The sequence below is a fragment of the Prinia subflava genome, chromosome Z (assembly GCF_021018805.1).
Source record: "Prinia subflava isolate CZ2003 ecotype Zambia chromosome Z, Cam_Psub_1.2, whole genome shotgun sequence".
Taxonomy (NCBI): domain Eukaryota; kingdom Metazoa; phylum Chordata; class Aves; order Passeriformes; family Cisticolidae; genus Prinia; species Prinia subflava.
The window spans coordinates 74,848,395-75,425,110 of NC_086283.1; the positions used below are offsets into that span (position 1 = coordinate 74,848,395).

Genomic DNA, 576,716 nt, shown 5'->3' on the forward strand with positions numbered 1-576,716 from the left:
AAACAGTTTGATTGAAGTGGGAAAAGATAGTACTTAGTATTATTATTACAGCTAAATACAATGATTTGAAAGGAAACTACCAAACCTCCTGATTTCTAATAGACAGAAACACCCATTCTTCTGCAGTACTGTAAATGGTCTGAATTCTTCACCAGCAATTACAGAAAGGCAGAAAGGTCAACAATTATGCAAAATAAATGATGGGTTTAGAACAATCACTATATCCAGCTGTTAGAAAGTAAGCAGCCTCTGTAAGCCTGCCAGGTGCAGGCCTCTTTTCCCAGTGGGGATGATTGTGATTTCAGAAAATGATGCAGTAAACAATATACTAGATACCCAGGGAAAATACCTACCAGTATGTTTGGAAATCTAAGGGCCCTCTATATAGATGTGAGAAAAACATTTTGTTGGATTAGTTGTATTAAAAAATTGATTGTTTTTATGAAATATATTTGTAGGAATACTAAAAAATTATAATCTAAAAATAATTACCTAAAAAATTTCAGGGTTCCTCTTTGTTGGATGAATCACATTCTGCCACATTTACCTTCACTATTCAATGACCTGTATTCTTGTCACTTGTAAAAGGTTTGTAAAAGATCTTCTAGTTATAAGTACAAGTATTGAGAGAATTAAATGTGAAGTAGCATCCCATTAGAGATACTATTACTTGTTTTGATGGGAAAAAGTGGGTATTTTGCGACTTACATGTTCAAAATTTCTTTGTGTTTTGAAGGATCGGTTTCACAGAGAGCTCTTCATACTAATCTGCTCTTTTAAAATTTGCCTAAAAGATTCATCAAACACTTTTGAATAAAAGTATATCCAAAGGAAAGTGGTTCAATTAGGAATTCATGTAAATAGAAGGCTTTACTTTATTGGTTCTCCATGCAACACAGTGAATCCTAAAATTTGGACCCACTCTCCCTACTAAGTTACTTCCTGAATAATCATTTCCTCCTTTATATTTTCTTTTACCTTTTTGTACTCAGTGACAAAACATGGTCAGAGCCTAACATATGGTATATGGACCTCTGCCAGAGCTTCTCTTTTCTAATTTGAAATATCCTTCCTGCTGTTTAAATCTTTGGTCAGCCTTAAGAATACTCAGCAGTCCCCAGGAATCAGCTGTAGTGCTTTAGGAATTAATTCCTAAAGTACTGTTAAAATCAGTGCAGAAATTCACCAGCTACACTTTCTTCTATTTACTTATTGATGTCAAGGATCTATAACAGGGAGCTACAAAAGATATAACAAGGAACTACAAAAGAATAAAGTATCCCAAGGCCCTTCTTGACCAGGAATATGACTTGGAAAGTCTAGAGAGTGCAATATGCACAGAAATATAACAGCAGGTTTGGAAGCGGTGCTTGTCTCTTACTGCATCTGCCAAGCATTATTCAAAATAGGAGGTGAATCTAAAGCAGAGGAGAAAATTATTAGAAAATATTTTTCTGATGTTTCATGGCCTGTCCTACCAATGGCTGCAGGGTGAACAGTGAATAAAAGACCTGTAGAAAACCAGACCCATGTATCTAATGTGCCTGGAAATTCCACATTCTTTGGAATTATGAGACCAAACTTGTAGCACAAAAGAAAGAAGCCTTATCAAGGATGAAATACTGTGGTATCATTTTATTATCATCCTAAAATAAAATCTAAAAAAATAAAGAGCGAGAGAGAGAGAGAGCTGCAGGCAGCATAGCCTTAAGCAAAGACTTAATGTTGGATCAACATCTAGATACATGGATAAGTAAAGTACCTCTAAACAGAAAGTTAACCAAAATTGTGAACAGAACATTTAATCAGTAAGAAGTCAGTGTTCTTACTGGGTTTGACTGCAAGCCAAAGCAAGCTTCTGATGTTGCTTGAGCCTATAGTGCAACAGACAACCCTGATTATATACTGTCAGTCCGTCTGTCCTAGCAGCTCAGGATGGTGAGATCCAGCATTGCAGAGAATCACAGGGGTAGTTTTAGAGGCTCTGAGGGAGTGTAACAAGGAAGTTGCATTGTTTCTTTGCCTGTTAACTATCTCTTTACAGATCTGCATCCAATATTTCTGGACAAAATCACTCTTACATTCACTGAAAATACTGTTCCATGGTATTCCCATGAAACAGGAGGAACAGCAGGCACAGCATTTTTCTGAGGGGAAGACTAATCAAGGGTAACCCTGACTTCTTCCCCTTTTAAGCCCAAAAACAATATCATAATCCCTAGAAGTATAATGGGGGACCAAAAAAAGTTCTCAGATGATATTTTGGCAGTGTGACTTTCCCCTCGCTTTGGAATGATGAGAACAAGCTTCAATGCAGCCAGGTCTATTTTTCCCCTGGCAAGAAAACGAAGGTCTCAGAGCTAAAATGTCACATTCCTTCTTATTTTCAATTTTCAGATTGTAGTCAAAAGCTGAGGCTGACATTTTGTCTTGAACTCTGATAGTTGCAAGAAAACAAAGGAAAAGCACAAAGGTACGAGGAACAAAGGACAAAGTATCCCTCAGATTTGCTTCCAGTTTCTGGATTTTGGTCGCTCATGACTGTTACTGGGCCTTGTGCCACACAAGCCTTTTGGAGTATGCACTGTCCATGCTGGCTGTAACCAGCCTTTTCCACAGTGCCACCAGGGTAAGGAGCACTGTGGGTTCTTGGCCTTTGACCATATGCACAGATGCTTCTAGTTGCTGTGTCAGCTTCTTCTGCCATCAAAGATAATTTTTTTTTTCTTAACAAAAAACACTAATATTCCCCTCTAACTGTCCCCAGGCTATATGCTGAGGGTTTTTTTAAGTTAAATTAAATGCACCTTAGACACTGTGATTATAATAATTTTCCCCATCAGTACTGCACATGAAGATCTGGATTAGACAATAATTTTTCTCCCTGAAATAAACAAATGCATGCATTTTATAAAGATTTGCCCTTTTGTCATAGAGACCTGTACTGGGACCAATTCTTCATAAGCCATTGCAATTTTGATTAACATAGGTATTACTTGCCTTCTTCATTCCTCAATTGTTTGAATCTTGCTCCTGTCTTCTTGAGTTTTGTCATTTCTGTTAGTGAGAATGAAGGAGAGAGTTAACACATGAATTCAAACCTCTGGTGAAAGGACAGTGGCAAGTCACGCACTCACACTGATAATTCTGTAAGTACAAACAATTTACAAAGGGTCAAAGGCATTATTCCTTGCTTTTAACAGCCTTCACTCTGAAACCAAGATGAGACATTGTGCCAACTATTCCTATTGCTGACTTACATCTTTATAGGGTAAAGAATTGGAACAGGCAAAAAAATTACAATAGAAGAGATTGCTCAAAAAAATTACAGTAGAAGAGATTGCTCAAAAATACATATATGATTACCTCATATATGATTATCTCATATATGATTACCCTGAAGGAAATAATTTTTCAAAGCTCTTGTGAAAGGCTCCCCTGCTCAAGGTAGGGGGTCGGAATTAGGTGATCTTTAAGTTCCCTTCCAAACCAAACTATTCGATAATTCTTTTGTAAAACATGCTCTTCTGTCCATTAGACAAAGATTGCTGTTAGAAGTTAGACTATTTAGACCAGTTGCTGTTAGAAGTTGAATGGAAAACCAGGGGGTTATGTTAACATTAAAATTTTTCAATATCACTTTTCATTGTTTGAAACGTGTCTCACTGAAAATATGATTTTAACTTAGATAGCATGAGATAGAAGGAAGAAGACAGAAGCTGCTTAAGTTCTGATGAATCAAGTTACCAGAGAACATAAGATGATAAACAAACAGATACAGTGCTGGCATATTTGCTCATTACTAAGCATAAGCACTTCACAAAAGTTAGTTACTGTTACTTATATTGCCTGCCCCCATGATTTTTCCCTTTCCTCGCTGGAACATATCACAGATGATTTTCCATTACCCTCTCTTTTCTTTGTTTTCTCTTTTCCTTGTTTTCTCTTTTCCTTGTTTTCTCTTTTTCTGAAATAGCTTTTAAATTTGACTATGCAACCTTATAGGAGCACAGAGCACAGAAATGAATGCAATAAATGTGATGCACAGCACAAGGCAGTCTTCTATCATTTATTTGCCATCATGATTTATTAGGGAAAAACAGGAGCAGAAAAAAAAAAGGAAATGGAAAAGTGCTGTCAAGGTCACCGACATTTCTCTGATGCAGAATTTCCCCAGGTGAAATTATTTTAATTTCCAAATTTGCAAAGATAAAAAAGACCCTGCTGTGAAAACCACAATATTCACTGTAGCATGTGGTGTTGATGAGCTTCACCAGATGATAACGCAAATTGAAATCTCACATTTCTAAGACCTTTCATTAGTAGGGGAGAAAATCATGTGAAGAGTTATAATATAGTTAATGGTATTGCAGGGTCGATCTCACTAATTTTACAATTCTGTTACGTGCATAGGTTATCATACTAATTAGCTTCATATGGAATATTAGTCATCTTAATACAGGGCTTTCATGTTTCCTTTTACTTCAGTTCTAAAGCTTGCAGTTGGATGGTTTCAGACTGCAATAAAATTCACAAATCTCACAAAGAGATCAAAACTGGATAATAGGAATTTAAACAAACCACTCTGCTGTAGGCATACCACCAAAGGGAAAAGAGCACAAGAGAACTTTATCAGGTTCAAGTATACGAGAGGTACATCCCAAAAATCGGAGGAAAATCTGGAAGGTGCCATATACTGCTTTCCATATTTTTGTGGAGTTTTTTGGGGATTTTTTTGTAATCTCAGATTCCTCCTGCAGACTGCTGTGACAACCAGTATCAAGATTTAAACTAAAAAGTTAATTTTTAAACAATTCATGTCACCAGCAGTGAGTGGCTCTGACAGAAGTTAAGCACTAGGTCTAGTTGTTCTCTTTAGTATTAAGGCTTGCATTTAACATTTACTCAACAATGAAAACACCTCCACTGTGAAAAACAGAATCTTGAAAAAATACTGAAATAAATTCTACCAAAGGAAGGAAAAAACAAAAGGGAAAATGGGGGCGGGGGCGGGGGGGAGCAGCAAGGAAGATGCCTTTCAGGGTTTTTTAAAATTGCTTAATTACTTTGCTCCTTTTTTGTGTTGTTTCCAAGAGTATTACAGAAAATATGTATAGGAAACAAGCTCTTCAAAGATATCTCACCACTAAGAAAAAAAATTTGAACACAGAGTGTTTGAAAATTAAATCAAAATTATGAGTGGAAATCTTATCATGTGCTTGAGTTCATTTAAGAGAAAGCAGTCTTGAGTATTTACATGGACCCATTTGCAAATTTTCTTGTTCCAAATTACAGCAAATGATACTTCTGGAGAGGACCTGTACTTCTTCTCTAAGCATCCTGTTACAACTAAGAGAACCCCTTTTTCATTACACTTTTTATTTGCTCTTAGCCCAAAGCTTAAAACCTCCAAACCACAAAGGCAACATTAAATGAAAAAGTGATCATAAGTGATGTTGAAATTGCACAGACTTTACGCACAGAACAAATAGTCTAAAAAGACAGTAACATTCTCTACACAAATAGGCAAGATATGTGGTAATTTTTGACAAAATCTTTAATTTGATAGAGGATTATTTTTCCTTTTGATGGCTGCATGTTTCATGGGCTCCTAAGACTTTAGAATTGCCTCATCTTCAAGGCAACTTACTTGCTGATCTTTACTGAAAAAAAATTTGAAAGAATTTTTTTTATTGGGCAATCACAAGCACAACAGAAGCAGAGTTCTGAGTAAATTGTTACTACTCAGGCAGAAGTTTGGAGAGATTTGGAAATTTTTTCCATTATCCCTGCTGCTTTGCTAAGGCCACCATGAAATATCATGTTTGCCATGTTAATATGATAAAACATCATTGTGTTGAGGGCAAAGAATCTATTAAATCTCTGAATTATTTTTGTTAACAGAGATACCCTCTCATAATTATTTTCCCAGGACCCAGAAAATGGTGATTTTCCAAATCTGTGTGGTTTGGTTTCGTATTTTCTTCAAAAAAGGTGGAGACTTTAGGATCAGTTTAACTATTCCAAAAGTGGAGTAATTTATATGGGCAAAAAGAAAATGCCTTTATGTATTTAGTTTCCATATTATGAGTGTTATTTGCTGCTTTTAAATGGCTTAGAGAAACTCAGACAGTAACTTTCTGCAGGTTCATGGCAGGTTTTGTTTCCAATGTCCCTTTTAGTGTCCCTGTCCCAACAGAAAGATAAATATTTTCCAGCTAGAGAAAACACGGAAAGAAACAAAGCCTCTCTGGCATGTCCCAGTGATCACTTTCCCAGAGCTGAAAGTGAGAAATCTTTTAACCCAAATATGGGTTAAAAACTATTTTCATCTCTGACTCTGTAAAAAAAAAGGATGAGACAAGGGAAAAACATAAATATTTGTTTTGATCTTGAAGAGTATTAAAACCTCTTGAAAGGCCAGAAAAAGCCAGTCATTTGAAAACAATTTTTTCCAGTTGAATCTCTGGTATTCTTCATTTGTATAATTTCATACACAAGTAAAAGAATCAAAAAAAGGACTTGGTTGGCTTTGCCATCAAAGGTTTATAACTGCTACTTTTATTTTACTGCACATGCTACTTTTGGAGTTCTGATGCAGTCAGTAAGAAACTATCTCAATTAAGTCATAGGAATCATTTCATTAAAGGAAAGACCTGCTGGTGTGTTCCTGTCGCCTTGTGGGGATGAACCGGAAGTGGAAAGCAGCCGTATGGAGCCCCACACGACAGGTTGCACAAGCTATCGAAGGAGAAGGTGGATCGAGTCAACTCGCGGAGCTCAAAGCCGTTCAGTTGGCCCTGGACATTGCTGAAGCAGAGAAGTGGCCAAAACTTTACCTTTATACTGATTCCTGGATGGTAGCCAATGCTCTGTGGGGATGGCTGAGGAGATGGAAGGAGGCAAACTGGCAGCGCAGAGGAAAACCAGTTTGGGCTGCTGAAGAATGGAAAGACATCGCTACCCGGTTAGAGAAACTACCTGTGAAGGTTCGCCATGTAGATGCCCATGTCCCTAGAAGCAGAGCCAATAAGGAGCAGCAGAACAATCAGCAGGTAGATCAGGCTGCAAAGATAGGGGAGTTGAAGATAGATCTTGACTGGGAGCGCGAAGGAGAGCTGTTCCTAGCACGATGGGCCCATGATGCCTCAGGCCACCAGGGTAGAGATGCCACCTATAAGTGGGCACGAGACCGAGGGGTGGATCTAACCATGGATAGCATTTCTCAGGTTATTCATGACTGCGAGACGTGTGCTGCCATTAAACAGGCTAAGCGGGTGAAGCCCCTCTGGTATGGGGGGCGGTGGTCCAAGTACAAGTATGGGGAGGCCTGGCAGATTGATTACATCACGCTGCCTCAAACCCGCCAAGGCAAGCGCCATGTGCTAACCATGGTAGAAGCCACTACGGGATGGTTGGAAACCTACCCCATGTCTCATGCTACAGCCCGCAACACCATCCTGGGCCTTGAAAAGCAGGTCCTTTGGAGGCATGGTACTCCTGAGAGGATTGAGTCAGACAATGGGACTCATTTTAAAAATAATCTTATTAACAACTGGGCTAGGGGACATGGCATTGAGTGGGTGTACCACATCCCCTACCATGCACCAGCTGCAGGTAAAGTGGAGAGGTACAATGGATTGTTAAAAACCACTTTGAAAGCACTGGGTGGGGGGTCCTTCAAGAACTGGGAGCAGCATTTAGCAAGAGCCACCTGGTTAGTTAACACTCGAGGTTCCACCAACCGAGCAGGTCCTGCCCAGTCTGAGCCCCTTAATATAGTAGATGGAGATAAAGTCCCAGTGGCCCATGTCAGAGGTTTGTTGGGGAAGACAGTATGGATTAATCCTGCCTTGAGTACAGGCAAACCCATTCGTGGGATTGTCTTTGCTCAAGGACCAGGTTACACCTGGTGGATAATGCAGAAAGATGGGACAACCCGTTGTGTACCTCAGGGAGATCTGATTGTGGGATGATATCATTGTTCGCTGAGCATTACCACCATTGTCTGTACGTTAGATCATACAGATATGAGACAGAAGGAAACGTGAAAGTGTCAAAGGTCTGAGCAAGTAAGATGGAAGGAAATGTGTAAGTGTGGAAGGTTTGAGCAAGTGAGAAGAAATTTTTTTTTCATTGTGTTCAGTAACATGTTCACGATATGGGATAAGGGGTGGAATGTCCTGGGGTGACAGGACATTTTCATGCTTTGTATCCCAAATCATGTTTTTTCTGTTCCCGTGTGCCCAGTTTGTTTTGTCTGTGGCTGAGCCCCTCCCCTGGCTGCTTGCTTCTGGCTTGCTGCTAGCTTTAGGCGGCTTTGCTGGCTTTGCTCTCTTGCTTTCTGCTTTTTGCTTGCTTCTTGCCATTTTTCTGCTTTTGTGTTTCCCCTTCTTTCCTCCCTCCCTTCCCTGAAGACATCGGACCTGCTTCGGGCCCTGATTTCGGGAACGTCAAGGGAACACCCCCTGGAGTCTGCACCTGAAATAAGCTTTGGCACCCTCCCCAACAGAGACTGCTCACCCTCTCTTGGACTGGTGAAAACATTTCTTGTCATCTCGGACTGTTTTTCTTGTGTTGGGGAGTGTTTTCTCGTTGTTTCTCAATAAACAAGTTTTTTCCACTTTTCCTCTGAGGAAATTCCTCCCGAACCCAGTGGTGGGGGAGGGAGTTGTGGAGATTTTCCCCTAAATTTGTCCTAAACCAGGACACATGGAAGCAGCTGTTATCATTATTGGAAAGTGTCCATAAAAATTGTGTCTGAAGAACACAAAGTTATGCTTCTACAAGAAGGTGTTTTAAGTTTCTTCCAGACCTGGAAGACCATAAACTTAATACTTCATATTATGTTATTTACTCATGTTCATACTCCATGTGAGGAATTATTCCTAAAAAAAAAAAAAATCCAAGTGATTTAAAATGTTGTCTGTCAGAAGTTAATAGTTTTATTCTGAACACACTGTTAGGGGACTCCTATTTGTAGGCTGGACTGTACCAATAAAACTGTGAACTTTATTCTCTTGAAATGGTATGGAAGAAAGTCAGTGAAAACAGGAATAAGGGAGTAAGAAATAAAAACAAGTCAGTGGCAGTTCTCTGCTTAAATGACCTCTGTGTTTTCAGCTATCTATCAGTCCCTACTTCAGGGGATATTGCACAGTTTCTTTTGAATGAAACAGAGTGAAGGAAAATGAATCCCTGACTTTTGGAGTCCTAGGTATTTCTCAGCTCCATTTGAAGCTGAGAATGCAAAGTTCAGACTTAAAATATTTTGGTGAGTTAAAATCTCTCCATCTGAAGGTTTGTGAAAGGGTGAACACAGGAGGCTGAGGTTCCAGATATTTTTACACAGAGTGGTGAAATGGAAAATATTTATAAAAGCTGGACAGTTCACCTTCTTCCTCAGCCCTGTGGAATGACACTGGGGGGCCAGGGGGGCTCCAGGTAGCTCTCACCCTGGCCACGCTGGTCAGGAGGGGCCATCCCAGACTGCAAGCAGCCCAAGTAATGGTAGAGCAGAGCTGTTCTCTGCCCTCTGGGTCCTGGATATCCTTCACGTCTAGGGAAGAAGCAGGAGTCAGAGAAGGCTCCCTCAAAGATGCTCCAAGAGAGAGAGCGCAGGGTCCCATGCTTGACATTTTAGCCGGGGAGCAGAGGGGTGGGGCAGGAAGGTGATTTGCACCAGGTTAGCACAGGGCAAGGTCATGAAAGGGGGACAAAGGGACAGGAGACGGGAAAATCTGGGGTAAAAACCAAAGTAAGCCAAACACTGTGGGGTAACAAGAACAAACCGTAACTTGTCAAACTTATCAAAACCCACCGCCACAGTGGAAGAAGATTTTGTTTGGATGATGGATAAGATATGCTCTGTATACACGAGTTCAATGTGATCAAGTATAGGAAGGTATCTGTCTTTGCAACTGAAGAGAAAGGAAGAGAAAAGTTAGTTTGTATTTTGTTCAAAAGGCCTAACCTCAAAACATACTCAGTGTCCTTCACCCTCAGGAGACTGGCTTAGCACACTGCTGAACCAGCCACTAACTGCTTTGTTAGATTATTTAATTAACCCCAAAGAAACTCTCTTAGGGGATGCAACAAGGGACATTTAGCCAATCTCACTCTACATGAAAACCTTGACTCGTAAAAGATGAGAAGGTAGAAAAAGTGGCCCCACTGGAAATTGCACTGCTGACATTTTGCAGAGTGAGACCTACTCAGCATAGTATTTAATTAGCACAAATATCATTTCACGGGCCTATTTTTAGATTAATTTTTAACACTTGAGAGTAAGACTTGTTTTTCCTGGGATTCACTCTGGAAGGAGACATTGCTTTCCTGTCTCTTATCATCCCATCTATTTATTGGGTAAGTCACTGACAGTAGGGAGTGTAACAGCTGAAGAAGGAATGAGACTACAAATGGTTACCAGGATACCAGTCCGTTTGTTTCAAGTGGCTTCTTAGGACAGCAACAGCTGGCATCGTAACTGTCCACTCAAAAATCTCTAAAAAATGTGATGCAGAATGAGATGAATGACAAGTACTAGCTCTGAGAGAGAACAAAGGAAAATAAAGACCAATTGCAGTCTATCACATATAAGGTATATTTAGATTGTACTAAACAACTGCTTTAACTGTAAACATCAGCAAATACAGTATACACTTCAGCAAAAGTCAGTACTGAGTCTTCATAGAAACCCCACCAAAAAGAGCAAGTTTAGATTCAAGACTGGAAGGAAAAACAATTTGGGTTAAGAAATGATGCCTCATCTGGGCAGCCTCATATTTTATTGAGGAGAAAGAAAAACTTCTAATGTTTCCAGTCTAACTTTTGGAGGCTTTGGCAAAGACTTTGGAAACAATTTAAGAACCATTAAAACAAATATTATATCATACTATCCAGGAAAGCTACTGTAGGATATTTTATTGAATGTGTCTGGTCCAGCTGGGTTGAGCAATTATCAAACCCTGATGTCCATTCATGTAGGAATGAAGAGCTACATAACTGAAAGTTTGCCTAGATTTTGCATTTTTAGGAGTTCATAACATATCTGCTAAATTTTAATATTCAACACATGGCTCTTTTTTGAATATATTTATTAAGATAATAAGTATACCAGAATACAAAAACTGGCCAAAGCAACCATGCAGTGTGCACTCTGAAATCTGAAGTACAACAAAATTTAACTGCTTTCTTCTCAGGGATCTCTATATTTCCACTGAAGACAAAAATGGCATCATCCCATGGACATAGCATGTACACACTTTCATGTGATTTTGAAATGCATGTTTTCATAACTGTATTTTCTAAAGAATATTATAGCACAGTGAATAACATCATCAGTGTCTGTAGACTGAAAATACTAGGCAACTTAGGATTGAAGATTACACCAACTTTAAAAACGCTCCCTTTAATTGCTTGCAGAGCCATGAAAAAGTCAAAATAATAAGTATTCCATGGGTGAGTCAACCCAACCAATGGCATAGCATAAAATCAAATACTTGGGGCAGTACTGAAATATGAAATCAAGGGCCTCTGGCTCTACCATCATTTTCTCTTTCAGTATAAAGAATGATAATTCTTTATTCCAAGTACCTCAATTAACCACAATTTTTATGACAACTCTCAGACCAATCTGCTACTAGTAAAACATAACTACTTCTTTAGAGTTTCCATGGTAAAAATAACTACCTTAATTGTTTTCCAAAAATCAGTTGGAAATTAATTTCAACAACTGGATGGAAACCAACAGAGTGATCATACCATCGATACATTGCAAAATATGTTTATCCTTGCATTAAAATCCTCTCCCTATGGGACTCAGATGTTGCTACTGCCAAAAAGCATGCAAGCAGTTGAGTTGTAGCTATGCCAACCAGTAGACAGCCAGACACTGTGACAAATGGCATTCCCTCATGCATGAAAGAAAGGCAAAAAACCAAACATGCTATTGGAATTTTTCTGATGTTCAGCCATGGCTACAGGCTCATGTAGGCCACCACCAGAAGTGTTTGTGAGGATACCAGATATGCCAATTCAGCATGAAAATTTATCTGTATTTTGCCAAGGAGCACAAATTCAAGGCCTAAAGATTGTCTTGAATTCTGCTGGCAGAAAAGCTCTGGACACAAAAGCCTTTAGGGCTCTTTTATGATCCCCTTTCCCAGCATTCAATTGTGCTTTCCAGCCAAACTCTCCCAGGTAACTTATTAAATGGGGAAATGGTAGTGGGTAATGGAAATCTTTTCTGGTAGTTTGGAATGAGATTTGACAACTTATTCCCTCATTGGAATTCTTTTGGCATGCTGTAGTTTACAAGAAAAGTTTGTATTATAAAGTGAAATGTTGCTGTGGTAATTGATGGTAGTGTAAATATAATTTCCTAATTTATTCTGGTTTTCTGCCAGCTTTATTTTTCTAGCTAGTCTTATACTTTATTGGCTATTAGAATAGAATATGGAGAGTGTCCTTTATTATTCCATGAAGAAAGATATTTCAAATTTTGCAGTATAAATCCTCTTCTTTTCAAATGCTGTTTCTCTGCTGCAGCTCAGTCATCAGAATAAGAAATAAGCTTATGCCAGTGTTAGGGTTTAACTAGCAATGAATTTAACTTTATTGCAATATTTATGAAAGCTTTTAAAATTGTGGTTAAGCGGAAATCTTCCATGTCATTTCAGTCAATATTTTCTGAGAAGGAGGACTTAAAAAAGCTGTGGAGTAATAAGTTTTTTCCTCATGCCTTGGATTCCTCTGCCCTTCTCCTCTCCAGCTCTTTCCCTGAGTCCTTCCTTAGTGTCCCAGTGGTCTTGGAATTTTTTTTTATTTTTTTTTTGTTTGTTTTGTTGTGGGTTTTTTTTTGTTTGTTTTTTGTTTTTTTTTTTTTGTGTTCAACTTGTTTGTATTTTTAGCAAAGACATATCCATGTTACCTATAAGATAAGCAAGGAGTTTGAAAACTGGGACCAAGAAGCCCCGGGCAGTTTCCAAGCCATTGCAAGTATAGCAATTATTACTAGTGGTACAGCAGCTGTAAGAGTTGTTATTTGACTTTATCCAGTCTCACTTAGAGCTCTTAAGAACCAGTTTGTAAACTATTCCTTTGCTGAGGTATGTTTCTTAGGACTGGCAGAAAACTGGATCTTGAGCAGTTTTCCAAACCACTCCCCCTCCTTTTCAGAGGAGAAAATTGAGTGTGCAAAGAAGCTAGAGAATATAACCATAGCAGCAAAATAAATTGAGTCTGATTAATGACCTATCAATGCAACAGAGACTGCTCGTCTGGAGGATATTCTGAGGTGTCTTCCACTGGATGAGAATTCCTGTTAGCCAGTGAAACTCAAAGGTGCTTTTCAGAGCAAGATCTTCCAAAATTTAAATTATTTTTCTGCGGAGGTGAAGTTTTGATAGTCTAATGTCTAAGGGAAAATGAAATTTTACTCACAGTCTGGAATAACTAATGGTTTTCTCTTCCCCCAATAGCTCTCTTAGTTGTAGCCCACTTGAACAGTCCTGGAAAACAGGATCTTCTTTCCTAACCTCTGTCTTCCAAGGATTTTATTTTCATAACTGGACTTTCTATCCTGCTCACTCTTACCTGCTTTCCCTGTGCCCTACACATGATGTATATCTGTCTGCATCTGAGGAGGCTGGGAAAGTACCAGCCTACACTTCCCTGGAGCTGCATGATTAGAAAACTCTCCAACAAACAGTGAGCTGTGAAAGAGAACCCCTTGTTTCTGGGGACTATATACAGAATGTCGATATTTATCCTGGAAAGGAAAGATTTAGCCATTTGATTCTATGATGTAAAATCACAGAATGTTTTTTTTTTTTTCTTTTGAAGGAACCATCAAGGTAATTTCATTCCAACGCAGGAACATCTTCCACTATACCAGATTTTTCAACTCCCAGCCCTTGGGCACTTCCTAGGATGGGGCACCCACAACTTCTCTGGAAGCGTGCTCCAGTATCTTACCATCCTCACAGTAAAAAATTCTTCCTAGTATCTAACCTAAATCTGCCTTCATTCAGTTTATATCCATTACAACCTGTCCTACCACTACACACAATCATAGAATGACCTGAGTTTGAAGGGACCCTAAACATCATCTAGTTCCACCCCACTGCCACAGGCAGAGAACTTCCCACCAAACAAGCATGTGGAAAGTGCCAGGGATGGCTCCTTTACAGTTTCTGTGAACAGTCTGTTCTAGTGCCTCACCACACTAATGTGGCAGCCTGGACAATGGGGAAAAAAAACACAGGATTTAAAAGTCACTTTGGTTTAGCCTTGTTATATTTGCAATGCTAGTGAAGCTTAAAAGCACAGAGTAAGAAGTCAGATATAGGTGTAGAGATAACTTTGAATTCATGCTGCACACTCAAACTCTTTGGCGTGTTTTTCAGAATCTAAAAATTTCCAAGAGGAAACTATGTATAAAGTGATGTAACCATAAACAGATAACTGGAGAAAAGATGCAGAAAAGAAAATTAGACAGAAAGGAAAGGCAAGAAAGGATCCACAAAAACTACTAACTCTCTTCTTAGAGAAGACAGAAGGTCAAAATAAAAGTGACCAAAACAGCTCTAAAACATGGAAACATCGAGAGCAACTAAATATTTCAATCATGACAGAAAGATGAGGTATTGCAGCTAATAAGCTTGGAGGAACAACTTGTCTTTGAGTCATTTCTTCTAAGTTTGGTCTTCTCCACAAAAAAATAGTTTCAAGATAACTGATAAATCTACATCAAAGCACTTCACTGCTAGGGGATCAGTAAGGTCAAAGAAATCTTCTGCAACCTTATGGAAAAGATACCTGAGCATATACAGTAAGTAATTTTCTGGACTATAAAACAACATGAAACAAATAACAAGAGAGCAGGTACCACCATTTAGTTATTGGGGACAGGCACTGAAATTGAAATTTCTCATATATGCCTTTCTTCTCTGAATTCTCTGGGATGCATTGCAGAAAGATGGAAAGATTTGCTTATTGTAATAATATGTTCCCAAAAGTGTGATGAACTTATGTATTTTAAAAGCTGTTTTATTACAAAACAGTAAAGCATATTTCAGTTTTTCCTTGATTTAAGAACACAAATAAAATATCAGTGACATCTACAAATAAAAGCATTCAAGGGTTCAGCTTGCTTCTCTCATGCACATCTGGGTTTCAGTTGTTATCAATGGATTTTTGATTCAGCTTCTTCTGTTTCTGAATGTTCCTGAAAGAGAGAAATAAGCTGACTGCAGACAAAAGTTAGGATACTAGCTGTAGCGTGTATTTAATTGTATAGGCTTTCAAAAATATTTGGTAAACAAACAGAAAAATAAATCTTAACTGGAAGGGCAATAAAATGGAAACAGAAAAGATACAGCTACATCTTTATGAGCAGTTAAACCATCCAGAATGCCAGTGATGGTGTGAATATAACAGATAACAGTAAGGAATGAGATAATTACATAGCTGAAAAGATAGTTGCTATCTCATATCATGAGGATATTACGAAGGGAGCTTCTCAGTCTCTTTCTTTCCCAAAGGAATATGCAGAGAAATTGGAACTCATCAGGCTAAGAACCAAATAAAAGCAAGACCTTGCCTCTCATTTGTAATATCTCCTCCTTGTGGTAATCACAGTGACTTCACTTTCTAATCTGGTGAGCAATTATCATTACATAACAACAGTGCATTCTTTAAAATAAATCATTGTTCAAGTGATTTTAGTTTAATTCAACTAATCATTCCTAATCATATTCTGGGATCTAGCCTTTACTAATGCAACTCTTTCCAAACATGGCTGCACTTAACTGCAATTGCTATTCTTCAGTTTTCCTGGCAAGTTTTTCTTAAAATAAACTATACAATTAGCTCATTTCAAAAAAGCAGTAGGCAAAGCTAAGTAGATAGACTCAAGTAATTTGTTATTTAAACACTGCTTTCCAAATATCTGTCCCAGGTACTTTCTGTAACATTACAGCACCCTGGAGACTAATTGAAGACCACTGGTTGAAGCCACAGACCTCTTAAAACAATTTATTTCTGTATTGCTGACAAAAACATAGTCATAAAGACAAAAGCATTCTGCTGCTCTTTTAAATTCTCCATAAAGATGCATGTATCTGGAAGACAAAAGCACCAATGGATCTTAAGCTATAACAGCACAAAACTGTCTGAATCAATATACCTTTGTGCACAGACCAAAAGAGATACCATGAATATGTGACAGGTATAGACTGAAATAAAACACAAAAATGGTGTAAATCCTGTTATTTTGAAATGCCATTTTAAAAAATATCTTTCTTTTAAGGGCTGTGAAATTAAGTACTCAACAGGCGTGCTTTGAGCAAATAATAAAAAAGTAGAGCCTCATCCTGCAGAAGTAGGGTCTACAATACGATAGGCTTACGAAAGTCTGCCAAAAATAATTCTGAAACACAGAGCGATTTTGTGTATTTTGAGAAAAAATATATTTAAATTCTGAAACCACAAAGATGATTTCTTACTCAAAGAATATCATGATGAGAATAAAACAAATAGATTTTATCTCCTATGTAACTGTGGAGGGAGTTAAGCAATTGTGAAAAGTGTTGGAAGCTGCATTTAAAGTAGGTCTCAAAGGTGCATCCTTTCCCTAGGTATATGTGCTTGCAACAAACACAAAAACAGTAGAGTGAATATTTTGAGAAACATGTATGATAAGAGGACTAGAATGTGAGCAGGGATCAGAGTTCCTATTTGGTGAACACAGAACTGCTTAGGCTTTGAAGCACCCTGTGTATTTACTCTGTTCCAGCAAAGAGGCTCTTGAGCACATCCATAGGATATTCTTCACAACATTGTTCATTTGAAAAATAGTTACCTAACAAATTCAACAAAGAAACAAGAGTAAAAATTTCCCTTTTAGGGCTGCATTAGCTCTTCCTACAGCTCAAGGGTTGTCTTTTATATTTCTGTTTTCCTTTTTGGGGATCCAAATGAGAATTTCATTAAAAAAAATTTAAAAATACATACAAAAGGGAACACAATAAATAGTATGAAAGCATTCTTTGAAAACTATCCATCTTTTTTTCTTGTTTTGTACTGGGAGTCAAGGAGATTGAGAAACCTCCTTCCAGCTAGCTAAGTGTCTGATTTTTCACTACACACAAGTATGTTTGAGTTCTGAGGATGTACAGAAACTGTCAGAAAAAGTCTTTGTGGTTTTCCAGATCAAACTTACACTGTCGAAGGTGAGTCAAGAAGGGACAACTTTACTTTAGAGATAGAGAGGATCTCAAGGGTTTTGCTAAATTCCTCTCCCACTGATTCACCCACCCACTCCTGCCCCAGACATGTCATTTCTGATAAAGATATTGAGGAACAATGAAAAGGCTCAGATCTGCAGCCTCAGAGCATATGCCCAGACAGGAGTACTCTGCATTACCTAAGGAAGGTTGTACCCTTTGCAAGCTTAGAAAAGCAGTCTTAAGCAAACCAAGGAACACCTCCTTTAAACACTTGTAGCAGAACAAAGCCACTCATCTCACGGGTGTGGATTAGTTACTGGTATTATTACGGAGGAGGTACAACTAACACCAAAGAAAGTTCCAAGCACCAGCACTTTATGGTCTTTTAGTACAGCCTTTTATACCCTTCATCTTACACCCATTACACCTGTGTGCCCTCTCTAGCCTTTTGTGACTGGACAGTACACCCAAGCATTCCATGTTTCTTTGCCTTCACTACTGTTCACCTGTCCTACACAACTGTAGCCCATTAGGGATGAGGTTCTGCCACAGCCTCATTCCCAATCACCACAAAGTGTGTGCCTACAGTATTAATAAAACTTATTTCACTTTTTTATATTGAATTCAGAAATACCCTGCATTTCCTGTAATTTTTCACACGTGGATGAACTGCTTTGATGTCTGATCAGAAAATACTTCTAAAAAGCAAAATTTCACAGCACACTCACAGTATCCCTTGAGAAGCCCATATTGAACTTTCAGCTTTCAATTTTAATTACTTTATCAGAGAGAGGAACTGATGGGATCCCAGTTCTATCTTTGCTTCCATCTAATCCCCCTTTCCAGCTCCAACATTTTTTTGGGGATTGCTTTCAGTAGTCATTTTCAGTCATGTTCTGGGTTTAGCAGGAGGGATTTGCTGCACAGCAACAGAAGATGAGGACAGGAACACTTGCACTGGAGAAGCAAAGAACATTAGAGCTCTAATGCAGAAAAGAAAGGTATCACTTCTGCTTGTTTCTGCCTCAGTATTTAGTAGCTGATATCACTCATTAGGATACTCAAAATATCTATTGGAACTTAAATGTTTTCCAGAGATGCAAAACCAGGGCTTTACATTAGCAGTAAAATTTCTTATTTGCACAGCTTCTTATGTCATACAAGCCAATGTAGTTTTTTTTAATTTTATGTTGTTTAAATGATTAGGGTTGGCCAGAAAACTATTCTGTTAATTTTTAGTCAATTGTATATTTTCTGTTTACTGCTAGTTCTGTTTTCTGCTAAGATGGAAAAAAAAATCAACCCAACATTATACAATCATTTAGTCTGCACTATAAAGAATGCCTGAAAAACTGAATGATCTAATTGGCTAGAGTGTAAAACAGCAGAATTCACCACTCAGAGTTTATTAGTCTGTTCATTTAATTAAGATTATGCAAATTCTTTGACAAAAACAACATTTTATTTAAAAATTGCATTCTCTTATTCAGCCATTTCACTGAATTGTACTAAAGGATGTTCATTTAGGACAAGCAGCTTTGATCATAAATATGCACTTATTCACGCCCTGCCATGTCTTATTGATTAAACAGGATATTTTCCCTCTTGTTAGAATGAAGTTGCAGTTCAAAGGTTTTAGAAAAACATCCACTGCAAGAAATTGGCAAAGGAAGTGTGTAGTGCACTACAACCTCCAGAGAATTGCATGATGTTCCCTCCTCCCAAGCTTCTGTGTTTATTGCTGAAAAAAGAGTGTGTGCAGTTTGTGCTGCAGTTGAAATTCATTAATATTTGGGAAAAAAGGATATGCTTGAAGATAAACATGAACTATGTTAAATGCCATGAAATCAGCAGACATGTTTTGAACCGTTCATTTATTTAAACATATCCTGATGTATTTCATCCAAAATATGCAAGTTACAAATGCAAGCTTTGGCTTGTATCTCCTAAAAGGACTACTAACTTGGAATTGCTTTTCTATAGATAGGATTACACTATCCATAGAAAAGCAATCCCAAAACGTAGCAAAATCATTGAATTCCAGAGACTTGTCATATGAAGTAGGAGCTCTCTGATGGTTTTTTGTGTATAAATTTCAGTCAAAACACTGTGGGCTTTTTGCAGCAGAATGCAAAGGTTTTCCCTATTTAGATAGAAGGATTAGGTTTGGGGAGTGGCACTTTTAATTTTTTTCCTTATTTTTCCCTCTTCCTAAAATCTCAGTGTGATTTAGTAGTTCTCTGAAACTCTCACTAATAAGTTCTCCTATGGCAAGTTTCAAAATGGAAACCAAATACCTCCTGAGCCTCAGAGTACACTGAATAATAAAATAAAACAAGGCTTTGTACTCACACAACATTCTCTCAGGGTTTCTAAGTATTTAAAAAATACATGAATTCTCACAGCAAGGTGACCAAGAATAGGAGATGGCAATGAGATTATTACCCTCATTTTGATAATAGGAGAGATACCAGGACAGGAAAGTTGAACAATCTGCCAAGCTTACGGTTTGTAATTAGGAGAAATCAGATCTCCTAACCCTTACTTCACAATATTAACCCTGACCATTGCCAACGGCTACCCAAAGTTTGCTAACCTCAGGATCTTGCAAAATGTCCCTGAAATAGCATATAGCAACCAGAAAAGGTACAGTCCAAAATATATTAATCTGAACGGGAATTTTTGTCCCAGAATAAATGCACAGAACTCTGAAGACTTTCCTGAGCCTACTCATCACTAGTGCTATAAAAATGGAATAGGTTCTGGCACTTCCTGCCACACTGCCAGGAGGAAATCTAGTAATTGTCTTTTTTGAAGGATTTTGGAATTACTGTTTTTAAAGCATTGTTTAACACAAAATAACAAAGTTCTTGAGAGGGTTTGTGTTCTTGTGCCTGGAAGGACCAGCTCCACCTCAGGTGCTGTGGGTAGGCTGTTCTTAATCTGGGAGGCTGCAGGCTATGAGAGAGGGTTTTTTTTCAGCATTGTCTTTGAATACAAAGAAGAGTACTATTCGTACTGTTATGCACAGATGTATTAATTTTTTGCTGGTTTCTCACTCAGTGTAGTCACCAAATATTGCCTTTCCACAGAGCTATGCGAGTGCTGCAAATTAGGAGAAAACAGCAGCTAATTTCAGGATGAGATTAGCCCTGCTTTGCACTGTTCACTTTTTAATTCCTAACTCTTTTTTGTTTTGGCTTTCTTCTACCTCTCTCCGCATAACAGCATTGCATGAGTCCAGCTTGTGGGTAAGAGTGCCACCTATTGAGTGCCTGGCAATATTTGTCACCATCTACTAAGGAAACAAAATCTTACATGCCATATTTTATGATGCATCTGTATGTGACAAAAAGACAAAGAATGTCTTCCCAACAGAACCCAAGACTGCTATGTATTTAGCAGGGAAGAAAAATTATAAAAATAAAAATTGGAGAATTTAAGAAGGAGTGTCACCCTAACAAACACATTTTCAAACTTTTTTTTTCCCCCTTAGAAAATCAGGAAGGGGACAAAATCAATATATAGAAAAAGGTCAAATACTTATGGTAAAAAACCAATGTCTCTAATAAAAGAGCAGTTTGTTTAAAACAGTTCAGATATAGTTCAGGTTAAGTGTGTCTCCTGACTCGACCCAGAGAGGATTTTTTTCCCCTCATCATATTGGCTAGTCATTATGCTAATTAAATACTTTACTAAGCCAGGGTGTGCTAGATGTCACCTTGGAAACACTTCAAACAGTATTGAATAATATAAAAGCTGAATATAAGGCAGTCACATTACAGGGTTATATTACAGAATGAACCAGCTTTTCTTTCTTGGCAGCAAAATTGCAAAGAGAGTGCATATTTTTAAAAATTGCTGGAATCTCTAGAAAGTGAGGAAAACCAAAAAGACTTACAAGAACACTGATGATTTTTCCACTTTATTACACTTGCATATGAATTGCATTTTCCTGGCATCCTGAGCTATGATGACATAGGAGAAACATATATATTTTTAGAAGACTTGTATTATTGTTGACTTGGGTATATATACTGATTTTAATCAGGTGAAATCATACTTATACTACATGCTGCACTTAATGGGCACTAGCTAGACAAACTAACCATTTCCTGAAATGTGCAGAAAAATAATCAGATGAGAAAATTATCAGAATTTCATCAGTACATGAACGCTTACCTCCACAGACAAGTGCATAAATGTATGTGCCTCATTTTAAGTTTCACTGAAACAGCCTTTTTCTTGCTTTCCTGTTCTGAGTCGTGATGCAGCAGCATCTCACTCCAAAAGCAGTTTGTGGACACCCTCTATTTTGATAACCCAAGAGAGAGCCTACCACATTGGAAATGAGGAATAAATAAATTCCTTTAATTTAGCTACATACAGCCCCCTGAATTAATCAGATCCTGATCAGTCTTCAGGGTTAGTCTATCCAAGAGAAGTGATGTGCAAGAAATGACAGAGGGTGAATTCTGGTACTGGTATTCTCGTGTCCGTTTGAGCATTGCTTCAATGAAACAAATCCAGGAGGATAAGAAACATCTTGAGGAAGCCCTGATTGAGAGATATGAGTGAATAAGCATATAATTATTGCCACAATCACAACCATGGTGATGATCAGATAACCCCACAGTACGCAGGCAAACATAAACAGCTGTCACAAACTCCAGAATCTGAAATACCACAACAGAGGTGTGGATCCTCCTTCAGTATGCAAATCTATGTAAACACAGATACAGATACACAGATATATTTCCCGAACTCAGGGATATATTTTTCTTAATTTTACTTAAACTAGTCTGCAATGTTCCTAGGAGATTTGAAAATTTGGCCTTCGAACTGTGCAGTCAAAACCCCAAATCCTAATCAATATACTTTGTCTTTGTATGCTTGCTTTATTCCCTACTTTTAAGAGGCCAGACTCTCCCAAACTGTCTAGTAGTTCTGGGACATAACCCTTTCTCATGTTGTAATTCATTCTTTGGATTGATAAACAAATAATAAAATTTAATTCCCTCAGCCTTATTTACTTCTCCAAAAGGTCTGGGATTCCTATGAAAAGGCAAGACTTCATACAATTGATGAAATAATTCTGAGGAATCTTCATCTACCAACGTCACACTAGCAATTCTCACTGGAATGATGTATCTAGAGGTTTGAACCCGCAGTACATCCAGGATGGCAAGATCGTGCCTTTCTATACATTTCTAGTTTCTGTATCAATGACATTCCTCAGGATACAAGATGTATTTGTCACTCTGCACACAACAGAGATTATTCCTAGCCATCCTCACTTCCTAGATGTCATGCAATTTATAAACTGGACACTGATGTTAAGAGGATGGATTGAAGAACAGTAGGGAGTATTTGTGGCACCACAGCATTTATCGCCTCTAATACTGCAGAATACATCCCTTTCCCCTGACTGAATTTTGAGCTCAGGTTTTGGCAGAAATCACAGGTAAAAATCACACCAAGTAAGAATGTAAGGGGGGGGAAAAGGAAAGAAAAGTGGCAGAAGCATGTCAAACAAAACGTTGTTTTAATTTAACACAAAAGTCATTTTAAGGGTTCAGGGTAGACAATCAAGTAAGAATGTAAGAAAAAATAGAAAAGAAAAAAGAAATATGTCAAAAAACAGGCTGCTTTGTTCTAGAAGAAAGTCTTTTGAGGGCTCAGGGCCAGAGCCTCTGTTAGGACTGCTACACAGGCTGGATGACTGCCAATATATCAGGTTGCAATAGGCCATTAGAAGAGGCTGAATATGGATAATCTTCCCTAAGGGCTGAGCGGAGTCATACTGCCTTGATTACTTTTTTTAATTTAGATTAAAAATCCCTGTAACAGTTGCCGACTAATTGGAAAAAGACTTTAAAGTAGCTTTAGGAAATTAGGTAAGAATAGTTTTTATTATTGTAGTGAGTAGCAATTGCTGCAAACCTCTTCCTCCTAAAGGATGGGAAGTCAATCATGAGAAACTCTTATCGGAACAGAAAACCAAACCTTGTCCCTTATGGGATTTCATCCTTTGAAAGCTTGTTTTATTCTAACCATTTTATTTCAAGTCAATGTCAGAGAGCAAAACAAATGTTGGAATGTCTCTCAGCAATCCATGCACACTTGCAACAATGCTTTTAAAAAAACAAGTCAGCTTCACACATAGGTGACTAGCCACTGCAACTATAGGCCCAAATTATGATTTCCTGAGCTTCAAAAAAAATGTTAAGACCAGTATTTTAATTAAAGTAGAGGATGTTTCTGATTTAGTATGAGCATTCTCCCACAGTCTTGTGATACAGATTCATTTCTCTTTATCACTCCCGATTAGCAATTCAAGGACCATATTAATTGCAAAACTGATTTGAGCTCTGGAATTCAAAGATCAGCATTAAAGACCACAACAGTGATCTGATTTCCAGGAAGAAACATAAATGTAAGTCACATGCAACAGCAGCAGTATGTTAATGCACAAAATCCAGGCGTGGAACTGCGAAGAAATTAGAGAAAATATCATTGCCAGAAGTGGTTAAATACACATATATAATCAAAATTCACAGGTTTGAGAAATAAATTAAACACTGACATGGAAAGCAAGTTAGCAGAGGCCTCTGACTACTTTTTTCCAAGTAAATTTCCATCTGAGTGTCATGAAAGCAGTGCCTCTGCAGGCACTGTCAGTTTCAAGGATTTACAGGATTTAGGCTCCGAACAATACTGCTTTCAGTCACAGCCTTAATGAGAGATTTGCAGAAGTAGCCACAGCATCCATGTGATTAATTCAGATATGCAATCAGATCAATGCTTTCAGGAAAATACTTTCTGGGGAAACAGATTGACACATTGGAATTGTTTACTCTTGACTATGAGGGGTAAGTTTTCAAGTGCCCAGCTGTCATAGCTGGGGTGACATTTTAAAAATGTTGGTGATAGTCCATTAGCTCTATTGTCATTTCTTTGGTCAGATTTTTCCTATAAATATATATTTACATATATATATGTATGTATCTATGTGTGTATGTATGCATGTATGTATGTATGTATGTATTCTAAAACCATGTGCTTAAAGATTTGGACACAGCTCATTCGTTCAATGTGTGGACATAGAGCATCACTCATATCTGCTGCCTAAAGGTTCTCTAGAACTTTCTCTCAACCCATTATGCTCATAGTACCTTTATTTTGTGTGTGTGTGCAGAAAAACAAAAGCTAACTACTCCCCTGTATATCCAAAGAAAATTTAAAGCACCTGGAGCCACATTCTAAGAAGAGAGGCTGAGAAAAAATAGAGAGCTCTATGTATGTATCAAGATTGATTCTGAAATAATATAAAGTCTGTAAAGGGATTTACTGAACGAATCAAAAGAGGAAGGCAAATTCTTTAGACATACTAGATTTTCAGAGCAAGTTGGTCCCTGACCCAAGATAGCTATTTACAATTCTTGGCCCTTGCTGATGGTGAATGTGTCTCAGCAAATGCTGCTCAGAGTGTCCCCTATAGCTAAGCATCTGGCTCCACTGTAGACTCATCTAATAACAAATGAGCAAATATTCATAAATCTGGAACACATATTCCAACAGACTACAGCCAGCTTTAAAATTAAGCAACCCTCTCTTAATCTATACTGCACGTATTCTGGAGAATGTGTTTTGTGACAAATATTAGACATGTCATTTGACTAAATTCAGCAATGTAGTCCCTTTGTATGTTTTAGGTTACTTTTATGTTCTCTAAGACCTTATATCAACAAAAACAAATTCACCTACTTTCATACTACTACAAAATTCATACAATTACAAAAAATAAATTGCAACCAATTTAGAGAACTTTTTTGCATCTCTGAAGTTATGTAACTCCCGCTTCATTAAAAAATTTGTAAATGAACAGTTATTAAATATAAAGAATGATAGAACCAACCTGTTTAAATTCTGAGTCTTAATACTGACTAGAGAAATATTTAAAATATTTTTCCTCTTCTGTTTCTTTCTTACATTTCAGTCTTAAAATTCAGCCATTAAGCATCATAAGACTGGGGAAAAGCATCAGCACATTTTTAGTCTGTAATGCCATTATAATAATATGAAGGGAAGTTTACGGAGAGAATTTGTTTTTAAACCTATGCATTCAAAACAGTCTTGGTCAAGCAAGATGAAATTGCTGCATTTTGGGACTCATGGCAACCCGGGAACATAATTCTCATTTTCATTCTGCTTTGTAAGCATGAAGGACTTTCAGAAAAAAAATACATGAATTAGTATGAATTGACACTGGACCCTAGACATTTCTCACCTTACTGTAGCAGATTTCAATTCTGATGCCTAATCCACAGTCAACTAGTTTTAGATAGGAAGAGAAAGGTTGATACAAGCTTTAAATAAGTTTAAGTGAGACATAGAATATTCTAGAAGTATAAATAATACAGAAATATAAATGATATTCTGACACTTTGAATCATGACACTCTCAGTGCCCAGCATCCTTGAGAAGGAAAGATTTCTAAATAAAAAATATTCCTCAAAATCCAATATACAGAAAAACATTCTTATATGTTGCTCTTCTACAAATAATTTCTCTAAGAAGTCAACAGCCACAAAACCTTCAAAAGACAAGGATGGGATGCTTATACCACTAGCTGATTTTAAGCCCCTTTATATCTGTGTACAGCTATGAGTCATTGCAAGCAGCATAATCCAGAAATCAGCAGATTAAGCCCCTCAGTTGCTTTGGCTGTGGTGCTCTCTAGGAGGAATGGTCTCCCAGGACAGTCCCACTCCTGAGAAAGTGCCTATAAGGTGGCCTCCAAAGTTGGTTAACTTTACTGCCCCATGATCGGATGTGTTTTGGACATACTTCTTTCTGTAGTCCATTAAGACACAACTCCACTCCCATTTTCTTCAGTTGTAAAAAAAAGCTTTCACTAGTTTGCTTCTTTCCAGTTCCTGCATAGAGGTGGAGACTGATTACCTGGGTAACAGAAGCACAAAATCAGACATCAGGTCAGAATTTGTTTGGCATCCAGATAAGCCTATTGAAGAGCAAGGGAGGTCCTTCACATAAACAGGTTTTTGCACTAAGTCACTAACTTGTGTAATAATGGATATCCTGTTAGATATACATGTAAAAACTGAAAGAAGAGAATATAAAAGTATCCGTGTAGGATCAAATCACAGAATATGGTCAGAAGTTCCTAGAATAATTCAAGCTGTCAGACTTCCACAGGTCTTCCAGCTCTGGTTCAGCTTGCTGCCTGCCCTCTGTTTCAACAATTTTCGAATGGCAGACCAGTCCTTGAGTAAACCAAGTGGTTCCCCTCATTGTCATCTTCAATGAGGTGTTGCCTTTTGCCCAGCCTGGGAATGAAAGTTGAGATAATTTTAGTAAGGAGGTAATGTAAAAGAGGATCTTTAATGAAGGCCTTCAGGAGCAGTTATGGAAAGAGGTCCAATAAAACCCACCCCTACAGGGATGAGTACACATTTATAGGTTTTAGGAAAATGGCATAATTGATAAAAAGCATCAATTACGAACACAAGTGATGATGCAATCCCCCCCCCCAGGTCAAGTCCCTTCTCTGGAGCGCCTCCTTCAGCACTAGTTGTACTTTGTCCATGAGAATTTATCTCAAAAGGTTGTTCCTAGCCTTGGATCCCAGGAAGATACAAGATAGGAGGGAACCTTGTACCTCCTGGGGCTTGGAGCTCTGGAATTTGTTTTGTCTTTCTGCTTAGGGAAAGACCACGGGAAAATAGTGGCAAAACTACCTACTAACACAATAGGTGACAGTTACAAACATACGTGTGAAGAATACAGAGAATATATGAAAGAAAAAAGGCAAAACCCAAATGGCATCAGAGGCACATGTCCTCTATCTCCTACCCTGGATGGCTGATAGAGGTGTCAATCAGAACAGCTCCCAGGGCAGAGCCTGTGGGACCCCAGGTGTTACCCATCTCCACAAAGGACAGATCCCATTAGCCATGACCCTCCAAGCCCTGGGTGTACAGGCCCATACAGCACAGTCACGTCTCTCTAAATTATGCCAGTGGTGCTTAAAGCAAATTATAATGTGGAAAAGTAACACTTCCACTACTGTGATTTCTTAGTTTTTAACATCTAGAAACTAAGTAGTTTCAATACATGAAGTAGTGTTTTGTGGACTTTTATCTTCTAAATATTTTCAGTTTCTGAACGTGTCTCTTCTAACAATAAATCTTATAGTGTCATTATGTATTGTGTTTGGGGAAAAAAATCTTCTCTTGCTGTAAACATTCTGCCAAATAATGTCATTTTCTCCTCTTCACTGTATTGCAGGAAAGTGTGACTAATCAGTCCCTGTTCACTTCCTTCTCATCATTCTTGGATTTATCTAGTACCCCCAGTCATTTTTCCTCCAAGTCTAAGGAAGCCTAGTCTGTTTAATCTATCCTCATGTGGAAATGAATGGAACATAGTTGTCATCTTTCTCCCTTTTTAGTTTTATTGTCCTTTTTGAGATGCTATAAGGAGAGCTCTGCTTAGTATTAATGATACGAGCACATCTGGGACTTGGGGCATAATAATACTTTCTGGTTTGCTCTAATTTTCTTTCATAGTAAGTCCTAAGAGTTGATTTTTGTTTTTTACTGTCTCTGGGTATTTGGCTGATGTTTTCATAAAAATAGACACAATGCCTCCACAGTCTTTCTTCTGAACAGTTCATTTAAAGTCCATCCCTGGGAATGTATACACCTTGTGTACGTATAGGTAATGGGGTTTTTCTCAGATACCAAATTCATCTTTCACTTTTTCGCCAATTTGCTCAGTATTGTGATGTTCTTCAGCTCTTCTACAATCAGCTTGCATTTAACCTGAATATTATACTACCAGCAAATATTTTTACCTCTCTCTCTCAATATGTATATACTTCTCCAAAAATTTTAGTGAATATGTGGATGAACACATAACTCCACTCTTAATATTGCAACACCTGACAGTTATTTCTTCTATTTTGCTGGTAGGAGGAGGAGCAGTAGTAGGAGTAATATTAATATTGTTGTTGCTACATTTATATAAAACCACAGGATCTTGTTCAGCCATTTAATCTCCATCTGTAAGGAATTCTAATACATTTTCAGGGCATGACCTAGTTCTTCAAAACTGAATGTTTCCCACTATGTCATACTTCTGCATACATATTCCTGTCTCTGTATTATGACTTCCTCCAGAGTGTCCAGTACAGAAGTCAAATGTAGTAATTTATCTCTTGTACTCAGATCTGCTGTGAATCTCTTCCTAAGAACAAGTTTTAAATTTTTCAGATTTGATTCTTCTGGTCTCAGGGTCATTTTAAACAGTAAGCTGTACACCACAGTTCACAGGTCACCAATTTTGTACTGATTGCCTTTGTAACCCTTCGTGAAATATAATTTGATCATGATAATTTATGGCCTTTCAATTGTCTTTATTGAAACTCTTTTACTGCAGAGTGTTGTGATGGATTCTGAACCTTTACTTCACCATGCTTGAAACCTCTCCCAGCTTAGTACAACTGTGCACTTCAGTTGAATACTGTCTAGCCCATCGTCTGCTCTTCAGATAAATAGTTGATGAACTAACAACCACAAGAAGTTCCTGATGTAACTCACTTGAAAAGGTTTACTACATAGATAAGTCAGCCTTCAATAACCACTGCCACCATCACAATTGTAATTGCGCATCTACCTCCTCCAGGTGCACAAATACTTATCGTCTCTTGTCTTCAAGAATTTGACAATAGCAGTAAAAGCTATCCAGAAGGGTATAGTATATTTTAGTTTGGATTATCTTTTATGACTTTTAGACTCTTGTTATGGAAGGGGAAAGAGCTGGAGGATCAGAGCTCTGCATGTTTGACTGCAGTCACGGATATTTCCTGCATATATACATTTAAAGAGACATCTAGACACAGATTCAGTGCTCTAAATATCTGTCTGTCCTTGTTAGCTCTTATTTCAGCCTCTGTGGTACTCCTGATGCTTAGTAAATGACTGCCTTCAAGTGCCTGCCTTGACAGCTGAGCTCTATATAACAACCGCCAGCAGAACTCAAGTTGAATCAAGGGGCTACTTGAATAATTTATATGAGTGTTACTTTTACAACTTCAACACATTTACAACTAAATCCAATACAGATAACTGCTGTATAACAGTCTACCCAAAGCAAATCGGGCCAGAGAGAGCCTACAAGTTCATGAAATGAAAAAAATACCCGAAGAATTCTACTGGTGCTGATTATATGTTTTCTACTAATATATAGCTTCCAACAAAATCTGAAAATACCCAAAATGGTTTATTAGAAAAACAACAACAGAGGTTTGTGCAGGTGCAGGTCTTTAGCCCATTTCCATTCAGATCTTTTTTCCTGGATTATGCAGGCTACACTCAAAATTACTGGATTCAAGAATGTGTTGGCAAAATGCTCATTAGATTTGGTCTTTTTTATGTGGCAATTAAAAATACTATGCTTAAACTGGCACCATCCAATTCCAGTCAAACCATTGCCCACTAAGAGGACTTGGGAAAACTGTTGGTTTGTCTGTGTAATTTTCTGGGTTGCACATACCTTTTTGTTCTTCAAATATAACACCAATTATGAAACAAAGTAATGAAACTTAATTAAATTGCTAATGTTTAATTGACCTCATTGATATATACAAGGAGAGATATGATTTTTAAATTCATCCACACAGATCCAGACAGATCATTGATATATACAAGGAGAGATATGATTTTTAAATTCATCTACACAGATCCAGAAAGATAGTAATTAAAGGATTTATGTATTTTGTTTATTCTCCTGCGTTTGTTCTCCTATTTTTTGTGACAGGATTTCAAAAAGGAGATGAGAAAGGAGAAGGGAGAAGGGAAAAGGGAAGAGAAAACAGAAGGAGGGAGGGAGGGAGGGAGGGAGGAATGAAGGCAGGCAGGCAGGCAGGAAGGAAGGGAGGGAGGGAGGGAGGGAGGGAGGAATGAAGGCAGGCAGGCAGGCAGGCAGGCAGGCAGGCAGGCAGGCAGGCAGGAAGGCAGGCAGGCAGGCAGGCAGGAAGGCAGGAAGGAAGGAAGGCAGGAAGGCAGGAAGGAAGGAAGGCAGGAAGGCAGGAAGGAAGGCAGGAAGGAAGGCAGGAAGGAAGGCAGGAAGGAAGGCAGGAAGGAAGGAAGGAAGGCAGGAAGGAAGGCAGGAAGGAAGGCAGGAAGGAAGGCAGGCAGGAAGGAAGGCAGGAAGGCAGGAAGGCAGGAAGGCAGGAAGGAAGGCAGGAAGGAAGGAAGGCAGGAAGGCAGGAAGGCAGGAAGGCAGGAAGGCAGGCAGGAAGGCAGGCAGGAAGGCAGGCAGGAAGGAAGGCAGGCAGGCAGGAAGGAAGGCAGGAAGGAAGGAAGGAAGGAAGGAAGGAAGGAAGGAAGGAAGGAAGGAAGGAAGGAAGGAAGGAAGGAAGGAAGGAAGGAAGGAAGGAAGGAAGGAAGGAAGGAAGGAAGGAAGGAAGGAAGGAAGGAAGGAAGGAAGGAAGGAAGGAAGGAAGGAAGGAAGGAAGGAAGGAAGGAAGGAAGGAAGGAAGGAAGGAAGGAAGGAAGGAAGGAAGGAAGGAAGGAAGGAAGGAAGGAAGGAAGGAAGGAAGGAAGGAAGGAAGGAAGGAAGGAAGGAAGGAAGGAAGGAAGGAAGGAAGGAAGGAAGGAAGGAAGGAAGGAAGGAAGGAAGGAAGGAAGGAAGGAAGGAAGGAAGGAAGGAAGGAAGGAAGGAAGGAAGGAAGGAAGGAAGGAAGGAAGGAAGGAAGGAAGGAAGGAAGGAAGGAAGGAAGGAAGGAAGGAAGGAAGGAAGGAAGGAAGGAAGGAAGGAAGGAAGGAAGGAAGGAAGGAAGGAAGGAAGACTGGACTAGAAGAAAGGAGAGCTCTGATTTGAAAAACAAAGCCTTAGACAAGAAACTAATAACAAATATGCATGAATTTATCTTTTTCTGTTAGTCTATGTCACCTCAAATCTTTTTTTTTTCAAAATTTTCTTGCAGAGGAAGCTCTATCCTGGATATTGATATGCTACCCAGCAAAACATAATTTTGAAGATCAAAGAAACTGAAGCCATCCACTAAAAATCCTGGGAAACTGGAAAACTGGTAACAATGGTTGAAGAGAAGGCTGAGGTACTCAATAACACTTTTGCCTCAGTCTCCAATGGCAAGCTCTCTTCCCACAGCTCTTGAGTAGATGGACAGGAGGATGGGGACTGAGGGAACAAAGTCCCTCCCACTGTAAGTAAAGATAGTGTTCATGACTACCCCAGGAACCTCAAAGTACATAAATCTTTGGGACCTGATGAAATGTATCCCAGAGTCCTGAGGGAACAGCTAATGTAATTTCCAAGCCACGCTCCAAGATATTTGAAAAGTCTTGGCAAGTCAGATGAAGTCCCAGCTGGCTGAAAAAGGGGAAACATGTATCCATCTTTTAAAAAGACAGAAATGAGGATCCTGGGAACTACTGACCTGTCAGCCTTATCTCTGTCTGGGATGATCATGGAACAGACCTTCCCAATAGATATGTATGGCACATGTGGGACAGGGAGGAGGTTCAGGACAGCTGGCATGGCTGCACCAAGGGCAGATCCTGCCTGATCAACCCAGTGGCTTTATATGATGGGGTGACTGCAGCAGTGGACAGGGGAAGGGCTACAGATACACTTACCTGGATTTCTGTTAAGGGTTTGACATAGGCCTCACAACATCCTTCTCTCTTAAAATCGAGAGAGAGGGACTTCATGAGTAGACTGTTAGATGGATAAGAAAGTGGTTACATGGTCACATCCACAGTGGTCAACAGCTCAGAATCCTGATGGACAAGAGGGACAAGGAGTGTCCTTAGTGTCCATATGAGGACCACAGTTATTTAATACTGTCATTAATGACACAGACAAAGAGGTTGAGTGCACTCCCAGCAAATCTGCAGATGACACTAAGCTGTGTGGAAGGACAGGATGCCATTCAGAGGGACCTGGACAAGGTGGAAAAGGGGCTCCATGCCCTTTTATCATGAGGTCAGTCAGGGCCAGTGCAGACCCCGGTATCAGCCCAGGCTGGGGATGAACAGATCACAGCAGCCCTGCTGAGAAGGGCTTGGGGATGCTGGTAGATGAGAGGTTGGACATGACCCAGCCATGGGCACTCACAGCCCAGAGAGCCAAACGTGTCCTGGGCTGCACTAAAAGCAGCGTGGGCAGCAGGGCCAGGGAGGGGATTCTGCCCCTCTGCTCTGCTGAGACCCCACCTGGAGCCCTGCATCCAGCTCTGGGGTCCCCAGCACAAGAAGGATATGGAACTGTTGGAGCGAGTCCAGAGGAGGCCAAAAAGCTGCTGAAAAGGCTGGAGCACCTCTTTTATGAGGAAAGCCTGAGAGACTTGGAATTGCTCAGCCTGGCAAAGGCATCAGAGTGACTTAATTAATTGCAGCTATCCAGTGCCTGAAGGAAGCCTATCCGAAAGCGGGAGAGGGACTATTTACAAGAGACTGTAGTAATAGGACAAGGGGGAATAGTTTGAAACTGAGAAGTAGGTCTATATTAGATATTATGAAGATAGTCTTTACTGTGAGGCTAGTGAGACACTAGAACACTGCCCAGCATTGCCCAACAAGGTGTGGGTCCCCCATCCTGGAAGGCCAGGCTGGAAGTGGCTCTGAGTAACCTGGTCTAGTGGAAGACATCCCTGCCCAACAGCAGGTGGGTCATAGCTAGATGATCATTAGGGGCTCTTCCAACCCAAACTGTTCTATGGTAATATACCATTTATTTTAAGAACTGCTTTTTCCTTAATGTAGCAACAGCATAAATGTGAGTGGGGGTTGTCATCTCAACCATCATTTAAAGTGGTGGAGCCGTGTAAATTGCTAGCTATTTGTGTAAGTGTAATTAAAGATGAATCATAAGGTGAAATATATAATCAAAAGAAAAATGACTACTAGTTTTACCATGTTAAAAAACAAAAAGGACACTGAATACTTGTCTCACTTTCCTTTTGTTCTCTGGATGGAATATTGCCATTAGTAACAGTCATTCTACCCCCTACTGAAAATTTTAATTGCACTGGTAATATTGTAGTTAAAAGTATAGTTTGGATTCTTTACTCTGAAAGTTTGACTAACAAAGTCTTACAAGTTTAAGATGGAAGACCTGCAATACCTACCTACTGAGTATGCATTATTAAATTACCATAATTCCAACAAGAGGAGGAATTAAGAAACACAGAGCTAAACTGTTCCGCTTCATTTCACTTCATGACCTGGGTTACATATAGTTTAAGAGCATATCTCAAGTTAGGTCTGATGACATATTTACAAAGCTTCAATGTTCCCAGATGTATCTAAACAGTCACGGAGACAACCATGGCCAACTGTACAGTATTTTAACTGCATGTCCTCACTTTACTCAGTCAATGTGGTTTCCAAAGGAGCTGCAACGCAGGCTGTCTAAATCAGAAGATTTTTTTTTTACTGTGCTAGTTTGGGCAACATTTTTTTCATTTTTGCAACTTTTAAGCAGAAGCATCCAACAGAATCTCAAGTTAAAGAGATTAAGGCAACAAAGCAGAAATTTGAGAAAGACCTTATTAGTGATTTGTTCAGAATTTAGAAAGCAGCATTAGGCGGTTCAGAAATATTTTTACAAAATTTAACTGTTACTTTGAAGATAAACACAATATGTAATAGTGCCACCTGGTGACAGAATTATGTCAAACATAATTAAATAAGCCTATTAACTTGATCAATTATTCATAAATAGGGTCCCAGCATCCCTGAACTGAGTGACATAAGACCAAACAATTAATAATCTATTGCCAAGGTGCTATGGTTCAAAGCTTTATTTCAAATTTAACAAATTTCAAGACCCAAGCTCTTTTTGAAAGCTGGAAATGCATGTAATACTCAGTAACTCAGTGAAGCTGAAGGGTACTTAGTATGTTCAAAATTTGTCACCCAAGTGAGTCAACAAGATTTTAACTTGGCAGAACTAGTTAATAGCTGAGATGTAATTGTGAAGTGTAACTGCTAATATTTGCTCCAGAGTAAATACAAAGTAATTCATTTAGCATTGATTCCGACATGTCCATGCTTTAAGTGACAATCCATCTTTTCCACAACAGAAACAACCAGTATTGGCTGAGAAGTCTTCAATTAAAAAAAATAATTAGATTTTCTAAAATTGTGTTCTATTTTAAGTATTGTATTTTCAGTTAAGGAACTTGGAAGCAATCATCCACAAAAGTCTTACTAATAATTGTTCCTGATTAACACGAGAACATCAATAAAAAAGATAATTGAACACTTTTTTTTTTTTAATTAAAATAATCAAGTCAAGGAAAACAGCATACGTGACAGATTGCTTGTGTAAAAATAATTGACTCATTAATCTTAACCATATGAACATGTTCACATTAGCAGGGTCAGCTGCTAGAAAGGATGGAACCATAGTTACATATTCACAAAGGTGTGAAGTTGAAGTTACCTTAACTGCACAAAATATTTCCTTAGGAACTGAATGGAAGCTTTAGAGGTAGCTCTAGATTGCTATTCCTTGTCAAAAGCAGAGACATTTTCAGTGACTCTAAAATCATGGAACACGGATTAAAAACATTTACAGCAAAGACATGCCCTTCTATAATACTTAATGATCAGAACAAAGATGTTTGAATCACCGACTGTGGTCTGTATCTACAGAAATATATCCTTAACCTCAGTGCAAAGGTATGTGTTAAAGCCTTTTCCTGGTGATAAGGTAACTAGACCTTCTAAGCTAAATAACTCCAGAGTTGAATTGGGTTAATGCAAAAGGCTTCACACTTGCAGCAAACATTGATAACAGCATATGAGACTACATATGGCTACTCAGGAAAAGTTTTCCGCAATATGTGTATAGCCCCTGAATTAAATTGGTCCCTCTGTTGATTACACTTTATGCACATATATATATGTGCATATATATATATACACAAATACTTGTAGCTGTCCCCCATCGTAACGATGGTGCTGACAGTGCCAATAACATGCCACAAGCTTTGCCTTAAGCTGACAATTCAGGGCTTAATTCCTTGAAAAGGTTTGTCTAAATTTCGTTTGGCCTCCCTGGAGATTTATTTTAGTTCAACAGAAAGAGCAATCATCTAATGACCAGGTAAATATTGTCACATGTTTTGTTCAGTTTTGTAAGTAAACTGTGTTAAAATAGCTATCACTATGCAGAGATATGTATTTAGTAGATAAAAGCAGTAATAATGTTGTTAATCTATGTGGAAAAAGATAACTATGACTTAGAAAGAAATGAAGAACAGATAAGCAGTGGAATCAGATGGCATCAGATGCCTTCAAAGCCCAAACATAGAGCAGTGCCAAATGCCCTGGGCTACAGGCAGCTAACCACTCATTCCTGGTCACGTTGGGAGCCAGGCAAAACTTCTCATGGTAATAAAGAGAAAAAAAGGACACGTATCCAAACAAGAGCGAAGCATACCTTCCATGGCATAACATGGACTTGCAGATCAGTGAAGGAAAAACAAGCTGCACAGTGTATTGCTAAGCACAAAATTAGCCACTAGTATATCCTAGGTGGAAAAGAAATACTGCCCAGATCAACTCCACTTTTCCCCCTGCAAACAGCTTAGGATACTGGTGATGGGCCACACCCCACAGTCTTCAGACTGAAACTACAATTAATCTTAGGGCTCAGCAGGTTAGTGAAAGGCTGAGGATATCACCACCTGAAGGCTAGACTTCAGAAGGTTTGTCTCTGTGCCATTTTAACTCCATGTGTTTTGCTCTGTAAGCACTGCTTACATGATAGTGTCACTGCAACTGGGCTACTAACGTTCTTCAATTAAACTGGTAAGGTTTTTCATTAGACTAAAAATGAATTATTGGCTTCACATATAAGGTGGGTGGCTTTCTGCTGCAAAAGCATTTTGAGTGTAAAAAGCTCACAGGAATTATAAAGGTTGTTTTGTAACCCAGGTAAGATAGATATGTACTACTTTACATTAGTTTGGTTATTTGATGCAGAAGCTGGCGAAATAGGACAGCGTGTCTATGACACGATGCTGCTGCACAGAGCATCTAAAGCACCATTCTGAAGCACCTCAGTTCTTTTACTCCTGGAATTTCACCCTTAAGAGAGTAAAGAAGTTACAGCTCTACATTTCCAAGTTGCTGCTTGATTGGACCCACACAGGGCATTTCAGTTGTCCTCTATGCTACTGGACCATAAGACTTGTACACATGAAAGTCAGCTATTGTGATTGCATTGCCAATAATAATACACTTTAATAAAATGGGATGCAAATAAGTGCTTGGAGCCCAGCCAGCTGCTGTAAATCTCAGCTAAGCTGAGAGGACAGCTCCTTGAAACTATCCAAGCCAAAACAATTGATGGCAGCTGAAGATCTGGGTCAGCATGTAACAGAACAAGGAACTAGCTCCACTTTGATTATTTTGAGAACTATTGTTGAGATAAGCTTATTACTCTGATCTTCTCAAACATCTGCCTTTTCAGTGTCCATGATTGCCATCTCTTAATTCTCTTTCAATTTTTTAGTTCAGAGAGCACGCTAGCTCATTAAAGCCTACACTATTTTCTTAATATACTGCAGGGTTTCCCCCAGAATCAATACGGTCTATCAAGTACTACGTTTTTCACTAGGGACTGTAAGTCAAAAGGCAAACCTCAGCTATCCGAGTAAATCTTTTCTAGAACAGTATAAATAGTTTCTCTTTAAAGAAGTACAAATAAAAATTGTATTGTGGCTTATGTATTAACCAATGAAAGCTATCAAGTATTTTCAAGCCTCCCACTAAAAAATTAATATACACATAACAACTGTGGCTAGTGTCTGTATATGATTTAACCATTTCAACATCGCTTAAAGTATACTCCTTATTTCTTTTCTAGATGATATCTTCATAAAAATTTATATGTGGCTTTTCTGATAGGGTCTTTTTAATGCTTATGGAAGTAGTTTCCATGACCAGACCCAGTGAAAAGCCTGGAAATATCCAGGCTTTGGATACCACAGAATTTAAACACATGAATTGACAGTTCTGGATTCCAAAATAATTAACTGATCATCTTTCTAAAAATTCCTGCCTGTTCTCATACCCTCTTCCAAACCAAGGAAAGCAATTTTCTTCTCAGTTTTAAACTATCTGCAGTCATTAGATGATTAATCAATCATCTACAACTTCTTATATGGAAATAAATTAATTTTTGAGAAATACATTCAAGGAAAAGAAAAAAGAAAAAAAAAAGAAAAACTAATTTGTGGGGACTCAGGGACAGTCACAGTGCAAATACAAACATCAAATGCTACAAAAACAAGTAGGTTCACTTTTAAGTCATATTCAGAAGGGAAAAAAAAAGTATTTTAATGGAGCTTAGACCGAAAAGGAGCACCTTTTCCTGCAGCTGAGAGATGTAAGGAAGGAACATATCTTGTCTCATTCAGAAAGAGATTTGTAAGGCTATTTTACTGTTGGCAGTAACTTAACAGTGCAGACTTTAACCACAATAATTTTATAGGAAAGAAATACTGGAAATAAGGGAGAGATACTTTTGCTATTTGTCCTGAAGGAACTAAGCAAAACACATCACACACACACACACACACACACACACACACACACACACACACACACACACACACACACACATTCTAAAGAAAGTATCCCAGTGTGAGTTACTAATACTCTGCTCATGCGAAATGATGTATTTTCATATCAGTTAAATGACATACATGTTTTCCTCACTTTCTTTTCCACACATGCTTTAATAAAATTCGTAATTTTTGGTGTACTGCAGTCAGTTTGTTCTTTTTGAAATTCCCTGGCATGTAAACACAACCAGTCCTTTTAAGAAGAAAACAGTTAGCTAACTGACAGAGAAGGGATTGTGAGATTGACAGGTGTATTAAACAAACCTGTGAGAAGCTTACAGAAGATTGAAGCATTACCTTGAAATCTAAATACAAAGCTAAAAAAAAGTTATTCAATATATTGTCTTCTCTGAACATGCAGTTATATCACTTAGTGGTGTAATGTTAACCAGGGTCTACTGAGGAAGGTCTGAAAAGTAAAAGATAGGGTAGGAGAGGGGTTGTGGAGTTTGTCATAGAAACTATGTCTAGACATGTATTTAAATCTGTCTTTGAGATGTTCCCATTCACCAACATTCCCAAATGTAGAGCTCTTTTCTACAGGTCTGGTGATTTTTCCCAGACACTTTATAAAAATAAGCATTCATGAGACTGTTTTTCCCAAAAGCTGTTTTTCATTGTTAAGAGATCAGATTTCCACTCAACAAAGACAGCTCTACAACTACATGGACTTGCCAAGACACAGGCCTAGTGACCTCCACCTGCCCTCTCCTGTCTAGACCTCACAACAGAGTGATTTGCTTCACAAAATGTCTTGAACTGGTATGATGTAATTTCCTTTTAATCTTGTTTTCTCTGAGTTCTAGAAACACCAGGTTATGGCTGCATAGACATAGAGGAAAACAAAACAACCCAGAGCCTCAGTTAGTATTCCTAATTTTTCCATGCTAAAATAAGAGTAAATTTTCTTTGAATTTTCTAATTTGCTATGATGTTTGATTTATGACATGATTTACAGCAATTATGTATTTTTACAACAAAACCAAAAAACAATAATGAACAACATTCATATTACTCTACAGATAAATTCACTCAATTTTTATTTCACTAGGTCACCCTTATACATTTACTTTGAAATTCTCTCTAAAATTGATTCTTACTTAATTCAGAAGAGACTGTAATGAAAGACAGATATATTTATGCTGAAGTCCTTTTAAATACTTCTTCTCTTACAGTTTTCATGTTGTATCTTTCTCTTTATCTCCTTCCAAGTCCTAGAAAATATTTTATCCTCCAAAATAGATATATCTGGAGTCTGAAGAAAAGCAGTAAAAACAAAATAGGGAATATTAGTTTTTCATAACAGGCCTCTTTTCCCTTCTCAGTGACTTTTCATGCCATTGTAATATGATGTAATTACAAAAAAAGGGCCAAAGAATTCAGTTCTGTGATTTTTTTAATAACCTTTTCAGGCTATCATCAGAATGATAACCAAAATTCTTGACAGGATTTCACAACCATATATGCCTGGTGCTCACTACAGGTTTTCACACGTATGCATGTATATTAAACTGGTGGAAGAAGATTAAGAACCTGCAGGGCCAGGGAAAAACTAGAATGCAAGTTCCCTAGATATTTGTAAAAATTTTGTTTTCATGTAGTTATGTCTCAGAAACATTTTCTTTCCGTTTTCTAGCTGTTAAATAGCAGTACTAGTTTTTTCCCTGTAAAATCTTTCATGTACTGTTCAGATATAACAAGAGAAACTAACTGAAATAGCATAAGGGGCACTTGACAAAACTGGTAGAATAGTGGAGTAGAGCTGATGACAGAAAACTTTTCAAAACAAAGAACTTCCAGAACTTGTGGCCAAAGAAGGCAGAGATGAGTATAACAGCATCTTTAGAAGGATGTCACATTCACTCATGAAAAAGAGGTTTGACATCAGAATAAAGGGAGTTAGTAAAGAGGGGTCTCAAGGCACTCCACAGAATGACAGAATAGGTCAAGTTGGAAGGGACCACACTGGGTTATCTGGTCCAACCTCCCTGCTCAAGCAGGATCATCCCAGAGCACATGGCACAGGATTGTAGCCAGGCAGTTCTTGAATATCTCCAGTGAGTTAGACTCCACAACCTCTCTGGGCAACCCGTCTCACGGCTCAGTCACTGCACAGAAATGTAGTTCTTACTCATGTCCAGGTGGAATTTCCTGGGTACCAGTTTCTGCCCACTGCTTTTTGTTCCACTGGACACAGAAAAAAGCTTAGCATCACAGAGCAGAGCCTGGCTCCGTTCTCTTGACATCCTCACCTCAGATATCTATAGGTGTTGAGGAGACCTCTCAGTTGTCTCTTCTCAAGGCAGAACAGAACCAGCTTCTACAGCTTCTGCTCATAAGAGAGCTGCTCTAGTCCTTTACTCATCTTTGTCACACACTGCTGGACCCTCAGTGCCCCCCCTTCATCTTTTCAGGTACTTGTTTCATCTTAGGAGGTAAATAGGTTGTTCAAACATGCATTACCTCCAGTGAATCCACACTTACTACTGATCATCCTCCTGTCCTCCATGCGGATAGAAATGGCCTGCAGAATGAAGCACTCTGTCACCCTTCCAAGGATTGAGCTGAGGCTGTCTGATAGTCTTCTGAGACCTTCTTTTCCTTTTTATGATCAGTGTGATATTTGCTTTCATTCAGTCCTCAGGAGCTTCTGATCACCACAGCATTTCAAAGATGGTTGTAAACTGCCCACCTTGATGTCTATCAGCTCTCTCAGCACTTGTGGGTGCATCCCATCAGGGCCCATGGACCTGTGGATGCCAGATTTGCCAGACTCCAGACTGGTCCTTCTTCAGCAAGGGAAAGTCTTCCTTCGACCCTTCCTTCTCCCTAGTCTCCTGGGTCAGACATCCCTGAGGGCTGGTCTTGTCAGTGATGAGGACACAAAGGCCTAACTCACTACCTCTGCCTCCTCTGTGTCCTCTGTTAATGGGGACCCACTTCCATTTAGAAAGGGATCTACACTTTCCTTAGTGTTTCTTCTGTTACTGAAGCACCTCTTCTTGTCTTTGAGCTCTTTGGCTTTATGTCCTTGTTCTGATTAGATTCTAGGTTGGCCTTAGCCTTCCTGGTCTCATTTCCACTTACCCTGCCAACCTCCCTATATTCATTCCAAGTAGTCTGAGCCTGCTTCTGTCTCCTGGGTATTTTGTGCTTACTGACAGAGCAACTGACAGGAGTTCTTTATTCCTCCATACAGATCTCTTTCAGTCTTTGCCTAATGTCTTGTCCATCAGGACGCATAATTTCTGAGCTTATAAGTGGTGTTTGAATATCAACCAATGCTCTTGGATCTCTCTTCCCTACAGGGCCTGTTCTCATGAGATTCTTCCAAGATCCCCAAGGAAGCAAAAGTTAGTTAACTTCTGCTGTAGCCATTAAACATTCTGGGGTAGCATGAGAAACTGTATCAGGATAGAATGATTGTTGTGGTGTGGGTTTTCTGCTTTGAGTTTTCAGGCCAGCTTTCTATTTCATTTGTGTGTTATGATTTAAATTATGCATACCGTTATGTGTCAATTCTCTGTATCCCTGCCTCTGTTGCTAGAATTTTCTTTGCCAATCTTCCCTCACTCGATATATCATTTGCTGTTTTGTATCATTACACTGCTTCTGCCATTCCCATTGGATCTAGTTCTGTATTCCCGCCTTAGACTCCTCCCTGAGTCTCATTGGTTGTTTGCTTTGCATTGCCTTGTCTATAAAACCCACGGCAGGAAGTGTGTTCTCTTGGGGTTCAGCTTTTAGTTTTTATTCTTCAGTTGTACCTTTAATAAATCTCCTCAGTTTACCCCAAGACCCGTCTCGCCTCTGCTTCATCTCTGCACCCCAAAACTATTTGCTGAGACCATCGAAGGTCCTGAGCAGGGAGAAAGAGTCTCCCCGGGGGGAATGTGTCGCACCCCAATGCTGCCTTGTGCGTCCTGGGAAACGCATACCGTGGCAAATGATTTTATTTAAAACCTCTGTCAAAACTTTCCATCTTATTCCACCTATTCCAGTAAAGAAGGTTTGGAAGGAAACAAAAAAGAGAAAGGCAGCAAAATTTAGAATTGAAGGATAATTCAGGCAACAGCAGACCTGTTAGTCTGACATCACAGAGGTATAATATTAGATAGTTTTTTGAGAAGGATATCCAATTAAACAACTCTCCAAACTGGAGGAAAAAGGCTAGTTTTCTAATTTTATAATAATTTCTCACCCTTTAATGAAGAGGACTATGTCAAAATTTTGCTTAGAGCTCCAAAAGGCTGGACCTAAAAACCCAAAATGACTTTCAAAAATGAAAGCATGACTGCTGACAAATATTTACTTTGAAAAAATTATATATTGAAATTAAATATGACAAAATCAAACTAGCTTATTACCCTATCCTCTTTCTCTTTGTTTTGAGGAGAGGATTTTTGTTAGCTTTTGTTGAGGACCCTTCTGCTGTACTAGAAAATAAGGCAGACGTCTTTATTTGGCAACATTTATGCAACACTAACTCAGTGTTAGAAAGTGCTTAGTCCTGCTGAAGACAAAATAACATGAACTCTCAGGCAGGCATGCATATTTTCAAGACTAAGGCCATGGTGATTTTTTTTCCCCCTGCATGCAATTATGCAATTTTTTCATTCTACCTGTGTTGTGAGTCTTAAATTACTATCTAAGTAACTGCACTAGCAAAAGCAGACTAACAGTGTAGTCTGAAAGTCAATACTCCTACACTGTTCTGAGATTAAACCTCTGACTTGCAACAGATTGCAACCAGGCGCAATGAGAGAACAACTGGTCTTGTCAATGCCTATGGCTAAGAAAGACTCCTTCTATAAATGCTCACCATAACCGAATCATACTTTTAAAATTAGGGTAGATTACTTTTGGAGCAGAGATATAGAGGTGTGGGCTATTTTAGGCAGAAAGTGGGGTTATGTGAAAGAACTGTTAGCACATGGGGAAAAGCAAAGCTAAAAGAGAGAATTCACTCATTGCAGTTTGTTTGCAAGCAGAGCCTTTGTAACCTTATTAACCATGTAATCAAAACACTGATTTTTTTTTTTCCAACCTTTGGCAAAGTAAAAACACAGGCATATAACAACACAGTCCATATTGTGACTCCTTGCTGTATCTATGGAATTACATGTGGTGAATCCCTAAATGAAAAGTAAACATTCTCATTAATCAGCACATATAGCTGTCAAATAAACTGTGATTTTCTCAGGTAAAAAGTTGTTTCAATAGTGCTGGGTCAGCACTGTAGTCAAGCTCTGATAGCAATGGGAAAATTCACCTGTAAGCTGCCAAACACTAAAGAATAATTTGACTTTGAACATAGTGATAGCCAATCATTCAAAATCAGGGAACTAGTATCTATAACATATTTTTAGACTCCTTGGACACTGAAGCTGCAGCAAGCAAACTCACACTAATTCTCAAGATGAGAGTATAGGTACTGCCTGAATGAAGTACAGCTGTAGCAACATCAACCAACATGGATGCTGCAGAACCCACCTAAAAACCTGTTGAAATGGGGTTTTATAAGACAAACAAATTAAACTGCTCAGTAGATTTTTCTAAGTCTGGTAAGCTTCAAGGAGCAGTAATAACTAAGATCATTGTCCTTAAAACTGCAGGCAGGAAAATAGCAGCCTTTACTGCTGCCTTCCTTCTCAGTGCTGCAGGGATGCCAACCCCAAGCCAACAAGTATCACCCTGCCTGACAAGTAGATCTGCATACCTCCTGGTCCCCTTTTTTAGGGCTAGCCCAAAGTATCCACCAAAACACAGCATCTAAACTTTGTCATTAGAAGTAAACAGCTCTTGGCCAGCAATACTGGTTATATTGTATAATACCTTAAATGAAAACTCCTAATTCAATATTTCAGACCCAGTACTGGCTTTTGGAGATGGATGGATCCTTAAAAATCACATTTATCATCCCCTAAAGCATCAAATTCAAGGAATAGTTTTTCCTTCCAGCTTTTTATAGTGTAAAGAATAAATTGTATCTAGGAGGTTTGTAACTGTTTTTAATTTCAGCAAGTGCTGAGCTATGGGCATATTAAGAAATGTTAGCAGAGAAAATGCTTGACATTTTCTGAGAGTGGCTCCTTAAGTTCCTTGAAAAGATGGAAGTTAAATAACCTTGCTGATATTAGCTCACATACACTTAATTTTATGGGTTAGGATATGCATGATTAAGCCAAAGAAATTGTTATCTTCTCTTACATTTGTCATTATAACCTCAAAGGTAGAAAGCAGTCTTTTTTTACATTACATTGGAAAGTTTAATCTCAATCTAATGTTAGGGTTAAAGGGAAATCGGGATGGGGAGTGTGGGGAGGAATTACCATTACCTAGCAGTCATTTAAGCAGATTCCTTATCAGGTCTCTGAGGACTACTCCCAAGGTGGGAATTACTTGTTTCTAGTATTAGCTGGCAAGGAATGAACTTGACATTGATGGCAACAATGAATAACAACTAATAATTCATCTCCATTAACATCTTAGTTCAAGTCAGGGATGTTTTTGGGAAGTGACTTCAGGTTGTTCCCACTTACAGCACTTTACTTGAAATCTCAGTCCAAATACATGAACTAGATGTCTTCTGGATGAAACCAAACTAGAAGAGGGGCTCCATGGTCTCATCTAAAATTAATTTGATGATCTATTATCAAGGAAACTTTATTCTCATGTAAGTTTTATCCATACGTTTATTTTATACACTTTCCTTTAAAAAATACTGTGTTTATCAACACATTAAGCATTTGAAGTATATGTTCTGGAAGATTTTTCCTCAAATATCAGAGTTTCAAACTCTAAAAAGCCTGACGACATAGAGAATATTTCTCAAACTCACTGAATACACCAGGAAGCTCTCACACTGTTTATACTCAGGCCAGGTCACTATCAGTTTTTGCAGGAAAGCTAATGGATATATTTATCATAGTTTTCAAAATCTAATATGAATTTCCTGTAGCATTTGAAGATCTCATTTGGATAGTATATATCAATCAAAACTGACTAGTACTCCATAAGGTGCCCACACTCCCTCCTGTCTGATCACCGATACCTGGGCATTAATTCTGTCAAGTTACTCTCCTTGCAGCACCTATGTGTTCTGACTTTATTCTAGCTCAGGTAAAAGCTATGCATCTCACACTCTTGGCCTGATATCGTGGGGCTGAGGTTTGCTGGCAGCTGCTTCCTCTACCCTTCATTCATTCCTCTGCGAGAAAGGGTTGATGCCAGTTGAGCCAAAATCATCTTTTCCTTAAACAGTTAAATCGGGCTTTGATTTTAGTAGTACAAGACTTCATAGCTAAAGGACTGCAGGCTGCAGAACACACTTCTGGGCCCAAAACCTACCAGTCCACTGTCCTCAGAAGCCCCTGTTTCACATAGGTCTCTGGCGACCTTGCGTGCAACCATTTCAGAAGGGGCCACAGCCATAAGCTCGCTTCTGACGTGCCAAGGAGCTATGCAACCACCTGAGCCGCCAGCAAGGCTCAAGGTGCAGCTTCAGCATCAGAGCATGTGAAGGGAGCAGCTGCTTTTTCAGCAGCAGCTGCAGAAGCAATAGATACGGAAAGAGCCAGTCAAGCTGCAAAAGAAGCTTCTGTTGTTTTAGCAGAAATCTGCAAACTGATCTTTTCCTGTTTAGCGATACATGAGTAGTGGTATGGAAAAAGAGTATCTAGGGCATAGGAAAGAAATCACTTTAAAATCTCAAGATGTATTCCATGTTCTTTATGTCAATTTAATCTAAAAAACACATGATCTTTTAAAAACTTATTCCTAAATGAAGAGTACGGAATGTGTTCCCTCTTCTGAGCTGAGTAAACACACTGCTCTACAGTAAGAATTCCACACGTTATTGAGACAGACAAGATAATTTAAAGCATGGCATCTTCAGATATATTCTTCTTCTTCCCAAACCCAAGACACAGAGCTTTCACATCCACACCTCAAAGTAATTCCAGGATGGAAGGTTTACGGATTTTCTTCGTATAACAATTGGAACACTGTGAACTTTCTGTTCCTTAAGATTACACAAATTCACCAAAAAAATCAAACCAAAGGAAAAACACAACACACAAAACCTCCACACACAACCAACAGGAAAAAAAGACAGGTCTGTGTTACAAGAAAATTCATCATTACAAAATACATTATAGCTTTCTTTCCAGCTTCAGTCCTCTCCTTTTAGGAAATAAAAGCAAAGAGCTATGACTAGTTAACCTACAGTTTAATTGTGGGTGTTTTTTGGTTTGGTTGGGTTGGATTGGGTTTTGGGAGATTTGTTTGGTTGGCTGGTTTTTAACTGAAAAGGTAGAATATTTTCCTTATGGTAATCTTTATAAATTAACATTTTTTTATTGAAACAGATTGATGTCTAATCTTGGTTTGGGAATATTTGTAGATTATACAATTTTACATTTAACTACAAATGAATAATTCAAACCACTGAGTTACTCATGAAGTCAAAGTAAAAAATATTTCCTCATCTCCTTGATTTAGCCAGTTTATTTTATTCTTTTGTTCTTATTGAGACAATTTTTCCTCAGAGCCAAAAGATATTTATTTAGCAGTCATATTACAATATGTTCAAGTTAATCGAACAACAAAACCTTACATGTCAGTAACTCAGGAGAAAATTAAATCTGTTGGATTCCCCGGTGGCAATTCAGAGTATAAGAATCCCATCCAAATTTATGACCAAGACTGGGAAAAAAGCAGATGACCAAGCACAGTTAGGCTACACTAAGGGCAATACTTCCATATGTGGGAGAGCAATTTCATTAGTATTTCCTTTTCATGACTTGCAAGCAAAGATGTATTTGTACAAAAATAAGCGGACATGTTAAAGCAATTAATTAAGCATGCAATTTATAAAAAAAAAAAAAAAAAAAAAAAAAGTTGGACATTATCTAGGCATCCAAAATGTACATGTCATTTCTGCGTCTTCTAATTTTGTCGACATCATTTATTTTGCTTGTGCAATTAGGAAAGTAGATTAATTAATTTCTGTCCTACTACAAGAAGCAAGGCAAATTCAGCAGCCAAGATGTCAAAGCTATGAAGGAAAAAAGAAAGAAAAATCAGTACACAACACTGAAAAGAAAAGCTCCAGGCAAACAGAGCTTCTACATACCAATATAGGAAAAATTAAAACCCTGAATTTAAGGAGCAAGAGCTAGGCTAAAATGTGTCATTTAAAATCTCACTGCGAGAGAAAACACAGTTAATGTCAAATCTTATAAACATGAATGTAAAAATAAAGGGGGGAAGGTCATCTAGCTCAGAGCAACCTTGTGGTATTAATGGTTCAGAAATGTTTTATGTGGTTCTCATTAGAGCTCATTGAAAGATTTACAGGTAAATATATTTTCATTAAATAAGTGTTTCACAGAAGATAGAACATTTTACAGAGGCATACTGATTTCAATACAGCAGTTTTCAGGTACAGAAAGAGACCAACAAATGCTCACAAGATTTGCAATCAAAAGACAAATTCTTCAGCACTTGATAGTGGAAAAAAAAATTAAATATTTTGGTTTATTTCAGGTGCATAAGCTAAAATTAACTCAAAGACCAGGAAAACAAAATAGTCATTCTTAAACTCACACTGACTTCCCTCTTGGTCCCCTTTCCTATCGTGAAAGCTCTTGGCATATTCAGCTCAGCTAATGAGGTATGCAACTACACCTAAGAGCATTCCTGACAGTCAGGCTGTTACCTTGAACTCTTTTTTTATGGATCTGCTGCAAGGATTGCGCCACAGGAAAACACATTTGCATGAAGTGCATTGGTCAGTTTTGGAAAACTTTATCACATTGTCTGAAATATATCCTTGAGTCCTAAAATATGTGGCCTCTTCAAACAGGAAAGACTTAGGCAGATGTACAGACAAGGCTAGAAATTTAGGAAATTTATGAACATATTTCAGTCAACAGTAGCCAATCTGTGATCTGTGACAGGTCAGTTACTTACAGTAGTCTCAGTTTCTATTGTAAAGATTCAGAGAGGATAGGATGGTGTTTTGAAACTCTAAAGATAAAAATCTTTAAGAAAATATTGTCTGTAATGACTCAGTGTGAGTAGACGATCCCTATACAGACATGTCCTGAAAAGTTGCTTAGAAAACTTTCCTCCTCCCTTCCCAACACCTAATGCCCTTTTGCTGAAGCAGTTTTCTTCCACGTTTCCCTGCTAGATCTTCCATCAATACCTCCTGTCTGGTAATCCCTTATAGACTTTTAGACTGAATAACATCCTTCTAAAACACCAGCATCACTACTTGTGTAAGTTTATGTCTGCAGCAAGTTTAGCCCAAAGTGATACCTCTGAGTCTCACGTCCTGTTGTGTATGTTATTACACTATACCATTATAAAATGCTAAATTTCTATCTTGAAATTGTGTTGACATATAGAAAGCACATATAAACCAGATTTACATCATTTTAAAAAAGGATATTCTTTTCAGATGCTTGCTTACTCATTACAAGGACTAAATGCATTGCAGGATCTTCTCACTAAAACCCTTATGTTAAGTCATCTGTAGAAAAGATCCCAGCATATAATAGTGTGACAAAGGTTCTCAAGAGTAGAACTGTAAATAATTGATTTCTCTTTTTAAAAAATATACACGGAACTTATAGCTTTGGGCTAGACATCCTCTAGTCCAGACTCCATTTCAAGAAAAAACATGTCACACGGGGGAAGAGAAGGCTCAGGTACTTCAGGTGTCACTTGTTAGCAGCTGTCAGAAACAAGGATCATACTTTCTGACAGACCACTGCAGATGGGATCATAAACTATCTCATTAGATTCCTAAATTGACTTTTTCTTGTGAACATCATTTCTCTGTGTTCAGACAGAGAATTAAACAAGCTCTGGAAGTCATTGTGATTTATGGATTTATATGTTTAGTAGTCATTGTGTCTCGTTGCTTATTTTGGGCATGTGCAACCCAAAAGTTTGTGAAAAAAAAGTAGGTATCCTTAAAATGTTTTGGATGAGTTTGAGAGAGGTATTTTGTGTATTTTCAGATTGGTAACTACAGAGAGAGATATATATTTTCAAAGTGCTTACCATTAAATTCTATGCATTAAGTTTAGATGAAGTTCCTAGAGTTGAATATGGCATCTAGTACAAGTACTGGCACAAACAATATAAAAACTAATATGAAGCTATGTCATGCCGTAACAGAAAGTGCTCGTTAGATCTTTCATATTAAAAAGTATGTCTTAAGTGGCTGGTTTTGAAATTAAATGACTTAACATGAAAATCACCCCAACCAAAGAGAATTTTGATAACTTGCACATAAGTGTGTTTAAACTGAAATGTGTGTTAATATATAAAAACCTAAACAACTTGTGTATTTCTGACTGATCAAACAAGTTGCCTTCCTGAGTACTAAGCATAGGACAAACAGGTATAAGGCTCTGAGACAGATTTTGACATCCACTGCCTTGGATGTCACTGACTACTTTGATGCCACTGTCTATACAGTTAAAGAATACATTTAGGAATACAGCAGGAAACAAAGATGACTCGGCGACCCTCTGCCTGCCCTGTCAGGGCTGATCAAGCACAGGGCAGGCTGAGTTCACAAGACGAATCTTTGCATTAACTTTCTACTGTAACTGGACGAATTCATCCTGCTCTGAGCAGATCTTGTTAGCTGCCAAGCAAGTAACTTCTCTAATACAATTATACAACTTCTTCATCAGAGGTGTCTGAGGTACAACTAGCACAAGGAAAATGATAATGCCTACACCCTCCCACAAAAGCAGAGCCTTCTAAACACTGATGCAGTTAATGATACACATTTTGTAAAGTGTAAGAAGTATAAGATAGATCTACCAATGCTTTAGTACCATTGTGGTTGTATTTTTTTTTTTGAGAACTAGTACTATCCTGTGAGTAACCCTGTCAAATGGCCAGTGTTTCAGAAAGCTTTAAGAACACCTGAAATTGCATAGTCCTTGGCACTGACACCATCTCTCTTCTGTTTGTTCAGAACAGCTTATTTTATAAAGCTCACCCTGTATGCCAACTACTAACAATAAATAACATTGGTTGGAAAATCTGATTTTTACTGAAAGACTCAAAACCTGCAACAGGACATTTACTCTGAAAACCTGGATATTTGACAATGGATCAACTTTAATGGTTGCTTTACTGTCAGCTATTGGCTGGATCTTGACAAGTGTTTAACAGCACACAGCAAACCCATATTCATATAAAATTAAAGAGATAACTGACAAGCAGAACAGAGTAATTCAAATTGGCATGTGTCCAAGGTGGTGACTTTGCCATCCCTACATAGAATACTCCCAAGGCATCTTTAATGATTTATGGTAGGAAAGGATGACTTCGTTGGGCCAGTGTGCCACAGTAGAATACTCCTGCATTCCACAATCTGTGCCAAGGTTTGAGTTCAGTGCTGACTAAAAGAAAAAATTATCAGTTCCCAAATCAGTCACTGAAGTTCTTTGGCAATAAGTGAGCCAATTTCAGCCTTTCAGAACCCTGACGTAATTTTTCCAGTTTGAGCATCTAAGGCAGAAGTGACTTATAGAATCACCCCTTTCCTCTAGAAGCATCTGGTCCTACAACCTATATATAAGCCTATCCCAGTGGAAACTATCAGCGCGGTTGTTCAGGTCCCTTTTGTTCTCTTTCTCTCTATGAAGAGAAATGGAATGTGGGTGTTCAAAATAAACAAGGACAAGTACTGAATGCAAAGAAGAGATCAAAGATTTCCATATGTTTCTTTTGAAACTTGTGCAGTTTTCCAAGTTTTCACAGTACAAATCTTATTTCTTGAGGCAAATACATGGGACTATATTTTCAAGTTAATTCCAGCTCCACTAATTCAACCTTAGCACTGCTCATGAACCACAGCTTAAGAGCTGGCTAACTACCAATGCCGTACTTGTGCACCCAGCAGGTGCTACACCACAGTTTTGCTTTTAGGATTAGGTTTTACAACCAATCCTTATTTATGCCAAACAACAAGAAGCACAGCACTCCTCCTTACCATGTGAAACATAACTGCCCCTTCCAAACCTATAATACTTTGTCAGGGTTTGACTCCAGTCAGCAGCCATGCACCATGCAGCCTCTCACCAGTGAGACCAGGGAGAGAATTAAGAGAAGTAAAAGGAAAAAAAACTTTGATCTGAGATGAAGACAGTTTAGCAGGGAAAGAAAAAGCCATACAAGCAAAGTAAAACAAGGAATTCATTCACTGCTTCCCATGGGCAAGCAGGTGTTCTCCCAACTCCAGAAAAGCAGAGCCTTATCATGCATGATGATGACTTGGGAAGACAAATGCCATCATTCTAAACTTATCACCATTCATCCTTCTTCCCCCCAGTTTATATGATGAGCATGATGTCACATGGTCTGGAACATCCCTTTGGTCAGCTGGGGTCACCTGTCCTGGCTGTGTCTCCTCCCAGCTGCCCAAGCACCCCCAGTCCCCTCCCCGGAGTGGCAACACCAAAAGCAGAAGAGGCTTGGCTCTGTGCAAGCCCTGCTCAGCAATAACAAAAACATCTCTGTATTACCAACCCTGTGTTCAGCACAAATGCAAAACACAGCCCCACACCAGCCACTGTGAAGAAAATTAACTCTACCCCAGCTGAAATCAGTACATTTCTTAAACAAGCACTGGCCCAGTAAGTTCTGAGTTTCCACACTGACATGCTGACAAGGCAAAACAAAACTGGTAAAATCCAAACTGAAGTGGAGGGAGGACAGAAATACTTGAGAAAGAAATGTTGCCACTTATACTGCAGAATTAAAATCCAATATGTGGCCTAAATTAAAATATCACATTTGGTATTACAGCCCATATGCACAAGTGAGGTAAAAAGATACCATGAAAGTGTTCAACAAAAAGAAAAGACATGTTCACATTTAACCAGAGACAAGTCTGTCAACAAGGAAAGCAAATTTCCAAGCAGAGAAAAAGTGGCCATGTCTTTCTGCTGAAGAAAAAAAGGAGGAGGAGTAGAGGTAAATAAATAAAAGAAGCAGAAAATTTAGCATGGCACAACCATGAAAATTAATGCTTGAAGCAAAAAAGAGGGACATAAAGGATCTGACAAAATACTGATAAGCTCAAGAGGAAGAGTTATAATAATGTACATGGAGGAGGAGAAAATAAGGGCAAGAACTATAATGTAAAGGATGGCAAGCTGGTAAATCCTACTACTTTTTTATGACACAAGATACATGAATGGATCATTTAGGATTCCTCTCAACCCCAGGAAAACAATGTCAAACGACAGTCATTTCATTTCACCTAAGAGAACATTGATATTAAAAGACACACAGAGATAGAAAAGCAATATGAAAGAAATTACATGGCTGTTCAACATTAAAGGAATTATTTATGCAAGCTTTCGTACATAACATGGGGTTATATCATAAAGGGAAAAATTAAGTACAAAATTGTATCATAAGTTGTTCATTTGCTACAAATCTAAAATTGTTGAGGAAGAAGAATGGATCGTAGGCTGTTTTCTCCACACTATCTTCTCTAAAACCTGAATAATGTGACAATTTTTCAGGGTTAACACAAAGGAAATCTTTTTTCCAAGGCTTCAAAGCAACACAGGAATGAGACAAAGTGGATTCTGCAGCTCCAGGAAACAGGAGTTGAGGTCTGTTTTTCCTATTAATGTGGAACAAGTTTGACTGACCAGCATAATGTAATGTCAGCCATCCAATGTGAACAAGAAAGATTTCTCACCAAGTTTAGTCCCCATATTTTGCAAAACACAAAAATTTCCCTGGTGTGCCTAACCCTCTCTATATACCATGTGTACCTACATTGAGAACCTGAGAATTTCTACAACAAACTAAATCAAAAATCAAAATAAACGTGGCATCAAGTTGTTGTGGATGGGAGCAGGGAGAGGTTTTTCTCGTAAAGAGTCTAAAAATAAATTAGAGATAATAGTTTCCTGATTTTGAATGAATCGATATCACTGTGTTTGTGGAGATGGATGGCAGTAAGTGATAGACAACTGACTAAAGACACTGCTTTTCTATGGCAAGAGAAAGGAAGTGAGCATTATTTGGAGTCCTCACACTTCAGAGGTAGAAAATCACAGAGTCTATTTCTCCTGTAATGCACCAGGGCTATCATCTCATCTGTGAAGGCACAGTTAAACACTCAGAACACTCTCTTGTTCAATTGTAAGGTCCCCCTTTTACAAGGAAGAAAACATGAGTGCAATAGGGTCAGAGATAGAAGATGTGAAGGTGGATGCCAGCCTTAGAAAAAAAAAAGTTTGTTTACCTTATGTATTGGTGCAATTTTCTTTCATACTGTTTACTAGGCAGACAGAAAATCCACTTTCCTCAGATACCCTCAGATGGGCTCAAATATAAGTTCATTCAATTAGTTAAATCTTGGTGTATTGTAGAAAACACTCAACACGTTACTTTATAGTATTTTTTTTTTCTAACATGGACTAATGGAAATATTAATTGCATACTCAAAAAGACTAAATTGCTTTTCTAAAAAAAAAAGTGGAGAATACTTTGTCTTACCCAATTTTAATTTATTTTTAATATATTATTAGAATTTAGGCATTGAAATTATGGGTCATAATCAATAACTAGTTAATAGTGTATCTCTGTGTTTAAAATGGATAGTGCTAGGCACATATATTCAGCTTATAATTGATGCTGCCCACATACAGCTTTCTATACAGCCTTTCTTGACTATTTTTCAACACTGCTATTCAGTTTCTTGCACAAATTATTATGTCTATGCATGGAAACAGGCTCAGCTGCTTAGAGAGCTCTTAAACATGAAAACTACCTCAAAATGGTAGCATTTTAAAACATTAACAAGATGTCTAAAGAATAGGCTTTTATGTTTTTCTTTATTACATATGTTTTCTTTGAATGTTTTAATAGAGTATCTGAGCATAGTAATAAAGGGAGTCATGATGGGATACACTAATTTAGGATATAAGGGTCTTGCCAAAATTCTGCAGTCCATAAAAGCAGTTTTTTTTCCTTTACTACTGCATTTTACAGATGGGAAGCTGAAGTAGAGACAGAGAAATTCACTGATCCAAAGCCACATCCAAAGCGTATGGCAGAACCAAGGACTAAACCCAAAGACTCTTCCTTCTTCTGCCCCATTCTGTTATTGTCTTCCTCTACAATGATGCCTCTGCTATAAGTAACAAGCGTGGAAATCAGGTGGAAAGGTCTCTGCTACAGAGACTAGATTTTGTCTCCCTTCCCAGTCTATAGTTTCAACATGTCTATTGGATCAGGTCTTTGCTGAAAATGTCAGGTATCAAGCCTTCTATAAGATCTATTTAAGGAACTTCTTTGAGATTCAGCAATACCTGAATTTTCCTTCACTTTCTCTGTTTGTAAGTTATGATGTTTGTGACTGAAATTAATAAAAACCTATAAAGGCCTTCAATATGAACAAGATCAAAGGAATTCTACTGGTGTTTGTGCTTCAATTTTGTTTTGGTCATATCTGTCATTCATACAGTTTCTGGAATTTTTTCAGTGTCAGGGAAGTGTCAGTGTCAGTATCAGCAAGATTTTAAGCAAGAGAGTCCAAAAAACTGCCCTTTTCTCGGTTATTTCCTTTACAAATCATGACTAAACACTTCCCAAACAATGTTCATCAGAAGAGGGCAAGAGGGCAGAACTAAATTATCTTGGTATACATCTTAACTTTGAAGTAGATGAGGTGGGTCATAACAGAACTAAGCAGGATGGTTAGAAGAAACAGTCACACAAAATTCCTTCTTCCTTTTAAGCTCAATCACATTAAGCAGCCGTGATGCAAACTGCATCCCTCACCCGCAGACACGACACTCTCAAATAATTGGTTATTAAAATTACCTTCTTTCTACAATTGTCTAAAAAATTAAAATTATCTTCTCTCTACAGGAGACCATCACACTACCAGGATATTTGTTCCTCCACATTTATCAGGGGAAAAAATAAACTACACTCACCTATTCTTTTTTACTCCACTTCGGTATAGACACCTATGGAATGTTTTTCACTTATCCACACCATAATCCACAATAGAAACAATTTTAAGAAATCAACTAAAAAAAAAAATAGTAAAAGTTCATCATCTCCCTTTGCTTCACCTGAAGGACACCCCTTTCTTGAGTTAGAAGATGAATTTTTGACCTGAGTACACCATTTACTTTTTGAGAACACACTGTCATAGAATCAGGTGGCATAAACACGTTACAGGAAGTCTACGGTTTCAAGATCCTGAAAGGAAAGCTTGCCATATGTTTTCTGGTGATATATGAATATTCAGTTTTGACTCCCAAGGTGCTTCGCATTAGGAAGGAAAACAGTATTGGGGAAGAGCACAGAAAGTCTCTTCTGCATTTCATTTTTCCTTTGGTTTTGGTGGAGGGTTTTTGTGTTTGTTCTTGGTTTTGTTTTTGTTTTTCAAAATTCACAAGGAATACAGAAATTCATAATACCTTAGGATGAAACTTATATTTATAGATCTTTTCTTAATTAGCCAACTGCTCACACAAGCAAACTCATTTGCTTTGTTTAGCCAGACTGTTAAATTTTTGTCAAACATCAAGGGGAATTTTGGCATGGTCTTTTCCTACATGTTAATGTTGCAACAGGGGTAGGTATTGGCACTACCATAATATTGTACCTATAAGGGTAAAACTTTTTATTCCATGAGGGAAGAACAGTATTTCATGCTTCTGTTCATGATACTTTGCTGTGCTGCAAATTCTTTTCAGGGAAGAACTTTTGCACTGGAAGAGCCCATTTACTGCCCTCTTTTGTTGAGCCATTTTGAGCACAGCAAAATCCTTGAAGGCAGACACAAATGCTGAGATTAATATCTAGGAAAGTGCATAATGCCTGCTTACTATTTTCAAGCACTGCTATTTGTGAACAGGTAAGCATACTGATGAATGAAGATGGTACTCAAAGAAAATTATCTGCTCTGACACTATTTTTCCTTTTCCATTCAACATTTTTTCAAGTTTATTTATGCATTTTAAAGACAAGATAATTTGTCAACTTAGTTTGTTAGGAAAATACTCAATTTCATCCTTTAAATAACATCCTTTTCACCAAGAAATCAATTTGTTGATCCAAAAAAATATTTTAACTCCCTACCAAGGTAGCAGAAAAGAGAGAATGGTGAGGAAGCAAATGTTTTTCAGTGTACAGCTTGCCCTCAGCAGTAACTAACTAGCTTAAACCTCTGTCTGGCAGCAGTTGTTATCTTCTAGGTCCTCCATAAAATATGTCTAGAAGATGGCATCCAATTTCTTTTTATTTGAGTCTGTATATCAAATGCCACACCTGAGTGATTTTTATAATTAAGATCTCTGAAACTCTGATTCACGTTGATCTTTCAGCTTGAGCCCTTTCATGCTTCATAATCTCTTTCCTAAAATATGGCTCCTGGAATTGAATATGTAGGTTCCAGCTATGCTCCCCCTAATACTCAGCATTAACCAGTTTATAATTCCAGCTCCTTTGAGTCTCTTTTTCACTCTAGCCAAAGACTGTTCAAATAGCTTTGGTGTATTATTTATGATTAACCCTGTTTCCCAAGGTGATTTTTTTTCTTCTTCCTACAATTCTTGCATTTGTTAGGGTCCTTTCTAAGCCTACTAACTTTCTATCATCAGTCAAGTGGATGACCTAGATCAGTTCAGATCTATCTTTTTTGCTGTTTACCTTATCTTTTTGCAAATCTGTCTTTCTGGTTAGTAAAAAGTGTGTTTTCCTTCTTCATTTAGTTATAAGTAAGATTAATTTATATACTATATATTTTGCATACTCGTACATCAGCAGTGACACTTATCCAGTGTGGAGATTCACTCCACAGAATTAGCAAAAACAAATTTTTGTCATATACAAGTTTGGTGAATATAAAATAAGTCCGATGTACGCTGCTCTAAAGGAATAAAGCGTTTACACAAGGTGACACTGACCTTGGTTAGCAAGGGTTCAGTGACCAAATATTGTGCAAAAATTGATACTCAGAAGCTATATTTTTTTAAAAATATTGAAACAGATAAATTGCAGCTAAGTTAGAGAACAGTGACTCCAAAGAACTCCCAAAGAAAGCAAAAGAAAGATGTATGGCTTCAGCAAGATCATGAACTGAAGAAATAGTTGGTATGTCTTTTAATATATGGGAAATTAGAAGCTTAAAGTAAAATCAGGTTTAAAAAATATGAAACTCTCGTAGCTCTTGATTTAGAAAGGGCAAATTAGTTTCAAAAGGGATCAAATTAAGTCAGACAAAGATTGAGGGAAGTGGACTTCTGGGCATCATCTAATTCAAACAGGCTACCTAATAAAGCGTGCCCAGCACTTTGTGCAGAGGTGTTTGGAGCAATATTGCAATGTTTCTGGGCAACCTAAGCCACAGCTTAATCAACCTTACAGCGAAAAAAGGGGTTTTCAATGTTCAGAAAGAACCACAACTTTTTCAGTTTGTGCCCCTTGCCTGTTGTCCTGCCACTGGGCATCACTGAAAGGAACTCGACTCTGCCTTCTTTGCATCCCCCCTTTGAGTATCTACAGACATTGATAAGATCCTGACAGAGCTTTTTCTTCTCCAGGCTTGTCAGTCCCTTGACAATCAGCCTTTCATCACTTCAGAAGTTCTGCAGCACCTTAATATTCTCCGTGGCCCCTTGCTGCTCTCCCTCCAGTATGTCCATGCATCTCTTGTGTCTTGTCTAGTGAGCACAGAACTGTACATAGCACTCCAGGTGAGGCCTGAAGTAGTCAGAATGATTCAGAAATAGATTTTCCTGACTACTTCAGCCATGTGTGCTCCACTTTGGACCCTCTTCCAATCCATTTTTCAATCTTTAGGTTTCTAATAGCTCTCAAAGCTTTGCTGGCACTTATTTTAATTATCTTGACATCAAACTATGGAGCTCACTGTTTCTCTGAATAGATCAAAAGAGCATATGCTATGCAATCTTTATCTCTAAATGATTCAGAGAGAAAATATCAACCTCAATTAAAATCATTAACATGGTCTCTTTTGCTTTATCACAGCTGTGAGATAAAGACCAGATGAGACACAGATTTTGGATACAAAGTTTGGGGAAAAAAGTTCAAGCATGTTCAGTTAAGAAGTAAATATGAAATCAGTCTTCAAAGAGTGGGGAGCCTGGGAAGAAATTAGTGTCTGTGTTTCAACATATGTTTAAGATCTTTTTCTTTTGTTTTAATTCTCTATTTAACTAAAATAAATTTCAAAATGTAGTTTCATTATATTAAAGTTTAAAGAAAAAGGAAAACGTAATTTCATACCAAAAGTACCCAGAACACATAGTCTGAAATAGTTTAAATACAGGTAATATAAGTGCAGTGAAGTTGAGATTCATTGCGTTAACAGCTTAGATTGTGTCAGGGCATTTAAGACTGCTTCAGGTTTTTCTGTGTGCCTCAGGACAGGTTAGAAGTCAAGATGCCACTTACAGCTGAAGTGATTGGTAGGACACAGAGAGGACAAATATGCCCAAGGCTCCCAGCTGGCACAGCTTACTCTTATATTTGTTGCTTGGGGCATAGTATCACATCAGCATCTAGCAATCCATATGATCTTCAGAGCATGTCATGATTATCCCTGGCACAACAACATAAGAACAGAATGAGGACAGACTGTGGGAGACCATCCAGGAGACATAAGTCTGAGAGAAGTCTTGTGTCTTCATTGATAGACACTTCATCATTAAAAATCCTCTGACTCTACACAAAGTAGATTAAAACTGCTCCTGTATAGTACCAGGCAGCAATAGGCTGAGGCACAATGGCTTGTTTGCCTCTGCATAGGGCATCAGTGAGGCTGCTGTTTCAACACTACCTTTTCAAGCCCAGTTCTCAACTGCAAGAACAATGCGAAAAACTTTGCAAGAGACTGTAAGAGAATCTGAATAACCACAAATAAGCTTTTGGAGGAAGCTTGTTCTTTGTGCTGTAAGCTGTCATTTTATTACTGAGCATTAACATGAAAGAAGTAAATAGGTATATAACAACTGCAATATCATGAAAATAGGACAGGCATAAAAGTGTACAAAACTAGCTTCTCTTAACAGTGAGTATAATCAGAATGAGTCAGTCTGAATCAGATTGAAGTTCCTTCCAGTTTGGAATCACATCTCTGACCAACGGTGTTAGGAAATACTTCAAGAAGGACTAGGACAACAGAGGAAGAATATGGTGTACTTCCCTAGAGTACTTTTTCAGGCGCCTATGGATCTACTCAACTTCAAACGCATGACCAGCATTTTTCATGTAAAGAAGGTGGATAGGTATTATTTTGCAATTCCATAATGATATATCCATGACATGTTCACTGGGGCATGGAGAATGCTGACATAAAATCTTAAGAGAGAAGCCTTTGATGGGAGGAAGTGCGAGATTCCTGCATGGTTTATTAAAAAAAAAAAAAGTCTCCATATTCTGTTGCCAATACACTTAAGGGAGTAACTAATACAGAATCCTATATTCATTAAATCAGTTTTAAAGTTTGACTAGAGGTTGTAGCCTTTTTTCCCCAAAGAATACAGCTAGGAATATCACTGTGCACCATTATGAAAACATTTTAACACTCAAGGTAACACTTTTTCTGCAGATCATTTAGAAAATTATACCCACTTGTTATATCACACAGGTAATTTGTTTGAATTTGTAGATAGGTCCTGTAGACAGGTCTAACCTCAGCCAGCAACAAAGCCTACACAGATACCCCTCACTTGATATGGTGTCAAGGAGGAGAGATTCAGAAGGGTAAAAGCCAGAAAACTTGTGGGTTGATGGAAGTGACTGGCACAGCAAACAGTGAATTGATTCCTTGTTTTACTCTGCTTGTGTGGGGGGGGCTTTTGCTTTCCCTATTAGACTGTCCTTATTACAACCTCTGAGTTTTCCAACTTTTACCCTTCTGATTCTCTCACTATCCTAATGGTCTTGAGTAAGCAAGGGATTAATTGATGGCTGGGGTTAAAACAAGGCACTTAACAAATGTGGCAAACACCATTTATCAGAATGTCCTTCTTTCCTTCTTCTTTCCCCCCTTTTTATATGCTGAGCATGATGCCATATCCTATGCAATATGTCCTTGGTCAGTTGGGGTCAGCTGTGTCACCTCCCAACTTCTTGTACACCCCTAGCCTCCTCACTGATGGGATGGTGCGAGTAGCAGAAAAGATCCTGACTCACTGCAAACCCTGCTCAGTCATCAGAGCATCCCTGAGCTATCAACATTATTTTCACCACAAATCCAAAACATAGGCACTTACTACTTCCTATGAAAAAACCCACAAATCTATACTAGTCAAAACCAGTACAATCCCATTGTGTCAAACCTCATCATAGATAATCATGTCTTACCATGCATACCCAATACTCTGCAATAACCTAAAGCAAGCATAGTACTAAGAGGCAGCATGCATTTGGGGAAATAAAGGGAGAGATGATGGGTTTGATGTGAACAGTGTGCCACATGTTTCGTTAAGAAAGCACAGCCTTGCAAGTCACCTAGAAATACAGTTACTAGGTCATCTGAAGAATCTCTCCAGCACTGTGATTCCTTCAGAACTCTCAATTACTCAATATCCAATTTATAAGGTCAGGAAAGGATATTACAAAATTTGGAAACTTTTCAAGTAAACATTGAATCCAAGCCCATAATTTTCATGGTACTAACAAATGAAAATTACATGGTGGTGTATCCAAAGAACTGTTACACATTCACATTTCATTGTAAATACAGAAATATGTTTTTCTGGAAAATTTTTTGAAAAGGTGTATGTAAGATATAGGAAGGGTCCACACAGAACATGCATAAACAAAAATCACTTTGTTCTTCCTCAGTTTTTATCTGTTATGTTTCCAGTCATTAGAATCTACCTCAGTTACTAACAGGGGAATAACATTCATCAAGCTTGCACCCTCCATGCTACCAAAAGGAAGCAAACTCCTGAAGGAGCAAAACATTTTTTGCTTGATTCCATCATCTCCTCTTGGTACCAACATCACTGACTTCACAGAGCTTTCATTTAGACTGATGTGCTCCAGAGATAAATCTGGCCTTTCAGCTTTATTTATACATAAATATGTATATGTACACATATATGTATACATCTTGTATTTTCAAATACAAGATACTGAAAATGAAATCTTAGACAGTTTACGTGTATATTCCTAAATACAGCAAACAAGCTTTCAGAGAATGCACATACTTCCTGCTGAGCTCAATCAACTTGATTTCATCTCTAACTTGCACAGATTTTGTGACACTATAACACTACTGGCAGTAATCCTGAGTATCCTCAATGAATAGAAAGAAAAGGCATGCCCTTTTATTTCCAACACTAATTCACTTTCAAAAATCTTTGATTTAGGAACTTCAGCATCAAGTTCAGTTCTTAATCCCATGATATGAAGTAAATACATGACTCTAATTTACAGAAAATTTTGACAAGTTATTTCTACAGAACAGGGTAGGTAATATTATCTGTACAGGTCAACCTTGTAAGATTGTGGACAACGTTTATATATCGATTTTTCAAGGACTGTGAGGGGGTTTTTTGCATTTTATTGACACAAAAGGAGACAATGAGCTCATCAAACTTTATACATTGGTCATGCATTCAGTGAGAGAAGGAAGGTAGGACAGTGGTAGCAAAGAAAATGTGATCTCAGCGTTGAAGTAGCCTCAGGCACTTAATTTGTACCTCTGGCTGAGAGAAAATGTCAGTCTGCCTATTGTGTTCTGCAGCTCACACTGAAACTTAAATCCAGCTGTAAGGCTTTTTCACAGAAAGGAATCTCTTGGCTGCAGTTATTTTAAGTTTTGTTCACACAATAAATGAATGACCCCAATGGAAATACTTCTTTGACGTGGTCACTGATACGTAATACTCAAAATGAAGCAAAGCAACATTGCAAAATGAAGCACAGGTAGGTCAGGCTTCCATTTGAAGAACAGTCTATCATGTACCCATATAGAACTGTAAAATTAATCACAGGTTATTTTGTCCGCTGCTGAAAAAACAATAAAGCAAGCAAACAAAAAACAAACCACACAAGCATTGATGATTGTGATGATGCATATAGACAGTCCTTCAATAAAGCCTTTCAGAAAACTAACTTACCCCTGTATTAAAATACTGGGGGTACAGGTTCAAAAGTACCCCTAAAATACCCCATGGGTGATGCTTCAAAAGTATTACCCTAAATTCCTTTAAACACTAGAGATGGTTGTATAAATTTCTGCTTCTTTGAACAGGCACTGGTAATAGTCTCTCAACATTTTTAATAAGATGCACATCTTCAAAATAGGAGGTTTTAATTTGAATAAGTTACTTTGGAAGTAAGAGGTAAAAATCATCACAAATTAATTACAACGTCATCCTTTGTTTATGGTGATTAATAATACATAAAGAATCCAGGTTTTACATAATTCATCAATCTGACGTAAACTGGCACTTTCCAGTTCCACAGAGTGGAAACCCAGCTACCCCATGACACTTGAAAAACAGCTCTAAATTGATGCACTGCATCCTTCTGTCACAGGACTTAAAGTCATAGTGATTCAGTTTGTGACATACAAAATTAATTTTCTAGGACTGAGGCAGTACGAATGTAATAAAAAAATGTGCTGAGTTCCCAACATGATTTTTTTTTTCTCTTTCAAGCACTAAAATCACAAAACTTAAAAGCAACACACTAGCAATTAAAGGTGGAGAAAGATTCAGGTAAGACAATGCAGCCTATGCTGTTATGACAAAACATAACAATTTCCTGAGGAACTTGACATTTCAAAGTATATTGTTCATTAGCGATCTAGCACCAAGCATACACACCACAAAGCTCAGTCTGTAGCAGCAACGTGCCAACACTGGAACTGAATCACAGTGGCAGTAGATCTGCTTCTTTCCAGATATGCAAGTTCGTATTGGGAAGCAGTAAGAAATAGGCAGGGAAATACTTCCTTATCATTTTTTTTTCCATCATGGACAGACTTTCAGAGCCCCAAAGAAAGAAAAATTGTACTGAGCTCCCTCAGTTCTTAGTCTTGATCAATTTGTGTACTTTTACTCTCTTTGATCTTCTTTCATTATCCTCTTAACCTTCTGCTTAATTGCATAACCTCTGCAAATATTTTTTTTTCTCAAAATCTTATAAGCACTCTGGCTTCTTCAGTTGCTGCCTATATGTGATTTAAATTTCTTTGTGATTTATCTCTAGGGATCATGGGTTTTTTCTTCACACTGTGACAGAGCATGAAAAAAAGAAGCGGCTCATAAAAATTCACCTCCTCTTATTGATGGGTAATGACAACCCTTCATTTGTACCTGTGCACAGTATGGCAACAACAGTCAAAAACATTGGCAAAGAGTTCTGGTACCTGAGGGTGGCACCAGACCTGCCAGCATGCGCTGGCCTGCTCAGTGGTATAAGGGGTATACATTCCTGCCTAGCTTCAAAATTCTGTGTCAGGTGTTTCTACCATACGTAGAAACACCTCTTTTACTGTTCCGTAAACCCTGAGGTATGCTGACCAAACCCAAACCTCTGGCAAGATTTCAGCCGATTTTCAGTGGGCTTGAATCCAGTATTTAAAAGTGCTCAAATCACGATCAAATTCTTTACTTACAGTATGGAAAATATGGAAACTGCATGGAAACTGTATTATGTTGATCTCATTTAACTAGCTATCTTTTCAGTGATTCTTTCTGCATATAATTCAGCTATTCTCTTCTTATAAAATACTTGTTACTGAGTGCAACTCACCTCATCTTGGAACATAAGTGATTTGATTGATATTTTAGGGATAAAGGGCATAACATTTACACTTCTTCCAGTTTTCAAACCAGTCATATTTTAAATAAAGATTTGCCAAAGAAGAAATTCTGGAAATTAAATCTTTTAACATCTTGAATATTTAAAGTTCTTGTGTTGTTATTGTTTTTAAAGGCAGAGATGTACTTAACATTAATATTATTTATATTTAAATATTACATAAAAGAACAAAAGCAGATTGCATTTGTATGATTTGCAGCTCCATGTCTTTAAAAAGACATTGTTTACATGGGCACCACTTCTTTTTTATTAATGATAGGTGCTCCACATAGCTGCAGCTGGATCATTTATTTATGTTCATGTACATGAATTTTCCTTATGACTTTTTTACAGTTATTGTTTGACCAGCTCGTCTTCTTCTTATAAAAGGAAAATGTTCAACACATCAATTATATAAGTCCTCATTTTAAGCCCTCTGCATGTTAAAAGATTGCAGATTTATTGGTACAAATTTTCTGAATGTTTTCATTTGTAAGATTCTTCTTTTGTGCCCCTTCCCCTAGTCAATAGCTTTTTTCCTGGGATCCTATTCATAACCAAAGTACTGCTCAGCTATGAATAAACAGTAAAATTAGAGTAACATTAAAAACAATTCTAAACATTATGCACTATTTTGCTTCTTGTGCAACCACAGACCAATGCAAAGACCCAATTGCATGTAACCAAAGCTTTTGAGTTGCTACAACAAACACAACATTATGACAAGACAACCAAGCAATAATTTTTTATTGTGGTAAATATGAGTGCAAATCCCATGGAAAGATCCATTTGCCTGTGAGACACAGATCTATTGATGTATACTCAGGATTGGGATTTTTTTCCCTTTGGTATATTTAAAATAGAGAAATACTCTTCTAATCCCTGTAGTTAATTTCATCTTACAGTGTAATTCCCTGTTTTACTCCCACAGAAGAAACAGAATGATTCCGTGAAATCTGAAGCATATTGAATAAATTCCTTGTTTTCTAATGGCCTAATGTTTTGTGGAAATATTCAAAGCACAGGGACTACTGCTATTAATAAAAAAATAAATTTTTCAATATACATCTGTATCTTCAGTCCTTAGATCTAGCACAGTCTTATGCATCTACCTGAAAACATACTGAAAACAAAATAATTTCTAAGTATAGAAGAAAATATAATTAGATTTTTTCTTTTAAGATAGCTGTGCCTGCAGTTAGCCTGTTTTACATTCTAATACTTTGGTTTTCCACATAGTGTCTTCAGCTTCACTATATTTACTTCTGAAGGCATGTTTTCAGTTTTGTTTAGATTTTTTGCAATAAATAATCAATATTTGCCTTAAGGACACCATACAGCAGTTTTGGTTAAAATAAGTCTTGAACAGCTGGAGGATGAAACAAGCATAAATAGGCAACCATTGCTAGTTTTCTAAGTGAAAAAACAAAATGTTTTATTGACCTCCATTCATAGTAGAGGGTCGGTTCATGCATGGATTTGAAGCATTTATTTATTTATTTTCAAAATATTAGAAGCTTCAATTTACTGCTCCTATCTCTTCTCTTCCAGAAACTACTGAACTCATGTATTATGCCCATGAGGCTAAAAGTCCTTGGAGCAGCAAAAGACTTTTAGGGGAAAAAGGGTCATATACCAAATTAAAATCTGCTAAAAATTTGCCTCTTTCATTTTCATTGATTTAAACACATACTGATTATTCTTCTTTTCAGTGAGATGGTGAACTTGAAAGACCTCCCAGGGTAAAGGTATAACTTAATATATAGAAAGCTTAAACAACTTTTCCTGACATTTACCAAAGTTGAACACTTTTTCCCCTTTTCTTTGATTTTAGTTCCAACAGACAATGTCAGAATACAGAATATGAAGCTTATTGAGCTTCTCAGATTAGTGTGGCAGAAACTGCTTCTAATCCTCCATCATCATCAAATTGACTAGTCTGACATTGTCAGTGCTCAGCACTGCATGTACCAGCAAACACTGGAGGCTGAAAAAATATTTCATTCTAATCCAAAAGAAATTTATCTGGTACTGTATAGACCTTGCCTGTACCTTCTCAGAGAAGATACAGAGAAGAGGAAATTAGCTGAAAATCTATAATTGATTGAAAAATAGATGTTTGGAAAATGTTTTGATGCACTATCCATTTCTGAGCCAATATTTTATATGCCAAGGCTAGCACATATATTTTATACCATTGTTCAGCAAAGACACGTATTTTTTAAACAGGAAGTATTTGAATATTCAAAGAACATGGGTCCAAGCCAGGACTCTGAGTCCAAACAGATGGCAGGTAACAAAGGCTAGTTGAGACAAGGCTGTTGATGGCAAAATCCAAATGCTTTACTGGCAGAGTGATACATTAAAAAAAATTCCAAGCTTATGCTGAGTTTGTATTACAAACTAAGAGATTCCTCCTATCAACCTCCACTTAAGCTGCCAAATCCTCCTCTGAGGAGCTACACATTGCAGTGCATTATTTTATCAACCCTAACACTAATTTGCAAAAGAAAAAATACCAAAACCTAAATTAAATACCACATACCAGAAAAGCCTTTTAAAGTATAGCTTTCCCCATCTGTTCTACCAGACAGCACCCACCTACATTACCCCTGTTGACTGAATACAGTTATCTTTTAAGAAGTTCCTAGAAAACCTAAGCATTGTTGATTTCCGACTTCCTGGTTTTAAACTAAGCCCTGACTAACAAAACATTGGAAATAGTTGGTGCTCCTCTTTTCTGAAAAAAGTCAAAATATCCATCACGAGGAACCTTCATATCCTTTCTCTAGATCCTCTACTGTCATGAGAGAATTTAGGAGTGAGGAAGCTGGAAGAACAGAATAACACCAGCCAGAGAGAGATTTTATTTTTGACATAATCCAGCCAAAAACAGGTAATCAGTGGTGATATCTTCACATTAGCAATGACAAGAGGGGGTTAATGTAACAGTTGTGTTGTGAAATTACTCACTGAATGAAAAGAGAAAGCTGTCATTATTGGCACTATTTACATATGTTTTGTGCTAATTTTTGAGGTATTACATGTTTCAGACATGGCAACAAATTAGGCTGAAGACTTGTGCAGTAATACTGTAATTTGCATTCTTCAATAAAACAACTTGAAAAGTAGAAACATTAATAATAGTAAATACAGAGGAGATTAATTGATCAGTGCCCCTTCTGAGAAGTCATTAACCAGATGGACATAATCTGTCCATCTACTGACAGATTACATCAGTCCTCTAGATACACAGCCAATATATAGTCATGGTTGACTATAGTGTTGATTTCTAAATTAGAAAAAAGACACAGAGTAAGACTAGTTACAGATTAATTTTCAGAGCCATCTCCCACATTTCAAAGTCTTGAGGACATATTTAGCACTAGATTAGGGGCAGGTTAAAATCTAAACCTTCATCATTCTGTTAATCTCTCATCGCTTGGATTTTTTTCTGGAGATTTTGGAAAAGGTGGAAAGGAGCTTCATGGCAGGATTTAGAAAAATATGTAGACTGCAAGATTCATGAGATAATGACTCTGTTACATCTGAGGTCTCCTACAAATTAACACAGTGGCTAGTGATGGCTAGTGATGATTCATGAAGTAATCTGAAATGAGCTACTGGGCTGCTTCTCCAAAATTGCTTGAAGAAATGTCATCACAAATGCCACCCAAGCTCCTACTGTCCAGAAAACTGAAGTTGAAAAGAAGAGGGGGTTATACTAGTTCTGAATGAAGAACTGTGTTTCATGCATCTTGGCAATTCTACAGTCCTTTTAGGACAAGAAATTAGGGGTTTTTTTTTTTCTTAATTGGTGTTTTGGAGACAAAAAAAATCTTAGATGAACATGATGAGAACCATGCAGCACATGACCATGCTCTGAGTAAGGCAAATGTGCCTCCTAAAAGGAAGAGTCTAGGAATATAGGTGTTGTTATGATTTTCGGACGCACAGAAATAACAACACGACTTTCTATATGATGGTAAAATGAGAGGAAACTTTATTCTTCTAAATTCTACTTTTATAGAGTAGTTTGGTACCTAGAACATGATCGGTTATTCAGAGTCTATACCTTTTTGTAAGCATTTCTCACTTCCCAAGGATTGTTTTTGGTTTCCTCCTTAATATTTCCCAGGCCACTTTCTCAGGCCTGAGTGAAAGTTGTATGTGATGATTTCACACAGACACAGTGGCTGCCTGATGCCTAATTTCAGACCATTGTCAGTACCACATATAGGAGATGTGGACTAAAAAATCTCTGCAGTCACTAGGTAACTTTCAGTAGGCAGAAACCACTGCTGAAATATTCACTCACAAACAGCAAAACAAAAAGACAAGCAAAAAAACCAAACAAAATTCAGGACTTTTCAGCAAACATCAGATTTTGCAAAACTCATGTGAATACTGTTCTCCAATAGGAGTCACCCTCACTGAAAGACTTAATAGCAGAAAAAAATTACAAATAAAGCAAAGAGCCATTATGTTCTAAATCCATTCCTAGTGTCATCTCAAAGAGGTAAAAAAATTCACTGATTCTTTTACCAAATCTGTTTCATGCTGTAACGCACTGATATTTCATAGTTTGCAGAACATCCACATAGTTTGCTTTGGCAGTTGCATCATCTCTTATGGAGATGTATGGAGGTTTTCCAGCAACAAAATCTGCATTGTACAAAAGCAGCATAAGCAACTAAAATCAGTAAAGAGAAAAATTGGATCACATGAATGGAAAAATTCACATATATACACAGAATCACATTCCAAAGGAGAGTAGGAAATCTACAGACAATGCATATAAACAAAACATTAAACAGTCATATTACCAGACCCGAGAATATTCAGATATGAAAATAAATATTTTCACTTTTTCTCTGCTAACATGGCATTATAAACTGTGCAAAAAAATCTCAAGGACTCTAAACCAGAGTCACACATGCAAAGGTACTAGACAAACAAAAAACATTAGTTGCAATATCATCTGTGGCAGAAGCAGGTCTTGACTTTGTATCATAGCAAAAAGTATTCTAGACAGATAAAACTGTCAGGGGTAAAAAATAAATATATGTTTAATTAGAATTAGTATCTTGATGTGAGATTCCACTTCTCATCATACTAAAAAGATATTTAAAATTTACATTTTCAAGATAAAACATCATTCACTAGTACCAGCAGTTAGTTGTTAAGATGGAAGTGTAGAGTTCAGGGATCAGCAAGTTTAGAGAGCCTGAGCCTCCATGGCTGGATGTTCTGGACATGGTCAGTGCATTTTTCAAACAGTTTCCATTTCATATATCTCATGTGTTTAAATAGCAGGGCACTCTGAAGTAAAGTGAGACATATCCCAAGAGTCTTCTGGTGGCAACAGAGAAGAAATGAAAACTATTTTCTTTTGAAGTGCAAGCCCAAAAGGAGTTTGCTGAGCCTTTCTGTTTTTCTTTAGATATTTATGTCCTTCTCTGGAAGGAGACTGCATGCACACAAAAACACATCTCTTCACACTGTGGCAAACAAGCTAATTTGACACTGGTTATTCTTACTAGCATACCAAGGAATACCACCAAGCAGCACTAGAATATAGTTTTTAATCACATGGGGAAAGTAGCATTTTCCCTAAGAAGGGAGACATTCATAGACTTCAAATAATATTTACCTCTGACCTCCTGCATAGTAGAATCCATAAATGTCATCCAGAAGCTCCAGCATCAACACAGTAATTTCTGTTCCAGTTGCAACTTTTGCTTTTTAAATGCTTTTCCATTTTGATTTAGAGATCTCTTAACAGTATCAGAATGCATGATAATAGTGACTTAATCAGGACTGAATAGTCAGCAATTACTCAGAAGAGCTAAAATAATATGTCCACGATCTCAAGCAGTACATCTTAATACAGTCGAAAGAAGAAAGTCCCAGTACAGTGACATCTGTTCTCTGACTGATTTTAAAGAGCACTACTCTCAGAAAAGTCATGAAATCAAATACACAGGGTCTTTTTGTGGCAAGGAATAAAAAACTAGCTTTTCTAATTATGGTGTTTCAAATTTCTGCCTCTCCTTTGAACAGAGGCAGTGGAAAGCCCACCACAGTTAACACAAACTTCTTGGTCTTAAATTGTGCCTTGGATATGATAAAACTATTTATAAGAAAATTAATCCCCATTTCAGCATAGATATTTAAAAACAATATGAGGACTATGATATACTTCTCCCTGACTCACAGCAACGGGAGAACTAACGCAAGATATAATATAAAGTGCACATATTTTAAGCAGACTTCAAGATACATTCCACTGAAGGTCAGTATACTGTTAGTGAAAAGACAATATTAATATGGGAGAGAAAATATCTTTATCAACTAGTTCCCTCCAAAACTTTTAACCATGGAAATTCCTCCTAGATATTACATAGTTTAGGGGCTAATTAATATTTCCAAAATGCCGGGAGCCATATAGACCTAAAAATGCCATGGAGATGGCTGCTCCTGCATATATGTCTATGCTTTGGGTGTGAGCTGTTGAAATAGAGGGTGGTAGAACAACTGCTTAAATGAGTCCTTCATCTTCTATTAGGCTGACTGGAAACAGGCAAGAAGAATTGCTTTGTAAAAATACACAATACTACTGATGTGTCACATGACTTACAGGCCAATATAGCTGAAGTGGCATTTCCATTACAAGATGCTGCTTTCAAGTACTAGTAGTTTTCATAGAAGGATGTAGAAAATATAGCTGAAAAGTTAAAACATGCTGACAATCTGTATGCATGTTTTTAAGATTTCTCTATATTTCCTGGTCTAAGAACATCTAGTACAATTTAGTCTTCAGTTTAAAATTCCACAAATGTGGCTCAAATGGCTGTAAACACACTAAGTAATTACATTCCAGGAATGTGAGACTGCTGTTCCAATGATAACAAGTGAAAATAAGATCTACTTCCTTTTATCCAATATATATTATAATCTCCCTAAGTGTCCTTTCTGTGAAAACAGAAGATTTTTTCCTTCTGAAAACAGACAAAATCCATGTTGTCATATTTTCCCTGAGTATTCCTGAAACTTTCAAACTGGGACAATAAGCAAGGCTTTTACTACAAAGTGAGGAAAAATTTGCCTAGATCTGACTTTAACTTCATGAATCCCCAGCTGTCTAAATCCTGCTGATCTGAAGATCAGATCTTGTCCTTACAACAGAGGCACAAGCAGAATTGTTTCCTTCATGCTTTTAGAAATATGCAGTGGATGTAAAGGTTTACATGGCAAAATAAGTAGCAAGGGTGCTACAGCTCTGCCTTCTGTGACAAGACATCAATATCCTCACCCACATGAGGTAGAGACAGTTCACTGCTGAAGCAGAGGAAGAATATGAGAAGGAAGGAGTGAAAGAGATAACATGGAATGAGCTGACCAAAGTTCCCATTCTCTATTCCCTTGGACCACTTTGGGAGGACATAGAGAAATGGCAGGGAAGTCAAGTTCATGAAAAGGAGAAGGATGTGGGAAAGCCTTTGAAGACTCATTTTTATTTCTCTTTATCCTACTCTAACTTTTGATTGGCAATTAATTAAATTAACTTCCCCAAGCTGAGTCTGTTTTGCCTATGACAGTCAATGTTAAGTGGTCCTGTCTCACTCTTGTCTTGACATATGAGCCTTTTGGTTTATTTTCTCTTCCCCATCCAGCTGCAAAGCAGAAGTGATAGAGAGTCTTTGGTGGCCTTAGGCATCCAGGAGGGCTAGCCCTCAGCACTCTGCAGCATTTATGAGTGATAAGAACAGGCAGGCTATAACAAGCGTTTTCCAGTGTATTAAGTCAGGGCTAGAAACAAAACTGCCTACATGAGACAGCAAATGGAAAGCAACTGTACCTTGTGCTGCACCTCCATGTCACTGTGAAGTTCTACACCTACCATCACTGTTAAAGGTAATGTTAATCTGGGAACCTGTGAGTTTAGCATGCAAGAGCTGTGAAGTCAAAAAGCTGCTTTTCACATCCAAATTGAAAATTAGTTTGTACAAACTAAAAGCGCACAACAGAGAACTGGCTATGAGTAATTATCATGCTATAAATATCTGTTTCTCAGAATTTATATTACTCAAAGTCCTATAAAGGGGATTTAAATACATACATGAATAATTTGGTCTATATTTCTCAGCCAAACAACAGCAAGGCTCAATACATCTTTAGCAACATCCTACAGTGCTGGATGATAGAATAGCAGTATAAACATTTCACATATCCAAATTATGTACATGTAATAAAAGTGAAGCTGATTCATTTAGGCTCTTTAAGAGCAGTTAAGCACAATTCTGCATGTTCACATCTGTGCCAGAAGTGCACATATACATACCTATTTTCTATATATACAGCGTAAAACAACTTGAATTTTCACTTCTTTTACAACTTATCCAGTCTATTTTAATGAATGCTCTAAGTGGCCTGAGCCCTGAAGAAAAAGTTTGAAACAGAAATTCACAGAGGGAAAGAGAAGGCAAGAGACGTGCTGTATTTGTAACAGTACATTCATGAATATCACCAAGTAGGTCACCCACCTTTTGCATGGCAATCTAAAAATACACATGTGCTCACAAGCCTGAGCAACTAAGGACACAGCTAATGTTACTGTTTCTTCCTTTACTCCAGCATTTGTCAGCACAGCAGTCCACAAACTCTGGGCATGACAAAAGCAGAACGAGATTTCTTAGATATCTCTCTCTAGCAACAAAACAGATATTTATGTGGTTAAACACACAGAAGAAAAAGAAATAAAATCATCCCAGATGACTAAATCACAGTTTCTAGTGGGTAGCTTAGTAACTGAACTCTTTATCCCCTGAAGGACTACTCAAGCCATTTGTTTTCATTTTCTTGACATCCTGTCAATGTAGCATAGCTGGATGTGCTGCTCTGCCTGTTATTTTCTGGGATGAAAATTACTGTCTTTGCTGAGGAATCTTAAGAGGTAATGAATAATAAGTTACAGGACTATACCCAACCATGTGATCTCCCAGGAAAGAACATTTGCTCTTAAGCCCACTTGCAAACCACAGAAGGCAGTGAAGATCTCAAGAGCTAGGTCACTGAGATGTTGGTGGAACTATGGAATATTGTCTTTATCATCCCTGAAAAAAGATTAATTTTTTGAAATTTTAACACGTTTTGAGGCTGATCCTGTAAGAATTAGTATTTTTCTTTGTGCACAAAGTAGCATGCTACTTCTATGCTTTCATCGTCCTTTTATTGCCAAGGGGGTGGCAGTCATTATGACGACATTAAAGACTTCAGGAAAAATTAAGGGTATCTGCGATATTGGCAGGGCAGTGCATTAAAACACTAAGACATCTAGACCTTCAATTCAGACCCAGTAAGGTAGAATTTCTGGCTTAGGAAACAAGTGAACGTAGGTTAAATGATCTCACTCTAGCTTGTAGTGGACATTAATCCACATCACAAAACCATCATGCAACTTGTCAGAGTAGTTATATTTCTCCAAAACATTATCTAAGACTAGTGAGTTCTGAGCATGGACAGAAATTGCTATTTCTTTTCATAAAGAGTTTGCGTGTTTGATATTAACATCTTTTGTTTCAAGCACTATTACTAGATACTAATTTTCACTACATACTTGCTTGTAAAAATGGTGAGAGAATTCTAAAGGGAATTAACGTGAAACTTATGTACATGAACACCAAACCAGAATGATTGTAAAGAGGGCAGAGGTGCAGTCTATTGCACCTTAATATTAGAGCTACAGTCTCCCAGAGATGTTATTTAGATCTCAGAATCCCGCTAGAAGAAGATTTCAACTCTGGTTCCTCCTAACTCCCATGGGATGGTAAGTTACTGCTAACCTAACTGCACAGCTCCCCGCTTTTACCTTCAGTGGTAGCTGCACTGCAAAGATCAACAGAAAAGCGGCTGCATAGAGTGCACTTACTCATCCATTTCCTAGCCCCAATTCTGGTAAGGGAACAACCGAGTGAAAAAAGATCCCAGCTTCCTCCAACTGACAAGACCAAATAACTTCTCAAATGATGAAAGGTGGCTGTCACACCACATTACATCCTTGAAATGACTGATCACCCCAAACAAGACTCTAGAATATAACCATTTCCTTTTATGTAATTCTTACTTATGAGAGAAGGACTGGGAAAAATTAGCACCTTATTCTATAAATTTCTAAAAGTGTTCCATTTATAAAAAAGTACTAATGGGAGAAAATATAGTAAAACAAAGCCAATCACAATCTTGATGGGTACTTTTTGCAGTACTGCTCAGCAATTTTATTCCTAAATCTAAACCACTTTCCTTCAGGAATGAAATAAAAATCCTTCAACCCAGAATGGATACCTATATAATCAGACACCTGAGTAGAATTCTATTCCTTTATTAGTTTATAATTTGTTGTACCATAAATTTGAGTTTAGAAAGGCATTTCACCAGAAAAAATGTGTATATTTATATTTAGCTACAGCTGTTTTTAAAAGGAACTATACTATTTCTTTAAACACTAAGTACCTATTCTGTATAATTCTTTTAAGCAATATTTTTAACTTTTTTTAAAGATTTTTGTGCAAAAATGCAAAGTTTTTCATCAAATTACTCTATTTCTTTAGCATGGTACAATATAATTCCAACCAAACGGATTCTCAGGAATGCCTACTAGAACATCACAAGAAGTGTGAAAATAACTGAGATGGCAGTTAAGTTAATGCACACCCATCAAGATCAACAGAGCAGATTCATCATCGCATGACTACTCCTGCTACCTGTGCATTACTTTGGATCTGACTGGATTCCTGGCTTTTCTTCCAGGAATTCGCATCTGTGATGTATTAAACCATGTTTTATGGTACACAATATCGAAGACAGTTTTTCTGTCTTCATCCTAGCCAAAGGTCTTCTGTATGTCCTATTTCACATGTTGGCTATTGTGAATCATCTTAAGAAATGCTATGTTGACAGTCTCACAGCAAGTTAATCATCTTTTTAATGTCTTGTAACTTTGTTCTTGCCTGCTGCCATCTTTTTTTTTTTCTCAAAATATCAGTCAGCAAACTCCTGCCTTCAAGTACTATTAACTATTCTTACCCCACTAGTTTTGTGAGATACATGGACAAACTCTTGGCTCCAATATCTAATCAGAGGCTGCTATCATCCTGACAAGCTATTTACAGATCTTCCACAACCTCCTTCTCATAATTAGGATGCTCTTCTGCATAGAAAATATACTAAATCTCTCCAACTTTAAAATCCATTGCTTCCATATTAACCAGAATATATTCTACCACAATTAAAATGTGTATCCCCTAACAAATGCTTTTATATACTCTCCCCATGTATACTTCAATAATGAGCCCACCTAACATCAGTCCCCCTATCTGAGGGACAACCTTCCTTCCATGTATGTGCTTCAAATATTCTGACCTATCCAGGACCCTCTCCTGGCCCTCTTTGGTCACAGATATTAAATAGGTGTTCAGTCTGGGATTTATGCTGAGAACTCATTATACAACGGCTCTAAGAATACTCCACCTACTTGTCCTCTAGTACCTCAACACAGTTCAGGAGTTGCACAGTATTGTTGTTAAATCTCAAAAGAAGGAATCTGCCAAGTTTTTCAACAACCAAGTTATAATTGGATTTCTTTTAATAAGAAGAATTTACAAAATATTACATGTGCCACATGTCAAGGCAATTGTGCAAGGCAGATGTCAAGGCCCCATTGTGTGTGACGTCCCAGCAACATGAAACAAAGCCAGTCTGCAGTAAATGACACATCAGAGACACAGCAGTGGCCCCTGAGGCTGAAGAGGTCTGGAAACCTCAGGAATGGATGGTACTTGGAGCCTGAGGACCTGTCACATGTGCAATGACATACACCTGTGTAACATCCTAAAGAAGTTGCAATTCAGAGATGGCACGGACAGAGCTGCGTTAAAATAGTATTGATTACATCACCAATAGTAATGCAGTTGCCACACCTCAGAAGAAAAATAAGCAGAGCTATTTACCCTAGCACCCTGTATTGCATGGCTGCTTTTGTAACTATTGCCTTTTAGATGTTGAAGTGAAATTATATTTTAGTGGGTGGTTTAACATGTAGCTAACTCTGCCTAGTAAGTCTGCCTTCCTACCTTTTTGGACTATCTGTTAAATTTTAACACCACAGGGTGCATCCATATGGCCACCTGGCCTGAAGGAAGCACTGTGTCTGCAGTGCATGCTACACGTGTAGCACTGCAAACACTTGCAGCTTTCAGAACCAGTGGAACTTAAGCAATATACACACTCATTGTTGTCTATGGGGGACAACAACGTCGGGAGAATGTCTGCAATTTTTGTACTAGATACCATGAGGTCTTGTGGAAAAGCCCCTAACACCTCCCCATTCCAGAGAACGATGGGGAACATACAGTCAGCGCTAAGAAAGGCACTTAGATGCCAGGCTTGAAACCATGGTGACAACTGTTGCAGACAAAAGAAAGTAGAGACAGTCCTGCAAAACAGAGAAAGCATAACTACATTGTGAGGAGCCAATTTAATCATGATTTCTGTCTCAATACTGGTTGTGAGAGGCCTGTGGGGGAGGGCGTGCATGTGTGCCACTTGCAGGAGGAAGCTGGGAGAAGATGGGCGAATGCCGTCTCTGGGGAGGCTTTGCCTGACAACCATTTCATGTCTCACATGGGACAGGCTGCCAGCAGGAGACCACCAAGGACCCTGTACTCCCCAGAGAGACTCTCAAATCAGTTGGCAAACAATGGACCGCAATGTTGGACAGGGCCAATGGTCTCCTGACTGCAGGCAGACTTTGGGAGGAGCCAGGGGGCATAGAAGTAACTGCAACACAAGCTCTGGGGGCTCTTTGGCTTGGGCTTTTTGAAACTTGTCTTTTTGGGGCTTTTTGGCTTTGGTTTTTTGACTTTTGTCCTTTGGGGGCTTTTTTGAGTAGGAGCTTTTTGAGTCTGGGGGCTTTATGCATCTTAGGTTTTTGCTTTGGCTCCAGCCTGCTAATGTCTGCCTCTTGCCCTGGCCCCAGTCTGTTTCTTGTCCTCTCTGCCCTGGCTCTAGCCTGGTTTTTGGCTCTTCTACCCTTGCCAGCCCTTGCTGGCTCTTGCTCACTCCTCACTCGCCCTCTCACTGGGCGCTAGGCAGGACACCAGCTGAGCTCCAGGTGTAGCCTGTGTCCTGCCCGATCCCCTTGCCCGTCCCAGTCGCCACCTGTCCTGCCTCCCTGTGTCCCTGACCACCGCCCTGCCATTTCATCCCTGTGTTCCTGCCTAGGCCGCCTATGTCCAACCCTGCCTTGCCTCTGATCCAGCGCACCCATCCAGGGTCCCACACCTCCTGCTGGGTCCCCTCTCACCTCGTGTCCAGCCGTCCCTTGCCGCGGGAGCTGTGCCTCTGGAGCTGCACCTCTCTGAGGGTTGTGCAGGCTCCCCGGCAGGCCGCGTGCTCACACTGCCGCTGCATCGACCTGGATGTCGGCAGCACTCCCTGACCTTACCGTGTAATGCCCACTTCTCTCCGTCCTTCCTTCTCTCTCTCTCTCTCTCCCCCACCCCCCTATCCTTGTCCATTTCCCTTCCTCCTTTTCTGTCCTTTCTAGCCCTATCTAGGAGGGCAACTCCTTTTTTCTTTCTCATTACCAATAAATGGTTCTCAGAAACAATGTTGTGTCAGTTGACTTAATTTCCTTCTACACCATCTATTTTTAAAAGAACTCTTCACAGTTCCCCACAATGGCACGCAACATACATAAACATCAGTTCAAAACAAATATTTAAATCAAAACTTATATATCGAGGGTAGGATAAGGACAGCTAGAAGCACCCATGCAATTGGTTACTGGGTGGCATCTTTCATGGTTGTCATTTGTAAAGTTCCTAGGATCATAAATTTTAAACATTTAGGACTTCACCCAAAAACTTCCATATTAGTGAATTTGTGAGATGACAGACAATAAGCTGTGCAAAACAAGGTAGTATAATCAACAACCTAACAGGTAAAAATGCTGAAAATAATTAGAAGCAGCACACTGACTCCCAATTTAATTAGGTTCATTCAGGAATTTACAAGTAGTATTGTTAAAAATAAGAATGTGACTGTGGAAAAGAGTGGAAGATCAAGGATAGTTGCCATTAAACCTCACTAAGAACCTCCTGAGAAATTAAATCAGATGTTTCAGTTCAAATGTGCTTTTACTTCCTTTATTTAGCCATGGCTGGAAAAAACAATGAACATAGAGTAAAGCATAGCAAATCAGACCTTTTAGAGCATTATATAAGGTAAGTCTTATGCCTTAGCCAGTGCTTGAACGGAGCTGTTAAGTGTTAATGCATATAATCTATCTAGCCAGCTAACTAGTTTAATCCATCACATAGTGTGTGAAAACATAAAAGCAACCCAGCTGTGACAAGTTAATAGCAGGGTGAGGCAGTAAAACAGTAACAAAAACACACTTTGATTAATGATTCTGAATTGTCTAGCTCTGGTATAGATGGCTTTTGTCTAGGTCTATTTAGTGGCCAATCAATGCAAAATAGATCTGGTGATTTAAAGCGTTACACCAGATCAGAAATATTGTCCCAAAATGATAAAAACTGGTAAGTAAAAATTCCTATAACTAGACCTGAATTAGAGGAAGAGAAAGAATTAAAACACATCAAAGTCAGGGTTTATTCCAGTAATACCTTCGGTGGAAAGCATACTGAGAGTTTAAAAAAAGTAAGAACCATTCCATACTACTAGTCAAAGAGCAAGGAAAACTTTCTTTGACCTTTAAATTGTGTGAGGTGCTTCCCTTTCCTCATATCTCAGTTTCCATTTCCACAACCCTACACAAACAGTTTACAAATAGGATCAGAAAAAAATTTATAAAATATCAGATGAAAACTTGCTTTCTTGGCATCTCTTAAATCTGTGGAGTTTTGGATATTCCAGTTAAGTATAAAATAAGCACATAAACTCTGGGGTATATCAGAGCACTGAACAGTCATCCTCCTCTTTCAGTCCACAGAGTCTTTCCTGTTAAAAACACTGTAACAGTAAACACACAAAACAGTCACTTTAATCTCAGGATATGGGAAACTTGAGGATGTGCCTCTCAATCTGAGGAATTCAGGCATCTGTTACATCCTAAGGGAATGCTGCAAGCACCAAGCTGTGTCTCTTCTTGGCATTTTTCTTACCAAATAGGTGTCCTACTACTCTACAAAATACCTGTAATAGGGTAAATATTATTCCTAAGTATGCTTCCTGTGGGAACTGTTTGGCAATTGAACTTGTAACAATGAAAAGAGCAAGAAAGGAAGATAAAAAACTATCCATAAAACCCTTCACATTTGTTGAGCAGTAAGAATGACCAAGAGAAAATCTTCTACAAACCTGTAGAGTGGAAATAAAAGCTAGAGCCAAGCAAGTAGAAAGTGAAAAGACATCTCTGTTTTCTGCACAGCACATAGTTGGATGGATTTTGCTGCTGTATGACAATATAGTGCATGGCTTGGGCAAAACACTTTTCTAGCCTGAAAGATCAGACCAAGAGAGTCCATCTCTCTTGCTTGTGCACAATGCCCAGTATAGCAGGCTTTCAGTTTGAGGTATTTGATAATGCTAACCCCTCCGACCTGCACAGCCAGGCATTATGAGGACTTCCATGAGCAAGGTGCAGGGTAAAATGAAAGCGATGAACACATCTTGCCAACGAGGAGCAATCAGAGTTATCTAAAAAGAGCACAACATCCCATTTCCCTGCACACTGAAGGAATCGCGAAACTGGACATTGCTACTTCAATCACAGTTTCAAATGTTCTGACCATCCACTGCACAGCACACTGAGCTTTCCCTTTGCAACAACCCCGGTGTGTGGTTTCTGTGGTTGCTTTGGCTTACTGTTCTTTCTCTCACCCTTCATTGACACCTTCTCCATTTCCTGTCATACAGACCTCTATCCAAACATGATCAAATAAGTTGCATTTTACTCTCCACTCCTTAAGTTTTGAATATCTCTTATTCTTGTCTTTGCTGTGAGTAAGTGTACAGTGACTTTGTAAAAGGAAATGGATACTTCATAAATGATGTGATCAATAACAGTGCTACACAAAACAATCCAAGTCTGTAAAAACAAAAAATGCATCAGAGTTTACTGAATACATCACAATGTCCAATACAAATACATTTAAATGATCCTGTTGCAGTGGCCTGTAATAGGAGTTGCAAGTGAATAAACTCAAAACAAGAATTTGTTTCTTAGTCATTGCTAGATATATGGGTGTTTGGGGGGTTGTGATGGTTTTTAGGCAAAATAATAACAAAATTCTGTGCACAAAAATTAAAAAAACCTCAAACTTGGAACATCCAAGGGTAGTAGTACCACAGCTTAATTGTCAGCACAGCAACTAGCAACATAAAAGGCTGTCAAGTAAAGTGACAACATGACATGCCAGTAAGTAGCGTAGCTGTTCTAAAGAGAACTAAATTGGCCTGGCTGTTTATAGCTACCCATGAGAAACTTCTGCTGTACTAAGTAAAGGCTGGTAGCAGGATATTTCCATCTATCACTTTTGAATGGGAAATATATCTGTCATCTCATCTAACACAAGCAGACATCTAACTATGTCTGGAAATGAGCAAGGGACTTACAGTGTTAGGAACTGCTAGTAAACTGGAGTCAAACATTTTCAAAAAGGCTGTGTTAGAGAAGGCTACTACCTGTATAGATTTGTCTCTACAGAGAAGAGAAAGAATACTTAGTCAGTGACTATTTCTGATAGTTGATAGTTCAAGACCTTTGTTACCTGACACATATTCTGAGCAACCACATTCAGAGTTACGAACTGAGACACCCATGTCCGATGATGTCTAAAGGATAACGCTAGCCTACAGCTGCCACTAATCCTTCAAGCACCTTTTACAGATAAAAAAGTTCAGTGGGTCAACCTAACCTAGCCAGCTATCTCCAAAAAAACACTTAGAAAGTCCTTTGAGATGTGTCAGATTACAAGCAGTGATTTGGAGCATCATCTGTACGAAGTAACTGTAAGTGCTACTGGCAACGTCCAATTACATGCTGACAGAAACACAAAACACTACAACCCTGATGTGATAAACCAGCTTGAAAACCCACATCTCCCAACAGAACATAACTGAACATTCTAACAAATGAAAACAGCTAAATGGATGTGGCCCAGCTTGGCTGTATCTTTATCTCTTTTTTAAAGGTTGGGTTTCTATTTCAGCTGCTATATGAAGTGGCCGGTCCATTACTTTTAAAATATGGCAATTAAAAAGATATAGAGGATAAGATTGCTTTCTTTCAGACAAAGCATGAGGTGAAGGAATGTGTTGCTTCTAATTTTCTTTTGAGTGAATGGGAATTAGAGGAAATATTCTAGGATGTGCTGCAGTTGCAAATATCAAGTCTAAAATGTTAAGGAGAAGCCTTTCCTAACCAAAAGAAAGGGAAATGTCCTCAAAGTCGGGTAAAAGTCTTAAATGAGAAAATATTAAACTTTTAAGAAAAAAATATTTTTTTAAAATAAAGCCTTATGATTGAGCTTTTCTGAGGTAACATTTTTCTGAAAATACTTTGTCCTTTCCTTGCACTTAAGGGGTCTAAAGTAGTTTGGCAGACTAAAAAGCTTTGTTTTCAGAGAAAGGGAGCTTTTGCTGCAGAGTAAGAATGTAACCAATTAGTGGGAAACAACTTCTGATGTCATTTTCCTGTATTTTTCCTAAGAAACATAAATAAGCTTTATTAAATGTATCAGGTTTATTATCAGAATATTCTTAACTACAAGTTCTTATGAAATTCACAAACTACTAAAAAAACCAGACATTACGCAAATTAAGAGAACACTTCTGTGGGTTATTTTTTTCCACAAAGAAAAAGAATGATAATCTAAGCACTGAGGTGAAGAAAACTGGCAAGAAAAGTACAGAAATAAGCAAAAAAAGAACATGCTCACATTTCATCAAGCAATGTGGAGGGGAAGGGGAAAGGCAAGGGGAAGGGAAAAATAAAGGAAATATACCTAGCTGGGAGAAAGTTCTGCCAGTATGCTGAGATGCATATTTTTGCATACATAATTTGCCAAGCTGCCATAAATGAAAAGCTTGCAATAGAGGAGGGGGAGGGCATTGGGGGCAATGGAATTGACAGCAATGAGCTTACTGAAATAGAACATTTGTATTTTGCCTGAGGAGTAAGATTCCATATTACAATATATTTCAGCAGTTGGAATTGCCTGAAGCTTTCCATCAGTGTATTTATGGTTTATGAGTTAATGGGCAAAGGACGTCTACCAGATACTGACAAGATTGCAAAGGCCTGAAAGGAGAATAGCATTTCCAGCTACAAAAGCAGCTGGTATCCTACCTGTGTCAATGATTCCTTACTTCTTATATCATAACATTTCATTCATGTTTTTTTGAATGATCCATAGTTACGATCTGTGGAATGGTCCTTGGTCAGGGATACAGAAGTGAGAAGATAAATTCAAGTTCAGCTTGAGATCAAAATGGTGGTCTAACATGTTGTCCTTCTTACTTACAACAAGATGGATTACGAGTATAAAATTCAGAATTTGAATGCTTGCCAGAAAGGAAGTAGATACATTGCTCAGAAGTAAGGGGTAAACAGGTTGATTCAAACTGGTGCCCTGTTTTGGCTTATCTAACAATATAAGAAATGTATGCAAACAGTTCAGTCTACCTGACAATTTATCAAGGAACAGCTCAAAAAATAAAGAGAAAATTCTGCATTCAAGATCAATGAATGTGGTTAATCTTAGGGCTGTTCAGTACCCCTAAATTACTATAGGCTGCTGTTACACACTATAATAGCTTGCTGAGCATTTGTTAACTCCAGCAGAGTATATGTGCAATTATTTCTAATGAACTCCCAGCCCCTTAGGAAAAACTAAAAGTCCTTTTGAATTGGTTCTACCTGTTGACTGCATTAAATTTGGAAACAAAACCCATACATTTTCAAATCTCCCCATACGACAGGGCTCAGAGCTAGATTGGCATGTTTATTTTCAGAAAACCTCCCAAAGCATTTTAGGCATGGCCAAACTAATACATCTCTCCTTGACAGCTGAAGAACTTTTATTTCCTTAGCTAGAGTGTAACAGATTGCTTGCAGTTTAAGTCTCAGTGTTTAGGTTGCACTGCAAAATCTGGCTGCCTGCTGGGGTTGTAAAGAGGTCCCATGCAGAGAGGGGAATTCTGGGAACATCTGCCCACATAAACTTTATGCAGCCAAGGAGTCAAGGGAAGGAACAGCAATTTGTGGAAGGTGAGAGAAAATTATTTTCCCTCGCATATCAGCAGACTTTCTACAAATACAATAAACTTTAAAAGTGTGTCTGCTCTTAAAAATTCTTGATGATTTAGCTGGCAGAACAATTTAATAAGAAAGGACTCCATCCTAATGGGGACACTATTTTTTTCATTTTCAGAACAACTTTTATTTATGTGTGCTTTCAGGTATGCCTTTTTTTACTTTCCTCTATATCATAATATAATTGGAAAAATACAGCGTCACATCAGAGGATCTCCATTTTCATGGCAGATTTAGATGAGATTGCCTTTATCAGGAAGATTCTTGATCACCAGTCAAAGTAACAGCTGGTGCAACTCTGCTTCAGCTGTATTTGGACATTGGGGAATGTCATGTTATCAAAATGTTTTAAGTGCACCTATCAAAGCTGACATAAACTGGAACTTGCGACATCTCCAAGCAGACTGCAGGTTTATTGCATGGTTTCACACCACTCTGCAGAAAGTAAATTGTGCACAGGAAGTGAAACACAGAAGTTATTCTTATGCTGAATGGACTTAACTTTCAACTTTCCTAGGCAATATAACTCGTTTTAGGTCCCAGCAGTTCCTGAGATTTCTGGAATTTTAAATGTTTATTGTTCAACAGCCCTGAATATCTTTCCAAGATCAGCCTTCAGAAGATTATGGGGCCCTAAACCACTTGTTTGACCAATATTTTATTCAGACTCATGAACTTAAGTAAATAAAACACACTTTGGAAGTACAAGTATTCTGCATGTGTTCAAAGGCTCTTTTTACTCAATGTATCAAAGAATACTGAAATCCTTGTGAAAACCTTTATACGGTGTTAGCTCAAGAACCATTATTGGCAGAGTTGCAGAATTCAGAGAAGGGTTTTTTCATATTTATATCAAGATTTTTTCCTCATAAGCACTTAATTACACACAGAGATTATGCTAGATGCATACAGTATATCAGCAGCTTCAGTAATTTCCAGTTACTTTATCCAATGATGATTTCAAATGGTTTTTTTTTTTAATACCCATACTTACACTATTATTTCATGACACATTATTATGTTCTAAAAGAATAAACAAAGCACATTACCAAATAGCCTACAATGTATAAGATGTGCCACATCAAGTGTTCTTTTCACACTGGATTTTCAAAAGGCTCTACAATTCCCATTTTGGCATAAAATTAGGCCATAAATTGACTGGAGACAGCTCCCAGACTGAGCTAGAATTCTGCAGCCTGAATTTCTAGCTGCCAGTCAGGAAGGCAAAAATAATTTTAAATGCAAACAGCTCATGTGTGCAGGAATAGATTATAAGCACCAGGTAGAAAGCGATGAATTCATAGGAATTGAATGTTGCAATGAGGATGTTGCCATGCAGCTGCCAAGTTATAACCAAAGAGAAGACATAGGTGACCACTCCAGTAACTCTGTTCTCAAGTCTATGTCTTTTCATGTATGTCCATGGTTTGCTCCTAGTACATCCTTCTTTAATCTCGATTCTTAGATATAAGAATGCATATTTGCAAAGGAACTTGAAAGATTTAGGACTAAAAAGCAACCTTAAGCTTAATGTTCTCATATGTAGCTCATGCATAGCTTGGTGAAAGCATTGCGGTCTCAAGAATAAACAGAGAAGGCTGAATTTACTGCTGAGTGTCTTGTGACCTTTTCAAGTCCCTAGAATAGTACTCACTTAGAACTTGTAAACAGACAACCCAGATGATGTTTGCTGTGAGTAACTCTACTTCATCCTCCACTACATTACTCAGCAGGTGTCAAGAGCAAATTTTAGTCAAACTCACAGGAGGAGTTTGGAATCTCATCCTAGCTGACACCCTTGGTAAGCCAAATAAAACAACTTACTGTAAACCTTAGGGTCTATGGGAAAGCTCTGTTCCAACATAGGTTTTGTGAAATGTATCCTTTTAAAGTTACTATTGCTTTTCAAGAGAGAACTAATCTTGCTCTTTTTTTTTTTTTTTTCTTAAATGATTTTTGAAATCTATGCTCTCTATTCAGATATCTTTAATAAGTACATGCTGGTATTATTAAAAAGTTATGGATTTTCATGTTTGTACATGAAGAACCAAAGGTATTTGGCAATGTTTCTCTCATTTTTTAGTTTACTCCAGGTTTATGTGCACTGCTTCAGGCCAACAACTCAAAGTCTCTGAGCTGATGGCAGGCTGGGCATCAGTCTGGACACATGAGATGGTGAGCAATTGCCTTTGTACCACTTGTTTTGTTCTGTTTTCTCTCTTCTTCCACATTTCCCTTAGCTTATCAGACAAATTTTACATTAACTCATAAGTTTTCTTGCTTTCACTCCTCCTCTTCTCTTCCACCATCCTACTGGGCATGGGAAAGGTAGGAGGAGTGATGAAAAATCTGTGTGATACTTAGCTGCCTACCAGGTTTAACCTACAACATCAAGATAAAGCACTAAGAATCTTTAAAACAGAAAATCTATGATGGTAAATAAATAGAAATTTTCAGAGGTGTGAGAGGGGGTTTTTTGTTTTCCTCAGACCACTATATATGAACATGAATTATTCAGGTCTAGTGTTAAAAATCAACTGCCTTTTCTTCTGAAAACAAGTCAAGAGGGAAAGACTAAGCACACTGTTAAATATCTTCAACGGCAAGGTGACCCGTCATAGACTCTGCAGGAAAGTGGTCAGGGCACCAAGCCTGTCAGGGTCCAAGTTTCAACTGGACAACATTCTTAATCTTAGGTTTAATTTTAGTTAGATCTGGAAGGAGAAGAGATTTGGACTTGATGATCCTTATGGGTACCTTTCACCTTGTGATATTCTGTGATTCCATGAATAAGCAAATGTTTATATATAAGCATCAAAGATTCTGTTGAGGGGACTACCAACAGCACATCTCATGGCTCTTCACACCATGAGCTACACCATTTGTTGGTCCTCTTCAAGCACACCTAAAGAATCATGAGAAGAAGCCTGTAAACTATTTGATAGGCAGCATTTAATGTTAATCTGCACTCACACTGGAGTGCAGCAAGCTTTCCTGTTTCAGCCAACACTTTCTTTCATTTAGATCACTCAATTTACTCTGTGCCACACACCAAATAGCTGAGCAGCTCTGCAATATATCTCTGCCAGGACTCTGACAGGACTCACCATTCCCTGGCTGGTACAGAACTGAACTACGTGGGTTTTAGGTGGTATTCAGGACAAAACTGGCTCCAGTTTGTCTCTTTGTGTCACCCAATCACCAATAACCCCATCTGATTTACATAATTACCTGGAGTGCTACATAGACTAAATTCAAAGATAAAAAGACAGTTAGTCCATCACTTCACTGTTATTTTTTACATTGGGTTACTGACCTATAGAAGAAAAACATGCTTTGCAGGTAGCCTTTTAGCTCAAAGGAAGGTCCTCCTGAAGCCACTGATTACCTCACCCAATACTACCTCTGGTTTTGACAGGCACTCATCTTCTTCACCAAAGCTAAGCTGACAGATGGGCTGAAAGCCAAGCCCAGAGGCTGATCCAGGCAAGACCAAACATCTGGAATCTTTTGTCAGGTGGCTTCTACTCTCACACTTTAGGGTAAATTTGTTCAATATCCTTTAGCATCTGATTAAAGAGAAAAAAACAAGATAAAAATCCTGAAGAGACTTTACAAAAGCCTGACTTCTTAAATTGAGCTTTGAAATGTGATTAAATCTTCACCTCTGAAATCATCATAGAAGTGAAAAAGGCAGAATTCATGAGGGGACTTCAGGGCACAGAAAATCAGATGCAACGTGAAATGTCAAGGGTGAAACAAAAGCAGTTACTACTCTTGCTTCTCACAGTTATAACTGTGAGTGTATGCATTCTAAACCCCAAGCTCCATTACATTGTAATCCTACTCATATACCCCGAACACCATGGAGCTATACTGTTAATAATGTTGCTCTTTCTCAAATCAGACCTAAACTTTTCTGTTTTGGAAAAATAAAGTATGATTAAAATCTATGCTCTCCATGTGTTTGTGCTAAATATGGGCAGTGGTACCTAGAAGGCAAAAAAAGAGATTCCTTCTTCTGCTTAATAGCACAACTAGGATTAACCTCCTCTAACATATTATGCCAGTTTGAGAACTCACTTTTTTTATTTCCACTAGTCAAGCCAACATGAAATTAGTTCTGAAGATATAAAATTCACTGGAACAAGAAAACAGAGTTGCAGTTAGAACCTCATAGCAGCAAAACAGTGAGCAGCCAACAACTAGCTGATACTATCCTGTCCATTTGAAGTACTTACGTTACCTGAAAGGGGAAAGGGACATACTGTAAATAAAAACTGGTTATCCGAGGACACAAAAGCAAAAGTTCCGAATAAATGTTTGGAGAATTCCTGTTGAGACCTCTGCTTCATTTACTGCCCCATTCTGCCATCACTATATATCCCTTAAATTGCAAAGAAACTTATTTCCTTACCTTAAACCCCAATATATTAGGTAAAGACGAATGCTATGATTGCAAAAAAAATTTAAAGGAATCAAATTCAAGTGGGTGATTTGACTGCATGCATTGCTACACTAACTTGTTTCCAGTAGCATTTTTTTACCATTGTTGAGAGGTCAAAGAAGCTTGGTGCATTGGCAAGTGGCTGTGTGGCAGATCCCAGAGGGTCATGATCAGCAGCACAGGATCTATTTGGAGGCTTCTTAGTAGTGGTGTCCCCCAGGGTTCAATACTAGTCCAGTACTGTTTAACTTATTCATCAATAATTTGGTCAAGATGCCTCCCCAGCAGTTCCCTGATGACACAGAGCTGGGTCAGTGGCTGATAGCCCAGGGGGCCATGCAGCCCTTCAGAAGGGTGGAGAGGTGGGCAGAGAGGAACTGTCTGAGATTCAACAAAGGCAAATGCAGGGTTCTACACCTGGGGAAGAACAACCCTGGTACCACAACAGGCTGGGCTGATCACCTGGGAAGCAGTTCAGTGGGGAAAGATCTAAGGGCCCTGGTGGACGTCAATCTGTCCACGAGCCAGCAGTGTGTCCGGGTGGCCAACAAAGCCAGCAGTATCCTGGGGTGCATTAGGAAGAGCACAGACAGCTGGTCCAGGGAGGTGATCCTGCCCCTCTGCTCAGCCCTCGTGAAGCCACATCTGAAATGCTGTGTCCAGTTCTGAGCTCCTCAGAACAATGGAGCTCCTGGAGCAGGGTCAAAGGAGGAGAAAAAGGAAAATAAAGGACTGGGGCATTTCCCTTACTGAGAGATGAATGTGTCACTGTTGCCATGCTGAAATGACCACATGGACGCTTGGAACTTGTGAGAGAGAGAGCCGGGCAGAGAAAATCTGCCCTTTGTTTATTACATCCTATTATATACTTTCAGAAAGGTGACCGTGGATTGGAGAGTGAATCTCCACCTCTCAACCACATTGGTCAAAAGGACTGCCATTCAACCTTCCCTTCTCTTGGAATTCAAAACGATGACAATATTTACAAAACATGATCTCTTGTTTACATGAAAGAGCATGAGAAAGTGAGAACTTCTACTTAATATGAACGCTCAGAAAACTAGGAACTCTCATGGTGACATCAATGCCTGAGGGAGTTGAAGTATTAAAAGAAGTATTTAAGAAGTTTTAAGAAGTTTAAGAAGTATTAAAAATACCTTAAAAGTTATGTAAAGCAGAACATGTCAAGAGCCAAGCTCTTTTGGTGGTTCTGAGCAATAGGACAAGAGGCAATGGGCAGAAAATGATGCACAGCAAGTTCCACCTGAACATGAGAAAGAACTCCTTTACTGTGCAGACGACAGTGCACTGGAACAGATTGACAGAGAGGTTATGGAATATTCCTCATTGGAAATAACTCAAGAACCATCTGGATGCAATCCTGTGCAATGTGCTGTAGGATGACCCTGCTTGAACAGGAAGATGACTCACTGTGTTCCCTTCCAGCCTGACCCATTCTGTGATTCTGTGAGCCCCAGACCAAAAGATTTTGCAATTCATACAGCTATAAAAGCAGATTCAAGTTCCATTTTGTTCTGTTGCATACAGCCTGTTCTGTTCCCTAGGTACTGTATTTACAAGGCAGATAATGTTTATACAATCCAGACTTTTTAGAAGGAAAACACAGTAAGAGTATGGTTGTGATATGAGACTCATAATCTTATATCCATTATGAGTGTCTAGTGTGCTTAAACAACCATCAGAATTGTACTGTATGGCTGTTCAGAGGTGAATTGGAGAAGCAGTTTGGATTGTTAGAAAATTCAGACAAAACAGAATGAATCTGTAATCCACATTGGAACTGTAAAGCCACAGTGACTTAAAAGGAAATATATATATATATATATATATATATATGGCTCAAGTTTTTCTTCCTACTTCTTTTCTGAATAATTGTATAGCAGGGTGTCTTTACCATAATCTATTTGCAGAAATATTGAGTATGCATTACACATCAAAATAAATAATTTTCCCCATGTCCTTGTACTCCAAAATATGCAGTTAATTAAACTAATTTGTCAGTTTTTGTAATTTGGAAACCCTTCCTGCCATCCTCTCCAATCACTACTTATTTAAATTTCATCCTTGGCCAGTTTCATGATAATGTTTATCTGCTCCAGAGGATTGGAAATGAGAGTAATACACTGCCATACCATTTAATTTCTTTCTTAAAGCTGGAAAAAGCAAAGCATCAACTGGTCAGTTAGATAGCACAATGTCCCATGTAGGTTATTTGCTTATGATAGCTGGGGGGTAATTTAATTCCTGAGCTGCTTGCTTAATGGTTCTGAGTGGGCTTCCCTACAGTTAAGAATGAACTGTATATAAAGTTTCTATAAAAATTGTTCGAAAATTTTCTCATATCAGAGAAGGCTATGTATTACTGCAACACAGATTTAATATGGAATAATAATTCTCCATTATTTGTATACATTTTTATATATAATTTATCTCATAGAATAAAGAGAGAAAAAATGGAATATCGAAACCATATCTTAGAAACATACCTTTTTTTCCCCAGATATCTCACTTGAGCTTTATTTCTGATTTCTATTTTAACTGCTTCTGAAGAGTCTAGCGAAGAATTAATACAGGTTATCTAGGTCAAATAACTTTTTTTTACATTTACTTTCCTGCTCAGTGTGCATTATAAACATTACATTAACTCCAAAACCACTTTTGTCACATGCATTGTGTGTGCTTCTGGTTTTGCAACCAAATTGAATCAAAAAAAAATTTTTTAATGCTCTTTCTGCTAATAAGAAAGCTCCAAACTCCCAGATCTGTGAAAATCCAAACGAGCATTTCTCTGTAGACAAGTAAAGATGTTTGCACATGTCCTGTCTCTGCCTTGGGGAGCACACTACTCAGTTAGAACGCTATATAAGGTAAAATAACAACTTCATGCCCCATCATTTTATCATACTTCTTCTTTTGGTATGTTCCCTACTGCGTACCAACTAGATCTTGAATCAGATGGAAACCACTATGATGTCATTCCTGTCTCTTGATTGAATCTAACTTTAAACCAACTTTGCTACCAACAGCAAAAGCATGTGGCAAGCATTTCCAGTTGCCTTAGCTAGTGTTTTTACTGATATTGACTACCTAGCAAAGCAAAGAAAGAAGACCAAGCTCAAGAGAAAGGGATAGCAAAAAAGGTACCATAGCATATGTTGGGGGTTAGGTTTTCTTTTTTTCTTTAGGGAATTTTCTTCCCATTTGTTGTCATAGAGATGGTGATGAAGCCAGGGCTTTTGGCATACCACTGAAGCGGTCCTGGGAGGAGAGGAGAAGCACTGTGGTTTGGCAGTTTCTTAGCTGGGGGTGGGTCAGTCTTTGCCTGCTGCTACAGCTGAGGCTTCTTGCCATTTCTCCTTGCTGTCAGTTGACCAGTGCTTGCAGGACACGCCACCGGACTGACATCTGACCTTGCTGTGAGAGACCCTCACCATTTGCCTCGGTGCCTCAGGGGAAATTTGGGCACCCACCTCCTTCCTCCCTCTGGAGGAAGCACCTTCCAGCTGCATTCTGGAGGCTTGGCTGCTGCTACCCGCACCAGGACACCATGGAACAAAGAGAGCCATGAGAAACCTGAAACACTCCTCCCTCCCCTCCAGCCTCTCTGCCCCTGGGGCCGCCATCGCACCATGGGGCGCCTCAGCGCTCACATCAGTTACCCTCTGGAGCCAACAGCGCCCCCGCAGCCTCGGGGGTGTCACTGCAGGCCTCACGTGGGGCCAACAGCGCCCCCTGCGAGCCACGGTCGTAACTACACCAAAGGGGAAAGTGCCCAGCGGGTGGGAAAACGCTGCTGTCCGGCTTTTCCTTTCTGTTTGAGTTGTTCTGGTTGCTGCTGTTTGTCTGTCTTGTTTTAGATTTATGGAGGTATTTATTTTTGTGTGTATATATATGTATGTGTATATACATAAGTGTGTGTGTGCGCATAAATCTAAAATAAGTGTTATTCCTCTTCCCATGCCTTTGCCTGAAAGCCCCATAATTTCAATGTTATATTAATTTGGAGAGAGGGGGTTATCTTTTCTATTCCAGGAAGGTTCTCACCTTCCTTGGCAGACACCTCTCATTTAAACCAGCATAGCATATAACACATGCAGCAAAAAACTCTGCTGTTTATATTAGGGCAGAAACCTGGAAAGACAGTGAAATATGAAGAATTTCACAGACCTAGTAGCAGCAGCTACTGATCAATATGGATTCTGCCACAGAATTAGAAAATCTGAATTTCCTGGTCTCTGATAGCAGAAGTATGTTTGTTGGGAGATTTTTTTTCTCTTTTCTTTTCTTTTTTCTTCTATACAGTGGATTTAGTCATTCCTATCCTTTTGCCTGTAGGAACCTTTATTTGACTTTTTATCCCTCTCAGTCTCCTCTTTTTCTCTTGAACAGTAAGACTGGGATGTTGAAGGGCCAAAAACTACAGAACTGGTGTTCAACTATTTGACCTAATTCCTCTCCTGGCATTCACCTGAGGATTTCAGTCTTAACCTTGTTTTCACCCAGCAGTTACATGGCAATACGCAATACCAAGCACCATTTTAATAAGAGACATTTTGTCTTATTGTCGAAGAGACACTTTTCCTCAGGCTTAAATTAAATCTCTATTACAATGATGTTTTTCTTTTTAAAATTCATGTAGACACCCTTGTAACCAGTCTTCTGGAATTCATTTGCTACTACCCTAGTATATACTAGCATATTTGTATTTGTATTTTGTGTGTGTCTTCCACTCTTTGAAGTCATCTGACAGGGTCTCATCTCTCTATTTGAATGCAGATAGGCATCCAGGACTCATTATTGACATCATGTAGTAGGGAACTCACAAATGGTCCTTACAGTATTGTGATTCTGATGAAGTAACTCGGTCATTAACAGCTGGCTGAGGATGGAGCTGATGGAGCTGATCTCCTTCAGTTGGTATGCTGCTGTGCCTTGGATTTGCTACTAAACCACTATTGGTAACACACCAGTACGTTCTCTGCTGCTAACTGGTGTTTGCACAGCACTGAGATTTTCTTTTTTCGTCCTCTCTCTTCCAGTGAAAAGTCAAGAAGATGGGAGTGGTAACAGCCAGCAGACTCGACCTTGGCTGAAATTAAGCTAAAGGACATTCAGTATGATATGACATCATGGTCAGCAATAAAAGCTGGGTGAAAGGAAGAAGAACCTTGTACACCCATGGTTGTGGCATTTGCTTTCCTAAGCCACCACTACAGCACTCTGAGGACCTGCTTTTCAGTAACAGGCTAAGCATCTCCCTGCCAATGGGAAAAAAAATATTTCCATTTTGCTTCACTAGCATGCTCAGATTTCCTTAATACATTAAACCGACTTTCTCTCACAGACTACAATACTTCTTGCTTTTGCTTTTTCTATTCTCTCTTCTATTCCACCAGGATAGGGGAAGTGTCTGTGTTGTTCTTAACTACTGGACAGGAGCAACTCATTGCAAGAGTAGGAACCTTCAAGATGGCTGTAGGAAGTGTCATATTACCTGGCAAATTGTATTACTATTTTGCCAGTGAAACTTGCAATATTTTATAATGTTAACTTTTAACAAACTGTTTTTCATGGTATTTCTTTGACACTGACCTGTCTCACGGCCACAGTTGACAGAGTTCAGAGACAGCAGTCAAGAGAAAGACAATATTGCTTACTTTATTTCCAACATTACACAGCAGCTTTCAGTGTAAACACATGACCTTACCACTCAGGAACACTAACTATCAAATGATAATGGTTAAGTCAGTGGTTTCCTCATGAAAATCCTAAGCTTCTAAGCTTCATGCTTTGATTCTCAAAATTCCTGAAGTTATTGTTAGAAAGTGGCAGGTTATTGACCAAGTAAAACCTTCACATTTGGCCTCTCCTAGGGTAAGAATTCGACTGCTGTCATGACAAAAAAGTGGAAAAATATTCAGTTTATCATCAATTATGAAATGGATGTGTCAGCTAATGAAGTCAGCTTTATGGCTGTAAGATATTTCTAGATCCTCCTGAAGATTTTGATACCATGGAACAGAGAAAGGTACGAGATTTTTCTTTTTTTTATGCTGATCTGCATACATTATGTTTCTCTGGAATACTAAGTTTTTCCAGTGAGTTCATCCTAACCTAAAAAATACGAATTGTACATAGTTTTATAACTCTGTATTTTAAATATCAATTCCATTTTACTAAGAAGTCATCTAAATAATAGCACAGGATTTGTTTCTACTCAGAATAAATAGAATAGAGACTTAAAAAGAGCAAATTTGAATTAACAGTTAACAACAATACAATATTATTTTTTCTTCTTAGCTTATCACAAGCCCAAAAGCTCTCTATTTTCTTCACTTTATAGAGAAAACTTATGCATCTGTAATTTGAGTAAACGATCTTCTAATTAAATAATTTAGATTGAATATGCTAATGTAAAGGATCATAAAAAAAGCATAATTACAAAGGGACTTCAAGAGGATAATTACAAATGAAGAATGTTGGATCCAAATAAAATTCTTATGTTCTTTAATTACTGAAAACCTATCTAAACAAAGAATTGAGAATATCTTATTTAAGCACTGTGCACAATGAATGTCTCTTCAGGCCCTTGAAAAATATTAATATGATTATGTATTTATTAGATATCACCTAACAACTTTCAAAGCCTGTGCGCTCTAGGAAAAAAAAAAAAAAGAAAAAGGAAACAAACAAACAAACAAACAAACAAACAAACAGACCAAAAAAAAAAAAAAAAAAAAAAAAAAAAAAGGAAATTTTTATCAAGGCCCCTTTTCCACAGGTCTGTGGGTAGTCTCAACACCATGCCTCATCCCAACAGTAAGGCAGCTCATGCCTTCATCAGTATCATATTCCTGAAGGTGTCAGAGAAGGAGTTCCACTTACTCAAAGTGGCTTCATGCTAGCAATAACATTCAAACTGCTTTGCAAGAAGAAACAAAACCATTTACTTCAGCAAACAGATGCACCCACACATGCACAGAGGTCTGCACGGCAAACAAGCATAGCAGCAGGATCTGTGCAATTACAGCCCCTTTTCTACAATTAGTGGGTTTGATTAACCCTCATATTTTGTCTCAAATATCTACTTTCTCCTGCAATGAACTGTTTGCAGTGCTGGTACCTGGAAAGATTACTGTTTGTTTTTTCTTTTGTACTAAAAAGTCAAGATTTTGGGAATCTTCCACAGGTTAATTGCACATTTAAAAATATTTTCACAGTCCATCCTACCTGTAATTTCATCAGTATCAATCAGGAGTCATCAGAAAAAATATCATTCAGCCTTTGGTCAAGAGACAAAGATTTGCAAGGTTATGTTGTTTAATCTCACTGGTAAGATGTGACTCTTACCAGTAGATATTTCAGTATCTATATTTTCTGTCTTGCATCCCTGTGGTAGACTCAGAATCCATTTATACAAACAACCCCTGCAAATTTTCCTTAAAATGCCAAAACAAGCAGCAGATATGGGGAGAAGATGCAGTTCATAACCAAACCATCTCCTTGATTTGTACATGGCTTTTATAACATGGTACAAGTATTTAAGAAGTATTGAACTATTAGAAGCTCTCAAGTATTAGTTTCATTTTAAGAAGCTGAGAAAGCAGATACTTCATTTCTACAAGAAATGTGGGAAAATATTTGATGCACTATTTGTCCAAAAGAAAAAATACAAAAGAAATATTTAATTTTCAGTTATATCTATTTATTGGATAGAAAACAGTCATTAGATGAAAAGTAAAAAACACATAAAATCTTACCTTTTTTATTTTTTAAAACCCATTTGGATAATTCAGAAGAACAGCCAAACCACAGGTATATTTCTGAGCAATTTCAGCATAAAAGAAATACAGTGTTCTGAAAAAAAAACCTTGTAAAACATCTCTCCATCATACCATCAGAATATATCAGCCAAATATACAGAGGTTACAAAGCACCCAGACTGAGGACAACAAGAGGTAAAAAAGTCTCCAATAACCTTAGACTGTAAAAGAAACTGAAAGACACCTCAAAAAGCTAAAAATGTGAATACAGCAGTCTGATTTCTACCCTGGTATGATTTGAGGATATAAAGAATGAAGCCTTCCTTGATAGAAGAAACTAAAATAAGAAGAATGTAAATAGGAGAATTTTGAATAATTGTGCAAGATCTAAAACATTCCCAGGGAAAAGAGCTTGATTGAAGCCAGTTTTGGTTTATCATTTCCTTTGGTATTTCCTTACATATGTACTATTTCCAATTAATAAGTTTCAAGTTTAAGGTGTAGTTTCTGAAAGAACATTGCTGAAAACTAGTGAGATTTGTGTGGCCATAAGTGAAACCATCAAAGAAATAATGGCACTGGGTTGACTACTAAGTAGAGAATTCAGTCTGCTGAACCTGGAGTATATGGGACAAACCCTTTGTATTGCTGTTGAAATAATTTAGTAGAGACAGACTGAGTCAATTTCTAGGCTTCTCTAGAAGTATTTAAGTGAGAAAATACAATGTACAGATGCAATAAATAGCTGAATTTCCTGGGCTTGGACCAGACAAAGAAGTATACATTGTGCTGAAAATTGTACTTGTGGAAAAACCAAGAGATGAGAATTTATGTAAATTTCAGTATGTGTGTACAGAGCAACAAACACACTGCAGCTGGTCTGTATTCCTGAAAAAAGGCATAAAGTTAGGGAAAACATTAGAAATCTGCAAATCTACCTATAACCCAGCTGCAGAAAAAGTAGGTGGAAAAAATGGAAAACTAGTTTTATAGTTATTTCTCACCTATCATACTTATAGGAACTGAGATAAAAGAGAAATAGAACCTACCACCTATGAGTAAGCAGAAGGCCTGTAACTTAAATAAACAACTTCACTCAGCTATCTTAAAACTCTCTGGTTCTATTTTAACTTATTTGCCTCATTTTGATAGTAATTAGATACAATATTTTCCCCTACAGATATTGGTTTTGCTCTTCAAAAATGCAGGATTATTGAAAATTGAGCCAGTCTCTAAGGCAATTGTGGTGTGATATGAGCCTGTGTGAGCTGGTGAACAAAGGCTCAAGATGACTCAGATGCACCTTCATTGATGGCACCATACTGTTTTCCCCTGCCCAATTATCTAGCACTCAGGGGGAAAGAACTGCAACTCTCTAATTGGTAAAATTTATGACAACTTTTTTTTCCCTTTGAGGAAAGTTGCCCTCTGGGACTTTGAAACAACTCTTCAGAAACAGTAACAGCACAGCCCAATACAGCCATGTCTCATTCTAATTTTGCAAACCATATGTACAGTATGTATTCTTAATAGATTAGATTAATCTTTCTATGAGTTTCAATAGCTTACTAGAAAAGTATTTTCAGACTTTGGTAGACTGTTAGTAATATTGTTACCAACCTATTCTCTATTCCTGCAAACAGCTGCTTCAAGAATCTAGCTTGCCCCAGCTGCCACAGCTATTCCTACAAAGTTATGTTAACATCTTTTGAACTAGGTTTTCTGCTGTGTTTTCAGAGGAAATTTCACAGAATCTTTCTCTGAAATATCAGCAGAAATATGTTTGTCCTTTCTAGCAAACCCAGGAAATATTCAATGCTGTAATTACTAGGATGAGAAGCACAAAGTCTAGTTAAATTGCAATCTCTTCAAACACAATGTCTTCTGCCAAAGTTCACCCTGATCATTGACACATAAACAAACTATAACATTAAAGTGATTATCAGAGAAATGAGCCCATAGACCACAGCAGCATTAAGAACAAGTGGTGATACATGCAGTGCTCCAGTTGACTGAAATAGAAAGTTCGTTTGGAGCATCATACAAGCAGATTGTTAAACAGGTTTTTTCAGCCTGTTTCAGGAGCAAAGAAACTGGAATTTGAGAAAATATGACTCTCTACAGCATAGCCAAGCCCATAGATTATCAACAGAGGTGACCATGCTGCAAAGTAGGTCCTGACTTTTAGTAGCACAAACATGATTCTCATAGTGTGCAATGGTTATGATTCTCAAGAAAATGTAGGTATCTAATTCCTAAAAAAATTAAGAAACTTGATAGCTATTATACTACTTGTATGGCTAACAATTACTTAATTCACCACAATTAGATAAGTATTTTCAACCAACCAAGCCACACCTGAAACCATATAGGTGTTAACCTGAATTTCGAAAGAAAATAGTAGAATACCATGGATGAGAAGATGATGATGAAAACAGACACAAAATCCTACCCTTCAAGAAATCTAGATGAGATAGAATTAATTGACTCTAAATAGATATGTGTATAAATAGATATGTAATTAAATTGTATTTACTCTGCCATAAACAGTATTCTGCCTACCCACAGCACTCTGTCTATCAGTTTCTGGGCAGAGACTCTGCTTCCACGTTCCACATGCACATTCCTTTCCCCATTCATAATCTTATCAAAACCAGATAAAACATACACTAAGTGATTAAGAATACTTTCTACTGTCCTGAAAAATAATATTTAATATAACAAAAGATCAAATTTTTGTCTTAAACAGTTTTGTAGAAAAGGGATATGGCATATTTAGGTAATTTTCTTTTCAAGCAGTGTGGCAAATTAAAATAATTGACTGCTTTTCTGAATAATAAAACTTTAAATATTTTAAATGCCTGTGGAAATATTGAAAATTTTTATATACCTTGACAATGTTTGCTGCACATTTGTTGTTACTGCTTTACTTTAATATTTATACACTTACAGTGGACAATGTGTTATTTTTTGATCTTTAGATTTGCTCAAATTTCGGTGCAAGGACACCAAAGATTTCTAAGATAGCGTATGAAAACTGTAAGTTTATTGCATGCCTAAATCACAGGCATTTTGTATTTGAAGTTGTTATATTAGTAACACCTGAATACAAATTACCACTAAACATAATTACATTGGATCTAACTATAAGTTGTTGTTATTCTTTTATAAGAATAAAGATTTTTACAGTTCAGCTTTTGAATAGTTATAGACTGTATTAAACTGAGGAGCTCAGAAGCCAGGGTACACCTGCAGTTGTTTGACAAAATGTGGTGACCGTGTGCAAAAATGCACTTAAATTATCTTCTAAAACAACAGCAAAAGGTCTTCAGGATGGGTTTTGCAAACCAATCGCAAGTCATTGGTATTACCAAGCAGCTTTGTCAGATGCATTTGTTAAGATACAGCTATAGATGATTTAAATTCATTCTGTGGACATATCCAGAAACTAGGATTTTTTTGATTCTCAGACAAGACTAACTGCTTAAACTTGCTGGCATTCAAATGCTCCCATCTTTTCACCTCTGATGCATAGGCAAATTGCATAAAGATTGGCAAACTTGGGCTAGGTACAGGGTAATACATATGTTGGATATAATATGAGTGTGTGAAGAATGCCATTTGTCCTCTGCTAAGGGATATAAAAACATGTCTTGGACTATTTTTACAGACTGTGGTTTTCCAAAGCACATTACTGAAATATAAACTTCTTTGTCCCTTTTTCAAGGTCCAGCTCCCCCCAAACTGTATACAAATTTTCCTCCTTGGTACTATCCCTTAGTCCTGTCCTGTCTTGTATGGCATCTCCCTAGTCCTCAAACTAACTTCAGCTTCTGATAATACTGAGTAGTTTCATTTCATCATGATAATTTCTGTTTTGCTGAGCCTACTGTGATTTTTATGAAACAAATTGCCAACTCTAGCTAAACTGATCTTCCAAAACAAAACAAAAACAAAAGAAAGAAGAAAACAAACAAACAAAACCCCCAAAACAAACAAAAAACAACAACAAAACACACACAGACAACCCCAACCTCATCTGGTTCTGCTCTTACTGACAACCTGCAAAATAAGGCCCTTCCCTGGATAGGACATTGTCTGTTCTTTCATTCAATAGTTTTTCACTCAGGGTGTGTCCAGCTGCAACGGAAGCATGGTTCTTACAGCTTTTCTGAAAACAGTCCTGACACCCTTCATTATCACACACTCCCACATGAGTCTCAGCGCTGAAGAGCTTCCCCCAAATTTGTCTTTTGGGCAAGAAAGGCCATTACACTGATAGCAAGGTGAAAATCATGTAACCTATGAAACCAGACCTCAACCCCTTGTCATTCCTTAACCAAAGAGTGTTTAAAGGAAGGAGTTAAATGAAATTCCATAATGTTCACTGAGTTAGATCTGAGAAGACTCCTGCTATAGAAGGGTGGATCTGAGTGCTGATGGGAGAGGCTCCTGACTGAGCAGGCAATAGAATAGAGTTTGTACCTCCTGTTCTGTTGCAGGGATCCACAGCCTGCTCCGACTCGGATCAGCTGTTGTTTTGTAATTTCTTTGGGCCACCTGCTGTCAGTACTAATTCAGTAGATAGCAAAGCACCCAGAGGATAGGTGGGGCACAAATACTTTAGTTGAAGTAGGAAAGTACCAGAGACTAACAAAATTCTTGAAGTTGTACTTTGCATGTGCTATTCTTTCCTAGGCATTAAGTACAATAAATGCAGAGTTTACAAACCATCAAGTTTAATGTACTAAAAAACAATTAGTAAATATGATCCTCCAGAGAAGCTTCCCTCCATGTCCTCTCCATTCAAATATTCCTTAAGCTTAGTAGCAAAACTGAGCATCTCTCACCTCATGCTATTACTTTCTTAGTAATTTGTGGATGGTTGGTAATAATGCTGGAGGAAATCTTCCTCCCAGACTAGCACTGCAGGAGTGCCTATCTGCAATGCAGATGCCTGCTGTTTTCAGTACGTGACATCCACAAACGTCAGTAATCTTAGAAGAGCAAAGGGGGAAAAAAAGATGGAAAAAAAATCTCCTTCACCAATTAAGTGCTACTTATTTATCCATGGATCTTACCTGTTTTCAAAAGCTTAACCATCTGGTGGGATTATGTTAATATAAATATACAATAACCAAACAATTTTTTCTTCATGTATCACATATAGTGAGAGTGAAGAGTATATAGCACAGAAACATTGTAATTCACCAGTCTTCTAGGTATTTATTGATGCCCAGAGCAACTAGTTCTTAATTCTGCTCCTAGTACTACTAAGAATTTTGCCATATAACTTCGAGCAGGTTACCACATCCTCTTGTAACCTGCTTGAGGTTATTACAGTCCCACAGACTTTACCTTTATTACAGAATAGAATCATAGACTGATTTAAGTTGGAAAAGACATTTAGGATCCTCAAGTCCGACTGCTAACATGGCACAGCCAAGGTCACCACCAAACCATGTTCCTGAGTAGCACACCTACACATTTTTAAATATTTCCGGGGACGGTGACTCAAGCACTTCCCTTGGCAGCCTGTTCCAACACTTGACAACCCTTCCAATGAAGAAATTTTTCCAGTTTTAACATCTTGTCCTAACAGTTATTACCTGGGGAAAGAGACCAGTCCCCAGCTGACTGTAGCCTCCTTTCTGGGGGGTGTAGAGAGTAAGGTCTCCCCTGAACCTCCTCTTTTCCAGCCGAAACAACCCCAAATTCCCTCACCTGCTCCTCACAGAACTTATGTTCCAGAGCCTTCACCAGCTCTGTTGCCTCTCTCTGGACACCCTCCAGCAGCTCGGTGTCTTTCTTGCAGTGAGGGGCCCAGAACAGAACACAGGATTGGAGGTGTGGCCTCACCAGTGCTGAGTACAGGGGGACAATCCCTGCCCTGGCCCTGCTGGCCACACCATTGCTGGTACAGGCCAGGATGCCCTTGCCCTTCTTGGCCACCTGGGCACAGCCTGGCTCATGTTCAGTCACTGTCACAGCACCCCCAGGTCCTTTCCCCTGGGCAGCTTTCCAGGCACTCTGCCCCAGCCTGTGGCACTGCCTGGGGTTGTTGTGAGCCAAGGGCAGGGCCCAGCACTGGGCCTTGGTGCCCCTCACACCACTGGCCTTGGCCCATCGATCCAGCCTGTCCAGATCCCTCTAGGTCAGCCCTCCTGCTTAACTTGGTGTCATCTGCAAACTGATTGAGGATACACTTGATCTCTTTGTACAGATCATCAGTAAAGGTATTAAACAAAACTGGCCCCAGTACTGAGCCCTGGGAGACACCACAGGTGACTGACTGTGTGCTAGATGGGTGTAACTCCATCCACCACTACCATCTGGGCCTGGCCATATGGCCAGTTTTTTACCCAGTGAACAGCACACTCTTTACATTTGTGGGCTGCCAGTTTCTTCAGAATGATGTCGAAAATGATGTCAAAGTCAATACGGAATTCCAGGTAGACAGCATCCACATCGTTATTCACTAATCAGCTCAACTTGTCATAGACGGTGAACAGGTTGGTCAAACAACAGGATCAGCCTTTCACAAACCCCTGCTAGCTGGGTCTGATCCCCTAGTTTTCATATGATGGCACTCAGGGTGATCTGCTCAAGACTGAGAGGCCTGTAGCTCCCCATGTCCTGCTTCTGACTCATCCTGTAGATGGACATTAAATTTGCCAACCATGAGTCACCTGGGACCTCCCAAATTACACAGGACTTCTGGTACAAGATGCAAAGTGGCTCAGTGAGAATTTCCACCAGCTTCTACAGTGCCCCTGCAGGAACCTCATCTGAACCTCCATAGACCTGTGTGTGTTGCAGTGGTATAGAAGGTTGCTGTCCATTTCCTCTTGGATTGCGGGAGCTTCATTCTTCTCCCCATCCCCTGTCTTCCAGCTCAGGGGCCTGGGTCCTCACAGAAAAACACTGCTCTTATTAAAGACTGAGGCAAGGAAGGCATTAAGTACCTCAACCCCTTCCTCATCTTTTGTCACTACACTTCCCACACAGTATCTAATAAAGGATAGAAAGTGTCCTTTTTTCTGCTGATGTGTTTATAGAAACATTTTTAATGATGTTTTATGGCAGTAGCCAGAAAAAATTCTAATTGGACTTTGGCCCTACTAATTTTTTCCCTGCACAACATCCTTGGAGTTCCACTGAGTTGCATGCCCCTTCTTCCCAAGGTCATAAACTCTAATTTTTAACTTAAGTTTCAACCAAAGCTCTCTTTTCAGCCAGGCTGGTCTTCTTTCCCACTGCCTTGTCTTTCAGCACATGGGGATGGCCTAGTCCTGCACCTCTAGGATTTTCTTCTTGAAAAACCTCCAGCATTCCTGGACACTTTTGCTCTTCAGAACTGCCTCCCCATGGACTCTGGCCACCAGTCTCCTAGACTGCTATCTGGGAGTCCAAGGCAACAGTTCTGCTGGTCTGCCTCCTTACTACTCCAAGAATCAAAAACTCTAACATTTCATTATTCCCATGCATAAGACAGCTTCCAAGCCCCACATCACCCACACACCCTTCTCTGTTCACAGTGGGATGCCTTTCCTAGTTGGCTCACCCAACTGCTGTGTCAGAAAGTTGTCTTCCATACATGTCAGCAATCCCCTTAGGATGCAAATATATCAGGACAGGTGGGATTAAGACTGTAGGGTGCTTCTAAAAGACAGAAAATGATTCTAGATCTATTTGTACCTATTCTTCCATTAACTCTATTTTTTTCTTCTTTAGCTACAAGAAAGGACAGAAAAATTAAAAGAAAATTAATCCAAGGTAATCTTTGCAGTAAGATCAACTCCTGACTTCCACTTTTATGTGCTGTCCTTTCATTTATGTGTCCTGAAGCCTAAGCTTCAATATGTTGTTGTTGTTTTCCATTTCTGTAGGGACTTTAATATGCATGACAGTAGGCTTGTTCACAGCTAAAGAAAAATTGTCTAGAGCATTATATATGATTATTGTTTTTTAAAACACTCTTGTGGAGAATTTAACACCAAGTTTCATGCTAAAGCATAGATATAAAAGTAATAAATCCAATTGCCCAACACTATTTTCTTGAATTCAGGAAGCCAAGCCAGGACGGTCTCTGAGGTATTTATGCTTCTTACCAGCCAGGAAGATCCTCCAAAGTATTACAGCAATATAGCAATTCTGGAATAAAAGCTCTCTCTTGATGTCTCCTTCCATGAAGCAAAAAAACCATTGTATATTCACAGGAGTCAAGCTTTCACTGAAGTTTCATAGGCTGCAGACAAAAGAACAGTGTTGATTTATTTTAAATAACACAGGGCAAAAAAATAATTATTGTACAAGCTGAAGCATGGCTGTTACAAACAACTAATTCTGATGAAAAAATTGCTGGTTAGGATAATTCTGTACTAATGTTGGTAAGCTGTTTCAATAGCCAATTGTATTTACTTAATACTTATGCCCCTAAATGATAACATGGTAAATTTAAAAAGAAATACAGACTTCTACTTACATGATCAGCATGTTAAAGCACGCCCAGTCTATGACCTAAAGTGCCAGAAGCTTGTTGTTTTTTTAATTTGCTGTAAGTTCTGTCTTAAAGAAAACTGAAAGCAAACAAAAATGCAGAAAATATCTGTCCTGTTTTGGGAGAGCACAGTATGATAACATAAGAAACTTCCATGATAGTTCTAACATCTACAACAGCTATAACTTGGGTAGAAATTATGAACAAGTTAAATTTACATTACATTTCTGAGGTCGTATTCAAAGACTGCTTTCCCAGTGTGTAGATGTGAGGTGTGTCCCCTTCACATCTGTGTAAGGTGCATATGCCCAGGGGGTGCAGGGTTGTGTGGGGAGAGGCTGGAGCTGCCTCACGCTGGAAACACATGATTTCATGTGGCTTCAACAAATCCACCACAGACCAAGATGCTGGCTCCTCGGGAAAGAAAATTAAGAGAGGGCAAAAGCACCAGGCATTCAGAAGAGGAGGGGAAAAAATCAGTGAGAAACAAAAGAGGAAACATTCAGGACAGGGAAGGATAAATGGAGGAGGTGTTGCATGGTGGAGTAGGTATTTCCCCATTGTCCATGGACAGCTGACACAGGACTGGATTTAAACTATGACCACAGCCTGAAGGGAGACCCATATGGAAGCAGGGGAGGTGTCAGGAGGAAGGAGTGGTAGAGAGGAAGTGTTCTGGACCAACCACCACTCCCATCCCCCATACCCCCATCACTGCTCATCACTGGAAGGAAGGAGCTGGCAATGGATTGGAGCTGAGCCTGGGAAGGTGGCTTTGGTTTTCACTATCTACACCTATGTTATCTGGCTATAAATCAAATCGATCTTCCCTACACCAAGCCTGTTTTGTCTATGACAGGAGTTGGTAATTTCCTTGACTTAATCTCAACCCGGGAGTTTTTTCATGTTAAGGCAGGGGAGTTGATCAGCAGCTGGACAGACATTTGGCCACCTACCACAGCAATAGAAGACAGCAGAGCTTTAGGGAAACTTGTAACATTGAAATATGAGAACTGTAGTGGTGTTGTTTTGTTAAGTTATTGTTACGTTATTGTTAAGTTATTCTCCCTATGGTCTGTTCCTGTTACCCCCCGAAGTGTTTGGTTTTACCCCAGGTTTTCCCCTCCCTTGTCCAGTTGTCACTGACTCCCCAGACACACCTATTACATTATCCTCCTAAAGTCAACCCTCCCTTATTTCTACCCCTTGTTCCAGAGAAATCCCTGTCAATCCTATACCCCTCCTGGGAATTCCCCATTTCCTGGAGGTCCCATTGGTTCGTGTGATCTTTTCCTCTCCCCTTGCCTTCCCTGTAGGCTGTCAGACCGTGGGTCCCTCCTCCTTCCCCGCCCCGCCGTGTCCCTGCTTGGCTGGACTTCTGTAACCTCCCCCTGTTACTCCCCCGTTTAAAAGACACTGTAAGCGCCGGCTTTTTCGTTTCTTGTCACGGTGCTCCTTGGGGGAATAGGGCCCTGAGAAGCACGTGAGAAACGCTCTCTCTGTCCTTTGCTCCAATCCAAGGTGCAGCACACGAGAGCTGTGGAGATCATCCGTGTGCCGGGATATCGGCGCTGCGAGGAACGGTGGGGAGCGGCACTCGAGGAGCAGGTGCTGAGAGCTGCCCGGGCGGCTGCGGCCCCTGCGTCGGAGAACATCACAAAAGTAGGAAATAGTGAGGCAGTCATTGCTTGAGAACACATTATGAGTGGCAGATTGAATCTGGTCAGTAGCTAAGCACGCCACAAATGTGTGCTCAGTCCCCTTACACCTCTGAGGGTACAGCAGAGGGACTGGGAAGAGCAAAAACAAGGAAATTCATGGGTTGTGATAAAGGGAGTTTAGTAAAATGAAAGAAAAATCAAGAAAAAAACCCCCAGGGAGATCTGGGGGCCATCACTCACCATCTCCCACAAGCTGGCCAATGTCCAGCCAGTGTCTGGGCAATCTCTCTCTCCCCAGAGAAACCCTCTTCTCTGGTTTTATTTTAAACATGATATTATATAGCTTGGAGTAACCCTCTTGTCAGTTTCATTCAGATATCTTGGCTGTGTTCCCATCCAACTTCTTGACCACCATCAGCCTATTCTCTGAGGGCAGAATGGGAAGAAGAGAAACTAATGCCATACAAACACTGCTGAGCATTTGCCAAGATACTAGTGTGTTATCAGCATTGGTTTACTCACAATTCCAGAACACAGCACCATTCGGGCTGCTGTGAGGAAAATTAATGCCATCCCAGCCAGACCCAGCACATTACAGCCGTCTTCATATCAAACAATTCCTTGGAGGTGATAAGACTGTTTAAGGAAGTAAAAATTAATCTTTTAGATTTGTATTATCATTGAGATTTGTATTCACATTGTCACCTCGGAGGTGATGATGAACTGAGAAGAACATAGTTGGAACAGGACAAGAGACAAAACAGAAAGATTTTGATGCTGTCAAGCTAGGTACCTCCTGCAGAGAAATAGATTTCTTCCTTCAAATTATTCGTGGAGCTGATATCAAGAAAGTATTGTGGAACTGATCTTAAACCTTTTCTATGGAGACTCAGGCAGAAGGGAGACATGGCTAAACTGCAGTAGAGCTTTTGCGTCTCTTCATTAAATCTCTGCTCTGCAAAGAATATAAATTCACCAGCTAGCCCATACTGACTTATTTCTATATCTAAGCATTTCCTAAGCATCCATCTCCACACTCTTTCTTTCAAATACCTGGAGAGGTTTCCACTAGATAGCCACCTATGAAACGTATCACCTGGAAAGGTATAACATAACATAAAGCTGAGTTGACATCTTGATGGTAATAATTTTTTTTTTTTTAATGACTTAGTTTTATTCTGATTTTCAGCACTGTGGAAGTGATATGGCACTCACTTTAGATCATGTGATATCAATTAGAAATATATAATTTTACATAAGAATTTAGAACTTTAATATTCTTGACCTAGAATAATATGTATACAAATAAGTCAGCAAAATTTTGAGAAAATGCAGGTAATAATTTTATTTTATTAAATCCCATGAATTCAGGTAGATTGTTAAGCTGTGGAAATAGATATATGTGATATACAGTGGTAAAGCATCTGTAACCCAAGCAGGCCTTAAAGCAGTGAAAGCATCAACTGGTTGTGGTGGTAGATCTGTTTCAAAGCATGCCACAAGTATATTCACACTGCAAGATTTGTTATTGCCAAAGGAAGGGGATGAGAGGTAAAAAAACCTAGTTTGTCTTCTGGAACATATGGAATAAAGCAGGTACACTGGCAAAGAAGAGGCTAGCAATATTATTAATAACAGGGAAGTGATAGAAATGAGAAGTGAAAGAGAGACAGATGTAACTTCTAGTTAGTGGAATATGTCTAGTGGAATATGTCTCTCTCCCCAGCAGCTGGATGAGAAGTAGATGAAATCTAAGGTCCCTCCATTCTATGATTCATGACACAGAGATGACCATAGACCATGTAATCCCTTCAGAAACATCTCCTTCCTTTACTGCAACTGCTTTTTTGAATGAACAGGTTAGGGGAAGAGAGCCAATTGGAAAAACTCCTAGCTGGATTGTGTACTTTTTTGCCAAATCCATCTGAAGTGAAAAGTTTAATCTGTTACTTGCTTAGAATAAAGAATAAAGATTTAGGGAAGAAATCTGGGTCATTGTGGGTGTTTCCACCTCCTTCCTCCTTTGTCCAAAGACAAAGTCAGACTTCTGCTTTTTTATGATGTTGAGTTAGGTCCTCAGACAAAAGCTCTGCCTTTTCAGGATCATGGCAGCTGGTGAATGGCATCCAAGAAAAAAACCTGATCATTTACTGGAAAGACAAATGTAGATAACACAGTTTCTGCCAAAGGCAACATAGTTCTCCAACTACTTCTACACTGATTGCAGCTTCTTGGTTTTGACTATAATTGCAGCTGGGGTTTGAGCATATTCCCCTGACTTCTACAGTGATAGTTTCACAGGTGTCTCTTTTCTGCTAAATCCTTTTGGAGCATTACCTTATTCATAGAATCATAGAATCATTAAGGTTGGAGAATACCAGGATTATCAAGACCAACCTTTGATCTGATACCATTATAGCACTAAACCATATTATGAATTGCCACATATACTAGCTTTTTGAACACTCCAGGAATGGTCTCCACCATTTCCCTGGGGCAGCCTGTTCCAAAACTTAACCGGTCTTTCAGTGAAGAAATTTTCCCTAATTTCAAGTCTAAACCTCCCCTGAAGCAATTTGAGGCCAAATTTTCTTGTACTATCACTAGTTTTCTGTGAGAAGAGACTGACCCCCTACATGGCTACAACCTCCTTTCAAGCAGTTGTAGAGTGTGATAAGGCACCCCCTATATCCACTTTTCTCCAGGCTAAACAATCCCAAGCTCTCTTTGCCACACCTCATAGGATTTATGTTCCAGACCCTTCATCAGTTTCATTGTCCTTCTCTGGACACACTCCAGCATCTCAATGTCATTCTTGCAGTTAAGGGTCAGAAACTGGACACAGTACTCAGCTGGACACTGGACACTGGTGACTACAGGGGGACAATCCCTGCCCTGGCCCTGCTGGCCACACCATTGCTGGTACAGGCCAGGATGCCCTTGCCCTTCTTGGCCACCTGGGCACAGCCTGGCTCATGTTCAGTCACTGTCACAGCACCCCCAGGTCCTTTCCCCTGGGCAGCTTTCCAGGCACTCTGCCCCAGCCTGTGGCACTGCCTGGGGTTGTTGTGAGCCAAGGGCAGGACCCAGCACTGCGCCTTGCTAAACTGCACTGAACCTTAGCAAAGGATGTCAGCACTTCTCCAGATAGGTACCCCAGATGTGGGGTGAGCGTGACCTCTCCTACATCGTGATGATTCTGACTGCAGGAGAACGACTCAAATTTTGCCACAGCCAAACATTTGAGGCGGGAGCTGACATACAGCAGCCTGACACAAAAGCAACTGAGGCACATTGACAAATTGATCAGTTAGTCCTGGCAGGATGCAAAGCATTCTGGGATACCAATTGAAAGTGGGTCAATTTAATGTGAGGTAGGGAATGTTGGGCCCCATTACCTTAATATGCTGTTAAGTTCACACCCTTTGCACTAAAATATAGGAAACACATTATCTGGCCGGTTAACTCACCTAAAGAGCTGCAGCAAGTAGGAGCAGGTATTTTCCATGCAAATAAATTAAATTTGGGGTGAATTAACCCCTGAAGCCCACTGAGATATTTGTTTACATGTACCTGTTGTCCAAAACTGGTGAGCTCATTTTGAAATATATAGGAAAACATATTAGTCCTTTTTCCCTCTGATTTCTGTATTTCCATATCGTATTAAATATAATTATTAGATTGCAAATTGGCATCAGCAGAAAAATGTAGTGAGACTGAATTTTGATGATGTTTTTCCCAGACATTTTTTTCCTTTCTTCTACTTTACAATCAGTTTCCAAGATAATTGTGCCTCCCTTCACTGAAAATGATGACTGTACTTACGTAGTGCCCTGTAGAAAGTGAAACTGCATGCCTCAGTGAATTCTATCATCATTTCACCCCCTAATGAGTGAGATTGTTTGCAGGCAGATGAAATTAAATTGTAAGCTCTATTGACTTCAACAACAGGTGCCATTTGTGCAAACCCAAAGGGAACCATTGAATTGTCAAAAAGATTTAACTCTTCCTCACACGCTGGCAGATAACATCTTCTCGGTACCTGTACCTCAGTTCCTGGAACCAAAATTTATGATCTCATCCATAACATCACTGGCAAAATGTCGAGAAAGAGCTAAATTAACTGCAAACAAAACAGCTACAGTTTCTGACTGCTGAGTTGTATCAGGCCTGCATGAAGTAAAATTAGGTAGAAAGAGAACAATTAAGCTGAAATAAATTCATCTGGAAAGCAGTAAAGATTTCATGGACTTCCCTGTTGGTTTAAGATTTTTTGTTTTTTCTTAATCCTCCATAGTTAAAACAAACTTAAACCTGTTCTTGGAAAATTTTAGTAGGAAGAATTTAATTTATTAATGTTTCCATAGCCTCAGGCTGTGCCGGTATTTCATCTGCATTTGCAAGTAAATCAAGATGTCACTGATAAGGTATGCAAAAGAAATCCATGCAGAAGCAGGCTTTCACTCTTTTTTGGGCAAGAAACTCACTATTGTGATCTTACATAATAAATTAGTATTTAAATCCATTAACAGTTTTTTGTGCAAGCATAAAATATTGGCATTCTCAGTTCCAAACAGAAGAAATGCTCAAATCCCAGTGTTGAACAAAATAAGAGCTGGTGATCTTTGAGTTACCTTCTTAATGCTGTTTCTTTCCCTGACACAAGAATTCCGTTCTTGTCAGATAGAGAGTCAATCACACCTATCTAGCAAGAGAATCCTCTCTGTTTCTGGATATAATTTGATATTTCAATGATGTGAAGAACAATTAAATACTTAAGAATTACATAACTTCAAAAGTCTCTTTTGAGATGAAAAATATGCAAATTATAGTGTCTAATATGGTTATGGTGAAATTCTTTAATTTTGACTTAAAAGCAAAGAGATTTCGAGACAGCATGATATATTTGATCCAATGAAATAATCAAACCAACTTTGTATCACTTTGGTGGTAATTTATCTTCTCTGCCTGAAGCAGAAAGATATTCCTGCTGCAATAATGGATTTTATGTAGTTTCTCCCATATCTGTTTCTTTCAGTTTTAAGTATTCAAAAATGTGAAGTCCTTTAGTGGGTAGTAGCTCCAGGCATGTAACAGATAGGAGACTTCAGGAGATGAAGTTTAGAACATTCCCTTGTAGAATATGGTTACAAGGCTACAAGTCAGCACTCCTGCTCTGCTAACAGGCCCTTGCGTTCGCTCCCTCATTATGCCAATTGAGGAAGGGAAAGAAAGGCTCAGGGAACTAATGGCGTGCCATCGCAGAAGCGGGACGGAATCCGTGTTTAAATCGCCATCCAGCAGGATGCCGGCCCTAACAGCCTCGGGAGCAGGTCTGCACAGCCGCCGCCTTCCCGCCGGGAATAGCGGGCGAGGGAGCCTCGCCGGCGCCCGGGGAGATAATGCCTGTTTTATTGGGGTAAGAGGTAAAATGTGCTGATGACATCTTTGACATTTAACGATGTCGCTTTCATTTTGAACACATCATTGAGCAGATATTGAATCCATTCATTCTGATAATAGACTCAGTGCTGCAGAGCTTTCATTTTAATAAAATAAATAAATAAATATATGAAATGTAAACCGCACGTGTTTTTCTGTGTGGGGTGAAGGGAGGAAAGACACCACATGTGTTACATGTTAAGATTTTTTGAGTTTGCCTGTGTGCACACATCTCTTTGAAAAACTGATTTCAATTTCTTATTCTTGTCTTCAAGAATAAGAAATTCTTCTTTCCAGTCTTGAGATTAAGCTGCATATTATTCTTTGTCAGTCTGGCTATGTTAAAAAATGTTAAAACTTACATATATTACTAATGTTTTCCAATTTGGCTGGAGAATGTTTGGTTTAAGTACTATTTTAGAGGCAAAATTGTAATATTTTTTCTTATCTCACCAATTACCCTTTGTATTTATATTTTTCCAGCTAGAAACAAAAATGGGAGTTTGACTTTAAATCAAATTACTTGGAAAAACCACGGGGAAATTTTCAGGTTTTCCTATGTCATTTTTATAGTTGTTGGAGCATCGCCACATTTATTTCCCCAAATTGACTTCTTCGTGCTTTTATGTCAAACAATTCAATTACTAGTGTTTTGGCAAAACTAGGTGTCATGGTTTAACCCCAGCCAGAAGGCAAGCCCCCCACAGCCTCTCACTCACTGCCCCAGAAGAGGGATAAGGAAGGGAATGAGAAAGGTAAAACACAGAAAATTCATGGATCGAGATAAAGACAGTTTAACAGAGAAAGAAAAAGCCACGCACACAAGCAAAGAAAAGAAGGAATTAATTCAGTGCTTCCCATGAACAGGCAGGTCTTCAGCGACCTCCAGTAAAGCAGGGCTTTATGATGCATGATGATGAGTTGGGAAGACAAATGTCATCACTCCAAATGTCCCCCCTTCCGCCTTCTCCCCCCACTTTATATGATGAGCATGATGTCACTGGAACATCCCTTTGGTCAGCTGGGTCACCTGTCCTGGCTGCGTCTCCTCCCAGCTGCCCAAGCACCCCCAGTCCCCTCCCCAGAGTGGCAACACCAAAAGCAGAAGAGGCCTTGGCTCTGTGCAAGCCCTGCTCAGCAATAACAAAAACATTTCTGTATTACCGACCCTGTGTTCAGCACAAATCCAAAACACAGCCCCATACCAGCCACTGTGAAGAAAATTAACTCTACTCCAGCTGAAACCAGCACAATAGATATGATGCATTCAAATCTGAGGATCAGTATGAGCCAAAATATATACCAAAATCAAAGTCCAAATTTTCCTCTTATGTTATAGTGGATATTTTTGGCAAGTGCATCTTTACACATTTTTGTGAAGTCAAAACACATTTATAACACAACAATTGACATGAAAATATGCTCTTGTGCTAATATTTAGTTATGTTTGCAAAAAAAAAAAAAAAGAGATCCATATAAGAGTTTTTCCCTTGGTCATAGAATCGTAGAATACTGTGAGTTGGAAGGAATGTACGGGATCATCAAGTCCAGTTCCTGGTCCTGGATAGGCCATCCCCAAGAATCACAGCATGTGCCTGTGAGTGTCATCCATAGCCTCCTTGAACTGTGGCAGGCTTGGTGCTCGGGCTAAACAGTTTCATCAGGAAAGTAATAACCTGTTAACAAAGATGTTTGAAGTAAAGCATGTTCGTAAGATTAATAAAAGTAGTCTCTTAAGTGATACAGATGAAAGGGCAGGACAGATATCCAACTATGTACTGACACCAGTATGGCTGACACCAGCTCCATTTACTTTCACCATTTACTTTCACATAGTAGAGGAAGGGCCACACTCCTGTGAATTGTTGTTGTTGCAAATCCACATAAAGAAGGCTCTCTGTGGTCAGCACTCTGTCTCCATTCTCAGGTTTGAACAATCTGAGCTACAGGGTAGTAAGGACACCCTTTTAAGACAGACAAGTTTGAGAATATTCCTGTTTTGTTGTACATGCAGGCATCTAACTTGCTCCTTGCTGCTAATTCTAGCAGTGAGTCTCACAAGCAAATATTTCTACAGCCTTCTTTTCTACTCAGGAAACTTTAGCATACAACAATGAACAAAACAACCTAAGTTAAAGTCATTAGCTACGCACCAATGGGGATGTTTATAAATGCAAATCTCTCTCATTATGTCCTAGCAGAACTTTCCTGGTGATTTAAGAATTACCTACCCACATACTTTCAGCAGCTCCAAGGCTAAGCAGCAGCTACTGGTTGCATTTCCAGATTTAGACAAAGTGGCAGGTAGCTGCTTAAATTCTTTTTGATCTTTCTTGCTTGTTGCCTTTACATTTTTCAGTTTCATAATCGACACAAAGAGAAAAATGGACAGCCTCCTACATCAGTTTTCTGAAAGTCTAGATAGGTTAGAGATTAAAATCTGCTCAGGTAATCCATCAGCACATGAATACGACTATTCAGATGTCAGAAACAATGGTAAATTTCTTTTGATCAAGTCATTTAGAACTCCCAGCACAAAGGACCAAGCGTTCACAGGGCTAATGAACCACCTGGTAATGAACAATAAAAATTAAGTTCTTATTTAATTTCTCTATAGTTGAAGGCAGTTTTCTATCTCCTGTCACTTGGTATCTATGAGCAGGTTTCCAGCACAGCTGAAAAAACATTAGATTTGAAATATGTATAAACATTGGTATCATCAAGAATATTAGCAGCTATGAAAGCCAAACCAAGCTTTTGCCAACAGCTGCAGCTAGTTTCCCCATTTCAGCACAAAGGCTGCAAGTAAACAACCGCTCAGATTAAATCCTGGATGTGGCAGGAGGCAAATGAGGAGATAAGAGCTCCTTGTAATGCAAACTAACATTGTCACGGTAGTTTCTTTGTGAAATCTAACTACAGCTTGAATTCTACACATTTTTTTCAGTGCTTGATTAACCCTGCTGGAGTATGTGAGTAAAATAGATATAGTAGCAGGAAGCATATCCAATGGATGAAACTATGTTTCTAGTCATGCAAGATTTGGGCAGCAGACAATATAAGTCACTTGAAACCACATTTCTTGAAATGGAATACAAATTGAATTTCTTGATTTCTACTATACGTGTCTGTATCAAACAGTTCTCAGTAGCCATTTCTGGCATGACATTAGTCCTGGAAGCCAGGAGGGCAACCATGCTCTGGGGTGTATCAGGCACGACAGGGCAAGAGAGGGAATTGTCCCAACTGGTTCTTCACTGGGACAGCCTCGCCTCCAGTGTTGGGGGCAGCTCTGGGTGCCACAATGTAAGAGAGATATAAAACTGTTGGAGAGTGTCCAAAGGAGGGCCATGAGGATGGTGAAGAGTTTGGAAGGGAAGCTGTTTGAGGAGTGACTGATCACTTGTTCTGTTCAGCCTAGAGAAGAGGAGACTGAGGAGAGACCTCCTCAGGTAAAACTTCCTTATGAGGGGAACAGCAGGGGCAGACACTGATCCCTTATTCTGTGGTGACAGTGACAGAATCCAAAGGAATGGCCTGAAGTTGTGTCAGGGGAGGTTTAGGTTGGATATCAGGAAAAGGTTCTTCACCCAGAAGGTGGCTGGAACACTGGAACAGGTTCCTCAGGGCAGTGGTTGCAGCGCCTGCCAGAGGGATTTCAGGAAGCATTTGGACAATGCCCTCAAGCACATGGTGTGACTCTTGGGGTGGCCTGAGCAGAGCCAGGAGCTGGACTCAAGGATCCTTGTGGGTCCCTTCCAAATCAGGATATTCTGTGATCCCAGATTCTTCGACTGTCTTTTGGAAAGCATGTAATATGGATCAAGAAGTAAAACACCCTTAAGTGCTTTGTATGAGGCTAAGTAGTAATGAAACATCCTCCACTCTGAAAGTAAAAAATTCTTTCATGAGATGAGAGATTTGATCTTTACACAAATTAGATATTATTTTTAAAATAATATTTATTATTTTAAATTTTATATATTATTTTAAAATTTAAATAACATTAAAAGGTATAACAAAATAATTTCAAATGTCAAAATTCTTTTATTGCCTTTGTTTTTCCAGAGGCACAATTGGACTTTCTGCTACATTTTTTAATCTCTAGGTCCTGTATTTTACATTAAAAAGAACAAAAAAATGCACCACCTAAATAAAATAAGTGCTACATTGCGGTAATGGGATTAAAACTGCAAACCTGACATGAACCTGATTCTTACATGGAGAATCAATCTTTATTAATTAATTTCACAAATTCTTACCCTGAAATTGTGATGTTACACAAATCTCTATTCAAAGAGAAGAGATTACCCTTAAAACAACAGATCTGAGTAGTTAATTGTTGACCACTCTTTTGAGCTAATACACTTAGCCAAAAATAACTGAAATTTTCTACAATTCAAAATAAATTTATTTATTTACAAAATAAACTAATTTTGTTCTTTTAACCTGTAAGTCAAAGACGGTATGCTGCAGTTCCATATTAACAATAAACAAAAATTAACAGAAAAATGCAAGCACAAAACATCCTTTTTTTGTGGGGCCACACTAATTTTGCTTCTGAAATCAAATATGCACATAGTTCTACAAAATATCTTTTGGGGTAAAGCTAAGATGTTGCTAAGGTTGAATGTTTAGGGGTCTCTGAGAGGCTCAGCTGTGAATAATGTATTACACGGGAGAGAGGCAACAACCTGCTCCAAATACTTATTCACTTGCCCTGATACATGATGGATAATTTAAAAATATTATCTATATGTAACAGATAACAGTTATGAACTATGGTTTAATATGTGCATGTAAGATACACACACACACATACACCAAAAAAAAAAAAAAAAAAAAAAAAAAAAAAAAAAAAAAAAAAAAAAAAAAGCGCCTTTGCTGAAACATTTGCTTTCCCAAGGGAAATTGATTCTTCAGTGGGAGAAGTAATCTACAGGATTGCAACCTTGCGTTTTGGTCTCTGTCCCACAGATGCAAAGCAGTCATTTAATACTGAGCAAAAACTGTCTCTGTAGAAACAAGAACATACATAATTGTCTCTTTGTTAGTTTAAGACACATAATGGGGAACACATTTTAAACTGATTACATCCTTTAGGTAAAGCCACATAAATATGCAGATTGATTTTAACATTTGAAATTGTTAACTCTCAGTGCAAAGTCAACATTTAGATGTGTGTCCTCCAGTTCTGGAAATTATTTCTTAGCCAGCATATCAAAGCAGGTAGGGAGCTAATTCAGTTCCCGTGACAGTAGCATGTCGCTGCCTCTCTGCTATCAAAATTGTTGGTTTTCACATGTAGGAGAAATCCAAAGCAGTGTGTAAATAATGCATATGAAGGAGGTCCTCAGTCCATCTACAGGGTGCCTGCCATGCATCTCTCTTCTGATACGCGTCTCTAAATGGTTTTTCAGCTTTAAGCAACTTTCTGAATCTTGGCAAGCAGATTGTCAATGTGAAAATGCCCCTGCCCAAAGCAATTTCCAAATCCTCAAGCTCAACGAGCAATATGGTGCTAAAGGAATTGTGAAAATGTTCCATTTAGTAAATTAAAACATACTTCCTGTTTAGCCTGCCATGAAAAGGACTGATAAAGCACTATCAGTAGTTACAGACCAATTACTTAGACAAATTTTCTTGGGAAGATATGCTTGCATATTCAGAAAGATGCCCTAACATAGATATTTATTTAGCAGATGTACATCCAGAAACTGTGAAGGATCACAGCAGGAACTGCTCTGCTGTAAACCAGTGTTGTTTTTCATATTATTAATTTCCTTCTACATACCACCAATATCTTCCCTTTTTTCCTGGTGAAAATATATTTTTCAATCTAGTGCCAACTCCAGACTTAAAAGCAGGGACAAGATCCACCTACAAAGAAAAATTTAGCACAAAGGACTCCAATAATTCAAAAGTATTTGTCACCATACACATATCTGCCTAGCAAATCAACCAACACTGTAAGACTTAGGTAACCTGAAATCCTAGCTCTGAAAGAGCTGATTACTCTGGGTTCTTAATATTCATGGGATTTCTCTATTCTTTCAAAAGTCCTTTGGTAAACAGACCTGTCTAACAAATTCTAATCCCAGGCAGACTGGGCCAGATTGCCCGTAGTGCCAGTTGCACAACACATTTCAAATTTTGAAATTTATTATTCACAGGGGTAAGAGTATTAGCAGCTGGTTGGTGTTAGCAGAACTGTATTTCAAAGCATGCAAGCAGGGTTTCTCAAGTGAGTTACTATCAACCCGGGGAAGCAGCCTCCCTTTCTGGTGGAAGGGACAATGAAGAATTTAGTAGGCCCAGACTGAGCAAACATTTTGGGGTTTTGCATTTTGCTCTCAAAATGGATGTCCTGGTGTCCCTTTTCTGAGGAGGAATGTTGCTGCCAGTAGTGAGTGCTTATCAGAAGAGACCACTCGAGTTGAACCCATCTACATCAATTGATGTAGTTTCCTGCATCTGTGTGTCTTTAAAGAGAAATTTAACTGCATATGGTTTCTTGAGATGGTTCAAAAGTTCTTGGCTCTGGTACCTCTGGACCTCTGCTGGCAGGATGAGGGTGGGGGAGGCCTTCCTTCGGTCCAAAGGAGATTTCCCAGATGCCTCACCCTCCTGCCTGGCTCGCCAAAAACTGATGCCTTGAGAGGCTGAAACAGAGGCTAGACAGAGTCAAAGGAACAAAGTGAGTATTTATTCAAAACCATGCCCTGGCGTCTCCAGAGCCACAGAAGTCGCCTTGCCCGGGTGTTTCCAAGATGGTGACAAGGGGCTTGTCCCGAGATCTTACCCCTTTTACACGTTTCCATTCATTTACATATAACAACCCACTGTGCAGTCAACAACCCCAAATCACAGAGCACCATCCTCCCTGCTTGCCCTTCTCTTCCACATTGTTTATGCTCGGGCCTGGAGCTTGGAGACAGTGTCCTTGAATTCCCCACCAGGACAAGACTGCCCTACCCCCATCCCCCTGTGAAGAGATCCCAGCACCACTCAATGCTATCAAACAAAACAGAACAGAAGAACCCAACCCTAAGGCATCACTTTTTACAAAACCTCTGTGCTTCCTGGAAGGCAAGTTTTCTCCTAATTTCTCTTTTTCTCTATTTTTATTCTATTTTCATCAATATGTAAATATTATTTGGGACACAGTGCAAGTCACCATTTTTTTAACTATATAGAACATTTGGATGGCCTGCTAATAATAATCCCATGAATGCACAGTGTCTGTTAATTTATTTTTAATAAAAAGATATGCACTTGGTTAAAAAACTACAGGAAATTCTCTTCAGCACTAAATTCTTATGGTGTAAGAGATACTATTTTTTCCTTTGGAGTACTTAGGGAACTTTGAAACAACTGCATTTTTGAGTCAGTCTTCTTTTTAAAATACATTATAAAATGAAGTTATTTGCAACTATTACTTAAACTATTACTCATCTGAGATGTTGGGAAGACTCAAAAGCCCAAGAGCAATGCCTTATAACCACTTCACATATATGCATTTTCTGCCTCCAGTCTTAAAAATTCATTTTATCTTGTTCCTATTTTTCCTGTCTCTACTATCTTTTTTAAAAAATCTGATTTAATAGTATTTCATAGTCCCTGATAAAATACTCTTAAATAATTTTAAATTGTTTCACAAATATTTTCAAAAACATGGTTAACAATTGAATTTGTTTTCATTGTCCAAAGCTTTGGGGACATTAAAGTTGTATAAGTCTAAGAATAACTTGATTTTAAATGTTATATCATTTGCTCAGCAGCATCCTTGACAGCACTTTTTAAGCATTAAACTACGACTGGGAATTGACTTCTTCAGTGAATTGTATTTACTTTCCCGTACCTGCAGTCATAGGGCCAAAATATTGAAGGACATATAAATCACCAGTTTTCTCTATTCTTTTGGTTTCAAGGCAGAGTTATGGAAAACAAAAAATCTGATGTCCTGAAGGTTCAAAACCCAGGAGATTTTATCCAGCAAAGTACAGCTCAACACATACGTCAGAGAACATCTAATAATTTGCACAGTTAAATGCAACATACAAGAAGAATTGTTAGCCACATCAGTTATAATTTTGTGCTCTTACAAGCACATATCCCTCTTTGACAATTAGCATTATGGACATGCATATAAAGAAAGACGGTTACAGAACAAGCATATACAGATCCTTTTACGGTAATTGCTCAAAATGGAAAAAAAAAGTTTAGATATGCCAAGCTGGCACAGACAAGTCCAAGTAAAATGCTGTCATAAATTGTTCTGATATTACAAAATATTAAAAATACAAATGCAATCATATAGGATAACAAACACTGAAGACAATGCCTCAAAACAGGACAAGCCACAAAAGCTCCAACAGAGAACAATATGCCCAATGACAATTTGGGCACTTCAGTCCTTGTGCCAATCACCATAAATATTCCCTGATCATTCTTCATAAATCTAAACTATAAGTTACTTTACAGCTTTTCTAGAACCTGAATCCAGCAGCTTGAGAGAGTTTGTGACTTGTAGGTTGTCGTTGTGAGTCTCGCTTGAAAAGACACATGGAGTCAGGAATTTGGGAGAGCAGAAAGCAGCAGGGCAGAATCCCTGCTTTGTTTATTACTTCCTATTATATACTTTTAGCAAGGTGACCATGGATTGGAGACTGGTATTCCCACCTCTCAGTCACATTGGTCAAAGGGACTGTCACACAGTCATTCCTCTCCAAGGATAAGAATGTGAAACAATGGCAATGTTTATTGTTTACATGAACGAGCATGAGAAGGTGCTAACCTTCTACCTTAATATGAACACTCAGCAAACTAGGAAAATCTCATGGCGACAGTAGGTATAAAATTTTGCTGCAAGTCTCATATGAATTTTGACTGGAAAAGGTGAAGAATATTTCTAATTGAGCTGTTCTTTCCATGTTAACCCCTTTTCAACTTACTACCATGACTCAAAAGCAAGAATATAGTAAAATTAGTAGGGGTAACATGAGCATCATGTTTATTCGTCCTTCCACATTTCCACCCATGGTGGTTCTGAATCACAGATGAAGCCCAAAAGTAAAACAATGTCTGACTCCTAAAAAAAGCACAGGTCATGTTCTAATGCAATGTTAACAGCACTTTTTGTGATACCTACCTTACCAAAGGGAAAAGACCTTTCCAATGGACTGGTAGAAATGAAATTTATTGTTTTAGTACACCATCTGTAGTCCAAGCAGTACAATCCCTTTGGGTATATAGAAAAGAGTGAGATATCTTGCAAATGTGATTAATTTCTGGCAATTCAGGTAGCTTTCTCTGTCAAATTGAGTCTGACACATAAAGATAAAACTTGGTGGTTTTGTGTCAGGTTTTTTTTCTCATTTATTACATGAAAGGGCTAGCACAATAACAATGAAATTCATGTCTAAACTGAACCATTTTCTCAGCATGTTACCCTTCAATATTCCTAGGTGGCTTCTTTAGAGAAGTGACATACAATTCATGGATTTTCTCTGACACAGGTGAATAAGCTAGACTTTCTTTAAATAAGCCATGGGATCCTGTAGTTCCTTTCTTAGAGGATTTAACCTAGTTAACTCATTATACACAGACAGATATATTCCTTTCCATTACATTGAACTGAATCATACACTGTAGCACTGCATGAACTTTAATGAAGTGGTTTTATCAAAGCCACAAAACACTCAACTTTCAGACTTTTTGGAATATCTCCTGGCTGTCCATTTATTGAAAAACAGATAACACCAGACCTTTTTGCCCATGTTTTGGTGACAGGCTGCCAGCATAATGAAAAAAAATTCTTCTGATTTCATGAAATCCCATTTCTGGTAGATCCTCTTTGGCAAATTAGTCAATCTTTTTCTTGTCATGAAAGGCAGGGAGAGGTGGAGAGGTTAACAAATACATAGACATATTGCTTGAGTCAAATTTTTAAAAGCAGGAGGTTTACATACAATGGATGCTATAGCAAGTATGCTGTTTCTCCAAACAAAGAGTTGCAATTGATCTGTCTTGGGGAAAAGAGTAAAACACTATTTAATGCTAAAAAAAATACCAAAAAACTTTGTAGCCATGTTTAATTATTGTGGGAGAGATTCAGAGCCCATAGAAATCAATGGAACAATTCCAATGTACTTTTGATTTGGCCCATAAATAGAACTGCTTTGTGAATCACTGTGATGCAGCAATTCAATACAAACTGCTTCAGAGGATTTGCTGAACTTCCAGAGAGGAAGTGTTGGAATTTCACAGAAAATAAAGAAAAACCCCCATATGTGATTTGGATTCTTGCAGAGTGTAGCATTCAGAATGCAAGAGAAAGAAAGAGTATGGTTGGCATTGTTTCAGGGATTAATTAATTTGGCACTCCTTGAATGTAGCACTGCTCCCTACTAACAGGATCTATTGGTGAGAAACCTTTTTCTACACTTTTTTCAGGAGCCACACTGGCTGCTAGACTGATAGTTTAGAAGAAAACACATCAGTCCTGTGTAGGGATGCAGGTGGAGCCTCTGCTTACAGGTATCTTTCACCTAAGACGGGCAGTGAGTGAGGGGCTATTATTTACTCAGGGGTTCGGGTCTGCCTTCAGGCTTCTGGACCAAATGAGAATCTACCCTGTCAGCTATGGCAGCTTGCAGGTGTGAAAGCTCTCTTCTGCTTTTTATGTCTCACTGTCTTTTCATGTTTCCATTACAAATCAAAGTCTCCTGGCATTAAATTTATCTTGATGATAGAATGAACTTAGAACTGGGCAGAACTATAGCCAGAACAGGGCATCTTCTCCTCAGCAACACTTTATAATCTCCCTGAAGACTGCATATAGACAACGTAGAGAGGGGAGTATGTCAGGATACTATGAGTTCTTTGCTCTACCAACTTGAACAAAGCATATAGCTTCTGTATCTATTCCAACACAAGCCTTACTCTCAGCTCTCTGCCTGCAGAAGAGACATGCCTGAGGGGAATTCAGGTCTATAACATTTCTCTTTCATTTGCATGGATATGCTATTTAAGCATACCTCTTCAGATGCTCAAAACTCAACAAAATCAGTTATTTTTCCAATGTTCTTGAGTTTTATCCCCTCTGGTCTGGGTTTTTTGTTGTGTATTTCCTCGAAACCCCTTTTTTCTGTGCAACACCTCTGAGCACAAAAGAAGCAGCAACAATGGGAACATTCTTTTTTGCTTGTATTTGTTGCTTAGGTTTGATTTAATTTGGATTGTTACTATCCTATTAGGTGGTTGTGCTACAAATACTGGTCTCCGTGCTGCAGTATATCAGTTAGTAGTAACACGGGACAAAGAAATGTGTTATTTTTTTACATTGCTACCCAGGCAGCTTCAAGAATTCCAACTGATACGGTTTGTCTTTCCCATTCCTATTTCATGGACAGGAAAAGTGAGTGGTCTCCCTGTCTGTAGCCAACTTATGGCATTCCTGTATTGGGATAGAGAAGAAACAGCACAGAAGGCAAAGGGTGGCCATGTAACCAGATACAGAAAAAGGAAAAAATTCTCTGTGCATTGGTCAAGATACTAGAAAGATGTCGGAACTACTCATGAGGGCAGCTGAAAGAAGGACAACCTTCCATGAAGGCACTTTCATAGCTGGTTCCAAAGTACAACCAGCAATACATTGAATTATACTAGTGTTACATCTTCTGAGAGAATGAAATGCTGCAGTCAAAGGAGTGTATGAAAACATGCATCAGGGTTAAAAGGAAATCCATGGCACTATAACAAAGGCAACATTTTTCCTTGCTTGTTTTTATTGTATAGCTGTCTGCTGTGCATGTTTTTCATACTTTCTTATTGATGATTTTAGGAAATATTAAAGAGAGAATTAAGCTCTTTTATCTGCTTTGTTTCTCTGCTGTACTAAATATAATGAGGTAAAATTTGGATAATATACAAATCACATGTGTATCTTTTGAGATTTTAGACACCAACCTAAAGCAATGAACCAAAAACACAGCCAACAATACTTCCAAAATATTTCCAAAAAATGGAAAGACTGTGCTTGTGTTGTGAGTCATACCTTCTAATATTCTGCAATATTCTGTTTTGAGATGGGAGGGACAACACACCATCTTGCTGTGAAATTCCATATGCAAAGAGCAGTCAGCTTTTTCTGCTTCAGACAAATTATGGAGAACAACAGTAGCTACAGCAATGCTGCAGAAATAGCAACAAGAGCAAGCTGTTCTCTGTGAAAATAGTGTTGTGACCCCCAAAACTATCAAATTACATAACTGCAAAAAGTGTTAGTTACTTCCATTTAAGATACACATGCTAACCCGCTAGAGGCTATATGTACAACATGGAATACACTTTGAAAGGCAAGAAACATTCAGGCTTATGGCCTACCTTTCAGAAAAGAACAGAAGGCATAGCCATTACCTAACTGCAAAATTTCTTTATTATTTCTTCCAAGCATATTTATTAATTCAGCTTATGCCAAAACCCAAATAATAACAACAACAACAATCAACGAAACAAAAACCCCACAAACAAAGAAGAGTATTACTTCATTCTCCTCATCCTGTTCCGACAGAGTAGGAATTCCCTGTTGGGTCTCTCCACTGACTGACACATCCAGCTTCCAGATATCCAACTTCCCCAAGATTTAAATTGGAAAAACTTTCTGACTGATAACATACAGCCCGAGGTCTAGTGCACCCTTCCAATGAATCAGTAAGGAAGGTTAATCAAATGATCTCCCTGCATGTGCAAGACCAGAGAAAAGCTCTCTGCTTGCCAGCAAATCAAAGATCAGACAAGTCTGAGGCAGGACACATGGTTGCATAGCACTGCTCTTGTTGGTTATGTCACACTAGGAAAAGGATCTGATAAATAAAGGAAAACCTGCAAACAGAGGGTCTATGATGTGTCCAAACAGAAAAAGTGAAAGAACAGGAGATCTACAGCAGAGTTCAAAACTATTTTTCCTGTTATTAATCCTTTTACATAGCTCTCTCAGGCACTGTTAATAGTTGCAGGCTAGAGAGTTACATGGCAGAGGAGGGCTATATCTTCCTGAGTTTGTAATTATTAAATGATTTCTTAAATTATTAAATGATGAGAAGGTAACATTTGAAAACTTAGGAAATCATATGATACATCAAATACATACTCATAATTCTAGAAGCCGTCTTCATTAAGTGCAGGCAAGCTCATGTCCCTAAGTAGAGAAGAACGGAGGAATTGTTACATTGCTATGCTTAGGGTGGCAAAATTACATCGTTATCATAATAAAGGTAATGAAAGTGTGGAACAGCATGTCCAGAGGGGTTGTAAATGCCCCATCCCTGGAAATATTCCAGGTCAAGCCGGATGGGACTTTGAGCAACCTCTTCTATTGAAAGGTGCCCCTGCCCATGGCAGGGGCTTGGACTACATGATCTTTAAAGGCCCCTTCAACCCAAATCATTCTCTGATTCTCTGTGAAAATTAAATCCCAAAGATAATTTTCACAAAGATGAAAACTGCTCTCTGAGCTCATATATTTATTTCATAACCAATGCTGTGAAGGTTCAGTTCTAGAAGTATCAAATGATTCATACTGCCACTGCTTTTATTTAGAATATGAAAAAGCATTCAGCACTGTGCAATTATTAACATTGACTTTTCTCCACCCTGCCTCCAGTAAAAGGCTAGTTTCTTCAGTCTTTGATTTCACTAGCTTTGCAGTCTGTCCTGCAGTGAGACTGCTACAGTAAGCAGCACTGAAGAGCAGCTCCAGCTCCCACTCCTTGGGGTTCCTCACTGTCTTTTACACAGGGAAAGGGAAAGGGACAGGTGCAGCTGAGAATCTCAGGTTGCAGAAAGATCAAGCCGGCCACAATTACCATTATATTCATTTGCTAAACCATTCAGTTGAGATTTTAATTACACTAGGACAACTAATTTTATTCATTAGAAGTCAATTAAATTAATTTGAAATTCAAGATAGTAGCATTGTGGTAGTACAGCCATATTAAAGTTGAAATATAACATCTCCTAATTGTTTTCCTCTGACAGAAGTTTTATTTACACAGAATTAATAAACAGACATCTTCTTTAGCAAGACAGTGAATTTTTACAAACAAAACTTCAGACATTTTTAACTAGTGTCATCATAAATAGACTTCCTTTGAAGATAAAATGGAAACCTATCTGTTTTCCAGAAAGGGAATTTTGTGGTAAATATCTCCTTAATGTTATTATTGAGAATATTTTCCTTTTCTAAACACAGGAAACTTGCTCCATAGTTCTTATCCTGTAATCAAAGCTTACATAAAACCAGCCTTATTTGGTCTGAGGTTCTTGAAGCACCCATTCTTTTTAAGCACAGAACTGCAGCAGAAAGAAACACATCTCCTGCCTCAAAATGGGTCTTGCTATTCCTGAGCTATTTTAGCCAGATGTTAGTCTAAAATTTTCTTAAAGACCTTCAGCAACAGAGATTTCACAGTGCATGTCACAGCACTTTGTTCATCGTAACAGAGCTGCCCCTCAACTGGCAGGAAAAGCAAGGGACTGAAATTGGGTCTCAGCAGGGTCATTTATTACCAGCTCGTCTTGGTAACCTCTGTGATTTCAACTAAAATCATCTCCATCCCCATTGGCATCTGTGTTTAGGACTTTATTGTGCATTTTATAAATCTTCATGTTGTTACTTTAATTAGCACAGGAACTGCCAGCAAAGCCAAGCCACAGCTATTAACATCCAGCCAGGCTTCCTTAGGCAGGATTCTCCCTTGGAAAGTAGTATTCCAGTCACACTCTTCATGATTAACTGCTCAGGATTTCTGTTCACCCAGGGAACAAGTACTTCTTCACGCCAACTAAGTTTGGAAGAAAAATTCTCCTTTGGTGAAGGCAGCTCCCTCTGTTCGCGGTATCCTTGTAGAAACTTTGTATCCAAATGTAGAGCGCCACATCTTGTGTAATGAGAACAGTTTGATTTGATACCAAAATGCTTGCAAACCAAAGATGCTATTAAAAAATAACCATAACTGGGGACTTAACTATCGAGCAGAGCCTGGTAGTTTCCTCCCAAATGCAAAACTGAAGCTCTCCCTGCAAGTCTGGTGGGGAAAAGGCATTTACTGCCTCAATGACTGTTTAGGCTAAAAGTCTGCTTAAAAATTAGGTTTTCAGAGACTTCTTTTTTAAAACTGAAGAAAAGCTTTCACATAGACTATGTTCCCTGTACTTCACTGAAGAATACATCCAATCTTACTAAGTCCCAGTGAGATTGGGGAGATATCTTGTTCATGCCACCAGTCAACCAGCCATCAAATCACAAAAGGAACAGAGAGCAGAGTGATGACTGCCCACTGCAAGACAGCTTTCAAGTCATCACCAGTACCAGCTACCGCAATCTAAGCTTTAAACCCTTCACCAAGGGAGGAGATTTAACTTTCTTTCAAGCTTTGGTGGGATATTTTCATTTCATTTTAACTGAAGGTATTTTCAGCATTTCAGCCGAAGCCACAAATTATCTAAATCATGTATTTCCATACTGCCTGGAAAAAAGAAAACAAGAATGGGCTTTCATTCAAAATTAGACGTGCATTGATCTATCTGTCAAGGCAACTTTTTGAAGGTGCAGTTTGTTTTGTTTAATAGGTAGTTTAAGTACATTCCTTGGGTCTGTAGGGCTTAACTGAGATTACTCTCATTTTCTCAAATTTTTTTTTACTAAACTTACATGACTAAAGAATTGATGATTGCATCTGCCAGCTAATCTAAAAGGAGAGAATCATTAAGAATTACTTTGCCTTATACTTTTTTTCTAGAGTGTGCATTTTCAGTAATTCAAGAAAAAATTACTTTCCATTTATGCATTTGAAATGCCCAATTCTACACTACAAAAACATGATTAGAAGAGATAGGACTAAGAAGCATACATATTCCCTTGTTTTACTTTGCTACAAAAGCAGATAATCAGGATTAATTTTGCTGCAGAGCAGAGAGTCTTGTATGAATCCATAAATTCTAGTTAAAATCCGGTGAACATTTATTCCAAATACTTTGGTTCCCTTCTATGATCTATGCATTATTTTATTTCTTCAGTGACATATGCTTGAGTAGAGCTCGGCTGTGCTACAAGATCTCCTCCTGCTTTCTTATTTCAATGCTTTAAAAGCTTGAGAGCAAAAGGAGATACCCTATTTTCCAGGAATCCATTGTATTTTATTTGCAAATAATTTTCATAATTTCTGCAGCAGCCAGCTCTTTTCCTATAAACAAACAAACAAAAACCCCAACAAAATAAAACCTCCAAACACAAACAATCCACCTGAAACAAAGTACTTCGACAGCTGCCTTGCATGGTTAGAGTAAAGGTATGCAGGTTACCACTGAAGGATGTGCGTTAAATTACAGTACACATCCCATTAAAAATTCAACCACCTCAGGTGTTATATGATGGATCTCACATCTGACAGTAATTTACTGCACTTTACATGTAAAGACAAATCAAAAATTAGAAACTGGAGCTAAATTAATGCACTATTTCTGCAAAAGTGACCATTTGTCACTAAGCATAATCCCTTATCTAAAAGGACTGCTAATGACAAAATCATTATCAAATGGAATGCCATCACAGCTTCCATTAACTCTCTGGGGAAGCTGCTAAGAGACTTTCAGTTCGAAAGATTATACTACTGGTGAGTTTCTGAAGTTCTGATTTTTATCTGAAAATATACACATAGAAGTATATTTTACCTTCAGAGGCAAATGTGGAAATATAGAACTTGGGTTTTCTTCTGCTACTCTTTTCTTACGAAAATTTTGATTTAGAATTAGGTCCTTATATGTGGGAATAAATTTGGAAAAATTCAGTTCATGAAGTTCTGTGATAGAAAGTTACAAGGAAAAACTTGCTTTTTCTGGATATATTTTCATATCAAGTTGTAAAATCAATATTGAAAAAATCCACCTTTTAATCATAAATGGTGTTTACAAAATTTTTACAAAACAGATTTTTTTACATAAAAATTGCCAAGTAATTAGTTCTAATGCAGTTATGCATTGATATTCTTGCAATATACACACAGAAACACTAAAAGGGTAAAAACAAGAAGAGTATTCATGTGCTGTACTGATTTAGCAAGGATTCTTGAGATTTTTCCACTCTGGTCTGAACCTTAACCCAAGAATGACACCCTAACAAATTCCAAAAGATGCAGAATACCACATGTAATGCACACTTAAAATCTTAATATGCAGCAAGGCAGGAGAAAATCAAGCTCATGATGGAAACTAAGGATGAGTCTGCCACAGACACTACAGGAGTATGTACAGAGCTGTAAAAAAGATAAGAATATTTTCAGTCATCCTTTCTACCTTGACATTTTCGTGTTAAAAACTGCTGGGAAAGGGAGCACCAGACAGGAAGAGAGAGATCCTACAAGGAAATTATATTGGCCAAGGGCTATATGCAAAGCATAAAACACAAAATCCAGATAAAAAGGAATGGAGCAAAATGCAAAGCAGTATTCTTGCCATAGGGAATACCACATAATTCGCTAGAGAAAATGGATTACATGGCCTAACAAGAGTAAGGGGATGCCAGAGACTGTTCTCATAGCAGAACTAAGCTATAATTGCTGTATTGTTATAATTTTTATTAGGCAAAAACTTGCAGCTTTCACTCAGTCAGCTCTCACATTAGTGCTACACAGCATTTAGCAACTAATTTTGGTCCTCATTCTCCATTTGAAAAATCTAGTATTACTCTCTATGAAAACTTTTGACCTTCCTCATTTAAAGCACTGTCAGACATGTCAAACAAATTGCTGCAATGGTATTTGCTATGGAGTCAGGCCTGCTCTTTCACTACAACACCATGAAAAGAGTAGGGACATGCTTGTCTCAGACTTGAACTATCATTTCATCCTTTATTCCTAAGGTATGAGACTGGCAAGGAGAGGGAGAAGACAAGCCAGAGAAGTTGTGAAACTGGTGAAAATGCCTGTGATACATCCCAGTGCATCTGGTAAAAAATGGCAAAACAAGTTGGTAAGGTGCACCAACTCTTTTGGTCACTCCTTGCCCAGCAATCATAGCCATGATGGACCCTCCACTGACCCAGAAGTAATATCTCCTTTTCAACTGAAAACTTTTTAACTTGTCACTAAGATAATTTGCTTTAAATCACTCAGAAATCACTTGTGTTAACATACCAGTATTGTGTTCCTCCTTTAGTGGCTACCATGTCCTTTTTCTTAAAACACTTCATGAAATTAATAATTCAGATGCCAAATGATTACCCTCCTGGGGTTTCTCAATAGGTTTCTCCTGTCCTGTTAAAACATTACTAATTGACATGAATTTTCTCATTACTATCTCAGCAGTTTATTTGATGGGCATTTAACAAGGAAATATCTACAATAGATTTTTTTGTTTAGTTTTTATGAAGTGCCTATAGTTAAATAGCTTTGGGGAAGTGCCACAGTGCAAAGTGCTGAAACTTGAGAGTGATGTACTCGACACGTTTATGCAGGGTGGGGGTTGTGGTCTATATGTGCCCCTACAGCTCTTGTCAGTGTTCCTAGCTGTGGAAGCCCAGTCAAATAGCAGGTGAATTTTCCTGAGACATGATCTTCCTTGATTATTCCAAAACCTGAGAATGTTGTAGCACAACACTATTATTGCATACCACACATCCACCTTCTTTGGCAACAAAGATCTTGGAAGGCTCAATGGTTGTTTTAAATCCTCCTTTAGTGTTCCAAAATATTGGGAAGAAGTTCTGCGTGCATGGTTGCGTCTTGGTGCTTGCTTTCTAAGCACACAGTGATACTTACATCACTGTTGAAGAGGTATCCTGCATGTGGGAACTGAACTAGCTGGGATGAATAGTGGATTAACCTCAGTGCCTTATGCAGGAGACTTCAACCTGAGACTGTGGGAAGCAGGATACTGAAAAGGAGGTATCTGGTTAGGTTATGGTGAGAAGAGTGTAACCATGGGAGTTGGTATGCTAATAGAATCATTCTATAATAGGCCATGGTTCTAGTTCTCAGTTGGTTTGGGGTTCGTTACATATAAGGTTAGGGTTAGGGTCATGCACCTGTTCTGTGTTCAGGATTATTATTATTATTATTATTATTATTATTATTATTATTATTATATCCCTGCCCTCCAATACCCCTATGTATTGTTAAGCTCGCCATGCCCCCTGGTCTTTGGATGTTGCCCCTCAGATCGTGTGGTTTCTGGGTTTGTTATTTTCACTATTAAAGCTCTGTATTTTTTGGGTAACTCCATCATACCCAACCCTCTATTTTTGCCACACGGCCCCCACTGGAGTCACATTGAGCCAGACCGTGATACCTGCAGATCGAAGTTCTTGCAAAGATTTACCTTTGCTTTTTGCAAAGCTTACAAATAGGTCCCTCTAGCTTCTCTAAGGAAAGACATGATCTCTGGAGACCTGCCCAAAATCAAACAGGAAGATGGCATCAAAGTTGTGAGCTCTTGCTACTGATATGCTGTTCTGTGTTGCTTTGTTTCAGTGGATGACAAGGGTGAGAGCATTGAAAACCTAATGATTTCTGGTTTTAGCCTACAGCACCAGTGTTTCCTGTAGCTATATCTTTATTCAGTAGTCTCCAAAATGCAGTAGTCAGTACCCATTTCGTTGTCTGAGACAGCACTGCTCTCCACCTACAGACCATACTGGCATTATACATGAACAAGTGAAGCAGAACATATTCCGCCTGTCTCAAGCCGAGTCTTAAGACAGATAGAGGTCCACAGAGGGAGCATGGAGACACACTGGAGACACTGAATCCTTCCCATTCCAGAGATCTCTTGCCTCCTGCATCTGGCTCCACACAGTTGTCACAGAAAAATAGGAAGTTGTCCTTTTACTATTTGTGTGTTTGGAGCTTTTGACTGCTTTTTTGACCACTTTCATGGGGGGCTTTTAAGTGGGAGATACAAAACTACATCAGCGAAGAACAGAATGGCTCCATCCCTTCTTTTGAGAGGACTGAGCACTTAAAATAAAAAAAAAAAAGATATTCAACACAGAAATCTATCTTACTGCTATTTCAAAATGCCAATAGGAAAAGGAAACTGTTATCTGCTCCTTTCTCTTTACTGCTAAAAGATAATAAATAATGAATTCATCTGTTCCTGCTTTTACTCTCTTAATAGGACTCAAAAATAACAGGGTCATGCAAGTCACACTTTTCTGCCACACCTGGACTGGACTGAGGTTAGCAGCTTTTTTATCATTTATGTATGCTACGTATGCTCACACAGAAAGGAAGAGGTGGATTGCAATGGACTACTTTAGACATGGAAGCTTCTCAAAGATAATTTTGTTCTGTCACATTGGTCCTTGAGCCTTTTCTCCTCAGTAATGTAGCATGACATTGCCATCAAATGTTTGTACTGTGCCAAAAAATGCCTTTGGGAATGCAGTGCCTCATCTCTATTCTTCCTTGCTTTTAACTCCTGTGCATTCCAGAGAGTCATTATGGCGATTCTTTCCTACAGTTCCTCTAGTGGCTGGATCTGTAAGGAACATATGAGAAAGTTTAAAGTATTCTGTATCTTCTGGGAAAATTTTGGCATTGGCTGTATAATTCATATTTTGCATACTTAACTCTAGCATAGTAATTTAAAAGCACTCAAATACAAACCCCATTTTTTTCTAGTAACCAATATGGGAAAAAAAAATTTAAATCTCATCCCATATAACTGGCTTCCCATCTGTACCAGAAGGACCAGATCCTTAGGAGAATAGATATAACTGCTCCTTGAGTTCATGCAGTAATTGGCATCAGGAATAGCTGTTCCTAAAGGCAATCATTCAGTAATTTGCTGGTACATTTCCCAGCCATTTCCTTACACCACAAGAAATTTGACCCTCAGGCATCCTGGATTCTGCAGAGACTGTGATCAAATCTCTTTTTAGGAATCTGATCTCCCTATTTCTTCTCCTTCCAGCTCCATGAATTCTCCGTTTTTGCTGCCAACATTTTAACACTTTTGTATTGAAGAAGTTTGGGGTTATTTTTCTTGTTTGGGTTTTTTGTTTGTTTTGGTTTGGTTTTGTTTCTTTGTTTCGATCCTGTTTTTTGATACAGTAGTATCTATAGCAGGCCATTGAGAACAAACAAGAGCTTGCCTCTGTGTTCCACTGAAGTAACTAGGGTGAACAAGAAAAGCACAAAAGGCTCTCTCAGACTGCAAGGCCAGTGCTGAGCTGTGGTGAAAATGCATTCATACACAACTTAGTCCCTCACTGCAGAACACTGTGGTGCAACAAACCCTGAAGTGGTACAGGTTCTTACAAGACTACCTCAGAGCCCCAGCCACAGACCAATTTATGAGCTCAAGTCAAATGATAGCACATCTACGGAAACACTTTTCACAAACCTGCCTCTAAAGTCTAATGGGAATCAGTCTTTCAGTCATTCACCAGCAGGTCCCTGTATAAAGGGACTCACCTTAACTTTCACTGTGTAAAACAACCAGAGAAGTTGTCAAATAAAGGCCTGGGAAACTTTGGGACAGATAGAAGGATGATTTTTTAATACTTAATCCTCCTCTTCAAAATCATTCCAAAAGACCAAACTGCTGGAGATAAAGTTTCCTGACTTTTTCAGATATGAACCTGCACAGAAAAATTTCAGCTGTAGGATATCTAAATTGCCAAAGTTTTTAGTTACTCAAAACAGGTTCTTACAAAAGTTTTAACAGCTACCAGCTCTGCCTACAAATCTAAGTTTAGAGGAACAACATTTAAGTGTTGAGAATAACAGCATGATGGCTGTAGGACAATTCAGTCTGGTAGTAACAGTGAAGTTATAAGTGAGCAGACTGTATATACAACAGCTGAGATGAACTCCAGTAAAACTTTTATGCCCTACCATAACATCATCATTTTCTTTTTGCTAGATGTGTCAGAGAAAAACGCTATCTAAGGCATTTGGAATTCAAGACTAGAAGCCCCAGAGATGGCTTTTGAAATGTGAAGGTGTGTGATAAATCTATCAGATAGTTCTGCAATTTTTAAAAGAGATGGATACGCCTTTTGTGCATATGTGCAGGAAAGATTCCTTTTGCCCACCCTACATAAACTTTCTCTCCTACTACTATGCTGTTGAACATTGGCATTAAATACTTCAGCTGGCTAACAAGAAACAGAAAAAACACTAAAACATTTAAATACTGGAGAAAAAGCAGCATTTCATACCAGTAAGTGAAATGACAATTTTTCCTTCATCTACTATCAAAGTTAATAGTTGTGATTGTGCCACTAAACAGAGGTGGCTATATTAAGAAACACAGATAGCAAATATAAATATTTGTTATTTAGCACAAATAACAAATGTCGATGTGCTCACAGAGAGCCAACGGGCCCTGTCTCAGCTGGCCCAGATACAGCGACAGAGTGTTAGGGGGTCAGTCTGCGAGCTCGCAAGCAGTACTGACTCTGTGGGTTCTTTGCCTGGCAGAGGCTTATGCGAGCGATGGAGATCCGACGGGCAGTGGAAAGAAAGGAGGAAACAATTTCAGACGAACAGAGGGTTTATTGCAAACACCTCCTCAGCCCGAAACTGCTCGGGGGGAGAGGGGTGCGGGGGGTTTTTGTCCGAAGGATTTGGAGGGGGGACAAAGGGGGTGGCCAGCCACTGCCAGCCAACCGGGGCAGGTTGCCAGGGGATACAGGTGTAATAGAACATCGCTTGGACTAATCAGGGGAAAAATAGGAGGGATTTACAAAGGCGGGAGACATGACAGGCAGCTAACCGTGTGTCACATGGCAGGTGCCGGAGTCATGTGAGTTAAACAAAGGAACAATCGAGGGGTGGGGTACAGGGAACCCAACAAATACAAAAGTATACAAAGCATAACCGATTAAATTAACACACTGCCACAAACAAATACTTTGTTATTATTGATTATCAGTTATTTTTCCCTATAATATCTTCTACATTGGGAAACATTTCACAAAATCAGAGGGAGTAGAACTGCATATGAAGGGACAGCTTTTACCTGGCTCTATTTTGCTTATAAATATCAGGATATAATATTAAGTTCTCTGGTACAAAACCTTGCTGTTCACTTGCATCACAATTGGAAAGTATAAACAAGCTTCAAAGTAAAAATATTTTGTAGGAATTTTTCTATTACTCTCTTTAATTGAAAATTTTTAACCATCACAGTACAACACAATATATTGCAGAACTCCTATTAAGCACCAACAAAATTGCTTTGCAATAGTAATACAATAGCAAATACAATTCAAAAGAAGTAATCTAATTTTTATCTAATTCTAGTAATTTGATTTTATCAGACCTTACTTATAGCTGTGGAAATCAGCGCCATAGCATTAAAGCATTCTACTTCACAAGCCAGTTTGTGAAGTAAATTGAAGTACTTCAGCTTCTTCCTTGATATTTTTCAGATGAGAGTGAATAAAAATAATTTTGATATATCCTGACCAAGCGACTACTTTGTGCTCACACCCTTGATGTTCAGGACTGATGACCATACAGAACAGCTACTTCATTCTTGTACGTATAAGGCAATTGAAAGAACATGGCCCATCCTATCCTGGGGTATGCTGTACTCTCTTGCTATTAACATTCAATTTTGGGCATTTTTGGGGGGTTTTGGGGTATTCTTTACTCCTAGGAATGCCATGCCAATTCAGTTAGCCAGTATTTAACAGGGCTTCACTCTTCCTACCTTCCTGCACACTTCCTCACACAGACACTGTAATTGAAATGGTCATGAATGCTGGCATGCTTTTTCACTAGAAAATATGTATCTGTCTCTTACAGCAGGAGAAAAATAACACACAGATATTTTACTGGAGAAATTGGCTATTGAGAATTGGTTACATGGATAATAAGCAACTCTGTTTTGGTGTCCACCTACCTGATTCAATTTGTGGCAAGCTCCTGGTTTGCCAGAGCATTCCACACCAATGCTCTCTCTCATATACCTGAAAGGTCCATAACAGTATCTGTTGTGGAACAGAAAAATGCAGTTTTTCAGGAATTGTAAGGTAACAGCAACTGTCTTTCTAGGCCAGTTGTTTAGCAAATCCAGTTTGCAAAGACCACGAGTCCTGAAACAGGAGGCACAAAACTGTAATGATGTCAATTACACTTTCCATTTACTCAGAAGTATTTTCTAGTACCTTAAAAATGTCAGAAATAACTTCAGTTCCTTTGAGAACTTCCAAATGAAAGATCTTCTTGATGAAAGGTAGAAGGGGAAACAAGCAAACTTTTCGCATGAATGCTTTAAAAAATTTGCAACCCTTTAGTCAACAAATTTCAAGGATCTTGAAGAGAAGATCCTTCTCTTCAAGAAAGGACTCTATAGAAATGAGAGTTTATTCATGGTGTTGTAACAGGTCCTATCAGATCCAGGCAAAAAACATGCATTTGGTTTCTAGCCTCTCTTGTACCACATAGCATCACTTATCCAATTACAAAATATTTTAATATGTATTTAACCATTTAATAATATCATTGTTGTTCTGAACCTTCATGGAAGATTATAAAAGCTTTCTTACCACAGAACACAGTATTTTGAAACTAAGCATCAGTAATTAGGTGTAGTGGGTTGACCCTGGCTGAGTGCCAGACACCTACCAAAGCCACTCTGTCACTCAGCTCCATAGCTGGACAGGGAGAAGTTAATGAACAAAAAGTTAATGAGTTAAGGATAGAGAGAGTTCACAAATCAAATACCATCTCAGGTAAAACAAGACAAACTGGGGCTATTAACTGAATTTATTACTAACAAAATCAGAGCAGGCTAATGGAAAGTAAAATCAAATCCCCAAAACACCTTTCTCCCATGTCTCCCTCTTTCTTGGGCTCTTCTTCCTTTCCCCCAGAGGTATAGGATGATAGTGAATCAGGCCTATTGTCTATTCATCACACATTGTTCCTACCACTGCTCAGGGAGAGGAGTCTGTTCCAACATGGGGTCCCTCCCAAAGGAGACAGCTATCTCTGAACTACTCCAGTGTGAGCTCATCCCACGGGCAGCAACAGTTCCCCACAAACTCCTGTAATGTGTGCCACTCTTCCACAGGGTACAGTCCTTCAGGCAGAGCCTGCTCCAGTGTGGGTCTGTCTTGGAGCCAGCTGGCATTGGCTCTGCTGGAAGCTTCTCACAGAAACCACTGCTGTACACCCCACTACAAAAACCCAGTCACACAAACCCCATACAGCATGATTATCATCTGCACATAATTGTAGAAGGCAGCAGAAATCTTGCTTTTTGCAAACACGTCATTAGTTTTTATCTTTTTTTACAGTACCATAAAGAGCCCTGATACTGTGAAATATGCCAGACAGCATCCAAGAAAACCCAGTGCCTTTAGAGAAAGTGTTATCAATTAGATATACATTCCAATTGTCACAGCTAAGCAATTTCTTAGACTAAAGGGATTCTGAGTGATTTCATGGTACAAGAAAAGATAGTTAATGTAACACAGAAAACTTACACTGTCACTTGAGGTGCCACATAGTGATTGAAAATATTTTACTGTCCACTTGAAAAAAATATGAAATCATGGAATGACTTCAGTGAAACAAAGATCTGTATGCCTCAGCATATAAAGGACTGGGGTTTTGTACAGAAAAAATCTTTGGGTCCACATATTCAGGTTTTTTGCAAGCAGAATCCTAGAAACAGCACTGCTCAGATTTAAATTGGATTTTGGAGGGCTCTTTCTCCTGTGGCAGACAGTCAGAAATCCCGCTGACTGTCCAATTTACAAGAAACAGATGATGTCATTTTGATAACGGTCCCTTCCAGGTTCACATACCCAAGTTTTAAGACAAATTCAGACTTTCTGCTTTCTGTGAAACATCCAAAAAGGTCAAGATCCCAAAGACTGAAGAGAAATAGAAAGACAAGAAATGAAATAACAGTACTTATCAACTCTGCATTTTAACACTAAGCTATGTGAGTGTCTGTGTGTATATTCTGTTGTGCTCAGGAAAATACAGCATATATTCTTGACTCCTATAGGTATGAAACAACAGGGTTCAAAATCACATCAACAGGAAAAAAGTTGCAATTGTAGTAAAGTATTTATTTATTTTAAAACATTATTACATTGCTAGAACATTATTTCAAAATAAAAGCCATAATATATTCATTCAAAACTAGGCTGTTAAGCATATATATTTAAACTCTAATTTTCATACACACAGTAAAAGAAATTTGTATTTTACAAGTAGCTGATTTTAGTAGACTTTATGAAAAACATGTTTAAAAATAACTGCCAAAATCTGTCTCTTTAAATATACAAAATATCCTTGCTGTGCTGAAGATACCTGTCTTAAAAGCCAGAAATATCTAAGTCAATAGCTGAGTCCACATCAAATCCTACTGAAAACAGTAGTGACAAAAAAATGTAAAAGCACTGTACAAAGTACAGCCTTTTTTGTCTCAGTACTGTACAAATCTGGGTTTGTTTTAAAAATGTTTTATAAAAACTGCACTATTTGAACTTAACGTCCTTTCTTGTGTGCAGAAAAAAGTGAGCCACTGACACTATCTCTGTTTACTAAAATTTTCCTTCTCAGAATTGTGAATCAAAGAATTCAAAGGGAATTTTACAACTTATTTCAATGAGAGGAGGACTGAAACTTTTCTTCAGCTTATCATTTAGTAATCTCTGTTGGTTTTTCCCCTGGTTTTATAATGCAAAATACTAAAAAATTCTTAAATACATTAACTGATGAAATCAGAACTCAAGTACTTCAGATTACAAGGCTGGTGTATGGATTAGTTCACTGTAACATGGAGTGTTGAATTAAACAAAACCCAATTGCAAATAAAGCTGTATGCTTTTTAATCAAGAACCCTCTCTCTTCTCTTGCATCCTTTACAGTCCCTTCTGGCATTTCTTCTGGAATGAGCTTTTTAAGAAGGTGCGGTATCCTGGATCATCCACATATTCATTCTTAAAGCGAGAACTCAATACTCTCTGCCTTTTCTTCTCTCCCAAGATAATATCTGCTCCACAAAATGTGTCTTCAAATCTCATGTCAGAGGCTGTAGACTAAAACCAGACATTAATTACACATACATACAATTTTTATCTTTCCATATTTTGAGTATCTTATTCAGTATTAAATTCTCTACATCTGTAGCGTTCTTTGGAAACATGTAACTAACACCTCTTGTTATTCCGGATTCTATCCAGGGATCACACGGTCATGTTAATTCTAGGTGACAGAACAGTGGCATGGAAGTGATGCAGCTATTGGGCAGGTTTCATCCTAGCAGTATCATGTCATATTCACTGTTACGGGTGAATTAAGTTGAATAAGACAGTTGTGGGTTGTTGTTTGGTGGGGTTGTTAGGGCTGGGTTTGTGCTCGGAGTTTGGGTTTTTCACTTTGTGATGAGTGACCACTGGGGTGGAGCTGAGAGGGGATAGCACAAGGGAGCTTCAGCTGTGACATCATGGAGGACTGGACTGGCGCACCACAACAGCCAATCACTCAATGGAGCTGCAGAATGATTGGACAGAAATGCGCCGTCGGGTTGGACCCATCAGCACCCCTTAGACAGAGCCAATTAGAAGAGAAACGATTTGTATCCACCTGGAGACCACAAAAGGACTCCCTGGGGAGGGGTGGGGTCCTCTGGAGGCACTCGTGACCGAAGGAGCACCCAGCACGCGTGCTGACTCTGGCTCATGTCTGCTTTGTCGCTGGGGACCCTGGGCTTATCTCAGGTCCCTGTTTCCAGCTGTTGTTTTCTTTAATAAAACCACTTAACCTAATCATGGTGACTGGCTCCCTTGTTACATTCACCACCTTGTGTTACTCAAGGAAGTTTTAAATGCAAGGTACTATGTCATCAATGCCTGAAAAGAAACGTGGGCACAGCTTAATTTGCAAAGGATCAGGGTCACAGTTTGGTCATCAAATTTAAACCAGTTGGGAATCCCCACTAACAAAGCAGTGGAACAAAAAACAGCAAGCCATTTGGGCAGAAACTGAAGCAAAATATTTTGGACCAACCTACACTGCTGGAGTCATGGAAGAATTCCCAAATAAAGAAAAATATCACTTAGAAGGAACAGCTGTCTTTTACTTCAATAGACAGAAGCTGGATCACAGGCGGTCTTTAACTTGCACCGTGTTCAGTACGAGGAGGGGAAGCAGGTATTGGGCATGCCTTGAGGACTAACCTATATATTTCTAGAATTTAAGGTATTAGTAGAAAATCATGCAGAGCTCTCAGCAATGGCTGTGAGATATTTCATTCAGCTGAACAAATTTAGTGGTTTTAATCTATAGTTAACTCCCTAATGAAGTTAAATAAATAAATAAAAAGAAATACTGATTTCTAAAAAAACAATTTTAAAAACAATAGCACAATCCCATTATTATTATCATCCTGAGAATGCAATAATTTGCATTCTAAACAAAAAAATGGCAATGGTATGCTTTCCAAGTATGATAAAAATCCCCATTAAATATAATCAGTTCTTTTAACATTTTTCAAGACATATATCTTAACCCTAGTCAGGACACTGAAAGATTTGTGCATTTATCCCAAATTCACTGACATGAAGGTTTCTTAACCCAGAGTATTTGACCAGTGCACTCTGCATTACAAAGAACTGTCTTAAGATAGGTGAAAACAGTAATCTCCTCCAAAAAATGTATGGAAGAACTTTCCCTTTTCAACCTCTGAGAGTTATGCTCTCTGTGAGGTTCAACACTTTTCCATTTGACCTAAATACATAAAAATGTAGCTGGTGGATGTTGTTTGAAACAGTAGGAAACTTTAAAAAAGTAGAAAAGATTTGGTTTTAAACCAAAGACTAGCAAAATGCTGATAAGTCCTGCCAGCAACATTAATGAGTTTTGATCAGTTACATTGTTTCTTACAAGAAGTTAATTGCCTTCTAATACATCAAGGCTTTTAAAGTTACAAAGCTCTGAAAAGCTAGAGAGTTTTTTAAAAACTATACCTGTTATAAACATACTGAAAGAATAGAATGTCTGTCAATCTAATTATTTAATAACTTGACCATTCCTCATCTGACAGATAAGACAAACACAATGTCCTGTTTAGGAGAAAATAATTATGACTGACAACAGCATTTACCTGTACTGGAAGAACAACTAACTATCTCATTAACAAATGGATACATCTCCTAATTGGGCTGATTTAGCCACTCTTAATAGCACAAGCTTCACAAAACACAAGTCTGTTTAAACTGAAAATCCAAAATAAATCCAAGTACAGTGTTATTGGCTTTTTGAACATATAGGTATATATATGTATGTAAGTATATAAAAATAAAGTTAGCATCAGCAAATACTCACTAAACGTGCTTTTACTCTTTTAGGAAGCTCTTCATCCAGGGTATATATTTCTTCTCTCTTCATTACTATTTGAGAACCATCTTCAAACTCCACCTAATTTAAAAAAACGGGTATTTGAAAATAAAATAATAATCTACTCTTGCAGGAAGTTCCTGGAAATGCTTTATCTGAAAATATTTCCAGATAAAAATACATATGTAAGCAAAGAAGACTTATATACAGACATTTTGCTATCTGTTTTAGCACAAAACAGGCTGAATCATAAAGAATGCTATTTCTTAGAAATTGCAACACATATCTACATTGAAAATAATATCTAAGCAAAGAGACTTCAAAATCAGCACTGACACATACATAATGAAGTAAATTTTTTTGGTTAGGAATGCTGAACAGTAGCAAGTCATTCAACATTATTTTGCAGGAATGATGCATCATTTTTATTTGTCTTTATTTTTTTTACTTGCTTCTAATAAATAAAAAATTAATTTTAACATCCTGTGATTCAAGGTTGAGGAAGACCATGTCAAAAGAAAGTGTGAGTGACAACTGAGGAAATACCAGTTAACAGAATTTTATTGAATCTGATGGAATTTCTTTTAAATGCTCTGTTCAGAAGATGAAAAGCTTTATCATGCTTAGGTTTAGATTTAATCCAATATGAACCCTGTTAGCAGAAAATGAGAAAGGAAATGTAACTAGGTGTGAGGAATGTTAAAATGCTGAGGCTTTGAAGCATTTAAGCTTTTTCAGTAGCTGCTGATTTTTTCCTCTATTTTAATACTTCATCTAACAGTTGTGCATTTCAGCTATTATCTGTGACTGCAGTTTAGCTCTCACAGAGACTGTAATTTAAAGTTTGGTATAAAATTAGAAGTCCCATTCTACATCCTTAGGTGATTTAATGAGACTGTGTGAATGACAACAGTACACTTGACTAGAAGAATAAGCACAAATACAAACATAGGAGAACACTGACTTATCAAAAGTGTTATTACAGATAAAACTGAAAAATCATGCATTTGAACTTGTAAATGGACTGGAGTTTTAGTTTCAAATTAAAAGCTTGCTATATCTGAGTATGTCAGATTAATACGTGAACAGCTGAAAAATCCATATATCCATTCTCAGAAGGCGGGACACAAACCATGATCTATCAACTTCTTTAAGAGCAATTTTTCCACTGCAACTAATAGGGCTGCACAAATCTGGAATGCATTTAAAATGTATAAAGCACACAAATGGATAACAGTGTCATAAGAGTCATCCTTACTACTCTCTGCTCCTATTACTAACCCTATAAGCCTATTCTGTTAGCAGTATGTTAGAGGAACTTAAAGGTCAATTTGTCTTAAGCTTGTTTGATTAAATGATGGCAATTCAAGATGCAGGAACAGTCTTTCTGCTAGTCCTGCTCTGTCCTGCATAATACATTTGGTAATGTTTTTGCATAATATAGTTGGTAATATTGTTTTTTGCATCCCTGGTGAAAAAAACTGGGTAGGATTTTAACTCTGACACTCCATGTGATAAGAAAATCTCTTCTTAAATGGTCAGTATATTTGTTTTTACTCACAGTGTGCAGTAGGATGCAAATGATTCATACCAGAGAATTTGTCATGCTTGCAGTATGAAATATATTGGACATTTACAATGAAGAGTAAGTGGAATTTCTTCAGGTATAATCCAGCATATCACACTGGAAATAATTTGCCTACACTTGATAGCAAACACAACAAGAGCTTCTCTAAGACTTTCAACAGTATCATGATTCATGCAAAATATAAATCCACCATCTCTAATAGCTTCAATTCAATTCAGATTGCAGATCCTACATTTCAAATCATCAATTTTATCAAGGAAGTTATTTCACTTGGATTCTGCTGTTGTACTGTGTTTGCATGATATGTTACTATCTTCATGAGATTTTTTTCCATAAGAACATATTCAATAAAGGGAAAGCTGTTAAAAGCAATTAATGGAGTGAATAGATAATTTAATAAACTCTAACTCAATTGTGAGCCTCAATATCAGAAACCATCAAGAAATCAGATGTAGATCACATTAATAATTTCACATGAGTACCTGCTTCATTTGGCAGGTTTGGCTCTGCTTAGGGATTGTGTAGGATACTGGCTGACAAATGTCACACTGTATGACACAAATTCTGGTGCATTGTGTCATAGCTCCTGCATGCTCAAGTACTGCCACATTTGGTACAAATGTCTGATGAACACGAGGAAAATTCACAGAGTTTTCCAACTAGACCAGATTTGCCTTATGAGATCTAAGAAATCACACAAAAGACTGGGTAAGAGAATCTCAAAGGTGCAACACAGATCACACCAGATAAAAATAAACCTTTGTGTATATGTGAGTCCTGGGAGCTTTGAGATACTGTTTAGAAAGACCTTTAGAGGAAGAACTACTAATACATCTTGCACGCTCTCTGACATAAACATTTTGTAATCTGTGGCCACAGGCAGCCTCCTCTCTGATCCTGCAGATGAAATGCTTGTCTTTATAGTTCTATGTATAGTCCTATTGCAATATGGACTCCCTCTTTAAACTTTGTCATTTCCCCCCATGATAGGGGTTGTTAAAGGCAATTTATAGGATTTTATGTTTGTTATACTGCAGAACTCTAAATCTTACTGAGCCTCCACATGCTTATCCATTTTCCTTAAACAAAACTCCTTGTTCAAGAGGTCTAAAATAAGACAAAGTTGTTTGTTTTGACTATGTAAAATTCCTTCAAAAATGAAAGACAACAACATTCATCTAATTAATCTCACAGTATTCCTCAGAAGACTAGCTTCCCAAAAGATTAAACGATTTGAAGATTAATGTAACTACAGAAAAATAATCTTCATACTTTAAAAAAATCTTTCCACCTTCACGACATAAGCTGCTAAATATAATGGAAGAGGTAAGATTTAGAGACTAGCTCAAGGCTTTAGGCATTTGAGGACTTGAATTCGATTGCAAGTCATTGGCAAAGCGAGAAGGTCAATGCAGCAAGTAATTTAGCTTCTCTGTGCCTTAATTTATCTAGAGATATAATAGTAAATTTGCCTTTTTGGTACAGTAATATGAGGCCCCCTGATGAAAAGAGTTACATAAGTGAAAATGATTACATATAGATAAAAGAAATGTATCTAGATTCTCATTCTTTCAGAAGTGCTATTATTATTGTGATTGTTTTATTGCAGTTTCTACCATTCACTTGGGTACTCAAACCTGCTGACTGATTTTTCTCACAGGCAAGCCCATAAAAAACCAGTAATTGTTACTCTGAAATCAGAAGTCAGCTTTTTAGCTTTGCCTTCAGTGTTCAGTTCTCTTTTGCCTTTGCTGAGGATAAAATGCTCCTTAGATTAAGTAATTCAAAAATGCCTCAGACAAATGAATGTTATGCTCTTCTTACTGTCCTCCCTTCCAACCTCTTATGAAATGCCTCAGGTTCGTTGTAGCTCCTACCAATACTTAATTTTATGTAATTAATTGTATAATTAGCTGATATCAAATGGAAGTAAATAACCTGCAGAAAATAACAAATGTTATCTTTCAATCTTAATGTTCCACCTGTTTACCTGAGCTCTTAGAAAGCAAGTAATTTTCTTGATTTTGTAAGTGAAAGTGTAAGTGAAACCTCTCTCCCAAACAGTGCACAGCACTTGCTACTGGGTTAGAAACTTTTATATGTTGGTTAAAGTGTGGTAACAGTTACACTAGGAGTCGCCTTCATCTTTGAAAGTGTGTCTGGCCACTTCAGTGCTAGAGCCAGATGAGTGATTTACAATAAACACATCTGAAAAGCAAGCACAAGATAATAAACATAGATACTCACCTGATACATGTGAGCTGTATTTGTTCCCAGATACTTTGCACCATACAGTTTTCCATCAGGCCATTTCACTTGGACAACCTCTCCCTCTGCAGGTGGACCCAGCCTTAGGCAATCTCTGCTCTATTTACAAAGAAGGACGGATTCTCAAATCAGTGAGTGAGCCACTGCACTGAAATTACCAGTAAGATGATTTTAAAACTTGGTAATTGGAGATTTATTACCATGCATGTTTCAAGTTTTATAATCCTGCTAATGGGCTAACGCTAATGTTAGCCCTTATGAAAATGAAATACTGACCAAAGAAACACTCTCTTTACAGCTTTATGCTGTGGCAAGACAACATATGCACAAATCAGATAGCTATCAGCAACTGTGATATACTTCCACCAAAATAATTTCTACCACACACTGAAAAAATAAGGATCACTAAAGTGCAATTGCATATGTGCAACGGTTTCTCTTTTACATATCCAACTAATTAATGTTTTGTTAACCACAGCACATTTTTGCTGGATGCTATCACTGCTGACTGAAACATATGTGGATCAAACCATAAATGGTGAGAATGCCAATGCGTTTTTTGCTTAGCTGATGGAAAAAAACTAAGAGAATCCAAATGCTTACAAAATAAAATTAGGGAGAAATACTTTGTTCCATAGGATATAAAGCGTTTTTGTTCCAATGGTTTGGCCAACATTTGTGCCTGACTAGTTGAGCATGTCAGAGCATCAGTAGCTGCAACATCTTCTTGTAATGGTTTCTTCTGTCCCAAGTCTCAGTGTGACCTAAATGAATCATTTTCAGAGCATGCCAACCACACACCCATAAAAGCAGCTGCTCACATGAAGAAATAAGACAAAGGACCAGAAAATGATGTGACACATCACCAATTCTCTGTTCAAATCCTCACCCCAACAAAGACATCTCTGCTTCATAGTGACTACATCACAAGACCTGTCATGTAAATTAGTGCTAACTCAGTAGTATTCGCCTGGGTATGAGAGGACTTACTCAGTGACCACATTACCTGAGCTCACTTATAAGGGGTCTACAGTGGAAAGAGAAAAGATAAAGACAAGGACACAGGTATAAGAACTCAGTGACAAGGTCCTGCAGGACCTGGTGCTATCTCAAGTTGCCACAATACTATTATTGTTTTCTTAGATTTACATAGAATAACTTAGAAAAATATTTGTATTTTGAGTTGAACAATTTACTTCCAACAAAGGCCAACAATCATCATGATGAAGAACTTAAAACATGGGAGCAAAAATGCATTCCAGTGATCCTCACTTGGATATTATCTTGATATAATATCATTCTAGCCAAATCCAACCTTTATAAACTGATTTAATCACATGTATCTTAATCCATGAGTTTGATTCAACATGGGATAAAAGAAATTAAAACCTGGATTTTCACAGAAACACTTTTCTGCATGACAATACTGTCTCTGTCACCCCCTCAGATGCTGTGCAAAGGCTTTAAAATATGCCCTCTGTGTTTGCCTGGCAAAAGGTTGCTGTGACAAACACAGAAAGATGTATCCTTTCAACATCACCATACATTTGGAGTAGGTGGAATTACCCTTCCCAATATTTTCAGGAGAGGTAGGAGGAAAGGGGAAAGGATGGCTGCTGCAGTGGAATAATTATGACTTCACAGGGGACAGGGATTACTAAATGCTATCACAGCTCTGACTATAAATTAAATTAGACTGTATTTCTTGTTGTTCTGTCCTCAGTGATGACTGTCAAAATGGTTACTGTCATTATGATACTTGTTCTGCTATCTATTTATTGCAAAAGTACAAGAAGGAGTCTTGGCTAAGTGTCTTGAAACAAACTTTTAAAATGCATCATAGAATGGAGTAAATTTCCTGAAAACAAACAATCCAACAACAATGTCAAGCCTAACATTAATTTTCCAAGAACAAAAGCCCAGCATGAATTACTCCCTTTGCAACTTGCACAAGAAAAAACATCTTACATAGTCTAGGATAGCTAATGGAATTGCTCATTTGGAAAATTAGAGTCCTCATGCAAATAACTAGACAAATAACAACCTCATTCTTCACGTATCATCACAATGTCTTAGTCTATGGAACAATATTGGAAAATTGGTACTAGTTTATATTAATTCCTACCAGAGCTCCTACCTTTTATTTTCACAGGATTGTAACCATTTGAGATTCTCTTTTTATGGCACAAATAATTCTTACAATATTTTTCTTAGCAATGATAAGACCTTTTCCGAGACTGACAAAATGGCAAAAATGCAACCTCACTTTTTTCAGTCATATAATGAAAAGTCAGACAGCATATGGTTGGTATAGCAATCCTTCAACATCCCCATACCAGCTGCAAATAACATAGTGTGGGCTCAATCTATATTCAGTTTATAAACACATTTCCTCTACAATTACATAATGTATTTCCTTCTTTACAGAAATGGACAAATCATGTCCATCTATACTGAAAATACAATTCACTTGCATGTCCAGTTTCACATTCCCGCTGTTGCACAGCTCAGAATGCCAACTCCAGCCACAACTAGCCATCTCTAAAGATGAATACTTCAAGGTCTCCCTGGACCACTAATCCAGCACTCAACCAACCTCACAGTGAAAAAATGAAGAAAAATCCTGTGTTGAGGAATTTCCTGTATTTCTGTTATCTTTTATCCTGCCACTCTGCGTCACCAAGAAATGTGTGGCTTAATTCTCTTTACTTCCCATATCACGTGTTTATACATTTGGATACTATCTTTCTGACTCTAGTGCTCTCCTGAACACTCCCAGCTCTATCAATCCCCTCATATGACAGATGCTTCAGTTCTTCCATCACTTTCATATCCTTTTACCCTATTTGCTCCTCTATGTCCACATCCTTCTTGCACAGTAAGACCATAACTAGACACATTACTGCAGATATGGCCTCGCCAGTGTTAGGCTTACAGCCATTCAAAAAGACATTTTAAGAGCAAAATCTGTAATTAACAACAACAACAACAACAACAACAATAATAATAATAATTCTGAAAGTTTTCTTGTTTATTAAAGGTAGTACTTTCTGGGTTTAAAAACATTTATTTTGGAATTCATTATATGCATGTGCTTTCTTTATAGACTTTAAAGTCTGAGCCTGCTTTGCTTTTCTCCTAATCCTATCTCACAGCAGAAAAAAGAATGAATCATTCTAGTGGGCACTCAACCCACCACATTGATCTAAACAAAAATAGTAAGCAATCTATTTGCAATAGATGTTGGAAATACAAGTTGAAATACTGAGGTTGCCCCCTATGGTGTCATTAAGGAATTCACATGAATAGCACTGCAGATAAAGAAGACATTTTTCTATTTTTCTTCTGATAGCCTGTTGTTTTTACCAGAGAGGTTGATGTGGCCCAATTGCAGTGGCAGGTCAGGGTTGACACAGACTAGGAACTGTCACTAAGGAGCCAAACTAAGAAAACAGAAGGAAGACTGCACCTGAAGCATGCAGTTCTGGAATCCAGGAACTTGAACTGTTGCAATATTCCCATAATTTTAATACAGCCTCTGACACTTCAATAAAATATCTTGAAATACATCCCAATGTTTTCCTAAATTAAGGCAAAGAGGTATAGATATTCTGGTCTAAGGTGAACTTATGAACTACTGCAACTCTTCTCCCAAGCTGTCAAAAACTGATGTACCTTGGTTGTCTACAATTTCATTTTGACAATGTTTCCCTGATTATTTGGTTGTTAAATCAGCTATCTCAAACTCAATAATAATTTTAAAAGCTGTAAGACTATAAGAGCCTTTCACTTCTTTTAGATCTGATCCAAAGGAGCCAACTGAAAACACTTATCTACCCCTGAACATATATAGGCTACAGGAGCAGCATTCCTTTCATTGTAAGCCAAGCACAGGTTTGTGTCCATCTGATGAAACTGAAGAGTTACCAGGCTATGGTGATATACAACACAGAGTTCAGAGGGAACTGCCTGGTGCTTTTCCCAAGACACTTTCTATTTGAAAATTCAGAGCAGTCAGACAAAGTTCCTGGTGACTGTAAAGGGAAATATCACTCCTATTTTTAAAATGAGGAGAAAGTAGAGTCAAGAAAATACAGACCTTTGAGCCTCACCTCTGTCCATCAGAAGATCATGGAGCAGATTGTCATGGAAGACATAATAAGGCACATGCAAGACAAAGAGTGATCCAAAGCAACCTTGCCCTTGCTAAGGGCAAAGCATGCCTGACTGATCTAGAGGCCTTCTATGATGGTGTCATGGTTCTGGTCAGGACAGGGTTAATTTTCACAGCAGCTAGGATTGGCATGGCTAGGGCCTGGAGGTTATTCTATACCACCCCATGTCATTGCTGGGCACAGGGAAAGAGACTCTCTTCTGTGGAGAAATCTCGTACTGTCTGTTGTTGGGGAGGGCACTGGTCATTGTATCTCAAAAACTTGTTTAAAAATAGGAAAATGTGGCCCCTGTGGCATGTTTTAGGGGAGATATAAACCCAACAGTACACAAATGTTTAAAACTGCTGCAGAAAACAGTAATATTCTAACTGAAAACCACCAACACTTGTCCGTTCAAATCAGGGTCCATCACATCACCCGGTTCTTGTTAATGGTTTGGATGATGTGATTTCACCCTGACTCAAGAGAGGACAGATGAGTTGTGATGATGAAGATCCCAAACTTGATCCTGCAATTGGTAACTTAGGCTAGTGTGCTTGCTTTCAAAGCTGCTTTTGCTTCTCTCTCATGCTTTTGCATAAGCACTCTGTAGAACTTCTCCTATCAGAATGAACAAAATCAATATTCATTTTCATCAGATCAGAGTGGAAGATTAGTAAACCCAGTTCTCACATCTGTGCTCTTACAGTGGGCTTACTAGGAGAGAAAAGAAAAAAACATTGCAAGGTAAAAAACATTTACAATCAATAAGTAGCAAATCTGAACACCTTTCTTTAAAGCTAATAAATATTCCTGAGACATGTCCCTGAACACAGCCCTAAAAATTCTTATATATAAAAAATCCCCAATACAATAAAGATTGCCATTTCTTTACTTACGTATGAAAAGATAAGACCAACAACTTAGAAAGGTCTTGAAGAAAAATAAATTTATGGTACACAGTGTTAAATGTGAATATTCTCTGCATGTTGTTCCCTCTTGAAGATTACTCATATTCACCACTAACTCATCTGAATAAGCACATTTTTTTTCTTATTGTGTTAGGATAACACAACTTGGCTTTTAGTGGGGATGGAGGAAGACAGAGGCTACTTCTGAGACAGCTGCTCCTCCAAAGTACCATTATGTCCAGCAGAGCCAATCCCTAAAGGCTCTGTAGGTTGACATATTGACTGGCCCAATTAGAAAAGTTAGCAACGCCTCTGTGATGACATATTTCATAAGGAAAAAAGGCACGCCATTCCTCTCTCCCTCTCCTTGGAGGGGCAGTGGGGGGGCTACTGGTCCCCTTCCCAGCGGGGCCCAGCCGGGCCATGCTGCCGGGGGCCATCAGTGCTGCAAGCAGCCCCGAGGCTGGGAGCAGCTGAGCCCACGAGTGGCCACCACCATCCCAGTCCAGGAGTGGCCACACGGCCAGGTCGCACAGCCGGGGCAGCGCCACGCGGCTGCTGCCATCTCAGCATGGCTCACAATGAACTTTACCTGCTTAGATGCTTTTAGTCAGCCATGCTAAAGAAGGCCAGAAGCGGTGGCAGCAGTTTTCCTTTTTGGCAGCCTGCATGAGGAGACGCGCCGAAGGGAGCCGGCACTGCGGCAGCTGGTGCAGCTCCCATGGCACTGGCAGGCACCATTCTATAAAAACTTTCCAGCTGATAGACCTTGATAATAAACAAGTTAAATAAGGACACCAATTCTCTCTCAAGTCAGAGAAAAGGAAAAGGTGAAAACATCTGGGGAGAAGAAAATGGTGACACTAAGGTCGGTGAAAAGGAGGGAGGGGGAGGAGGGGGTGCTCTGGGTGTCAGAGCTGAGAGTCTTCTCAGCAAGCCGTGAAGAGGACTAGAATACAACAAACTGTTTCTCTGTAATTCATGAAGTGCATGGGGGGATGCAGCATTCAACTACAGCCCATTGAGAAGAAAGTGCTCGCACTGGAGTGTGGATGATGAAAAGCTGTAATCTGGTGAGTGGCTTGAACAGAGAGAGAGAACTCTTGCTTCCAGAGATAGAGGAAGAGGACCCTTGCTTTTATACTAGAACAGCTCATCCTTAAAAAGTGCACCCCATGAACTAATGGCCCATGAAAAAAACAGTTGCGGGAAGACAGTTTTGCCCGTGGGAGGGACTCACACTGCAGCAGGTTTGGACGGGACTGCTATTCCTAAAAATCAGAACCATGATGGAGAGGTTCATAGAGAACTGTCTCCCATGGGAAGGATCCTGCAGCACAGCAAAAGAGACTTGTCTCCCTAAGTAAACTGAAGGAAGATTTTCAGAAGTGACAAACTGATTAAAAATCTCCTGTCTCCCTGTGCTGTCAGTGGGAAAGAAAGAAGGGCTGAGGGGGTGGGGGGAAAGATGTTCTAAAGGTTTATTTTCATTCTCATTATTGTCTTATAATTCTGTTAATAATTTTTTTCTTTACACCTTTTAAGTTTTTGAGCCTGTTTTGCCCTTAAAGTGTTTTCTTCACAATTCTTACCTCAACCCATGAACCCCTTCTTTTTTTCGGTTGTTCTTTCCCCCTCCTCTGCTCAACTATAGCAGAGGACAATGAGTGAACGATTTTTCCTGGATGCACTGGTGTTTAGCCAATGTCAAACCCATGACACATCACTGTTTACAAATCCGAGGTTTGCATTCATCAACTGGCATAAATTTAAAATAAATTTTTAGACACGTAGACTAGCCTTCTCTTTTTCTAAACCATTTTATTCTTTTGAAACTAGTGAAATAATTTTCAAATCTACCATATTATTAACATTCTTCCACCCATTTCCCAGGGGGATGACTCTACAAAATCTGTAACACAGAGCAGTCAACTGTCATCAAGCATTAACTAAGACAGAAAACAAATCTGGCTGGCATCTCTTTCTTCAGGAGTGTCTTAACTGAGCAATCCCAATCCCAATCCCGTGAACAACCTCAGGAGCTAATGTTTTATTTTCCTCAGTACTAAGAGAACTGTTTATCTGTTTAACTGGGAGACACAGCACGGAGCTTTGTTATTTTTCAAAACATTCTGGTTTAGAATGTATTAAAAAAAATTTTTTTTTGTTTGTTTAAATTGTATTCAAATTACAGTATTTTCCTCAATGTCACTTAGCAAACATTTCTTTGTCTCCCTGACAATCCTGGCTTTCACTTCCTGATTTGACTTTGTTTTCAGAACAAGGTAAAAAATGCCCCATTGTTTATTGAAACTGTTGTCAAATGCCAATATAATTGACACAAACAACACAGGTTAAAAGTGGTTAAGTATGACTCTTGCAACAGGTTTTGTGAACTAGTACATTCTTGTAATCTATTTTTTTTCTGTATGGCACAGTAAACATAGCAAGAGAATAAAATATACAGAAATTTAATAAATAATTTCACTTCATGGTAATGGATTTGAATACACAGAACCTGACAGGGATTATTTTTCCTGAGATGCTATGAGTTTAAAGACTCAAAAGTAGTATTTGTAACAATTATTTTAGCTGAATGTATTTCTCCTCTTTCACAGTGACTCATTATTTCTGCATCATATGACATCAAAACCCTCTAGGACAACATATTTCAATTACTCAATAGCAGTCTTCCAGAAAGACTGTGTAAGAATCATTGTGCTGCTGCAGCTTTCAGTATTAGAAAGTTCTCCCAAATTCCAGTATGCTCTTATCCATGCTATCAGGTAAGATGGCATGGCAAAAGGCAGAGGTAGGCAGAAGCTTGGCTTGAGCCCCACAGCGTGCCTGGTGAAACAGATCCTTTCTGTATTGTTCCATCCCTGCTGCAGAGGGGCCATGGCACAATATTTTAATCCTCCTCCTGGCAGACTGAAAGCTCATAATCTAGCCCTGAGGTTACAAAGATCAAAGAGAAGCAGATACTGAAAAACTGACTAGAGAAAACTCAGATTCTGTAATTGCACTAAACTTTGCTTTCCTATGTACCTACATATCATTTTTACTCTAAATCATGCTGTGTTTGTTCATAAATTTGTACATATTGTTAAAATCAATCAGAGAAATAGATACTGCTCATTTTCTGTCATCCTCTGCATTTCTTAAATATCTAAGAATAGTTCAGACCTTACTGTTAGTCTATCTACCCACAATTTGCACAGAGAAAGCCATTGTATTGACTTTTATCCAAGAAGTGTCATGGTTTCTGAAAAATAACTTAAAATTAATGCATGGTCTCCAAAACTCAAAGCTCCAAAACAGCTCTGTCCTCTTATATTTGAGAAAGTGAAATTCACTTTACAGCAAACTGAACTCATTTCATTTTAACTGAAACATTTAAATGAAACATTCTTTTCGATGTAAAGCAAGTGAGTATTCTTGTGTTAATCACAAAATTAAGAGTAGAGTAACTTCTCACAACACAGACAAAACACACTAACTACATCTGATTCTCACGGGTAAGATTTGAAGTAGGTTTCTAGTCCCTAGACTTAAAACATGAAAAAGTAAGAAAAATCCAAAATGCTTTTGCACAGAAATGGTCCTCATGGTTACTCCAGCTGAATTGCAGGAGTAGCTTTTAAATTTTCCCCTTAAATTAGGACCTGAGTTACATTTGCTACCCTACCTCATTGCTATTAGGGTACACATACTGAGACAGTGCTCCTTGTAACAACAGAAGCCAGATGAAGATGGTTTGACAAGGAAGAGTGCAGAAGCAAGCACAGAGTGGCCTCACCATCAGGAAGTGGCCTTTCCAAGGCCATTCTGCAAAAGAACTTGATCCAAATTTTCTTCTCTGCCTACACTCCTTCAGCTAATATTAACATTCAACACGAATGCTAGTGATTAAGCTTCTACAGTCCTGCTCACTAGTGATTGTTTCATAAAAGGAGCATGACTAATGCGATTACAGCCGACATCTCCAATTTAGAAAAGCCGGCCATAAAGACAAACACCACACTGCAACTGCAAACACTGAATATATCTACCACCACCATTAAAGTGCAAGTGGAGAAGCAATTTGTGGAAATTTTCTAAAACAACCACTAATCTCAATAGATTGTCAAACTGTTTTTCTTTCCGAACCTGATAGTATATACTAGTTGATGCAAATTTTTAGAAACACAAAATTAGGTTTCATATGTTCCAAGACAATTTGAATGAAAAGGAGAGTGGTAGCTAATTCGTCACAGTCAGATTTTTATCTAAACAGGAACAGCAATTTACACAGTGCATTAGCATTTGAAAGAGAAGTCCTGATTCCCAGGAGTGCAGTTCCTGGTTTGAATTGGTATAAATTCAGTGAAATCACCAGATTAACAGAATAGCTACTGTAATTCAACAAATTTAGCCTTGAATCATGAAATGGGAGTATAAAAATACTTTAAATTGATGTAATATGTTGTCTTTAAAATATTACTGAATTTTCTCCTACAAAGTGGATATATGCTTTTACAAAAGAAAATTGGAATATAAATAGGACCATGCATTCTCACATAAATCTAAAAATCCAGCTTAGAAAGTTAGATTTTAACCATTGCATTGCCTTTCAGCAAAGTATTAATAACACAAATTCATGCATAATGCTAACTGATAGACACAGAGTTGCCTAGAAGACAACAACTCAAACCCACATTGCAGAATGCAGCTTTGGATGTCCAGGGTGGTACTTGGCATCACAATAAGGTACAGTAGAGAGGACACTAAAGGGTACAATATACTCTTATGGGACAAAACTGAGGGTCAATAGTAGGAAGCTGAAGTTGCCAAGGACACCTGGATGTCTAAATTGCTATGAGGAACAAGGCTTCTGTAGTGCAGCACAAAATCCTATCTTATGCTTACAATAAAGTAAGATGAGACTGAATGCTACACTAGTGTATCCTGCCCACCTGTATATTGGCTCCCTGTAAATCAACAACAATCAGATGAGTACACAGATCAGCTCAGGTGCTGCTCCTGCCCCTTCCCCAGGATGCAACATGCACATGAAGGAAAATGCAAATCTTCCAACACTTCCTCCACTGACCTCCAGTAAGTCTGGAAATAATCTTCTTCTGTGCAACAGTATGGTAAAATAACAGATGAAAAAATCCTACAATTCCTGGATTTCCTCTCAGAAGGAAGTGGGAGGTGAAGGATGCTTCTGTCCCAATCCCAGCAGTCCCACCTCATCTCAAAGATTCCTGTGCAAATTCTGGGGATTTCACCATGCTCCACAGGCTCATCACAGCTGTACTCATTCTGGTCCCAGACAAGGACACGCATTGTCTTTGCAAAGACGCAATATATTTCTGTCTCTCACCTGTCTCACTGCAAAGTCAGCCATCTTACCATTAACTGCAAAGTAATGATTTATCTTCCATCTTGTTTCTCCTGCTGAGCTGTGAGGCATTACCTTCAACTCATCTAACATCATTATTGTTAAGGATCCATAAAGCATTTCATCATAAAGTGGAAAGGCTATTCTACAAGGAAATGGTATAAAGATAATGCTGATATTTGAGGCTTTAATTTGCCTACAATCTGTTCAAAATTCATTTTTATGCTTATCTACTAAGTTGCCTGTCTTTCTGCTGTAATAGGAAACAAAAAAGCAAGAGTAACAGAAAAATTATTCGTGTTCTCCAGAATGAAGTAAAATAAAAATGACTCACTTAAATCGAAAGTTATAGTACTGTAAAACAAGTTTTGGATTAAAATAAGACTGTTACATCTGCTGATGTTATGTAGCTTCAGGAGCTAAACAGTGGAATAAACCCCTTCAATCTGCAGCCTTGGAGCTCAGTCTTTGGTTTTGAAACAGCTTGATTTTAACTTCTTAGGAGCACAGTTTTAAAAAGAGGAAATAATTTGTATTAGTATTCAGCAAATGTAAACAATTATTCACATATAAAAAGCATAGCATTCTCTGTATAAGCACTTGTAAATCTAGTGAAAAAGCTCACAACTACAAAAATCTGTTAAAATAATTTTCCCTGTTCACAAACTCAAAGTAAATTCTTCATAACATACATGAATATTTAAATTATTGGAGTATTTCACAGAACAAGAATGCAAAATCCTACACAATCTCTATAAATCCACCAAGCCAGAAAAAGAAACCTGAATATTTTCTGAGACATGTCACAATTCTCAAATTTGCTTTCCAAAATTTTTCAGAATGACTTGTCAATGATCACATCATACAGCTTGCTGAGTAGTAAGTTCAATTACAGAGCAATTTTGTAATGCTGCAAAAACAATTGTACCAGCCCAACGTGAATTGTGTGTTATTCAGTATATAGACTCAATGTGACAGTTAAGAAACCTTTTAGAACACTGCTAAGCAATTATAATTCATTATGTCTCTTTTCCCACATCATAAAAATTATTCTCAGAACTTTTGACTAAGTTTCAATACACCAAATACAATCTAGCCTCTTGCTACCTTCAGAAATACATTACATTCCTATTTCACATTCTCAGAAACTGCTGGTGGTGGTGATACAGGAGTGGAATCAAAATCTATAGATTGCCCAGAAAATGTGCTAATTCAACCATTCTAATTTCCTTACTAATTTTTGCAGAATTACATGCCATTATAATAAAACTTGATAGATAGACAAGCAGAAAAGGAGTTGCAAGAAGACATAAAGAGAGAAAGGTATACAGAAGAGAAATCACTAGGAAAAATTGGTGGAAACTAGTCAGGAGTTTAGTAATTTATAATGCCAGGCAAAGTTGATAGAAGAAAAGTAACATATGTCTTCTTTGTAAGACAGATTGTCAAAAGAACACAGCCCCCAGTAATTCTCTTGGGAATTACCAGGGCTAGAATCAAAACTATTTTTTTAGATACATGTGAACATTAAATGGGCTCTCAAGACTTACGTGCTAGCCCAGTATCTCCAAATGTTTACTGTTCAAGAAGTTTGATTTTTCAAAAGCAGAGGCAAATGTATTAACATAACAGATATTGTGAAGCTGACTGAATACCCCCATCTGCAGATGCACACTTCCTGCACCAGTGCAAGTCAGTAGTCATGGTCAAAGTCATCAGGGAGAAGTTCCTGAAAACAAGTAATATTTTCTTCTTGAACTCACACCCTGAGCACTGACACTCACAGCTCTCAAAGTGAGCTACCTTTTCTAATCTGCTCATGCAAAAAGTTCCATCAAAATAATGGCACATTATGGTTTTCTACTAATATTCTCTTCAGCTGGCCTGAAAGAAATAATTTTTCAAAAACTGTTCAGCTAAATCCCATTTGTTTTGCATCTCAAAGGAGGATGAAGTATATCTGTTCTGTCTCTCATTTGTCTAATAATACCTGATTTTCTTGGGACAATCTATGTTTACCCTGACTCCTTCACCTGTAAATTTACCACTATTAATTCCACTTGTCTCAGGTAATTACTAAAGTTATAAACTTTGAAACTGCCTTTGCAGTTTCAAACCCCTGCCAGATATCTAGGCCAGGAAGGATCATGCAAAACCTCAGCAAGTCCATGATCATCAAAGCAGACAGAATTGGCAGCTCTACACACACGTATGTGTATACAGCAGACTGCATTTACAATGGAGCATGAGTAATGGGATGTCAAAAGTTTTATTTCATAAATTTGTAGAATATGAAGTGAACATTTGTTGCCTGGGATAGTGAAGGATTGCAAAAAAGTCCCTCACTGAAAAAAGTTGTGGGTTATTGTTAGGGGCTTTTTTCATTAACAGATTCTTAAACTACATTGCTATCGCACTGGCAGTTTCTTTCTTCAAATACTAGTAACTGAAACGCTTTTTTCTTTTTTTTTTTTTTTTTTTTTTTAACAAAGAAAGCAGGGAATAGCAATTTTAGATGTGTGAAATCTAAGTGCACGCAGTAACAAATTGTAGCCTTTGTAATAATTTCAGTGAAGTATTTTGGTCGTCAGAGTTCTCAAGAGCCCTGTTCCTCCCTCTCCTGACAATGGCAAATTTAAAGTATTGGTAGACGCAGAAAGACAGACTTTAATCTCCTCATTTTCTCTTCACACTCAGGGCTTTCTTGGCTCTGCTCCAGGAGGAAGGTAGCTGCAGTAAGTATCAACAAGATTCTGTTAAGGATTCAGGTATCACTGTTGGTATGTTAAAAAATTCACTGTTTGGTGATTCTTTTATCATGCTTGAATGTTTCTCAAGAAAAGCTGGCATCCATTTAAAAAATTGGTAGACAAAAAAAACTTCAAGGAAAATGCTGGATGGAGCAACATGACACATGCAAAAATGAACCAAAATTATCTCAGAACAGAGAGATCTAGCTGGAGCTCAGGAAAGAAAGGAGAGTTTATCACCTTAACAAGGAGAGGCAACCAGCTCAGGAGAACTACAAGGATGTTGTGAGGTTATGCAAGGGAGAAAATTAGAAGGGCCAAAGCACAGACAGAATGTAATCTGTCCACTGCCATGAAAGACAATGAAAAATGTTTCGGTAAACATTCACACCAAAAGGAAAGCTAAAAAGAATCTCCATCCTTTGAAACATAGTGACAAAGAATGAGGAAAAGGCTGAGGTACTTAACTGCTTTCTTTGCCTCAGTCTTTAATACCAGCTGTTTTGTGAGAACCAGTCTCTTGAGCCAGAAGACAGGGGTAGGGAGCAGAATGAAGCCCCCGCAATCCAAGAGGAAATAGTCAGCAACCCGCTACATCACTTAGACATAAACAAGCCTGTGGGACTGGGTGGGATCCACCTTGCATCATTTACCAGCAGTTCAGGCTAACTTGGGAGGTCCCAGTTGAATGGAAGTTGACAAATGTTACACCCATCCTCAAGGTGGGTCAAAATGTGAACTCAGGGAACCGCAGGCTGCCAGACTGAACTTTACCATACTTTGATGGTATTTTACACAACATTCCCCTGGGGAAACTGGGTTTCCATGGTTTGGACAGACACACTGTTCGATGGGTAAAAAACCTTCTGAAAGTCTGGGCTCAGAGTGCTAGTGGATGTAATTACATCCAGCTGGGAGCTGGTCATCACTGGTGTTCCTGGCTCAGTACTGGGGCCAGTTCTGTTCAATAATTTCACTGATGTCCTGAACAACAGGATCAATTGAATGGTCAATCATTTTGCAGAGGACACCTAGCTGGGTGGGAGTGTTGATCTGCTGGAGAGTACAAAGGCTCTGCAGAGGGATCTGGACAGGCTGGATCAATGGGCCAAGGCCAGTGATGTGAGGCTAAACCATGGCAAGTGCTAGGTCCTGCCCTTGGCTCACAACAACCCCAGGCAGCATTCCAGGTTTGTAGAAGGGCAAGGGCATCCTGGCCTGTACCAGCAATGGTGTGGCCAGCAGGGCCAGGGCAGGGATTGTCCCCCTGTATTCAGCACTGGTGAGGCCACACCTCCAATCCTGTGTTCTGTTCTGGGCTACTCATTCCAAGAAGAACATTGAGGGGCTGGAGGGAGATCAGAGAAGGGTAATGGAGCTTTGGAGGGGTCTGGAGCACAAGTCCTGTGAGGAGCAGCTGAGAGAGCTAGGTGTGTTTAGCCTGGAGAAAAGGAGGCACGGGGGACCTTATTGCCCTCTACAGCTGCCTGAAAGAAGGGTATAGGCCAGGAGCAAGTTGGTCTCTTGTCCCAGGCAACAAGTGCTGCCTTGTGAGATGTGATCTGAGATGTGAGAAAATGGCCTCAGTTTCCCCTAGTAAAGGTTGAGATTGGAAATGAGATAAAAATTTCATCAAAAGGGTTATCAAGCACTGGAAGAGGCTGCCCAGGGAAGAGGCTGAGTCAACAGCCCAGGCTGCAATCAAAAGACATGCAGAGATGGCACTTATGGATATGGGTTAGTGGTGGCCTCGGCAGTATTAGATTAAAGGTTGAACTCGATTTTAAAAGTCTTTTCTTACCTATATGATTCTGTGAAAATTAATTTCCCATTCCTGCTTTTGACAGCTGTAATCTGAATGTCTTAACCAGAACTATCAGAACTATGCTATCAGAACCTCAGAAAATTTTCCAAACTGCAGTTCTGCAAAATATCCTCATGAACTCCTGAATATAGAATCAATTGTTCTTCCAAACACATCTCATTTCATCAACACTTGAGATGCTCTTGCTTTTAGGGAATCATTACAGCAGCATTCCATAAGCTACCATGTTAAAACAAGGTTATTTGATTTACAGATTTTAATAAGTAAAGTTCATTTTGTGTTGTGGACATGACTTCCCACAGACCAACTTTACCTTCTCAATGGATAACACCAACATTTATACACTTATAAGTAAACTAAAACATAGTGTGGTTGTGTCATGGCAGCAATTACACTCATTTTTTTCACCTAGTTGTCTTGATAATCACAAGGTCAATCCATGACATCAAAGAATTCTCTATAAACTTATCACTGAAGTACCAGGGCACTCAAAGGGGCATGAGCCTGGAAGGATGTTTAATATTTCAGGCAGTGTGTGCTCAGCTCTCTCATAATGAGACCTCTCAACAGACTCAAAGCAAGCTTCACTCTGCAATTATCTGTTTTCTTTCTTAGAATCAATATAATATGGTGGTATCTATCTCCCCCCAAGCACATATACTGTAAAGTGTCCCTGTTCTTCTGTGATTTTAGAAAGGTAACATGGGAACAACTTCATCCAAATCTTATACATGTATGTATATCAGGCATATGGGCAGCCACAGTATATACAGAAACAAATAAATCTTCTAGCTCTATACCAAGAGTAACAATTTCTAGCAAAATGCTAAGATATGCCAGTGCCATAGCCTTTAGGTATCACAACAAAAACAAACAAAAAACCTCCCCCAGAATTGTGGGATACCCTCCCAAAATGGTCAGACCAATGAACTGAAAAGCTTCCTGTGCATAATCTATGAACTGACATCTGATCTACTGGTCAGAACAGTATTGTTCTTGGTGCTGTGCTAGGGGCTGTTTGACACATTATAGAGCATTAATACTTCAAGAAGTGGCAAGTGGCACACATACATGCTGTCTGCTGCTATCAGTTACTCAGGACTGCAGTATACGTACTCCCTAGTCATGTGTACATGCAACATTAACCTAACTGTTGTCATCTCACAAGTTGTCCTTTAAGATACCCCATCCTTTAAGATATCATGTCCCCCTTACTGTAGTCTTCCCACAAATTACATGAGGAATTTGTCCTGCTGTTGCTTCCAGGAAAAGATTCTATCCACATACTTCTTTACCCCTCTTACACCTTCTGGGTTAAAGGAAAATGGAGGGTTAGCATATGGACAGCTAACTCTCAGGTTTGAACCCTGTAATTGAGGAGTGATTAGTCTAAGAAATCAGGTATAACACCCAAGCAATAAATAATGCTGAAATTTAAAAATCTGAATATGTGTCTATAGTTAACACACTTAGTAACTCCCCACCTCATATATTTAGTAAATGCTAACACAAACCAAGAGAAATACATATGAGAAGAGAACAATGTGTACCCTGATTTGGTTGTTGTTGAATACAAACAGTTTCATGAGGCTTCAAGACTGAACTCTCCCTGCTCAGTATTTTCCCCCTTAAAAAAAAATCACTGCCTGAACATTGGAATTCTGGTCTATTGTGAGCTGAGCTGAAATTATGTAGTGGATTCTGCACATATTGGAAGAGCAGAAAGCTCCTGCTATTTTTGTGAGCTGGTTGAAAAGTGAAAACAGACTAGAAAAGGAAGTTCTTCAATAGGCAGCAACATTGTTTTCACACCAGATTTGATGAACAAGTCCTCCCAACGGCACTAACACCTGAAATGCATATTGCATGGATTAGTAAGTTTTAGTCTGAGAAGAAGAAAAACCACTTTTTTTTTCAGTTCCAGTAACTGCTGCAGGTGTATTATCTAATGAAAACACAACAAGATTTCTCCAAGGAATGCGAAATTCATTTGGTGTTTCCATCAAACAATTATATATTGTTCACCCACTATCTGAGAAGCACTGAGGCATGCCCAGACCTGATTACATTTATTCTTAGCTCCAGATCAGACTCCACCACTAGGACAACAAGCAGTTCTTCATCTTTGCCTTACCAGATCCTTACTGCAGGCATTTACAAAAGGGGTTTCTAGTAACAATACAGCCACATTTACTTAGTATCTTGATCATCCTAGATCAGAATGTCTTTAAATCATTAATGGATACTTTTGCAGTGTTTCACATTAAAGGATAAATTTTCAAAGATGTGTAAGAGAGATTTGCTGACTGACTTCTATTTAGATCATTAGGTGGTAAACAGCTTAATCCCCAAACACTGATCTGCAATGCATCCTTTCAAATACCACATTTTCAAAAGATGCTAGACTTTCCAATAACTGAGAAGCTTTCAAGAACAACAGTATCATTTCCACTGATATATCTGTCAGTTAATGCTACTTTCAGGAAAATATTAGGTCTGCAGAAAGCAGAAGAGCTCAAAGATTTTCACAGGAGAAAAATGTGGAATGCTCCTAGGAGTTGTATCCCTTGAGCTACAAAGCCAGTATTCTCTGGCACCATTGTGTAAGCCAGGCTCTTCCCCTCTACATACTGAGCAGGACTAAGTGAAAAGTGGTGTTGCAACAAACAGCGCTTTTGTGTATCAGTGGTCCCTGGAGGCTTTAACTTCTAGAATTTAGTAGGAGGTACACCAAAGTACTGGCTTAGCACATAAAAGACTAAGGATCATGAAGGTAAATGAGGATTAGAGCCACATCATGAGAAAGATGTCAAAGGGCACTCAATGAACACCGCAAAGCTTAACATCCAATGTATTCATTGCAAACACTGAGGGAAACAATCTTTCTCCAACTGGAAATTTTGCTCATATGTGCCAAGTGCATAATGTAGTGTCCAACAGTTATGAGAGCCATGGTGGTTTATGTGAGTAAATAAGGGAAATCAAAATCTCAGTTACCTTTTGAAAATGTAATAAACTATACTACATATAGATAAACTACTAACTTCTCCCTAATGATTTTTATCATTAATAATGTAATCTCACAAGCAAAATATCAGGAAGAATAAATTAGTTGTTAGAACAGATTCTTGAGAGATATTCTTCACATTACAGCAGAAGGCTTCTATTCTGTGAGGAATTTTTACAAGTTATCTCTAAGTGACAGAGAAGGATGTATGAAATTCCCTCTTTCATATTCTTGATTAAATCCATATTTCTTATTTAATTAAAAGATTTTCTAAGATTACTCTTGATTCATTTGGTCAAATGGCAAAGACTAATTAGAACAACTAAAGTTTGGAAGGCCACTAGAAAATAATAATTCTCAGCAGTTAAAGCAACAAACATGAATAGAATACTAATATGTTATTTCCTCAAGGTCATAAGAAGTAGTTCAAGAGGTTCCAACTCTCTTCTAAAAACGAAAACCAATCAAATTCCACAAAAATCTACCCCAAAACCTAAACTCAAGAAAACAAACCAGAATGAATCTGAGGGAGTACTTACTACAATGTCTTCAGGAAAAGTATCCAGACTGAAGGAGCCGTCATCAAACATGACTTCATAGAAAAGCTGAGATGTCACTCCTATGACTCTGCAACTATAGTATCGTGTATTTCTATGTTTCGTGATGACTGTCTGCCCAATTGTAATGGCTTTCCCACATACTTTAGCTCTCTTGAAAAAAAAAGAAGAATTTAAAAGAGAAAATAAATTTAAAATACCAGCTTACTCATTAAAAAATTATCAGTGTAAAAACAGGGTTAATAACAGCTCACCACTCAAGATAAAAACTTCAAATTAAATTAATTTAATTAAATCATGTTAACATAATTTCTTTTAAATATAGAATTTCTCCACTTTGTGGGAAAACAAATGACACCTGAAGTATACCAGATCAAAGCATATTTCTGCAGTTGATGCCTTAAAACTATTCTGCATAACATCAATAATACAGAACTAGAAAAAAATTTAACTTTTATTTGTAGGATATTTTTTAGAATTTTCCTGAAGACATAATATATGATGAACCAAGAGTATGGTTGTGATTTTTTTTTAAATGATGAGATTTTGAAGTACTGGATTTCTGTATAATTCTACATAACAGAATGGAATTTTGCCCAGCAAGATGCAATAACTAAACGCATATCCAGCTCTTGCCAGAGCTGTCTACAGCAGTGTATCTGAGGAACTTTCTAAGTTACATTGTGCAGAACTTTTGCTTTAAAGCTTCAAACAGCACTGATCACTCTTCATCAGTTATTTGCATAGTATATCAGCAACAATATTTTTTTTTTACTTTTCACTTCTAATTCTCCAGTGTTAATTATATCAATCAGAAAACTAGCAGAGTTGTTAAACTATGCAAAAATTCTACATCAATAACTTCTTGATGGATTCTAAATATAAAAACAATGGAACTTGGTAGGAAGGTAATCACTAAGAAGCTGTGACCATGTGACCATGCAGTCAACTGCAACATCTCAGCTCCCAACTGTTGTGTCCCCATGAACCTTCCACTTTAAAAGCAAATTTCTTCACCAGGAAATATAAAATCAGTATTTTCTCATCCAAGTAACACACAGAAGGCTTCTTTCTTATGAGCTTGACTGTTCAATATCTCGCAAAGGGCCACTGTTTTTATGCAAAGGAGAGCTATTGTGAGTTTGGCTACACCTGAAGAGTTGAACATTTCTAGTTTTGTAAGATGATGTGGACTGGAATATCTAAGAATGAAATATTTTTAATTAGAATTGTTTATATAAACTGTACAAGAATACTTTTATACACAATCCACAATTAAGTAATCATCAAATTTCCTAGAACTGCTTTTGAAACCTTCAAAGGCAGTAAATTCTTCAGTCAATATAATAGTCTTAAAATTGTCTTATGAAAATCTGGAAAATCCTAGAGCTGTAGGATTTTCATCACTAGAATTGAAGAGAATAAAGAACGCATCAGTTATGTTAGTTAGATTTTGAGTATTAGCAATAAAGTGAATGCTTTGGCATAAGAGGAAAAACACACCCTAAACTTGAATTCTTCCGGTTTTGTGCTGACTTCTTGTCACTATTAGGCTTCTTTCTTGGACCTATTTACTGGATTTATAATTTTTAAACCTCTCTACTCCTGAAGACTAAGGACTTGTCAACTACAAATATTCTGTGCCATTTTTATAGGCAGTGCACTAAATCTCTGTGTGTCAGAGCTCTCTGCCTGTCACAGATATTTGTTGGATTTAGTTGGGGTCACCTCAGACAGTAAAACACAATGATGTTCCTAAAGCATTTCCCTGTGTATCTAGAAATAATGTTCTGAGCATAGTCACAAATTATTTAACCATTACATGTATAATAAAATTATTTCTTTCTCATTTTAACTGTCTCTAGATAGAAGAAGTATAAAAATTAACTATATAATTAGTAACTGACTGATATTATCATAAGAGCAATAACATGTCCATAAGCGTGTTTTGTCCAATCTTGAAACATATGTAAACATACATGGTAATTTATCTTTCAACTTTTTTATTTTATCCTATTCAGCTTTTGGTGGGGGCAGAGGTAGATCAGACATAAACTAGAGACTATTAATTGATTTGTTTCTATGAGATAACAAAAAAACAATTATACTACTGAAACCCAAGGAGATATTGCTCTATTAAAAGGTTTAAATCTTCTCTGAAAGAAGATGTAACTCTTCAGAAGAGATGGAGGACAAATTATAATATTTTAAGAGACAATACAGATTCATTTAATGATAAAATTTTCAGAGAAAGAATGCCATTTCTCATTAGAAAAAGTAATAAAACCCAGAAATGCATTCTACCTCAAGAAGATTATTTTTTAGTATGTTGTCTTCATAGGATTCCTTATTTATCTCTCAGAAAAACATATTCACAAGTACACTTTGTAATTGATTGCATGTCCTAGAAAACATTTTCTGACAGAAAATCTTAAGACTTTATTGATGTTAAGAATGTCATTTTTGATCAGAAAGGACAGCTGTTATGTAAGGGAGTCTATCAGATTAAAGAAACAGCTGTGCTGGTTACCAGATTATTGAGAAAGCTGCAGTTTAAAGAGCATGATTTTCTTTAATGGTACCATAGCCAAGAATGAACTAAGATAGTGGCAGAAATACATAAATCAACCACATACACAGAAAGATAATCTCCCCTTCTGTGTGCAAACTTCAAAAATATAAAAGGGAAAATTACTTTCATTTTCTGTATGGCAGAAAACAAAAACCTTAAATACATAAGCTACATGAATATGAATTCATAATAACTATCATGAAGTGGGTATCTGATGTACATCTAAGTACCTAGAAACTTTCTCAGGCTACAGTTTTTAACAGGGGATCCTAAAAGTTCTAAGACTTATTCCATACAGGAATTTAAATCTCATCGGTTACTCCTTGGAATTCCAATTTCAGCAAAGAAATTATGCACAACATTTCAAAAATAATCCAGCTCATGCTTTTCAAGTAACATGTCCTTCTGAAGGCATTGCTTGGTCTTTCTGAGATGTTCAGGGGCTGGCAGTAGTTAGCAGACAGTGGCAAACAGTGACACTTCATCACTAAGGTATTCAACAGAAAAGGATCTACAGCTTCCACCAGACAGCATCCCTTCACAGTCTCTGTGTGCTACAGAGGTTAAGAACTGGCCAATAATAGTAGAAGGTAATTTTAAGCAACAGTAGGTATTTGTATCTCCTTTGCCTCTTATAAATTTTGTTATTCTTTCAAATGCTACTGGGTCTGTCTAGATAATCCCTTCTGTTGTCACTTTCCAATGGAAATAGCTGTGAGTATAGGTTTGCCTCCAGCTGGCTTTCTCTGATCTGCAGGGCTTATATGGATCTTTTGGAGTTGGCTTTGGGTTTTTTCTCTGTCAGAATAGTTTCATACAACCCCTCTTTCTTATTTTTTTGTGTACGAACAAGTTCTTTTAATCCAAACAAATTCATCTGCAGCACCTATTCTCAACTGTCCTTCCACATGTTCTTGCAGTTTTGATGACAAAAATGTGTGAGGGATATGTTTTATGCCCAGAGACAAGCACAGTCAAGGAGAAAAAACGAAAAAAATCCAAACCACAACTTGTAAGTAGCAAATCACAGAGCCTTCCTTGAGTATTGACAGTCTAATTTACATAAAAAATAACATAGGCAATAACAGCAATAACCCAAAACACTTCGTATAGAATAACTGTTCTGCTAGCAACTTTATGCGTTATTTCTAAAGCTATACCTTCAGCAAATATAAGAGGTAGGCTTAGTTTTCAGTCCATGAGCGTGGAAACATATTTTTGAAAAGTCATATCAACACTTAAAAACTCCAGTTCTTAATACTTCTGTATTTACTTCATCTGGCAGCACCAGATAAATCCAAGGATTATTGCTTTCCTTTTGATTTTCGCTTTGATGATTTTTCTTCAGAAGACCCACCCCACTGTTTTCAATGACTGACAATTCTAACATACTGAAGACAATACAGAATCTGATTCCCAGTGAAAAGACTTATGAAAGTATGCTGAAAAATTTTGTTTGAGTTCACAGGCATAAATAAGTTGGATGCATATTCTGCTTCATCACTACAATAAGCCCTTGCCTGGGGTGAAGAGATATGCTACTAATAGTAATAATCCACATTTATCTGTTTAGGTAGGCCTTTTTTGTTGAGCACCCTCATTGATTTACATATTAAAATACCACTACAGGTATGTGTCACAATTTTTCCTAGTGCTCAGAACTCATTCTTTGATTGTTGTGTTTTGGGGGTTTAATTTTTTTTTTTAACTTGAAGAAAGCAGCAAACACTACAAAGGTATTAATTGAGCATTTAGATACAATATTTAGAGTCTATATTTTTAAAAATCAGACCTTTTAAATTTTTTCCTTGAAATAACTAGGGGAAATAATAGTATCCTTGCTTTACGAACAATGTTTCTGCTAAATACCCAAAGAGATTTTTTTCATACTGACAAGATAATCTATTTGACTCCTGTAAAAATTTGCTAAGTGAGTATAATATTTCAGTCTATATGATTCCCTGTTCTGCTTCTAAGCAAGGAAACTAAAACAACAGGCAAAAAAAAAAAAAAACCAAACTTGATTAGAAGTAAGATACATTGGTATGCCTAATGGTGAAGAGCAATGTTATTTCTGCATGAAGGAATAGCTAATAGCTAAGAAAAGCATAACAAGGAAACCAATGGTGAGAAAACTTCCGAAGGCTTGAAGATGTGATTAGATTAATTATCCAAAAGACGGAGTAAAAAACCAAGCATTTAAAAACATATGGCAATCTCCTTTGTCTCAGGAGTAAGCTAAGAATTTTACAGAACAACATTCTTTAACAAAATATCTGCTTTTTCCAAATTTTGGCCTGATTGAAAACACGAAAGCATAACTTTTATTTCTCTTTTGCAAATCTAACTTTTAGCTAAGCCCTGGGGGAAAAAAAGGTAATAATAGTGAGTCTTTTCAAAAGTTAGTGCTGAGTTTCAGGAAAGCACGTAACAGTCTCATTCCAAGACACTTGCAATGTCCTTCACACAACCTCTTAAATAACAGCCACACAAAATCCTGGTTTTTTCCACAGTTGATGGGGTTTCATCTACACTACCTAATATAGGTCAAGAAAATCACTAAGAAAGCATGGAATTTATGGGACTGATACAAAACCCACTACTTAGATTACAAAGACTTGTCCCAAGAAGATACTAGAAAACATTTGGGAAATGTTTGCCCTATTTTTACTGGCTATGAATTAAATCCAGTAATTTTCCCTAAGGAGAGTATCTTAAGTTGCCTGTTCAGATAGAAGTAAGTTTGTTTTTCAAACCAAACTCATTTTCTTGCAAAGAAATTAAAGAAATTAAAACCACACAAAGAGTGCTGGTTTAATGTGTTCATTCATTCTGGAAAAAAAATATGATAAAACTTAAAAATTCTATGGAAATTTTAAACATGGATAAATAATATGTCTCCCTTTTTAAAAATCACCTGCAGATTGACCACTCAGGTCTGATTACTCTAGTTGGGAGGCATTATGATTTAATACACTGGGAAGAAAATCCTACTCTTAAGTAGTCTTGGTAAGTCTTGTCATTAAAGACCAAGGATTCACAAACAAGCTCTTGAAAGAACCACATCTATTATACAGACATTACCTAGGTTTATGTCTTTCATTTTAATTGCATAAAGGAGGGAAAAAAATCCAACTTGACTAACTTAGCAAACTCTTTTTTAAATAAGACTACGTTAGGTTCTTCTGGTTTGCTAGGAAGCAAAATTGAGCTTTAAGAGCCCAACATGAATAGCAAAAGTTCTCTCTTCACTGAGATACCAACCATTTATTCAAGTAAAAGACATTAAGCTAATTCTTCATTGTGCCTCATCTAAAATTAAATGCTCCTCCTCAGCACAAAATAGAAATAAAAAGGCAGTCATAACATGAATTTTCACGGCATGCCAGTGTTACTTTGCCAGATGACAGAATAATTATAATTGGATATTTTCAAGAGACTCTTTGGCTGCAGAACAAAGATTTTACGTACACACCACATCCATTATCTCGCAGATCTATGAGTATTTGCAAGATATTGTGATCTGGGTATTTATAATACACCTCGGGTTAACAAAACAGAGAACTCAGAGATTTGTTCTGGCTGTCAAAACAATATACTCAACAAGGACTTTAAATTAAAAAACGTGTTAGGCATATCAGGTATCACTTCTCCCAGGTAACAGCATAAGGAAAAAACCTTCAAGCTATAAAAGATTGCTATGCATGAAAATATGATAGACAGAACTATGATAATGTGGATCCATTTTCTCTGGAAACATACTTTAATTCTGCAATTCCATTTTTTAACAAATACAAAAACATATTCCTTACCACATTTTGGTTGATTTTGTGCCTGAAACAGGTGATGTAGACAACATATGGCCAGTCATCAGGTTCCATCAGCACTCCTGCAGCATGGGCACAGGTAACATGAAAGGATGCTGGGCAGCGTCCATATGAACACTGAATGCAGGCACCAGAGATTTTCTTAACTCTCTGCCTGCAGAAGATACATTTCTGTAGGAGCAAAACAAACAGAATATTTTCTGTGTTACTCCAACTTCAATGATTCTTGCAAGTAACTCAAAGTTTAAAAAGTTATTTGTTATCCAATGATTACATTTTTCACCTTACAATATGCACAGCAGAAGGAACAGCATTTATGAATTACAAGGCAACTTATTAAGATGATTAATACAAAGCATTTTTGCCTTTTTACATAAAGGTGAAGACAATCTGTTCTAACGCTATAGCAAGAAAACACATAGATAGATAATAGCTATTTAAAAGTTTAATTTTAAATTCCATACTCTGAAAATAATCTACTCCTCCTAAAATTGGTAAATCAAAAACCCTCCACTATATTTGACAAAAAGCAACAGCAAGACTCAAAAATAAAGAGAAGAGGCCAGACTGAAATGTCAGGCTAAAACAGGAGTCCATAGATCATTTAACTTAGTTCCCTACTATGAAGCTGAACTAAATATATACGTAGATAGTCTTTGTAAAATGGCTAATCCAACACATTCAGGAAACAGTTTCTACAATATCCTAGGATAGCCTGTTACAGTAGATAAATCTCCTCTAAGTTAGAGACATTTTCTTTATCTCAAGCCTTTGCATAATTCTACAGCTGCAGGCTGTTCCTAAGACCATTTTTGGTTTTTAGCTTGTTTTCATTGGTTGAATATTTAATATAATGTCAATACAGTCATGAGGCTGGTATCAAGAAACACTTTTTTCCTTTTGCCAAAATGAAGACCACATCAAAATAATGTCACTGTTTTGTAAGTAGCACAAATAATGAGCCAATAGGAAAAGAAGACAAAGGGATATAAGCTACATTAACTAAGTCTGTGGAATAAGTTCTAATATACTAAAAAAAGACCATACAAGATGAACTGTACCTTGCCACCATAAGACACCACGAGCAGACTAGGTAGAATAATTATTTCAGTAACTTCTATGGACAATTGTTTTATATCACATATGAGAATTATCCTCCGATAGCTCTCATCATGGCTAACAAAAATGCAAATGTTATTGATGATCACAAAATTATCTCAACTATTATAAAGAGATTTTTTGCAATGACACAAAACAATTAATTCTATAAAACATACTCTTGGAATATTGCATACTTGACTTCTTCTCAATTTGCTGCCCACCAATTTCTTAAACACACTCATTTGCCTATGTTGAGAACACAAATAAAAATAATTTTGATGTGTTTTTGCTGCATGATTAATAATTCTAGGTCTTTACTGTTAACTCACATCTAAATCTTATTCAGAGGTGACCAAAAAACTTTGTTCTCCACTGTTTCTTGATTTTCATATTCTTCATAAAACCAGAAGAAATTTTATTGTATAATTCAGCACTTAAATAGTTTCAATGGCTTCTGGCCCACAGTTTTGTGACAAGTAATACCTTTGGTAATGGCTAGCCCTGTCAAGCTCACTGGTCCTAGTTCCTGTGTCACCCTGAATGTGAAATACTCTTCAAGTTCTGCCTTCATGTTCACCCTTTGAAAGCAAGCTGCCTGCATGGTTTGCACAAGCAGAAATTAGGAGTAGTGCCTACCATCTGAACTTAGGGAAAAATTTTAGCTATCATTCACTAGAAGGACCTGAATTCAGCTCACTCTACTGTAGCACCACTGGGTTTAAAAGACTAGTAAGAGGTAAAGATGATTTTGCCACCAAAAGAAATGTTTCAGAGACTTGCTCATGTGCTAACATCTTGTTGCACGTTTGTATTCATATGCACAAGAACATTTTCAGGTAAGTGGAGTTTCAGGTAATTTTTCCAAGGGACCATAGATATTTTTTCATACATAGATATTCAGAACGTACTAAATGGAAATTCTAGATAAAAAATACAGTGGAAATCTAATATGTGTAATATCTGGATACCAAGTTCATACAAATAACAGAGCTCCTCTTGAATGCTTTTTCATATAGATATACACAAACTCACCAATCGGCTTAATGAAAGAAGAAAGACCAAAGCACTTACAAGTACTAAAAAAACCCAAAACAAAGAAAAAACAACCAACCAAAAACCCAAACAACCAACCAAAAAAATCCCAAACCAAGACCACATACAAAAAAATCCCACATGTTCTGAAATGAACACCCCAAAAACACAGTTCAAACAAAATGTAGAGAATGAGGAAAAGGTATAAAGTAGAGCTCAACTAGCATTGAATGAATAAATTGTAACATTACAGCAGGAAATGTTGGTCCCCCTTAAATTATTGGCTGCACATGCACAAGGGAGAAAATATGTAAACATTACAATGTGGTTTTATGTTTCTCCTGTGTCTTACTAAAGTATTATAAAACCTTTTTATAATAATAATGGGAGTCACAAAAATCTAGAATTACCCTAAAAGAATAAAGCTTCAGAAAAAAAAATGAACTTACAAGTCTATATATGTACAATTATTATTTTAAATTAATATTTTAAGGCTTATTACCTTCCAGAAGTAGAAAACCTGAGAAAAATAAAAGCAATATGAGGACAGCAAGAAATGCTGGAAATGTAGTCAGTAAAACCGAAAATGTGACAAATTTAATGGCATGGCCAAATCCTCAGAAATTAGGGTAAAACTTCATCCCTCCCTGTAAGAGAGGCTGACTTCTCTGTTCTCTTTCAGCACAAGTCAACTTAATGAGATCATGTCTAACAAACTGACATAGTATGAGAAAACATTTCTCACAATGCTTCTCAGAGCGTCAGCTTGAAAGTACTGAAAATAATTATTGAAAACAAGTTGTCCATTTACTATTGACTACATTCTTATTCCAGTTATGTTGGTTTAAAGTTAGTGTAATTTTGATAAAGAGTAAGGTTGCTTCAAATTTACTCTTATATAAAAGGAACACTGCTTGGTCATAGGTATTTCTGTGAATGCAGACCTAAGTTTGCATGATGAAAGTGAAAGAATTCCCATTTTTACCATGCAATAAATCCATCTCACTGCCATCTTAACCCAAGATAATTGCTACATTAGTTTACTTCAAATCCACATTAATCTTTTGTGCTACATTCATACATTCTTCAGGTATCAAAATGATTAAATCATGGATATGAACAGGCAGAAAAAATGTTACTCTACATGCAGGAAAAGAAAAAACTTCCTATTTCTCCCTGTGCTTAAGGAATACCATAAAACTACGAAAACCACTCTTCTTTCAATAATGTAGGTAAATAATCAATATTAGCTAATAAAGAAATTTCTTATTTTATTTAAAGAAGTTTCTTATTTTATGTAAGATGCTTTGTACAAGCATGATACAAAGAAGGATGATGCTGATGTAACTCAGCTTTATAATGGCTCTCAAACGGAGGCATGAATTCTGAAAAGTACACATAAAAGTCCAGTGTTCAAGCAAACTACAGCTTGCATAACTGTATCAGGCAACATGGCCCCAATTCAGAACCAAGAGAAAAAGCCCCTTCATATTTGAAACTATACATCAAATAGTCAATCCACTTTAATCGATAAATAAATTCAGAGCACATAAAATAAAAGCAGACCAAGCTATACAAAATCTGTTTTGCATAGACTTTTGGAACATTAGCTGAACTACATACCATATTGTGGATTATCTATAAGTAGTAAATTGCACTGCGCTGCGTCTTGCCCATACTGGCAATTCCTCCTCTCCTTGACTCTTACTTGGGGTTTGACAACATATGAATTCTTTTTCAATTTTTCTGTATGTTAATATTATTTATTATAGCATGGCGATACATGAAAAAAAGAGATGATGCAAATGTAAAAAAAAAAAAATTAAAAAATAAATTAAAAAAAAAAAAAAAAAAAAATTTAAAACAACCCTATTGAAAGTGACCAAAGGAAAAAGGCATCAGAATCTCAAGAGAAGAAAGGGAACTACTGGCTCTGAAGACTAAGGTTTCACTCTCCCCACAACTCTTTCCCGAAGTCTGACTTTCCTAAATTTGTAAAATAAAGGAATCCCACAGAATGGAACCAATCCTAAACTACTCCTGCAAAAGAAAAGGTCGAAATATCTCCATGTCAGGGCAAACCTTGTATTTAGGAATGTATGTTACCTGTGAAACAAACAAACTTAACACACCATGAACATATTTTCTAAAATACAATAATGCTAATTCAATGCTCAAATGACAGTTTTTCAGTAGCTTGAAACTACAGCTTTTCCTACCAGCTAAAACAATTCTAGACATCTAGGAAGAATGTACTTTTGATTTAATGATTGCTAGATACTAGTGTAAAGCAGAGACTGAGGGGAAAGCAGCTGAGGATCAATCTTTATCAGAGATCCAGATGCAAAATGAATTGGAGAATAAATAAAATTGTTTATATAACTGGAGATTAAGAATATAGGACAGAACAATTTTCTAGATTGTGAAACGACCTCTTTTTGCCCCCAAAAGAAAAATATTCTACTGCAAATGAATTTCATCATCATAGAATAGCTCTTTAATGTTAATAGTCTGCAAATCTATAAACGGAATGAATTTTAAAAAACGAGTTTGAGGAAACTGGATGTCAGCATTTTGCAAAAGACAGCCCACTGGTAACTTTTATAATAATTTTTATACAGTTTTATTTAAAGATTTATAAATTGCTTCCCTCAAAAGGAGTGGTATTTGCAAATAAAATTCCAGTCTCTAAAAGGATCATGAATTAATCACAGTAGCAGTGTTTTCTGATAGAAGGATTTATGAAAATAAGCACAAGCTGAGGTCACAGCAAAAAGCCAGGGATGGATTTTAGGAAACAATTTTGAGTATTGATTTCTCCCCAAAATTATCTTTATGTCTTGGCAATCAGAATGACTTAAGTGAAGGAGTTCACTGCAGTAAAGCATTAAATGCCACAAAAAGAAACTATTTCAACAGAGCCTCTAAAAATTATTAGATTTCCAAATACCACTAAAAATCATTCAATTTCTGCTTGGTTGAGTTCTGCTGCTGCTGCTGCAGATGGTTGGTAACTACTAGTAAGTTACTAATCTGTATATTCTCACCCTCGTTTACGTAGTTTTGCCTTCTATGTATCATTTGAAATACTGACAGAGACACCACTGTAAAGTTAAGAAAACTAATGAAAAATCACCTCTATTTTTTTTTCTGTGATGTCTGCTTTATCATATCTTCACTGTAATGAACCTACTTTGCTTCAGAATTTACATTACCAGACAAGCAATGTTCCTATTATGTATGATCACACCCTAGATGTGAAAAGCCAGCCTTACTGTAAGCAATAGCACCCATAGATACACGTAGATTTTTACCAGAGCAAAGATTTTACAGAGAATATTGGCAGAAGGAGGTTCACAGGCTTATCAGCTGTTATAACCTGAGACTTACAGTATAAAATTCAGAGTGAAACTAATCTTTTCTTTCTCCATTCCAAAGCCAGAACATGGAATAAAAGTGACAAAGATTACAGCAAGGGTTGGCAGCAAAAGTACTGGCACAAAGATTTATTAATGATGCGTAACACAGTCAGAAGATGCATACTATAAAGACATTTGACACATTATCTGCAGATCAGTGAGCACATGTTGTCTGCATAGCCATCTTTTAGAATATAAAGTCAGCACTTAATTCTGGCAGAGAACATGGTATGTTTCTATGGAAACAAACTCATTATTGTTTTTACATTTTATGTTGCCTTTTATTCCTGATTAATTTAAACCAAGATGAGTATTTGAGCTATGAAACTGACAGCATCAAAACATGTGAAGAAAGGGTTTGTTAGATGATATATTCTACTTCATTGTTCAGCATGTTCAGGCAATTATATAAAATTAATTAGGAATGTTGTTAGAGAAAATACCAAGGGACTATTTTGCACCCCTCTGGTTTTTCAAACTTAAGAACCAGTACCTCAGGTGGAAAAGCCCTAGTGCTTGTAGAAAACAATTTGTGATTTCTGACTATTCAGTAAGTCTGCCAATAGTGTGGAGCTCTGGCAAATTAAAGATGGCAGACATTATCTAGATGTAGGTGAATTTTAGTTGTAAATTTCAGCAGACAAGTAAACATAACACTAACATAACATCAGCAGCAATTAGAGACAGGAATCCTATTCTTGAATAACTCTGTGATAATGTAATTTTGGATCTACTTTCAATGAATGAACTTGTAAGTTGTTTAATTTTGAATTAAACACGAAAATATATGAAATCGTGCCATATATACATACGGAATTAAAATACAATTTTAATAGCTGATAAAAAATTACCAGGACTTGCCAAAATCACATATAAATACAGTATCCATCAATTATTTCAATCAAAGTGATTACCAATAGCTTTTAATTAATTTAAAATATAGTACAGAGTTTACAGAGTTAAGAAAAATCTCGTTTCTCCTGAAGCATGGATTGTGCGATTGTCATGAAAGTGTCATTAAATGGTAGGTTAGAAGAAAAAGAAAAAGAATCAAAGAGAACAAAACACTTGGTGAAGAAGTACTTATTTTGAAAGTACATGAAACTGCTTGTGCTTCTGTGACACACTACACTGTATCAGTAGCTGGTAAAACAAGTGTTGTGAGGTAAAAGGTAAGAAATAAAAGGCCCTGTTAGAGCTTCAGCTGTGGTCTCACAATCACAATACCTACGACTATGCCATATCTTGAGAAATAAACTGCTGTTTATTTATCTTCAGTGTGCTTGAAGTTCTCAACTTCATAACAACATTCCAACACCAAGCACTACCTCCTTACTTTTTTTCAGGCTAGAGTAGTACCATTAGCACTCTATATGGTCAGAGATACTCTGAAAGTACTTGAGATGTCTCTAATCCTACCACAGAGATCTACTGATAAAAATGCCATATAAACATATCTCTACTATCTCCTCAGTTTTATTTACAAGTACTAAGAGGAAAACATTCAGTCACCATCTTCTTTAAAAAAAATCCTTATGTACATAGGAAATACTCTGCTAGCAGACATTCACTGAACACAAGAATAAACCTCTCCTTCTTCCACATTTTCATACATCAGGTGACACGGAGAACTTAGTCATCCTAAGTCTTATTTTACCCCCTTCATATCCACCTCCTTTCAGAAAAAATATGTGACTGTGAGCCCAAACATTATAAGGAGACTCTCAAGATTTTATCTTAATTGTAGTTTTTACACAGTCATGTATTTTTCTTACACACATTTTTATTAGAGACAAAACAAATCTTTTTTCCAAACAATGCTTCTTCCCCTGTAGGTTTGAAATGTTGCAGGTCTTGTGGTTTTTTCCTCCACAAGGTTCACCTTCTATCCTCCAGATTGTACTATAACAAACACACAGGCTTGAAAAGACTTTTCTTTTTTTTTAGAAGCACTGTGCCTGTACTCAGTGCATCTTTGAGGCATCCTGAAATGAACAAGAAATGATTGATGCTAGTATTGGAAGGGCAAAATTTCAAGATTAATACAGGAAGTTGGAAAGAGTCTTCTCTTCTTTATTCTTCAGGAAGAAAGCCTTTTTATTAAAACTTTCTTTCCTATTAGCATAGACCAGTTTGAATAATTTGCCATTTACACAAAGGCTAAAATATCTGACAAGCTGTGAAATGCCATTTAGGCTGAAAAGGTGATGAGGCATCATTTCACTGCCTCACTGCTTACAGCCTCCGGGCATCCCACTATTATATTGTAACTGCATTTTTTCCAGCTGATTCCTATAGGTGTTACTGGAATTTAAGGCAATGGTCAAGTCCAGGTTTTTCTGCACTCCAGTCATTCAGTCACACAGTTTAAACCCCAGTGTGTGGCAGAGAGACAAAACAACAAAACAAGGGCAAAACTATTCTAAAGAGTATTGAAGGTTGGTGGAGACCTCCAGAGCTCATGTAGAGCAACGCTTACAAGGCAGACCTAAATCAAGTTGCATAAGGCCCATCCAGCTGACTTCCGAACATCTACAAAGACAAAGATCCCTCAGCCTTCCTGGGCACCTGTTCTAGGTGTTCCATTTAGCTATCATAGTATCAGCTTTCATAGTAAAAAACTCTTTTCATGGCCCTGGAATTAACCACGTTCTGATTTCTGTTCTTTGCCTCTCAAGCTACCACCATGCACCTCCAGCAAGTATCTCTTTTGCCTGTATCCCCTGATTACATCAGCACAAATAGCAGTGAAATCTTTGCAAAAAGGTGTCTCTTTTCCAGGCTGAACAGACTCAGTTTCTTCAGTCCCTCTGTAGATGTTCTGTACTGCAGACCTGACCATCTCAGTGACCTTTCATTGGGATTGCTCCCATACGTCAATAAAAGGCAGACCAGATGCTGTCTTAACAAAAGTCAAATAGAAGGGAAGGATGGATCAATACCCTGGGTCTGATGGGTACACTATTACAAATCATGCCCCAGATGCAGTTTGTCCCCTGCTGTAAGAGCACACAGCTGATTCATGTTTAACTTCTCCATCATGATCCTCGCTGGTTTTCCTGCAAAGTCAATCAAGCTAAATTCCAGTGGCAGACTTTGTATTATTAAATTTTAAAAGAAACAGATTCTCCATAAAATAGAACACAACTACACAAAGACATCTAGAACTTGCCCACTCAGAAAAGACTTTAACACACAATGAATTGAGAACTTTAAGAGCCTGTATAGCCATTTCAGGCTCCAACTGTTCCTTCATGAGTTGCCATTATATGCAAAGTGTTGCTCTGAGTAATATCATTATTTATACAAGTACAAAAATTAGCACTTTTTCTACATAGTTTATTTTTCAATAACTGCATTATGGTGCTTCAAATGAACACATACAAAACCACAGAAGTTTGCCATTCAAGTAAGACAGCAATTAAAATCAGACCACCAAGACGCAGCATTGAAAGGATTATATTCTTAGCAATATTGCAAAAACAATTTATGAAGAAATGCAAAGATATTTTTTATCAAAATAAAGGTACCACCATCTAACAAACTATCCTTTTGAGAATGGCAAGTCAGTATGGTAATATCCATAAATTAAAAATGTATTTCCATAAAGACTCCAAAAAAAACCCAGTATTACTAAAGAGACAATCATACAGAATTTAAAATACACAAGTTTCAATGCTCAGAAACAAGAATTTTGTCAGACTCAAACAGAAACTTCTGATGACAATAAAAGCACACATATCAAAGTTCCATCTACCCACTAGCATGACAATAACGTGCTGCTTTGCATCCTAAAAGATTAGAAGACAGGAACGGACTTCAGTATATGTCCTCTGGGTGAGAAGGGGTCATGGTCAATTATGTAGGTGAATGCACTTTGCCTCTGGGAAGGAAAATATTGTGCTTGTGAAGCACACTGAATGAGGCCACAGCTGCTTGTCAAGTTTTCTCTGTTGAAGGGAAGCTGCTGTGGACAGAATACACTACTGGAAAATTAGGATAAGTAAAAACCTTTAGTGTACATATGTTACTGGCCATGAAATATCCGTCATCTCTACAGTAAATCGAGCAAATGTGAGCTGTGCCATTTCCAGAAACTAACAATAGCATATAAACAACCAAATAAGCCAAATCTTGGAATAGAGGGCTATTTCGGAGTTAGAGTGGTATGGGGTGTTTTTTGCTTTGTGTGGGCTTCTTTTTTTCATTCTTGTTGTTTGGGGTTTTTTGCCTGAGGATGGGGTCAAGGCACACATAAGTTTGACATGCACTGCTTCACAGAAAGTTTACTTCTCAGTCCTAAAAAGTTTGAGGGAGTCCACAGCTCACAAAGAAATGATTATTTCTGAAGCTTTCAGCCAAAAGTCAAAACCTACTTCTCAGAAGAGTTGATGTTAACCTTATACCTAACCAGAAAGTGTGAACAGACAGAAGTGATAAGGCAGTACAGAAAATGTATGATATTCTTTAAGACATATTAAAAGGCATTAAGTATAAGAAGTTTAAAAAAATTCTACAATCTAAAATGAATCAGTTGTATGTCAGAAACAGAAAGCTATTTCTAAATGTTTCCTTCATTTCTAAGTTCTGTTCTAACTTCACTAAGTAAATATTCAGAAGAATCAGATGCAGAAGAAGGTGAGTCTTGACTTAGAGTATTTAGCCATTATAAAAATTCAACAAATCAATGTTCTGTCAAGACTGAAACATATTGGTTGTTAATACACTTACTGGTTAAATGAATTATTGGCAAAAACGTGGAAGCATTGTATTTTAAATGGTTTTCCCCCCTCCATCTTTAATTTCTTTCCCTGTTACTTTCCTCCAGAGATTAAGAAAAAAATAAAAGAACAGTATGATGTTTTATTGTAGACATGTAAGCAAAATGACCTTTTGGTTAAGAAAGCATCACATACTTTGGTTAAGAAAGTATCATCCTTCTTGCATAAACCCAAAAGTATGTGGATGTCAGCATAGTTGCAAGGCATTCCAAGTTTGCCATGGAAACAACGTTCTTATTTCAAAATATTACAACTGCTCACTGTAGACTATTGGCATGAAAGCTCCCAATCCAAGTTCATTGACAGCTTCTGTAGTGGACAGATGAGGCATGGAAAATATTTTAAATTAGTTCATTTATCTTGCTCAGACATGGGAAGAGACGGAGAATTTTTCATGTTTATAGAAAAAAGCAGAGAGAGAGAGAGAGAGAAAGGGGGGAAGAGGGGAAGGGTAGAAGCACAGGGGTAAAAAAGGAGGGGGAAAGGAAGGAAAAAAGGTAGAAGCAGGATTAAAGTAGGGTAAAGGTAGAAGGGGGATAAAGTGATGGGAAAGAGGGGAAACGTAGAAAGGGAGGAAATGGGGAAAGAAAGCATCTTTTTATATAAATTATTGCCAGTTAAGTTAAATTTCACACATAATGCATTTTTTGTTAACTTGAAAATATACACTCCAACACTAGCCAAACTAGCAGATGTTTTTAGCTGATTTTATCTCCACAGTTTTCTGAGAATCAACAGTGGGTTTTATTACTGCCTGAAACATATCCGGATTTAAACTGTTTTGTCCTAAGTACTCAGATTACAGATATTTTTCAAACATGCTTCTGAAACTCTGCCATACACATCCAAGATAAAGAATACAATAGATTAAATATATCTTTATTTAATATAGCATCTCATTGCCATGGATGCTATTGAAGCCCAAGACATTATAAGGGAAATGGCTTAAAGGACAGACTAATGTTCCAATGCCTCCTAAGCATATGATTCTGACAAATTTGGACAAAGATGCGTTTCCTCCTCCGCTTCAAACATGGATCACTCTATGGTTACACTTAGAAATGTAGTCTACTACTGTTATGAAACCCCTAGCAGAATCAAAACTACCTGATATGTACATGTCAGACTTCAGTAAGAAGCTCACAGGGAATCTTGCCACAAATAATGAAACACAAGGAAATTTATCTAAGAACATAGACTTCTTTTATATCAGAAAAATGAACGAACATTACAAAGGTCTGCAATTACTGACTGTTTACACAGTATCAGTTCTAATTTCTTATATAAAGAGGCTTTGAATGCTGTTTATTTGAATGTATCAAATAATTCAAATGTACTTCTCTTTCTAAAAATAAATAGAAAAGTGAAACAATGGAATTCAAAGAGAACATGAACAAAAAGGACTGTGTGTCTTGGTTATTTCCAACAGACATACCACCTAGGGATAACATTTGATTATATTTTGTACTGCTATTTCCTGTACACAACTCAAATTTTGATTCATGAAAAATTAATCAAATAGAAAGATGTATGTCTAATGTTTACACTTGTAATTTATTCACTACTATGGCTTGTCCTTTAACTAGCATTTTAGATGTAGTGATTAGGTTTGAAGGAAGTTAGACTTTTCCTCGTATCTTTATCTTCAATGTTTTTCATTTTATAATTTCCCGCTCTGGGAAATACTTCATAATCCTTGATGGACATGTAATTGATTTGTTTAGTGTGAGTATTTAGCAATGACTGTTATTTAAAGGCAAGCTGGTCTCTCTTCAACTGTGATGCTACATCCAATAAAACTGCATCACAGAAAGAAAACTTTTATGAGCTACTTACCTGTTCACTGTGTTTACTGACTCATCTATTTAGTCTAAGTGGACCCATTTAATATGCAAACTATTTTGTTCATTTTTAAAATACCCTTTTTTGCATCTTTGCCATCTGGCTGCACACTTTCCTTTCCCAAAAAGCATAATTCATTTACCACTGCAAACAGAACTTCATTAAATTAGTAAGTACTAGTCTGGCCCACTGGCCCTATTGTCCAATCTGGAGAGCCTCTTTCCTTCTGCATTTACTTCACAAACCTTTTCATTAATGCAGGATTCATTCACAGGGAAACAAACTCCTAAATACAGGTCTAATTCTAAAGGCAATTTGTAAAAATTCTCTATCAAAGGCTATCAGCAACAATATGTAGAAAAGTATGAAAGCACAGTATTTCAAAAATCACAGAACAGGAATAACATGTAGCATATAGCCTGACTTTTGACACCAATTTTCTAAGCTTCTTTTTGACTAGTTAGACTTCTGGAAAATATTCTTTCTCTCCACACAGTGCAACCAACGCCTTTGTTAATGGACCACTAAAAGATGCCTCATTGTGTCTTAATGGCATAATACATTACAGAAGTCAGGTGAAGGAAAGAAATACACCTCTCAATCTGAAGACATGTCATATAAAAAGCAATAGCTGATATTTCCAGAACAAAATACAACAACAATTTGCAAACATAGCACTGCCAACTAATTGGTGAACTTTCAAAAACTTATCACGGCAAATATTCTTTATCACTTGTCCAGAATTCAGCTAAACCCTTTAATAAACTAGAGTTTGACTGGAACAACTAATACGGATTTGAACATGCCATTCCTTTGTCTAAGCAACTTGATAAACTTTTAGAGCAGAAATTATGAAATACACATTTCTGCTCAACAAGTAAGCACAACTTACTTGTTACAGCTCCTAAATAACCCCAAATTGAGCCATTATACTACACTGGATTCCTGAAAACATTTTAAGTGTTTGTTCAGGAACTGATATAGCACAGAGAAGTTTTCATCCAATACACTTTCAATTTTATAAACACAACCTGGTGACTCAGGACCAGAGGAAAATGACATGGACATTTGGATCCCAAAAGTACCACAGTACAGAGCAGCTAATATAGTGATATGGAGACACTTGTGATGTCCAAACTTTATGTGTAACTGTGAATCATTAATATACTTATTTCCGCAGGTCTGTGCAACATTATGTCACCGTTTGACACTGGCTGGAAGCCAGGCATCCAGGAAAAATCATTCACTCATTCTCCTCTGCTATGGTTGAGCAGAGGAGGGGAAAGAAAAATTAAAAGGCTCATGGGGTGAGATAAAGATTAGGAGAAAAACACATTAAGGGCAAAACAGGCTCAAAACTTAAAAGGTATAAAGGAAAAAAAAAATTAATAGAATTAAAAGAGGATAATAAGAACTAAAAAAACCCCATTTAGAACACCTTTTCCCCCTGTACCTCCCTAGCCCTTTTTCCCTTCCCACAGACAGAACAAGGAGACAAAAGATGGGGTTTTTAGTCAGTTTGTCAATTTTAAAAATCGTCCTTCGGTTCACTTAGGGAAGGAGTCTCTTTTGTTATGTCATGGGATCCTTCCTATGGGAGACAGTTCTCTGTGAAATCCTCCAACATGGCTCTAATTTTCACGAGTAGCAGTCCCACCCAACATGCTGTAATGTGAGCTTTTCCCATGGGCAAAGCAGTTTTCCCACAGCTGCCGGTGTGGGTCATTACTTCACTGGGTATAATCTTTAAGGATAAGCTGTTCTAGTTTGGAAGCAAGGGTCCTCTATATCTCTGGAAGCAAGGACCTTCTCTCTCTGTTCGAGTTTCCCACTAAATTACAGCTTTTCAGCATTTAAGCACTCCAGTGTGAGCACCCTTTCTCACAGAATATGTTGATGTCTACCCCCTCCCACGCACATCATGAATTACAGGGCAACAGTTTGTTGCACTATAGTCCACCACAGCTTGCAGAAGAATCTCAGCTCTGATGCCCAGAGCACCTCCTCCTCCCCCTCCTCCTTTTCACCGACATGAGTGTCGCCATCTTGTTCTCCCTGCATGTCTTCACCTTTTCCCTTTTTCTGACTTGGGAGAGAATTGGTGCCCCTATGTTCATTTGTTCCCAAGTTCTATCAATTTAAGTTTTTATAGAGTTCTGCAGTGCTGAAAGGTTGATCCTGTCCAAGCTCCGCATTGAGAAATTGTCACGCCCCACGCTCTTGGCCATGTGGCTTTGCTGGCACCATGTGGTACCAGCCACCACAGCACCAGCTCCATTCAGAGCCTCTCCTCATGCAGGCCATCCAAAATGAAAAGCTGCTGCCACTGTTTCTGCCCATCTCTTCATAGCACAGCTGCCTAAAAGCAGCTAACAGGCAAAGGTCACTCTGAGCTGTGCTGAGATGGTGTGGCCACTCCTGGCAGCTGCGCTGGGACAGCCCTCCAGCAGCTGCCTCCCCACCCTTTGAAAGAAGAAAGAGAATTGCACATGTTTTTCCCTTTCTTAAATATGTAATCACAGAGACATTACTAACTTATCTAGCTGGCTTACTAACATGTCTGTTTTCAGAGCCAGGCACAGAGGCCTGGTTTTGCCAGGCACGGACGAAGCTTCTAGCAGCTTACCACAGAAAAATCACTTCCATGGCTGGCTTCTTCCTTCCTCATCAAAAAATCAAGCCATGCAAAACCAACACAGACTAATACACCTCTGTGATTCTGGTGGTGGGGGCACCTAGAGTACAAACCTTCGTATAGCTTGTACTTGGCTCAGCACCTTCTGAACAGTGTCTGAGAGAACCCTTAGGACTCACTTCTGAGAGAGTTCACTGTAGCCCGAGATCACAAAGGAGGCAACACTGAGCATCTATATACCACAAAAAAGACAACTGATCTCTGGAAAAATCAAAGGAAGCAAAACTGATTTCTTTAAAATCCTGTAGATCAGTCAAGTCTGTAGATGATAAAACTGGTATTTGCCCACTCCATGCTAATGGGGTTGACATAAATCTCTGTAACAATAATTCATCTTTCATTTTTAACTGCATCTAAAAATAGCAGCTTCAACAGTGAGAAGGTCAAATTTGTTAATCATGCATTTAAAAAGCTGGGTTTAAACTTTTTACAGAACTATTCCTAGAAGAACAAAGGGAAGCTGAAAAAGGATATAGAATCTTTGTTATATTTAGAATTCAAAGTCCATGTTTTATTGCTTTCACTGCTTCACTCTGAAATACTGTAAGGTTTTTATTTCTCTCATTTTATCTCGTTACTTTACTCATATTTTTAATTTATGATTTACAGCCAGTTTTTAAGCTTTGAGGAAGTTTGTCCAGAGAAACACAGTCAAAGTTAGCAGATCACACTAAGTTCTCCAAGATATTTATCACTAAGTCAGAAAAAGGCAAAGAACATAACCAATTAAAAAGCAAAAGTAAACCTGCTTTCTCCTAATGTGAAATTAAAAAAAATATTTTATTTATCATCATTCATTCTTTAAAGCAGCAATCCTATATTTATTTATGTTAGTGTTTAATAGAAGTGGAAACTTTTCTTAATTTCCTCTACACCCCTTTGTCCTGGAGATACTGAATATAAAGAATTGTGTGATCTAGAGCTGAAAAATAATGACTATTAAGTGGAGATGACTTTAGTTATCAGCAATCAGGCAAACATCTGTTTTGGAAGAAATCATTGACATTTTGGGGTTTGTTCTAGAAAGTGCATTCTGTGATCCTGGTGATAAGTCACACAAAATCATCTGAAGGTTCTTGGAAATCTCCATTATTATGGCTAGCATGGCATTTCCAGTGCTAGAAATCAAGACTCTATATAAACTATCATGAACTACTCTATGCAATTTTGAGACTAGTCAGTATCAGACTGATTAGTTTTGTTTTATTGCACGGAGATAGAGAATAGAAACTGTGCATTTTCATGTCTACTTATATTTATATCTACTACAGTACACTTTGCATACTGAACTGACAATTTACAAACTGGTTTGCAAATGAGTTCCAGACACTTCTTAGTTTCTTTCATTTTGTTTAATATAATTCTGAAAGAGTTCATTCAAAGTCTTGAATCCCTGTACCATTTTCAGAATTGTTTCTTAGCTAATTTTTATCTGTCACTCACTGTTTTCACTACTAGAGGTCATCTCAGCCTGAACCTGTTTCACCCTGTAAACACAGAGCCAAGACCTTTTAAATCTGAGATCTTTGCTTTCATTAATGTTCCTCTTTTGACATTACATTTCTATGAATTATCAATGGCAACGTGAGAAAAAATAATAATAATAATCTCCTTTTGACTTAATGACCTCAGTAATTTATCAGAGACAAAAAAACCTCACAGTATCAGTTGAAGAAAAAGTGAAGACCTAAGTAAATCTTCTAGGAACTTCTAAAATCAAAATGTGATATTTTTCAATGGTATATGACCATATTTTAAATAAGCAATGTGGTCTCTTTAATTATCAATAAAAAGTAAAAGAAATATGACTGCATACATGCAACAATTTAGTATTTACTCTTTATGTGTAAATTAACAGTTTGAATAGCATCTTTATCTGCAGATGGGTTTTTCACAATTGACCTTCTTTCCTTCGAATACCCATGAGCCCCCCAAAAGATGGTAAAATACATAATAGGATTTATGAATAGAATGCATTGAAGCTCTATATTCAGTGACTACCAAGATTACTAAAGAAGTGGTAAACATCTAATAAAGTTTTCTCACTTAAATTGATAAACGATAGAGTAACCAAAAGCAAGTAATAAAATCCTGCCTAGTACAATAAAGTCAATAAGAAAATATTGGAGGTGGGGAGAGGTATGTGTTCTATATTTATGCAAAGTTCAGTAAAATTTAATAAAGTCTGTTTTCAGTATTTAAGTTATTTCCATGTATGGTCAAGATTGTTCATAATTTTAATAGTCTTTCCATGCCCTGCAGGTTTCAGAGGACCAACTACCAAAACCAAGGACAGAGGCTCAAAAAGGGTAATAATATGCTTATTGTGGTTCCCATTAGTGAAAACATAACAGTATGTATTTTAGTGCTCTCGCTAACTAATTTAAATTTCAATACGTAGAAGTGTTAAATTTAGAATAAATATGGTTCATCTTGCATTATTTCCGGTCCTTCTGCTTGCTGCAGACAAATGATACAGCTTGTCCATGATTAGGTACAATTTCTCCACATTGATTTTTGTAGATTTTTCAATTCAGCAAACATGAGAAAAAACTAACATGAAGCAAGTACATCCAGTACAACTGCATATAACTTTTACAGCATAAATTAAGACGTAATAATTTCTCACTGGAAAAACAAATAAATACCAGAAGTAATGAGCACTGTAGAATTTGAATACTTCTGGGGTGTTATATTCTCTTGTTTTTCCAAGCTGCATAAGGAAGAAAATGCATGGAATTACACACAACTAAAAGTTATCACTCATTATGAAATTACAATTAAAACTCTTTGTACTTAGTTAAGCACTCACAGACATTTATTGCAATGGAATCAGACTGCTCACTTGCTAAGTGAAGAGGATTCGTTAATGAAAATATATGTTTTACTAAATACATTTGGAAGATATAGCAGGCAGAAGAGAGGTCCCTAAATGCAACTTGGAAAGTTCTTGGGTGCTAACTGATTCAACCCCAGGCAAAGAAAGCAGTACATGTATCCCACCCGGATATTACAACAAGCAACAGAGCAATCTTTTAGCAGTGCAGCAAGTGTTAGAGCAGGCATGTGAACTGTGACTCTTGAAACACAACATCGTGAATCTGCATTGCCTCACGATTTTTTCAATGTTAGTTTTTCAATAAATTAACCCAACACGTCTGAAATCTGACCCAGGACATTTGAGTTTGGCATGATAGAAAGATCTTCATCAGGGCAGACTGCTGACCACAACATAGATTATTTCAATGACAAGATTTCATGACATCTCTTCTGCTAATACTGATACTGCCCTAGCACTTATTATTAATGTGTAAGGCAAAATAAACAGGCCTTTATGTAATAAGCACGTACCACCAGAGAGACTTGATTTTGCCACAGTGCATGCTTTAAACCTCATAGTAGAATAAATGATTTAGAAAAAAAAATCCACACAGAAAGCTTGTTTGAAGTGTGGAGCTTCAAACAAGCGCAATCATAATTACTATTTTCAAGCAATTGTCAATATGCAGAAACATCATAACTGATAATTAATAAGATGAGTATGGTAAAGAATAACTGACCTGTGCTTAAAGCTAGGAAAAAGTGAAAGAGACTGAAAGACAAGATCAAAACTACCAGATAAAAATGTGTAACTACGACACATTCCTTACAGACCCTAGTTACCAGCAGTACAGACCCCAGGCCCTCAGGAAGACCTCTAAGGAAAAATTCAGTTTTCATGTCCCTCTAGAGCTGTGCATTGAAACAGAAAGAATATCTACGTTTTAAAGAGAAGCTCTAGAAAATGAAAAGAGTCACCTACTCATAATGCCAAAAGTTTGGTAATTAGAGAATCTGAAAATGCACACTCACCTACTTTCTACCTATCTGTTTTAATCTGCAATATTTCCACATTCTCTGCAAGTCTAATGCAAGACCCCAGGTGTCCATCTTTAACGCAGTGAGCCAGTGCATCTGCTCAAACGCGTAATGCTGTTTTCTACCACTGTGAATTTCCAGCAAAACAGTTTTTCATGAAAACAGAATGCTTTGAAAAGATATTGAAATAAAAGGAACATGCTACTTTTGCTTTGGCAGAGCTGAGAATATTTTAGGTGTCTATTGTGTTTTGATGTGTCTTTTAATATGCTGCCTTCATTAATGAATAAAAATGTTATCATTTTTCCCTATATTTTCATTTTTTCTCAGAAAATGATGTTCAAACTTTGACTCATGAAATGTCCCTGTAAATCTCCCCTGAAAATCAAAACAGAGAATTAAAAATTCCTACATTTGATTAATCGGTTTTTTAGATGTGCATTTCATATATTTTCTATTCCACAGAGAGGAACTGATGGATTTCACTGATTGACAGACATAGCTTACTCAAACAGAATGCATTAAGATATAAATGTATTAATATAAACTTATTTTACAAGGATGATACAGCTGTTTCCAGGGAGAAAATGCACATAACTCACCCTAAATCAAATTTTCAGTTATTTAGTACACAGGCTGAAACAGAGGATGTTACAAGTCCTGTTGTAGTCCATGCTCACACAGGTCCTTATAAAACAAAGGAGTAAGAGGCATCACATGTCCAATTTTGTTGTAAATTTTAAGTGGCTGCAAAACACTTGGAGACTGAGTTTGGAAGTACACAACTTTTCTCAGGTTTAGACACAACCTGTGACAACTCAAGGCTCCTTTTAGCTAGCACAGTTTAAACAAAATTTTTCACAATAATCAGAATTATTTCTAGAATATAAAATAAATTCCAAAAATTGGCTTTTGAACTTCTCAACAATTTTAAAAAGCAGGTCACAGATATCCCTGTAAAAATAATTTTTATCTGTAAAAAAACTTTAAATATTAAGAGGTGAGAAAATAGGTGAGGCCTGTCACTGTCACCACACTGAAATGACCACTTGGACACTGTGAACTTTGCAGAGATCGGAGCAGAGGTCAAAAAGCCCTGATTTGTTTATTTCATCTATTATGTACTTGTAGATAGGTGACCGTGGATTGGAGGGTGGAATTCCCACCCACACTGGGCAAAAGGACTGTCAACCAACACTCACCTCCCATCAAGTGACAAAACAATGACAGTGTTTACAAAAAACAATCTCTGGTTTGTGTGAACAGAGCGTGAGGAGGGAAAACTTCTACTTTAATAAGAAAGCTCAGAAAAATAGCAAAACTCATGGCAACAGAGGCCTCCACTATTTTATCTTTTGACAACCTTCTTCTTGACAATATTTTCTGTAGCACGTGGTATAGTGCTTTAGAAACTAAAATGGCTGCTTCAGATTGAACTATTCTCTTTTTTGCACCTCCAAGAACAGGAAAAAACTTCACAACATCCAAGAAAATGAATATAATTGTCACAAACTGTGTTTATTAATTTGTGAAATCTTTCCATCTATTGAAAGAAATGAAGCTTGTGTTGTGTTTTACTACAACTACTCAAACATGTTTGTACTCAAATATGTACAACTACTCAAAGAAGTGCTATTACTGTTAGTTGGGCAACAGCTATCTGGGACATACCTTACAGGGACATGGATATTTCTAGTCTTTTTCTAGAATAATTGCTTTCTCTTTAGTGTGTTCGGAAGTACATCCTGACTACTAATTATGGAGTAATTATGGAGTAAGATACTGTTCCTCAGCCTGGACATCCTCCTAGCCCTGACAATTCCTCCATACTCCTTTCAGGAATATATTGTCAGGGTTTAATCATAGCTGGTAGCTAAGCACAAAGCAGCCACTTGCTTATTTCTCTCCACTCTCCATGGGACTGGGGAGAAGAACCAGAAAAAAGGCAAAACACAGGGGTTCAGATAAGAACATTTAATAACTGAAACACAGTAAAGTATAATTATACTAATAATACTAATGATAACAATAATAACAATGGTTATGAAAAGGAGAGAGAGAAAAATAAAACCCAAGAAAAACAAGTGATGCACAAGACAGTTTCTCACCAACCACTAACTGATGCTAAATCTGTCCCCAAACAGCAACCAGCCCCTGTTCCAGGTAACTCTCACAGTTTATATATAGTGAGTATGATATGGTATTAATAGCCCTTTGGCCAGCTCAGGTCACTGGTCCTGGCCATGCTCCATCACAGGTTCTTGTGTGCTTCCTCAATTGCTATGGGACACTTAAAACTCCTATTGCCATTATGTTCCTACAAAATTCAAAACACAGCACTGCATCAGCTACTAGAAAGAAAATTAACTCTGCTCCAGCTGAAATCAGGACAGATATTAAACTATGAAAACACACGGACTTATTTGCAAAGAACACTACATGCAATTATTTTCAGCTAAAGCAATTAACACCTAAAGACATTACGAGCAGTAATCCAGAAAACCCCCTGTTGTGCATTGCAAAGATAAATGTCTTAGAAATCAGAGGCAACCAACAAGTCTACCCACATACCTAATAGCTACATAATCATACAGGTACAAAGAAATGTGTCAATTCAAGGAGCAGTGGTTGAAAGAAGATGGCTTTTATCTCTTCGCAACTTCTTAGTGTGGAGAAAGTATTAAATTACTCCTACCCATTGATTTGTTGCAGCATGTAGCTTGGTCAGGCAACACCAGCTAGATACCTGGCTAAGGTAGGGAACTGTCATCCATCACTTCTCCTGTAACTGAGAAAGTCAGTTCTAAATTGCATTTGAGGGCTGTACACACTTCAGCACTGCTACAGATAGTACATCTCCTTCCTCCAGCAAGTAGGTACACAGCAGACCAAGGTAACATTAACCTTAGGTTTACCACCTGAGGAGGAAAGGACCAAAAAACTACACCTCTGCATGGCTGGGGCAGAGTTACAGAGGAAATAATTGTAAAAGTTTTCAGTTTAGTTACTGCTGAGGTCTTATTTCCCACCCTATGACAAGCTATTCCATCATAATTCCCTTCCTGCTTCCACCCTGACGCCCCTCCTTTTCCTTTTCTTCCCTCCAAAATACGAAAGATATACCTACTGTAAGTTACATCCTGTGAGAAGCATTAAATATTAGACACAACAACAGAGATGTCTGGTATAATGCCAATTACTCTTCTATTTGAATGTACTGCAGTTTGAGAAGCAAGGTTATTCAAAATTGGCTCCTCAGTGCTTTCAAGTGCTACTGATTTGTACCATGAATTTCAGGAGAGAAGACTTTTGTACCACTGTGCCCCCCATAACTTAAGTTTATCTTTCATGTTTGGATGGTGAGATAGCAGCAAAGCTGTTTCTAAGAATTGGTGCAATAGGCTAAAACTATTTTTTCTGCTTTATCATTATAAAATGTATAAAATATGTTTATATTATATAAAAAGATAATTCTTAGGGAAATCAAATATTCTCCCAGTATTACCTTTAAAAACACTACCTTAATTCTATTCTAAAATCATGCTATTGCAGCATCTCATAGGACATGAAATCCATGTGCCTTAAGATATCACAGGTTTATTAAGTAGATCATTTTTATTAACAATGATTACTAGTGATTTTGACTTCATGTTGAAGTTCCTAATTAGCACACTGTAACAGAACTATTTTCAAAAACACTGTGATAAAGAACCAAGTGCAAAATGCATCCATTAATATTTATAATATCTTTTTAAAGGCTTGGATATATTTGATGGCTTGAAGAAACAATCCACCTTTTCATTTTCTTATCACAAATATCAAATTCGAAAGCTTCTTAAAATAAAGGAAGAATTTCTTTATGGGTAGTTTTGGGAAAAAGCTCAGCAGCTACTGTAAGGAATAACAGCACAATAAAAATTGAGTAAGCACGTGAATGGAATATAAACTATATGTAAAGGGTTCATGACCTCTGAAGTGCTAAATGCTACTGTTTCAAAGATCAGGGCTCCTACAGGTTTTAGGTAGTACATTTTTACTATCTGGATAAAGAATCAGGGAATAAGCAACTCTGAAAAAAAACCCCACAAAATAAAAAACCTAAAGACAAAAAAGGTGCCATACAGATTATATCCATGTGTTGTTACTGAAAATCATGAAAAAGACATTGAAATGGGATAATCCAAACTCAGTATTGAAAGCATTCATTTTTAAAAAGCTATAAAAACACGGACAGGCAACATTCAGATGTTACAAATATGCTATATACTCAGGAATTGACTAAGAACTTGTACACTCTATGATAAAGCTATGAGTGTCAGCATTATGGGACATGAGCCATAGTAACTTTGTTCTGCAAGACGTCTGACTCTGTGGCATGAGGTTTTCTGCTCCCCTTTTGTCATTTTGGCTGAAGTATTTATTTGTGCTATAATACCAACAGTATAAGAAATTTAAAGATATTTAAATGAGTAACTTTTCCATTATGCCTTCCCTCCCAGGACATAGCAATGAAGCCTTTCTTAGAGAACATCTAAACTTTATTCTTCAATATGTGGAATTTTTAATGATAGTGCTCATCCAAGCTTTTCCACTTTATAGAGGAAATATGATTGTGGCAAAGGTCTTTTAGCATCTTTTTCACATCAACATAGCTTTTTAGTATTTGAGCTTCCAGGGTGGCATGTCTGGTATGCTCATCATAAAGATGCCTGAAAACTAAAAAATGGATCTCTCTTGAGGTCAAAATTTGAAAAGGTTACTCCTAGCTGATGTGAGTCAAACTGTAGTAAAAAATACTCCTTCAAAATAACTTTTAAAGAAAAACTGTGGTAATGCTCACAGAATAATGTTACAATATATATATAAATGCTCTGTGATAATTGGCTATGTTTTCAGTAACACCAATATTGATATATGCTCTGTGTTTTATGTGGGGTATGTTTTCTCTTTCTTGTTCGAAACTATTTTTTCCTGCTACTTTTCCTTCTAATTTTGAGGTTACTTTACAAATATAAACTATTAACAATTACGTAGAAGTGCTAAGACTGTACAAATAATGTAATCCATGGACTACACTATAGTAATTGAGTGTGAAACACAGTTCTGTGACCATTACTAAAATGCTGGCGCATTGCAGGAAATGCAGTTTGCTTCAAGCTGAATGTTTTATTTAAAAAATGGAATGATCAGCAAATCTTGTTTTTCTTATTAAGTCAAAAATATATCATAGAACCAGAGAATATTCTGAGTTGGAAGGGACCCTTCAGGATCATTCAGTCCAGCCCGTGGCCCTATGCAGGATACCCCAAGAATAACTCCATATGCCAGAGCACATTGTCCAAACACTTCTCGAGCTCTGTCAGGCTGGTGCTGTGACCTCTTCCCTTGGGGAGCTGTTATGGTGCCAAACAACCTGCTGGGTGAAGAACCTTTTTCTAATATCCAACCTAAACCTTCTCAGTTTGATGCCATTCCCTTGGGTCCTGTCACTGATCACTAGGTATATTTTAAAAAAAAAATTAAATAATGCTCTGCAAATCCATAATCTGAGTTTCAAATAAGTCGTAAATCAGCAGCCTCAGATCTACAGAAGGCAATTAAGCTTTTTGTCTTCATCTGCTAATTGAAGCTGCATGACATGGTAATTATCTTGGGGAATTATGGAGTCTGAAGTACAAAAATGATAACAAAAATTATAATAGGTTTCCCTCATAATTCAGTAAGATACGTTCTTGAATCTTAAAAATTCTTCTGCATATTCACTGCAGATTGCACATTCAATTCCATGGCAAAACCAAGAACTTATAGGGATGTTTAAAGTCAGTATTTTACACAACAGAAGAAAAAAAAATCAAATATTTTAGCATTAGATGCATATTAATAAAAAAATAGAAAACTGGTTTAGAACCATTCTGTAACAACTCTTGTAAAGTTTTATTACACATCTTTCTATTTCACGGCTGGCTGTGAAGGACTGCCAGGTTTTCATTTGCATTACAGCTTTATCCGGTATTGATTTACATCATTACGGATAGTTTTGTCTTCTAGACAAAAGGCATGCAATTCTTACAAATTATTCTCTTAATTCCCAGCAAATGCAACACAGCTATTACTCAACCAAATCATACTTACTGTCATGGAGGTTTTGAAGATATCTTAGAACTGCACCGACAGCTCAAAAACATAGAACAGCACACCTCTCCAGTGACAGTCTCTACCATAATTGTCCTTTTATCTAAAGACATATTATGTCAGAGTAATAATGTTAACGTGACTGCTGCTTGGCATCACAGTTTACTTCACTGCATATATTAGTTTCAAAGTCTGACCTATTTTGGATTGCTTAAGCACTAAGACAGAAGTTTTGAATAGACCCTGTCTTCAGTGGGTCAAGTGACTACAATGAACCAGCAACAGACAACAGAAGTGGAGCTGTGGAGCAGTCTAGTCAGGGCTGAACAGATACCTACCTTTTGTGGGTTTCTCTGCAGACTAGCAGATCTCTCTTTTCTTCACTGATTTTTTTACTAAATGTTTTACATTTAAATGTTATACATAGAAGGTTCGCCGTTTCTTACCACTGAATTTTAGGGATTATAAGAATTTTATGCATCTGGGAAAATTTTACTGTGCAAAACTGAAGTGGCTGAAAACAGCAATTTCCATTTATTAGAATAATAATGACAATTTATACATAGATGGATATATATGAATCACTGATTGAATTATATTAGGAGATTATCTTTAGGTTTCTATTCAGTCTCAAGACACAAATAGCATAATTATACCAGCTTTCAAGAGAGTAAGAAAAATGTAAAAAGAAAGAAAAAAAGAGTTTTCATTTACTGGTAAGTTTTAGTCATTTTATGATCATTGTTAAATCAAAAACCCAGTACTATACTAAACAAATTGCAGAGCATATGTGTCACCTATGGTACAATATTCAGTCCTTTTTTTTTTCCTTTTTAAGTCACTGGTTTGAGATATTTCGTTTAAACATAACTAACTTCTCTCTTAGAGTACTATTAAATGCTCCTTTTTAACTTCATTCTGCATGTACAAATGCTACTCTTGCTCTAAAGAAGCAATACCCCCTATATACTTCAGTCCCAAATAAGCATGAATACAGGTTCTTAGAGTTGAAAAATTTCCACCAATTCTTTTGCAAAGTTAGAGAACTGAATATTTTAAAAAAATTTATATTTACTTTTAGCAAGGATGAGGTTCTCCAGAAAATCCTTCACATAAAGCAGATTTCCAAAAAGACTTCACTCTTTTAACCCACCATATCTAATAAACTACCACTGCAGCTTTTGAGATGAGTTACAACTGCCAATGTGTTATGTGTTGATTTAAGAAAAATTTTAAAAAAGTCAGACTCCTTATATTTTGAACACTTGGAGGTTTTAGCATCAAATATGGGTCAAAAATCTCTAAACGTATCAACAAGTGACAATCACTGAAACAAATCACACAAAATGGCACTTATATGGTAACATGATGTGACAGTACTACTGCTTTCATAAATAAAGAACTAAAATTAAACTTTCACAGTAAAATAGTTCACTAGACTAGAGTGCAAAGTTTGGCATGGTTAATTCATCACTGTAGGAATAAGATAAAGCTCAGTCTGCTGTAGTCAGGAAGCTCATTATTTCATTAAAATTGCAGTGTAGCTACAACTTCAACATTCCTTTTATTAAAAATGATCATCAAGAAGTTAAATGGTAATTGTTAACCTCCTACACTAGAATTTGGTCTCACATATAATTGAAGACTGAAAAGAAAAAAGTAGTCATGATCCATAAAACTGCATTGGTCTCACGGGTACAGAAAGTAGAAGGATAGATTCAAGTAGTTAACAATTTGTTCAGTAATCCAGAGCAGCAAAAGTGCCCTAAAAACACTGATCAACCTTTTGCAATCACAACTAAAACTACAGGAAGGGTCAATTTTAATATTCTGAATTAAGTCTCTTTTGCTCGCCTTTGGACTATGCTTTATGGCTTCATTACCACGCAGAAGAGAACTAACAGCTGATAGTCCAAGAGCCGTATCAGGCAACAAAGTTTCCTAGTTATGTCCTTAACCCACATCCAAGAAAGGCAGCTAATTTTGCTAAGAGGAGGGCTGATCAAACACAGCGGACCTTCTGTTCCCCTCAGAAGAGAGCCACCTACAACTATAACCTTTCTTTTCTTCCTCTTGAAAGTGGTCTTGATATGAAGTGTAGATCTTTCTGACTTTGGAAACACCACTGGTATAGATGGGCCATCATCCACATACATCATCAGTTGATGAGTTTCCACAACCAGAGCCTTGTACCTAGGGACTAAGGCATCTGAAAAGGCAAGGTGGGCAAGGAGGAGGTTTGCTTGTCACCCCGACCATATGCTTGCCTCCATTAATTCTTTTACTGCCTTCTGCCTGGTAATCAGAGGATATAAGATACCCTTGAACTTGTAGTTCTTTCTGGTGGCTTTCCCTGCTTCTATCTCAGATTCCCTAACGCTCCTTGACCTTTTTACTTCCTCCCAAAACTCGCGACATCAGACTGCACAGGTAAGTACTTGGTCACACCTCACACCATGGTTCTCACTACTGCCAGCTGCTTACTGAGCAAAGGCCCAGCAATGTTCTGGGAAAATACTGGAAAACAGAGTTCAGCAAGAAGGAGTGCATATGTTTGCTATAGTTCACAAGGGACAACCTTAGGAGCCACAACACCAAAGTAGCTTGGTGTACCACTCCAAGAGAGACATAGAACAAAGGATGACATGGAAAAGCAGAAATACTCTGTTGAAAACAATGCAGCTTTTGAAAACTAAAACAAAGAAATGACCCAAAATGGTGACTGAAAGCTGAACTTTGCTTCATTAACTCTACATAAACTTTTTGATACAGGCTGTCTTGAGAAGGGGCAGGAAGTGAATGAGGCCATCTACAGGCAGCCTGAAGCAGCCTCCCAGTCACCAAAGCCTGGTTCTTTTGGGGGCTTTAACTACCCTGACATCTGCTGCAGAACCAGCACAGTGACACGCGAACAGCCCAGGAGTTCCTGGAAAGCACGGATGCTGATTTCCTGACACAGGTAGTGGAGAATCCCACAGGGAATGGTGTGCTGCTCAGCTGACACTAACAAACAGGGAAGGGCTTCCTGGAGGTTTGACCGTGAGAGTGTGGAATTCAGAACCAGATGAGGGGAAAGCAGGGCAGCCAGTACGTTTGCAACCATAGACTTAGAGAGAGCTAACTTTAGCTTCTTCAGGAATCTTCTTGGAAGGATTCCATAGTAACAGATCCTGCAGGGTAAAGGGGCTGAAGAGAGTCTGTTGGTATTCAAGGATCATTTCCTCTAGGAATACATTTAGGTTTAAGAAAAATCCTTCCAAATGTGCAAGAATTCAGGCAAAGGGGAAAAAAGACCTGATGGATAAATAAAGAACTCCTCTCATTACTCAATGGTAAGCAGCAAATACATAAGAGCTGGAAGCAGGGTCAGGTCACTTGGAATGAATTTAGAGAGGATGTCAGAGTAAGTAGAAATTAGACAAGAAAAACAAAGGCCTGTGTGGAATGAAATCTGAACAAGAATGTCAAGGACAACAAATTGGGTTCTTCAAATACATCAGTTACAAAAGGAAAACAAAGGATAAAGTGGGCTGATTGCTAAATGCTAGGCCTGTTGTTAAATGAACTGCCTGGAACAATCTTCTACAATATGCTCTAGGGTGACCATGCTTAAGCAGGGAGGTTATGCCACATGACCCACAGGGTCCCTTCCAATCTGATCCATTCTGTGCTTCTGTGTTCCTCTAACTCCAAAACACTTATTACTTTACACACCCTCACATATGATAATGCTTAAAATCAATCAAACACCTAAGCCTAAACATGAAATAACAAATGTAACTTTACCTTTTCCTCTCCTTCAGAAAAACCCATTGTAGGTGCAGCATAAGTGGAGATAGATGACAGGAGATTCCACCTTTGTATTCTGGGATGATCAACAGGCTATACCTATCTCCTCCCCCATAGGAATGCCTATTGGGTAAGACCTGAATAATCAGCTCTACCAAGTGCTTCTTCTGGAAATTCAGAAAGCCAGTTTGTGTTAGTCATCATACTTTTAACAATATACAGTCATCTCAAAATCCAATGTATTTGTTGTTGGCTCTATTATTCATATTCTAGGTATTATTCACTGTCCTTCTGGGGACAGTGTATCTGTCACCATCAATCCAGTAAGAACCTGCATTTCTGCTCCTCAGTAAACAATACTATTTTGCACCTGGCCACAAGTTACTGAACGTGACTACACTTCTAAGTCCTGCCATGAGACTTCATTGGTCGCAACCAGGCGTACAGTGTATCACACTGTTTGTAAATCCTACCAGACTTACAGTGCCACTTGGCTCTCCATTTTTGTTGCTTAGTGTTTAACTGGCTATCACTTAATATCTAAGACTAGCAGCTCCCTATCCCTCTGGTATCAGAGGAACAGCTATAATGCAAGGGAGTTTATTTTCTGCCAATTTTAACACAACAGAAGTATTTGCCTTACTCTTAATGCAACACATGCTCTGCACCCTGAGATCTGAACAGCTGCATGTTTTCTTGTTACTCTGGGTAGCCACATCAGTTCTGGTCAGTGCAGAAGACACAGCTTCTTCCAGGTGGACGACACCTCCTAGGAGGATGATGATCACCAGCTCACCGTTTGAACTGATAAGGTGTCAGCACCATTTCTGTGCATTCCTCTGTAGTAACTGCTGCATCATTCCCTGGTAACTCACACTCCTCAAGCTGTTTTGCAGACATATGGAGGTAGCTGTAACTCCTCAGACCTTGTGAGCATCTCTCTTGAGAGCCACCAGATCCATGTGGGTGTCTCTATGCTCTGGCACTCCCCTGCCTCAGAAATCCCTGCTGTGTTCCACGATCTGCTGCTCCACTGAGGATCTGGTCAGCTCTGGAGAAGCTTGTCTTGGCAATTTGTTTATCTAACACTATACTAAAACTTTTTAACAAAACCCAGAAACTATCACTTTGGTTATCTAGAGTCTTTCCCTTTCAAGTTTAAGATCTGGCTTTAAGATGACTTAAGATTTGCCATTTAGCAGATATTTTAAAAGCTTGAAACTTTCTGTTTAGATAAGAAGCAATTTCACTGCAAATTAAGTACAGAAGTCAGATAATTCACCAAAAGCTCTAAGTGGTGCATTTCCAACCTTCCCTAAGTTACAAGCTGTAACTTGCTGTGGAGAACTATGTATTCACCTTCCTAATTATTTTAGAATAAAGATCTACCAAGAAATTGCAGTATAGAAAATTCTGTGCTTTATAACCTTGCCACAAAATAAATAAATCCTACTGTTTACACCTATAATACTGCACCAGCACCTATAATAAAAGTGGTAAAGACTGTATACTGCTACTCTGATTTTAAAAATATTAACTTATTATTTACACTGGTGATTAGTATAATAAAGACTTTGATTTATATAATTTATTCTTCAAACCCTCATTCTTAAAATTTCACTGTATTAAACTGTTCTGATCACCATTGTGAATTCCTTCTTCATAGTTAAATATGGATCCATAAAACTGTTTGCTCTATTTAGCAACATCACCTCCTTTTGCTTTTGAAGGATCTCAGGAATATGCAGTGAACTAATCTGACCTTCCAATCAAATCCTAAGGAAAACAGGAAAACTTGAAATCTATACGAGAAGCTATACCTAAGAAATCTAAATAGTATCAAGAAGTTCCTATATAACAGAAATCAGTGACACAGAAACTCAAAAAAAAAAAATCTTGGATGAGACACCTACTGACAACTGTCATTTTGATAATTTCTAAATGAAAGACATGAACCTTCTAAGCACAAAGAAAAAAGGAAACCAAAATTAAGCTAAATGTTCCAGTTTTTATAAAAGCTTGAAAAAGACATGGAGTTTTTATTTAAACTAAATATTTCTCTTTCCTTTAAAAATAATCCCATATTTCCATGAAGCACTATGTTTTTTTATAACATAAACCCCTCTATACAGCTCTAAAGAAAATCCCAGGCTATTAAGAAATGTTTCCACTTTCGGCAAAAATATTGATCAAAAAAAAATCAGGTGAGATGTTGGTAAGCTCTCAAACATGTCTAAAAGTACATTACAGTCATTCCTTACTCCTTAAAGTCATTTCTACAGAATAACTTGCACAAGTTCAAGCTTTCTCAACCCCAAGTACTTCTTTGACCAAGGGTCAGCACTGTCACTTAAGCTCAGATCCATAAGCTTGTGCATAACAGAATTTTTCACAATAAACTGGTTAGCACAGAAGAAAGTCTTTTATAGGACCAGCTTCCTCACTCAAGAATTTGTGTCACCTACTACTTAACTGCTTTCCACCCTCAAGGAACAGCATGTGCTATCAAAACTTGTTGCTCAGATTGAGTTGATAAAAACAAGGTGGGAAGGTGAAGGACTACTACAACAACATACTCAGAATTTTCACCCCTTGGAGGAAAGATAAAGTAGTATGTGGATATCCTTTACATCATTTCAGAACTAGCTGAGGGACTCTGTGATTGATGGAGATCTACATCCATGATCCATGAAGGTAATACAAGAACTTAGCCTGGTATTAATGTAAAATCTTCTTACTGATATGAAAGGAAAGGATCTTTGAAATACCTTTGAGCCACCTGGAACATAAAGGTTACCATATTTACACAAAATTGATCACCAGCCCGTGAGACTTTCAAAGCAATGGCTATGTAATATACCATAGAGAGTTATCATTATGCAACAGCACAGTGACAAAATGCAGAGCAAAAGAAGGGAGGTGGTTTCTTCAATGTTTTTTCAGTTGACAGTCATCAGCATATAGGCAACTATATGATACTTCAGAAAATCTTTAGGATCCAAAAACTGTGTTTTATACAGCAAGATTAAGTTAAATGGGTGATCAGATACACTAAAGAAAAGAAAAATGTTATTGAAAGATAAAAAACAAAGAAGGATTTTATGGTGTGATCAGTACACAGTGCTCCATAAGTCTGAATTTTAAACAGCTAGACAAATACAGGAAGCCAAGAAGATCACCTATGAGATCTTCATTTTACCAATTCTACTACTATTCTCATAGTGACAGTGGAAAATCCAATTTACTGCACATACAAAGATGTACTTACATCTTTGTACATACTTACTATGTATTTAGTTTTATTAACAAAACTAATACTTGAAAACATTATGATAATAATTTAAGAACAAAAACATTTGCCATACAGCTATTTTATGCACAAATTTTGCTGCATTGAAGAGAACAAAAATTTAGAAATGAAACCATTCAAAAATCATGGATCTGGTCTCCCCAAATCAACTACATGGACTGTATTCATTCCTCTCAATATATTTATGTTATGCATCTTCTTCCTTTAGCTTAGATGCAATGTTCATTTGCACTTTGAAGTTTTTTCTCTCAAACAATAATCACTAAGGTAAAAAATATTTAGCCATTGTCTGCTTTCCTTAAAAAGTACTCTACAGTTCAAAGTTCTATATTGAGTGATAGGCCAATCCGTCCCTTCTGATCTAAAACAAGAAGAAAATCAGTCTGCAACATCAACTCTTCTTTCATACAGATCAGATATACTGAAAGTCTACCAAACCTCATCCATAATCCCATCCCACTGACTAACCATTTCATCACACTCAGGCTGACAAGGATTTTGATCTTAATTTTCCTCTTTTATAGTAATCTGATAGCAAGAGATAAACATCTAGTATATCTCCCTTGTGTCTATGTTGCTTACCTGCTCTTGTAATCTCTATGCTTTCATTTTGTTCCACTTATTTTGAAAATCACGACCAAAAAGGACTGAGTCACATATATCTGGATAAGCTGGAACAAATGTTTGTAATTTACAAAAAGTTGTCTAGGAAAGCACAAAGCTCTGAATTACACAAGTATTTGGTCAGCAAGTACTCTCTGATACCTGCATGTATGCTAGTTGCAATTACTCAGCTATATAAACAAGGAAATCCCCCAAATAGACTGAAAGACAGAATCCAAAAACCTAAAGTGTAGCTTCCTGTATTAAAAAAGATATCACTTCAATAAAAACATTGAGAAGCTGGAACAAGTCGAGAACAAAGCTGGTGAAGTATCTAGACAGTAAGTCCTATGAGAAGTGTCTGAGGGAGCTGAGATTGTTTAGCCTGGAAAAAAGGAGGCTCGTAGGAGATTTTACGACTCTCTGCAACTCCCTGAAAGAAGGCTGTAGTCAAGTGAGGGTCAGCCTTTTCTCTCAAGTATCTAGTAACAGCACAAGATGACACAGCCTCAAGTTGCTCCAGGGGAGGTTCAGGTTGAACAGGATAAATTCTTTCCTGTACTTGGAACATACAGCCCAGGGAAGTGGTGGAGTTACAATCCTTGGAGGTGTTGAGGAAAGACAGGATGTGGCACACAGTGTCATGGTCTGGTTGACAAGGTGGTGTTTGGTAAAGGGTTGGGCTCAATTATCTCAGAAGTCTTTTTTAACCTAAACAATTCTGTGATTCTGGAAGAAATGGTAGACACATTCAGCAAACCTTCATCTCCTACATTTTCCACTAATCTAAAAAATCACATCCAGGACAGAGCTGCAAATTCTCAATTTCTATTTAAAAGCTATCCAACTGCTATATCCTTGCTATAAGGAGATAATTTTTACCATGACTAGTTAAAGAACTAGACGGTATTATTGCAAACAGAAAATTCCTTAGGGAAAAAAAGACATAACAGTTATCTCAAAGGCAGCTTTCATAGTGACCACTATTTTTCAGACAGATGGGATGTCTTGAAACTATGATGAACTGGAAAGTGCTCAGGCATTATAGGCAGTTCTGAATATGCTAAGTCTACACTGCAAACTGTGTTACAGCAGCCATATTACCTGCAGGTAATTAGAGCCAGCAGGTATCAGTTATAAAAAGCAAACACCTCTCACAAGGATAGAAATACATTTCTATGATAGTCAAAAAGCAAAAGGCTCACAACCAAAAGGACATTGCGATATAAGTCAAGCCGTCTTAGTCAGAGATCTGGAATTTCTCCAAAATCATGTAAGTGCTGCCCTACTGCAAGACTGTAATTCCTCTATCATCAAGGAATTTGTTTTTAATACTGCAGAAGAAAACCAACATGCTACGGACCAGATGGTTAGCTGAAAATCATACAGTATCAGGTAACATGAATTTTTCTGCTGTATGTTCCACTCTTTCTCCACCCATCATTTCTGCAGAGAATATGTTGCCTCAACATTGAAAGATAATGTGCATGGCTACCTTCTTATTAAGGAATGACAAACGTGAGACACCATGCTAAAGACTAAGGTTTCTATAGATTATCTCTTTCTCTGAATAAGGTCTTTAAAAAAAGTTTGTATTTGCAATGGCTTCTTTATTTACAGTCAAGCTGATGTAAACTTGCTCAAGAACATCTCTTACTATTGCTCTGACATGCAAAAAGCAGAGGAATATATAATTTTTCAAATCCAGGATATTTTCTACAGCTTCCACTTATGTTCATATGCCCTTGTATCTGCCCAGTTTCATAAAGTTACATTTTCTGAATGATGAAGTTAACATACTCATTACTCATTTTATGAGCTCCATGACTATGTATGATTTTGTTATTAAACCTTCTGACACAGGCCCTTCCTTCTCTGCTGTAAAAAGCAGACAATAACACCGATTCTCCACCAAGAGAATTTTCTGTCATAGTGTCACTCTGTAAAATATAGGCTACTGGACAAACTGGAAGATGATGTAGGCTGCAGTGCTATCCTTATGATGTTGACATTGCTTTAAGATTTATATTTGTCAGACTTGGACAGTGTAGTCTCTCAGCTTGCCAAGTGCCCTGCTGTGATAAGGTGCAAGGAATAAGTAAGCTGCTTAAGCTCAGAGCTGACAAGACAGATGTAATGCTTGCTGGTAATGAAAACAACACACAGCCATTCCTGAAGACCACACAGCTAAACATGCTGGATGTGCCTAGCAAATGATCTCACATCACTACATGTACAAGGAAAATATGCCACTTCTCCAGAAACAAAATAGTGTTGTCTGTCATTTGGGGCATTTAAGGGACTCATCTCTAGTGCAAGCTGTGGAGGCTAAGAGACCATACTTTCTCCTGCTAAGAGTGGGATTTCAAACAAAACAGCAACATGAAATAAATTAAATGTTTAAAAAGCTGCACAGTAAAAAAAGGCAGAACAATTCACTAGTCTCTAAAAGACTCTGCCAGTTTTCCACCAATAAAAATTGATCTAAACCTGATATCTTATCCTTTTTCTTGGAAACTGCATATATATACAGCTCACAGAGAGCTAACGGAAAAAAAAAAAAGTAATCCCAGGCAGCAGATCAGCCATCATTTTTTCTGTTTAAAATGAACATTAACTTGAGTTACTTTAAATCCCCAGAATTTGCTGTGCAAATCAACTTACTACTTTCTTCAGCAGCTCCTTACAAATATTATTTCCAATAGCAGTCAGCTTCATAAAGGAAAACTAGTATCTGTTCAAGAAGACAAGTTCTTGAGCTTATAACCTGAACTGGACCTTTTTCCCTTCAGGGAACTGGTCTCACAGTAATGTTCCAAGGATCACCACACAAATGCCTTGTGGCAGAGAACTTTAAGTGAGGGAAACAACAGCAAAAAATTACTTAAAAGTACTAAAATATCTGAATTTAACTGCTGAAAGTTAAAAAATCTCACTTAGCTGAGTTTTGAACTGTTTCCAATTATGTCTGAGTAATTAATTTATCCATTATTCATCATTCTATCCTTAAAATGCATCAAATCTATGGAAAAGCATGCAGCATAAGTAACAAGCAGAAGTGACTGTGCAAATGGGAAGCTATGATCTAATCACAAACACTGAAGCGCTCCAATTGACAGCTACAAAGTGTTCAGGAGGGACAGGCAAGGAAGGAGAGGCAGGCAATTTGCACTCTCTATGGTATGGACTTGATTGCATAAACCTGTCTTTGAAAAACAGCAATGAACAGGTCAAGAGCTTGTGGTTGAAAATCAGAGGCCAAGCCAATAAAAGAAATCTCATGGTTTGTGTTTATTACCCACCACTCAGTTGAGGGGATCCTGTTGACAAAACCTTCTTACTTCATCTGCAGAAAGCATCACTCTGTCAGGTTCTGGTCCAGCTGCAGGGACTTGTCAGAACAGTCCCTGACATCTGCTGGAAAGGCAGTGTTTTTGTTTAGCATGGATGGTATAAACTAATCAGTGACTGACTGAACTGAGAACCAGATTAGCCGATTAAATATAGGGATACACTTCTGGGTCACACAGGCTTAAAAATCAGGAGAAGCGCAGGAAAATTCCTTTTTTCCTTCCTGCTTTGGAAGAGCTAACAGGGTGGGTCCCGCTCGGCCGTGTGGCCCCTCGGGCCGGGGCCGCCGAGCCCCTGACGGCAGCTCTGGGCACGGCAGCGCCGGTCCTGCTCCGCCACAGGCCCCTCCCAGGGCCCGCGCGGTCTGGCCGGGCTCCGCTCCTGCCGCCGGCCGGTCGGGCCCACCCCACGAGACCGGGGCGGGCAGGAGGGCCCCCTCCACCGCCGGTGACTCCCGGGCAGAGGGGAAAAGGAGGGGGAGAAGCCCGGAGCTCTGAGATCCCTCGGCAGGAGAGGCCGCCAGACAGACATCATGTGATCACCACAGGCCCTGGGCCAGATTTAACTCGTTCCTGGATCAGGTGAAGCTTCCAAAGCCCTAACCCTTCCCTGAGTGAGAACAGACGAAGTGATTGAACTGTAAGGAGACACAGCATGAAACTGGAAATGAAGAAAGAGAGTTCAGTCCTAAGTGGGACACAGGAGTGAGGAGTTGCCTCATTTGGCTGGACTTCTCTTGTGAAACCATGGAGAATTGCCTAACTTTCACTGTAACATATGAATGCTGTTTAGGGGGATGCAGAGATCTAGTTACAGCTGAGGACTGATATAACTGAGATTTAATTAAGAACTTTCAACTGAGGAAGATAGAGAGAAAGTGATGTGCAGCCCTTTGTTTGCAGGGAAAAGCGAGGCCTCTGACCCATGAGATGAGGATGATTTTTTGGAGATAGAAGAAGAGAATCTTTGTTTTATACTAGAAGGGGCATCTTTAAACGGTACCCTAAATAAACAGATGAGACCCATATGCGGAGTTGGGAAAGCTGCTAACGGGAGGGACTTCACAAAGGCAGGTTCCTGGGCAGCTGTTTTTGTTAGAGTTGAGGCCCTACGAGAGAACTGTTTTATGTTGTCAGTGGGAAATTCCATGGAAGTTTTAAGAGAGACTCCTCTCCCAAAAAACTGATGAAATATTATTTTTAAATGGTGAAACTGACTGAAAATCACAGGTTTTGTCTCTTTATGTTGTTTGTACAGTGAACACTTGTGGGGGGAGGAGGAGAGTTTTGAAAGTTTAATTTTGATTATCTTTTTTTCCTTTTAGTGTGTATTAATAAAGCTATCTTTGTACCCTTTAAGATTAGAGCCTGCTTTGCTTCTCTCCTGATCCTATCTCACAGCAGAGTTCTGGTAGACACTCAAACCACTAAATTTGGCAAACAAGAAACCACTTCATGAATTAGTGTTTCCACCCAGTTTACAAACTTAAAACCATCACAGGAAGATATGTGCAGTCCAGGACACTCCTGGAGCATCAAGGATAGTTTCTTACCCCAGGTGACAGAGAAGCGCTACTGCACCTGTTGCTTACTGACACAGATTAACTAACTGGAGAAGTCAGGATCAGTGGTAGCCTGGGCTGAAGTGGTCATGCCCTGGTGGAATTGGTGATCTCAATGGTTATGGGCCAAAGAAAGGTTAACTCAGTACTCTGAATTTTAGGAGCGTGAACTTTTAGTGATCTGAGGAATTACGATGGGACCCTCCAGAAAACTACACACAGGTAAAAAGGAGCAGAATAGATGAGACCTTTGAGGACATTTTTCTTAGATATTCAAAGTCAGATTCAGATCTTTGAGAATATTCTTCTTAGAGCCCAAGATCTCTCAATTTCCATAGTGAGAATTCAGGTAAGGAAGGCAGGGGGCCAGCATGGCTAAGTAAAGACCTCCTGGACAAAGTGAAATACAAGAAGGAAAAGTGCTGGACATGGAATCAGGGACAGGTATGCAGGGAAGAAAAGAGAAGTGCTGTCTGGTTATGGAAGGACAGGATTAGGAAATTAGGAAATGTAAGGTGCAGTTGGAGCTGAATTTGCCAAGGGATACAAAGAATAGCTAAAATGGCTTCTATAGACATGTTGGTCAGAAAGAGAAGATTAAAGAAAAAGTGCGCTAGTCAATAATTTTGTTTGCCTCAGTGTTCATTACAAATCACTCTTCCAATTTCTCTGAAGTCTGAACCTCAAGACAGGAACTGAGGAATTGAAGTCATTGCCAGTGTAAGACCAGATCAGGTTCAAGACAACCAGGCAGACTTGAACATACACAAATCCATAGGACCCAGTGACATGCATACTAGTGAAATGTCATAATGGAATTGGCTGATACACTTGTCAAGCCAACTCTCCATCATATCTGAAAAGTCATGGCAATCAGGGAAAGTGCCCACTGACTGGAAGAAGGGGCATATAGCAACCTTTTTTAAATGTAAATTTATAGCAGAATTTTTTTCCATAATCTTGCATCATCTTTGTATTTGGGGTAAGGTGATTTTAACTGGAGCATCGCTACAATTATTACCAGTTGCATTTATGACACCATAAAGTTGTATTATTCAATCTTCTATAAATTTACTTTTTTATTATATGTAAGTCTGAAGCAGTTTTGAATGAATTTTGCTGTGCTACTGACGATATACACACTTTAAAAAATCCCGACAGCTCCTCACACATCAGTAGGTGATCACCTCATCACTGTTTTATTCCTTGGAAGTCCCCAGTATTTCATGCCCTCCAGAATCTTTGAACAGTTTGGATTGGAAGGGATCTTTAAAGATATCTAGTTTCAGCCCCATTTCCACTCAGTCAGGTTGCTCAAAGCTCCATACAACCTGACCTTGAACAATAATGAGGAAGTCCAATGACTTCCAATGACCCACAAGTTCTGTGGGCAGCCTGCTCCAGCATTATACCACTTTCAGTGTAAGGAAAAAGGTCTTCCTTGTATCCCCATCTAAATCTACCTTCTTTCAGTATAAAACGCTTGCTGGTAGTCCTGTCACTGCAGGTCCTAGTAAAAAAAAAATCTTTCTGTCTTTCTTAGAAGTTCCTTTTAAGTAATAACAGGCTTCAGTAAGTTTTCACCACAGCTTTCTCTTCTCCAGGCTGAAAACCTTCAGCCTTCTCAGCCTGTCTTCATAGCAGATGTGTTCCAGCCCTGTGGTCATTTTTGTCTTGGACCCATTTTAACAGGTCCATATTTTTTCTTGTGCTGGGAAGCCCCAGAGCTGGATGAACTACTCCAGCTGGGAGTACTCTCGCAAAAGTGGAGTAGAGGGACAAAGTCCCCTCTCTTGATCTGCTGGCCATGCTGTGTTTCATGCAGCCTAGGATGCACTTGGCTCATTGGCTTTTTGGGTTGTAAGTGCACATTGACAGCTTGTGATCAAGCTTTACCATCTTTTCTCCTAAGTCATTCTCTGCAGGGCTGCTGTCAATCTATTCATTCATCAGCCTGTCGTGATATTTGGGATTGTCCCTGGCCTGAACAGAGATGTGATACAAAATTATGGAAGAATTTTTCAGGAATTTTATGGAAGAACTTTTAAAATTTACATTTAAAAATATGATATGTATTCAATCGCTATACAAACAAAAACCATGCACATAACTTGTGCATGAAATAATCAGAGATAAATTTTCCTGGATTATGGTATCTGCAAATTCTTTTCTTACAGATACAAACCTGGTGCCAGTTTTCTTTCTCCAGATTTCTAAATTCTGCATACACTGGACACATTTAATCCTTGAAAGTTACTACACTTATAACAGCAGACATGTTTATGCCTCTTTCTGTTCATGTCTTCAGATATTATTTATACTAATGCATTTCTAACATTTGCCATATCTTTCATAAGACTTGATAGTACTGTACCACTTCAAGATACAAATTTGACAGTTTGCAATACGATCTGCACATTATTTTGACAGTAAGTACTACATGGCCAGCAAACTATATTCTTTCAATATCCTTATGAACACTGTGACTACATCATACATAGTAAATTCTATTTTGTATATGATAGCAATGAGTCACTACATTTTCAATAAATTAAATATTGCAGTAAGCAACAATTGCATTATTTTTAGTTTAACACTTTTTAAAATCAAGTATATTACTAAAAGCTATTTAATTAACAGTTATAAAAAATTTGGAACTATCTTAACATCTGGCTCAAGATTTCTGTCTATTTTGGTCCCATTGCATGTGAATGTGTGCAATGATCCAGTTAATAAGTGATTGTATCTATGGCATAACAATTTTACTCAATGGCCCAGTAATATTTTTGGAAACACTGAAAAGTAATCAATATTTCTTTGTATTACAAGAAACGCATAGTAACTCTAGCATACATCACTGCAAATGGTTCTCTACTTTTTCACAAACACGGCTGCAAAAGTTCTAGTAGCCCACCGTAGTTTAACAAATTAATTTCATGACAAATTAAAACAGAGAAGATGAGCACTGTCCTCAAATGTCTTTAATCCTTTTTAATCATTAAAACAGAATGACATGCAGGAGAATATATGCCCATTCTTTTAAAAGCTCATACAAATTTTTGCTTTGATTCCATTCTTCAGTGCCATACCACTGAGAAACCTCTGTATTTTCAGAATTGATGTACCTTTCAATACTATAATCTTCAGCTTTCAAGCTCACTATTATTTGCCTTCAGGTGCAAATTTTAAAGTGTACAGCTTTCTAAAAAACTTTTATGGCTTCAGCCAGATTCTGAAAGGCTTGTAGATCAGTCATCATCACACTGTAGATTTCTTTTCAAAATAATGTTCTTCAGTCAGAGTACACTTGTGGTTATACTCGGTTCACTTGTCAAATACAAATCTGAGGTCATCAAAAGCTTCAGGGCAACTTCAGCTATTCCAAAACTCATTTTCTACCTCTATTTTGTTGGAGAAATAGTATTTCAAGTATAAAAATAATAGGAAACTCTAGAGATAGAGAAACAAAGGCATCGCATGTGCATGTTTCAGTAAAGCATTGCAGTGACTGCCTATAAGGACAAAGTCAATCCAATAACCAAGCATTTTAAAACATAAAAAAAATCAAAACGAGATATAGTATTTCACTATGAAGTTGATATATACTCTATTGAAAACATGATTTTAGAGCTGACATCTCAAAATACATAGGTCTAGGAACAGATGCTAATGATTCTAAGTATTTCTCTTGTAAATGATGAAACATTTAAACACTCTCATTTACAAGGTCTACATTCATTATAAGTCACATGCCTGGCAAGGCTGAATGACACTAGACTCAATATTCCTGTTGGCTTGTATTCCTTGGCCATATACTAGCATGGGCTTTTATTTAGTTCTAGTTTTAAGTCCCATGTTTTATTCAAATAGAAAAACAGACAAGAGAGCACTCTCTTTCAAAGGCTGATTTGATATTCAAGAGGTCAGTTTGAATTTTTCATCTCCAGAGACTTTTTATGCAGTTATAATTCATATTTATAATTAGAGCTGAGTAATTAACACTCTTTTGAAAACAGAGACTATCTAGGTACTTGGGGAAAAGCTTTTCCCTTCCCAAAGTAAAACTGAGTTTTATCATTGACTTCAACACACAAAGAAATCCAGTTTGTTTCCTATGACCCCATACATACAGTCAAGGAAAATGGAATTTTAGAAGCATAAGCATACACTAAGCTTCTCTTAGAGACTTAAAGACAAATGGAACAAAGCAAAAATAAATTTAATAAAACTAAACTTAGCTGAAAGCCTAAGCTTTGTCTGCTTTGGGTGAACTGTTTGATGCTGTTTAACAGCATTGGGATGGGAGCTGACACCACACTCCTTCACAGCATGAATTCTACAGATTACATACTTCCTCCAACTTGTCATTAGTTAAAACTCTGCATTTACATTTACACAAATTTAAAGTGGTGCCCCTGTATCCTATCACGTCTCAGCAACTTTGCCTCTCTTTTATCTGCTCCTAACATTTTCATTGTGCTTAAAAGTAGTTAAGTTAGCATTTGTGTATTTCCTGTTTTCACACTAGCTCATTTCTGCTCTTAAACTTAGAGACCACTGGAACAGAAACCAGTGGAACTATGTGTCCCCAAAACAGCTAGCATAATGTAGTTTATGCAAAATATTGGTTTATAATGTGTGATATGGTAAGGTATATCCCTTCAGCCATTTCATTTTAAAATCTGTACTTAAAAGCCCATATTCAAGTTATTTCTTTCCTAGCTTGGAAATTACAAATTGTCATTCCATATGGCTATTTGAACTTAGTGTCTGATGGATGTGAACATCAAAAAATGAAGCCTGACTCTGACAAAAGGAGACCAGGATAATCTTATTTCTCCATTCATATATATTTAGAAAAATTAAAAAAAATTAAAAAGACAAAATATATAATCACAGATACAATGTGGAGAAACTACATGTTGCAGCATCTTTGTGGCATGCTCTCAACACTGAGGTTGCCTAGGAGGTCCTTTGCTTTCACATGAAAAGTCATCTAAAATCCAACAATATCATGGGTTTATACCCCTAAAATAGATGCAATTTCACCAGGGTATATCACATGCTTTTCTTCACCTATGAAAAACAAAACAGTCAAATCTATTTATTTTGTCTACTTGCATTCAGGAAAAAAAAAATTCAAGATTTAATTTTTAACAAAAATTTCACTGTCATTTAAGTTTTCAGCAGTGATGGTACATGACACATAACCTACAGAAAAAGCTAGAGAAATAGGAAAACATGTTGGCATCCAGTAATTTGCAAACATGAAGCAGTAGAATAAAAGTATTTTAAAGCTATAAACCACTATTAGTATGATATAAATACTGAGTTTTACTCTGGAAGAAATTAGTATATATTGAATCGTGACAAGACTGACAGGAAACACACTGATTTCACCCAAAATTTCTAATGAACTGAAATTATTTAACAGCAATCACAACATCTGCTAGCTAAGCAACGAAAAAAGCCTACCAATATGCTCATGTTTGCACAGATGTTTCTTAATTTGTAAAAAAATTAACCACTGGCTTTTTACTTTTCTATTTCTCTGTAGATGCTACGTTAAAGAAATTGCAGGTCCTCCTCCACAGGTCTGTGAAAATAGTAGATATTCTGCTTATTTGGGCTTCTTACTATTTCAGGGGGGAGGAAGAGGGAGAACAGGGATAGAAAATGTTTCAAACAACTAGAACCATTTGCTCCACAGTGTAATATATCATTTTAGTATGGCTGCATGCTAGAATTTCATCTATTCCTTTATAATTTTTTCCACTGTATTTTGCTCATTTAAAAAAAATCAACAAAACACATCCTAAACTTTGTAAAGGAACAGTGTCACAGTAGGAAAGTCCACATTCATTTATTACATACCACATGCTTTATCACTATATGGATTATAAAAATATGCTCAAAATTAATTTGTTTTTAAAATTACTGCTTATGAAGGCTCAATATCAAGAAATTATGTACAAAGTTCGCCTTTCCTCTGATAACCCTCTGGCTTGATGATGAACAAAAGTGTCCTTAATCTATGAAACAGGATAGCTGTGGAGCTGGAATTGGCTGCTGAAGAGCAGTCCCTAAAATTTCAAAGGGCAAAACTGACCTGTATCCATTGCTCACATATTCCTAGGTGTGAAAAACTCACTACGCTTTTACAGAAATTAACAGCAAGGCAGATAGTATAACTGTCTACTCTCAGGTATAGAGAATGGAATGGGAAGGGAAGGATGAAGTGGGGTTGAGTAGAGAAAGGAGAGGCAGGAATTCCTAGAGAAAGAATACATCTGCATGTAAACCCTGGGATTCCCCTGAGTAAAAATATTCAGTGCCAGTGAGTATGAGAGCTTGTTATTCTGTAGCATTAACAGTCAGGAAGTGAAGATTAACCTTAAGATCATGTTTGAATTGAGAATAATGTGGCAAATATACACAAGGCTAGAACATACACAGAAGGCTATTGGCAGCAAACTCTTTAGAGAAGTAGGAAACCTATGTTTCAGGAAACAAACGAAATATGTTACAACAGATATTTGATATAGTGTTTCAGAGAAAATAGAAGTATCAATGCAATTCTGATATATATATGTGTATATATATATATCTGTATGTGTATGTGTATGTATACACACACATATTCATTTTTATTTTTAAAATACATTATAACATCATATTATTCAGGAAACTTAGTTTAGCTAGGGTATTCACTCTGAAACTGAACAGAGTAAAATCATCAGAGGTAGTGATTTACTTGCAACAGAAGTCAAAACTTAAAAGCAGCCTGCCTGCTGGTGTTTTTAGGGCAAACATTTTCTGCTCCTTTACCCAAGAAGCAACGTTTTATTGGTCTATTGGCATTATATCATTACAGAGCCTTTTGAAATGGTCAAACTGCTTACTTCCCTTAATTTAATACAAATCTAGCTATTTCATTATAAATTTAACATCAGAAATTAAATCTTGGAATAATAAGGTTTAATGAGCCAACCAGGATTCTGGTGCTTCCTTCCCTCACAGAAAGGCTGTCTTCTACCCTGCAGCACTACTACGTATATGAGTGTTATAAAGTACCCTGCCTCTCATTTCTACTGTATTCAGCTGAGTTTCTTCTTCACAACACTCATTCCACACAAATATAAAAACTCCTCTACTTTAAAAAACAGTGTTAAGGATGCCAAGTACTCCATTTCTAAACACTGATATATTTGCAGGACACCATAGGCTTATATACAGCTTTATACAAGTGGTTCAATGTCATTTTATATTGAAGGAAGAACTAAGAACTGAAAAAGCACTAAGGACTAAAAGCAATACTCTACCCAATGTAAAAAAAATAGAAGAAAATTTAAGGATTCATCAACTGTTCATAACTGATTAACATATTTGCTTTATATTCAGCAGAAATAACCTAGGTTAGTAAATCATTAATTTCAGAAATATTGGCTCCACACCTTCATAATCAATAATGTAGAATTAATTCAAGTCTTTTCCAAAAGGCTCCAGTTAGTCTTACAGTGTTTAAGTTATAGACAGTCCACAGAACACATCTCAGCATCTGATGAATGAATGAATCAATCAATAAATCAATCAATTAATTAATTAATATCAAATTGGTGGCTGGTCGCAAGTGGCGTTCCCCAAGAATCACGGCCAATTCTCTTTAATATCTTTATGACCTGGTCAAGGGGTTCAAGTGCACCCTCAGCCAGTTTGCAGACGACATCAAACTGGGTGGGAGGGTAGGAAGGTTCTGCAGAGGGATCTGGACAGGCTGGATCAAAGGGTCAGAGCCAGTGGTGTGAGGTGCAACCATGGCAAGTGCTGAGTCCAGCCCATGCCCTGACCAAACACCCAAGGGCATCCTGGCCTGTACCAGCTATAGTGTGGCCAGCAGGACCAGGGCAGGGAGTTTCTCCCTGTCCTTGGCACTGATGAGGCCACACCTCGAAACTTGTGGCCCAAGAAGCATATTGTGGTGCTAAAACATATCAAGGGAAGTGCAGCAAATCTAGGGAAGATCCTGGAGTACAAGTCCTGTGCGGAGTGGCTGAGGGAGCTGGGGTTGTTTAGCCTGAAGAAAAGAAGGCTCAGGAAGAACTCTATCACTCTCTACAATTGCCTGAAATGAGGGTTTGGTAGCCTCTTCTGCCAGGTAAGAAGCAGTAGGACAAGACATAATGGCCTCAAACTGTCCCAGAGGAGGTTAGGTTCAATAGTAGGAGAAATTTCTTGACTGAAAGGGTGGTTAAGCTTTGGAACAGGCTCCCCAGGGAAGCTGGATAATGTCCCCATCCCTGGAAATGTTCAAAAAATGAGCAGATATGGCAGATTGAGATAAGGTGTGCCCAGTGGGTTTTGCGTTATTCAGTCAAAGGTTGGACTTGATGATCTTGGAGGTCATTTGCAACAATGTTTCCACGATTTCTGTGTTTTCAACTTATCAACTTTCAATTATTAACTTGAATTATCAATTTTCAAGTCACCTTATGTTTTCATGTTATACATATGTATTTTAATTTATTTTTAGGACATGTGTCTTGGGTTGAAAAATGTAACCAAAAATGTGTATTCAATTTTTATCTGTTGAAACCGGTTGGGAGATATTTTTATCCCTTGTAACTCTAGGGGGGGAAGAGGGCAGATTCCTTCCCTTAATAGGACACCTGATAACACCAGATAAGGCAGTGCCTTCTTATCTCTTCCTCCACCCATCCTCCTCCCAGGGACATCACCTGTGGATGGACCATTTAAGGCCTCTCACATGACTGAGAACATTGTCTCATTCCATGTGGGATGCTCCACCCAGTGGGAGGAGCCAAAGCCTTTCCACCGGCATAAAACCTGCAATCCCAAACACTAATGCAGTCGGTTTTCCACTGAATTCTCGGAGGAAGATTGGACCCATCTCGCCAGCACTGGACCCTTTTTCCTACAGGAACATCTCTACCTCACAGAACAACATCTGTTACTCCAGGAAGACTCATCTGGACTGCTTCCAACACCCTGACAGCAGGGTGTCAGGTCACATCTCTGACTCTGTCAGGGTTTTCTAGGACTTTTGTTTGTTTGCTTGTTTGGGTTTTTTTGTACTACTGCATTTGTATTTTTTAATACTCCTAAAAAACAACTTATTCCTATTCCCACATTTTGGCTGAAAGCTCCTAATTGCAAAATTGTAATAATTTGGAGGGAGGGGGTTTTTACATTCTCCATTCCAAGGGAAGCTCCAGTTTTCCCTGACAGATACCTGTCTTTCCAAACCAAGACAACATGTGAAAACCAAAGGTTTTTTAAAATGCTGAACAAAAAATTCAAATCAGATTACCATTTGAAGGACAGGCTATCAATTTTAAATCATTCCAAGCTGCATTTCCACATTTAGATATATAGCTACAAAGGACAAAAAATAATGAATGGAATAAAATGGAATTAAAGTACAAATAGAATGAAAATATTAACAGTTCAAAGTAAGAGAGTATAAGGTAAGGTAGACCAAGAACCACATTGGAAACAGCGTGGGATGATCGGGAAAATTTACACTTCCTCTAATACTTTGAACGGACCACTAATCACTTTCTTTGTATCTGACAACCTCACAGTCATGCACACACTGACAGATTAAATAATTATCGTATAACACAGCAAAAAACCACATTTTGCACTTGTGCATATCCTCTTTTTGAGTACATCAGTGTTCCTGAATGACACTGTTTAATGTGTGATTTATTGTATGCATATTTTTCCATATTCTAATGGCAGAGATATCATGTAACAAGCAGATCATGCATCGTTTGACCTTCACAAATAGATGAAGTAAAAATCAATAATAAAAAGACCTCACAAATATGTACTGTGTAGTATTCCCTGTCTTTTTGGGTTTCATCATCAATACAGCTCCAAAAATGAAACTTTCACAGTTGATACTGGTCAAGTTTGTTGTACTCTTGAGGAAGAACAGGTTTGAATTACATTTAATAGAATACCAAAAACTGTTACCACTGTTAATGAACTGCCATTATGTTTCAAAAGGCCCATCTTGGTAAAACCTGGTTACTTATTTCTTATCTTAGACATAACTTACTGCTTCTTATCTGGCAATAATCATCATCTTTCAGATTTTTAATACATTTCAAATATTGGAATGTTAATAGTAATGCATATATGGAGCACATATTAATATACTACTCACCAATTTTAATCTTTGCAAAGGTATTCTGCTAGTGTCTATCGGAGTACGCTCTGTGACATTACCAAATCTGACTTCTGGGATGGCAATTGCACATATTACATGTGCCCACCTGTGAAAAGTGGCAAGTCAAAAATACCACCAAAAAACCTCATAGAAATACAAGCTTTTAAGTTGTTGCTTGCTGTGTATTTGGATTTTGCTTTTGTTTTGGTTTTCTTAAAGCTACCCATCTGTAGTTATCTCCTTATTAGGTTTTCTTAAGCTTCAGTACAATATTTTAACAAACGTTGCAGCACTACCACTTTGTGTCAATTAAACTTCAGACTGAGGTTTTATTGCAACAATTTTTATGCATGTTTTACTTTTTCACTTAAGTATGAAGTTTTCATAGGTGTGCTATTCAGGTACATACATAAACACCACACTATTTGGTTCAAGTGTAATTTATCATCTACAGCATTTATTACTCATTATTAACATTACTCAGACCTGAGAAACCATTCTTACACAAACGTGATTACAATCAATCATGTATCTATCAAAATGCAAAATGAAATACAAATGCTATCAAGGCCTTCTGTCTATAGTGACAACGGCATCCAAGCAGCATAGTGATCAAGCCACCAGTGCAATGCCCAAGATGAACTCCATCTCCTTTAGTGGCAAAAGCACTTGCAAATGCCTAGGACCAGCGTTACATTTAAGACTTCAGTGCAGCACCAGATTTGTCAGATAATACTACATGCTTCCTATATGCATCAGAAAGCACTCCAAATCCTCATGATACATGAAACTGAAAATAAGAAAATCTTAAAGAAACATTAAAAAGTCTAAAAATAATGTTGAAACTGTGTATTTCATGAAGCAAAAGTTAAACTAATGACACTCTTATTAACAAAGTAATAACAAAGCCTTCTGAAGCTACTTCTAAAATCTTTTTGGGGTAGACAAGAAATAATTTCTATTTTCTGATTCATATTTGTCTTATTCCCTGTCATTTACTGTATGTCTGATTTCATTACCCCATTTGCTCTATTTCTGTAAGCTCTGAATGCTTGCCTCACTCCATCTGTACATTTTGAAGAAACACACATTACATGAGCATTTTAGCAGATTAACAGAAACATGGGCTGAAGCTGAAGGAGATGGAGGGTGATGAGAAAACAGAAATAATTTCTCTTTCCTGCACTAGAGCAGCAATATTTCAGTAACTCATCTTTGACAAAAACATCTGCGAAAGTGTAATATGACACACAGGGACCAAACAAACTCCTGTCATGTTGCTTTAAAGTTGTATTGGTCAACATTAGGAGCTGTACATAAAGATGACATATCAGTAAGCAAGTTATACAGTTCAGCCCAAATAAAAACAGATAAAATTTGCAGATCTGTCCTTTTATTATCATGACAGTTTGTTCATATTTTAATTTACAGAAAAGAGTCTTCTTTTGAGACTTTTTAAAAACATTTTTATAACAGTCGTTTTCTTCTCATTGTGACTTGCCCACCTGCTAAACCACGTTGTCTTACCATCTAAGCTTTATGAGACAGAAGTGCTATAAATAAAATGCCTCTTCAATCAGTCTTCAACTAAACATTTATCCTGCAACATATCTCAACCTAACAGACTCAAAACAATTACTGTGTTCTGCTGAAAAGAAGGAATCTTGGCATTCATATATGGCAAACTGCTTACTGCATGCACACATACCAGTCTGATCCATTTTAAAAGTATAATATGCTCTTCCTGTATCTCTAATTAGTATATACAGAGTAAAGAAGGAGCAAAGGGAATGCATGTTAGATTTTACAGCAGTTGGAGAACAAAGATATAATTGTAACATACTTTTCTGAAAACTCAAAATTTTGAAATTATAGCTATTGCTGAAAGATAGATTAAAAACTCCACGATGTGTAACAACTGTAAGGTGTTATGAAAACATGAGAAACAGAGTTCAACTGCTTTTACAGTAATCCCATTTTATAAATCTGTAAAACTAACCTACAGAGTGATAGAATGTAAACTCAAAAATCTTATATATAATTATACAAGAAAAGTGATTTTATGCAAACTTCTGTGAATATTCCTCTCAATATATCTTATCAAACATTTTTTAAAAATTAAATTGATATACAAAAAATATATACATATTTTTAAAGATGCAACATGGAAGCTACCAACAGCAAATATCAAAAGGGCATGATAAATTCTACTGAGATAATATTTTTGTCATTCTTTTTTTATTTAGCAAGTAAACCAAGCAGCACATTTAAGAGAATTTAAAAACTAAACTAAACTAAACTAAACTAAACTAAACTAAACTAAACTAAACAGAACTTTAGTTAACAGCACTAAAAATCAGCTGGGAATTTTCATGTACTGGCAAAAATCTTCATTAAAATGGCTACAATAATAATGTTTTTTGAAGGTAAGATATGGCCTGAGTTAGAGAAAAAACCTTCTCCTAACTTTTACAAGAGTCATTAAATCAATTGCAAACCACTGATAAATAAATTCTTTCCTGGTAAGTGAAAAAGAATGTTGTACCTAGATCATGTCTTACCACTGCATTCCAAAGCATGAAAGAAAGAATTCTACACAATATTGCAAATTAATTATGAAATTATTCATATATTCATAATACAAATGAATCAATTATTAAATTATTCAAAATGCATCAAGAATATTCTACTATTGGGCTTGGAAAAACATTAAGCTGCAACTTTTTCCACTTTAGCTGTTAGGGTTACTTGCTGTAGTGTTCTGTCTGTCACTCAGATACCATAATAGCATGATGTCAGCAACAAAACTATTTTTGACTGTGTGTGATAGAAGTGCATTTGAAAAAAAAAACAACTTCAGAACTGAAAATAATTTCAATATGATTAAAATTACTTCATTGAAAATACTGGGTTTAGAAGTTCAAAAGTATTGTATTGTAATTTTCCAGAAGCAAAGAAGAAAATACACTGCTGTTTGATAAGACTCGCCCATGCAAACAATGATAAATGAGCTCTCATTTACTTTCTTTGCACAAAGGCCAGCAGATTAAAATTTCAAATAAGCAAGTGTATGCAAATACTAAAACAAACGTACATTTTGCTATCTAACTGTTTAACAAAATGCCAGTGCCACATTTCAATAGAAGTAATTTTAATTCTGCAATGATTAAGCTTAAAGGGACACTGTCAAGTAATTAGGGTTGCAAATGCTTTTGCACATGGGAATGGACTGGAAATAAAGTTTAAAATAAGCACATAAAGTCCTGAAGAATATATTACTTACTTTTTGTCAGTAGTTTCCTTTAATGCACCACCTCTCAAATTGCAGAGACAACATTCCTAAAAATAAAAATAAAAAAAGTGATCTTTAATGATTGTTTACAAATCAGTTCTATTCATCTGATCTTGAGGATAAGAAAACTGCTAATGCAATTAATTACTGGGTTACAAACTGTCACTTACAAACATAGCACTTCCTTACAGGGAAAGTAAAGGATACAGTAACAAAAGGAGAAACTCATACAACCTAAAGAAAAAAGGCATTTGAGTATTACTTACAGACGAAGTGATAGAATCAATTTGAAATGTAATTAAAAAAGCCCAAACAAAATCAGCACCAAAAAACCAAACAAAAAAAGGCACAACACTTTTAATCAGTACTGCCATAGAAAGGCTGGAAACTGCCATACATTTTACAAAGGTAAAATGGAGTACTGTGGCACATAATTAGTTTAATAGAAGTTACTGAGAAACTGACCCATAAGCTATTGATCTAGCTCAAATTATTTTTTTTCCTTTTGTTTTTCCTGCAGTACACCTTCACTGCTTTGATCTTCAGAACAACTCCAACTCTTTCAGGGCACCTGGCAAGGTGTTCAGCAGTCCTCAGATAACATGCCAAAAAACATGGCTTTTCCTATCTCTACTCAAAACTGAGCTTTTGAACAGATACACTCTTTTCTTCTTTCCAACCCTTCAGTCCTTCTCTTCTGTCTCCTCCATTTCTGAATCTATTCTTTCCCTTTATTTCTTTTTTTTTCCCTCTTCCCCCCTGAGAGCTGCTGGTGAAGAAGTGTTTTGAACATTAGCTACATTTCTTCCTGCCTGTTTTTCTGGTCTCTACAAGGAACAAATGTTCCTAATTAGATAGAGTCAGGATATTATTTGACAGTATGCCTGTCTTGTGACAATTGGATCTTCTTTGCTATTTAAGCACAAAAATTTTGCCTTATCAACCAAAACCATGGAGAACAGAACATCCTTTTATGGGGCATACTTTAAACTGCTTAATATTACTGCAGAGTTTTAAAGAACAGAATTGAAGTTCATTATTCTATCCACAACAACCTTAGGATAGGACCTAATATGTTCCAGATCACATTTCCCTTTCTGAAAGTAAATGTTGACAATTAAATCAGGGAACCCAAAGGCTCAAAACCATACTGCTTTCAGTAAAGTACCACTACAGTCATGGAAAATTTGTTTCTATTTCACACTCAGTTCTGAGAGGCAAGCAGTTATATATAAAAAACACACCACAAAACTGTATGGAGATCCATAACATTACCTGGGATTTTGAAGATTATCTTAGCACAACCACAGGGTTATGTTATGGTACTGCATTATCTTCAGTCTGATTCACCTTAGAATCTTGCTTACAAATAGCACAGGGAAAACATGTTTCTTCAGCTCTTTCTTTGACTGATTTTGTCACCCTCAATGTCATCTATTGTTACCAGTGTTATCTATCTTTATAAACACAGCTTGGTCACTGTCATAATAAGATACTAAAAAAACCTGGGTCCAGTATATTGATTTTATATATGCGAATTGGAGATGCAAGATAAAAATGGTAAAAATGGATTTAGTCTCCATGTTACTCTCCATGACTACATGAGAGTAACAAAATAAATAACCCAAGCAGCATAGAAAATTATACCTAAAATGGAACAGCCATTGTGGAAGAAGCAAATACCACAATCACCTAAAAAAGGAGCCATGTGGGACTTCCTGCAAATCTCATCCCCAAATCATTTGCAGTTGTCAGAGTAACAAAAAATGTTACTGTATTCCACGTGTCACTGTGCCCTAAATTTGTTCCTGTCTCTTTAAGACCCTACAGCCGGAAACTGGAAATGCAGGGAGGGCATTGCCAAGGTTCCTTAAAAGCTGGAGGCAGGAAGCAGGGATCTCTCTGTTGGTAGCCTTTGCTGAAGGCAGAGGCTCCTCCTCTGAGGAGGTTGCTTTCCACAGTTTATGGTTTGTTGGATTTTTTTTTCTGTGCTTGCAACAGTAGATACTTGGAAAAATAGCCTTTTGCAATAAAAACTGTTTCATAGTGATCTCTCTACACCTATCCCAGGGACCAGGTTACTCCACATCCAACAGACCAGCTCTTCTACCGCCCCTAACACTTGTGCAGTGTGGTGAACATCAGCACCAACACCAGTAGAGCCCAGCAGGCAAGCAGGAGGCAGTGGGTGCTGGTACTGATGCCACACTCACAGGCACTTATCCACCATTAGAGTGGCTCCAAATGCTCCTGCTTTCCCAGGAAGATTCTTTCCATCCACCACCTTTCCTTCCTTTTGTCTCTCAGATGCTGGAGGTCAACTGAATGCACCATCGTGGGGTAGAGAGCCATTCTCCCTGTGTCTTTCAAGCCACATGGGCACCTTGGCAGGCACCATCTTGTAAATGCTATTTCCAATACTTTGGGTCTGTCTTTGTTTCCCAGGGCTTCATGAGATTTAGTGATTTTGTATAAAACTTAAAAAAAACCTAAATAACTTACTGGGGTTTTTTTTGCTTGTAGCTGTTTTGCTTGTTAATAAACTGTTATTTTTTCATTCATATCTACTGCTATTCGTGCCTTATGGGTGGAATGGGAGTGGCTGAAACTAAGAGGAGATAACTCATTTTAGAGTGTCCACCTCTTTACACTGTCTTAAACCAAGACAGAAGTTCTGCAGAGCATGAACTTTCACAATTTAGACATAGAATAACATCTGCAGTCTGGGGAAAAGAGCAGGAGTCTAACTCATCAGAAATGTTTGGAGGGAAAAACCTTCATTCTCCACATCATAAATTCTTTTTAATCCGAATACCTTCTTAACACTGGCCACAGAAGTCCTTTAAGTCTGCTTTGCAAAATAAAAAGTGCATTTGCTCCCATTTTAAGAGCTTTGACATTCTTAGGTCACTTTACGTCAAAATTTGTTACTTGAAAAATGATGACATTGTTCTGCTTCTAATGGGTATTTTTCACTTTTACAGAAAACTTTCATTAGATCATCTGCTGTGTAACTTACTAATGCAACTAGAGTGAGAATCCAATGCCCTAAAGAAATTTTAAAAATACATTTTACAAATAAATTCAGCTAAAATAGCACAGGAAGAGACAGAAGTCATATCTTTACCTACTAACTACAGAGTTTTGACATTAGGTTAAAAATAGCGAGAAAAAAAAAGAAAAAAATATAAAAAGAGTAAAAATTAAAGGGAGGAGAGCAGCCCAAACAAAATAGAAAGTGGCTCTAAATATCATCATTGCAAGCTGTAGAAAGATTACCCTTATGAAGGATCTATAGGAAACAAACATTATGTCCTTTAAAAAAGCATCTATACGTATCTATGGTGAGCAGCGGTGGTAGGTACTTGTTCACTGTCTGCTGGACACAGGCTATGAGCAATTAGATCCCTAAGAACTAGTAAATTTCATCAGTGTTCATAACAAACCTGTGTGGGTAGGAACACAGATTTAAAGCCCATTAAAACTCTTTTGTTAATTATGCTTGCATTGCAATATATTATAGGATCACAGAATCACTAGATTGGAAGAGACGTCCAAGATGATTGAGTCCAACCCATGCCCTAACACCTCAACTAAACCATGGCCCCGAGTGCCACATCCAGGTTTTTTTGAAACACGTCCAGGGATGGTGACTCCCCAGGCAGACCATTCCAGTATTTTATCACCCTTTATGTAAAAAACTTTTTCCAAATATCCAACATATATTTCCCTTGGTGCAGCTTAAGACTGTGTCCTTTCATTCTGTCAGCTGTCCTATATCCAGGCAACATGCCTATTAGTTTAACTTCTGTTACAATATACTACAATTAATGAAAACTCAGAGGACCTGACACTTACAAAGACTAATATTCCTAATAAATGTGTATGTGCCATGGGTGACAATGAAATAACATGCGAACTAGTAATTATTACCCATGTTATTATCCATGAAGCACATGGACCTGCTGAGGTAGTCCAGCGCTCCAAAAGCACCTCTCCCATAAAGACAGGCTGAGAGAGGTGTTCAATGTGGAGAACAGTAGAGAAGGCTTTGGGGAGACCTTATTGTGGCCTTTCAATACTTAAAGGGGACTTACAAAGAAGATGGGGAAAAACATTTTAGGAGAAGTGGTTTTAAATATAGATGAGACATAAGGAAAAAGTTTTTGACAATAAGGGTAATGAAATGCTGGCCCAGATCGCCCAGAGAGGCAGAGAATTCCCCATCCCTGGAAATATTCAAGATCAGGTCATATGGGGCTCTGAGCAAACTGGTCTAATTGAGAATGTCCCTGCTCATGGCAGGGAATTTGGACTGGAAAACCTTTAAAGGTCCCCTCCAACACAAACTCTTCTCTGATTCTGTGGTTCTGCGTTCTCATAGAGAAAGAGCACGTCTGTGCATCCCTGCATGCCTCCTGGCAGCCTGTATATAAAAATCAGAAGAATAAATTTCATTATAAAGCACCACCTTAGAAGGTATCCAGTCTTGCATTCATTATTACTTCGTAAATCCTTTAAACAAGTAATTTTGTCATTTGTATTTGCATTAAATAATAATTTCATGAGCACATTATTTTATAGTTATCTAAATTAAATCTTAGACCATTTTAAATTGCTCATCTCCTTAAAAAATCTCCGTAACATTCTAGAATTACAAGAAGGCTTTCTCTCTTCCAGTATCTGCATAAAGTAAGATATCTCCATATAATTCACAAGGTTTATACAGTAACATTCATTTAATCTTTCAGCTTCTTTATGGAAATGATGTGTTTTTTTCATAACAATACATATCATATTCACTGTTTCTGGACTAAATGTTTCCCCTTGCTTTCAAGGAAATATCTTTGCAACCAGCAACCCTAATCTCACTTCTCTGCTTCAATCACTTCAAGAAATTGCTGGAAAAACCTCAAGTCAGCGTGAATTAACCATGCTTCCTTTGGTACATACATCCAAAAGATGGATCACCTTTTTTGGAAGGGTATGTTGCTACTCAGGCATAGCTGTATAATAATTATTGTTGCATGGATAAATATTACACAAAACCTAAGCCTGTTCATACTCATTTATATTTTAAAATGAATATGTTTGCTTATCTCTGAGTATTTTTTTAGTGTCTGACAAAACTCAGTCATATTCACAGTAACACAACAAGCAGTTTTCACACTTCCATATTCCCATACTTCATCAGCAATAGCTATCTCTATAGAAGACAGGAAGCTGTCTGACACAGCAAGGCAGTAGAAATCAGCCAAGCCATAGCAGAGGGCTATATATTAAGTCCTCTAACAGTTATATTTATTGAAAACTATGACCATGCACCACACAATCTTCTTTCTTGTGTAAACTGTTACTTCTCCTTTACTAAGGTCCTGTAAATTACAATAGCATCTCCAAAGAATTACATTTATCCAGTTAAAATGAAATTCATGCTTATGTCAGTGAAAGACAGGGTAAAATACAATATATATTACTCTTAATGAATTGTGCCTTACACATTTTCAAAAATTTCCTCTTAAAATGTAGTTTCCATAAGCAACCTAATAATCTTTTCCAGTTCTTTGGCATCCATGCCATTAGAGATCTTTTCATTAAAAATAACAAGTAGATTCCCTGCTTAAGCCTTTTCCTTTTTATTTTATGCATGATAAACATAAAAAACCCCAGACCACCCCTTTATTTTTTTCACATTTCCATCTATAGACTCTTAGTTAAACAACCACAATTTTTCCACCTAACTGACTTCATCTGTGGCCATGTTCTCCCTTCTGAAAAGCAATGGCAATTGATCTTCAGTAATGTCAGGCAAAATATGTTTCATTTTTATCCCACATTGGGGGAGATGTGCTTACACAGCCATGACTTATGTAGCACATGGACAATAATCTTCAGGATCTTTTCTACAGCAGCAGCTGACATCACTGCTCCACAATCCTTTGTCTGTATTCTAGCTTCAGTATCTGGCACTTTTCTCTAATTATCTCTTTTTTTCCAGGTTATCTCAGTAATTTATTAAGATCTTGTTCATTTCTGACTGCGCTTACTTCACAGGCCTCACTAAAAATAAGCCAAAAGCTTGTCTTCAGCTAGCATCTCCTGCAACAGCTTCTGCAAAAAGGATAACTATGCAGGCTGTGGCTGGTCAAGCCAGTAAAAAGATTATGTAATGCTTGACAGATGCAACTGAAATAATGAGACTTGGAAAAGGGCTTATCTAGATACTTCAAGAAGGTAGAAGGTAGTAAGAAGGTAGTTGCTATCGAAGAATACTAGCAGCAGATTCAAAACAAAGAAACAAACAAAAAATCAGAAATATTCTTCACACAGTATGTGTCTAATCCACATTGCCAGATGTGGGTCCTAAAATTTTACACTAGGTGAGAAAGAAGCTGCCCAAGTTCATGAAAAAGAAATCCAATAATGGTTACTTTTTGCTACTTTTTGAAATAAAAAGATACTGCCTTTGGCTAAGACAATTTTTTATTTCCACATTGTAAGAGATTGGGAAAGCATTAGGAATGCTTGCTTAAAACACATATTCTTCATCAGGCATTAATTTCTTGCTGTGAAAGAGAGAATAACAGGCTAGAACAGACTTCAGTTTAATTCTTATGGCACATCTTACTGTTCTACATAACCTGCAGTTTTAAACCTTCATATGCAGAAACAATACCTAGGTATTAATGAAAATCCAAATGCTTGGCACTAAGCACACATTGAAATATATATTACATATACAGTTGACTTTCTCACTCTGTGATCCTAAAAACAAAAAAACCCCGCAAGTTTACTAATATATTATAATCATTCATTTAATAAGTTATTGTGGTAATTTTATTGTCACAGCTTTATTTAGCAGTGATTTTACCTGAAGTGATATTTTCAGGTAATTTCAATACATTTTGGCTAGTGATTTGAAGCATTGCATTAGAAAGAAGATTAAAGATCATCTAGTCCAGCTCCCCTGGCATGAGCAGGGACACCTTCCTAGACCAGGTTGCTCAGAGGCCCATCCAACCTGGCTTTGAATACTTCCAGGGATGAGGCATCCACCACTTTCCTGATCAGCCTCAAGGTAAAAAATATCTTCCTTACATCTAATCTAAAACCTCCAACAATTTAAAGTCACTATTCCTTGATAACGTTTTAAGCACCAAGTAGAACACTACCTATTCTGTAAATAATGTAATTCCACTCTTTTTTCATCAGCTATTTTTCTGTCAATTGACTTTGACTTGTATCTAAAAACCTAAGAAAAGTGGTTAGGAAAGGTTTTGGGTTTGATTTTTTTTTTCCCCTAAAATATTTCTAATAAGAGGTCAAAACAGTTCCAAGAGTCAACTGCTCCTAAGATGTCACAATAAAGTCAATTTACTAGTCTCCTTTAAAAGCAACTAATTAAAATAGGCATCTAATGTTCAACCCTGCCACAGCTAAGTCAAATAGATACAAATTGTAGGGATATGGCTGTTAAACATATTTTGTTTTCTTCAACCCTTCTGGTTGCTTTTTAGACAGAAACCTTTGAACTGAAAATACATATCCTTAGTCTTCAATCTTTTCTCTCAATTGCATTGTAATGCCCAAGGTCACACTCCTAGTAGTATTAATACAGATGTGCATTTGGATATGGCATTCCTACCTTTTAGCTACCTCATTTTCCCAGCTTATATATATTTGTGTCTACAAATATAAATAAGCTGGAAAAGAGAAATTGGTTGATGTTTCTTTGAAAATGTTGTCTTCAGCGATGGTTCACTAATGAATATGTTAATCTTTCTACACCAAGGTAATATTTTTCACTTGGAAAATAGCTTTTGAAATTATTGAATTTCAATTCAAATTTTGAATTCAAAATTCAAATTTTGAATGAAAATATTGAATTTCAATTCAAAGTCTACTACTATATCCACTTTGAGCTATTACCTTCAGAGACAAACTTCCTTTTTCTAATGACCAAACATTTGCAAAAAATAATAAACTGCAGAGAAATTGATGTTTATCTAGTAAAAGATTCAGGTTTAGTTTCCTGAGAAGGAGCACCATTCTTAACAGAGTTGCTAGATGCTACTGCTATAACTCACAATCTTCATTTGTACTGTAAGTGATTAAAGTTCACACTGATTATGGAGGCTGAGTAATTCCATGAAAGAGATACCCACTACAGGCCAATATTTATTTAACATGTAGAAAGATCTTTGGCTGCAAGCTTAAAGTTCTTGAAAATAGAAGGTGTCCACGCCTATTTTATGGATGAACATTGTACTCCTTCAGGTGCATCCAAGTCTGTTCAAGACATCCACCTTTGGGAATTTAAAATTTACAAATCTCAGCTACTTAATTTCCACATTTCAGTAACCTAATCCTGCAATCATTCAATCTGCCCTGCCCTTGATCTAGTGATAGCCAAATATTTCCTTGCAGTTGCAGCTCCCATATCATGCCAATGGCAAAGCAACAACATAAAGAGCAAGTAGAGTTTCACTACACTGTCGACAGCATTATTAGCAGTGATCTCCAAGACTGCAAAAAGCAGGACAGAGCTGGCAGGGATAAGAAGACTTCAAAACGACAGGAAAGAGAGGTAAGATGGAAAATGGAAATATGGAGAGAATTCCACAGCTGAAGAAGGAATGAGAACTGAGGCTACATGGAAATGAAAATCAAAATACTCAATTCAGGTTAACTGGAGTCAAAATAACTCTCACACTTGACATGGGTGGGCACTATGTATCCTTTCTCCCCTAAAATGTATATATGAAGTAAAACACATCCAAAAAGTATAAAATGGAGACTATTAGATCCCTGAATTTGAAGTATTTTCTGCCATAGTGGTTATTGGTCACTCAGATCTAGAAAATCGTTATAGTAAAAAGAGCAATTGTTCCCAAGCACTTGAACAAGAAAGATCACACTTTTCCCTTCAAAGAAGGCTCAAAAGGAATGACATTAGCTTTCCAAAAACATTAAATAAGCCATCGAAAATACAAAACTGATCATTCTTCCTGCAAAACATAGAGAGACTGCAAAAATCACTTTTACACAGAGGAAAACACCTGGGGCAATTCCAAGCACAAATACAGGCTGGGTGGAGAATTGATTAAGACCAGCCCTGGTGGGAAAGAGTTGGGGTTGTTTGGCAGGAAGCTCAGTGTGAGTTGTCTCTCTACCTAGAAAGCCAACCACAGCCTGGCTTGCATCACAGAAAGTGTGGCCAGCAGGTAAATGTGGGTGATTCTGGCCCTCTAAGAGTCCCCACCTAGAGTTCTGCATCCAGCTCTGGGACCCCACTAAAGACTTGCTGAAGTGGGTCCACAGAAGACCAAGGAAAAAATCAGGAGGATGGAGCACTTCTCCTGTGGAGACAGGCTGAGACAGCTGGGGAACAGAAAGCTTCAGAGAGACCTTATAGCACCTCCCAGTACCTAAAGGGGCTACAAGAAAGATGATAAGACAAGGCTTCAAACTGAGAAAGAGTAGGTCTAGGTTATATAAGAAAGAAATCCTTCATTATGAGGGTGGTGGGACACTGGAACAGGTTGCTCAGAGAAGTTGTAGACATTCCTAGAAATTCCAGACATTCCTGGAAATGTTCAAGGCTAGACTGAATGTGGCCCTGAGCAACCTGGCCTAGTGAAAGACCACGTCCACGTTGGATAAATTACCTTTAGGGTCTCTTCCAACCTTTCTATGATTCTACAAACACTGAGACTAAATGCTTTGCAAACAAAACAGGAATGCTGGTGTATCTAATATATATTTATAAATTATATTAAAAAAATGTAGGCTTATTCCCATTATTATAGACAGCAAGTATTAGTTTTAAACCTGAGTATCTTCAGAAGAAAATTTGCACATTTAAGAAAGCAGTATAACATCAGCTGGGCAGGTCAGAATATCCTGCTACTGGTTATTTTTAGCATGTTTTCCCTCTCAATGACTTTGCAGCAGTACCTCTAGAGATCAGACATGGTCTTCAAGGATAAATTAAGATTTGCTGAGATTGAGGGAGCTCCTCTGGTCCAATTCCATCTCCAAGCAGGGCCAGATTCAAAACTACATCTGATTGAAAACATAATTCACCCTGCAAGGAATCCCTTCCTTGTAATTTGAGAATATCCACACAGCTGGAGGTTAGCAAAGCTGTCAAGCCTTTTGACGTGGGTATCAGTGGCAAAGGTTGATTTGACAAACTCCAATGAAGGGAATGAAAGGTCAAAATGAGCTTTGAGATTGAGCCTTATGGCACTTATTTTAAAAACATTTTTTCTGAGTTTAGTGGTCTTCAGTTTGGTTTCTGTGACAGCATCAGAGAAATTCCATATTAACAAACGTATTAAAATATGTTGTTTCAAAGACTGAGTTTTGCAAGCAATAAATATCCTGATACTGGTATAATATCAAAATCAGAAAGAAATATAATGCTGCCTACATCTTGAGTCCATACATGGTTACCATCAGCATTTAAAATTCTCCCAGTAAGTCAACTTTTTTGCAGAGAAAGTTTGCAAATATCCAGATTTAAAAAAAAAATTTAAAAAATATTTTTAAAATAACCATCAGGTCTTATTTTTCTGAAAACAAAAAACACCGACAGAAATATTCTGGGTTTTAATTTTACTATTATAGCCAGATTTCTCTGTCCAATAGTTTCTTTAATGAACAATATTCAAATGCATTTAAAGCTTGGTAGTATAATCAGTCTGAAAATTAAGACACTTTATAACAAACTCACACGTATTGAGTTAATTTTGGCAGGTAACAGGCTCTGTAAACAGCAGTTTATAATGGAAATAATGACACTGTATCAGGGACAAGGGCTCCGCTACAAAAAAAACCAATCAAAATCATTATTTTCAGTAGAGTGAAATCGGGCAGCTTCTGAGCAGGAATGTGGAAAAGTTCTTATATGCCACTTTTCTGATGCCTTTGGGAAAAAGAAATTTCAAATCCTTCAAATTACATAAAGGGCTACTCTAACCATAAAATGCAAATAACTATCCCAAGATTGATTTTTGATAAGTAATATACAAAGCATGAAAAAGCTCATCTATAGAAAAAGAATTTCTGCTAAGCTATTTAAACATAGGATCTGTTCTCAAAATCAGTACCAGCTGATCAGATTAGGTACTTAACAGTTTCCGTAGTGCTGTGGAGAACAATGCAAGCATCACTTGTAAAAAGTCATCTCCCTTTGTAGCCTTATGATCATGATCTACCTGATCACAAAGTGAGCCACTGAAGTGTATTTATCTGTTTCCTGACTTCTTGTTCTTTCTATCTCTTTCCTCTCCCAAACCCTTTGTCCTATAAATAACAAAGGCACTCCATGTTTATGTATTACAGCTATTAGGTGACCACATCTTTACTCACTGTACAGTACGTTGCATTCACTATAATGCCAGTCATTATTCTTCCTGACTTCACTAACTTTTTCTAGCTGAAGCATTTAAGATTAATGAGGCGTTTGTTCTCAATCAAGGCACTTCATATGAATACAGTTACACTTTCAGGATCCATGCAGATGACTTATTTAATATTATTTTATTTTTAAATTTTTTTCGGGGATTGATTTATGGCTATTTTTGTCCATTAGCATAGACCATTCTGTATCACTCTTCTCTTTTGTCAATAACTGTTATCAAAAAGGACCTACTGGCTAGTAGAATATAAAGATATATTATGTATCATGAATGCAGGTATATCCTAGAGGATGAAAATTTATCATAAAGTATTGTAAAGTGTAAAGCATACTAGTTCAGCTACTTAAAGATGCTGAAACTGCAAGAAAACAGTATGCTTCTGAATCCCAAAATCAGTTTCCTCTGATAATATAAAATGGAATAGCCATCAAGAAAAAGTCTGGTTCTGTCAATCTAAATCCACACAGACATTTTTATATTTCCATATTTTAATGATGTTCATAGTTGGGATCCACACATAATAAAGTTTGATTTAGCTATTAAGACAACTCTCATTCCTACAGTGCTCTCATGCTTCATTGCTTTGCAAAGTCATATTGACATATAGAAGCTTAATAGAGACCAAATTTTCCATGAAGTTAACATAACTGCTGTGATTTTAAGAAAGCATAGTTTAACAGAATTTAAAACAATTTTGTGTAAGCAGAGGAATGAGAAGGAGTTTTGCCTCCTAAGAAATGAACTCTGAAACAGGGTGGTACCAACGTTTCAGAACTTTCATTATAATCTTCATTACATGAAACTTTCTCCTTGTTTTCCAAGCAACCTTCTCTTCAGGAGTTAATGCCATAGCCAGAAGGGAATTTCTCAGACAGATCATCTTCAGCTAAATCTCCTTCTTCGAAGAATCAATATTAAGTTTAGGGAAAACAATTTCAAACATCAAGAAAGCTGGATTTTCAGGGAATCAGTATTTCCTAATAACTAACTCTTCCCATCTTGTGCACTTTTCTGATATAAAAAAAAGTAAATTTTGGAAGACAGTTAATATATAAATCCCACTGATCTGTTTCAGATCTTCTGCAACAGTTGCATTTTTTTCAGGAATGATTATCCAGAACAAAAATTTGCATGAATGTGATTTTTTTATTTAATTCATGTAGAAACTTGAAGCCTCAACTGTGTCAGTTGGAATGTAGAATACACTCACACCATATTCCTTATGGTAAAAAACCAAAAGAGGTCGTGCAAATACGGAATTTTCTTTAATTTCATCTCCCTCTCCAGAGAGACTTACGGTACTACAAAGCAGGTTAAGATATAATTAAAATATTATATGTAAAACAACAGGTATTGGAAACATATTCTGTGTTCAGTTTTGGTCAAAAAAAGATGTGGGTGGGCCAGAGAGGTCCAGAGAAGGGCCATATGGATAACCAAGGAACTGGGAAGCCTGCTATATGTGGAAAAGCTGAGAAAATTGAGTTTGTTCAGCAATGAGTAAAGAAGGCTTAGGGTAGACTTTATCATCTCGTTACAGTATTTATAGGGTGGGTACGAAGAAGATAGAGATTCCCTTTCTTACAAGGAGTCACACAGAAAATATGAGGGGTAATGGATACAAGCTATTCCTGGAGACAATCTGACTAGACACAAGATGAAAAAAATTCACACCGAGACCTACTGCAGTAATCTCCTGAGAGAACTGGTGAGTTTCCCTGTGTTGGACACTTTACATTTATCAGAACAGGGTATTAGGCCATCTTGTCTAGACTGTGCTTTTGCCAAGAAAGGTGGGACCAGATGATTCTTGAGGTCCCCTTCCAACCTGGTATTCTCTGATGATATGAAAAAAATTATGAAAATTTTGAAATTTATTCAGAAAAGAAACATATGCATTTAATTGAAAGGAAGCAAAAATCTTTAGGCTGCAGGTTGCTATGACTAAGTTGAATTACTGATTTTTAAAAGGGAAAGTAGCACTTTGGGATAGCAGTATATTTATTAGATTTGTCATTTTTAATGTACAGAAGATTGGTTATAATGGAATCATATTATCTTAAATATAATTCTAGGATCAGATAGAAGTATTGTACTGTTTTGAAGTGAAAGCTGTTAGGATTATCTAAAGTTATCATCCAAACTCGGGGATGTCCAAAGGGACAGAAGCATTATTCTAAGATGACAAATAGGATGAAATAATTGCATCAGCAATTATTATTGTGCTGATGTCAGGACTGAGGTTCCACACAAGCAAAAATATACTAGCATATTTAAGTTGGATACCAAACTAATAAAGTTTTCCAAAGAGAACTACAGCCATATTGCTTGCAATGAATAATACTGTCCAAACATGCAAAAGGGAACTATAGGAAGAACGAAATTCAGTGTCTATTTTATCATTCTGCCTCAAGGCACAATCAAGTCTTCTTCAACTATTCCTGAAAAATGTTTCCATAACATGTTTTTAAAAATCTTAAAGGAGCAGCTTCTATAAAATCTCCATATAGCCTAGCCCTGTCGTTCACTACTTTTAGAAATAAAAATTAATAGAATTTTCTGGTACAAATATTAACTTCTCCTGATGCAGCTTAAAGACTCTACAAGTCATCTTGTCCCTAAAAGACAAGACAGAGATTCCTTTTTGCACAAGGAGTCACATGGGAAATACAAGGGGTAGTAGGTACAAGTTATTGCTGGAGACAATCTGATTAGACACAAGAGGAAAAAATTCCAGGCAATTCCTTGTGTTATTCTTAATTATACACATATAATTTTACATTACAGATTGTGACTTTTTTTTTCTACCTTCCTCTCACTATACTAAGAAACTTAAATCTTTTCAATCCTCCCTTATAGAATGATTGACATCTATTAGGAATGATTAAAAGAATTTTAGTTCACTGCAATTTCAGTTACAACTCTTGTATCTTCCATCATGGTTTTTTGAACATTGTATGTCTATTGCTACATGCAGCTCTTCAGCTGGACTCTTACCAAAGCTGAATAGAGCAGGAAGATTGTTCCATGGGTTATTTTCAGGCTTTGCTTCTAGTACAAAGCTTAAGTATCCTCATGTGATGTTTCAGATTCTATAGAACTGATGACATGTTCAGTTTGTGATCTGAACATAAGGTATTCTGGTAACCAATGAAAGAGGAAAACTGGAGTATACCTCTTTAGGATAAATCCCACTTTTTCTCTGTTTTACATGCATTTTAATTTTTCAGTTGTTTACTTGAACAATGTTTTTCACAAAACTATATCCTGCTAGCCAATCCTTCTCATGAGTCTGTGACACTACTTCAGGTTTGTCTATCAAAATGCCATTACATTTTGCATTGAAATCTACTCATATTTTACAAATAGTTTTTCCTCAGAAAGTATGATCAGAAAAAATATGCAGGCTGCATACCACATGAAATAGTGCACATGCTACCTTTTTTTTCTCCCTTAATCTCTAGTGGGTTAGATGGCTAAACAACTTACAGCTGTCCAGGCTTTTTTCCTACATCGAGAACACAACCACTCATTATGGACTTCATGAGAAGGAACACCATAGCAACCTAGAATAAGAGAGCTGGATTGATTATTATATTCGGTCTTTTTATCAATGATGTCATATGATTCAATTATTCATAAACGTTAGTAAAACACATGTATGTCCTGTGACAAAGGAGACTTTTAATCTAAGCTTACTACTAATTTCATAGTCTATGAAATATATCTTCCCAAAACTTAAATAAAAAGAAGAACCCACAAAAATCCCCATAAGACAAACAAAACCCCAGCAAATCAAACTAAACAACAAAAACCCCAAGCACCCAAAAACCAAAATCACAATGAATTTCTTATTTTTGTGATTGCAATATCATATCACTAAATCTCCCTAAAGTAAAAGTTTTACTTAATGTACTGACATTTATTGTGTGCAAACATACCATCTTTCCACATATCTCATGGACTTCTTAGACTTAACTACTATAGTTCTACAGTCTTTAGGAGATACTGCAGAAAAATCCATGTATTTATCAGTTACTCTTGCAATAAAAAGAATGTTAAGTGAAGGAAAATACTGCATCCCCAAATTTAATAACAATATTCACAAGTCCTCCAGGAGAATTTCATTCTAACTTCTTAATAAGGACACACTAGCATTGCACAGTGATTTAAAATAGAGAAGCAAAAGAGTAATTAAATCACTAGAACAGAAAAAAGAATCATAAGTTTACAAGACTGTTCAATATTTTCACAGCAACCATAAAAAAGTTACAGAAAATGTAATGTAGTTTCCAAAAAAAATTAGCCAGTGATTGTAGCATTACAAATGGAAATGTTCTTCAAGTGCTTTTAAAGACATGCTAGAGGTCTAGCTAACTATTATTTATCAATAAAGCAAAATTTAAAATTACATTTCTGCCAACAGAACAATTATTATTTACTTGCATGAACCCGTATGCAACACTTTGCACATGAAATCAGAAGACTTGTTCCATCTTCTTCAACAAAGGCATTTGATGGATAGTTTTCAGTGTTTTCTTCACTATAAATAAAACACATCTCCGGAATAAGAGGTTTAGTCTTCTTATTTTCTGCCATCAGTGTTTCTGAATTTGCTGAATTGGCTTCACTGAAAGTAGGACTTTCTTCATCCTGATTGTCTGGCTGGAAAAGAAACAAAATCTATATTTAAGTAAAAGAAAGGAGGGTCTTACACTTCCTTTTGACAGTGATGAAACTATTCCACCCCTCCCAACCTTTGTAGTAACAGTTTCATAAGAAAATTAACTCCTTCTAGGTATTTATCACAGTTATTCTACCTTGATTGTTTCAAATAACTGTGACATCTACAATAGTACTCAGTCTGCAAACCAGTGTTATTTCAGTGGTGTTCAGTGGTCCTGTACCTCTTGAGCCATTTAAATGGGTCCAGTACAATAAAGACTTTTTTCCTGGTTCCCATGCTGAGGAAATCACAGTTTAGCACCTTCAGAATCAGCAACACAGTACCACAACACCATTTTTACTTGCCATTTGACACAGTAATTCCACAAGACAGTATCGAACAGTGCTCTGTTCGATTAGAAACATTAGATTGTTTCCAAGGGAATATTTTTCTTGAGAAGGCCTAAGTACTATGAAAACACTTATTTCCTCAACACTGAAGGAAGACAGCATAAAAGAGGCTGTGATAAAAAGTATTTGGAGAGGGGCATATAAGGAAATAGCTAGAGGATACAAACTTACTTGGGTTCACCACACCAAAACGTGTAATTTCAAGGGAAAATAGACACACACTAACACAAACACAGCGTAAAGGGTAGTAGAAGGCATACAGTGTCTGCAGCCAAGGACAGATGCATGTGAACACAGTATCAGTTCTAATTTTAACGGCAATGAGTGTATTTACCTCTCTTACAAACAAAATGCCTAAGTTCATATTTTTTATAATTTCTTGGAAATAAAGTAGCCAGGCAGCTATTTCACATTTCATCCAGAGATGAAGCTGGAGAATCTTGCTTACCTTATAGTATGGCATGAGAAGAGTGCAAATGGCACAGTGAGGTTCCTTTTTCGCACAAGTGGCATTGTATTCCTTTTCAGCACTGAAATTGCGTGGTCTTGTCTGCCACAGGTAGACCAGAGGCCTAGCCCATGCCTCTGACTCTTGAACTTTCTCTTCAATTAAGGTGGTCTCAGGCAGTTCTAAAAGAAAGCAAATGACTATTTTGTAGTCATGGAATGGAGATAAAAAACAATGAATCCATCACGTGTGCTAACAAAGAAGATCAAACAATGTTACAAGAAGTCTGTGTGCAAATATGGATGCGGAAGAGTAAAAGAATGTTGTGTCAGGAAGATCCCACAATTAGGTGCTTTGACATCTATGTCATGAGCTGATCAGCTCAGGTATAACAACAGAAAGTAGCTCTACTGTTTACAATTTGTATTGATAGCAACAACATTATGTCTCACTCTCCCACTGTCTCCTTAATTCCTCCAAACTCTATCACTTCTCCCTCTATGCACACTGCCCTAAATTCCTCATGGATGAAACATATTGCATCCTGGCAACAGCACCAGACAAATCACTCTACTCACACAGGATGGCACCTCACAAAGTCCTCATGGAAAGTGGCACTCATTTTCCAGAGGGGAAAAAATGGCAAACATTATAGGCAGGGAGTAATGGGGAACAATCAGATCTAAGATGTAGAGAGACATGCATGCTGGATCATATGGACAGGACCTATTAAATCTCTCATAATCCATGAGAAGGCATGTAGGTGTCAATCAGAATAATTATGTGAACGTGGAACGGAAAATGTGAAAAGTTTTGAATTAAAAATTCAGGTAACAAAAACAGTTGTGTTGGTTTAACATGGATAGTAAAAACTAACAGTTTAGTAAAAACTAACAATCAGAAACTGACAATCAGATTAGCCAATTAAATACAGGTGTACACCTCTGGGTAACACGGCTTAAATTCAGGAGGATTTTGGGAAGCTGGTCTCTCCTCTTCTGGTGAGCCACCAGGTAACATGGTGGGCAGCAGCAGGGCCAGCTTAGGCCTCATAGTCCGCCCTGGGTTGCCAGGCTGGGCCCGCCGGGTCTCCAGGAGCCGCTGCCCACGGGGGCAGTGGCCCGGCTGGCTGAGCCCCTTTTCTCCCTGGCTGCCAGCAGGGGAGAGGGGAGATTTCAGCCTGGCAGTGCCGGCCGTATGCTGGGGGCTGCTGCAGAGGGGCCAGGCCACGGCTGGGCCCGGGAGCAGCTGGCAGCGAAGAAGGAGAGCTTGCAGACTCTGGCAGCATCTCCGAGCTGAGCTATCTTGGATGAGACCGAGGGGTGGAAAGAAAAGACATTCACTAGCCAGGCCGCTCGGAATTTCTTCAGCCTGAGCTCTCCTCCCCAATCCCTGCGGGGCTTTTGAAAATCCTAGTGGCTGCCGCCGGCAGAGATTACATGACCACTGCAGGCCTGGTGCTGAAATTTTAACTTTCTTGCCAGCAGATAGAACTTCAGAGCACTGGCCTTTCCCGGAGTAAGAACAGACAAAGCGGTTAAACTATAAAGAGACACAGCATGAAACTGAAGTCAGTGAAGAAAGAGTGAAAACACTATTGAGAAAAAGGAGGAGGAGTGGCCTAAACTGGCTAGATGTCTCTAGTAAAATGTGGAGAATGGACAATTTTTCCTGTAACATATGAATGCTGTTAGGGAGGATGTAAAGCTGTAGTTGAAAGTGATATGAAGCCTTTTGCTCCTAAGGAAAAGGAGATCTCTAGTTTTTGAGATGAAAATTATTTTAGAAATAGAAGAAGAGAATCTTTGCTTTATACTAGATGAAGCATCCTTAAACAGTACCCCTAAGAAGAAGATATGGCCCATATGTAGTGTAAAGAAAACTGCTATTAAGAAAGACTTCACCAAGGAGGGCTCATGGGCCTTGTGTGAGTTGAGACCCACAAGAGAACTGTTGTCTGTTGTCAGTGGAGAACCTCCACAGAAGTTCTAAGAGAGACTCCTTTCCTAAAAGAACTGATAAAAAATTATTTCTAAATGGTGAAACTGACTGAAAATTACCATTTTTTTCTCTTTATGTTGTATGTAAGAAAGTGAACTATTAGCAGGAGCCAGGGGAGTGCTTTAAAAGCTTTCATTTTCATTCTCGTTTTTTTTCCTTCTTTTAGGGTGTGTTAATAAATCTATTTGTTTTATCTTTAAGTTGGGCCTGTTTTGCCTTCTTCCTCATAATCCTATCTCACAGCAAGAAAATATTTAGACCACTATACTAAATTTAGCAAACAGAATTTGGCAAACGTGAAACCACTACAGCTGTCTATAGCATACAGTCCTTTTCTAATGATGTATTTGAGAAAACTGTTCACTTCAGAAGATGCAAATTCCAACAAAGAGAAACATTTAAGTACATTAAGCTGATTCATCACATTCCTTCAGCCCATGACTGCTTTCTCCACTTCATGAAAAAGCAGAGGCTTTATGGGTCTCCTAAGATAAATGTCTCCTAAGACACATTGCTACAAAACCACTATAAAATTGGCAACATTTTTATTAGTGTTGAATAACATATCGACTAAAATATTTCTCTACTAGCAAGCCAAATATAATAAAAATAAATTAATAAATATATCCTGCATGTGATTTTTAATCCATTTTTTATAGTTTCTCAGAAGAAATTCAAGAAATTGAATTTATCAATTCAATAAACATTTGCCAGTAATCTGGACAGAAGGGTACAAAAGGAAACAACTGCAAAATAGCTGTCAATATTTAGCAGCAGAGATTTCTAGTGAAAAACTTAGCTTTTTCAGTGAACAGCAGTGAAGAAACAACTTGAACACAAGGAGAAGCTAAACATATAAAATGCCTGCATTACTTTCATAATTTTTTGAACTACTTACTTTTTAAGTTGAAAGCAACAAAGTTTTTGCTTAAAAATTTCTGCCCAATCATATTTTTTCTACTGCTTGCAATTTTAAAGAACTTTAAAACACATAGCACTGAAAGTTATTTCTCTAGTTCTCTTCCAATCTATTTAAATTTTCCTTTAAAGAGCCATCTTAAAGGTAGCTTCATCCTTATAGATTTTTTTTTTCATTTTTCCTTCTACATTATTTTCCTTCAGGAGCTAGTACTCATTATTTTAAGTATTTTCATTATAGTTATGACCTCACAGAAAATTCAGAGCTTGATTCTCCTTTATGAAGAAAACAGAGGCACACAGAATTTATAGTGAAGGTTTGTATTATCTTCCATACCTACTATCCACTTTGAAACTCACATCCTTTGATTGGACCACTCCTTATCACCACTGAATAATTCTCCCATGATAGCTGAAGCCTTTGCCTGTAATGCACATCTTTATTCAAAAATCTGTATTTACACTCCTGGAACCAATTCTCAGTTGATAACTGTAGTTCTCTCATACAGTGTTCTGGCTTTTCACTGCCTACAGCAGACTGCTGAGCTCATAACTATATTTGTTCTGGTTTTAATGGAAACAATATTTACATCTTAATTTCATATAAACTCCATAATTTCAGTTCCCTCTTGTGTGATCTTTACAAAGGCTTTTTCAGCGAAGAAATTGAAAAGAACACAAGAGACAAGAATAAAGCTGGCTTTTAACAGACTTTTGTTGCATCAAGAGTTTTGTCTTTATTTTTGAACCTCATTCCAAACGAAGCCAGGGACAATATGTTATATGCATATGTACCAGACTCTATCTTTCACAAACTCATAAAAATTTAACACTATTTTAATAAATATATTTTCTCCTTTACATTATGTTTACAGCACTTCCAGTTAGATATTGACTAGAAGCAAATACTCCTCTTTATTTGCCTCTGATCTCTAACGTCGGTAATTCTGAATTCAGTGTCCTTCTATGTCCTTTGACGTGTGACTGCCTTCTCCATGATCCTTACTGCAGTCTTCTGTCTCTGCATGAACTACACAAGCTCTCTAATACGATCCTCTGGTATACTCCACCAACCCCTCACTCTTCTCCACCACAACAAGGAAAAATATCCATCCCCTTTCCAGAGGGAGACTGCCTAATCCAGTATTTAAAGGAATGGTTCACTAACAGGATACAAAACTAAGAGAAGAGAGAATAGACATTCCTAAGGATTACGAGCTTTGTCTGATACTCTATTATCACTACTGTAAGGCTAATAAATTCTTCTCAGGAACTTCCTAGGCAACCTTGAGCCTAAATTACCATCTTTCAAGGGCTTCAGAAATATTAGTTCATCTCCTTGTAATCAACATTCACCCACCCACACTGAAATAATCAAATACCAAAATAAATTGGTGTTAAAAAAGTTACAGAGTACATGTCCCCATTACAAAACATGACAATGCTGCCTTAAACAATTTCCTCACCAGGAACAACATGCATTCTTTTGTGTAACTGTTCTACATCAGTAGAACATGTGCGGTTTCACTTTGTGTGCTTTATTTTTGTGTGTGTGTGCAACAGCATCAGTGAGAGGAAGGATTTCCACATAAGCTTCTCTGGTAGTACAAGCAGAGGTACCTTCCTTGTTTCCATGAAGTCAGAGAAGTTAAGCATCATAAATAAAAACTAAGAATCTGGTTAACCAAAACCTGCAAGGAAATTAACAGAAAAGCCAGCTTGCCAACTGTTTAAGAGAAGGCATTGGAACAGTTCACAGCCTTTCTTCACTTGTTCATTTGATAATACCGATGTCCTATTTATGTCCAAAAACACTATGGAAAACTTAAGGGATTTTTAGATTTCTTTTTTTCTGTTTATCCAGTACTTCTCACTCCTTTTATTTTCTTAAATCACTCCTTTCATTACTTACTATTTAGCTGAAGAGCAATCAGTGGTTCAGCCTAAAATAAATTTACTTTACTAACTCACATTGTTGCATGCAATTTCAGAGTAGACGTTCAGGGCCCTCATGTGAGCTCTGTGTTTCTCTGATCAGAAGTATCTGTTAGAAGGACACAAAACAACTGCAGCCTCCAGCTGGCTCCATTCAAAATCCACCTAAACTGAGGATTCTCAAAATAAGAACAGAGAACAATTTGTAGGGCTCATACTGACTGAAAGATCTCAGAAACTCCACTGTCATAAGCAAGCACACTTTCTACTTCAGCTGTGAATCAGTGTTAATTCCAAGTACTGAAAACCTGCAAAAACTGTGGTGGAAACATGTCTTCCTACAGTGAAAGATACATTGCCCCCCATACCCCACCAAAAAACAAGCATCTACTTTATAAGACCAGTATATAATGTTTCAAGAAACGCTATGAACATTATGTTTCACTCATAATCTTACATATTGGCATTTTTCTGAAAGAGCATGAGAATGCTCTCAGTTCTTGTAAAGCAAGTTTTGATGAATAGTCACTTATGCAATGCTGCCAACCAACAACACTCTACGATATGCACCATTATGCAGTCAAGCCTTCATTGTGATAACTTGGCCTTGCTCTAAGAGCAGCTACCAACAGCCCAAGACTGGCAATTTGAAAGATAAAGGTCAGCCAATGCAGTGATATGAAACATAATATATGTCTATAAGGAGCATTTTCTTTACACAGCACAAGAAATGGAGCTGGGAATCTACCTTGACTTCTGTGTCTGCTGTAACTCAGATCAAGTCACTGACACTTCCTCACAGTTCAGTGACAGTAAGTGCATGAACACGACTCTGCACAGGTGCATAAAAGAACTCCTTGGTGTGAACTCTGGTGTAATCTAATTTTTTTTCAGCTTTTTGGCATGCAAGATACATTTCAACTTAAGAGGTAATCAAGACAAAAGTGAATAAAGCATCCTTAGTATTCTTCCACATGGAAACTTTCAACTCAACTACAGTTCAAAATACATCTCACTGTGAGAGACACTAAAAGAAAAGGATTTGAACCTGCTAGCCATGACAGGGAAATCGCACTTCTATTGACAGCATTGTTCAAGAGATGGCACACTCATGCATAACACATAGACAGACTGACAAATACCAAGGAAAGGTATTTACTTTGCAAGTCTGTTAGTATGCACATGTTTTTTAAACACTCTTATATGAATAAAGTCCATTTCTTGTAACTTCTGTTACATGTCTGGCTGCAAATACATCACATATTCATGCTGAAGTCTAAAATGGATTAATAGTCAAAAAATGTTTTAACTGGATGATGTAATGCAGCCTATTCCTCAAAAACATCTTATTGTCACCACTAATAGTGGTCAGAGATCTTGAATTCCCCTAAAGCACCTGGGCATTTTTACTTCACTGCAAATATAATGCTTTTTTTTCTAGTATTACTTTACCATATACAATTCATAATTAGGTTAAATATTTTGTTTCCTAAGGGGTAAGACCAAGTGCTCTTTTTTCCAACAGAAAAGCAGAAACACTTGATGATACAATGATGACTTTAAATGAATGATTATCAGTTGATATAAATCTTATTGTGTCATACTGTGCAGATTTTGGCTGGGGGAGAGCTGATTTTCTTCACAGTAGTGAGTATGGAGCTGTGTTTTGTATTTGTACTGAATATTACATTGATAGTATAGAGATATTTTTGTTATTGCTGAACAGTGCTTGCATAGCATCAAGGCCTTTCCCACATCTTGTGCCACCCTGACAGTGAGTGGTACAAGAATATTCCAATTGTCTCCCCAGTCTGGTGTGTGGGGGAGTGAGCGAGCAGCGATGTGGTGCTTAGATGGCAGCTGGGCTTAAACCACAACACATATAATTCAGCCATAGTATTACTGGTGATTAGCAAGGTGATTAGCAATACTAAACTATGATAGTTGGTGATAGTTCCTGCTATCATCTTTGTACTTGAAAAGAGTATTTCTATAGGATCAATTAACCTCTGTAAGTAATTTCAGAAATACCAGTTCTCATGAATGTGATTATTCATATGCATCTGTACCCCTTCACATATTTAAGAAAAGTGAAATAATTCATGAAAATAAATAGTGCAGACAAAAAGAAAATTATAGCCCAGGATCTGTTTTGATACAAAGGAAACTCCTTCCATAGCAAAGCATTTCTGAACAGTCACTATGTTGCTTTCCAAGTGGGTAAGTGAATGAATGAATTGTTTTCACTTATGTTACTGGTTTAACATTTTGTGGGAAACTTGCTCCAACATACAATGCTAATGCTTTGAATGGTTTTTGCTTACTAAGTTAAACTCAAATTATCAGGCAGAAAACATTTGGGCCATTTGCAAAATGGGCTGTTGCCAGCATTTGCTGATTTAACCCAGCAGATGTGAAAAGCCATAGACAGTAATACAGTACAATTTGCTTTTGCCAATCTCAACAATGACTTTGCTGCTTGGGGTTATGTTCTACTGATGTTTCCTGGCTTTGTACAGCAGCATTCTCCGCTATGAAGAGCACAGAAGCATCTGTTATTTTTCAGGTAGTTGAGCATAATCTCAGACCTGGGAGGCATTATCTGTAGTTTTAAATGTCCTGGAGGAAATAATAATAATACAAATGTAAAAAAAAAATTCAAAAAGAGACAGTTGAGAAAAAGTCTTCTACTTGAACACTTTACTATTCCAGCAGTGTATCAGCAAACTTAGTTTCAGAAACTGTCTTTTTTAATTTTCAGTAATGAAAGACATAGGTCTCATAGCAAAATATGAACAGAAAAACTTTAAAAATTTATTGTACTGTTCAAGAACTTTAATTTCTTGTATGGGACCACTGAGAACAAGTACTACGAAGTATGTATACACTTTTGGTTAGAGAGCCTAATTGCCAAATTAGCTATTAATACTTCAGTTCTCATAAAAATTGCATGTAAAGATAACTATTGAATCAGAGCTCTAGAAGTTAAACCGAAGAGTTCCTGGATGAAATCAGGTTTAGCTCCCAAAATGAAGTCATGGGGTGCTTTAATTAAAAAAAAGTTAAATGTAAAAATAGTATAAGACATCAGCTGTAGCAGATGTCAGAATGTTTTGAAAAGTTTGAAAAATTCAGCATTTAAAAAAAATTTAAAAAACAATTTCACAGATTTGGAAGATTTCATACTGGGATAGTCTGACTTTCCTTCATCATAGTATTAGAGCCCCATGATGAAATTCACATTTCTTTTGTGATTGAACTGTGTATTGTGATTGCTACACTTGGCTCAATGTAATTTGTACATCTTGTGAATGAACTGCATATTACAATTCAACATCCTGCTAAATATAATTTGTATCTTAACTGTAACTTAAATGCATTGCTGTATCACTCTGCTAAATCAAAATCCCAAGTAATTTCAAGACGAAAATTCTGTATTGTTCACTAGACCATTCACACAAAATATCCAGAAGAATTAACTAATGTAATGTAATGTAACTGGTTACATTAACTAGCACAGTCAGCAGGCTTTTCCTGAGGGTGAGTGGTACCCACTAAAATAGTAATGATTACTTTGGCAAAAACATTCTTTCTGATTTGGTGTTAGTCACAAGTAAGAACCTAGTAAGAAAAATCTCACTGTGATTAAGACTGGCTGCAGACAGGGCCACTACCATTTAAAACTGTAAGTAAAGTTAGTATAAATACTAACAAAGGCTGGAAAAATCTCACCAACAACTTTGAAAAGGAGGGATGGGAAAACCCTGACCATGATTTTTCATGGAAAGCAGGAAGCACTGATCCCACCAATACTTTAGATGAATATGAAAAACTGAAAGATTCTAAGAAGCTGAAGACAGGAGAGAATAGCAGGGCTTCACAAGCTGCTAGGTATTTATTTATGAGCACTAGTGCCTAAGTTAGAAGAGCAGAAATTAATGCAGCATATTAGAACAAGCAAAAGAAACAGTTAAATAGCATAATTTAAACAAAGTAGAATTCCTATTATACTGCATTTTCAATATGTAGAATTTGTAAAACAGCCATGGTCAGGCTGTGCTGGACCCCAATCTTTCTCTCTAACAAATTGCAAAGTAACTAAAATATACTTGATTTACATAGCTATGGTTCTGATAAACTAATTTAGAGAAAGCTCTGAGGACTCATAGCATAGAGATTCAGTTTACATTTAAATGATCTGTAAAACTAGTTTTTTGGAGCTATAGCATTGTTATTTTTGAAAATTACCATTTCTGTTTGCTTACTAATTCCTGCAACAAAGTAACTCTCTATTTGAAATAGTAGACCATAAAGATACCAAATAATTACACGGGGTAAAAACCAATCTTTTATTCACAGCATTCCCTAAATAGCTGCATTCCGCATGCACGTTTTTGTGCATATGGAAGAAGAATTTAACCTAGCAGTTAAGGTTCAATTGTCAAAGATGTCTACACATTCTAACTGATGCTAAAGTCCATGACAGTGTCTCCAGAAATACAGCTACTCACTATGTCCAGAAACCAAGCTCGAAGGTGACCCACTAGTCAGGCAGCTTTTTTAAAATGTGGACAGGAGGCCACAGAAAGGGATATACTCTTAAATCTGTATGAACTGCCAATATGAATTATGTACAGCATAATGGCATCATAGTTTCCATTATTGTATATATGTGTGTATATATATATTGTACATACTAAAGTAATTCCAGTAATTTCAGCTCTCTTTGCACTGTGTAAATTTAAATAATATCCCTTGTATTTATAAATCTGTTCAAAGAGGCATCTCAGCAAAACCAAAGCAGAAAGAAAAGAAGATCTGCTAGAATTACTGCACAGCTATATAGTTGTCAGTATAAAACCACTACAAAGCCCAGACTACAAGCTAATGTTTAGCACATATCTGCTCTATTGAAAAGCTTTAATTCATAGCACTTATTAACTGCTTCCTAAATTCCATTCCCTCATGTAATTTTTCACAGTTCTTATGAAAAAAATTGTATTTTGCATTCTAATGTAATCTGCTTGTGGTCAATGTACCTTATTACAATAAAAAAACTTGATCAATAACTAAAATTACATTGAAATTTTTAGGAACTCATATTGCCATCCATATATATGCTTACTGATTTACTAATTAAACACTATAGTCTTCCAGAGTACACATCTGTACAAAAGTGGAAAAAAGCAAGCTTTCTCCCCAGTCATCAAGCACGTTGTCGTGGTTGAGGGGGAGGTGAATTTTCCAGGAAGTTGTGGGCAAACCAATCAGCAGTCAGGTTTTATGCTGGCACCTGGAGTAGCCACTGGGAGGTTTGGAGACACCTCTGAGAACACCAGGGGTTAAAAGCAAGGACTCCCAGAGGGTCTGCCTCTTTTGGGTTCCGGTTTCAGCAGAGAAACATCTTCACCTCCTCCCCTGCCCAGCTTACAAGGCTGGGTGGAGAAGGGGAACCACGCGGCCAGGCTGAGGTAAGCCGGTGCCCCGGGGGGGAAGAGAGTGAATGGAACTGGAGCTGAGCTGGCCCCATCCAGGATGGAGGGGTGGAAAACTGTGGAGGTGCCTTCCGTCCCCGTCCCCACCCCCTCAGGGAGAAGGTGCCCAGCCGCCTGTGGGAGTTGCCCAGCCTGGGAGTGCCTGAGCCTGCAGCCCTGCCGGGAGCCAAGAACTGTTAATTCTTTCTTGGCAGAAGGAAACTTTTCCCAGACATTGATTCTCATGGCTAGTGGTTTCAGAAGACAGAGAGAAACAGCCTGGGACCAAGATGATAAAGTTAGAAGATGAAAAGAACCTTAGATGGGCAAAGATTGAAGAGGAGTAGCTTCTGAGGTGGACTTTTCTTGCATAATGTTAGCCATAGACTGAACTCAAGTCTCTTTTGAACATAAACTACATATTGGGTGGATGCAGCTGCCTCTGCTTTTGCTACAGTGACTGGCACTTGAAGAGTGGAGCGAACAGAGAAGAGAGGGGGAGGGTGAGGTGGCACCCTCTGCCCTCAGGGGAGACCTGCTCTTGGAACCCTCGGCCCCAGGGGAAAGATGGGGAGAGCTCGGCATGCAAGTATCCTTAAAAGAGCCCTGTATGCAGCTTTGGCCCATGGACAGTGGTGAGAGCACTGGACATGGAAAAGAGAGTGTCACCCTGGCAGACTTCTCTAGGCGGTGCCAGGGGTGGCATGGAAACACATAAGGGATGGACCCGTGTTTTCTGAGGAACAGTCTGTGGTGCGAGAGAGACTCCTCTCTCCCTTGCTGAACTGGAGATTGGTTTTTTTGAGTGGTGATTGTTTGATTTAAAACCCAAGGGTTTGGTCTATGGAGGGTAACATGTAGGGGGTGGAAACTGGGGGAGGAGAAGAAATGTTCTGGGAGGGTTTCATTTCTGTTTTGTGTGTGTGTTTAGGGTTTTCCTTTCTATTTTGTTCTTATTTAATGTAATAAAGTTTTGTTCTCTGTTTTCAAGTTTTAGGCCTGGTCTGCTCTGTTCTTGACCACATCTCACAGTAGCTCATTAGGAAAAACATACACTCATGGGTGCATTAACATCTGGCCAGTGCTAACCCATGACACATGTCTTGTCTATTAATAAAACGATCCCTCAGATACAACAGAATTCCTCAGTGATACTATATATCTTCTACTAAATACTTCCTTATTTTGGAAATTAAAATATAACATCATTGACCATACTGCCAAATGCTATATGATCAAATAAATATTCAATTATGCTGTTTGAGTGCTTCAGAAATAGTACAAAGCAGAATCACCAACATACTTCTGTTTGATGCTACTCTAAAGAGAAAAAACAGTACCAAGTTGGGAAAACATACTTTATGGTGATTTTGTATCTCTCAGGCAGCACAAATCTAACCTACATCAATACATTATTCCAGCACAAGTTCCTCCGGGCAAAACACAAGCAAAAGCTGAGGAAAAAGGTTACTTGAATGCATTCATTTTAGTTGAGATTGTCCAGAAGTTCTTCATTGAACCAAGGTCTTTTCATAAGTATGTAACTTCAGTATAGAAGATGCAAAACAGATTCAATCACAGATCCAAATTCATGAGAAATCAATGCTCAAATTATAAATTTCTGTCTCCAAGCTACAATTCCTGCAGATCACTGAAACAAATATCCCATAAACATTTCATACACTAGAAAACAATTGCATTTAAACTCTTTCAAGAACCAATTTATTAAATGTAATTATTTTGTACATTAAAATATATATATTACATACACTTCTCAGCCAAGAAAAGACAGTTAGCAAAACCCCTTTGGTATTAAAATTAATTCACTTTCTATACTAATGGTTTACAATGCAGCTGCAGATTTTGACAAATGTGATAATAATTCTATGGGCTAGGGTTTTTTTTTTAATTTGAAAAACTAAAGTTATTACTAGAATAACTTACTAGGCAATACTCTGCACCAACACACCAATTAATTAATCCTTTATTAATGCAAGTCATATGTTTTTTGTGTTTCTCTTTGGACCATAACTACAGAAACAGAAGCTCAGCTCCAGAAGATCACCCTACTGAAGGCATATCTGTCTCCTTGAAAAGTGTCACATCCAGTTTGCCTACCAACTCCACTGCCACCCTTGAGAAGGCAGCTGAGAGGATGCACTAATGCAGCAGGAAATATATTTTCATTTTGGCACACCTGATAATGAGAGATTATACTTGCCTTTCTATACAAAACTGCAATTCTATCCAGTCCCCTATAAGATAAAACACCGTATTTTAAAGCTAAGAAAGCAGCTCGATCAGAGCTGCAAGTTTCATCTAGAGAACAATGACTCTTCAATGATCATAACATACACCACTCTCCAGTAAATGAGGACAAATGTTAGACAAACTGGTTCGTATTCCACTCTTGATCAAAATATTGGCTAACCTTAGACCCTGTAGGTGTCCACTAAAAGGCAGCTAACGGCTACTCATGAAATATGTCAAGGGACAAGAGCTGGCAGTGGTAATAATCAAAGCTGTCAGTTCTTGCCATTTCTGGAGATCAGCTGCTGGCCCACACGGTTCAAAGAGTATTGGAAATTCAGGAAAAGCTTTTATTTGACCTTTTAACATATCCCTTTCCTAAATACCTACTACATATTATACCATATTTTTATAAAAGGTTTCTTGGGGTCTTCAGAACACAACATGCTTCATAAGTGTCAGAACTTTTTTGTAATTATGTCAATCATACCTTCAAAATTGAATTTAAACAAAACAGAAGTAATGTAGGTCCCAGAGAAAAGGACAGAAAACACGTTTTTCTAGCATACTTATACTATTGAAGGGGTAGGTAGTGCTGGACTCTTCAGTGCTAAAGGATGATGATATATGAAAAACATACATAAATTATGTATGTTTGATTAATATAATTAATTAATGCTTGATTGACCCATACTCACACAAAAACGAAGTATTTTAAATAAGTAAAAACTTCATTCAACAAAATAATTAGAAAAGGAAAAGCAGCACTGGAAACTGTAATACTAATGTGGTAAGTACAAACATGCCTCTACCAATTGGTTAACAAATTCTTATCTACCTATGCAGCACCTGGAAAAAAATTACTTTCTGAAGTGAGAACCTTCAAGCAAAATCTCACATTTTAAGCTCTGAAACAAAAGAATAGTAACTCCATCTAGAGGTGTAATTTTCCCCTTTTTAAGCAGGCTTAGCCTATTTATGATGTAACTGAACTAGCCTTAAATGGTTTGATTTCTAATAAGAAATTGAGAGCATCTCACAGCCACTATTTTCATTTGTAAAAGTTCTCTCTTTCTGTTTCCTTATCTTACAAACTAATGAAAGCAACATGAATTTGAAATTCTAAGTCATACTCAAAATGCTAAAAAAAATATACCAAGAGCACCATACTGAATTCAGTCTATATGCTATAATTATATCATTTAGAGCAATGAGAAATTTTAGTCAACTTGAATCTAAAAGCAGTTTCTAATGTTGCGTGACCAAATAGTGCTGCAAAGAAATCTCTGGGACCAATCAATGTGCATGCAAAGTTAGTATACTTGCTCCTTCTGCTGAATTTGCTTTTTTATTGCTTAAGTGAGCAGAAATACAACTGTATTAAATACAACAGAATATTTTTACCACAAGTTAATATACTGCACTGAGTATAAGACCAAGGTTCATTACATAAAAACTGTTAGTATGCTGAGTGTGACATACAGCCCACACTGTACTGCTGCACTTATTTTCTTGAACTGGCAGCTTGAGCTACAATCCCTAGGATTGATTCTCCAGTCCCTAGTGTTTCTCAGTGCTCAGTCTTTTCGGCATTTATTCCACAAGAAGTCAGATATACACAGGGAAAGGCTTCAGCGAGAGTGAAAAAATAACACCAATACACCACAAATAAATAATTAATCTAATTATTTTTCATAAAGAAATACACACATATGCAAAAAAATACAGTGATAAAAAGAAAGTACAAAACTAAAATGTCCAAGTGATCCTGTGGAAAAAATTAATTTCTGCCAAAGAACTCTGTATTAAAAATGAATTCAGAAAGTCTCTGCTAAGATTTAAGCATGCTGTTTAATACGATAGTATTCTATTTGCAAAATTACAATTCTGAAACAGCTGACAGTGTCAAAGAATTCTGCCTATATGTTATTAACATCCTCTGATCACCTCTATTCACAGAAACTTCTTAACAGAACCCTAATATCTGAAAGACTTCAAATGTATTCATTTGAATAAATATTATTTGTATTAGAAATAGCTACAGAGTATCCAACTTGTGGAAAGTGATACAAGTTGCAGATGAAATATAAAGCCTCTATTTCATAACTTTTCCAACAGCACTAGCCTGCATCTTCTTCCTTTATTTCGTTTGCAGTTATTATCTTACTGGACCCAGATAAATTAAAATACAAACTAATGTATGATACATAAACCCCCCTTGAATAACAATCAGAAATTACTGTACTAAGAGACTATACTAACATTGTCTCAGCCAGCATCATTTTTGCCCAAAAACACAGAGAACTGAGTAAGTAGGAATGCTGAATTACATTTCTACTAACTCCAGAATATGGATGAAACACCTTCATAAAGACAAATTCAGTCATTAGCACATTGATACTGATTACTTCCCTAGTATCTGACACAAACAATCTTGAAAATATCAGCAAATCATCTAGCCACACATCTTTAACCCACATGCCATCATGTGTCAGGCAACTTAGTAAGGCTACAGTTTGCCAGTCTCCTTCACCAGTTCTTCAGTCTTTGTCTTGGATGTAAACATTCTGCTCACCCAAATGCTGCTGTTTCTCTTTTGGTGCACTTAAAAAAGTCAGCGATTAAATTAGTTTACAATGAGAGACAGATGCAGGAAAATAATAATAATTCCAGTTCCAGCTAGGAAATACCAATAACTGCCATGTCCAATAAAACTGTTAATAACCTCCTTCAATCAGTAAGCAGACGTGCTTAATGGCTACTGATTCTAAGACAGCCCATACTTTCTTAATAACATACACTCTTATCTATCAGAAGGAAAATCATCGTGCAAAGAGAAAAGACTTTAAGGTATATGATTCTTGTCAGGATGTTGCTACTTTCACATAAAATTAATACACCAAAAAGTTGGCAAACTACTGGACAAGATGGAACATCTTAGTATTAGAAAAATCCTTGACTCAAAACTGTCATCACGTCTTCATCTAGCCAGATTATATCACACACAATGCATGCTTAAGTTGGAAATTCACAATATGTTTCAACCATAATGTTGAAAAAGCATCAGCAGGCAAAAGGAATATAATCTCTAATTTAAAAAAGAGCAACCTACCAAATATTAAATCTTTAATTACTTTACTAGATGAAACTTAGTATTAATATCATCCTGTAAATTACCATAACATTTTCTGAAATATGCTCTGTCTAGCCCTCAAGGTATTCAAACATACTCATATATGATACAGATCATGGGTCTAAACTGTCTCTAATTTTCAAAAAGATGCTTAACAGCTAATTGAAGTATCATGCCTGACAAAGTTGCAGCTCAGATAAAAACTCAAGAGTATAGCTTTCCAAAACTAGCAAGACAGAAGACACAAATCAGTTACTTCAGGGCTGAAACAACGAAGGAAGATGTATTGATGAGAGGTCAATTGAACTTACCGCAGTCAGCTCAACAATGCCTAACTTGTCAATTCAAAGTATAATATAGCTAAGTTACAAGAAGAAGAATCAATTAACAGGCATGCTGTCTCTCAAGTCAAGAAAATTTATCTGTAGCTGTAAGAAACAGCTACTGTTAATGAAACGTAATTGAGAGGGGAAAAAATCAGGTGAAAATTGCAGGTAAACACTGAAGTACGTAGTGATGTTTGAATCGGACCTGTAGTCACAGACATGACATCAGCTCCAGATTATAAAACTGTCTAAGGCAGTGTGAGAAATAAACTCCAATTCTGCTAACTGAGGAGATTCTGGAAAACAACACCTGAAAATTTTGTGCTTTACAGAACTAAAATGGTACAGTGATATGAAAATGGAATGTGTTTGTTTTCCATTTTCATCTATACTTTTGATGCATATTTCCATAACCTTCACAAGTCACATTTGATAGAATAAAGTATCTTTATTCATCAACTTTGGGTGGCTGTATATGTAATTGCTGGGGAAAGCAGATTTACTTTTTATATTTACTTCAGAGAAGGAAATTCCCATGTTGGGTGTATTTCTTAGATTTTATAGCCTGTCTGGACAAGGCAGTGACTCTCTAAATGCCTATATATATCTAGTCTCATAAAACCATAAAATTATCATCAGAAAAACTTATTAAATAGTCCACTTACCTTCATCACTAGTTGCTTGCTGTTTAACCAAAGTCATTGGAGATCGAGCTGGGGGTTTATATAGTGGATGACGCCAGCTCTTAGATATTTTCTTTCTTTCAACTTCCTCTGTCTGAAAGGAAAAAATGTAAATAATTTAGTATGTTATTCTGTACAATTAATTATGATAAACATAAACATTCTTCTGTAATCATGCACAGATATCAAGTCTGTAAATATGACCACAGTATATTTGAAAGATCTTCGATGTACCAATAAAACACTTGCCTCTAATTAACAATAAACATTTTAATTTTAAAAGTGCAATCCTTGTCTTACATAAATCATTTAAGATATAATTTACTGCAGTCCTTCCCAACTTACAGAGCAAAAATCCTGTTTTGCTCATGTGATGTTTGAGAGGAAGATCAGCATTCTGCTGATTTTCTGCAAATAATTCTGGATACCTGTAGTACAATACAGCCTCTAACTGTGGCCAGGAAAATGAAGCAGAAACCCACTGGCTTATTTGGTGAAAGATTCTAAAATTCCTCAAGACTTAAACAAAAAAAGATCTGGAGGTGAGATAAGAAATCAAGAGTTCTGATATATGATTAACATGTTAATTTAGTATATGGAAAAAAAATTCTTTCCTCCCTCAAACATCCCTATGTACATTTAATTTAAAGTTATTCATGCTTCAAGAACCAAAAAAATGTTCTTGAAATGCCATTGGGGGAATCCCAAAGCAAATGAGCTACTGATGGTGTCTGCAGGTTCAGAACCCAAGGACACTGGCAGAGGTGTGGGAAGAACTGAGTTTCACACCATTCTTACGGACCACAGCATTCTGTGCCTCAAGACCCTGAATTCAACCTAGCAGATTATACACATGCCCCTTGAATTAAATTATAAAACAACATTATATTTACCACAGTAAACAGAGGGTAGAAGATGTGGTCAAAGCACAGAACAGGTTTATGGTCTAAAGCAGCTAGTAATTAAGTAAAAAGGGAACTGTCAGGCTCTTTTAATTGCATTTGTACAGTACACTTCTTCACTTAAAAAACAAAGAAGGAATATGCAACAATACTACAGAAAATCAGAAACCTATTATATAAATATAACATGGCTGAAAGGCACAAGAAAAGATACAATTTCTAATACATGTTAATTAAACACTGAGATGTTCACATTGTTCCTTATTACAGTGGAAACGCTGGAGCCAAGATTAGTAAAACTTACAACATTGAAAATAATTGTTAAAGCACAGTTCACATATGTGGAAGGGTCAGCATGATTTTTAGTTTGGCTTCTAAAATATATTCCCCATGAAGTCTCAAAACTTGGCAGTGGATTTCCTGCCTTCTCTCTGCCAATTTGAGATTCAGCTCACCATTCAGAAAGCTATTGACAACCACCACAGCTTAATTCTTCATTTTGCATCCCAAAGTCAAAGCTGACCATGCATCATAGCAGAATAGCAGGAGTAAAAAAGGCCATGTTTGTAGGTGGCCCAAAGACAAAACATGATTAAAACCTACTATTTAAAAATTGAAAATATATTCCTTTTAATAGGGGTATCTTTTCCTTCAAGTGTTTCCTTTACATATTTTAGTTCGTTTCCAAAATCCAAAATAGTAAGTAGGTGAAGCTCACAGCCCTGCTCATATTGGCAAGCAGTTAATATGGGAATAGCTTTGAGAATAGTTGCTGACACTTTTGATTCACAAATATAAAGTGAAATTACTAGACATCTAAAATAACAGGGGAAAATATGTCAATAAGCAAACTCCAAAAACAGCCTGCTTTTGGATCAAAATTGCCACTCTTGCCTGAACACTTCAAAACACGTTCAAATTATCATCTGATTAAAATCATGCATATTCTTAAATGCTTTCATATGGATATCAGGTCTCATTAGAAAAATGCTCATTCATATTTCATTAAATCAAGAATATATTATTATTATGATGTAATTTGCTTCACATACACAAGATATTTCCATGCTGTCTTCTTCATCCTCTTTTACAATGGGCATTTCTCCACATTTCAAACTACTTCCAGAACTTTCAAGGTTGCTGATACCATCCTCTGTCGAGACACTTTCCTTTCCATCTGGATTTTCTGCTTCAGAAGTTTGTCCCTCTGCTTTATGGTATGGTACAGATGAAACATATTGATTCTGAGATCTCAAACTCTCTTCTTTTCTACAGCTATCAGAAGCAGGCTTGCTGGCCACAGAATCTTCAAGTGTAAAGCAAGAACGACTGGAATCTCTCCTGTCTTCATCTTCCATTTTTGTTTTCTCTAGTACAGGAACAGGGCTCAAAATTGAGTCTGAAGGGATGCTTCCTATAAATCAAGAATATGATTTGTTAATAAATCCCACTTTGCATTACCATATTGAATTTCACAGCAATCTAAATTATTCAAATTCAAAGCATGATTCCTCATTTAGAAATTGTACAGAAAACTATTTGGTGGAAAGGCATACACAAATGTGGAGCATAGGTTTTATCCAAAAAAAATTAAATGTAAATGGTTTGAGTTTAGAGTATGAAATACAGTTTTCATAATTTAATCAGTATTTTGCATTTGAATTACAGCAGGTCTTAATTTAATTCAAAATAATCAATATTCATGTAGCTTCCTTTGTCTTTACTCATATTGCCCATATGTACTTTGTGTCAATGAAAAAAAATATAAAAGGCTGGTATATTGAACCTTATACCCTGCATTTTATACCTATTATGCATGTTTAAAATTGAAAATAACCAAAGATTAATGGTCTGTAATTACAAACACATATTTCAAATAGATACCAAGAATATTTTTCAAACAGCATCAGTCTAAAAATGAAAAGCAATTAGCATCATTTTATTTTTTTTAAACTAGCATCATTGTATATTCTAGTGATATTGAAGAGTGAAATTCTGTGGATTTTACTTTACAAAAAATCTTCCTCTGCTGATGTTTGCATTGGAAAGACAGAACAATGGGCTAGAGAAGTCACTCAAAAAACGTATTCCTTAGGAACTCTGGCATACACTGCAGTGAATTCTGATTCAGCAGCACATCCATGATATTAAAGAAAACAGTTTCTGTTAAGTCCCTTGCTATTCTCTCTTTACAGAGGTTATTTGAACTTGTTTTTTCGGAAAAACTTCAAGTCAAATGAATATAAAATTTAGTAACACAAGGACAGTAGTAAAATGTAATCTCTGGGCACAAACAGTACTGCTTCAACTGAGAACAATGGACATCCTAGCTAGAGACAATGCAGAGCAAACTACCTTCTTCAACATGAGTACTGGAGCTTCTATCATATGTAAAAATATCCATTTTCCTACAAAAGTCCAGGCACAACCCTTTCAGAGGACAAAGGAGAGACGGCAGCTCTCCCCTCTGCTCTGCTTTTCCTTCCCTTGCCAATAAACACAGAGTAGGTGCTAACTAAATACCATTCTCTGTGGCTATGAACATTCCAAACCTCTATTAAAAGTTGTGGGAAGAGGTAAAGCAATAGCACTTAAAAAAAAATTAGAACAGACCTGGAAATGCTTTACTAGAGCACCAGATAATTTGTGTAGAGGAATTTCTAAACTTCCATACTGCAATATCTTGGTATCTTTATGTGAATCAATCATGGTGATTATTACCTCCAAATAAGTACTAACATAACCATTAATATTCATAATAACTAAAATACTGTCTATATGCAAGTTGAAAGTGAATTTTCAGTAGCAATATAAAACAAAACAGGACCACTTCTAAACTTGAAGTTAAAACTGCAGTTTGCCTTATGAACAGGAATGAGGAACTATATCAGAACTACAATGGAATGTGAAATAGAATAATTTAAGTCCGGAATAGACCAAGTATATTAGAATAAAAACAGTTGTGGAGGGCAAAAACATCTTTGCCTTGACAGGACCTTTATAGCTGTCAAACAGCTCCAGAGGAAATTAAAAGAAATCTGGAGGCTCAAAATACAGCATTTTTGTGCACAGGTATAGAACACTTCTAATTTGCAGGTTCATCATGTAAATACATGTCTCATACTCACAAGCATATATGATCTGCACTGTTTGAATAGTGTTAAGACATTCTGTATCATTTCCGTATCAAAACATTTTGCTGTAACACATATGAGTCCTGAAGAAATATAATTTACAGAACCTCACTCTTTTTGCTCCTTTAAAAACACTTAATTGAAAGAGTTCAGGTGGTATCACTCTGAATTCAGAATATTAACTTTGGTATTTTTCTTACCAAATATCAATCTGCTTTACATAAGTAACTCTGTATAAGTATTTTAGTATGCTACTCTAGGATAATACTGCAGTTTAACTGATTTGTGGCATTAGAGTATAAACAGCCTACAAATGACATGTGAAACATAATCAGTGCTTATCTCACCTGCAACCTTGACATGATCCAATACATGCTGATCCAGTTGTATTCTACTACTGTTTTCTTCTTCCCCAGAAGGCAGCCCCGTGTTTACCATTCTCATTTTTTTTTCTGGTTCTTCACTGACCTTGAAGCCATCAATAGCTGCTTCAGCCACTATGATTTCTGCATCAGCTACCATAGCAGATACTCTCTTGTCCTCTGGAGTTTTAAGCTTTTTAGATCGAGATCTGGTGTGCTGGAAGCTGTTATAGGAGATATTGCTGTCAGAGTAGAAAGTCTGTCTTGGATAAGATAAAATATCTACCAATATATGTCCCTTTCACCTGCTTAAAGTGGTAAAAAACTGACAATTTTTCATCTTTTTGTGTTAAGATAGTGCTACAATTTATTAAGTGATAGATTAACAATTGATTGGATTTAACCTTCTAATCTTCTATCACCATTCCACGGCAAAGTTGTTAAACTCTAAAAGTAGAACAGTCTTTAAGTAACTACTACTTAACTATCACACAAACTAGCTTTTTAATAAATCATTCTTTTGAACCCAAAAAAGAACTACTCTTACAAGCCTAATGATGACAAAACTCTCTCAGTAGCAATAAAATCAGGTAATATTTCCAAAGCCTAGTGCTAATAAAACCTTAGCCTGAATATCCTCGTAAAAGCTGATCTGTTTTGAAGTTTTTAAATGAGTTGTAGCAAAACCAACAAGCATCTGAAAAAGGTAAAAATTATGATCACCAAATATTTTGAAAGGCTACAATATCAAGCAATATATACAATTATTCTGTGTTTATAAAATAAAGTTAAATTTAAAGGTTGAGCTTAAGTTATTGCACTGTTAGAAGTATAAGGGAAAGCTTAAGGCAGCAGAAATGGCAAACCCATTAGAAATAGCTTCATCATATATGCTCAGAATAAATGTAAAAAGTAATTAGTCCAGTTTCAAATTCAACTATGTCACACAAGAGGAGTATTTAATGTCATCATATAGAATGTTTCAAATTAAGAGATAAAAGCACCACTATTGCAGGTGACCTTTACAAAGTTTCAAGTGAGTTTTACAAAGGTCTTGCATCTTAGATTCTACACATCTCCAGAAAAAACATTTTGCTACCCCTTACATTTTATTGTGTCTACAAATGTGTATCTTTCAACACACTCTTTATAAAATAGTAATTTCCAGAAAATTTGCCGAAGTATGAGGCAACCATCAGTTCACATTGTAAATAACAGAAAGTATTATTATTATTTTCACATAGTCATTAGATGTTATATAGCAGTAACGGATTTCAGCCATAAATGTCAGAGATAAGCTCTCCCTGTCACTATATTCATGAAGATTCCCATAGATGGTATTTTTATTTTCACTTTGCTGGAACTTGTAATATTCCCATAATCAAAATGATCATTTCAACCAACACATTACACAAGAAACGAAGCTGAATAAACATTTTATCCTCCTCTGCAATGCACACTCTTACCATGCCAGAACAAAAGCCAGCTCAAGATTTAAACAGCACTGGAATTGTGTTTATTAGCTTAGCAAAGTGAATAAATCAGCCCATGTGTTCCTGTGATAAAATTTTCAATGCAATTATTAGAAAGTGTTTTTACTCAGAACCAGCAACCCATAAGGGTACTACCAAATGAACCACTGCTGGTCCAAGTGGGAATTTGCATTTACAACTGTACAATAGATGCTGGGAAACCTACTACAGGGAAAAATGGCACTCACCTAGTTAAACAACAGAATTAGTCTGTGAGTCCAGGTTTGTATTACACATGTACTAACAAACTGGCTGTACTGCTTCACTGGTTGTCTTCAAGAAGCAGTTCTACGTCACAAACTACAGTTACCCAGAACAAACTCGATATTATATTTTCAGTAACAATGTTCCACTACAGTGCCAGTTGGCCCTTTACAGGTTGACATTCCTAACTTTTTCTCAAGAAATACATTAACTTACAAAGAAAAAAATGAGGAAGTTTCGTTTAAGACCAAGGTTAAAAAGCCACTAGACTTTAAAATTATTTGAAGAAGGAAAAAGATCTTTAAAAAATCAGTATTATCTCCAACTCAAAAAAACTCCACTAAAATACCAAAGTACCAATAAAACTGCCCACCTTTGGCTAGAAATTAAATAGATCTTTGTTAGATAATGAAGAATAAAATCCGTAAAGTTAAGTACTTGTTAAGTAAGACAGGAATGCACAATTGTACAAAAAATGTTTGTGCAATGCAAACAAAAACCATAATGCATCTCAATAATAGATATAAACTGCTTTAATAGGTCAAAGCTTTTATAGCTTCAGTGACAAGCTGAGAAACTTTATTCTCCTCAATTTCTTAGTGGTGTCAGCACCACCAACTGAGCTTTGGTCCTTATTATGATCTGCCACTGACCTGTGGTAGACAAAGACAAGTAAGTTTTGGCTGCAGCACTGAGAGTGTGTGACAAATAGGCAGTAGTACCTCCTTAAAGTTAAATGGCAGCGAGGGCTAAGACCATTACTAGAGTCTTGAAACAGCTAGTAGGATTCTATCGCAGCTTTATGATAAGTTTTTCCTGTTTAACCTCCTTTTCAGCTCTTTGCAGTCTTCTCCCTTGTTTTTTGATTGCTCTGATCTCTAGAAACAATGGCAACCATCCACACCTTGAAAATTATACTGGAATAACCCTTACTAAAAAGAGATTTTAAGTGCAACAGTTGAATGCATTTTGATGTTCTCCATAATCACTAACTTTTCCAGTTACACAAAAAACTTTTAAGTTAAATTTTCACAGTCACTCCGAAAAAGACTGGTTTTTGTACTGAGTGCCAATGTTCATCTAAATAGAGAAAATGGAAAACACATTTTTGTCTAAAGGAAATTAATTAAAAGACAACATGTGACATAGTTTAAGCTCAGCTGAAATTTAAAATCCATGCAGCCATTTCCTTCTGTCCATCCCCTCCAGTGAGAGAGACAGAGAGAGAGAGAGAAAAGACAGAGATTATGGGTTGAAATAACAATTCACTGGAAACAACAATGAGATAAGAAAATTAACAGTAACAGCAACAGTTTATGTAAGCAGGTGACTACACACAAAATGCTCATTGAGTCCAATCAGCCCTGAGTCATGCAGCTTTCCGTGACAAAAGGACATTATGGCCCCCAGGCCCTGGACACACACCACACCCCCTTCCTTCTCAGAAGTAAGAATCCCTTACTTCTGTCACCCAGCAGCGAGGTGTGTGATAGAGAACAACATAGGCACCACCACACAGCTCCAAGCCCCACCCCCTCACTGCTACTATGAGGAAACAAAATCTGTTGTGGCCAAAACTAAGACATCAGAGCAAGTGGCCAAAACAAAACAGAAAGGACACTGGCATCATATTAAAGGCACTTAAATAGATGGTAAAGAAATGTAAATACCTCTTGGGAAAGTTCTGTATTTTTCTTCTTCTCTGTAGCCAGATCTTTACTTCAGGTGTTGATTCAGGAGTTGGTTTTGTATGATCAATGGTATATAAATCCTTGCCCTGTTTCCACAGCTGGTATCTGTCTGGTTGAAACTTCCTCACAAAGACATCCATGGATATTGACACCATGTCTCTCCTACAAGTGCACTGCAAGACAAGAAAGGAATTTTTAAGTGACAAGTACTGTTGGCAGTTTAAAAAGCCCAGAACAAAAATCCCACATGTAAAAACCAATTCTGCTTTAATCAGTATTCTCCTTTTTCACTTTTCCTCAATTTTAAAGAGGAAAGGATTACTCAAGAAAAAACACTATCTCAACAAATGTGTAACACTAGGATTCCCAAAAGTACTTAAGGACACTCCATTGTATCATTAACTCCAAGGGGTTAAGAACAAGAAGAAACTATAACATTCTTTCTTCTCTGTTAGCTCGTTTGGATAATTTTAAGCAAACCTTGCCACCTTGAATCCAGAAATTGCACATATCTTGAATGCCATCAGAATTTTACTTTTAAAAATAACTCAAGTAGTATCCTGTTGACCCAAAGGTCTTTACAGGCATTTACAGTCCCAGCACTTACCCCTTCGAAACATAAATGCATACAAGTACCACATCAAGTTACAGTTTTGCCCATTTTTTTTCTACAAAGAGTAAAAAGGAAGCAAGAGAGACGAGCGTTATGTCTGAGGTCTGGAAGGGTATGCTACATCCATGTAATCCAATCCACTGTACAGTGCAGACTCTAAAATCTTATGTAATACCTTCCTCATCAACTTTAATCTAATCCCTGACTTTGCTCCCCCAAAGAATTATTGCATTGTTTTTCTTATGCATCTGAGTAGAATATTTTAGTCCTATTTGAATAGAATCTTAATGGTCATGAAAATGCAAAGGAGCCTCCACCTGACATACTGTAGATGCTGAGTCCATCTTCAGACTAAAGTCATTGTACCGAGTACTCACAAATACTTGACAGTAGGCAACTACATTAAGTAAATCAATACGTCTAAAGCACACAAACTACTACAGTGGGTTAATCCTGGCTGACTGCCAGGTGTCCATCAGCTTGCTCTTCCATTTCCCCGCCTCAGCAGGACAGGGGGAGAAAATAAGATGGAAAATGTCACGGGTCCAGATAAGGACAGACACATCACTGACCAACTACCGTCTTTGGCTTCTGCTGAGGAAATTATATTAATTTAATGTCAATTAAGAAGAGATTATGACAGTGATAAACAAGAACAAAACTAAAACCAGCTATCACCGCGGGGCCCGACCAGAAATGAGACTTGGGACACAGATCTGAGTTCATCGGGCATGCAGGGCAGGAAGACCACTTTATTTACAAAAACCCAGTTTTATACATTTCCTATCAGGCCTGTGGATTGGAGGATGGAATTCCCACCTCCCCACCAGACTGGCCAAGGAGGCAGTCATTCAACCTCCCCTTCTCCCTGAGAAGGAATTCATAACAAGGGCAGTGTTTACAAAACATGGTCCTGTGTTTACATTCACGAGTGTGAGAAACTGCACATTTCTCCTTTAATATGAACACTTGGCGAACCAGGAAAAAACCTCATGGCAACAACCAGCTTCCCTCACTCATTTTTCAGGCTTTACTCTACTCCTGACTGGTGTCTGCAGGGATGTTTCTTCAGATTTTCCTCACTCCTTTCTCTAAGAGCTGCTGCAGAGTGCTTTTTATTCTTTCTAAATTTGCTATCACATGTATGCCACCAGAGTTGCTGCCCAGCTCAGCTTTGGGCGGCAGCAGGTTCATTTTGGAGTCAGTTGGATTTCGCTCTGTCCAGTGTGTGGACTGCTCCTGATCTGTTCTGGTATAAGCCACTGCTAAAGCAACTCTACACTACCAAAACCTTGCCATAGAAGCATTAGCAAATTTTTTTTTTCAAATTGAAAGCAAATTGATTGGCTAAAACATAGTTTTACATGAAAAAAGTTTGAAAGAACTTTGCTATAGCTAAATAAACTCTGCTAAAGCACAAAACTGAGACAGCATTTTCTTTCAGGTAAGAAGAGATGCATAGAAAAATCTGATAAATGAATGGCCTGGCTTTATGGTTTACTACAACTAGTTTTATTCCTTTTTTTTTCAAACAAGCTGAAACACGCAAAGAACTGAATGGAACTTTCCTACTAGGCTAGGTTTCTGCACACTAAATGCAAATTTCTTTATCTACTATTTCCATCTATCATTTCTAGTTCACTGTTCTTCCTCTTGAAATTCATAAGATATACAATGAAAAAGCATCTGAGATGTGTTAAAAATGCTTGCATTCCTTTCAATATGTTAACATTGATATGCTGCATATTCACAACACTGCCATCTAATGGAGAATGAAACAGAAAGAAGGAAAAAAATTCAAGACAGAAATTCTAATTTTATGCAGCTGCCTTTAATTATAGTTTTTATCCAAAATACCATCTGAATGCTCCCTTTTCAAACAAATGCATATACACACTTACACACACACACAGTAAAAAACTCAAACATATTTGAAATAGTATGTTTCATTCAGAGAGTCCTTGACAGAACACAATGAGCAGTAAAAAAAAGCAATGAAGACACTTCTGTATACTGGAAAAAGAGCATAGACATCCACAGCAACATTTTTAACTATTGAAATTAAAATTTGTAAAATAAAGACAAGCAACAGTGGATTTTCTCTCCCTTTAATGCACAAAATCTTTTCACATTTGAGCACTGTTGCGACAGGCCAATAAGAAATTATGGTTAAAGCTAAAATTTTGCTGTTAAACACCAAGACTTCCAGTTCCTTGACAGAAAATAATTACATAAGTAAGCACTGAAGCATTAAGGAAGAAAATATATCAAGAAATAAAATGTATTCTATGCTGGAATGATGATAAGGTATTAAAAGACTCAAAATAAATCATTTCTAAATGGGACACAATTTCTGTCCTTCAGTAATCTTTGATCAGTTCCCATTTCATTTTAATAGAACTACTACAAAAGAATTAACAAACCCAGACAGGTATTAGAAATACAGTAGATTTATTTTAAAGTTTTCAAACTTTTAAAGTATACTTTTGAGCAAAAAGTAACAGAGTAACATCATGCTTAAGAGTATCACTGCCCAAAAAAACGTAAGTCAGGCTTCTAGGCACTGAAGGGTGGAAATACTTGGAATTATTGTATCAGAGGACAGATACGTTCTGCAAATAATTTCTACTCATCTTTCCTCTAATGATTCAATTAAAAAAAAACCCACCACCAACACAAAAACTGTTGCTTTGATAAATAATCTCACGGATCTTTCATTCTTTTTGGTGGTCGTGGTGATGGTTTTTACTGTTTTTAATTAATTTCTCATTTGACTGGGTTATAGCTGGAAGTTATGTCACTTCCTGCTCCTAACTTGAAAAAGTGACTGAAAGATTCCCTCTAAAACAAAACTAATGTAATTCCATTGAAGAAGGCTCCCGGGAAAAATGCAAACGGACATTTCCCTGTCTACTAAAGTACAATGATTTTTTAAAAAAACTACTTTTTTAACTTGTAATATTTTTTAAAGCAAATGCCAAATCAAAGTAATTGGACTACCATATAAAAGGCAGCTGATGTTGCCATAGATAAATGTCGCAACCTTTGTCCTGGAAACAATTATTTTCTATATTTAATAGAATTAGTTTGATACTTATGCTTCAATTTAAGACCAGCATGACAATCAGAATACTTAAGAGTATTAAACTCCTTCACAAATCTTACTATTAAATTCTTACTATTAACATCATCAATGATACCACTACTACAATTATTATTTATCCTGCCATATATATACAGCTTGAAGGTAAGCAATTCAACTAACATTTATTAATAAGGGCAAACTTTTACAGAATGAATTGGAAGAAAGGTTTTAGCAACTTTAACTAATTGGCAGAAATATAGGTGAGATACATTTGTGATTCTGAGGAAATCACCTAGGAGAGACATACGCAGCCAAAATAATTTTTCCAAACACAGCACACTGTTTGTGAATAAAGAATAATTTTGTGAAAAGAGAATAATTATCTTTTAGTTTAAAAAAAATATTTTTTTTCCATTTTGTACTCCAATTCAGGAAAATGTGAAAGAATATACAACAAGCTTCTAGACTAATACATACTAAAATAAACACACAATTATGCCCATTCTAAAAATACATGATATACCTAAGAACAGTTTTTATGAAACATTTTTTATATCATTAGGAATGGCAAGAAGGGCATGATTTAAGGGTCTTTCTGGCTTTTCATCATTAATATTTAATATTAATTTTAATGATTAAAAGCTCTTTCATCAAATGAATTATGGGATTTTTAAAACTAACGTAAAAATATCTGTAGAGAATATAATATTTTGCTACAACAGAAACCAAATAGATGGTTTATTATTTGACTAGTAGTAGAGGAGTAGTATTTCTTAGAACTACAGTTTTAAGCATGGAAATCTATGTCCAGAGTCAGGTCTTTTGTGATTTGCATTTGTATCTTTTAGTTCAATGAAGTTTACCTCTGATGCAACTTGTAACATATGAACTGATGTGTTTGTTCAAAAAAACACCTTCTCCACCAAAACATTAGCTGTTATACTACTTACGGTGTTAAAATATTTAACATACTAAGCTTGAAATATCTGAAAGATTTTGAACATTTTGTACTTAGTACTGGATTTTGTTAATTAAAATGTGACTTCCCCTGTATCTGAAATCTTGTTGAGTTAAGAGTCATACAAAGTTTTAATTTGAAGAAGAATAGTAATACTTTATTAGGCTATTTTTTCCTTCATTCACATGAAGGAAATCATTTCAGAAAGAATGCATTACCTACTTCACATTGCAACTGCATAGTGTAGGTAAACTACACACCTGTGGGACATCATGTGGAGGCTAACAGTCACAAGAAACCATGGAAAATTCTCTTATTTGTAAAGAGAGAATGGATTTTTACAAACAAGTTACAAAGGCTACAAATGAGCAGGATGAGGCAAGCATTAGGCTGGTAACATTCTTTACATTATGTAAGTCTCAATCTACAAAGCATGCCCTAAAATTATTTAATCAAGCTGTTTTTCAGTGATATTCCTTCCTAACTGATTATAATGACTAAGGCTTTCTTCAGGGAACAGTGGCAATGATGTATTTATTGGAGACAAACATTTTAAATAATTTAGATTCTTCTTACCAGCTTCAACTATACACAATAAATTATTTCATGCACTATATCCCATTCTTGCAAAATGTTCAATGAAGCATGTCTAAACTATGTAAAAAATGCATTTTGATAAAAAACATTTTAAAGGTGCTGTGACTGCAACTGCTTCCTGTGGACTGCCAGTGCTTGAAGTGCTTGATAGGTACTGTTTGCAAAGAGGACAGGATTTAATAAATCCTGGTAATAGTAACTGTCCTTTGCCATGGAATCAGGCTGTGATGTATTTTCACATGAACCTTCTGGCAACTTGTAAGCAGTGTTGCAGAAAGCTTTGGTAGCAGTTAGCCATCTGTACAAGCATTGAGAAAGCAAGCTTTTCTTTGGTAAATCACAGACAGTACACTCTTTTCTCTGACACATCCAGTCACACACAACAAAAATACAAATGCAAAACACCATTCTTTAAGGTCTTTTTTATATATTAGAAAAAAAGCATTCCAATTAAATGCATTATTTGTATTCATATATGCATAAGCAAACAGCCTGCAATATTTTTTGAAAAGTTCAACATTAAATAGTGCCTTACAAAAGATGTGGGTTTTTTCTTCATTCCTATTTCTAATTTATTTTACACTTACACATAATGCCACCCACACGTTCTTACAAAAAAAGACTCAGTTTGTATTATGTAGAATTGATTCCATCAGCATCAGTTACCATTACAAAAATGTAGTCATTTTTCTCTCATTCCTTTGAAAGCTGGACAACAAAAACAGTGTGACAAGACACAACTAAAGGAACTCCATATTTAAATATTCCACCTCATAGCCCTTCTTCCCCTTTATCCTTTAGTGGTATCTTTAATGGCACTACTCTCACCTCTACTCTCTCTACTTCAAAGATTAATCACTATTAAAGTCACTATTAACCTCTTTTTCTTTATTCTGATTTCAGTCTGTATTTCTAGCTTGAATACTTCTCATCTTTCACTCACATTCACTTCTCTGCCCATCCCTGATACCTGTCCAACAGAAACTCCCACCCTGGAGCCTTTACTCCTCTGCTGTGTGCCAACTGCTCCTGCTCCACCCCACTCTTAGCTCTCTGTTCTTTCCTTGGTACCTCTGGACTTCACTCCCTCAGATCCATAGAATGGCAGCTTCTATCTCATATCTTTAACTACCTACCAATTCTGTTATTTTAAAATGGAATGATTCTGAACACGTGAAATTAGAATTTATTTTTAAGAAGCTAATCTCCATCTGCAACAGCCCAGAATTAATCAATTCTGTAACAGCTCTTAGAGTATGAAAAGTCTGTGCAATAACATGTGTGTATATATATTTAAATGTATATATATAATATAAACAATAACTGGTTGTTGTGCAATACCTAATACTGACACATTATTACATCAGTCATCCTTTTCATACCAACATTACAGTCATTATCATGAATTTACTAACAGAATGTTTACTATTACCAAATATAAAAAAGGAATTCACACAGGACCCCAGTACTGCCATTCCAAGAAATTGCATTATTCTTAAGCTCACTGATTAGACCATAAGGGTAGGGTAGGTACCCTACCCACTGAAGGTTAAGAAAACAAAACGGATACCTAGTATTCGGTTCCTTCTCTGTTCTCAAGAATCAAAGAAAATCAATAGGATATCAACTTTAAAATTCCATTCTAAACATACCACCTGCGGAAAACCTCAAATTAGAACTCGACATATTACAGATTAAAGGGAAAGACATACACCTGGTACAAGTAAATGGGCTGAGAAATAGGATATTTTCTTTTATTTTGGATAGCTCTTTATCAGCTAAAATAAACTGTTACTCCATTGCATTATTTAAGGCCATTTTCTGACACAATTGGTATGTGTCTCACAACTAATACCATCAGTTAGTACGATACAGCAAGTCAAATTATTGTCAGGACTTTCAGAAGCCTTTTTTAAATTCAGGTGTGGGTTTAACAATAATTGAAGATTCATGGCAATATAACCAGATGAGTACATGGAATCGTTTTTCCACACAGCTCAAATTTTTAGAGAGCTCCAAGTCTAGTTGCCATGACTAAAAACTATAGTTGTATTTACAGATGGTAATGCTGACAGACTGATCATGTTGAAAATTAAATACTATTGTTGAAATACTATTAAATACTACTGTTGAAAATTAATACTATTACTGTATCAACCTTAGAACTGCCTCACTGCTATGTCCTAAACACAGCATAGAAAATGGAGTAGTAATTTGTCCCTATGTTAATAAAATTACAAATTACTTTTTGAAGTTCCAAAAATATTTTTCAAAGTATTTTGAGAAGTTCTAAAGCTTCATTTTACATTTTTCCCCAGGTTTCACCTTATAGCAGCTGCTTCATTGTATTAATGGATGCTAAAGCCAGCAAATTATTAATGGTAAATCACAAAACATAATGACTTGTGTCTGGGGGAAGGAATAATGCAGTGAAATTCCAATCAGAAGGAAACTTCTGCCCAAGTCTCATGTGAAGCATGTAAAACTCCACCCTACATTGAATTTCTCTACCGGATATGACAAATTATTGCAAAAGCGAAGCTAATTTTCTTCAAGACTGAGGTGCCCAAAATTCTCCTGGGTGAAAATTCTCATGATGTCCGTATCACTCATGTATATCTTGTAGCTTTTCTAAATGCTGAGAGAAACAGCAGGATGAATTAACCAGTGGTCTTTATACATCAATAATCTTATTGCTTCAACTGGTAAGCATTATTCATAACTGAAAATTGACAAATGGGTGCAAAAACTAAGACCAAACAAATTTATTCTAAATTCTCAATCTACTGATTTTTTTTTTGCCAAAATGACTCTTCCATCAAGTTTAAGTCATCTTATTTGTACTTTTGCTCAGCAAAGTAGAGCAATATTTAGAAAACCTATATACCTTCCAAGAAATAATGAAAAAATGTGTAGTGTTACGCAACTTCCTTCCAGAAATTTCAGAATGCTTTGCAAATGCTTGTGTTTCTTCCTCATATCACAGAAGAAGACACTAGATCAAAGAAAGGCTTATTTATTATGGTCACAAGGCAAACCACAGTCAGAACTGACATGGGAATATATTCAATTTTCAGTTTCCTGCTCCAGACCTAAGTCCTGATTTCTAAACTGAAAAGAGAAAAAGATAATAATTTTTCCTATTCTTAAAATACTTTTTTCAAAACTCTCCTACTATTCAAATTCTATTATAGTGCAAGAAAAATAACAGCAGAAACACATTAGTGAAAAAGAAATTATGGGGTCCTACCATATATTTTAGAGAGTAATAAAACATTACAAATTTTTTATAATTTGCAGCAATTTATGTAGCTTACCCTTTAACAAAAGACAGAAAGGAATGAAACTAGCTATGTAATGTTCTACCAAGCATTAAGTTCTATTTAAATCTAAAGTAAGCAAAGAAGCAGTGTGATACTAAATAAAAAACCCTGAACAACAAAATTTAAATAAAACCACAACAACAACAACAAAACACCTCCTCCCAAAAATCCTGTATCTCCAGCCCTCAAAAAAAGAGAAGAAGAGGCAAACCTGCCAGAAGTAATGCAAAGAAAAAGCAACCACTTTGGAGGAACTTCAAAAGCTAAAGTTTCTGTCAGTGTGAAGTGACAGAAACCATGCAGCTGTGAACAGTGCTATGTTGAAGCTGTTTTGAGACATTGGGAAGAGTGGATTTCTTACAAGGATTGTTGAAGTTTGAGATGGTAGTAGAGGAAGAGAAAGTAGCACACAATGTCAGTAAGACAGAAACAGCAGAATTCTCTACGATTTTTTCCTCTAATAAATAAAACCTGCTTGTAAACCCCATTTTTCCAGTGAAGACACTGACACACTCTTGCTATAAGGCATCTTGCAGGCCTATGAACTAAATTCCACAAATGTTCCAATCAGGGTAGTGAAGTGGCAAGCTGAGCACAGAAACAGTAACATTTCAGAATGAAATCTACTTACAACAGAACTATAATGGCTACTATCTTTGAACACCAGGTTCAACTATTAAAGCTGCTCAAATACATAACTTGCAAAAACAGGGATCAAAGAAGTGAAACCACAGCAATATGTATTTCACCTACTACAAAGAGAAAAGAGTGACTGAACCAAACAAAAATTCATTGACTGAAGTATGCATTCAAAATGAGTGAAAATACCCTTAGACATTTTTGGGAGAAATGGAGTATGTTTCTGTTGACTAAAGCTCTCGAATAAAAGAACAGACTCACTGATGGGAAGCAAAGTCCCTTTTAGCAAGCCCTGGGTTATCAACAAACACATCACTGTCACTAAAGATCCTAGAGAAACATCTGCCAAGAGTCATGGAAAATTGAACTCATTCCTAGAAAATATGAGCTTCCAGCCAACAAATACAACAGACAAAAAGAAAAGCTCGATGTAAATAGAGATTGTATTCAATTTAAACTCTAATGAAAAAAAAAGACAGACCATTCACAGTAACAGAATTTTGTTTCACTCAAGCAAAGAATGAAACAAAAGAAAAATTATATTAACAATGCATACTTTCCCCTTCCCTCCTTTTTGTCAAATACCTTTCTTTTTTTGTCAAATCACGTTTTTTAATCATTCACTCTGCCTTCCTATTATGAAGTTTTCACAAAAATGTTTTTAAATCATGCTGATTATTATTAACTGTCACCAAGCTACTATTGTGATGCATGCTACCTAGAGTCCTATCATTTTTAACATTAAATCTTTATTGAAAAAGATGTGTTTTCATTTAAATGAGCTAAGACAAATTTGCTGCTTTAATGTAAATTTCTGCAGGACTCATGACATAACCTCTATAAAGGGTTAGTTAGTAGGTTAAAAATGCCTTGTCTCAAAAAGGATTTACATTTAGACAGACATATTGTCATAATTCTTAACACAAAATGTACAATTTTCTCAGTGAAGAGTTTTACCCATCAAAAGATTGCATTTTCAATATGTATATATTTATATATCTATACTTATCTATATAAAATATACTAGAGAGCAATGACATACTGGTGCAATTGTTTTGTTTCATCCTGCAGAGAATATGACTGAACCTAAACTCCTTCACCATTCTGCCTTTCAGAAAAATTAAAATTAGGTTCTACATTCTTTTTTCTTCTTTCTTCTGTACTCCCTTGAAGGAAAATATAGATCTTCCCCCTTTATTGTACCTTTTATTCAAGACATTTTTGTGACTGTCTTTTCACTTACATTTTTCAAAAGAACTGTTTTCTTTAAACAGTTTTATTTAAATGGTTGGAGAACGGGGCCTCATGCAGTTTAACAAAACAAGATTCCAAATGCTGCACCTGAGGAGGGATAACCCCACGAACTAACAGAGGCTGGACCAGTGAGGCCCAGGAGGGAAGCAGGCCAGCGTGAGTGCCCTGGCAGGGTCACTGGGAGGGCTGCCAGCGGGACACGGAGGGACCCCGCCCTCTCCCCTGTCCCATGAGGCCACACCTGGAGTGCTGTGCCCGGCTCTGGGCTCTCCTACTGGGAACAGCCACAGACACCGTGAAGGAACTGGAGTGTCTCTCCTATGAGGGAAAGCTGAGAGAGCTGGCACGGTCCACCCTGCAGAAAAGGCAGCGGCGCCAGAATCGCCAGGATGTGACAAACTGGGGGGTTTAAGGTCACCAAAAGACATCCGACAGGCCGTGGAGCGGGGTCTTTTCCCTCTGGGCTGTTTGCTGTGCTCACCGGGTGCCACAGGCTCCTGTACTCACACACCTGGCCCAGCGTGCAGCCTTCAGCAGGACCCAGGCCCCACACGGGCAGTGTCCCACAGCGTCTGAGGGCTCCCCGCCACTTCCTCCTTCCCCGACCGCCTCATGCAGGTACCCTGTGCCAGCTGAGTCCCACTGGCTGGGGAGCGGTGTGGAAGGAAGGGGGATTTATCCTGAAAGAGGGACAGCGTCCCTAGGGTGAACGGAGGGGGAAGCAGGTGTGGAAGGCTGCTGAGGGGGTGCTCGGTCACTTTCCAAAAAGGTCTCCTTTTCCTGTACGGAGACCTTTCGGGAGGCCCCCCTCTTCCCTCTCTGCCACGCCCTGGGGCCTCCTCTGCTGCCCGGCTCCTGGCGCCAGAGCAGCTCCAGCGCTCGGCCCGTCTCTCGGCAGCACATGGCGCGCGGTGCCGAGGAGGCTCTGCAGGAGAGCGGCTCTGCCATGCCGGCCGGCACGAGCGGGAGGCAGTGGGAGGCAGAGGCAGCCGGGCTCTGCCCCATCTGCCTGGGCGATGTGGACAACGCGGCCCACGTGGAGACCTGCCTGCACACCTTCTGCTTCAGCTGCATCCGCCAGTGGGCTGCCGTGCGCGCCAACTGCCCGCTCTGCAGGCGGCGCTTCGGCTGCATCCTGCACACGGTCAGGGCGGACGACGACTACCAGGAGTACGTGGTCGGCCCGTCCGGCTGCCAGCAGAGCGCCGCGAGCGGGCAGAGGGTGCGCGGCACACCTCCGCACTGGCGCTACCAGCTGCGCCCGCGGCCCCGCCGCGAACCCGCTGCCAGGAGAAGGGGGCGGCCAGCAGGGGACCGAGGGAGACCTCCGAGGACCTCCGACACCGCCGCCCCTTAGGCTGCAGCACAGCGCTCGGCGGCCCTGCCGATGGACCTGCCATCCTCCTGCACGTGCTAGGGGCGCGGCTTGTGGCCCTCAGGCACCTCAAGTGAAATCCAGAGCCTCTCTGGAGCACTCGTCTCTCACAACCACTTGAATATTGCATGTGAATACACTAATTAGGTGGAGGTGCTATTTTATCTCTGCCTCTCTTTTTCATTACTATTACTATTCATTATTATTATTATTATTGCTATTATTATTACAATACTATTGATATTGTTATTTTTTTTACATTATTAAAGTGTTCTTATCTCAACTCAAAAGGTTCATTCTTTTCTTTCCCGTACTCCTCCTCCCCAGTGAGGAGGGGGTGGCAAGTGGCTGCATGGATCTTAGTTGCTGGCTGTGGTTCTCCAGCTGGAAGAACCTCAGCTTTCATTGTGCTGGTGCTGCAAAATCATTGGCTTTGTGGACACTGAACAAAGATCCAGAAGCTTTTTCCAGAGCATGATTCTCTCAAAACTCAAGAAAGTCACTTCAAGCAATGCTATCTAGTGCCTTGTTAGTGTATGAAGGCAAAAAGGGAGAATGTGTGGAACATGCTTGAACTTCTTTATATAAAACTACAACAGAGCCCCTTTCACTTGAACTCCCCAAGCCTTCCCACTCCAAGCACCAGAGCATCATTGCTGTCGTGGTTGGGGGGGGAGGTGAATTCTTCCAGGGGGATGTGGGCAGTCCAATCAGTAATCAGCTTTTCTGCTGGCACCTGGGTTGGTCACTTGGAGGTTTGGACACGCCTCTGAGGACACAAAGAGTTAAAAGCAGGAGTCTGAGGGGGTCGGCCTCTTTTCGGATCCGGGTTTTCAGCAGAGAGACGTCTCCAGTCTCCTTCCCCTGCCCGGCCACGAGGCTGGGTGGGGGAGGGGAAACACGTGGTCGGCTCAGGTAAGCCGGAGCCCCCCCGGGGGGGGGAGAAGAGAGGGGACAGGACTGGAACTGAGCTGCCCCGTCCAGGATGGAGGGGTGGAAAACTGTGGAAGTGCCTGCTGTGTGTGCTCACCCCCCTCCTTCCCCCCAAACTCCGGGAGAAGTTGCCCGAGCCACGTGGGGGTTTGCCGAGCCTGAGAGTGCCTCAGCCTGCACCCTGCCGAGAAGAAACTGTTAACCCTTGCTTGGCAGAAAGAAACTTTTCTTAGACATTGATTCTCATGACTGGTGGTTTTCGGAGAGAGGGAAGCGGCCTGGGACCGAGATGATAAAGCATGATTGGAAGGAACTCGATGGAAGAATGAGAGGAGTAGCCTTGGAGCTGGACTTTTCTTGCATAATGTCAGCCATGGACTGAACTTGAGTCTCTTTTGAACATAAACTGCATTTTTGGGTGGATGCAGCTGCCCCTTGCTTTTGCTACAGTGACTGGCACTTGAAGAGTTGGAGCGAGCAGAGAAAAGAGGGGGAGGGTGAGGTGGTGCCCTCTGCCCTCAGGGCAGACCTGCTCCTGGAACCCCGGCCCCTGGGTGAAAAGGGGAGAGCTCGGCATGCAGCATCCTTAAAAAGCCCTGTATGTAGTTTTGGCCTATGAGACAGCGGTGAGAGCGCTGGACATAGGAAAAAGAGAGTGTCACCTTAGCAGACTTCTCCGGGCGGTGCTATGGGTGACATGGAAACACATAAGGGTGGACCCGTGTTTTCTGAGGAACAGTCTGTGGTGCGAGAGAGACTCCTCTCTCCCTTGCTGAATTGAAGATTAGTTTGTTTTTGAGTGGTGATTGTTTAATCTAAAACCCAAGAGTTGGTCTTTGAAGAGTGATGGGTGGGGAGGTAGAAACTGGGAGAAGAAATGTTCTAAGAAGTTTTTATTTCTGTCTCTGTGTGTGTTTAAGAGTATTTCTGTCCCTGTTCTTATGTAATTAATAAAGTTTTTGGTGGGTTTTTTTTGTTTTCAAGATTTAAGCCTGCTCTGCTCTGTTCCTGATCACATCCCACAGGAGTTGTTAGAGGAAAAAACATATATTCATGGGTGCACTAACATCTGGCCAGTGCTAACCCATGACAATTGCCCAAGCTCTGGCCATCAGTCAGGATGTCTGACCTGAAGCAAAGCCATGTCCATGCTGACACAGGGCATGCTGACAACCCTCTCCCTCCTGGTGCCTCCATACCCAAATGAATTCGGTCATTGGCCTGGCACAGCCCTCTGAGCTTCTTCTGATACTTCTGTACAGAAGGAGCCAAGTCCTGCAACCCCAAACCCCACTGCCATGGCTTTCTGGAATGCAGGACAGGACTGGGTTCAGGCTTCACAAAAGATACTGCTGGTGACCATTTGCTGACCTGCACACCTTGGCTTGGCATTTCTTGGAGAGCAAAGCTCTAAACTTCAAGCATCCTGGGATTTTGGGAGCCACTCAAGGAGCAGACTGGATTCAAGGAAAGCATATCTGTGCCAGGGGTCAGATCATAGGCTTCCTACCCCTCTCCACCTCTGAGTCTTACTAGGCCTATCCCAGTCACCCACTTTCAATCCTTTCCCCAGATACACTAGCACCAGACTTGAACATTTCCACAAGCTCTGAAACAATCCCCTCTTGCAGTGCTGGGGCAGCCCCCCAGACTCTTTTCTCACCTCCCACATGGGTCCCCAGCACTGCTGGCAGAGAGTTCCCACAGGCAGGGAGGCTCCTGTGCAGCATTCCTGTGGGATCCATCCCCACTTGGCAGGGAAGGGCCTGGAGGGCCTGGGGACATCAACATGCCAACGGCACTGGAGGGGTGCCCTGTGGCCAAAAGGCAGAGAGGCTCCTGGGGGACACTGGGAGTGCTGTCAGCAGGACAGGGAGGGATCCCAACCCCTCCCCTGGCAGGTGAGGCCACACTTGGAGTGCTGTGCCCAGCTCTGGACTCTCCTGCCCAGGAGAGATGAGAAGCTACCAAAGAGAGCCCAGGGAAAGGCCACAAACATGCTAAAGGAACTGAACTCTGTCCCCTTTGAGGAAAAGCTGAGAAAGCTTCAATGGTTCAGCCTGGAGAAGAGAAGCTCTCATCATTGTTTGTAAACACCAGATGCAGCGAGTAAAGAAGAGGAAGCTTGACAGAGCTCTTGATATAGCCCAGAACGAGAGGTGTCTTGGGTTGAAAAATGTAACCAAAAATGTGTGTTCTATTTTCATCTGTTGAAACCCATTGGGAGATATTGTTCTTTATCTCTTGTAACTCTAGGGGGGGAAGAGGAGAGATGCCTTCTGTTAATGGAACACCTGATAACACCAGATAAGGCAGTGCCTTCTTATCTCTTCCTCCACCCATCCTCCTCCAAGGGATATCGCCTGTGAATGGGCCATTTAAGGCCTCTCACATGACTGAGAACATTGCCTCATTCCATGTGGGATGCTCCACCCAGTGGGAGGAGCCAAAGCCTTTCCACGAGGATAAAACCAGCAATCCCAAACACTAATGCAGTCGGTTTTCCACTGAATTCTCAGAGGAAAGACTGGACCCATCTCGCCAGCACTGGACCCTTTTTCCTACAGGAACATCTCTACCTCACAGAACAACATCTGTTACTCCAGGAAGACTCATCTGGACTGCTTCCAACACCCTGACAGCAGGGTGTCAGGTCACATCTCTGACTCTGTCAGGGTTTTCTAGGACTTTTGTTTGTTTGCTTGTTTGCTTTTTTTGTACTACTGCATTTGTATTTTTTAATATTCCTAGTCAAGAACTGTTACTCCTATTCCCATATTTTTGCCTGAAAGCTCCTAATTGCAAAATTGTAATAATTTGGAGGGAGGGGGTTTTTACATTCTCCATTCCAAGGGAAGCTCCAGTTTTCCCTGACAGATACCTGTCTTTCCAAACCAAGACAGGAGGCAATAGATACACAGTGAAATGTACTGGATTCCATTAAATTCCATTTAAGCGTGAGATGAAAACCTTTTCACTGTGACAGAGGACTTGGACTGGGCAACTGTCTATACATTCAATTGCTATGTTTGGCCTTCAGTACCCTGAAGAAAACGGAAGCAGAAGGTAACCTTCTTCCCTCTACCATCTCCCTAGGTACTTGGTTGTGCAGTATTAACCTTCCAAAGCAAGGCAAGACCATCTACTGGACCCTTCACACTTCTAACAAGACCTGTGATGAAGTTATAACTGATTACCTTCTACAAAATATGGATGAAAAATACACTAAAACAAAGAATAAAGCCAAATTACAGTTCCTGGATGGCAAGCTGAATGTACAAATGAAGGCCTTGACATAAGACAATGAACAGCACTCCTCTTAACTCAGATAATTTACCATGCCCTAAGACTGGGAAAATAAACATTACTTCACTGTGCTTTACTGCACTTGAGTTTTTCAGAGAACAGTAAAAATGAAACACAATAATTCTGCAGTCATATCACATAAATCCATTTAACTCATTTATATATTCATCAGCCTACAAAAGAGAATGAGAGGCAGCACAAACTAACTATCAGCAAGTGTTACAATAGGTAAAATGCCTATGAAATGGATATAAAGGAGCTAATGTGGGGCATGCAGGCTCATCATTACATAAGAAACTGAAAACCATTTACTAGGGTATCAGAGTTCCTTGCCATGTTTTCGGTGTAATTTATTTTATTAAAGCAGTCTGTAACAGGAATTGTCTCAAACCATTACTCTTTGTCTAACTAGTGCAGCTAATATCTTCAAATACCAGTAAAATCTGGAATAAAAGCAATGACTTGCCATTAGCGAATTCAGAGGTAGGCTAAATGGTGAAATTACTGATCCAAGAAGTATCTTGCAGCATCAGACACTGCACTGACAATAAAAACTATGCACATTTGGGAGAAAAAAAACCAAAAAACAAACCAAACTTTTTCTGATTTTATTCTGAAATTCATGTTGATCCACATTAAATAGGAGTAATACAGAACAGGAAAGAAGTACAGAATGGGAAATACAGGAAATACAGAATGAAAGATGTTCAGTATTGCAGAGCATTACTGCCCTATAGCACGAGACACAAAGATAATTTTAGAACCAAACCTGTGTTAATCTATGTAAAAGAAGAGATGACCACATACATCCATGGTTTTTCTCCCACTGTATCCTCCAGCCATTCTCCAAAGCTGGAAAGGCAGTATGACCGTGTGCGTTGCAAACCATAGAAGTATCCTCCTTCCTATCACTTCCTTAGCTAGGTGACTGCATCATTAACATGTGTATACCAGCTTATATACACTGAGACCACCACAGCTCCTTGGCATTAGGAGGTTAGGAACACAGGTGTTCAGAGAGTTTTGTCCTCATCAGTAAACAGTTAGGAATCACTCTCAACAGGCCAAGTGTTCTTAAACTAAAACCTTTTTCACTATGCTTTAGTATTTTTAGATCAGCATACAATTAAACTGGCAGGCAAAATTTTTTAGAACACTTTTGTCTTGTGGGTAGGGCAAAAGGCTGTATAAACAGAGATAGAAGGGTTACAGACTTCTCTAAGAAGAGTTAAAATGCAGTGAGGATTTGCAAAAATGCTGATTTTATGTAGCATATAGATTTAAAAGGCATTACACTAATGACAAAGTTATGATAACTTTGCTCTTGGTGAACAATATGCTGAGTTTTAGCTCTTTTCCTTTTTCATTAACCAGAACATAACAAAGAATATGTGCCATTTCATAATTATTCGTTTTGCTTGGCTGTAAAGGATAAAAGGATCATTTGAGATCTATATGCTTTCTTTCAATAATTACTTTCTAAAGTAATCAGAATTGCCATCAGCCAATTGTTCCTTATGTTTTGACAAAAGATCTGGATTCTGCTTGTGGGAGTGACAATATGATGTGCTGCTTACTCAATTTTCTTGCCAAATTAATAGGAGATATTTTCCCACAACACTGCAAGAAGATAAATAATTTCTCTAGTCATAAGGTCAAGTAAAAGAAATGACGCTTCTACAGCAAAAAACAAAAATTTTGCTAGTTTCTTGTGGGTTAGGTTCTTCCCACTCCCTCCACCAAAACTGGGATAAATATTTAATTAAGAATAACTGTTTGATTTTGTTAAGACAGTCAGGTGGTCGGATTTACATCTTCATAACTAGCTTATCTAGAATATTAAATATCAATATTTTAAACTAAGGATTTTGAAACACTGTAAACCCCTAAATACTGCATTTCCAAAGCTGCCAGATCCTTAAGAATATTTTCATCACATAGACACAAGACATTATTCATGCATTTCACATTACTGTGATTCTTACTTAATAACTACAACATATATTCTTTTACTGATTTTTAGTCCATTTAAAAAATACTTTTATCCCACCTTAATTAAATAAAAGTCCTATTGAAATTTAAAGTCTCAAACTTCCCAGAAATATCATTTGCATTTCATGCAAAATAATATTTTATTACATACCCTCCCCTCTGAGAAGTCTCTACAGGAGGTTTGATTTCGTAGGGATAGAATTGATAAGATTGAACTGACAGTCCTGTACGATATCCCTTGCTTTTTGATCTGTGAAAAGTCTATTAACCACAAAGAACATGCCAAAAGAGTGGAAGAGATTTCTGCACCAACTCTGTATTAGCTTCTACCTATTCCATATATTTCTATTTCAGGCCCACTAGCCTGAAATCGATCATTAAATAAGCTATTATCAATTCTATAGGCTGCCAGACAGTGAAGACCAATCACAGATAATTTAACTTCATTCTAGCCAACTATATGATGTATTTCTGGTTTAAACAAACACCACACCAAAAAATAAAAAGGAAAGAAAAACAAACAAAAAATGTCAACAGCAGTACCTTTTCATTAAGAAATGCAAAAGCCATTTTTCCTAGATGTTTGTCACAGCAAACTAGAAAGGAAAAATGAGATCCAAAAGAAGAGTAAAAAGGATCAATAAAAATAGTATTGAATCACAGAATCACAGAATTAGTAGGTTGGAAGAGACCTTCAAGATGATTGAGTCCAACCCATGCCCTAACACCTCAACTAAACCATGGCACTAAGTGCCAAATCCAGTCTTTTTTTTAACACATCCAGGGATGCTGACTCCACCACCTCCCCAGGGAGGCCATACTCTCTCTGCGAAAAACTTTTCCCTAATATCCAGCCTATATTTCCCTTGGTGCAGCTCAGGACTGTGTCCTCTCGTTCTGTCAGTTGCTGCCTGGAGAAAAAGACCAACCCCACCTGAGCACAGCCACCTTTCAGGGAGCTGTAGAGAGTGATAAGGTCACCTCTGAGTCTCCTCTTCTCCAGGATAAACACCCCCAGCTCCCTCAGCCGTTCCTCACAGGCCTTGTGCTCCAAGCCCCTCTCCAGCCTCGTTGCCTCCCCTGGATGTGCTCAAGTGTCTCAATGTCCTTCCTGAACTGAGGGGACAGAGCTGGACCCAGCACTGGAGCTGTGGCCTCAGCAGGGCCGAGTGCAGGGGAAGAACAACATCCCTGCCCCTGCTGGCCACACTGTTCCTGATCCAGGCCAGGATGCCCTTGGCCTTCTTGGCCACCAGGGCACACTGCTGGCTCATGTCCAGCTGCTGTCACCAGCACCCCCAGGTCTCTTTCTGCCTGGGCACTGTCCAGCCACACCGTCCCCAGCCTGTAGTGTTGCAGGGGGGTTTGTGGCCAAAATGCAGGACTCAGCACTTGGACTTACTAAACTTCATCCCACAGGACTCTGCCCATCCATCCAATCATTCCAGGTCTCTCTGCAGAGCCCTGCCACCTCCCAACAGATCAACACTCTCCCAGCTTAGTGTCATCTGCAAATTTACTAATGAAAGGCTCAATCCCCTCATGCATGTCATCAGTAAAGATATTGAACAGAGCTGGCCCCAGCACAGACCCCTGAGGGACACCACTGCTCACTGGCTGCCAGCTGGATGCAGCACTGTTCACCTCCGCTCTCTGGTCCTGCCATGCAGCCAGTTCCTGACCCAGCACAGAGTGCTCCTGTCCCAGCCGTGGGCTGCCAGCTTTTCCAGGAGTGTGCTGAGGGAGAGACAGTGTCAAAGGCCTTGCTGAAGTCCAAATAGGGAACACCCACAGCCTTCCCTGCATCCACCAGGCGGGTCAGCTGGTCATAAAAGGAGATCAGGTTGGTCAAACACGACCTACCCCTCCTAAAGCCGTGCGGGCTGGGTCTGATACCCTGGCCATCCTGGCAGTGCTGCATGGTGACACTCAATATAAACTGCTCCATAACCTTACCAGGGACTGAGGTCATGCTGACTGGCCTATAATTACCAGGATCCTCCTTCCCACCTCTTTTGTGAATGGGTGTCACATTGGCCAGCCTCCAGTCATGTGGAATGTCACCAGTGAGCCAGGACTGTTGGTAAATGATGGAGAGCGGCTTTGCAAGCTCATCTGCCAGCTCCCTCATCACCCTGGGATGGATCCCATCTGGGCCCACAGATTTATGAACATCCAAACAGCTCAGCAGTTCTCTGACTGCCTCCTCCTGAATAATGGGGGGACCATTCTGCTCCCTGACACCATCTACCAACTCGAGAGGACAACTATCCTGAAGGCTAGTCTTCCCACTAAAAACTGAGGAAAAGAGGGCATTAAGCACTTCTGCCTTCTCCTCACCTGTTGGTAGTAAGTTCCCTCCGATAGAGAACAAAGAGTAAGCATCCAATAGAGAACAAGGGTTGGTCTTACCCCTCCTTTTATCATTAATATATTTGTAAAAACATTTTTTACTGTCCTTTACCAAAGTTGTCAATTTAAGTTCAAACTGAGTTTTGGCCTCCCTAATTTTTTTCCTACATACCCTAGCATTTCCCTTAAATTTTTCCTGAGAAATGTGATCTTCCAAAGATGATACATGCTCTTTTTATTTCTAAGTTCCTTCAAAACCTCCATGCCCAGTCAGGCTGGATATTTGCCTCATCAGCTCATCTTTCGGCACACAGGGACAGTCTGTTCTTGTGCCCTCAAGATCTCTGTTTTGAAGCACGCCCACTTTTCCTGGAATTCTTTGCTTTTAAGGACTGCTTCCCAAGGGACTCTCTGAATAAGTCACTTAAATAGGCCAAAGTCTGCCCTCTGGAAGTCTAATGGTAAAGTCTTATTGATGTTCCTCCTGATATCATCAAATATTGAGAACTCTACAATTTCATGATCACTATGCCACAAGCGGCTTCCAACCACCACATCTCCCACCAGCCCATCTCTATTTGCAAACAACAGGTCTGACATATTTGGGCTTACCCACCTGCTGTAACAAAAAACACACATTCAATTTCATTGTCATTAATTTCAATACCCATAGCATCAAGACCCTCCCTAATATAAAGGGCCACCCCCCACCTCTTTTCCCTTTCCTATCTCTTCTGAAGAGTTTGTAGCCATCCAGTGCAGTGCTCCAGCTATGTGAGCCATCCCCCCACGTTTTCATGATGGCGACTACATCATAGCACTGCTGCTGCACCATGGCCTCATGCTCTCCTTGTTTGTTACCCATGCTGCGTGCATTAGTATACATGCACCTCAGCTTGGCTACTAATTTCACTCCTAACTCAGATTTGGCACCCTTGGGCCTGCTTCTAGATAACCCAGCTGCATCCCCTTCCCTCTTCAAACCTAATTTAAAGCCTTCTCTATGAGTTCTGCCAGTTCATGAGCTGAAATTCTTTTGCCTTTAACAGAAAGATGGAACCCCTCTAGTTTAAGCAGGCCAGGTGCCATAAAAGTTGTCCCATGATCAAAGAATGTGAAATTCTGCCTATAACACCAACCTTTGAGCCACTTGTTGATGATGTGAGTTCTCCTATTCCTTTCATCGTTCTTCTCAGCCACCAAAGGGACTGAGGAAAAGACTACCTGTGCCCCTGTTCTATCAATCAACAGAGCTAGTGCCCAAATGTCCCTTTTAATTGTCCTGATACTCCTCTTTTCAATCTCATCACTGCCAGCCTGGAGTATCAGCAGTGGGTCATAATCAGAGGGCTGAATCAGCCCACGAAGTCTCTCAGTAATGTCCCGTACCCAGGCCCCAGGGAGGCAGCAGACTTCCCTGTGGGATGGGTCTGGTCAGCATATGGGGCCCTCTGTTCCCCTCAGAAGGGAGTCACCCACTAAGATTACCCTTCTTTTCTTTCTCATGTTAGAAGTGGTGATATGTCTAACAGATGAATCATAATTAGGAGGCAGATAATTTTCTTCTAAATCATCTGGCTGACTCTCTAGATCCAGGAGCTCATACCTATTCTGAAGTGGCACCTGGCTAGGGGATGGGGATCTGGAGGAATTTTTATTATTACCTCCCCAAGCCGGGACCCACTCCCACTCCCCTTCATCCACCAGGTGTCCTTCTATTGCTTGACACTGGGAGGCAGAGGAGCCCTCTGGATCTTAGTCAGCCTCCCTCTTGTATGGGAGGGCTGAGCTCCACCAATCCGTTTCCCTTTCACTTTCCCTGATACTCCTTAGTCTTTCAACTTCCTCTCTAAGTTCAGCCACCAATGAAAGGAGATCATTCACCTGTTCACACCACAGGCAGGTTTCCTCCTCAACACCCCCTGAGAACACTGATAAGCTGAAACACTCTGCACAGGAATGGGTCTGTACAGACTCATCCTTTTTGGAGGGTCCTGTTTGGTTACATTCTCTTGTACTAACTACAGTTTTTGACCGTGTAGAAACCATTGCATACAGAAACGCCAAAACCAACCATCCAACCAAAACACCAGAACCAACCCACAGCAAACCTTACAATCAGGGGAACCTGCAACGCTGCCTGCTTGCCCTCACAGCCGTGCCAAGACCCTGTTTGCCTGCTCCAGGTCACCACACTCCCTAGAGGTCTCTTATAATCAGCCTCTCAATCGCTTCATGATCTCCAGAGGAAGCTGCACCCTCCTCCTGCCTCACTCACAGGCTGTTGACTAATTCTACATTAAATACAATTTATATGGATTCAATACTGCAGAATCCAAATACTGCCAACAAATCTGCTCTAAAAGACTTACACAAAAAAGTTTTCTATGCAACTAGATAATTAAACCATTTCTATCAGAGAACTGACTTAATGTAGTACTTAAAGCAGAATAATCAGAATTTGTTACACATTTCCACCACACTAGACCTTTTCCTTGCTTGCTGCATGTCTAAAAAGTCAACAACAGTTCAATTAAGGAAAACAATAGTTTACATTCTATAATAGTTTTAATTCAGAATTGCAGCTTGAGAAACAGAATTGAGTTCAATTTCCATGCAGTGTCCAAATTTCCAGGTATTTCCATTCCACTTTGAAAAACTGATGAAGGACGGGAAATCCTCAACTGCAAAGCCTAAAACAGAAGCTCTGCCGTCTTGATGTTCAATCGTGCACAAAATAATGCAATGTTTCCTCACAGACTTTCATAAATTTGGGTAATACACGTCTATGTTCTGATTTGCAGAAGCTTTCTCTCAAAGTTCAGATCTGGCATTCTAATGTGAACACACTTCATACTGCCCTCATTGAATCACCATTGTCATTTCCTTCACACCAAAGCTGTAATTACAACCTTGTGGTTTTTTGACAAAAGTGAAGACTTTCACATATTCTGACAGCGACAGTGGGGCCAACAGGAGAAGAAATTAAACTACAGGAAGCATAAAACTGCATATGTAAACATCTTCAATAAAGTATGGAAATGACCACAGAATTTTTATTTTTCTCCTAACTTTATTCCTTTATTTCCTGTTAAATGTATGTAAGTGTTGTAAGTCCAAATCCTAGAAAATACCATTTAGAAGTTTCGTGTTCAGCAGTGTCTCTGAATACTTAATGGGGTTATTTTTTATTTATATTGCATGTGATAAGACCAAATTAGATCATTAAATTTTAACATTCCATGGAGGAATGATAATGGCTTTCTGGTGATGTCAGAATACTTAGTATACAACTTCTGCATTTACTTTTCCAGTGTGATCAGCATCTTATTTTATTGCGCAGATGTCACTCCACCAAATTATTATCAGATTGTTCTATCTTTAAGTAGATAATTCTATGCCATATGTTTTGTAGGAATTAAGATTCTTGCACTGGTATGTACCATATTGTTCTCTCTTACTAAATACAGTTAGAGAATTAATAGACACATGCAGTGAACACTAAACTTGCCACTGAGGAGGATGACACAAAAAGGGGACCATTACTTGACGTCCTTTTCAACTGTAACCAACCTGTTGAAAAGAACTAGCAATTTAAACTCAAGACTTGTACATCATGAAATTGCATCAGGGAATATAGACCTCAGAATTAATGCATTTTAATTCATTGATAAGTTGCCTCTATCTTCTGAGAAAATACAAAGATTCTTCAGCTTCTGTAGACTGAGAGTGGAAACTGAGGATCCACCATGTCTTGTAGAATCAAAAATTTTGTGAACATAGGTATCTTAAGGGAATAGTAAAACTGGGCTCAAGAGAGTCACAAACAGAAGAAAAATTAAATTAAACTAAAAACAATTATTGCTGCCTGGATCAGGAACACATCGTTCATCCAAATTAATCACAAGTATGTGTGAAATATTTGTGCTACAGAACAAAAAAGTTGACCTTTCTAAAACTAGATGCCCTTCTTCCTGAAATCATTTTTCTCTGAAAAATTTAGTCAGCAAATAACATACTTGCTATCTTTTATGCTAAAAAGAAGAAATTACCCCTTCCAGTTTCTTCACTATTGCAGACAAATACAGAAGGCACTGAGGTGGATTTATTATATGCTATGTCTTCTTCACGGACAACATTCCTATGGAAAATGTCAACTGCAGTGAATAGAATAGCTAAAAAAAACCTTACTAAAAGTTCACATTCTTCATACAGTATCAAGTTAAGTGAAACATCACCCAACAAAGGACTGCAATTACCACAGGAATTCCCACAAATAAGCTCTTTTGTTATGTACCTACCAAACGAGGTCTGGATTGTGAGGTTCATTTCCTCCTAATGTTTATTTCTTTCAGGCTGATTATGGGGGAAATTGAAAAAATAAAGATTCCGAGCAGTACATTCCAAGTACAAAAAGCTATCTGTTTTTCCTAATTTTTTTAGGCACATGTTTAAAGCAGGTTGAAATTTTAATAATGCTCTATTTATGGGATTCTTAACAAGCATTCAGAATTCCAATTTCAAGTAACTGGTTCTAGTGACAAAATGAAAGCAGAATCAAGATGTCTATTTCTATTGCACCAGAAGCAAACACTTTTATTTTATGCCCTTTCTTGTCCTTGTGCATTTGAACTCAGCACTGACCTCTAGAAAATAATACGCCTAATTCGTTCCTATTATGTGGGCTTTCAGTTCTGATTAATATCCACAAAATTACATGTATGCCCTCCCTATGTCTTTCTCCTCATTTGACCTACTCAGCTGCCCACTCTAATATTAAGAACAGGAAAAATACTGTTATCATATTCTAAACTGTTTTTACAGACCCTAATCTGGAAGTTTGCTTCCACTAGCCATAAAAATTTAATTGTGATGCTAGTTTAAAAATACTCATAGATTGCCTAAGTGGTTTTTTTTTATATTTGTATTGGGATTAACATACTTGCAAGGATAATGTTTCTGAACCCACTAGGTCTGCAAAAGAGCTACAGGACTTGGTTACAACTCAAGTACATTTTGGTGTCCTGGACATAGAGGCTGTCCTCCAGCCTCTATGGAGAAAATCAGAAAGCAAAAAGTATTTATTAATAAAATTGTAGCTTGCTTTTTAGTCCAGCTTCCATACCTTTGCTGTCTCTCTGTGTGCTAACTCTGCTCTTTTCAATAAACCAAGGGTGTTTTCTTCTACTTGCTTTCAAAAAAGATTCCTTCCTGTCAACAACTTTTTGAATTAACTTTTTTGGAACAAAAATGTTCCAAATGTCATAGTCTTTCATCTGAGTTTTACTGTGGTCTTCTACAATGGTAATGACACTTTTAGATCACTGCTACTACAAAAAAAATTTTACTGATACTATCTACAACTCCATTTCTTTTATTGAATAACATCCTGTAAGGTTTGCACAGTCAGCTACATAGACCCTAGGTCTTGGTCATTTCAAAGAGATGAGGTCCCAACTCCCACCAGAGGTCCATCTTTTTACATCACTGAACAAACAAATGAAATTTAAGTGACACTGTACTGGCTTGCATACCTCTGCCAGAAGCTGTGCCACATCATTCTCCTATCACAACACTATCATTTAAGACTAAAGCAACATTGTTCTCCAGATTTGAGAAGAGACACCGAGGGGGTGACAAGTTTGCATAACTGAGAGAGAACAATTTAGTAAAAAGACACCTCCCTGCCATGGTTTCAGCATTTGAAAACAGGGGTAATTAATTTCTTCATCAAACACAAAATAACAATCATTTTAAAATATCCATTAGGCTAAAGAGCAAAAATATTACCAATAAGGCAGTCCCACTACCACCACTCCAAACATTCGTAGGTCCAGTTATCACTCATAACTTGAATATTTGTGCTCAAGGCTTCATACCCTTCCAGCTGACTTTGCATCAAAACAAAGGGACTTCAGGGTACTGGGTCAAGTACCAAGTTGATAGGGCAGGTGCATAGGTGGTGTTCTCCTCAGTCCCCTTGGTGGCAGAGAAAAATGTTGAAAGGAATAGGAGAGCCCATGTTATTAACAAACAGCTCAAGTGTTGGTGTTATCAGTACAATTTTGCGTTCTTTGATGGGCCAACAATTCAGCTGCTGGCCTGCTTAAACCAGAGGTTCCATCTTTCTGTTAAAGGCAAAAGAATTTTAGCTCATGAACTGGCAGAACTCATTGAGAGGGCTTTACATAAGGTTTGAAGAGGGAAGGGGATGCAGCTGGAAGCAGGCCCAAGGATGCCAAACCTGAGTTAGGGGTGAAATTAGTAGCCAAGCTGAGGTGCATGTATACTAATGCACGCAGCATGGGTAACAAACAAGGAGAGCATGAGGCCATGGTGCAGCAGCAGTGCTATGATGTAGTCGCCATCATGAAAACGTGGGGGGATGGCTCACATAGCTGGAGCACTGCACTGGATGGCTACAAACTCTTCAGAGAAGGAGAAGAGGTGGAGGGGTGGCCCTTTATATTAGGGAGGGTCTTGATGCTATGGGTATTGAAATTAATGACAATGAAGTTGAACGCCTATGGTAAGAATTAAGGAAAGGCCAACATGGCTGACATCCTATTGGGAGTCTGTTAGTGTCCACCCAACCAGAAAAAGAGGTAGACAACTTATTCTAAAACGAGCTGGAAAATGTTTCAGGATCACCAGCCCTTGTTCTTGTAGGTTATTTTAACCCGCCAGACATCTGCTCTGAACTTAATACAGCAGAGAAATGCAGTGCAGGAAGTTTTTAGAGTGTGTGGAGGACAATTTTTTTTCACAGCTGGTGAGTGAGCCCACCAGGGGAGGGACTATGTCAGACCTGTTGTTTGCAAATAGAGATGGGCTGGTGGGAGATGTGGTGGTTGGAAGCCGCTTGTGGCATAGTGATCATGAAATTGTAGAGTTCTCAATATTTGATGATATCAGGAGGAACATCAATAAGACTTTACCATTAGACTTCCAGAGGGCAGACTTTGGCCTATTTAAGTGACTTATTCAGAGAGTCCCTTGGGAAGCAGTCCTTAAAAGCAAAGAATTCCAGGAAAAGTGGGCGTGCTTCAAAACAGAGATCTTGAGGGCACAAGAACAGACTGTCCCTGTGTGCCGAAAGATGAGCTGATGAGGCAAATATCCAGCCTGACTGGGCATGGAGGTTTTGAAGGAACTTAGAAATAAAAAGAGCATGTATCATCTTTGGAAGATCACATTTCTCAGGAAAAATTTAAGGGAAATGCTAGGGTATGTAGGAAAAAAATTAGGGAGGCCAAAACTCAGTTTGAACTTAAATTGACAACTTTGGTAAAGGACAGTAAAAAATGTTTTTACAAATATATTAATGATAAAAGGAGGGGTAAGACCAACCCTTGTTCTCTATTGGATGCTTACTCTTTGTTCTCTATCGGAGGGAACTTACTACCAACAGGTGAGGAGAAGGCAGAAGTGCTTAATGCCCTCTTTTCCTCAGTTTTTAGTGGGAAGACTAGCCTTCAGGATAGTTGTCCTCTCGAGTTGGTAGATGGTGTCAGGGAGCAGAATGGTCCCCCCATTATTCAGGAGGAGGCAGTCAGAGAACTGCTGAGCTGTTTGGATGTTCATAAATCTGTGGGCCCAGATGGGATCCATCCCAGGGTGATGAGGGAGCTGGCAGATGAGCTTGCAAAGCCGCTCTCCATCATTTACCAACAGTCCTGGCTCACTGGTGACATTCCACATGACTGGAGGCTGGCCAATGTGACACCCATTCACAAAAGAGGTGGGAAGGAGGATCCTGGTAATTATAGGCCAGTCAGCATGACCTCAGTCCCTGGTAAGGTTATGGAGCAGTTTATATTGAGTGTCACCATGCAGCACTGCCAGGATGGCCAGGGTATCAGACCCAGCCCGCACGGCTTTAGGAGGGGTAGGTCGTGTTTGACCAACCTGATCTCCTTTTATGACCAGCTGACCCGCCTGGTGGATGCAGGGAAGGCTGTGGGTGTTCCCTATTTGGACTTCAGCAAGGCCTTTGACACTGTCTCTCCCTCAGCACACTCCTGGAAAAGCTGGCAGCCCACGGCTGGGACAGGAGCACTCTGTGCTGGGTCAGGAACTGGCTGCATGGCAGGACCAGAGAGCGGAGGTGAACAGTGCTGCATCCAGCTGGCAGCCAGTGAGCAGTGGTGTCCCTCAGGGGTCTGTGCTGGGGCCAGTTCTGTTCAATATCTTCACTGATGACATGCATGAGGGGATTGAGCCTTTCATTAGTAAATTTGCAGATGACACTAAGCTGGGAGAGTGTTGATCTGTTGGGAGGTGGCAGGGCTCTGCAGAGAGACCTGGAATGATTGGATGGATGGGCAGAGTCCTGTGGGATGAAGTTTAGTAAGTCCAAGTGCTGAGTCCTGCATTTTGGCCACAAACCCCCCTGCAACACTACAGGCTGGGGACGGTGTGGCTGGACAGTGCCCAGGCAGAAAGAGACCTGGGGGTGCTGGTGACAGCAGCTGGACATGAGCCAGCAGTGTGCCCTGGTGGCCAAGAAGGCCAAGGGCATCCTGGCCTGGATCAGGAACAGTGTGGCCAGCAGGGGCAGGGATGTTGTTCTTCCCCTGCACTCGGCCCTGCTGAGGCCACAGCTCCAGTGCTGGGTCCAGCTCTGTCCCCTCAGTTCAGGAAGGACATTGAGACACTTGAGCACATCCAGGGGAGGCAACGAGGCTGGAGAGGGGCTTGGAGCACAAGGCCTGTGAGGAACGGCTGAGGGAGCTGGGGGTGTTTATCCTGGAGAAGAGGAGACTCAGAGGTGACCTTATCACTCTCTACAGCTCCCTGAAAGGTGGCTGTGCTCAGGTGGGGTTGGTCTCTTTCTCCAGGCAGCAACTGACAGAACGAGAGGACACAGTCCTGAGCTGCACCAAGGGAAATATAGGCTGGATATTAGGGAAAAGTTTTTTACAGAAAAGGTGATAAAGTACTAGAATGGTTACCTGGGGAGGTGGTGGTCACCATCCCTGGATGTGTTTAAAAAAGACTGGATTTGGCACTCATTGCTATGGTCTAGTTGAGGTGTTAGGGCATGGGTTGGACTCAATCATCTTGAAGGTCTCTTTCAACCTAATGATTCTGTGATTCTGTTACTCAAAAAAAATTTATTTGTTCAAGTACGATTGCTGGATTTCTGGGAAACAAGTTTCTCCACACTTGGAGAAACACTGGAGAAAAATATTTTACATTTGAATAAAACAAGAAACAGGTAGTAGATTTGTAGTGATTACAGGAAAAAGAATCTGTATTAATCTTCTCTGGTTCAGCTAAAATAACCTCTTTCCCTGAAGGAACCTGAAAGTTCATGCTTACCACACCCCACTAGCCAAAAAAGGAAATAAAGCTTAAACGTAACTAGCCAGCCTGTCTGCAGGCCCTTATTTTACAATCTCATTCATACAGCTTTTCACACCTTTTTTAAACAAAAGAAGGGTTTAATCTTAAAAGAACAAGTAACTGAATGAAAAGCTATGTTTAAGCAATGAAACACTGTCCATGGATATTTTTCGCACGAATCTAGTCTAGATGCCTAAGATCTTGTGTGCAGTCTCAATCTCTTTGTCTGCCTGTTCTTCTGCAAATAATTCTCATTTTCCTGACAATACTACTTTTCTAATCATTTTAATTGTCTGAATTAATGTCTCCAAGCCATTGAATGAAAATACATCATTATGCGCTAGGCTTGGAATGAATGTTTTCTCAATTAAGAATGTGTGCATTGTTTCTTATCCTAACAACCAGAAGATCCAGTTACTTCACATAACAATAGCCTCATCCTAGCTTCTTTAACATACTTGCTATTGAATGACAGTATCATGTATGCAGCAACACAGCCATGTGGACCATAAAATGGCACCACGCTATCTGCATGTTTTGCACTCCTCAGTTCAAGCATAAACTAAAGCCATTCCTACTTCCAAGCCATCCACTCTGCTTAAACACTTCCTTCTCACACGAAATAAATAGAGATGTGCAGGTACACAATATTGACAGTACAGACATTAACCTCGTGATGTATATTGTAAGAATTACCAGGTGACAGAAAGACTTTAGTATTGTTTACAGGTCAATAACGCCAGTCAATTTCTATAATTTTACTATAAAACAGGTATTCCTCCACAGATCAGTTAACTGTCTCCACAGGATTTAAATGGCAATTTTGAAATCAAATCAAGATTTTAAACAAACAGGGAGTAAAGGTGATGTGTATTTAAATACATAATATTCTCAACAATGTCAAAAATACTTTCTATCTCTCAAGAACAGTATTTCCTAGTTTATAGAGATTAACTGTTAATTGATTAAAAAGCTGACAGTGCATTTTAATATACTAGAAATTACGTTCTTTCTTAAAAACTCAAACATCAAATTACTTTAATCCATGGTCCCGGTTACGGAAGAAAATGAAATAATTGGAGTAACTTGCACCAAGAGATACATTACTGAGAATCATTGTGGATTGAATAAGTATTTATGCTACAGAAAGCTTTGACACTATGTAATTTGTAGTGTCAGAATATAAATTAAAAGGGAAATTCTAATATTTTCAAAAGTCATATTCCATTTGGCCCTTCTTTGCCTGTGTTTTGGTCTCAAATGGCAAAAGAATCCTCTGATATTCACTGCTTCAAAGATACCCAGCTTGACACAAAGTATGGCTAGTAACTATTTTAAACTCCAACTACGAAAATGTTCTTAGAAATAGAAAAAAGACACACAGAATACTGATGCAAAAAGATAGACCAAAGACATTTGTACTTCCTTCCAATCTTAAATGCCCAAACTCATTTAAAGTCACTTAGAACTTTCCAGGTAATATTTTCTGTTTCAGGAAACCACCAGTCCATCATCCAAAGGAGCCTAAATACACACAAATGACAAACTAACCTCTCCTTAAGTTTAACTGAGGAACGTGTAATCTTACTTCTTCAGTGAAAGTGAATGGTGCTGCTCAGAGAATACAATTAGCTTCTTAAACATCCTAATGGTATTCGTAATTCTGTCTGTGATAAGGTAAAATAAACTAATACTATTGGGTATATAATAAAAGTTGATCATCTATCCAAACACGGATGAATTTTTCATAACATGAGTTAGTGTACAAAAATAACATCGCTTGTACACATACTACACAATACTGGCAAAAAAAGAGAAGCAAAGTTATCAACATACTATATTTGTTTGATCTCCTACATATTAAAAATTTCTTATATTCTGCTCATCTAATTTTGTAAGGGCATGGCAACACTCTTAATGTACACTGTTATTATTTGCTAATTAACATGGATTGGGGAAAATACAATATAGCCCATCATGCTTTACTGTCCCCGGTTTAAAACATCTAACAACAACAAAACCAAATAAACCAACAAACTAAACAAAACCAAAAGAACAACAACAAAAAAATTCTCCCTGTACTCCCTCACCCCCTTTCTTCATTTTGGAAGACTAATTTCTTTTTAGCAACTTTTGCTCAGATCACATCTAGATAACTGTGTCCGGTTCTCTTCCTTTAAGAAAAATGTAGATAAGAATGAATGAGTTCAGTATAGGTTCATAGCAGTCAGAGAAAAGAGCATAAAAATACTGAGTGAGATGAGCACATTTAGCATGGAAAACGTTTCAGGGGAAAATGAACAGCACCCATCTGCTACTTGAGAGATTACCAATACAACAGAGTAAGAGTGGTAGATGCCAAAAGGGTCGGAGGGAGTGGTCATTCTTGAAATACAAATGGTGGAGATGGAAAATAAGAAGAAATATTTTTCTCCATGAGGACAGACTGGCCTCAGTGGAACCAGGGTCCTGAATTATCCTTTGATCTATAAACATACAAAATAGCTGACAACTTCATCTATGTATCTTTACACAGCAAGTTTATAAACATATATGGAAAATGGTAAATTCCACAAGGTTTAAAAGCCAGTAGATTTCCCCATCCATGATTACAGAAGGTGAATTTTGATACTTTTTAATTAGGGTACACATTAACTTTATAAATTCAACTTGTTAGCAAAAGAAGACAAATTGAAAAGATTGGTTGTATTCCAAGGTAAAATGGAAGAATGATTGTTTAACAAATCCATAAGCTTAAAGAGTAGCATATTCTCAGAGGAGGAAGTAGGAAATACTTTCTTCATAATAAACATGATAAACAGCCAAACCACAAAAAGCAAAAAAATCCCAAGGAAACTCAGCGGGCCTTGTTAGAATATTTCACTTGACTTCTGAGCTTCAGGTCTGAGGGTTTCTCCTCAACTAATTTGAAACCTATCAGTTCTGAAAATAAGGAAATTTCAACATTTAAATGTAGTAGTCAACATGCATTGAGTATAGTTACAATAAACTAGAGTGCAAAGACATAGGATCTGTCCTCCTACATGGAAGACTTCTATTGTCATGCCTTCATTTTTTACATACAATATTAATGTAATCATAAATTGCTCAGAGTTTTAGTAGTCATTTAGTCTAATACTTTGCATTCAAATTAAAACTTTTATCATACACTATAAGCAGGCTTTCTTTTGATAAAGTAGTTCTCCCTGATATATTTAAGGTTTCTTATTGCTCATTAGACTTCATGACTACTTAAGAGCAATGCAGACCACTGCTACTTAAAAACTATATTAAGAAAAACCAGACTATGTGGCAGAAAGAGCTATCATTAATGTCATACAGATTCCATAAAGTGACTCAATATGTGCAACTTCTGATAGGGCTGTATCCCTGTTCTCACAAAGGGCATATTGTAACATAGGATATCTATCAGTGCAACTGAACTGAACCATTTTAACCACAGCTGCAAATGCACACCAAGAGCAATGTTGTGAATGTGTTCTTCAGTTTCTGAGAATGACACAAGAGTTGCTTGTTGCCATCAGCTGAACCACCAAATTTATTTTAACTGTAAATGAAAACAAGAACCAGGAATCGTATGTGTAGAAAACAATAAAAAGGCGACCTTTTCTCCAGCTACAGTCTTTGTACATAGCACTTTCTTCATATTCACAAAGTTTGCTGAATGAGTGTCCTGGGTTGAAAAATGTAACCAAAAATGTGTATTCTATTTTCATCTGTTGAAACCCATTGGGAGATATTGTTCTTTATCTCTTGTAACTCTAGGGGGGAAGAGGGCAGATGCCTTCTGTCAATGGGACAACTGATAACACCAGATAAGGCAGTGCCTTCTTATCTCTTCCTCCACCCATCCTCCTCCGAGGGACATCACCTGTGGATGGGCCATTTAAGGCCTCTCACATGACTGAGAACATTGCCTCATTCCATGTGGGATGCTCCACCCAGTGGAAGGAGCCAACCCAGATAAAATGGGGACACAGGGACTCCAGATCAGCTGGTTTTCCACTGAATTCTCAGAGGAAGACTGGACCCATCTCGCCAGCACTGGACCCTTCTTCCTACAGGAACATCTCTACCTCACAGAACAACATCTGTTACTCCAGGAAGACTCATCTGGACTGCTTCCAACACCCTGACAGCAGGGTGTCAGGTCAAATCTCTGACTCTGTCAGGGTTTTCTAGGACTTTTGTTTGCTTGTTTGGGTTTTTTTGTACTACTGCATTTGTATTTTTAATATTCCTAGTAAAAAACTGTTACTCCTATTCCCATATTTTTGCCTGAAAGCTCCTAACTGCAAAATTGTAGTAATTTGGAGGGAAGGTTCTTGTACATTCTCCATTCCAGGGGAAGCTCCAGTTTTCCCTGACAGATACTTGTCTTTCCAAACCAAGACAATGAGTTTCTCAAGAATAAACAACTATAATAAATCAGACTTCTCTCATCTAACAATTCTAACAATGGTATCTTTCAAAAAAGCACTGGGTCTGAATCTGGGCATTTATTGTGTATAGTCAGACATTTTAATGTGGAAAAACAGGACTGCCTTAAACGACACTCAGAAGCTAAATATATAGAAACATAGCTTTAACATCTTTTCCCATAGCATAGTGACCTCAATAACAACCATTTTTTGCATAGAATTCATGAGGTTTTTTCAGTGCATAGGGATTTTGAAAGTCAAACTAAACAGACTTGAAAAAGAAAGTAATAATTACATAGCAAAGCATTAAAGGGGAAAAATCTGTACATATATATTACTGTTCTTTCCCATCACTTATTCTGAAGGCAGCTTTAGTTTGGTAAATTTATATTATAAAATGTGTTGCTTAAGACTGTAATTAATATCAAAGCACTTATTATTTTCATCAACTAGATTTTTTTTGTAATACAAACCAGAAACTTCAGTGTGACTATACAGAAAAAGTAGGTACAATGGCCACTTACATTAACATACCTGTACTAACCTTCATGAATGAGCACAGGTTAAAAAGAATTTTTAAAAAAGAGGGGGGAGAAATAAGTTAAAAACCAGCACAGCCATCCACAGTTAGGAGAAAACAAGTACATTCATTTCCCAGGCAAGTTAAAATTACAGAAACTCACTACCACTTACATAAGTACACATGTGCTAGCACAGACTAACTTCCATTTTGCAGTTTCACATGTGCTACAAGCCAATATTCATGGAATTTAATGCCTTCAGTACACCTCAAACTTCGCTGTAGGATGAGTCAGTCCATAAAGCAACATTGTTTTTCCCAGAGAATATGCTGTACCTTAATAATCAGCTATGGTATATGGAGAATTGCAGTTATACTGCATTTGTCCCTAAGAACAGAAAGGCCTATCTTGAATTCTCAGCATAATAAAAACCAAAGCCAAAAGTAGCATAGATGTAATGTCACATTTTTAAATGTAAATGTGACAGGCATTTAAGGAAAGACAGATTCCAAAAATGAAATACAGCGAGGGGATTAGCAAAGCCACTATGATTCAAATAACAGTGAATTCTCCAAGGGTTCAAGCTTATCTGAGTCTCAGCAGCAGCATAACAAGCAAAAGTCCAAATCACAGATGCAGGGATTTTAAAGCACTACAGCAACACATATATACCACTAAATAAATCAGTATCGTGAAAATGTAATTTCTTAACAATTCTGGATGATGAACCTTTGCTTGAAGACTAAAAGCAAAAAAAAAAGCAGAAATTGAAAATGGTCTAAATAGTATAAATCACTGCATTGTGTGCCATGGTATTGGCAGGGGGGAACTGCAGGGGCAGCCTCCATGGAGAGAGGCCTGAGGTTGCCCAGGGCTGGACATCACACATTCCAGCCCCATGGACCGACCCTGAGGCACGACTGAGCCCTGCAGCCAAAGGGGAGAAGACTAAGAAAAAACGCCTAACAAAGGGAAAAGCTAGCAGGTAGTAAAAGGAGGAGAAAACACAAAGTATAGTGAGAAATGGTGGAGGGAACACCAAGGTCAGAGGATGGGGGAAAGAAGCCTCCATGACAGTGCAGGTACTTCCTCGGAAGTCTGTGGAGAGTCCATACCAGAGCAGTCGGAAGCCCAAAACAACTGTGACCTTTGGGCAAAGCCCACACAGAAGCAGAGGAGAAGTGAGAGAGAAATTCCTGTACTCTGAGCATACACCCTTTTCTCCCCTGTGACACTCAAGAATGTAAAGGGTCAGGAATGAAATCTAAGTTCAGCCTAAGAGGTGGAGGAAGAAAGGTGTTGTTTTTAAGTTTATTTCTCACTACCCAAATGTATTTTAATTGGCAACAAATCAAATTACTTTTCCACGAGTTGAATCCACAACAGTAGCTGGTGAGCAAGCAAGCAGATTGGAGGGGGGGGTTTATCCTTCAGCTCAAGCTAGCCTACAACAGTAGGGTGAGTTGAGAATAGGAAAATAAACTATACAAGGACAATGCACTGTACTGTTTTACCTCACACCTAATAATACTATGAGGAACTGATTTCTTTTGTGGGAAAAAAATTTTAAGTGTGACAGTGTTGAAATTCTTAATAAGACAAACAATCTTACAACTCTCAAGAAAGTGGAAAAAATTTCCCAGATTATAATTGACAGTTTACTATTTTATTCTGCAAAAGGAGAAGTCGTTTTTTGGGGGTTTGTTTCAAAACCATATTGATTTATGTGACGTATATTATTATGACACTTAATACAGACAAAACATTACAGGTAGAAATCTATGTTTCATGGATTTAAAAAGTAGAAAAATCTGACATCTGACTCAAGGCAGAAGGATGTATCCTGAATAATTTCAGTTTTAATCCACAAACTGAATCTCTTATTATATGGTCAAATTAATATTGCTGGGAAATCTGGTCATTTGCACTATCTCTTTTTAACACTATTATTGTTACATTATGAAATGTTTTGGCCCTTTGTTATCTCTTCTTTGGTCATTCAGATTCTTTCCTTTAAACTTGCAGAATATCTAAATCTTAAAAGAACTTACCTTTTGTTATTCTTGAGAGTCAGTCAGTGGGGTCCTACTGTAATTTTCCACAATTACAATAATTTACACATCCTAAGAAATTACAATATCAAGGTTTGTTTGCTTCTTCTTTCCATAAAATCAGTACCTTTCTGATGACCATTCAATTTGTCATGATTCTATAAGCTCTGCTCTTCCATAATATGGCTTTTTATTAGGCAGAGCACAGGGCTTTTACAGCTTCTCACTTTACAGAGTGCTATAAAAAGGAATTATTTTTCTTAAACACAATAGAAAACTTGTTCAACAAAAATCAGCTCACACCTTTCTTCCAAGGCTGCCTCACTTGACTCTTCAGCTATCTCCTTATCCAATTAAGTACTGTTGACAAGAGCACTGCTGAAAGCTATGAAAGAAGCCGTATCAAATCTTCCTTGGCAACCATGACACAGGCCACTGAAGGATTATCACTGGGCTCCCAACAGCTATGCAGAAAACCCATGCTGGTTTTGCACCAACATTTTATTAGAAGAATTTTCATACTCTTATTACTACCGGCCTGTACCCACCCAAAAGCCACAGTGATGTAAACTACAATACAGGCAAATTTCCATTGTATGAACTTTGCCCATGGCAGATTTAGAAGAAGCAAAAAAAGCAAAGTTGCCAAGAGCTTTCAGCACCCTGCATATGCTGCAGCTCTCGCTGCTCCTGCCAGCTGTACAGCTGAACCAGTGATAAGGCCGGCTGGAAATTTAGAGTAAACAGACATGACTCCAAAGGGATAATACAAAATGAGCTTCTGGAAAAAAAAAAAAAAAAAAAAACAACAAAAACAAAACAAAACAAAACCTACTAAGCTGTATGTACCATAAAGAACAGAAATAGTTTTACAGTAATATCTATAAGGAAACTCCTGAATGCATTAGGTAGCATACCATGCTCCTAAACAACTATGTGCCAGGCAGCTTTCACACATGTTTTCAAAGCATTATAAATAAAGGGTAAGTGCCAAAGTCATTATCCTCCTTTCCCTGAGCTAAAGAGTATCAGGCACATGCAGCTACTGTTCATGCTAATCATCATTGCTCTAAGACAGAGGAGCAAAGAAACAGACCCGCTTGGTGTTTCTGACTAATAATTTCTGCCTAAGAGTAATTTAGCTAATAAAATGTAGTATGCAACAAGTCTTTCAGCACCTACCAATCATACTTTGCAATAACCTTCCTAAACAATACTGGGAAATTACATCATTTTATATCTTGTAATTCATAAATAGAACATTTCACTCATGTTAGTCCGGATGAACAAGTACCATCAGTACAAACAGATTTTTGTACATTTGGCCACGACAAACAGAAACAGATGGGAATCTGCTTTCTAGCTACTATGTAGAAAAAAAGAACATATGTAGGTTTCTTAAAGCACAGTAAAGAAAGTTTTTAATCAATGTTGGCATTTGCTGTGCACCAGTCTCTCTTTCAAGAATCGGGGTTAGAAAATGTGCTATAACACATTATTTTCATAGACCAATTTGTTTGGTCTCCCAACAACAATGAAAGCCAAGCTGGATTCTCAGCAAGTGTTCAACAGTCTTAAAGACCATACAAGTCTGAGTATGGAAGAAAGAAGCTGAGTACACAGCCAATCACATTTTGTAAAGCACACACAGACACACTGTTAGGAACCAGAAAATAACACTAAACACCACCTGAAAAGAGGCTTTAGCAAGGATATTGGAGGTAATACACACAGTAGAACAAAACAGGGATGTTTATATTAGTGCAAAAACAATTCTTAATATACAGATTCTAGAGGAATATCTATTCCTTTCTGAAAGGTGTCTTTATCAAAGATAAAGATATTCAGACATATGTCTCTGTGACAATCTGGCTGCAAAAATGTTTGTGATGAAAAACAAGTTAATTCTTCTCAAATCTTTCATAACATCAAAACAGAACAGTTTTAGGCATATGTATTCCATGGCATTTCACAAAAGAATCATAAAAGTCACAGAACAGCAATCTTTAGACTGAATGTAAATTTCTGTGTTGAGAAATTTATATTGAAAAATGGATTTAAGGGAAAGAGAAGAATAAGAAATTTGAGGATTTCTCACAAGCAGAATCTTAGATAATGTTTTTTGCCAAATGAGGACAAATTGAACCTAACTAGAAAATCAAAGCACAGAAGATGGATGTCAAGCTTGCTTGTACCAACTAGAATATATTAGTCTAATAAATAATAAAAGGTTCAACCAGATCTAAGTATGCTAAATTTTCTCACTATTCAGAGTTAAATTGCTGTTAACAAGTACTGCATGTGTTGATTATCATCATCAAAACCAACACTGTACACTTAAAACACTATTTTCATTGTCAAACTGGAGGTGGAAAGGAGAATTTGTAGAAACAGCTTTTTTTTTTTTTTTTTTTTTTAATCTGGATCTCAAATATCTCTTCAACTTCATAAGCAATACACTCCACTATTTTCCAAGCAAATAAGAAGCCAAAGTGATCTTTTTAATGGTTTAATGAGTATACAAATCTATTTATAGAGAAAGGATAGAATTAATATTTTAGGACAACATATGGGTTGTGTAAGTATTGCAAACAGTCTTCTCATTATTGAAAGACAATCATTGCATCAATCCATTGATAAGGTAAAGATCTCAGAGACTAAGCCAGTCTGCAATACTTTAATTACAGTATTTTCAGGGTAAATAATAATTTCTATTGCTCATACCCAATATTACTTAATAAGTAAAAATTAAGGAAAAACCAGAGAAGTGAAGGACACCAAGTTAAGCTGAAATTCCCGATTGACCTCTTTCAGTTAAGAAGAGAGTTTTAATATACTTGATAACAGATAGGCACTCTCTCCTCAAAAATTGCTGAGTTGAAGAGAAAAGACTAAAACCATAACTTGAGCTACTCAACAAAGGAAAGCTTTTAAGGCTTTTTTAAACTTCATAGAATTTAAAGATGGCAGTTAATCCTATTTACTAAAAGAAGGCTGTTCTCTGGCTTACAACATATGACGTATACTCAGCCTTTTCACAACAATATTCCTTCATTTCCCTGGTACTCTGCTTTAAATCAGACCTGAGTTTGACCCAGTCTGTCTAGATGCTCCTCGCCAATTTGCAAAAAAATTATCTTCTGCAACTTTTCCTCCTTAATGTGGGAACAGATACCACTGCGATTGCAATTTTTCTTCTGTGATTAACTCAGTTTAAGTTGTTTTGGTTTAGTTTTGTTTTGTTGTTTTTGTTGTTGGGGTTTTTTTATCCTATGTATTTATAATGTATTTCTTTTTCATCTTTGTAATTAACATATAAAGGTTGTTGTCAACATTTTATTTTTATCGTATCTGAGACAATTTACCCAAGCTCATTAAGATAAGAAAAAAATATTAATCACACTTTGCAATTTTTTTTTGCAAGTTTTTCTAACAAGAAGGAAAACCCTAATATGCAATTATTGTGAGATCTTATTGAGATTTACTACTGAAAAGAAAACATGAAATGAATTCAACAAATAATTAACTTGGAATTCTTAAAACAAAGTGTAGAAAAACTTGAGTCTGATAAATCTCCTATAAATTAAGAGGATTTTCTCTTAGAGACTGCTGGTAGCAAATTGATAGTTATTTACAAACTTTGTCAACAATTTAGTGTATAATACAATTTTCCAAAATCATAACTTCTCAGAACTTATGTGCACACTATAAACCTTTACCTGCTATCAACAGCACAAATTTCTTGTGTGGAACTTCCAGTGACAGTACATGCAGAGATAAAGAGAGAGAGAGAGCGAGAAACACACACAGATAGATAGATGCATACGTTTTTAAAATTCCACAGACTTTGTAGTTACATAGCTCTTAACCTCTTGATGAGAAATTCCTTAAGGAAAAATAAATCCAGGTCCCCTCTCTACCAGATCACACATAGAATGTGTTTGGTTGTTACTTGCGTTTGCTTGAATACACGTGTCACACAGAAATTACTTACACACTGGGGAACAGTAATATATTGCAGTTGGGAAACTTCAGATTCTGTTTACTCTGCATTGAAAAATAATTCTCAGAGCTGTTCTAGGTACTACACAAGCTCTTAAAAATACCTAATAACAGATACTTCATGAACCAATCACCTTTCAGTAAGAAAATGTTTTCCTAAAAGGTAAAATAATCATCTTTCATGCAACTGAAGTATAACTTTTTATATTTTATTTTGCACAGAGAAGAAAGGATGGGCATTATCTTAAAAAAAAAAACTCATGAAAGGCTTGTAATATGCTTCAGTTTTCCCTTTTTCAGAGCAAGCAAACCAAATTATTTCATTGTTCATGTAATTACTACCTACTAGTGCCTTCCATTATTCTCTCATTTTCATATTAGTATTTACTGATGTCTTCTACCCAAATGGGAAAGAGTTCTCCAAGTGAGAATTCATCAGCTTCAGGTGAAATAGTCAATTCACATGTTTTCCATAACAATACTGTTATTAATGCAAGATGCTAGGAATTCAGGGGAAAGGTGAAAATTTTCATTATTCAACTAGTATCAATATAGGTAACTAGAGAAGAATTTGTGCTAAGCCCTGAATTCTCTTTAACAAATTCAACACATTTAATACCAGGTGTGTACAGTAAAAATCAGGGCATTTAGAAAATGTCAGAAAATGTTAAACTTTCAATTATGTATTCTCATGATAAACAAGTGCTGTAGAAGAAGCATTACTTTGAGGTGAAGCTTGAAATAGCATATAGATACTATGTTTTGTTTATACACAGATATTTTTAGAACTTCCATTCTTGGTCAAAAGTACAACTAGTTTGACCCAGGTTAGATTATTATCTTCACTAAAAAAATGCATACTGATGACAATACCATTCTCTGAAAACAACAGGACAAACTGGTAGCAAATACTGCATTGAAATAGCCAAATTCCCCATCATAAAGGATCTTAGTGATTCAGTTCCTGAGTAACTCACAATTTGTATATGTTTGAAAACTAAGGAAGTCATGCTCCTTTGTTCCAGAATACTCCGTTCATTTATCCTTGTTTTTCCTCAGGGAAATTGTAGGAGTTAAAAATATACCAAAGACTCAATATTGTCTTCAGTACTAAACTGTTAACAGTTGAAGCTATTGTGGCAACCGCCATAGGGGGTTTGCTGCAGAAACTCCTAATCTCCAAAACCAGAGCTCATGTCAATTGTTCATTAACTCCATCAGTATTAGAAGCTGGCAGAGTACTTCTAACTTACTGGGGTCAGAAAAAAGTGGTTCTTAAAATAAGGCCTGAAACCCACCCTCTCCCTTGATGACTCAGCTGTGGGAATATCACCTAAATCCACAGCAGAAATCAAAAGGGAAAGCAGAAAAGCTAAGAAAATGTTATTTTTTTCTAACAATGGTCCAGTGGCCACAACAAAACCCACAATGCCTTCAGATACCATGTGATGGCACTGGACCTGCAACAAGGCAAGGTGATAAATGTAAAATGATACCTGGTATATCCTAATTTTTAACATTTCATTTGCAAGCAAAAGGACTCTCTTGTAGCTGAGTTATTTACTGTAAATGTGTATTTAGGCACATTTTGCCTATAGTGAAGACTATTTTATCTTCTAACCATGGCAATTAGTCTCTATCACAATTTACTTACATGTCCCATAAATTCCTGTATCCTTAAAATAAAGCTGACACAAGATCATTTGACATTGTGTCCAGTAAGATGCAGAAAGTATATTCTTTGCAGAGTACAAAAATCAACTGGTGGTTTGGGGAAATAGTAATATAATCATGACATTTCTTTGCAGATAAATATAAACAGTGCTAATGCACTGGCCCAGATTCTACTCAGTGCTTGAAAGATTCAGAGGAAAACAGAAATGGCTTCTAGTGATCACTGTTTTTTATGCATTTCCCTTTCTTTTGTCTGTAGCTGGAGGCCAGTGGCAGAGTAATAAATATTGCACACTTCGGGCTGTTTTTCTTCCTGTTACAACGGTTTCTTTCAGAGAATTATTCACTGATAGAAACCTCCAAAACTAAGAGTCTCTGGTTCCTTGCCACACTGGTCTAATTGAGCGTGAAAAACAAAATACCAGTGTACTGCAGCGGCTCCACATCACTCGAAGATTCCTTCCTGTAAAAAAAAGTTTCAGCCTGGTGAAGTCTCACAGGCTTCATTCTAACATGGAAAAGTGGAGTGAAACACAGGAATTTCTGGATATAATCCATTACCTGAATTTTTATAACTGATATGTCTTAAGAATGTGGAGATAGTATTACATCATCAGATTTTATCAGCTGCCCCACCTAAAAATTGAGATAATTCAGGAGGGAGGCAGACAGGCAGAGTATTTTAAAAACAGATTTTAAAACTGTTCAAAAGGAAAGCAATTAAAGGTTGAGAGTCGTTTCCATGATGGCATAGTTTTGTGCAGAGAAATGTTCAGAGTAAAAGAAAGTCAAAAGTGGTTAGAGATAACTTAATACATCTTTTCTGCAGCTTTTGATGTTACATCATTCCAAAGTCTTAAAAAACTCTACTGTGCCACCTATATATTACATCCTTTAAAGCTAAATCAATCTTCAGGATTGACTCCAGCAGTCTAGCAGCTTAAGGATACCACTAAATGCTGAAACATCAGCTATTCCTAGTGTTACTCAAGTCCGTGGGATCTGGCAGAAATTTACCTGCTGTAATATTCACTCACGAGAGGTGAAAAAGATTAGAACTTCTAGGTATAAATCACAACACTACTCAAAATTCTTCATATTTAATAATTTTAACTTAAAATACAGTTTTACTACTGTTTTCAAGTAAGTGTGTGAGCAAGTCCATGATACTAATGTAATCACCTTCCAAGATGAAGTTCAGCTTCAATAACTAGTTTAAATTGCTTTCAAAGTACTTTAGTTTTAGCAGCTTATACAGCAGCTTGTGTAAGTTTAAAGACAACCATTTGATTTTCACATCACACTGCTGTAACATGCAACAGTGATGTATAAGAAACTGTTAGAGACAGAACATTAAAATTCAATTAGAGCTTGATCCTGCTAAATTCTCAGCAACTCTGGAAGGTGCTGAATACCTTGATGCTCCTTTTGAGTTTCTTGATGCACTATGTCTGAGCTCAGACTGTGTTCATACAGACATAAATCAACAAAGACTGCTTCCCCAAGATCCATGTATCAAGTGCTATGTGAACATTGTCAAAAAAAATTTCATGTTTTGAGAAAACAACATAAAGAAAACAACGTCTTAGTATTTTGTTACATTAGCTAATGCACCAAAACAGACTAGGTTTTCATCTTATTTTGGGATGGAGAAAGGGAAGGATGTCGTTCACTACTTCACCAGAAATAATTCTGTCACTGAAAAAGACAACACCAAAACACTATCACATAACCTCTGCCAGGACCCAATTTTAAAGGTCTTGCTTGATTGTCTTTCCTCAAATATTTAAACACATTTCCTATACAATAAAAGCCATACAAATAAACACAGTGGTGGAAAAGCGGGTGAAAAAAACTAAAAAAACACCTTATCTGTCCCATTTATATACAAGAAAACAATAAAACAAAAACCTCTACGTCATCCATTTGGTGTGAACATTAACATTTCAGTCATTAATTAGTGCCACATGGCACTGAACTTTGTTTCAGATAATAAATTGGAATTGCAGTTGCTTTACTAATTTTCTTCAACACGTATTTTTGTAATGGAAAGTGCATTGTTCAGGAATACTTAAAACATTTAAAAGGTTACAGCTATATTTTAGAATGGTAACATTTACGTAAGGCAAAAGTAAGATTGCCCAGCAGCCACTTCAAAGATTGTCTGACAGTGACATCAAATTCACAGACAAGTAAAAGTAAACCATTTTATTCTCCACTAGAACTATAACTAGCCCTACTGCTTGCCTCTGAAACTGTACTATCATATTCAAAAATGGTTAGATAACGTTTGCTAGTATGTAGAAATAGATCTGAATTTAAACAAACATCCTTGTAGCCAGCAAAGCTCAAACTAACTCCAAAACCCTAGATAAGGTTTGATTTTGTAGACTGATCTTATCACTTCTATGATACTTCATAGTACTGAACTACAAAGGATGCAAATACACTCCTTAAAGAAAACTAGTACCATTTTTAAGATCAATTTTTACAAGCCTGATTTCTATACAGACAACATGGTTTATGGATATAGATGGAAATTCCAAACAAAGTCACACCATTGCATCTCTGTTGTTAATGTGATAACAATATAAACAATGGACAGAAGTCTGTAGTAATGAAAAGCATTCATATCTGATGCTCTGAATGAAAAAAAATCAAAAAAGCAATTTTCTCCCTATATACTATGCCAATATACTGAAGGAAAGAATTCAATATAATGCTTACTATAAAGACACTGACACAAGAGAATAGTTTTGAAATATTTTAACATAAGGAGAATTCTGTACTGCAGTAACTCTTTCCCCTTTCAAGAGAACAAACTAAATACTAACTCTGAAATTGAAAAGAATGATCCATGGAGTTGTGACATCCAGGAAAGACCCTGAAGTTACTTGGAGTGTCAGAAAGGACTTCTACAACCTTCAAATTCAAAAAAGCAGTGTGAGGAGTGCTGATGGAGTAAGGGCAAGAAACCTAAACACAAATGGGTGCATGGCATTCATTATCTTCACAGGGGCCATGACAGGATACCTTCACAGTGCAGTTCTCCCCAACAGAAGCAGATTCTCTGGAATGTTTCTAAGCAGCTCAGACCCATGAAGTGCGCATTATACTCCTCTTGACATCAAATGTGTTTGAAGTCGAGGTACAGAAGCATGTTTTAACTTCATCTCCCAGCCTTTCACAAGTCATTTTAAGAGAACAAGAGGACAGCTTTGAGCACTCCCACCTTGTAGGGAAGGAGACTGCATGTCCATGACTTTATGATGCTTGTGTCCCCAGTCATCTGTTCTGTGTTGGATATTGTGTTCTGTACCTTTAAGACTGGTTCCGAGAGTTGAAGGGGTGGAAAGAAAAGCATGCAGTTCGTTTTGAGAAACTGCTCTGATTCCTCCACATTCTGCTCCTGGACAGTGTCGCCTTCGGCACAGACAGACAACCAGACAGAGATCTCCTTTGCTTTTAGTTAATTCAGCTAGATGAGGCAGAGAAATTCCCTGGACTGTACTTTTTCCCTTTTTCTTGGGACTGTTTAACCTGCTCTGGACTGAAAACCCAGAAGAGCACCAGGAGCTCACACCTGTAGCCCACTGGGCCCAGGACAGCATTTCCAGTGCCAGAGGGACTGATGAGAGACTGAGCGAGCCGAGCTGCACACACAGCAAGGACCTTCTCAATTTCGCCATCTCTCTCAGAGCGGCGAGAGGTTTTATTGTTTCATGTTATTCATTTTTATGCTTGTGGGCACTTTGTTTGTTAAATAAATAGGTTTTTTCCACTTTTCCCTAAGGAGATTTTTTCCTAGACCGGTTGGGGGAGGGGCAGTTTGGGTTTGTTTTTCCAGAGGGACCTCATTCAGGGCTTTTCTCCCAAATTTGCCCTAAACCAGGACACTACACCATCAGATACAAATTGTGGTCATGTCACAAAAAGGCAGCACAGCTGTTATCTCAAAAAAATACTGCTGAAATCTCAATCCCTTTCTTTACAGACCTGCTCTACTCTGAAACAATCTCTGCATTTAAACAGCCTAAATCTGCGAGAGGGAAGAGAACAATACCTGGAGACTTATAAACAAAAACATACCACATTGAGTTCAAGGTCCACAATGCAAACATGAAAAATTTCTGTGATTCTGCTCTTGGAAAGAGAAACATTTTACACCTTTCTTCATTTTACAGTTTTACACTTCAGGAAGTGCTGACCTGTAGGAAGTGCAAAGTGTAAGGTCACCTTGCTATGAGTGGGGATCAAACTAGCAAAGCAATAGTCACAATTCAAACAGATTAAAAAAATACAGTGTCTCTCAAGGGTCCTCTAAAATGTAATTATAAAGGTAAGAAAAGCTTCTTTTCTTAGCTATAGGAAATGTAATTGCAAACTTCTTAACACTCACTATTTAGAAACAAAATATTTAATGGCTGCCTGAACTACGCATCTGACCTAGAAATGATTTTCAGAAGCAAACCCCAGCTGAGATACTGTGTTTACAATCATGATTACAACTGTCCAATTTTCTAAAAGCAAACATAGCCATAGAGTATAAATTTGTCTCCAGTGGGTGTAAGTCCCAACACAGACTGAAGAAATCCTCTCTTATCCAGCCAGTTCTCATATCTTATAATGAGCCCTATCACACAGTGGAGTAATTAAGAGTTGATTTTATATAGGAGAACAGCACAGAGGCTTACTCATGACACAGGTATAAGGCATCCATAATGAAACACTGCAAGAGAAAAGCTAGGGGGAAAAAGATTACTTACAGTCTTTATCTCAAATTACAGCAGGCTTTGTTTGCTAATACCATTAAGTTACTGGGTCAATTTTAAATCTTGGAATCTATTTACCCTGTAAAAAAAGACTTCCCTTTATGCACAGAAATTGTATTTACTGTGACTACAATATACCACTTTACTGACTATATTCATGTCATAGCATAAATCTTTTTGAATACATGTGTAGCTTAATACATATAAATACAAAACTCTAGTGATAAAACACAAGTCAGAATGAAAGTGTCAGACTTTTTATAACATACCACTACAATTACATGGTGGTTAAAAACTGTTAAACTTCACTTGTTCCCAGAGAAAGCTCCCATGTCAAAACCATTTTTATATACCGTAAAGTATCACTAGTAAAAAAAATCCCAACAAAAGATACAGCATGTATCAGAATATAAAGGGCAGCAGTTTAATCACAAGCAGGAAAATTACACAACTGTAGTATTATTAAACATGCTAGTGAAACACTGATGCAACATTTCAGTATGCAAGTCCTACCATATTTCACTGAAACCCACTAGTGAAAAACAACATTCCTAGTTTAATTACATATGGTCTTCTCCCACCTAGTTCTATGTCTTCAGAATCTGCTTTGCAAAATGGCCAAAACAACCCCTTTCTCTGCCTGCTCAGACATAAAGAGGTTTCAGCTTTTCTTCTAGTTGTCTTTTTAGAAATGTAGGAAAAGAATCTTGTTAGACAGGACAAAGGAAGCATCATCTGTTGCACTGAGTATCACATTTGCTAACCAAAGATGCTGCAGGAGTAGCTTTTTTTACTCATGTTTCTTGTGATTCTCAAAATCAGATCTACCGTACAATTAATATCATAAATATAATGTATGTAACTCAATTATTTACAGCAGGAGGAAAACACTGCTCAGAAATGCTGCTTTTCAAGATGCTCACAAGCAAAAAGAAAATTTCACAAGTTCTACGCACACTTCAGTAGAAAGTATCACACACTTACTTTTAAAGCATGGCAGTTTTACAATGTCATACAACCTGTAGTTGTACCAGTGAAGGTACAACTACAAGTTCCATGACATTAGGGACTTCTGCTTTCTATACTTTCCTGAAGAGCACCTCACATTACACATTTATATCTGTGTTTATGTTCCTTGGTTTAAAATTCACAGAAGAGTCTGAAACCAAAATATAAAACTAATAATTTACTACTAATTTATCTCTCTGGCTATTTAACACATTAACTTACTAATTTTTTTTTCTGATTTGAAGAATGTGATACTTCACCACATTGAGACAGGAATTACATATCTGTGCTTTAAATGACACCATTTTGAGTCATGAATCTTGGCTAGCTGATCACCACCTTTTCATTTGCTGTCACAATGCTCTGTTTTTGTGTAACACAGTTCTGTAATAGCTTCTACTAAAAATGTCAGACAGCTCACAAGACAAGTCAGGAATTTCACAAAATCCTTCATGTACTTCAATAAGTATTTCATACTTGCACCTTAATTTTTTTGGCCAACTAATGTATTTATAAACCTTTTAAGTGAAACCACTATTTTCTTACTGACTACTGAAGTTTCAGGGTGATTCCAGCAATGTAATTTTAAGCTGATCAGTAGGGCTGCTTAGAGAAAAAGGGACTTGTTATATATTAAGATATTATACTGCCTAAATAAACTACCTTGCCATACAATTTGAAGGCAGCTTTTAATTTATGTAGAAAATCACATTCTTCTGGTACTCCAATAATGGAATCTATTCTCTAATATTAAATTCAAATAAATACTAAACTTTTTTTTAAAATCACAGCTATAAATGGGATTTTTATAGGCCAAATACAGTAGTCACCATTCAAAATCATCCTGTGTCTGATGCTACCTTAATGCTACCCTATGTACCTACTACAACACCATCTCACATCCACAGTGTCTAAATATGTGATGCTTCTGATTTCACCATCTAGATACCATAGGCATATCCTGGATTTTAGTAGAATTCAGATAAAAGCTTAATAAAGGCAGAGAAAGTGAAATGACTAAGTAAAATATTACTGTTTGCAGGGCTGTGGAATGGGAGAAAACAACAAATACAAAAATACTTTAAACATAAAACAAATACAGTTTTTAAATAAAAATACAGGCAACCAAATATAAGTTTTTCCCTCTCAGGTGCCTTTAAGTAATTTCCTAATGAGTTCAGTCATTTTCTGTTATTCAGAAGTAACTTGACAAACTAAAGGAAAACAACTCATTCATATTTTGTAGGTACACAAACAGGTGGCTTTATTAAGAGACACCCTTTATCAAAAAATCTATTTTTCTCAAAACAAACAAACAAACAAACAAACCTCAAGTTTCCTTGAGTTGTGTTATAAGATATGTATTTATCTTACATTATAAACATTACGTATGTCTCCTATGTCTCAATATAGATTTATGCCATTCTCACTTCAGTATTAACCATCACCATCAGCCTTCTCTTCTGGACAAAATGTTAAGTAGTGGCACTACTACACTGTTATGCACAGGCAACGCACACGGCAGCAGTGCTGTAAAAAGGCACTGGGCAAAACAGCAGATGAGGCTGTAGAAGAATGCTGTACATGGAGCAAGTCATGTTGAATACAGCAGCTGCAAATCCTAGGAAGAACTCCAGTGAAACAGCAAAGAGGCAGGTGGAGTGGTGACCAAAGCCAGGCCACACCACAGCTAAGGAGGCAGCCATGGCACCACAGGATATAACCAGGCCTGAGCAAAGTATCTGCATAAATCACAGGAAATTATTATTGAAGAAGAAAAATCTGTGATGAGAGTGTTCGAAATTCAGTGTTCCCTTGTCGACCATATCTCAACAACTATTCCTAGTCAGACTGCTAGGACACCTCAGGAAATACACATATGTTAAGGATGGAGAATGGCTGTAACAGTCAGTGAGCAAAATCTACAAAGACGTGCACACAAATAAAAAAAAATCTGCTTAATTTTTTTGAAAAACACCTTCCCCTCCAACAGAGTCTTGCACTGAGCTTTTCTGTCGTGGGTATAAGTATTAAATTCAATTATTTTGTATCTACTTTTGCTGTCAGCAAAATGTCACTGGAAATGACTGAGTACTACACATGGGTAGAATGGGCCATTTTTGGCATATCCAGTTCATTTCTGGGTTTACAGTTTTACTGGATTCTGCTTCTAATAACATGTCAGTGAAGTCTAGTTTGTTTCACCTCTCAGCTCAACTGATATTTTAAACCATGCTTTCCAGAGGGAATCACAGTAAAGGTAAAGAAAAGACCCACTTTTTCTCCTGGGCTTAAAGCCCCAACTAAACTTATTTTGTAGAGAAAGCAAAAGATCACTAGAGGAGTGGAGTTTCAAATTTAGTATTTCATTCTTAAAACTGCTAGATGGGAAAGAATGCCCCAAAAAGCCCAATTAGTCACAGCAAGTAGTGCACTGGGAATGCATACAGACTGTTCAAAACCTCCTTCGAGGTACACAGCTCTCAACAGTAACTGGCTCCAAACAGAGAAGCACCTTAAGTCTGTTTGAAAATGTCTTCGCACAGTTCCAAAAGGAGGGATTTTTAAATAGGGAGATGGGGGGAGAGGCAATAAATTTTAAAAAGAAACCTTTTGGAAGTTTATGACCCATGAGGATTTTAAGAACTTCCACAAAAGGGGAGGGGGGGGGAGCTGATCACAGCCTAATATAATAAGACCTTTATGAAACTACAGCAAAAAGTTCAGATAAAATAATATAGCTACAAGATTCTGGTGGAACCCAGCTTAAAGATCCTGATTAGAAATTCCATTATTTTTAAAATACTCAGAAAGAAACATGATCTACAACAAGCGAATTTCCACTATTTCTATTGATTATTTTTCTATATAATTCACCCTTTTACTGTAACTATATCCTATTGTTTCAAGGGGGTTGTAACAAACATATGCTCCACTTGTTGACATGCATAGAACTGTTCCTTGAGATTTGCACTAAACTAAATGGCTCTATACTCTCAGACACTGCCAGAAACAAGAGCACAGCCAAGGGGGGCAAAGCTATCTGGACAGAACACAGAGTTGGAGAGGATATAAAGGCACAGCAGGCAGAGAAGCACGCAGCTGCATAACACTACTACAAAAGCGAGAGGGAGGGCAAACCAGCTGGAAATAGAGATTTGGATAAAGGCAGGGAGAAGGTGGAAACGCCTGTGTCACTGAAAAATTGGGGGAGAAATAAGAACAAATGACCTCTGAAACCAGGACCTGGGAGTTACAATGGAGAGAGAGGTGAGGGAGCAAACAGACATGTGTGGGCAAGGCAGGATGGTGTACAGCACACACACAGAGGAGATCAGCAACAGACTGGTCTGTAACCATTGGAATATTGTATTCTCAATACAATAGATTTTTTCTCAACAGAAAAATCAATGTATTTTTCACCAAATCCTCAGAACAGATACAACACGGGACAGAACAAGAATTTTGTAACCATTAGTTTTGCACTTCTTTGCAGACACTACAAAATGTAAAGACAGCACAGTGAAGAATGTTCCAGAAAAATGGGAAATACCACTTTTAAGAAAAGGGCACATCTATCAGAAGAAATCAATTCTTTTCTTTACTCAGTCATGGAGTTCCTGTGTGATGGTATGAAAACCACAGAACAATTTTTCATGAGCATTAGCCAATAAAATATTACAAAAGGAAGCTGCAAAAGTGGCAAGCTACTACATTCACATTTCAAGTCAGCTAACTGTGACTCGAAGTGCTACAAGAAAATACTAAAATTTTAAGCTCAAGTCACTGGCATCTTAAATTAGATACTTTAAGTCTACAAATATTTCAGCCTTTATACATTTTTAGTTTAATGTTCCACAGTTGTAAAATACAGATAGTAGTATGAACTAATCCATAGGAGTACTGTAATTTTAAACTAATTTTTATCAAGCTTACAGATGCAACAGTGAAAGTATTACAAAAAATGTCTAGATGGATTTTTTTTCTGGTACCTGTTTTTAATAGGGAACTATGTCTACACATTATATACTTTGATAAAGGAATATGAAATAAAGGAAACTTTCAAATAGAGTACAGTCTGTGAAAAAAAAATCATCTGCTCATAAACTTAAAGATTATATATTAACATAGCAATGGTGAACTGAAGTTGAACTGAACCCCTAGTTTTGACAGACTAATTCTTCAATACTTGATTTTATAACCTTTCCTGTTCTTTCACACTGAGTTTCTTGATTAGTGTAAGAATGGCCAAGCAAGATGTTAACTGTTCGATTTTAGACTTCTCTAAACAACAAAAAGCACTCAACGTCTTGCTGTTATGCAATCATGTCAAAATACATTATATGTCTGAAGAGCTTAGGCTGACATTTTACAAGCATTTGTCTGTAAAACACTATGTAGTGTTTGGTTTGTTTTTATCAGTATGATAGATTCTTCATGAAAATACCTATTTACGGAAAAAAAACGACAGAAAATTTTAAAAAATGCAAATTAGGCAGCAAATTTTACAGTAAAGCACCTCAACTGAAAAGTAACATCTTACTCCAGCTGAATTGTTATGTTCACTAGAAGAATTATCTTAGCAATGATTTTTAAAGAAATTTAACTCCTTGTGCATACAAGTGTTTTAAAAGCACCTGTATCAAGATGATTACAGATGTAGTCACAGCTGTGACTGCTATCACTCCTTTTGTCAACCAGACAGTTTGACCTTCAGGTTACACCAGATTTCCACAAGAAGGTTTTACAGCTCTAGCATAAGAGTTTTGAAACTTTCTGGAAGCTTCTAGGTCTACCTGGATAAAACATTTGAATGGAAAACCAAAATGCAGGAGAGACATGGTGAAGATTACAAATGTATTCCTAAAAAATCTCCAAGGCTATAAGATCACTAGCTCTCAGAACTGGAGGAGCTCAGGCATGCATAGGAAGAATTTATGCCACAAACAATACACAAAAGCAACAAGGGAAAATCAGTAAAGAATTTAAAACAAAAGAACCGCTACATGCTAATAACCCATACACGGAAGAAGAACATGTGCCAAGCTTTCTTTTTGCTGGAAGATTACATTGGACAAGTGGGATAAATTTTACTAAACAAATACTGTTAAATGTGTGGTCCACACATCATAAAAAGCCCTGCCATTATTTTTAAAAACAGTCTTGAGAGCTATCCTTACAGGCTTTACTTATCTATTTCATTTATGCAACCAATTTGAAAATGTTTGTACCTAAACAGTCTAAACTGCGCCCTAGAGATTATAGGGTCTCTGTAGAGAATGCAGTATATTAATTTATGCACTTCTGTCACAAGTATGGCACTAGAAAAGCTTATCTAATTAACATATATTTCAGCGTCTTTTTAAATGAGATATTTAGTATCTTTGTTTCCAAATATATTTTTTTTCTCATGTGTAAGTATTTTTAGCAATTGCAATGTGTTAAAATTCAGGAACAAAGTGACTGAAATCTAATGCATAATCTGAAGTAAAAAATCTTCCTGAAGATTAATTTTTAGAAGTACTTACACACCTAGATATGCAGGCAGGTATGTTCTGGAGTTTCTGGAAGTATGCACAAGCCTAAATCACAAAAGCTCTCTGCTGTCATTGGCTGAAAGAAGACCTCACCACCCCATCAACAAATAAATATCTTTTCCCGTAATACAAGAGATTGCATTTTCTCTGCACAGCGAATCCACTAGACAGTTGAAAGATGGCTGTGGATTATCATATCAGAGCTTTATGAAAAGTAAACACTGGTTTCCCTAAGGCACCTAAGAAAGACACACTGATAATGTTAAAAATACCACCAAGAAATTTCTAACAATATCAGGTAAGATGATTTTTCTCATCCTACATGCCCTCAAGAACCTTTCTCTTCAACACTCCAATGATAACAATAAAACTTCTTCTAAAATATATAATGAATTTACTCCTGTTATATTTTTATATTTACATAAAAATTAACATTTAATTCTTACACTTAATTTAGCAATTTACTGCAACAGAAAGTAAAACATGGTAAATAATTATAAATGTTAAAAGATCACTGAGCTTCACTTTCCTTTTCCTTTATGCAACATATTTTACACTGTTCAAGAGAACATATTCTGCCTAGAAGCCTGCTTTTTCTCATCACATGTATTTCTCAAAAAAATAACAAGAACTAATATATAAATGATTGGATACTGCTGCTTTTTCATACCTGAACGTTGTTACAAATGAAGCTGAAAGATCCGCAGCACTTCAGCTTTCAAAGAAAAGTAAAATGGATTACCCACATCTTTCCTAGAACTTGAGAAGTCAACCACAGGACCTGGATTTCAATTAAACAGTACTCAAATTGAAATATGAAAATTCTTTTAATACTAAGTGTCTTCTAAAGTCTTAGTGAATCACTTCACATACAATTTTCACAATTATCATAGCAATTAAATAAAACAAAAATTAATTCAAGGAATCTAGTATTTCAGATGAACTCAAATTAGACTGCACTTAATTCTCTTCATCAATATGTTTGAATCCTTAATTTCTCTTCTCTGCTAATATTTTTATTCACATTTAATAAATGTTATTTTTGGTCTGATAGTTTAAGTCATCCATTCCAGGGGAAAAAAAGGGGGGAAAAAATCCAAAATAAAAAAAAGCACCTTCACTAAAGACATACTTTACATTCTATTACCATTTTATTTTTAGAACCTCTCACTGGTTCCATCTATTGAGTAAGTTAATTCTGTTAAATGTAAAACGGAAGCATATTGCATTCCATGGCTAAGAAATACACCTTAGGAAAGACATCCACTTTCCACTTCTCCTATCTCTTCAGCATTACTTTTCATTTTGTTTGCTTTCTAGTAAACATCTCCTTTCTTGGATGCTGTAACATAACTCCTCAAAATAGCATTTTCATTACCAGCAGCACCACTAGAGCTTGTCAACATGCTCATCTTTATGAGTTTTCTTCACATATTACCTCGTTCCAGCAATTTCTATCAACAAATCAGCAAATGTGTTCCCTTTTTTCTACCAATGTAGAATTCTTTCTGTGGAAATGACAGCTGTTACAACTCCTCTGTGCAAATTTGCACAAGAACGTGCAGGCAAAAGTTTTACTGGTTGTTTCATGGTTCAGCAAATAATGTTTTCCACAAAAACGTTTTATACCAGTAAACTTGGACTAAACAAAGCCACTCAGTACAAATGTGACACTTAGATTAAAAAACTCATTCCTAGGTCTTCTCCATTGTTACACTAAATAGTTGTTTCTGTTCCTTAGGATTAATTTATTAAATGTTACTGACAAAAAGGCAGTATTTTCTCATTGTTTTAAGTTACACTAAAGAAATCTTCCCAGTTTTAACTGGGTGTCTTGAAATTTAAGAAAGGTATTTCTCTTTTTAAGAAATGCAAACAAAGCAGTTCAAAAATTATTTTAATCTAAAATACATACTAAGCTTTAGCAGCTATGGTAATAGCTGATTTGGCAAATTGCAGATAGAACTCATATCTTATTGCTTGATGGCAAATAATGATTTGTGAAAAGGTCTCTTTCACCTCATCACAGCATGAATGACAAAATACGAATTAAGCAGAGCAAGGAAAGAAAAAAAACAGTGCCAGAATAAAGTAAAAATGCTTTCAATTATTCACAGAGACATAATGCGGTTCTTTATGATCAAGGAGCAGTCATGGAGAAAACAAAAGAACAAGACTTTCAAACACAGTAATGTAATGAACTTCAACAAGCTCGTAGTCTACGCAGTGCACAAAGCAAATGGACAGAGAAAAGTATGCAGAATTCCAGCCTGAGCCACTAACACTGCTATATAAACAGAGCATGCAAATTTTCTTAAACATTTATTAAAACTGAAGTTGCCCATGCACATAAACACTTCTGTCACAGAAAGATATAGAATAAAATAAAAATCCCAACCTACTTTCCTACAATTATGGCCTTTTAAAGAAAGAATTCTTCCCAGACCACTTTCCCTTGTTATTTCCTCTCTATTCACTGTTCCCCACATTTTTCTCATTATCTCTGTTCCCCTACCTTTTGCATCTATTGCTTTGTAGTTACTATTCTCTTTTCTTGTTCTTTAATTTTTTCTACTGCTGCTAAAACTATGTTGCAAAGAGGAAAACGCAAGAAATGCACCAGGAAACTTCATGCAGCAAACAGGGCTCTGGGTCCAGTGCCATTCACCGATCCGAGTGTTATCTTCTGGCTGTGCACAACCTCTCAGTTACAGGATATTTTGCACACAGGATGTCAAACTGCAGGGGCACTTCAGAAGACACACTGTGTATTCACACAGTTCTCAGCCTGGTTGAAAGCTGCGTATCCTACAGCCATAGAGATAAACACATGTGCCGAATATCGCTATTTGTGATACGACTGCTAGGAGTATGACCTATTCATGGGTATGGTCACTCACCACCAAGGTACAAGCAATAAGCCCCTTTCTCCATGCCGGTCTCACCAGGCTAGTGTCTCAGACAAGGACACTTTGTGTGAAACGCAGGAGCTCAGACGCCCCCAGCAAAGCCCTCAAGGAAGCTACCACAGGCACACCTTCCATAAAAAAACAATGAAAGGAATCTTATTTCCAACATTCTATAACCAGTCTAAGACCCACTTGAACTTAGAGCAAAGATGGCAATGATGTCCAGAAATCAGACAGGTCATATAAACCAGGGCGCCACTGTCAATAAAGGCTGGTAGAGGTGCACAACGGACACAATTAAAAGAAGTACACTTTAATTACTAAGTAAAAAGCTTTGCCAAAGAAATGCTGAATGAGGCATTCAGTATTTCTGCTCTTCTTATAGGTGTCAGAAGTTGAGGAACACACTTTGTATGAGCTATGCCATGGGCATCAGCTATCTTAGAAAAGAGAGAAAGTGCATTCAATTAGAGGTGAAGTAGTTCGAACAACCCACTTCTTCTCCCTCCAACCCCTTTGAGAGATTTTACTGAAGAAAAAAACCCCATATTGGACATGTTTACAGAATGGATATTTTTTAACTAAAATAACAGTTTCCATAACTTAGGCCACTAAACGCCCCCCCATCAAGAACTTTCTTCATTTATGACACACAAAGGCTAAAAATTACATGTACACAAGCTAATTCTAATCTACATTGCAAAGAATTAAATGAGAGTTCACAGGTTTTGGAAGATGATTGAGATTTGGTAGCAAAGTTTTAAGCTTAATATAAAATCACAAAGGAAGTGCTATCTGTGTCTCAAATTCATTCCTAAGTAAAATATCTACCCACAATTAGTCTAGGAAACTCTAAAATAGAAGATTTAATAGCTCAAGACACAAATCACACCAAACTGACTGAACTCTAACATGGGCTCCCTGTATTGCAGACTTCCCATATAAGTTTTACCTAAACACGAAGAATTAAAAAGTAAAGACAGTATGCGGGCACACAGCACCAAGCACATGAAATTCAAAGATGGATAGCAAATCATCAACATCATTTTTCTGCAGCTTGGGACATACTCTTAAGGAATAACCATATTGCCTAAACAGTTTCTGGAAAGTGATCAACATTTTGACTTGCATTATCAGAAAAAAGTTTAAAACTGTTCCTTGAAATACAGTGTATGTGGAAGATCTTACAATCTCAAAAGAGTATCTTCAATTTTTAATATATTTTACCTTCAGCAGGACAGTAATAAAATGATACAAGTAGGTTCTACTTAGTGAACATTTTCAATCATTATTCACTATGTTATTTTGAGTAAAGTACACACTCAAAGGTGTGTAAATACAAATTTGAAGTTAAGCTTGGTTGATACATCATAAAGTTCCTAATTTAAAAAAAATACAAGATACTGGCATATCTCCTTTTGATTAATCTTAAACACAGCAATGGGCTAAAGGTCACTGTAGTGAATTTCTTTGCAAACATTTGAATTCCCTTTCCACACGAACAAATGTTTTAAAATAATACCAAATAAGTTATTAAGACTTATAACAAAGTCTGGTTTCAATGAAAATGAAACTTTGTTCAGATTTTTCTTCCAACACTTCCTTTGTTTGTTTCAAATAAATTTACTAGTTGGCCTCATCTCTCCTATGTATTATCATAGCAAAATAAAGACTGTCTATTTTCCGCCAAGTATCTGCTTCTATAAGAGCAATGATTTTATTAAAAAATGCCAAGGAACCCAGCAGTGCTGAGATTACTCCCATTAAGACAGCAAAACTGAAGGGAAAAAAGGAGACATCTGACTATAGCCTCAGAGAACATGCACCAAATAGCATTTTCTTAACATGCTCTAATAGATCCAGGCAGAGAAGAGAATTTGATTTGGAAATGAATTATCAGCTGTCACAAAACATGGATATCATTAAAATGAGAAAATATGACAAACATGATACAACCTATCCGGTTTTAAGCTTAAATCTAAAGTAATACCAAATTAATAGTCAAAAACAGTTAAAATTATGTCAAGATAAAAGTTCAAATATAACTTTTTTTTTTTTAGCAATTCTACAAGTAGAAACATGAAAAAACCATAAATTCATATTCACTTTTGTCCTGCAATTTCCATCATCTGTACTTTTGGTAACAGACAAAGAAGTTTGAAACATATTAAATAACTGCATTTTAAGAATAGAGTAAAAATCCACATATAAAACTCCTCTAAAAAAAAATCAAATGGAAGTCCAATCTGAAAACTAGTATGTCAATGATATTATAGAAAGCAGAAACCCTGGTGCAAAAACAAGTGTGAAATCTCACTACAAAAAAATTCTATAGTCTCTTCCCGACTTTGGGAATACCATGTTCCAACTCAGTGAAAACAGACTTTGCACAGGCCTTCATTTTTTTGCCTGTGTGGGGCATAAGATTTCATTTAATTTTAGGAGGAATTCTGGATTAAACATCCTCATTCATATTGCAGCTCCTTCATGCTGCTGGCATGAAACTGGCAATGGACTGCTGTATTCCTCTCATTAGTCACCATAATGCCTCTTTCTGGGAATCTGTACAATACAGATACATAGCTACAGGTCCGCCTTCCATTCCATTCAAGTACATGCCAAAAATCTGTATACCAAATTACTCTGTACGTATCAGACCAGAAACCAGCATTAAGGACCGGAATATAGAAGAATATAGAATATAATAGGTATCCAAAAGCACTCCATGCAGAAAATGCAGCTTTTTGACAGAGGATCCCTAAGACCAAGGTGCAGTAGGAGAACTGATACTTACCGCCCAAGTACTCTTCTTCTCTATGCAGAAAATAGGTAAAGGTAATTCCCCTCACCCTATTTTGTACAAGCTTCTTTTCAAAAACCTTCCTTTTCTCCTCCTCAGCAACATATAAGGAATTCAATTCATGTTTCACCTTCCTTTAAGAAACTATTTAATATAGAATCATTAGGACACTGAAATCTACAAATATGTCACACATCTAGTGTGTCTCAGCTTGCACATATATTCAGTAAAGTACAAAAGCAGCACAGATGTGCAAATGAGTATATGCAGAGAAATACAAACCAGCACAAGATGAATCAAGACTGTCAATTATGTGAGAACTAAATGTTAATTTTCTTTAAGATTACTTCCTACCCCAACTTATTTCAAGGCAAGAGGGGAAGAAGGAATGTATCGTTTAGGATGGTAACCAAAAGGAGTTATTCAAGCACCTTAACTCTTCAAAGAAAACATGTATTTCAAAATGTATATTCTGCACCTGAACAGGTGAAGAGAAATTTTCATCTTCATTTGAGTGTCCAAAAGCATAGCTGATCAAGTGCTAGGTTCAAATTGCAAACCTCCTCATAAGAGCCAGGTGTCACAAGTGTTGTCACCTAAACAAGCCATATTCCCAACAGCCTTTTGAGTTACATAATCAAGACAAAATTCATTCAGTAGTTTTGAGATCAGACAACTAATGCAGAACAAATAAATTTAAAATGTTCCTATTACTTCTGTAAGAAAAAAAATCTGAAACAATGCTTTCAAGAAAGCCAACAAAAAAAAATAGAGTATGGGGACAGGGAAAAAAAGGAGACAGGAGGAGGAGACTCACAAAAAAAATCCCAAAAACAAAATAAAAACACAAAGCAAACAAACAAACAAGAAAACCAACAGAATCCCTGTTCTTCTCTTTGCTACCAATAGTTCTAAACACAAATGTTCCACATGCTGGGCATGAAAGATTTTATCATAATAATCTATGCCATCCCATGAACACAGAAAATAAAAGAAGTGATACTTATTATATACCTCCACTTATCGCCAAAGTCCAAGAAATTACCACAAAATAAAAAAAAATCACCACAAAAAACCCCACACTTGGAGGTGTGTTTTCCATTCTCTTGCATTCAGAGTGCATAAACACAAGTTTGATTATACAAATAGCTAAATGAAGTTCAAGACATGATGTTAAAAAAAAACAAACAACAAACCTAATCATTTACATTACTAGTTTAGGAAAGAAGAAAAGAAAAGAAAAGAAAAGAAAAGAAAAGAAAAGAAAAGAAAAGAAAAGAAAAGAAAAGAAAAGAAAAGAAAAGAAAAGAAAAGAAAAGAAAAGAAAAGAAAAGAAAAGAAAAGAAAAGAAAAGAAAAGAAAAGAAAAGAAAAGAAAAGAAAAGAAAAGAAAAGAAAAGAAAAGAAAAGAAAAGAAAAGAAAAGAAAAGAAAAGAAAAGAAAAGAAAAGAAAAGAAAAGAAAAGAAAAGAAAAGAAAAGAAAAGAAAAGAAAAGAAAAGAAAAGAAAAGAAAAGAAAAGAAAAGAAAAGAAAAGAAAAGAAAAGAAAAGAAAGTAAAATAAAATAAAATATAAAATTTTTTAAAATAAAATAAAATATAAAATAAATTATAAAATAAAATAAAATAAAATAAAGTAAAATCTTATGCAATAAACAGATCAAAATATATTTTTAACAAAAAGCTTATCACATCATTACTTCAGTTTAAAGGTAGGTTCGAAGACACGATCAGAGTAGAATTCTATAGATACATTTGTTCATGACTAACAACTTCCTTCACAAATCATATTTTCCAATACTATAAAATGTCTACTGCCAAGACAGAGGGAACTAAGGCAGTGTTTTGAAAGTTTACCTAGTACATTATCACTGAAGAACATCTATACTGAATTCCTTAGCCACCAATCACCATGTTAAATAAAATGCCTGGGTACTTTGTATTTTAATGGAAATGTACTTAATAAATATAGTTACAACTCAACTTGTTCTACAGACTTCAAAATACAGCTCTTTTCTAATTTGTTCAATATCACATATAAATTATAGAACAGTGGTGTCATACACATTTGATTATTCACATTTTAATAACAAGGATGTTTTGAACATCAAAATTTATAGGGAATTGTCCTTTGTCTTTGAGCATGGCACAATTCCAAGAGTCTGAAGCCAGGGTAGTATGATAACTTATCTATTTATTACATTTCAAGACATTATTCTCTACCAAGACACAGGAAATTTTCACATACACGTGCTGGGCTATATCACTGAGATTAACTATGGTTTAGCTCTGAAAGTCACCCAGTTTATTGTGCCAGCTTCTTCTTCTTTCCCACTTAACCCTGTTAAAATGGATAACAAAATCACCAACTGGAGATTAAAACTGTCTTTACATTCCCTGCAATTAATGATTTTTTTAGAAATTAATCTTTTTAGCATAAAGGAAAAGTCTAAGCTTTAGAACAGTGATTTTTAAACTATTTATCTTACACGTTGCCAGTTACATTTGCATAGATACTGTGTTCTTTTCAACCATCGAACAATGTTTTATTTAATTAACCATTAGTGTATGTTGCAAGATACAACCATACAATCAGTACTGTATTTATGCATGAAAATCCTGCAGGATTTTCTAAATAAATGTTTAAAGCTATAATAATTATTACTTGCATTTATGTATCCCAGCCTAAAACTTCAATACCTGCTGATGCTGATTTCAATTTATTCCCATTCTGCATCAGCATGAAAGTGTAAAAGACTCAATGAGCTAACCAAATTCTATAATTAGGGGCAGATCTGGAGCTGGAACACAAGCACAAAGACCTGTGCAAAAAAACTGAATGCAAAAGTTGTATTATATCAAATATATATATTCTTTATTATCTGTTTTGCCCTTTCTATTTACATGCAGTACCTAAAGGAGTTCTATTGTTATTTTCAATTTAAATATTAAGCTTAAAGAGAGGCAAATTAATCTTCAAAACAATTTTAGTAATAGAGGAAGACCAGCATTATTCAACGCATTTCAAACAAAAGTAAAGAGAGGGATGCTACTGCCTAAGGTCATTCAGCGAGCCAAGGGCAGAGCTGGAGCTAGAATACAAAATATTTTAATCCTAGCCTCGTGTTTTAACACTGGTAAATGCTGTCTGTCCCAGGCTGTTAGCGGGAATTGTATTTATGTTCTGACAGTAAAGTAGTCTCATTGAATGTTTGATGCCCAAAGGACAAGATGAAAAACAAAAACCCATATGTCTCAAGTCTTTCTGAATATGCCTCAAGAGTATTAGAAATGGGAAAGCAGATTTTCCACAATAAAAAAGGCACACATGAACACCCATTTTAGGATTCCTGACATGTCCTGAAAGAACTAAATGGAAATTTAAATGGCAACATAAAAATCAAAGAACTATCATAATATATTAGTATTAACATGATGTACACTAAAAGGTTATGATACACATGCTTCCTAAGTAGTGTAAAGCCTCATCTTACCACTCCAGCCATAAAACAAGACTCTTCTTCTAACATACGGAATGAATGAATTCAGATTAAGGCCTAAATCTAGTTTTTCTTCATTATTGCGGCACAGCGTCTCACTCCACCCAATTTACAACATATGTACTAAGAGTCTATCAAGTACTACAAGTTCTTCCTAAGGGATTTAATCCAACAATAAAATCGCAATAGATGTAAAAAGCATCCCAAGGTTTGCATGAAACTGTCCAAAGGGAAAAAATACATACGTCCCAGAACAAATAAACAAAAGTACACAAAGGAAAAGAAAACAAACAAGTAACAAGCCACTGAAATGGCACAAGAATTAATTGCTAAGGGCATACCAGGTAACCCAGTGGAAAAGTGAAAAAGCATTTTGCTATCTCCATAAAGTTGGGTATTTTCTGCCTGCTTATGAACTCAGGGAGCACATCCCACAGAGTACAACTATCAGGAAGTTTATATAGGCTTCTGAAAGTGCAGAACGAATACTAATACTACAGCTCATTGCTTTTTCATCATGAGTTCACATATTTTCTCAGGATTTACAAGTAGGTGCTCCCTTAGTTAAAATTAGAAATAAAAAGATCAACAAATTAAATCCTTTCAAGGAAATGTATGAAGTTATACTGCCCTCTGCTGATGAACAGCTAAAACTGGATATAAAATCAGAGCTTGTGCTCCAGTACAAATATGAGTAAAATCTGTTACCAGAACTCAAATATTTGTTTTGTTATTATATAATTCCAAGACATCCCAAATTTTTGTTTTACAAAGAATTGTCAAAAAAAAAAGTATAAAAAAAATCTCAAGACAAGAAAATATGTAAATGTTAAGGGTTCCTTCCAAGAGTTGAAAAATAAACTTTGCTGATTTCGTGTTACTTTAAGACAGATTTGCCAGTATGATCTCACTTTAAATTAATCACTATATGAAAATAGTAATTCCATTCAAATTGTTCACCATTTTTTCCTTCAAATGATCAAGAAATTACTTTTAATTTATTAAAAAGGAAACCAATCTTCTCCACACTGACCTTAAAAGGCTGATTTTAAAATGGAACAATAAAGAAGCAGTTAGGAAAGAACCTTATTTTCAGTCTATACAGACTGATGATAGAATACAGTTACTTAAACTACAGATCAACCAGTATGCTATTATATAGCCTACAGATATTATTTTGGTTAAGCAGATTTACATTTATAATATTTTAATCAGTAGTTAGAAGAAATCCTTGCTACCTTTTTAAATTGTTGGGGTGTTTTTTTACACACAGTACATCTTACTGCTGGTACTGCTAATGCTTCACTAACACCTGCTGGAGACAGAGAGAACTGTGAGCCACCGAGTTCAGCAGAGGGGAACAGTTTAAGAAGGGTTGCTTACTTTCACTCTGCCCCTGTCATGACTAATACCTTCACACCAATTGTTCAACTAAACAGCAGTGCAGATGCAGTTAGACATACTTTGAAAGGCTCTGGTAGATCATATGATAGTCTAAATTTCAGCGTTAAACCTCGTTAAACATCCTAGTGGTCTTGCTAAAACACAAATTCTTTACCCTACCTGCAGTTTTATGATGTGTCAGTTAGATCACACGTAATGACTTCATCTCATTTCATGTATTTTAGCGTGTATCTACATAGGTCTCTGATTCCTTTCAATGCTTCCTGAGGTATGATCAGCAGCACACAGCATAATAACATCTTGGAAATAAGGCAGTACGTTCTCTCAGCGTATAAACAACAATACTGCATTTTTTTCAACAGGATGTCTTAATAATATCCTTTTAGTTTTGTTTAAAACATATAAGGGCTCAGGACTGAGGTAAAATGAGCAAATAAAAAGAAATAGTACCTACAGTGTATTCTAAATACAAGGGAATTGTGTTCATCTTAACATCAAGTTTTCTTCATTATTCGTGTTTTAAAAGCCTCTTTCACCAACATTCAGCAAGTTTAAGACAACATAAAATAGAACACTAAGTTGTGATTTTGTGTAACTTTTGTCTTGCCCCCACATATATTTTATTTACAATGCTCAAACATACCACAGGACGACAAGAACTATAGAAAAAATAATAGATACCATGACAATACTACTATTTCTTTGACTTTCTTAAGTAGCAGATAGTTAATTAACTAACATATATAAGTGATATAACTAGACAAAAATATTCATCGTTGGGGTAGTTTTGACTAGGAAGTGAGTTTTCAGGAAGTTTCAGGAAAGAACTCATGAAGAACAGATACGTCTCCGTAGACCTGCAGGGTTAAATATCGGGAGATCGTGAGAAAGTTTCTTTTCCCTCCGCCCTCGAAGGAGGTGAGGGGCAGTCCCGCTCTCTCCCCGAGGGCCCGGCATGGCCCGAGGCCTGCCCGGGCCGGGCCTTTCCCGGGAGGCTCCCTTGGCCCGGTGGCTCCCGGGCCGGCGGAGGGGATGAGAATATGTCCCTGTCCCGGCCCGCTCGGGTTTTAGCAGCTGTAAAACACCCTGCCCGTGGCCCTGAGCCCTTCCCCCAGCTGGGAAAGGGGAGTCTGTGCCCTCCGATGGCAGCTCCGGGCTGGGCTCACCCCATGAAATCCCGGGGGTGGGCAAGAGACATTTATAAGCATTTATGAATCCTGACTGCCCCGGCCGCCCGGAGCTCTGCTCGGCCTTGAAATTGACACCATAAACCGCAGGCGAGGGAGGGAGGACTTGGGCACCCTGAACCCTCCAGAATTCCAACCTTTTCCCTGAGAGACAGACAGGAAGGAACACGTAGAGAAATAGCATGATACAGAGTCAGTGAAAGAACTGATAAAGATTATTGCAAGGAGGGATTGAGGAAGTGGACGTTTCTGACTTGACTTCTCTGGATGTAAACCATGGAAAATGGACTAACACATACCTTCAAATAATGGAAAGATATGCATTTAGGGAGATGTTCAAATTTGTGTGTGGATTTTGAACAAAGGTGTGTGATAGACTAAGTGATATAGATCTTAAGAGATGCTTGAACAGAGACAGAGGTAAGTCCTTTGTGCTAGTGAAGAAGTGAGAAGATATCTCTGTCCTGAGATGAAGAATCCTTTGTTCTTTTGAGCTGTGCATCTTTAAAAGGTGACACGCTAATATGCAAAAGTCTAGACCCATGACCCATAAGCAGCTTGAGAAACTGCTAATGGGAGAGGTCACAGAAGCAGGGATTTTTTTACCTAAGCGGCTGGGGTTCTGTGGCAGTAAAAACCCACAAGAAAACTGTTACAAGTTGTCAGTAGGATTCCTAGGACATCAAGAGAGACTCCTCTCCCAAAGTGATGAAAGATTATGTTTAAATGGTGAAACTGACTGAAAATCGGAGTTTTGTCTCTCTGTGTTGGATGTGAGAAAGTTAACAGTTTGTGGGGAAGGCAGAAGGGTTTTGAAGGGTTCCATTTTCTTTTTTTAATTTCATTTTTTTCCTTTTTTTCCCTTCCTTTTCTAGTGTGTGTAAATAAACAATCTTTGCAACTTTTAAAGTTTAGGCCTATTGTGCTTTTTATTTTCTCCTAGTCATATCCCACAAAAGAACAAACACAAAAACCATCACAAACTTGGTGCGTTGGCCGGGAAAGGTCAAAATTGGCAAACACAAAACTGCTAGAATCGTCAAAGAAGACACATCAAAGCTGTAAATAAAAGTCTATTAGCAAAATAAATTGCCAAACTGAACACCTTTTTAATTTTGTTACTGTACTGCTGAACACTTTCTTTTTTCAAAAAAAAGAAAATCTTAAGTATCTATCCTGGAAAGCAAATGTACTATATGTACTATAGTACTAAATGTACTGTGTTGACATTTATCTCCATATTATTAAATATCATATTATCCAAAAGATATTATATATTTATACCATGTAGTTATTATATAATTATATAATGTAAATAATTATTCTTATTACATGTTGTTTCTTATTATACGTTGCACATGTCTAAAAGTATGAGAAGGTACAATTTCTGGTCTTACAGGGAAGGGACCTAAAAAGATCATATGGTTCAACCTTTCATAAGAAAAGTAGCAGAGATTTGTCTTCCAGCTGAGCACATCCCAAATTTCAAACACTGGTTAATCTGAGTAACTTTCCCTTGTACTGAGATCTTGTAGATTAACATACCATGCCATACTATGGTGAAGAATCAAAGTTTTTCAATAAATCCTAAATATGAATAAAGGCAAATTAAGTCACTATAGCATATAATTTCAATTCCTACACTATGTATGACTGCTTATAAACACAACCTAGTTTCCTTTGACATTTACTGAGAACTTCTGTCCTTTATGGCCAACACAACTAAGAAAGATAAGTATTTACTTCCCTAAGTCATGCTTGTTAGTTGACCATTCCATATAATACCTAAGGCTCTAAAATTTAAATTCCTGCGACATCATCTGGTCTTCACCAAACCATACGAAGTCCATGAAAATTATGAAGAGTAATCCTTACTCCAGGAAGCCCTGAACTGCTAGAATATCTTATAAAGTATGTTCATTCTAAGAGTAAATTCATTAATACCACTAAATCAATTCCTATTCTCACTTGTTGTAAATTTAAATAATGCATTTATGTCCAGCAAATAATTTGTATTCAATTTCTGCCTAAAGTAAATCATCATAACATAGCAGTAAAAACATATTTCTAAACCCAACAAAATCCTGAGAACTACTGTAACAAACAGAAGATTTACTTTTAAAAACAGAAAGAGGAAAAAATATAGAAGAAAAAAGGGGAAAAAAATTAAAAAGTCTTTAAATCTTTTTCCTCATTTTGCTACATTTAAAATTCCAAGAAATTATGTATATTTTACATACCAGGGAAGCCCTCAAAAAACAAAACTGTGGTGTGTCACCTGGCTTCACACATTTCCTTCTGCAAATTACCAGTCTTACAGATTTTGCAGACAACAGGTACTTGACCAGTCCCAGGAATGACCAGTTTTGAGAAAACTGTATCAATTCTGACTTGCTTTCAAAAGTCCTACATTATCAGTAAACTCCCTGTATCTTGTTTCTTAAGATTCACAATATCAACAGTTCAATCTGATCATCTGAATAATCTTCTGTGGTGTTTCAGCACATATTCATGTATTTTCAATTGTACCACTGGTGACAAAATAGAACAGAGACAGAAATGCTAAATAGTTTAAATATTGTTTTAAGTAACCAACTAATTCACTTATAAGTTATATAAGGGCAAAAAAATAAGCAAAGCAAGGAATTTTCATTATTAATTGTATTTCTAACGTAAATGTTTGCTGATCGTTTACGCAGAAGTTCTAAATTCATTATTGTTTAATAAAAATAGATTCATTAATACTTCCAAATTGCAAACAGTGCATCTATATAATACTTCAAACATGTATTTTTGTACTTCACTTCTTGCTGTATCATCTTGGTTAGCAGAACACTCAAGAATAACAAATAAGAACAATTAGCAGTTTACACTTACGACAGGGATACTCACTGCGCATTATGTTAGGGAACTAAGAGATGAATCAACATGGTAAAGAAGCAACTATGCCGCTTCAAAGTGCTTTAACACAACATCATTTCTAAAAACTTTGAAAATTATTAATCATACACAAACTTGAAAGGCAAGCATAACCAGATGCTAGGCAAACACAAATCTGCCCACCTACAAAGGCACTGAAGAAACAATTTGGAAAGTAAGATTATTTTACTATCAAGTGTCTTTCCAACCCACAAACAAAGGCAGGAATAGTCGTAACTGCAGAAAGAACTTGTGGAAAAATCCCCAGACTTGCTTACTGCTATGATTTTATCATGAAGAACAACAAAATGTATCAATAATCCAATCACAAATGAACTCTGAGGAGATAAAATGACCAAATGACAGCCCAGAAAGCACCTCAAGACACAAACTGCTGGAGAGTTCTGCCTAGTTTGTCAAAATCCCATATAATTTTGATCCCAGCTGTAACACTGGAGAGTAATTAGCTCACTGTTTTCTAAGCTGTTGCTCTGATATAGAATTATTTACTTTGAAAAAGCCTTTACAATAATCAAGTCCAATCATCAACTAAGTATTGCCGCTGTCCCTGGGAGCCCTGGCCAATGCCTGACAACCCTTTCCATGAGGAAATGTGTCCTAATACCTTATTGAAACCTCCCCTGGTGCAGCTTGAGACCATTTGCTCTTGTCCTATCACTCATGGCTTAGAGAAAAAACCCCCGCCTCATTTTCAGGTTCTTTGAGGCAGTGGTGGAGAGGGAGAAGAACTTCCCTTATGACAAACTATCTGACAGAATTTATTTGCTACCACTGCATTACCAGTAGGTGAAATACTTACTTCAAACAAAAAAGACTTCTACTTATTGAGTCAACGTCAGATCAGTCTCTCTGAATGAATTCAGGTAAACTAAATGTTAAAAGTTAAAAACCTAGTATTTAAGACTATCACTTAGAAAGTTCTTGTTTGCACAAGTATTTGCAAAGACTTACATGCACACTCAAAAGAAAATACAAGTATATCACCCACCATGACTCAAACTTAAAACTCTTCAAACTGCCAATAGTCCTCCCAAAGATAGGGGAAAAAACAAAGTAATAGCAATAAATCTTAGCACAGCATTTATGGCCTCCGTTAATACAGCCAGGCTTTCATTCTGGATTGCTTTCGACATAGGCAGTTCTATCAGAGGGCGACTCCCTTGCCAGAAAATTATCATGTGAGCATTCAAGTTTGAGACTGTGTTTCAGTGCTGCACAGACACTAGCTAATAGGTAGAGGCTCCACAGCAAATTTCAGGATGCCCAAGGAAGTTACAGGAGCCTGCTGCACTTTAGTAACCATTCCATCAGCTTCGGAAGGTAGCGTCGTGGAGCAAAAGTGGAGCAAAAAGGTAACCATATTGTTTTAGGGCTCTATGAGGGCTATTCAAGTTGCATTTGCTAAGGGGACAAAAAAAAACTTGAAGTAAAATTGCATTTTTGCTCTTCTACTAAATATTCCTCTGTATACGATACCTCCACGGGGGAAAAAATTATTACATGCTTTTGGTTTAATAAATGTATATGAGTGTTAACTTAATTAAACATGCCTTTTATTCACAGTCATTTTATGAATAGCTCTGGAAGGTAAAACAAGATTACTGAATCTTAATTAAAAACAAAACTCAAAATGAACTGCAGAAGTATAATCAATACAAATTACATTATTTAAATTAAGCCAATTTAATTAAAGGCATTTGCATTAAATTTATTCTCTTTGGATTCAAAGCTTTTCCAAGTCAAACTGTTTTGTAACAATTTTTTAAGCAGCACAGCAGTCAGTAAAATTCCACATTATTCTAAATTAACCATTATGTGCTAGACACATCATTTTAATGAAACAAAGTACTGATTATGTTACATATTGGAGTTCAGTAACAAAGTCAGGGCAGGAAAAATCCACTTCACTCTCTAGACTTATTCTATATAAAGTTAATACATTATCACTGTCCATTTGATTGTGCAGACCCATAAGCAATTGAACAGTTCTATTCCAGTTACCAACTCTCTCCACTCGCAAGACAAGTACTTGATGAGTACATGGCAGAATATCTGGCTCTCAGAAAATATCAATCTGCCTACAAAAACACAAGTAGCATTTCTCACACAAGCTGCAGAGTCAAAAAATTACAGGAGATCCCTGCAAGATCCACTGGTAATCATTATTAACATTAAAATTCTGTTTGAAATGAAATATAATTTGCTTTTTAGAGATGGTGAATTATGCTAGCTGTCAATAGAGCATGAATGTGCTCAGCACCTTCCAAAAGTCAGAAACAGAAAGATTTGGTTAGCTGCAGAATCTTGTTAAAACGTATTTCCATCAAGTTAGCTCAAAAAAATCGATTTAAAAAATCCTCATTGCATTACAATGTTAGCATTTCATGTATGTACTGCAAGAACAGATTTTCTTAACATTATTTTCATATTTTGCCCCTCACAAAACCAAGAAATTCACAAGCATGACAATGTTTTGAAGTTTTCTTAATCTAAAAATCCCTCTGAATTAAACCCCCACAATTAAAGCAAGGACATCATAAATCTGAATATCAGATTCAGTAACTGGAGCCTTTATAAGCCTGAGGGGCAGCTTCTTTTAAGCAGTTTGGCAAACTAGGTTGCAAGATCAAGCAACAAAACTTGCCAATATATAATTTTATTTTTAATATATATTCATGTGCCGCAGTAGTAATGGCCAACTGATTAAAAGTTTGTCAAACCACTTCCCTCCTGCAATACATGAGGAAGTGCTGTATTTCAGACACCAAAGATCTACAGTGGTAAAGATTAGGAAACTTTTTGTAGGTTCTTCCTTTCAGTGATTTGGCCATCAGAAACTGATAAATATTGCTAACAAGATTTCACCTTCTGAGTCTTGTAGAACCTGTTTTTGTTGTAATCAAGACAAAATACATGAAAGAAAGGGCACAAATATGGCAAGGCAAACCATCTACCTGCTCAGCATGCTGAGCAATATTGGAAATACTGTATGTAGGGATGCCTTACTGAAATCCTCTAAATTAAGACTGTGCATCACCTCTTTATTTATATTTACTCACTAATGCAAACTCTTTCTGATCACTTTGCAAGCAGGGGGCAGGGGGAATTCAAATATTCGAATAATTTCATAAAAAGACAACAGTGATACTGTCTTTTGTGGGATGCTCCCAACTGTTTGGTTTGGTTTGCTTTACAGGACATTCAGGACTTGGAGATCATAAACAGAAAAACTATGAAACTGTCCTGTTTCAAAAATACTATCAACCATTCAGTCAAGTTATACACAAGAAGTTACTGATGAATGTTCAACTTATAAACACAGGAAACATTTTTACATTAATATGGCATTTCCTTTTTTAAACAGATGGTAAGAGAACTGCTTTATAACAATTACCAATAAACCAATTATTTTGTAAAGAAAACTATTTTTATGAGGAAGAACTCAATTAGAATGCTCTTGAAATATAGCTTTTAAAATATGAACTAGAATATAAATCAAATATACACTTTAACTAGTGACAAGTAAAACACATATAACTTTAAACTGCTACTTCAGAGAGAATTATGAGAAGAAAAGCCCTATAAACATACCTGTCCTGAGTCCCTAATTCTTATCTTCAAATATTAAACCTGCAGGATTGGATACAATTGGAAAACAAACCACCATGTCCACAATCTGACCTAAGTTTAACGAGGATTACAAAGTGTAGATGTGTGGCGATCAAGTAGTTGTGAATAGCAATAAAAATATACAAGGGCCTATACCCAACCACTGCATTATTAAGGCACCAGCAATTATACTCTATTTAATTATTCAGAATATAAACTTTTACTAAAAACAAGGACTTTACTGAGAACTTAATTCTAACTTATTCCTTTCTAACCAGAAAATTTGATTTTAAATGTGCCTGCTACAGCTTTAGAGAAAGCCTCAAAATTCTTCCTCTCCAGATTTGGACCAAGACCAAGACAATCAGATTTTAAAGGTACAACCATCCAAACTCTCGTAACATTTCTGCATTACAAGAAAAGTCCACTATTTGGTTATTGTACTGAAGTCCAGTCTAAAATGTAAAAAAAAAAAATTCAGTGAAACACTTCTGATTTCACATAACTTTAAATATTTCACTTTTAACACCCTACTTATTCTTGTTCATGGTATTAAGCAATACTTGACACTACTCCTTGTAGGAAATTAAATGCATGATGCAGGCAGGTATTCTTTGAGACTAATATGTCAGGACACAAGTAAAAAATATTTATCCTCTATAGACAACCATGATCAAATAGAAAAAGCATTGAAATAGCAAGCACAGAAATTCTATGTGCACCTCCCTCAGTCCTTTAGATGTCTCACTTTTCTCAAGACCACATTTTCAGTGCGTCAAGAACCCATGTCTGTTTTCTTCACTGCTTCTTCTCTCTCTCTGCTTCATAGGTCCTGCATCTTTTCCACATACACATTTCCTGTCTTTTGGGGTAGAGGACTGTCTAAAATTGAGTTGAAGATAGTTGCCACTATACAGATCTAGTCATATGATGTTGCTTACTATTGGTGTCATCTTCATTCACAGCTTCTCTATCTTAATTTTCCTATCTCAAAATTTGAAAGTTTAGTCAAGCCCACAATTTAACTGCATTTGAATAAAATCTAAAAAATAAAATCCTGTGTATTTTTTTCATAACGTTACTTGACCAAGCTAACTTTCAGTTAAACCAGTGTAACACTGAAGCCAACTCAAACTGTAAATGCCTATAATCACATCAAGCAAAATGAAAATTATCATATTCTTACTCCCTTGCAAACCCTAGTATATAATATCTTTAACATCGTTATTATCTTTTTGCAGCTATATTCCATGCAGAGCACTCCCATTTCAACACTTACATTTTTTTACTTTTTGTTACTGTCATCCTGATGCCACATCTGATAAAAATCTCACCAAACATTTGTTTTTGGAAACAATCGGTATTTTTTTAAAAATCTGACCTTTATCACAACACTTTCAGTATTTCTTTAAGAGCTTTTTTCAGGACAAAAGCGTTTTAGTAATTCCACCACCTCCAAGTAGTTTGCTTTACAATCACACATACAGCAGACATATGATATGTGGATTTTAGGTCAGGTAGCTATGTTTGTTATACTGTCCTTCTTGAGGGTTTTCTAGTTCAGCAAGATCTAGAACATTATTTCTTTTTCCTCTCTTTATCACCGCTTTGAAACTATACTTACACCTTAAAGAGTATCAGGCATGAAGTAAGAACAGTTATAAGACTCACTTCTGGCCAAGGCAGAATTCCCTACAGCTTCTAAGTCCATGGAATTTCTTCAGCAAAACTTCAACACAACATGAAGTCACCTCTACTTATATATCTCATCCACACAAAAAAGAAATATAACAATGAATTTTGTGGAGATTTTGCCAGAATGTATCATATGTAGACTCACTCAAACCCCCTCTACCCACTCAAACAGCTATCCAGTAAGGCTCACATAACATCAGCATCACCCAGCACATTGTTTCATATCACAAATAATTTTATATTCCAGCATTAAAACTAATCAAAATCATCTGAGTTGAAATATTTCATTCATACATGTAAAGAATATAGAAAACAACAAGTAACCCGATTTACAATAAAGTACTGGAATTATTTTTAACTTTAGACACATCTGCCAAAGTATTGACTTACAGTCTGTTTCAAAGACATTCAACAGACATATTAAATGCCACCTACCTGTTTTTTTTTAAGTAAAATCTTGTATGATCTTAGACTGTAAGACAGATTCTTATACCCTAAATAACAACTAAATGGATGATACACTAATCCATACACAGTATATCAATACCCTGTAATCACCTTCATAGAAAGAGGAGAACATAGAGAAGGGGATTTTGTGGGTTTACTTCACTGTAATGTTCCCCTTTAAGAGGTAATTTTTACGGTCTTCCTCAATCCACTGGAAAAAAAATGTATAAAAAAAATGTATATACATTTCTTCTCTACATGGATCATAGGTTTATCCCAGAACAACTCATACTAATGCATTAAAATACCCAGACCTCTGTGTCTTTCTTATATATTGTGATTCTTCTCAACAAACCTTGAAAAAGCCACTGAAACACTGCATTTACGGAACTATATTAACATATTCAGCATAAGTAACTGAAGTAACTTCCTTGGAATAATTTGGAAAAACCAGCTATAACCACAATGAGAACAAGATAAATTATATTTTTATTTTTCATTTGGATATTTGCTGGATATTTCAAACTGGACTGCCCTCTAGAAGCAAGCACTGTTCTACCTTCCTAAGGCAAACTGTTTTTTTACATATAAATACATAAAAATACATATATATACATATAAATACATAAAAATATATGAAACTTCAGGTCAAAATTTCCCCTCAGAATTCCAGCAACATGGTATGTTACATGGCAAAGGTGAGATCAGGTGATTTTGTTGTTAAGATCTGAAAGATAGTAATTTATCTGATAAGGTTGGACATATGAGAACATATTACAGAGAACAGAGAGAGAGTCAGTCTTAACTGCACATATTTCATTACCATAGTTATAAAAGAATGAAGCAACTTATTTCACTCTCAGGATGAATGCAAGGTCTTGTAATAAACCACATGGAAGCGCACTTTCTTAAAAGTTTAATGTGGCTCTTTTATTTGTGTTATTATTTTATCTGAATTAAGAGGTGACTTTATGTGGGATTGCATTTTATGGAAATGGTTTGCTCTGGCTCACCCCTGGAAAATGTATGGTTTATCCCAAGTCTGTACCCTCCCTGCAGTATCCTGTATCTGTAACCTCATTGGCTGGAGAATGTTACCGCGCCCCTTTGAACCTCTGTGATAAGAATGCTAAGGCAGAAGGCTCTGCCCCTCTTGCCCCTCTTCCCCTGGAGGCGTCCGGACGCTCCTCTCTCCTCTCCCCCCCTTCCCCCTCCCCCCTTCCCCTCTCCCTCAGTGAATAAACCCTCACCTCATCAGCACCCCACCAGCATCTGAAGTCTCCTTGCCTGCCAGCACGGGAACACCACGACCCCAAAAGACCCCGGGGGTCTCCGGGGGGCACTCCCCGGGGACCCCCCATAAATTTAAACAACAGATGACGCACCAACATCGGGCAACAGCATCAGCGACCCTGAGACCAGATGGACCATGGTAACTCCGTTTCGGTGCCGTCTCCGGTGGAGCGGCCGTTCTGGGCCATCGCGGCCCGGGGCGGCCCCTCCCCCACCGCGTGGAGACCTCGTGAGCCACCACGCGGCCGTCCCACCACCGCCGACCAGCCCGGCGCGGGCCCGGGTCTCAGCCCCTTGGGGCCCCGGCCCGCCTCGGCGCTGCGCGGGCCGCGCAGCCCCGCCGGGTGGCGCGGCGTGGGGCCGGCGCGGCTCCGCCACGGCGAGGCTCCGGCGTGAGCCCCAGCGCGGCAGGACCGCTGCAGCGGCGCGTGGCTGCGGCGCGTGGCTGCGGCGCGGCCCCGGCCCGCCTCGGCTCGGCGGCGCGGGCTGCGCAGCACCGGCGCGGCCCCGGTGGCGGAGCAGCCCCGGCCCGGCGCGGCCCCGGCGGAGGAGCGGCCCCAGCCCAGCGGCCGCGGCGCGGGGCAGTCCCGGCGGAGCCAACACGTGGTCCCGGCCCCGCCGCAGCGCGCGCGGGCCCCAGCACCGGGAGAAGCCGCGCGGACAAGCAGCCCTGGACAGCAGCGAAAGGAACTCAGCCAGACGGCCATCAGAGAAGGAAAAAGCAGTCTTCAGTTGTGCCCAAGCCCCGCACCTTCCAAAACTCGGTTTTGTAAATTGTGTAACCTCCTTCCTTACCCTTACCCCCTCCTCCCCTCGCTGCTCCTTCTCCCTAACCCCCTTTCCCTTAACAAACCCCCGAGAGTTAACCCCTTCCTGCTAAACCCGGCACGGCACAGCTAACACCACGTGCTGCGCTGTGACCGCATGGCCACCATGGCCACGTGCTCTCAGTCCCATCTTCCGCTTTTCAAGTCCCACAAGGTAAACGCTAAGAAAGCAAACCCCAAAGCTAAAGTAAATTTGTAATACCAGTTTTACAGCCTTGTATAATTGTTAATGCTACTTCGATTCCCTTTCCCTGTTTTTCTGCCCCTGTCCCTAGCTGTTCTGGCCAAACAGCAGGGTGTCCCAAACCCCTCCATTTCCTTCCCATCCCCATGAAGTAGTTTTACAATTATGCCTTTCTAGTTTTGTGTGTGTAAATATTGCAGATTCCCCTGTTTTCTGTTTTAGAAAGCAGAGGCCTTTTCAGGTCACAAGTGTAGATCCAAGGGAAGCAGTTTTTGAATTGTCTTCTTGTAAGGCGCGATTCAGTAGTGTAGACTATTGAATCTGTAACGCTTTTGGGTTTATGCTGTCCTCAGTTAGTTCTGAGGGTGATTGATAACCTAAATTAGCGTCTGAGAAAGTATTTGACGGTTTTTGTAGTTTTTTTCTTTTGTTTTTCTTTTGATGACCTAAAACTGGGGATCTTTTGTTTTGGTTGAACCAGTTGGAAAGTGAAAGGAGTGGTTTGGCTCAGATCCGTGAGTGTCGGTGACTTGCTGTTCAGGCCTTAAGGGAATTCCGTGACAGATCAATGGCAGCTTGAGTTGATTTAAATTCCTCACTGCCCCTGCCCAGCCCCAATGGGGAAACTGCAGCAGGCCACCTGGAGAATCTGAAGCCGTGTGTGGAGCCCGGGGAACTCCACGTGTTTTCCTGTCCCTAGAGTGGGAGCATAGTCAGCGCCACAGCCTAAGCTGGGGGCTGTGGTGGTCTGAAAAGCCAGTTGGAAAAGACTAGACACTATTAGGCCAGTCACGCTGGAAAGGCTCAAACAAATTTGTTAACTTGTTTCAAATCTTGCAATATAAACTCACATAACCTGTCTACTGCAATTACAAGGTCAGATCAACTGTTCACCTTATAACATAATCCTTACTGCAATTGTATTTGGTTTCATACTGCAAAACTGTAATTACTGTTTCATTTTTTAAATTGTTAATTGTCATATGTCATATTTCTCTTCTCACATTTTAAAGAAAAAAAGGGTGACTTGTGGGATTGCATTTTATGGAAATGGTTTGCTCTGGCTCACCCTTGGAAAATGTATGGTTTATCCCCAGTCCGTACCCTCCCTGCAGTATCCTGTATCTGTAACCTCATTGGCTGGAGAATGTTACCGCGCCCCTTTGAACCTCTGTGATAAGAATGCTAAGGCAGAAGGCTCTGCCCCTTCTTGCCCCTCTTCCCCTGGAGGCGTCCGGACGCTCCTCTCTCCTCTCCCCCCCTTCCCCCTCCCCTTCCCCTCTCCCTCAGTGAATAAACCCTCACCTCATCAGCATCCCACCGGCGTCTGAAGTCTCCTTGCCTGCAAGCCCGGGAACACCACGACCCCAGAAGACCCCGGGGGTCTCCGGGGGGCACTCCCCGGGGACCCCCCATAAATTTAAACAACAACAACTTTACATATTGTCAGAAAAAGATGACATCTTCAAGGTGATTGATTATACCTTTTTTTCACAGCAACATAAAGTTGGTTCACACTTCAAGCAGAAAGACGAACTTTAAAACTGAACACAACCACACTAGCACTGAGGTCTTAATTCAGTTTTTTTGCTATAAAACATTTCAGACAATTATTTCTCCTCCTTTTACGTAAAGCACAGTGGTATGTTTTTTTCTGGGTTTTATCCAAAAACAAACCAGTGCAAGTTAGTTCATTTAAGACCCTTTTCAAGACTTTCAAAGATTAATAATTTCTAACTAGTTGCAGATTAACAAGTTCTGCTCACTCAAGTAGCAAGCACAGTGGGGAGACCAAACATTTGGCTGAGGCATCTATCTGCCTGTGTTCAGCTGTTTCACCTATCTCCTAGGCTACATAAGCTCACTGGTACTAGAAATAATGCCTTTACATACTTTACAATAATGCCTAATACACTTTGTCTACCCTGGTGTAGTTACCGCAGGATATGAGTGTCTAACTTATTTCTCGTCATTCATAGATGCCTTCTCTGCTACTCCAAGTCAAGGATTTTGAATTGTGCATTTATATTTACAGTGTTTTCTTTCAGAAGCAGGAATTAAATAAATCATGTGTTTCAAATCTATGATACTGCTACTTTTCTTCATTTTTGGATAATATGCCGCAGACTCTCAGAAAAACACAGAGAAAATTGCAAGTATACACTTATCTCTACTGCGTTTGGCCTGAGTCAAACTACCAACTCCTGTAGTTGGTACTACTGCAGTACCACCAACTGCAGGACCAGCAGTGGTGTAGATGGTCTCAGTAGACACATTAGTTAATTGAGTGAAAACCATCCTTATACGAAGTTTTATCTCAAACATATATATATTTATCTCTTATATACAAAAGGCATTAAAAAGAAAAAAAAGAAAAGAAAGAAAAAACAATCCAACAAAACCCACTAACAAACAAAACAGTAAAAGGTAATTTGAGTTCCAAACCATGTCAAAGACAACTGAAACTGCATGGAGGAACACAGCAGAACGATTTCTAGTATCTTGAACTCTCTTGATGGTTCAAATGCAGAGTTAAAATGGTTCCAAATTAAATAAATTAATAAAAGCATGTACTAGCACTAGTAGCAGGACTAGGGGGTTTTGCTTTATAGGAAGAAAGATTGGGGGCTGGTGGTTTTAAGAGAACTTAATCCTAACATTTAAGGTACCTTTTGGCCTACCACAATAGGTCACCACCCAGTGCCAAAATGCTCAATTAATGCAACAAGCCTAGAGAACTTTCTCTCAGAGTACAAGAATGCAGTTAATCTTAAGAACGAGTCTTACATTTGCAAAGGGTATAAATAAAAGCAATACAATGGCAGGTGACTCAGTTCAATTGCCCAGGCACGCACTGACACCTGAACCACATTCTGGTACATATGATGTCTGATGGAGTTTTAAATATTACACTGAACTCCTGGAGGTTTGTAATCTTCTCCCTAGACAAAGGAAGGAAAAATACCCAAGATGGTGCCAGACACCTGTGTTTCAGCAGCTGACTGAAGTCCAAAGAGACTATTTTGTGAAACTCATATATATGAAAATAATTCCTTAGTTAAATTCTACTTTCTTTAAAAACCTGGAATGAAAATAGTCTCTCTACATGCTACCACATTAATATATAGACAGAAATTTACATAGTGGCAAAACCTTTTCCTCAGCAAATTGAATATAAATATAATCTGTATGCTCATGAAAAGTACAGAAAGGCAAATTGTATTGATTTACTCCATTTTTAAATAAATTATACTCTTAAAAGACAAGTTTATTATAAATTACTGACTTTCTCTTTAAAAAGAAAGTTAAGTGAAAGGTGCTATAAAACAAAAACTTCTAAACATCCACCAAGTATGCCAACTTGATACATTTTTTACTTTGATAAATGGAACCTCTTGGATAACACTTAGGGGAAAAAAGGGAAGATTAGATTCCATCATTTCCACTCACTCAGAGTTGTCAGAATGTACTCCAACGTTTAAAATGTTACCTTACAGAATTCTCCTCTCCTTACTTAATCAAAACTGCATGTGTGAAAGAAATGGTAGTATTGTTGGTTCAGCTCTTATTAAAAAAACAGTGCAGCAGTTTGCATGAGGGCCTTGTGCTGAATATATACATGCATAATGCTATTTCAATGTACTCTACATCACACAGAATAAAGTTGTGCTATAGTGTTGGGAAAGATTCACAAGAATACACTAGGACTTCAGAACCACAGAATACACTACTCACAGTCCTAGCTCAGACTGTGGGAATACAGGAACACTACCATATGACATTTTGTATGATTTTACAACCAGATGCTCTACCAAAAGGGGAAGGTTTAAAAAACAATTATTGTACTAGAACAGGTAAAAATATTGTGATTATTACTACTCCTTTCTAAAACGTAATTCTTAATTCAAAATGTCACTATACTAGAAATCTAGAACTGTGCAAGTTACTGCCCTGTGGGAGACTGACAATCTCCTATTCCAGCAATAAACTTTAATAGCTGCTGTTCTATGGAAATTATGAATTTGTGATTTAAGAACTACACAGAGGTGGTAAATGATAGGACTAAGATGTGGGGGAAAAAAAGACAAGAGATCAGTGTAAAAGAAATAAAAAATAAAAAGTGAAAAGTCCATGACAACTGCAAAGGGGAGAGTGGCACTGTGATTATGAAGTGAAATGTCAAAATGCAGAATCCACAAGATTTGCTCTGAAGTAGTGTTCTAACAATCCAGACCACAAATGGAAAGTATGTCTGATTTCAGAAATCTTGTAAAATTTCGTAAGCAGAAAAGTCAATGATATAAGGTGGCTAATTATGATCTGCCAAGTAAAAGCATTGATTTGTACAGCATGAATGATGCTGGTATTGTTGCAGACTTGTATCAAATGTATCAATATGCAGTGTTTTAAAAAGTTTTGAAAATCAAACAAAAAAAGTTGATAGATAAGTAACTCATGAACATATGCACATAGCTATTTCTGACATTCAGTACTAAAACACTGCAGTTGGGGTAGGAAGATACTTTTTAAACCTAGACCTTTAAATTTCACTCATCCATATTTTGAAAAAAAATGGCACAACTGAGCTGGATTTTTTTTTTTGTACATTTTATTGTTCAAAAGCAACCTAAACATAATCCTCAGTGAAAAAAATATTACCTCAATACATTTTGAGAGCTGGAAGTATTTTTGTGCAGTAAGTATCATTTCTCCTCTGATAAAACCAGTTAAATCATATATATTGTATCTCAAATATATATTTCAAAACAAATGGACTGTTTGGATAACATAAGCTGGACATGGCTATCTTCAAGACAATGAGTCTTGTACCCAAATAAATCAAGATATTAAATAACTTTTCTTCCCTTTGAAACAGTCATAACTGCTTGAGGCTGCTGCAGCACAAAACCAAAATATCTTCACATAGGTCTTGAAACAGTCAAGCTGAAAATCTAAGGCAAAGTTTCATTTAACAGCCTGTCAGTTTTTTGATGTGAAGCTAATGAATGCAGTGGCAAACAAATCCATCAAACCTAACATCAAAACAACTGCACTTCATCCCACCAAAGGGAAAAATACAACCTGCAGGCCAGCACTTTGATCTAACCTATCCACAGAAAACACGTTGCTAAGCAGCTACCACTGAAGAATGCATGAGTAATTACTGACTTGATTTTATGAAAGAGAGGAATAATATCTTAAGTACCCCTAGTTTCACGTAGAAAAGGTTGGTAGACTTCTCAGGTTCTACATATCAGCTAAACAACAAAAAGCTTTCCAGCACCAGCATCTGAAAACAAATCACGTCCTAAAAGGAGCTGCAGTACAAAAGAATCATTACAATGACTAGTAAAATCACCTAGTGTGACACTTCCCCTGAGAGCAGGCAGTAAAATTTACATACATTTATACCGAGTGAAAGTCACCAAGTGGTCCCACAAAATAGACATAGTAAGCAACAAGAGCAGTGCTAAGAAATGCCAGAACTTTCTCTGAAGGCTTGTGAAAGCATGGACAAGGGGTATGTGAGAGTTGTGGAAGACCCTGACAAGAAGCTGGAAAAGCATCAGACAGGGGACCTTTTTTCAGCTGGGATAGAACACAGTTTCTTCCTAGGAGCCAGTACAGTGCTGTGTTTTGGATTCAGTATGAGAATAATATTGATAACATGCTGATGTGTTTCAGGTTTAGCTCATATGCTGGTTTGAAAGCAAAGCCAGTGAGAGACTCCAAGCCAGAAATACAATTTAATAGGAGAGAGAGAGAAAAAAATAAAATAAATAAAAGCAATAGCACAAAAGACCACTGACAGAGTCAGAATACCACCTGACACCCTGTTAGTTAGGGTGGGGGTAGCAGTCCAGATGAAGTGGTCTTGTTGAAGCAGTGATCCTGTAGAAAGGTCTGGTAGCTCTTGTCCTCTGGGAATCCAGGGGGTAAGGGCTCCTGTGCTGTCCCAAATCCCAGATTATATCCAGGTGGGAATGCTTGGCTCCTCCCCCTGGGCGGAGCAGCTCACAATGGCTGATATCATTCCATGAGTCCTGCAGTGGGTCCTTGATTGCCCATTAAACAGAGATGGCTCCCAGAGGGGGTTACCTGTGAGTCATGGGCAAGGCATTGATGGCCCATTAACAGAAGATAGTCCAGAGGGAGGGGCAAGGGAAACACTGCCCCACCTGGTTCCAACAGCTCCTGAAGATGGTGATAGAATACATACTTCAGGCATATCTTACATTGTAACCTAGGACAGCTCAGTAATGCTTACTCTAAACATCAAGGAGTTTTCAGTTTCCCACACTCTGACAACAAGGGGATTCACAAGAAGCTGGGACAGAGCATGGCTGGGACACCTGATATGAATTGGACAAAGGGATGTTCTACACCACAGAATGTCATGCTCAGTATAAACTGATGGGAATTGGCCAGGAGGAGCCCATTATGGCTGTGGGAGCAGTCTGGCATCAGTCAACAACTTTCTCTTGGATTTTATTCCTTTCTCTCTTCTTGTCTCCAATTTATTTCTTATTATATTATTATAATAATTTATTTCAATTATTAAACTGTTGTTATCTCAATCCTTGGAGTTTACCTTTTTTTTCCAGTTCTCCTTCGTATCCTACCAGGGGCTGAGGAGAGCAAGCACTTTTTTTTCAGAATGGGGTTAACCAAGACACAGGTGACTTAGGGGATTAAAACAGTAACCAAAGGAAAATAAAAGGAAATAAACTAAAATAACCCTAACTGTATAAAGAATTAGAGAGCCCTAACCAAAACTGCTAATATCACCAGTCTCCTGTACATATACAAGAATTATGTGTAAATATTTCTAATTCACCAATACTAGTATCTGAACAGCAATCTTTTTTCCCCACACAAGTTACCTTCTCAGCATAAATCAAAGCAGATACCTAGAAAACATACAAGCTAATAGCCACTTCTTCACCTACTTTATCAACAGCAAAACCCACTGGAGTAAGGAAACTCAAAAATGCATTTCATGAAGCCCCACACTTTCAGCCTGCTCAAATAAAAGTTGCATCATGAGGAAAACAAGAAAATTCAGAGAGGCTTGAAGGAACCTGTTGGCTGCCCCTATTTCATACCATTCAAATTTTTTTTTAGCAATAAACAGCATTCAGCAAATGAAAGTTATAGGATGATGAAAATAATTACGAGTATCTAAAGCTTAGGGCACCTCTCATCCTCACAGAACAACAAACACAACTACATGTGTACCTAGCACTAGCACTGCGTCCCTTTTTTTCACTAAGCTGTGTCATATCCACACACTGGTACTTCACCAAACTCCCTCTGCGCCACATCCTTTTGCCAAGCTTAGGCAATGTTAAGGAGAGGGTGACAGACTTGTTCTTTCCACGACGATCTCCTATTTCTCTTCCTGTATCTTCTTGCCAATGGAAAAATACAGCAAGAATTACACCCTTTCTTCTATGGAGCTGGGAGGTTTTTAGTACTCCAGTTACTTCCTCAGTTGAGTTGTGTGAGAGACGGAAGTTGTTTTGATTATTTTATCTATTTTTTACTTCTGCTTAATTCTGTACACCTTAATTTTGTCTAAAAGCAAGCTAAAAACAGTAGCTGAGCTGTAGCAAGCAGCTCACTGGAGGTGCCACCTACTATTGCTTTTGTATGTTGTCCTAAAGCTTTGTCCCAGTTTCAGCAAGAATAGACATAATCTCAGTGCTGTGTTTTGGATTCAGAATGAGAATGGTGGTAACATACTGATGTTTGGGGGTTTGCTAAGTTGTGTTCATCCCCCACCAATGAACTTTTTTCCTTTTCTGGTGCTCCACCAGCAAGGAGGTGAGCAAAAGAAACCATGAAGGAGCACAACTGAGAGAAGCAATTGGAACTGACCAAGAGCATATTCCACACCACAAAACATCATGCCCAGTATATAAACTGGAGGGAGTGTAGGAAAGCACTCATACACCCAAGTAGGTGTTTCTGTATAAGGAAAGAAGTTCCGGTTTAGCTCTAGACATATTAGGAAGTTCAGCTAGAACTTTCTATGCCTTTCTCATGGTAATTGGTGGTGCTAGGACAGGAGGACTTGTTGGACTTTCTAGCTGTTCTTCAAAACCTGCAGTTGTTTCTACTGGCAGTTTGCCAATGGACTCCTCGATTGTTGTGTGTGCGCTCCGCCAGAGACGGCACTGAAGCGATGTTACCGTGGTCCACCAGGGTCGGATGGTGGTCTGCTCCACATTGATACGCCATTTGTTGTAGTTTAAATTTTGGGGGGTCCTAGAGTCGTGGGTGTTCCCATGCTGGCAGGCAAAGAGACTCAGACACCGGTGGGGTGCTGATCAGATGAGAGTTTATTTAGAGCCTCAGTCCAGGCAGGGAGCATGGTCCTGCGGGAGAGGGGGAAGGGAAGGGGAGAGGGGGAAGGGAAGGGGAGAGAGGGAAGGGGAGTGTCCAGAGGCCTCCAGGGGGAAGAGGGGCACAGGGGGCGAGACCCCTTGCCTTAGCACTCTTAACCCCGAGGTTCAAAGGGGCGCGGTAACATTCTACAGCCAATAGAGTTACAGATACACGATACTGCAGGGAGGGTACAGACTTGGGATAAACCATACATTTTCCAGGGATGAACAAGAGCAAACCATTTCCATAAAATACAATCCCACACTTGTGTATAAAAGAGAGAGAACAAAAATGTTTGAGGCATTGTCGAGGTGTTGTAGCAGGTGTATAGGACCTGTTCCATACATTATGTTTGGCTTTGTTCTTTGGTTTTGTATTATTTTCTTCTTTTATTAAAACCTCTTTGATTTTTTAAGACATGCTCGATCATGCTGTCTAGCTAATTATTTTAAGCCATTTTCTGTGAAGTGCTGGACACTCTCAGAGATATTGAACCCTCACAGAGCTGATTCCATCTGGCTCTTCGAGAAATTCAATAGGAGAGTTACTTGGAAGGGACTCGTCTGGGTTCCAGAAGAGGGGTCTGGCATGAGTCAGTGGGTGGTAATTGGACTGTAATTGCATTGTGCATCATTTGTTTTTTCCCTTTTTATTACCATTATTATCATTTAACATTATTACTGTATTTTACTTTATTTTCAATTACTAAACTGTTCTTATCTCAACATGCAAGTTTTACTTTGATTCTCCACCCCATTCCTCTGGGTTGGGGAGGAAGAGAAGTGGAGTTGAGGAGTGCATGCTGTTTCATCTCCAGCTGGGCTTAAAACCATGACAATCTTGCACAAACTCTAGAAAACAAGCTGGGGGATATAGGCCTACTCTCAGGGTTCAATTATTACAGGTAGTTAGGGGACACACAGTGAAACCAAGTTTAGCATTCCTAAAGACAGAAAATCATTGTTAGAATTTGCATTCATAGTCTTTGCTTAATCAAAGTGTCCAGCACCAAGGGTCAAAAATATCTCTTATTTAACATTTGCATGTGATTTCACAGAATCTTTAGCACCATCTCATCTCATCTCATGCTGTAAAGCAGTATCATCACACAGCCTCAATATTTACTGCACCTTTAACAAAAATCTTTGTTGGATGTTTTTCCCACAAAATCAATGAAGAACATTGATTGTATTTCAGGATTTCTTTTCTATAACAGAAATCCAGCTGTAAGCAAGTAGAAACTATCCTATAAAAATAAAAGTGTTCCTGTAGGAAGACAAATAATCATTCATCAGTATAGAATATTCTCTAAGGAGAATACAGCAATGAACTGACCTAGATATTGCCGCATTTTGCTGATGCAGACAATTTCTGCAGGACAATACAGAGGAACTACAGGATCCAAAACATTATTTTCAATTAAAATTCTTGCACTTTACACATAAAGAAAGAAAAGACAAATCAGCTGCAGTATCAGTAGTCCAAAGAATGACAAATAAGATTGAAAGGTTGTGTGGGTTTTGGTTTGGGACTTTTTGCTTTTTCTTTTAAATGAAATTACTAGACCTGAAAATAAAACTTATTACAATATTGGTATTCTTTGGAGGCACCAACTTTTTACCTTTTTAATTAACACCTCCAGGAAGTTTTCTAATATTGTAATAAAAACTAATAACAGATCTACTCGTGGTTTACTAGAGAAAGACTGTAACTAAGAAACAGAGCAGTTATACAAATCAAATAATATTTTCTTTTTTTGCATGATGGAATCTTAAGTATACAAAAAACAATTCAATTTTGTTTGAATTTTTCTTTTGTCCCCTTAGCAAATGCAACTTGAATAGCCCTCATAGAGCCCTAAAACAATATGGTTACTTTTTTACTCCGCTTGCCTCAGAAGCTGCCAACGCTACCTTCCGAAGCTGATGGAATGGTTACTAAAGTGCAGCAGGCTCCTGTAACTTCCTTGGGCATCCTGAAATTTGCTGTGGAGCCTCTACCTATTAGCTAGTGTCTGTGCAGCACTGAAACACAGTCTCAAACTTGAATGCTCACATGATAATTTTCTGGCAAGGGAGTCGCCCTCTGATAGAACTGCCTATGTCGAAAGCAATCCAGAATGAAAGCCTGGCTGTATTAACGGAGGCCATAAATGCTGTGCTAAGATTTATTACTATTCATTTTTCCCCCCTCACTTTGTTAGGAATATTAGCAGTTTGAAAAAAAAGTTTAAGATAAGTTCAAGCCAAGGCAATATGTATGCATTTTCTTATAAGCCACTGCATCCAGTGATAAACATGCACTTTAGGTCTGCATCTGTGCATGTGAAGGAGAAGTCATGTAAAGTGAAGGTTACTGGAAATGTTGAAGGGGAGAGAAGATGAAAGCCAGGCTGTAAAGCTAATTATAGGCATTTGCCATAATTAACATTAGACTGAAAAGCTGCAGAAATTCAGTTAGTAGAATTCACAGAAGTCTATGCAAATGCTTGTGCAAACAAGAACTAAGTGATAGCCTTAACCAGGCTTTGAACCAGGTTTTGAACTTTAACATTTAGTTTACCTGAATTCATTCAGAGAGACTGATCTGACATTGACTCAATAAGTAGAAGTCTTTTTTGTTTGAAGTAAGTATTTCACCTACTGGTAATGCAGTGGTAGCAAATAAATTCTGTCAGATAGTTTGTCATAAGGGAAGTTCTTCTCCCTCTCCACCACTGCCTCAAAGAACCTGAAAATGAGGCGGGGGTTTTTTCTCTAAGCCATAAGTGATAGGACAAGAGCAAATGGTCTCAAGCTGCACCAGAGGAGGTTTCAATAAGGTATTAGGATACATTTCCTCATGGAAAGGGTTGTCAGGCATTGGCCAGGGCTCCCAGGGACATGGCTGTGTCACCATCCTGAAGGAATTTAAAAGACCTGTGGATGTGACCCCTTAGGAAAGCTTTAGTGGTGACCTTGGCAATGCTGACTTAAACAGCTGGACTCAATGATCTTAGAGGTATTTTCCAATGTACCAAAATTTATGATTTTTCAATATTTCTTCTGTTTATTTACCCCATTTCTATGACATAAACAAATACGAATAAGTTTTAGGGAGTATTAGTTCACCACATTTCCTTTACTTCTTTTCTTCATACATGTTTCAATATTAAAAAAAAAAGTCCTACCATCAGGACATTTTAGCATGCTCTTTTTCATTTAGAAAAGAGAAGATAAGTAAACTTTGATTCTCATTCTTGTGGTAATAAGTGATAAGAATTAAGCAAATAACATTAAGGACTCTGACCCTTTGCCAAAGAAATCGTAGTTCATATTTGACAATGGTATCTAAGATTTCTCTACAGAGGAAGATTAGTTATTATTGTTGTTCTGACATTTGTAGGCATTTCAATTTAACTGCAGACACCAGAGAAATACTTTAATTTCATGTATTATACATGCATAATACTGTTCCTACATGCAATAGTCACCAATCACAGAATTCATTGTCCTAAGATAAAGGTTTCATTCATATGCTAGAGAACTTTTATTTAGAGTGTACATGCGAAGACTTCCTAGCTAAATTTTCAGAATTTCAGTAGCACTTTTGGGGTAGTGTAAAGCAACACAATTACATTATCTTTAAAATTATCTAACTCCAATGACTTTAACAATGACATTAAATTTACAGTTTAATATAATAATAGAGGTGTATACTGCAGGCATAAAACATTTAACAGTTTGTGCTGGGGGAAGCTGTGCACCAAACAGTAGACTATTTTTTAAAAACTTAAGAAATATGAAGCCAGTACATTGACAAAGAGATACCTGCAGGGAGCACCAGCTGAGATTTGCTACATCTGAACATGCAGTCTGCCATTCTTAAAGTTCAGCTGAATTAATTTTAGAGATGCATGACATTCATATCTTTTAAAACCCAAGTCAGTTTTACCTGACACATTCAACTCTTGTTGAAAGGTTCTCTGGACTTTGTTTCATTGTACTATTCCTAGAAATTTCAAGTTACCAAATGCATAGGCTATCAAATGCATTTTAGAGTTTAAAATTAGAGTTGCTGCCTTATCTGTGCTATTAAAAACACAACTTTTCTATTAAAGGTAGAGACCAGTCTGAACATCAGATGTGTTGAGAGATTTTCAGTACTTTTTGAGAACTTTCTCATAAAGGTGTTTCTCAGTTTCCAGTGTGTAGTAAGAGGCCACTTACTATACTAGGCTGAGAAACCAGCACAGCTGATTTTACCCTTTACTCCACTGTATTAACTAATATATTAAGGAGGTTGCTATTAGAAAGGATTTTTCCAATTACAAACAAATCCATCCAGAAAATGCCTCTGACTGAAACTTTCTCTGAGTTATACAAACAAAGGCTTACCTAAGCCTTAACCATGATTAAAAATCAGAAAATATTAAAACACAGTAAAAACTTCTGCTGAATAAATTGCCTACGTTTTGATTTTGTGCATTCACTTCATTACTTGTACATCCATCAGTAGATGGCTACAAGTTTTCAGAAGGTACAGGGGAGGAAGTATGTGGACTCCCTGCAACCCCTTGACTCAACACCCACAGTTTGGCCTTGGCAGGACAGACTTTAGACTCTCCGCCCAGCCCGAGAGAGAGAGAACTCCCCAAAGGTGCTCTGCACACAATGGTCTGCCCCAGTCTCCCCTCTTCCTAATGCCCTTGGCCTTTTGGTTTCTCCTCTCCCCTGTATCTCCATTGGTGGTGGGATGCCAATGACTGTCCCTGTTTTCCCTATAGGTCACTGACCTCTGCCTGCCCTTTGCACTGCCCCCATGTCTCAAGGTCGTTGGCTGCTGAAGCTCATACTTAAGCCTGAGACTGGCACGTGTTCAGCCCCTTTTTGCCCTGTATTTCCCTTCAGATCCTGGAAATAAACCTGGCTGGAACTGATCTAGTGCAAGGGCCTTTTTGCCTCTCCTTGCTGAGCTAGCCATGTGGCGTGTGTGGATGTGCGAGCTTGACTGCTTCGCCTGAGTCTCCCCAAGTGGCTTTTCCACAGGCGATGGTTATTGGGGTTTAGACTTCAGCTCCACTCCTAAAGAGCATGACACAATAGAAGTAGAGGTGGTGCAATGGCACTCCGTATCTTGACTGCATAGAGCTCAACGTGATGATAAGGTTGTACAACTATGGGCAAGACACAGGGGGCTAAGAATGTAAACATCCTGGTGGAAGTCTACTATAAACCTCCCATCCAGGATGAAGAGGTGGACAAAATATCCTGTGAGCAGCTGGGAGAAGTAATCTCATGACCACTGGACCTTGTTCTTATGACAGGCTTTAACTTGCCAGATGTCTACTTGAAACTCAAAACAGCAGAGAGGAGGCAGTCTAGGAAGTTCCTGGAGTACATGGTAAATAACTTCCTGACAAAGCTGGTAAGACCCTACCAGGAATAAGGTCCTGCTAGAGCTGCAGTTTATCAACAGAGACATCAGTGAAAAGGAAAGAGTTTATGACCTTTGGAAAAGGGAGCAGGCACCTCTTGAAGAGTACAAGGATGTCATGGTAGAGTACAAGGAAGTCATGTAGCAAAAAAACTAGAAAGGTGAAAGTTCAACTACAACTGGCCACTATTGTAGAAAGACAGTAAAAAGTGGTTTTTATAAATACATCAACAAGAGGTGGGCCAAGGAAAATCTCCATGCTTTATTGTAGGCAGGAGGGAAACACTGTCACCAAGGCTAAAGAAAAGGCCAAGGTACTTCATGCCTTCTTTGCCTCAGTCAGAAAGTTTCCCAACATCAGCTAGCCCTGGTAGACAGGGAGTAGAAGAGATCCCCTGTAATCCAGGAGAAAGCAGTTAGTGGCTTGCTGTGTCACTCAGTCTATGGAACCAGACGGGATTCACCCAAAGGAAGGTGAGGGAGCAGGTGGAAAAGCTCACCAAGCTGCTCTCCATCATTTATCACCAGTCCTGGTTAGCCAGGGAGGTACCAGAGAACCGGAGGCTGGCCAGTGTCATGCCCATCAACAAGAAGTATCAGGGAACCACAGGTCTGTCAGCCTGACCTACAGTGCCATGAAAGGTTATTGGACCAATTATCTTAACTATGATCACACAGAGCACCTACAGGACAACCAGAAGATCAGGCACAGCCAGCAGGGGTTTGTAGAAAGCAGGTCCTGCTTGACCAATAGGATCTCCTTTAATGAGCATCCATGGACTGGACAGGAAAAACTACTGATGTTGTCTGCCTGGACTTCAGCAAAGGCTTTGATATAACCTCTCAAAACATTCTCCTGGAGAAACTAGTAGCTCATGGCTTAGACACACTGTTCACTGTGCAAAAAATCATTTGTACGGCTGGGCCCAAAGAATGGTGGTGGATGGAGTTATATCCAGGTCATTAACAACTGGTGTTCCCCAGAGCACAGTACCAGGGCCAGTTCTGTTTGAATAGTTTTATCAATCATCTAGACAAGGGGATTGAGTGCACCCTCAGCCAGTTTGCAGATGACACCAAGCTGGGTGGGAGTGTTGATCTGCTGGAGGGCAGGAAGGCTCTGCAGGGGGATCTGGACAGGCTGGATCGATGGGCCAAGGCCAGTGGTGTGAGGGGCACCAAGGCCCAGTGCTGGGCCCTGCCCTTGGCTCACAACAACCCCAGGCAGTGCCACAGGCTGGGGCAGAGTGCCTGGAAAGCTGCCCAGGGGAAAGGACCTGGGGGCGCTGTGACAGTGACTGAACATGAGCCAGGCTGTGCCCAGGTGGCCAAGAAGGGCAAGGGCATCCTGGCCTGTACCAGCAATGGTGTGGCCAGCAGGGCCAGGGTAGGGATTGTCCCCATGAGGCCACATTTCAAATCCTGTGTTCGGTTCTGGGCCCCTCACTACAGGACAGACATTGAGGTGCTTGGGCAAGACCAGAAAAGGGAATTGAATTCAGTGAAGGCTCTCGAGTGTAGGTCCTGTGAGGAGTGGTTAAGAGGGTGTTTAGCCTGGAGAATAGGAAGGTCAAGGGGGACTTTATCACTCTCTACAACTGCCTGAAAGGAGGTTGTAGTGAGGTGGAGGTTGGTCTCTTTTCCCAAGCAACAAATGACAGGATGAGAGAACACCGGCTCAAGCTGCACCAGGGGAGGTTCAGGCTGGACATCAGGAAGAATTTCTTCACTGAAAGAGTGGTTAGCCATTGGAAGGACAGCCCAGGGAAGCAGTGGAGTCACCATCCCTTGACGCATTGAAGAAATGATTGGATGTGGCACTTAGTGCTATGGTTTAGTTGATACATTGGTCTTCAGTCAAAGGTTGGACAGAGTGATCTTGGAAGTTTTTTTCTAACATATACAGATTCTATGATTCTATGCTGTACACACACAAAAAAAAAGACATGCACACCACAGAACAAGATTTCAGTCTAAAATATCTTCAGTTATACACACCTCAAACAGTCGCTTTATTATCTTGTACTACAAGTTTTCTGATTAGATTTAAGATGAGAAAAATTGAACTTGTTTCTTTAAACTTCATTTGAAGTTTCACTATTTATGTTTCTTTCCAGGTATGAAAATTCTAGTTAAACTAAAGTACTTTCACAGACAGTAAAGCTTAAAGGGTATTTAAGAGTAGAAGTCAGTTGTCCTCACATATATTAACCTCAGTGTATGTAGCTTCAACTTAAAAATATCCACAAACGGAACTGGTTTTGAAGAACAATAAATACAATTACAAAAATGCAATTAAGATGCAAACAAAACTGACTACTGAGAGGAATACATATTGCTGGAAGTATAATACCTACTATCAAAATAACAAATAAAAAATAAATTTGAATGGCAGCTTAACACATTATCTGATCTAACAGCCTTTTGACATCACATTCCTGAGATTCTCACAAAGAAATAACCACAGGAAATATTTATTTACACATCAATTTTCTGCTTACTTACCAATTTCGCTGCTTTTCCATAATCAATCCATCGAATGGTGGCAAAGTTTGTTGACTCTGCACAATTAAATCCATGATTAAACCCTGCATGGTATCCATACGGGAAAGTAATCATAAATTCTCCTGCCTCTTGGGTAACCTGTAACAATAAAAAAAATTAAAAGGCCAAAATAAATAAACTTCATAAAAACCTCTGAGTGAACCACATTACAAAGCATTTCTAGTTGTATAGCAGTGAAAATTACATATGCCTTGGTAAATAACTAAAACGAAGATTTTTTTTTTTATCATGCACGGAGATGAGATTTAATACAAACAGAAACAGTATACTTGAGACAATGTTCTTTACTGTAAAATACATAGCTAGGTGCAATACTTAAATTCAGAAAGAACTCAAAGTTAATCTTGGAGCAGAAGTTAACTGGTAATAAAAACTGGAAGTAACTAAAAATGACAGTATAAAGAATATATCATTCTTACTGGCTAAGAGAAAGCAAAGACAGGCTGGATAAAAATACCCACAATTACCATGCCTAAATGTTGTGTAGAATGTCTCGAGACAAAGCTATTAAAATACAAGTTTTAAGCTGCCACTGTCCTTCCCTTCTTTCTCTTCAGGAGAAATTTTAGACAGCAGAAGCACTCTGGCACTACTGGTAACAAGAATTCCAAACAACTAAAGGACAAGTAGGATAGAAAGAGATTCTGAAAGATGAAAAGCTTGACTATAGTTGAACTCTGATATTGTTTTAGAGATTGAGCAAGGGTAATTTTAAAGGACTACAACCAAAATAAAATGTGCAAAGACCACTGGATCAACAAGATATTACAAAAAGCAGGAAAAAAGGAAAATAAAAAGCCAACCTCAAATACACTGCACAGTAATTATATTTTGTATATACAAAAATAACCCAAATTCCAATTAGTTTTAAGATACGTATCAGACTTGAAAAGGTTTCAGCATAAACTACAGAAAAAAAAAGTGTGGTAACATAAACAAATCACCAGTCAGGTTATTATCTTTCAAGAGAGAAATCTCATCTTCCTACACTAGGATGGACTGGTGCACTCCTACATGGAGAAAAGAGGAGACAGCACTTCTTGTCAGTCACTAATATTCTCTCCACACAGTGACAACTTTAATCTCCTAAAGTCAGACCACCAGAGACTATCAAGGACAGGCTAGTCAGAGACTTGAAACAGCAAACTGTCTTCTGAATTATCTGATAAGAGTTAATGAATAAAGTAGATCATACAGAATAGTTAAGAGATTCTCCATGCTCTGTTTGATACACATTTTACATGAAACACACATCAGACAACAGACCCACTAAAAAGCAAACAAATCTTTTTAAACGAAGCAAAAAATCTGAGCAATGACTGATTACCATTCAATATATGCACTTGTTAATTACAGGAAAATAAGGAGATTTCTCAGATTCTAAATAAGTTGTTTTCAGTGTGTGGCAATGCTTTACATAAGCAATACAGTAAGAAAAATTGGAAGGACAAATATGACTCTTTTTAGGGGCATAGGCTTATGACTTAAAATCACAAAAAGGAAGGGTTACATTTTAAACAGTCACCAAAATTAAAACTCACAACTTCAAACATTTCTCTTTTTAATGTCATGTCCTAAATCTCAGCTTTCCACTGGTACAGCTGTCTTACATTCAATTTCTGCTTTTACAATCTCCTTCAAAATTGTTATTTTATCATTTTATAAATTCTTTTTGTGCTTTTTCGCCCAGTGCAAGAACACACAGGGTTAGCACTTCAAAGAGGTCTATTTCTGATTGTATTAAGGGATGAAAGAAAGAGAGGAAAACAAGAAAAATAGTCAACAAGGCTAGAGAAAAAAAAATGGATCTTACATTTTGCATGGTTAAATTCTTGTGGATTCATATTTGGCATATACATGCAAATGCACATATAGTTGCATATATTGTAACTGTTACTGTAGCACTTCAACAATCGCTGTGGGAATGTTTAAGAAAGATTATTCTCAACGCTAACGATTCCAAAATTTATCTCAATACACCCTCCCACTGCTGACAGTTTAGCAGGTGTTCTATTGCAGCAAGCAGCAGTTCAGCTGCCACCTGGTAGGCGTAGGCTGACTTATCAGCATTCAGCACATTTCCACTCCTATCACTTTGAGCCATGAGAGATCACAGCCTGGTTCTCTTTATTCACTTTCTCACTGAATCCCATTAATTACAATTACACTTGGGTACAGTCTGCTTCCTCCAAAGACTAGGTGATAGAACCAAACTTAAATATTTAACTGTTTGTAGCACTTTTTTTTTTTTCTTTCACACACACAGCCCCTCCCTCTTTAGAGGATTATTATCCTCTAAATTAGAATACAGGAATAATCAAGACACCAAAATACAAAGATCAACTCCCCTATCCCACCTCAAATGTGTCATACTAAAAATAAGTATACTGACATTCTGCAATATGCTACTTTAAACACCAAACACTGAAAATTATACTGTTCAGAGTAATGTTCTGTAAATCCAAAACTATAAATCTGGTTATGAAACCATCCAGCTTGGAAAGTTTCACCTGATACTTCATGATAAAGCACAAGGCTATGAAGGGAATAAGTGTATTTACATATATACTACAAAAACTGAATTCAGCAGCTACATTTCTATATGGTAATAAATCATTCAGAAAACAAACTACTTATTTTATGAATAATTTATTCAAAAAAGCTTGCTTTCCAAGGCAGGCAGTATCATTCTAAATGCCTACATATCCTCAATTTTACACATAAGTTGACTTAAGCATGAAAAGTAATGTTCCAAAAAGGCATAAAACACATCTGCCTCTTCATCCCATCTGTGTTGCCAACAGGATTGATAATACAGAGGTGTCCTGGTTCTTGCTGGGCATGTCTTACACAGCATCAAGGCATTTTCTGCTCCCCACATCTTTCCACCAGTGAGGGGGATGGGGGTGCACAAGTTAGGACGGGACACAGCCAGGACAGCTGAGCTCATGGTATCCTGCTCATTTCATAAACTGTGAGAAAAAGAAGGCAGGGTAATTGTTTGGAGTGGTGCATTTGTCCTGCCAAGTCACCATTATGCGTGACAGGACTCTGCTTTCCTGGGAATGGCTGAACACCTGCCTGCCCACAGGAAGAAGTGAATTAACTCTTCACTTTGCTTGGCTTGTGTGCACAGCTTTCCCTTTCCCTAGTAAATTGTCTCTGCCTCAAACTGTGAGTTTTCTACCTTTCATCCTTCCATTTCTCACCCATCCCACCAAAGGAGAGTGAGCAAGCACCTGTCTGGTATTCAGCTTCCAGCTGGGCAAAAATATACACAGAAATATTCCTTTTTTCTTTTAATTACTGTTAGAAAAACATCAACTAAACCAGACAGGAAGCACTTCGTTATCCTACATTTTAGGCCAGGGAAAACAGGTTAAGCAAAGTTTGTATACACATGCACACATTATACCAATAAATAAATAGCACATACACAAAAACAGAAAACACAATAATAAGCAAGGCATATGGCAAGGATAGTTTATACCACCATATTGCAGTGGGAATAAACTAAGAAAAAGTGTATATTCCCTGGTTCTTCTGAACAACTTAAAACAGTCTGTGCAATGGGAAACCAGGAACCATAGCTCTTTAACAATCAAAAGCCTTTTGAAAACTCAATATTAAGATAAACAGATATTCAGGCAGGAGATCTTCTGAATCAAGTACTAGTCCTCTAAGTAGGTTTACAGAACTCCAAAATTTAGAGCTTTAGAATTTACAAAATGTATAGAGTAAGTACACTTTAAAAAAAAGGCAATGCATTGAAAACATTTTATTAGCTGGCACCTACATGAAGTTCAAAGTAGAAAACAATACAAATACAAGCAAATCTTGTAGAAAGCAGAAGAAACCTAATACTTCACATGTTTTTAAAAGCAGCTATGTATTAAATTCATCCACAAAGAAGAAAGATAGGTATTCTTCTCAGTTTGTTTGTATGATGTTCTTATCAAACATTTATTCTACCACTACCTAACAGTCAAAAATAATCATTCATTCTTTTTCTATTATGTTAAAGCTTTTAAAATATATTTTAAATTGAGTGTCAGTTCTTTTGGCTTTGTTCCACCTTAAACCTTTCAGATCCTTATAATGATAAAGTTATATTTAATTGCATGAGAAAAGCAACATATAAAGAAATTAAATACTTATGTTAAAATACTACATATACAACTTAACAGAACGAGTTAAGAAGTGTTTCAGTCAATAAATCACATCCAAGTTACCATGGAAATAAATTAAAATTAAGAAATTTTGGTAATTTCTTAGAAAAAAAATCACAGAAATTTTGTAATGGCTGCAAGTGTTTAATTCTAGAAAACTCCCTGCTAAAACTATTAGAAGTTTTAACACATATTTTCATGCAGCCACTACCTAAAAATAAAAGCCTGACCTTTACTATAACAATGTTTATACTAAACACAATCTAATTCAATTCATGAAAGCAGAGTTTAAAAAGAACCATTAATGTACCTTGTCAAAAGGAATTCCATACTTTTTCAATATTGAGGGAGAAATTAGAGTCATCTTGTGGCGAAGAAAAGCATCACATCCTTGAGAGCTGCTCGGAAAGAACCCTAATAAGGCAAGAAAAGCAAAACTGTACATCTTTTCATTACATCAAACAGGAAATCTTTGTAATATTTTTTCAATACTTAATACTGTGTAAACTTGTTTTAGAATTTTTTATCATGTCATTCCTAGGTTCTGAGCAGTTTTACAAAAATAAAATGCACCTCCTAAGTTTTTAAGCCCCACTCCCCTAACTGCTTTCCAGGGGGAAGGGCTACAGTGTTTTCCTTGTTTGTTAAGAAGTGAAATAATTTAGAATAAATGTGGACTGTACATTTAGACATACTTTCTTACCCTTTAGAGAAATATGTTGTTGCTGGGAGCTTTTTTTATGTTAATGATCATTCTGTACAGATGAAAATCGATTGCAGAAAATAACTTTAGAAGGATTCCATGAAGACTAGGTTTACCTTGCACGTACAAACCATCTATACGGTAAACAAATACAACTTCCCAACTTTGTACAATCTGTTGTACTCCTGTCACATAAATGGTAGCTCATCATTCAAAGAAGCAGTTTAACTCTCGGAAAAACATGCTTACTCAATTATTTTTTTTTTTAAATCATTTTCAGTCAACCATCTGAATTTTTTTAATGCCTTGAGAAAAAAAAATGAACAATAATTTTACATAATATATAGCTTTCTCTCTAATGTTAGATTTAATTTCTTCACTCTGATGAGTCTTATATATTATGCCTATTAACCATCCTAAATCTTCAGAACAATCTGAAAGTTACCTTATTATAGTTGTTATATTCTTTCTACATTCAATCTAGCACACTCACCAGTACTGGAAGAACAATATTTTTCTGATTTCTCAGAAACAGGGTTAAGCAGCACTTAAACAGCAAAGGTATAATGAAGATTTGTGCAGGTCAATGTACTAGGAAGTCTACTAAGCTGCCCTGAGATCAAATTTTATTCAAATTCATTGTTCTTAATTTTTTTCTCACCAACAAGCACAGAATTCTTTACTCTCCCTTTAAATTGCAAATAATGTGGAAAGTTTCAAAAAGTACTATTTGATAGGTACAGTTATATATATGTGACTTCACTGATTAAAAGAAAGTTAAGAGAAACTAGCCCACAATTAGTAGACTTCAGAAAAAAAAATTCAACTTTTTTTTACAGTTAATGCCTATAACATGAATGACAACAATCAAAACTTAGACTCTATAGTTTCTAAGCATCAAGAAATATCAGTCCTGAGCAGTACAATAATAGAAATATATGCGAACTAGCTGTAAAAAATGTGATTGAAAATGATACTGGAGACTTAAGGCAAGAGCGGGTATGAAAAGTAGCTGAAAGCTTAATTGCAAAACACAGAGAGAGTTTAACTGAATTCTCCTTGAAAAAACAAATTTTGTACCAAATTATGTTACTGCAATATGCTTAATTAGCTCAACACAAGATGATAAAAAGCAAACGATGGGCAGACATCCAAATCTTAAGTTGTACTACTCCAGCTCCAAGAGATCAGACATAGCTGTGGCAAGTCCAACCAGAAGGCAGGCTTGTTGCTGAATTCCAAGAAAGTTGCAAATAACACAGAGCAGCAGAACACAACCTGCTCAAAATCCACTACTAGAAATTTACAGGAGAACATCTGCTGTGGTTACAGAGCCCTCACAGTGAAATCAAAGTGCAGCCTACACATTCTGTACTGTTATAAAATATCTTTTGACTATTCGAAGTCTACATTTGGGCACACCAATTTTTCAGCCTTATTCACCTCATTTTTACAAAGAAACTCCCCTTCAGTGAACAAGGAAAGAAAGGAAGGTAGTATTTCCTCATTACAAGACTCTCTTTATCAAAAGATCTCTTGTCTATCAGGCTAAGTGTAAGTCACACAAGCTTTTCTTCCGGAAAATGAAATCCCTGTGGGAGGATTGGCTAACAGATGCAAAAAATAGCCAATAGAGGACTCAGCATTAGAAATATTACAAGACTCTTACAAAACATTAAATGCAAGCCAATTCAAGATATGCCCACAACATTAAGATTTATTCTGAAATACCAAGCTGATGTTAAAATTACCAATTAAAAGGATTAACATGCAATCCTGTATGTTTAGTAAAATCCCACATACAAAAGAAAAAATATTGAAATCTCTCTAGAATGTAACTACTGCTCGAATTCTGTAGCACACTGATGCTTTTACAGGACACATGAAATTTTAATTTAATCCATTAACACTAATCCATTAACTCTAAATCAGTTCTGCAAGAGCAGGTATTTTGTAGGAATTCACATGCAACCCCAATTTCTTGGATGGTCTCTTGAGGTATGGCAAACCTACACCCTATTTATCTCCTTGGAAATGATTACAAAGAAACAAAGTAAGAATTCAAAACAATTACTTCATAGAAGCCAATGAGAAATAATCAGAGCTCAGGGTAAAACTGAGTAAGGCTCTCATTGATTTATGTCCATGAGAAAAAGGCAATTAAATTGAAAATTCTCCAACCCATGATTTACAGAAACACTGACATTTTTAACAGCTAGAGCAGAATTAGAACAGTCTACATGGTGAGTGTGTGAGTCAATACTTGCTGGCCAAATGTTTGGGTAGGAACAACTACAGGGAGAGGACATTTATCCACTAAACACAAGGTTTCTCTCAGCTTTTTAAAACCCTTATTTAGTTAGCCAAAGCAGCAACTGCAAAGAGCATAGGCTTCAGACTGTGTTAACAACCAAAACATGCCCTTACAAGACTCTATATACACAGTCTAACAGATAACATAGCCCAAAATGTCCAATCTTACCAATGCTTACCAATCTTACCAATACCAATTTGTACGAACAAAATTAAACTACCAACAGCAATATCACTGGACTGGGGAAGACACATCCTTTGTCAATGCTATTCCACCTCAGCATGATCTTTCCACAGAATTTAAGGTTTTATAATCCAAATACATGCTAGACAGAAGTCAAAGCCTACTCATCTCTGGGCAAAGGTAGAAACAGTGGGCACTCAGCAGATTCCTAGTCATGGAGGGATATAAAACATATTTTAAAAATAAGTTCAAATCTCTAAATTCTTAAGGGACAGGGAGCATTGCTACCTGACAGTCTCATTTTTTTCCTTTTCACCCTGAGAGTGTCTTTCCAACATATCACAAACAGCTCAAATCAGATGACCACATCAATATCGTACCTATCACTTGGGCAGACTGAAGTGGATTGGATTCCATTCCCTAGCTGATTGGCAATTTCAAGATATTTGGAATGCTCTGCTATGCTACTAAGAATGTGCTCATAATGTTTTCAATTACATTGTCCATCTAAAATCATATATGCACAAATTACAGTACTATTTCCAAAAGTGTAATTCTACAACTTCATTGGACTGAATAGGTTGGTTTGCTATATTTAACCTTGAATGATCAAGGAAATCATAATTTGGTCACTAATAAAGTATTACATAAAATCATATTCTTAGCGAAATTTCAAATCATGACCAGTGCAATGAATGAAGCCAGACACCCTATAATTTTCCAACAGTTCCTTACTCAAGACTTCATCGGAAATGTAAAGGTGCTGCATTTTTCATTAATATTATTTAAAATTTTAAAAAATATATAATCATAAAACTCACAACATAAGAAAAAGAATACTCTAAACTGCAAATATCTTTAATGTAGTTTAATGTTAATGAAAGTAAAAATAAATCAAATTAACATAACTAATCTCAAGGTTATAATTATTTCTTATTTATGCACACCTTCAATTAAAGGACTTACACAAAATATTGATCATAATTTGCATACCAGTACTGTTGAAACAATGGCAGAGATTACAGAAGTACTAAGTTTTCTAGTAATTCTCTTTTTAGATTTTACTTTGGTAGGTATAACTACAAACTTCATATAATTTATTTAAATTATTTTGCCATGATCAGAACTAATTTGATTTAACTTTCTGTGTTAAACATGAAAGACATTAGGAAGCTAAGTTTGCATAACAACAACCATCCAAAGAACAATGACAATTTGTATGATATACAAAGCAGAGTACAAAAGCCACAAAGAGGCTTTCAAGTGGTATGAAATACCACGGTAGGTATGCCCAGATGAACATATTCAAGCCTTAAGTTGACTATCCCTTAAGTAACTGTTGGGAAAGATGAAGTAGAAAGGCCTTGTAAATATGATGGTTTAGATTCTGGGAGTCTGAGTTCAGCAAGCGAGATAGAAATGAAAGCAAGCTTTGAGATTTAGGGTGTGGGGTACAGAGCCATCAGCTAGTGAATAATGATGTGCCAAGCTGAGGGCCAGCTCCCTTGATTAAACAATACCCTTCTGCTTGCCTTAGGTAATGGGACAGTTCTATTGGCTGTATGTAAATGTTGTTATCTTGTTATTAGATATTGTTATTAGATTGGTTGGTCCAACTCCTACTATTCAACTTGGAAAGATATTTATTGTACAATATTCAGAACCTCCTTCTCCTATCCCCTCTTCCCTTTTCCCTGCTCTTCTCCCCTCTTCCCTTTCCCTTGCTCTTTTCCCTTTTCTCTCTTCTCCTTTCCCTCTCTTTCCCCCTCTGTTCCTGCTCTCCTGGCCTGCTTTAGCTGTGCCCAGCAGCTACAAGCGAGGCCCTCACAATAAACCACGTGCTACGCCTGCTACTTTGCTTATAGAGATACTTTGTCGCCGACTCTACCCCCTCTCGGAGATACTCCTTCAAGTAACACTTTTCTAACTTCATCTTTTTTTGAGAATAAGTTCAATTCTTCAACTGCTCAAGTTTCCACATTCAAGATCTTTAAAGTTATGCAAGATCTACTTCAAGTCTCACTTCAACAATTATTTTTATTTGCTTTCATACATAACACGTAATGTTTCTGCATAAAATGAAATAATTAATACTACCCACCATACAAAGCTTTGTACAACAACCATACACACTTACAATATATTAAACTTTAGTTTCTTCTTTAACATAACTGAACATCACAGATAGATGTCATCTCCTTTCTAAAACAGTTTCTGCACTCAAACGATCTATTAAAAGATCTTCAAAATCCTTCAATCTGCCATTTCTCATTTGCCACTCTGTCTCTATTCTCTTTATTTTCTAACCCATTTTGGAAAACAAAAAATCCTTTAAGAACACTGTGGTATAACAGATTAACATAACAACACGTATAAAAATTGCAGTTAACAGCTCACTTGAGATTTTTATTACATTTATATCTACATAAAATTGAACAAAAAAATCTACATAAATGAGAAAGCAGCTGAAGGGCAAAATCAAACTGTTGACTTTATTAGATGCAAGTCTAATGTCTTTCAGACAAAGCATTTGTAGGCGCCACAGTCAATCAAGATTTCAATGGAAAGCAAAAATGAAAGCATTCATGCACAAAAGGCACGTGTTGTAATTGTGATATGCAGACAAGATAATGGAAAATATTCTAACCTTCCTTTAATTTTATGTATCAACTGCTGTCTTGACTTAGACAACCTGTCACATTTAATGCATTATTTTATTATTTTAATTATTTACGAGCATTCAATTAATTCAGTAGGCATCTGGTCATCAGAGCTAACCTTCCTGAATAAACTACTTTCTTTTTCCTTCAAATGTTGCACTCATGCAAAAATATTTTCACTACACATGGTATTAAATATAAAGGTCTCATTTACACTATATTTTATTAATGTTTTCTTTTAAGTGACTTGCAGCTGTGCAGCTTACTTTATACTTTCATCTTTGTAAGATACCTCATCTGAAACAGGCTGTATTTTAGAAGGCAACAGTTGCAGAGTAGATTATCACAGCATGAAAACAATAAGAAATGGTAATTTTCAGTTAAAAAAAAAGTCTATTACTTCTTGTTCATCACTGTAGAATTATCTTCTACATTCCATTCTCAGCTATTAGCTGGACCAAAAATATCATGGAAACAATCTACTCACAGAAAAATATCCAAGGCTACATTAAACTCAAATACTATAAACTTAGTTTCAGACAACACTCTTCAACACTTCCTAAATATCTATCTTATATTGCTGCTACAATAATAATCTCTATATGAGTACCCAGTTTCCTTACAGAAATCCAGTTTCATTCAGTAAATGTAATGGAATAAACACTACTTGAAATTTTATCATCTCTGTTCAGTATCTGATTCTATGCTTTATTTGCTATTCAAAACATAGCACTGAAATAAAAACAATTAAGTTATGGTCATAAACATGATTGATCAAGGAAGTTTTCCATTCACCCCATGCTTCTTCGTAACTTACACTAACATAAAATTAAGAGCAGCAGTGGACAATTTACTTCTGTGCAGATGCATCCAATTCTGACTGGCACTCGGATCTCAAGACATTGTTCCTCCAGTATAACCCATCAACTTCGGAAAAACAGCGGCCCCGGAGATTTCCATTTCTCCGACGCTTAATGTCCCATTTCTATTACTGTGTTAGGCAAACATCAGCAATATGAGGGCTGTGGACCTTCAGGCCAGTTTTCTAACCTAATACATTTTTTTTCATGTAAGAAAACACGTATCTCCAAAAGTTACCTACTTCCTCAATTTGTATAGGTTACTCCAGTATCTACAGAAATCAAGGTATTTCAAGGAAAGAAGGGGGTTTTTTTTGGTGTACAACAAATAAAGCCATGCCTCAATACCACTTCATTTTTAGAAATGAGTGAACAAGTGTTGCTTCAACTACCCATCCTTTTCTCTCACTCTGAAAATAAAGAAAAATTCAAGATATACTCACTACAGCATATTTAAACTCGAATGTTTTAGAACACTGCACAGCTGTTACCAAGCAAAATTAAATCTACAACAAATGCCACAGGAGCCAAAAAACATCATGTGCAAAGCTCATCTACCCAAAGATCTTGCTTCCATCAAATGTCCAAACTGTGTAGATAGAAGGGTTTACATACAGCATGAAAAGCTGGCTTGCTCAGACTAATCTAGTGTCACCCTGATTTTTCTGAGTTTTTCTAAAGCCTTCTGCCTTGTTTAGAAGATGGAGTCAGTTTTTCAGTTTCTGCACAGTATTAGGAATCAGTTTTTCAGTTTCTCATGTCTTGGAACATAAACAAACCTTTTTTCTGTTCAGTCTTTTGTTTACATATCTTCTAGCCTGACAATAGCTGTTGACTGACAGCTGGTCTGGCCAGTGGGGTGACAGTGGGGTAGTAACCCCAGCAGCTAATCCATAACCAAATCCACAAATGTATAAAAGTTAAAGAAATAGACAGGCTCACCCTCTTTTTGGGGAGCAGCTGTTGCACTGCAGACCTCTTGCCTCTGTGTTGTCATTTCAAGTGTCGGCTGACACATTCTAGTACCAAATAGTTGCTGCTCCAATACTTCGAAAGCCAGAAACACCTCCCATGCTCCTCTAATATATCTGTGTGCCAGTGTGCTCCAATCTCCCTCAGAATCCACTAAAATTTTAGAATCCACCATGGAGAGAAAGGAATGCATAGTGTGACATAAATAATCTCCTTAGGCAGTCTCTATGTATCTCTTCTTTTGCAGTCTCTATGTATACTGGAAGACTCCATGAACAGCACATTTTTGGTCACCTTGCCCGGGCCAGTCATCACAAAGCTTTACCACACCCTCTTTCCTTTATTTACACTCCTTCTCACTGAAAAGTGGGAGTTTACCAGCAATTACAAAAAGAAAAAGGCCATGTTTTCGATAGTCCTAGTGCCCTTCCCTGAAACTTTTCTACTTCTCTATTTCTTTTACTCTTTTAAAATTTCTAGTAAAACTAAATTATTGATTTATCCTATGTCAGTGCCCATTGCCCAGCCTACAAATTGCAATTTGTTTACCACTGAAAACCAACTAAAGTGTATGGAGTTCTATAGTTTGCATTGGAAAAGAAACTGGAAAGCAAAGAAAATGAGTGACAACTGTTTCAAATGAAACTATGACACAATTTAGGAATAAGAAATGTAATTATTTGGGTTTAAATGTTTTCCTGAGACATGCTTTTAAGATGGTCTATACTTTCACATCTTTAACTACAATAGTTTATAATAGCTCAGAAGAAGTCATGCACCTATATACTAAGGATAAAAATTGATATAAAAACAAAATGTACACAAATTTTCAGAATTTTGTCCTGATACACAAGATCTAATTATGAACTTTCAATAGTATTCCTTTCCTCTAATTCTATTTCATTAAGCATTCCATTCCGTAATTCCTTTAACAGTTATTAGCAAACTATAAAACATGGGCTGCCAGGCCAAGAAACATCCCTAATTATTCCCATGCTCCTAATTTGCGCTCTTAATTCTGAAACAAAAGTAGAGGTACAGTATTACTGAAAACAAATTACTGAGTGAGAATCTTTCTACAGATTATTGATTTTTATCCTTTAGACCTCAACTTTACAACCATATCTCTGCTCCTTCTCCCAAACTTTTCTGCCACCTCTACATGGCAAAAGCCAGTGCATGCTTTAGCTGAAGTGGATCTATACGCCTGTTCAATAGTCTGCAAACTGCTAACAAGCAGGACTCAGCGTTTCTACACTTTGTCTGCTCACCCCTTCACAGAGGCATTAACCAGGACTCCATCCTCTACCCAATCATCAACTTTCATGAAACTTTTGGAGACTCGTCTGTCTTCAGTATTTCTATCTCTGTATCAAATTTGGGTAAGAAGATTCAAAAAGTTGCTGAAAAAAGGAAGCTAGGACAAGAAAGAGCAAGGGCACAGAGGAGACAAAGATACTAGCAATGAAAATCTAATGAACAAGAAAATACTAAGCTTCATTTTCTTAAGTTTCACCAAGCTAAAAATGCCACTAAAAAATGAAGTTCTAACAGAAGCAAAAAAAAAAAAAACCAAAACAAAGAACCACTTTAATTTTTAAAAATTCCTCAGGGCAATAATACTGTAGATACATAAAAGTCACACAACATTAAGTAATAAAAACAGCAGGTGAGTCAAGAACAATGTTTCTCACTTTCCTCAAGAGTTGTCCTTCAAACACCATACATATGAAAATATTGGAAATCCTACCTTGAGCCAGTCTTTCAAGCCGTTTCCCATGTTCTGGAGGAATAGCATACCTAAAATTCACATAAAGAAAAGGATGAAATGCTTAAAGACATAATTACTACCTAATGACTAGAAGTCATCATTCATGCATGATAAGTATCTAACAATACAGAAGTCAACAGACTAAAGACAGAAAAATTACACAGAAGAAAATATACCAACATCTAAGGAAAAAATACAGACATTGGGTTTTGGGGGAGCCAGGGGTTTGAGAAAACTTGCTTATTTCTAGTTTAAAAAGTATATTATGTAGTTCCAAAATGTTATATTCACTACTTAAAGTCACATTGACAATATTTGATATTACATCACCACAATTAAAAAATAAACACATACTTTCTTTTTCCAAATGAAATTTTAAAATGTAAAGTAAGTCAATTTTATACAAGTTTAATTTCTTTGAATTTCAGTATGTTCACCTGACACAAGGGTTCAACAGAAAAATTTGACCATTAAACATCTCAATTTTTTTCCTACAGCAAATGCTGTGTAATGAAAGGGTTACTTGCCAATGTAGAATCATCAGTTTTAATTTACAGAATTTGACACATCTTAGAAACCCACTGTTCTTACAATAATCTATTTTTTTTAAAAAAATGCTATCTGCATATCTGCAACTATTCAGCAAAAATACAAAAGAACATATTTTTAATGTTTACTGCAGCCAAAAAATAGAAAACTATTGAAAGGCTGTTTCATTTCTGCTTCTCTTTGTTATTAACATATTTACTGCACTTCATGGACTTACTGTATGTTTTAATTGGGATGTATTCTTGACTTTAACTGCTTTAATTTCTGATATAATAGGCATTTTTCAGTTTTATGTTGCAATAACACTGGATTGATTCTTCTCCAGTAAAAAAACATGGTTCAGAAAAAAAGAAAATGTATATTCAGCTGTACAAGATAGTCCAAATCCACACTGTTAAACTAAACATAGAGCCTTTTACTACACTGTGAACACATTTCATTCATCAGCCTTGAAAATTCACTCAGAAAAATAAGCAATAAACATCCACCTACCTCAAGCTGTTATTTGCACACACACTAAAATTTTAGTTTTACTCTATTACAACTGAAACATCTGCATAGAAGGAAGACCACTACAGAAGTCAGTGCTCTGTAAGCACAACACATGCATACTGATAACCCACTCCAAATGGTATTAAACAAAGATACTTTCCCTTAGTATGCTCCATGTTGTAGCTTAGTATGCTTAGTATGCTCAATGTTTGCAGTTTTAATCAGGATTTTGCTGTCTCAAAAAAATGCACTTTATTTCTATCCATTTGTATTTTCAAAGTGTCTGTGACTGTTTTTCACTCCATATTACACACTCACCAGTGTATCCATACTAATCTAAACTGCATGTTTTCCATCCTTCACACTCCATCAGAGAAAAATTCTATGTATAGCATTATATACGGTACTGAATGTCTTTAAATACACAACTACATAAAGCAAAATATGAACAGATACTGTCAATGTGTAACAAAAAACCTCAAAACTAGATACTGTACTTTGCCTCTAATTGAACTGTTGTTCCTCCTAAAATGTTTCTCCTTCCAAAGTACGTTATACTATTTAGTAATAATATAAAGCCACATTTGTACACATAAGCATATCAAATATTACAAAAATGCAAAAGTCAACTGAGCTCTCAGTAAGTCTTTTGGAAAGACAGTGCATGATTTAACTGGACTACAGCTCTTTATTTAGCTAAGCTAAAATTACAAAGCAATATAATATATTAAATGCAAGTTGGTGTTTTTCATCATAGTCTTCACCTGGGTTGTATGGTAACACCTGCTACTCAATCCTTTACTTCTTCCCTTTGTTGCAATTGCTTGTTCCTCACAGCTAAGACAAGGCCAAAGGAATGCAGACAGACAACCCTTTGTATTATGACACATTAGGAGTCCAGAGTAACTCCTGAGAACAGTTCAGACTTGAGTCCTAACACAATTTATTAGAAAACTGAGCTTAGAACACGTGCACCTGCCTTTCACAGTGAATGACGTGAATCTGGCTGGATTCTTGGTCTACTCTACATTAAAAAAAAAACCTCCCAAAATCAAATGATCTAGTGAGTGAAAAAAAAGCATTCACTCTTAATCTCACCAGCTAGCTTATATTAGAATTTGAACAGTTAAAAGCTCTTAGAAAAATATCTTCATCTTATGTCCAGCTTTCTTTTAGGCGTATTACCAAATCACCACTAACGTTGTTTGATGTCTCATATAATAAGGCCAAGTCCAGCCACCTCCAAAGCAAATGTAAGGGTAAATCACTAAGAGGTAAAGAGTGCTTCTTGGATAACAAGCAAATAAACAGACAAAAGTTAAGAAAAGACAGAAAAGGAAATGATGATGCTAAATCAATCTTCATTTTATTAGTTCACAAAGATATACTTGGTTAAGCATAAAGAGTCACCGTTCATTGATAGTCATACTACAAAGACAGAAAAAATATGGTACTTATTATTTATCTAGTATTGTTGAAAAACATCTTCTAAAATGTCTTAGTTCAGCATATCAAGGGTACTGGCAACAAGATAACTGCAAATCAGTAATATTAAATTTACATCACTAGCTTGTAATTCATTTTTATATATATGTTTTCAAGATTAGTGCTTCTACACTGTTCCTCAGTTGCATCAAAAACTAATTGTTGCTTTACTGTGCAAAGACTGCTCAGACAACCAAGATGATCATCAGACAAGCAGCCTCTTCCATCCACCCGCTCATTTTCATGTCAGTGACCAGAAATGGAATGTGAAACAATTTGAGTTCCATTCTTCCAAAGTCAGGTGTATGCATAGATAATGGTCAATAGCATTAACTGCAAACCCATTTAGTGTAATGCTGAATACTTAACCAAACTACTTCTCTAAACCCCATGTTATATATAGACCAGGTAAAAACAGCTGATAATATTTCCTGCAGATTGGTATTTTAAAAATTCAAATGCTGCAAACCCATAAAGTGTTGTTATAAGTAAACATCATCAGGTTTTTTCAAAATGAACCATATTCATTCATTTTATAATTGGCACCAGACAAATTGCAACATTCACATTATATCAAAATAATGTTATCTAACTCCAGGCATTGAGCGCAGATTCATGCGACCCTTTTATCAGCAACTGATTTACCTTATTATCTATTTAGGTGGTTCATATTTATTATACATAAACCTGATACATACCTTTTTAAAACATAAGCAGATTTAAATTTCATAAACTTAATGTAGGAAGTTAAGAGTGGTTTTGTTTTGAGATGGGAAATTTGAAAGTCTGTTGCCACCTAAAAATGTTCCTATTCAATCTAAATATTTTAAGAAACAAAATCCTCTTCCACAAGGAAAAAACAAAACAATTAAAACTTTTCCTTTTCTTCTAATCCCTGAGCAAAGTTCTTCCATTTTGTGAAGAACATTGAGACTAGCAAATGATTGCTCTGTTTCAAGCATGATCACCCATTTGAGCTGCTGATAAACCACTATAGCATTTGATTACAGATACCTTTTCACAACCAGAATCCCTATTTGATTACAGTCATCTCTGTGACTCATAATATTTCTAATTTATATGACAGCTTTCAGCAGGACATCTGACTGACATCAAGTTTCCAATTTCTGCCAGACAGGTTTGCCTTCTCTGCAGTTTCTGTGTCTATTTTGTTTCCTGTATTTAGAACATAGCTAGGAAACACGTCCATACTGTCAGTGGTACGCACAACTTTTGCAAAGGTACCAAGACCCTTCCACCTACGCTGAACTTTGCATCACCTGGCCAGACACTGACTAGTTTTTGTCACTTGCTGATCACACTGAAAGTTCTATTAATCCTTCCTCAGAAGGCCCTGTAGGTACCTAGCTGAGCCTCTCTAAATTCATTTACCTTTTTGCCATATTTGTTCTTAAATGATACAGTGTTACCATCAGTCTGAGTATGCTTTTCCTTCTTTACCTTTTTTGTCTATAACTTTGTCTAAAACTAATATCAGAATGCTACCTATCGGTATTCCATCACAGTCACAATTCTATTACTATTTCCCCTGCTACTGGGATTCAAAATCTGGAAGCCTTCACATGAAATGTTTCACAGACTTACACAACCCTTGCCGTGTAACTGTGTATCTTTCCTGATTTTTCCACCTCATTAGGCAAGATGAAAAGGTGTTGGTACACATTCTACACTGGCAGATCCATAAAAACAGATTCTAGTCACGCCAATCAAGAGGTAACACCAACGTTGCTCACAATAAATATTTTAGGCAACCTAGAGATCAGATTTCTTGCCATCCCATATCCACTGGAATCATGAAGAAAATTCCTGAACCGAAATCCCTGCTTTATCTTCATTGTCACAACAGCTTTATTTCCTCTTACAACCTAAATAAACTGTCAGGTCCAGTCTCACTCTCCTAATCCATCTAATTTTGGCTGTCTAAGCAGTGTCTCTTTAACCATCTGGTCTCTTTTTCTTGATATGGTCACAAAGATGGAACTGTTTCCTCTTTCTGTAGTATTTAGTCCTGTTGACTTTATCACTGACCAACCCTGCAAGGTATTTTGTGACTTATCAAAGACATTACTAAACAGGAGATATTTTTAACATAATGTATTGTCTCTTGTCATTTTCAGTCTTTAGAAAAGCTAAGAAGCAAAGACCAAATGGAATGTCACAGAAAACATACAAATCAATATGTAAATTATTGTCTGCATCATACTGCAAGTTTTCACTGTGTCCCTTTCAAGGGAAAGTAAAAACCTAGTTCTTTGTGCAAAAAAGAATTCAGGCTTTCACCATTAGATATAAAAGGTGACCAAAATCAGAACAATATTTTAAAATATTACTTTCCAAAGTAAAATAATACATTCTCTACACATCTTTTCTTCTTTAAAATAGAAAAAAAATTGTCCTATTATTATGATATTTTAAACACCCACAGTACCATGAAAATAATTACTTTCTGACTGCTAAAGAAATACTTCGTTATATTCATTCTTCTTCAGGAAGATTTATGTCATCTCAACACTTAAAAAGATTCAACACTACTGTTGTTCATGAGTCAGGTAATCAGAACAAAGAGTAAGCCTTGCTTTCAGATACTTACCAAACCCAAAATTATTTTCAAAAAATGTGAATGTCTTATTCAGATTTTTTTTAAATTTATAAACTTAAAATGTAAATTAAAGTGTTATTGATGTTTTACCAAAGGATACAGTACACATACTAATAGTATAATATTTCTACTAGTAACAAAAATCTGGTCTGTGCTCAGCATTAATTTTCAAGAGCACTTTAAAAGTTTAGCATGACAGAATTCCTCAAATTATTACACAAAACAAAAATAAATTATTTTAAGATGTATATCTCTGAAACAATAATTAGAATAGAAGAAAATATTGACCCACAAATGCTAGATTGAAGAAATTTTTAATATTAGTCAGCAGTTTATAAATACCATTACAAAGTACATCAATATCAAGAGATAACTAAATTAGTAAGCCACATTATCAATCACACCAATGGTTTGTCTTGCTCGTAAGAAGCTTTCCCCAAGAAACTGAGATGTAAAATAAGGTACTGTCTTTAAGGTACCCTTCCCCTCAGAATGCAAAGAGAAAACTGCAATAAAAAATCTTGCCTAATAGCAAGTAATTTTAAGTTGCTTTCCAGGAAATCTCTCCCCACCATATACCCTAATCTCTTCTGCCCTTATATTATTCTATTTCAAGGCTTTTAAGTTCCTTCTTCTCTTTCAAAGTATTTCTTCTATAGCATATTTTTGCAGGGTAAAGAAAAATCTATAAAACTAATTGTGTGTATTACATTACACATGTGTTACCCAAATATATACATGAACATCTTAACAGCTGTAATCCTGATTTCGTAAGTTATCAGACACACTTTTCCCCCCATGTTTCATACGGGGCAGTCAGTGAAGAAATAGGTATACATCATATAGAACTATAGACTTCTCTGCATAACTCTTGAAGTAGAATAGTGAAGTATAAGAAGTAATGCAAGTTAACCTATGCCTAAACACTGCAGAAAGCTTCAAATTCTATAAAGACTGCTATAGCAGTTAGACTCAGCTGCTATCCACAAGCTCTAATGGTGGTTCTCAGATGGAAATGGCTATCCTTTCACAATTCAGAGAATACACAGCACGTTAGTTCTCCAAAAGACCAATGTGTCTGTCTTAAAAAAACACATGTACAACCAGAAAAATCCAAGAACATGTATTACTACTATATATCTCAAGTTATTTGTTTCACTCTGGTCAAATCAGTTGAATTAAAGAGCAGACAAGATCTTTACTATCTGTATCACTGTATCTCCTGCCCCACTTTCTCGAAGAAAATATTATACTACTATCACATTAACACGACACATTTTTCTGATAACTGAACTTTGCACAAATTATTGCAGCACCGCCCCAGTAAAAGGCACATGTGTAACATCAAATAAATCTTTAGCTGTCTTTCATTCAACTTTTATACAATGATGCATTTCCTAAATATATGAGCCAATGTAGTATAGAAGATTAATTTATATCCATCACTATTTCTTCAAAATATGAAGAGGTCAGTGATCTTGTTCATTATAAGCATAAACAGTATCAGTAAACTACAAAACTATTTATCCTGTTAATAACTCATACCTCCTTCAAAAATACTTAAAGAAGTTTTCCTAGCTTCTTCCTAATGTATCTAAGGACTTCAGAGTTTTAAGTTCCCTACTGTCTGGAATTTCACCATACGCAGTGAGTTTTTCTTCAAATAGCACTTTTTAGGTTCCTAAGAAGCAAAAAACAAGTTCATGCAATCACCGTATTACTTACAATTGTCCTACCATCTTGGAACATTCTGGAATCACCTATCTGTACATCCATTTTTAAAAAAATATACTGATGTTACAGTTAACAAGACTTTCTGTTAGTTTCATCCTATCAAAGAAGCAATCTTACACACCTATGTACATAATTTATCAATTTCAAACGTGGACCTGCCTTACTACCATAGGTGTTCACCTCTGCCTTAACTCAAGAGATCCATTACATAAGCAAAGCAGGTAAACCTAAAGCAACGACCTAAGAATGAACATCTGACCAATTTACCACACTCACAGTACAAATACATGACAGGTATTTGAATTCTGTATGAGCATTAAAAAAAAGTGATGTTTTATGGAACTACAAGCTACACATTTTCTGTTCAAGTTTTGATGACTAGAAACTGCCAAAAACAGTCTTGGAGTTCCCAACACATTAAGCTTCTCATATTGTATCTTTCAAATATTTTTCTGTTGAACTCAAGTAAATCTTATGTACTTATCTGTCTTTTCCTTTAAAATAAAAGAATACATGTGTGATTTCGTACCATTCTGAGCTTAAAAAAAACCCTCACTGAACTACTGTCTTATCTTTTTAGTACAGTTTACCATTGTGAAGCAATCATAACCCATCTGTTTGGTTTAGTTAGAAATAAATAGAAATCATCTTAAAAAAACCAGTAACTTGCCATGACTTTGGCTCCCCAAAATGGAGATAATTAATACTGTAGAGATCCATGTCTTCAGTGTGCCACGCAAATGTTGTTTTCCACATGCCAAAATAAAGATATGGTGTATTTACACCCTCAATAGAAATTCCACACTCTTCTCCTACAACATCCAATATTGTATTAAGATGGGCAATATTCCATTCCTCAACACCCTGAAAAAGATACATAATAAAAATATTACTAAGCTTACAAAGCAATGCAGTTTTATATAACAGTTCCAGTCAAAAGATACACACTTGAGGTAGCCTTTCAAAAGACAGTCTGTTCATACATATTTGTAAGCACTTTAGAAGATAGTTGAAGTTACTTGAAGAAAAATTCTCTTGACCTTAGTAAATATTAGATCAGGCTATAAGTCTCAGATGTTCAGAGCTGAGAACATAAGCTCCTATCTGGTTTACAATTTTGTATCAAATCTAATGCGGATTGTAACACCATACACCGTATTACATAAAAAAGGTATACAAAAAATAGAAATAGCTGCAGACAAAACCTTCAGTGACTGTATAGCTGGAAGCCACTAAATTTCACAGGACCTATCTACACACTTTTACTACTTAAAAAGTAATACCAAATAGTGTGAAAAAATGGTTTAAGAAATATTTTACATGTATAAATTTACCATTTTTCTGGAAAGTATAAAACCTAAAATGGTTACTTCACTTCTGATCTATTTCTAATCATAATGATGTACCGCATAGGAAATATATCACAGAAGAAATCTATTGATTTCAGGGGATATAAGCTGTTTCCCTATGTTATTGCCCATAAAATTTGTATATTAAAAGTCATTCAGAAAGCAATACATATAGTTTTAGTTGCACTTCAGATTCAACTGCAAACTGCAATTCTGATTTCAGGTAATACAGCATGTAAGAGACAGTATAACCAAGATCAAAGCTACAAAATTGAAGAGAAAAAATTAGACTTCATTATAACAGCAATTATTAGCACCTCCAGGGAAGACATTAGCTGGTGCTCAAGCAGTCAGAAAACCAAGAAATACAATCAAAACTACTAAAAACTCAATTCAGACAGGTTTTATTGGAAAGACAGCCTCTAAGCACACTCTTAACCATGAGCTGCTCTGCACAACACCCATCACTGAATCTACAGTTCTGGTTATCTTACTGGGGCATGAACTGACAGCAGACTGCAGTCCTGATACATCTGATCAAGACCAAGTATGATGATATTTATTACTTGAACAGCTGGAGTATTAAGAATACAGGTTAAAGCAAGAAGTAATGAAAATTTAGTACTATCAGTTTTCATTTGTTTTTTGAGATTTTTATGTCAGGCATGTTATTTATAAAGCAGCTAGAACTGATAGACAAGAAGATAACATCTGTATGAAACTCAGACTTCTCACTGAAGAAGCACTTCTAACCACCTGCTTTGGCTGTTTCACTTAAGAACTACTAAGTTATTTGGAATTTTACAAATGGGTAAAGGGTGTTTATAGAATGATTTCATTTCAGACAGCATTTTTTCTTCTTTTAAAATGGAAGCCTTGGGTGTGATGCATTTGTGAAACACAAAGGCACTTGAAATGTAAAATATTTTTAAAAAAAAAAAAATTTAAATCCTAATAAAAGAAAAAACACCAATCTGAACTCAAAAGAGTAGATGCTGGTAAAATCTGCACCTTTCAAATATAAAACGTTGCAGCACCAAGTTAATACAGCTGTAAAATAAAAAAAATGAAGCAATAGTTTTTAGGTAATAAGTTCTCAAATTAATTTACAAATTTTATATTTTAAAATCCCATGAAATTTCACTCTGTCTACAAATCTGCAGATCATTTCGAGAAACAAATTAATAGAGGAAACTAAGAGCAATGATTCAACTACAGATATATATACAGGATTAGAAGAAAACAAGAAATACTTGTAAAAACCAACTGTTAATCCAGACAGTCACTCTGACAGTGGCCAAATAGTACCGAAGCAATTTGCACCTGAAGGTTTTTTGAGAAAGAAGATGTGTTATCTTTCTATTTAACAGTACTCCATGGGCTTTTTTACCCATTACTGGTCCCATTGCAACCTTTCACCCATGTAAGGTTCTAGCAACCCTAACATCCTGAAATGTTAGCCTTCTACTGAGAATTATGTAATAGCTAAGAGAATAATTCTTTTAAAAACATATCTCATCTTTGCACACTCTGTTAAGTCATATCACAATTAGTCACTAAGAAAACTGCTAGTGATTTGTGCTCAAACAAAAGCAATTCCTATCATGGAGATCAATCCTAGAATGAATAACTTGCTTCAAAGTACCAAACATACCAAATAAACAATTCACAACTTCTACACTCAAGACAGATGAACTACTTCCTTTTCCTAAAGACTACTTTGGGCATGTATTCTTAGCTCAATAGGAAATGTTCGGTGAAACGGGCCAAAACACTAAAATCACACTGATTCATTTTAACTCCTCCTACATTCCTTGGACTTAAAGCAATAAATCCATTTCATATTTATGCCCAGACTTTTACAAGTCATTATTAAAAATTATTATTCAAGATGTTACTTTATCTCACAGATCCTTTTTCAATATTTAAAAACATTAAGTAAAATGCTTGTATGATTTTGAAGTAAAATATTCTTGTTTTTACAGTAGTTGTATAACTGGTTTTATATGTAGCAATTGCAATGCACACTAAAAAGATCCCAGCTGTAAGTGCATTTCAATAGGTCGATACATAGCCATACTTCTCAAGTTTTACATATATTTTTGCAGGTTATGCGATATTTAATAACAATTGTTAGAACAGCAGTACGTGGTATTACTTGACCATGACATATGTCTGGTAGTTTCTTACATATACAGATACATTTAGGCATTATAATCTATTCAATATTGGAAAAATACAAAATATTTATTCTCCTCAGAATATCACAATAAAATCAGAATATTATAATAATTTCAAAGGGGTATGTCAAGATCTTATTTCTAATTTATCCACATTTCTGATGGTAAATTCTTTAAGGAATACCTGTCATAACTCACAACTGTACTACACAAACTAATACCCAGAAAAATTTTAGTTTTCAGCAGTTTTCCTTCTATAAGATAACAAACAGGCTTACAACACCTTACCAATAATGGTCATTGCTAGGCATATTACACTTACCTTGTATTTCCTTAGAAAAATATTATAAGGTACATAGTAGTTTATATAGAAGACCACTATTCCAATCTTCATTAATCTGAAGGCGATTCAAACTTACTTTAAATTCCTATCAAGAGTTTTTATTACTCTCAACAGCCTTTGCATCTGCTTTTAATGCAATATGGAGACAAAGTGGGACACCTGACAAGCATTTCTCATCTGAACGCCTGCATACTTTGGAAGGAGCTAACCCATTGTGTTCCCAAAGACACAGAGAATAACGTTTATCTCAGCACATTGGTAAAAAGTTAAGTTCACAGTTGAAAGCTCAACCTCTTTGCAAATGAGAAGAAAGTATAGGCTTCAAGTGAAACATTTTTCTATTTTTAAAAGTACTTACAAAAGTGGTATGATACTAGTCTTTTCACTTTACTTAAACCAGTCAATACTGTCATGATTTCTGTATGTATACATTATTACACACAATCCTTTTTCAGTGTTTAATTTTTCCTTTGATTATCTCACAGCTTCATTTCAATATTAATCTGGCAAACAAGACATCAATTGCACAACAAAGACTGAAGAGCCCTTATGACCAAACTCTAACAACTCAAAAAATAAAGAAGACTAAAAAAAACTAAGAGAAAGAGTAGAAAGGAACACAACAAACATTAGAGAAGAATTTGTGCTTCATAGCCCACTCCTCTCTCCACATAACTTTTCACTCACATCAGTGAATACAATAAAGCCATGCCAGGCTTTTGCTGTGCCTTGGAAATCATTAAAATAGAGGAAGAAAAATGCTATGACCAAAAACTCAACACCATAAACACACAGATCAGGAAATACAATCTCCCTCATTAGATTGCTTTTACTTTTCACAATTTCTAAGGATACAGTCATTGTTCTTTAAGCACCCTTTTGAAAGTTGGGCAAGTAGATTCTTTGGAAATCACACTGGAACCTAAATTACTGCTTATATTGATCTCAATTATGAGTAGATCACAGAAACAGAACATTACAGAACAGAAGGAATAGAGTAATTTAGGCTCAAAAATACCTTTATCATCGAAAACCATCCTTAACTTGGCTCTGCCAAGGCTAAGCCATGTTCCCAAGCACCATACCTACAGGGCTTTTAAATATGCTCAAGAATGGTGACACAGCTACTTCCCTGGGCACGTCTGCCCCAATGATTGGTACTACTTCCTCTCCATGAAAAAGTATCTCCTAAAATCCAAAGGAAATATCCACACTGGCACAACTTGAGGCAGTTTACTTTAGTCCTGTTGCTTGCTATCTGGGAGAAAAGACCAATACCCACCTGGCTACAAGCAGTTGTAGAGCATGATAAGGTCCTACCTGAGCTTCCTTTCCTCCAGGCTAAGCAACTCCAGCTTTATCAGCTGCTCCTTATATGACTTTTACTCCAGACCCTTCACCAGCTCCATTGCCCTTCTCTGGACATGCTCCAGCCTCTGAACATCCTTCCCAAATTATGAGGCCCAGAATTCGACATCACATTCAAAGTGTGGCCTCACCAGCGCTGAGTACAGGGGGACAATCCCTGCCCTGGCCCTGCTGGCCACACCATTGCTGGTACAGGCCAGGATGCCCTTGCCCTTCTTGGCCACCTGGGCACAGCCTGGCTCATGTTCAGTCACTGTCACAGCACCCCCAGGTCCTTTCCCCTGGGCAGCTTTCCAGGCACTCTGCCCCAGCCTGTGGCACTGCCTGGAGTGGTTGTGAGCCAAGGGCAGGGCCCAGCACTGGGCCTTGTTGAGCCTCATGAAGTTGTCCTTAGCTCACAAATCTGTTCTATCCAGATCCCCCTGCAGAGCCTTCCTACCCTCCAGCAGAGCAACTTTCCATCCAGCTTGGCATCCTCTGCACTGAGGGTGTACTCATGTATCATATGCTTCCCACACTTTATACATGGAACAACGTAGGAATTGTCTTTTTAGGAGAAATAAAACTAAGAGGAGAAAAATGAAAGTAAAGTGTGTCTTTCAGACAGCAGCTGAGGACAGTGGTTAGAGAGACACAGAATACTATTTATACATGCTTCTTCTAAACTTGACTCTTCTCTGCAAAACAGAAGATGCCATTGTCAGCACTGAAGTCAGACATGTTTTATGACTCATTATAAACTTTAAATGAGTCACTTTTCTTTGGCACTGCCTTTGAAACCACAAAGATCTCCCCCACTCCCTAGTAGCTAGATTAGTCCACGTAGGGATCAAGCCTTTTCTAGAGTTACCTACACAGTCATTCTCCTACAAAGCACTGCCATTAAATGTAACAGCAATTACAGTGTAAATAACACAGAAGAGTATTTCCAGCAAACCTTCAACTACATGGAATTTATTTTCTATAAAGCTCTAGAGAGCACACAGAACACTTGTTTTCATAGATGTTTTCTTATATGTAAAGACTTAATCTGAGTTCAAAGCCACCAAACAACCATAAAGACAGACTGTGGAATAATCCAAATATTACAAGGGTAAACTTCAACCATTGATAGTAGTTATTTGACTTCAAAGCACGCACTTATAGCTCTGTTTCTTTATTTCTTTGTTTTCATTGGAGTTGTTTTTTTGTTTTGTAGGGTCTTTTTCTGTTTCATGTAACACAGCCTTTAGAAAATTTTGCCCCATCTTCCAAACCCCTCAGAACCCCTCATCCTTTGGTCTAAAAAAGCAAGTACTATAAAATCTGTAATCTCTCTGGCACAATGCCAACAAGATGCTGGATTCCACAAATAATAATAATGTTTCTTAAATTATCTAAATAGTAAAAAATTAGGGCTCCGTCTTGCTTCGGATACAAATGTCTCAATATAAAATTGACTGTCACAAAGTAGAAAAGAAAATGTAATTGGTAAACAGTTAAATTTACAGAGGACAGCAGTATTTCGCACTAATCTTGATGGCCCACATGCATGTAGGTGTCACATTTTCCTTAGGTTCCTAGTACTTTTTTACCTGGAATTCTGTTAGATGTTTACCTTAAGCATAACATCTGTAACACATCACTTTCTACAATATATATTTTGTAAAAAGTAAGCATTTGTTTTGTTTCTTGCAAATAGGCCACCATAACAAATTAATCCCATCATACACTTTCTCCTGAATGCTGCCCAAAATGTCAGTGATTTGTATTCATCTCCTTTCCCCAAATAATCACAACCCTGAAGGAAACTGAAAGAAAACATGAGAACGATCTCCAATTTCAAACAAAATCAAAAAGATCTGTCTTAATACTATCTTCAAGCACTAAGACATGAAAAATATTAGTTGTGCAAGTACACCATCTGCTGGCTAAAAATTAACTGCGGGAAAATTATTCTGAGACAACATTTTGATCAGCAGCATCATAACTTTCTCACCAACACTTTGATACCAGAGTATATTCCTTCTTTTCCTCAATATCAACAGCTGGCTGTCACATTAAGTGTTCAATCTGTTCACACTGCTTAATGTCAACTCCTTTCACTAACATTCCTCCTTTGTTACTCATCTTTAAATGATACCCATTTTACTAAAGGCATCAAGGTTTCTTTATTCCATGTTTTATGGCTTTCTTCCCCAGACACTGCAACTTTCAGTGCTTTGTTTCCTTCTCCTATGCACTTACCATCTGAGTTAGGATCCCTAAATGCTGCTTCTCTCACTTTCCTCTTTGCTTTTCTTTGACCTCCCTTCCTTGTCTTCCCAAGAGTGTAATTCTGCAAGAAGGAAATCTCTGAACTTCTCTTTGACCAATACTTTCAAATTGGATATTACTGCATTCATTCTCTTTTCTCTGGAAATGCTGCTCATGCAAGTATAAACTAAGATACTAAACACGAAAAAACCCACAATCCAAAAAAGCATACATTTGTAGAAAGTTATACCATAAGGCATTATCTGCTGACAATAAAGACACAAAGATCAAAGAAGAAAAAGAGAAAACTTCTATTTCTTCAAACACTGTTTTTCTGGTCTTCATGTTGGTCTTCACAAAGCAACAGCCACCTAGAATGTCATATGTCTCTCCACAGAAATATGAGAAATTAGAATCTTCAATTATTTTCTAAATGATTTCTTAAAGCAGCTATGTGGACACACAAGAGAATTTGAACTTGCTTTCTCTAAACCACATACCATTGGACATTCTTAGCTATCTTTCAAAGATCACATAACTCAGTGAAAAAATTGAATTGTCTTCAGCCATATTGGCTGACTGCATTTATCTCTGGACAGCCTTCAATTTGTCTTCTGTGAAGAATTGTGAAACACTAGGACAGCCTCAGACCATCTGCCACAGCAAAATCATACCTTTTTTCTAATAATTGGAAAAGCAGTTACATAGAACATGAAATAACCCAAGAACTTCACATATGGTACCTTCTTTTCATACAAGTTTGTCCTTTATTTTTTAAATCCTCAAATCTTTTCTGAAATGCTAATAATTCTTCTCTTAGTCTCATTACTTAAATAATCCTTTAGAAATCTAGTTCCTGTCTTACTTACACAGCCTAATTGATATCAATAGATACTCTGTAATTCTTTGGATAATGAGATGGGTTTTAAGAGTCCCTTTATCATCAATGGAGATCTTGGAAGTAACCAGTAAAATTAATTTTCTTGGGAGATTTTAATTTCATCCCTTTTAATTGAAAGGTAAACAGTATGAGTAAGTACATTTCCAGGAAACTGCAAACATTCCAAGCATGAAGTGTAGCTACCAATATTCCTCAGTGAAAGAGATATGAAAGTGTCCATCTTTTAATTTTAAAGTGAAATACCTCTAAATTTCCACAGATACACACAAGAAACACACAAACTAGAACATTAATAAACAAATAAGTAGGAAGGAATCTCAATGTTCTGGAGAGTTCAAAGTGAAGGAAGGGAAGAGTCAGGATCAGGAAGAGTAGCAATACTCTGCTGTCTAAGGGCAGAACTGTCTGACTCTTGCAGATGTAGAGTTAATTTCAACCTTGCTTGGAGGCTTTAAAGAGTAACACAAAGATTTCAAGAGACAGATTCTCAGTCACAAAGCATGAGTGTATCCTCTAAGTAGAGTATCCTTTAAAAGAGGGCTGGAAGGGATAAACTTCATAAAAAACTATGCATACTTCATCATAAATGCTCCCATTGATATCTGCTCCATAAATTGGTGCCACAAAAGTCAAGTTCTTCCAGTATTTACGCTCCAGATCTTCATAGTCTACATATCTTGGAGTGCGGTATCTGCAGAGAAAGAGGTAGGCAAAGGTTCGTCATCATCTTTCAACAACTACCTTTACAATGGACTATGCTTCTGAACCTCCAAGATGAAGTCATTTTATTTCAAATTCTCTGAGACAGAAGAACTACCAGTTGTCCTGAATTCTTAGTTTCATGATTAACCACATCATGGAAACCTTCTATCTAACAGCTACGGTAACTAAGTCATCCACCAACCCACACAACATTTGCTTCAGTCTGCAGCAGCAAATCAGCCCATCTATCGACCATCCTTAGGCTGAGCCCCTCCCTTTTACTTCTCTTCCATAAAAAAAGACACATATGGAAAACACAATTAACAAGTATTTATGGTTTTCCTACCTCACTACCAGCTCTGCAAAGACTCAGATATAGGTCCTGTACAAACCTGTCTCAGAACAATGTAAACTAACATAGCCATGAGGCCCTCACAAGCAAAACCAATACTTTCTTCTCTTCTTCCTGCCTCAGAAAAACCTTTCAAGAAAAGCTGTTGTTTCAAACAACCAACACAAAAAATTCTATGATGAAAAGAAATATTTAAGGGAACTTTTCTTTTTACTCCTTTATAACAGCATGAGGTACATAACACACACTTACATGCTTAAATATATTTATGTAAATACCTCTGACACGTTACTCATGTAACCTTTCAAAATCTTGTGGGAACACAACACAAGCACACTACCATAGGAACAGCTATCAACAGCTTTGCCTCAGGAACCTTTGTCAGACCTCTGTACTTCCATATTTAAGTCTTCAAAAAAGAAAACTTACTCTCCCATTACTGCAACTCTGAGAACTACAGTTTCATAGCATAACTGCCAGTATGCTACACTTGATCAACTGGAAAGAAAATCCAAACATACAACACTGAGACCAAGTACATTTACATCATGTAATAACTCTGAACAGAGACAAAAAACCTATCAAAACACATCTTAACCAAAGCATTCTCAGCAACAGAATTATTTTAATTATTTCTCACAAAAGCTTCAGAAATCAGACTGCATTTCCATTGGGCCCTGAGTAACATGCACACATGAACTTGATTACAGGATGTGGATATGCTCCTATTTCCCAGAGGTCAAGTAGAGAAGCACTTTGGTACAATGGTGAGCTGCAAATGTCTAAACAAATACAAGATGAAATGCATCAGACTGAGTACACATGATCCTTTTAAAGGCAACTATGATTTAATTTAGATATTCATGGCCCTTCTCTCTTACCCAGAGGAAATAGATAAGATCCTAAAATTAAGAAAAATGTCTTCAACAGAGAAATCTTCTCCTTTAAGGAACAAAAGTATTTTTATGGAAGAACAGAGGCTCTCAGCTCCTTGATAGTTTAAGATGTATCGACTGCAGTAAGAGTGCCATAGAAGATTATGTGACACATTTTCTCAAGAGCATTGAGAAATATTTGGAAAGACCTACAGGTAATAATAGACAGGAAGTACTCCCAACTGTTCTACATTTGCATGCAAAATTAGGTTTCCATCCGATTTCAGTAAAAACTGAAATCAGAAACGCTTCCAAAATATATTCCATTATGAATATAATAAGCCTAAAAAACACTATGATACATATTAAAAAACTTCCCAGCATTTCTGCATTAATTAACTATTTTAAGAAATTAGTGTATCTCATTTTATTAGAGGTTAATAAAATGTAAACTTTATCATCTATGAAAAACTATTATTGAAAATTACATCAGATACCATATAGGTCTTACGATTTACTCTCACCTCTAACATTTACTAAACAAATCATTTCAAGAACTACAAAACAGGTTCCCATTTCCAATTACCAGAGAAAGAATACTGTGTGCTAAACTTAATTTTGCACAAGTAATATATATGTGCTATATTTCCTTTGTAACTGGAAAAAAAAAAAGTTTGTCAGTTTTGCACTATCATGAAAGCATGGATACTATGGAACATTTGCTAAGGAGCCTCCTTGAAAGCTTCACAGTATGTCCTAGTTTTTTTCTGATCTTGGTAATAGCTTCTATTCTTACATCTAACTTCTTAATTAACCTATAATAGAAACTTGCCTTCAAACTAAGGCTATATTACCTTCCCTAATTCAAATCTCTTTTCTTCCTAAGAGCCATTAACTCATCTTCCAGAAACAACTTCCACTCAGTTTTGAGGAGACAGTCAAGTAAAACACATTCTTTTTATGTGCCCAAAATGACAAGCAAGAATTCCTTCTATCAATTCCTTCTTCTTGGAATGCTCAGCAATTTGAAACATCTCAGTACAGTGCCCAGCCTCTCTCAAACTTTTTCCCCCCCTACCATAAAATCCATCTTGCCATAACCATAACACTGACATTCACTAGGTACCATTGAGTTGTCTTCAGTTAATGCAAAAGCTTCTGGATTGGTTATAAAAGATACTGGAGTTTTCAGAAGTACATGGTGATAGGCCATTCTAGTATCTAGAATTAAACATGAATAGGTGTAATGAAATTAAAACTCAGATACACATTTGTATCTTCACCATTTTCTACATCTTCTAGAACATAAAGGAAAAAAGGTAGACAGAAGGCATCAAGTCTCAGGTTTGTCAGATGCCTTCTTGCTGCCATGGTATCAGATGCTTTCAAGAACATAAACACAATATTCACATTGTGGTACCCTTCCGTAACTTGAGAGACAGAAAAAAAAAGTAAAAGCAATCACCAGTTGCCTTACATAATTCAAAGAAAACACAACATAAGAAGATAAATGTTCGTATTACTAAGCAAGAGTACATACTTGTCACTGTTTGCTAGCTGCTTGAACTCCTTCACTGTCATGGGCTTTTTCTGAATATTGTACTGTGTGAAAAGTCCAGACTGGCCAGTGACCATCTGTTGAATTGGAGCAGGAATCACCAAATCTTCAATATCATCATAGTTTTTTCTTGGCTTCCATTCCTTTGGTGGGATAACCTTTAAATTCAAGAAACAAAACAGAATATCACAGCTGCAACAACGATTCAAAACATCCTAGAAAAAAATTGAAAGAACAGTTAAATATGCCCACATGATCAAAGGAGCATTTGCTTACCAGCTGTTTCACACTAACTGATACTACAATGCTCCTAGACAATGTAGAAACTCATTAAAAACTTGCACAATTCACAAGGAGCAACAGAGCAACTCACCAATCTACAGCAATTCATAGACAACTGCACAAAAATACACATTAGTAAAAACAGAGTTGACAAATTTTTTACAATCGGAAAGGCTTATAACTGACAAATAGTTTGCAAACTATGACATCATATACATTTAGTACTAAAAATATGTTTGGATGTTGTATTTAGAGATACAGTTTAGAGGTGAACATGTAAAGGTGAACAGGTCAAAAGTTGGGCTCAATGATCTTCAATGTCTTTTCCATACCTAAAGATTCAAAGATTTTAAATTTTTACCCTCAATTAAAATAAAAATTCTTAAAAAAAACCTGTCAGTCCCATGTCTAAACATTATTTGGTATTAACAGTAAGTATAACTATATTTCTTTACTGAACAGCGAAAAAATACAGTTGGTTTAGATTTCAGAACCTGTTCAATTTACTCCCTACAAAACTAAGGGTACAACTCTATTACAATGAGAGTGTGCACTAATTTAGATACATTAGCTTTTATAATTACATTATTTAATCCTCATAATTGAAGATTAAAGCTATGTGCAGATTAACCAGCTGTAAAGATAACACATTTATTTCAAATACCACAGAACTACCCTCAGTCTACAAAACTCAGCAGATTTAAAGTGTTAGCAAAAAAAATCATTAAGAATTTCAAAGAAGCTTGTAGTCATACCAGTGCTCTTTAACAATTCTGAACATTTCTTGCATATATTATTTCAGCAGAAAACAGGTAACTCTTGATGTGAAACTGTATCACTTCTAAAACAGAGCAACAAAAAATTATATATATAAATTTTTTGGTCTGGTTTCGTTTTTGAGCTTTTACTTGTCCAAAGGCTTAATGACACGGTTTTTTATGCACTCATTGTTTTCATTCTTCTGCTATGTTCAAATCAAATTTCCACAATCACTGGCTTGGAAACTTTTAAAGTATCTTACAATAAAGTAGGAAAGTTTTTATAAACATGCAGCAAGTGAATTCTATTATTTGAATAATTAATCCATAATTTACAGGCAGCATGAGAGACTGAAATTTCATAGTTAAAGACTTAAACACTGTTTTCAAGGACTTTTACCCCATTATGGTAAAACTCTATATAGAAGCTGTGCCCAGCGAAGACCACCCTTCCCTGAATATGCCTGGAACTTTGGACTGTGAGTTAAAGCACCCAAGGAAACTTGAAATAACATATTATACTTCAACTGACACTATTGTTCAATTAGCTCAGGTTTAGGGAGAAGTAAGCAAGGCTGAGGCAGAAGGCATTCATAAGAAAATCAAACCCAGCAGCTGTCCTGAAAACCAGCTCTGATTTGGTTTGGGGGGGGAGAGGCCATAGCAGACAGGCCCATCTGCTGAGGCCAGGTTTCTCACACTCCTCCACTAGGGAGGAGGAGAAGTTTTGGGGGTATGGCATAATCTCTGGTCAGACGGAGTGAGCACCCATCCTCCCTTACTCACAGTGGCTCAGCTGCAAATCCCCCCAACCCCTGGACAGCCACATCCACAGGGCATTCACATGAGAAGCAGCTGAGGAGGCGTCATAAGCCATCAAAGACATCTGAAGCACACCCAGACTCCTTCCTAAGGCAAAGGGATTCAACAGATCCAGAGTCTGCTGCAAGAGCCAGTATCAAACTTGCCCCCACCACAGGGTCAGCTACCTGGGCATTCCCACCTAGCCCAAAAGTGTATTAATCTACTGAATTCTGAGGTTTTTGGGGGACCCTCACCACCAAGAAGATCAGAAGAAGGTGGTGAAGATCTCATCGGAAACCATGGAGGCGATATTTCTACTCAACCTGTCACTCCCTTTCTCTTCCCCTTTTCTTTCTCTTTCTCATTTACTGTTAAACAAAATCCATACTTTGACCTCAGATTATGCTCTCGTTTGGACCTTAATTTAGGCAGAGGTATCTCTCTAATACTTTTAATTAGGGGATCACAATGAGGCAGTCCTTAAGCTGCACAGCTAGTCTGTTTTCTTACAAGCATTTTGGGATTCCATCCATAAATGTCCATTAGAAATTTCACTGTTTCATCTCTCCATGAAAGTAATAAAATTCTGAAACAGATAGATGCTAAGATCATTTGCTACCTTCAGAAAACAATTGCCAATAGGCATATTGTAATGTTAATGTACTCAAATAGTCCAAAGAAATCCAATCAAGACCATCAGTGCTAAAAGCACACAGTGAAAGACAAACATCAAGCCAAAGGAAGTCTAACAGTAACATACTTCCATAGCTAATGTTTTTATTTTATACATAAACAGGTGTTTTCATCTAGATTTTTCACAGATGCAACTCTCTCTTTTCCTTTTTTCCTGCTCAACTTCCACAGGACTACTGCGTACAAGAACCACTTAGTAGGTTTTAGTGTTGTTCACTTCTGTAGAAAAAAAAATAATCCAATCATCTTGTGATTCCTACTTATTTCTTAAATTCTATGTAGATTAGCAAAATACAAAATGTTAGTTTGGAAGCAGAGAAATCATGCATTCAGAATATATGCATAGAAATCAAATATGTGCATAGAGATTTCCATTTTCATGATTATTAAGCATGAAGTTGGAGGTTTGGCTCAAATATATGAATACTGAAAAGCAAAATTTGCATTATCTTATTTAGTTCAAGGTCAGCGTGCTTTAAGCAATAAAAATATTTGTGTTCAAAATATCCCCTTCCAGCTAACTGGAGTATGTTTATTACTGTTGTAATTAGAGTGCTCATTAGTGAATTCTGTGGGGACTGATATGCAAAAACCATTTTAAAAGAAAATAAAAACAAACTTCCTGCCCCAAAGAATCTGCATTTTCTAATGAAGATGAGGACAAGGACTGAAGATGATAATATATCATATTCAAAGCAACACACAGGTAGCAAGTATAACAGCTGAAAATAATGACTATGGCTCTGTTTTTACCACTGACCTGTCCCACTACAGCCTCTTCACAGTTCCTTTAGTAAAAATAGCCTCTTCAAAGTCAAGTAAGTTAGATTTACTCAATGGGAGCAACCTAGATGAAATTCATTAACCACGTTGTTGAATGCTCAAATATGAAAAAGGAAAAACCTAAGGGAAGGCCTTTTCATTTACATATTTATTTATTTATCAAAGATCCTAAGCATATTAATAGAGTCTAGTATCATTTAGTGTGATAAACATGCAGTTGTAGATAGGGATGTCTTAGTCATACCAGGCCGTCTCCTGCACGAAGACTCCACATCAGTACTACTGAGATTAATGCAGAGTGCTATCAGCACATACATTTCTGTTAAACCCTCTTTCATATACTGGTAATCTCCCATCGATCTGATTCTGAATGGCACTGGCTACTACTTCTATGTAACTATTTCTTCCCAACTCATCTGAAATATGTTTTTCTTGCACTTGCCAGTATCTATTTTTAGCACAGTGCTCTGAAATTACTTTTCTACTTTCCAGTGACTGCAAATTAATTTAACTCCTTTGCTCTGTATTAATGCAGTCTGAGTTTTCAAAACACCTCATTCTCCAGTAAAGACAACTAATCTATCAGTGTCCCTTGTTTCATTCGTCCTATTGTTTTCAGCCTTTGTCTTCTTTTTTAAGTATAGAATCCTCTGTAACAGAAAAACTAAAATAGATTCTCTATGCCTAAAGCTCATTTCATACTTTCAAAACCCTAATGGCCATTTTTTTGCCAATTCGCTCAAGGGAGGCCACAGTACATTACCTGCTTTGGAAATGGTTTGATATTTTTTGTCTAGTACCTTAATTACTTGGTTCAGCCATAGCAGTAGAAGCTTCAGTGGTGGCTGCAGTTTTTTTAACATTTTATTTCCCATACTCCTTCCTTCCTTCAATATGTGCAAGCATTATGGTAATTTCATCCCCATTTACACACACATATTCTTCTACGCATGTAACAGATCTCCTCCCTTACACGTTCACATTTAACCCATGTGTTGTGTAAGCCTACTCTGGTTGTGTTCTCTGTTTAGAGCTTAAATTACTGTTTCTGCAAATGCATACAGTTCTTCTGGCAGTCGTTATTCTTCCTGCATTCACACTTGAGACTGTACATCCTGGACTTGAAAAAAAAATAAACCTATTTTTTAAGATACCTATCCTGTATCTTAATTTTCTATTACTATCAAAACAGAATTTTTTTTTCCTGTTATTTTAAACCAATATCCAAAACTCAGAAAATGTCCCTTAAACTTTTCCAGTATGAATCACTTGACAAGATTTGTTTGTAAAAATACTTCGGTGGTTTATTTTTATTTATAAATTTTTGAGATATTATCTAAATATAGTAAAAAACAGAATATAAAATTCTCAAGACAACCTAGTAATGTGTTGCAAGTACCTGGCAGACTGAAAACACCAAGAGATGCTTTAATTGCTGCTCAGCCAAGCAAGAAGGTAGCACCACAACGAAGTCTACTGTTCAAGATTAAAGGAATAATCAACACATCGTTCCCATACAGACAAATAGGTTCCAGAACACAGCTGAGCATAGGAAAAAAATCAGCCCAGGCTTTCCACTGTTGCCTGCTTCTACACATTTCTAGTTCTGTTTGCAGAGAAAAGTTTGAGAATATAACCCGTGTACTTTATCGGCTGAAGTTAAAAAAAAAAAACCAACCTACGAGATTTTCAAAGAGTGAGGAGTTCAGTTTTGCTTTGTTTCAAGGGAGCAGGAGGCAGGAGTGGGCAGGGGGGAAACTAAGAATTTTACATTTTGCCCCTTCTCTCTCAGATTTTAAATGTCTCAACCATGCAACATTAGCTTCAAAACCCAGTGATGGAAATGGTTATTCCCACAGAGTACTTACAACAACTAAGCTGGTATTCCTAGACCTGCAGTAGTTTCTGCTGGTTTGAAAAGCAGCAAAACAGATACAGCATAAACAATTCTATGATGTATGGCTAAATTACATCAGACTGAACCTCTGACAATCACTCTCCGCTAGGGGAGGAACTCCTGCTGTAAGGTCCTGGATGTGCCATTGTTCAAAAAGCAATACACCCACAATTAGTGTGCCTGCAGTTTTCATTAACAAGAACATAACGCAATCACCATTAAAAAGAAAACTACTTCCGTTCAAACACTGACTTACCATCTTTACATTCACAATAATGAAGTGGGATTATTTACTCCAGAAAAGCTTTACACAACCCTAAAACACCCAGGTTCAGCACCAGGTATATCAGGACTACTTTAATTTATACTGTCAACTCCCTGCTTTGTTCTAATTTGACAAAAAATAGTTTCAATCTACTTAGAAAGAGATCCTATTTTGCCATTGTGAACTTGTAAACCATTTACAGTTAGAGAGAAAACACTATACAACATCTTCATTAGTCTGCATGAAATATTAGAGACATTGAAAAGCTCTTTCTTGAAATAGTAACAAATCATTACCTACTCATTGAAAATCATTTGGAAAAAAAAATAATAAAAAGGTCATTTTTGTAATCAGCAAAACACAAATAATGGGAGATCAGGTATTAGGAGCATTTTTCTTCTATGTTATAGATGTTTACCTTTGCAACTCCAGCCCTATGAGCACCTTGTGATTCCATGTGTGCTAAGTATTTGTTGAACTCCCTGAATTCATCCATTGAAGGCCTAAAAGTCATGATTTTGCAGCTTGGGTTTGGAGGACTATCTGAGATAACAGCAGCCATTCTGGTCCAATTTCAATCCAGCTGTTAAAAAAAAAATCATACACTGTAGAGAATAATCTGTAAAACCAATTCTGACATTCAACATATATGGTTTCAAACAGGAAAAAAGTATCTACAATTACCTCCCCAGGCTAGTATAAAAGGCACAAACACATGTTTACTTTTTATCCTTACTCCTTTGAGAATATTCAGCTTTTACCCAACAGAAACACTATTGTAGATGACATGCACACTCTCCAGTCCATACCTCTGCTTTTACAGCACATTTCTTCAAGTTAACCTAGCATCTTCCTCTGTAGATCCACCTGCACATTCTCTGTCTAGAGAGTAACGTTACACAGGCATAACCCAGAGTAATAAAGCTATGTGTTTGACAAAATATCACTATTTCCATTTAGTAAACGGAGAAAACCAATTAGTCACTTCCCATTCACACTGCAAGTACAGAGGAAGGGCACTTGGATTTCCTAGTTCTCACCATCACCAGCTTAACAACAGGAGTATACTCCTGCTCACTCTGAAAACTTTAACAGAGAAAAAAGTGAATAAGCTATACACATAAAATAAGCATTTCCTCTGATTTTCATTTCTATATTGAGGCTGAGCATAAGAAAAAGTCATTTCTATTTCATACCAGGATACACTACTCAGGAAAGGACTGATCTTTGGGCAAGTGACAGATATACATTATCTTCAGATCAGGTATCCTGTTTCCAAGTATAAATCACCACCATTTGCCATTCACAGAATTCTTCACTAATCTTACAAAAAAACTGCTTGTAACAAATTTCTTCCAACATGCTCTGATCAGATCTGTGGTTACCTCAACCCTTCATGCCAAACACTGGGTGCCAACCCCTAAGCACCACACACCTGATCACTTACTTCCCCATTCATAGGAAGACTGGAAGGAGTTGAGATAAGAACAGCTTAGTAATTTTAAAAAAGTAATTTTTTTTTATTTATTATTATCATAGAGAAAGAGAGAGATAAAACCCAAAAAAGCCCAGGTGATACACAATACAAAGTGCAACCAGCCACCTTCTGGGTAACTCAACCATGTTCTATACTGAGCATGGCATTCTGTAGTATTGAACAGCCCTTCAGAATGACCAGTTTGGGTGATATCTTCTGGTCAATTCCTGCCCAGGTTTTTGTGCATCTCCTTACTGGGAGAGTGCAAAACACTGAAAAGTCCCTGATTAGGATTAAGCACTGTTTGGCAACAACCAAAACATCAATGTGTTATCAGCATTCTTATCCTGAATATTATCCTGAATTCTTATCCTTTAGCCCTGTACCAGCTAAACACACAGATTAGCATTAATTCTGCCAACTCATACAAGCACACAGTGTCAGATGTCACCTGCATTATCTTTCACTACATCATAGATGAAGCTCATTTCCAAAAGCATAATCTGATTTACTAATTAACTTTCAGTTGCTATGTAAACATATGAAATTAAATTATGCATATAAAAGTCAGTGTCAAAAGGAAGCCTCTTATTAACCTTCTAATCCTCATTTTCTCTATGGGTGAGGAGCATAAAAAACCACAGTGTCAATAAGCATTTCCTATAAGCCTGAGGCTCTCTCTTCTTTGGAACTAATTTCTTTTAATGTGAAGGAGTAAAAGTTTGAAATACAACTGATTTCCTATATTCCTTACACAAAAAGGTAAGGAGCTAAGAAAAAGTCATATCCAAGTGGTTCAGCTATGAGAAAAACTGCAGGATTATTTTGGCCAATGTCTGTTTTCAAGCACCAGCCATAACAAAGTTATTACGGCATAAATCACTATGATAAAAATTCCACTTAACCAAAACATCTCACCAAAATACATCAATTTTAGTAGATGAGCTGCTTTAAAAACAGCCATGTACCAAATAAACTGAATATTCTGGCACTTAGACACAATGAAGAAATTCAGTTAAAGATTGTTAATCGAACTAAGAAACTATTATTAACTCATGCTAACTTTCACAGTCACACATCAGCATTCTTGCCTGGCTACCAGACTCTTAAAATCCCGTTTGTGATGATACTAACAAGATTATTCCCTTATTTCTCCGTAACTAAGACCAGGATCAAGGATGTAACGTATCATACTGTGATGAAACATCAGTGATGCTTATGATCTGTATCACAAGCACAATTAATGATTTTCAACTAATTACGAAGACGTGTAGAGCACTGGAAAGGCTGAAGTTTTGCCCAGCTTCATTGCAGTGTAAAAAATACTAATCCTGCTTTTCACAGATCTTTTTTTCTACCAGCTTACATCTATCTTAGGGTCCAGGCCCCTAAGCAATGAGCACACAAACCAGCCAGCTGTTACTTTCAGCAGAAATAAACTGTTCAATCCATGCTCTTGGGTAACCCTTTTTCCTCAGTTAAAAACACCTGCTCATTAAGTTGCTGGGTAAAGCTGCTCCTTGATAAGCACAATGTTTGCAAAAACTCTTTGAGAAGATTCAACTGTATAACATCTTTAGATTAAGTGGCAGAAAGATCATAAAGGCTATGCAGAATTTGCTACGCTAGAAGTCCATTAGATGTTTCTATTAATTTTATGATTTCTTAGTAATTCAACACCTTTTTTACAAATATGACCTATCAGTTGTAACTTCTTAAACCTGTTTTACAATTTCATTATTGCATTTCTTCATTTCAAACACCAATCTGAAACAGTAAGCACAAGTACTGAGTTAAAGGCTCTAAATTTAACACAAAAAATAACACTATGCTACAAATCAGAAAATGTTTGCCTTCCAATTCAATTCTATTAACATCTAACACAATGTGAAACTCTTTCAAGGACTTTGTGGAACTCCATAGTCCTACATTCTTTCTCCAAACAATGCCTACTTTTGTTTTTTTTCTCACATGCAAGAACGCAGTTATACCCTGGCCAAACCATTAAGACAAGAGAGCATAATATATCCTCCAGTGTAATAGTCAAGAGGCCTTCAGAGGTTCTTTTGCAGACACAATCACAACTACTAGAGACCATTCTAATGCAAAATCCACCCGGTAATCATATTATTGCTGACTTAATTATTGCACTTAGATGTATAGATACCTATTTTGTGATATTACAAAGCTGTACAACCTAAGAAATAAAATTTGCAGAGCTTTTATTTACTACTGCACAATGAAAATGTGCAAAATATTAGTAAATATGGTTATAAAAAGAAGGCAAACATGCCCAGGCTGCACTTTATGAAATAGAAAGACAAGTAATATGTACACAGGGAAATTTTACTGTTATTTTAAGTCCTTCATATCAGCATTGTAATCAGATATTTTCAGTCCTCTTGCAAGACAGTACTGCACGCTGAAGAAGATGCCCATAACTACCTACAAAAACAAAGCGTAGTGAGAATAAATGTGAACAAACCACACTCAAATTATCATGCATTAGTACTTTATGTAACATTGAAAGAAGCTTTTTAGCTAATCGTGGGAAAGCTTTAGCCAAACAAGCCCAAGCTACGCACCTGATCCAATAAACTCCACAGCTAGTCTATAAACCTTCAATTTCTTGGTGACCAAGTAGTCTGCCTACGTTCTAAAAGTGTCTGATTAAACTCAGAATTTAAATAAAAGACAAGCATGTAGTTTGTCCAAAGATGCCAACTAAAAAGCTTAGCTATCTAGCTAATAACTAGGTTAAAAAACCTGATCCTTCTTTTGAAAAGTTTATAGCCATTGTTAGGCCTTGTTAAAACCCTCCAATCATCAGTCAGGAAAATATTAATGCTACATTAGTCATAATACGGCAGAAGTGAAAACATGAGGTCAGCAAAGTTCAGTCATCCACATCTATGCCAATATGCAGCCCCAGAAAACTGACAAACTAAAACTACCCGAGTTCAACACTAGAAAAGCTCACATACAGCAAGATGAAATCTCATTAATGCTACAATTATTTACATAATCCAAGATGCAAATGCATTTCACTAGTTATGATGACAGCAAAAGTGCTGTTTTAAACAGATCCTGCAAAATCTGAAGTGCATGGCTTGTATAGACGTAACAAACCTAAAGAACAGAAGTGTATATTACATGCTTGGTAACACATTTTATTCCACATGTTTTTTGGTAATTGCAAAATCTACATAATTGTTTCTTCTACATCCTAAGACAAGGGAAGGACCTCTACAGCCCTCGACAGTCAACTAAAGCTTACCTTTACAAATCAGTACCAGGCAGCTACAATTTCCAGTCTCCACTCCCAAAACATTGAACTGTTTGTAACGTTCACAACTTCCCATGCTTTTACAGCTGTCAGAATACTAAATAAAATTTATTGGATGAAGTGTTATCAGTTAAACACTGCTCTTCCATGCAGAATCTTCAATGCCCTCAGATGAATGCAGAATATATTATTTCCAGAACTGGAAACCATCTTCCAAGTTCCATTTAGTTGATACCAATTACAGAAATCTAAACAATTGTGTTTAATCAAATTACAAGCAAGACACCAATTCACACAACTAGAAAATATTAAACCAGAATGAAACACACTAGAAAAACAGCATCTGTTAATTTGCATTTAGTTAAAGGGCACAAAAACCTGTAGCTTTCACTACACTAAACCAGCTTTCAGCATTACAATATTCTCTCTCTGCCTTAATACTGTGCTCCAAAGGCTATACACTTCTTTTTGCTTCTAATGTAAAATAAACTAACTAGTACTGTGAAATCCACCCATCATGAGCAGGGAATCCAAACCTTCTGGCTCCAGACTACACAAGATGTGACAAAACAGTTCTTCCAAAGCTGCTTTCTGGAGGGCATCTCTTGACTGCCCACTTTGGGCATCCCCTCTACTGAAAGCACGGTTGAAAAAAAAGAAAAAGCACAGACTCATACATCTACTCTACTATAGACAAAATTATTAGCTAACATGGAAAAGCAATAAATAACTATAAGCCACTGCACCATAAAATAAATGTGTTCATATTTTGAAAGATAAGATTATTTTATTCTGTGTGTTCTAATACATAAAATTGCAATGTCCACAAGCTCTACTCCAGTATCTAAATTAAACAAATTACATCAAGCAAACTCCAGCAAAAGAAAAAAAGTAGAAGGAAGTTAGGAAAAAATCAAATCTCTGAAGGTCACAACTTCTTACAAATAAATTAACTAAAACACGTTTTTTCCTTTTTTTTTTTTGCAAATTTTCACCCACACTAACTCCAGGACAACAAACATTTGACAAATAATTTGGCCTGGGAACTTTTTTCAGTAGATAATGAGAAAATAAGCTCGTCCCAAGAAAAGCATGCACAGGAAGCTCCAGCTTTTTTTTTGTTTTGTTCTGTTTTAAGGCTGTTTTGCAAAATAACCATGTTTGTACCACCAGCTCTGCACAAGCTCGAAAGAAAACAAGTGGAAGAAAATTATAACTTAATCTGTAATAGTTTCAGCAGCCATTTTATTTATTAGTAAAACCTCCATGGGTAGATTCATAATTTTTAAAAAGTTGTCAGCATATCCTGTAAGTAGGTACCATCCAGCTCCCTGTACTGTTCAGCAAAGCAAATTCAAAAACCCAAAATACTGCATTAGTGCACTTTCAGATAACTCCAAACATAAAAGCACAGTTCACGTTTGCATGTTCAACTGTTACTGAGCATATAAACAGTTTTTGGGTTTGCATACCTATGTTTGAATTGTTCCTTTAACAACAGTAAATGTGCAGGCAATTACACCTGCCTACTTTACCTACCTGGCTTCAAAAGAGATCCTATCAGGAATTCCAAACCTGTCACTTAGGTTATTTGATTGTATTAATGCTGGAATTAAATATATGAAACATAATGCTTTCTATTTGTGATATGAGGCCAAATTTCATGGCTAGGTATGTATTCCTCAGATATACACCATCATCAGAAAGAGTAAAGTTTATAAATGTTAGGAGTATTAGAAGGTTTTAATACATTATACAAACTTAATAACCAGGAATCTGGTTTCCATATTCCATACAATAACCATATTCTGAAGATCCTGCAACCACCTCTATTTTACTACAAAGCGCTGAGTAATTTGCAATCTTCATTTCAAGTTCACATCTCTGTGTCTGGTACTACCTTACAGTAACAACATTTCAAAACTATAAATGGGCTTAATTTGAGCCCATAAATTTTGAACAAAAAAAATGACCTGAATTCATTCTGTAGACATTCTTCTCCCACACCAGGCTCACAGCATGAAAAACATCTTGAAATAAGTGATCTGGGACAAAGGGCAAGGGAAAAAAAAGAAAAAACTACAGGAAAAAGTATTTTTCTCATTTTTATCTGCAACCCATGATTCAAGAGTTTCTACTTTTATTAATGAAAACACAGGTATGAAATCCATAGTCCTAACTGGAAGCAGCATGTACCAGCCTCCAGCAATGGCAAAAGCAAGTTATCAAGAACCTAACTAGTCTCCACATCTCCACAATTGCTAGCAGCGGGTATCTAGATATGAGTAAGTGTCAAGATAGCTTATAATATACATTTCAGAATACCATCTCATTCTTCAGCAATGTACATACCAAGGAATCCTTAAATACAGATGATATTACTGCATTTTGCAGAGTTTGATGATTTTTTTTTCCCATGATTTTGAACCTCTCTAGGCGTTTAACACCCAAAACATTTCATGATGAAGGGCTCTACAGTCAACAATATGTTAAGTGATAAATCTTCTGTGTATGAATATTTTACATTTTAATGTCATCTCACAGCTCATGTGCATACTAAGAACAATTACCTAACTGCTCATTTTTACCTTCAGACCATACAGGACCTACAGATCATTACCATGGTCTCATGCAGTCTATCTCTCTCCTAAGATGAAAACTTCTAGTCTCACTGCAGAAAATCCATTCCATATTTCTGATCATCCTATTTCTGCATCTCTACCAGTTCCAGTAAATTACTGGAATCAAGGGAAAAGAATATCCAAGCTGAAAGCACTATTTAAAGATGCAACTAAACTATAAATTCACACAACGGTGTAACATTTTCAAACTTGGATGTAGTCCTCACAGAGTCCAGACAGTGGTTTGGCCTAGTTCTCAGTTTTCAAAAAGCTCATTTACAAGTACCTAAAATTTCAGAAAAATATTCATTACTAATGCAGCCCATAATATTGCTTGAGCTGGAAATCACAGGTAGTAGATGTGAACTCCTTTCCAGTTAAGCACTTTTTAAAGCAGTTTTAGTAGGCCTGTCATTTCTGCCTCTATGGCATTTAATTAAGTCCTTTAACAGGTCCCCTCCTGAGAGATATCCTTATAGCTTGGAATTCACAAGTCCTTAACATCAAAACATACATCTTTTTTTCAGGGATATGCTACAGTAAGTGCGATAATAATTTCCCAAGGAACCACTAAATGGCAAATCCTTTATTAGAAGCTGAACAAGGACAGCATGAGGGGGAGAGAAAAAGAACAAACAAAAAATACCAAACATGTAAATGAGGCTCTATAACCAGAGAAACAGAAAGATGTACTTGTTTCTCTTAAAGCTGCTTATTTGTGCAACATCTGAAACTGCATTTCTGCACCAGTAGAAAAGCTCACCTTCACTGTGAGCACTTCCACTCTCATAAAGGATTTTGTAATCCAAAGACTTTATGCAATTCCCCTGCCCTCAATTTTGGTCTCATTTACCAGGGACCCAATACCCAGCGGCCAGGCCATAGCCAGGAATGTCATGCCTTCCTGTCGTTATGACTAAAAGCATGCACACTAAAGCAAACCACACAGATGGTCAGCTTGCATGACCAAAAGCTCCTCACTCTGAACTGATCCCAGGCCCCTGAAATGACATACCATTTAACATCAGTGGCAGACCAGCTAATGGAATGGTATCTGGGAACTACAGGGCCCTAACCCACAATGTTATATCAGACAAAAGGAACAAGCTCAACCCTGAAGAGCCTTGAGGGGAAGCCATGTGAGGAGCAGCTAAGGCTACTTGTCCCTTTCAGCCCGGATAAGAGGAGACTGAGACCTCACTGCAGATACAACTTCCTCATGAGGGGAAAGGAGGGCAGGCACCCATCTCTTCCCGCTGGTGACAGGACAGAGGAAATGATCTGAAATTGTGGGAGGTTTAGGTTGGATATCAGGAAAAGATTCTTCATCCAGAGGGTGGCTGGGCACCGGAATGGATTCCTCAGGGAAGTGGTCACAGCACCAAGCCTGGCAGAGTTTAAGAAGCGTTTGGACAATGCTCTCAGATACGTGATGTGATTTTTGGGATGGTCCTATGCAGAAACAGGAGATTAACTCAGTGGTCCTTGTGTGTCCCTTCCAACCCAGGATATTCTATGACGCTGCACAGACCTCCATCATAATAAATCCAAGCAAGATTTTCACGGGGACAACAAAAGAACATTGAGTTTAGAAGTTTCACCAATTCATGTAAGTATAAGCCATACTACAACTTTGAAGGCAACAAATCACTTAAGAAAATGTTTTTTCCTCTGTTATTGTTTTTCCAAGTTTTAAATATTTTACTTATCTCAGTTTTGAAATATTTATGATTTATTCAAATCAAATACTACAAATACTTCCATCAAGTCAAACACAGACATGAAGAGTTTGATTTCTAAAACTTTGAGTTTCTCCCACTTTTCTGTTTTTATGTCTTTATTTGTTGCTTACTCTACAGATTTTTACACTTTTCCCCAATTAAATTTCAAATGGAAACTACTGTTTTTCAAAACAGTTTATAATTATAGACAACTTATCCAGCTCCAAATCCATAGGCTGGTTCATTTACCATTTTGGCAACTTATACACTTTTTTAATCAAATAAATAAACTGTGAAAGTGAAACAAAACCTGACTCAGCACAGTAGTGTCTGTCATACAATATCTGCCATGAATCTAAGTATTTATCTAGGTCTTCTTAGAGACAAGCTACCTGCTAATACCTAGTGTTTTAATTTTATTAGAGAAAATCTAGCAGGATATCACAGGTGTAATGAGCTAAATCCCAACAATCCTATTGAGTGACTCTATATTTTACTGGCAGAAATGTCTCAAAGGAGATGGAGTGTATTTTCTTTGTGAAAGTTCCCTATAATATCTGCATCTGTCAATGAAACTGACTAGACTTTTCTAGGATTTTTTCTAGGAATCAGTTTTCACTAAGAGATGTGTTTTGAACTTTAACTCTGGCAACTTTAATACCTTAAATTTAAAATCCTGACATGTTTTCTAATCTTTGCTTATATAGATTATAATGATTATATAGACTGTCCTCAGTTTTCAGGGCATACTGTCCTTAGTGTCCCAAGTATATTGTCCCAAATATCCTGTCTCACAAATGCTGGGCATAAGCAGAATTACAGATAAAAACAAGTACTTTCATAACTCAGTAGTACAACTACTCACACAGACAAAGCCAAAAACTCAACAGCTGTGTGCAATTCCACAATGTTAAACACGTGAAATGAAGTTGGAGGAAAGGGCAAGCCTACAGCAGAATTAATTATGACATACAATGCCACCTATGAAACCTGAAGTAAACTGTAAGTCTTCGTATAACAGAACTACAATAATAGTTTATTTATAACCAATATTGGGATATTGGACCAGCAAACTCTTATTAATACCTTCATTATGTGATTTGATTACACTCGAAGTATAAAATATTGCTTATCTTCAAAATATCCTATGGGTCTTCCATGATGCTAAACAAAAATCAAAAAAAAGAATTCATCACATCACTTGCTGATTTTTAGATATGAATTATCGAACCACCAAGTGACTGTGGAGATTTTTTTACTAGAGAAGTACTAAAATCTTAGCATTTCAGAACACCACTTTTTGAACCATTCCTGTGATCATTCAGGTATCTTGCAAATACCTTATATTGACAGAATTATAGTAATACATCATCTCTTTGAAGCTCCATGTATACTAAATTCATGTTTCAATAGTTGTTAGGGTGAGGCTTTTTTAATTTACATTGGAGGTAGTAGGATGAAAATATCACCTTTAACAGCACCACAACCCTACTCACATTCTGTTCAGCATAATGTAGATGAAACATATCTCACCAAAAGAAAACTAAGAAAAAAAATTCAATATCAAAGTGATTTACTTGCAGAACAGAATCAGAACAACTAAGAGCTGCTTAAACTCCAGAAGTACTTAATTGATAATCTAGTCATCCCAGTCTTTTACAATAGTTAAGTATAAAATTGTATTTTTAATAATTACTATGTTTGCTAATATGACCTTAGGAATAGTCTAATAATGAGCAGTTGGCAACATAAGTTGATTATTTGAATGCAATACTGATTGTGCACTCAGATTTAGTGCAGAACTATTTATTTCATTTGTTTGGAAATAACTTCAAGAGATAAAAAATAGTGCATGCAATATTCAGCAATGCCTGAAGAGTAAAACTTACAAGATTTGAAATTTTTTCCTATTTTTATCATATTTACCATTAAAAAAATAAATAAAGACAACAGAGACCAAATCAGATTTGTTTTTTCTAAAACAAACACTGACCAAGACTGTCCTCTCATATACATTATTCCAACTCTGATCCAACAGCTGTTTAACAACGTCCACATATTTGGGTGATCCATATTGTTTCCAGGGTCACTCCCTAGACAGGAAACTGCTAGCACCAACAGCACTCCAAACCTAAGCTGAGAAAAAAACTAGCATGAGGGTCAGTAGTTCAGTTTACTCTCATAACAACTACTGAAACAGAAATCATGCTTGTGTTTTCCATTTTCTTGTGTTTGGAAATCACTTCTCTGAAGCAATGCTATCAGCTATTTATGACAGTATAAGGAAAAATAAAGGTAAAGCCCAAGTCAAATTTTATAGTAAAAACATACAAAAAACCCACTGCATTGCTGCCACTAAGCTTCTTTCTTGTGGAAAAAGTGATTCTGCTTAAAAGGTGCTGGTTTTAGTAGCCACTAAATGGTAACTTCAGTTCCTATAGTTGGTAATTCTCAGCAAAGAATCATAAATCTGCGCTTTACAAAGTAAAAAATAAATGTCGCTTGTTCTCTGAGCTAGTATATTTGTTCTAAAAAACACACGAACATACGAGTATTTTTCCTAAAGTAGTTAACCCATGAGATATAATATTTTGCACACACTTTGCACTCCACTTTCCCAGCTAAAATCAAATGCAGAGGAGAAAAAAGCTCAGTAAGAGAAGACTACTACCACGGCACAGAGACTTGATCCCAAAACCATCTTCGAAAGTGTGTTATAACCACGGACAAGATGTGGAACAGCCGCTTAACTCAGTACTTCGCTAAGCACACAAATCCGAAGTCTTAGTTACATGCAGGAAAGAACGAAGTGCACCAAAAAAGAGACCGTCTGGAACGCCCCCAACAAGTTCATCAAACCCCTGACAGAGACCGAGAGGTAAAGCTCTAATTCACTCCGTCCACGCACTTCGAACAGGCGGAGAACGCGCCCGACCTCCCGGAGAGCTCCCACCGGCAGCCCCGACCCAGAACTGCCGGCCGCGAGCAGGAACGCGAGATCCACTTTCCCACTCCCACTTTCCCCCGCCGATTTCGCTTCCTCAGCTCGTTCCCAGCCGCCACCCTCTCGCCCGCGGCGCGGAGCCCCCGCACCCATCTCCTCCCGGCGCGGGGGCTGCCGCGTCCTCCTCACGCCTGCGGGAGCTGCCCGGGGCACTTCGGCCGCCCCGCCCCGCCCCGGGCCGCCCCGGCGATGCCCCGCCGCCGGGAGCCCCGTGCACCCCCACTCCCACCTGGCCTGGCCCGACCCGCCTCGGCAGCCTCGCCGCCTACCCCGCCCGCCCCCGGCGCTCTCGCAACCGGATACCTCCTCCGCCAGGGCCAGCGCGGCGCTCCCTCCGCACCTGTCCGGGAGAGGCTCCCGCGGGCAGGCGCGGCCGGAGGAAGGGATGAGGGGCAGAGGGGCGCGGGATGGAATGGGGCGGGGCGGGGCGATGCGGCGCGGGACGGGACAGGACAGGGCAGGGCCGGCCTGCTCGCTGCCGCCGCCGCGCTCCCGTCCCTGCCCTGCCGGCACCGCGCACTCCTCGCTCCCGGATTTCGGATGACAGCTGCTGGCTGCGCACGCGCGCTCGCGGGGGGCAGGCACGTGACCCGGGGAGCGGCGCCCGGCGCGTCACGTGGCGGGGCGGGGGCGGGGCCGAGCGCGCTTCCGGGCGGGGCGGCGGCGCTGCGGAGCGCGGGGGTGGCAGCGCGGTCAGGCCGACCTCGCAGCGCGCTCGGGCGGATCCGCCGCTCCTGCGGCCGGAAAGGGTGTGCCCGCTCCTGTGGGCCGGGCCCCCAGCCACCTGTGTGCCCAGCGGGACACGCCTGGGAAAAACGCCAGCGCAAAGCTTAGACCAAAGTCGGTCTGTTACAGAATTACAGGATAGCTAGGTGGGAAAAACCTTGGAGGCCATCGAGTCCAACGTATGACCGAACACCAGCAAGTCAGCTAGAGCATGGCGCTGAGTGTTTCCTTAAACACCCTCGGGGCGGTGACTCCCTCACCTTCCTTGGCAGCGGATTCCAGCAATAACCCGTTCTGTGAAGAAATCCCTGTTGCGACCTCGGGCAGGACTTTCCAGGTCCATAGGTGGTGGATCTGTCAGAGCAAGCTGCAAGGTCGACATGGTTATCCTAATTAATCTCTATGCCACAGTGTCCCGTATCAGTCCATGCTGCTGTACAAATGCGATTTTGTTTCCAGAAGTTTAATGTTGCTTCTGGTGACAAAGGCCCACAGTGCTCAAGCGATGTCTTTCCTTTCTGAAGTGCCATGATAGAGTGTAGTTTTGGCTGTTCAGATTGCTGCTAAAATGAATCAGTCTGTGGTTTAATCACTGTGTGATATGCTTTGACTTTTCTTGTTTGTCAGTAATCTATGTTAATTTTTTATTTTGCTTCTGGTTGCTGTGTTTTAGAAAGTAGTAAGAAACAACCAGAATATGACTGAAGGACAAGACCTCTTTAGTCCATACTTGAAGAAGTATACCTATTATGTTAAGAGAAGTTATACCTCATAGTTATATTCATCTTTGAGAGTCAAATACTTTTTTCAGTGCTAAAGAAGCCTGAAATTACAGGAATTTTTGGACTGGTTGTGTTTTTTGGTTTTTTGGTTTCTGGGGGGTTTTTTGTGGGTTTTTTTGGTTGTTGTGGTTTTTGGTGTGGTGGGGGTTTTTTTGGTTTTTTGTGGGGTTTTTGGGTGTTTTTTTTTTGTTGTTGGGAGGGTAGCATATTTAATACTCTAAGTTTGCTGGGTTCTGAGACATTTGTGTTGTTTTATCATTTGGACACAATGTTGTAAATTAAGAAAATTTGTACAGCTGTATCTCTGAACATCTCTGTATGGCACTATTATGTCTAGCAGTGTCTAAAATGAATCATCCTCTTCTGCCTAGGGAAACAAATTTTGTTTCACTGATTATGAGTAGAAGAAACAGACGGAGTTGCCTTCTTTCTCAAACTTTTGGTGGGTTAATATTTGTTTAATGCTTGCAGGAAAACAGTGCAGCTGAATGCATTTGCTCATTGTTTGTTCTATGCTTGCTAATTCACTATGAAGCAGAAAAGATTTATTTCTTTACATTGTTTTCAAATGTGATTTCTCATGCAGAGTGCTTGTTCGAGAGAAAGTACAGCAATAACTCTTGGAAATATTCAGCCAACACTCTCCTCATGTGTCCTTCTTTCGGATTACAACTCTCTGTAAGGCCACAAAATGCCCTGGTGTGTGTTACAGTATTGCCAAAACCTCCCACAGCCGCTGGCTCAAGCAGTCCCAAGCTATGGACTAAGGGTGCACATGGGTAGTCTGAAAGCATTAATCCTCCTAGTGCTGTGGCTGTGGAAAACTATGCCTTGGCATCACTTTTCAAAGCCTGTAGCTAAGAGTTTCCATTTTGATAGATGGAAGTAAGGACAGGGGTCTTTTTCAGAATAGTTAGGTAGCAATGTGTGGCCAATAAATCAACATTTTGGCTTTATTTAGCTGCTCTGGCGCACTGCTTCCAGTACATCCTTACTTTGCACAGGTGCATCTCAAAGCATCTGGGAATTTGCTGGCATGTTCTACCTGGCAGGAAGAACCTTTTAATTACTGAGGTTTAAGGAGGCATTTCTGCACTTTCTTCCTGCCTTTCATATTTTGGGCTATGCCTTTAAGTTGGTACAAAAACCCTGGTCCCTGGACAACAAACTCTAAGAGAAAAGGATAACCTGTAAGTTCCCTTACCTGTGTTTCAAGTTATGAATGCAATATCTAGGCTGCACAAACCCCTGAACAAAAAAAATAACCTTTTTGCTGTATTATAGTGTATTTTCTCTCTTTCACAGTGATAAGGAACCATTCCTGCTTTGAGGAGTTGACATATGTTTGAGTTACAGATTTGTCTTCCATGACACCTCTGGGTCCCTGTTTCAGTGTGGTACCACTCATGGTGAAAAAATTTTCCTTAATATACTCTGAATTTCCTGTGTTGCAATAAATATGTTTTTCTTGTCTGATCATTGTGTTTTTCCAAGGAGGCTCCATCTTTTCTATGCCTTCCCACTGGGTAATGGTGGACAGCAATAAGGTTACGCTGTAATGTCTTTGCTTAACATTGCAGTCACATAGCTATCTGAAGTTATTTTAAATGTACAAAATGCTCACTTCTAGAATTACACTGCAGTACTTCTTGAAACACATGCGATGGCAGCAAATACCAGCACTGCTGACCCAAAGCAGAGACGCTGATGCCAGTGAGACAGGTTTTGCCCTGCTCCTGAAGCAATTGTCTAGACTCTGTAGATTGCTGCAGCTTCTGTTAAGCTGCATTGAATTACAAATCACAGTGTGAAAGCTAGCTGTTTAAATGTAATAGTGTCAGGAAAATCCACAAATGCCAGAGTTTTACATCTAAAAAGGAGACAGAGGAGTCCTTCAGCTTTATTTGAACAAAGGGAGAGAGTTCCCTGTGGCACAAGTCCGTAAAGTTTTCTCTCTCAGGGTTTCAGGGGGTTTCAGGTTTCAGAGAGGTTTCAGCCTCCTTTTATCCTAAACTGGCCACGTGTTGCCCTCTTCCTTTCCCCATTGCCGAGATACTAGGAAGGCACAGCCTTCCCAAACCACCCATCACATATTTCCCCACAAACCACCTGCCATGTATTCTCCCCTTCAGCCTGTTATTTTACCCCAAAGCTCCGAAGTGCAGACCCTTGTCTGGGCTCTGCAACAACCTGTTGCTCAAAGTGAGTAGATACATTAAGGCCCATTTCAAAGACGTTAACACCCATATCTTCACTCATCAAATTATTTAGAGACTTTACCACAGTCTTTCTTCTCACTAGTGACTGCCAATTTCTGTAGCCTGTATGTTTCATTAAGAGTATGCAGTTTGGTAATGTTATATAACAGAAGAAACTATTTTTTTTCTTTAGCTATATATCTTCTGTCAGTTTTTGCATCTTTTTCATCATATTTTTAAAATATTTACAGCAATATGGAAGCTTTTAACTCATAATGTTCTGGAAATTCATTCATTCAGAGTTCATTCATGGAACTCTGTAGCAGTTAAACATTTCCATGACATGAAGTTAGGCACATTTTAACTTGGAATGATGAACAGTAAAAACACTAGCAGGACAAATAGGGGATAAATTTGCCCACAGATATAGTTGGTAGGTATCTTTCTCCCAATAATGTCATTCTATCCAGATGAAAAGTATTTTTGAGTGCTCTGTCTCAGAACATTTTCGCTTCGTGTAGAAATTCCCGGAATACCTATGCACCTCTTACAAAGGTCAGACTAGATAATCATAAATAGAACTTCCATGTTGAGAATTCACATTAAATATCTATTTTTATTACACTTACTCTTGAAATTTTATTTTAAACATACAGGGAACCTTATTGTATTTAACATTAATTGCTTTCATTAGAAACAATGTTTCTTTCAGCTGACAGCTTTTTTTTTCTCAAAAATGTCAGGATGAAATAGAGAGTCTACTCCATATTGTCTCTGCAGAGTAAAACATTGGATTTCAAGTCTACATAGGCACCAAGTCTCTGAGACCCAGATTCTGGCCTCCCAGCCAGAACAGCTGAGCACTCAAAGGTTCATTATTTGGTGACACTAGATTTCTCCTTGGTCATGTTCTTGCTGCCAGATTTATGAAAAAATGTAGTTGTGATTTCCAGTAGTACTGGATGGATGGTCAAGAATCTTAACTGTACTGTAGTGTGAAAGAGATAAAAAATTAACAATACATAATCAGGTCACCTTATCTCCTTTCTGTGCCAATGAACTTTTCTTCTTTTAAGTACACTATTTTCTGACCTATATTTAATAGTGCTCTGGATAAAAATTTTCATAGTACCTGTCCACTTAGTCTGCAGTACCTATGTGACTTTAAGGGGCTTCTGTAGTTTTACATGTATAAAAGACAATTCTGTGATAATGGCAAGGTGGAAATGAATATTCAGACAAGGACAAAGAACACAGAATTTTTTCTTGCCTCCACTGTAAATAAATAACAGAATTAATGTACACAGGTTTACCTGAAAAAAAGCAAATACATATTGTAACTAAATACCTCACCCAAGTAACTTTATATTCCTGTGAATTTGGTTTGTTGATGCCGTTCACCAAAATGTGGAAAAGTCTTTCAATTTATAAACTAGGAAAGACCCAAAATACATTCCACTTAGACAAAAGGTTATATGTTAGGGGAACCAAAATCTTTGTATTGGGAAAGTGATAGAAATCGCTGGAGGACTGAACTCAGGATATTCGTGTGTTTTTGCTTATGCAGAAAATATGCTTTATTTTAGAACAGTAGGTGGCAGTCCTAATCTTCTGCTTGTCTCATCCACAAACAGTTACAGTATCTTTCTTCCACACAAAAAAAACCCAACTAACTGGAAATCTCCATACTTTTATTTTCACTTAAATTCGACATTGTCAGGAGCCATAAAAGGTTAGCATTTGTAGAGGAAAAGAGTACAAAGCTAATATAAATGTTAAGTAAAAATTTTATCCAGCTGCAGGTTACATAGGTAGAATCTTTTACTAAATAAGCTGTAATTTGTCAGTAGTCATAATGAACATGAAACTTATGAATCTTCTTACATTTGAAGTTTTAACAATTCATTTTGAGAGTTAATGTAACTAAATATTAAAATAAATTTTGACTTGATTTTCATTTGATAGTCCACAAATTGTTTGCTTTATTCCATATAAGTATGGAAATCTACACACTTCTTAAAAATTTTTTTAAAAAATTTTTTTGAATTCAAAGCACTAATGCTGTCATTGTTCTGAGAAGCAACATGAATTCAGAACCTTGGGATCTTGGAATGTATCAACCAAAAAAAAGGATTAGTACATTTTTGGTCTCACACAGGATTTGATTTGATGTAGCTGTTGTTGGCTTTAGATACAGCTATCAATCTCATTAATGCTTCTGTGATGAAACCTACAACATCAGAGCACCAGAGGAAGCTCCAAAATATTAAGTCACCTGACACTTAACTGATTTTTAATGTTTTTTTTTCTATCTGTAAAACAATGAAGAGTAGCATTTGCTGTACTGGAATCAGATAAGGATTAAAACAGAAAAATTTCTGATGTGTACAGAGTAGTATCCTCATTTTGGATGATGATCTTGACTCTTAAAAAATGCCCACAGTGACTTTTGCAAATGCAAAATACTAAAATCAGTGATCCTAACTGCAGGATGATAGGTATGACTTAAATTTATGAAGAGAAATGCATCCAGTAGAAAAGTATATTGTAGATAATTTTCTTTTACTAGTGTTGAATACTCCAGAAAAGCTTTTCTCTGGTCTTTCTATTCTCTCATGCTGATTGCTTTTTCTTATTCTATTTCAGTATACACATTCCATATGTTATTTTCCATCACATTATTCTTCATTTGTGTGTGGACTCCCAATCCTCATAAGAGATTATAAAATCTCATATGCCTAGTTAGTAAGATTTTGGTAAAAACAGTAAACTGAAATGTTGGACAGAGCTTAGGGGTGTTTCTTAGTTTTCTTTGTACTATGCAATGGTGGAATTAATCTGCTGGATATTGACTTATTATATATCAGTATATAACATTTTCAAAGAGCAGATTCTTGGGTTCTTTCCCCTACTCTGTTTTTTAAGGCATAAAGGGATTTTTCAACATCTGTCTAGGGCAGTAACAACAGTTTAAGAGACAATAGTTCATGATTTTCAACTTCAATTATTTCAGTGATGTTTTCAATCCAGAGGTCATCCAAGAAAAGATAAAAAATAGTCAGAAGTTCTGCAAAAAATCAAAGTCTTTCATCAGCTCAACTCTCTTACATTTCAATTTCAGAGCTTAGACCTTAATTCCTATTTGCTATTCAGTGAGTTATATCATGGTATTTTGTTGGGGCTTGCACAGCTGGCATAGCTTCTAATTTTTTTAATCAGATCAAAATCTTAGGATATCATAGAAATACTTAGAAGACCAAAATCTCAAATTAGAGCTTCAGTTAAAATGAGACAGCTAACTGTGCAGGTTTTTGAAAGCAGATACTGCCAAATTAGGGTTACTACATGAATTAGGGTATTCATGCCTTTTATTTGATTTTTAAAAGAAGCAATTTTGTTATTTGATCTCAAAGCCTTTTGCTAGAAGCAATATTCTTAACCAGCTGAAACACAGCTAACATGCATTTTATTCTTTTTGTGTGTCTTTTATCCACTTCAGTGTGTTCTTCCATGTATTGCAAAGTACAGATGTGAAATTTAATGTTGCCAGTTAATTCTGTTGTGAGTTGTGGCACCAGCTAATCTTGATTTTTCAGTTTCTGCTATCTGTGCAATCATTTCATTTAATCATTATGCCTGAAATGAAGAATGGCTGTTAACAGGAAAAGTCTGTTAACAGCAAAGGGATTGAGTCAAATTATTCTTCCACGGACATCCATACACTTGATTGGCATCACTGATACTAAAAAGATTAGCAAAAAGGAAAAAACTATCCACTGTTTTACTCAGTGATAAAGTCTTCACAAATATGAGAACTAAAGCTACATGACAGCCACAGAATGAACAGAAGAGTGCATACCCCAGACAGATTCTTGAAAGCACTTGGCGGGATATTATAGTGTAAATAAATTAGGGAAGGAAACAGTGAGCTACAGAGGAGCAAATAATATTACTAGGGGTGACAGATGTAGGAAACATAATTACTTGGTATTGCAGTACCTGTTCTAACATACCCTTTCAGCACAAGACTAACTATATGAGCAGTATTGATCTGGGGTAAGAAGATGCTGAGGAAACTGTACACATCACTTAACTGTAGCAATGGTGAAGTAACCCAATTAGAATAAAATAATAAGATTGCTAACGCAGACATGCATGTTCCAATATTGGGCTGCACCTAGATACTGTGCTTTCCAAGACATATGTTGATAATGAAACATAATGCATTTCAAAGGCATTGCCATATAAAAGCTGAGGTTTTTTACAGTGTCATTGTGTCATTTTTTGCTGTCTGCTACTAAATGTGGAGGACAGTGGGTGGTATTAATGTTGAATTAGCGTATTTCTCCACTAGGTCAGTCCGACAACTTACTCCTACTGAGAAGAGATTGTGTTTCTTCCACTCACACCCACACAGACACACAACCACACATTCTTGCTTGTATCACTTACTTTGCATCAGCTCTGAAAGTTGCTAGAGCCCCTATCTGAGCAGTCTTAGCTGATTAATCAAGTAATTAAACATATATCTATAATCTTCTGATAAACTGGGATACTGTATCAATACACAGAAGGGACCTTTCAGTGCACAGAGGTGTTACAAAAGCACTTGGCGACTGGTGTTAACCGAAGAGTATATGACATCTCTCATTTTCTATAGTGATCAGTTCAAGCTTACATGCTTCTCATTGTCCACTGGTTGTCATCTGCATCCTCTTATTAGTACAACTTCTTGTTTGTCTCTTAAACTTTTTCTGCAAAGTCTGAAAATCAATTTTAAAAGGGCACCTTATTGAATAATTTCTATTCCAGCTAGAGGAGTTAAACTGCCTGGGAAATATGCAAGATACTGTTAAGAAATATGGTTAACTGTCTCACACCTGTCTTGGTTTGGAAAGACAGGTATCTGTCAGGGAAAAATGGAGTTTCCCTTGGAATGGAGAATGTAAAAAGCCATCCCTCCAAATTATTACTATTTTTTGCAATTAGGAGCTTTCAGGAAAAAATATGGGAATAGGAATAACAGTTGTTTTATTAGGAATATTAAAAAAGGAAACATACAAATGCAATAGTACAAAAAACAAACAAGCAAACGTGCTAGAAAACCCTGACAGAGTCAGAGATGTGACCTGACACCCTGCTGTCAGGGTGTTGGAAGCAGTCCAGATGAGTCTTCCTGGAGTAACAGATGTTGTTATGTGAGGTAGAGATGGTCCTGTAGGAAAAAGGGTCCAGTGCTGGCGAGATGGGTCCAGTCTTCCTCCAAAAATTCAGTGGAAAACTGGCTGCATTAGTGTTTGGGATTTCAGGTTTTATGGTGATGGAAAGGCTTTGGCTCCTCCCACTGGGTGGAGCATCCCACATGGAATGAGACAATGTTCTCAGTCATGTGAGAGGCCTTAAATGGCCCATCCACAGGTGATGTCCCTCGGAGGAGGATGGGTGGAGGAAGAGATAAGAAGGCACTGCCTTATCTGGTGTTATCAGGTGTCCTATTAAGAGAAGGAATCTGCCCTCTTCCCCCCACCTAGAGTTACAAGGGATAAAAAACAGTATCTCCCAACCAGTTTCAACAGATGAAAATTGAATACACATTTTTGGTTACATTGTTCAACCCAAGACACACCTGTGGGAAATGTAGTTGTTTAATTCATGTTCTATAAATAATTATAGATTGGGAACTGTGATATATATATTATATAAAGGTATGTGTGTGTCTGCTCAAACCCGCACGTTTCACGAACTTCTGGAAAGCACCTCCCTGATCTTCTGGGTTCCAAAAATGGAAGGTGAGAACGACTTGCCCCTGCCTACGTGCAGCTCAACTCATCGGGACTCGCAACGGTCAAACGCTACGTGCCAGCAAAGAGGTGCCAGCGAGGACTTACACCGGTCATCACACACCTCTACGGCAGTTACTCAAAGCAAGGACTAACTCTGGACATTAGCATTTGAATGTGCCCAGGGACCCTTTCGAGATTTAATGTAAATAAAGTTAATGGTCGATGATTAGAGAAACAATGGGAGGAAAGTTGCCGAGGGGGAAACTAAGTGTATTTAAGTTGGGTCTTTAGGTGGGCAAGTTTGTGAACCCAGCTAGAGACAAGGCTGCCAGGTCCTGTGTCTCTGGGGTCACCCTTGGCTCTACTTTTCCCGGGAGAACTTCGGTCAAGTAAGTTTGCTGTTCGTGGGGTTCGTATTGTTTTGTTTTTATTGTTTGAAATTGTTATAATTTGATTCTAAATTTTGTAATTTGGATGTTAATAAACCAAACTATTGAATTTGGCAATAAATTTGTCCTGGCGTTTATAACACACCCTACAACCACAACTGAGTAAAAGTAAGGTAAGTAGGCTGTGACTCTCTGTTTTCCAGTTTAAAAGGCATTCTGGGAATTCTCACATTCTTTAGAAGGAGTACTGCTAACTGTATCCAGCTGTAGATGGAAATGGTTTTAGAGAGATGTGACATTAATATGCTTTGAATTTATACAGATATTAGATGATCTGCTGTGAGTTTCACATCTTCCCTGACATCCTACAACCACGGAATTTTTAGTTTCCCTATCAAATTGCTGTAAACACCCCTACATAGTAGTAGCATCCATGCAAAGACTTTGGTAAGCCAGAGAAAAAAAGAGAAAGGGAAAAAAAAGGAAGGCAAATAGATGGCATTCTGACAAGACATGAATAATATTGAGTATAGTGTGTAAGACCTTGTAAGATTTAAACAAATGGTTCCAAACAAATGCCCTAGCATTTCCCCTACTCCAAGGTTAGGTCTGACAGCTAAGACAACCAGCTCTCATGAATGTTACTCTTGGATATTCATCAGATTTACAATAGTCATCACACTACACTAATTGGCAGTGGAAGAGCAAATGGAGAGATGTGTAATTTACAGTTTATGAACTTGTGAAAGAGTGTGCTTCAGCATGAACCTATCTGATATATTTCTCTTACTTTTTTGGTAGGAGGAATGTTTGAGAAAATTTTCTTTGAATTACTCCTCCTTATTTTCATACACTTGTATGAAAAATTCCAGGTTAATTTACAGATGATTTTGCAAGAAATTATAACCAAGTGATTGAAGTCCTGAGGATGTGGCAAAAGAAAAACTCCCACATGATGAAGTTTATATTCCCACTCCAGCCAAAACTACTAAAAGACACTTCAGGCAGTTGAGGTTACTACTTTTTGTAAGCTTTTCAGCAAATGGAAATCCAAACAATAAGACTGCAGTTTCAGTAAGTATTATGTAGGATTTTAACAGCTTGTTGGTGGTGCTTCTCTCTTTCTCTCACTTTGAGAACAGTCCAACTACATACTACACCTTTTTGTTTTCTTAATTAACTCACTAACAAAGTAGACACCTAATCCAGAAAAAGAAAAATGCTTTTCTGCATGACTGGCAAGATGGAATGATACATCATCCAAGGAATGCAGAAGATGCTCAAAAATGGGAACAGAAGAGGAGAGAGAAAAAAAGAACTGGAAAGGTAAAATTTCTTATTTCTTGACGAGAGAATGAAATACTGCAGTATTAGAGATAAGACTATTCATGTCCTCTCAACAAATTACAGTTAAATTAAAAAAATTATGATAAATTGTGTATCAATTGTGTATCAATTTAATATCATACAGTAGGATGCTCTTTAAAAAAAAAATCTAATAGTACAAACAGCAGAAGAGGAAAATAGTTGCCATAACTGCTCTTGTTAGGTATTGCTTATTGTGAAAAATAGGGTTATTTAATTCATGTTCTATAAATGATTATAAGCTGGAAACTGTAATATATTGTATAAAGGTATGTGTGTCTGCTCAACCCGCGTGTTTCACGGACTTCTGTAAAGCACCTCTCCTGATCTCCCTGGTCCAGAAATAGAAGGTGAGAACACGAGGCACCGATGAGACAATGAACACGGACCAACCTACCCCTGCCTACGTGCAGCGAAAATTGCCTCAAAAGCAAGGATTTACTCTGATCGGTCGCCTACGTGCAGAGAAGTCATCACACACTTCTACGGCGGTTAGATTACTCAAAGCAAGGACTTACTCTGGACATTAGCATTTGAATGGACCAAGGGACTTTTTCAGGGCTTAGTGTAAACACTCTTAATGGCCGGTGCTTAGCAGAAACAATGGGAGGAGTGCTGCCGAGGGGGGAAATTAAGTGTATTTAAGTTGAGCCTCTGGACAGGCGAAGGTGTGTACCCAGCTAGAGACACAGACGGCCAGGGTCTGTGTCTATGGGTCACCCTTGGCTCCTTTTTCCCGGGAAAAACTCTGTCAAGTAAGTGTCGCTGTTTGTGTGGGGTTTTTTTATTGCTTAAAATTCTGTGATTTGATTCCAAATTTTGTGATTTGAATTTTTAATAAACCAAATTATTGAATTTGGAAATAAATTGTCCTGGCATTTATAACACTTATTATATGACAGACATTTTTAAAAGCAAATATTACAGTTATTTCTACAGAGACCTGTGTGCATTAAAATTCACGCCTATGATTTTGAAGAAAAGAAGATGAAATGTAAATTACGAGTGCATGGTTGTGCTTTGTGAGGTCTCAGACTGGTATTTCTATCTTTGAGAGGGAAGCAACTAGATAATTGTTACTAAGCATAGGAAATAACCTAGCAAGGGGAAGGCTGTTTGTCCTGATTCTAGCCAGGATGGGGCATGGCTGGGACCAGGTGCTTATTCTATACTGCCTCACACCATTGTTGGGGTGGGGGAAAGGGAGTCTCTTTGACGAGAAGGAGCTCCTGGGTCATGTGAGTGTGGCAGAGCTGTTTCTGTGTGAATTGTCACCTCTTTTCTTGTACACTCTGTCATTAGTACTGGTGCTGTTAGTATTCATTTTCTTATCTGATTGCTGCTTCCAGTAAATTGTTCTTATCTCAGCCTTTTGTACCTCCAGTTCTCCTCTCCAACACACTGCAAGGAAGGGGAAAGGGAAAGCAGGGGAGTGAGTGAGTGGCACACGGTTTCAGCAGTAGCACTAAATTGGAGAATACCATTCCTAAATCAAGACACGACTCTGAAAAAGAGACATTGAAGGGAACCAAAAAGCAAAGAGGAGCAGCAGATGAGAACAAAATAACAACAACAAATTTTTAAAAAGTAGGAAAAGAATAGGTGTATAAGGACAAAAAAGTGACATAACTGAGATAAGGATAATTATAATTGGTCAAAGTGAGACTCCCTGAAATTCACTGATATATTAAATTTCCCAGATTAAGTATGAAACGCAAGTTTTTGGAAGAATTGGATTTCTAGGGTCCTGCCTTCTGACATACAGTCTAGCTGTTGATTGTAAGCCTGAATTGAGTTTGGAAGGTGGAACAGCAATCTGCTATTCCTTAAAAAAAACACTAATTGTATGAAAAGGCTGCCATTGCACCAGGTAGCTTTATTCCCTTTTGGGCAGAGTAGATGCCAAAAGGAAAAAGCATTCAAATTTTTTGCAGTAAAAATTGTTTGTCCTGTTGTCCTGAGTAGAAATGTACAGATAAAGTCATTCTTGCCTGGTTTAACTTTTTAGCTCTTCCATTTGTAACTCACAGAAACTTTTAATTTTTGTCTAGCCCTTTTTTTTCTTTTTCTTTTTTTGTCATCTGAAGCTTGACAAAATATAGTCAAAATAATTTTTATCTAATACATATTTTAACAAAAAGTATGATCACTGATAGAAAAAAAATCCACACATAGGAAAAAATTATAAAGGTCTGACCTTGCATAGTTGCACAATTCTATACACTCTTAGCAAACTCTCCTGAGGTGTGAGAAGCTGAAATCATTTTTTTAAAAGACTGGGCTCTAGCACCAACCCTTGGACTGCTTAACTGATTTTTCAAGCTAAAGAGATGTGGGACAATATAACCATGACCATCACAGAAGAATATAAAGGTAGAAAGACATTAGAAACAACTTGGCACATTAGACCATCATGCAAATGGAGAGACTCAACTTCTTATTTTTCATCTATGGAAAAACAAATAGTGGTAGCTATCTATAAAGGGAAACATATTATATTCCGTATAAAATAAAAAGCAACCATAGTGCAAACTCTAGTTAAGATGGGACTGAAATGACTATTACAATATGAATTAGTGGAAAAGCACCTGAACTATGGAAGAAAGGGTGGTAATTGTTTGAGTTTCAGAAATTTTTGTGAAGTTTTTTATAAAATAAAGGGACTTCTCTAATAAATAGAAATATTTGTACTCTCTGCCAAATCCTTATTCTGTATTTATTTAACTAAAAATGCGAGTCCTGGATAATCCAGAAGCACAAAATATTGGCCACATTTCAGAACAGAATTGACTGAGTTTGGAAGATGGTCAGGGTGAAAATAGCGCTTTTCATTGTTGTTATTTCTAAGAACAGCTATGAAACAGATGTTTGTTGCATTATTCATTGGTATTTTTAAAACTGACATGCTATCCATTATAGCTTTGTGGATTATTTGTATCTTTCTCTGAGTCAATGCAAAGTGATAGATTTAACATTTTGTACTTTCACAAGCCCAAGCACACATTGATAATATTTACTTAGGAGGGAAGCTGGCAGATCCCCTCTCACCTAAAGCCTCCCTTGCCCCATCCAAATGTTTTTTCCATGGCCCGTTATCTCCCCAAGCTCTCTAAAACTGGCAAAGGGGAACACTGATTTATTGTGAGGCAAGGATTTTGAAGAGGGTGAGGTTTTACTCAACCCATAACAAGTGTATAGGAAGTAGTTCACAACCCAACACATCCTGCTTCTAAAACCTCTGTCAGAACAAGCCCACCAGGTTCTGCAGGGCAGAGCAGCATGTAGTGAAATATGACTGGGTGGTTGGGGTGTGGGAATAGAAACAGACACAGACACTGGGGGACAGGGAGTGGGGGATACAAGGGGATTAGATTTTACATTAACTTTTTACTTGCTAGGAATTTGTGATAAATTCCCTGTTGAGTACAATTGTATGATTGGCAGTGTGCTGGCCTCTATAGGGTCCTCCTTAAGAAAAGGATTATGAAGAATCTGATTAATGAGAACGGGAAAAAATGGCCTTTTTATATTACTTGGTACCAAGTAATTTACTTCATATTTTATTGGGCACCCAACAAAAACCATTTGGCAAATGGCTCAAGGCACCCAGAGGGAAAGTTGTGTATCTTTTTTATCTGCATGGTCTTCTGAACAAGACTAAAACTTCAGATGAGTAAAATTGTTTTACCAGGAAGTAGAACCCTCAAAGCTGTGATTCTTAGATTTTTTTTAGTTAAATAGGCTGTTGGAAATTCTCCAATTTTTCAACAGACTATTTCATTGAGCATTTAATTGTTTTGTTCACAAATATTACTATTCATATACATTTTCATACACATTAAAATTGCAGAGCCTTATGGTTCTTTACATTCTCTTACTATCATGTAGTTATTTTGCATCTCCTTGTCCATTGTCCATTTCTTCTGTTATTTCCTGCTAAGTTATTACTGAAATGTTCAGGCTAATTTATAAACAAATGTTCTTAGAGAAATGTGACACTCTTTGGTACTGGTCATAAATTTAAAATGTAAGGTAATAAATTTCCAAGTTTTATTATCTACCTCTGAGTAATGGGTGACCTGAGTTTAATAATTTGTTTATTTCCTATATGACTGAATGGGTTAATGAGATATGACCAGGAGAGAAAAATGATCCTATTACTTTGATTTCAATGCCACTACTGCTGCTTATTACTTTAGGTGTTTCTGAGTACTAAGTCCCATTTAAGAGTGCATATTGCTTACCTTGATTAAGAATTGCTTAGAGAAGGAGGTACAGACTGTATTAGCTTTACTCCTCACCCAGTGTTTTCCCTACCAATGAGTCTAGACTGTTTCTTTGGAAAGACATATTTCTGTCTTTTAATTTTGTTCTAGAGTTGATGTTGATTGACAGAATACAAAACTTCTGTTGAAACAGTAAGGAGAGTTATGTGGGTTTTTTTCTGTAAGCTCATTATAATTACATAGCAGAGGTTATGTTTTGAAAAGTAGCTGTCATTCAGACAACAAAGTGTGATTGTGCTCCTACCTTCTGCAAAATTTTCAGAGGCTGTATTTCTAGTTCATGGAAACCTTAATCATGTAAAAAACAAATGTGATTTGATCCTATAATTTATTTCAACTTTTTAAAAAGATTACCAAAGACAGAGTTGCATAATACCATTTTGCAATTGGTAAACGTAAGCACAGAGAAGATACATTTTAAATATTTGCACTTAGGCAGGCTAATATATTAGTACTGTTAGAAGATAGTGATCTCTAATGTTCTCATATGACAGTAGTAAATTAACAGGGTATCCTTAATTAAATTGATGTACATAGGAAAATGAGGATAAATGAATCCATGAGTAACAGGTATAGAGTACTATAAAAGCAGATGTAATTTGAAACTATACAATTTTCAGAAGCTAGTACTATGGAAATTTCAACTTTCTCTTATTTTTCTTCATCTGTTACTTAACATTTTGCCATGTCATCCATTGGGAAAGTGGCCGTAATGAGAAAATTACATGAGACAGCGTGTTCTTTCTTTATCATAATTATGTTGAAAAAAGCAAACAAATTGTTAGTACCATCTGAGATTTCCCTCATCATTGTATATAGCCATGCTGGTTTAATTACAGATAATGACCTGCTGGCTATCTTTACATCCAAATCAACTGAAACACTGAAAATAATGAAATTAAGATTTAGGATTTCCTCTGCAGGTTTTATCCAGTCTCTAGACATATGCATTAGCATATATTTTTAGAATATTTCAGACTGCTGTTTTCCCCCTAGGACACATACCTTATTTTGGTAAGTAGGTAGGTATTTGACTGGTTTTTCAGTGTTACACTTCCTGTTGCTCCTAACTCACTCTCAGTTTTTTCTCTTATTCTTTACCACTGGGTAGTCCTGTTGCAGTTTCTATTCTGACCAACTGCTTACACCCTCACTCTCCTTCCACATAAACCATATTGACAATGACCATCATTTACTATCAGTCTGTCAAGTAGATATCCCAAGATGCATTTTTTCATTTTCTTATTGCAGTCTGCCTTCCCAAATGCTCCCCAAAGTCTGAGCGTTTTTCCTTTTCTACCTGAGTCAGGATATTGTCACACAATGCTGCACTAATATATATATATATATATATATAAATATAAATATATATATATATATATATATAAAATAATAAAATCTGGATTAGTTGAAGCTCTTTACCATGTTTAAATCCTGTAGAGAGGCAAAGTATGTTAATTCAGCACTGCACTGAATCAACATTAATGCCTGCTCTGTAGCCAGAGCTGCAGAATCATGGCTGTACAAATCAAGTGCAATCCCTGGGGAACCATTAAGTGAATGCCAAGTCACAGTCAGGTAAAGCATGCTGACTGTACTTGGGATGTTTACAGGAAGTTTGTCTGCATCCTAAAAAGTCCTTAGTAAGTGTGTGTGAGCCACTCCTTTTAAAGAGCTTATATTGTACCCATGTTTTATAGTTTTATTTTCTTTTTTTTCTTTTTTTTTTTAGCAGGAACAGCAAAAAGATATCTAATACCGCAACCAGGACATTGCAACATCTTACTTTTTTCCTAAGTTATATGTTAACTAAGATATTATGTAACATTAAAGTATTTATTCGGTTTTGATTTCAAAGACAGATTCTTCAGAGCTGGTTCAGTCTTGATCTATATTTAAGAGTTCATGTAGATATGTTCATCAGTAGTTTGAAAAATATCAGATACTCTATCCAGCTGCAAATGGTCAAGAAGATAGCTGAACCAATCTTTGCAGCTTCCAGTTTGTTATCAGTAGAACCAGTCTCATTCCTTTCACTCCCCTATCCTCACCATGCAGTGCCACTTCCTACTTTGTACTGTCTGTGGTAGTAATCTCCTGTGATCCTTTCGTAGGCCAGCAAAACTTATTCATGAAGAAAATCACCCCTCTTTTTAGGATTGACACAATATGAATGAAATCTTATGTTGAATCATTCAGAAACTTCATCTGCATTTACGTGGACAAATCTATGTATATGTAGGCATAGTCAGACTATGATCAAACACAATGCCATAACTTTGGGTTAGGCCACCTAGAGCCTGATAGAAAATGTGTTTTGATGGAATCACTTGCTGCATTTGGTTTAAATAATCCCTTAATATGATAAATCATTACAGTTCTGAAAGCAACAATCTGCTTTCTTTAAGCAGATGAGGACTCAGAAACTCACCAAAAAGGTATGTTCCCCTAAGGAATTGCAGGATTTCTTCTTGAAATCTCTTTTGCTATGAGATACAAAGATGAAAGAGATTTACCCTATTGGAGCTTCTCTGATTTATGGAGAGGAATTCATAAACTTTTACCTCAAACAGAGACAAGGAAAATGGCTTTGTAATTGATTTCCTATTTCTAAGGGATCTTGTTCAAACCCTGAAAGATGAGCAGCTGTGACCCAGTCTTGCAACAGCAGGAGGATTTATAATCAGTGTTTTTCAAGATGCCTGATGGTTTCACTAATATCTGTTGGACTGATAATCCAGATAGACTTCTAGGATTTGAGATTTTTTTTTCAAAGAAAAGGTTTTGTTGAAGCTGTCATCTGAGCAGTTTGTATAGGTGTGCTAGCTGAAGAAAAAACAAAGATAATAGTAATTCCATTTCTACTGTAAAAATTACAAAATTGAACTTTATGTATACACAAAATCTAGTCTTCTGAAAAAACAAGTCTCAACTTTTATACTTCCTGAATTTGCAAAACCTACGTATTTTGTTGCATAATACCTTTAACTCCTAGATAAGAATAAGAGAGGTCAGATGTTTATTCCCCAAAGAATATCTCAGTACCTTGTCATCATGATACACTTATTAGGGTCAACAGTATACAGGTCTCTCTGTGCCAGGGAGAACTTTTTTATTGCCTAATAAAACTAGATTAGGCAAGAGAAATTCTTGTAGTGCAATTTCTATTACATAGGTATTCATAATAGATAACACCTGCTGATATGTTTACATAGGCATTGTTCTTATCATATAGCCATATTCAGTACTTAAAAGCCAATGGACACAAATAACATGATAAAAGGGTTAACATACCCAGTATTAAGTAACTGAATTTGCATTCAAGGTCTATCAAGCTTACCTTTGAACCAACTTTAAAAAGAGCAAATGACAAAAAGAAAGACAAGAAGATCACCTACACAGCAGCAAATAATTCTGCCTTTGTAAGAAATCCTCCTGTTCTTCTTTGGAGGGTTTACAGAGAACATTAATAGGCATTTGTAAGGATTGACAGTGATGACAAGGGAAAAAAACACAGATAATTTATTGTAATCCAAGTTTTTAGGAAGAAGTATTTACCATGGACTGAGCAGCAGCTGCCCTGCTTGGCTATGTGTCATGGAAGGGTCTGGCAGTTCAGTTAGTCACAGCATGAGAGAGCAAGGTGGCAGATGGAGATCAAAACAGTGATGGTTGGAGTTAATGGTTTTTATCTCTTCTGTGGATATTCCCAACTCCAAATATAAAAGAAGGTGAAGTACTAAAGAAGGTTTAAAAGAGGTTTAAAAGGTTGAAGGATTAAGTGGGTTTTTTTGCCAGAGGACTGGGTTATTAAGGAGCATTCAAAGCAATTTAAAAGCCTGTGGGCAAAGCCAGTCTACAGAGTCCCTACCTAAGTGCACCTCTAGAATCTACTGACCCTGACCAGGTTCAGTAGATTCTAGAGGGCATGCACACAGTGCTCAAGAGCCCAAGGCCTCCATTTCACCACAGCCCTCATATATCTTGCTATATACTGGGCTCCTGCCTAGTCTGGCCCTGCTGTGTGGGCAGACCTCAAACCTACATGGTAGCTGGTTTGCCTCCTAAATGTAGCCCTCAGATGTCCATTGCCCACTGTCGTTAGTCCTCTCTGCTGCATGGACTTCAGATTCAAGATGAAACTTGGTTTATGGTCCTACCTGTAGTCTCATCTCCTTTTGCTCTTGCCTAGACCTGGTTCATCTCTTGCCTGGGATTATCATTGCATCCTACTACCAGAATCTGGCTTACCTTGCTATGACTATACCTGTGGCACCATGCCCTGGTGTCACTCTTTACTCCTGGAACACTTAGTTGGAGGGAAAAGCAGGACTGTGGTGCTCTCTGACATAGGAAATACAGAAAACAAACTAATACCCAGTACCTTAAAAACCTTCTGACACTTGGCTTTCTTCAGCATTTGTCCACACATTAAATGGAGTTGGAAGGGCTTTACTCCAAGTTTAATATTTATGGATATAAATATACTTAAATGTATATTCATTGAATATCCCCAGTCTGGCAGAGTCCCTGCTGACTGGAAAAGAGGAAGGATAACAATTTTGGAAAAAATTAAAATAAGAAAGACCCAGGGAACTACAGGTCAGTCAGTGTCATCTCAGTGCCCAGCAAGATCATGGAGCAGATCGTCATGGAAACCATGCTAGGGCATGTGGAGGAGGTGATTGGTGACAGCCAGCATGGCTTCACCAGGGGCAGATTTTGCCTGACAAGTTTGGAGGCCTTCTGTGACAGGATTATAGCCTTGGTGGATGATGGAGGAACAACTGACATCATTTACCTGGACTTGTGCAAGGCATTTGACACTGTCCCACACGACATCCTTGTCTCTGACCTGGAGAGACATGGATTTGATGGATAAATCCCTCAGTGGGTAAGGAATTGGCTAGATGGTTGCACTCAAAGTGTTGTGGTCAACTGGTCAATGTCCAAGCAGAGACCAGTGATGACAACACCAATCTGAGTGGTTCAATCAACATTCTGGAGGGCAGGGATTCCATCCACAGCAACCTGGACAGGCTTGAGAGGTGTGCCTGTGTAAACCTCTGGAAGTTCAACAAGGCCAAGTGTGAGGTTCTGCACCTGGATCAGGGAAATCTCAAGCACAAATACTGTCTGGGCAGAGACAGATTGAGAGCAGACCTAAGAGAATGATTTGAGGGTGTTGGTGGGCAAGGGGCTGCATTGTTATTGATGTAATGACAGCCACAGTACTTTTCAAATCTTATTTTAAACAAAGAATCATGTTACAAATTAAATATTTCCAGAAGAGAAAAAAATCTGTGTTAAAGATGTCTCAAATTAAAAGGCAGCAATATAGTAAAAACCTGTTTACAGTACAAACCCATAGCAGGAACAACCATGGAGATTTAAACCATGGTAATTTAAACTGCTAAAAACTTTCTTTATGTTGAGGAATTTCTACAAAAGAAATCTTGCGTCAGGACAAAAGTCAGCATATGTTGGACTAAGTCTGTACTGATACTCACTTTTTTTTTTTTTCTTTTGCTTTACTTGTTGAAATGTCCTTAACATTTGACTGCTTTTCACTACTTTAAGGAATTGTAGATAAAGGAAGAAATTATTATAATATGACTGCTTTGGAAGAGAAACTGTTATTTATTCCATTAGGAGTTTACATGGCTTCAGTGAACAGCTGAACAAATTTGGGAAAAAAGTACATTAAGACCTACTAAAAGCAGAAATCCCAGGACGGTAACTGAAATACTGGAGATTGGTATCAGTACATCTTTTTGTCTAGTCTTGTGTTTCTCCTTAGGTAGCTGTCACTGGCCAGTATCAGAAATTGGTAATTATTACAGATAACACTGTAACCTGACCCAATCTCTATGTTCTGCGGTACAGTGGTGCAGAGGCACATCAGGTGGCACAGACTTTCCTCTGTGGGTTATAGGAAGGAACTGGAGTGAATTGTAAATAATACAACACAATTTTCTTATTTTGATGATTCATTGTTTTAAAAGAACACAGAAGGATAGTTCCACCACCACCCATGAACGTTGCAGTATTAGAAATGCAATAGATCTTTTGGCTGAATCACAACTGGAGTCAAGACATTTATATAAAGTTTAAAAAATATCAGTATTAAAAAGAGAACATATGACATGTCACTTTCATTTACATGGTATAGGGCATTCCTTTTAAAATCTTGTGCTTTATCAGCAAAACTGATGTCCAAAAAAACTACATAACTCACATGGTCAGCTCATCAGCCAAAGACATATGCATCTCTGAGCTTTGTGCAAATAGCAAGATGCGGTTTCCCAAACCTTTCCTCTCTTCCAAGAAACCGCCTTCCTTCTGCTGATATGCGTGAAGAAAGCAGCTGGTTTTGTTGGCTATGTATTTTGAAGTGATACATTTCCTCAAAGCTACAAGACTAGCTAGCTTTTCTTGATTTGATGTCAAAGCACTAGTCACCTTTGATATCCAAGCTTCACTTTCTATTGCATCTCTTGTTTAAGATTCCTATTTTGCTGGTTAAGGCAATAAATAATAGTTTTCAAGAGGCTGCTAAAGAACTGTCTAGCTGGTCAAGCACATAAACCAGGCTTGTATCTCTACCACAGTGATCACACATAGCTCATGCTAAGCCAAAGTCTGTGCTGAGGTTATGAATAAAAAAGCATTATCCATAGAGTGCCTTAACAAGCCACTTCAGAGGTGGTGCTTTCCAAGATGAAGTGGGCATGCCTTGACATTACTGTGTGGTTCACCGGCACACCTCTCCAGAATTCCTGCTCCAATGCATAGCTTTCAAGTTGAACTAAAACTGGCGTTAATTGTGGAAAATTAAGAAATATGGATAGAAAATATATTGTTTGGGGCACTTTTCTATTTCCTCAGACTTCACTTCTAAAGCACTGCAGACAGCTATAAAACTCCAACCTCACACTGAAGAAACAGTTCTGTCAAAATTACTGTTTTGAGTGAGCTGACTGTAATGTCATCATTTGTGTGAAATATCTGATGCTACCTGCCAGAGAAAAGGGTTCCGTTTTTAAGAAAACCTGTTACTTGAACAGAGTCTGAAAGAATATTTGAACACAACCTGCATTTTTTTTCAAAAAGCTTTAGAATCACTTTAAAAAGGAATTATGTAGGTACAAAATCATAACAGGAAATAATTTGTTACTATCATGGTTTTAATGTATTTTTCTAATATTTCTATTTTACTCATGTGATTTCAAGATAAAACTCACAGCAAGGTTTTAATTTCCTTCATGCTACTATCATGTTTGTAAAGAGGCAATATATACATCTAGAGGAGAAAAGCAACACATATTTATATTTTAATAGCAATCAGTAAAGTCAATATTAGATTTACATTACAAACCCTTGCAGCAAACAGCTTTGCTGTTTGAAGCAAGCTTCATCTTACTTAATTTGGGAATCTCTGATTCTGAAACCAGGGACTCAAATCATTACTCCAAATACATACTGGCATAAATTTGACAGGGCCTTTTCCTTTATAATAGAGTATTTATGATAACTCAGATTATATCAGAGAAGTAATTTCATGTTACTACAGGAATGAAGAGCTTGCATCAATCAGTGATCTTTGGTGCAAAGTAAATTTAGTTTCTGGAGTAGGATCTGTTATCTTACTAAATTCAGAAGGCACTGGATCTGCGATACAATTAAGACAAAATTAAAGAACATCTTGGAAATTTTTTCTTTCATTGCTATTTTATTTAAATGTTGATTCAAGTACATATCCTCAATGTGGAACTCTGGGGCTAGTTCTGGAAGATGAAGAAATGCGGGCATCTCTTTATAAATACAGATATCAGTTTGTCACAGTATGTAACTATCATCCTCAGAAAGACACAGAACTGAAAGATGGAGAAAAGTAGGTTCCTCTCCGCTGCCCGAGACTAACATCACCAAAAGTTAAAGCAGTAATGAAGTTCACACGCACAGACAGACACATACACGCCCCCGTAACAGCTGCGCTGCTCATCCTAAAGCTCGCCACTCGAAAGCAAGTGCGAAAGCAAGTCCACGCTCTGCTAAGGAAACACAGAAACCTTTTTGTCCTATCCGAGCGAGCCTTTTGTGAACGAAAACCCTCTCTCCCGGGAAAATGTCCTCCGGGGTGTGCCGGCGCGGCGGGGGCAGGGCCGGGTCAGCCCTGCGGGGATGCTCGGCGGCCCGGCGGGGTCAGGGCCGGGGGCGGGCGGGCAGGTGGCGGCGGGCGGGGCGAGCGCGGCGCCGCCCCCGGGCCCCATTGGCGCGGGCAGTGGGGGCCGCGCCGCGCCGCCCCCGCACACAAGTGCGAGCGCCGGGCGGCGGGGCCGTGCCGGAGCTTGCGGAGCCGCGCCGGGGGCATGCAGAGCTGCGGGCGCTGGTGGGGGCGGCTGGCGGCCCGCGGGGCGCCGCACCTGCGGGCGGCGGCGGGGCAGCGGCGCTGGGGCGGCGGCGAGGCGGCGCGGTGCATCGAGCAGCTCTTGCCGCGGCACGATGACTTCTCCCGGAGGCACATCGGGCCCCGGGAGCAGGAGAAGAGGGAGATGCTGCGAACCGTCGGGGTGCAGGTAGGCGCCGTGCGGGACCGGGGCGGCGCGGCCGGACCCTCCCGGTACGCGCTGTGCCGCCCCGCGGAGCTAACCACGGCGTGCGGGCGCTTCTTGCAGAGCGTCGAGGAGCTGATGGACAAAACCATCCCGGCCAGCATCCGCCTCCGGAGGCCGCTGAGGATGGATGACCACGTCTGTAAGTGACCGCATGGCCCGGGGTGGTCCCGGACTCCCCGCGCCCTCCCGCGGCCCCTTCCGGCCGCCAGATCCCGGGGGAGCGGGGAGGACTCGGGGTGCGCAGCCCCTGCCCCCGATGTCCCCGCCGATACGTGTGGCGGTCTGTTCTTTCCGCCCGAGTAGAAGTGCAGGGTAAGATTTAGTCACCGGCACTTCATTCTTGTCCCACCAACTCCGTAGAGTAATTTGGCTGCTGCGTTTATTTATCTCGTCTTGGAAATCGGTAGGAAAATACGTGTAGCACACGGGGGCTGCTCGAAAACCCGGTTTGGAGCTCAAGTGCTCCATTGACTTCACTTTGTCCCAAGAGCCCGATACGAAGGGAAAAGTATGACTAAAAATCTTCCCATTAGTGTGGACTGTAGCTTCAAATGGGCCGCTGTGTTTTGGTAGTTCTTGCGTACTGCAGGATTTCTTTGTTATTCCTCCTCCTCGACCCCCCTCCCCCCAATAATAACCTGCATATTTTAATAACATGAAAAAATCTGTGTCTCCGCATTATGTATACACAGTAGACTAATGGCCATAATTTTAAATCTGTCTAATTGAGTGTTACGGGTAAAACTGCAGGAATTCTAAGCATCTGAGTCAGCTCTTGTGTCACTACAGTAATTCAGCGAATTGCTGCAGACAACTTGATGTGATTTCATGAGGTTTTAGATATTACCGTTTTTAAGAGTTAGTAAGCACAGTACAAAATTTCTACCTGCATAACTGCATTTTTGAGCGATATCTATGAACTGGAAGTCCTGTAAAAGAAACACTTAAAAATCCCCAGTGCTAAACAATTACTCAAAAACTAACAAAGCTCAGTGGCCATTCAGATATGGGATCCCTGTACATCAGTATTAATTTCATTTAAGTGTCACAATCCTTTGCCTGATTTGTAGAAAACTTGGTCCCGCTTGGTAGCATTTTCTCATTTCTCATCCATGTGCTGTAATTTGAGTGTAAACTTCAGGCCTGCAGCTCCGGTGAGGTTCCCGGCCAGTTCAATCTGGTTACTCTGAGATGACATCACACATGAGAGGCAGCACCACAATGAACAGCCAGGAAAACTAGACTCTGAAAAGACGGATTCTAGCCAGGAGGGGTACAACAGGGACTGGTAGTTTCTACCTCTAAAATCTTTTATTAGTGCAACAGTATTTCAGTCTTTGGTAACTTTCCATCTTATTAAAATGGGGAGAGGCTGGGTAGAGAGGCAAAATTTAACAACCTTCTTGTGTCTGTAGAACTGCTGAAAGTACTGCTGAGCATATTTCCCTATGGTTAATGTGTTTTAATCAAGGTACTCCCTGACTATAAACTGACTTTCACTGACCTCAAAGAAAAAAACTTTTTAGGTTATTATATTTTTAGGTCAGTTGAAGGAATGAAATGCAGTTTGTCGTTATTGTCTTAATAAGATAATTGTCTTAGAAGCCCTTCTAATTTTTTTAATAATTAGTTTTTATTATTAATTAATGTGATGCTCTTAAAAAATTTTACTTCACTAAAACACACATAAAAGTGATACAGGATAGCGGGCATTAAGCTACATATACATTATTGAAAACTAACCTCGTGATGTCAGCCTAAGTCACAATCTTGATGCATTGCTCAAATGCTGATTTTCATAGTAATTTCGAGTGGATGTCTCCTACACAGTGGTGCGTTAGTTGATGTTCTGTTGTTGTAGGCAAGTTCTCACTGTGCAACAGGACCTCATTAGCTAACAGTGTATTTAGTTCACTGGCATTTTGCTCCACTTGCTATGCTGTTCTTGTTCCCTTAGAGTAAACTTTGAAAGAATGTGACTGTGATGCAGAGACTCACATTGCACAGCATGCAACAGTGAGTTTTCAAAAGAGATGCTTGCATGAGGTACAGAAAACTTTTTTTCTGTACACGACTGCGTTTTTCTTCTGCAGCCAGTGTGCTGGATTGTCTTTTACAATTTAATGTGTAGTTGTTTATCACTAGTTTTCCCCTGCACTGGTAGCAGAAAATTCCACAGCTTTTAGAACGAAAGTTAAAAGCCTCAGCTTAAAATTTTGCAGTGTCATATTGAACATCTTGTACCCAGGACATTGTAATCTGAGTGAAGTTTGCTTCCTCTTTAATCTGCTGTTAGAGAGAACACTTTCCAATCACCAGGGTGGTATTTCTTATGTGAGGATAGGGCATATACCTTTTACTGAAGGGAAATAGCAAAATTGGGAAGTGTCATGAAAACTGTATTCTATTTTAATTTAAACATTTTGTTTGCATAAATTCGCTCACTGTCTCTCTCTAACTCGTATACGGAAAGAGAGAACAGAACAAGGCAATGAAAAACATGTCATTCAATGAACTTCAGCATTTATAAATTTTATAATACAAATACAGCAATTTCCACTTGTCTTTATAACTCAAAAATGTGATCATAGTGACTTCACAAATTGGAGTGCAGCTGAACAAATCAGCTGTGCTAGAGCTACTCCTTTATAGTAACTAACAGAGCTGAACTTACACTGAAGTCTCATTGAAGTCAATCCTTACAGATAGAATTAGACATGCAGTCCAAGAAGACCACACACCCACCATAGAAAGCATGTCTGTGTATCATAGGTCTCTGCAATTGCATTTGGGTGTTTTGGAAAACTTTCATAGACCTCATCTCAGGTGTGAATATTTGATGTGTACATTTGATATATAATCTTCAAGTTTTGATTCATTGTGTGTCACTAGAAGAGATTGTGTTACAGATCCATCCACTGATAATCTCACAAGTTGTCTAAAAGAAGGAAAATTAATCAAATGTGTGTATGCAATAGCAGTCAGTAAAAAAAAAAAAAGGAGAGAGGCTCTTGTTAATGGAGCTTATGTTAAAGAGCTTGTTTATATGGCATTGCATATTCTACGGATGATAAAACCTCTGATTACAGTAGAAGCACACTGGTTTTTTACCTGTGTTGGCTCTCCTAGACATTTTAGCACAGGCTACTCTTCAGTGGAAGAATGAAGCTTCGTTACTCCCCTGAAGTACATAACATATATATGAAATCTTTAACCTTACCTAACTGGACATTTCCTGAGTTTAGGCGGGCTGCAGGGGGATCTGGACAGGCTGGATCGATGGGCCAAGGCCAGTGGTGTGAGGGGCACCAAGGCCCAGTGCTGGGCCCTGCCCTTGGCTCACAACAACCCCAGGCAGTGCCACAGGCTGGGGCAGAGTGCCTGGAAAGCTGCCCAGGGGAAAGGACCTGGGGGTGCTGTGACAGTGACTGAACATGAGCCAGGCTGTGCCCAGGTGGCCAAGAAGGGCAAGGGCATCCTGGCCTGTACCAGCAATGGTGTGGCCAGCAGGGCCAGGGCAGGGATTGTCCTGCTGTACTTGGCAATCAAATGGTGAGGCCATAGCTTGAATCATGTGTTGTTTTGGTCCCCTCACTGCAAGAAAGACACCGAGCTGCTGGAGGGTGTCCAGAGAAGGGCAGTGGAGCTGGGGAAGGCTCTGGAGCACAAATCCTGTGAGGAGCAGCTGAGGGAGCTGGGGTTGTTCAGGCTGGAGGAGGCTCAGGGGTACATTATCACTTTCTACAACTGTCCAAAAGGACAGTGTAGCCAGGTGGGGTTTGGTCTCTTCTCCCAGCGAAGAAGTGACGGGACAAGAGGAAATGGCCTCAAGCTGTGCCAGGGGAGGTTCAGCTTGGACATCAGTAAGAGTTTCTTCACTCAAAGGAACATCAGGCATTGGAATGGACTGTGCAGGGAGGAACAGCATTCCTGGAGGTGTTCAACGAACAACTGGACATGGCACTTACATGACAAGGTGATAATCATTCAGAGGCTGGAGTTGATGATCTTGAAGGTGTTTTTCAACCTAAATGAGTTGTTTTTCTTAAGTCTGAATGACTAAGCATTCTGGTAAATGCCAGGTTTTGCTGGTAGACGTGCATCTATACTCTGAATACTTTTTCAATAATTATAAGTCTTATCTATATTAGCAGATTCTTTTTTACTGCTATTTTCAGTGATGGAGGAGAGAAGGACCATAGTTTGTGCTGAGGTTTCTGAAATAAAATTGGGTGGTTTTTTGGTATGGAAGATGGTAGGACTAGCTATGTCTGTTTTGTGACAAAAAGAAAAAAAAAAAAAAAGGCATTTTAGAAATGTCTCCTGCCCTGAGCATGCTGGCTGTTGTAAAACCATCTGAACATGCCACTGAATTCCAATAGGGGTGAAAAACCAAAATGTCTCATTTCAGCTAACAGTAAATTTCAATCCTGTACCTCAACTAATTGTGGAAGAGGTGGTTTTTTTAATAGTCTGATTTTTCTGCAGATACAGTTATGGAAAAATGTAATTTTGGCATGTAACTTCTGTTCAGTCAATATTTACAACAAGGCGAGACATCTGTTTGATACTTAATTGGGATCAGCTGGTATTACAGAGCTTTATTCCCAGGGCTACTGTAAGTAAACTTGAACAATCAGCTTTTCCTTAGGTATTGAAGGTGCTTTAGCATGTATGTTGTGATTGACCCATTTGAAGTAAAGGAACATATTATCTTATATAAGAGTAATCCTCTTTATTTTATCCCTACAAAGCTACTGTCTATGTCAGTCAGAGTTATCCTTGCAATGCTGCCATGGTATGTCCATTTTTATGTGTAATGGATAGGTCTTGTGCATATGTTTTTATTTCTGCTTTTTAGTTCAGGATAGGAACTTTTTAAAAGGTGAATGAAAAAATACATCTGTGAACTCCATCACAATTTTTTTTTCTCAAACATCCCCAGATACATTCTCAAATTTTAGAATTTATCCACACTAGTTCCTAAAATCTTAAGAATGCAATTGGGTCTCCAGTCTAAATGTTATTAGAAGCAATACTGTTCAGAAGCAGTTACATGTAATAAAGACTGTGTCTCCAAATTAACAGCTCTTTTTGCATTGAATCTTCTTTAGTAGGATTTTATATTTTAAATACCAGTTAAAAATTAATTCTGGGTGAATTTATAATGTATAATCTCCTTATGTCAGTCGGATTTTTAGAGTAATTTCAGGTTAAATTTGATATAATTTAGTCATTTCAGGTTCCCTGCTGCTGGTGTCCACAGAGTATGATTTGGATGCCTGTGGTAGGGGTAATTGTTACCCTCCAGAATGTTGCCACACATGGTGCAGAATCTGCATTAGCACCCAGGGCACTTTGCTCCTCACAAACTTTCATGCTACTGCTTTTTTTTTCATAGGCAGCAGCCCTTGTGGGTAGAACAGGGAAAGGCATCTTGTTTTACTCAGCCTGCCCCTGCTTTTGGCTCCTGGCCTTGTCAGGTTGTGTGTGCTGGGTGAGCACAGGTAGCCTGAGTGAAAGGAGGGGGAAGGAAGCAGGGCACCATGGCTTTCTGCCCGTATCGTGAAGTTATGGACACAGCACGTGGAACATGCACTTGTGCTGTCCTACAGCATTACTACTGTGTGTCTGACAGTGCTTTGGAAATAGTTTTCTTCAATATAATCTGGTTTGGGGTTTTTTTTTGAAGAGGTTGAATTAATTACTTAAGTAAGAGAAATAATTGAAACCCCTTTTTATCAGCTGTTCTAAGGATCTTGCTTCCTTTATCTCAGAGGCTAGATTTGTTTTTAGGACCTGACATAAATGGAATAAAAATACATCAGACAAATAGTAACTTTCTTCTTGTATTGTGTGGTTCAAGTGGTATAACTTGAACTGCTCCTTTTGTATTTTCTCCACTCTCCTTCTCAAGTACCATATTTTGCAGGTATCTAATAAGTTCAAGGCAACTCTACTGTGCTAACTTCAAAAACACTAGCAAAAATAACAAAATATTATTTTATGTTATGAAAATGCAGTCCCTCTTACTATTTTTGTGATCTATTCTGCCTTTGCTACCTGTAGATGTAGCAGTCTGGAAGTGTCCTTGCAGAACCTCTCGGACCCTCAGTAAGTTTTCTCCAGTTATAAGATAGGAGTACAGCAAAAGCAGTGGACCTTATTCTGAGTGCTATCTTTGATCATAATTTCTAATGAGTTGATGAGGGGAATAAAGATCATCTGCAGTGACTTAGCTGGCAATTTTTTGTTTTTTGCTGAACAAGGTTCTCGAAGAATTTTTATTGTACACCCAATAAAATGGGTTTATGATAAAGACATTTCAATCACTTTTTCTTAGAACACTGGAAACAAACAGCTGAGTGTGAGTATGGCTGTAGTCCAACCATTAGTTAGCTATAATAAATTTTTCTTTCTGTTTTATTTCCCCATTTTGCATATTGCTTATTAATCTCATTGCTGGGAGAATTAAAAAGAAATCAGTCACACGACCAAAAAATATCTCAAGCTGTTTTTTGAACCATGTAATTAAAATTTTTAGGAATCCTGTATATTTTAGTTTTAAAGAAATTAATAAATATTTAGAATAATAATTTCCACTACATATGCTTCAGGTTATATACTTTATAAAGCAGAAAAAGGCTGTTATTTTCAGAGTTGGGTAACAGTTTTGGAGGCCAAAATGCAAACATAGTAGCTTCATTATGAATTTGAAAATTAATTTTTAAGCATAAACAAGATCACTCTTGTGTTTCACATTCATCTGCCTTTGTATTAGCATTAGTTATTTACAAAATGATCAATAAAGAGTTAGACCACTTTCACAAATAACATTATGGGAGTACACTGTTGAAACCTAGGCTTGAGTGGGAAATAAGGCTACTGACAGACACAGGAGTGGTGGAGATCCAGGTCAGTCCCCATCCCCTGCCCGAAGTTCTGCTGTGGGGTCAGAGCAGATTGCTCAGGACTTCACCCAATCAGAACATGAAACCTCAAGAGGTGGAGACCCTGCTCCACTCCACTGCTGGACTGTCTTCTTGAGCCCAGCTCTCCTTATCTCCAGCCTGAGCCTGTGGCCCTCCTGCTATGCATGCACTGCTGTTAAGAGCCCACGTGTATCCTCCTCCATCCCCTCCTGGTGCTGGGGGTATTGGCAAGAATGATTTGTTTCATTATCTTATAGTGGTCTTTGGACTCCAACATCTGTGTTAATTTCTCTCACCATTACCTGCATCAGTCTAATCTGAATTCAGAACCCTATCAGTGTAAACACTGAATTCATGAAATCTTCATGGATTTTTGTTTGGTCATACGTAAACCAGCCTAATAGAGGAATCAGGGGCTGTTGACTTCCCTTATTCAGGACTGCAGTTATATTTATGAGCTGTCTTCCTGAAGATGTACTGTGATAAAGTAGTTCAAGGGAGTTGAAGGCAAAGGGTAAGGAGTCCTTATCCTTGGTCTCTTCAAAGAGGCATGTCAAATGTGGGAGTTACATATTTGAGCTGTACTGCTGTCATTGCCCTTGTAGTGACCAAAGGGACAGGGTAAGTAAGGTGAAGCAGGAGTGGAAGGAGTATGCCCTCGAGTATTTGGCCACCCTCGTTAAAGTTAGCTGTATAACTGTCTTCACTGGTAGCTCATTAAAATGTGATACTTAAAAATGTATTCAGTCTTGGAACCTCTCAGTGTAGGTATTCCAGATGGAGTGTGGTTTGGTTCTGCTCTTAAGCACAATCTCTGCCTAAGATGGTTGCAGCCTCACTAGGCTTTTGACTTCGTCCTTCAATCAGTTTGGAAGCAGGTTTATTTCAGAGAGCTCCAGCACAAGCTAAGTGGCTGCATGTAGTTATTGTTGGCTACAATTGCAGAGAAATAACTCTAGAAGAAAAGCCCGGTTGGGCAAACAAAGGAGATGTTATCTGTCACATTGTGCAGTATTTGTGGTATGTGTTTACTGCAGAAACCGCACTCAGTGCATTTTTGTGTGTGACACTGAGCTAGCAAGCAAGTTAAATGATAGCCAACTTCTGCCTGCAACTGCGATTTGGAATTAAACAAGGAAATTCATTACCATTTCCAAGAAATCATTGATGTTTGAATTACGCAAGAGTACAAGCCTCTGCCTGAAATTGGAACCAAACTGTCTTTCATCAACCTTTTTGCAAGTGGAAGAGGAAGCCCTCTACAGTGTTAAAGCACACTTAAACAACTGCATCTGTCTTATTATAAACTTAGTGGGAAGAGTTCTAGAGAGTGGAGTTTTTCACTATGCTTTAGAAACTTTGCCCTGGACATTGCTGAGTTCAAGCCTAATAAGCGTATAACAAGTCTCTAGAAAAAAAAAAAAAGGCAGTTTAGTGCAATTAAGAAATCAGTCTTCATACATTAGAGCTAATGGTAGCACTGAGTAAAAGGCAGACAAATAATGAACTTTGAAATGAGAACTGAACATCAGTAAAAAAACTCTGTGAAAGGTGTAATGTGACTGTGGAAGAAATAAATTGAAAACCTGGAGATTTTTGGAAAAAAACTTTATGCATTAAATGCAATAGTAGCAACTTGAGTAAAAGGAAAAAAACAAGATTTGAGATCAGAGCTGAAGTTCTAATATCCTCGTTTGTAATTGTACTGGAAAGTATTTGAAAACCTAGATAATTATTTGCCACCACATTCTAGAAAATTACCTATTCTGACTTGATGTCTCCTGCTGGAGTAACTTACAGAGAGAAAATAAATTTTGAGGCATCCAGTGCCCAAGGTATTCTAATTCTGTGATTTGTAGCATTACATTACAAAGTGTCATCTTGAAGTAGTGGTGCAGAGGGAACAGAACTTGGTATAACTGTCCCATTACAGCAAACTCTGAGGTCAGATTTGGAGGAAGAGTTAAAAAACATCTTTTCCCCTCACCCGGGAGGATTGGTGCCCAGTTCTACCCAGGTCTGTTAGGACGGGCTGACCTATCTCTGTGTGATCTTAAGACAATCTACTGACCATCTTTCTGCATCCTCAGCTGCTAATATATTTTTTTATATATTAGCAGACTCCTTTGAAACTCTCATTCTTAAACTAGAAATACTCTTAATAACTTTTTTTAAAAAAATAAACTGGTGAAGCATGCTAAAATTGAATTAAAAGAACTGTTTTATCAGCAATTTAGGGAAAATGTGAGAAAGTTCTGTGATACTTAGAAATTATTCCTGGGTGCTTGGTGTAAGCCCAGTTTGTGCAAATATGACTCCCAACAGAAACACTGAATGACAGCTGTGGATGGCACTGGCTTCAACCAGTGTAGATTCTGCAAGATTCAGCTAATGAAAAATGTCTCCTGAGGTTTTTAATGCATGTGCAAGATGGGTCTCTTCTGGGTTGAATGTACATTGTATTGGCACAAAAATAGCTCCTTCTGCCTACAGCAGTTTTTCTCACTATTCTTTCCCCGTGCTTTGGAACCCTGTTATTACTCAGGTGTTGCACTGCAGAATTCTGTCAGAATTTAAACTTTCCTAGAATATTTTACCAGGTTATTACTTTACATTTGCTATTCTTGGCGTGCGCTTTATTCTGCTACTTTTTTTTTTTACTTGCACCACCATTTTTTATTCACACTGGGGTAGAAGACATTTCAGTTAAAGACTGTTGCTGTTACATGTAGCTGGAGCATTCTGACATAATTTCTTTCTGATTAGGTGAGAATGAAATCCTTGAAACTCTACACGATATTGCAAGCAAGAACCAGATATGGCGGTCCTACATCGGCATGGGTTATTACAACTGCTCGGTGCCCCAGCCCATCGCACGCAACCTGTTGGAGAATGCAGGATGGTAATGGACCACGATTTATTGTTACATCTATATGTATAAGTACACATCTCTCCCACAAACCTGTTTTTTTTTTCACTAAGGCTTTCATATATTTGGTAATGGTGGGTATCCTGCTGTGTAGGAACTGTGCTATTAGTGCTAAACCTGGAGATTGACTTTAGAATATGCTTTTTTCTGTAAAATATGCTACTGGTTTTTGTCTTCTGTTTGCAGCTCCTATATATTGTGAACTAATACAAAATTAAATGTTTACTTTAAGGAAGTATACAGACTTACTTCCTAAACGAATGTAATTCTTTCCTAACTTTTGTGTAAATTAAAACCATCTCCCTCCTCCACTGATGTACACAATTTGGGTGGAAGTAGTTAAATACTACTCAGTACTATGATGATGATTTTCTGGTGAGGAAGTAAGAATTTCTAAGGAAGTAGAAAATTCTACAGTCTATTCTCTTAGTTTGTTTGGGGTTTTTTTTAACCAGAGATCTTCAAGGGTTTGAATGTTTACCCATAAAGTGATTTCTTGTTTTGTCTGATCAAATTATTCTCTGGTGAACAGCAGTGACATTGATCTATCATACTATGATAATTCCTTTATGAAAAGGCTGAGAATATTGTACTTAATTCTGATCATCCAGCTGACATTTTGCTTTCTAAGGTAAAAAACCAAACTCAGAAATGATGCAACAGGAAAAGCTAAATTTCATGTAGAGTCTCACTTTCCAACAGACTGAACATCACCCTGCATTTTCTCATTTAGTTTACAAGTTCCCTGACCACTAATATCCTTGTTGATACTGTATTAAAATGATAACTCATCCTTATTACTAAGTAATTTTTATTTTAGTAAAATCAATATTTATTTAAAGGTTTTATATATATATACATTAAAAAAAAAAAAAAAAAAGCCCAAACAACAAAAAACCCCACAATCAACCAAAGGATCATATTACTGAGTGCAAGAAGTCGTTGTTACTTAGATGTTATGTATTTTTTTATCCTTTGGGTTGCCATAAATGGGTCTACATATATGTAGACTTCTAAGTCTTATTTATTTTTAGATTTGTTGGCTCTGTTTGCATCACTGGTGGAAAATTTGCAGTGTTCGAAGTCAAGGAATCTATGAAGTACATCTATGCAAAGTTTTATTTGGCCTTATCCTTGTTCATTTTTTGCAACATATGCAATCTAAATATTTTGATACAGAACCAGGAAACAAATTATCAGTTGATAGAAGTAAAAACAAGAGTAGTTAGAAGGTAGGTGGAAGAAAAGGAAATACTTTTCAATCCTAAAAAGTTATGTAGTGTTAATGAAACAACTGAGTCTGTCCAGAAATCTGATCTTGCACTGTCCAGTGAAGTCAAAGTGATGGCTAAAAGCTAAACTATCAGAACTGCTAAAGTGAAGGTTAAAATGTTTGTTGGAGAGAAAAAAAATGTGTGTGTGCATGTGTGCTAAAGCAACTACGCAGACTTTATGGAAGCTGTTTAAGAAATCAGACTTCTTACTTCTGCTGAGTGTGTAACACTCCATGCTGACACACTTCACATTGCAACTCCAAGGGAAATACTACAAGCTCAGACTTATTGTTTCTGATCTATTCTGTGTCTCTTACATAACTTGTGTTTGCTTTGCCTGGCATTATTTAGAGCAACTAAAAGTCTCCCAAAGTTCAAGTTTGATTCCTTCACTCCCAGACATTAAATATGTAGGAATACAAACCGGTACCAAAGATGCCTGCAGTCTTCACATCTCTGGTGTAAATCATTAAACTTGTTAGTTAGTAACACTCAGAATGTAATGAAAGCATTGCATTCTGAAAGTAACCACATACTGTGCAATAATTACTTTTAGAGAATTTGTTTTTAAATTATGTTACAAAGTCACTTACCATGTAGTATAGATTCAGGCAGAACACAGAATGAAGACTAAAGCCAGATATTTTATTTGAAGAAATTGTGGAGAAGTAGAATCAATTAAAATATGTAGATGCTTAAAAAATGCCAAAAAAACCCTTTTAAAAGGAGTGTTTTAGTAAGGTTGCTTATGTTATAAGAGGTGCCTTTATTTGTAGAACTGTTAAGCATCATAGTAGTTGGTGGCAGTACTGGAATTCAAGATTTCTTGGTTGGTTTTTTTCCATCTTTCTGGAATTGATTTGTTTTAGTTCAGCTGTGTTGACCATTCAAAACCATAGCATCAAAATCATAAGGCATCATTGATTTTATTTTGTAATATAGTGTATTTTCCCAGCTATGTGGAGCAGGAGTTCTCTAATGCGTTTCAATTAATCACAATGTTCTAATTCTTATTAGTCTAGTTCTAGTTCCTTCTGCAAGTTAAAATACAAGAAATGGCCCTTAGGTGAAATGAAAGGAAAAAACACAATTGTAAAACTTTAGGTACAGAGGAGTTTCTTCTACTAATCAATAAAAGTCATTGCTCTTGTGAAGGTGTTTGGAATAATTCTTTTTATTGGTAAGAACTGAGTGGGGAGAGCAGAAAAGAAATCTTAATACTCCAGAGTGAAAGTTTATCTGGCAAACTGAACATGGGGTTTAGCTGCTGTGGAGAAAAAAAAATCCCTACTGTTGGGATTAGCAAGGTTGCATGCAGCCTGTGACATGGTCTCACTTGGGAACTGTGCAGTCATATGACGATAATTAGCTTAGTACTAGAGCTGGCCAAAAATGAGAAAAAACCTACAGGTTTTGGGAAAGTCATCAATATTTATGTACTCTATACATAGCTGTTGCCTTCTGTTACTGTACTGAATAGTGTGTGTGAATAATTCAAGCAGGTATTTCATTTAATTAGACAGTAAATACATCAGCATTATATATTACACTTTGAGTTCACATATTGAATATGTCCTTCTTCTAGCTTTTGCATTCTCTTCAGGACTATTTTGTTGCTTCTCTCATCTTGCTCACCAATTCTCCAGTTTGTTTTTTTTTTAATCTTTGGGTTTTACTTTCTATTGATGCTACATGACTTGGTATTTTAAATCCTGGAGTCTTTCTGGAAAGCTTATACCTTCACTTCATTTTTCAAAAATCTGACACTTACTACTGCCCTTTTACAGAAACAAAATGCTGTTTTCTTCCATCACTAGAAAACAGAGACTCTGAATATTCACACTTACCGCTTGTTCCTGGCTGCTGCTCTAAATTCAGTCTGCCGTAAAGTGTGTCCTGAACTACTGTGTAATCCAGTGCCCAAATTTCCAGCAGTGAGAGGAGAGTCTGACCTCTGTTTTTGCCTTTTATCCTTGGACCCATGCTGCTTTGTTTTCTGGACTTTTACAATAGACCGTTTCCCTTAGATTCTTGTGTTTTTTAAAAGAGTTGCTTATATTGGCCCTTCTGTTTGGGTCACCAAATGACAACAGGTAAATCTCACATTAGTCTGACTTCTCTCCACTAACATATATGGAAACTTGTCATTTCACAATACACTTCTGAGCTTGATTCTGTGAAATGCCAAGTGCCTTTCCTCTTAAAAAGGTGAAGAGGACTTGACAAGTAAAGGTCTTCAGAAACAGTATTGAAAAATTGTGGTGATATCTAGATATGATTGAAGAAAACATTCTCCTTTGAATATTGTGACTTGATTTAATTCTTCCACACTACGAGTAACCATCTACTTACTCTGTCCCTTCTCCATAATACCCTCACACCTTTGTTTTAAAAGTAATTTCTCTTTTCAGAATGGAGAAGCAGAATTCTTGTACTGTAAAAAGTCAAGTTGATACCAGAAGATAAAAATTACAACACCTAAAAATAACTGTATTCTAACAAATTTCCATGTTAACGAATTACACTTTACTATTTGTTTTATCTGTGGTACAGTTCAGTTGTACATTGCCATAACTTTGTTACACATTTATTTTCCTAGACCCAAACTCAGAACTGTTTTTCTTGCAGGGTTACCCAGTATACTCCTTACCAGCCTGAGGTGTCCCAGGGCAGGCTGGAGAGCCTCCTGAATTACCAGACTATGGTGTGTGATATCACAGGAATGGATGTGGCTAATGCATCTTTGCTGGATGAGGGGACAGCTGCTGCAGAAGCCATGCAGTTATGTCACAGGTACTCTGCTTAAATGTATGGTTAAATCACAGCAGGAAGTAATTTTGGAATTTGAAGGCATCTATCGCTGTGTAGGCAGTAGGTTGAAGTTGAGTGTGGCCTTCTTACTGTGACCAGTTCACTGAACAACTAGAATCCATGTTGCCGTACCTCCAGAGAAGCTCTTAGTGTTAGTGTAAACATTTAACTCAGACATTTAAGGTCTTCAGAAAGTAAGGACATAGTAGAAATTCTAGAGGAGGGAAGACTCACCCCTGTTGGAGGAAGATTGGGCTAGAGGACACTTAAACAAACTGGACTTGCACAGGTCCTGATGTGCTGCAGGGGGAGCTGAGGGAGGCTCCTGATACCAGTGCGAGGCCACCCTTGATTGTCTCTGAACAGCCACAGTGATTGGGAGAGGTGCCTCAGCAGTGGAGCAAAGCAAGTGGCACTCCTGTCTCCAGGAGGGGAGGAATGAAGATGCAGGGAACTACCAGCCAGCCAGCTTCACCTCGATCCCTCAGTGATGGTGGAACAACTGCTAGTCCTGGAAGCCATTTCCAGACCTGTGAAGGACAAGAAGGGGATGAGGAGTCACGAGCATAAATTAACAAAGGGGGAGGTCATGTTTAACCAACCTGATGACTTTCTACAGTTGAGTGACTGGCTAGGGAGGGGAGAGCAGTGAGTCTCCCTTAAACCTCCACAGAGAAACCAAAAATTATGGGCTGGATGAAGTGGGAGAGAGAGCCAGATGGAAAACTGTCTGAATGTCAGCCCAGGGTGTGCTTGTCAGTGTGCTTGACATGAACTCTGGGTGGAAGACAGTTATTACAAGCCAGGGGCAATACTGGGTCCAGTTAATGATCTGCATGATGGGACAGACTGTATCCTCAGCAAATTTGCTGATGATGCAAAACTTGGAGGATCAGCGGATAGACCAGTGAGTCATGGTGCTTCCAGAGGGACTTGGGCAGGCTGGACAAAAAGGGGTGACAGGAACCTTGTGATGGTCAACAAGGGGAAATGCAAAGTCTTGCGGCTGAGGGAGAAGCAACCCCAGGCATATAGGGTACATGATGGGGTCTGGCAGGCTTTGCTAGAAAGGCCTTTGGGGGTTTGGGTGACACCAGATTCCAGCAGTGTCTACTTACTTGTGGCCAAGAAGCCAACAATCCCCTCACTGCACTAGAAGGAGTTCTGCCAGAAGGCCAGAGAGGAATCCCTCCCTCTCACCCTGATAAGTCCACATTCCACAGTGCTGTGCCCACCTCTCCAGTACAACAGAGACATGGACATACTGGAAAGGGTCTGGTTGCCCTGCCTGGGGTACCAGCCCAGCTAAAGGCACCCAGACACACACCTGCTCCCACTGATACCACCACAGACACAAGGGCCCCTATTGGTTGATGTGCTGCTCCAGCTGCTGGCACTCACTGCATTCCACTCAATCCAGTCATTTCAGTTGTTGTACTGTGGAAATGTGCATCCTTTGTGGTCTGACTCCAGTGGCACACACATGTACACGCAGAGAGAATACAGAACCCCTTACCCATGAAAGGAATCAGAAGGGCATTTAACAAGAAGAGAGGACAGACTTCACTAGTTAGGCGCAAGAGCTTCAGCAACTTTATATGTGGCTGTCCCAGTTTATCCCTTTACTCCCCTATTTTGCTACACTTGTTGCTCGCAGAATGACTGTATTATTTTCCCGCTAAACATCTCATAATAAGACATGTTTGCAGTCCCCATATGCTCTTCTTGTGCATCCCATAATGTCTTCTTGCCAAGTGGGGGGTGGCACCCAGGCAGTGTCCATGTTTGGATTAATTAATTAATTAGAGCTCCCACCTGATTGGCCTCTTTGCTCCTCTGTGCTTGTGGAGATGGGTCTCTGTTGGGCTGATTTTCCCTGAGAAGTGCCTGTGAGCAGCAGGGACAGATTATTATTTAGTCTCTCTCATCTGCCATTGCCTCTCTGGGGGGATACACAGAACCTTTTATCACATAGTCTAGCAGACTATGGCCTGAGTCTCTTGCGTCCGTGAAAGTTGAAGATGTGTGTTATCTTTTTCTATCAGTGGTTAAAAGACTCTTTAAAAAATGGTGGAGTACATAATTCTAAGTTTCTGAAAGTGAAACTCTTACTTTCATGGATGCCTGTGGTAGGGCCATGTGAAAGGGATTTGCAAATCAAATGAAATATGAGAAATGACTGAAGGTCACTGCAGAACTGTGTATCAGGAAGGTGATTACACAGCAGAGACTGTGTAATCATAGTTTTGTATGGATAAAAATAGTTTTCTAACCATTCACTAGTTCAAAGTCTCAGTGTGACATAAAATTCTGCTTACCAGAGAAAAGTAGGGAGCTATATATTACCAGAATCATAGAATGGTTTCGGTTGGAAGGGACCTTGAAGATCACCTAGTTCTATCCCCACTGCTGTGAGCAAGGACCCATCTTCTTCATCTACCTTTACCTACTTGAATGGCTCATGCTTTTTTATCCAGGGCAACATTGAAAAATCTGTATTAAAGACCACAGCTGTATTCCTTTATAAGAATATGTGTGTTTGGAGCCATTGCCATGGCTTTTGAAATTAGCTCCCTGTTCTGTTTCATAATCTGTTTTAATTTTTGTCGTGTATGATTCTCATTTGAGTGTCTGAAATGAACTTTCTTAATGTAAATGTGCCAGAAACATCATTCAATCTTACACTTAATCTGGTTATAATAACCAATATTTTAAACTGCCTTTTTACATAGGAAAACTCACTTGTAGAAAATAAGCTAATTTATTTCCATGGAAAACAACATATTATTGATGTGTAAACCTTCTTTTTCTTGTTTTTAACAGACACAACAAAAGGAGAAAGTTCTATGTAGATGCCCGATGCCACCCTCAAACTATAGCAGTGGTCCAAACTAGAGCAAAGTAATGTTTTCATCCGTTTTCCACCATATCTTTTCCCTTACACTCAGTCATTTTCCATCTGTGCCTTTTTGCCATATACCTAACATTTCTGGCCTGTGCTTTCTTTGCAAACTAAAAGCAGAAGTCTGTTATCGTTTAACGTTTCTTCTAGTTCAAATACAACTGCAAAGAAGTTAAAGCTGTTTGAAAAGAGATGAAACATATGATAAAAAGAAAAGATTTAATTTTTCTTTTAAACTGTTGCACAACTATATACATGTGACTGTTGAATTCAGTCTGGTCTTTTTTTTCTTTTACTAGGAAGCAAGTATCTTAAGCATTCTCCATTTGCTTTGCTGTGTATATCTGGTGGTGATATTGAACGCAATTCTTCTTCAGTACTATATAATGTTACGTGAAACTTTCTCAATGTTTAGTGCTGCAAAGATGTTCAACTCTCTGTATGTTAAAGAAAGAATGATATATGAGTCCTTGAAAACATCTTATTAAGTATCACTCTGAGGTTGGAAGAGGTTTGAATATTTTGCCTTTGCATGTATTTGTTTCCAGTTATACAGGTGTTACTACTGAGCTCAAATTACCCCATGAGATGGATTTCAGTGGAAAGGATGTCAGCGGAGTGTTATTTCAGTATCCAGACACTGAAGGGAAGATTGAAGACTTCTCTGAACTTGTTGAAAGAGCTCATCAGAATGGGGTAAAGTAAATTTTATTGGTCACACAGATATCAATCTAATGATTCAAACAGCCATATTCATGGAAACTAAGTGTTAATGAGGTACCATCTCAGGTACATGCAATTGATAACCATTACAACCATTGCACTTGAGCTCCATGCAAGTGATGTGGAACTGTTTGAAACTAAATTTAAAAACCTAGCTCCCATGTAAACACCATTCCTTCAGAAGAGAGGCTGACTGCTTTGTGCATTTCTGTTCTCAGACTCTCGCCTGCTGTGCTACTGACCTTCTGGCCCTCTGTATTCTGAAGCCTCCTGGAGAGTTTGGGGTGGATGTTGTCCTGGGTAACTCCCAGAGGTTTGGTGTCCCGCTGTGCTATGGGGGACCCCACGCAGCATTTTTTGCTGTCAAGGAAAACCTAGTGAGAATGATGCCGGGCAGAATGGTGGGTGTCACAAGGTAAGGGCTCCCTCTGCCATTAAGATGAAGTCATAGAGTCTTAGAATCCTTGAGGCTGGGAGGACCTTCAAAAACATCAAGTCCAGCTATCAACCTACCACAATGTTGACCACTCAGCCATGTCCTCTAGTGCCATATCCACACATTTTTTGAATACTTCCACGGATGGTGATGCTGTCACTTCCCTGGGCAACCTGTTCCAATGCTTTAGAATCCTTTCTTTGAAAATCTTGTGCCTGATATCCAGTCTAAAGTCTCCCCTCAGAAATCCTACTAATACATAAGAAACTGTAAAAAACACACTATGACCATCTTATGCAGCCTTTGTGAACAACAGGTGACCATGGTGTTGTATCAAGCACCCTTTTTTCTTGAAAATGGTGAGACTAAAAGTTGCCTTCAGTTTTGAGGGAGCAAACTTCAAGAACTGTATTTGGGTGCAACAGTCTGTCGTTCTTGTGGCATTGTGGGATGAAGAGATAACCAAAAGCAGAGTGGATTCATTGTGATGGCAGGAGGCTTTGAAAACTAACTTAGTCCACATATTCTGTACTGTTAGACCTTTTTCTCTGTCATCCAATCTTACAAAACATAAATGGAAAGAAGTAGAAAATTCAGTGAAGCTCCAAACTATTCCAGAAGGAATCTGGTTCAAATTTTAGTTATGCTTAAGTAAAGCAGAGAAATAGTATGCAAAATCTGCTTCTAATAGTTGCTGAGGGTGATGCACTGTGTATTTTGACAAGACATCTAGCTAGTAATAGTTAAATGCAAAGTAATTGCCACTAGGAAGACTGCGTATCTTTGGCACAGAGGCTACCCAGAAGTACTTCAGTAACCAAAATAACTAAAACATTCACAGTAATCAGTATGTTTAGGAATATTTAATTTATATTACTTTTCAGTTAAAATAGCTGCAATAATCTGTATAATGTTAAGAAAATACAAAATTCTCCTGTAGTGTGCTTCGAATTTCACTGTGTGCTCTACCTGACCAGCCATGTTATAAAGAGAAATCTAGAGGTGCTTTAGTCTTGCTCTTTTGGTATTACAACTGTCCTGATTTGTGCTTTGCTCTCTCCAGCACCCTTCTGTCTTTGAATACTAGTTTCAGGTTTGCATGCATAAAGCCCTGTGTCATAAATAACTGTAATTTTAAAGTAACAGAAGCAACATTTTCACTTGTGACTTAGAGATGCAAGTGGGAAGGAGGTGTACCGGCTTGCCTTGCAAACACGAGAGCAGCACATCAGGAGGGATAAAGCCACCAGCAACATCTGCACAGCACAGGTAACTTACACCTTATTTTCAGTGCTAGAAAGGAACAAGTTGAGCAATGAGTCAGCTGTACTTTAGAGAGATTTTACTAGAAAAATGAGGGACATAGAAATATTCTGGACTTGGTTAATTTGTTTTGAGTCCTTTGAATAGTGGAATCTGCTTGAAAAGAGAGATTTACTATCTGTTTCCTTACAGTAGTGCTGAATCCTTGCATTGTCATCAATCTGTCTGTCTTGTAATGTGAACACCACAGAGTAGTGCTGTGTTTGTTATAAGCAAGACAGAACTTGTTATAAAGTAGAAGGGAATTCCAATGGTCTGAAATTTCCAACTCAAGGCAAAAGTAATAAAATTCTAAATTGTAAAAATAATTATTCAAATTGTCACAACTTATATTTTTGTCTATGTGATTTGATGCAAGAATGTTACATCTCTAAAGTGATATCTTTACAGGAAAATACCATTATTAAGTGAGTAAGTTTGCAAAATAGTTATCTTCAGCATACTTCCACAGACCTCCAGCCAGATGGGGTCATAAATGTTTTCGCTCCTATCATTGCCTTCCTCCTGCGCTTACGGTTATGGCACATTTTGAGGAGAGATTATTTCTACTGACACAAGTTTAATTACTTAGTATTCAGGAGATACTCTATTTTTTTTTTTTACTGATCCTAAACAATGGATCCCTGTGAGACTAGCTTGACTTAAAGATCTTCAAACATCTTTGTTGCAGTAGTTAAATTTAGGTACATGTTAATTGCTAAAACAGTTACATTTCAAACAGCATTGAATTCATAATCAGTCCTTACAGTTTCATAAACTTTCCCTCCTTTTATTTTGTAGACAATACAAAAGCAGCTATCACATCAGCTGAGGATATGGGGGTATGAGGGCATGGGATATGCTAAAGAAACATTCCACTAAACTTACGTGAAGTAGTCTTTGCTAGCAGTAACAATGTCCTAAACTGTGTTTGGATCCTAGGCTCTTCTGGCTAATATGTCAGCTATGTTTGGTGTCTACCATGGGTCTGATGGATTAAGGCACATTGCAAGACGAGTACACAACGCTGCTCTCATCTTGGCTGAAGGTGTGTACTTAATGTTTACAGAAACCGTTCTAAAATCCTGACCCCTTAAATAATACATCTTAAATAAACTCACAGGGCAGGGGTGTCCATCTGCTGTGTGCTCTCTCAACTTGAGAGAGGCCATTTTAATACAGAATTCACAGCTGATATTTTTTTTGTGCAGTTCTGGTAATGATATCCAAGTATTAGATGTCTGTGTGACAAGAACTTGCAGGAATTGCTTTTGTTTTCTGGGAAACTAATAGAAGTCTACAGAGTGAATCTCTAGATGATACTGTTGAATTGCTGTTTGGCAGCATCTACTTCTTTTGATGGACCATCCTAGTTTACACACAGAAATCTGCACAGAGTGTTAATAACATAGCAAAGGAAGGCAATAAATTATATTAAAGCAATAGAAACATTTCAGTTGAATTGGGTGGAGTATCATAATTTCTACAAACATTGAAATCCCAAAGCTTAACAGCTGAGGAAAAGCATAGAATCTGTAGCAGAAAATAGTGATTGAATCTAGACTATGTGGTCTGGTACAGTTCTATTTCGCTGATAAGACCACCACTGCTGTCAGAAAGAGGTGTATAAAACTGGCATGTTTAGAAGCAAGGGATTTCTGTAACAAACATCCATACTTTATTCGCCAGTTTAGCCAGAAGACCTCTTGCTACTGCAAAAAGCCCTAAGACTCTAAACTTTGTTATGGCAAGCTCTGTGACAGTTCATATCCATTAATATCTTTGAAATGTTATTATTTTGTACTTATTGCATTCATATATCAACTCTGCTGCTGTATATTTGTCAGATTTGATGTATCAGAATGATCTTCCCTAGACTCAATCTGAATTATTACTTAGGTTTGAATCTGATTTAGTTGCATTTCATACACAGTGACATTTCACTAAAAAGATGGTGATTTTACTGCTCTTTAAACAAGGGGTGTATTTTGCTTTATTATGTAAAAACATTTACTTATGAGATGCATAGTATTGTTCTGCAACTGCCACCTGAGCAAACAATACAGTGTGCATATAACAGAATTAACTTACTGTTTTGTGTAGGTCTCAGGCGAGCTGGTCATAAACTACATCATGATCTGTTCTTTGATACCTTGACCATCACGTGTGGATGCCCAGTCAAAGAGGTTTTGGACAGGGCAGCTCTTAGAAAGATAAATTTTCGGATTTACAGTGATGGCAGAGTAAGCAACTTTCTAAACCTTTGATAAATTCAGAAATTTTGTAGTATGACTGTAATTTATGTAGTATTTTCTTCATTGAGTTTCTAATCATTACATGTCCTAAACAGAACAAGATTATTTAAGATCTTGTAATTTGTTCAGATATATGCATCAATTATAAAGATAATATAAAGAATGAACTTGTTAAATGATGCACTGGACTTCCAGAAATAATGGTTGTGTTTTCATTTTATGCCAATTAAAAGGATTATCTATTTTTTTCATGTTAAATATGCCACTAAGGGGTGGAGTGGAGAGACTCTAAAATTTAATGATGAAATACAAGGTGACATCCAGAATTCAGGTCCTATGGCAATGTTTGAAGGCAGACTGAAATCTAAACCACATTTTGGTTGGCATTAAGGAGTCTTCACAAAGTGTAGTATGCTCTGTAAATTGGAATAGGGGGAAGGGGTGTCACAGGAAAATGGGCAATTTTCCTATTAAGTAGAAAACACTTAGAAATGCTAGAAAGAAGGTTATGAGTCTCAAAGTTTCTGAGCCATCTGTCTTAAGTGGTTTAGGAAGATAAAGAAAGGAACTGGAAAATGTTATATAAATAAAATAAATTTCTATATCATAAATACCAATAAATATGTTTGTTTACATATTGTTGGATAGATTGATTTTCTTTCTCCTCTTGTGTTTCTGGAAAGTTTTTCTTGACCAAAACAAATGTACTATATCTCTAGAATAAACAGCTTTGAGTAATTACTGGTGCTTTCATCCATAGCTTGGAGTATCCCTTGATGAAACTGTAAATGAGAAAGATCTAGATGACATATTATGGATTTTTGGTTGCGAGTCTTCTTCTGTAAGTACATAATAGGTCATGTGGATTAAATTATCTGAATGTTTCCAGAGTTTAATGAAAATCAAAACTAGTCTTGTATAGTGGGTTTCTGTATGATGACCATTTGTTAAGTAATTAAGATTATTAAATAGCTAAGAATTTCAGAGCATCTCTTAAACGAAGAGGTAGTGTTAAATAAAGGATTTACATAATGCCATTTTTGGATTGCAACACTTAGTTCTTCCCATCAGCTTGGACGCCTTGCATTTAAGGTATTCTGTGATGGTTAGGACATGGAGTCAGTTGTTTCTTTCCCACTGGAATTTTTTGTTGCATGTCATTAGCATTTAGCAGCAATACCTACAAGATCAGAACTGCTGAGATATTAAAACTACACAGTTTTAATATAACACTGTTGTCATGCTAGGTATATGCAGATATGCACATATGATATTAAAGGTGGGGGGGTTTACCTTAAAAGCTGACTAAATCCTAAGGTTAACTGGTAGCAAGAGCTAGTTCTAGTGAAAGTTGACTACAAAACAGAAATTTCCATGAAAATATTTGACTCTGTTTCTTTTTTGTTGAAGGAGCTAATTGCTGAGGGTATGGGTGAGGAAACCAAAGGCATCCTTAGTACCCCATTTAAGAGAACTTCCAAATTCTTGACACACCAGGTTTTCAACAGGTTTGTGAATGTATGTTTGCTATTTTTAGGGAATCTGAAATATCTCCTTTCAAAACTAGCATTGGAGTCAGTTGAGGACAGTTTTGTGCCTACATTCATACAGCGACTTGTTACTCTAAAATATTTTGTAGCATTTTTTGTTATCTGTCTTGTTTTAAATGAGCAGAGCAATACTCATGACCACTGAGGGAACATGTTTTTCCATTAATCTGCTGCATAGTACAGCCTACTATTTGAGGACATGGTATCCTTGTATACCATATTTACTGATAGTGTTACTGAGATAATAATAAACATTTTTAATCTGTGTTGCTATTAGCAAGCCTAAAGTGCCAGTTTGGAAAGAACTACTTAGCATATATTAATAACTATCCTCAGTCTTACTTCTTTGTTGTGTGTTTTCCTGTGTAGCAGCTGGTATAGCTGATTCGCTTGCCTTAACACTGTGTTTTGTGTTCTCCAGCTATCACTCTGAGACAAATATTGTGCGGTACATGAAAAGATTAGAAAACAAAGATATTTCCCTTGTTCACAGCATGATTCCCTTGGTAGGTATTTACCAAAAAGAAAGGACAAAAGTTATATACTTTCCTACATGTTTATGTATTTCAATAAATACTAATGTGTGCTTGTATTTTTAGGGGTCGTGCACAATGAAGCTCAATAGTTCTGCTGAACTCACAGTAAGTTGCAATAGTACTGTCTCACTTGATATCCACATGGTTAAACTGTCCAGCCAGTGTCATTCTAGAGAAGTAAAGGCTGCTCTTGGACTAATACTCCAGCTGAGAGGCAGTTTCAGGGGTTGCTAAAGTCACCCTCCCCTTTTCCACTAAGAAAAAGTTCTGAAAAGCACAAGTAGGACTGCAACAACAGTAGGAGAGTGTGTGGTCTTGAAGACTCTGTTTTGAAAAAAATGATGAAAATAGTTTTTGAAATTAGGAATCCCAGTTCTATTCCCTCAAGCAATGTTGCATTCTTGCTTCTGTCTGCTTTACAGATCTTAAAATCAAATCCTCTGAAAGATGGAAAGAGTCAGGTGGAACTGACGATTCATGCTTCTTTTTCAGTTTGCAATTTTTTACGATAATTCCCTTTTTCCCAGCTGAAGAGTTCCCAGATATTTTCATTTTTCTAGCTGATAGCAAATGAAGTAGAGCTTTCGCCAGGCTGTTTGATTACCAAATGCCTTTTTACCTGGAATGAGCTTCTTTTGCTCTCTTCCTGTTGTCTTCTCACTTGCATCTTTCACTGGTTTCCCTTGTCCCCTTTCTCTCACTGCTTTCTGTCACTTCCTTCACTGTTTTATGTCTTGGATATTCCCTCTAAGGAAAACTAGTACTATTCCAGACAACTCCTCTCTGTTTATTTTGTGATCCCACAGCTCTATGTAAGGATAGGTGAAACTAAGAAGTAGGATAATTTAAGGATTTTTAAACATATTTTAAATGTTAAAAATGATCACTGAAAATCATAGAATCATTTATGTTGGAAAACACCTTTTAGATTAGGTGCAGCTGTTTACCTGGCTCTGCCGAGTCCATCACTGAACCACGTTCCTGATCACCATATCTACAGATCTTATAAACACTTCCAGGGGTGTTGACTTCAGAAATTCTTTGGAGAGGCTTTTCAGATCCTTGTTAACCCCTTCTGTAAATACATTTATAACCAGTCCCAACCTCTTGTGTTACCAGTTACTACCTGGGAAGAGACCAACCCCCACATGGCTACACCCTCTGTTCAGGCAGTTGTAGAGAAGTGACAAGGTCCCCCCTGTGCCTCCTTTTGTCCAGCCTAAATACCCTTGGCTCCCTTAGCTGCTCCTCACAGTTCTTGTGGTCCTATGAGCACTCCATGAGCCCACCTTGGTGAGCCTTCACTAACTTTGTAGCCTTTCTCTGGACGTGCTCCAGGACCTCCATTTCTCTCGTGGAGTGAGGGGCCCAAAACTGAACACAGGATTGGAGGTGTGGCCTCACCAGTGCTGAGTACAGGGGGACAATCCCTGCCCTGGCCCTGCTGGCCACACCATTGCTGGTACAGGCCAGGATGCCCTTGCCCTTCTTGGCCACCTGGGCACAGCCTGGCTCATGTTCAGTTGTTGTCACCAGCACATCCAGGTCTTCCCAGGCACTTTGCCTCAACCCTGCAGCTCTGCCTGGGCACAGAAATATCAGTAAAAATGTGGTATCCCACTCTTAAGGGAAAGGCAGCACCCAAGATTTGCAGATACTTATTGTCAAAAAGGAATGACCAAAATCAGAGGTCACAAAATAAACTTACAGAGTTGTATTAGTAAATATACACTTGGCATGGAAACTGGTATAAATTAGTCTCTTATCTTCTAGCATAAACCCATGGTGGTGTGTTTTGAATAAGGGGCAGATTGAAGAGAGGAGAGAGGGAGAGATTAGAGAGGAGGAGAGAAAGAGTGGAAGAAAGGTGCAAGAAAAGAAAGATCACCAGTCTTGACTCCAGTGCTGATCCAGCTGATGGTGTATCCAGGGTCCTAGATGCACATGCACTGAGGCTTCTACCTTTTTATAGATAAGTTTTCCTGACCCTGGAGATCAGTTTCTTGCTCTCTGTGCAAATCAATTATCATGCACAGTCCATGCACAGTTCTTCTAGGCCTTTCTGGAAATGGGTCAGAGGGCTTTGGGGGTCTTTGGTGGTCTTGATTCCCCCCACTGGATCAATCTTTGGTGAAGAGTCCATGCCATCTTCTCAAACTCATTGCCGCACTCGTGCTGTATTGTGTTGTGCTTATATCCAGAAGCCAAAACAAGGACTGTTGTCCCAGGAAAGTGCTGTTCTACCTCCATGTGGCCCCCTTCTCTGCTGCATCCTGTTCTTTCTTGCCCTTTGATACAGTGTGCTCTTATCAACAACCCTTGGTTAGCTCCACAGCTATCTGTCTATCAGTGTTTGAGACATACACATTAGCCTCTTATCTTCTAGGCTTTTCACCATCCCATGGCTTAAACATCAACATGGACTTGGTGATCCTTGAGAAGGGAAAAAAGAGCAAGAGAGAAAAAGGCAAATGCATTCTATAAGCTACTTCTAAGCTTTGGGGCAATCTCTTTATAATGCCCCAAACCTTTATGTTTAATCTGATTACCAAAATTAAAAGGTTAACATTAAATCAATTAACATTAGACCTTATTGAACCTCACACCACTGGCCTCTGTAGAGCCTTCCAAGCCTCCAGCAGATCAACATACTTGGTGTTTGACACTTACTGACCACAGGGCAACATCTTTCCTTCACACAGTTTAACAACAGAAGAGAGCTGTGTGTAGGGTTTTTTGTTACACCACTCTTTATATGTTTATTTGTTTTGGTTTTTTAGCCTATTACATGGAGAGAATTTGCCAACATCCACCCTTTTGTTCCTCTGGATCAAGCTCAAGGGTATCAGCAGCTTTTCAAGGATTTAGAGAAGGACCTATGTGAGATTACAGGCTATGACAAAATCTCCTTCCAGCCTAATAGGTAGGAACTTTTTTCTGACTGTTTGCACCTTGAGACATGATTCCAAAAACTTAGCTCCAAAGAAAACGTGCAAGCCAAAAATGGAAGAATTTTCTAAAATCAAATTTGTCTTGAATGCAAGATTATGAAATTACTAAGTAGTTGTTTTTTTAAAAAACTACGGTATCTTATTTTGTCTCATCTCTTCTAAATGTTTAATGATTTGGTCTTTCTATTTTCTCCTATGAACTGAAAATAAAGAATAAGAACATTAGATGTATGAGCTGCCAGGTGTTTAATTGTTGAAACTGGTAGTTAGTGCAGTAGATTTGACTGAAGAATCCTTAAGATCTGTGTACTCACTGAAATTAATAAAGCAGCATTTAATGAGTCCTGATGCAGCCTGTTTATGTCCACTAGCAGTTTTGATGCAAAATGAACAGCAAGAACTTACTCTGCACTTAGGCTGTCACTGAAAGACCTTTTATGTTTCATTATATACACTTTGCTATGCATTTCAATGTTAGTTCCCCACTGTAATCAGGCACTGAGTTCCCTGCTAGGCACAGAAATGTGGATCAACTCAGTCACCAGAAGGATTTAACATTGTAATATAAACATATAAAATGGCATAACCTTTGTCATCTACTCTTTTCATTTACATCTAGCTATTAAATTTAAGCATGCCCATCTGTAATTTAATCTATGGAATGTGCTTCTTTTAATTTGCTGACACTTGCCTGAGGTCACAGATAAGGGTTAGGGCTGGACAGTTTTGAAGTTCTAGCAGAGAGGTGGCACCCCCTGGCTTGTGTGCTGTGTGACAGTGTTTGTGTTCTTCTTGCAGTGGAGCCCAAGGGGAGTATGCAGGCTTGGCTGCAATCAAAGCTTATTTAAATGCCAAAGGAGAATGTCACAGAACGGTAGGTGTCAATACTCCCGGGGGAAGAGCGGTGGGTGGGAAGTGGAGATTTGATTCAGCAGCTGGGAGTCACGTAGAGAGAAACTGGTGCATCATCACGTCTGATAGGCTTTCAGTATTCCATGCTTCCCACATGGATCCTTGGTAACATCTTACCAGTTTTTACAGACAGTGGGAATGAGACAGGGCACTCCCTGGAAGGGTGATTGTACTGCCTTTGGCAGTAGGGTGGACTACTCTTGTGGAGGCAGTGTTCATAGCACAGAGATCTCTCGGCACGTGGTGAACAGTGCTCTCACAGTGTCAAGGCTTTCTCTCCATGCCCTGTCCTGACCCTGTCCTTTCCCAGCAGGGAGGCTGGGTGTCAGCAAGGTGCTGGGAGAGACGCAGCCAGGGCAGCTGACCCTGGCTGACCAAAGGGATGAGGATGCCATAGAATGGCATGCTCAACAACAAAAGCTCAGGGAAGGGAGGAGGGCAGGGAAGGCCATGCTCATGGCGTTTTAATTCCCAAGCAACAATTGCACATGTCGTGTGGCCAGCCGTAGGAAGTTGGGAAGTCAGCAAGGAATGAATGAAACTGAGATATGTTTACAATTTAATCTAACACCCTTATACTCTTGAAAGATGATGAACAGTTCTTGCATGTTGGCAGTTGACATATCATGTGTTAATTCTGGGATTATTTATTATATCCTTATCCATCCTCATTTCCTAGCTGGATTCCAGCTATTTATCCATTCTTCTCAAAAAAACCACATTTTATAACTTTGGTTGTCTTTAAAGCTTCTGTGTTCCTTTTATTTTTTTCTCTTATCCCCTTTCTAATCTTTGATGCAGTTGCATTCTTTCCCACCAAAACTGTGGGATCTTTTAGTAGTAGTAGGTTCAAAGCTAAAGATCATAGCTGTGGATTGTTAAGAGGTGTTTTCTTGTGTCATATTTTCGATCTGTCTGTCTCCAGTATACACATACTGCTTTGAATGCTGCCCCTCAGTACTCTGTGTCCTTTTCTGAACTCTGCAATCTGTTCTTTTAGTGACCTGGGGGGAGGTTGTATTAACAGGATATTTGGCATTTCACTGTATGTCTCCATTATAAACACAAGCATGAGTAATTTTTGATGTTAGAGAAACAGCACAGATATTTATAATATTCTATTAGGATGGCCTTTCCATACAGCGAAAACTGACTATTTTTCTTTTCTTTAACATGTATTCATGAAATATTTATCCATATGTACCTTCTCACTTAACCTACTGGAAGTTATTTTAGGAGCATTTTAGGGACCACATCAAAAACTTACTGGAAATCTGAGATTACTTAGGTCTTCTTCTTTCACACACCCATGGAGTTGGCTTTAAACAGTAGGAAAACGTCCTTAGTGCAATAGCATGCATGTCCTTTGAATCTGATTATATCCTTGGCGTTGGGACTCATTTGCCTTCTCAAGACGGAAGCATTGCTGTCCTGGCCTCCTGGGAACTATAGCCTCTGTATGAGGAAACCACCTGAAACTGAATGTGTTCTCTTCTCTCTCTGTTTCTTTGTTGCATCCAGACCGCATTAAACTTATTAGAAGGCAACCACTCTTTACAATGGCAAACTTTGTTTTGTGAATAGTTTTACTCAGTGGTAAGTGAAACTAGGTTAAAATTTTATTCCTTGGAGAGTTTTCTTTTGATTTTTTTTATGTATCATCTGCCATTTCTCTTACTCTGTGCAAGATCCTCAAGGCTTCTCTGAGTGTCTGTAGGTCCTTCTGTGGTCTGAAAATACCCAGCGCTGAACTGCACAGGAGAGCCTGGGGGCTGCTTGCACTGTACTCACACTTTACAGATTTCAAATGTTACAGGAAAATCATGGTACTCTTGGGACAGAATAAAAAGGAATAAGAAAATAAGAAAGCCCACAAAATGTTGGTCTTTCTGCTGAAGTGCTTTTTTCCCCCTGGGCTGGAGAAAGAAATTAAGGTTCTCCTGGCTGGCTGTGTTTGGATTTGGTGCCCTCTTGTGGGAAAAGAAGTGTGGCCATGGACCCATGGCTCACATCCTTGCTTTTTTGTGTGGTCAGTGATGTCTGCGCCCAGCAAGCCTTGGTGGCCACTGGGGCCACTCTGCGTTTCAGCTGTGAGGGTAGGATGGGTGCAGGTGTGGCACAGTGCTTCCTGGCACTGGCGCTGGGATCCCAGTGTTTTGAAGTGTTCACATCTGTCCCAGCATCACTGAGATGGATGATAGAGTTCCATGAGCCATCGTGCAGCTTCTCAGGAAAATAAAGTAGAAGGAAATGATGTTTGTTTTGTTTGGGTTTTGGCTATTTGTAGTTGGGTGGTTTTTTTGTGGTTGTTGTGTTTTGTTTTGTTTTGTTTTGTTGTGGGTTTTTTGTGAGAAATATTTATTGTCTTTAGAAAAGATGGAATTCCTAAAAAATGTCTGGAAATATCCTGACACATGCAGCATTTTCCTGTGACTAACAAGAGCCTACGTTTATTTAAGTAGAAGTGCTTCTCTTTTTTTTCTTTTAAAGTTGACTGTGCAGAGCATAAAAGTAGCTCTGAGTTTCTCATCTATAGCTAAAATATTTTGGTTTAAATTTTTGTTTTGAATAGGATACAGAATAAAATGCTTTGGAAGCCAGAAGAAGTTGTAGTGGAAATTTGGAATTAGGCCGTTTTTCCTTTCAAGTCCGTTGTACACATGGACACTGATAACTGTAAAAAAATAATGTTTTAAATAAAGGTGGAGTGAGGCAAATATATTTTAAATATCTGAAATATATATTTTAAGTATCTGAAATAATATTCTGGATTCCATCCCTAAATATGATTATGCAGCAAATGAAACTTTGGTAATGATACCTGAATGGATTTTCTTAAAAATTTTAGTTACATTGTTCAGCAAAAGAAGCTATTTACTGGTACCATAAGGATTTCCTTCCAGAACTTTGATAATTAATTGTAGCTGAGTGTAGACCATAAAACATTAAGATTTTTTTAACTAGTTAATACTTTTGGCTCTGTTTTTCTTTCCTTTCCAAGGTTTGCCTTATTCCTAAATCTGCTCATGGTACTAATCCAGCAAGTGCACAAATGGCAGGGATGAAGATTCAGCCAATTGAAGTGGATAAAAATGGGAGCATTGGTATTTCTCATTTAAAAGCAATGGTGAGTACTAATTATCTTTGATTTTCAAGGAACACTTCTTCTCTGAAGATGATAGTGTTGGCATCTGAATCACTTTTCTCTACAAGAGAAAATTAAGCTATAATAGTGAATATGTGCTTCAAAAGGATAAGTAATTCTTTTTTTCTTTTTTGTTTTGCTCACTCAGACACTAATCATGTGTTGCTTGTGAGATTTCTTCTAATGTGAGGATCTGTGGTGCAGGATTTGCTCAAAGAGTCTTTCTACACAGTAGACTCTTTTATAGACCCTTTTGGTCCACAGCTAGTACTGGAAATGAACAAGTTCATGAATGTGAAGCATTTGAAACTGCATTTCAGTGTTCTTTTAGCAAAATTCAGTCCATCTCTGCTGGGGAAGGTGTTGCTAGGCAACTACTTTTTTTCTCTTTTTTAAAGTATATTGGCTGCAGATGAATCTTCCAATGCAAGGGACACAGAACACATTTTTACATTTGAACAAACTTTTGTGGTAGTCATAGAATTCTGAAAGCAGGGGGAATAGTCATTATTTCACATTAACTTGAAGGCCAGATGTTTCATTTGGTTATCTGATGGTCCCACATGTGAGTATTACATATCCATATATTTATGACTTGAGTGGTATTTTTTTTATAAAACCTTGAGGAGCTTTAGGAGCCCCAGTGACCTTTTTTTCTCTCCCTCCCTGTTGCCAGGTGGACAAGCACAAGGAGAACTTGGCAGCCATCATGATCACGTACCCTTCCACCAACGGCGTGTTTGAAGAGGAGATTGGAGACGTGTGTGACCTCATTCACAGACACGGGGGCCAGGTTTACTTAGATGGAGCAAATATGAATGCCCAGGTACAAAATCTAGGCAGATTTGTTATTGGTGGGAGTCCTTGGAATAAAAATAGCACAGCAGCACTCAGTTCAGACTGTAACACAGTTTCCATGCAAGATGGCACAGTGTTTGGGGGAGGATGTGAGATTTCCAGGAACAGTAATAAAAACTAGATGGTGAAAGTAATTCTCTTATATTTGCTTTTAACCCTGAAATAAGATTTCTGAGTTGTTCACTGAAATTGGCTTAGTCTGCCTATCCTTTATCAAAGACATTCTTTACAGATGTAATTAAGAATTCCTAAAACAAAATATTATTTGCATCAAGTTCTTGCTCATGATTCATCTTGATAAAGAAAAACATAAAAGCATACACCATATTTGTCAACCTGTTCTCTTTGCATTCAGTAATAGGTCTTAAATGGCCTATGAAGAATGTTTTGAAACAGAGTATTCCCTTTACAGGTTGGTCTATGTCGTCCTGGAGATTATGGCTCTGATGTCTCTCACTTAAATCTTCACAAAACCTTTTGCATTCCCCATGGAGGAGGAGGACCTGGAATGGGACCAATTGGAGTGTGGGTATCTCTATATTTGCCTTTTCTTAAAAAAAAAAGTGTACCTTAGTGAATCTTGGTTGGGTGTTCACTTCAGTACAGTCATGGATGGGAATGGGAAAGGTGTTATGTTGGCTGCAACCTGTCCTTCTCCAGCATAGCTATATGCTGATCCCATGAATGGTTGTGTTCCCCTGTATGCCCAAACCCTGGCTTCCATGCTGGCCTTCCAGTGTGTGTGTAAACCTCATGCAGCAGTCTGTTTCCTGTGTAAGAGGTGGACTTTGAGGGCTGATAATACTGCATGTAGTCCAGAACACAGAAGTGCTACACAAGCTGTGTCAATTTATCCCATGGAGCATTCCTATTTCCTTAAAGGAAGATAATCTTACTTGTTTAAAAAAATGATTTTTATTTGGATACCTCCATTAATATCTTGTGATAGGTTGAAAAGTGAGTGCCATCCTCCACTGGCACCAGTTGTGTTAATAAACTTTCATTTGAAAAAGGCATAGATCAGACTTCCTAGAGGACTGTGTTTGGAAGCCAGGTGAAGAGAAACTACTGCTGAAACTGCCCAGATATGGTAACACAGGAACACACATTTAAGCTCTAAAATCAATGTTTTTGTTTTAGGAAGAAACATTTGGCTCCCTACTTGCCTACTCACCCTGTGATAAAAATACAGCTGGATAAGGATGCATGTCCTTTGGGTACTGTCAGTGCTGCACCTTGGGGTTCCAGTGCTATACTGCCAATTTCCTGGGTGTACATCAAGGTATGTAGACTTCTACAAGGAGTATAAAACAGCTGAGGTTCTGAGTCTCTTTCAAGTCCAGTGATCATTGGAACCACATGAATAGGTTTAAGAGCAACTCATTGTAAGATGTTTGCACAGACTGAAATGCAGTGAAATGAAGTGACTACAGTACAGTCATAGGTTATTTACATCCATCAAACCTACTTGCTTTATAGTAGGACAACATTGCCATGAGAAAGGACTTCAGAACAACTGCTGTATCTAAATCTTCTACCTCTTGTGTGTAATAGGTCTTGAGATAAGTGAACACCAGGCAGAAAACTGCAGTCAGGCTTCCACTTGAAGCCACATTGAAGTTTTGATGTTTAAAAACTGCTGGTAATTACTGTTCCCCCAAGAGTATATTTAATTGCATGATTAAGTATTGTTATTACTTGACATCTATGTAACATTCAACTTGATGATATTCTGAATTCTTGAGGATTTTACTGGGCTTGAAAACTGAACTTAGTTTTGGTTTTACAAGTGAGACAGCTTGATTGTGATCTAGTGATTTAGTCAGCAAATATTTGAGTCCATGTATGGAAATATTTAGCTAAGAGATGATTATAGATTCATTTCTATTTGATAGAATGGTGTGCTGGGGCTCTTGAGCTACATTTAACGCTTTGGTGACAAGAGTTGGGGTGGAGTGAACCTAGCGGCAGTGTCATTCAGAGTACTTTGTTGCCAGTTTGATACCCTGACCATGGAAACTTCCTCTGCTGGGGAAAACAGCTCCCCTGGAATTCAAAATGAGCAAATGTGAACTGGTGCAATTTCCATTTTCAGCTTTGGGTAAAAATCACTTGTGACTCTAAGCTGGTTCCCATTACAGAATATTTAATCCATTAAAATTTTTAAGGGGAACTGTTTCCTCAAAGTGCAAAATGGCATCTATTTACATTGTCCCACCTAAAGTTATCTGGGCAGTCTTGCTGTGGGATGGAGACAGACAGCCTGTGCCTTTAGATATTTTTTATGTTCTCACTTTTTTTCTATTCAGTTCAAAGCTTCTCAGTTTGAGGAAAGGTTTGGGTCGTTCACTTGTGGACTTCAAGCTAAACCTCTTAGACAGTAAACACTCTGACAAACCACATACACCAAAGGTGCCCTCAGTAAATATCCTATGCTTCTCCCATGAGTGTGGTGTGGAAAAGTGTAACAGCAGAGTGACTGCCTTAGAACTACCCAGGTCCATTGAGGTGCTGCTCTCTGTCATGCAGGAGCACACTTTGCTTGTTTTGGACCTGTTTTAGATCTGTTTCTTTGTGTTATTTTTGTTTCAGACAATGGGAGCAAAGGGTCTGAAGCATGCTTCTGAGATTGCTATACTAAATGCAAATTACATGGCAAAGAGGCTGGAGAAGCACTACAAAATCCTTTTCAGAGGAGCAAGAGGCAAGTATTGGACAATTTCTTTTCTTCTACCAGGCTGACTTTTTTTTTTTGCTTCATGTAGAAGTAGGCTTGCAACATGGTTGTTTTGTTGGTTTTTCTAATGCTGTGTGACTGCTGATTTCAGACTTCTCTTGATGTTGTTCACAAGGAGAAAAATAACTTGCCACACTTCTGTGGATGTACTGCAATGAAACTGAGATACTTGAAAGTAGAAGAAAAGTAATATCTCTTTGTAATTAGAAAAAATGATACCAAAAGATAGAGTAAACCATTAGATTGTTCTCCTTGAAATTAAATGGCAGATTAATGAACATTAGAAAAAGGAAAAGCAACCAAGCTGAGACTTCCAAATCTCCATAACCAATGATGCAACAATATAAGAACTGAAACTGTACTTCCCCTTGCACACTTCCTCTGAAAAAGAAATCCCACCAAGTTTCCCTCATTTCTGCTCCTTGTCCACTTTTGTGAGATAAGATAGAATTCCCTTGGCAATACATGATATTTAAGCTACGTTATGGTTCCCTGTTTTGGCTCTCCAGTCTTGCAACAGGAAAGAAGTAATGAAGAAGAGATGAAAAAATTATTGTAGAGTGGAGAAACTATCACAGAATTTATTTCGCTTGTTTAAGCTGAACAGCATCGAAGAGCATTTGAGTACAATATATATAATCTTTAAAATATATATCTTAAATTTAATGATGTGCACCTTGGTTAAAACTGCATGTTGCCCTTTAATAAAAGTGAATGAAAATTGCAAATTTTGAAGGATTAGCAATGTAATGGTAGGTTCTCTAGAATCATGGATATAAATACAGACAACTTTCATCTTTAGCCCCTCTACTACACTAGATTTGAGCTTTGCTCCGGTGTAAGATAAAACTGATTATCTTGATTAATTCAAGATAGCCTAAGACCCAAATGGTGTCAGGCCACTGACAAATCAAATACTTTTTCAGAGAATTTGTAAATTATAGGAGCTACTTTGACCATTCATTCCTAGTTCTGATTTTGTAAATGAGGCCTCTTCTTAATGTGATGTGGGACTCAAAGGGCCATTCTTCAAAAACTGAGTCAAAACCCAATAATTTCTCAGATTTGAGGTTTTGCCCAAGTGGGTATTTTTGACGTTTTTGCCACATTCTCCACAAAACCAATCAGAATAGACAGCTTTGTAAATTGCATTGTTCTCCTACTAAGTAAACAGGTTTCATTTACAGGTTATGTAGCCCATGAATTCATTTTGGATACAAGACCTTTCAAAAAAACAGCAAACATTGAAGCTGTAGATCTTGCTAAAAGGCTTCAGGATTATGGTAAGTCAAATGTCTGCTCTTTAAAATAGCAGTGCAAGTGAAAATTTTCTAAATCTCTTCCAAAGGGAGACACAAACATTCTAGTTCTGTGCTTATAGACAGAGAATCTGTCACAATTATTTCAGGCTTTCTCATGTTCTTTAAGGCTTGGAGAGATATTTGCATATACTGAGTTGTAGTAGGTACTTCTGACTCCGATGCTACTTCACAGTTTTGTAAACTGCCCCATCAAATTACTGATTACATGACTCTCAACTGTTTGGAGCAAGTAGGTTGGAGCCAAAAGCTTAATAAAATTCCAACAAAACAAAATAGGAAATAAATAAATAAAAATAAATACTTTTGAAGCAGAATGATGGAATTTGAACAATTCCATCCTGATAGTTTATGCAGCTTATGCTTTTAAGGATCTGATTGTGGATGCCAGACAAGAGGACCCATTGAACTACTTGATCCTACAGAACTGTGCTTCTAATGAATATGCATGAAAGTTGTTAAAACCTGCACCAGTAATACTTCTTCAGTGAAATAATCCAAAGCCTAATTGTCATACTAAAAACCCCACCCTTCCTGCCCTTTGTAAGTCAGCCTTAAATATTGTGCACCACTTTAAATAGACTTTTCAGTAGGTATAGAGCGAGTTAGATTAGTATATTAAAGTTCCTTTTTAATAAACTGTTTCATTAAATCAGTGTGTAGCTGTATTGTGAATAATACAGTGATGTTACCCTTCAGTGCTAAAAACAAAGATACTTGAAAAGTCTATCTATTTTACCTCTCAAAGTACAGTACCAACACTAGCAGTGAGTTCAATCCTGTACAGATTTTTGGACAGAAAGGACTGAATTTGTGAACTTGCTGATAGCTAATGCATGTGTATCTCATACCCTACTGTCAGTGACTGATTTCTGCTACTGTCACCAGGTTTTCATGCTCCAACCATGTCCTGGCCAGTGGCAGGGACACTTATGATTGAACCTACAGAGTCTGAAGACAAAGCAGAGCTGGACAGATTTTGCGATGCAATGATCAGTATTCGGCAGGAAATTGCTGACATAGAGGAGGGCAGGATGGACCCCCAAATTAACCCACTAAAGGTGAGATGGCGTGTAGAGCAAGATACCAGCATCAGCCTAACCCTTGAGACTGCAGAAGATCACTTCCTGGTATTTCAGTACTCTCCAAAGTAACAGGGCACAGCAGTGAACACAAGACTTTCATGAGAAACCTTCAGTTTTTTCCAAATCTGAATTTTGAGTTTTTCAAGTGAGAAGTCAGGCCTTTGCTGGCAGAGCAGGGAAAGTTATTTCCACAAGCACTTGATTTGTATTTCAAGGCCATCTCAAAGTAACGAAGGAGAGATGCTTATTTCACTGGTTTAAGATGGAAGATCGAATGACCTTAACATTAATAATAAAGATTGAATTAATTATTTTAGCAGTGCAGCACAGAACTAGTATCAGCTCAAGTTCTGTTCAAATCTTTTAATGCTGTACTGACTTTTAAGTTTAGTGAAAGCCAAAAGCACATTCAAGCCTTGGGAAGCATCTTTAGGCAAACTGAAAAAAAATCCAAATACTGACTTGCCTCCTGGTTTAAATCTGCCTTTTTTCTCCATGATAAACAGTGTTCTCTAGGCAGTAATTATTTACATGTGGTAATGTGAACTTGAAGAAGGCTTCACACTGATATTTTCAACTGAATTCAGTAATTTCTTGTTCTCAATATGTATTGTTTCTTGTAGATGTCACCACATACTCTGAACTGTGTCACTTCTTCCAAGTGGGATCGTCCCTACTCCAGAGAAGTGGCAGCATTCCCGCTGGTGAGTACGTAATGGGAACTTCATGGTGTGGTAACACATAAATATGCTTGGTGCTCTGTAGTTTCTTTGTCAGTTGGAGATGAAGTAATGTGGTAAGAATGAAAACTTCAGAGCCATTTTATTGTTGCTCAGTTCTTATGTCTGTGAGCTTTACCACAGTTTCATTAGTTTAGTTTTTAAATACAAGGAAAGACCTCAAAAAAAAAAAAAAAAAAAAAGTCTCTACACATAGGTGCAGACTTGTGCAGACTTGGATTTCTGAATCCTAGCACTTCAACACTGAATATTCATTCCTACTGGAAACAACCTGTTCCTTTCTGACATACTGCACCAAGGGCATCCAAAACAGAGTCCCACATGCTGACATTCAAAAGAACTTGCATAAGGTGTGACCAATGCCCCAAGGTCAGCATGCAGAAAGCAACACCTGCTACAAATAAAGGTCAGATTGGAGCTGGACTCTTTTTTTTTTTTTTTTTTCAATTCTTCAATTTTTCAATTTTTTTCAGACTTCTTAATTGCTTTCATGTTGCATAAGCTGCTAGTAATAGCAGTTAAATGTATGTGTAGGCAACCTTTCTGCTCCGAAACTTAATTGCAAGTATTTTAGTGATATGTAAGAATTCAACTATACCACCATTCCACTTTAAGTATTATATTTTAACTATATTGAACAGCACAGCAGTGTTCTCTGCTTTTCCTTCATTCCTGTCTGAAAGCCAGTTGTTCAAAGGTTAATAAAGTTTTCTTTCATCTCATGAAAACTGCTTCTTTGCAAGCATGTGTTAAAAGACATGACTATACTTTCTTGAAAATCTAAGCATTCTTTTGTCACTTCTATTAGATATGCTTGTTAACTTTCAGGGACTGCAAATAGATTTGAAGGATGACTTCACCTAAATTCCACTTTTACAGCACATGTAATTCTTCAGGCTCCTAATGTCTATTATAATTTTGTAGCTTTATTTGGTGGAAAAATTAAGATGGTTGGGTTCTTTTATCTCTTTTAGCCATTTGTGAAGCCTGAAAGCAAGTTTTGGCCCACAATTGCTCGCATTGATGACATATATGGAGATCAACATCTGGTTTGTACCTGCCCACCAATGGAAGCCTATGAATCTCCATTTTCTGAACAGAAGAGAGCATCTTCCTAAGACTGTTTCCAGCTGCCTGCATTTTTGACACCATCCGAATGGCCCTTTCCTGATTTCCTGGGGATATTTATACTTTGTATATTTTGAATAATCACCACGTTTGTGTATTGAACCACTGCTCAGTTAAAATGTAAATACAATCAGTACGTTAGGTTGTAAACACAATGTGATTTTTCCACAGTAGTTGATCTTGGAAGTTGCCTTGATTCATCATTTTGTCTGTTTTGTGCTAAAGTTTTAACAATTAACACCCAATTTGCAAAGTGCTATGGAAGATACAGTTAAAAAAGTAGAAAAGATGCAATACTATGATGCAACATAAGGCAATACTAATATATATTAACTGCAGGAGTAATTGTTTATATTTTGTAAAAAAAGATGAAGTAGATTTTTTAATTTACTTCACATATTACCACTAACTAGCATTGCTAGTGTTAATATTTCATACTGATTTTTTTACCTATCAGTGTTAGTAGTCTAATAAAATTGGTCAGAATTTTAAATGTTGTCATGTTTTGGATTTAAACTTTTCAGCTGAGTTTGTCCAACAAAGCAGTATGAAATTATGGAGTTAAGTTATGATTTGTGACAATTGCCGCAGCACCAACAAACTCACACAAAGGAAAATACTGTCAGAGATTAATATTTAAATAAATCTCCAATTTTTTAATGAGCCAGAATGATCCATTTTACCAAGCAGTAACAAACTTAATCTTGTTCTATATCAAATAAAATTTTTCTTAGTAGTTCCATCTAATCTTCTCTTATTCTGGAGAAGGCATAAAAGACCACTGTGAACTGCCTAGTATTGCTTAAATCTTGGGTAAAAAAAATCTTTCCACAGTTTCTCAATTCTGTCTCTGGTGCTTTTTTATGCAGAGCACTCAGTTTGCCCTACTTTGTGAAAAACTGATTCACAGCTTAAGCTGTGGCTCTCCAAGAGCATCAGCAGCACTGACACCAGAGCCCTCCTGCAACACACAGTGCCATGTTAAATCACTCAGTAGCCAGAGCTCAGACCTTAAACGGGAGCCTTTTCCAGCATGTTCCAAATCAGATCTACCTAAAACCAATCCTCCCACTATTTACAGTCAGACCTCTGTGCTATGAGCACATTTGAAAGGAACCTGCCCAGGTCTGTGCAGAGCTGTCTGTTTGATGTACCTGAGCACCCCTGAAGGGACCAACTCATTCAGCACAGTTGTGGTGAGTTAGGAAACGGGCACTCAGCAACACCAAGACCACAGAAAAGGACCACACAGTTTTGCACCTTACAACCACCCTCTACTCAACCTCTGCTTGAAGAGGTGCACATGCACACTCTGCTGGGAACTCTGAAGTGACACAAATGAGGCTGGTGTTCACAGCAATATTTTAAGTACTGTAAGTCTTTTACAGTGAAAGCTTTGGGACTGCAACTTTTCCATTATCTACCTAATGACTTCAGTGGGAGGCTTTACCCATGGAGACTGCAGGTGATAGGAGATAGGAATGGCTTTCATTAAAGAAAAGTCAGGCCAGATACCAGTTTTTATCTGAAAAGCTGTATCTACATCCTCAATTGCCTTAATACATATTGAAGAAAATCAGAATTTTACTCTAGAATTCAGTACTGAAAAGGATGTCTTTCATGTAGTAGCTAGCAATAGCTATAGTACTAAGGATGTAAAAAAATCCTGAAAAGCCACTGCAGATTTATAATGTGAGGAAAGGACAATCTTTCTCTGTTGTCAATCTAATTCCCCAGTCTTGAAAAGCTACTTTAATCTTTGTTAAAAGTGGTTTCATGTTGCTTGATTATGTCATTGAAAGAAATATTAAAAATTGGTTTACATATTTTTGTATAAAGCAAATAACTTCCCACTGCTGATCTCAAACTGACAAAATTTATCTTGTAAATTAATTGGTAAAATCTATCCAATAGAAAAAAAAGCATTAAAATATTTTACCAAAAGGTTGAAAGGCACAAGTCTTATGAGCTTACTGCACAGATGCAGTGGCTGTTATGAAGGTGAAATCACACTGTTGTCCCCAGAAAATACTGAGCTATCTGCAGCACTGTAGGCACAGGCTGTTGCTGCAAGCTCAGTGCCTACAGAGGGACTCTGGCTCACCCACCTGACCGACCGTGCAGGAGTGGCACAGCTCCCACCCCAGCCGTGTGACAACCCTTGTGACAGGCGGGGCTCCCTCCCACCCTGGGACACGGACAGAGCACTGCTGCAGGCTGTGGGCCAGCCCATGGACATCAGGGTCGCCTCTGGATCATGGTTTGGAGTTCGGCCTTTTCTAACATTAAGTGTTCTTTTTATTGAGAAATGAGTTAAGGAATATAAAGCCTCACACCAGAAAAATAAGGCCACCTAAGGAAAGCATTTAGTAATCTGAAAAATAAGTTCTGTAAAGATCTTATGACTTAGTTAAGTGGATAACAGTAAAAACAAAACTAGCAAATTTTCTGAATCATAAAATATTTAATAAGGTATATTTGGGGGGGGATATATTGTATATAAAATTTCAGATCACAATATGAAGCGATTTGAACCCTCTCCAAGCTAGCACTGCCTTTAATGCTGTGTAGATGTATTGCCACTGATACAAGACCTACTAAAAGCATACAGTTTAACTAATACAGAAGTGGCTTTTTTATATGAACTATTTTTTACACAACTAGAGTGTCTTGAATACCCTCTTTAAGTGCAAAAAACACAGATCACTTTACACTAATGCAGCAACAATGCATTCATATTGTTCTCATTAGTCATTAGTAGTCAACTTGCATAAGATACAAGAAAAGCACAATGAAGCTCACAAAAATAGACTAAAAATCAGCCCATTCTTGCAAAAAATACAGCATAATAGAAGAAAAAGACAAAAAAGGGATTATGCACACCACAGAATTTGCTGTTTAATCCAAATGGCTTAAGTGCTGAATCTATTTATTTGTCCTGGTTTTTCTTTTGGTTTGGGTTTTGTTATTGGGTTTTTTTTTTTTTTCTTTTTTTTTTTTTTTGTAAATCAAACCACATGGACCAGGAACAACTAATATTCAGAGGCAGTGTGTAGCTAAAAAAATCACTAACTTTTTTTTATCCCCAACATTGTTTCATTGTTTGACACAATTTACTTTCCTCTGTCCTGAGGTAGTTACAAAAAAACAAATCATAACCTAAGCATCAGCTAGGCCAGTAAGAGCTGAGGCTTTTTTCTTTTTTTTTTTTTCTTCTTCAAAAACTATTTGTTAACTGGCCAAAACTACCCTTGATGTTAAAAGACAGCTGAGAATTAGAGTTCTCACAACACCAAGAAATGGCTATGAGGGGAAGAGGGCTAGCTGCTTCAAAATGTGACAATACATTGAGTCCCATCAAGCTGGCTGGTCCACTGCTGGATTTCCCACGTTTATTCCCCTTTACTGTCTGTGAAGTCACTGGGAGAAGTGCGGAAGGGTCTGAGCAATCATCGTCCTTTACTGTAGCCTGGAAAGAACTGGTCCAGCAGTGTCTGCAGGATCTTGTTGGGAGCCATGGTGTAGCCCTTCCCCAGGTCATGGCGGCAGGCAGGGCACGTGAAGACCTCGGCTCTGAAGGAGCGCTGTAAACAGCTCTGGGACACACAAGACAGACAAGTAAATTGCAAAACTCTTTTAGAGCGGCAGCTTAACCACCAAAGAGTAAGGAATCACTGTAAACCAAAGGCACAATCTGCTGTGCTACCAGAAAAAAGGAAGTCTTTGCCAAGCCCTCTGGTGCCTGACTCCACCCGTGAATAAAATGTCCTAGCAAAGGAATTCTTCTCTGTGCTGGGATGCAAAACACTGTGCTTGGAAGGATTTAAATCACTACTGAGGTTTCCCCTTCAATTCACTAATGCCTTCCTGTAAGTTACAGCCAATCCTCAGCTTCCTTATAGATTCACAGATTGCTGTACTTCTCCAGACTTTCATATCAAGAGGAAGGTGAATATTCATGGTTTTCCACCAAATAAAGTTACAAAACTACAATAGAGATTTGGTGGCAAACCATGAATACTGTTTATGTAGCAATCTCCATCTACCTCACCAAAACAGACTCAGTTTAGCCTTACAGATATATGTAGGATAATACAATCTGTAACACATTAACATCTGTGCTGTCATCCTTACTACTTTACTGCAGACTGATGAGCATCTTAAATTTTTTAGAGCAGATCTGTGTTCAAACAGCAACAGCAGCTTCCTATCAAACTATTCCTTATAACTTTAACTGGATGCTATATTGTATTCTCAAATATGTACTGGTATCTTCAAATACTGTGCTTTCTGGGTTTGTTGTCATTCAGCTGTCTCTTCTTTCTTTTCTCATGGTTTTCCAATTTCCACAATTCTAAATATTAATTCCACAACAAAAAGAGACATAATCGTTCCATGTGTGCAGGCCACATGTAAGAGCACCCTGATTTTTACTGGAGTGGTATCTTCTTGAACAGCAACCTTGCATTACTGAGTACTATACTAGGATGATTATAGCTTGAGACCTTTCAGGGCCTCAGGCAGAAATACTCGGTGTGGCAGGCACCATCATTCAAATATGCACAATTCTGTGCACGATTCTGTACACATGAGTGCGGTAAAATTAACTCTAGTACAGATTTGATTTCAAGCTCCTTACATTATCTCCAACTGACCAAGATTTTGAGGCACATGAATAATGTACTGACATCCATGGCTCTCCTACCAAATATGAACAATGCCAAGATTAACAAGACAACGTAACTTTCTCTGAATGAACCCAAATAATTTTCTAGGGTATTTACCCTACCTCCTTTCACAGCTCTGAACAGAGAGTTATAAAATTTAAAAATCTGGTTTTATTTCTTAACTATGTAAAATGAAGCCATTGATATTATGCCAAGATCTGATCTGTGGACCTAACCAATTCCTAGCACACTTCCACTGACCACGAAGGCATGACAGTCATGGCAAACTTCACTCACTATGTCTATCAGGAATTACATGAAACATAGTTCCACTCTTCATTACACAGAATTAAGGTGTTTACACAGCAGTCAATGGAAACTTGTTGCCTATTTTTGCTTAGAATGTTATGCAATTATTATTTTTTCTAAAATACCCATGCCTTCGGTGTCTCAGAGCCAAGAAAACAGCCCAGAGCAAGGCAGTTTTTTCTTACTTTACAGACGTTGTGGAGGCACTCTGTTGTCACTGGCTGGTAAACCAACTCCTGGCAGCAGACGCACATAAAGGACTGTTCCAGTTTCTTCAGAAAATTCTAATGTCGGGCAAAGGAATAAAAGAGACAAACTCTATTACAGTTCTCATAAATGCAACTTACTACATAAAGATGATGTACTTTCAGAAGTTCTTAAGTCCTTCAGATCTCTGAGCACAGCTTTCTAGAAGTAATCAGGAAGCAGGTCTTTAATGGGTTAATTTCCCTGCTCTTCTACAAATTGAAGACTCATACAATCAGTGAATGCTTTGGGTTGGAAGGGATCTCAGACAACACCTATTTTAATCCCCGTGCCATGGGCAGGGAATCTTCCACTAGACCAGGCTGCTCAGCGCCCTGTCCAGCCTGGCCTCGAACACTGGAGATCAGACACATGTTGCTGGGGAACCTGTCATAAAATTATTTTCTATCTAAACAAAATGTAATGACTAAAATCATCTTTCTTAATGTTTGATTTCTGACATTAGCACAGCATAAAAATACCTTTATTATATCAGAGAAAACATGCTCTCTTCAAATATGAAAATAAATAACAATCCACTTTTAACTTCAGGATGGTTTCTGAGCAAGAAAAAGTCTCCTTTGTGGAGGCATTAACCCATCCCTCAAGAGGAAATTGCACAAGCAAGACTTATTTTCTTGAAATATAAGACTTACAAATAAAAGTAATGCTTGACAGTCTACATTTAGCAAAAATTCAACGAATATTTGAGGTTTTTAGAGGGACTCAAGATTTCTTCTATAATAATATAAAGAAAATGCAAACAATAAAAATTATGCATGCAACAAACATACTGGTCCTTCCTTAAGAGAAGCAAGTACTTCATCCCACAGCTTCTGGTTCATGCAGTCTTCTCTAATCAGCCATTGCTGCTCTTGGGTCAGCTGGAAAGCTTCTCCTTTCCCTCCATCTCCCATCCTCATGGCTTTGGGTGTATTTGTAGGTTCCTCCATACCTGCTTAAGATGATGACCATAGGACACAGTAACAGCAGTGTTAGTCTGAACTAACAGAAGGGAAAGTCAAAACTATTTCTACAAGGAAACAAGGATTAATATGGATTACATGCACAAAACACAGCAAGCAAATTCCTACCCCAACTCATACTTTCCATCATTGTTTCGGATCGCAGCATACAGTTGCACAGAAGAATGTTAATTTTTTTGCAGAGCTTAAGAGCGAAAAACACAGTAGGAGCAGTAAAAAGGATTAAGAACCCCTACACTACTACTTAATTAAAGAGCATGTGCTGGTCAATTTACATTAGTATTCCAAACAGCTTCACACTTCCACAAAGATTTCATGACTTAGAAATGGTAACACAACAGAACTTTGCTGACAAATGCTAAAAAAGTAAAAAAGAAATACCATCATCAATTGTCCTTTTCTGGTTTCCATTACTTTGGCTGGTTGGCTCCTGTTTCACAGTCTGCTTTTTAACCTTATCTTTCTTCTCCTTACTAGCCATGGCTTCCAAATAACCTTCTGGATACTAAAATTAAAAAATAGAGACTTAAAACAAAAATCACTGGCATAGAGGATTAACCAAATACCAAAAGGAGCAACTGCTGAAAGGCTTTAGATCCCTATGGCTACATAGGAAAATAATTAAAAATAATTTTAAAATCCTATATGATATAGAAAACATTTGAATTAGTACCTATCATTAAGAAAGCCCAGCCAAGTTGAAAAACATCATCCATACTCAGCTGTATTAAACAATGTAACTGTACTTGTGTGCTTACAAACTATATAAATCAGGGAGATGATGGTATGCTGTAAAATATACCATTGCATTGCCAAGAATTAGTATTAATTCTTTCCATCTTTCCATCTGTCATGGATTCTGCAATGCCAAACTTTTCATGGGTCAGCCCCTATATCTGTGCCTAAAATACACAATGCATGCAAACTACTCAGTCACATGAGGAGAAAAATACATTAAAAGGCACAGGTTTTTTCTCAGACAGATTACAGTCACCTGTAGAAGAATTTGTTCCAGTTGAAGAAGCACAAAACTGGACACAATTTCTGATTTTCCAATCCATATAGACAAACCAAGTTACTGCTAGGGCAGAAAGCCTCATTTGCAGTTCCTTCTGCTGTGTCACTATTACAGGATTCTTTCAATTTGCATATAATCTATAGTGGTTGTTAGTATCAAAAGCTGCACAGTGAAGTACAAGATAAAATGGAGCTTTAATGTAACTAATTTCTTTCTGTGGAATTTGTTTACTGGAACAAATAAAAAACCTAAAAAGAATAAGAACAACTGTCTGAGTCCTGATGCCAACCTGCACGCTTAGACCCAGCTTCTTTGACCGCTCCATTCCTTCTGAAGTCCAAGGTGCAGGCTCCACATCATCTCTCCTCAGAAGATAGCGCCAAACTAAAAATCCACATTTTCCAATTTCTGGCCAATATTTCACCACCTAAAGAATAACACAAAATTAGTACCATTATTTTATCACAAGTCAAACACATGCATATCATCATACTTTAATTGTTGAAGAAGAAATGATCAGACTGATTTTTTTCATTACTGCTATTATATACAGAAGTTCTTCCCTCAGCTGTGAAATTTTTGTATTTCTTATCAATACAGTGGTCTTAAAACACACACTTCTTTGTTTCAGCAACTTAGAAGTCTTTAAACATACAAAAGGCTAGGCTACAGCTGGAAGGACTGAAGAAATAGTGAAATAACCTGATTTCAGGTTTTTAACTCAAAAAGCACAAGCAAAGCAATTTACATATTCAATCTTATATCCTATTAAAGATTATGTTCTGTTATCACTGCTCTGCATGATTTATTTTGGTTCATTTTGCAGAATAAACTAAAGCTAAAAAGTATAGTAAAGTAAAAAGAACTATCTCTTTCTTTTTCAAGTAATAATGAAGATTTTGTAGACTAACACACATAAGACTTTTTAAAGTGATTAGGAGAAATTTTTTGTGGTAGATATTAGAATACCTTGTAAATGCCATCGTATCTGTTGCCTTCCTCTGGGGCATATTTGCTGATCCGCCGTCCTTTTGAACTGCGCACTACTCGAACTGGTTTACCAGCTCTCCAATTCTTTGATTCTGCTCCATTTTTGTCATCCAGTGGGGCATCACAGTTAAGGGCCAACGCCCTAGAAAGACATTTAAATTCTTCATAAGCTAGATTGCTTCACCCAACAGAGTTTTGAAAGTTAACATAATTAAGTTGTATGCTGATTTTGCTTTATCAAGCAGCATAGACCTTTCAGTATGTTTTTTAGCAGAACTGATAGAAAAAATGAGATCCACACTAACATGCATGGTAAGAAAAAGAGATGGGAACACTAAGTATGTTATCTAGGTTCCAGATGAAAACTCATGTGAAATTGCTAGATAAAACAAACCAATCCTTTTAGACTTATTAGTACTTATTTTTAAAACAATCCCTTCTTAAACAGCATTGAGGAAGTTAAAATTATAACAAAAGGCAAATTTTCTGTACTGCTATCCCCATCAATAGACCTTAAGGTTTTTTAAGTGTGTAATGAATATGACAAAAAACATATAGTGAAAAAAGTACATAATAACCATTCACAAAAGCACTAAGTACCATACCTCTCTCACATGACACATAAAATACCTCAGAGAAGGACTCAGAATCACAGTAGTTAACTAAAGGACAAACAACTCCCTTACCCATAAAGACCCTCTTCTAGAAATCTGGAGCCAGACAGTATGACCAAGCTGCCATAAGAAACAGTATTTCTACTACCACAGCCTGACTTGAAGGGATTGAAAACCCTTCAGAATCGACTGCAACACAAATGATGTATCTCAAAACAGAAGAAATATGGGTTATAAACAGACATGGTACAAGTATAGAACTCATGTTGTAGAGAACAGTAAGAGACAGGCACCCTATGCCAAAATTAAAAATAAAAGAATTCCCATACAAAAGCAAAACTTGTAAAACTACCTGGAGAAGCAAAACCAATACAGACTCAACTACACAGAATCATCATTATCTTCTGAATCAAAGTGCTAGAGAACTTGTATCAAGCCCAGTAAATGAAAGCAGCATATTGTTACTCCATGAGCGCTGACAGCTCCACAGCTACGTAGTTTTGCCTGTGGATTTCTCATTTGCTAAGAGAAGAGAATTGCTGACACTAAGGGGTCCAGCTTTTAATTCTGTGCCCCAAAACAACCTTATTCTATTCACTAAATATGTTTGTAAAGCTATTGCTTAAACCTACTTCCATCTTTCTTCCCTCTTTGCTCTTGTTCATTTACACATCACATGCCCCCTGCCCCACCTTCCTCAGGAGCCAAGTCAGGCTTTTCCTCTTTCTCCTCTAGACAGCTTGAAAGAATCTCTCCAGCCTGTCTGAGAGCAGCAGAACGTATCTAAATGCAGACCTAGTAAATGACAATTCTCAGTGACTCTCAGCATCCCACGGGTGTTCAGAGGTCAGTTGCATAACAGATTACGCTCTTAGGAAAAGAAAAGGATGGAGTACTCTTTGTTCAGGCCACCTTTTGGAGGATGGAAAAACACTGCAGGCAGATGTCTAATTCTTCCCCTGGATATATGTTCTCTTTCAAGTACCTGTTTTGATAAAGCAGCACCCTAATTCCTTGCTTTTCATAGAAAAATTGATGGAAGAAAGGGCTAGCAAAATGGAAACCATTTATTTTATCATGGGAAAATGAACATGCTTTCTTGCTCAATTTTATAACTAATTTACCCACGAGAGAAAAAACTTAAAAAAACACCCAGAATTAGAAAACTTCTGCTCAAGAGTTTTGACAAACTTCTCATTTAATTAAAACAGAGTCCTCTGAGAGTGACTGTAGAATAATTCCAACCAGAGGCATGACGGTGAGCTGCAGCAACAATACAGCAATGTATTTCACTGAGGTGTGTGTTCCTTTAAAGCAACAAAACATAATGCTTGATAGAAGGCCTCTTAGAAGCAACAGGCATTGGTGTTTATGAACACAGCATGTGTTCACAGAAAAGAAAAAATACAGCAAAACATTAGTTTTAAATTAAAGCACTACAAGCCAAGTCTTTGTTTTGGAATACCTTTTAATTTTACCTTCAAAACTTACCTATTCATATGTGTTAATGTCTGATCAAATGAATGTTCTCCAATTCTTTTATTGCCAGAAAGATCTCTACCTCCACTCCCAGTGTAAGTGAACTCATCTCCTCGATCCTGTGCAAGAAGATTATCCTTTGGTTTAACGCTCTAAAGTAAAGTAACTCAATGTAAAAAAAAAAAAAAGAAAAGAAAAAAAGGCAACTTCATTTGTTCTATTTACTCAGAGAAAAACTGTAATCCAGGGCATAAAAGGCATGTTTTCAATTTCATTATTGCCGTCCTACAACAGCTGCACCAGTACAAAACTACTGGTCTAGATGTAACCTCCTCACCAAAACATTCTGATTAAAAAATGTCTGCCTTAAAAAATACTATTTTTGAATTTTTTATAAAGGTATTTTGAGAAAAAAAAATTGAGGAAGGGAACATATTCTAGCAAATTTTAGCAATTAGCTACTTGCTCTTGAGCTTTCACTGAGTTTACAAGAGTATCATGTTTTAAAATACAGAAAAATTACCTTGGATGGATCGTGTCAGTCACTTCAACTTGTGCAAGGAGCTCAGTGCTAGTAAGTACATACAGTGCTGCCTTATGTACAAAGCAGGTGCTTTAATGAAATAGTAATCCCAGCTCTTCTGAATCAATAAGAGTTTAAAATAATTTAGATTCATATTTTGTAAGTGAAATAATTCTGTAGCTATGTAGAATTTTCATGAAATCGAAGGAAGGTTGATAAAATCTTTTACCATGAACTGTAAAAACTGTCAAAATCTAAATACACTCAAGTAAAGCCTGTATTTCCACTTCCTGTGCAAAGTCTGTCACAGAATTTCATATTACTCCCAGGAAATTAATGTATTTCCAGAAATACATAAATATATAGACTACACGTATAGTTAATATATTATTTCTTTGGAGATGTATATTTGGTACAAAGTATGTGGTAACTTATTAGGAAAGTACTGTTTAAATGAATTTTTATAGCAAAATTCTGAACATCGATGCAGTAATAAAATTCAGTCAATTTCTTACCACTATTAAAAGTCTGACATTATTTAGGATCCAGTGCAAGACTATTACACATATTTCATGACTGACAACAGCAGAAAAAGAGAAAGAAAGAGAAACACTGGTTGAACAAGGCCACAGACGAATTATAGAAATTAGGTTTGTTTTATTTTGTGTAGGGAAAACCTAGCAGAAATTCAGCTGCAGTTATCTGTACATAATAAAATACAAGTGTTGTGAAGTTAAAAAGTACACTCAAAACCTAGCAAAGACATGTAACATATAAACTCTTTACCAAATAAATCTCTTAAAAGCCAACAGAAACAGAATGTAGTTCTATGAAGGACAGTATATGAAACAACTTTGAAAGACCAACCTGAGAAGAACCATTTACTAAGAAAGGATGTAAAATAAAATGTATAAAATAAGGTGTCACAGAGTATGTTTCATTTTTCCATGATTGTGAAGGCAAATACAATGCACAGATCACACAAGGATTATCCTCATAATAATATGAACAAGGATGGATTTGCTTCATGTATCACAATCATTAGAGCAAATTGCATTTTGACAATGAAAAGAAGCCTGTGACAAGTTCAGAAAAATGGGAAAACATATCTTGGAAGGTCATGAATCCAGAATGGCCTGGGTTTTGTAACAAAGAAAGAAATATGCACATGCTCATGATGTGGCAGGGTGGCTAGGACTGCTAAGGCAGTTTTTGATATACAAGAACTAGTCTGAAACCAAAAGGTGAGTTTTTTCCCTCTTCTTAGAACTTAATTTTGAGATAAATAGTGATACAACATATATATAAGAATATGAAAAAATATAAGAAAGACAGAAACACTTCATATGAAAGCTAGATCAGGAAAATTATTTAAAAGACAGGACAGGTTCTTGGCAAACTTTTGTTTATCAACTACCAGGTTATTGATAAATCTTCATGAGAAGAAAGTATGGAATAGAATTTTATTTTTTGGCAAAACAGAAAAACATAAATCAAAGACAAATTGGTATAGGTTTAAGCCAAAAAAACTTCAGGAGACAGTGCAGAAATGCAACAATATTCCTACTTGCACACACTTCTGTGGAAAATGGGTTAAATGTAAATGGCCTAAATCCAAAAAACTTCCAGCATCTTCAAAGAAAGACTGAGTGGTACTCTGGTGGTAGTCTAACCACAGGCAAACTGAAAACACTGTGCTTGAAGAGATACTACAGATAGAAGGCTTATGCATCCATGCTCACCTCCTGAGCATATCCCACACTTCATGGGTTACACTTGCTTCTCTTTAATTATCTAAGTTCTCTATGCATAAATAAACAACTGGAGATCCAGGGGAACGAAAATGGATGATAAAAGGAAAAATTATGGAGCATAAATGTTACAGGTCAAGTTACAAGGATCTTTCAACTTCCTCCAATGTAAAGAAGACTCACTGCTTCTTTATTTTCTAGATGAACTATACTTCCTTTTTTCATATCCAATATATTGGGAAAAAAAAAAAAAAAAGGATTTCTGGAAACCAGGAAACCAAGACACCATTTCTAGAATTGAAGGAAAATGTCAAAGATCTTGCCACTGATCTGGGCTGAATGAGGAGAAATTGGATGACATTTGAACGTCTGATATAACAGCAACTCTCAAACCGGAGAGGAAGAAAGCTCAGAAAAAGTCATAAGTGCTTGTAGAGAATGAAAATCAAAAATGGCAAGAGTAAGTGATGCACAGACCCAGTGTCTAAAGAGAGGGATTAATGTGACTATGACAAGCAGGAGTGAAACAGGGACACTGGTACTCCAGAGACATCCTGGGAGACCTACAGTACCTACTTTCATCAGGCTTATGATGTTTTACTTTTAAAGTGAAGTATAACAGGAATATTTACAACTTATTATTTGGGATTATTGGAGAGTAATGACTCATCAAAACAATTTCTCAACACCTTTGAGTTCTATCTATAGATTATACAGGATCTTCTAACCACCTACAACAACTTTTAACTGAGAGCCAGTATGAGATTAGTAAAGCTATTTTTGTCTGAAGAGGATCAGAAAGCAGAACAGTTAAAAAAACATATGGCAAAAGGAGTTACTGATGTATGTTCTTCTTGAACAAACAAAATAGCTGTCAAAAAGCCTATCCAAACAGTCTTACCTTTTCCCTTCCCTTCTTCCTACATTCTCCCCATTTTCTTACCTTAAAATACATAATCCTGCATTTCTCTTCTGCTTTCCACAGCTTAATTCCACTTCCTTGCACCAAAACTGTCTTTCATCAGCTAGCAAGTACTTTGTTATTCTGTCTTCTCTTAATGCCTTCAGTATGTCCCTTTTTCTTATGTTGTGTCCATAAAGTTATTTCTTAAACATCCTGTTTGTAAAGTGTGATCACATTATAGAGCAAATGAACTTCAGCCACAGTAGCATTGACCCTGTATCTCATACTGAGGCACGGGAGTGGAAGACAAGCCTAGAACTACAAGCCAGTCAGCCTTAGACAGCCAGTACAAGCAGTCAGTCAATTGTATTAAATCATACTCCACTATCCAACGTTGTTATATAATCAGTTCTAAGTCTAACAGAGAGATAATGTAGAGTGAAGAAAGTAAGATTTTGAATTCCATTGAATCATTTGACCACATTATTTCTACGCATTACATTTATGCACCAGCTGACAGAGACATTAGCTACTTCAAGTTACTACAATATCAGCTATCTCAAGAGAGATCTCAATTATTTTCTGTCTTCATTAACACCTCTGCTGTAATGGTCAGATTTCAAAGTTTGGTTCCAACGGATAATGCAAAATTCGTATTTATCAGTAATATGCTATTACAAACACAATCAGATTTTCTAGATGAGTTCCAAACTTCAGTTTGAATTCCAAAAAAAGGCCTTATTGGCTTTCTTGATACAAGAAATTCCCAAATATCATCAGTTCATCAATCCCTCATCAGTCTGACCTCAATAAAATGTAATGAATAAAAGGTGAGTTTGATGTCAATTATTAACTATCAAGCTATTAGATTTGAAAGCATTTTCTTTCCCCAGTAGTAGGGATATCTGAAACTGAATCATGTCATCATGCATCTCCATTAAACTCTGTATCCATAAAGTGCTGACAGAATTGGCCTATCTGCCCATTTTGTGATTTGTTCTTGATAATTTCATGGTATAACACTACATCAAAAGGTGTCAATCGAAAAGGAAGGGCTAAAGTACAAATTTCACTTGCAAATCAGTAAGAATCCCTCATATTAAGTGTAGAGCCTGAATACATTATAATCGTTCTTGCTGAGTCTTCACCACAATTGCCCCTGACAGCAAGAATCTGGCTTCATGGCACATTCCAACACAACAAAAACTTTTCACCGTTATCGTGTTCACTAATCTACATGTCTGAACAGTAAAAAAGACAGCTTCAAAGCAGGAAACAGCAGAAGGTGGCTAACTGGTGATGGAAGTAGGGTAACATTTTAAATTATTGTAGTCCTAGTTAACTACTGTATGTGAACTCCTTTCTGAGTTTTTTCTTACTCCTTTCCATGCAGTATCCCAAAATGACGGATTAACAAGCTTTTAAACTGAGTATCAATAAGTAATAATTCAGGCTACCCAGGGCTGGTTGATTATCTTTTGTTCCATTAAAAATCTGTTCTGACTTCGACCCAGGTTCACCAAAGACAGAAAGCCTTTACAGGTCAAAGACACTTTCCTGTGGTAGGAGTTTACTTAGGAGATACTACAGCTTTTAGAGACACCATTTTAAAATTACTGTTATCCTTGGCTATCAGCTGAAGATCCAAAATTGACTGGGTTTTTTTTGAGGGAAAAAATCCTACAATCTGTGTGACTAATTTAATTAGCCTACTATAATTCTAGTTAAATCAATGCATTTAAAATCTAAAAGACGTTCATTTCATATTAGACATTCATTTCATGAAGTGGTTTGTGAATGCTACATTCCAGGCAGTTAATGGGTTTGGTACAAAATATCAACAAACCTAAACAATGAGTATATTGCCCGAGGTCCTTTTTGAGTCATTACAGTAATCAACTTTTGTAGTCTCAGAAGGTTTTACAAGAAGATGCAACTGCTCACAACAGGCATTATTCTCAAAGAGATTCTGAATCTCAGTTCAGAGATTTCCTACACAATCTTATGCGCAACAACACTTACAGACAATTTTTCCTTGGATTATACTAGACCACACCACACAATTAATTTACCATCTCTATGACACTACCTCAACCAGCAGAAACATGAATCTTGAAACTTCTTACAATAAACAGCAGTTTCAACTTTATACATAAAAACAATGACATAAAATAAGAGGGCAAGTTCTCAACACAGAAGTTAAACTTCTTCAACTGCTGGATTTGATGAACAGACAAATCAGAATGTGTTCATCATGAACACTGTGATTGCACAATCAGTGCTAATGTCCAGTAGCTAGCGTGTAAATGTTGATCTGTTCTAAAATAATTCCTAGATTATAAATTACTGAAAGACTTCTCAATTTCTCCAGCTAATGCTCCAATTATGGTTACTATCAAAACAATACCAGGAGACCAGGAACATTAACATATTCAAAATAAAAACTAACTAGAGGTAAGCCATGTAACCTGTTACTAGAATTCAAAGTTACCCATTTTCAGAAGAGAGGTTAATGTGCAAACATTTTATGTGCATGTAATTAGAAATGAGGATCAAACGTCATGTGCAAAACAATTTCACCCAATGCTCATTTTGTAAGCTATGACTGTACCTGTTCTCAGTCTTGAGGGTAGATCTGACAGAACTGACAAAACTTGTTATTAATGAGCACTCCAATACATCCAGAACATCCGAACTTCAGTAAAACTGGAGACAATTCTGGGTCTTTAGGATTATAAGTTTCTAAAGGCATGGCATAAAAATGTCATGATCTGAAAGCTAGACGATGAACTCTGTTTCGTGCAATGTATTTTTTTAATTGCTTTACTGAATGTGGTTTTGTTGATTTAAAGCAATAAGAAGTGCATTAAGATGGTACACATCATCAGTGTGTATAGTGCATAAAGTTTATAAACGGTATAATACTTCTCCAAAATGAATTTATTTCTCAATTTTATAAAAGCTTACACACAAGCATCTTTGTTGTATCATTGAAATTCAAGTAAGAGTCATCTCTCTTTTTTGGTACTCATACAATAAAATGAATAGATGTGAGCAGAGGTTTTTATGTGTATGTTTTATTTAAAATAAATAAATCTCAAATTTCACATCTCAAATTAATTAGATACTGTACTTAGAATACTTATAAGTACAGAACTCAATTTTTCTGTGCATATTCTTACAGGAGTTTAATCTCGACCTTTTTCAAAAAAACAGGGAAAATGGAAGTAAATTGGAAGATAAAATCTGGCATATGAAAGAAGAAAGAAAAAAAGAAGAAAAACTGACTTCAATCATGTAAGTGGAAAAAAAATCCTTGAATCATTAGTTTAGAAAACAGAAAAAATCTAACATTCATATAAGTTTCTAGTGTATTTTCTGCAATATTTCTCTCCAACTATGCCTTTTCAAAAGTATTTATGTCTTTTAGACTATGACAGTACTTAGTTGTCTACAAAACCACATAGTCACCACATAACTTAGGGGAATTGAAAAAGCATGCAAAGGTTCCAATTAAGTTTACTAAGTATTTTGAACTGAATAATTACCATCTCAGAAACAAGGGATATCTGTATCCCCAAAAAGAATAAAAAGAGGAGTCTGCATCATCCCAGCGTAGCAGATACACTACTGTGGAACAGTGTTCTTAGGATCTGAGAGGCTGGGCTGGGATACACACTAAGGACACCATATCCAAACACCAAGTACCTCCTCATACCACTTGTTGAAATAGATACGCACACTTCTTCAGAGGCAAGACTCTGCAGCTGCAGCTGCAGCAGGTAGATGCTGTTGGCAAAGAATATAGGTATATTCTGATGCTATTTCATTTGTATGCTTTTTTTTTCTTCTTCAGTGCCCTTTTCCTTGCAATTGACAGCTATGCTCATTTTTAAAAAACACATTGCTTACTGCATTATGCTTCACCTGATCCATGATTCAAAATTCCTTCTGATGGACTGGAACTGCAGGAAGGGATGTACCTTGTGTAAATATTATTTAATTGAAGAAAACAGTAATCTCTTCATAAATGTTGGTCAACACCTTGAGATGAAAATTTAAAGCAGTTACTTTTTTGTTTAGCAGCATAACTGCTTTTGTATCTCTTTTTAGATGTTAACACCAAAGTAGAATCTTTTCCCAGCACCTTCAGGGATCACAGCACAAGATTCTTAGACTTTGCTAAAAAGTTCTGAAGGTGCTCATTAGCAGCAGCCAAGAAACTTCATAACTTCATAGTATCAAGTACCACAAATCTTTTATTCTTCCTTCATTAAAATGAATGTATCACATATTTAGAAATACTGTTTGGAATGCAATTAAATTGTGACAAAAGCAGAACATAAAACACATTATTTGCATATAATTACACTATCAGATTATATATTACACTCAAATCAGACTTCAGAAATATACTGAAATGTAACTACCCTAAACAATGTTAAATTCAGTGGTAATTGACATTTTGCTTTAAATGTAAATCTGAGCATAAGCCTTCTTTAAGATTTGGTAAGATTTTTCTCTCTGAAATACTAAAAACTACTTAATTTATCAGTAGCTATTTTTTTTCCACAGTCATATCTGCCTAATCATTAGTTTTAGATCAAACACCAAATATAACTCTGTATTTATAGACACTGACACATTTGATGCATTAGAACAGCAAGACCATTGCTCACATGAATGACATACCACTTCATCTTCAAATCCCCCAGCTAGTACGAGTGAATAAGCTCCATCATTACTCCGTCCATGGATTCCACCAACATGGGGCCGGTGAACACCTGCTTCGCTCACCTGGAAACACAAAAAAGACAGATTATCACAATTTATTTAAAGTCTCAGTCACCTACAATCACTTTTAACAATCAATTTTCTTCTTAAAACATTGTACGGAGGTTTCTGTGTCAACAGTTAATGCAAGACAGCTATTAAAGGTGTGAATTCCCCTGTTTCTTCAGGAAGAAAAGCTAAAAGTAAGAACACCTAGAAAACCAGCAGGACAATATAGGACAGTGGTGACACTGGTGGTAAGGGTACACTTTCCTCTTCAGGGAAAATATCCAAGATTTTTTCCATAAACCAGGACATAAGACTGTACTCACTGCTATACTCCACTTGCACGGTCATTTAAAACAATTCAAAGGAGAAGGAGATCTACTAGGTTGGTAACATTTTAGAATTTTTAACCAAGGAAGATCTCAGGGGAAAGATCATGTTGTCAGAGACTTTTAAGGAAACACACTGTAAATGTAACCATGGAGAGGAATATCATCAGACTGCCCGAGGAAACAGAAGAAGCCATTGCAACACCATATGGATCATAGACTAGTTCTCCAGCAAGGATAACTCTCTGGTAATAAATGTTCAAGTAATCTGCAACCTGACCTGAAAACTGCAGCTGTAGCATAATCTGTCAAAATCATTGAAGTCTGCTGGAGCATCTCTTCCACAAAAATTTATTTAATAAGGGTTTCAAACTACTTAGTAGTCTGATTAGTAGAAAAGCCCCACAAACAACCTTTACAAATAAAAGGAGTCTATATATTAAATTATGCATTTTCTCAGTATGTTATGCAAAAAATACTGTTGGTAGAATAAAGGCTTGCAGCATAAAACCAACTACACTACTTCTTTCTACTTTCATATCTTCTTCCAGACCTTGATTTTGCCTGTTTTGCTCATTCTGCTTCTTGCACTTCTGAACTCCTTTTCTTAGTCTAGAGCTCTAAGCAACTTTCACGGAAAGTTCTTTCTATATTCTTCTGCTATAGTCTTGAAATTTCATAACACAAGGCATCAAAGATCCAGCTAGTCAAAAATTCAACAGGTTAGAGCTGTGCACAGTATGAAAACTGTGCAACAACACAATCATATTTCCTTGAACAATTTCTTGGGATCCAGCTGTCTGTGGCTGACTTCCTACTCCGTTGAAAACTTTTGTATTCATAGTACTGAAGAGACAGAAGAGTTCACAGCAGTACCACTTGTCATATGAACTAGTACCACTTTCAGTCATTTTGGAGTGGAAAGGTGACTTTATTTAACGACCATTTTACAAAACTTGACATTACAAATTTGTAAATTTGACATTACAGACGTATGTATATTGGTCCCGCTTTTTATATATTGTACATAATTTTGTAGTCATCTACACCCCACAAAACATTCAACATTTTCCACATGAATGAAAACTATTCAATTCTTTTAATTGTCCTGGTTGCTGTTCATAATAATGCATTTTATTTTCCTGATCCTTCATTTCATGATAATTTAGTATTTGTTTTATTTTTCTGATCACTCCTAAATGACATATGTTTCAAAATTAGCTACTAGACTATCTCTTGGCTAAATAACAAGAAGAATAAGTAGCTAAAAGCCAATTACAATTTACACACTTAGAACTCTTCCCAGCCCCATGTTTGCTATCCACAACAACTTAGCACTTTCACTTAACTTTATCAGCTATTTGCCAATCTTTCCAGACCATTTAAGAGCATGCTGAATAAAAAGTCCCCACTATTGCATTCCTCTTTCCTGTTGTATCAAACATCCTTTAATTCATTCATCCCTCCCTTCTTTTCATTCCAGGTTTTATCAATTAAATTTAGGTTTCTGGTAGGTGAGTCATTCCAAAGATAAACACTGGTAAATAATTCATGCCAAAGATGCTCTTCAAATACTCTCTCCAGGAGTAATGTTTAGTTAATTTCCTTCTAGGAAGAGAGAGTTTGTGTCATAAAAAAACTACGAAAATCAGAAATAAAGAAGTCTTTAAATTTTCATACAGTCTCTAAATTCTCATAGATTTGCTGAGACAATCTCATTTTGTCATAAAAAAGACTAGGTCATATGAGAATATGAGAAATGTTTCTCATTATATGAGAAACAAAGGTGTAATTTAACTTTCTATGTAAAAAGCATTTCATTTTTTTAATCAAAAAGTGTTAAATTTGTACCCCAAATAAATCAATTATGCATAAATGGTAATTGTCTTTTGATATTTAGTCCATATATATAATACGTACTATATATACGAAATATTTTTGATGGATTTTCTGATGAAAGCAGCACTGTAATTCTGTTTCTTATTCCTACCAGTAGTATAAATACTTGAAATGCATTACCTTTTGTCTTACCAACAGAATTCCTAACAAAAAGGTAAAGTAGCAATTCCAATTACTATTGAAGCAATGAAAATAAAAATTTATTTTGATTTTGAAAGAATTTGATTTTTGAGTCTACCTAAGTGATTTCAGAAAATTCTCTTACTTATTAGACTTTACATAATCTGGCACCCAACAAAAAAAGAAAGCAAGTGATGAAAAGTTCATAAAACAAATCAGAAGATGCTTTTGATTTTTGGCTTGTCCCTCCTCAAGCAGTTTAAAAACCCTGATTTTATTCTTCTAAATATGACAGAAAATGTTCAGTTCCAATCATTTACACATGCAAGAGACAAAGAATTTTGACAGACAGAAAGACCACTGATTTAAAAAACAAAGAAGTATGTATTTTCATGACTAAAAACAACATCAAAAAAATGAAAGATAACCCAAAAATCCTTGCAATTGGATCGGGCTGGAGCAAAAGGGAGAAAGTCTGTAGCTTGTTAAACACTACAAAACCAGAAAAAAAACCAGTACTGGCACAAAATGCAGCTGTCCCATCCTCCCTGCTTTGTTTTTTCCTGCCCCATTGAGTATTGGCACTGTGCTTACATAAACAAAACACGAAGCAAACTGGGGAAATTAGCCGCCATTCCGTAGAAATCAAATAATCAGATGGGATTATTTTCTGCCAGTCTTTACCAACCTAGTTTACCAAAGAGCCTAAGGAATATTTGAAACAGAAAATGAGACAGTTCAAAAAAAACCACCAAAAGCTGAATATACAGTGAATTGCAGCAGCAGTACAGGCTTACACTGGTTTAAGCTGTTCATCAGCCTAGAAGCAGATTTGGACATCCAGTACATATCGCCAAAGACACCTGCAGAGTCAATTCACAATGATAACATAATGTTTTCAAAATCTCCAGTCTATACCCCATACATGGGATAATCAATTCATGTGAAGAAAACTCTTCAAAAAATACTTAACTCTATTCACTAAGTATTCCACTTAAAATTTTAACATGTGAAATATGTTTATCATAATTCCAACAGACTTTTTACTAAGTTGTACGCAAAAAAGTTGTACTAAAAAGTTGCATGGTAAAATCAGTATAGTTCAACCTTCACGACTATTAGCATCACTTCCAATATTGGAATCATAATGTATTTGCATTACTTAGTCCTGGTGAAAACAGCAATTGTCAATGGAAATTTATTTTAGTGCCCAACCCATTCATTATTATTCCTAGTTCCTTCACCTACAGCAACAACATACCTGAACTCTGAATTTCCAGGTTGTCCCAACAGGAACACCAGGTATAGGCCCATAATGATTTGAAGGAACAATAGTGCATTCCTTAGTGCGACCAACACAGGCCATGCCCTAAAAATACATCAGACAAACATAATCAGACAAATTCATTACAATATTGAAGCCTACTTGCAAATTCAATGCAGAGATCATGAAATCTGTGTACTATAACAAAAAGGAACTTCAAAATATGTTAACAATTGTTAAAAGCAATGTTAAATTAAGTAATATGTGGTTAAGGGTTTGGGAGGGGAGTTGGGGTTGGGGTTTTTTTTGTTTGTTTTTACCTCTAGTCACCTTAATAACCCTTCCACTGCTTTAACTGCCAGTAGACAGCAGGCAGGATTAAACATTGTCTTTTTTTCTGTGCAACCCAGTACTGAATTTTGTGTAGTGCATATGTAAGCAGAATTACAGATGTAGCACATACATGAACAATCAGAATAACAGCTATTTCTAAAACACACTCTACCTTTCCCCAGTCTCTCTGGCTTTCAGTACTGGCAGATGGCATCTTTGCTTTCTTTTTACTCTGTTTGAGCTTTTCTCCAGCCTTTACAACTTCATTAGAATCATTTTTGCAGGAAGGACAATACCTAAAAAAAGGTTTTAGCAAATTCTCAATTAACTTCATAATAATGGCAACACATTTCTTGTAGCCAAAATAGTGTCTATTTGTGTATTTTGACTGAATGTTTCAAACTAGCAAGCATATACCAGTCTTAAACAGCTGAAGCCTATGGCTTAAAAAATGAACTCAATATGAATAAATACTGTCAACTTTTTTAAAAAACAGCTTCTCAGTATCTTTAAAGGTAGAGTGCTAGTCCCAAGACATATAACTATTTTTTCTCACATGATATGTGAGAGGTCCCCATGTCTCCTGTATTATCTCTTCAATTAGTCCTCCTTCATTTACATCATGTAAAGGGGAAGATAGCTGAGATTAGAGTATGCTGCTAACCAGTACTCATGGTCTGTTTCTGTGTCCTGCCCAGTCTACCCTTGTGTTTTGCTGGTAGTGCAACAAATTTCACTGCAGATTGCTGGATGCCAAACAGAGCCAAGGTATGATATAATGTGTACAGAAACACACAAACACACTCACTCACTTCACAACACTCAAGCCAACTGGAATATAAAGCTGAGGCTCACTCCAACTAACACAAATCCATTCTGGTAGGAAAGCAGAGATGCTAGTAATACACTGACTACAGCAGAGAGAGAAAAGGAGTACAGTGGTCATTGTGCTGCTTCCACAACATTCTTATCCCAGTCCAGGAACCACAGTACAAAGGCATGTCCATGTTTCTGGCTGGATTTGGCCCATGCACCATTAGAAGAGGAAACCTGATCTACACTGACATTGATAACCTCATTCAGGTAACAACAACAACTACTACTAGTAGTAGTACTATTACTGTTTTGGGTTTATTATGTTTTTTATGTGGATATGAATAGAAAAATTAATGATTGAGGTCTACAGGAGTAGATTTCACTATCTCAATAAAGGTGTTGAACCATTAAAACAACGAAGTCATGTAGATTAAAAAAATAATAATGTAAGATGCTGAAATTGACCACTATGACTCTGATAGATATTACAGCTGCTTACAGAAAAAGCATGTAAGATCAATTAAAAGAACAAATGCGACAATGCAAATTCACAAGGTGAATTAACTAAGTGAAGTCACATGGTAAATTCCATGTTTCTTGATAGGGTAACAATATTACCATAATATCCTTTACTGAATCTTGTAGGGTATATGAAATACTGTTTCACATAGAGAGTGACTTAATCTCCACAAGATAAACTTATTCTTTCCCAAACTGAAGGCTTAACCCCTGAAGAGAGTTTGCCAGATTTTCCACTCTAAAAACACGAAATGGAAGTATTTCTAATTCTAAGGCAAACTGTTCCTAAATTAAGAATCAAACAACCTTGACTCTTTGTTAGTATGCAAGAAGAAGGGAGGGCACAAACTTCTTTGGTAGGAGATGCTGTTTTGTCCAGTGCAAATGCACTTCTACATAATGACAAGCATTAAGGCAGTACAGGGCTGGTGACACCTAGTGTCCCAAAACTAGCTCACACAAGCCAGGTCCACAACTGTACCTCTACACATCTACTGTGACTTCAGATACAAAGATACCGTCATCTACTGTGACTTCAGATACAGCTATCTACTTACATATATAGATATTAAGGCTCCTATTCTTAGTTACACAGTGAATAAAAACAAGCTAAAAAGCTTGACAACCATTTTCCAATGAATTTTAATTATATGAATTGAACTTCTGGAAATTCTTAATTTGGAGAATGGACCAAGAGTAGTTCTGGAGAGGAGGAAGTGTCTGTGATCAAAAGGGTCACCATGACCCAGCCATGGGCACTCACAGCCCAGAAAGCCAACCCTCATCTAAAGCAACACGGGCAGCAGGTCAAGGGAGGTGATTCCACCTCTATACTCTGGTCTTGTGAGACCCCACCTGCAGTACTGCATCCAGCTCTGGGGCACCCAACACAAGAAAGATGTGGACCTGCTGGCAAGAGCACACAGGAGGGCCACCAAGTTGATCAGAGGGCTGGAGCACCTTTGCTGTGAAGACAGGCTGAGAGAGTTGGGGCTGTTCTGTCTAGAGAAAAGGCTTCAGGAAGACCTCACAGCACCTTCTAGCTGGTTTAGATTTTAGTAAGAAATTCTTTCCTGTGAGGATAGTTGCCCCAGAAAACAGACACACCATCAGGCACTAACCAATTAACATTAAGGAATCCAGTAATGTGTAGGAGACTGAGCTATTAATTTACAGAGAATATTAAAACTTTCAAAAGATTTACACAGATTTTACAAAAAATATAATCACAAGGTTCAAAGAGATTCCATGTAATATATTCATAGACATCTTAGACATTTAATGAAGTCTGTGGAAAACTTTGTTAGAAAAAAGTTCTATTTTTACTCATTTATAAAGGATTAGCATCTCAAGTAAGTCATAGGCAGGTGATAAATATGAACAGTGTAAATTGTAGACACTTAATAAAGACATAAGAATAATTACATAAGAAATGAAGAGTAGCCATGTAGTGGTCCTTCCATAGCATGAAAAACGGATGTAGCAGAGGCAATGAAGAGCACAGGGGCAGAGGATGAAGGGGCAGAAAAGCATGAGCATAAGAGAATTGCTCAAGCAGTGAAGCTTTTAAAAAATGAAAAGGCTGAGGAACAACAACTGTCAATAAATACAATCCGATCAGGTAATGTCATAGAACATACCAGTCTTGAAATTTCATAAAGGCCATTAAAGCTGACTACCAATTCATTGTAAATGATTTCAAAGAATTATCTTGATATAAAACATAAGCCTTATATTAAGTAGATGGATGAAAACACCTCAGAATTTAAAAACATCTTCAGTATTTTCACTCATGAGGTGCAAATATCAAAAAGGTACCATGTATAGAATATCAATATAGGTAAGTAAATCATCCTTGTATATTTACCAGTCTTCATCTTCTGGTATCTTGCTTAAGGGAGGGTTCAGGCAGTATATATGATAAGCCATATTACATTCATCACACAGGAGTTGCATGTGAGCATCCTGTTTGCCACCACACAAGTAACACGAACAAAACCGGCACTCCTTATCTGGATCAGCCCTACAGTGCTTGCATTCAGGGCCACTTTTTCCTGTCAAAAACAAAGAAAGGTCAAATGCCATGTTTCTCAGGAAAGTGCAGTAGTGTATATAAAGGAATAATTATTTCTGAACACTGCTCTCTTGAAAATGTTTTTCTTACAATTTTATCTAGGCTTAACAAGATTTCTTCTGCTGTATAAAAAAGCCATAAAAAACATGACTAATCATCAGCCTCTCTTTATTTTCTCCTGCTCCCAAGATGTATCTGCACATTCTCCCTAAAGATGGGGCTTTGCTGTCTTTTGAACCTGTACAGCTTATCAGTTCCTTGTAAGTTAGCTTGGATAACATAAGCAATAAAAGTAAGTATTTCTTTCAGGAGTTTATTCTTGAATAAAAATACGAGGTGGATCCTTGATCTATCCAGAGGAGTCCTGGATACAACGTTTTTCCTAAGTATACCGAGAAGGAAATCAATGACTAAGAATTTACAGAAATCCAAGTCCCTTTCTGCTGAAGAAAAGTATACCCACACAACTGAATAGACTTTACAGAGAAATTGATCCATGCAGTTTTAAGTTACCAGTGTAAATCTCTGCAGAGAGAAACTCCAGACTGAAAGTTTTATAAGAAAGGGGGATTGGAATGCCAACCATTGTGCTGTGTCTGCAGTCTTTCTTGAGGACCTTTTATCTTCAAAGGCAGAACCAACTAGATTTAGAATGGGAGGAGGATGAAGTTTTGATAAATAAAGAAGAGTCAGGGGCTGCTGATGAATTAAAACCTGACAGGGCAACACCTGTGAAATACCTCAGAAGAACGAGAGCTTTTAATCTAAAATGCTGACACAGTTGATAGCCCAGCTGAAATGTCTATACACTAGCATATGCAGCATGAGTGAAATCAGAAGAATTGGAAGTGATTGCGCAAATGGGAAGCTATCATCTAATCACAAACACTGAAATCTGGTGGGACAAATCACACGACTGGAGTGCTTCAATTGACAGCTACAAAGTGTTCAGAAGGCAAGGAAGGAGAGGCAGGCAATTTGCCCTCTCTGTGGACTTGATTGCATAAACCTGTCTTTGAAAAACAGCAATGAGCAGGTCAAGAGCTTGCGGATGAAAATCAGAGGCCAAGCCAATAAAAGAAATCTCATGGTTTGTGTTTATTACCCACCACTCAGTTGAGGGGACCCTGTTGACAAAACCTTCCTACTACTGCTGGAAGCATCACACTGTCAGGTTCTGATCCAGCTACAGGGACTTGTCAGAACAGTCCCTGACATCTGCTGGAAAAGCAGCTCAGCAAGATATGTGCAGTCCAGGACACTCCTGGAGCATCAAGGATAGTTTCTTACCCCAGGTGACAGAGAAGCGCTACTGCACCTGTTGCTTACTGACACAGATTAACTAACTGGAGAAGTCAGGATCAGTGGCAGCCTGGGCTGAAGTGGTCATACCCTGGTGGAATTGGTGATCTCAATGGTTATGGGCCAAAGAAAGGTTAACTCAGTACTCTGAATTTTAGGAGCGTGAACTTTTAGTGATCTGAGGAATTATGATAGGACCCTCCAGAAAACTACACTCAGAGAAAAAAGAGCAGAATAGATCAGACCTTTGCGGACATTTTCTTAGACCCCAAGATCTCTCAATTTCCATAGTGAGAATTCAGGCAAGGAAAGCAGGAGACAACAATGGCTAAGACCTCCTGGACAAAGTGAAATACAAGAAGGAAAAGCACTGGACATGGAATCAGAGACAGGTATCCTGGGAGGAAAAGAGAAGTGGCTGTCTGGTAATGGATGGATAGTATTAGGAAATTAGGAATGATAAGGTACTGTTGGAGCTGAATTTGCCAAAGGATACAAAGAATAGTAAAAATGGCTTCTATAGGGATGTTGGTCAGAAATGGAAGATTAAAGAAAATGTACACAACAACCCCATCCTCCTCTCTGTCCCTCAAAATGGGACAAAACTAATGACAGTCAACATGGAGAACCTTGAGGCATGCAGGAATTTTGTTTGCCTCAGTGTTCATTAGTAATCACTCTTCCCACATCTCTCAAGTCCCCAGACCTCAAGAGAGAAATGGGAAATTGAAGTAACTCCCAGTGTAAGAGCAGATCAGGTTCAAAATCATCTGAACATAGACAAGACCATGGGACCCTGAGAGACTTGTTTAATGTAGTTGTTAAGTCACTCTCCATTATATATAAAAAGTCATGGCAGTCACATCATGTCTGAAAATCCACGGCAGTCAAGGTAGGTTCTCAGTGACTAGAGAAAAAGGGCTATTTCAGCCTTTTTTAAAAAGGGTAAAAAGCAGGAACCTGGGAATTATTGACTAGTCAGCCTCACCTCAGTGGCCAGTAAGATCACAGAGCAGAGACTCCTGGAAGATATGTCAAAACATGTGGAAGACAGAGGGCTGGTTAAAGACAGCCAAAGAAGCCAAAATGACTTCACCAAGGGCAAATAGTGCCTGATTGGCACAGTGACTTTCCACCATGGGCAGAATGCATCAATTGTCAAAGGAGGACTATAGATGTCATTTACCTGTCTGTAAGGCCTTTGATTTGGACCCTCAAAATATTCTTAACATAAAATCATAGAATTATAGAATATCATATTCTATATGGGGATCCACAAGAATCACTCATGTCCAACTCCTGGCTCTGCAGAGAACAACCCCTCCATGTGTGAGAGCATTGTCCAAAAGCTCCTTGAATCCTTGCCAGGCTTGGTGCTGTGACCACTTCCCTGGGAAGCCTGTTCAAGTGTCCAAGCACTCTCTGGGTGAAGAACCATTTCCTGATATCCAAACTAAACCTCCCCTGACACAACTTCAGGCCATTCCCTCAGGTCTTGTCACTGGTCACCACAGAGAAGACATTGGTGTCTGCCCTTCCTCTTCCCTTCATGAGGAAGTTGTAGACTATGATGACTACCCTTAGTCTCCTCTCTTTCAGTCTAAACAACCAGGCAACCTCAGCTGTTCCTTGTAAGGCTTCTCTTCCAGACCCATCACTATCTTTGTGGCCCTCCTTTGTGACACTCTCTAGCTTTACAGCTGTCATACATTCTTGCTGTTAATCTGAAGAGACATGGGTTTGATGAATGAAATGTTAAATAGTTAAGGACTTAATTGGATGGCCACATTTAAAGAGTAAATGGTCCATAGCCAATGATTCAATGTAAAAGTGGAAACCAATAAGGAGTGATGTTCTTCAAGGGTCATATTGAGAACATTATTATTTTCTATCTACATCACTGACATACTCAGTGGAACTGAGTGCACCCTCAACAAGGTTGTAGATGACACCAAACTGAGCAGTGCAGCTCATCACAAAATCATAGAATCATTAAAGTTTGAAAATACATTTAAGAGCATCAAGTCTAAACTGACACCTTAGCTCCACCATCATGTTCAGCACCAAACCATGTCCTCCAGTGCCATGTCCACTTACCTTTAGAACACTACCAGGGATGGCGATATCACCACTTCATTGGGGAACTTGGTCTAATGCTTAACAACGCCTTCCACGAAGAAATTTTTCCTAATATCTAATCCATACTCTCAGGCACATGGTATGATTTGCTTCAGCACCTCGATGTCCTTCTTTGAGTGAGGAGTACAAAAGTGAGCAAAGGATTCAGGTGTGGCCTCACCAGTGCTGAGTACAGGGGGACAATCCCTGCCCTGGCCCTGCTGGCCACACCATTGCTGGTACAGGCCAGGATGCCCTTGCCCTTCTTGGCCACCTGGGCACAGCCTGGCTCATGTTCAGTCACTGTCACAGCACCCCCAGGTCCTTTCCCCTGGGCAGCTTTCCAGGCACTCTGCCCCAGCCTGTGGCACTGCCTGGGGTTGTTGTGAGCCAAGGGCAGGGCCCAGCACTGGGCCTTGGTGCCCCTCACACCACTGGCCTTGGCCCATCGATCCAGCCTGTCCAGATCCCCCTGCAGAGCCTTCCTGCCCTCCAGCAGATCAACACTCCCACCCAGCTTGGTGTCATCTGCAAACTGACTGAGGGTGCACTCAATGTCCTCATCCAGACGATCCATGAAGAACATAAAACAGAACTGGCCCCAGTACTGAGCCCTGGGGAACACCACTGGTGACTGACGGCCAACTGGATCTAACTCCATCCACCACCACTCTCTGGGCCCAGCCGCACAGACAGGTTCTTACCCTGTGAAGAGCGTGCCTGTCTGAGCCCAATGGGCAGAGAGTTTTTCCAGAAGAATGCTGTGGGAAACTGTATCGAAGGCTTTACTAAAGTCCATGTAGACAACATCCACAGCCCTTTGCTCAACCACCAGGTGAGGCACCCTAGAAGGAGATCAGGTTGGTCAAGCTGAACCTGCCTTTCACAGAGACTGCTGGCTGGGCCTGATCCCCTGGCTGCCTGCACACAACGCATAAGGACACCTGGGATGATCTGCTCCGTGACCTTCCCCAGTATGGAGGTCAGGCTGACTGGCTGTACTTCCCCTAAGACCCCTTCCAACCACTGTTAGGACAGGTCCAGGGGAGGGCCATGAAAATGATCAGAGGGCTGGAACACCTCTCCTATGAAGAAAGGCTGAGAGAGATGGGTTTGTTCAGCCTGGGCAAGATAAGGCTTTAGGGATACTTTGTTGCAGCCTTTCAAAACTTAAGGGGGGGGTTTATAAGAAAGATGGGGAAAGATTTTTTTACCAAGATCAGTAATGACAAGGAGCAACAATAATGACAGCAAGAAACAGTTTTTTAATTTGAAAGAAACATAATTTAGACTGATATAAGGAAGAAATTTTTTACGGTGAGGGTGATGAGACATCGGCATAGGTTACCCTGAGAAGGTGTGGATGCCCCATCCCTTGAACCTTTCAAAGTCAGGTTGAATGGGGCTTTGAGCAACCTGATTTAATGAAAAATACCCCTGCCCATGGCAGGGGTAGAAGATCTTTAATGGTTCTTTCCATCTAAAACCATTCTATGATAAGTCGAGCTGAAAAAATGCTATTTTAATCATTGTTTTTAAGATAAAAACCTTTAGAACTGAAGAATATAAAAGAATCACCAAAGAGGGAAGATTACCAGCTGCATATAGAAGGTTTAGTGAGATGTACTGACTGGAAAACCTGAGAAATAAACATGTAAAGCTACTAGCAGTGGCTATTTTGCGCAGTCTTAAAGGCAAAGGTGCACTTAAATATATACTTCTAAAAAACCTCAAAAATCTATGAGAATATTGCCTGTAGTAGAACATAGCCTAGAAGACTTCTCATGCTATCCAAATGGAAATAATTTTCTATTAGTTTGAGACTTCTCTCCAAAAGGTTCATTTCAAAAGAAAGGAAAAATTGTACGGGTGCTGATGAACAAATCTGAGAGTTTTCCAGCATAACTACGTTAAACTCAAAATCTGTCAATATCAATTCAAGTCAGACTAGGAAATCCCAGATAACTGTTAACTCCTTTGAAAAAAATTTTAAAGTGATGACTGAGCACTCCCTATGGAAACCCAATAGTCTACCTCATCCAACAAATAATAGACAACATGAAATGACATATTTTTCTGTATCTGAGCACCACACATTGTTTAGGCCTAAGCAATTTTCTAGTTTCAGTTACAAAACTAGTTTCTTAGGTGAAAGGTTAATATTTTTTAAATAAGAAAAGAGAAAAAAATACCTACGTATTTTAGTTTGTTTAAACAATAGGTGAAGTTCTCTACCTTCATCAATATACAAACTACAAACTCATTTCCATATGATTTCCATTTTTCACATTGGTTTCTGTTTTAACCATGTAAGTCATATGCACTAGCTACTATAGCTGCACCATTGGTCATGAAGACTGTTCACCTCAACCAATAATGCAGAATTTAGCTGCAGAAATAATTTCATATTATCATTTTTTTCCAGAAAGAGTTAGCACCGGTTTGGATTCTGATGGAAGTAATATATGGAAGTTGATACCTAGGTCTTAGTTGTGTGTTGCATATAAATATTTTTAACATATTTGCAAATATGTTGCTTCCTAGATTTTTTTATTTCTAATATAATTTCTTAATAGGCTTAGCCTTACTCTTTTCCTCAGTTGTAGAATTTTACTTCCATTAATTAATTAAAAAATTACTACTTTATTTTTAATTGTAAATGCTAAATGTATATTGACATCACTTTACACAAATAAAACCTAATTATTATATTAACCATGGTGAAGAAAAAGGAGTTTTTATGCAGAGGCAACCTACACTGTTTATCTGATGAAGATTATTTCCATAGAAGGCATTCTATCTTTTGACAAGGGCATGTACAGTAGTTTAAAGTGGACAAAAAATACAGTCAGTGGATTTGCTGATTGTGCTTACAACAATCACATAGAATATTTAAGGCTAAATAATGATTTTAATTTCATCTGCCATTATTGTAATAAAATTCTGCAACTTTCCATAGTATATAAGCTAAGGGAGCTGCATGTTTATAGCTAAGTGTATATATATTTAACTTTTTTTAATACACAGTACAAAAGGGGTTGTAAGTACAGTCCAAAAGAATACACTGGTGGTTACAACACACAGTTCAGCAGATGTGCACTGTACATACCTGAACAAGGGGAAAACAGCTGACCTGGCTGAAAAACCAGAATCCCATGAACAGGGTTATGTGGTGAGTGCTGGCTTCAGGAAAAAGAGCAGTTCAAGAACCAAGGCTGAATTCCCAGATCAATTTATTTTTTCACAATCACAATTTAAAAGATTATATTTATGAATTATCTTTATTTATGGAGGTTATAAACAATATGCTGAAATTAATAAGATTGGGACTAGGAAAAAATGAAATAAAACATACATAGAGGTGCAAATATCTACAGATATCAATATTTGGGTAGTTTAAGCTAAGCGGTTACAAATAAAGAAACAACTATCAGCACTGGAGGCAATGAGCTGTAATAGGCAATTAAGGCCTTAACTCTGAAACAATCAGAGTGGCAATCAGTGTACAAAGTACAGACTGGTGAAGCCACTCCTCAAATCCTTCAGATCCCTCGTTCCAAGAAAGACACTGAGGTGCTGGAGTGTGCCCAGAGCAGGGCAGTAAAGCTTGTGAAGGTTCTGGAGCACAAGTCCTGTAAGGACCAGTTCAGGGAGCTGGGGTTGTTTACCCTGGAGAAAAGAAGGCTCAGGTGACCTGAGACATTGCACTCTGCAGCTACCTGAGTTTGTAGCCAAGTGAGGGTCAGTCAAAAGGACAAGAGGAAATGGCCTGAAGTTGGCCTAGGGGAGGTTTAGATTGGTTATTAGGAAAACTGCTTCACAGAAAAAATGGTCAAGCACTGGAAGGTATTGCCCAGAGAAGTATGGAACTACCACCCCAAAAACATGTAGATGTGGCACTTAGGGACATGGTTTAGTGGAGGACTTGATGGTCTTAAGCGTCTTTTGCTATCTAAATGATTCTATGATAAGTAAATACTCATGTCAGATCAAATAGCACCATTGTAGACAATTTTGTATAGTCAGCAATACAGTAATCACTCATTTCCTTGACACATAATTTTAAAAATTAATTCACTACACAGTAGCTGCAGGGAAGAACAAAATGAACTGCAATAATTTTTAAACACATTAAAAACATTGCTTACTTGCAAAATAAATTGTATATAAATACCAATCAGTATTTGTAGATTTTCAATTTTCTCACACTGCAATCTTTTTAAATCAAAATATGCTTTAAGATATTGCAAACATCTTTTAATGTGACCAAGAAAAAGTAAAACAGAGCGGATTGTTTTCTTTTTTTAGTAATCTAAGGGAAGTAATTCTCAAATAATGAAAATGAATGAGTTGAGAAATCGACACTTTTAAGAATACCACAAGGAATGGTATTTTCTCCTCTGAAAAACAGTGAATTATTTTTTTAGACAACAAATAAACATTAATCAGACTCATTGTTGTGCACTCAGAGCCACCTACAAAGGTTCTGAAAAAGAGCATGGAGTCAGGAATGTAATACATAATTATATCTAATACCTGCTTGTAGACCTGCAGTTCAATTTTCAGTGTTGCTATCACAAACATTCATCACTCCTAATTTTAATATATTTTCAAACTTAGGACAAAATGTCACAATTACTTTTTAGATAAACTACCACTAACTCCTTATTGTGGCTGTGGGGAGGTCAAGGCGGTCTGGTATAGAAACTTTTTTAGAAGGTCATGCAGGATCAACTAATCCAAACATTAATTATCCCTTTTTTTTTTCATGGTACAAGCAGCTTTAGTGCAAAGTTCCCTATCCTTTTTTTTTTCCTGACATAATGACAGAGTTAAAGTACATTACTACCAACTAATCCTATTTTTGGCATTTATTAATTTATTAAAAGCTTAAATTACATGTCAGTTGCAATAGCAGTTTTGGTGGCCTGAACATCTCTTTAGGAACTTAAATGAAACCGGAAATTCATTCTGCACTGTTCCTTTAGAGCATTATCAGCTGTTTCCCTTTTTCACCATTTATGACTGATTGCCCTAAGCTGTTACTAGTTTCTGAATATGTCAAGCAATACAGCCATCTTACAGTAACTATACTTTTACAACAGAAATCTAAGAATAATTCAATGCAATTACTTTCTTGAACACAAACCAATTATTTCTGCCACCTCTGCATGCTGATATTTTCTAAAGAAATATCACTCAATTTGTACTTATATTCAAATAATTTTAAAAGTGCATACTTTTGAAATCTCCATCCCCAAATGTCAATGGATAGGCTCCTGGCTTTTCAATCTTGTACATTTCCTCTATAAAAAGGATTTTACAATCATTTATTGTGTCTTCTGGACCTCTGAAAAACAAAAAGAACAAAAAGTACATTCAACTTAGTTCATCAGACCTAAATTCTGTACTTTTTGAATCTTAAGCAATCAGATAAAGGTAAGTAGACTTTTATTATCACTGATAGCATCCTTTAGTTCAACTCACACAAAAAACCAGTCAGTCTAGCCCTGTAACTTGTAAGAAAAAAATAAAACACATATTTAGGGCTTACTTAAAGAAAAGGCTACTCCATTATTCTCAGACTGTCTGGCATTTCAGTAGGTCTTTATTGACAGTTATCCAATATGTCTTAATTCCACTTCTAAAACCTCTAAGTGTTTTTATTGGCTGAACACAGCAGACCAGACAAAACCATATCCTCCGGAACACAGCATCTCAAACATTATAATGAAAGTATAATATTACAAACAAACCAGAAATATGACCTATAAGACAGAATAATAGTTTGAACCCACAGAGCAAGAAAAGCCACAAAAAAATTCAAAAGCCCTTCTACAACTTTTAACTGTTTCTCAACTCTGAAAAGCCACATACAATACTGTACTGAATTACATACTGTAAATAGTCCTGCGAATGTCAGGTTTCAGTGCAAAATCTGTGATTAGTAGTAACAAATACTCCAAGACTCCACAACAATAATGCCACAAGACAGACAGACAAGAAAATAACTAGAAAATATTAAATGTAAAAGTTTTCACCTACTCTTATCAAAATACATTTGTATCTACACAGACTGTAATTCAAACAGAAATGTATCTAGGAAGAAACAGCCACAATGACACCAACAGTTGTAAAATGCTCTTTTTTCCTTCCTCTTTAGGATGATGTGCTCGCTTCAACTGCCTGTTCCCTTACGACTTTCAACTTACTACCCCATCTAGAAGTAAGCAGGAATTTTCAGTGTAGTACAATACTGATAGATATTTGTGAGAACATTATCACAGAGGTAACTTGAAAACACTTATGAAGAAAGCCAGTCAGGTGGCAGATCCCTATAAAAGATCTAGTCTGCAAAACAAAATTAGACTACAGACAGACAGGGAAACAAGATATTGGAATCATATTCAATAAGGATAACTGAAACAACAGAACATCTCGCTCTACCTCTTCACCTATCTCACCACTTCCTTTGTGCTGACTACCACTTCTTGGACTCACACACATGATGAGCTAACTAAGGCAGAAAAAAACTAAGCCAGGGAAAAAACACAGGCAACAAATCACTTTTACATGGCCCTGAACACTGTAGTATTTAGGTCTCCAGGGAACTGGGGTTGAGAGGACTCTGTCAGTGCCTTGATCAACTCCAGCTGCCTTTTAAGTGTACCAACAGCTGTTTACTTAGGCATCTCTATTTAGTTTGATCTTTTTCTTTTCCAGCAGTTTTGGGAGGAAAAACATTCCTCATTGTTTGTCACATGCATAAACAGCAAATGCTAGAAAATTTTAAATATTTAAACTATTTGAACAGAATATACAAAGGCTGCATCAATGCAAATACATCCACCAGATAAAGAACTGTTTGCTTTCCTGATCAGGAAAATAATGTATTCAGAATTAACTTCATTTGCATCCTCAGGGGACAGTACTTTAAAGCAGTTTGGGCCATTGTGAGTAACACTTCTTAGGTTTAGCATGCAGAGACACTTTGAATTATCCACACTGCTGAGCAATTCACAATCACAAAGGCACAATACCTTAAAATACAGAAAGGACAAGATGTAAACATGATCTTTGGCAGGAAAAGGGAATCAATAAATTCTTCAAAGCAACAATATTTCCTAGGTTGTTTTGTGGACTTTGGAGAGTCTTTTATTAACTGTTCTATATTTCTTGTTATTCCTAGATTATTTAAAGTTAAAAACAAATACCTGTTTAAGATTTTTTAATGCCATAGAACCTTTCTTACAACACTGCTTGACTGCCTGTCAATGTTATTCCTCTAGGACTTACTTCTAACAGAACTCAAAGTCATGAATCTAATTTAAAACAAAAATACAGAATTACAACTTCTTTCATATAGTTAATGTGAAATTTTATATTTAATGTAGCAGCTACAAATGACTGATATTCTCAAATTCTAGTAAATTTAAGGTAATTTAAGCATATTTTTCACTGATTTTTGTATCTTGCCAATCTTAAATGCATGTGTGGTCTACAACCACTATCCCTAGTATCAGCAAAACTCCATCTAGGAAAAACACATATTTCCCCTTCTCTCTCTACAGTGTGTTGTGGTTTAGAGCTATTTAACTTACCTTTCCTCCCACCCCTGCATTTTCCCCAGAAAAGTAAAAAGCAGCTGTTAAAAAAATAGATTTGCATTATCTGTATTCTCTACATACTGTCTGTGGTCAAGAAGGAAGGTGGCAAAGCACCATACAGCTTTACCCAGAAATCCAGACACTTGTTATTCATATCTTTGGGAAAAAAACCAAACTTGAGTTCAGTAGAATATTAATTAGGAGTAAATTCTTAAAAATGCCAATTTGAACTATAAAATTACTTTTAATTACAATGATTATCACATTGTTTCCTTAAAAGATACCATGAAAAGATTTGTAAGTTGGTTCAATGTAAGTGTTGTAAGTGTTCCAAATGGTAACAGCAAAGCTTTTGTTAAGTATGCAGAAGCACAGACTTGTATCATTAACTTTATTACAAAGTATTGTCTCAAAAGAAGTTATTTCCACCTCAAAGTATTGAAGAGAAACATACTTTTTTAGTTTAGCTGGTTAAATAAAAAACTCCTCTAATTAATACTGTAAGACACAGGACTCCTGAAATAATAATAAAAAAAAATTAATACAGCTGCATGGCATGTTTTGTCCTCTCACAGCACTGCAATCATACTGACTAGCAATACTATTCCTTATATCTAGGCAATACTTACTAAACTTTCAAAATTACAATTTCTCTATCATATATACTAGATCATAGTAGACACTCCTTTTCTTTTTGCCCTGTATTTTTCCTTTGAGATAAGAACACTTAAAAGCAACTTTGAGACTAGGTTTTTCCTTTGAACCAGAAAAAACATTTTATTTTCTGCTATGAGTTACATAAGAAGTAAACAAAGCATATCAAGTAACATTGCAAAGCTGGTATGTTCCAACAAATGTCACAGCTGCATGTCTGGAACTACAGAGGAAGATCAACTAACATTGTGAAAATGATAGCCAACAACAAATGTTTAAGCCTTACCAAAGCTAAAAAAATCTGCTCAGCTACTTGCTCATGAAAGAATAATTCTGCTGCCATAGTACACATTTAATGATCATGTGATTTTAAAATTATGGTTATCTAACAAAATTGTGGCTATATTATGCTGTCAAATGTATAACCTTTTTTCACTTCTTTACCGTCCCATACCAAAAATGAGATTATGCAATATGGACAGTAAACGGAGTGTTTGTATTTCAAACAGTAAGAACTTTAAATCTTCTGAAATAATTAAATTCCAAAACAAAGCCAGATTCTTCAACACAGCAGAATTCCTAATGCAAGCCTTCATTTGAGAAAAGGTAGTCAAAGCCAGAGAGAAACCTTCAAATGAACCTTCCTTTATCTGCACTTTCCCCACACACATTTCCTTTTTTTTAACCTTCAGATAACAAAACACTTTTAGACATTCAAAATCACAGTTGACTAGACATGTGACAAGCGGGTATTATCCTGGATATTTCAAAGGTCAGCTTCACAGAAAATAAAAGCTGCTGGACAGTTACCATGCTTAGGGAGCTTTATCACTTACAGTCTGAAAGATTCAGTGACAATTGTCAGATCTCTGTCTGGAAATTTCTGTGTTTATCACTTTACCACACTGAAATTAAAAGTATAGTATTTTAACACACAATAAAGTCAAAATACAATGCTGACTAAAATGGGGGGGAAAATACTAGAAAAATACACACAAAGTTTATATTCATACTAAGAGTAATTATGAAAAGTGTCTAATGATAATTAGGGTCCCTAAGAGCAAAACCTTACTCACACTGTCATGCTTACCACAAACAACTAATTCACAGTCAGACTCTATGGCTAATGGCAAAAGGTACTGTCCAGGTCAGTGGAGAAACAGCTACGATCAGAACAAAACCTAACAGAATATAACGTTGGCTATGCTTTCCAAATACACAAATTCACTTAAAAAGCAATATACAAATCTAAACAAAACCAGATTTACTACCACCTTCTGTACCTATCGTTTCATATGCAACACTTTGTTTACATGCCTTACATCAATCAGCCTTTACTCAGCTTCTGTAAAGTTTTCAGCTAGCAACTCATTCTGTACTGCATCAATAAAACATAGTTAAATAACTTCTTTAAAAACATACAATCTGTCAATATTACAATTCAAAATGCTTGTTAAAACTTTTAATATCATCTTCTTAGAAGCAGTTGACTGGAGAGTTGGTTTTAAATAGGCTTGTTTCAAAGGTGACTTCAAAATTTTCCCATATTTAGACAGCATATTACATTCATAATCTGCTAGATGAAATTCTGCTAGGTTGTAGTGAATTACACAGAGGTTCTTTTATTTTTTTATTGCACACAAGCAAAAAAGCAGAGAGTATTTACAATACTTTTTTCACACATATTTGTTTAATCACTAAAATAAAAATGCACAGTTACAAAATGGGACAGTATTAGCTCTGCTTTTAATTCAACATTTCATTTATTACACAAACACTGTAAAGATAAAGACACGTAACAACTTCCAGACCATGCAAAGATTTTATTACTTTCTTTCTGTAACACCATTATTTAAACAGCAAAAAAACTGAATTAACATTTTCTAGGCTATGTTAAGGACCATATTCTAATATGACTCTTTTATCCTTTAAAAACAAAACACATGTACTCCCAAACCTAGAAAACTTGTGGACGTACACACAAGTCAGGCAGGATATTGCTTTTTTTTTAATGTCAGCAGTAGGTGTGACACTTGATGCATTTACAAAGCAATATATTACAGTTCATGATGCCAGATTCTGAAAGCAGAGACTTGGACACAGAGATTCTCTTCTTCTTAGCCTGGGAGCTATAAGCAGGTGGACATAAGAGTATCCAGGGAAAGAACTGACCAGAGAGAACATCCAGCAACAATGTCAGAGGCTCACGACTCTGTGCACACCCCTGCCCCATGCCTCAACCACACGGAGGTGTGGAGCCTGTGGAGGGCCCTGAACCTGCCCGCCCCAAACCCGGTCCTGCTCATGGTGCTGCAGGAACACTCCTGTCCCATCGCAAAAGGGACTCCACTGCCACCACCCCAGCTGCTCCCTTCCTGTAGTCAGGACTGAGTCCGTGACTGACACTACCCCAAATGCTCAGGAGGCATCTACAGCTTCCAAATCCAAGTTCAAACACAATGATGCTAACTAACACTCGAGTGTCCATGAAGGACCAAGTGAAAAACCAGGTCGATGACCCATAAAGGTTACACCAAAGACTTAATACATGAAAAACAAAGATACAAGAGCTGTGCTTGGCATCACAGTGCATGGTCTAAGCTTAGTCAACTTTTGTATGTGTTTGCAGACTGAACTGCAGTGCACAGAAACAATGCTAAGCATCTGTTCAAGACATTATTCCAAGGGTCTGGGTTAGTCAACAAGTTCCTTCATGCTAGGAAGAAGTAGAGATACAAACAGGTGAGTCTTACTGTAAGAGGTTAAACACTCCTATCCAGATTTTAAATAGTGAGGAGATGCAGCACATGTTCATCATGAGATAAGACAGAGTTACAGGAGACCAATCTGTGAACCCTGCCAGACCTCAACTCAAAGACATGAGAAGAAGCACCTCTCTTCCTAACAAAATCACAAAGATACTGTCAGGATGATTCCAAAAAACAAGGAATAGAAAAGAAAGGGTCCTGAAAGCACAGAAACATATTGAGCACTCTGGCAAAAACAAACAAAATACAAACCAAAAAACAAAGCCAACCACCAAAAAACCCCACAAACCCCCAAACCACAAACTCCTCAAATACCCCAAAACCTAAGTGAATAAATCAACAACAAACCCCCCAAATATAAGGTGCTTTAAAACCAACCAACCAAAATCAAACAAAACCAACAAATCACAAATAATAAAAACAAACACAACAAAAACCAACCAAACAAACAAAAAACAGAGAAAACCAAACATGAAAACTTCTGAAGGTATCCACCTTCAGAAATCGTAAGAGAATACAATGGCACAGAATCATAGAATCACAAAGACATTTCCAAAGAATGGTCATATCAAACCAAAAGCAAGGAGAACTGCTTGCAAAGGACAAACCCACAATTCTAACCTTGAAAGTTTGTAATGAATTTATTATTATAGCTTGAATGTATATGACAGTATTACTATAATGAACTTTGCATCTGGAGATTCTCTTCCTGAGAACATGATGAATCTAATTCACCAAGAATTCCTGAAAGTCAGAATATCCTAGAGAAAAAGAGGTCCTAACTAATCTGGCATTTAGAGGGCAACTGCTTCTTTCAGAATATCTTCATTCTTTACATTGCCTAGCTCTCTTCAGAAAAATTACAGCAAATGTTTCCACCATGATTTCTAATTTCATTAGTGCATGATATTAAATCCTCCATTTAAGTGTCCAATGACCATTACATAATGGTAATACAACCTTTTCAGGTCTTCTGTGTTTGTCTGGAATCTCTGATAATTATTAATGTTTATTATTAATGTTTATATTGATAAATTAATTATTAATGTTTATATTGATAAATCCAAATACCCACAGACTTCTGGATTTAACTGTTGGAGAGATTCCCCAACAAACAAGTGAGAAGAGCACACTTTGGTGCCTCCCTGAAACACCTACAGACCAATGCATAGGCAATGAACAAAGGAGATTACAGAGGTCTGTATCATTAATGCAGCCCCATGACAACACTAGGATCAAGAAGACATTTTGGGATAGCTCATGTGACTGGAATGCTATAACTAATTGGTAAGGGCTCTTCAGGAAGACGACTAGGAGTAGCTGTCCCTTATATGAGGGCAGACCAGGAACCAGTCAAGAGCTTACAGGATAAGGTTAACAGACAGAACATCAGTGATGCTGTAAAAGGTGCCTGATACAAAGAGTATATGAAGACTCCTTCAGACAATGGAAGAAGTTTCATGTTTACAGCTCTGTTCTCATAGGGACTTGAAGCACTATAGCATCTACCAAAAGATCAACAAAGCAGAACACAAACAATATAGTGAATTTCTGGAGTGTAGTGGTAACAACTTCCTGATCATGGAGAAGAAAATTTCTAGACCTGATACATACAAACAGTGAAGAACTTGTCATGGGACATATAAGTTTGTCTGCAATGATGATAAAAGATGGAGTTCAGACTCCTTAGAGAAAGGATAAAGTACAAGACAACCTTGGATTTCAGGACAGTACAATGTAGACAGTAGAATGTAATCTCTGAAGAGATCTACTTGGAAAAATCCTACAAGAATCCTGTGGAGACGGGCTCAGTAAAGCTAGTTGATATTTAAGGATCATCCCAAGCTCAAAAATAGTCTCTCGCCATGTGCAGGACATCAAAGCCAAAAGGAAGCCTGCAGAAATGAATAAGGAGCTTAGATATAAAAAGGAAATGTGTAAGAGGTGGAAGCTGGGATAGCTGATCTGAGGCAGGAAGAGGTATCTTATTGTGTAGGCATAGAGTTGGGAAAGCCAAGGTGTACCTTGATTTGAATCTGGGGAGTAAAATTCTGACAGGAAAGGAAAACTAGAGAAAATGTGGGGGCACTGCTAAACATAGCAGGGTCCCTGATGACAATACAGAAAAATCAAGGTACTCAGTACTTTCTTTGTCTCAAGTATTTACTGCTAAGACCAGTGTTTAGGAATTCGAGGTCCCCAAGAGTAAACAGAATGGCCAAAACAAGGAAGACAGAGTCTCAGTGGAAGATAAGATTATGGAGCATTTACACAGGCATATAGAAGACCTAGCTCTAACAGGTCATACTCAAGAGCTCCGAGGGAGCTGCCTAATGTTTGGATGAATGTACTCCTAGTCCTGCTACTGTAAGGTGATGACACCTTCCTGTTAAGAAAGCAGACATCACACCTAACTTCAAGAAGGAAGGTTGATGACAGACTGATCAGCCTCAACTCAGTCCCTAGGAAAGTGAGTATTAGTTGCCTCTGCTACCATTTAGAGTTGGACAGAAAGGAATTTCATCATATTCAACAAAGAAAAATTCAAGTCCTGCACAGAGGAGTACCAGTAACTGCCAAGTGTCTCCACCTGACTGAAGAGCATCTTGGTAAGGACCTTGAAGAACATAAAAAACAAGCTGACTATAAACCAGTTATGTGCCCTTGCAAGCAAAGAAGGTCCACAGCTTCTTGGACTACATTAAGAGCAGCAATGCCAGCACGTAGAAAGAAGGCAAATGCCAATCATGACTCAGCATTAGTCAGGCCAAATGTAGGCTCCCTACATTTGGCCTGAGAACACAGACATGGATTTACAGGAATGGTTCCAGAAAAGGGATACAAAAATAATTAACAGGCCTGATACAGAACATCCTTGATACAAGAGTGTTTATAGTCTAGAGAATAGAAGGGTTATGTGAGGATGGCTCTTACCTGTGTGTATAAAAAGGGAGCCAGATTCCTCTAACTATCTATCTACTGCCAGGATAAGAGCAAGATGTACAAACACACAAAAAAATGCATTTTGTGTGGCAAGAGTGAATTTTCTTTTTACAGTGGATTGTTCAGAAAGCTTGTTGAATAACCACCCATAACATTATTAAAACCCCAACTACATGTAATCCTAGACAAACTGCTCTGGCTGATCCCACTTGAACAATCTCAAGAGCTCCTTTCCATCCTCAAAGTTTCTCTTAAACGTATACATATGTTTCAACACCATCCTTTCCTCTTTCTTCTTTTCATAATGCTTTGCCTAATATTGTGCTCACCACTAGTTCCCACCCACCCACACACCCACCCATCCACCGCTTGCCTTTTTGCACTTAAATTTGTTTTCTTCTGTTCTTCCTCTTCTGTTTGGACTTACTTTCCTCAGTGGGAAAAAATTAAACTTCATAACACTTCGAAATATCACCCCTCTAAAAAGCAAGTCAAAAGACTCTGTGGTTCCAATTCTGCATGTTTATTAGAGAAAGGACACTTACAAATACTTAAGATATAGTTCTGGAAAACAAACAAAACCTTCAAGTTCCAAGTCAAACCATTCTTTACCTTCAAAATATACTTTTGTCTTACAGCAACAGTTAGGACACCCAAAACACTTGAAATTTTAATACTTTATGCTTTTTTCTGTTGTTGTTAAAGCAATAAAATTTTTAACACACAATTAATTGCAATGTTAAGCTTTTAGATGCAATCCAAAGAATCAATTTCCCGCTCCTCTGCTGAAACTCACTGCATTTTATATATCTCTATTTTGTCCATTTAGATGAGGGGGGATATGTTTAGAGGTGAGTGGAATATTCTTGATGTAGTTTAATTAGTGTCTAGTAAAGGAGAGTAAATCACTTTCCCCAGTCTTCTACTTATCCTTTTCATACACTCCAAATACTGTTACTCTTCATTACACACTGCTGGCTCATATTCACTTTGCTTCCTACCAAAGACCCACAGATCGCTCTCATCAGAGCTACTTCCCAGTCAGCACTGCTTCATGGGGCTGTGCCTTCCTAAGTGGAAGAAAACTCTGCATTTATCCATCTTGACTTTCTTGAAGTTCCTGCCACTCATTCCTACCTTGCTTGTTCAGGTCTCTCTGATTGGCAGTACTACCCTTGAATTTCCATCAATTTACTGTGTCTGCAAACCTGGCAAGAGTCCACTGTATTGCCACAAGATATCTAACAGTACAGATTTCAGGATACATCACTGCAGTTCCTTGCCTATTATCACTTCCAAAGTACCGTGCAACTTAGTAACCACTATACTCTCAGCCTAATCTTTCAATGTTTTCTTTTTCTAAACCTACCTGGTTGTCCATCCTCCCAGTTTACTACAGGAATCATCAGACTGCGACAGGACATTACTGGACTTCCACACTGAATAAATTACAACCTTTGTAACACCCCTGGCCACTGAGAAAATAATTTTATCACAGAAGACAGATGAGCACATAAGGCATGATTTGCTCTTGGAAAAAAGAAAAAACCCACTCTGGCTATTCCTAATCATCACTATTTCACCAGCACTTCACAAGAACTGTCCCCTTTTTCCCGAAGGCTGAAATAAGGCTGGGCTTCTTTTAAAGCAGATGCAGTACTTGCTTTTCTCCAGTTGTCAGGGACAAAAGTCAAAATGGTATTATTAAAAGTCAAATGTCTGTTGACACAAGCTGCATCAACAGCTTGTTTAACCAGGTTTTGATCCAGAGGATTTGCTTGCTCCTTTTCCTTGGGATGATTTGCCCTCCAAAGTTTTACCCTTTTCAACAGCAGGACTAAAAAGATCTTAAATAATTAGGTCACTTACTCTTTGGCTCTCTCTGTAAGGCAGACTTGGTTTGCCACTAAAATTCTGGAATTTCAAAGAACAGTATATTCACAGCCCAAAAGCCTCGACACAGATTACAAGCATCTAGTCTACTTTCCCTCCATTTTGGGAAACCAACCTGAAACAATCAGTTTCTCCATACTGGTAGTTAAGATCAGGCAATATGCAGGCAAATGGCAAAAAAGACGAATCAGTTACTTTTCATGTTATCTTTTTAAGAATCAGGAAAAGGGACATATGCAGATAAAATATTTGTTCTATATCAGAAAGGAATTCAAGACAAGCAAATCGTAAACCAGTAATCCTTCAAATCCTTTCTATTCAAGGGAACCTCCTGAGGATTTGTCTTCTTTAGGGTAAGAACAATGAAGCATGCAGGTAAAGAGTGTGAAGGAATATGATCTGCGTAGAACATGTGCATCAGTGAGTGTTTGTAAAATGGAAACTTTTCTGTCCAACGGGAAAGTAGAAAGAAATAAGAAAAGGATATCTATACTAAGTCAGCCAAATACTTCTCAAAATGTACTCTTTCATTGAATCACAGAATGACTGGGTTGAAAGGGATCCTAAATATCTTACAGTTCCAACCCTTGGCCAGGGATAGGGACACTTTCCAATAGACCAGGCTCCTCAGAGTTCCACCCAGCCTGGCCTTGAACGCTAACAGCGATAGAGCATCCACAGTTTCCCTAAGCAACCTGTTCCCATGCCTCACAACCCTCATACTACAAAGTTTCTTCCCAATATCTTCTTTAAACATAACCTTTCAATTTGAAGCCATTGCCCCTTGTTCTGTCACTACATGCTTTTGTAAAAAGTCTCATGTTTTTTGAAGGCTCCCTTCAGGTACTGCAAGGCTGTAATCAGGTCACCCCAAAGCCTTCTCTTCTCCAGGTCAAACAATTTCAATCTCCCAGCCTTTCCTAATAGATGAGGTGCTCCATTCCCCTCAGCTATCTTGGTGGCCTCTGGACTCGGTCCAAGAGGTCCTGCCAGGAACCCCAGAGCTGGATGCAGTACTGCAGGTGGGTCTCAGCAGAGCAGAGGGGCAGAATCCCCTCCCTGGCCCTGCTGCCCACGCTGCTCTGGATGCAGCCCAGGACACGTTTGGCTTTCTGGGCTGTGAGTGCCCTAAGTTCATTCCCAGCCTGTACCAACACCAAGGGCTTGATGCCAAAGTTGCTGAATCAAGGTACTGTATCTCGTAAATATCTTGCAAAGAGGACAAGTACTACAGTGAATAAATACAGGATTCACTCCACTTATGCTCTTGTCATGAGTTATTCTCAGTCAGATACAGATGTTCTGTTTCACATCTGGCAGAAACAATACATCGTGAAGAACAACCTTCCTCTAGAACCCAGGATGTCCCAATATCTCCTAGGCAGTTTGTGCTGTACACATTAATCATTAACAGAACACACTTCACACGACTCCGAAGTCTCTTTAATAATATTCTGTCCTTGTGTTCATTGTATCTTTTAATTTTTGACTTTTCCTCAAAACTGCAAGCACAACCAAAGAAAGGTTAAAAACAAACCTAATCTGAAATTTTAAAGTGAGCAGTTTTATTTCCAGTAAACTCCACTTCTAAGTTCAAGCAGAGAATTATACTCACATACCACTTCAGCTAACATGATTTCTTTTGTCCAACAGAGTAATTAAGTAGTACACAAAAACATTCTGGTTGTCAAGATTCTTGTTACAAGTTGTGGGATTTTTCCCTAAGGCTGTGTATCACAAAAAGAGCAATCTCTAGCTGTAGAGACTAGGAGAAGCAATACAAAGAAATGTGTATCTCTACAGATTCACCATCAAAAATCCCAGCAAGCTTCTTGGCCACTCAGAATCTATCTTGACTTGAAATAGTCCTGTTGATTCAAAACAAATTCTCTTCTTCAAAGGACGTGACCAGCTCCACTGAAGGCACAAAAAGAGGAAAGTGGAAGATAGAAATTCACCTTTTTACTAGTTTTGTTGCCTAGAAGAAATATACCACTTTCACATCTGTGCAAAAAAGCTGAGAGTAAGGTCCTCACCAATTAAAATTCTTATTACTACGATACCTGCTGATACAGCATGAATGTTATTTGAGAAAATAGGTCCAAGTAAATATTGTTAATACTTCACACAGCATCAAAACTATGTCCTCCCAGATCAATCAGCAACAGTCAAAGACATTACAGTAAAATAAATAAACCAGGTAGAAAATTTCTACCTGGTTTATTTATTATTATTTATTTATTTTCTACCAGGTTACTTTGGGTAGAAAATCATGCAAGCATTAGCAAGACATAAATCGCATTGATGAAAATTCCAGATGTAAAGAAGGAGCATTATGAGAACTGTACTATTTGACATCTACCAAATTATGACAACAGCTCTTACATGATGGTGATCACAATATACACTGAGACTGACAGGAAGTACGGTTATCTTCCTAGATGTCCAAACAAGGTACAACTACCAATAACTTTCTTTTTAACCAAACAGAAATTGACAGAAGCATCAGAATTCTTGAAATTATAAACATAAGAACCCCATGGACAGCTTGTTTCACGCTCTATTACAGAACACCTCACTGTTCTGTAAAGTATTTAATTTCCGTGTCTTTGCAAAGCTGTAAAAACATATATATGTACAATTTAAAAAAAAACAAACAGAAGTTACATATAAATGGAAAATCTTATACAAAAGAATAAAAGGGAGAAGTTAAAAGTAAAAATCTGTACAGGTAGCACAAATACAACTTTAAAATATCATAGTACATTCTGAGAATGAAACATGCTAGATATGAATTAAAGGAGTAGTAAAACGATAAATATGAATGTATACCATAAAAAAAAAGAAAAAAAAAAGAGGAAGATGAACAACAAATCTGGCAGGTTATAAAAAAGTACAATAAAAATATTTAAAAATTAAGAGAAAGTAATCCATTAAAAAAATCCTTTTTGGGAACAGGAATGCTCATACAAAAACCTGCAGAACTAAAAGACGACAAATATGAACATGAAAATTTAGGACCGTTCAATTATATTCCCTTACAGCTGCATAGGTGAAGACATCACATTCATTAAGCAATCACTCATCTGAAGAAGAAAGTTATGTTCACTTTGCATAATTTATATCTACATTCTTACACATCTCCAAAGGCTTAAGCAAAATACAAGTCTTGGCATTGACAGTGTCCTTGCTAAACTCAGACTTTCAAGGGCTTACTGAAAAAAACTGAGATCTAATTTGGTCTCCATCTTCAATTCTAAGAAGGAGCAAATGCTGGTTTGATTTGGTATGGTGAACCTTAATACATCTGCTGGCTCCAAGGTTAAATTGTCAACAGTTAGCCTCAAAGACAACAAGTCACATTATTCTAAATTACAAACAAGTGTTGTCATTATTAAATAGAACACTCTCCCCAAAGAGAAAAACAGAGGATATCTAGAACCAGAAATGAAGCACCTGGCCAGTTAAAATCGTTTCAGAGGTACCACAGATACCCTGAAATAAGAATCTCACGTTCAGACATGCTGAATTGCAAGCATGGACACAAAGTCATGAGAAACCTTAAATCCTATTTCATGGCCAAAGCACTGCTGTTTCCCTAGTATTTGCATCTGAGACACAGAAAATCCTGTTCAATATGTTTTAGACATCCTACAATCAAAAAATCTCAGCTGCAGCTGGAATACTATAGAAGTGAGAATTTATAGTAAGTGGCCAATTATTCTGCATAATGAAGTTTGCCTCCTCTTTTCAGTCTCATCCTCTATTTGGTAGTATTCCCTATTTCATATATATTTTCAAAAACATGAGCTAAATGATGACAGACTGTACAAGAATTTTCCTTTTGATTATGACTAAGACATGAGTAACAGTAACACCAAATTTGACACATGTCAAAAGGCGCATAAAAAAAAAGTGATCATATGTTCCACTAGCTTCAAAGCATGACCACAAACAGCACATTCTTGTTATTTACAGTGATTATGCCAACATCTTCATTAAATGGTTGTCAAAAGTAACTAAGATCAATAAATCAAACCTTCAAATATGGCAGACAAAATTGTTTTATACAAAGTCTTTTTGATGTAATACCACAAAGGAAAAAAGGTCAAAGCAATGAATATATCCGATGCAACCCTAAGACCTCTGCCTCCCTTGACTTGTCTGCTAAGATTGTCCTTAACTAGTACACAAGAAACTAGTCATTAGCATACAATCAATTAAACACTAACATAATCATAAAAAAACTAAAAAGAAATTTCACCTTTATTTGAGAAAAATAGTTAATGCTAACAATGTTAAGAACTCATAATTACATATCGCTATTACAGAAATATATTAATTATATTATTCTAGATTAAAATAATAACAACTGCATTATCATTCTAAACTAAATTAATATATTTGCTATTATATATATTATGTACTAATAAACATATATATTATGTACTAATAAACTAAGGAAACACTGAGGTTGGTTTTAGTTTGCAAATCAACAAGCCTGAAATTGAAAGCATTTACTTTAGCATGTTCCTTACACAAATTTATGAATAGTAGGAGATTTGTCTTGTTCTGTTACTACGAATTGAGAGGAATGAGTTGGGTAGTACAGGTCATACAGAATTACTCTTTGATAAATTTAAGAAATGGCAGGACTCAGTTAACCTTACTGCAACCAGCTGATTATTACATATAAAATCTATCAACATTTAAAGGAAACCAGAGTTCTTAATTAGGAAGAAAATTCTCTGAAATATTATTCCATCTGAAAAATGGAGTTAAATTCATCACCTTAGAATAGGTATTTGTCAACTGTGTTGTTTTCCTCACAACTCCTTGCAGAGGATAGTAAGTGTATCATGTGGAACCCTACTGTATCTGCCACAGTACTGGCAGTATTTGAGTTTAGCACCTTTTAGTTTGAAGCATAACTATCAGTTTACTTAGATATAGAAAAGACTCCCCTATAGAGTTCCAACCAGAATTTTTTATTAGCCATCAGGTGCTTCCTTTTGCCAATATAAAACATTTTGATTATCCTATTTTTAATAGATGGGGAAAACTCTGAAAGAATCCATGTAGGCAACAGTTGTAAAAATTTTTATCAACAGACATTTGAACTTCATGTTAAACTGCTCTCTGGACAGTTCTATTTGTAGAACGTCACGAAACTCACCCCTGCCTTACCAAATGCCACTAGCACTAAATGCACTACAGTGAAAATCTGCATGTCTCCATTGATACCATCCTCCATTCCTGAATCTCTTCTCTCGTTCAAGTTAATAATTCAAAATATCTCATTTTTTTTTAGCTTTGCATTTCAAGTTTGTGGGTTTTTTGCTTTGTCTACAAAACAAATCCATGTGCCTACTTTACTTAATAAAAGATGACTATAATGCTCTGAGATTGTCTAATAAAACTCCTATAATTCTAAAATTAAAACCCACCTGCAAAACACTTTCATTTACTTGCATGCTTTAACAAGCCAATATCTTTGCCATTTCCCAATACTAGGTAAGATTGCACTTTTACACAAAATACTGAATTAGCCCTGATTCACAGAGACTTCTGTGTGTCTCTCCCAAGAAACCATGTCCCACACTGAGTCTTCCTGTAGATACAATATTCTCTTTTCCTGTAAATAAAACTACAAGGTATGCTAGTAGTCCAATTCATTTTCAGGGATACACTCCAATAATAATAACACTCATGAGTAAATGTGGGACACGCCAACATTAAATCAACCACCTGTCATCGCTTCATCCATAAGAACATAATAATACAGCTTACTGACAGCAATATCTTAAAGATATCTTCAGAAAGCACTGTTCCTAACCAACTGTACGGAAGTTCTAAAATTAAATAGCAAAACAAAGCAAAGATATTCAGGTAATCTCAGCCGTAATGAAAACTTGCAGTTCCCACATCCCACAGCTCCACACTTTACTTATCAGAGGTTATAATACCACATAAATATTTTATTCTTTAGAGATTTATTTCGCCAGTTCAGAGGCTTATTCTAACTGTCAGAGATGATTCATACTTAAGTGAGACCTAGGGGTTCCCAATTACCTAAAAAATTACTGGAACACACTCTGATCAATCTGAATCGCACCTAATACATCAAAAACCTTATGGTTGTCTCCAGCAACCTCAGGAAAAATAAAAATACTGACTTACAGTCAAGTCTGCACATTGTAAAAACCATGCACTGTAATTTCGTAGTTCACACAGCTGTGAAATCAAAGTATGACATTAAAATTAATCTAGTGGTGACTAGCAGATAAAAAAAACAAACCACACAGTTCATATGATATGTAGAGATTTTCTGAGTTGGTCAAGCAAATCTTACCCCAGCAGAATTTTAGCATGAACCTCTTTGTTAGTCCTTGAGATTTCTCTCAAAGAGGTAATTTCTGCATCAAACCAAAATCCTCTTTCTTCTGGTGTCTCAACATTGTAGTTAACCATCACCACATCACCCACTTTTAGCTCACTCCACTTCAGAATGGTTCTCGCTCGCGGTCGAAGATTGACTGTGTCCATTTCTATTATGCCGTTTTCTGGGTACCTTGAAAAGCAAAACCAACAACATCAATGATTATGACTCCTGCAACAGTAAAACAGACAACTTTTTTCAGAAGTAAAAGTTTTTAAGTGTTCTATGGGCACATAAAACCCATAAAATCTGACCTAATATCCTTCTTAAAATATAGCTTTCCTCTAAATACAGACTAAGAATTTGTGTCATCTCAGATGGGACAAATACCCTTCATGAATTCTCTCTTTCTCAAAAAGAAAAAAAAATATGTAAGTAAATCTATATGCACTTCTTTTCAAATTTGAGATGCTTTTAATTTTAACACTAATTTTTTTACATTCCCCTGAATGAGGCAACTACTACATACTGGAACCTGTATTCGCACATGTGATAGAAGAAGAGCAGAACAGACATGATCACAACACTAATTTAAAAAAAAAAAAAAAAAAAAAAAAAAAAAAAAAAAAAAAAAGCCAGGCTGTAACAAAAAGTTAAAAGATGCTAAAGTGAAGCTCCTTTTTCATACTGTGTGTAGACAGATGAAAATCTCCCATCACTTAGCTAGTACTACATGAACTCACAGAACAAATTTAATAGAGAAAATGAAATTAGTCTACTGCAAATTAACAGCTGCTATTAAAATTATTCCTTCTCCCTTCTTAACAAACAATGCTAAGGATGATGTATCTCAAATTATTTTTCCATCATGCAAGTACTGGCACTTCAGCAAGAGCATTCACAGTTAAATTAGTATACCTCTATCAAACAGCATTGTTAAATATTAATGGCAAAATCCTACTCTTACTAATAAAAGTATGGCTCTACCATTTTGCAACATGCCTCCCCCTACAGCAAACAAGAATATTTCAAGGGAAAACCGCCCATTGTGGTTTACTACAGGAAGAAATACTAAAACTACTGTCATTTAAGAGCATGAGACTGACAGACTATAGCCTGACATCAGGATGTCTACTCCTGAACAGTTGACTGAAGGCCCACCAGTGAAACTTGTCACATTTTATACAAGTTCATCTTGCTTTGTTTTATGCCTTCTATTAAATCTAACACAACAGTTGCTACAACTGATGTGGGGGACGGTGCAGATTTAGTGACAGTTTTGTTTAAAGAAGACTGCAACAGTTTAACAATGGGTGTACCTTCAGGATAAACTAATGGCTAAGTAAAAGAACCCATCTCTAACTACCTGCAAAAGTTAAATACAAAGCCTGGTTTTGCACCAACATTTTTAGGTCCTAATGATAAAATTCTGCACAAGAGAAGCTACATCATACAAAGACATGTACTTGGGATTAAGTCATTACCAAAACAATAGTTACATACAATTTAACTCTCCACATTTCCTAAGGATCTTTCATCCATGTTGTTTCCAAATTCAATGCATACTGAAAAGTCAACATTTAAGGTTTTATGTCATGCAACTTTCACCTAGAAGAATTACCATACCATTCTACTATATTAATTATTAGTATTTTAACTGTAATATCCACAAAATATATGATTGATTCACCTACAGGTAATAAGACAAAGCAAAAAACAGCTATAGAGATCATGCCTATTTTATTGAGTGACTAAATAACATTGCATTATTGTACAACAGGCTACTGAATTCTTAAGACAGCTATGTGTGACCTCTTGATCAGTTCCAAAGTTTGCAGTAAACCTTTCCTAAAGTTTGTAGAAGACAGCAAGTAGAACACAATAAGTAGAGTCAGTTTACTTGAACTCTGAAACCAAAATAGCGCGTAAATATCAGGAAACTAGAGAAGATAGATCAAAAATATACACCATTTTTGTATACATATACACCATTTATGTATACATATACAGTGAAATAATCAAGTAAGATATATATGGGATGATAAAAATAACCAATACACATTTTAGAAGTTCCCTTGTCACTATTAAAAAATCAAAATATGTGACTTACACAAGTTCACATCCATAGGCACCTAACCTTGATCTGAAAAATCTATTCTCTTCTGAAAGTAAAATGTCTTCAGCTTCTGTTTTTCCTGGGCAAGCTTTGGACAAATGTTTTTCCCTAAATTCAGATTTATATTATCTTTCTCACCTCTATACAACTCAAAAGAGATCCTTCCTATTGGACTGCTGAGGAATTTCAAAGACTGTCATCGTTAACAATGTCTCCACCATTGTTCTTAAAAGTAGCTCATGAAAAAACTGACTAGAACAAGACCACTTACCAGAAGACACCCCAGAAATCCCCTTTTACAAACAGAAACTGTTTTCCAAAGGAAGAAAAGGAAGGCTGACTCTCCACTGAGTGTGTTTTTCCTCTAATTAGCTGGTCAGAAACACAAGCTTACAAAATTTAGAAAAAAACAAATGAGATTTCTTTTGCCACATTTTACCTTTCTTTTGCAAAGAGAGTTACAGATACTGAATGTTTTCACTGCTGTGCCTTCACACACAGAGAAATGTTTTTATGGTTGCTGGTGAATGCTACCAGCTATTTAACCCCTCACATTAGTCCATAATTGATAAGTCCATAAGCCTCAAGCAGAACAGCAGCAGCAGTATTTGCCACAAGTTTTTGACTTAGGATAAAACTTGCAGAGTTAAACTCTGTATGTTTAAGCTCAGTACCACTATTCATTATTATTCTAATAAGTAAAGAGTACTTTCACAGTGAACTTGTGCCCTCAAATGTGTCTAATGCCACAACACATTTGAATATGGAAAACAAAAATTACACTCACATTAGAAAATTCTACCACCTCACATTCATTTTCCTAAAGTTTAATGTGCCATTTGTAAAAGTCACACAATTTAAAACCTAATTTTTAAAATATGCAAGAATATTTAAGCATAGAATCACACGATACAAATATGTGGACTTACGTAGATAAACCAAAATATAAAGAAAATATAGTATTTTAGCCTCAAGAATTAAGAAAAAATTAATTCTTACCCATTGTGGGAAGCTTTAATAAAAGACTACTGTGAGACATGAACATATGCTGAAAGCTTTTTCTCATTTATTGAGTTACCTTTAAAATCCTAAGATCACAGTCAAGAGAAAACAAACATTTTCACAGCAATGTTTTAAATAGACTAGCATAAATTTGGTACAGTTGAAATGAAGATTATATGTCATAATTAAAACTTTAAATTTAAAGCAGTTGTGGACAGTTTCTTGGTTTTCCATGTTTTTGGGATATTTGGCAACTAATACTGAAAAAAGGAGGTATACCAGCAAGCATAATCATAAGAGTTTAATGAATATTGCACACCATAGGATGTCTCTATTTACCTCTGATTTAATTCTTCCCTGTAATTTTTCCAACACTAGCATAGCAAGAATTTCTTGAGATTTCCTATGTAGACAGTCTCCATAGCAAAGAATTATTCATGAAGCAAAAACTCCAGTATTTCTTGGCTCTGATCAGATGGCTGGATGTGGTTCCTAAAAATGCTCAAATGCTAGGACACATAGTAGTTGCATGTCAGAATAAACCTAAGCCTGCTCAATTTACTGAGACCTTGCAAAATACTCTCTAACACTTCTCTCCCAGCTATTACTAGAACAACTAGAACTGGAAAGATAAAATTCTGGGAACAAAAGTAAAGACTTCCCCATACATTCTCTGTACTAGTATGGTGACGAGTGTTGGAACAGATGCACAACTTAAAAAATTATTTTCCAATATTAAAAAAAGGAAAGTATAATTCATTTTCTCAATCAAAAAATTCAGAAAAGAGTCATTCCAACCATGGAATGTAGGAATAGAAGGCCAAAATCAAAAATAAAAAAGAAAGGAATGAACTCCTGAAAGAGATAAAGCTAAGAAGGTGGAACTGTATAAAAACTACCACCCTGCACCCTTATAACCTGAGGAAATAATCAGCCCAGTTTTGCTGTAGCGTTTGAGATAGCTAACATAGTGTTTCAAAAAGCACTGTACTGGAAGACCATGTAAGCCGCACTTAAGAATGGGAAAAAAATCACTGGGGTACCTGTGCACTTCCAAAAAACAGTAGATCTGATAATTATTTATTACAGAAAAACAAGTATATATATTTCAAAAGACAGACAGGAAGACATACTGAACATCAATAAAGATAAAAATCAGTTACACAGAACATAAACAAGATTCTGAGAACCTTACCTAACAACTAATAATTACAGAATTATGCAGCTTAAACACTAAGAAACCATATTAAAAGCCTGAGGAGAACTATCTTACTTTCCTAATTACTTTAATTCTGAATTTCAAGAAAAAATAACTTCTAGTCTTACATGACTGCGCTGTGTGGACAACACAGATACTCTGAAAAGAGACAACCTGGAAATAAAAGTATCAAAACAGAAGTTCAGAAGTGTAAGAAATACACAGAACATTCAATTTTTAATACAATACTATGGTATTCCAAGTTAAAGTAATGTGAATATAGTGAAAACCAGGTTTACTACACTAGATAGCAGACAAGTCATGCATGACAAGTCAGGCATTTTTTGAGAAAACTTCCCTAAGGAATTCAAGAACACTTACAGCTAATTCAAGATAAATTAATAAGTAGTAAAATTCAATCTTATTCTCACTAACCACACCATTTTTTCAGCCAAAAATCAGTTTTAAACAACAAAAAAGTTTAACTGTAATTATTTTAGTTGTTCTTTCAAACACCTACCAGGATAGCAAAGCTTCCCTCTCTTAGCTCAAATCCTTTCTAAAGAGACATAACACCTAGATTGTCTCCTCAAACTATTTCCTTTTCAGTTTGCACAAGGCATCTACATCGTTAGAAATCCAAGTCTTACAGTTAATGCCTGTTGTCAAAACCCACATTATAATACATACACATATTCTGACATTATAAAATACAGCTTATGCAGTCAGAAACCCATTGCAAATGGGACAAATAACCTTACAAGGAACAGACTTCTTGAAATGAAGAGCAGTAGTGAGCAGCTACTCCCACAAAATGCTTTCAAATCTGAATGATTCTGATGGCACATTTTCTAGTGCGGATATATGCAAAAAGACATCTGACATAGCAGCTCTTTTATTACTTTAGCATTGCCTAATAATCTCTATGAGGTAAAAATTTTGAATGAGTAAACAAACTAATCACTGATATTAGGAACTCGAAAACAAAACTACATAGCTAGGAGAGGTGCTCCAAGTAGTCACTCAGACTAATTATAAAAACAGTTTGTGACCGATATAAGGTCAGAAAAAGTATGTGTTACCCTTAGGAACAGATTGTCTTAACATTCTACTTAGCAGACAATATAGCTTTCATTCCTCCTTCTGTTCTGAAATTCTAAACTGTCCAAGATAAACAAAAGAAAGTAAGTGCTATAAATACAACTACAGTCTATAGCTCCCATAATTTTGTCATGTTTCTAGCCATTAACTTCATGTCCTTTAAAAGGAATCCCTGTCCCCACACTTCAGTGTATGAAACTTGAGTCAGGAATCTGACACCATGCATCCTCCTGATTCGCACTCTTTCCTGTGTTTGATGTATACAAAGAAATAAGTCAAATAACTCAGCTAAACATTTACAAGGGTTAATTGAGAAACACATAGCATGCAAAGGAATAGATTTTGGAATTTCTTCACAGAACAGTTTGCATTATGAACTATCACTAATGCTGCACAAAGCAGCTACCTCTCAAATAAGAAGGGAATCTTTCCTATATCCAGCACCACTGGGCAAATTTATTTGACTGAATGACAAAACTCAGTAACATTTACCTAGTAAACACTAGTTTTTAGATATATTAGGAAACAAGAGTACTTCATTGTACAGTCACACAACCACAAAATTCAATGCAATTTCACTATCAGGTGCACACAACTGGAAAGTAAAGTATAAGAAAGAAGTAGGGGCTACCTCATCGACAACAGCTCATAATGTCCTTTGATCTCAAAAAATCAATTTATTGGTTGTGAATATGTGAATTCTCAGATACAATCTATTCAATCCCAGCCTACTACCTATATCTGAAAATTTCGTATTAAAAACATTCAGGAAATGGACCCATTCAGCAAGTCTAATCTTCAAACCACTCCTTGAGAAAGTAATAGCAAGTTTAATGCTATTATTCTCTTGATGGTCTCTTCAGCTGTGGATAACACTTTCAAGTAGAAAGTGATTGTTTTTTGACCAGGTAGTACTTAGAACTGTTCTCCTCATCACCTCAGAACAGTTTGTGCTCTCCAGATGTAACACTGTGTCTTGCATATTGCTTCATCCACATAGGATAACTAAACTTTTTTGACCTCTGTGGCAACACAGTGAAATCCTAATTTTCTTAGTATGTGTACTTGTATACCTTTAAAATCCAAGGGCATCACTCCACCGCTCACATTAAGCATGAAGTAAACAGAAGCAACTAGTTCCCTAGAAGAAACAACCACAGAGTACTTTATTGCATATGACGCAGATATTTACCTCATGGTTTAAAATAAAATTCTCTGATTGTTATAAAACCTGGGGGAATATCATCAGCCAAAACAATGGCCTTGAAAAAAGTTTCCTACACTTGAGTCATACTTAATCTGTACTTGCATATAAATTGTCATACTGGAATTTCTCATGCTGCAGAAACATCCAGCCTCCTGTGGCTTCTGCTGAGAGCATTCTTAAATGGAAAGACGTTATTACAAATGACTGAAACAAGAAAGGAAAAGACATTACTTGGTTGTAATCCAATTACTTAGGGTAAAGCCCTGAGTCATCCTGTTGCTTTGGGGAGCTAATGATCAAGAAGCTAATACTTGCAGAATGAGAACTGTCTTCCTGAAACTACTTACACTATAACCAGTGCTACATCAGTAACAAATATGACATATAATAAGTTAAGATGGAAAGGCAAATGTTGATATGACAGCATTGTAGGCATGTCCTTATGATGACATTGAGCTATTGAAATGTCCTGTTCCTGATCTGAAGTGATTCCTAAGCAAGCTGTGGTGGAGATCACCTACAGCTCTCAGTTAACTTTAGGATGTCAGCATGTGTTGAGATTCCTCACAAGACCTTTTAAATCAGGATTCAGCTTATGTTCAAGACAGGTTCATTTCTTCTGTATTTGAAGTCAGTTGCTGGGAGCAGAAGAAAGAAATGTATGATAGTTTTGTATGAAACCTGATAGCACATCCTGGACTTCAAACTGTTTAATGGCTCCTTGTGATACCCACAAATGCGAACACGAAATGGAAATACAGGGAATAAAGTCTAAGTGGAGGAAATACACTGACAAAAACAGGAACACACCTTCAAACTGCTGCCACCAGGGAAAAACTTGCATTCAGAAAATTGAAAGAAGATGGACTGTCACGCAGAAGTTACATAGCCAAAAAATTTGATACTGCCTGAAGGTCAGCATTGGTAAAACTGGTATTTTGGCCTGTTCCTCACTGGTGAAATTAGGGCTCTCAAACAAGTACAAGTCTTTTAAACCTTTGCACTTATCGAGAATTGTGACTCCAGTTTAATCTGAAACTGAGTTCTGTTCTTCTGAATGGCTCTAACTTTTTTTCTCTCTGCAGAAATATGTGGGTCTTATAACTATTGCAGCAATTTAGTTAACTGCTAAACACATAGCTGGGGTTGGGCATGGTGGTGGAAGAGGTGGGAGAAAATCACTACAGAACCAAGTCACCAGTGCTGTTATCTACAAAATCACAGAGGAATATGTAGTACTTCCTATCTGCGGCAGTCACAGCTGGTAGCATGGCTCTGTTTACTCAAAAGCTAGCTACCCCTTTGAGATTACTATAATTAATTCTTGCCCAGAAAGAGTAATTTCCCTTAACTGTACTCTTTGCAAAAAGAGCTCTGTCATATTTTTTCCTTTCACATTCACTGTAACTACACTATTTAAACTAGAAATGGAGAGGAACAAATGAGCACCGAGTCCCTCAGAGGAAGAACACTTTTATGAAATTTAAAACTGCATAACAAAGCATTTAGGTTTTGTACAGGACTTGTGATATTTAATCTAGGTGCTAAAGCTAGGTTTCTCACGTAAGAAAAGGACAAATCCTGCTTCACCCTTTATGAAAAACTGCTATAGGAGAACGTACTGATTTAGGGGGTAGAGTACACCAATTCAATGCATTACAGGTGACCTGTTCCTCAATGTAACCTTTGTGGTGATTTTTTCCCAAACTGGAAGGCCAAAAAGCATTAGTTACAATTTGAGAAGTTGTGCACCTGTGCCCACCTCTGACATATATAGTCCTTCCAATGTATTAAGGTAATTTTGATGGCTTTACTGGCACCAGGCTTATGTCTTCCATCTGTAAGTCATTTTTACTCTATTCAAATCATGGACAGTGTTTTTGTAAGAATACCAGTTGTAGGAAAGAAGAAACTGAAACTATGTCACCCATGAGAGCCACCATCCATCAGAGATAAAAAGGAGAACTTCTCCAAAACAACACCACAAGTATAGACTAGAAAATGCCAAGTACATCTGGCAGCAAAATGCTTAATCCAAACCTGAAAAAACAAAATACCCATGCACAAGTAACTGTGCAGGGCATAGTACTCACAATAAGATATGAAGCTTGAAGAACAGGAGTGAAGAGATAAATTAATCTATTTCTTAGCAGACAATTGTTTAACTGGCGTTAAAGCACACCATGGTCCTCCTACTTACCTACATCAAGCAAAGAGGTGGTAGAATACAAGTGTTGTCTGCAGACATCAAAGGTAAATACTCATGCATGAAAACAAACTGGTACAGGCACAAATGTAGTTACAATAAGAATGTGCATGTTGGGTAACACTTGAAGAAGGAAAGTGAGACCTCAAAAGAATTGTATCAGGAACATCCACCAAAAACTTTATCACTCTTAAATGTACATGTCGCACTTTCTAGAAACTATTTTTTCCAAAAGCTCTAACTTCCAATATCTTAGACTGATCACCTTAAGTGTGATGATCTTGCCACATTATGCTTTTGTGCCTTACTTAATTTTGCTGGCTAAGTGTATGCAACTGCTATACATACTCCACTTTGTAGGAGTAAAAAGACTGTCTCCACTTGCTGAAAGTAAAGTAACATTAACAGAGGTCAATCTTTTAGTTTCGTAAGACTATACCAAAGAAAAATAAGAACTGTTTTGAAACTTTTTCTACTTCTGTACTCCCAACTTATAAAAATTAACAGCATCTACAAAACAAAACCATGATTTCACTGCAACAGTTACAAACACTTTCTCAGAAACGTTTGTCTGTTGCTAACTTACATATATCCACAATAACGTAAAATCAAGTAACATTAAAGACAGGTCTTTGAAATCACACCAAAGACATTAATTTCAAGGAAAAATATTTTTGTTTTGATCTATTTTTGTTGACTACGTTATTTTCAAATATCTCTTGCAATACTCACTGAAGTATTTGCATTTCTACTTCCACAATTTAATTCGCTAACATTTTAAGTAAAATGCTTAAAGTCGCAGATATGGATTTCAAACTTAGCATAGAGTCAAAAAAGTGCATTAAGTTAGATCTATTATTATTACAATGAAAAAAGTGCTCTCTGTAACTCAGATGCAGAGTTATGTACTAAAATATGTAAAGCAGAAATAGTTACTCGAAAAAGTGTTTTGGAAATCTACATTTAGTTAATATTTAATATACTTTGCATCCTTCTACCTCAATTTTGCATTCCACAGACTACACTATTTTTACTAATCTCAATATCAAAGATTAAAAATACTCAATTAATTTAAAATTTTACTTGTTTAGAAGCTTAATTACTGCTTTAACACTTTATTACCAAAAATTCAGAGCAATTTCTCAAGCAAATGAAGTGATGCAAACCTGCTCATAAATATAAAATCCTTTCAAATGCAAGGTTTCCCACCAGCACATTGCAGGCTCTTGATTACTAGAGAAGGGACAAAAAAAGCCCAAACTAACCTTAAAAAACCCCACCCTTAATGCCCTGTCTCCAGTTCAGGGTAAGTTTGAAGTCCTTAGTCACAAAGTTCTCAATAACAAATCTCTGTAAGTGCAGATCTGAAGTTTAGTGCACAATTAGTCTATTTGAAATAAAATAAATCCAAATTATGTAACAAAAATTTGCTTCAATGGGAGCTCTCCTTCAGATCTATTTAGAGAATTCCATATACATAGGAAATAATAAAAAAAATTTTAAAAAAACTTGAAAAAAACCAACAGTAAAAAATTGGGTATATGGTTTCTTTTTCTTATGCAGAAAGGATGTATATTCTTATATAGAAAGGATATTCTTATGAGGAGAAGACATTAATATTTCACAAGTATTTAGGTATGAAAAACATCATTACTGCAAATGGATTTGCTATACCCAGCTGAAAAGTGTTATAAATTTTTTAGTATTTTTTTTCTTGGTTGCAATATTGAACTGGCTTTTTGTAATTCCAAGCCTCTTCAAGAAATTCTTGGTTTGCACAAACCAAATAACAATATGTGATGTCCTCAAAATAGTATCAGGAGCACTTACTCATCATACTTGATATGATAAATAGCTTCTTCATCAGTGTCCATACAGTCTGAATAAGATGTGGAAGGTGTACTGTCCAAATTATTTGCATTTTCTCTAGAATGATCTTGATTTAAGTTTCCATTAGTCCTTTTGTAAGTGTTACCACTCTTCCCTTGAGCTTTACTATTCTTATGTCCCTTTGTTGCTCGGGTAACATTTTCTATATGAGCTTCAAACCAGGCTCCAATGTTGATATCACGGGCATCCACCAATTCATTTATCTAAAAGGAAAATTCAATAATGAATTTATGCATTTTTTATAAAATACCAATTAAGAAAAAAATAAGTAAGACAACTTACTATGCTACTGCTTAACTTTGTTATCAGTAAAACAATCAACCACAATAACTAATTGCAAGTTAAAGTAACATGCTATCATAAATACTTTTATTTGCATTTTCAGTGCAAATCCTTTGTTAAAATCTAGCATAAATATAATTTGTATGTAATTTGAAAAAGCAACGGTAACTTTTTTTCCCTTCAAATCTGAAAATTAGCTTGATCTCTTTCATTATCCTTTCCTCTTGTTCCACCATCTGTTCCTTATGGCTGTGAAAAGCACACACAGTTTTAAAATACTAGCTCAAAACCAAAGGGTCTACAGACCTTCCTGAGCCTCTAACATGAAATTATTACTTAATTTCTACCTTTCTGTCCTGCAAGATTTTTTAAGCATTAAAGACTCAAGGACAGACAGGAAACTATCTAACAAAGTTGTCACCACAGTCAGCCAAAATGTTGTGACTGAAGAAATTAAACTCATCTCCAGACTTTCTTCCTTCTGTACTCACAGTATTACTGGTATTAAGTAACCAAACCATTTTATTATTCTAAATCATGTTGTATTTTCTCAAGTGTTCAGATAAACAGATGTTCCTGTAATAATACTGAGAATGCTGAAAGAAAAGATTTAAAAACCACTTCAACAGTACACCAACTATAAAAAAAAAATTACAGAACTAATGCAGATACAAAATCTTTACCAATATGAGACACACATAGATATGCATATACATAAATACATATATGGTTTAAGCTACAGTCTTTGTCAGGTACCAACATTGTGCCAGACAGATGCTGACTCTCACACACTCCAAAGGCTAATTTCTAAGATATGAATAATCTTACCATATTTTCACAGGAGCAAAACTCAGTAAGTTTAGTATTTAGAGTGAAGCAAACCTTTAGAATCTGACAGAAGTTTGAGCTAACATGTTTGTCCCATTAAAGGAATACTTCCTTCCTGTTTTATTCCTGTCATTCCTCTTCTTCAGATAACTTCACAAAACTTAATGTTTTGTTCTTCTGCATATGTAAAATATCAGTGAGTATTTTCATTTTTCCTTTATTAGAATCTATAGTATTCAAAGTACAGCTTATTACCAAGATGACAATTTCAGCCACATGATAAGTCAGAGAAAGCCTTATTTTAAATCTATCAATCTATTTTAAATATAAACAGTACACTCTGGTACTTCTAAAAGGAACCTTCATGAATGCATCCCTATGCAATCTTACATGTCTTAACTAGTTGCAGCTCAAAGTGGTGTTTGACTACTTCTCCAAAATACAGCTGAATGAGACACACACTATTAAGGATTTCCCATCTGCTACTACTTCTTGCGATCAGTTACGGAACTGCCAAAGAAGCCATGCTAGCCAAGTTAAAATATATCATATCCATATCCAGAACAACAGAAAAAAAACAGGGGAGAAAAATAATAACAAAACAATACATCAATGCAAATTCCCTTAATCATTCCTGTATAATACATGCATATATAATTTGATGTGAATAATTACACCACATACTTCCAATGTTTGCAAAGAGTAAGAGCAAATAATTATTACCACAGACTTCTGAGGAGTATAATACAACTATTTCTTGTGAGTGGTGTTTGGTTTAAGAACTGTTTTATTAGTAGCTATTTGTGAACAGTATTAAACAAACACTGATTTTAATTACAGATTCCATTTATGTGGTTTTTATTCCAAGCTAGTGTTCTCGGCTAAAATGTTTTTACTGCAGTCAGTGTTTCTTGAAAGAAAAATTGACCATGTGAGAATCAGAAAATGAAATACATACATGCTTCTGAATGAGCTTTCTTTTATTCTAACATCATTCTTGCATGCCCAAACCACTGGTAGCGTAAATGGTCCCTTGCAACTCATCCTGTTATTCCTCTTTTTGACCATTGCTTAGCCAAGGTAGTGTTGTTAACTCATTCCAAGTCCACCTTAGGATGGCCTCTCAGTTCTCAGACCAGACACCATAAGCAATTCTTAGTAATAAGGAACAAGAGCTGCACATAAATCCATCCACTACTAGTCCTTCAGAGCCCATGGAATTGTAACAGATTTCAGGTGCAACTGGGATATAAAACAACCTAAAGCATTCTAATTTACATAATATACAATGACCACACAGAGGAACTCTGTTTAAAACAGTATTTTAACCACCTAATGATATTTCAATTATTAGAAACTTATTTCCAATACAAACTCTACCATTATTTTTTATAGCTTTTTTAATTGCAGGTTCCATACCGACTAAATTTCCTTCTGGTAGTTGAAATCAGAAAGAGAGAGCAGGGCACAGAGGTTTGGACTATCCACAGTAGTCCATGGAGTAGAGTAACAGGTATCTTGTTGAGTCTAGCTCTGGATGAAGATCCAGTGAGGACAAGGACTTTGCTCAGCGAGAGTAAGTTACAAGAAAACATTTCTTCAAGTAAGTAAACTATTCCTTACTGTTTGACAATGAAATGCAAAATCACTAAATATATCCTCTTATTTAGCCGCCTAACATACCTTAGTTTGTTGGGTCCTAGGCCTTTTTTACCAACTTCTATTAAATAAGTTTACAATCTTTGAACTACGATACTGGGTAAAGATACAGTCCTTCAAGGTTTTCAAATAGTGTAACAAGAAATCCTCTGTATACATTCATACCAGTATCCATAAACAGCAAACAGTGAAATTACTATACTCTTAATTTCTCCCTAGACATATTGAAAACACATTGACTGAGAAAGTAATCACTTCACAAGTAAAGAAGGAGAAAATGTTAGGGCTCTGCAATGAGCCATCACAAAAATTTCAGCTGACTTGATAAAATAGGTTTCTTTAAATATGCTTTTCAATATCATCATTATCTGTTGCATTTTCTGCCTTAATCCTGAACAAAACAGCTAAGAGACTACTTGATATTTAACATACTGAAATCTAACATTCTTGAAAAATAAACATTTAAGTACTCTTTTCCTCAGATCAGTCTACTTGCTGTATTCTCCCATCTCTCCATCATTCTCCCCGTCATTTCTCATATTACCTTTTACACTCATTGATTAACTGTAAAGCTTTGGAAGTGAAGAACTGGAGTTATTCACATTGTAATAAATAGACACAGAAGAAAACGGAAGCACACAAGCTTGTGTCTCCATATTCATGCTATTCAGTACTCATTTTGTGACTCCCTGATTCCTCAGAGAATGAACAGAACTGTAACTGAAGTTGCCTTGTATATGTGTGGCAGCCTCTGTTGCATTAAGGCTACAGAAATTTGGCAGAGAATGAACTCCCTGGTGTTCCAGCTGGTCTTCAGAGATCAGAGGGCTTGGTGCCACTGGGCCTGATTTCTGACTAATTCAGCACTAGGTGTGGTGGTGTTCAGCAACACCCACAATCCAGACTCACCAATAGTGCAGTTTATTGAAGCAACAGGAGGTGCGTTCAGGATTGCCAGTGAGCAATGCACTAACCATGGAGCATTAATATGTGTCATGACAGAAAGTAATAGTAACAGAGATCTATTAGCACTATAAATACCTATATTCATATATGTTAATAAATACTCATATAGAGTAATAAATATCCATATATATAAATACATATTCGGCTATAATAATAAATAACCCCAAACATTAATAAATATTCATGTGTGTGTGTAAATAAATATTCCTGGGTCTGCTCCAATGCAACTAGGAGGTATAAAACCCTAAATGTGCCCTTTCTGAAGAGGAAGAGAGACACTGTCCATCAACCTATCCCAAGAAAGCAGAGGTGTCTTCCCCCTCTGTTTTCTGTCCCCAGAATAGCCCTTCTATATTATAATTTTTGGTCCTATCCAAAAGGAACAATTTCATGTTACAGGTGGGGTTGTGGTGACTGTGGTCTTACACACACAAGTTCTCGTTTTGTGAGTGCGAAAACCAGTGTCTGTAAGTGTGTGAAAATTATGCAAATAGCACTTGATGAAGATCTTAGTAACTTTTGGTCAAAATTTACAGTTGATACAAAAGGTAAAATAAATGTGGTCCATCTGCAGAGGTGGCAGTAAAGGCTCTCTGACTGATAGTCTTTGTGCACATCCTTATGTCAATGAAGAAAAAAGACTTTTAGCAAGGTTTTTTATACATGGTGAAGGGGGAGTGAGGATAATGGCTGGTGCAGGTGCTCCTCTGCACCCCACTGAAACAATGCAGGGCCATGTGGCCTCTGCTTCACTCCAGACATCGCTCCATCCTTAGACCTTGTTTGAGCCAGGTGCAAGATAAACTAGAGAGGGGCCCAGCTCATGGTTTTCTCAGCCAGGTTTGTCAATTTTTCAAGGACTTAAGGCAACACTATAGCAGTCTGCCCATTTATAGCAACCTCAACCTCATTTTCCTTCTCTGTAATTTCAACACTTTCCAGCAAAATAATTACTGTTATGGTTATGTCTTATCTAAGAGAAACACCCAAAGAGGAGGTGAAATACTATCACTCCCTACAGATAGATATACATAGATACATTCATATACATACATTCTACTAAATATTCAATAAGCTAGCAACCTGGAAACTGCCCCTTTTCTGTTTAAATTAAACTTCTGGTATTCTGATGTAATCCTTCACGACAATACTGAAAAGTTCAACAAGGTACAAAACTAAAATTAATTAATACTAGGTACAATTAATACTACAAATTAATACTAGGTATGCAATTCCTAAAAATCTTACATTAAAAAAGGTGTCACTACATAACATACAGCTTAAAGAAATTGTGTATTTCCACAATTTGTCTAGTTCTAATGCAGCACTGAAACATTAGAACTAAAACAATTATTTGGCAAGCTTGAAGAAAATGAAGGGCAAAAGCTACACTTTAACACATTTTCTTTGTTAGCTTCTTTTGTCCACCAGAAAGTATTTGTTTCACAGCTACTCTAAACTTTTTCAAAAATGTGTTTTGAAGAATACAGTGTGTCAGAGTTTGAGAACTCTCCTGAGAAGTGAGCTTGGTACAAAGGACATGCTCATGAATCCTCAAGAGTCAGTTTAAAATCTGTGAATTTCATTTAAGCCAAATTGGGAAATTAAACCATAAAAGAAAGCAATGATGATACACTTTTCGATACAATAAAACAAGTTTCTAAAAATAAATCCACAGGAGTGAGGCAAGCTTTTTAAGTTTGTACATACCTTGTACAATCCAATGCCAGGATCAATGAGAAACGAGCGAGATGATGTAGATGGCTGACTGGGTGATCCACTGTTTGTTTTTTTGACTTTGTTCTTGCAATTAGAAACAGTAGAGGGTTTGACTTCTCCATCCTGATCTGTCACAGAGGCAGTGGTAGGAGCTTCAGAATCAGAACGTATCAAAAGCTGAACTATGTCGTTTAGTCCAACATTGTAGTCAAATAAAGTGTGTCCATCTTCTAGCTGTCAAAAAGAAATGTGCACCTGTAAAACTCTACCTTAAGGCAGTTAAGTAGTTTTTAAATCTTTTTATAGACAATAATTGCACAGACCAGAAGAGAAAAGCCATCTCTTACTGATCAGTAAAAACCTATGTCTTGAGTATATGAAAAAACAAACTCCTGAAGCTAACTGCAGCCATAATTTCATCCAATGAAAATCAGTGGAAGGCTTGAAACTAGAAACAGACATCTCTACAGACTGATGTCACCTACCTAAGATTAAGCTAAGAAACACCAAAAAAATGAGAAGTCGTGTATTAGGAAACTCAAGAAGCAGTACTATTGCTTTGTTCAGTTAAATACCCTTAATGACCTATAGCACCTTCGAAACAGATTTGATTGACCCAAAAGTATAATGAATTGATTTGAAATAGCAATGTAAGTATCAGTTACACTTTAATTCACACTGCAGTAGGAGAAAAACATGCGTAACTAAAAAACTCATGTCTTTTGAAATTATTCTAGCAACAAAAAAGTTATCTACACTTTTTTTCAAGAACAGGTGTTATTTTCAACACCAGTTGATGTTTCATATATATTTTCAAACAGAATGGCTTTCATGAGCTTATGGGCATACATATCCATACAACAAGAAAATGGGGCAAGAAGGAACTGACAAGAAAAAAAAGGAGCACCTCTCCAGTTTCTCACTAATAGTTTCTAGCATTCAAACGATCTTAGGATAGACAAGTTGGAATCCAAATTTCTTTCTCCGTCCCCTCTGCTTTTTCAAAACAACTCTAAAGGGCAGGGGACAGTTATCAACAGAAGCTGACAGTCAAACAATGAACCAGATCTTCCACAAATCTTGCAAAAAAACTTAAGTCTCCTTATTGCTGATAACTACTGTACCCACACTTGGGACCTGTAAACATGGGTATTCATAGTTGGAGTTAAAGCAATTGAAGCTGACACAGCCATATGATCAACAGTTCCAGGAAAGAACCTTGCTCAGCTGCCCATTTTCTAACCAGATCAACACACAGCACACAAAATCATACTGAAGATTTTCATATTGTAACTATCAAAGCAATGCAAGTCTTAAAGCAGAAATCTCCAGTAACTGTGACTGTCCAGGTGTCTACCAGCACCACCTCATATGCCTGGACTTAGTGCTTCATACTGAGAAGCAAGCTGCTTAAGTAACCTTTTCTGTCCCACCATGTCATAAGTTCCTACACTTTTGAGAACTCTTTCACAAAGGGCATAGAAGTGTTCCTGCAGCCCTATTACAATGCATATTTGGGGGCTTTTCACACCACAAGCATTTTCACTGTCAATAAGCTTTAAAGCATTATTCTTATATTCAAACTACAAATAAACCCAAAACAAAGCCAAATAATGATACTGCAAAAGCACACTGGAGGAGATATCCACATTGCTACTGCTTCTGATTACTCCTCCAGGCCACATTTAAGATTAAATCCCTCCTAAGTGATTTTTCTCAGTTGCAAAATGGTTAAAAAGTTCAGCAGTACATCTGCAAAACAGACCAATTCTGAAATAATGAATAAATTGGATGTTACTGGAGACACATAACTTCTCCATTTTTCTGTTCCAACTGGACTGTACAGACTGTGGCAGAGATTACAGTGTAGTTCCTAGAATACTGTGGTGTGAGGAAATCTGAAAGGTAATGTACTGGAGAAAAAAAAAATGTTACTTTGTTCCTGGTAGACCAAAGGTATGTAAGCAACATGAAGATGAGAGCTTTGCTCTCCTGCCATTGTTCCTGCTCTCTCAGGACAGGTGCTGTGCAGGCTGACAGAAAAATATTTTAAGGTACTTCAGCTCAAAATTTAAAGTTAATTCAGTAAAGATGCAAATCTGAAAACCCTGAAGTATTTACAATAGCTAGGTAAATGTCCTGTCTTCACAATCTATTCTTCAGTTATGACTGCAGACTAAGTTATATTATTGATCCACAAGTAAATCCTCCCTATTCACATGAAAGGTAAAAAACCCTGTCAACTTTAAAAAAAAAGAGGGGAAAAAGAATCCGTCCAGGAATGTGTATGTTATATTTAACATACACAGAAAAAAAGATGTAACAGGACGCCCTGAGTAAGAAGCTGTCTTCCCTAACAACACACGCACACACACACCCCAGTATGTCCTGCACAACAGTAAGAGAAGTCTCCCCTCTGTAGGCATTCGAAAGCCACCTGGACACATTCCTACTAACCTGTTCAAAGTTGCCCTGCCTTGGTGGGTGTGGGTTGGACTAGATGATCTCCAGAGGTCCCTTCCAACCCTAAATACTTTGTCATTTGGCGAAGTCAGTTTTGATGAACATGAACTAAATAGTCAGCCAAATAAACTGATGACTGCAAAGTTGTCTAATTTACAGAATAAATTTATTAAAAAAACGGACTATTAAAGGTTTGAGAAAGTGGTTGGATGGTGGCATCCAGAGGGTAGTGGTCAATGGCTCAAAATCCAAACGTTATTTAATTAAATCTTCATTAAAGATGCCAACAATGGGATTAAGTGCACTCCCGGCAAGTTTGCAGATGACACTAAGCTGAGTGGTGCAGCTGACACACCTGAAGGATGGGATGTCCAAAAGGACCTGGACAGGCTGGAGAAGTGTGTCCATGGGAATCTCATGAGGTTTAATAAGATCAAGTGCAAGGTGCCACACTTGGATTGGGGCAACCCCCGGTATCAGCCCAGGCTGGCGATGAACAGATCACAGCAGCCCTGTGGAGAAGGACTTGGGGGTGCAGGTGGAGGAGAGGCTGGACATGACCCAGCCATGGGCACTCACAGCCCAGAGAGCCAAACGTGTCCTGGGCTGCACTAAAAGCAGCGTGGGCAGCAGGGCCAGGGAGGGGATTCTGCCCCTCTGCTCTGCTGAGACCCCACCTGGAGCCCTGCATCCAGCTCTGGGGTCCCCAGCACAGGAAGGACATGGACCTCTCAGAGCGAATCCAGAGTCGGCCAGAAACATGATTGGAGGGATGAAGATAGAGCACCCCTCCTATGAGGAAATTGAGATTTTTCAGCCTGGAGAAGAGAAGGCTTAAGGGTCACCTAATTGTGACCTTCCAGTTCCAAAGGGAGCCTACAAGAAAGATGGAGAGGAATCTTTTACAATATCATGTAGTAACAGAACAAGAGGCAATGGCTTCAAATCTGAAAGAGAATAGGTTCAGATTAGATATCACCAAGAAATTCTTTTCAGTGAGAGTGGTGAGACACTGAAACAGGTTGCCCAGAGAAGCTGTGGATGCCCCATTCCTGGAAGTGTTCACGGAGAGGTTGGATGGGGCTTCAAGCGATCTGGTCTGTGAAAGGTGTCCCTGCCCCTGGCAGGGCATTTGGAATGAGGTCTTTACAGTGCATTCAAACCCAAACCATTCTATGATTCTATGCTCTGCCAAAGTTACTGTGGTTTGTTTTTTTCTCTGCTGTTTTTATAATTCATACTCTTTGCAGGAATATTTTATGGCATTAGATTCTTCTGTGACTACTGAGGTCACACTTAGGTCTCAAAGCACAACAACAGACGGAAGATTACTATAAGCATACTTCACATCCTGAATGAGCAAGAAGTATGTTTCTGAATATGAGCAACTGTATACATTTAAACCAAGTTGATACACTGCAACAGTGCCTGCTTCTAGAAACAAAGTACAGTACCACAGAAACTCAACCAGTAGAGTCAATCACTTGCTTTTCAACTTGCAAGAACTGAAATGTGAACCTGCAAGTATACCTATGCCTAGCACTACTTCAGGACTGACAACTGAAATCCTTGGAGTAACAAAGTTGGAAAACTGTTTAAAGGAATCCATTTCGCACAGGAGAGCAGAACCATATGATGTTTTTTCTTGAATTAGAATAGACAATTTTATCCCATTCTACTGCATAAAATCACTAAGAAGATTCCCTAAAAGTACGTTTGCCTAGATGGGACATTAAAAGATAAGACAGAAACATTACACATTTAATAAGCATTTAAGGTTACTTCTCATTCATAAGTTTATATATGCAAATGAGAAACAAAAGTAATCACACAACTATCAGATAATCAATCTCCTTCAACTCAGCTAAGATTTCTAAATGGGTGATTAAAGCAGGTACTAGAGCAAAAATAACTGAACAGCACATTTAATTTATGAAATGTTACTAGCTCTTCTGATCCTACTGTAGTAAGAAAAGGACGTATTTGTTTCCTTAGCATAGATTTCACTTTCAGTTTCAATTCCTCTTAAAGACTGGCATGCTTCAAAAGCCTTTAAGGCTTCATTAACATATTCTGAATAAAATGACACAAAAGAGCAACTAGCTTTACTGTATCTAATACTACCACTAGTCTAAATACATGTAAGTTGATAAACAAATTACATCTTTCAAAGGTATTTTCATCATCATGCGTTACAGACACAAATTTCAAAATAGTCCTAGAGAAGGTTTTTATAAATACTTAAAGGTAACACAGCACTGTGTTTACACTACTACACAAGGGCAGCCACAGCAATACAATACTGGAATTGATACCTCCCTACTATCACTGTTAAAAGAACTTGAAACATCAAGCCACAAATTACTTTAAAAGCATGTGGAAGCTGTACTTACATAAACATGAATAATCATGCTGAGTGTGGTATGCTACTGCATTACGTGGGTAAAAAAAAATTGCCTGACAATTAATTTACCAATTACTATCACATCAACTACCAGTCCCAGCAGAACGACAGCTCCTCATGGCTTCTTCAGCATGTAGAGAGATCACCTAGAAAGCACATAATTTTTAAATCCTGAATTGTGATCCAGGAGCTGATGACTTTCACCCAGCCATTGCACTTGACAGTCAAGATATTCAATCACTTATGAAAGTGCACCTTTAAGCATCTTCTGAGGTTTTCTTTCCCAAGAAATGTGCCTGCATCTAGCAATACAGATGAAATAAACTATAATGAATGCAGATGAGCTCTTTAATTAACAAAGTACAATGAAAAGTTAAGTGACATCAGTCTTATTCTGCATAGGCATTACATGCACCTGGCAAATTTAACAGAAAATGTGTAAAGGTAAAGATCTTCAAGCTCAAGTTTAGTAAAAAACCTTGTTAACATTTTGTTAGGAGTTATCCAGAGAGTATTAGTCTGGAGAAACCAAGAACTGTAACTTTCAGCTGAGTACTTACTGAAAGAAAGCAAAGTGGACTTCAGAACTTCATGTATTTTCCACTTTAAGACTGATGTACAAACCTAATTTTTCCTGCCTGAAAAAGGCTGTTGGAATTAAATTCCACAGAAGCATTCAAACATATCTCTAACACATCTCTAACATAATCTCTTCAGCACCTAGTAACTGAAAACTCAACTAAAACTCAGCTTTTCAGTATGTAATAGTGAATTTTGGGCAATGGGATTGGCTCAGGACAAAAACAATTCAATAACCTGTACTACCCAACACTGGGCCCTAGTTTATGGACTTCAGCCAGTCTCAGAGTGTGCTCAGTTTGCTTACATTTTCAAAGCTGAAAGAGAACCTGACCAGTATTTTTAATTTCACATTAAAAAACTGTAACCTCCACCTGGATCGTATTCAAAAGAATGATTAAGGACTCTGGTATCTTTAAATACATTATTAACCACATTCAGAATAGTAGGCACATGGTCAGGTTTTTACAGTAACTGCACAGTGACACTGTTTCACATAGAAGTACAATGGTCGCAGCTTCAACAGAGACAAAAGGGGGAATAAATAAAGGGGGAATCTAGTAGCCAACCCCTTAAGAAAGTTACTGTCTTTATGTATTTAATATAGGCTGTCTCCAAATGCATGCAACTTTGAGAGATCCACTTCCTCCTCAAGCAACTGTAGGTTTAACAGTATTTGTTACAAGTTCCATACAGTCTGCTCTGTCAAAAAATATTTTGTCTGGTGATCATTCTACTAAAACATCCCATATTCTTCTGATACATGGGGCAGTTTTGATGCCATCAGTGATGTTTTTCAGACATATCAGTAACTGTTGAACGTGCAAGGTATTTCCAGCCCTGAACAATTTTATTAAGAGGACAGGAAGGCAAATATCTTTGAGACTGCACATCTACAAGGTTTACATGAAGCTCCTTCTCATATGAAGACAGCAGACCAGTTCTGAAGTGTGGGCTTGGGCTCTCTTCACATTTAACTGAGGTTTTTACATATACACTCTGCAGTCATAAACACACTCTGTTCATACTGGTTTTACTCTGGTATTCCTGCAAGTTTTCTCCTAACTCTCCCCTCCTTAATGCTACTGGCATTTTTGGCAGAGATTCTAACACAAATCAAATAGCTACACCTACTAGTTTTACACAAAAACTAACTACAACACAGATTTACTTTCCTAAATAGGAAATAACTTCTATTGTGCTTGAAAAGAAATACCAAAGAAACCATGGGTCACCCTCAGAAATAAAAAAAGAAACCCTAGGTTAGACCTACTAGTGCTTTTTGTCCTGATTTGCATTTCATGGCTTGTTGTCAAAAAACAGATGCAAATGACAGATCATTCCCTCATTTCAAGAAGGAGAATTTACTCATCAATTAAAAAGATTAAAAAAAGATAAAATCATTACTCCTCCTTTGCTCTCGCTTTAGAGAAATACAGAAGTTGGTGAATTATCTGGACAACCAACTCTGACAGGCTCTGAGTTCATATATTCATTCATATTCATCCAAAACAGAATACAGACAGACCACAACATTTTATAACACAGTAACCAAACAAGTTATTGTCTGGAGAGTATGGTCCAAATTAGACTTATTTCTGTCAGTTTTTTGCCAAAAGACTCACATTTCAAAGCAACCTACGTGAACGTTTGAAGATGTGATACCACCAAAAATCCCAACAAGGTCACACCAAATATACAGAATCTTGTTGCTGACACAGTCCTCAATCAACAAGACTAGCTTCCTCTGAGAAGACACTGACATCTGAAGCTTTGTATCTAAAATTAAGAACAAAAGCCTACATTGGCCAATAAACAAGAGGGTTTTACACCTTCTCTAAAGAACTATTTGCAAAGTATATAGATGGAGCCAACACATTTTACCTTTTTGTCTGAAATAAATAGAATCCAAAATAGATTCCAGTGTACAAGGTTAGTACGAACACAAAAACAGCTGAAAGATAAGAGCTGCAAGAAAAGACTTCCTGACTTTATCAGAAAATCATGGTAAAGGCAGCTATGTTCAGCCTCCACTAATGACTTCAGGGGGTTCAAGTCTGCACCTCTCCCAAGTTAAACTTTTTAAAAAGCAGTTCATGTTTTGAAGATTATTTACTCCTTTGCTACAGAGATACAGAAAAAATTGTTAATTTAGATATAGTAGTTTCTTCTTGGATGCAACTCTAAATCCCATTTAAGGAACATTTGCTCATTAACTTCTAGCTGGAAGTTAGAGCAGCAAGGTTTCTCTTCTTTTGCCATTCTAAAGAGCCTTCTAATTAAGTAAATAAAAGTTCATGCTGTCTTCTGGATGCTCTTTGGGATTACTTGATACTGTCATTAAAAAGTAAAAAAAAAGCGCAAGAATGTCAAAATATAATGGTGCACAGAGATCCTCAGAAGTACAGAAAGAATCATCCATCCCTGTGCTGATTAGATGAGAAGGGTCAAGTACCTCCTGTATGACGGTATGGGCTTCTATAGCAAAGGCAATTGAAGTTCAGCAACAGCAGTGCAGTGAGAACAAATGGCTATCTGCTTGTGAGGACACCTGTAATGAAGAACTGATTATCATCTCAAGCTTCCATAATCAACAACAACCAAAAACCAACTACATTTTTACATAATTTTACAGTTAAATCATTAACAGCTGAGATTTAATCAGTAGCTTTTAAAGAAGAGAATCCTCTCGTAACTTCCATCTGTATTATTGATACCAACATTTGACTGCATATTTCATGAAAAATCCTCATCATCTAGCTGTCAGTCTAGATCTTGCATGAGTGTATTCTGCATCTAGGGGTTTATGGAGTTCTTTATAATATTAAAAAATGTTAATTTTCTAAGAGCTTCCAGACTAATTTTAAAAAGTACATGTACTAAAATATCCTAACTGAATTATGTGAATGTGTGACTCTTAAGTGTGCAGTGTGACTCTTGGGGATGTCCTGTGCAGGATGAACAGTTGGATTCAATGATCCCTGTGGGTCCCTTCCAACTCAGCGTATGCTGTGATTCTGGGAGTAAATACACATGCCGTAAAATACAGCCCTAAAGTTGGCTGCAATTTCTTAGAGGTTACATAATGCTCTTTCAGGTTACTAATACTTAAATAATATATAAAAAACAGTATAAAGTATTCTGTTTTCACCTATGCCTCTTCGCTCTGCCTTCAGTTTGTTTAGATGCTTTAAATAACAAAGGCAATCATACCCAAGAATAGTAAATTGCATTGGTAGCTTTACAGTACTAATTTAACAAGAAGATGATTACAGTAAACTTCTGCAATCATATAATAAAAACTCACTCACAGGCCTACAAAACCTCCTATCAGGTAAGTTTTGAGTATACACCATGAATTCACTATGTTGGGAATTTTGGCATGCAGTCTGATCATATCTGACCTGAAGACTCCAGATGACTCTCCTCACACTACAGAGCTACTTGTTACCATTAAAGAATGCCATCAAAGAATGGGAATTACTCCCCTTCTAAGGTTTCTTCAAGTTGTTTCTCTAAAATAAAAGACTTAACTGCTCCAGCTGAAGATTTCTCACCCCAGATTTCTGCCTGAAGCAGATGGGGTTTGGACAGCTTCAGCTGAAAATGTTTACAGTTTTCCAAGCAAAATAAAGCTGGGAAGAGTCTGTGCTAAGAAACTCAATTGTTCTATGAATAAGCTTAGCACTCCCATTCCTGAGGGAACGACTTCACAAGTATTGCTTTCCTAGCCTCAGGGAAATTCACCGAAGTTGTACGTATTAAGAAGGACTTAAACATATAGTATACAAACCTGAAGTTTGGAAGCTTAAACTCACATAAGATTCCCCCCACTATGGGCTGTACCAGGCCAGGTCACCCAGAAGCTAGAGGTCTTGTACAGTAAAGGTATGACCTACTGCCAGATTTTTAACTGTGTGTTTTACTGAACATACTTTACCACAAGCATATTCTCATGCAAAGCTAAAGCTCCTCCACTCCTCTTACCCCTCTACTGTTTCAGTTAAATTTTACAGAAACAAAACCCTAAATACTTGGACACTACAGCGTAGGTCTGACAAACTAGAATTTAAATATTCAATTTGCACAGCTAAGTAGCATGATGCATACTACCATACTTCTTCACGCACAAAAGCGGAGCTGAATTTCTTCTAGTGAAGTAAGCCTGATTTGCAGCAACTTTCACCTTAAGTAAATAAATAGCTTCAATATTCTCACCTCCTCCTGCTGACTTCAGTCTCCCATGAAACAGGTTAGGAGTGGTTTCCTCACCAACAAACTAATGATTTCAAAAGTCATTTCAGTCACTGACTCCTACATATATTGGCAAAGAAACCCTTGAGCTCCAGTGTTTTTTTCCCCTACTCTGGTAAATGCTAAGGAAAAGATAATGAAATAATGGGGTGTTTTAATAGCAGTAATTTACAAATTTTCATCAAATTCAAATTCCAATAGGGTGGGAGGGGACGATGAGAGAAGCCAACAAAAGACATTAGTTCTTATCTTCCACAAACAGTAGATATTACTGAAATACAAGAGTGCACATTTAGTTACATGCAAAACATAAGTAGGTATTAATACTCTTACAGTCTTACAGAAAACCTTAAGCTCTCTGGTACATTTTCAAATTTAAACTTCTATGTATTTACGCTGCTCTATTTTCCCGGCATTGTAACTGAAAGAAACTATAAATCCCACAATGATTGTAACTTGGTTCTACAGAAAATCTGCTCTGCTCTCCTAGGTCAAAATGCCAAGATACCGCCTTCATTTTCATTAATAAACTGAGAACTTCTAGTCTCAAGAACAGCTTCACGTTCTTTCCAGTCAGGAGATAGAATATGCTGCTGGAAATCAAGATTGTCATCTGGCTTTTCTGAATTTCTCTAAGAACGAGTTTACTCAGAGTTAATATATAACCCAGAAAAATATTAGATGTGAATTGTGTAGTGGGGCAAGATTAAAATATGTTTTATTCTGACCCTACAGGAAAATCCTTCCAGATAATGATCCACCATCTTCAACAGGGAAAGCAAGAGACATCACTGCAGGTTTCTATGTTCACTAGACTTCTCTGGCTAACTGCAGTTAAGAATTAAAAAAACTTTCTCTGAAAGTTCCACCTCAATCTAGAATATGCCTTGATTTCTGTGGCTAGTAGAGTTATTCAGCTCTGCAGAACTGTGGAGCCCCAGAGAACACAGGATGCCCTGTACATGTTATAGAGCAATACTATCTTGGTCAATCTTCAGTGTCACATGTGAATGGTAGGTTCTTCCAGCAGTAAAAGAAAAGATGCCAACCTATTCAACAAAGCAGTGCTATTCCTGGCATTTACAAGGGAAAAAAAACCCCAACACAACAGTAATACAAAGCACTAAATTAATGACAACACTAGGTTTCCTCCAGTAGTTCTATGGTATTTTAACCCTTAAAAATGGACATGGAAATGCTGACCACTTAAATTCTTGCACTTGTCTTTGAAGATGACACAACAGCAAACTACAGTATAGCAAATTAACTACATTAACTGGACACAGACACTCCCAAAAAATTGTAAAATAATGGCTCCAACTCAAAATCTTGGTTGAAATTGTTCTCTGCTGCAAGCTAAGAACATGATGCTGTTGAAATTCAGCCCATAAACAATGACTCACTTAGGTTTCTACATCCTTATAACCTCATACATCTCCCATTTTTAGAAGGACATGACTTAGCCAGGCTTCCCACCACTTGCAACATCCAAGGATTTCTAGAAGTTTGCAGAGAGACTACAGTAAGCAGTATTCAGTAGCAGGATCACACTTCTATTAGCAGACTTTCAGATTTAACCACACTGAGGGCTAACCAGATAAGAAAAGGATTTCCCCTAGATAATACTTTTTTACAACATGTACAGCAATATTCTGGGTTTTTTAAAGTCTTCACCTCAGTATACTGCCTTCTCTTCATTTCACATTTAACCAAAGTGACTTTTTTTATTCTTAATATTGTATTCTTAATAAATATTTTATCACAGCCCTAAGGAATCAAATTATTTAGTTTCATGTTCTCAATACTCAGTTTTACTTGTACAAGAGCAACTCTTCTGACCTTTTTTCTTATGAGCGTCATGGAAACAGAAAAGCAACCCATCATGAAGAAGTAAACTCAGAATTAATTATGGGAATTATAAGAAAAATTAACATTTATAGCGAGTGAAACTATAAAAGCAATTCCCTAGCTCTTCACTGAACATGATCCCAACTGTGTCCTAAACTGGATATACTAAATACCAAACTCACAAATGCTGCTCATGTAGGCAACTTCGGCTATAATATTTTACTATCCCGTTTTCTCAAGCAAGACATCTGTTAACTAAAATGTTCACACTAATTTGTCTGGCCACTGTCAGACTACACAGAAAAGTAAACTCATTACAGGCTCATCTTCTCTGCTTCTCAGATAAAGAATTTGGGGTAAAAACCTCGGGTTTGTCACACTTAAACATCTATACCCAAAGAAGTGTGCTAGCACAGAACAAAGCTGGGAAGGTTACTCAATACCAAGACTCATGTTCCTTAATTTGATTCCTTCAGAAAAACACATATTTGTACATAATGTTCCTTAGAGACCAGCCCTCACAAGTGCTCACTGTCCTCAGTCTGTGGAACACAACAATCTAGTAATTTGCTATTGGTTCAAAAATCTAGGCTCAGCATCTAGCCACTAATGCTTGCCTCCTGGTTAACAGTTAAATTTCTATCTTTTAAGTTTTTTCCACATATTTGTAAAGGTACACACTTTATCCCTTTTTAGGCAGAAATTTCACTGTCCTGCATTAGTCAACTTACGTGAATGCTTCGACACTCATCTGCTGTAAGAAAGTGCACCTTCGGAGTCACTTTCCCTGAAAATGTACCACACATTCGGTGCCTTTCGCGTCAGGTATTAGCTATGCTTCACTTTCACTATTCGAGCACTGCGCACACCTCGCAGTTTACGTAACGCGGCTTCAAAGGTTACACCCATCAGAGAAGTTACGGCCTGAGGCGACCTATTCGGAACAAAATCTTTTCATCACTCCAGGGGAGGGAGGTATTACCTCATGGAACACTTCCAGCCAGTCACCCCTGCCACAGAGGCTTTCCTTGGTGGGGATGAAGTTCGTCGCTGGATTGCGAGCAGTCGCCCTTATCCCGCCCCGGGACTCACAAGTCGAGGACACCGTGGCATCACAACTTCTGCCCGCGCCAATGAACCCCGCGCCGCCGCCTCTCCCCACCCCACCACGTGCAGACCCGGGGCAGCGTTTTCCCTGGAAACCGCTCACGGTCGGCCCGCTTCCCGCCCTGCCCGGCCGGGCTGCGGCGGGGCGGAGGAGTGGGGTAGCTCCCTCCTTCCTCCCGCATCCATCCGGCAACCCTGTCACTTGGGCAGGATGAAGGCGAGAGGCGAGGGAGGAGCCTCCTGCCGCTCAGGTGGGAAAACAAACACACAAAGGGGTCTCACCAGGAACCGGAGAGGGGTGAGGGGTTTTACTCCCCGGGGTTTTTACTTCATCGGGGAAAATGGGGGTCCCGGAGCATTCTGTCAGGGCGGGCTCCCCGCTGCCCTCCCTTCCTCCCCAGACCCGCGAGTAAACAAAAGCGGGAGCTCATAGAACGGCACATGGGTGGAGACGGGGACTCCTGTGCCGCACAAAGAGAAGTGCCCGGGATCAGGGGCGACCCCCGAGGGTCCGCCTGCACAGGGGAGTCCCCGCCTCACCTGCTTGCCCCGGTAGAAGAGCCGCTGGCGGTCGGGGCTCACGCGGAAGGTCTCCTCGATCTTCTCCCGCAGGCACTCGATCTTGGTGAGGCGGCTGAGATCGTCGATGGTCTGGGTCTCCGTGCCGTCGATGGTGCGGACCTGGATCCACATGGTGCGCGCCCTCCCGCCCGCTCGGCCAGCCGCGGGCAAAGGAGTGGAGATCTGGGCAGGGGGTGGGAACGGGGTCCGCTCCGCGGGTGATCGCCCGAAGCTTGGGAGGTGCAGGGGAAGGGTCCGGAGGCTACCCCGCTCCTTGTTCGGCCCAATCGGGCAGGAATTTCAAACCCCGCGGAGCGGGCGCGACCCTGTCGCCCGCAATCCGGGCCGCCCGTCCCGCTCGGCGGGGTGCGGGAGAGGGAAGGGGAGCCGAGCAGATCCCACGGCGCTCCCCGATCCCGCCGAGGCAGCGCGAATCGCGGCGGGTCCCGGCGGGCCGGCGGCGGGCAGGGCTACGGGGACGCGCCGGGAGCCATCGCCCGGCCCGGGCACTGTTTACCGGGGAGCGCCGCCGCGCTCACATGGAGGTCACGGCGCCAACGCCGATCTCGCGAGAGCGCCCGGCCGCGGCCGTGCAGACAACACGGCTGGGAGGGGGCGGGGGGGAGCGAGGCGGGCACGCGGCACCGCCACGCCCCCTCCTGCCGCGCGCCCCGGCCGGCCGGCCGGCGGCCCCGCCCGCTCTGCCCCGCGCGCCGTGCCCGGCCGGCGCGAGGCCTGCGGGGGGTGGGGGTGGCGCGCGCCGGGGAAGCGGCCGTTGGCGTCTCCATGGCGGCACGCGCCGCACTCAGGGCTCTGAGGGCCCTGTGCCCGGGCTGGCATCCATGGGCAACCCGGACCAGCGCTTCCTAGGACATAGAGCCTTGGCAAAGCTACATATAATCCTACCCCAAAGATACAGATTAATCCTGGCGGTGGATGGAAACACGGGGCGAGACTAGATTAAAAAAGCGTCCTGTACACCGTGAATCTGGTGTGCATTTGGCTCTCTGTATTTTTCTGCATTGGGTAATTCTGGAAATTGCCACCAGGCAAGTCTGGAGTTACATAGCTGTTGTGGAGTGGCCCTCTTGGGCAGCTAGGCCCCACACATTCCTTTGGTCACTCTGTCACAGGAAGGTGGAGAACAAAGAAAGAATGTTAAAAGTGAGAAAATGGGCATCTCAACAACAACAGCTTAATAGTTAAAAACAAAAGCTGTGCACACAAAGCAAAACGAGGAAGAATTTCCGTACTTAAAATTGACAGGCATTTATCCATTTCTACAAAAACAGAGCTTTGTCATTGTGCTGGTTTGAAAGCAAAACCAGTGAGAGATTTTAAGTCAGAAATACAATTTAATAGGAGAGGGGGGGAAAAAAAGTAAAATAAAATAAAAGCAATAGCACAAAAGACCACTGACAGAGTCAGAATACCACCTGACACCCTGTTAGTTAGGGTGGGGGTAGCAGTCCAGATGAAGTGGTCTTGTTGAAGCAGTGATCCTGTAGAAAGGTCTGGTAGCTCTTGTCCTCTGGGAATCCAGGGGGTAAGGGCTCCTGTGCTGTCCCAAATCCCAGATTATATCCAGGTGGGAATGCTTGGCTCCTCCGCCTGGGCGGAGCAGCTCACAATGGCTGATCTCATTCCATGAGTCCTGCAGTGGGTCCTTGATTGCCCATTGAACAGAGACAGCTCCCAGAGGGGGTTACCTGTGAGTCATGGGCAAGGCATTGATGGCCCATTAACAGAAGATAGTCCAGAGGGAGGGGCAAGGGAAACACTGCCCCATCTGGTTCCAACAGCTCTTGAAGATGGTGATAGAATACATACTTCAGGCATATCTTACATTGTAACCTAGGACAGTCATGTTTGAAGGCTCCTTAGGAAGACGAGCACCTTCACTCCTAATACCCTGCACTTTCTCCTTCTTATCCCAACTGTCATTGCTGAGCATGACACCAAGTGGTCTGGGATGTCACCAAACTTCCCGACGGGGTCCCTTCCTAGATTGGTGAACTCCTCCAGCCTACTCACTGGCAGTGTTGTTCCAAATACGGGTTCTTCTGTCTATTGTGTAAGAAGCTGGAGATATGTGTTTATTTCATGTTTGTGTAGAGGTGAACCCACAAAACCAGCTACACTCAGGCTGCAAATTTCTGCTTTCATAATACAGAAGTAGAAGCATAGCTAATTTCTAATTGCATGCCTATTTAATAACTATTGAACTCCAAGAAGGGAAACTTAGGTTAGATATATAGAAGAAATTCTTTACTGTGAGGGTGATGAGACAGGAACAGGTTGGCCTGTGAGAAGCTGTGGATACTCCATCCCTGGAAGTGTTCAAGGCCAGGTTGGATAGGGCATTGAGGAGCCTATTCTAGTGGAGGTGCCCTTGCCCATCACAGAGAGATTGAAACTAGGTGGTTTTTAAAGTTCCTTCCGAACCAAATCGTTTTATGATTCTATGATCTTCTGCCAATTTCAATATAAAGGTAGGATGTATTTTAAATTTATTGCTCATGTTCGGTGTGTGAGGGACTTCAGCTAGAGGTAGATAGCCTAAGCTTTAGAGGTGTGGTTTTCATGCAATAATGAGCTGAATAAATCTAAAGGACATGAGTTTAGCTGATTTTTACTAATTTGAGTAAAATTTACGATGTACTTCCAGACACAGTTTCCTACTTATCTGAATCTTTATGGTATTTGTTGTTCTCAGTTATTCAGTCTACAAAATCTTTTCCTTAAATCATTCATCATTCATGATTCTCTCCTTTGAGACTTAAATTTCTCAGTCTGAATATGAGACCATTTGAGTCTCATTTGTTTTATCAAAAAAATCTCTTGTTTTCTCTCAAATTCCAAGGGATTTTCCCACACCAGCAAGTCCCAAATGATATCTGTAGCAATGTATCTTTTTTCTTGTAGTTATGGTAGCACCCCTCTTACTGTTCTTCATATTAATGAAATTTGCGAATCATTTAGCACCGATTCTAGCCATCATCATTGTTGGATATGTTCTACATGCTTCTGTATGTATATGCATACACTTAAGACACAATAAACAGTAAGTACCACTAGTAAAAGGATGAATAATCAACACAATTGTTCCAGCTATCCTTTATCTGGTATGCTTTTTACTATATTATATATGAGTCACTTAAAGAGTGTGGTCCCTCATTGCCAGGCCTGCTCCTGGGATCAAAAAGGGCACCACATTCAGGTCTGCAGGCTAAAAAGAACAACTTCCAGGTCACAGTTCAGATCCATCTGATTCATCTTTCTTCTTGGTCTAGACAGTTTCTTTTTAAATTCTTCAGCAAAATCAGCCTTTGATAGCATAAATGCATAGTTGCCTGTGACATTTGCAGAGATATACAAATCAGCTCTGTGGTCACATATCAAAGACCATCTGAAGTGTAGAGCCACATACGCCTTTGCAGAGCTGACCTCTTCTGTTGTATCACAGCCTAAGGGCACCAGGAAGCTGGTGAGGTTTTTGCAGCTGTTTGTGCAGTTTACAAACCTTGCACACTTCTCTGCTGGGAAAGATCCCTTCACTTTCATCCCTATTGCAGGGAAGGTTCCTCTAATTCTCAAATTAGACAGGCTGGAGGGTTTGGCAGAGAAGAACCTTCTGAAACTCAACAAAGGCAAATGCAGGGTCCTGCACCTGGGGAGATATAACCCTATGCAACATTGCAGGCTGGGCTCTGACTTTCTGGAAAGTTATCTCTGAGAAGGAGCTGAATCCTGCTGAACAACTTTTACCAAAAAATGGTAAAAATAAAAACTCCTTAACACCACTGTAGCAATAAGAAACAGACATTCTTCATTCTGCCAGATGCACAAAGGGTCGGGTCCTCTGAAATATGGTGAAAGCTGAGTACAGAAAAAGATCCTGTTTTGCATAATATTCATTGATTTTCCCAGAATAAACATGCATATGATAACCATTTCCCTAAAATCATTACTATATGTTCCCTCCCCTTGACACTTGTGTTCTTCTGTCCTGGGGATCTCTTTGGTAGTTCCTGATGGTCATTGACCCCAAAGTCATACTTGACCCCCCCGGTGAGCTGGTAAAAAGTTGGCACAACTGGCTGGTTGCTTTCCAGTTCTCCCTACAGAATAAGTATTGTGCAGTTCCATAGGCCAATAGTTTTTGAAGAATAAGCATTGTATTAACCCACCAGGTACAAATGATTTCTCATCTGGCAACTTTCCCACCCTTTGAGGCTTGTGAAGTTTGTTTTCCCTTCAAGCCTTCCTAAGCCCCAACTTGCTTTTTTACTAATACTCATATGAGTTCCTTGTGTTGCATGAGAAATCATATTTTTTCAGCAGCTTAAAGCAAGTACCATAATCACAATTATTAATATGATCACAATTATACTTTGCAAAAGCGAGACCCACCAACAAGTCAGAGAAAATCCAAGTTCTTTAAATATGTTATTCAACCAGTTACTTTCTAATCCTGCCCTTAATTGTCTTCTAGATGCAACAATATTCCCCTCTCTATCTGATCATCCAGTTAAACAGTCACATTTGGAATGTGAACACACCTACTGTTTAAATTCAAGCAAGTTCATACTTCATATAACAGCAATAGATCTAAAGCCAATCTGTTTTGTGTGGCCGTTTTATCTGTTGCTACTGTTTATTTATTTCGGCAAACCCCAAGTGAGTTGCATTTGCTAAAGTTTCCATTTGTAGAGTCTAATTGTGTATGACTAGTCCATTCCTAAAGGTAGATAATTGAAGAGTAAAGATAGAATCTAAAGTCCATCTCACTATAGTCTGCTTATTGGGATGTTTCCAAGTTTCATCATGTTTATCTTCTCCTGCGTAGCTGGATTCCCAATGGTGAGTCCTTCCACAAGGGACATGATGTTAGTGCTCCTAATGTCCACTGTGCTCTTGATTCTCCTAATGGTAAATGTGTGGTCCAAAATCCATTACTTTCTATGTATGCTGTGTATCCTAATGATTTTATGATGTCCTGCTGACAGTCTATATCTCTCCAAGTCTCACTTATTTGTTAGGTGAGACCAAGCATCTGGGAGAATAAGAAGGGAGAATAATTTCTATGTACACATCCCAGCCTTAAAGTCTGGGCCACAGACATGAGCTGCTGTACCTCAGGACTCTTACTGATGCGAGTAGATATTTGAGTGCAATTCCACTTTTCCTTTCTTTTTCTCTATTTCTTAAAGTGTTTCCTGAAGTTTTAGTTCCATTATCTTATACTTTAATTGTGGAGGTACAATTACCTGCCCACATGAGGTTACCAATCAGCTGATGGGATTTTCCATAGCTTTTAATGATAGGGCTAACTGCCCATCCTGATTATTATAATTTGAGGGTTTTTTCCTAGGACTTTCAACTTTTTGCTAGGTATTTTTCATCTACCTCTTTGGCTGTTTTGTCAGCTAATTGACTCCCTGTATTAAATGGGGAATTTCCAAACTGATTGATGGGCTTCACAAATGCATTACAGCCACTCCTTTTGGCTTTTCCACACTGTGTAGTAGTTAACTAATTTTTTTTTATGCTTCATAGGAAACCCTTGTGCCTGTAACAATCTCCTTCCTTTCATAGGGCTCCATGGGCATGTATTATTCCAAAACCATATTTGAAATCAGTCCATATGTTTACTCTTTGCCAGCACTAAGTATAAAGCCATTAATTCTGCTTTTTGTGCTGATTTGTTCTTAAGTAAAGCCTGGACTTCTATTACCTGAGTCAAGGTTACCATTGCATACCTAGCTGCATATCTTCCATTTCATACCATGCTGCTCCTACCTCCAGCTATTTACTGGAGTAAATAGCTCCAGTTCCAAGTCCTGGATAGGATCACTATTGAGGTCCAGTCTTAGGTTCAACGTTGTCCTGCCCCGGTAAAGCAGCTTGGTATTTTAGCATCCTTCTAAGGCAGCTCATATATCTTGTACAGTTCTTGGCTCCAGAGTCTGACAAATTACTTCCTTTTGGCTGCTTCCCAAGGTTTTGGGCCACTTTTTCCTTGCAATATAACGAAGTTATATACTGCTTCACTTTTTTACCTGTTTGTGCCGTTTTCTTTGACATCCTGTATCCAGTGTGTGTAAGAAATTTAACACACTTATAATAGCACCAAGGGACTTCCTTCAGTATTGGTTGCTGGCAGAATATCATCCAAAATTCTGTTCAGATTTTCTATTTCCAGCCTTCCACTTTCTTTTGCCAGCTGATTGCCAGACATAGTGGGGCTGTTTTGAAGCCCTGGGATAACTGAGTCTGTGTTAGTTGAACCTTCCATCCAGGGTTTGGAGTCTCCCACTCCAAATCAAACAACTCTCCAGCTTTGATCATCCAGACATCTCAGTTGCCCATTCCAATGGGGTTACAGCATTCTCTACCTCTGGTATTTCTTCTACCTCACTGGATTCCTGTAACATAAAAATCTTTGTCTCAATGGCTTTTCATTCAAGTATTTGAATTTGTATTTCCCTGTTCAGGAAAGTTATTTGGTTATTCAATTTTCCCAATAAATCTCTCCTCAACAAGGGAATTGGGCATTCAGGCTTATACAAAAATTGATGTGTCCCCCACTGTTTTCTTAATTTAAATGGTAACAGTTGTAGAAAAAGAGGCCTGCTCTTTTTCTTCCCTCTCACACCTACAATACTTCCTGGTTCCTAAAAGCTAAGTTTTCCTCTGCATGTATTCAGTACAAATAAGGTACTCCTATATGAATTTTTTAAAATTACTTCTTCCTTCCCCAGGAATAATGTAACCAGGGCCTCAGCTGGGGATGATTCCCCTGGTCCCGTTTAATGAATACTTCATTTACAGTCATGAGCTTGATGATTTGAAGAGCTGGGTTTAGGTTTTTCATCTGATTTCCCCTGGCCCAGGAGCACTCCCTTTTCCAATGTCCCTTCTTTACAAACCGCTGAAACATACTTCAGCCATCAGTTATTACAGTACACTACCAATTGCTTCCAAGTCAGCAGGGGTTTTGAGCCAATGTCTTGTGAAAAATAAGCATTGTATTAACTCACTAGGTGCAAATGATTTTTCATCTGTAAGCACAACAAGCTGTCCATGAACCAGCAATGTGCCCTTATGGCCAAGAAGGCCAGTGCTGTCCTGGGGTGTATTAGGAAGAGCATTCCCAGCAGGTTGAGGAAGGTGATCCCGCTCCTCTTCTAGGTCCTGACAAAGCTACCTCTGGAGTGCTGTGTCCATTTCTGAGCTCCTCAGTACAGGAGAGACATGGGGCTCCTGGAGCAGGTCCAGTGGAGGGTAACTAAGATGATTAAGGGACTGGGCAACTTTTACGGTGAAAGATTGAAAGAGCTGGGTATATTTAGCCTGGAAAAGAGACAACTGAGAGGAGTCATCAGCAATGTCTGTAAGTATCTTGAAGGGGAGATGCCAGGAAGATGGAGCCAGGCTCTTCTCAGTGATGCCAAGGAATAGGACAAGAGATAATATGCAGGAACCGATGCACAGAAAATTCTGTCCAAATGTGAGAAGGATCTTCTATATTGTGCAATTGACCACTCACTAGAGAAGATTGCCAAGAAAGGTTTTGGAGTCTCCCACTGGCAATATTCAAGAACCATCTGGACACACTCTTGTGCCATGTGCTCTAAGATAGTCTACTTGAGCAGGAAAGTTCGACCTTCCAACCTGACCAATCCTCTGATTCTTTAAAGGGCTCAAAACCTTGATGTGCTTTCAGTTTGATTGGGCATTGTTTTATTGTCACCAGGTCTGCTCCTGGTTTGAGTTCTTCTTTTAAGTGGACTAATGGTGTTTGCTTTAGCTGGTTTCTTTGAATCTCATGCAAGCAAGATTACCACATTAAATACTGCCTCCTGGATGTTGTTCTCAGATTTTTCTGAGGTTCAAGCCTTCTGTGATTTTTCTTGTGGGTTGTATAACTATATGGAGTTTTCAAAAAAAAAGTTACTTAAGCATTTAACTTGTCTTAGTAAATCTCATCCTTACAAGGGAAGAGGATATTCTGGCATATATAGAAACTAATTAATCAGTTAATGTCTCCAATTGTACACTTTATGAGTTGTAGGAATGGCTGCAAAGCTCTTCTTTCCATTGTCCCAGCAACTGGTATTTTAACTTTGCATAGCAGACCCTTACAGATAGTTATTATTAAACTTGTGACCCCTCTACAAATCAAATATCCCTTGTTTAATTCCATGGTTTTACTGGAACTAGGGTATCTGCTGGAGATGTCTTGGTATTTTTCCCCAGTCATCTTTACTCATTGTCAAAAAATCCTCCGATATCTTCTAATTAACCCTTCCTCCCTATAAATAATGCAAGGATGGATTTAGGCCAAAGGCAGGGCAGATGCCTCTTTCAGACCCCTGCCTAATTGCACTCGTGTGACCTTTTCTAAAACCATTCCCTTTTCTTCCACAGTACAAAGGCATTCAACATAGCTTACATATCCCCTCCATTAGAATTATAAGTCAGCAGTGTAATTTCCAAAAACTTCCTTCAAGATTCTCCTGGTAGGAACCAAACATCATTTGCAGTTCAACAAATCTGAAGTATTAAAAGAGATGCATGTAAAAGACTGGCAGACCGTCTACTTCCACTGATAGATTAAAGGGTGACTGTTTACTGGCTGGGAGCAAGTCTAACCCAAGTCTGTCTCATGCATGTTTCAGTGCCTCCCCTCCACAACATAGTTGCTGGTTTTCCTCCTTAATACATGGCATCAACATATCTCATCCCATTTTACACTTTTCAGAATATAACCCAGATGGCTACAGGAAGAAAAAAATAGCAAATTATTTAGAAAGCAATACTGTCCTCTTTGGGCAACACTGGTGCTGGTGAGAAAATTAGGTAATGCTAAAGGGCAAATTAAGTGAGTAGCACAGTATGTATGAGGTATGGGGGTGACAGTAGTGCAAAAATTATTAAAATTATTACAGCAAGGAAAGGAGTCAAGACTAAGAAAGTAAAACATGGGAGAAGTGAGCAAAGTGCAAAGATCTAGTATTAAAAGCAAACTCAGGAAATTAGTGACAAAAAAGCACAGAGTTGCATAGAAAAGAAAAATTGGACATGGTATTTTATGAGATAAGACAAAACTATTTTTCTTAGAAAAAATTCATAAAACAAGAGTGAAAAATAAAATGAAACTTAAATAAATTGAGAATGACACAATGATAAGCATGATTTTGTTTTAAAGTTGAGTTCTTTTATGATGGAGTGTTAAAAAAAACTATGATGAAATGGGGTTTTTTGAGATAAAATAGTCAAAATTTTAGAATTATGGGATGAGAAATGGAAACTATTTGAATGGGACCTTTGCATATGTGTAGGAATTTTCATAGTTTTCCATGTGTAAGTTGCTTTAGCATGAAAATAAAGATAATTGGTCACATGAGATTATGTTTCTACTGGTATTTGAAATGCTGTCTGAATTGTTAAAAACACTGTAGATTGTTTTGCAAATTTAATTTTTACCAGTAGGAGGCTTCTGTAATGACCTTAATGTGGATAAATTCATGGTAATAGCAGAAGAAGTGAGCAATTAACTTGACAAAGAGACAAATGTGCAGGACATGTGAAGAGGGGGTGGAAGAATGGAAGTGTCATACTGAGCAAATAAAGTAGAAAGAAGCCACTGGAAGAAGGAAACATGAGCTACAGTTTTAAGACGGAGCTATGCAAGGGGAGCAGTCAGCCAAGAAGGAAAAGAAAGGAAAATTTTTAAGAACTCTTTTTTCTGGACAGCCTTGTAATGACTTGCAGGCAATGTAATAACCTGTGTGGATGTTTCACTATTATCAGATGTGTTGGTGTGTCTTCTGGGAAAGAGGAAGAGAAGGAAACTGAAATACTAAGCTTAGCAGAAATGTGTCACTTAACTTCCCATGAAGTCAATGTAAATATTTCAGCAAGGAAAGAAGAGAGAAAACCAAGATGGCTTCATTAACCTAATTTAAACTTGATGAAAAGAACAAAAGCAATTGCATTATAATTGTTACAGATAACGCACAGTGCATAAGCATGGTATTCTATATGTAGAGTTGATTGTGCTTTCCATCCTGTCAGGAGAGTTACAAAAGACAGAATAGTTGTGACAGTAAGGGTTCATAACATAAATATTTCTATTTGATTATAATGGGAACAGAACTGCTAACAACTCTGCCTCATTAAAAATTATATCTGTAGCAATGTTTCTTCTGCCAGAAGGGTTGAAGAGAAAGTTGTTAGCACAAGTGTGGGCTCTGTGACAGCTAGAATGAGAAGCTTACACTAAGCAGCCTAAGAGTTAAAGGCAGCAGAGGAGTGAGTGTTTTACCTTGATCATAACTGATAAAAGTTATTTTTATTTACAGTGAGAAGAGTGCCTGTGCTGAGGACCATACAACCTGAAGCATGTGCTGCCAGTTTACATTGTACCTGTTCATGGAGTGGTGTACTTAAAGCTCAGGGAAGTAAAATAAGCCTCAAATTTACTTTCTACAATCTGTTTTTATATATTTGCATACCATTTTTTTCTGTGAAAATTATAAAAGGAACAAAGGAGACTACATCATTCTAATAAGTCCCTTCCAGAACTGATTCAGAAGTTCACATTGTTTCTTCACATATCTCAGCTGTTTGATGATGGGTACTATCAATGCTAAATTATTCTCAAATTTCATTAATATGAAGAACAGTAAGAGGGGTGCTACCATAAATACTAGACAAAAGATACATGGGAAAGATACATGACATGGGAAAATCCCTTAGAATTTGAGAGAAAACAAGAGGAGATGTTTTTTGATAAAACACATGAGGCTCAAATGGTCTCATATTTAGCAAAGGAGGTTGTAGCCAGGTGGGAATCACTTTCTTCTCCCAGGTAATAAGTGACAAGATAAAAGAAAATAGTCTCAGGTTACACCGGGGGAAGTTTAGATTGGATATTAGGAAAGGCATGGATGTGACAATTAGGGACATGGTTTAGTGGTGAACATGACAGTGCTAGGTTAACAGTTGGACTTGATAATTTTAGAGGTCCTTTCCAACCTAAATAATTCTGTAACCTTACCTCATCAACTGAAACCATTTCAAGTTCCAGTTCTTCTCCTAACTCAATATGACAGCACCATGCTTAACCAAACAGAGTAATTTCTTTGTGGATCCAGGTATGACTGTAGGTCTACAGTGTCTTGTCAGCAAAAACAACGTTATTAACCCTAATTCTTTGAACAGCTCCCAGTAAAACCACACTAAGACCAGCTCATCATTCCTCAAGCTTATTCCCATATTAACCATAATCCTAGTACATCAAAATCTGCAAGTGCAAAGACTAGAAATAGTATTTCAGAACACTAGTTTCAGGTATGAACCTAGGTGCAATGACATATTGCCGCGGTGCCTCTAAAAAGCCTCTGGGTGTCACCCCGAGCTAGCCCAGGCACCGGGACAAGGCGCTGTCCAGAGTCAGTCCGCGTGCCGCGCAGGCAGAGTGAACTCTGACAGGTGCACGACCCCGTAGAAGCTTGTGAGGGGGTGTTGAAGCGGCGAGGCAGAGGAAGGAAAGGAGGATCCAGGAAACAGTGCGACAGAGAGTTTATTAACTTAACTCTGAGCCGTTTCTGGACCCCGATTTTGAACTTCCACAGGGTTTTAAGGGGAGCAGAGAAAGGGAGGAGAAGGGGGTGGGGTTGGCCACCTCCAGCCAATGGTTTACAGTCTCTAGGGGGAACAGAGGGGGAAAAGGGTGCTTCGGACCAATTAAAGAGAACTGGGAGGGGAAAACTCAAGGCGGGAAAGATAACTGACAATTAACCGATGGGCACAGGTGCAGACTAAAAAATACACCTTGTGATGGAGAAGGAGAGGAACAAAGGAATATTAATTAGGGGGGGAAGGTAGGGGTACATAGAACTGAACTTTTACAGATAACCAAATCTTACATAAAACAGTAAATTCAAAAACATGCACTGCCACATCTCCCCCTTTTCTTTTAATTAAGATGAAAAAGGCTGCGGTGGGTCAGGAAGGTATTCGGACTCCGGATAGCCTTTGGAGCCTTCTAAGTCCATTTCCTCAGGGTCAACTGACACCGCTGTGTAATTTACTTCTGGAGAAGGGGAAGAAGTGGCACTGGAAATTAATTTAAACATCATCTTTCTAATTAGTCCGAAGGCCACCAGGATTAATAAAATAATGAACACAAATAACAAAATGGTCCTCAGAATGGATCCTACCCATCCAGAGAGCCCCCAGTCACTGAAGATGTTATTTAACCAGTCCGATGTTTCTTTTTTTATCTGCCCGACCATATCTTGCATCTGCCGCAAGATCTGCTTAGTGTCCTCGGCCCGGCTCGACAAGTTAAAACAACATAGACCCTCAAACTCCTCACAGGTATGCCCATGGAGGAGCAAGAGGTAATCTATGGCTGCCCGATTTTGGAGGGTGGCTTGCCTCATTAGATCCTCATCTTGCAGGAGGTTATATAGGGCCTTGGAATCATCTTTGACTGTTTGGCCACCCAACACTCTAGATGAGCCAATTCCCCCATATTTTTGGCAATGGAAACCCGGGGGGCGAATATAGTAACTGTGACTCCTTTAGACCTACTCCAATGTACAATTTCTGAATCGCAGTTTGGGTCCAAATTCTTCAAATCTCTTTTGGAAATAGCTGATTTATGTGCACCGTTTTTCTTTTGCTCCCAGTCCATAATTTGGGTTTTGTTAGGTGAAAACAGTCCCAATTTCCCTAAGGTGCACAGACCTCCTGAAAGGTGAGAGGGGATGCCTGCCCAAGCATGGGTCCCGCAAATCAAAAAAACACCTTTTGGCAATTTTTTGGGGTGATTGTAAACTTGAGGGGGGAGTGCTCCTTTAGCCATGCCCTCACACCACGATCTGGCGTGATATAGGGAATTGGACTGAACCACATGTTTTGTCTTGGGATTAAGAGCATTTGCCTCATTAGTGAAGTGGATGCAAAACCGGGCTTTGGCTGAACCAAGGAGTTCCAGCTCCTGGGGTTCATCTTTTAAATTCTCTAAGCGGAAAAAGAAATTCCTCTAACTAATAAAAGGACTAACACGGGGCCTGATTTTATCTAAACGACGGGCATAATAAAGCAGTCTTTCGGGCAATTCATGTTTTTGAAAAGGGATCCCCACGAGGCAGGAGGAGATCGGGTCCGAGGCACTGGCCTGGTTTAGGCAGATGTGATCCTGGCCTAAGGACTGCGCCAGCGTGGTCCACACATTTGTAGCGGGCTGTGGCACAAGCCAGGCTTGACTGGTTGTCAGGAGGCTGGTGATCACAATGATGAAATGTATGGTCTGCATACTTGATCGGGGTGGGCAGGACCTATAAAACAAACTTAAAAACACAAATCATGAGGTCTCATAAAAACAGGCTGAGGGGGAGTCATTCTCCCATTCCCAAATGGTGTCAAATGGGGGTGTCTTGGAACACTTTCTTCAGTGGCGTAGTGCCACTGAAGCCACCTGTGGGACTTTTCCTTCCCTCTCTCTCCTTTTTTGGATGTAAGGCTTGACCCATTTTGCCGGGATCCACTTCAGCCCCCCATCAGTGAGGACGCAGGCGTACCCATGCCCCCATGTCACTAGGGCGAAGGGACCCTCAACTTTTCCTGAGTCAGGGGACCTTACCAAGATGGGCGGGTGGCGCTCAACCTTCCAGTCGGTGTTGCACTGGAAATGCCTGACAATAGGCGGGTTAGGATTTTCAAAGGAGCAATTTAAAAAGTTTATGACATACAAAGCCCTGGCCAACCTGACGGAAGGTGTCTCAGTTTTTAGCACCTGTTGTTGTTGTTGTAGGACCCGTTTGATGTTTTGGTGGGTCCTCTCTACGATTGCTTGGCCTGTGGGGGAGTGGGGGATGCCTGTCTTATGTTCCACTCCCCATTGCTGCAGGAAATCCGCAAGCTCCTTAGATTTGTACGCTGGTCCGTTGTCAGTTTTGATCCCCTTGGGGATGCCCATAAATGAGAAAGCCTGGACCAAGTGTTGGATGACATGATGGGCTCTCTCCCCTGCGTGCGCAGAGGCATAGACAGCACCGGAGAAAGTATCTGTGGCAGTGTGTTAATTTAATCGGTTAGGCTTTCTATACTTTTGTATTTGTTGGGTTCCCTGTACCCCACCCCTCGATTGTTCCTTTGTTTAACTCACATGACTCCAGCACCTGTCATGTGGCACACGGTTAGCTGCCTGTCATTTCTCCCGCCTTTGTAAATCCCTCCTATTTTTCCCCTGATTAGTCCAAGTGATGTTCTATTACACCTGTATCCCCTGGCAACCTGCCCCGGTTGGCTGGCAGTGGCTGGCCACCCCCTTTGTCCCCCCTCCGAATCCTTCGGACAAAAACCCCCCGCAGCCCTCTCCCCCCGAACAGTTTTGGGCTGAGGAGGTGTTTGCAATAAACCCTCTGTTCGTCTGAAATTGTTTCCTCCTTTCTTTCCACTGCCCGTCGAATCTCCATCGCTCGCATAAGCCTCTGCCAGGCAAAGAACCCACAGAGTCAGTACTGCTTGCGAGCTTGCAGACTGACCCCCTAACACTCTGTCGCTGTGTCTGGGCCAGCGGTGACAGAGCCCGTTGGCTCTCTGTGAGCACACCGACGGAGGTGTGGCGCCCGCCGTCTGGCACTGGAAAGGGGCTTTCAGCGCCTTTACGGAGCCCACGGGCAGGATTGGTGCGTCTCAGCAAGGAGCTGAGCTCACCTGAAATAATCCCTGGACGTCACATCGGCCCGGGTTTGAGCGCCCTCCGCAAGGGATCGCTCCCCGGGGAAGAGGAGGGCAGCCATCTCCGCCGCGTCCCGAAGACGGTCCTTCTCCGGCGGTGGATCTTCTGGAGCAGCTTTGGAGCACCACGCCAGGGGTTCATAAGTGAGCAGACCCCCCTAGTCCGCGGGGCGGGTCAGTGGGAACGGCGTTTCCCTTTCTGGCAGCCTGTGGGGGACAGCACCCCCCTTGCTGAGGTCGCGTGGCCCCCGGGATTTGGGTTTTTTGGCCCCTGTCCTGGGCTCACCCCCCCCGGCGGTTTTCCGTTCCCTCGGTTTGATTTAAGGCTTTTATTTTTGTGCGCAAGCGCGAGCTCGCACGGCGCGGCTGCCGGCAGGCGCGGGTTTTCACCGGCCAGCCAGTTTCGGTTTCGCCGCGTGCGCTGGCTTTTTGCAGAGCGGACGGGCGCGTGAAACAGCGGTTTTAAAACGCGCGCGGCGGCGGGTTTTTTTTCGTTGCGTCTTTCGTTTGCTAGCTCCAGAAATCATGCAGGCAGAATGGGTGCTTCTCTGTCTGCTTCCCAGAAAGGAGTGTTTTACAGTTGTGTTGCGTTATTAGAAGCTAATAAAGTTAAGTTCTCTAAGGATTGTTTAAAAAAGCTGGTCCGATGGCTTTTCCTGCACTACCCGACGGCGTCCCCGCCGATGGTACACAGCCCCCGGTTTTGGGAGCTGGCGGAAAAGAAACTATTACAATTAGGTAACGCCAGGGAAAAGAACACACAGAAATTAGCCTTTTTAATTTTGCAATTAAAGACGGCAGCGACGAAAAAGGGAGTGCAGAAAAGCTCTCAGGAACCCCAGCTAGCCCCGGTTTCCCTTCAACCCAGTCCCAGCCCCTCTGCCCCGAGAAAGGGAATTTTGAGGAAAGCGGCGACTCAGAGAGTTGTCCGCCCAGACTCTCCGAAAAATTCCTGGCCCCCGAGCCCCAGTAGCCTGGGACAGACTGCTGGGGACCCCTTGGAAAGCTCTGGCCAAGCTGACCGAGGACCTTTCCTTCCTCCTGCTTCCCCGAATTGCAAACCCAAGGTTCAGTTTAATTTAAATGCATCACACTGGCCACAAAATGGCGGCAGTGATCCACCTAATGGCGTCCACTCCTCCACGTGGCCGCCACCCTTCCCCCATCCCCTGAACCCCTTTCTTCCCTCCAACCCCTTCCTTCCCTCAGCTCCTCCCTCCGCCCCTCCCGTAGCCCCTCCCCGGACCCCTCCCTCCTCCCCGAAGGTCCTGCCCACTCGCCCTGCCCCTCGACACGCCCCTGAGGCGGGGCCGAGTCCCTCTCCCCGCCCCGGAAGGACGCCATCTTGCCGGCAATTTTCCCACGCCCTCTCTTCTGGTTCCCACGGTTGGGAACCAGAAGAAATGAGCGAAGGTGAACCGGAGGTCACTCTGCTGCGCCTGTCACCTACCGCAGAACACGTGGTGGTGACACACCAAAACCCAATTGGCATGCTTTTTCCCAAAGCATCATTCGGGATTTATGCAAGGCGCACAAGGAATATAGCAGGGAGAGTCCCTACTTCCGTGGCCTCCTCACTGCTGATCTCGCAGGTGTCCATGTTGTTCCAGCAGACCTCCGGCAGCTTTTCTCTTGCCTGATGAATGGCACAGAGTTCAAGCTCTGGGATGCAGCATTTAAACAGGCCCTGCGAGAAGCAATGCCTCAGTTGCCCTTTCCAGCCATCGATGAAGAGGGCAATCCCCTCTCTCTTGAGTTGCTTGCTGGTGAAGGTTCCTATGTTTCCCCTGAGTCCCAGGCAGCTCTAATACCCTCGGCAGTCCTTTCAATTATAAAAAATATAGCCTGCAAGGCTTTCTTTTGTTTGCAGCCAGACGCACCATCACCACCCTATACCACCATTAGGCAGGGACCTTCTGAATCATTTGTTGCCTTTGTAGAGCGGCTCACCAGAGCAGTGGAAGTTCAAGTTCAAACAGAAAGTGCACGGGAAGGTCTTATAGGGGAGCTTGTTTTCGTTAATGCTAACGACCTGTGTAAACAGGCAATTTTGAGTCTTCCCCTAGATCCGCCCTGCACTCTCCAGTCAATGCTCCAGGTGTGCCAGATGAAGGTGCCCTTCCTTGCCCGGAGGAACCCACCACCCTCCCAGGCAACCTTTCCGCCCAAGGCTGTGCGTGCTGCAGAATCATCCCAACAGCCTCGACATCGTCCGCCTCGGCGGCGACCCTCCTTCGGCAATCGCCCTGGTCGCTGCTTCTTCTGCAAGGACGAAGGACACTGGACTGCCAACTGCCCTAAGAAACCTTTACTACAGCAGACTGAAAATACATCTCCAGGAACACCGGTGCCTTCTCAGGCACAGCAAAAAAACTGAAAGGGGAGCGCGGGTCCACCCAGCGCGACGACCCCAATCGGGTGGACCGGGCAGGGAACTCCAAAGGGGGTCAATTGGATGGACATTCTACACCAGACTCAAGAACACCTGAACATGATATAGCAAAACCTATTCTCACCACCTCTTCCTTTTTTGAACCCTACAGGTTGCATCTCACCAAACCATTGTACCTGACGGATAGGGACTTCCATTTTGTGACCATAGACCCAAAGAAGTTACATCAGTGGCCAATGACCGGCGAAGATAAGTTCATCATCGTCGGTGATTGCAAATATACTCCGCAGGAGATTGAGGTAGTCCCGGGGACACTTCACAACAACCCCAGGGCCCTCATTCTCTGGCTGCGCTGCACTCATCCGCCCACATTTTTACCCGAGGGCCAGGTCATCGCACAAGCAATTCCTTATGGTGACCCAGAACATCTTACCTTTACTGTAAATTCTGTACATCACATTTCCACCCGTAAGCCCTTAGTGCGATGTACGCTCACTGTGGGAGATGAATCGGTAGATAAAAATCTTGTTTTTGACACGGGGGCAGATATTACGCTCATTCCGACCGCGGAATGGCCGTCGCACTGGCCCCTAGAGGACGTGGACGGACAGATCCAAGGTGTAGGAGGGTTCCAATCCGCAAAACAGTCGAAAAATGTGGTAAAAATTACGGGGCCAAAAGGACAATTGGCTGCCATCCGTCCTTTTGTTTTAGATTACAAGGAACCCCTGCTTGGAAGAGACCTCATGGCTCAGTGGGGGGTCACAATTGAAATTCCTGACCCCTCGCAAAATTTTCAGGCAGCGGCTGCTGAGAAGCGCCTGACCCTCAAACTGAATTGGACGACAGATAAACCAGTCTGGGTTGAGAAGTGGCCGCTAACAAAAGAGAAATTACAGGCGCTTGAGGAGCTCGTGGAGGAGCAATTAGCTAAAGGTCACATCGTGGAGACCAATTCTCCATGGAACTCACCCATTTTTGTCATTCGAAAGAGTGACAAAAAACGATGGCGCCTCTTCCATGACCTCCGCCAAATTAACGAAGTAATTGAAGATATGGGGTCTCTCCAACCTGGGATGCCTTCCCCAACCATGCTGCCACGAAATTGGAATCTGGCTGTAATTGACATAAAAGATTGCTTTTTCCAAATTCCTCTACACCCGGACGATGCCCCGCGTTTCGCTTTCTCGGTTCCTTCCATCAACCGAGCGGCCCCAAGGAAGAGGTACCACTGGAGGGTTCTCCCGCAACGGTTGAAAGCCTCCCCGGTGATGTGTCAGCAGTACGTCTCTTCCTTGCTGTCCCCTGTGCGCGCAGCCACGGAGGGGGTTGTCATCCACCACTATATGGATGACATCCTCGTTTGCACGCCAACCGAAGATGAACTTACGCGAGCACTTGACCTTGTAACCAATTTGTTAGTTGCTGCAGGATTCGAGCTGCAAAAAGATAAGATCCAAATGATGCCACCCTGGAAGTACCTGGGCCTGGAGATTGGTAAGAGGACCATTGTGCCTCAAAAATTGGTAATTCGGAGAAATGTCCGTACCCTTGCGGACACCCATCAACTTTGCGGTGCCTTGAATTGGGTAAGGCCCTGGCTAGGTCTGACCACCGAGGATCTAGCCCCTCTTTTCAATTTATTGAAAGGGGGAGGGGAGCTCAGTTCTCCTAGGGTGCTTACTGCAGAGGCAAAAGCAGCATTGGAGAAGGTCCAGCAGGCAATGACATCGCGACAGGCACACAGATGCGATCCCGAGCTTCCCTTTCGGTTCATCATTCTGGGTAAGCTGCCACATCTACATGGGATCATTTTTCAATGGGACACAGGTGCAAAAACATCAGCACACAACACCAAGGGCCAAGGCAGAAAGGACCCTCTTCTTATTATAGAGTGGGTCTTTCTCAGCCACCATCGGCCCAAAAGAATGACACAGCCACAAGAGCTTATGGCTGAGCTCGTCCGCAAAGCAAGAACGCGGATGAAAGATTTGGCAGGGTGCGACTTTGAATGTATTCACATGCCAATTGGATTGTCAACAGGCCAAATGACCAAACCCATGTTGGAACACCTGCTTCAGGAAAATGAAGCACTTCAATTCGCTCTAGATTCCTTTACGGGCCAAATTTCAATTCATCGGCCGGCCCACAAACTATTTAATTCGGACGTAACATTTAAATTGGCTTTAAGGAGTGTCCAGAGCAGGAGACCTCTCGATGCGATGACAGTTTTTACTGACGCGTCCGGGAGTTCTCATAAGTCAGTGATGACTTGGGAGGACCCTGAAACTCGGCAGTGGGAGGCAGATATTTAAGTAGTTGAGGGTTCACCTCAAATAGCCGAGTTGGCCGCTGTCGTCAGAGCACTTGAGAGATTCTCTGGACCTCTCAATATTGTAACCGACTCCGCATACGTAGCGGGGGTGGTATCTAGAGCAGATCAGGCAATTTTACAAGAGGTGTCCAACACAGCTCTGTATGAGCAGTTCTCGAAATTGGTCAAACTTGTCTCCCACCAAGAGCAACCGTTTTATGTGATGCACACCAGGTCGCACACTGAATTGCCTGGGTTTATTGCTGAGGGTAACAGGAGGGCTGACGCTCTTGCTGCCCCTGTAGCGATAGCCCCATTGCCTGACGTTTTTGAGCAGGCCAAGCTCAGCCATCAGCTGTTCCATCGGAACGCACCTAGCTTAGCTAGACGTTTTAACCTCACACGTCAACAAGCTAAGGCGATTGTTGGCTTGTGTCCTTCCTGTCAGTCCCACGCTGCGCCTACCCTGCATGCTGGAGTCAACCCTCGTGGGTTGGAGAGCTGTAGAGCTGTGAACTCTGGCACACAGATGTCACCCACATTCCATCATTTGGGAGACTGAAGTACGTTCACGTCTCCGTCGATACCTTCTCTGGCGCTGTCTATGCCTCTGCGCACGCAGGTGAGAGGGCCCAACATGTTATCCAACACTTTGTTCAGGCCTTCTCATTCATGGGCATCCCCAAGGGGATCAAAACAGACAACGGCCCTGCATACAAATCCAAGGAATTTGCTGGCTTCCTGCAGCAATGGGGAGTGGAGCACAAGACAGGCATCCCCCACTCCCCCACAGGCCAAGCAGTCGTAGAGAGGACCCACCAAGAGATCAAGAGGGTCCTTAAACAACAGCAACAGGTATTAAAGGTGGAACCGCCGGCAATCAGATTGGCCCGAGCCCTTTATGTCATCAATTTTCTAAATTGTTCTTTTGAAAATCCCAATCCGCCCATTACCACACACTTTGGGTGCAACAAGGAGTGGCAGTTCAATCCCAAGCCCCCGGTGCTGGTGAGATCGCCTGAGTCAGGGAAGGTGGAGGGTCCATTTGACCTGGTGACGTGGGGGCATGGGTACGCCTGTGTCCTCACGCCTACCGGGATCAAATGGATACCTGCCAAATGGGTAAAACCATTCATTAAAAGGAAGAGGGAGCGTGACGACAGCGTCCCGCAGGTGGCTTCGGCGGCATTCCGCTGTTGCAGGCGAGTCTCCTCCAGACCCTCTCTTCCCATCCTGTGGGAATGGGACCATGACCTGTCCTTTACCTATTTCTGTGACCCAAATTAATAATTTTTGGCCCCCCAGTTTTGTTTTTCAGACCCGGACCCAAGATGCTAAGCCTCCCGACCGTGCTCTTTCTGACCAAGCTGCTAACATTCACCCAAGCTTGGACCGTCCCACAGTCGCGAGCCAACATGTGGGCTCTGCTCGCGGAATCTATGGGACAGGATCACATCTGTCTCAATCAAGCATCAGCCTCAGACCCGATGTCCACATGCCTCATGGGGATTCCCTTTAGACAGTGGGAAATGCCTGAAAGACTTCTCCATTGTGCCCACTGCATCAGTAAGACCCCCCAATTTAATCCTTTTATTGGCTGGAAGAATTTTGTGCTTTCCCTGCCAGATATGAAAGAGGAACCCCGAGAGCTGCGGCTCCTCGGAGCAACTACAGTTCCCGCCTGCATTATTACCAATTCGGCCGATGCTTTAGACAACCGCACCAAGCAAGCTTTTCAATCTAAAGTGCTAGACAGAGCCTACTCGTGGTGCAAGAAGTTGGCCAAGGGAGTTCTTTCCCCTCAAATTCACAACCACCCCAAAAAGTTACCCGAGGGAGTCTTTCTGATCTGCAGAGATCGAGCTTGGGCAGGTATCCCCTCTCATCTTTCTGGAGGTCCGTGCACCCTAGGAAAGGTAGGGCTGTTCACACCCAACAAGATGCAAATCACGGATTGGAAAGAAAAACAAAAGAAACAAAGTGGTGCACATGGATTGGCAGTTTCCAAAAGAGACCTTAGAAAATTAGACCCGGATTGCGATTCGGAAATTATTCATTGGAACAAAACTAAAGAGGTCGCAATCACAAATTTTGCCCCATGGGTCTCCTTTGCTAAGGCCGTGGGGGAATTGGGACATTTAAAATGTTGGGTGGCGAAACAAGCAAATTTAACCTCCAAAACCCTATTCAACCTCCTGGAGGACGAGGAAATAATGACAAAAATCCCTCCAAAATCTGGCAGCCATAGACTACATCATACTTCTCCACGATCACACGTATGAGGAGTTTGAGGGTCTATGTTGTTTTAATCTGTCGACTCGGGCTGAGAGCACTCGAAAACTCATTGTACAGATGCAAAATATGATCAGTGACATCAAAAGAGAGACAGGTGATTGGATGAGCAACATTTTTAAAGGTTGGGGTTTATCTGGATGGGCCGGGTCCATTTTAAAAATATGTCTGTTGATTTTGTTTATTATTTTAATTGTTTGTCTTGCTTTCGGACTAATCAGGAGATCGTTAATTAAGTTAGTTTTAAGTTCCACATCTACCCCCTCTCCGGCTGCTGCTCGGGTCGCCAAGGCCACGGCTCCTGAAGACGAGTTGAAGGAGCTTGAAAAGGAGCTTGAAGAAGAAAGTGACGGCGAAAGTCTCGCAGACGATTAGTGGCCAGCTCAACCACCTCGATTCGCCAAATGTTACCTGGACTCTGAACATCTGCCGGACCCCCCTCACTTCTGTTCTTTTAGTAAAAAGAAAACGGGGAGATGTGGCAGTGTGTTAATTTAATCGGTTAGGCTTTCTATACTTTTGTATTTGTTGGGTTCCCTGTACCCCACCCCTTGATTGTTCCTTTGTTTAACTCACATGACTCCAGCACCTGTCATGCGGCACACACGGTTAGCTGCCTGTCATTTCTCCCGCCTTTGTAAATCCCTCCTATTTTTCCCCTGATTAGTCCAAGTGATGTTCTATTACACCTGTATCCCCTGGCAACCTGCCCCGGTTGGCTGGCAGTGGCTGGCCACCCCCTTTGTCCCCCCTCCGAATCCTTCGGACAAAAACCCCCCGCAGCCCTCTCCCCCCGAACAGTTTTGGGCTGAGGAGGTGTTTGCAATAAACCCTCTGTTCGTCTGAAATTGTTTCCTCCTTTCTTTCCACTGCCCGTCGAATCTCCATCGCTCGCATAAGCCTCTGCCAGGCAAAGAACCCACAGAGTCAGTACTGCTTGCGAGCTTGCAGACTGACCCCCTACCACTCTGTCGCTGTGTCTGGGCCAGCGGCGACAGAGCCCGTTGGCTCTCTGTGAGCACACCGACGGAGTATCCACTGATACATGGACGTATTTAAGCTTTCCAAACGATGTAATGTGGGTGACGTCCATTTGCCAGAGCTCACAGCTCTCCAACCCTCTGGGGTTGACTCCGGCATGCAATGTCGGCACTGCATGGGACTGACAGGATGGACACGAGCCGACAATCGCCTTAGCCTGCTGACGTGTGAGGTGAAAGCGTCGAGCAAGACTAGGCGCATTCTGATGGAATAGCTGATGGCTGAGCTTTGCCTGCTCAAAAACATCAGGCAAGGGGGCTATTGCCACTGGGGCAGCAAGGGCATCAGCCCTTCTGTTTACCTCGGCAATGAACCCAGGCAAATCAGTATGTGACCTCATATGCATCACATAGAAGGGATGCTCTCGGTGGGATACAAGCTTGACTAGCTTCGAGAGCTGCTCGTATAGAGCTGTGTTAGACACCTGTTGCAAAATGGCCTGATCAGCTCTGGAAACCACCCCCGCAACGTACGCGGAGTCCGTTACTAAATTGAAGGGTCCGGGGAACCTCTCAAAGGCTCTGACAACAGCGGCCAACTCGGCAATCTGAGGAGAACCCTCAACAATTTCAATATCTGCATCCCACTGCCGAGTTTTGGGATCTTCCCAAGTCATTACTGACTTGTGAGAAGCCCCGGACGCATCAGTAAAAATGGTCAGAGCATCAAGGGGTCTCTTACTCCGGACACTCTTTAATGCCAATCTAAAAGTCACTTCCGAATTGAACAATTTGTGGGCCGGCCGATGAATTGAAATTTGTCCCGTAAAGGAATCTAGAGCAAATTGCAATGCTTCATTTTCTTGAAGCAGGTGTTCTAACATGGATTTGGTTATTTGGCCCGTTGATAAACTAATTGGTATGTGAATGTATTTGAAGTTACAACCGGCCAGATCCCGCATCCGCGTTCTTGCTTTGCGGATCAGCTCAGCCATGAGCTCCTGCGGCTGTGTCATCCTCTTGGGCCGGTGGTGGCTGAGAAAGACCCACTCTATAATAAGAAGAGGATCTTCTCTGCTTTGGCCCTTGGTGTCATGTGATTTATTTGTGTCCCATTGAAAAATGATCCCATGAAGATGTGGCAGCTTACCCATTATGATGAACCTGAAGGGTAGCTTGGGATCACATCTGTGTGCTTGTCTTGACGACATTGCCTCTTGGACTTTCTCCAATGCTGCTTTTGCCTCTGCAGTAAGTACCCTGGGAGAACCAAGCTGCTCTCCCCCTTTCAATAAATTGAAAAGGGGTGCCAGATCCTCGGTGGTCAGACCTAGCCAGGGCCTTACCCAGTTCAAAGCACCGCAGACCTGATGGGCATCGGCAAGGGTACAGACGGTAGTCCGAATGTCCAATTTTTGAGGAACAACGGTCCTCTTTCCGATTTCCAGGCCCAGGTACTTCCAAGGCGGCATCATTTGGAACTTATCTTTTTGCAGATCGAACCCTGCAGCAACTAACGAACTCGTTATGAGGTCAAGCGCTCGTGAAAGTTCATCGTCCGTCGGCGCGCAAACGAGGATGTCATCCATGTAATGATGGATGACAACCCCCTCCGCGGCTGCGCACACAGGGTGCAGCAAGGAAGAGACAAACTGCTGACACATCACTGGAGAGTTCTTCATCGTCTGGGGGAGGACCCTCCAGTGATATCTCTTCCTTGGGGCCTCTCGGTTGATGGAGGGAACCGAGAAGGCAAAACGTGGTGCGTCGTCCGGGTGCAGTGGAATTTGGAAAAAGCAATCCTTGATGTCAATAACAGCCAAATTCCAATTTTGGGGTAGCATGGTGGGGGACGGCATCCCTGGTTGTAGGGACCTCATGTCTTCTATCACATTGTTAATTTGTCGGAGGTCATGGAGGAGGCACCATCACTTTTTGTCACTCTTGTGAATGACAAAAACTGGCGAGTTCCATGGGGAGTTGGTCTCTACGATGTGCCTCTTCTGTAACTGCTCCTCCACGAGCTCCTAAGGCGCCTTCAATTTCTCTATGGACAGCGGCCACTGTTCAACCCAGACTGGTTCATCTGTTTTCCAATTCAATTTCAGGGCCGGGCGCTTTTCAGTGACCGCTATTGAAAAATCCTGTGGAGGGTCTGGAATGCAAATTGTGACCCCCCACTGAGACATGACTCTCTCCCAAACAGGGGCCGCTCATAATCTAAAACAAAAGGACGGGTAGAAGCCAGTTGTCCTTTTGGTCCCTCAAATTTCACCAAGCCTTTTGATTGTTTTGCCGATTTAAACCCGCCTACACCGCGGATGCTTGCAGGCACGTCCTCTAATGCCCAATGTCCTTAGTGGGCCAGTCCTTAGTGGGGACAATTGTCAAATCTGCCCCTGTGTCAAAAAGCAGTGGTGTATTTACTGACTCATCCCTAGTGTCATCTTACACATAATGATGGGCTTCTGTGTAGTGACACGATGCACAGTGTTCACAGAGAAGGTGTAATGCTCAGGATCCCCATAGGGAAGGGCCTGTGCAACAATTTGTCCTTTTGGGACAAATATTGGGGGATGAGTAGTACGCAGCCAGATCATGAGGGCCCTGGGATTGTTATAGAGTGTCCCAGGAAGCACCTCAATCTCTTGCAGAGTGTATTTACAATCGCCGATGACGATGAACTTACCTCCTCTCGCCAGTGGCCAGTCCTTCAGCTCCTTCGGGTTGAGGGTGACTTGATGCCAAGCCCGATCCCGTAGGTGCAGACTCTTGGTAAGGTGCAACCTGAAAGGGTCATAGAGAGAGGAAGTGGTTAGTATTGGTTTGGCTGAGTCCCAAGCAGGATTTAAAAGTGTCCAGTCCGGTAGTTTTGTCTCGTTCCAGCGACCCCCAAAGGCATCTCCCCCTTTGTGGTCCACCCTGTTGGGGTCATCACGCCGGGCGGACCCGCGCTCCCCCTTCAGTTTTTTTGCTTGCTACGGGAGGGCTGCGGTGTTCCTGGTGGTGTAGCTGGCGTCCTCCCTTTCGGTTTGTTGGGGCATTCGTGCACAAAATGCCCCTTTTCTTTACAGAGGAAACAGCATCCGTGACGAGCAGGGCGGTGTTGTGGTTGGGAACGATGATTGGGGTGTTCTGCCACACACACAGTCCTCGCAGGAGTTGCAGGTGGAACTGGAGCAGGTGGATTTTGACGCGCGAGGAATGGGACCTTCATTTGACAGACTTGTAGCATCGACTGAAGAGTGCGTGGAGGGTCTAGGGGAAGACTCAGAATAGCTTGTTTACACAAATAATTAGCATTAACAAAAACAAGGTTTTCCCTGATCTTCCCCCTTGCACTCTCGTCTGGCACCTGTGTTGGTGGAGGGTTAAAAAATACAATTTCTGGGTTGAAGTATGTGTGGGGGGAGGAAAGTAGAGAACGTACAACTGGAACATGATGCAGCTCAGCTCGGAACAAGCGTCAGCTTCGGCAAACAGCTCCATGCTATTGTAATGACCGAATCAAGTGTGACTGCAACTTAGGGGATAATTGAGAAGCATTGTTTTAACCAAATCAAGTGTGGATCAGGGTAGAAGCGTAGGTATGATTTAAGATAGTAACTAAGGAATAGGATAATCAGTATCTAGGGGTGGGGGTTAGTTAACATGTGTATAATTTAAACTATAAAAATCACGAATCGACTCTGTATTCTTTGGACATCAGATTTGGGTGTATTATCACCCCTGTGTCCCGCACGCTTGAATAAAGAACCGCATATGATCGCCTTCGTGTGGTTATATGTTTTCCTACGCTAACACCTGCACTTCTAGAGCCCTAGAAAGTTTCTCAACAAAATCTACAAAAGGCTCTGAAGGTCCCTGCTTAATGGTGGTGAAAGGTGGTAGAGGTGCGTGTGCCTGTAAGGTAAGGAATGCCTTACATGCAATGTCTTTGACCACTGATAGCACTGAGGGAGGAATCAAAAGGGCTTGGGCATCAGGGGAACTAAAAGAGCCTTCCCCACTGAGTAGCTCAATGGAGAGAGGGTTCCCCTGCTCGTCAATTGCCGGAAATGGCAATGTTGGAATGGCTTCCCGCAGTGCTTGCTTAAAGGCGGCTTCCCAGAGGGTGAACTCTGTGCCGTTCATTAAGCAAGAAAAAGCTGTATTAAGTCTGCGGGGATTACTGTGACCCCTGCTAAATCTGCTGTTAGGAGGCCCCGGAAGTGTTGACTCTCTCTGCCAAACTCCTTGTGTGCCTTACAGAGCTCTCTAATTATGTTTTGGGAAAAAGGATGCCAATTAACTTTTTGAATGTCACCCCCCCGTGTCTTTCTGTAGGTGACTGGCGCTGCAGAGAGGTGTACTTCCTCAGTCCCATCATGATTATCTACTGGTTCCGAATTGTGGGAACCAGAAGAAAAAGCGTGGGAATTTTGCTGCCAAGATGGCCTCCTTCCAGGGCGGGGAGATGCAGCCAGCTCCGCCCTAGGGGTGGAGTGATGGGCGGGGTGAGAATGGGGTAGAGCTCTGTGGGAAATGGGAGGGGTAGTGGGAGGAGTTGAGGTGGGATGAGTGGGAGGGGCTTGCCAGGAGGTGGGAGGAGTAGTAGGAGGAGTAGGGGGAGGAACAGGGGCGGGACAAGAGGGTGAGAACTTTTGGAGAAGGGGAGGGGTTGTGGGATGAGTTGGGGAAAGAAAGGGGTTGGGGGGGTAGTGAGGGGCGGGGGGAAAGAAGGGGTTGGAATGAAGGGGAGGGGGGGTAGGAGAGAAAGGATTCAGGGGAGAAGAAGATGTCGACCCTGAAAATCGACTGCCGCCATTTTGTGGATCACAGGCACCATTTTGTGGAGTCTGTGACTCACTCAAAGCAAACTTAACTCTGGGCTTAACTGTAGGGGAAGATGGGGAAAGGTAAGATCCTCGAGCCACGTGGCCAGCGTGCCTCAAGGGATCCCCAGCAGTCCGGCCAAGACTGCCAAGGCTAGAAGACAGGGAATTTTGTAGAGAGCCTGGGCTAGCAGCCGTCTGGGTTGCTGCTCTCTTCAAAATTCCTTTTTTAGGGACTGGTACTGGGGTGAGGGGGAACTGGGGTAGATCTCTTAGCCCGTGGATTTTCTTGCCCCTTTTTTTGTTTTGTAATGAACTTTAGCTGTGAGATCAAAAACACAAGATCTTGTACCTTTTTGTCATTTGAACTTTCTGAATGAACCAATTTCCTCTCTGCAGCCTCCCAGAACTGGGAGCTGTGGACTGCTACCTCTGAGGTATTTGGAAGGTGCAAGAAAAGCCACAGAATCAATCTCTTTAAACAACTCTTAGAAAACTGAACTTTCTGAACTTCTAACATTGAAACACAAACGCAATAAACCCCTTTCTGTGCAGAGCTCAGAGACGCACCCATTCTCTTTAAGTTGGCAAAATCTGCACACTCCAAAGACCAGATAAACTAAAGATCACAAAGGAAAAGTAAACTGCCACACGCTTAAAAACCGGCAAACAAAAACACACTCACTACCAACCGCAAAACCACCAGGGCACGGCACGGACTTCAAAACTACCTCCGATTGCAAAACACAAAACCGAAAGCAAAAAAAACCCTCAAAACGCCAGGGATTTCCAAACCGGGAAGAAGAGCCCCAAAACCCAGCTCCCAGGGCTGCACAACCACAGACCGGGGGCTTAGCCCACACGGAACTGCTATACCGAAAGCCCCCCTCGCGGTAAAAGGGGGTTTTATGCTTACCAAGCCTGGCGCGGGTGCAAAAAGCTGGTCTTCGGGGATTCCCCTGCCGGGGGAAGACGCCCTGTAGAGTGTGATACAGAGCGCTACCCTCCCCTCCTCAGGGAGCACCTCCTCCGAAGAGGCAGCTCACACCTGAGGCTGCGTGATGTCCAGGAGTTCTCTTCACGAGGTCGGCTCCTAATCCGAACCTCGCTAACTCCGTCCGTGGGGTCCTTTTCTCAGCCCCCACGGTGGGCACCAGACGCTTGCCGCGGTGCCTCTAAAAGGCCTCTGGGTGTCGTCCCGAGCTAGCCCAGGCACCGGGACAAGGCGCTGTCCAGAGTCAGTCCGCGCGCCGCGCAGGCAGAGCA

General features: G+C 38.1%; 3 protein-coding genes across 15 annotated transcripts; 1 reads left to right on the forward strand and 2 right to left on the reverse strand.

Moving 5' to 3' along the window:
* Positions 1 to 137,048: 137,048 nt before the first annotated feature.
* Positions 137,049 to 405,090, reverse strand: KDM4C (lysine demethylase 4C). 9 transcript variants are annotated; one of them, XM_063422095.1, is made up of 22 exons: positions 404,890 to 405,083; positions 392,859 to 393,023; positions 386,941 to 387,116; positions 384,048 to 384,162; positions 375,766 to 375,959; positions 368,195 to 368,244; positions 359,063 to 359,166; positions 354,524 to 354,661; positions 261,618 to 261,811; positions 258,197 to 258,435; positions 255,768 to 256,129; positions 253,796 to 253,907; positions 237,094 to 237,275; positions 236,012 to 236,234; positions 235,059 to 235,135; positions 220,135 to 220,190; positions 216,849 to 216,957; positions 169,168 to 169,353; positions 162,766 to 162,936; positions 144,173 to 144,292; positions 140,326 to 140,418; positions 137,049 to 138,038 (listed from the first exon to the last, which is right to left on the reverse strand). In XM_063422095.1, exons 2-22 carry the CDS (start codon positions 393,000 to 393,002, stop codon positions 137,862 to 137,864), a joined length of 3,222 nt encoding a protein of 1,073 aa, XP_063278165.1. In that variant the 5' UTR covers positions 393,003 to 393,023; positions 404,890 to 405,083; the 3' UTR covers positions 137,049 to 137,861. The 9 variants fall into 9 exon arrangements, 8 of the variants coding, with proteins under 8 accessions (XP_063278165.1, XP_063278164.1, XP_063278167.1 ...); XM_063422094.1 differs by having other exon boundaries at positions 404,853 to 405,083; XM_063422097.1 differs by lacking the exon at positions 404,890 to 405,083 and adding an exon at positions 404,639 to 404,767.
* Positions 405,091 to 428,368: 23,278 nt separating this feature from the next.
* GLDC (glycine decarboxylase) lies at positions 428,369 to 470,224 on the forward strand. Its single transcript, XM_063423922.1, has 25 exons — positions 428,369 to 428,657; positions 428,757 to 428,835; positions 438,395 to 438,530; positions 442,460 to 442,624; positions 445,466 to 445,543; positions 446,093 to 446,240; positions 446,486 to 446,682; positions 447,876 to 447,972; positions 448,948 to 449,053; positions 450,109 to 450,248; positions 451,021 to 451,101; positions 451,671 to 451,768; positions 452,232 to 452,316; positions 452,410 to 452,451; positions 455,127 to 455,269; positions 456,096 to 456,171; positions 459,211 to 459,336; positions 460,031 to 460,180; positions 460,625 to 460,737; positions 461,353 to 461,494; positions 462,805 to 462,916; positions 464,137 to 464,232; positions 465,157 to 465,329; positions 465,977 to 466,057; positions 467,068 to 470,224. Exons 1-25 carry the CDS (start codon positions 428,451 to 428,453, stop codon positions 467,209 to 467,211), a joined length of 3,015 nt encoding a protein of 1,004 aa, XP_063279992.1. The 5' UTR covers positions 428,369 to 428,450; the 3' UTR covers positions 467,212 to 470,224.
* Positions 469,690 to 548,449, reverse strand: UHRF2 (ubiquitin like with PHD and ring finger domains 2). Of its 5 annotated transcripts, none has more exons than XM_063423923.1 (16): positions 547,875 to 548,449; positions 534,671 to 534,913; positions 529,166 to 529,428; positions 518,479 to 518,697; positions 501,502 to 501,611; positions 492,635 to 492,821; positions 489,605 to 489,728; positions 489,097 to 489,204; positions 485,401 to 485,505; positions 477,543 to 477,682; positions 475,417 to 475,579; positions 474,737 to 474,874; positions 473,811 to 473,934; positions 473,238 to 473,401; positions 472,383 to 472,481; positions 469,690 to 470,817 (listed from the first exon to the last, which is right to left on the reverse strand). In XM_063423923.1, exons 1-16 carry the CDS (start codon positions 548,025 to 548,027, stop codon positions 470,671 to 470,673), a joined length of 2,487 nt encoding a protein of 828 aa, XP_063279993.1. In that variant the 5' UTR covers positions 548,028 to 548,449; the 3' UTR covers positions 469,690 to 470,670. The 5 variants fall into 5 exon arrangements, with proteins under 5 accessions (XP_063279993.1, XP_063279997.1, XP_063279994.1 ...); XM_063423927.1 differs by lacking the exon at positions 547,875 to 548,449 and adding an exon at positions 546,959 to 547,152; XM_063423924.1 differs by having other exon boundaries at positions 469,691 to 470,817; positions 473,238 to 473,398.
* Between the last annotated feature and the right edge of the window lie 28,267 nt (positions 548,450 to 576,716).

Excerpts from the sequence above, each read along its gene's own strand:
- KDM4C (XM_063422095.1), bottom strand. The coding sequence starts at position 393,002 with ATGGCTGCTGTTATCTCAGATAGTCCTCCAAACCCAAGCTGCAAAATC. Across the intron at positions 375,960-384,047 it reads ATGGGAGCATTTATGATGAA|GGTGTTGAGGAATGGAATAT; the intron begins GTATGCATAGTT and ends TATCTTTTTCAG. Across the intron at positions 237,276-253,795 it reads GCAAGCAACTAGTGATGAAG|AACTGCCTGAGACCACCTTA; the intron begins GTAAGTGGACTA and ends GCTTTCTTTTAG.
- GLDC (XM_063423922.1), top strand. The coding sequence starts at position 428,451 with ATGCAGAGCTGCGGGCGCTGGTGGGGGCGGCTGGCGGCCCGCGGGGCG. Across the intron at positions 438,531-442,459 it reads CTGTTGGAGAATGCAGGATG|GGTTACCCAGTATACTCCTT; the intron begins GTAATGGACCAC and ends TTTTTCTTGCAG. Across the intron at positions 456,172-459,210 it reads AAGGAGAATGTCACAGAACG|GTTTGCCTTATTCCTAAATC; the intron begins GTAGGTGTCAAT and ends TTCCTTTCCAAG.
- UHRF2 (XM_063423923.1), bottom strand. The coding sequence starts at position 548,027 with ATGTGGATCCAGGTCCGCACCATCGACGGCACGGAGACCCAGACCATC. Across the intron at positions 529,429-534,670 it reads CTGGCATTGGATTGTACAAG|ATAAATGAATTGGTGGATGC; the intron begins GTATGTACAAAC and ends TTTTCCTTTTAG. Across the intron at positions 470,818-472,382 it reads GCCTCCACAACGTCTGTAAA|AGCTGTTTACAGCGCTCCTT; the intron begins GTAAGAAAAAAC and ends TGTGTGTCCCAG.